Source organism: Bos javanicus, chromosome 19, assembly GCF_032452875.1.
Source record: "Bos javanicus breed banteng chromosome 19, ARS-OSU_banteng_1.0, whole genome shotgun sequence".
NCBI lineage: Eukaryota > Metazoa > Chordata > Mammalia > Artiodactyla > Bovidae > Bos > Bos javanicus.
In genome coordinates, this window is record NC_083886.1 from 27,199,751 (window position 1) to 27,770,293 (window position 570,543).

A 570,543-nucleotide genomic window follows, 5' to 3' on the forward strand; every position below is an offset into this window, starting at 1 on the left:
AATCAGGTCCAGCTCTTTGCAATCCTATGGACCACAGCCCACCAGGTTCCTCTGTCCATGGGATTCTCCAGGCAAGAATACTGGAGTCGGTTGCCACTTCCTTCTCCAGGGGATCTTCCCGACCCAGAGATCGAACCCACATCTCTTAAGTCTCCTGCACTGGCAGATGGGTCCTTTACCACTAGCGCCACCTGGGAAATAGTCATCCAAAAGATGCTTACAAAGTAGGCAGTAACATACCCCATTATTATTATAGCCAAGTTCAGCTCATCACAGCCCAGTCTGTTGCGGCCTCTCCTCTGGGTAACATTTTCCTATAAGCAGCAAAGAGCTTTAGTCCCAGAGACCAGGCTTGAAAACCCCTCCCACCATTTCAGAATAGAAAAGAAAACGTTTCTCAGCTGAAAATCACATTTGCTGGTTATGAAAATGATTCAGAACTTTTTTTTTACATTTCTGTATTGATTCCCAGGCTTCCTATTTTATTGTACAATAACAGGCCCCGGGACAGAGAATATATTGCTGCTGAAACATAAGAGAATCTCTTCCCAGGGAATTGCCTCCATTCCACGTGCTGTGCCCCATTTGGATCCCCAGTCTCAAACAATAGCTGGAAGTGTTCCACAGGGGATCCAGGTTGTCTTTCTCTGTGGCCAGAGCCCTGCAGCTCAGAAAACCCACTGGACCACAGCTGAAGTCTGGCTGTTCAGGTCTCACCCTAGTGGGGCTGACAGGGGATGAAGTCTGCGCACGCCCAGCCCGGGGAAGGACCAGGTGGGCCTCCAATCTGATTGGAGCCAGTGGGTTTGTCCTCAGCATCGCCACGTGCCCCACTCCAGTAGACGCCGGGAAGGGGTCCTAATTATATTCTTTGTGAAACTTCACATTCCTGCCTACCCCGAGCACAACCAAATGACTGAGTAATGGCTCCATAAACGGCCATCTGATTAGGCTGATCCCAAGGGGAAGGATACACAGACGGGCAGTGTGTGCGGGGCGCGAGCGCGGGGATCCCCATCCATCTCTGTCACCCAGGGTGCCCACGCTCGTTTGTCAGGTCTGACAGGCGCTGGGTGGAAAGGGAGTAACAGTGGGCCTCTTTGTTCCGCACGAGGACCCGGCTGCCTCCTCCCTCCTGCCAGCCACGGGAAAGGCGGTTCGCAGGGCTTCAGAAAGGGGAGGGGCCCGGAGACTTGGAGACCGAAGAAGGCTATGTTGAGGGAGGAGGCAGCGATGAGAAGTTCTCGAGACCCTTGCACAGTCTGACTTAAGCGGCAAAAAGAGTCTAATTGCCTTCCTACATCCACCCCGGGACAGGGAGTGAGCGGCCCTCGGCCCCTTCCCCAGCCACTGGAGCGAGGTGGAGGCAGGAGAGCTAGGAGGGAGGGGAGCGCATGCAGACCACCCCCACCCCCGGTTCACTCTTCAGAGGTGGGTACCGAAAACCCAGGGGTTGCCCGTGAACATCACTCCTCCCCGCCCCCACTAACACCCTGAGAGCCTGTGATGACGCTAGAACCACCGCGCAAGGAGGCTGCTTCCACCACCACGGGATATCGCAGCCCCTCTACAGGTTAAGAAAACCTGCCCGCACCTCGGCCCCCTCTCGCGCACACCGAAGAAATCTGCTTTGACCATTTTTTCCCCCAATTTGGAATACCCTTAAGGAAAGGACTCCCAGGCTGGTCCAGGCTGACTAGAGATGAGACTGTGTCTCATCACCCCGCCCCTGCATCAGGGGTCCTGCCTCGGACCACTCAGGTGAAAAAGAAAAAAACGTGTTCTAAATCCAGAGCAAAAGAGAGTAGAAACAATCTGAAATGAAGGAATACACAGATCCCTGATGCAGACAAGAACTGGGCCTCAGTTTTCCTTGCCCATAAAATAGGTATAGTTCTTACCCTCTCCTCCGGAGTGTCTGTCCTAAAGATCTGGAGAGCTCACCTAGGAAAGTGTGGGACACAGTGTGGGCCTTACAGAGGAGGAGAGGGGCCAGTCGGGTCTGGGAAGGACCCAGAAGCTGGGAAGGACTCCAGTTTCCTGTTGGAGATCAGCTTTGCTCTGGGAGGCAGCGGCCTACTACACCCGGGCCTGGGGTTAGGGGTGGGGCACTTGCCGCCAAGTCGCTGTGTGTTTGGTTTGCTCAGAGGTGAACCAGGAAACCAAAGCACACAGGAGGGTGGCCGATCACCAGCCGGCCTCTAGCGACACGCAGCAAATGGCAAATGTGCCCTGGAAACAAAGGAGACCTATCCAGATCCGACAGACCCCAGACCTGGTCACAGAGGGAGACTCAACCTTGGCCCCCTGTGCACTGAGCTCAGACTGTTCCCATCCTGACCTTGGACTGACATCTGACCTTGGGCACAATTTTGCCCCCATCCTGGCTGTGGACAGAATTCTGTTCTTCCCAGCCTTCTCCCTACTCTGGCCCCATGGGGCCTGGGTGAGACTGTAGACAATTCTGTGAAACCCGTTTCTTGTCTTGGGGCAGAGGGGGCACAGATGTAAACACTTCCCTACCACGAGCCAGAAGTGGGCAGTGTTGGCAGTGATGACTCGCCCCTCCCCCACCCCAGTCCCTTCCATCTCCTTTCACAAGAATACAGATTTCATTGCCTTTACTTATGTGCCCAACTAAAATGAAAAAACATCAGCCCATCTGAGCGAGGACGGGAGGCCCTGGCCGGCAGCCCTGTGATCAGAATCCACAGGCTTTGTGGATTTGGTCATTTTTGCCCCTTCCAGTGAGTACCTCCCCATGTCCCAGGGATTCCCCAGCCACAGAGGACCCTTCAGGCCACCTCGTGGAGATGCCATTCTGGATCTGCTTCTCCTCCAGATTCGGTCAGTTACAATCTGTGACTGCCCTCCAGTGCCTTCTGCTTTCACCCCCCCACCCCCGCCCCCAAGCCGTTCTGAACATCCCCCTTGACTTCCTGCCTTTCTCCCTACCAGAGAGAGTCAGACACCAGCTGTCTCTGAGTCCTGCTGGCCCAGTTCAGCGTCCTCGTTACTATCACCAGGGTCAGGCTGGCTGACCGCTAGGCCTTTGTGGACTGGACCCTCCAACCCAAACATCTGCCTGTGAGCTACTGGGTCTGTCTGGCTCAACTCCTCCCAGGCGTGGGGGTGGGAGAGGAAGCATGTTTCTCCTTGGTTCAACTGCAGTTGGATCAAGGGACAATCAAGCTCACAGCACAAGGTGCTACCAGAGGGGTAAGAACTCAGGGAGGAGAGGCCAGAACAAAGTAGGTCCCCAAGCCAACACTGGCAGCCGAAAAGAAATAGGATTAGAGGGAGAACAAGCCAAGGCCGAGGCTTCCCAGGTGGCACCAGTGGTAAAGAACCCGCCTGCCAATGAAGGTAGACATAAGAGACATAGGTTCAATTCCTGGGTCAGGAAGATCCCCTGGAGGAGGGGGATCTGGCAACCCACTCCAGTATTCTTGCCTGGAGAATCCATGGACAGAGGAGCCTTGTGGGCTACAGTCCATGGAGTCACAAAAAGACACAACTGAAGCGACTTAGCACAGCGCAAGCTGAGGACAGGAAGAGGGGTGTCCAGGACCTTGGCCGTGGTCACAGGGATGTGGGATTCTGCGGTAGGCCCGGCATCTGCTAATAACAAGCATCCCAGTAATGCCTGCATCGCAGCCAGGTTTGCTTGGGCAGATTCGAGTCCCAGCCACATGTGATGGGTTCCCTTACCTCACTGCTCTCTGCCCGGGCGCCCCTTCCCAATAAAGTCTCTTGCTTTGTCAACATATGAGTCTCCTCAGACAATTCATTTTTGAGTGTTAGACAAGAACCCACTCTTGGGCCGTGAAAGGTGAAGACTTTCCTGTAACATTTGGGAGTAACTTGGCACTCCAAACTCAAGTCAGACAGAGATGTTCTTCTGCCCCAAGCCCACTAGGTCCCTATTTTGCTCAGAGTGAAGGCCAAGGTCTTGGCAATGATCTGCAAGACTCTGCATCACCTGGCCCTCAGTCACAGGCTCACCTCGCCTACTACCACTGATTCCTCACTGACTCTGGCCTCCTTTCTGTCTCCCAAGACATGGCAAGCTTCTCCACAGTAGGATCTGTGTACTGGGTTCTCCTTCAGCCTGACTCACTGTCTCTCCAGGTAGCCACATGGCTGATTCCTTCGCCTTCTTTAACACTTTGTCCAAATGTTATGTTCTCAAAGAAGTGTCTCCTGACCACCATCTCTTCAACTGCAAGCCAAGACACTCCCTTTCATAACCTCCAGGCACTTCTGATCCCCTTTACTCAACTCAACTCATTCTTCCCAGAGCATCTGTCCTGCTAACAGACTGCATGATGGATTGACTCATTATGTTTATCAGTTGTCTATCTCCTCCAACAGAATGTATGCTCCTGGCAGCAGGACGCTTTCTCACTCACATAACCAAGCGCCTGGCACATGGCAGGGACTTCATAAGTTGTTGTCGAATAGATGAACCAACCTGGGCTCTGGAGTCAAACAAGCCTAGGTTGAAGTCTCCTCTGTGACTTGGTACTCCATGACTTTGCTTCAGTCACTCTTTGCCTCTAAACCTCAATCTCCACAGCTGTAAAATGAGGATTGTGTACCCACAGGCGGTGTAGGAAGGACCCAGTGGCCATGCACGGGATGAATGGCAGCTCTCATGGTTATGATGATTGTATGTTAATATTCACATATACACAGCCAGTTCCACAGCCAGTTCCACAGCCAGTTCCCCTCGGCTGGCCATCCTCCACCTGAGCCCAGAGATGCAGCTGTGGACCAGGCATCTTCGAGGCCTGTGAAATGCTGCCAGGAAGGAAGAGGAAAGCTTGGCCATCACAAGGCTGTGATTCCAGTGCATGGGGTTGGATTCTGAGGCCAGCGCTCAGAAACACAATTTCACATGAATGGACTCTCAACAGAGAGGAAAAGATTTTAATCAGCTGAAGGAACACGAAGGTCATCCATCTTCCATTGTCCAAGGGGAAGAATTAATCTTGGGAGTGGGGTGGCAAGGCGCTGAAGAGAGGAAAGCTGGGGCAGATTTAAATGATAAAGAGAGAATTCTCCATAAAAGAACTGAACAAGAGGGCTTCAGGCCCAGAAAGCGCTGATAGTCATAACTCTGTGTGTGCCCTTCTCGGCAGTGGGAACACACGATAATGATAAAAATCACTACAGTGCCCTTTACAGATTACAAAACTCTTCCGTATCCATTGTCTCATTTAATTCTCATAAAAACCATCTGAGGTCAGCAGTATTCACTCTGTGTATCACAGGGAAGCCACGAGTCACAGACATGCTGCTGAATGGCCTTCAACACAGCACGGAGTCTTCATTAGCTGTTTCAAATAAGCTTTACATTTCTGTACTTCTTTTTTAACCTTTTTATTGATGCATGGCATACGGACAGAAAAGCGCCTGGTGGTGTTCCGGACACGCTCGCCACCAAATGCAGCACCTTGACATATGGGATATTTTAAGCTGAAGGATTTTGAGAAAAATGACAGAAGCTGGAAGGTCACTCTGACCTTCTCCACCCCTCCTCCTCCTTCTCTGAAACAAATCGTAAAGCCTTCACGTGAGAGGTGCTCTCCCCATACCTGGAGGAAAGGAACATCTTTGTCCTTACAAAGAAATGCCAAGAAGAATCCTAACAGACCGACCTTGCTACGTTGCCCCTAGTTCCCTAACCTCATACGCCTTACCCTTTAGTAGCCTCCCCAGTTGCCCAGTCTTCATCAAACTCAGCCTAAAATACTCAGTTCTATTTTTTAAGTCTTCATTTCCTCCTGAAGCCTCTCATGTCGGGTAAAACTTACATTCAATAACTTTGCATGCTTTTCTTCTCTTAATCTGTCCCTGTCAGTTTAATTTTCAGATCAGCCAAGCACCCTAAGAGGCTCAAGGAAAACTTTTCCCTCCCCTTCATGCCCAAATATACCCTGAATTTTTGCTAAGGAAACACAGCCTCATCAGGAATAGAACATTGTCAGCAACCCTTCATGCTTCTGCCCCGTCACACCCTCCTTTTCCCCAAAGGTAACCCAACATCTGTCATCATAGATTAATTCTGCCTATGCTTTCACGTTCTATAAATGCAATCATTCAGAACCATTCTCTTTTTCAACATTACTTTTATTACATGTGGTTAGAGTTCATTCATTTCCACCACTATATACTCCATTGTCTGAGCCTCACAAAAAATGGTCCTTTCTACTATTGATGGACATTTGAGTGGTTCAGGTGGTTATATATCGAGGAGGGAAATTTCTCTGTCAAGGCATGTGGACTCCGTTTAAATTTAGTTTTCCAGAAGGCTTAGAAAGTAGCTTTGAAGAGTAGCTACATGAATGGACACTCTCACCACAGTGTAAGAGTTTTGATTGCTCTGTGTCTTTACCGACTCTTTGTGCTATCTCTTAAATTTCAGCCTTGCTGATGCGTGTGCAGTGGCATCTCACTGGGATTTTAATCTGCAGTTCCCTAACTAACAAGGCTAAACTACTTTTCCAAGGCCATTGGGACAGCTTCTTTCATCCCACGGCTGTTCAAGTATTCTGTCCATTTTGTTCGTTTTCATTTTTCTTATTGATTTGAACGAGTTATTTCTGTATTCTGAAAATGAACCCTTTGTTGGGAGTCTAAATCACAGATCGAAGGGTTGAGAAGGTTTTCTATTACCCCAGAGATTTGTCCCATGAAATTCTACCTTTCCCATAAACCAAAGTCCCTGGTGTCCTTGAGTCTATTTCTGATTTCTCTATTGTTTCATCCACCTGCCTACTCCTCCAGTATCAAGCTGCTTTAATCGCTGAGTTTCAGATGTTTTTGTATTTAATCAAGCTGGCCCCATGTCAGCAGTCTTTTTTCTCAGGATTTTCCCAGTTATTTTTTGCAGGGTTTTTTTCCCCTCAGATACACTTTGGTTTTATTTCACTGTATTTTTCTTTAATCCTACAAAATTTTATTTGGAATTTCATTGATCAGTTCATTTTGAGATCATGCTCCCTTGCGATGTTGAATATACCCAACAACAAGAACTTGCTTCTGATCTGAAGTGACTTTCTATATGTCTCTCAGTAGACATTAGTAGTCTTCTTTGCTGTTGTTGTTCAGTTGCTAAGTCGTGTCTGACTCTTGCGACCCCATGGACTGTAGCCCTCTAGGCTCCTCTGTCCATGGGGATTCTCCAGGCAAGAATACTGGAGTGGGTTGCCATGTCCTCCTCCAGGGGTTCTTCCCAAACCAGGGATCAAACCCAGGGATCAAACCCAGGTCTCCCACACTGCAAGCAGATTCTTTACTGTCTGAGCAAGGATACTGATCAGCTCAGAGTAACTATGTAGTCAAATGTTTTGTACTCTTTTAGATTTTTTTATAGTACTTTTCAGGGGATATTTTGAGTATAGAGCAAAATGGTGGGTCTGAATATTTATGTTGGAATCCACCACTTGACTGAATTCTCCTGTTGTTTCTAACAGTTTTTCAGTGGGCTGGCTTAGAATCTGCAGGTACAGAGTAGTATCATTTGTGAATAATGACATTTGGCTCCTGCTTTTCAGTACCCTTGTCTTTCGTCTAACCTCAATGGCGTGTGCTGTGAGAGCACGTTAGCCACACTGCAAGGTTGCCCACACAGCCAAGGGAGGAAGTGCAGACATAAACCAGCAAAACTGAGAGCGTAAAGGCAGGGTTTCTCAACCTTGGCCCTAGGAACAACTTTTCTTAAAACTTTTTATTTTGTATTGGGGTTATAGTCATTTAATGAAGGGACTCAGACACACATATACATGTATCCATTCTCACTAGAGGGCTTCCCACGTGGTGCTAGTGATAAAGAATCCACTTGCCGGTGCAGGAGACGTAAGAGACGAGAGTTCAGTCCCTGAGTCAGGAAGATCCCCTGGAGGAGGGCATGGCAACCCACTTCAGTATTCTTGCCTGGAGAATCCCATGGACAGAGGAGCCTGGCAGGCTCCTTGGGGTTGCACAGAGTTGGACACAACTGAAGTGACTTAGCACGCATGAATTCTTACTAGGGACATCTTCAGCTGGATAATTCCTTATTGGGAGTCGGGGTGGAGATTGGGGCTGGGGAGGGTCCCTGTATTTTTGTTAGATGTTTGGGAGCATCTCTGACCTCCACCCACTTGATGCCAATAACACCTCCCAGCTGAAGGTGACAACCAGGGATGTCTTCAAACACTGCCAAATGTCCTCTGGAAGGAAAGATCACCCTAAGATGAGAACCACAGGCCTCAGGGAAAGTAGCTAGAGCCCCCTGACCCGGGAGCTGATTTTGAGCAAGTCAGCAAAGAGCATCTGTCTTCTCTGGGCTCTTCATCTCAGAGTCCCCAGAGCTGTCAGGCCTTTTCAGCCTCATCTTTATCCATCCCTCTTTGACCTCATATGCCCAGAAATCCAGGATTTTCCCCAGGCCAGCTATTGCAGATGCTGTTTTCATTTATATACCCTGGGTTTAAGGAGCATGCTGCTAGTCTCTCACCATTAGATTGATTTGAGCTCAACTTTTTAAATTATAGTAAGAAAATATCAGTCTGAATCAGAGTATTTTTGGCTGCAAGTCATAGAAAACCCACTCGAGCTGCCTCAAACAATAAAGAGAACTTTTCAAAAAAAAAGAAAAATAGCCCAAAGGTAGATTAAGCTTCAGGTGCAATTTGATCAGGACTCCAACGTCACTGCAAGTCTCTGAGCTATGCTCTCCTCTGTATTCTGGCTTTGCTGTCTGGTTGGTTTTCCTCTTGAGGGGGAAAAAAAAATGATTACCCAGTTCAAGATCTGACACTTGCAAACCATAAAATCCAGAAGAAAAGACAACTTCTCTCCCTTCAACTTTGAAGAAATGAAAAGTCCTGAGGTTTACTCTGACTGCACTGTCCTAAGAATCTTTATTCATATTTGAAGCAGTCATTGTGGTCAGGAAATTACTTGCTGTGTTACTGTCCATCCTTAACTATTCCTTGCGGCAGTGGAATTATACTAACCAATTTAGGGCTAAGGAATCTCCCTTAGAGCAGGGTGAGGGTCAGTAAAACTCAAACTCTCAGCTGCCCCAATGGGCAGTGAAAGGCACTGGAGAGGTGTACCATCTACACTCATATGTGAGCTTCCCTGATGGCTCGGCGGTAAAGAACCTGCCTGCAATGCAGGAGACGCAGGTTCGATCCCTGGGTTGGGAAGATCTCCAGGAGGAGGGCATGGCAACCCACTCTAGTATTCTTGCCTGGAGAATCCCATGGACAGAGGAGGCTGGTGGGCTATAGTGCATAGAGTCACAAAGAGTCGGATACGACTGAAGTGACTTCGCACACACACGTGCACCCACTCCCATATATGAAGTTAGTTTATTGTTTGTTTTAAATTAGGAGTTAATGTTGGATTCAGTTAAAATTCCTTTTCAGTATCTAATTGAGTTGGTCTTCTGTTGTCTTTTCCCTTTGATACATTAATGTATGATTTTATAACTTGGAAAGACCTTTGAATTGTAGGAAGAACCCCACTTGAACATGGTATTTTGTTCTTTTAATAGGCTGTGGAAATGATATCTTTTCATGGTTGTGTTAAGTGAGATTGGTCTGAAGTTCTCTAGTTTTGTGCTAATTTTGTCAAATTTTGGTATCCATGTTATGATACCTTTATAAAAAGAATTTGGGAGCCATCCTTATTTCTCTCGGTTCTGGAAGAGTTTAAATAGTATCAAGTTCATCTGTTACTTGAACATTTGAAAGAACTTACCTTTGAGACCATCTGGATCTGCACTTTTGTGGAAAGGTTGCTTTTTAATAACATTCTCAATTTCTTCCATTGCCTTTAGTCTATTTAGGTTTCCGTCTCTTATGAAATCAATCTTGACCATTTATAGTTCCTGGAAAATATGTTTTTTCATCCATGTTTACAAATTTAGCTCCTCTGAATTTTTTGCCAAAAAAAATTTTTTTTAAGAATTAAATAATGCCTTTGCAACAGCATGGATGGACCTCATGCTTGCCATACCAAGTGAAGTAAGTCAGACAGAGAAAGAGAAATATCCCATGGTATCCCTTATATGCAGAATCTTCAAAGAAATGATACAAATGAACTCATTTACAAAACAGAAACAGACATGCAGACTTAGAGGATGAACGTACGGTTACCAGTGGGGAAGGATGTCGGGGGAAGAGATAGTTAGGGAGTTTGGGATTGACATGTACAACTGCTGTACTTAAAATGGATAACCAACAAGGACGTACTTACTGTAGACCACAGGGAACTTTGCTCAATGTTAGGTGGCAGCCTGGACGGGAAGGGAGTTTGGGGAGAGAATGGATCATGTATACGTATGGCTGAGTCCCTTTGCTGTCCACCTGAAACTATCACAACATTGTTCATCAGCTGCTGCTGCTGCTGCTATACTCCAAATTAAAATAAAAAGTTTCAAAACCTTTTTTTTAAATTTCTTTTAGATCAGCAGTATTTTCTCTCATTTGTTTCCAATGTAGTGTATTTGAGTTATTTCCCAATGATGTATCAATTTTATTGTGTGTTCTCCTATACATGAATTCTCAGTCGCTTCAGTCATGTTTAACTCTTTGCCACCCTATGGACTGTAGCCTGCCAGGCTCCTCTGACCCTGGGATTCTCCAGGCAAGAATACTGGAGTGGATTGTCATGCCCTCCTCCAGGGGATCTTCCTGATCCAGGGATTGAACCCTTGTTTCCTGCATTGCAGGCGAATTCTTTACCCCTGAGCCACCAGGAAAGCCCCCTCTTCCATACACAGTACTTCTTAAATTTATTTATCAGCTCTATTGATTTTGTTTTCTCATTCAGTAATACTTTGTTGAACCTTGAATTAATTTAGTTGATCTTTCCTGACTTTTTAAATTGCATGCTTAATTTGTTTGTTTTAATTCTTTAATTCATCGATTGTAATTCTTTCTGGTGTAACATGTTGCTAAATTGCAGAATTTGGCTGAGTGAACAATATATTCCCCCCAAATATACCAAAATTGAGATCAGAGATGCAACATGATGCAGAACTTTTAAACACAGTGCTCCAGAACTGGTTCAGATCAGATCAGATCTGTCACTCAGTCGTGTCCAACTCTTTGTGACCCCATGAATCGCAGCACGCCAGGCCTCCCTGTCCATCACCAACTCCCGGAGTTCACTCAGACTCACGTCCATCGAGTCAGTGATGCCATCCAGCCATCTCATCCTCTGTCGTCCCCAGAACTGGTTAGGGACCACAATATGGATACAGTAGGATTGAGCAAAGAGGTTTGGAACCCATTTGCGGAGAGTATTTATTTGGAGAAAGCTGTGTTTTAAGTCAGACCCCGGCTCCAAGGAGCAGCATGCACAACGCAACCTCCTGAGCCCGAGTAGGTGGGCAGGTTACAGCAGAGTTTGGAGGTTCTCTGCAGCTGGGGACACAGAGAACTGAGGTCTGACCCGCCCCTGAGAAAGCACGGATGATTGCACTTAGAAGGTCACAGCGAGGCATCAGATGAAGCTGAGGGAGGCCAGCGGGACCAGACGAAGAGAACCTGCACGATCAACAAGAGCTGTAGTCAAGGACGCGGCAGAGGAATCTCTTAAGAAACGAGGAAAGTGCTCATAAGGCAATTTGCTTTAGCCATACTCCAAGTACAAAGCATGTGAGCCATCTTAGGACAGTATTGGCAAGTACATGTTTTATATGCCCCGTTTCTTCTCCTCCTTTCCTTCAGCTCCAAACCAAAAGGGGCTGGGGGTTGGAGTGGGAATGACGGTGTCAGAAACACCTTGAATTACTCAAGACTTTGCTTGTGCTCTAAAGTGATTATATGCAATTTTAACTACCTGAGAGTTATCAGAAAAGGATTGAGTATACTCAAGTATCCTTTAGGTGTTAGGGGAAGAAGAACAACCCAACCAAACAGATGAAAGGGATGCTCAAAAATAAAGATGTTTTTCTCATTAAAAGAGAATTATAGGAGTCCTGCTTGTTCAACATACTGGTTACACTGTTTGGTTATATGAATGTTTTAAGAGTAAGATTTTCCTTCAAGAGGTATTTCTAAGCATCATTGCCTAGTGTTTTCATTCTCATATATTCTTATGTTTAGATATTCCTCATTGTCAGCATTAATTTATTTTTGACACAGAAGTTATCTTTGAGAGAGTTTTTCTTTAATTTCCAGGCATTTGATTTGCTGGGTTTTGTTTTTCCCCCATCCTCTGGAAACTTTTAATATCTTCTCTCTGTCCCCCTGTGATTTGAAATGTCACGATAGATTGTGTTAATGTGGGCCTATTGTGATTTATTATGCTGCTCCTTTAGACATTTGAGTCCCTGTTTCTGAGGAATTTTCTTATATTATTTCTTTCATAAACTTCTCCATTTTCTCTGTTCATTCCGGAGTTTATATTAGATCCTGGACCACTGGACTGATCTCCTAACACTGCTATTCACTCGTATTTCCCTCATTTTTTCTGTATGATCTCCTTTCTTAGACGTCTCTTCTAATTTAGCCTCCAATCCTACTAATTTGAAATTTTTTTAAAAATCAGCAATTGAAAACATCATGCTAAGTGAAAAAAGTCAGACCAAAAAAAAAAAAAAAAGTCACATTTTGCGTGATTCCATTTACATGAACTGTCCAAAATAGGCGAGTCCATAGAGACAGAAAGCAGATGGGTGATTGCCAGAGGCTGGGGAGGGGCTGGGGAACACCTGCCACGCCTTATGGATACAGAGTCTCCTTTGGGAGGATATATCTCCTTTGGGGATGAGGATAATGTTTAGAACTAGGCAGAGGGAATAGTTGCACAACACTGTGAATGTACTAAATTCCACAGAATTATATATTTTAAATGGTTTGTTTTGCATCATGTAAATTTCACCTCAATTTTTTTTTTAAAAAAGCAAATTTTTCCAAAAAAAAAGGACAAGTGATTCAAAAAAGAAATCAGCAACTTTTAATCCCCAAGATCTCTATCTGGTTCTTTTCATTTTGTTTCCGTAACATCCATTTTGTTATTTATTTAATGAATGTAATAGTCTCTCTGAGGATATCCATTACATTCTTTTATTATCTTTTGTAGTACCTCAGCTTTCTCTAAAATTATTTTTAGTTATGTATTGATTTTTACCTCTTCTTTTAGTTAGAGTCTGTGGTTGTTTTATTTATTTATTTATTTATTTGTCGTAAGTACAGAATTTCACCTCTACTTATAACATTTATTCTTTTGACCTCAGAGGTGGATACAGATGTCTTCAGTTTTTTATACCTACTTTGTCTTAAATGTTACATAATAACTATAATTAGGATTTTTATCGATAATTTTGAAACATTATCTGTTTCTTGTAGATGTTCTAAATTTGCATACAAAATTTCCTTTTACATTTTGAAGATTCATTTAAACAGGTAGTAGTAGAAAGTAATGCATATCTTTCTTAATATTGGGAATTATGTCTAGTCTGTGGTTGTTTTAAAATGTGTTCCCAAACACTTTGGTTCTCCTTCCTTCAAGAGGTGAAGCCTAATTCTCCTCCCCATGAATGTGGGTTCAGTGACTTGTTCTAATGATAGAAGAAAAGGGAAATGATGGTGTACAATCCAGGACTAAGTTGCAAAGGCCTTCCTCTTAGTGCTTGTTCTTTCTCTCTCTTTCTGATCCATCAGTCTGGGAGAGGCCAGCTGCTGTGTCATGCTCTTCAAGCCCTGAAGAGAGGTCCACGAGATGAGGAACTAAAACCTCCTGCCAACAGCCAGCAAGGAATTGAGGCCTTTTTCTCACAGCCATGTGAATGAGCCATCTTGGGAGGAACCTGGTCTCTTTCCCACTTACTCAGATTCTCACTTACAGGTGCTGCTTTCTGATGCTCAGGTAGGGAGGTAGCCAAAATAATGGAAGTCCCCAAAGGACAGAAAAAGCAGGTAGCCTTTTCTCTGGGGTCTTTCAGCTTATTTAAAAGAAGACCCTGATCTGTTTCCCAAAGAAGGTGGCAGATACCTGGCTGCTGGGGCTTCTGGAGGGAAAAGGAGCATGGGGTGTGACTGGGTGGGTAGATGTTCAGTTACTTCTTCCTTTCAGCCTGGTCTCTCACTGCATTTACTAGGGTTTCAGGATCCCAAGCCGCTCTGGGTTCTGGAGGGAGAGTCTTCTCAATCTCTGTCTCTGTCTACCTTCACTCTCCTCTGCACTTTCTCTACCCTGCATAGCCAGTTACGTCTTTGCTGTCTTAAAGGAATTTGTTGAAGTCTCCTATCCATGGCTGAACTTTTACTTGCTCACTTTGACATCACTAAGTATACTGATTTTTTTCTCTTGCTATCATTTTAGTAGGTCTCTGGGGGAAGATAATGTCTAGTCATTTTAACCACAACTCCCTTTCTTCAACTCTTAATTTTTGCACTGTTTTTATTTTTAATCCATCTCTTGAATACAACTTAACATTCAGCTTGTTTATTTTAATGAGTAGGCTTGTCTCATTTATTTTATTTAAATTATAGATATTTCTGGGTCTTATTTTATCCTCATTTTTGTTGCTTAAAATGCTTTCTTGGTGCCCATTATTTCCAGCATAAGTTGTTTTACATCTTTCAAGTAAAGTTTTCTTTCTTGTGAGTTGCAAAGTACACAAAATATGTCCTAACTCTCCAGCAGATGTTTTTATAATTTCATGTGACATTTAATCCCTCCATCTTGGAGGTCTTGCTCTAAGACAGTGGTCACCATTTTTTAAAATAAAGAGTCAGAGAGTAAATATTTTAGGCTTTGCAGGCCATATGGTCTCTGTCACAATTAGTCACTTCTGTGGTAGCATGAAAGGAGCTGCCAGCAATAGGCAAATGCATGAGCATGTCTGCACTCCAATAGAACTTTATTTACAAAACCAGGTGGTAAAAAAAGAGAGAGAAAGAGAGAAGAGGTGACAAGCAGAAACCGGCCCGTGGGCCTTCATGTGCTTACTTCTGCTGTAAAAGATGAGAAAATTATCACACACTTCATCTTTTCTTTTCTCTTTATCTTTCAGTAGTTGATACTCTAGTCTTATTTTCAGTTATTTTGATGACTCATTTTATAAAATCAAAAAATATAGTGAACTATGAAAGACAATGTCAAGAGAATGAGAAGACAAGCCACAGACTGGGAGAAAATATTTGCAAAAGACACATCTGAAAAAAGACTGTCATCTAAAATATACAAAGAACTCTCAAAACTCAACAATAGGGTAATAAGCAGCCCAATTAAAATATGAGCCAAAGACCTTAATAGACACCTCACCAGAGAAGATACACAGATGGCAAATAAGCATATGAAAAGATGGCTCCACAAACTATGTCATCAGGGAAATATAAATTAAACATCAGTGAGATATCACTACATATCTTTTAGAATGGCCAAACTCTAACACTGACGACACCAGATTCTGGCCTCCAGAATTGTGAGAGAATACACTTCTGTTGTGTAAAGTCATCAAGTTTGTGGATATTTGTTAGAGCAGAAACTCGTACACAGGCCATTGGTGACCATGCTAAGTGCAGGTATTATGGTAAGTATTGCTCCCATTTTACAGATGTGGAAATCAAGTCTCCATAAATTCCCAAAGATCACACAACAGGCCAATGACAGGACCAAGGCTCAGTCCAGTCCTGCCAGGTTCTGAAGCTCAAATTCTTCCCAATTATCTGACACTGTTTCCATCAGTAGACAGACACCCAGGGTCCAGCATGAAGGAGCCGGCCATCCACTGCTGCCCCGTGTTATCCAGTCCACTCAGCACTCTCTCCAGAGCTCAGTCCAGGTGCTGGTAACTCTCCTACAAAGCACTGGGGCCATATCTAGTAATGCATAAATATTCAAACCTTCAGACCCAATGATGCATCTCACTGACATTTTTCTTGAAGAAGCCTCAACCAAAAATGTCCTTCATGGCGTTCATTACAGATGCATAAAAACAGAAACAATCTAAATGTCCAACAGTATGAGTTTGGTTAAATAAATTATAATCCATTCATACAATAGATAAGTAGATGGAAGAGTCCACATACTTTCAAAGGGACACTTATAAAGATTAGAAGGGAAAATAGCATATACACACACACACAAATATATATATACACTACCATATGTAAAATAGACAGCTGATGAGAAGTTGCTATATAACACAGGGAGCCCAGCCTGGCACTCTGAGATGACCTAGTGGGGTGCGGTAAGGGGAGAGGAGGGAGGCCCAAGAGGGAGGTGATATATGTATAATTATGGCCGATTCGCGTTGTTGTAGGGCAGAAACCAACACAACATTGTAAAGCAATTTTCCTCCAATTAAAAAATAAATTTAAAGAAATAAAGACTAGGAGGAAGTAGGAAACAACTCTAATGTGCTGTGGAGAAAGGGATAAAAAATATTCAGATTTAGAAATTAGACAGAGAAAAAGCCAGAAAGGAATATACCAAAGTATGAATCATAATTAGTTTAAAAATGAGAACTTTGGTGACTTTTTTCTTATCTTCTAGTCAACAAATTTTCTATAGTGATATTACATTCCCTTTATGATCAGTTCTTATATATGTAAGAAGAGACATTTTTCAGCTGTATAACTTATTTATAAGAACCAAACCAGCATGATAAAGACTCTCACAACTTCAACACATAAATGATTCAGGATCTGGGAGTACTTAGTCTGGAGATGGACAGACTAATGGGTCTTGATCACCATCCTTCAATACATGAAAGCTGTCACTTGTGAGAAAAACGAGCTTTGCTCCATGTGAAGACAGACAGCTGGATGAAGGGTAATGGGAAACCATCTGTTCTGCATAAGATTCTCCAAGAATGAAATTTCCCAACAATAGAGGGGCTGCCGATAAGGTGGGGAGCACTCATCACTGGAGGTATTCAAGTCTAAGACAGAGCTGGGGTTGTCCGATATGAAGAGGTAGTTTGAAAGAAGGTGGGAAAAAATCAAGATGTGGGAGAAATACAATAAGAAGGTGACTAACAGGGGTGAGAAGCATCAGTGATCCTGGACACCTTTCCTGGGCCACTCCTGACTCCTAGTGAGTTTCAGCAAAGAAAACCACAGATGGAAAAAATCCCACAGGCTGTCATAAATGCCTTAGAACACCAGCACCAGAGGACCCTAGAGTCCATTTAGGCTCCTAGCTTCCTGATACCCAAGAGGAAATGGAGATTCAGAAAGGGCAAGTATGTTCTGGGGACATAGAGCAGGTCTGTTTAGAGCTGTTTAGATCCCAGGCACCGGGCAGCTGACTTCCAGACCACCCCCATCCACCACTGTACCACCTCCCAGACTCCACTCCCACCCCACACTTCCTGGCATTTCTGGTTCCCTCCAGACAGGAGAACAAACTCAGCAAGGGCTGTGACCTCTCCTAGAGAGAGAGAAAAACAGAAACATCAAGGGTCAGAATGAAAAGATGATGGCTCTTCTGGTCTACCTCTCTCCTCTTGTTCTTTGAGTCACCCACAGACATACACACACACACGATCACTTTTCTGGGAAGAAATTAATGACCCCTGAGCTGTTCGTTGTTCTTTTACTCTAGTGACAAAAAGCACTCGTGATTACTCTGGTTTCATATAAAACCAATATTTTATGGAAGTTGATATTTGTTTGGAAATAATGAAACGTCTATCAGAGCCCAGGCACCATACCAGCCCGAGGTGAGAGTGGAACGCGCCCCACTTCACATTCCAAGGAAAGGCCCTCCTATAATGAAAACAATCATGTCGATGTCTCCGGAGCCGAGACGAGGGAGCCGGAGCATTTCCCGAGGAAACCCAGGGAAGAGCTGATCAATAAAATCCATCAGACACGCAGCATTCTTGAAGCACTTTTTGTGGTCATTTATCCTGGACCGGGGAGTGATTATGTCAGGGTCTTTTTTCCCAAGGACTCTGGAAAAATAAAACAACTTTCCATCCCAAGTCCCTTTTGTGAAAGTGTTTCTTCAACCATGTGTTCACTGTTTATTTTGGACAGCACAGGGGCCATTAGAATGACTTTATCATTGGCAACAGGTGTCCTAATGATGCATCATTAATGACACACCATCCCCTGCTTCTGGCCATGAGGAGCAGGGGGACAATTATCAGAGGCCACCCTGACCTTTCTGAGAGCCCAACCAGGAGCTGATTTCCTGTCTCTGTGTGCCCACGTATTAGCAGCTTTGGGGAAGACCAGACATTCCTAGCGATGCTGCTAAGTCACTACAGTCGTGTCCGACTCTGTGCGACCACATAGACGGCAGCCCACCAGGCTCCCCCGTCGCTGGGATTCTCCAGGCAAGAACACTGGAGTAGGTTGCCATTTCCTTCTCCAATGCATGAAAGAGAAAAGTGAAAGGGAAGTCACTCAGTCGTGTCCGACTCTTAGCGACCCCATGGACTGCAGCCTACCAGGCTCTTCCATCCATGGGATTTTCCAGGCAAGAGTACTGGAGTGGGGTGCCATTGCCTTCTCCATTCCTAGCAATAGAAAAGGTGAAAATGTCCACTGCAAAGTCTTCTGCTCCTTAAAAAAACAGCTAAGATAATTGTAGAATCACATGCCCTTGTAAGAAATAACACAGAGGGGCTTCGCTGGTGTTCCGGTGGTTAAGAATCCACCTCCAATGAAGAGGGCATAGGTGCCATCTCTGATTGGAGATCTAAGATCCCACATGCAATTTAAGCCTGAAAGCCTCAACTAAGACTTACTGCAGCCAAAACTAAATAAACAAAAATTTTAAGGAAAAAGAATGTATCACATTCTAAAAGATGCAACACAGAGAAAGCCCTGTCCACTTTGCCCGGTTTGAAACTCTACTGTAACATCACCACCCGGAAACAGACATTGATATAATCCACTGATCTTGTTCCGATTCCCTCCGTTTTCCTTGTATTCATTGTGTGTGTATTCACCAACTCAATGGACATGAGTTTGAGCAAACTCGGGAGATACTGAAGGACAAGGAAACCTGGCCTGCTGCAGTCCATGGGGTCACACAGAGTCGGACACGACTTAGTGACTGAACAACAAAAATTAAGTTCTGTACAATCTTATCTTCTTGTGGTGACAGTGTTAGTATTGGTCACTGTATCACCTTGTATGCAACTCCACACTCAAGATACTGACCCTTCCGTATGTTTAAAATCACCCTCATCACCTTCCACCCACCATCCCTAATCACTGGCAACCGCTAATTTGTTCTCCATCTCTGTAACTTAGTACTTTCAAAAATGTTACAGAAATGAAATCATACAGTCTGTAACCTTTGGGGACTGGCTCTTTTCATTCGGCACAATTCTCTGGATATTCAACCAGCTGAATCAACAGTATATTCCTTTTCATGGCTGAGTATAGCCATGAAAATAGCCCGTGGTATGGATATATCTGTTTATTTAACCATTTAACCATCAAAAAACATCTGGGCTGACTCCAGTTTTCGACTTGCCAGTAAAGCAGCCTTGAAAATTTGTGTACAGACTTCTGCATGAACATAAGTTTTCGCTTCTCTGGGTAAACATCTAGGCTGTTGGTATGGTTACCTGGTTGTACCATAGTTGCTAGCTGGTAAGGAAGCTGCCAAACCGTTGTTCATAGTGGCTGCACCATTTTATATTCTCACCAGCAATGCCTAAATGATCCAGTTTCTCAGCATCCTCACCAGCATTTGGTGTTGTCATTATTTTTTTTTTTATTTTACCCATTCTGATAGGTGTGTGGTTATAGTTCATGGTGGTTTTAATCGGCATTTCCCTAACAGTTGCTGGTATTGAACACCCTAGATTCATTTTCCAGCTGTAAATCTCCTTCAGTGAAATGTCTATTCATGTATTTAGCCTATTTTCTAGTTGGAGTGTTGTTTGGTTTTTTTTTTCATGGCTTTTGTTTTTCCTGTCATTCCCTTGCCTCACGGGCAGCTCTGCTGAAGGGTTCCTACCCTCCAAAGAGGGAAAAGCCAGAAATCTCGGAGAACACCCACCCACCCTGCTCTTCTCTCTCTCTCTCTCCCATCTATACGTTAGAGTAGGGAAAAGAGCCTTAGGAGAAGGAGTTTTGACCCTAGCTCTGCCATGCCTTGTTGTGAAGTCTGGGAGCTCTTTCACCCGCCTCTCTGACTCTTTGCTTTCCCATCTGTAAAATCAGGAAGTTGGACCTGGTGATGTCTGACAGCCTCATCCGCTTTCTTTCCCATCTCTGTCTCTGGGTTTGGCACACCACTAACAGTTCTGCAAAGAGACATTGCTGTTTCGAGCATGTGCTGTTCGGAGCTTCCCAGCACGACCCTCCCTTCTCTTGGTTAACAACTCAGGATTTTCAGGCAGGCATCTACTCTCCCCCACACATCCTGGGTGCTTCAGAGGAAGCTGACTCCATCCCCCAGCTCCTACTTCCTCCACCCCTGGGGCCATGTGCCAGGCCTCACTAAGCTGTGAGCTCCATCCTCTTGGAGATTTCTCACCTAAATGGATCCAACCAGCTGAAGTCTGAAGATTTTGTTTGCTGGTTGGGAGGGCAAAAATACCCTTCTCCCCAGGGACCGTGAACCAGGGATCAAACAGCCCTCCAAAACTGGCAGGCATCTTGGTGGTCATGAGAGGAGGAAAAAGGATCTATGAAAAAGGAACCATCACGGAGGAGGGGACCGAAAAGGGAACCTGGGGCTTGGCCGCATCATCATCAAAACAACCCTGAACACTCACCCTATCACGAGCCAAGACATTAACCAGCTGGATTTTTCTGTTACTTGCATCCAAAAACTCCTAGTGTGCACAGATGGCCTCCCGAAACCCTAACTAGCTGGTGTAATTCAGAGATGTCTTCCTGTTTCCTGGCACAAGGAACTCCCCTTTGAAAGCACTGTTGCGTGTACTTACAACTGTGGGCAAAGCTGTCCTTTCTCCCTCGTAGTTTCATTCATTTTTTATTTTTGAAGCTTTATTGAGATATAGTGAAAGTATCAGTTGTTCAGTCATGTCCAACTCTTTTCGACCCCATGGACTATAGCCTGCCAGGCTCCTCTGTCCATGGATTTCTCCAGGCAAGAATACTGGAGTGGACTGCCATTCCCTTCTCCATGGTCTCCTACAATGCAGGCAGATTCTTTACCGTCTGAGCCACCAGGGAAGTACTATTGAGATATAACTGAAGCTGATGCAAAAAATTGCACATATCTTACATATATATTTTGATGAGTTTGAGTATATAAATGCACCTGTGATACCATCAACACGATCAAGGCATTAAACATATCCATCTTCTCCAAAAATGCTCTTGTGTTCTTTGTGTGATTTGTTGTTGCTGTTTTATGCTCTGGTTTGGGGGCTTAGGGACTTTTTTGGTGGTAAGCACACTTCATGTACAATCTATCTTCTTAACATACTTTAGCATGTACAATACAGTACCTACAGTCTCAGTATACTACCTGCCCCTCTAAAGACCATCTGTCCTGACGAGCAGACAAGGGAGACAGGGTCTCTGTTCTCCACCAGCAAGGTGCCATCCCAGCATCAGGGTCTTTCCCAATGAGTCAGCTCTTCATATCAGGTGGCCAAATTATTGGAGCTTCAACTTCAACATCAGTCCTTCCAATGAATATTCAGGGTTGATTTCCTTTAGGATAGACTGGTTTGATCTCCTTGCAGTCCAAGGGATTCTCAAGAGTCCTCTCCAGCACCGCAACTTGAACACATCAGTTCTTCAGTGCTCAGCCTCCTTTAAGGTCCAACTCTCACATTCATACAGGATTACTGGCAAAACCACCAACTCTATCACCTTATCGATCAGAGTCCCACCCTTATGACCTCATTTAACCCAATTCACCTCCTCTGAGGTCCCATCTCCAAATCCAGTCACACTGAAGGATAAGGCTCCAACATATGAATGTAGGAGGGAACACAAACATTTGGTGCCTAATATCTAGTTCGGGCTTGATGGTGAGATTAGCCAAGTAAAGAAGGCTGCTGCCCCACCCCCGCTCCTTCCCCTGTGATCATTCTGGAAAACAAGACATGTCTCCTTACAGCAGAGAGACGGGCAATATTGAAATTGCTCCCCTAATCTTTATGCGATTGCCTTCTCCCTGATAGAAATATTGCCTCTTGCTGAGTATTTATTGTCTGCTTCTCTGCAAAGTATTGACTTTATGTAACAGTTTGATATACATCAAATCCTTTACGGATTTAATAAACTCCTCTGGTCAGCCTTCTGTTGTGAACACAATGAGATTTATGGTCGTCTTGGTGTAAAACCCTTTTTCCTTGAAATTTTCTACTTTCAGATATCAAAAGATAAGAAGGCAGACATTTATCATCTTGGAAATCGTACCCCATGTCGGCCTGCTGGGTATTAGTCAGAAATGACTAGTAGTTAAAGGACTAAAATATGACAAATGCTTGACTGCTGAACAGCTGAGGCTGGGAGAAAAGTGGAACTAAAAAAAAAAAATTCACCCTCCTCCCCTCAAAAAGGATTTTTCTTCTCAATTAATCATGTGAGCCTCTGGGGCAGAGTGCAGACTAATTTGAGTTGGATGCATAACCTTGGGAGGACTCAACTGAAAGGCTGAGAAGTTGAGTCAATTCAGGACACATTTAGCAAGTGCCTGTTTTGTGCCAGGTAAGGGCAGAGGAACTGCAGACAGAGGCATGATGCTAGACGGGGTAGAGGCAGGAGGCACCTGTGTGGGGACTAACTCTTCCTCTAGGTACTCTTGCACCTTCTACATCCATCTCTGAGGCTCTTACCCCAGGTATAGAGTCCTCTCTACCTGGGGTAAGAGTTCTCAAGAGTCCTCTCCAGCACCGCAACTTGAATGCATCAGTTCTTCAGCACTCAACCTCCTTTATGGTCCAACTCTCACATCCGTACATGACTACATGTATGGATCTTTCTCTCACTTACATCTTTCTCTCTTCCTTAGATTGAATCAGACCTTTAGCACCTAGAGAACGCAAGCTCCAAGGATTGCTTGTCAAGGGAATAAACAAATGAATGAGTGATGAGTGAATGAATGAATGAGGGAATGACCAAATGAATGAATCTGGCCTAGATTGTTAGGAAGAGACCAAGACAGGAACAAGAGGACCAGATCCAAGGACCTGATCTCAAAAGAAAATTCCTGGGAAAAAATCACAACCTGCATGAGGAGTTTGAGAGGATCAAGAGGAGAGAAGAGCCTCTTCAGTGTTCTAGATGTTGTTTGGAAGAACCTATAGAACACAAGAGAAGAAATAGGAAAGAGATTTATTGAGTCTCAAAGCCTCCCGTTAAAATTCAATGCCATGAGAAAAGTGGGTTTCCACATTTAATTGTCTTTCTCACAGTAAGTGAGTGTCAGTCTTTTCTAAGAGCCTATTAATTCTGTAATTTAGTGCGGCGAGAACAGAGGGACCGACGGAGGCAGCCTGGGGATTTTTTCTCTCCTCATTGACTACCTGTCATCCCACATGAAGGCTAGAGTGGCTTCCTCCTTGAACACTGAAAATACCCCCCAATTTAAAAGTTTTTATAGCCAGTTTTATAATTAAGAAAAAGATACTTTGCATCAGTTAGCAAAAATGAGGTCCATGACACTGCTTGTTATGATTTTCATTACAGCTCAAAATAACTGGGCTCATGAGAGGGCCCTGTGGATGCCAAGTCCTGGACAGAGAGATGACCCAAGTGACTCTTCCGTGTGGATGGAGCTGCTGTCAAATAAAAGTGTGATTTATTCATGTGGCCCCCAAATGCACTGAACAAAGCCGCCTGCATACATTAGATAAATGGCCGGGTTTGCCTTGCCCAGGCTCTCCTCCCACCATCAAAGGCATCCTGCAGCCTCTGTCTTAGTCTTTGTTAAATTAAGACTCCAAGCAGGTCAGACTCTTTTAGAGAAGGGGTGCTCTGCAACCCAGGGCCCCCTAGCAGGCAGGGCTTCCACATAATATGGGAATCTGGCAGCCAGTGAGTCATCATGAACGGGCATGGCCATTTTCCACTCTCAGAAGCCACTCATGAGCCCTCACCACTTTCTCACCATAATAACTATGAAGAAGCAGAGATCAGATGTGGGGAAAATAACCTGCTAGCAGAGAGCCAGATGAAGCCTGCCTCCCCCACTGTCTCACAGGGGTCTTGGGTCTCTCTCTGGCTGAAACTCTAAGCCATCGATTCATTCCTTTATTCATTCATTCATAAAGCACATATGTACCGTGACTGCTGTCTACAAGTCCCTCTGCTGGGTCCTAAGCAGACGCTGAGCGACCAGGGCCAGCATCTGTGCTCCAGGGGAAGGGCGATCCATCAGGTGGCAGGGGAAGCCTGTGCATTGAGCCCAGTCAACAAAGAGCATGTCACCTCGAGGAAACTGTTGGGGGTTGCTTGAACTCAATACTTGAAGCGTGGAAGAGTGGGTGACCTGGAAAGTCACAGAAGGCTACAGATCCATATCCCTTTTGTATCTTATTCTAAAAATAATGAGATATGAGGTGATCACTGTCTGTCTCTTGTATAGTTTTGTAGCTGGAGTTTTTATTTTGTCTCTCTTTTTTTTTTTTTTTGCTTTTATTTTTGTGGGAGATGTACACTGAACGTTTATGTAGTATAACCATTTCAAACATTGATTTATTCCCCTTTAAAACCTTTCCTTAAAATTGTTGACTTTCTGATTCTGATAGCAATATATTTACCAAGAAAAATTTAGGAAGACTGAAAGTGTACCAAAAGTTTTTTTTTAAGACATATAATCCAAGAGTGTTTTGAAGTACAATCAACCAAAATTAAAAACCTCTCCCTCCAGCCCATGCACCACCTTCCCCTCTGTCCTTGACCACATCACAGTGACCTTCTATCCAGTTATGATTTCAGTGGGACTGCTAAGCCAGAACCCAGGTATGTATTTAAAAAAAATTTTATAGATATGGGCAAGTTACCCGAGAAATACTATATCAGTTTACCAAAGATTGTAAGCCTGTCTATTTCCTTACATCCTTGCCAAGCATTATACATCTTTTAAGTTTTTTTCTCAGGGGTATAAATCAAAAATGTTTTACTTGCAGATTGTTTAATTATTAGTGAGATAAATTGGTATTTTGTGTTTGTTGGCCATTGCAGGGTTTTTCCTTCAGTCATCTGTGGATTGATGGCCTGTTCATTTATTTTGTCCCATCGTATGTTTGTCTTGAACTTATTAATTTGTCAGAGGCCCTCTTATATTAGGCATATTAATTTTTGGAAATTAACTTATTATACAAATTTTAGTACTGATATACATTAAATAGACATTGTGATTTTTGCATAAGAAATTATCATTTGCATGTATTTATTTACATGGGAAAACATTTGCCCTGTACCAAGTTAAAAGTCATAGGGAAAATAAAACATACACAATATAATCCCAGAGATGGAAGCAATGCGACTAAGAAAAAATGCACAAGAAGGAAAAATCTGAAACACTATACACTAAATGGAGAAGGAAATGGCACCCCACTCCAGTATTCTTGCCTGGAGAATCCTGTGAACAGAGGAGCTTGGTGGGCTGCTGTCCATGGGGTCACACAGAGTCAGACACGACTGAAGCGACTTAGCATATACTAAAATGTGAATAGTGGTCCTAAGGGGCAAAATTATAAGTGACTTCTGTTTTTTATGGTGTAGTAAGTTTTTAATCCATTTGCTGTTGTTCAGTTGCTAAGTCGGGTCTGACTCTTTTGCAACCCCAAGGATAGCCCACCAGGGCTCCTCTTGCATTTAAAACATATATAAACAAGCACACATGTGGGTTTGAATCTATTATATGTGTTGTAAATATTCTTGATCATTCTGGTGTTTGTCTTTGGATCTTATTTTGCTGTGTCAAAGGTTTAAATGTTGATGCAATTAACTGTATAAATCTCTTCCTTCATAGCTTTGAGGTTTTGTGTATTGCTGAGAACGGCATTTCTACTGCCAAGATGATAAAATTATTCTCCTAAATTTTCTTTTAGTTCTATTATGATTTGGGTCTTCTTTCTAATTTAGATTAGTTTTAGTCCATTAGGAGTTCACTTTTATATAAGGTGTGAGATAAGAAACTAAAATATGTTTTGCTCCAAGCTGATAACAAATTGCCCAACACCGGTTTATTGAATAGATCATCCTTTTTGCCCTTGATTTAGAATACATCCTTTATTGTCTAATACATTCCCTTACAAACTTGAGTCTCTTACTAAATCCTCTGTTCTGTTCTATGGGTTTGTTGGTCCATTTATGTGCTAATGTGTTTTAATTATTTTTGTGACTTCATTGCACAGTTCTAAGGAAAGTTATGGCACTTCCTTGCAGGAAAAAAAAAATTGGTGAAAAATAATGGAGGGGGAAACAAGAGAAAGATAAATGGAAAATACCCAAGAGTGGTCACCTGGAAGTGGAGGAGACAAAGAGATGAGGTCAAGGAGGAACTCATAGTGACTTCAACAGCCCTGGTCACGTTCTAGTACTTAAGCAGGGGATCGGCTCACTGGTGTTGTCTTATTATTTATTATTATGCTTCACAGTAAATATTATATATGCTCTTTCTGTATATGTTAGTTATTTCATTTTAATGAAGAATAATCCCTTGGATAACAAGGAGATCAAACCAGTCAATCCTAAAGGAAATCAACCCTGAATATTCATTGGAAGGACTGATGCTGAAGCTGAAGCCCCAATATTTTGGCCACCTGAGGCAAAGAGCTATCTCATTGGAAAAGACCCTTGATTCTGGGAAAGACTGAAGGCAGAAGGAGAAGGGGGAAAAAGAGGATGAGAAGGTTGGATGGCATCATCAACTCAGTGGACATGAGTTTGAGCAAACTGAAGGAGATAGTGAAGGACAGGGAAGCCTGGCCTGCTGCAGTCTGAGGTGTCGTAAACAGTCGGACATGACTGAGCAAATGAACAACAACAATTCCCCATTCACCAAAAATCACATATATACTGACCTTTCCTTCCTGACTCTTTGGAGCAATTTCTCAGAGCTCTCTGAGGTGTTGTCTCCCAGAATTTCTGCTCTAAATTCCTAGAACTAAGGAAAAACACACAGGCATGCTCAAAAATAAGAGAAATTCCTGTAGATCTTAAAGCAAGACTCCTAAAAGTAACACTGGAATGCAGCATGCCTAGCCTAGCAGCAGTAAATGGGTCTAAAACCACACAGCCGACCTCAGGTTGCAAGCCAGATGAAGGCCTCCCAAAAGAAGCTAAGGATCAGAAACCTACTTCCTGCCCAACCATGATTGCCCTGAGACTTCCTGTACCCAGTTATCAAGACGACAGGACCTAGAGACCGGGTGGAAGCTGCAGAGAAATCCAGCAGGTAAATTCAAAAACAGTAGGCACAAATTAGTCAACGAAAGTCACCACCAATGAAGGACTAACCACAAACTCCACAAATGAAATCACTTATCTTTGAAGGAAAAGGGATCAAGTTGACCCTTCCAAGAATGACTCTGTAAGTAACAAGCATCATCATAGACTTACAGAGGTCAAGAAAGGATCCACCACTGTGACACGAGAAATAAACTGGTGAAATAAAAAGGAAGTCACTATGAAAAGGAACCAATTAGAAGTGAAAAAAAAAGTTCATGAAATTTTAAAACCCAATAGAGAAATTGACCAGGATGCTGGACAGGGCAGAAGAGCGAAAATTGAGAACGCAAAGATCAAACAGAACCGAGCCAGAGATAGGAGATTTAAAAATATGAAAGAAAAAGTTGAAAGACAGGAAACGCAACTCCAAAAGCTCTAAAATAGGTCTGATCAGAGCTCACAGAGAAGTCAGTACTTGAAGAGATAACAGCCGAGAATTTCACAGAACTTAAATAAGACATGATTCCCTGGATCTAAAAATTCTACCAAGTGTTAAGCAGGATAAATAAAAAAAAAGGGAAGAAAAAACCATACCTAGACTCATGATGGTTAAACTCAGAACATTGAGGATAAAGAGAAAATTCTTGAGGGTACTGAAGAGAGAGATTATCAGAAAGGAGTAAGAGCCAGCCTTCCTCTGGAGACCACATTGTGGGGTACCTGAGTGCCTGAGGCCAGTCTCAGCTCCATCCCTTCTACCTGTGTGGCCTTAAGCATATTATTCTGTCTCAGTTTCCACCTCTGTAAAAGTTGGCTGTTGCTAGTACCTTCCTCATCAGGTTGCTTGGAGGATTAAATGACTGAATCCATGTGACACCCTTAAAACAAACCTTGGCACATTGTAAGAGACTGAGACGATGTTAGTATTCATTAGCTGCATTTATTATTCTCATCATTGTCAAATTTCTCCTAAGCAACACAAAAAGTCAGAAGGCAAGAACTTAGGGCCACGCATGTCTGCTGATAAGGGAGATCTTCCCAATGGGCTGAAAGAGGAGAGAATGAGATCTGTACTCCAGATCATTTACTATGGATCAAGGAATTTTTGCACATCATCTTATTTAATCTTTGCAACACCTTTTTTTTTTTTTTTGGCTGCTTCAGGTCTTAATTGTGGCACCCCCAGGCATGTGGGATCCTAGTTCCCCAACCAGGGATCAAACCAGCATCCCCTGCATTGGAAGGCAGTTTCTTAACCACTGGACCACCGAGAAAGTCCCTCTTTGCAACACCTTTGAGATGAGTCATAATATCGTCATCACTCAGAAGAGAAATCTGAGGTTCTGAGAAGCTCAGGGAATTTGCCTAAGGTCCCTGAGCTGGGAAATAGTGGAGCCTATCAGACATCTGGCCCCAAAGCCCATGCTCTTAATGGTCCCATATGAAGACTGGGGGATGCGGGAATCCTGGCGTTGAGTCTAGTCCTGGAGCTTTTCCTCTAGAAGCACCTTCTCTGGCTCAAAAAAATGTATCACTACCTTCAAACAGGAAGAAAATAAACTATCCTGATTTCTTACAACAGCTTCAATAACCAACATGACATTGTGAAGGACGTGCCAGTATTTGTAATCTCCCCTGACAAGTTGTTAAGTATTTATAGAAACATCCTCTCCTGGCCCTGCTTAAGGAAAGTACTGTATCTAATTTCCTCTGGAGACATGTGCTGGGGGAAATCACAAAGATAATCTGTCATCATAAATAGCAATAAATAGTCACCCTGAAAGAGCTGCTTGTTTAGCAGAGTTGCTTGAATATTAGATTTCCTTTTTATCGTACCTTTGTGATGTGATAAGCCCTGAGGGGTCATAAATTAGGAAAGTACTGGGTTCCAGACTTTTGGGGGTGAGGTGGGGCAGGTGGAAGCTCATGGCTGGGGCAGTGCCCCTGAGCTCAAGACACAGATAAAGGATCAGTATGGGGAAACCATAGACAATGGGAAGAAGAGGTAATTTCCAAGGGACAAAGCTCTCCAAAGACCCCAGGAACCAAAGATACATAGAGATCTTCAGTGTTTGTCTTCTAGATGATATGCAATTTCATGGAAGCTGAGAAGCTCACAATCTGGGCTGGATGACGTTAGCCAGAACTGCTCTCCTCTCTGGGACTCAGTCTTCTCCAGGTGCCAAATGGAATAAAAAGTTGCAGCCCTGGTGGCTCAGTGGTAAAGAATCCACCTGCCAATGCAGGAGACAGTGGTTTGACCCCTGATTTGGGAAAATCCCACATGCCTCAGAGCAATTAAGCCCATGTACCACAGCTACTGAGCCCACGCTCTGGGAAGAGGAGGTTGATTTTGACCAGAAAGAGATGTTACCTGATTCGATTTTAACTGAATCCCTCTGGCAACTGCTTTCACAACAGACTCACCTGACTCTGAATGAACACCCTGCACACGAGTCCACAAAGTATTTCATTTATTGTGGAAGATACGCCTTTCAAAGTCCAAGTTAAAGAAAAAAAAAAAAACAACCACCAACTTGTGTATTGGTTTTGTTGTTCAGTTATTGTCATGTCCAACTCTTTTGTTACCCCATGGACTATAGCCGGCCAGGCTCCTCTGTCCATAGGATTTCCCAGCAAGAATATGGAGTTGGGTGCCATATCCTTCTCCAGGGGATCTTCCCAACCTGAGAACTGAACCCGTATTTCCTATGCCTCCTGCATTGGCAGGAGGATTCTTTACCACTGCTCAACCTGGAAAGCCCCACCTGGTACATAGTAGATATTTAATAAATGTCTGTAAAACTACATCCCAGAAATTCTCATGTGCTATTAAATGACATGTCTTTGGCTCGTGAGTAGGAAAAAGAAGGGGAGAAAAAAATCTCTTGCAGATTTAGTTAACATATTATTTGTTCCATCTCGTCTATTCAAAAGCAAAGGGTATGGACTTCCCTGCTGGTCCAGTGGTTGAGAATTTGCCTTCCAGTGCAGGGGATGCAGGTTCAAACCCTGGTCAGGGAACTAAGACCCCACATGCTACGGAGCAAATAAGCCTCTTGCCACAACTAAGAAGTCCCCTGGTGCCTCAACCGGAGAAAGCCTGAGTACTGCAATGAAGACCCAGCACAGCCACAAATAAATTAATTAAGTGTTTAATGGCCAGTTGAATATAATTTTTTTATTTAAAAAAAAAAAAAAGGTTAGGAATTGTGTAGAAAAGAGAGCGCATAGACCCCTGTCTTTAGAAAGGCCTGCTTACAAGTTGGCCCTTGGCTGGCATCTGGAAACCTGAATGGTAAACATGTCTTTATACTGAAATAAAGCTTTCCCTAAAAGAGAAGTGGGACTCCCTGTGCTTCGATCATTCGCACAAATTGTATGATTTATGATGAACACCTTCTCTCCTTCTAGGAGACTGGAGCTTCAGTACAAGCTTTTCCGGCTTCTAACATTTCGCACATGTTGTCACGACTTGCTGCTGGGAATTGAGTGCGCCTGTGTGATTCCACCGGGAGATGATTTTGGGAAACTGTTTCCTCCAGACTCTGCCTCATGCGCACTTTTATTTGTTGGCTTCTCCTTGTGTACTTTTGCTGGACCAAACCACAGCTGTGAGCACAGCTACATACTGAATCCTATTGGGCTGCCCTGGTAGCTCAGATGGAGAGATTCTGCCTGCAATTCAGGATCCCAGTCCCTAGGTTTGGAAGATGCCCTGGAGAAAGGAATGGCAACCCACTCCAGTATTCTTGCCTGAGAAATCCCATGGACAGAGGAGCCTGGTGGGCTACAGTCCATAGGGTCGCAAAGAATCGGACACGACTGAACAACTAACATTTTCACTTTCTTTCATGAGTCCTTCTAACAAATCAGACCTGGAGATGATCTTGAGGACTTCAGACAGAAGTGTTATATTTAACATTCATTACGCAAACACACTTAAATGACCAAACCCCAATTCAACAAACATATTTTTTTTCTTAATCAATATATAATGTCACTTTTACCACCATTCATACAGAAATTTATGTAATCCACATAAGTATCCAAAAGTTAATTTTTAAATTGGTAAATCTCAGAAGAGAAAATCACAGTGACAAATAGATTATATTCCTTTCCATATTTACCTATCTTAAGAGTCTAATAAGTGGCCACACTGTTTGTCCTGGCGGTCAAATGCATTATTCTCAACCTGTGGACCACAGACTGTTGGGAAGTCTTGAATTCATAGAGGTGCTACATATTCTCTGTACCTAGAAAAACTCTTACATGTGCCATAAATAATGTATATCTCATAACTCTTATATCTTATATAGAGGTACAACTATTTTTGAATATATATGGGTGTTTGAGGTTAATAAAACATGAATCTATTTAAAAGTACAATTGCATTTGGAGTGGTGATTGTGCAATATACAATTCTATAAAATGAAATAAAACAATTTTAAAAATCTATAAAAGCCCAAGAAAACAATAGAAAATGATGTTAGTATTTCACAGATGGTGAAGAAATTTAGAAGAATATAATAAATAAACAGAATGTGATATGAAAAAAAGTAAATCGGAGAACTGCCAAAGAGAAAATCCGTTTTGAAGGGAGAAGTTGTCCCATGGCACTCTAAACTCACAGGTGTCAGAGAGAAGAACAGCCAGTGGACACTGGTTATTCAGAGAAAGATTATTTGGGGAGCAGCCCTCAGGGCATCTAGATTGATCAGCCCCTTCCCTCTTCTAGGATTGTGAAGCCATGGACTCCCTTGCTGGTCCAGTGGTTAAGAATCTGCCTGCCAATGCAGGGGACATGGGTTTGATCCCTGCTCTGGGAAGATTCCACGTGCCTCAGGGCAACTAAACTTGTGTGCCACAACTACTGAGCTTGGTCTCTAGAGCCCACACTCTGCAATTACTGAAGCCCATGTTCCACAACAAGAGAAACCACTGCAATGAGAAGCCTGAGCACTGAAACTAGAGTAGCCCCACTCGACGCAGCTAGAGAAAGCCCATGCACAGCAACAAGACCCAGTGCATCCAAAAATAAATAAATTTTTAATAAAGAAATGCAGGCAGTAGTGTGAAGCTCTGTAACACATATTCAGTGAGGCCCCTAGACAATACTGACCTTCAGGAAGGATAGGAGTCTATACACCCAAAAAAACACACTACCAGTCAATCTCTCCTCAATGAGTACTTGCCACTCCTCCTTCAAAGCACTACAGGCAGGCCATGGGAAACACAGCAGCATGTATTTTTAGATATGGGACACATCAAAAGTTCACTAAGTATTTATAGAAAACCAACACTATGAAAGAAAGAAATCAAACTCAATAAACTCAGGCTTTCAAAGAGGAATAAAAGAATCTCTTTAATATCAAACCTATATGCAGGCCAGGAAGCAACAGTTAGAACTGGACATGGAACAACAGACTGGTTCCAGATAGGAAAAGGAGTATGTCAAGGCTGTATATTGTCACCCTGCTTGTTTAACTTCTATGCAGAGTACATCATGAGAAACGCTGGGCTGGAAGAAGCACAAGCTGGAATCAAGATTGCCGGCAAAAATATCAATAGCCTCAGATGTGCAGATGACACCACCCTTATGGCAGAAAGTGAAGAGGAACTAAAAAGCCTCTTGATGAAGGTGAAAGAGGAGAGTGAAAAAGTTGGCTTAGAGTTCAACATTCAGAAAACTAAGATCATGGCATCTGGGCCCATCACTTCATGGCAAATAGATGGGGAAACAGTGGAAACAGAAGCAGACTTTATTTTTGGGGGGCTCCAAAATCACTGCAGATAGTGATTGCAGCCATGAAATTAAAAGACACTTATTCCTTGGAAGGAAAGTTACGACCAACCTAGATAGCATATTCAAAAGCAGAGACATTACTTTGCCAACAAAGGTTCGTCTAGTCAAAGCTATGGTTTTTCCTGTGGTCATGTATGGATGTGAGAGTTGGACTGTGAAGAAGGCTGAGCACCGAAGAATTGATGCTTTTGAACTGTGGTGTTGGAGAAGACTCTTGAGAGTCCCTTGGACTGCAAGGAGATCCAACCAGTCCATTCTGAAGGAGATCAGCCCTGGGATTTCTTAGGAAGGAATGATGCTAAAGCTGAAACTCCAGTACTTTGACCACCTCATGTGAAGAGCTGACTCACTGGAAAAGACTCTGATGCTGGGAGGGATTGGGGACAGGAGGAGAAGGGGACAACAGGATGAGATGGCTGGATGGCATCACCAACTCAATGGACATGAGTCTGAGTGAACTCCGGGAGTTAGGGATGGACAGGGAGGCCTGGCATGCTGCAATTCATGGGGTCGCAAAGAGTCGGACATGACTGAGTGACTGAACTGAACTGAACTGAACTGAATATCAATCAAATAGCTTAACAATTAAAATTTTGAGCATTAAACTCAAAAATAGTAAACTAAATATTTTCTTTCTGGACACATCAGCAGGTAAAGAATCCGCCTGCAGTGTAGGAAACACAGGAGACTCAGGTTCAATCCCTGGGTCGGGAAGATCCTCTGGAGGAGGAAATGGCAATCCACTCCAATATTCTTGCCTGGAGAACCCCATGGACAGAGGAGCCTGGCGGGCTGGAATCCAAAGGTTTGCAAAGAGTTGGGCATGACTGAGAGACTAAGGACACACACATAGTAAATAAATAGCCATTATAGATGAAAGAAAAACCAAAACAGAAAAAAAAATATGACCTAATCAGTAAAATCAAAGCTGTCTTTTAAAATACCAAAGAAATACACAAATTTCCAGTGGCAATAAAGAAGTAAGAAAAGAAGCAATATAAATAACACTCAAAATGAGAAATTACACCTAATTACAGATATGGAGAAGACTTTTAAAATTATAAGAGAACATTAATCACTCTGCTCAACAAATTTTAAAATCTAGATAAAACAAATACTTTCCTGGAAAATTACCTAACCATATTCAAGTGGAGATGAAAATTCTGAATGAACTAATTGTGGAAGAAATTGAAATAATGGCCAACAATTATTCACAAATAGGTTCCACTCCATCAGGATTTAGGGACCAAATTCTAAACAGAAAATATTTAACTGTACAAAATATTCCTAAGTATACAGAAATCATCCTTGTTTACTCCATAAAATTTAGCATAACCATGATACCAAAACCATGTAAGTGTAACACAGAAAATATTCTGCAAGCCAATCTAAGTTCTTAAATATGAAAAAGTTTTAAAATTCATTAGCATATCAAATGCATCGCTCTATTAAAAGAGTAATACTTTATCACCAAGAATTTTTACTAGGCATGTAAGAACAATTCAATATTATGAAATCTGTAATTGTAAATCACCACATTAATAAAGTAAATGACTAGAAACAAGATTATCTTGATTAAGGCTAGAAAAGTATTTGATCAAATTCAGTTTTCTTTTTTTTGAGATACAATTGACATATATGACATGTTTAAGGCATACAATATAATGATTGGCTACATGTATATATTACAAAATTCATTTGTAATAAATCTAGCTGTCTATCACCACACATAGCTACAGAAATTTTTATTATGGTGAGAACTTTTAAGATCTACTCTCTTAGCAATTTTCAAATATACAATATAGCATTGTTAGCTAGAGTCACCCCAATGTACATCACAATCCCAGGACTTATTTACAACTTGGAATTTGTACCTTTGGCTATTTTTGCGCATTTAATTCAGTCAACACTCTTATAGCCCTCAGTATACTCAGAATGGAAGAAAACTTTCTTGATCTTACAAAGCCCATCTGCTGGTAACCTACAATTAACATCACAATTGATGATGGAAACATCTGAAATATTTCCTCAAAAAAGAGATTAAAAATACAAAAATGATTGCTATTATCATAATTATACAGCATTGTGCTAGCTGCTGCTGCTAAGTCACTTCAGTCGTGTCTGACTCTGTGCGACCCCATAGACAGCAGCCCACCAGGCTCCCCCATCCCTGGGATTCTCCAGGCAAGAACACAGAAGTGGGTTGCCATTTCCTTCTCCAATGCATGAAAGTGAAAAGTGAAAGTGAAGTTGCTCGGTCATGTCTGACTCCTAGCGACCCCATGGACTGCAGCCTACCAGGCTCCTCCGTCCATGGGATTTTCCAGGCAAGAGTACTGGAGTGGGGGGTAGTAAATGCAATAAGACAAGAAAATTAAATGTAAAATGTAATCACTGGGAAAAAAGAAGGGGATTTGTCAGTGTTTCCAGATCATATAACTGTCTTTCTGGAAAATCTAAAGAAAATCAAATAAAAAAGCACTAGAACTAATGTGAGAGTTTAAGTTTACTAACTGTAAGATTTTTTTTAAAAATTGTTTTTAACACTGTTGGTGGGAATGCAAACTAGTACAGCCACTATGGAGAACAGTGTGGAGATTCCTTAAAAAACTGGAAATAGAACTGCCATATGACCCAGCAATCCCACTGCGGGACATACACACCAAAGAAACCAGAATTGAAAGAGACACATGTACCCTAATGTTCTTTGCAGCACTGTTTACAATAGCCAAGACATGGAAGCAACCTAGATGTCCTTCAGCAGACAAATGGATAAGAAAGCTGTGGTACCTATACACAATGGAATATTACTCAGCTATTAAAAAGAATGCATTTGAATCAGTTCTAATGAGGTGGATGAAACTGGAGCCTATTATACAGAGTGAAGTAAGCCAGAAGGAAAAACATAAATACAGTATACTAACACATATATATGGAATTTAGAAAGATGGTAACAATAACCCGGTGTACGAGACAGCAAAAGAGACACTGATGTATAGAACAGTCTTATTGACTCTGTGGGAGAGGGAGAGGGTGGGAAGATTTGGGAGAATGACATTGAAACATGTAAAATATCATGTAAGAAACGAGTTGCCAGTCCAGGTTCGTTACACGATACTGGATGCTTGGGGCTAGTGCACTGGGACGACCCAGAGGGATGGTATGGGGAGGGAGGAAGGGAGAGGGAGGAGGGTTCAGGATGGGGAACACATGTATACCTGTGGCAGATTCATTTTGATATTTGGCAAAACTAATACAATTATGTAAAGTTTAAAAATAAAATAATAAAAATAAAGAATGCATTTGAATCAGTTTTAATGAGGTGGATGAAACTGGAGCCTATTATACAGAGTGAAGTAAGTCAGAAAGAAAAACACCAGTATAGTATATTAACACATATATACGGAATTTAGAAAGATGGTAACAATGACCCTATATGCAAGACAGCAAAAGAGACACAGATGTAAAGAACAGACTTTTGGACTCTGTGGGAGAAGGCAAGGGTGGGATGATTTGGGAGAATAGCATTGAAACATGTATATTATCATATGTGAAATAGATCGCCAGTCCAGGTTCGATGCATGAAACAGGGTGCTCAGGGCTGGTGCACTGGGATGACCATGAGGGATGGGATGGGGAAGGAGATGGGAGGGAGGGTCAGGATGGGGAACACATGTACACCCATGGCTGATTCATGTGAATGTATGGCAAAAACCACCACAATATTGTAAAGTAATTCAGTTCAGTTCAGTCTCTCAGTCATGTCAGACTCTTTGCGACCCTATGAACCGCAGCACGCCAGGCCTCCCTGTCCATCACCAACTCCTGGAGTCTACCCAATCCCATGTCCATTGAGTCAGTGATGCCATCCAGCCATCTCATCCTCTGTCATCCCCTTCTCCTCCTGCCCTCAATCTTTCCCAGCATCAGGGTCTTTTCAAATGAGTCAGCTCTTCACATCAGGTGACCAAAGTATTGGAGTTTCAGCTTCAGCATCAGTCCTTCCAATGAATATTCAGGACTGATTTCCTTTAGGATGGACCGGTTGGATCTCCTTGCAATCCAAGGGACTTTCGAGAGTCTTCTCCAACACCACAGTTCAAAAGCATCAATTCTTCTGTGCTCAGCTTTCTTTATAGTCCAACTCTCACATCCATACATGACTACTGGAAAAACCACAGCATTAGCCTCCAATTAAAATAAATTAAAAAAAAAAAAAACAAGATCAAAATTTTTAAATCAATAGCTTTAAAATACACAGAAATAAACAATTTTTTAAAATGTAATGGGCTAGAGCAGAAGTTAGCATATGCACCAAACCCACCCACAACCTGTTTTTGTAATGAATCTCTATTATAACCATATATATGCATATATATCTTATATATGTATATTTGTTGTTATTCAGTCACTAAGTCATATCTGATTCTTTATGACTCCCATGGACTGCATGCAGCACACCAAGTTTGCTCAAATTCATGCCCATTGAGTCAGTGATGCTATCTTACCATCTCATCCTCTGCTGCCCTGGTCTCCTTTTGCCATCAGTCTTTCCCAGCATCAGGGTCTTCTCAAATGAGTTGGCTCTTCTCGTCAGGTGGCCAGTATTGGCCTGGATTGGAGCTTCAGCTTCAGTATCAGTCATTCCAATGAATATTCAGGGTTGATTTCCTTTAGGATTGACTGGTTTGATATATATGTGTGTATATGTACATACATATGTATATATTTATGTATATACTGGTTTGATCTCCTTACATAAATAATATATATGTGTGTATATATATATATATATCTTGTGTCTATAAGTCAATTTTATCTATAATGAAAATAATAATATAAGAAGTAGGAGCTATTTGAAGTGCTCTACTATAATAAATTACTACATACATCTATAATTAGTGACCAAGTATTATTTGCAATAAGGACAGCATTTTGAATCCCTGGAACAAAAAGAACTATTCAATAAATAGTTTAAAGAAAACTAGATATCTGTTTGAAAAAAGTGTTAGATACATAATTCACACCATAAATATAAATTCCAGTCAGATTAAAAAGCTGAACATAAAAAAAAAACTATAAAAAGGTTGGGATAAAAATGTAAAGTAATTCCTTTAATCCTGGTGCTGGAAAGACTTTCCTAAAACAAGACATATAACCCTGAAGTCACATAATAAAAGATTAACATATTTAATCTCATAAAATTTAAAACACTTTCTTGAAAAATGATACTTTACATACAAAGTTAAATTACAAGCAGCAAATGAGACATTATGTGCAACACATTTAACACACAAAGAATTTATAGCTGTAATACATCAAGATCTTATATAAGTCAATTTTTTAAAAAGACACACAACACAATAAAAATTGGACAAGGTATATGAATAGGAAATTCACTGAAGAAAAATACAAATGTCAATAACCATATGAGAAAATAACACGGCTGCCACTAGGAACAAGGGAAATGGAAATTAAAACAATAATGAGAGATGATTTTGCACTCATTATATTGCCAAAAATTAAAAAGATTGATAGTAACAAATGTTAGCCAGAATATGGAGAAACAAGTGCTTTCAGATACTCACTGGAAGCACTGTGAACTGTAAAGTCGTCTGGAAGTCATCAGGCATCATGACCAGTGCTTAAATACGCATTCCCTTTACCCCAGCAATTTTACTTCCAGAAACCCAGCCTAGAGAAATACTGGCCTGTGTGCAAACAATATATATACAACAATAGTTGTTGTAGCCTGGTTGGTAATAGCAAAACCGCAGGGGGTTGGGGAATTCATAAATGTACATCAATAGGAGAGTGGCTAAATAAATTCTAGAACAGAATTCTCTGCAAACATTCAAATCATGTAGTAGACTTTCATGTACTGATACAGAAAGATGTTCAAGACATATCATCAAGTAAAACCAAGTTGAAAATCATTTGTACAGTATGATACCACTTGTGTTTACATACACACACACACCCCTACATAAAGAAAAACAGGGAAATTAGAATAGACATTAAGGTACTGACGGTGGTTATCTTTAGGGAAGGAGATAAGCCAAGAATGGATGACTTTCATGTATGGAAGAAATGTTTTGCCCAAAACTGAGATTGAAGCAGACTGTGTGTTTAATACCTTCGAGGGTGAGTTGGAGACCTTTTCTGAGAGGCTGAAGGGATGGTGGGGCTGTGGGTCTCTGACTGCTGACACCCCAGGGTGAATGGGCTCCTTGTCAGAGATGAAGCCCTGTTGTTTGGAATATCCAATTAATAGCCCCAGATTAATTCGTTATCCTTTACTTCTCAGCTATTTGACTTGATATTTGTGATTAGTGAATTATATCTGATGATGGTTTCAAATTATCCATGCCACCAATCTAACCCACCACTAACAGGGATATGGTTTCTCAGGATCAGGTGAAGTCAAACAGCAAGTGATGCCCAGGTAGCCAGCTTGAGGCGAGGAAGAAGTCTGTGCCTGACTCAGAAAGGTAAATCTCTCCCAGGATATTTGCACTGGTTTAAATGGCAACCCACTCCAGTACTCTTGCCTGGAAAATCCCATGGACCAAGGAACCTGGTAGGCTACAACCCATGGGGTCGCAAAGAGTCGGACACGACTGAACAACTTCACTTCATTACTTTTACTATACACACTACAGTTTCCATTAACACGCAATAAACCTGACTTATGTCTGGAAATTTTAATTTACCATGGTTTGCTCTGCACCGCTTAAACCTTATAAAAGTAAGAGCATATTAACATAATACCTATGAAATATGTAATTAGATAAATAAATGTCCCCAAAGCATAGCCCCTTATTAGATAGCCTCTTGAAAGCGTAAAGTCAAAGTGTTAGTTGCTCAATCATGTCTTTGTGACCTCTTTGTGACCCCACGGACTGTAGCCTGTCAGGCTCCTCTGTCCATGGAATTCTCCAGGCAAGAATACTGGAGTGGGTAGCCATTCCCTTCTTAATCAACAGCTATTAAACAACTCTCTCATCTGGAAGTTCAGAAAACATTTTGATGTCAAAATAAGCTTTTGCAATTCGGCAAGGTACATTGGGCTAGTTCACGTGTATGTTTTCCACTACTCTTCCAGTGGACGAAAGGGAGTGAAGCGGAAAGGACGTGGTGTGGACGTCAACAAATTTTCAGTTATGGAGCATAAATTCCCAAAAGGGAAGGATCACCTCCAAAGCCTAACTCACCCTGAGATACACATCCCTCCCCAGTGCCCTGAGCACACAGGCATGCGTTTCGGGGCATCAGCCACCACCCTGACCCCATGGGCCTGCAATCACAGGTCTTCCTTGCAGGGGGGTGCCCAGCACCCTTTCCTCCCACCTGGGGCTGTGCTCTCCTGGCAAAACCCCAGCCTGATTGAACCCAATTATTACACTTCTGTCTGCCAGCACCAGGGCTGCTAAATGCTGCCAGAGAAAATCACTTTAAATGAACTGATTAGTTACAATTTAGATTCACACTGCCGACAAAATTCAAACAAGAGCAGAGAGGTGGGAAGTGAATCCTGCAAAAAATGGTCCTCTGCATTTTCTTCCCTTTAACCTCCTCCCGTCCCCATTTCAAGTAGGGGGGCACCTCACTCTTCAAGGAGAACCAAAAGGAAACCATCAACAGAAACTCCTTCCTCTTCCTCTCTCCAAACCTGACCCCTGGATCCCCACACACAGATCCTCACTCCTGTCTCAGTGAAGAATGTCTCTGCTCTTTTCAGGGACCACTGTGCCCTGGACTCCACCCTCCCTCACCTTCTGCAGGAGTTTGCACCTCTCCTTAATTAATTCAGGTCATTTCACTCCTCTGCTTAAAAGCTCCTGTGTCTCCCCTTGCACTTTAGAAGAACATCCAAAGTCCTGGGTATAGGTGGCTGGGCAGTGGGTTCTTACCCCCACCTCCAGGTCACCTGCAGCCCCTCTGCAAGGCTCTCTGCTTCTCAGCATAAGGGCTCCTCTGCCCTGGGTGCACCAGACACCACCCAGGAGCTGGAGAAGTGAACACCCCTGGGAACCCAGCGAGAGAAGGAAGGTTGTAGTTCATTATCTATTTTATACATAGTAGTGTATATCTGGGGCTTCCCAGGTGGTGGTAAAGAACCTGCCTCCCAGTGCAGGAGACATAAGAGCCATGGGTCCAGTCCCTGAGTCAGGAAGATCCCCTGGAGGAAGGCATGGCAACCCACCCCAGTATTCTTGCCTGGAGAATCCCATGGACAGAGGAGCCTGGCGGGCTACAGTCCATGGGGTCACAAAGGGTGAAACATGATTGAGCGTGCACGCACTGTATGTATGTCAATCCCAATCTCCCAATGCATTCCACATCCCTTTTCCCCCTTTTATGTCCATATGGTTATTTTCTACATCTGTGTCTTTACGTCTGTGTCTCTATTTCTGCTCTGCAAAATAGGTTCATCTGTACTATTTTTCTAGATTCCAAAGATATGCATTAATACATGCTATTTGTTTTTCTCTTTCTGATTTACTTGTAGTGCTCTTTTTCTGAAATGCTCAGTTCAACATAGTCTGGTGTTCCTGAATGGCCTCTATGTCCTGGATGCTGGACTCTGGTTTTGCTCTGCTTGTCTTCTTCATGTAATCTGGTTTTACTGAACAAAACTCAATTCCAGTACCTCCCTTTCCTCTTCCAAAGAAGATTAGCCCTAGGTTATACACACAGTACCCAAACAGTGCCTGATACACAATATATGCTCTTTATATATTGAATTAAAAAAAAACACTCCTTTATAGTAAAACCCCATTTGATTGACTCATTGTTTTCAGCAGTTAAACTGATATGCCTAGGCATCATCTGCTTCTTATTTATTCTGATTTGGACTTGCTGAAATTCGTGGATCTATATATCTTTACACTAAATTTGGAAGATTTGGGCTATGATTTCTTTAAATAGCTTTTGTCCCATTTTCTCTCTTTTCCACTTCTAGGATGCCAATTATTTGTATGTTAGAGATTTTAATATTGCTCCCGTCCATCCCTGAATCTCTGTTCTTTTTTTTTTCCCCAATATTTTTTCTCTCCCTTCTTCAGATTGTGTCATTTCTATTTGTCTGTCTTCAAGATCACTCATTCTTCCGTCACTTCCACTCCACTGTGAAGCTCACCCAGTGAATTTTTTAGATATGTATTTCTTGTTTCTAGAATTTGCATTTGGTTCTTTTTTATAGCATCTATATATCTACTAAGATTTCCCTTTTTATTTACTATAAGCACATTTGCTATGATTATAATAGTTGCTTTAATGCTTTTATTTGGTAATTCCAGTATCTAGGGCACCTCAAGTTTGGCCTCTATTGACTGTCTTTTCCTTTGAGAATTTGTCCCATTATCCTGGCTTTTCATATGTCTAATAATTTTGCATTGCATCTGAATTCTTAAGGTTATGTTCTGACAACTCTGGATTCTTCATATCACTCTGCAAAGTATTAATGTCTGTTTAATAGGCATCTAACTTGGTTAGACTTATGTGCCTGATATGCAGTGGACAGAAGATCAAATTTCATTTCAGTTCCCTTGGCTGTGGCTGTAAGCAACTCTGATCAGCCAGAGACTTGGGGCAGAATTTATTTACACAATTGGGGCTCCCCTCTCTCTGCTTTTATCCTTTCCAGAATTCCTCCCTCACTTTCCAGCAGTTGCTCCTCTGGCTCTGTCCTCCCATTCATCAGGCTCCAAAAATGATTTATAATCAGAATTTTCACTGCCTTATGCTGTATCATGGCTACAGTTTACCTTAGGTTAAAAGTCATGAAAATGGGAAATTCACCTCATGCTGGTCCCTTCTTCCAAGTTTCAAATACCCTACAAAATTTGCCTGCTTTTTTGTTCACTCCTCAGAGCCTTCAGGATTTTTGTATTTTATCTATAGTTTATTATCTGAAGGAGGTTCAGTCTACTAGACACTTACTCTGCCACACTGGAAGAGAAATCCAAACATGATGTATACATCAACTTTAGAACAAGATATGACATATCAATTTGTTTATACACACACTTGTCATATAGACTCAAATGCCATAAAAACAAGATTTGGGGACTGGGAGAAGTGGACAGAAAACAAAGCCAGATGGGTAGAGGAAAGGTAAACTGCGAAGCTTCCAGCTGCAAAAAGCTTCAGCAATTAAAAGAAATTCTGGAATTTCCTTGCAGTCAAGGAAACAAGGAAAATGATATGGATTTCACGTGTTTCTGAGGCTGATCATGGGAAACCTACAAATTCACTGAGGAACTTGCCTGCCTGATCTTGAACTTAGTGGAGTGACATAGCCTCTCTTGCAGTGATATTCATGTATACAAAGTTACTCTTGGTGTTTAAAGATTAAATGATACAGGTAAAGCATCTCCCATAGAGATCCATGATGATCATATAATGATAATGATGATGATAATGGTCCTGGTGATGGTGATGATAGTCATGCTGGTGATGAGATAACCTCTACATTTATCTTGTGTTTGTAAAGAGGACTACTTTTACTTGCTGAAAGATTTTTAACCCAGTACATCAGTTAGTCCAGGGAATATTCACTGGAAGGACTGATGCTGAAGCTGAAGCTTCAATACTTGGGCCACTGGATTCGAAGAGCTGACTCGTTAGAAAAGACCCTGATGCTGGGAAAGATTGAGGGCAAGAGGAGAAGGGGACAACAAAAGATGAGATGGTTGGATGGCATCATCGACTCAAAGTACACGGGTTTGAGCAAACTCCCGGAGATAGTGAAGGACAAGAAAGCCTGGCATGCTGCAGTCTGTGGGATTGCAGAGTCAGACGTGACTGAGCGACTAAACAGCAACATCAGTCAGTCAGAATGTCAAATGTCACTCTTTTAAGCCGGCTCTAGGGTGAAAGAATCTCCCAAGGACCAGCAAACCCAGCATCCCGGGGCAGAACACTACCTTCTTTCTGGTCCAGTTATCGGCCATCTGTACCCTTAGACAGAACAAGCGCTCTGGAAAGGCCTGGGGAGCCAGCACTGGGAAGGGCCTCTGGGATCTTCCATTCAATCTGCACATAAGTGCCGGGTGCTTTGTTCTGAGGAATTAATCAGCGAAGCAATGATCTGGAGAAGGCGCTTGGGGAAGTGGGGGAAGCATGGTACATGTTAATCAGCCTTGCGTGTGAAACCAGGGCAGGTCCTGAAAAGCCCCACACAGCAGCCCTTAGGTGCCCAAACCTTCCACCTGCCCCTACCCAGGAGCCCCCTGTGAGGGCTGGGGGCTCTCATCTGAGCCTCCAGTGGTGGGGGAGGAGGACACCTGCACAACTCCATCATTTTCTCCTGCTCATCCCCCTCTGTGCGAGAGCAGCTGAGCCGCAGTTCTCTCTGGGACTGTGCCTTGAGAAGGGTCTCAAGCACAGGTTAATCTGGGAAGTCAGGGCTTAATCAGCGAATCAGTGATTGCTGTCAGGATTGAGGTTGAGGTCATGAGCTGAGGTCAGTTTGTGACAAGGATAAGGGATGAGCATATGGCCAAGACTATGGCTCATTCTGTGATCAGAGAAAAGACTCAGTTATGTTCCTGGTCAGAGATTAGCAGAGATCAGAGCCAGGGTATGGGGGACCCTAATTAGAAACATGGGACTTCTGAAGTCCCCTCAGCTAAGGAGGCTCTAGAGGAAACTCTCAGAACCCACACCTTATTAAAGTGTGCATTATAACAAGAACCATTCCAAATAACTCCCGCTCATGTTCTCCTTTACTGCTGAATCAAATTCTAAATGTACCCTGTCTTTGTAGCACAGAACCTGAGCTTTTTCTTCATCTAAGTTTCAGGAAGGTGTAGGAAAACTTCAGGCCTTGCACCCAATTTCTGAATGTGGAACAAGACACCTGGGCACCTCTTCCCATGCATCTCCCATGGCTGCCAGCCTCTCCAGCCTCAGGAACCCTGCTCTACTTAGCATTCCTCTCCAAGGCACCCCTCCTAGGCCATCCTCACTTTCCTCACGTGTAAGCCTGGAAAGGGTCTCCTTGTCGGACCTGGCATTTTACATCTACCACACAACTCTCCCAGAAATGGCTCCCTAAAGAAATACTGCCCAGGACTTCCCTGGGGCTCCAGTGGCTAGGATTCTCTGCTCCCAATACAGGGGTCCAGGTTTGATCCCTGTTTGGAGAACTGGATCCCACATGCTTCAACTAAAGATCTCGCATGCTGGATGCACCTCATTCATCCATGAACAGCTCAAATGAGATCAGTCCTTTATGCTGAGATGAAATCTACCCATCTTGGGAAGAGTTAATGAAACAAACCTAGGCCCTCCTTGTTGGAGCCTCCACCCACCCCCCAACTCTGCCTAGAAGCACTAATTCCATTATCAAATGGTCAACCCTGGGGAATGAACTTTTAAAGGCTTAAAGCAAGGTAGGTTAATTAAAATCTTTGATCGAAGCCCCATAAACAGCATAAAACTTCTTTCTCTTAATTACCCTGGATGATCTCACAAGCATTAAAGCCAAAGGGGAGACAATGAAGAGGCTGGGAGGTGGGTAGGACATGAAGAGTTGGGAGGAGGGGATCCGGAGAGCAATAGTCACCAGGATGGAGCTGCCATGTTGAGACTCTCATCAGCTCTCCATGCCCAGACACTAGAGGCAGAGAAACCTACCCTTCCTGGTCTAACAATTACTCACCCAGCACTTCCTATGTCAGCTGCTCCCCCAGGTGCTAGAGTTCATTCTCTCCGCGATGAAAACAGCAGGGCAAACAAAGAAAGAGGCTAAGCCCTTCCCAGATAAAAGATAAGAGACCATGTGGTTCTCAATCTCAAAGTCAGGAGGTCTCCCCAACTACACCTGTGCAGAAGATCTCCTTGGAGGTCAAAAGGGGAGTGATGCTAAGTGATGCTAACTACCCATAGGCCTCTTTGGTAGAATCCATCTTGGTTAAGAGAGGCATGTACACACAGGGGAGGATCCTGAGATATACTAAATATGGACTCTGAACCAGGCAAATCAAAATGAACAGCCCAAGAAAACCAGGAATAAAGGCCCCCATATGAGTGATTTAAACTACCACAAGGGCATGACTGTTCCTCTGAGCCTACCCATGTGTCTAACCACACATACTGTCCTCTTTTTCCTCCTAATAAACACTTTAGTTGTCTCACTACTTTCTGTCTTTGTGGTAATTCTTTCTCCACAAAGCCAAAGAGCCAGGGCCTTGTCACTGACCACTGGTTTAGTGGCTAGGATTTGGTGTTCTCACCGCCGCGGCCTGAACTCAATCTCTGGCCGGGAACCAAAGCCCTGCTTCAGACCGCTGCAGGACGAGGTCACCCGAGATCACTGGGAGCACAGGAGGAAGACCCAGTGTCTGCCGCTGAGGAGGAACCAGAGTCTCCTGGGTTAGAGTGGATACTTGCAGTATGAGCAGAGCAGACAGGATAGGAGCTGTGGAGTCACAGAGTGGGAGCTCCCAACCCAGCCTGGAAAGGTCAGGAAATGCTTTCCAAGATGGCAACCTTGAGTCAGGACAAGAAGGATGTGACAGTCAGGAGAAAGTCAAGGGCAAGTTCTGGGCTGAACAGAGATGCCTGGAGGTGAGCACAAGGACAGAGACACGATTACAGCATGGATTCCAACTGGACCACTGGTTATTGCCCTGAAGTGGGGTTCTGTGTTCAAGGGCCAGGGGCTCTTGTGAGCTCTTTTCTGAGCATGAGCAGTAGAGGGGTTGCTACAGCAGGAAATCAGAGGAGAGTAGGTGTCATCAGCTCCAGATAAGCAGGGGCCAAGGGCCAGGAACATCTCAAGGCAGGTCCATATCAGCATCCTACAGCCCAAGCTGGAGCTACGTGGCCACCTCTCTGGCAGATTAAGAGGAAACCAAAGTTTTCCTGAATCACCACCACCCTGACTCCAGGGTGGTGCTGCTTCTGTAGAATGCTTCTGATGCTGTGGAAGACTGCCGTGTCAAAAGATAAATTGAGACATATTTAAATTTTTAAGAGTTTATCTGAGTAAAAATCAATTCAGATTTGGCAGTTTCAAACAGCAAGTGGTTGGGAGTGTTCCAGTAACAGGAACTCGAGGCACGACTATTTTGAAAAAATACGGAAGCAAATCAATGAAATGATTTGGCTACAGTTTAAGTGGTGGCCTGATTGGGGAAAGTCTCCTTGGCTGTGATGGGTTGTCCTTAGTTTTGATTTCCTAACCATGAGGCACATACAGGCTTCAGCTTGGATTTGTTTATGTATGTACATTGTCAAGGTGTTAGGACCTCTCCAGACTGATGGACTTGTTTAATTAATGTACCAGCAGCCACTAAAGGAAGGTTCTGGTGAATGACACTCACTCTTCTTCCTCCCTGTCTGTGCTCGTGCTATTTCCTCCATCTCAGATAGAGTTGGAGGTCCTGCTCACGTTTCTAGGTCTGATCCAAATGCCCCCTCTTCCAGGCAGCCCTTCTGGCTGGTCCTCCATCTGAAATCTAGGGAATGCTCTTTCTCCAGGACTCAGCTCCCCAACTGTGCTGCAGTCTAGCCTTTTCCACCACTTGAGTCCTGAGAAGCATGTCTATATCCCTACTAAGCTTCTGGTACGCTGTGACCTTCTACAAGTCATTCAGTTCCCACTGAGCCTGTGTTTCCTCAGTAGGAATAACAATCTGCCCAGAAACCCCCTGGGCATCTTGTTGGAATGCAGATTCAGATTCAGCAGGTGTGGGCTGAGGCTAATATTCTGTTTTTCTCAGATAACGTGATTGCTACTGGTCCAGGACCAGCCTTCTGGTAGCAAGACAGGATATATTCAATTCCTGTTGAGGAATCCAGACTGTTCCAAAGGGCCAACCCACATCAGAAACTCAGTAAGTTGGGGCTTTTTAAAAATACTATTATTGTCTCCATCACCTGTGCCTGATATGCAGTAAATGTGGAAATAAAGGCATGGCAACCCACTCCAGTATTCTTGCCTGGAGAATCCCACGGACAGAGGAGCCTGGCGGGTCACACAGAGTCAGACAGGAGGGAAGAGACTGAGCACAGCACAGCACAGTACTCCCTGGCTACCTGGCCAGTGCCCTGAGGGCAGGGTATGTGTCCAATTGACATGTCTTATGCATAGAAAGCAAAAGTACACAGCTATTAAAAAAAAAAAAAAAGGAAGAAGAAAGTAGTTTCTATCATGCTTTGGTGGTGTTCGTTCTCTCCTGAATTCTTATCATATATGTATAAAATTATGACCAAGGTGGGATCTCCCACCACCACTCCCCCACACACTTCCCGACCCCAACTCCTGCCTGCAACCTCTTCCTGAAGATGGAGCACCAGCCTCCCCCAGCATCTTCCCTCCTCTGAGGACAATTTCCGATGGAAAAGAACTCCCTGCCTTGGCGCATCTGTCAGCAGAGGGAAACAGTTGGCTTCATAACCTTGGGGGAGAAAAGGCAAATAAAGGAGTCTTGAGAGATTTATTAGAGACCCCAGGAAGCTGTACAACATATGTTGTAACATATTGGTCCTTGACGGGCTCCAGCAACAAGGAAACCCTTTCCCTCTTGCACTGGCTGAGGCCAAGTTAATGAGAACCTGTTCCACCTGGTACCTGGGGGCAGAGTCATCCTCCCCCAGCCCCTGAGGGGATCCATCTGCAAAGCCCCAGTCTCAGGCCTGTCAAACCAGCTGATGAGGACTCTGCGCCCGGCTGAGGGTCTCCTCTGCCTCCAACCCCTCCCCTCAGATGCAGGTGTGAGCCCAGATGTTGACAGTCATTCACGTCCTCAGTGGCAGAGCCCAGCTCTGTCCCACAGGGGCCTGGGGCCCTTGTCCCTTCAAGGACAAGAAGGTCAAACCCAGTGCCCCTGGGATGGGGAGGGCAGTCACATTCTGGAACAGCAATCGTCTGTCCTGATACACTCAGGAGTCACCTGGGGGGCTTTAAAAGTATACAATGCTGGGATGCTCTTTCAGGATATTCTGAGTTCTGGGGTGCTGCCAGTGTGTGCTGGGGGTCATCAGCAGCAGGTACAGAGGCTGTCTCCCAGAGACCAAGATGCCTGAGAGTAGTAAAGAGACCAAGCACCCTTCCCACAAAAGGATGGGAGAGGAGACCAGAAGGCAAGATGCCTTCACCTAGAGGTGACTGCGGAGAAGGCAATGGCACCCCACTCCAGTACTCTTGCCTGAAAAATCCATGGACAGAGGAGCCTGGTAGGCTGAAGTCCATGGGGTCACTAAGAGTCGGGAACGACTGAGCGACTTCACTTTCACTTTTCACTTTCATGCATTGGAGAAGGAAATGGCAACCCACTCCAGTGTTCTTGCCTGGAGAATCCCAGGGACGGGGGAGCCTGGTGGGCTGCCGTCTCTGGGGTCGCACAGAGTTGGACACGACTGAAGCGACTTAGCAGCAGCAGCAGCAACAGAGGTGACTGAGCAGTGAGTTACTTTGAATCAAAAGTTGGTTTGTTTCTGCTGAGTGGAATTGGGGACACCCAGGAACAAGTGAAACTTAGTTATAAAAAAATGAAGAAAGTTACATTTCTGCACATCTGAGTGTAACTGTAAATCTTAAACCCACTGCCAGGTCCATCCAGAAAAGAAGAAATATAAACCACCAATGAATAGGAAGAGATACTGGGCCTCAGCAGGAATCCAAGAAACACAAATCAAAACACCATTTGGGCCCCTGGATAGGAGTGTCCTAATATCTTATACTCATGTTGGCAAAGGCAAAGAGACCAGCCTCTACTATCAGTTCAGTTCAGTCACTCAGTCGTGTCTGACTCTTTGCAACCCCCTGAATCACAGCACGGCAGGCCTCCCTGTCCATCACCAACTCCCAGAGTTCACTCAGACTCACGTCCATCGAGTCAGTGATGCCATCCAGCCATCTCATCCTCTGTCATCCCCTTCTCCTCTTGCCCCCAATCCCTCCCAGCATCAGAGTCTTTTCCAATGAGTCAAGTCTTCACATCAGGTGGCCAAAGTACTGGAGTTTCAGCTTTAGCATCATTCCTTCCAAAGAACACCCAGGACCGATCTCCTTTAGAATGGACTGGTTGGATGTCCTTGCAGTCCAAGGGACTCTCAAGAGTCTTCTCCAACACCACAGTTCAAAAGCATCAATTCTTCGGCGCTCAGCTTTCTTCACAGTCCAACTCTCACATCCATACATGACCACTGAAAAAGCCATAGCCTTGACTAGACGGACCTTTGTTGGCAAAGTAATATCTCTGCTTTTGAATATGCTATCTAGGTTGGTCATAACTTTCCTTCCAAGGAGTAAGCGTCTTTTAATTTCATGGCTGCAATCAGCATCTGCAGTGATTTTGGAGTCCCCCAAAAATAAAGTCTGACACTGTTTCCACTGTTTCCCCATCTATTTCCCATGAAGTGATGGGACCAGATGCCATGATCTTCGTTTTCTGAATGTTGAGCTTTAAGCCAACTATTTCACTCTCCTCTTTCACTTTCATCAAGAGGCTCTTTAGTTCTTCTTTGCTTTCTGCCATAAGGGTGGTGTCATCTGCATATCTGAGGTTATTGATATTTCTCCCAGCAATCTTGATTCCAGCTTGCACTTCTTCCAGCCCAGCGTTTCTCATGATGTACTCTGCATATAAGTTAAATAAGCAGGGTGACAATATACAGCCTTGACGTACTCCTTTTCCTATTTGGAACCAGTTTGTTGTTCCATGTCCAGTTCTAACTGTTGCTTCCTGACCTGCGTATAGGCCTCTACTACAGTGATGATGAAATGTATGCCAACTTTTGCAGGGATACCTGGGTAATGAGAATTAAAAAATTACAATGAATACAGCTTTGGTGGAGCAAGTCTAAGAATTTAACCTAAGGAAATCACTAAGGATTATAGAAAACTTTGAGAATGGACTTGTTCATTAGAATTTTTACTAATACAATCCTGAAAAAATTGTAAACAAAACCAAAATGTCTAATAATATAGAACTGGACCAAAGTATACTGCATTATGAAATATTTTGTGAAATATTATACACCATTAAAATAAACTTGGAAAGGTGTTCATGATATACTGGTAACTGAGGAAACAAGTTAAAAAAACATGTTTATTGCTTTCTAATGATTGTATATATGCATAATATATTTATATATAATTTGTTAGGTAGTTAGAATAGGAAAAAGGACTCAATTAGGTCCTCAGACCTTCCTTTGTTCTATTTTTGTGGCTCTTTTCCTTCTTTGCCTTTTAGCCACTGACATTATGGACTCCTTTTTCCTATTCTAACTACCTAACATTTCAAATACGTGAAAAAATGAAAGGATCTCCCTCTACACTATCCACAGCGGTTTTCCTGAGGTAAAGGCATTATTATTCTGATTGTATTCTTCTTTTTTTCTTAATGATACATTCTAGTTTTTCTCCAGTAAACATGTGTTTCTTGTGATTTGAGAAAAGAAATTTCCCATGAAAGATGGTGGGTTAAACATACACATTTAGTAATGTTCTATTTCAAACCCCACTAAAATATCAATAAAATGATTTTCTTTTAAGGGATAAACCCATAAGGTTTTTTGTTTTTGTTTTGCATTTTTAAGTGGAAGGATAAAATTGCAAAACTGCAAGACTCAAGTTGAAAGGGGCCACCAGATGTCTAGCAATGTGAATAAAATAAGCCCATGCGAAAGCACATGCCTGCAGTACACAGGAGACAAAAAGACCCCAAGCTTCCAGATTTCATTCAAAGGATCAAGAAGCAAATGGCTTAAAAACTTAATAGCAACCTCGTAGAACTACAGAACAAGGAAGTGATACCTTTAATATTCTGAAGGAAATGATTTCTAGCTTGTAAATCTTTATCCAGCCAAGCTATCAATTATGTGTACAGATTAAATAAAAGTACTTTCAGACATGCAAGATGTAAAAAAAAAATTCTGCCTGCCAGGCATCCTTCTCAAGAAGACAGGGAGATGTGTTTCAGCAAACAAGAGGAGTAAACAGAGAAAGAAAAATATGGAATAGAGGAGACAGGCGCTCCAGCAGGGGAGAGAAGCAGAGGGAATCTCCAGAGTGCTGAGACAGGAGGTCCCAGGTGACAACCAAGCAGCAGGCGGAGGGGACACAGAGCTCAGACCAGGACTGGACAAAGAAATGGCAAGCACAGGATTCCCGGTATGTCTGAACACCTCGAGAAGAGATTTAGACAACTGCTGGAGAGTTTGGTGTTGGGCTGTTAATAAGCCCATAGACAATCAGTGAATTAAAAAAGCCAAGACAGTTATGAATTGCATGGAAGCCAAAAAGCTTGGGCAAGAAAGGATAAGTAAGTTTAAGGTATTTCATGATCATGCTGTCAGGGGACTTAACAATGTTCATGTTGTGAATGGGGCTTACCTGATAGCTCAGTTGGTAAAGAATCTGCCTGCAATGCAGGAGACCCCGGTTCAAACATGATGTGAACATGTTCATTTCGGGGTGATCTCACCAAAACCATTACAGTCTCCTGGGAGAAGAGGAAGTGGGGTGGCAGGGGTGCTGGGGGAAGGTGACAGAGGAACATCATTGTCATCCACAGGAGGAAACCAGTAGATAGTGCCTAAAACTGAAAATTCAAGAAGGAGCTACAAGCTCCGTATTTAAAGATAAATACCAAAATAATAGACTGAAAAGTTGAAAGTGTGAAAGTGTTCACTGCTCAGTCACGTCCAACTCTTTGCAACCCTGTGAACTGTAGCCCACCAGGCTACTCTGTCCGTGGGATTCTCCAGGCATCAATACTGCAGTGGGTTGCCATTTCCTCCTCCAGGGGATCTTCCTGAGCCAAGGATCAAACCTGGGTCTCCTGTATCTCCTTCATTGGCAGGCGGGTTCTTTACCATCTGAGCCACGTGGGAAGCCCAAAAAGTTGAAAAGTGTTGCTTTTGGTGATGGAACAAAGGGAAAGGGACTGTTTCTAGTAACAAATTTCACAGATCTATTCAGTTCAGTTCAGTCGCTCAGTTGTGTCCGACTCTTTGTGATCCCATGAATTGCAGCACTCCAGGCCTCCCTGTCCATCACCAACCCCTGGAGTTCACTCAGACTCATGTCCGTCGAGTCAGTGATGCCATCCAGCCATCTCATCTTCTGTTGTCCCCTTTTCCTCCTGCCCCCAATCCCTCCCAGCATCAGAGTCTTTTCCAATGAGTCAACTCTTCACATCAGGTGGCCAAAGTACTGGAGTTTCAGCTTCAGCATCAGTCCTTCCAAAGAACACCTAGGACTGATCTCCTTCAGAATGGACTGGTTGGATCTCCTTGCAGTCCAAGGGACTCTCAAGAGTCTTCTCCAACACCACAGTTCAAAAGCATCAATTCTTCAGCGCTCAGCCTTCTTCACAGTCCAACTCTCACATCCATACATGACCACAGGAAAAACCATAGCCTTGACTAGATGGACCTTTGTTGGCAAAGTAACGTCTCTGCTTTTGAATATGCTATCTAGGTTGGTCATAACTTTCCTTCCAAGGATTAAACATCTTTTAATTTCATGGCTGCAGTCACCATCTGCAGTGATTTTGGAGCCCAGAAAAATAAAGTCTGACATTGTTTCCACTGTTTCCCCATCTATTTCCCATGAAGTGATGGGACCAGATGCCATGATCTTCGTTTTCTGAATGTTGAGCTTTAAACCAACTTTTTCACTCTCCTCTTTCACTTTCATCAAGAGGTTTTTGAGTTCCTCTTCACTTTCTGCCATAAGGGTGGTGTCATCTGCATATCTGAGGTTATTGATATTTCTCCCAGCAATCTTGATTCCAGCTTGTGCTTCTCAGCCCAGCATTTCTCATGATGTACTCTGCATATAAGTTAAATAAACAGGGTGACAATATACAGCCTTGACATACTCCTTTTCCTATTTGGAACCAGTCTGTTGTTCCATGTCCAGTTCTAACTGTTGCTTCCTGACCTGCATATAGGTTTCTCAAGAGGCAGGTCAGGTGCTCTGGTATTCCCATCTCTTTCAGAATTTTCCACAGTTTATTGTGATCAACACAGTCAAAGGCTTTGGCATAGTCAATAAAGCAGAAATAGATGTTTTCTGGAACTCTCTTGCTTTTTCCATGATCCAGTGGATGTTGGCAATTTGATCTCTGGTTCCTCTGCCTTTTCTAAAACCAGTTTGAACATCTGGAAGTTCACAGTTCACATATTGCTGAAGCCTGGCTTGGAGAATTTTGAGCATTACTTTACTAGCGTGTGCGATGAGTGCAATTGTGCGGTAGTTTGAGCATTCTTTGGGATTGGAATGAAAACTGACCTTTTCCAGTCCTATGGCCACTGCTGAGTTTCCAAATTTGCTGGCATATTGAGTGCAGCACTTTCACAGTATCATCTTTTAGGATTTGAAATAGCTCAACTGGAATTCCATCACCTCCACTAGCTTTGTTTGTAGTGACACTTTCTAAGGCCCACTTGACTTCACATTCCAGGATATCTGGCTCTAGGTCAGTGATCACACCATCGTGATTATCTTGGTGGTGAAGATCTTTTTTGTACAGTTCTTCTGTGTATTCCTGCCACCTCTTCTTAATATCTTCTGCTTCTGTTAGGTCCATACCATTTCTGTCCTTTATCAAGCCCATCTTTGCATGAAATGTTCCCTTGGTATCTCTAATTTTCTTGAAGAGATCTCTAGTCTTTCCCATTCTGTTGTTTTCCTCTATTTCTTTGCATTGATCGCTGAGGAAGGCTTTCTTATCTCTCGTTGCTATTCTTTGGAACTCTGCATTCAGATGCTTATATCTTTCCTTTTCTCCTTTGCTTTTCACTTCTCTTCTTTTCACAGCTATTTGTAAGCCCTCCTCAGACAGCCATTTTGCTTTTTTACATTTCTTTTCCGTGGGGATGGTCTTGATCCCTTTTAGACTCTTTAAATTAGATATAGCTTTGATCAAAGAAAAACAGAAGCAAACTGTACATTTTTTGTATTAGGTATTTGAATGGAAGGATTTATGAAGTCTCTTTCAGCCATAATCATCTATAACTAGAGGTTATCTTCTTTAGGAATCACAATAAGCAGCTTTCTTGAACTGGAGGGCTTCGGGGGTCAGTTGTCAATTGTGAAATGACCCCGTTACATCAGCAAATAGGTGAGATTCTCATTTCCTCTGTGTCCTTGGTTTGGGTTCATCTTGGCACAGCTGCCCTGAGACACGCGATCAGGTGGTAAAGCATAGGACTGATGAAGACCGAAAGGCAGATCAGCTTTCCACAGAGTCCCCCGCAACTCCTACCCCAGGTGGACCCCTGACCCTTGCCACTCAAGGGCAGCTCTACCCTCCCTCAGGACTCTCTTAGCGACCCCTCCTCCTCCCCAGCATCTTAGTCTGTATCTTCACAGAGTGCTGATATGTTCCCTAGAATAGCCCAGAAAAAGCTCAATCAGTCACCAGCCTCATCTCCACCACCTGTTCACCATCGGCAAGGCGTCTGTACCCACTCACATCCGCGATGCGCGCTGCAGGCCACGGCCTCGGGCCTGACTCCCTGCTGGGAAAACACACGGTTGCTTCCAGCCAGTGAGCAGGTGACACCAGGAGCCACCAGCTTGGCCACTAGGTGAGCACAGCAACCAGGCTTTTCTCCACCGTTGGGTTAGCGTTCATTATCCTTTTTTTTTTTTTTTTTAATTTTATTTTATTTTTAAACTTTACATAATTGTATTAGTTTTGCCAAATATCAAAATGAATCCACCACAGGTATACATGTAATTACACAGTGCTGTGCAACATTAATTCAGGACAAGGAGCTGCAAATTCTAGGCCCTTCTTAAGGCTTACTCTCACAATGAATTAATGGGCCTTAGTTTAACAGGATATCAACAAACCAGGCTGTTGGAGGAGTTCCAGGAACCTGTTTGCCCTGGTCCTGGCCTTCTGCAGCCACCACATGACCACTGACTGCCGCCTCACAGTGCAAAAAAGTAATAGCAAATATTCACCGAGTGCTTACTATGTGTCCAAGGGCTGTGCTGCACACTTTACATGTATATCTGCTCTTGATCTTCTCAAAGAGCCTTTGAAGTAGACACAATTACTGACTTGGCTTTACAGGAGAGAAAATGAGCTTACCAAAGCAAAATCGCTTAAGATCACATGGGTAGGAAGTGATAGCGCAAATCCTCTTTGGGAGGCTATGAGTGCCATGAATTCACCACTTTGTAACCAGGTACTTTTCTCTTGCTCGAACAGTGTCCTCCAAACTAGATGAAAAGTATTGGCCTTAAACATAGAAATGGGCAAATAAAAAAAAAGAATGAAGTTTTTCCATTTGCAGCAACATTGATGGATTTGGAAGGCATTGTGCTAAGTGAAATAAGTCAGATACAGAAAGACAAATATTGTATGATATCACTTATATGTGGAAGCTCAAAAATACAACAAGCTAGTGAATATAACTCCCCAAAAAAGCAGACTCACAGACAGGCCAGTGGTTCTGGGGGGGGCGGGGGTCAGGCAGAAGGGGATCTTGGGATAGGAGATTAAGACGTACATAGGAACTAAGTATAAAAGAAGCTACAAAAATATATTGTACAATACAGGGAATATAGCCAATATTTTATAGTAACTATAAATGGAGTATAACTTTTAAAAATAGTGAATCACTATATTCTACACCTATAACTTATATAGTAGTGTACATCAACCATACTTCAATACAAAAATAAAAATTAAAAATAAAAACCATAAGACAGGTTGATGCAACTTGATTCTAATGAAGCTGTTTGAAGTCAGGAGCAAGTGCTCTGTTTGCCGTGTAACAGAAACATAATAGAAAAGGATGCTGGACTACTTGTTCCTCAACAGCCACCGGGCACTTGGCTGTTTTCCAGAAGTGTTAGAATGAGACCTGGGATTGGCTTTCTGGGATAGCTTTGGTGGCACCATGAACTTGCCAAGACCCTCAGCTGGGTTTTCCCCCCTGGCTAGAGAGGTAGCCCCACTTGCTCAGAAACCCACAGGCTGCAGGTGTTCCCCCTGCCCTCCCCTTCTCAGATATCAGTGGGCCTGCCAGGGTGGGTGAGTCACTGAGAACCCGGGAACCATCAGCTGTTTTCACCCCACGGCAGAGCAGGAATTCCGTCATAGCTGGATCCGCTTTTTCTGGGCTCCCATGGGGTCCACCAGGAGAATGGGGCACAGATCTTCCCTGTTCCCAGATCCCACAGACCTCTTGGGTCACGCTGCCTCCCCAGGGTTCTTCCAGGAGGGACAGCAGCGCTCTATCTTGGACTCATATGCAACTGTACTCTCAGCCTTTCCGCTCATCATTTTTCTTCTTCCAGCATTTGGAATTTTTTCAGTTTCAGCAACCAGATGGCAACTACTTCTTTCAACCTCCTAGACTTAAACATTTTTGTCTAAATGTCCAAAAGAGCTTTCTGTTCTGCCTAATAGCGTTATTTTAGAACATAACATCCAGGAAGAAATTCACAGCTGCTTCCTTTCCACCATACCATGCCTCTTCTCTGAAGCAGGGAACACAGAATGATGGGACTGCTTAGAATTGGAGGGAAGGTTATACTGAAGGAGGATAAGTAAGGTCTAAAATGTTTTCCAGTGATGTTCCTGCCATGCTAATCTCTTCCTTTGTTAATTAATTGATTTACTTATGCAGTTGCATGCCAGAGCAGTTCGAACTGGCTCGGGGAGCTAATTGTTCCATTTTCAGGAAATCCACAAGCTGATTATTAATCCATTCATAACTCGAAATCGGCTGTGGTGAAAGTATTTACATCACGAAAAGCAGCCAGTGTTACAAATGGGGGCCACCCTTCTCTATGCACCTCCTTCTACCCAGAGTTTGAGGTGGATTTTCCAAAGTTGAGTGTGTCAAGGTTGTTAATCAGTGCCAGTCCCACTTACGCCTACTTCTAATGGAACTTTTTCTACCCACGGTTTCTGCTGAATAAGCTGTCCTGTTTTATAGCTCACGTCCCCATGACCCTGACCCACTCTTCCCCACACAGAGCCATGGCTAACTGCCCTGGGCTGGGTACTTGATACGATACCAATCTAGTCAACCAGCCAGAAAACTGTGTCCTGGAGGTGCTGGCTCAAAAAGATGAGCTTATAGAGGGTTCAGTGGATGTGCCACTGGAGATATGCAAATTTGCCTTGATTTTTTGCTGGAACAGCTGTCACCATGGCTTGAGGGCGTGTAGTTTCAGGAGTCCTTGTCTGCACCACTGGGCGGGTAAGGGACTCGCCCAAATCCCTCAGGGATGCATCGCAATGGCCCTACCTCATGCCTGCTCCACAGGCCCCTCGTCTCCTAACCTAGGACTTCCTCATTGCTGCTGAAACAAGAGACACCACCAGACCCAACTGGATTTCCCGTATAGACAACCCAGAAACCTCAGGAATTAACACCCTTGGGGTGGGCAATTTTTAACCAAAGGGATGTGGGAGCCAACAGACCAATTCCTGTCCCTTCCTCCCCTTAGCATCTAGCCTAGATCAATGCTTCTCAACCTTGGCACTATTAACACTTTGGACTCAGTGATTCTTCTTTTGGGGAGCAGGGGTTGTGTGCATTGTAGATGTTTAGCATCACCTCTGGTCTCTACCCGAGCTTCCATGATGGCTCAGCAATAAAGAATCTGCCTGCAATGCAGGAAACCCAGGAGATGCGGGTTCAATCCCTGGGTCAGAAAAATCTGCTGGAGGAGGGCATGGCAACCCGCTCCACTATTCTTGCTTGGAGAATCCCATGGACAGAGGAGCCTGGCAGGCTATAATCCATAGGATTGCAAAGGGTCAGATGCAACTGAAGGGACTGAGCGCACACACACTGGTCTCTACCCTCTGGCTAGAATAGCACTCTCCTTAGTCATGACAATCAAAAATGTCTGCAGATATTGTCAGATGTTCCCTGGGGGACAAAACCACCCCCGGACAGAACCACTGTCTAGACAATTTGGAAGTGCTCTCTGAAATGACCTGCAACACCAAAGAATCAGCATGTCTCATTCTCCTCCACAGGAGGGGATACAGAGCATGAGAATTTAAGTACTCTGTCCAAGGTCACTGGTTAGTAACTGGTGAAGCTTGAGTACTCTAACTGCTACAGTGCCCTGCCGCCACCTGAACTAGGACTCAAAGTCTCTTCCTAGTGGCCTTCCAGCATCTGTTACTCCTTTCTTAAGGGTTTCAGATATAGGCACGCCCTTTCCCCACACCTCACCATAAAGTCTTGTCAAAGTCACCAAAGGACAGGGGGTGCCTTTGGCCCCCCGCAGTAGCTGGGTTTTTCCCCTTCCCAGCTCCAATCCGATCTGACAGCCACGCCACTCCTCAGGGGTGATGGATGCTGTTCTCAGGTGCCAGGTACCAACACCAGCCATCCCAGCCAGCCCCCTCTCCAGAGCCCCAGCCTCTGAAACCCATCTCTGCCTCTCTACCACTTCACTCCAGTCTCCGACAAGGGCGGCTATTTTGGGTGAGAAATGGGGCAGGCAGAAAAAATTTCATTTAAGCAATTAAAGAATCACTGCATTTTTCATGATTAACTTCATGTTCGCAGATTGAATGCAAAAAGCTGTTAGCCAAGCATTTCCATTTCTGTACCTGACATGAGCAATGGGAATATTTGTTCTGCCCGGGAGGATTACACCTTCCATTAATCTCCGTTTTATTGAAAGTTTAAATAACAGACAGACACAATGTGATCAATTAGCAGTGTAATTCCAAGGAGATGTCATAGTAAAATTAAATCTCGAGCACATCCGCGGCAAAGATGCCTGCAAGTTCTCTCCAGCCTCCCTTCACCATTGCAGTGTGTATATTTTAATTGAAAGTTTATTCTGCTATGTGCCTCGTCTACTAAATTTTAATTTAACATTGTAATGAGAAGGGTGTTTCTGAGGAGCTCTTCACAGACAAGTTGAGGAGGTTTCACAAATTAAGAGTATGAGTGAATTTGCAGCACTTTCCAGGCAGCGGTGAGGGAAAGGAGCTGCCCCACCCCCCACCCCACCCACCTCCAGTTCTTCGGAGAGGATCCCAGGGTCTGGAGAACTAGCCCAGGGAAAGTTTAGCATCTGAGGCAGCTGGACCAAAAGATGACCACACCATAAAGGAAGAGATTTCAGGCAAAACCAGGACTGTATCTTCTTTCCGCTGCCTGCCAGAACCCCTTAGCGCCCCCTATAGGCAAAACCCAATAGGAAACTAATTGGCCAAGTGAGAATGTCGTCTCAGCTCCAGCTTTGCAAAGGAGTGTAGAGCACGGCTGGTCTGGAGAGGAGAGGCAGTCACTTTGTAATCAGTATCATACTTTGGGGAACCTGACTTTGCCTCTCTGACCTTTACATTCCTCTGTAAAATGGGGATAATAATACCAAATCTTCCGGGTCACGGTGAGACTCCAGCGAGTTGGACTGGGAGGGGGGTTGAAGCATACAACACAAAGAGAAGGACTGTTCTTTTCCACTGCGTCCCAGAAAAATCACAAGGGAGCTTCTCCTTCTTGAAGGGTGACCTCAACCGAAAAATCAAATTGTCATGTAGCTGAGGTTGCAGAAAGGCCTTGACTGGACTGGGAAGTGTTCTGAGGCTCAGACTGAGGGAAGAGGAAGAGAGAGCTCACATTGTTCTCAACAGAAGGACGAGAGCAGAGAGACCAGCCTATTCTGTTTCGTTAAGGTCGGAAGTCAGTCATCACAAGGGTCACTTCACTGGAGCCTTGAACTTCAACTCTACTAGACTATATCTAACTTGCTATCACAGCCCAGGAGCCTTGCTGTGCCTGGCCCAGGCATGCACTTGAGAAATGCTTGTGCTTAGAAGTGAGGGGAAGGAGGGAGCGGAAGGCATTGGGTGCGCTAGTGACAGCTGCTGGTGGAAGATGGCATTGCAGCCCAGCTCTATGAGGCCCCACACAGGATCAAAAGTGAGCCTATCTTCAGAAGCTGCTCGTGTGGAATCAAGAAGTTTCCAGGAGAAAAAGAAAAATGCTAACATTCAGGATTTAAAGGGTTGAACGCCAAAGAGGAGGGAAGAGATGTTATCTCTCTGACTTACTTCTTCCCACTCCCCTTCTTGTGCACCCCATTCCAACCATCCTGCCTTCCTGCCTTCCTTAAACACCACCAAGGAAGCACCCACTCAGGCCCTTTGTTCTTGCTGTTCCTTTGCCCAACATGTGCTCTCAGGTATTCCTATGGCTTGCTTCATGGTCCCTACTCAAACGTCACCTCCTCCTTTGAGACTTCTCTGACCACTGCATCTAAAATAGCAATCGCTCCTCTCGCTCTTGCTTCACTTTTCTCCATTGCACTGATTACCTGCCATTATTTTAAATATCTACTCATTTTGTTTGGTCTGTGTCTCCAAAATACAAATTCCCTGAGTGTAGATGTCTTTACTGTTCTCTACTATATCCCCAGCACCTTGGATAAGATGATACAAGTCACTCAAAAAATATGTAATAAGGACTTCCCTGGTGGCCCAGTGGTTAAGAAACTGCCTTCTAATGCGGGGGACATGAGTTTGATCCTTGGTTCAGGAAGATTCCACATGCCATGGAGCAACGAAGCCCGGGAACCATGACTACTGAGCCCAAGATCTAGAGCCTGTGCTCTGCAACTAGAGAAGCCACCACAATGGGAAGCCCATGCCCCTCCACTCGAGAAAGCCCATGCACAACAACAGAAGAGCACGGCCAAAAATAAATACATAAAGAATTTTAAATTACGTAATGAATTATTAGAGAAAAAAGTATGAGATTTAACTCAAAGACAGAACTTTGAAGGTACTTCCTGCAACTTCTAATGGATTCAGTGTAAGTTGTGCTGTGAAGATCCTTCTCACTCTTTGCCCTGCTTCTATGATCCTGTCCATCTGCCCCAGCTTGAGTTTGCAAGGCTACTGGCAAACTTGAGGATGCAGTCTTCCTATCCTCTCTTCTTCTCTTTGCAAATTCCTTTCTGCTCTCTTTTGACAAAGATTCCTCTCATTGCCTCGCATACATATTTACCTAAGTCCCTGGTCCAAGGCAGCTTTGTGGAGTCTAGAGGCATTTAGGTAATGTCAAGAGAGAAAACATGTGAGATCCACTCCAAAAATTCGAGATCTAGGAGCCCTGGATAGACACAGGGCTCCACAGTGTCCCCTCTGCATGGAGCCAGGGCCATAGAAGTTTTCTCCAAGGAGCTGGGTTCTAAGTTAGCACTGCTGCCAGCCCCCTTCCAGAGGGACTACTCTCCTCAGGCTTACACACAGCCCAAATGAGCCTCCTTCTCAAAACATCCAAAGAAAGGCAGTCTAGGATCAGAAGATGCTGTTATTGTTCCCTTGTGGTAACTGGGTTGGCAGCAAACCCAATGCAATGGCCATAGACACAGACATTCAGCAAACAAGCACAGAACTGAACTGGGAGTGTAGAAACCCCCAGGGCAGAGACCCCCATTCTGTCATGAACCCTGTTCCCAACTTGAACCCTAACTCCTCTCTCCTCCTCCACAACAGGGCACCCTCCTGGGTTGCTGGAGTCCCCTGGGTGCTCATGTAGAGAGGCTGCCTGTGGAAGATGAGATTCGCTGGCCATTCCACACATTCACAGCTTTGCCTGACAGCTAACAAGCTCTGTGGCTGGGAAGTGCAGCAGAGCGAAGGCCCAATTACAGCAGAGGAGAGCCTTGTACAAAGGGCTTAAATGCGCTAACAAGGCATTTCGGAAGGCCAGGGAGCCCCTAATGGCCTGCCTGCTGTCAGAGAGGGAGCAAACGGCTGGGAGGGAACAGGCCTCTCTGTGCTGCTGCCTGATGATGTTTGTCACGAATCTCTCTTGTTCAGAATGAGTCTGGTTGTCAAAAACAAACAAACAAAAAAAAAGCAGGGGAGTGGGCATCAGTGTCAGGAAAGGAGACAGGCCCAGCTATCAGGGAATTTCTATAAAGTGAAGCTCTGGATAGCATTCCTTCCCCTCCTCAAATACCTTCATGGTCCCCCATCACCTGCCAAATAAAATACCAACTTCCCCATCTAATGATCAGAGAAGTTTACTTCCCCATGGCTGAAATTTTTAGAGAACAGTGTGTGGGTCATGGGCACCAGAACGGCCCAGCCCCTTGTTTAAAAGGCAGATGTGTACACCCCCTCCAAGTTTCCTTGATTAGAATATTGGGGTGGAGTAGGGGCTGGATTCTGATGTTTAAGCAGCTTCCCTGGGTGATTCTCAACATAGTCATTCATTCATTTAATCACTAAGTATTCAGTGAGCTGTTACTCTGCCCCAGGCACCGTGCTGGGTGCTGGGGAGAAGAGGTGAGCAAAAAGCACTCACCCTCTGTTCCCCCAGGAGCTATCAGGGGGCAGACATGAAACGAATAATCATACATGCAGATGCCCACTCGTTACTGACTTTGGGTACAGCCAAGGGCACATTCGGTGCCTGCAATGGTGGCCTAAGCTGGGGGGTGCAAGCCCAACTCTGAAGTCAGTCCTGGGCTCCTCTCAGCTCTTCCTCTGCCTGTGTGAGTAAGTTATGGTCCTTCCCCAAGTCTTAGTTTTTTCCCCTGTAAAATGGGCCTATAACCATGCTTCCCTTCCTGTGAAGATTGGTGTTTCATAGGTACACAACTGATAATGGCCTTGTGGGGCAGGGAGGTGGCAGCAGGGGTCAGACAGGCATCTGTTAGGATGCGACATGGCCTTACCTAGTGCTCAGTCAAGGTCAGTGGAATTGACCTAAATGTTTACAACTTCTCCTAGTTATCCTTTCTGCCTTACAATGATTGAGAAGTTCACCTGGGTTTCAGAGTCACTTCTTTTCCTTTGGAGGGAACCACTTTAAACACAACAAGGATCCAGTTTACTCTACAGATGCTTGGTGGGTTGAGATTCTGTCTCATGACCTTGGCCAAGTCACTTGCCCTCTGATCAGGGGCTCCTCACCCAAAGAACAAGTAAACTGGACTCAGTGATGTCTAAGAGCCTCGGCATGGGCACCAGCCTCTTGTTTTGCCAGACAGGATTTTTTTTAACCTGCAGAAATTAGTATTTAATTGAAGAATAACATGTTAGCACTAAGAGAGTACGAAGGACATCGTTGCAGGAAAAAAAAAAAAGGTAATCTTCCACAAAAAGAAATATTGGCAACACTATACATAAATTACATGAGCATTTAGCTCTCACTTTGACTAAGTGGTGAAAGCATCCCTCCCAGACCAGCTACAGTCCTGAGACCCACATTAGGGACTAATGACCTAGTCCAATGATGATGGTGATGACAACAGCGATGAAGAAGAGACCTACCACAGACATTCCCATGGCACTCACCACGTGCCAGGCTTGCTTCTAAGCACTTTGTATATATTAACTCATTTAACTCTCACTACTACCCTATCAAGTAGATCTATCATTGGCCCCATTTTGCAGAAGAAATTAACTTCCCTCAGGTCTCACTGCTAAAAAGCAGTGAACTTCCTGAGGGAGCTGAAACATTTTTAATAGTCAGCTCATCATTTGGATGGCTCGATAGTTCTTTTCTGTCAGAATGTTCCATCTGGTGGTCCATGTTGCTTAACAAGCAGTCAAGGACCAGTGGATTCTGCTAGGCACGTCTGCTTTGTCACCAGGCAAGTGAAGCTGGGATGGGATGGGCTGACACTGCAGCATTCCTAGGCAGAGAAGTGAAAGAAAGGGAAACTGTGAGTCGCTCAGTCATGCCCAACCCATTGCGACCCCGTGGACTAAAGCCTGTCAGGCTCCTCCATCCATGGGATTCTCCAGGCAAGAATACTGGAGTGGGTAGCCATTCCCTTTTCCAGGGGTTCTTCCCAACCAGGGGTCAAACCCCAGTCTCCTACATTGCAGGCAGGTTCTTTACCATCTGAAGAGACCTACCACAGACATTTACATAGCACTACCCCACCAGGGAAGCCCTGATGAGAAGCCCAAGAGGAGAAGAGCAATGTTCAAATATCACCTCAAAGTCATGGTCAAACAGCCAGCCACCTGGCATCTTCACAGAAACCCTGCAACATGGCTGCGTTTCAGTCACACCCAGAAGCCCAGGTTGGGTCCCTTGGATGCTGAGGGGGAAAAATGTTCCCTTGCTTCTCCTCTCTTCTCTACCTCTTCAGCTGGCAACCAGTGAGCTTCCGCTGCATGTCAGGAGCCCCAAAGATGCCCCCAAGCCAGGCCAACAGCGGCCCACAGCTGAGAGGAGGAACAGAATAAATCCACAGGTGACTAAGAGCTGTGTGGACCATGTCACAGCACACGGGAGAGCAGACGCTGTGGCAGCCCAGAGGAAGACACACTCACGTCAGCATGAAGGCTTCAGCAAGGATTGGATCCCCCTAAGGCTTGAAGGATGAGTGGCTGATGTGGGCAAGGTAAGGCCATTAGCAGACTCCTGAGACTGCTGAGCCCTGGAACTTCCCATCCTCAGAAGCAGGGTGGGAAACCATCTGAGCCCTCCCCACTCCTCCATGGGACAGCCAGCCTCTCATCCTGTCACACATGAAAGATGCAACGTACCCAGCTGGGCCACACCGGGCCCCCACTCAGAGGGCACTTAATCGTGGGTAACAGTACAGAGGCACAGATGGTGGCTGGCAGGACCTGCTTCTTTAGCCCCAAGCATTCTTGTATCGTACTTAGATTCACAGAAGCACAAAACAGGCAATTTGGATTTGACCTCAGAGGTGACTCTTCGATGCTGGGAAGTATCAGTTGGACCCAGCAGAAATAACAATCTTTTAAATTTGCCTAACATCATGTAGTTACACTTCATTTCATTTGCCTGGTACCTGCAGATGTAACCAGTGTTCACACTCGCCCCTGTCATTGCCCAAATGAATTCTCTGTGTCACATGGCATAAAGCACACATCCAACCACCAGCTAGGCATTTTTGCCCTCATCTTAAGGTGCCCAAGTAGCTACAAACCTCTAGGTTTGAGGTTTGAGGGGAGCCAAGATGCTGGTCCTTCAGCATAATAAACTGTCCTCAGCCACTGAAGGGAATCAGAAATAATAGGCCATCCTAATGAACAGCTCACACAACACCCAGCTCAGTGGAGCAGAGTGGACCTGACAGGAAATGTCTCATCTCCAAACACAAATGCAGTGTCCGGCAGAAAGCTAGCAGCATGGGGGACACACTTCACTAAGAAAGAGAAAAATGCCTGTGACTGGAGGGAAAAGCCCAATTACCCTGAACTTGGCAATTGATCCTTCCTGCACAAACAAAACCCAGGCCAGGCCTGGGGACCCATGAGATGTCTCTGGAGAGGGATGGTGGGGAGGGGTGCTAGGGAAAGGGCCTCAAGACTACTAGCTACACGTCCCTGTAGAACTTTGGAGAACATAGTGGATTGGCATCTGACTCACATCTGAGAAATCTAAAGGGCAAAAGTTTGGCTGAATTGGCCTGAGGCATCAGGCAGTGGCACCCCACTCCAATATTCTTGCCTGGAAAATCCCATGGACAGAGGAGCCTGGTAGGCTGCAGTCCATGGGGCTGCTAAGAGTTGGACACAACTGAGTGACTTCACTTTCACTTTTCACTTTAATGCATTCGAGAAGGAAATGGCAACCCACTCCAGTGTTCTTGCCTGGAGAATCCCAGAGACCGGGGAGCCTGGTGGGCTGCCGTCTATGGGGTCGCACAGAGTCGGACACGACTGAAGCGACTTAGTAGCAACAGCAGCAGCAGCAGCAGCAGCAGCAGTCGCCCTGAGAGCTGTAGTAAGATGGATGGTTCAGGGGCCGGGGGGGCCTTAAAAGACATTTCAAGAGAGCCACCTGGAGGGGCAAGTGAAAGTGAAAATCACTTAGTCGTGTTCGACTCTTTGCAACTCCACGGACTATAGAGTCCATGGAATTCTCCAGGCTAGACTACTGGAGTGGGTAACCCTTCCCTTCTCCAGGGGATCTTCCCAATCCAGGGATTGAACCCAGGTCTCCCGCATTGCAGGCAGATCCTTTACCATCTGAGCCACCAGGGAAGCCCAAGAATATTGGAGTGGGTAGCCTATCCCTCTCCAACAGATCTTCCCAGCCCAGGAATCAAACTGGGGTCTCCTGCATTGCATGCGGATTCTTCACCAATTGAGTTATAAGGAGAAATGAGACCTCAGAAGATGATCTGTGGGTTTCCCTGGTGCCTCAGTAGTGAAGAATCCCCCTGCCAATGCAGAGGACACAGATTCTATCCCTGACCCAGGAAGATCTCATATGTTGTGGGGCAACTAAGCCCGTGTTCCACAATTATTGAGCCCATGCCTTAGAGCCGGTGCTCCACCACAAGAGAAGCCACCACAATGAGCAGCCTCGATGAACTGCACCTCAACGAAGAGTAGTGCCCCACATACAACTAGAGAAAGCACGCACAGCAACAAAGACCCAGCACAGCAAAAAATAAATTAAAAAAAATTTTTTAAATAGTCTGTGAGGAAGAAGATCAGCAAGAACTCAAGGCCAAGAGAACACCATAACTACCCAACCAACAGGTTGATGAGAGAGATGCTAGAACTGAGATGAGTAAGATAAACAATGATAGGTTCCAATGATTCACTTTTTAATAGTAGAGTGGCACAATCACTCTCTGGCTTGTGTCCTCATAGGAACACAGTCCTCTGCCATAGCGCTCGACTTGTGCTGGGCCAGTGACTTGCAGTGGCCAAGGTGTGCTCCTGGAGCAGGGCTGCAAAGTGCCTGCTCAGTTAGGCCTTCCCTCCTGCTCTCCAGTGACCCATCAAGGGAAAAACTTTTCCCAAGTGGCCCTGAACCTGGGCCCCAAAATGAATATGGAGGAACTAGAGCCATGAACCAGACCCACAGCATGGAGCTGACCCACCAGCTCAGCACAGTCTCAATAAAAGACTCACAATCAACCTGAAGACCCACAACCATGAGAATAAATGCTGATTTTTAAGCCCTTGAGGTTGGTGCCATTTGTTAAGCAGCAGCAGCCAGTGAAGGTTGATGTACCAGGGATACTCAAGCTCTCAAAACATCGAGGAGGGAAATGGTCAGCTGTAAAGAGCAGCCAACATTAAAGGAAATAATTGCCAGATGCCCCACCAGTTGTGAAGACCATTTCTGCCCTCTGACCTCTTCTCTTGCCCCACCTCCCTCAGTTACCTCATTACCTAGCAGGATGAGGAGAGGAAGAGTGTGACGGTCAGGGTTATGTATCAGCTTGGCTAGGCAGCAACCCTCAGTCATTCAATCAGATACTAAACTACGGGTTACTATAGAGATATTTAGTGTGTGTGTGTGTGTGTATGCATGCATGCTCTCAGTCACGTCCAGTTCTTTGCAATCCCATGGACTAGCGCCTGCAGGCTCTGTCCGTGGAATTCTCCAGGCAAGAACACTGGAGTGGGTTGCCACTGCCTTCTCCAGGGGATCTTCCTGACCCAGGTACTGAAGTGGAGAGGTACTTCATAGATGGGATTAAAGTCCATAATCAGTTGACTTTGAGGGCTTCTGTCCTAGAAAATCTGAATAGGCCTGATTCCATCAGCTGAAAGCTTCAAGAGCAATCCTGAGACTTCCCTAAAGGAAAGGAAATTCCACCTCCAGAAAGAAGAAAGCTCATGCCAGAGAGCTCACCTTGTTCTTCCTGATGGCTTGCTCTACAGATTTCATCTCTGCCCAACCAGACCCCTAATTATATGAGCCAATCCTGCCCAATAAACATCTTAATACAAGTTTCCCACTGGTTCTCCTTCTCTGGTTGAACTCTGAGTGATACAGATTTTGGTGCCTGAAAGTGAGGGACCACTGTAAGAAACATCCAAAAATGTTGAAGTGGCCTTGGGACTGGACAGTGGGCATAAGGTGGGAGAGAATTGAAGAGCATGATAGAAAAAGCCAAGATTGTCTGGAACAGATTGTTAGTAGAAATATGGGTGTTAAAGACTCTGCCAGTGAGGGTCTAGCAGGAAGTGAGGAGCATGGTAAGAAAACCTATATCTTCCTAGAGAACACTTAAATCATCGCGAACAGACTGTTGGCAGAAATATGAACGTTAAGGATGCTTCTAGCAAGGGCTCAGAAGGAAATGAGGCACATGTTATTGGAAACCACAGGAAAGGGGATCTTCGCTGTCTAGTGGCAGACAGCCTGGCTGAATTGTGTCCTGCAGTGCATGGAAGGCAGAACTGGTCAAGTTATGAGCTTGGAATCTGAGCTGAGATTTCCCAGCAAAGTGCTGAAGGAGCAGCCTACTTTCTTTTGGGTGCTTCTAGTGAAATGGAAGAGAAAAGAGAGAAATTGAGGGAAAGAATTATTCGGAGAATGATTGGGGAAAATCTCAGCCTATTCACTTTGCAAATGAAAAAATTAGGGGATTCGCTGTTGGGAAAGCATGCCCTGGAGACAAGGAGCTGTGGCAGAGGCAGAGATTGGAAAGGTGTGGGAGCCACAAGCCAAAGATGGGCAGCATCTAGAAAGTGAAAAAAGGCAAGGTAACGGATTCTCCCCTAGAGCCTCCACCAGGCATGCCTTCCTGCTGACCCATTTCAGACTTCTGAACCATAAGATCACAAATCCAGAACTTTCAGATAAGACCTCTGTGTTGTTCCAAGTCACTGAATTTGTGGTCACTTGTGACACAGCGGTAGGAAACCAGTACAGAGAGATGAAAAAAGCAAAATCTCTGGCAACTCCCTTTTCTAATTGCAACCTTGAAATGCAGTTTGGAGCTCTGGGTATTACTCCAGACTGGACATTTGAATGACCGAGCTGAAACTGTCTTGAAGGCTAAGGTGACCAGAGAATATTTCGTGATCCAAGTTTAAGAAGAAAAATATGGGGTTCCTGGTGATCTCTTCAGGAGCAGGGGGCAGTCTGGCCCACAGAGAGGGTTTCCAGGGGAAAAACTGAAGGTGCTTTATGAAGGGGTCCAAGAGTCCTGCTCATTCTGGAAAATATGGCTGCTTGGATATTCAGTGAAGAAGAGAGGTGTGGGGATTTGATCTCAGTGTGAGGAGGATGTGGGGGATGTGGAAGGGCTCCTGGGACCCATAGTGGGAACTCAGGGATGCCATCTCCATGGCTACAGCAGGATCCCATGGGAGAGGAAGATGCTCCTTCATTACATCAGCTCTCCTAGACTCTCCCCATGGGCCTGGTCACGTGGCTCTTCATTCTGTAAACTCGCTCCATCCATTCCTGGATGGTGTTTTCAGCCTCTGTATTACCCTTCCTGAGCCCTCAGAGCTGCCTCCTCATGGAGTAAGCCACACAAATTCCCTCAAGCCCAGGAGCATCAGAGAAATAATCAGCCAGGGTCCCACCCACTTAATTCAGGTCTATTTTGCTAAACTTGTGAAAGGGACACCTTGGGATGCCACAGAGGACAAACCCCACACAGTGAGGCAGAAGTCTGAGTGGTTTCAATAACCAGACAGTGCTGACTCCGTATCCAAACTCGGCCACTTTTCAGTGGTGTATCTAGAACGAGAGACTGAACTTCTCTGGACCTCAGTTTCCTTAATGTAAAGATCATAGCGCCCAGCTCATGGGGCCTTAGTGAAGATTAAAGGGGAGAACATGGAGTGAGGTGTAAATGCTCGGTGAACAGTAGCTGCAATAATAAGAATTAATGTTCTGATTAGTAGGGCTTCTCCCTCCTGCATCTTCAGTGCCTCGGCCATCACTTCTCTGACCTGCCCCAGCCCTAGACCCACCCCACCCCTACCTCAGCCAATGCCAGGACTCCCCTCCTGAAGGCCCCACGGCTGCAAACAGTTAATGTGATTATTGCATTTAGCCCAAATTTGCAATAGCTTCCTCTCTTTAATCACTTTGAAAGTGTTTCAAATTCCCTTCCTACGTGACTGAAATCAAAGTGGCACCTGTGAAGGCAGAAAGCCTGGCTGCCAGTGCGAGGTGGAGATGTAAAACAGTCAGGCTTTGATGGGGAGAAATTATGTCTTTCTTAATTCCTTTTACCCTATAATTACCAGGCACGACCACGTGGGTTAACAGCAAAAATAACTTGCACAGAAAGATGTAGTCTGTACAGTCCTGGTTCGAGTCCTCATGGGAGACCCCCAGGGGATGCTCCAGGGGAGCCCCCACCCAGGCACCTTCCTCCCCAGCTCTCCAAGGCCACTGATCCCCAGCCAATGAGGGTCAATCAAGAGGTGTCCTTTTTGCTGCCTCCTCCACCCCTCTCGTCAGTATCTGACTGTGATCCCCTTCTTCTCCCCTTTCCTGGCCCAACGCCCCTGTTGCCGTTCTCCTTGTCTCGCCTCCACCTGTAGTCTCCTTTGCAGTCTCCCTTCTTGTCCCTTTGACCACCACCCCCAGGCAGACTGGCCTCCCTGAGTCCTCACAGCATCCCTCTTCACCACCTCTGTGCCCTTTCCTCTTTCTTTGCTTGTCTCTCCTCCCTTCCCTTCACTCCCACCATTCCAGAGAGCACACCTACCCTGACGACCCTCAAACCAGCCTCCCCACCATGATCTCCAGACTCCAGGACCCCCAACACCCAGATACTGGCTCAGGGTCACCACACTGGGATGCCCTGCTGAGTCCAAACCGGCTCCCCCAGACTGCCCTCTCCCAGCCTGAAAATCCACTACCAAGATCGAAGCTTGTGAAGCTCCTCCATCTTCTCTTTCTCCTGAGTCCAGATCCAATCCCATCCAATATCACCCATGCAAAAGATATTGCAGTATGGATTAGAGGAAATTGCAGGAATTTTGGAGTCATATGAACCCAAGTTCTGGCGGTAAACTTGGGCCAAGTCATTTCAGTGTCCTTATTTATAAAATAGCAATGATACTGTCTACCACCAAGAAGCTTTTCTTTTTTTCTTGGTCATGCCACTTGGCTTATGGGATCTTAATTTCCTGACCAGGGATTGAACCCAGACCCTTGATGGTGAAAGTACGGAGTCCTAACCACTGGACAACCGGGAAATTCCTGAGTCATTTTTTAGAACTAAATTACATAGTATCTGAATATGGTTCATACATTCTCCCCCTCCCCTTCCTGCTTCCTCTACCCTAGTGCAGGCATCATTTTTTACCAAGTCAATGGCAACAATCTCAGAACTGGTCTCTCTGCCTTCAGACATTTCTCTTCCCACCCATCAGCCAACCCACTGCCAGAAACTTCTTCTTAAAACTCATTTCTGACCATGTCACCCTGCTCAGAACACTCAGCAGCTGCCTGTGGCAAGAAGGTTAAATTCCAAAGCATAAGCAATGTGAGTTGGACACTGAGTGTGAAGTCCTCCAAACTAATCCCAAATCCTCACTCCCCAACTAACGAACAGTTTAGACTTCTACAGTTTGATGAGACTTTTATTTCCTAACTCACAAGATTACTGTGGGGATTAAATGACAAAGCTCAGGAAAGCACCTGCCAGAGTTTCATAGAAGGTGTTTAGCAGATTCTGGTTCTCTTCCCCTCTGTCTAGTCACCTCTCCCAAACCCTTTGTAGGGGGCAGGGGGGTAGGTGGTGATGGACATGGTGCTTCAACCTTCATTATCAAAGTTCTTTCTTTTTTAATCTTTAAATAAAACCTCTGGATGACAAACAGCAAAATTTGGCTATCACTGGAGGAAACCTACAGCTATAAGCCACACTAATGAAAGCAAATAAATCTTAAATATTGACCACCTGACTCCCCATGAGAACCCAAGCCAGGCAATGGGGACAAGACCTGAGATTAAAGAACATCTCAGAGCGGGGCATCTCAGAGGTGGGCCCACCCTTGGGCGAGAATTCCTACAGGGGATAAAGTAGTAGTTGACTTAATTGCGTGATTCACTAAAAAAGATACTTAGATGTCTATTTTTCCCTTAAAAAAATGTTTATATACTGTTCACAGTCTCATGCTATAGATCCACAGTTGGGGAAGAAAATGTCTATGGTTCTTGCTTTTTCTTCTGAGAAAAGTCATTTTCATCTAAGCATTTTTTCAGGTTACACCTTAGGGTTCACTATTAGAGCTGTAATCTCGGTTTCTGTCTTGACTTGTCATCCTTAATTGCTCTGTAGACAGCTGCCCTCTTGGCATCCACAAAACTTTTCCCTCTTCTTCTCTACCAACAGCTCACCAGCCAGGCCTACATCCATCCATCCTTCCACTTTCCCCAGCCACCCTTTTTAATTGGATTTCTATAGGTATTTTTTTAACTGTGTTAAAAGACATATAACATAAACCCTCTAGCATTTCTCCTTAGAAGGAGCTATCTGCCAATTTAAAAAAAGAGAGTAGGCCATCTGGCATTTTTCCCGATAGAACTGTCTCTTTGCCCAAGAAAAGAGGGCCGACCTACCACACCATCTTCTCAGAGCTCTGTCTCTGTGTTGAAGGGGGAGAAAAAGAAGTTGGGTCAGGGGGAGACACACCCTGGAGAGAGTCCACCCCTCAGCGTTTGTCCTTAGAAAGAGCTATCTCCCAGTGTGAAAAAGAGAAATAGACATCCTGCATTTCTCTTCAAAGGGCATTCTCTCCGGTCTCAAAAAGTCCGGCCATTCAGCATTTGTCTTCATTGATTGAATACTGTCTCTTTAAAAAAAAAAAAAATGTGCTTTCCCTCCACAGTTTTCCCCCATAGAATGCTGGTCCTCTGTCTTAGCCCAAGGGCTTGACATCCAGCATTTCCTTCATACAGCTCTGTTCCTCTCTTTGAGAAAGCCAGCTGGCCATCTCAAATGTTTCCTCACAGGGTGCTGACTCTGACTGAAAAGGAGGTCCGAGGCTATGGCATTTCTCCTCCTAGATCTCTGTTTCTATCTCTTAACGATCAACATTTCTCTGCATACAGTGCTGTTTCTCTGTCTGAGGAGGACTAGTGACCCAGCGTCTCTCCTCACAGAGCTCTGTCTTTCTGTCAAAAAAGGAGGGCCAAATTCCTGTGATTTCTCTTCATAGAGTGATGCTTCTGTGTTGGAGGAGGAGGTCCAAGTCTCTGGCATTTTTCCTCAGAGAGGGTTGGTTCCTTGTCTTAAAGAGGGAGCTGGCCATTCAGCATTTCTCTTCACAGAGAGATGTCTCTGTCTTAAGAGGAGGGTGACACTCAGGCATGTCTCCTCACAGAACACTGTTTCTCTTTCTGAAATAAAAGGCCAGCATTTGGCATTTCTCCTCATTGTGCGCCATTCCTGTGTCAAAAAAAAAAAAAAAAAGGAGGATTAATCCCAGGGCATTTCTCCTCATAGAGCTCTGACACCATGTAAGCAAAGGAGACCTAGGCATCTGGCATAGTCTCCTCAAGAGCACTCTGTCTGTCTGTCTCTTTCTCTCTCCTTTTTCTCTCTCTCAGTTGGAGTACTGACCATCAGACATTTCTCCTCATAGACTCCTGTGTCTCTCTCTGAGGTGGAGACCTGATCACTCAGAGTTTCTCTTCAGAGGGCTGTCTGTCTGCCTGAAGTAGAGGGTCAGAAAACAGACAGATGTTTCTCCTTAAAGAATGCTGACTCTCTGTCTGAGGTGGAAAACTGGCATTGGGACATTTCTGCAAATAGAGGGCTGTCTTTCTGAGGTGAGGTCCACCCATTTGTAATCTCTCCTCATAGAGTACTGTGTTTCTGTGGAGGGTGCTGGGCTGGCCATTGGGCATTTCTCCTCATGGAAAGCTGTCTTTTTCTTTGATAAATGGTACCCAACCATCAAGCATTTTTCCTCTGTCAGCGCTATTTCTCTGTTGAAAGAGGAGGCCAAGCCTCCGGCATTTCACCTCATAGAAAAAGAAAAAGAGAGCTGGACGTGAGTCTTTCTTCTCAGAGTGCTTTCTCTCTGAAAAGAAGGCTGACCATTAGGGACTTGCCCTCATAAGGTGCTGTCTCCCTTTCTGAAATAGAGCGCTGGCAATCTGGTGTTTCTCCTCAGAGTGTGGTCTATCTGAGGTGGAGAACCGGGCAACAGGCACTTCTTGTCACAGAGCTCTGTCTCTCCGTTTGAAAAAGTGAGCTGGCCATCCTGAATTCCTCCTCATGGAGAGTTCACTGTCCTTGTCTGAAGAAGAGGGCTGGCTCTCCAGCATGTCTCCTCCCAAAGCACTTTCTCTGACTGAAGGGACAGTCCAACTCTCCTGCCTTTCTCCTCCTGGAGCTCTGTTTCTCTGTTTGACATGAAGGGCTGGTTATTAGGCATTTCTCCTCCTCCCAGAGGGCTGTCTCTCTGTGGAAGAAGGAGGGCCAACCCTCTGGCATTTAGAGGGATCTATCTGCCAGTTTAAAATAGAGAGCTGGCCATCTGGCATTTCTCCTCATAGAGCACTGCTTCTTTGCCCAGAAAAGAAGGGCCAACACACCACACTGCCTTATTTCTCTTAATCCAGCTCTTTCTCTGTCTCCATGTTGGGGTGGGGCTGGGAGCGGGCTGCAAGAGGAGAGTGTTAGGATTGGCTCAGCAGGTAAAATATATGTCTGCAATGCAGGAGACACAGGTTCCATCCATGGGTCCAGAAGACCCCCTGGAGGAGGAAATGGTAACCCACTCCAGTATTCTTTCCTGGAAAACCCCATGGACAGAGGGCTATAGTCCATGAGGTCACAAAGAGTAAGACAGCACTGAGAGAGACTAAGCAACAAACCAAGCAAGACTAAGCAACAAAACAACTGCATTTCTCCTCAGAGGGCATTCTCTGTCTGAAAAAGGCTGACCATTCCACACTTGTCTTCATAGACTGAGCACTGTCTCTGTCTGCAGTTCGACATGACTGAAGTGACTTGGCACACATGCACACTTGGAAAGCCGTGGAGGTCTGCTTTCCCTCCATGAGTATTGCCCATAGACTGCTGGTCTTCTGTCTGAGGCTGAGGGCCTGACATCCAGCATTTCTCCACACAAAGCTCTGTCCCTCTGAAAAAGTCAGCTGGCCATCCTCAATGTCCTCTCACAGGGTGCTGACTCTGACAGAAAAGGAGGTCCAAGACTGCAGCATTTCTCTAGTAGAGCGATGTTTCTCTCTCTGAGGTGAAGGGCCAGACAGTTGGCATTTCTTTGCATACAGTGCTGTCTCTCTGTCTGAGGAGGACAGCTGTTGACCCAGCCTCTCTTCTCACAGAAGTCTGTCGCTCTGTCAAAAAAGGAGGGCCAGATTCTTGCTGTTTCACTTCATAGAGTTCTATCTCTGTTTTGGAGGAAGAGGACCAAACCTTCAGCATTTCTCCTATTAGCCAGCTGTCTCTCTCATTTTCTCTCTCCCTCTCTTTGCAAGTGTGTTTCTCTTTGTCCGTCTGTGACTATGGCTCTGATGTATCTGTCCTTCTTTTTCCAAACCTTTTTTCTCTGTGTTTGTATCTCTGCCTCTCTCTTCCCGTATATCTCTCTCTTCCACCCTCTGTGTCTCTGTCTCTATCCCCCTCTCTGTCTCCCTCAAATCTCTCTGTGTGTTTCTGTGTCTGTCTCTCTGTCTCCCTCACTCACTCTTCTCCTCAAGACCAAGTGTGACCCTGCCAACTTTCCCAGTTCATTGCAGGGAAAACATTGAACAATTATTCTTTGCTCGTGCAAGGAGCTCGACAGCTGGAACAAACATTGAGAAATTCAGAATTAATTGGGTGCTGATTATTTGTCAGCAGAAAAAAAAAATCTTGAGATGTACACATGAAACAAAAGACAACCTAGCAACAGTGGAAACCTCAGCTCGTAGCAACAAGAACAATCCTAACGAAGCATGACCATGCCAGCTCAGTGCAGAGCTGGCTGCTGACCACTGCTATAGCAGGAAGGCAAACAGATGGTAGAGCTGCCAGGAGCCAAGTGAGGTCATTCTGGGACACTTTGGGCCCCCAAAAGCCCAGCCCCAGCCTCCAAGAATCTCCGCAATGGAGACACCAGAAATCTCCACTCCAGGTCCCACATGTGGAGCCCCATTCACTTATTCTCCAGAAAACATTCTCATAAGCACCTACCTGGACACTAAGGAAGTGAACTTGACCCAGATAGGATCCTGTATGCAAAGAACATCCAGTCTGGCCAGTAGGGGAGAGCAAACAGACAAAAAACTATAATATAATACAAACACCTGGCAACGTGAAGCCCAGAGTGTACATGTGTGCTAAGTCGCTTCAGTCATGTCTGACTCTGCGACCCTATGGACTGTAGCCCGCCAGGCTCCTCTGCCTATAGGATTCTCCAGGGAAGAATACTGGAGTGGGTTGCCATTCCCTTCTCCAGGGGATCTTCCCAACCTAGGGATCGAACCCTGATTTCCTGCATTGCAGAGAGATTCTTTACCATCTGAGCCACCAAGGAAGTCCCAAATGGACATAGTATTCATAACTCTACTCTTGAGAGCCAAGAGGAAACAACGCAAATGTCTATCAAGGGAAACACAGATAAACAAAGTGTGGTGCATACATACAATGGAATGTTACTCAACCAAGAAAAGAATGAAGTGCTGACATGGATGAATCTCAAAAACCTCCCTCTATGTGAAAGAAGCTAGACATAGTCATACATCGAGTGAGTACATTTGTATGAAATGTCCAAAACAGACAAATCCATAGAGGCAGAAAGTAGACTAGTGGTTGCCAGAGGCTGAGGAGGAAGGGAGGGGGAGTGATTACTAGTAGGTATGGGGTTCCCTTTGGGGTGATAAAGGTATCTTGGAACTGGATATTGGTGATGGTTGCACAACACTGTGAACATACTAGAGGTCACTGAATTGCACATGCTTAAATGGTTATGGTTACTCTTAAGTTATGTGATGTTTATGGAAATAAAATCAAATAAAAATAAAAGCGGAGAAACCATAGCTGAGGTTTAGCCTTCAGGTGGGAGTTAGGGCGGGACCAGATAGCCAAGGGCTTTCAATGCTGCTGCTTTTTGCCTTAGGGGTGATGAGGGGCTCTTAAGGACCTCAAGCCAGTCTCAGAACATTCAGCCAGAGGAGTGACATCATTTCAGGTACTTTTGGACATTTCCTGGGGTTGCAAACAGAAAGGGCCAGGAGGCGTGCAGGAGAGGCAGCAAAACCCATCAGGACGCTGATGCCAGATGGGAGTATTTTAAGGGAGAGCTAGGGAGGTGGGTGGGTAACAAACACAACTGAAGGACAAGCACCAAATGTTCTACAGGAATGTGGGCTTGAACCTCGAAAGCCCTTCAGAAGGCTTGGAAAGGCAAAGCCTGCCCCCATCCTGAGCTGCCTGCTTCAGGGAGGTCTTGGCAGACTGTCTACTGTGTCTCCCCAAAGCCCTGGCTCTGGGTTTCTGGGGGTGAGTGATCTGGCGGGGGAGCGGGAGGATCAGGACCCTAAGACCTGGGCCCATTGCTCCGTAGCCAGGCTGCTCTGGGAGGAGCCGAGGGAGTTGGAGTCCGGGTGTGTATCCTAGCACCATTACCCGCTCACCCCGGGAGGAGTGTCCATCTCGGAGATTTCCGTTCCCTCTGGGGCCAACTTCCAAGTTCTGTGCTTTAAAGATTTGTTTTAATTAGGCCCGCCTTAGTCAGAGGCATTGAACGTTATCTCCATCTCAGCTGGCTCCTTTCCTTTGCTTCTTTTCTATTGACTTTCAGAAATTCTGCCAGCCGCATTTGGGCTTTGATTATTTTTTCATAAAGAAAAAAGCAGAGCTAGTTGTCAGAGGCAAGGAGCCTGCCCCTCTGGAGAGGAGAATGGAGAATGGCGGGTGGGCCCTGGGCTGACCCTTCCAGAGTTTTAAGACATTGCTCCACACATCCCCCCACACTCCCCCAGGCTGGCCCTCATCTGTGCATTTCTCTGGCTTTGATCATGAGTGGCACTCCTGGAGGTTCCTGGCACATGGCAGGCCAAATCTGAGGATGTCAGGGACCAGAAACCAGCCAGACCTGCCAGCACACTCCAGGCAGCTGAATAGGGGTACCAGGCAAAAGTATAGACAGGTGGATAGGCAGGCTGGGACCAGAGGTGCCAGGACCAGGCATTGGAGTATGACAGTGAAGGGATCCAGAGCTCAAGCCAAGCCCATTGTTACCAAAATGAACCCCATCTAGGCCCCACCAATGTATTTACCATTCATCCACCATCCATCATCACATTGTACACCCACACAGCCATCCAGCCATTCTTCCACCATGCCATTTCCCACCCATCCATCCAATTACTATTTACCAAGTGCCCACTCTGGAGAAGGCAATGGCAACCCACTCCAGTACTCTTGCCTGGAAACCCCCATGGACAGAGGAGCCTGATAGGCTGCAGTCCATGGGGTCGCTAAGAGTCAGACATGACTGAGCAACTTCCCTTTCACTTTTCACTTTCATGCATTGGAGAAGGAAATGGCAACCCACTCCAGTGTTCTTGCCTTGAGAACCCTAGGGACGGGGGAGCCCGGTGGGCTGCTGTCTATGGGGTCGCACAAAGTCGGACACAACTGGAGTGACTTAGCAACAGCAGCAGCAGCAGCAAGTGCCCGCTCTGTCTCATAACTGTGCCTTAATTCAGCAGAAGATTGGCTGGAAGATCAAAACATGAATAGACTAGGTCCAGGGAACAAGGATCCCCCAAACTCCCAGAGGAGCTAAAATACACATGAAATTTGGGATCAGATGAAACATAAGAGGCCTGGAGTCATAGAGGAAATGGAGTCAGATTTCAGATGGGGCCACACCATCACAGCAGAAGACCCTGATGGGAAGTGGCCCACAAGCTCAGAACTAGAACTACATCCCAGAACTGGGGATGAAAGATTTAAGATCCCTTCCAGCTGGGCCCAGGATGGATCCTGGATCTTCAGAGAAGCTGAGCCCACAGGTGGGGTGAGGAGTGAGCCCCAGGTGAGAGATTGTGAGGCTTCAGGACAGAAAGAGGAGGGACATCACCCTAGCCACTGGACTGAGAGGAGAAAAGGTGAAGTGAGATGTCATGGTGGAAGATAGGAGAATGGACGCAGGTAAAATGCCAGCTCTGCCCCATAGAGGGTCCCAGTGGAACATCAGAGTCCAGAGAGAATGAAGCCTCTGCCATGAAGTCGTGCTGATGGAGCCCCGTGAGCTCTGCTGCACTGCGTACAACCATCCCAGCAGTGGACTGAGGCAGTCCTAGGCTCACTCAGAACGAAGGGGAAATGAGGCAGAGAAGAGTTCCTGGGCCACCCCTTGCGCCTCCTCTTTGTACAAAGATCAGACACACCACTAGCCTACTTCCCACCAGCCAGGAGGGCTGGCCGCTGCCAGCCGAAGGTCAAGGGGAAACAGCCCTCCCCTCCCCAAAGCGAAGAAGATGTTGCAACCCTGGGAAGTCTCAGCAAAGCTGTAGGAAAAGGTCACAGTGGAATAAATTATAGAGATTAAAAGAATGCCCAGATCTAAGGAGGCTGGGCCTACACAGCAACACCTCGGTTTTCCTCTTTCATCATCAGCCTCTAATTCTGGGACATAAAATTACAAGCTCATTGATAATGATCAGTGATTTACCCGAGGAAGCCCAGCCCTAATTAAGAGCAGGAGAAGCTGACACTGCCTTTCAACTTCCCACCAAGGTCCAGCAAGGAAATTACCTGGTTCTGCAGAGCAAATAACGTCAACAGGCACTCAGGGGCCCAGGCTCCCAAACGCACACGCTCTTGCTGAATTAATATGCAGAGAGAGTTGCCTCGAGTGTTTGAATTTGCTGGTAATTGGGGCATTGATGGAGGCTAGGGGTAAGCAGCAAGCCAGTATGTGAACACAAGAACTGCACTGTCTGCTCTTCCAGGGGACAGAATCTTTAAGACCCAGTCTGGTTGGACCCAGGAAACATCCTGAAGCCTTCAGAGGAGCTGAAGAGGTTGTGAGAGTTTGGGACATTCCTAGGAACATCAGCTCATCTCATCCCTGGGACCTGGGGCCATCCTGATCTTTGCACTGAGTTGTAGCTGTTCACAGACGGGAACAGAGAGCCGGGCCAAGCAAACTGTTTGGATTTGGGAAGGGGGCAGGACAGAAAGGCAAGAATAAGAATTTAGATCATCAAGGGTTTATAAAACTGCCAGGTAGGTTTGGAAAAATGAAAGTATCAATTGTTCAGTCGTGTCCAACTCTTTGTGACCCCTTGGACTGTATGTAGCCCACCAGGCTTCTCTGCCCATGGAATTCTCTAGGCAAGAATACTGGAGTGGGTTGCATTTCCTTCTCCAGGGGACTCTTCCCAATCCAGGGATTGAACCTGGGTCTCCTACATTGTGGGCAAATTCTTTACTGTCTGAGCCACCAGGGAAGGCTTAGAGCCAGGTCTTATATCTGCACCTAGGTGGTATCTAGGATTCTTTCCAGCTTGATCTGCATTCAAAAATATTAATCTTTGCAATACCAACTCAGCAATAATTCTGATCATGGGGATCTCTTGTCAGGGAACTGGTGTTCTTTCCCTAATAAAAATAGTAAACAATATTCATGGGGTCGCAAAGAGTCAGACACGATTGAGCGACTGAACTGAACTTAACTGAACTGAAAATATATCGAAAGCTTACTAGCTATTGTCTTAGCTCAGGCTTGCCATAATGAAATACCATAGGTTGGGTGATTTAAAGAACAGGAATTTATTTCTCATAGCTCTGGAAACTGGAAAGTCCAAGATCAAGGCGTCGGCCAATTTGGTTTTTTGTAAGAGCTCTCATGCAGAGTACATCATAAGAAATGCTGGACTGGAAGAAACACAAGCTGGAATCAAGATTGCCGGAAATATCAATATTGCAAGAAATATCAATAACCTCAGATATGCAGATGACACCACCCTTATGGCAGAAAGTGAAGAGGAATTCAAAAGCCTCTTAATGGAAGTGAAAGTGGAGAGTGAAAAAGTTGGCTTAAAGCTCAACATTCAGAAAACTAAGATCATGGCATCTGGTCCCATCACTTCATGGGGAATAGATGGAGAAACAGTGGAAACGGTGTCAGACTTTATTTTTGGGGCTCCAAAATCACTGCAGATGGTGACTGCAGCCATGAAATTAAAAGACGCTTACTCCTTGGAAGAAAAGTTATGACCAACCTAGATAGCATATTCAAAAGCAGAGACATTACTTTGCCAACAAAGGTTCGTCTAGTCAAGGCTATGGTTTTTCCAGTGGTCATGTATGGATGTGAGAGTTGGACTGTGAAGAAGGCTGAGCACTGAAGAATTGATGCTTTTGAACTGTGGTGTTGGAGAAGACTCTTGAGAGTCCCTTGGACTGCAAGGAGATCCAACCAGTCCATTCTGAAGGAGATCAGCCCTGGGATTTCTTTGGAAGGAATGATGCTGAAGCTGAAACTCCAGTACTTTGGGCACCTCATGCGAAGAGTTGACTCATTGGAAAAGACTCTGATGCTGGGAGGGATTTGGGGGCAGGAGGAGAAGGGGACGACAGAGGATGAGTTGGCTGGATGGCATCACCTACTTGATGGACGTGAGTCTGAGTGAACTCCGGGAGTTGGTGATGGACAGTGAGGCCTGGTGTGCTGCAATTCATGGGGTCGCAAAGAGTCAAACACGACTGAGCGACTGAACTGAACTGAACTGAAGAGCTCTCTTCCTGGTTTGCAGATGGTCACCTTCTCACTGTATGTACATGGAGAGACAGAGACCAAACAAAATCTCCAGGGTCTTTTCTTGTAAGAACATTAATCCCATCATGAAGCCCCCTCTTCTTTATGACTTCACCTAAACCTAACCATCTCCCAAACGCTCATCTTCAAATACCAACACATTGAGGGTTTGGATTGCAACCTAAGAATTTAGGGGAACACAATTCAGTCCCTAGCACCTGCCACACACACAGTAAGCACTTTGCATGCTGTATTACTTTAATCCTCACAAGCCAATGAGAAAAGTGTTATTATCACTCCCATTTTACAGAGAAGAAAGTAGAAGGCTTAGAAAGGTTAAGTAACTTTGCCAAAACCCCATAGAGATAACTGCAGAGCACAGAGGCTTAACCAGGAGGCAGGCAACAGGAGATGCCCAGTCTCAGCCCAAGTTAGAGTCAGCCTAAAACTAAGTCATATCTGGGCCAGTCTGAAGGTCTTGTGCATCTGTTTACGTAAGGATGCAGAAATTTCCTGTGGAAGAGCTCACTCCAGTAAGAGTCAGACCCACATGCAAAATTCAAATACCAAGAGCCCAGGTTTGGGGGAGGGATTCTGAGTATGGGTCATGCCACTCAGGGATGCTCAAGGATCCTAAGGTCCCCTTGTGACCTTAGGGGAGAGATGCTACTGAAGCATAAGAAAACACTGGAAGAACTTCTCTATAGCCATTTCTGGGGACATCAAGAGCTCATCCTGGCAGTAACTCCCACAGGGGAAGGAAGGGCCGCACCCTCAGCACCAACTTCAGCACCACACGTTGGCTGTCCTGACCCAGATGGCATGGGCTCTTGCATGGCCGCTTCCCCTCGGGGTGGACAGAGTCACAGCACATCACCACCAGGAGCAACACCAAAGGGAAAGAAACCCAGCTCCACAGGGTCCCTGCAAGGACTCACTACAGAGCACCCAGACTCCACCCACTGGGCACGCTTAGAATTCTCTAAGAGAAACTGAGCCCAGACTTGCTGCAGGCCATCCAAAGTGAGAACTGACTCTAACAGAGATCTTATTTTCACCTCTGCCAAACCAGACCCAGAAAACATGAGCTACATTTACATCATTTTCTTGCTTTAAAATACACACCCTGTACTAGTCAGCTCAGGCTGCCATGACAAAATACCATGGAGACCGGGTGGCTTAAACAACAGACATTTATTTCTCACAGCTTTGTGGAGGCTGAAAGCCCACGATCAAGGTGCCCAAAGATCCAGTTCCTGGGAGAAGCTGCTCTTCCTGACTTAAGAGAGTTGTCATCTTGCTGTGTTGTCACATGGTGGGGAGAGAACTCTGGTGTCTCTTCCTCTTCTTGCAGGACACCAACCCTATTGTATTAGCCCTTATGATCTCATTCAGCCTTCATCACGAGGCTTCCCAAGTGGCACTAGAGGTAAAGAACCGCCTGCCAATGCAGGAGACGTAAAGTGATGCAGGTTCGATCCCAGGGTTGGGAAGATCCCCTGGAGCAGAGCGTGGCAACCCACTCCAATATCCTTGTCTGGAGAATTCTATGGACAGAGGAGCCTGGTGGGCTACAGTCCATAGGGTGGCAGAGAATTGGACATGACTGAAGTGACTTTACACACACACACACACACACACACACACACAGCCTTCATTACATTCTTTCAGGTTCTCCCTCCAAATACAATCACATTGGGAGTTAAGGCTTCAACATATGAATTCAAGAAGGACACATTTGGTTCATCACATGGACACACACAACCCACTCCCATTGAGCCTTAAGAGTAAGATCAGGCAGGTGTTACTGTTCCCACTTTGAACACGAGTTAACTGAGGCTCAGAGAGTTCAGTGACTTACCCAAGACCATAATTAATTATGACTTAATCTTTTTAAAACATTTCTCTCATTGTCTCTAAATCATCGTGTAATAGACCTATCAGTGTCCTGCCCCATCCCCTCGGCACTGCCATCCTGGTGAGTGATGACACTGCCCTGCTGCAGGCGCCTGGGGGCTCGGTGCCCCTGGTGCTGCCCTCACCATGGTGGATGCCAACTAGAGGATCAGTACCGCAGCTTCCTGGCCCCTCTGATACATAACTTTAAAAGGGTGTCCTCCATGATCTCCAGAGCTGCCCAACAGGATCAAACCACCATTGCCCGTGGTGGTACCCTGCTTGGTAACCCATTCCATTGACCGCCCCCTCCCTTTCTGTCTTATCTCCCCCACCCCCCAAGCTGAAGTCCCCTCCCAGACAAATTACTTGCCCTCAAATCCTTGTCTCAGCATCTTCTTCTGGGGAAATGCAATCTAAGCCTGTGTTTTGGACAAAATTTAGAAATTATAAAGCCCCCAAAAGAGAGGATAAATGTATACATGTGGCTGATTTACTTTGCTGTACAGCAGAAACTGACACAGCAGTGTAAAGCAACTATACTCCAAGAGAAAAAGAAAAAGAAAAAACTGTACTCAATTCTGCTCAACAAATATTTTGAGTACCTGTGTATGCTAGTACTCCACTAGGCATCAGAAATCAATGCCAAGCCAGATAGACTATTTCTAAACCTCATAAAACTTATAGTCTAGAAAAATCAATATCTTCTCTATCTTACAAACTAGAAAGAGCCACTGTTATTTCCCCTAGATATCAATAATTCCAATCTTGTGATTCCATGTAATTATATATACATATCTAGTTACTAAATCTGTATTGTGCCATATAGTTTTGAATCCAGATTTTTTAACTTTTTCATACCTCTAATTAGTCTCTAAAACATGAGTTTTCATGGCTATGAAATATTTCCTTATCTTTACCAACATTTATTTAACCATTCCCCAATTGTTTCCAATGTTCCATAATTACAAATAACACCGTGGTAAAATTTAAACAGATTCTAGGTGTGCTGTGATATAATCGTATTAGCATTTTAGAAAAATCTCCCTGGCAGCTCTAGGGAGGCACATTCAAGGGAAATGGGAGCAGCAAGACCACAGGAACTGGTTGAAGTATTCCAGGCCAGAGATGATGAAGCCTAAATTCCACTGTTGGCACTGGGGGTGATGGAGATGGAGAATAGGGATTAGAAAAACCAGCCTCCTGAGTGGCTTCTCCACTTACAACCTCTTGTCATCAGTTTAGAGCTTACATGTTCCTTAATTGTCACCTCGTTAGTCTTGGCTTCCACACCTAATCGTCAGTCCCTTCAGGGAGAAGCCTGTCTTGTCCTCCAAAGTCCCCTAAGATGTAGCACAGGTCTAGACACACACTGCTGCAGTGAAATGTCCTTCTTCCTTGGATAGAAGTAATTCTGGAAATGTAGTTATGCTTCTCATATCAGCCTTTAGATATGGAAATGATAGGAAAAAAAAAGTTCACCAATGAGGGTACTTACATATATGTCATCCAGGGAACCTGGTAAGGCAGGCAGAACTGGTCGTTTGAGCCAGAAAGGACTTGATCATTGGACACAAGATTGGTCAATCATCTCTGCTCTGCCAACAAGCCATGATCTGGAGGATGTCGTGGGAGTCAGCAATACAAATTTGGAGAGAGATACTCTGGGTACCATGCAGACTGAGGGTGGTGAAAATGAGCCAGGGCCAAAGCAGCCTTCCTAGAGCCTCCCTTCAGGTGTCCTGGGAGGGAAAGGGAGGCAAGTGTGAGCTTAGGACAAGTATATAAAACCCAGATGAGAGGGAGAAAAGATTTCCTCCCCTAGGGAGGCCACGAGCTAAAGGGATTTGCCAGGAGAGTGGAGCAGCAGTAAAGTGAAAGTTCAGTGGGGTCCAGAGCAGTCCCCAGAATAGCAATTATTGCCCGAGCAGCATTTGTATGGCCAGACCCCGTGTGGGGTGCTGGAGACACAGTGGTGAACAATATATGTAGGATCTCTACCCTCGTGCAGTTTACAATCTACCAGGGGCAGGCTAACCTGTATCAAGGAGACTGGCTCCCAAGCTGCTGCTGCTGCTAAGTTGCTTCAGTCATGTCCGACTCTTAGCAACCCCATGGACGGCAGCCCACCAGGCTCCCTGCTTCCTGGGATTCTCCAGGCAAGAACAGTGGAGTGGGTTGCCATTTCCTTCTCCAATGCATGAAAGTGAAAAGTGAAAGTGAAGTCGTTCAGTCATGTCCGACTCTTAGTGACCCCATGGACTGCAGCCCACCAGGCTCTTCCGTTCATGGGATTTTCCAGGCAAGAGTACTGGAGTGGGTGCCATTGCCTTCTCCGGCTCCCAGGCACCTCCCCATAAATGATCTCATGTCATCCTCTCACAACCATTCTATGAAACAGGTACTATGATGCTTCCCATTTTACAGGTGTGCAAATCAAGGCTCAGAGAATTTGTTAACCAGCCAGACATCACAGTTGGTGAGTGATAGGATCAGAACTTGAAGATATGGCTAACTCTAGAGTTCTCCCCTGTTTTCAGCTAGAGCAGTGGTTCTCAAACAAAGGCAAGGTCTTTCCCTAAGAATATTTAGCAATGTTTTGGGTTGTCAAAACTGGGAGAGATGAGCTACAGGTGTCTAGTGGGGAGAGACCAGGGGTGCTGTCAAACATTCTTCAATGTACAAGACAGGTCCTCAAAACCAAGCATTGCCAGATCCATGGTATCAATAGTGCCAGTATGGATGAGTCCTGGGTTGGCATGCGGGTCATGAACACCAAGAGCACGGACTCAATCCCCCCTCCCAAAACTCTCAGGATTTATCTGAATGCACGGCCAATCTGACAGATGGAGCCAGCTCCAGGCCCCACGTGTGAGTGGCTGTGGTGGCCAGAAGACACAAGGAGGGTACGATGGGGAAAATGCCCTGGGTCCCAGATAAATGACGCCTGCAAGAGGAACAGGAGGTGAGGTGGGAGCTCCCAGAGCAGCTGTGCCTCCTCCCACTCCCCCCAGATATTTATCCTCAGCGGCATATTCATCAGCTCCTTGAAGGATACAAAAACACAAACAGTGCTTGGAGCATTTACTCTCCCTGGACAACACTGAGCTAATATTTGTTTTAGCAAATGGCTGAGCTGTTCATCTTCTCTTGCAAAGGGGATTTGTTTTCCTCTTGGGAGATCACTGAGATTCTAAGTCAGAGGCCTACATCTGGAGGAACTAGCGTCTCCTCTAAGGCCTGAGGAACAGGAAAGTGTGCTGTATGGTGAAAAGGAAGGAACAGAACCAAGAGGAGGCAATCCTGGCTGTGGTCCTACTGTGTGCCAGGTTTTATATGCATGGCCTCATTCACAAGAGCCCTGAGAAGAATGGGATTGATTGGGGGAAGGCAGGGTCCCATTTTACAAAGAAGAAAATTTCAACACTGAGAGGTTAGGTAACTTGTCAAAGGCTACACAGCCTGTGAGGGGCATGGATGGAATCTGAAGCCCATGTGCAGTTGATCCAAAGCCCCTACATATGCAGGTCAAAGCTACACCAGCCACAGAGCCTTGTCAGCAGAGCAGGACCTCATTTACCTCTCTGATAGGACAAAGCAGAGTCATGTAGGGAGCAGAAATTGAGGTGCCAGTCAGCAGAAATCTAATCCTGCCAGGAATTTTTGTTCCAAATTCAGAAGCCCAATTCAAACTGGTCTAAACAATATTAGAATTTATTCATTCAGGACTTGGAAGCTCTTGAGGAAAGACAGACTTCAGAGCTGGTTAGATTCAATGGCTAAATAATATCATCAGGAATCTGGTACTCTCTGTTTCTCCTGTCTGCCTTTTTTTGAGTCATCTTCCCTCATGGTGGCAAAGTGGCTGCAGAAGTTCCAGATATCCCTTCTGTATTCCATCACTTGGAGAGAGGAGGGTTAGCTTTCAATGGATCTCTCAGGCCAGTAAGGAACCTTCTTTCTCATAACCACCTGAGAAACTTCTTACATCCTTGTGGTGGTGGTCATGTCTGACTCTTGAGACCCCATGGACTGTAGCCCACCAGCTCCTTTGTCCATGGGATTTCCCAGGCAAGAATACTGGAGTGGGTAGCCATTCCCTTCTCCAGGGCATCTTCCCAACCTAGGGATCAAACCCAAGTCTATTGTATTACAGGTGGTCTCCTGCATTGCAGGCAGATTCTTTAGTGACTGTTGGCCCAATTTGGGTCACATACCCGTCCCTGAGCCAATCTCTTTGGCCAGGGGAAGGCCTTGCACTGACTGACTAAGCCTGGGTTAACTGAACAAGACACTGTAGCAAGGTGGGTGACATTAGGAACTCGACTGAGTAAAAGGAAATCAGAATAAACTCTTGGAACTAGAGTTGGGTTGATGCTCTAACAACAACACGGTCACTGCATGTAGCCATTTCACTCATACATGAAGGATGGAGGAAATTGGGGGAGGGAACCACCAGGTCTAGGGCACCAAGCAGACAAGGTTCTATTTGGAGTCAGACTGGGGATTGGGAGGTTAGAGAACATGGCTGTGATATGAAACCTGCTTGACAGGGCCAGTCAGTACAGCTGCGGGCAGCGAGAGGCAGAGTAAGGACAAAGAAATGCAGGTGCCTTCAGATACACAGCCAGCTCCAGAACCGTCACTCTCTCCATGGGAGAGGGGCAGAACCCCTCTAAGACCAGGCTATGGAGTGGTCCAGCCGAGAGAGAGACTGAGGGTCTGGATGCAGTGGTGAGTCTTTATGAAAAGGCAGAGGACCTTTTAGGAGTGAATGATTCCTACACCCAGAGTATCTATTTCTATAAACCCATCAGCTCCATGAGAGCAAGGACTGTGTTTTTCATCTCCGTCCCTAGAACCCAGTATGCTTGCATGCTCAGTCGCTTCAGTCATGTCTGACACTTTGTGACCCTATGGCCTGCCAGGCTCCTCTGTCCAGGGGATTCTCCAGGAAAGAATACTGGAGTGGATTACGATACCCTCCTCCAGGGAGAACCCACTGGATAGCTTGGCATATAGTAAGCACACTACAAAAGTGTTACATGAATTAGCATAACCAAGAAGGTAGACCTACGGAAAGGTCTGTGGAAGGAAATAGTAAGGCAGTCACGTTAGGCTCAAGAGAGAGAAAGCACGCACACGTGAAAAATGGTCTGTGTGTGTGTGTGTGTGTCCCTCTCCTTTCCCACCTCTCCCTATCTCTCCCACCCAGGTGTTCTTCCATCTCCCAAGACCATGACAAATTTCAGGAGACTGGAATACAAATAAATCTGAGCTGAGAATCACCCTCAGATCAGATCAGGAGCATTTCATTGCCTTTCTCCAGGTAACCCACTCAAAAAAGTGGCAGCCGGGAGATAATCCCCAAATCAACAAATGCCCACCTCAGAGCTGATGCCCCAGGGGTGAAGGAAGCCTGTCTTCTGCCAGCTTCTGAGCAGCTCAGACCCAGGGCTCGTGTGCAAGGGCTCCTCCGCAGGTGCAGGTTCCATCCTGGGGTGAGTAGAAGCAGGGAGGATGGGGGAGAATGAAGCAAGCCAAAGTCCCATCAGATGTCATGGAGACGCCCACTCCTCAGCATCTCCCAAATGACTAAGAAACAAGGACTGAAGACATGACCTCCTAAAGGCCTTCCAGTAAGAAAGTCCCTGAAAGAGAGGCAGGGACAAGACACAGAGACAGAAACAGAGAGACAGAGTGAGAGGAATAGCGAGAACAAGGGTGGCGTGGACAGAGACAGAGGAGGCGGCAGCAGGGCAAGGGGCAGATAAAGCATAAGAGCCTCTGAGATGTGGGGACAGAGACAGGGTCGTGATAGGAGCAGAGATATAGGGGAGGAAGGGAGGGCACGCATGGAGAGGGGAGAAGGGGTGAGACAAGACTCAGGATCAGAAACAGGGGGAATTCCACACAGATGTAGGTCAAAGACCATGAGAATAAAAGACAGTGACGGGAGGGGAGGGAAATATTCTGAAAGAAGGGTGAGTTTGGACCAGATTATCCACTTTTCTATCCAGGCTTTGAGTTCTTGTTTCTCTGACTTCAAAGGAGGGGAAAACAGACTGAATAAAAGGGTAGAGAGCTGAAGGGGAAGGTTGAGAAACTGAGGTGCTATAGGGAGAAATGAGGATGTGAGAAGAGAGGGGATGTCAGCCCATAAACACGGCGCAGGGAAAAGTCAAAGGGAGGAGGGAGAAAGTCAGCGTGTTTGTCTTGGGGTCCTTGGACCTCCCTGATCTGCAATAAACACATCTCAGCAGCGCCAAAGGACAGGCTCCTCCTTCAGGGAGTCCTGGGCTCAGGTCCTCACATTGCAGGAGTGGTGATGGGGTATGGGGGTCCCCCACAGGTGAATTTAGGGATCTGACACCTCCAGAGGGTGTCTGTGAGCACAGGGACCTCGCTTGCTCTCCCCAGGGAGGTGGTCCATAGTGGCTGGCTTCATTTCCTGACTTTCCTCTGCAACTGACTTTCTGATTCTGTCTAGCACTTATTATTTTTAAATGAAAGTGTATGAAAATTACTTTTATTTTGAGAATTATCTGAGAATTTCACAGCCCCTCTGGAGAACATCAGTGGTATCCCAGGGGAGCTGTGAACAGAACTGGGAACCCTTCTGAGGCAGACGTGTGCCATCTGCCAGCTCCAGTGCTGCCGCCAGCAGTCAGTGGTGTAGGCCCCTGGGCAGGGGTGGGCAGTGAGAAGGGGCCCTGAGTGAAAACAAGCTCTCACCCGGAGGCAACAGTCAGTATGTGGCTGGCCTGATGGAAGGGCCAGGTTTGGGCTCAGCCTGTGACGATAGCAGCTTTATATGTGGCCAAGGTCCTTTGTCAGGCAGAGTCCACTCTCTAAGGTCAAGTCATGAGGCCACAAAGATTCCTACAGGACTGCTGTCCTGGCTCAGCCTTCATCACCCGCCCGTTATCCAACACAGCTAAAGTCCCATCAAAGCTGGTAGCCAAGCCTGCATCCCATCAGGCTCAAATCATCAGCCTCAAACCTTCCAGAGAGCTGCTCCTCCAAGCCCCTGCCTCTTCTTTTGCCACGGACCTCCCAGAAATTCTCTAGTTTTATAAAAATCAAATCTGCCCAATGACAGGCACTGTCACTCACAGAAGTTCCAAGAAGGAGCACTCCTGTCTCTGGCAGCCCAGAGTGCCATGTCATGGCAGACATCCTCCTGGGGGGTCTGGCTAAAAACAATCAGGTTCAAGGACAGATCAGTTAGCATGTGAGACTGTTTCCTTTGATCCACCAGATCTGCTCCAAGACAGGACAGCAATAATGCATACGGAACAATCTCTGAGTCTGTACTGGACAGTGACACCTCAGTCCCTCCTCTGACAACCCTGGTGACAAATATTAGTCTATTGTCTCTCTTTTACAGATTAAGGTATAGAGGCTCAAGAAGATGCATAAATCATACATGTAACAAAATAAGTTGGACCACCATTAACCTGGAGGAGGGAGGGCTGTGAGTAGGGTCTGTCAGTCAAGCATCAAATGGGGTGTTTAACCAGATGGACTCTGAGGTTTCACTCAGCCCCAGCTTCTGTTAATCTAAGGTTCTAAGTATCCCATGTGTGTGTGCTTAGTCGTGTGAGACTCTTTGTGACCCCGTGGACTGTAGCCTGCCAGGCTCTTCTGTTCATGGAATTTTCCAGGCAAGAATACTGGAGTGGGTTGCCATTTCTTCCTCCAGGGGATGTTCCTGACCCAGGAATTGAACCCGCATCTCCAGTGTTTCCTGCATTGGCAAGCAGATTCTTTACCACCACACCACCAGGAGAGCCCCATGAAAGTATCACAGGCAAAGAGAAAGATGGGCAGAGAGTGGGTCAGGTGTTCTCACAAGGAGAAGCATCTTTGCACAGAAACACTCCTCCACGGGTGCTGGGTTTTTAAAACAAGACCGTCTGGGCATAGCCTGGAAGATCAGGACCTGGATAAAGACGCAGGTGACTGGCTCTGTGTGAACTCCAGGGGAAATGGGGCCGGGGGGATGGAGCCAGAGAGATAAGAAAGGAAGGCAACAGAGCCTGGAGCCCAACGGGATGAGGATACCAGAGCAGTCCCTTATTATTCAGGAACAGTCCAGGGCTTCTGTGCCCAGAGATTCCTAATATCCATGTTAGTACTTTACTGTGTGAGTCTGAGAAAGAAACTTCCCCAATGTCCCAGCACTTTCCTGGGTTATACTTCACACATGCCTTGATGCTGTGGCACTCTCGGGGAGTGAAGGAGTTGGGAAGTGCCCGGCAAGGTGATGGGATCCCTAGAGAGGCAATTCAGCTGAGAGAAGGGACAGAATATTCAGGATGATCAAAAACTCAGCAGAGGCTGGGGCTTAGCACCTGCACCCAGGAATCCTTGAGGTGTTCAGAGAGATGTCGGAATGCACCTCTGGTCTCAAGATGGTAGCCTAGGCTGCAGCCCACCCCACCCTCAAATCCACAGAAATCATGTAGATGGTATAGAAACACACACGCTGTGCGTATGGGGGTAGGGAGTCTATGGGGACTCTCAGTGCTTTCTGCCCAATTTTGTGAATCTAAAACTGCTCTAAAACATAAATTCCAATTGAGAAGTTTAAAAGAAGAATAAATACAACATAAAAATAAGCATGTGCATTCATAGCCTGTAATGCAGGAGCCTCAGGAGACAAAGATTCAATCCCTGGATCAGGAAGCTTCCCTGAAGGAGGGCATGGCAACTCACTCCAATATTCCTGCCTGGAGAATCCCCATGGACAGAGGAGCCTGGCAGGCTATGGTCCATAGGGTCGCAAAGAGTCAGACATGACTGAAGCAACTTGGCACACTTGCCCACACTATGCTGTGCATATCCACGCTTGAAAACTGGGGAGGGACTTGTTAGAGACCTGGAAACTGAAAGGACTTTATACGAGAAAGAAAGATGTAGAAGGGATCTTCATTTCCAAGTTGAAGAGGAAACTGCCAGCTTCTAGTATATAGGAAGGAACACGGAGGAGAAACTGTAACACAAGAGGGAGATGGTTGGCAGTAGCGGTGGCAGGACGGGGAACTTCCCTGTGGTCTAGTGGCTAAGACTCCACGCTCCCATTGCAGGGGGCCTGGGTTCTATCCCTAGTCAGGCAACTAGATCCCACATCCTACAACTAAAATATATGTGTGTGTGTGTGTACATATATATATATATATATATATATATATATATATTGCATGCTGCAACTAAGACCCAGCACAGTCAAATACATTTTCAAAAAACTTTTTAATTAATTTAAAAAGAGAGCAACAAGATGTGGACTGTCTCTAGTTGGTGCAGTGAATATGGGGACCTGGGGGCAGAGAGTAGTGCTCAGGGAAGCTGGCTATACCTTGGAAGGACGGGGATCACTCACCTTCAGAGCACTAGCCACTGAGGTACCCTGTCCAGGGGTATGACCCATCCCACCATCCTCAGTGCTCATGAGAAAGAGCCAACTTCCTACTCAAACTCCTGTGAGCTGCACAACAGTCTAAGAGGAAATCTCAACTCTGAAGACAGGTGCAGAGTTGAAGGGACTTGAACCAATTTTAATTCACTCTTGAACCGATTTTAATCCAGCCCAAGGATGAAAGAACCTTGGGCTAAGGATTCTCAGGAACTTCTGAGAAGCAGCTATGGCTTCTAGAACCACTCTTCACTGCCCTTGGCAGAAGCAGATCCTAGGCTGGAAGTCCTTAAGACTATTGAGATGGGTGTTCTGGGTGATGCAGGGAGGAATGGATGGGGAAGTGGGAAGAAGTAATGAAATCAGCACAGGACGAGGGGGGTCCAGACAGCCAGGCTTGGTTCTCCGGACACTTCATACCCACATGTCCCAGAATCTCTTCTCAGCTCTGGCAGAGCTCCCTAAATGAATCCTTGTTTTCAGAACATTCTTGACATAACGTTAGCATCTTCAGGTGCCTTCAAATGTGAAATGAAATCCTGGAGGTGAGCAGACCACAGCGGGGGAGATAATGGATTACTTTCTAGATATCAGTTTCTATTAGCTGCAAGCTGAGGTCTATATTGCAAATGGGGTTTGTGCTTGAGGAGAGAGCGACAATGTGGTTAAAGTTCAGCCACTGACTGAGGATTGCAAACAACTACCAGCCACTCTTGGAGCGAGGCATTAGCTTCACGGCCTGAGGTTGGCTTCACTGGCCAGCCAGCCCACTGGCACTATTATGCCTCAGCAGCTTCCAACTCCAGGACCATGGCATATTGCAAAGGACTATTGAATCTGTATATATTCCAGGCATTGTCTGCAACCTCGATAAATTGTATGCTTATGTGTCAATGCACAATCATGTCTCTAGCAGATACAGATAGTTCCAAGTTCCTGAATTCAAGGCAGCTTTTCTTAACATTGTTTGTTCAATCAAGAATTACTACAAGGACTTCTCTGGTGGTCTAGTGGTTAAGACACCACACTTCCACTGCAGGGTTCAATCCTGATTGGGAAATTAAGATCCCACATGCCACACAATGCAGCAAAAAAATAGAAAAAAAATTACTTGCAAATATATATTGCTGTTAACATGTGAGTCCATAACATTTTTTAACAAAAAAAAGGAGTCCCTGTATCCCAAAAGATGGCATCCAAGGCTCTCCCCAAGAGGTCCCCCTGTGCCCAAGAGCAATTTATTTTGGAGGAAACAAGAGGAATTAGATAGTCTTTGGGATTAGATATGCTTGGCTATGAACAGACATGAGAGGTAGGCTGGGTATAATGGGCAGGGAGAATAGTTGAGGCATAACTTAGACATTGCACAAGGGTATATGGTGGTTGGGCCTGGTGGACAGGTGGGCAGGAACAGCTCTGGGTCAGAGCGAACATGGGTGGGTGTGAATGGGTGTGGGTGAGTGTGAGTGTATACAAATGAATATGAATGGGCTTGAGTGGGCAGAGACAATGATGCTCCCCCAATCGTCCAGCCACCCCTCACACCTCCCAGCCACTTCTTGCAGTGAGGCAGGACCCACGGGACTACTCCATAGACTATGGGTGGAAGCGACTTGTGCCCCTTCTGGGCAAAAGCATGGAATAGCCAACTTGTGACCCTCTAGGTGTCTCTTCAGGTGCTGCAGTGACCACAGCATTCCAGATGGCGGGACTTCATCACTTTGTGTCCCTGAGGGACCATGTGTTTTCAGCCCTGCCCCCTGCTTACCAAAGCTGGATATGTCGCATCCATAAGAAGTAAACTGTAGTTGTCTTAAACGACTGAAATTTCAGAGTTAATTTTCCTGCAACATGACCTAACCTGTCCTGGCTAATGCAGTGGTTAGGGGAGGATGGGTGCCTGAGTGGGGAGTACATGCCGTGATAAAAGTACAGGGAAGACTTCATTCATTCAATCCATCTAGCCAACAGATTTTTATGAGGAAGTTACTAGGGATTCATTGGGCTTTCCTGGTAGCTCTGTGGTAAAGAATCTGCCTGCCAATCCACCTGCCAATACAGGAGACACGGGTTCGATACCTGAGTCAGGAAGATCCCTTGAAGAAGGAAATGGCAGCCCACTCTCGCATTCTTGTCTGGAGAATTCTATGGACAGAGGAGCCGGCCGGGCTATAGTCCACGGGGTCGCAAAAGAGTTGGACAGGACTGAGTGACTAAACAACAACTAGGGATTCATTAGTGAACAAAATCATCAAAATACTGGTCTTAGGAAGGAGTTTCCATTCTAGTGGGGGAAGAGACAAACAATAAACAAAATTAAATAAATCGTATATCGGAAGAGGATCCGTGGAATGGGGGGAAAAAAATAAGGTATCTGAACTGTAACCATGACTAACAACAGTCATATGGTTAGACTGCCCTTAACAGAAAATGGGCAGAAGGGGCCCCAGGAACCAAGTCTGGGCAAAGGTCATGACCTCTCTCCCAGCCTGGCCTAGAGATCCTTTTTTGCTGAATGAAACCCTGAGAGAAAGGGTGAGGGAGGCTTCAAGGCCTTCAGTGAATGCTACAGCTCTGGCTTTTGAGAACAGGTCCACTTCACGGACAAATGAGGGGGCCATCCAGGCCACATAAAGTATTAACTGAGTGGAAAGAGGGAGGTTTTCTGTCCAAATGTGTCTGATGTGAATTTGCCTCGTACCTGAGACAGCAAGGTGGGCGATAAAAGTGTGCTGACTTTGAGCTGTGCCTTATTTTATCTATTTACTTTCTTCCCGTTCCTGAGCTTGGGTCTCAAGGTCTCTGGATTTCAATACCTGGGAAGTGGAGAAAAGTGTGTTAGTCACTCAGTCATGTCAGACTCTTTGTGACCCCGTAGCCCACCAGGCTCCTCTGTTCATGGGGTTTTCCAGGCAAGAATACTGGAGTGGGTTGCCATTCTCTTCTCCAGGGGATCTTCCCAACCCAGGGATCAAAGCTCGGTCTCCCGAATTGTGGGCAGATCTTTTACCGCCTGAGCCACCAAGGAAGTGGGATGGGGAAGTGGTGTGAATCTTGTTGCTTCCATTTTCTGCAGCCTAAGAGCATAGACTGGCATTTCCAAACTTTACTTTACTCTCTCCAGGATAAAGATCTCCCAATTTGATAATTACTAGCAGCATTCCCTGGAGAAGGCAATGGCACTCCACTCCAGTACTCTTGCCTGGAAAATCCATGGACGGAGGACCCTGGTAGGCTGCAGTCCATGGGGTCTCGAAGAGTCAGACACAACTGAGCGACTTCGCTTTCATTTTTTACTTTTATGCATTGGAGAAGGAAATGGCAACCCACTCCAATGTTCTTGCCTTGGAGAATCCCAGGAATGGGGAAGCCTGGTGGGCTGCCATCTATGGGGTCGCACAGAGTCGGACACGACTGAAGCGACTTAGCAGCAGCAGCAGCAGCATCCCTCCCCTCCCCCCCCCCTCACCTCCTATAACTATATAAGATAAATAAGAAGAGTGTTGTTGAACCTGGCTTAGTAGGAGAGCAGGAAGGTGTTTGCAGAAGGATTTTTGAAACCACATGTTGCCAACAGCACCAGACAGACGGTCTCAGACCCCTGGGAGGAAGATGCAGCCCAGGCCATCACTTGAAATTAAGTACAGTTCATTAAAACACAATATTTAGGTATAATAATTCTGGAGGAGCAGCTTCGAATAATTGAAGATGCATTTAATTTACTGTATTGCTCTGTTGTGAATACTAAGAGCGAGACAATAGCAATTTTTAAAGTTGAGTAAATAATGATTAATAAATTTTCAACATGGAAGTTCCTTCCTACTAGGCTTAATTCTCCATACACAGGACTTAGCTCATGCACCCAGATGTTTGGTGACTACGTGTATTTTAAGTTCCTCCATGCTCCTCATGGTTTCATATGCCTCCTGTGCATCAGTTTCCAGCCACCACTCACAGACTCTGATCCCTACTGTCCTTTCAAGATAGATTCTGTAAGCTCATAGAATCCATATTTATTTCCAGTTAACTTTTCAAGTATCAACTGCATATAAAAATATTAATAATTTTGTCAATAGTATCAAACTATACAGATCCTTCTTTTCTGTTTCATTCTATTTTTACTCCCATGTGTTTCTGATCCACAACGTGGAGTGGGAACCACTCAACCAGGAGCTCAGGTGCAGCTCTGAGAAGGGGCAGAAATATGCAGCATCCTTGTCTTGTTCCTGACTTACTAGGAATCTCAGAAACATTTATTGTTTTACTTTGTAGGTCTCTTGTAAATATTCTTTTTCTAATAAAGCAAGTTTTCTACTATATCTAGTTTAAAGAGATTATTTTTAATAGGGAATGAAGTCATTTTTTACTTTTTTCTTTTTTTTTGGATTGGAGCGTGGGGCTTCCCTGATAGCTCAGTTGGTAAAGAATCTGCCTGCAATGCAGGAGACCTGGGTTTGATCCCTGGGTTGGGAAGATCCCCTGGAGAAGGGAAAGACTACTCACTCCAGTATTCTGGCCTGGAGAATTCCATGGACTGTATAGTCTATGGGGTCTCAAAGAGTCGGACATGACTGAGTGACTTTCAATTCAATTCAATTCAATTCAATAGCTGATTAACAATGTTGGGATAGTTTCAGGTGGACAACAAAGAGACTCAGCCATACACATACATGTATCCATTCTCCTCCAAACTTCCCTCCATTCTAGGCTGCCACCTAACATTGAGCAGAGTTTTCTGTGCTACACAGTAAGTAGGTCCTTGTTGGTTATCCATTTTAAATATAGCAGTGTGTACTTGTAGATCCCAAACTCAGGAATGGAGTCTTATTTTGTATTTGTGCTTCATCTAGCTTCTTGGACTAAAAGATTAATTTGACTTTAAGCTCTTTCATTTTTATAAAAGTCATATTTATGGTTACACATTTTCCTCAGAACACTATTTTTTTCTATAACTCACAAATTTTGTTACACAATATTATTTTTCTCAATATATAATGAAATTTTAATTTCCATTCTGATTTCCTCTTCAACCTGAGTAATTCAAAATGCACATGTGGTTTTCTAAAGCTTATTTATATATATGATTGCTTGATTATCTTTTTAATTCTACTGCATTTTGCATATGGAAATGGCCTGTTTGAATCAGCCTGTATGAAAAATGGCCTGCTTATGACTTTCAGAATTTATTGAAATTTACTTTGTAGCCCTACTTGGGTTGATTTTTAATCTAAAATATAATCACAAGTAATATAATTGAAAAGAAAACTATGGTGTTAGGCACAAAACTAACAAAATCAAAACTTTCACTTTCTACTCAAGTTTCCTGTATTCTTAATTTTTTAAATCCATTTGCTATGTCAATTTATCAGTAAAGTATGCGACTTTGTCCATTTTTTCCTAGCATTCACATTTTAGTTTTATATAAGATTGTAGCTTTGTACATTTCTCCTTGTGTTTCTATCTGGTTTTGCTTTAATATTTCAAATCTATGCTGTTGTCATGTAATAGTTCATACTTGTGATCATACTTTGATGGATTATTCCTGTTATCTAAAAATAATGCTTTAATTTGCCCCTTATAATGCTTGTTACCTTAAATTCCATTCTTCCTGATATTAATATCACTATTCCAGATTTATTTGTTAATATTTTTGTCTATTTTCAACAATCCTTCAACACTTTGTTAAGAATTTCTCATGCAAATAATATATATCTGGATTTTATTTCTTTTACTCATTCTGTGAGTCTCTGTCTCTTAATAAGACAATTTAACACATTGTTGTGGTTACTTAGACTTACTCATGTCAAACAATTTTGTGTTTTCCACACTTTATTCTTGTTCTTATTTTTTCCTTTCTTACTTTGGCTAAATTGACAAAATCTGCTCCGTTTCACTTTTCTTCCAGGTTTGGAATTTACATATTTTCTTATTCTCTCACTGGTATTCTCAGCTTTTCCTCACAAGTATTTAACTTACATTTTTAAAATGATAACAATAATAAAAGAAATGAGAGGAGACTTGGGGAGGTGATTGATATGTTTATGGCCTGAATACTAGTGATGATTTCATGGGTATATTCCTCGTCCACAGACTCATTGAGTTCTGTGCATTAAATGTGTACAAATATGACAGCTTTTACACATCAACCATACCTAAGTAAAGTGGATTTTTTTAAAACTTACATTTTTCTAATACTAGTCATTCAGTTCAGTTCAGTTCAGTCACTCAGTCGTGTCCGACTCTTTGCGACCCCATGAATCGCAACACGCCAGGTCTCCCTGTCCATCACCAACTCCCGGAGTTCACTCAGACTCACGTCCATCAAGTAGGTGATACCATCCAGCCAACTCATCCTCTGTCGTCTCCTTCTCCTCCTGCCCACAATCCCTCCCAGCATCAGAGTCTTTTCCAATGAGTCAACTCTTTGCATGAGGTGCCCAAAGTACTGGAGTTTCAGCTTTAGCATCATTCCTTCCAAAGAAATCCCAGGGCTGATCTCCTTTAGAATGGACTGGTTGGATCTCCTTGCAGTCCAACAGACTCTCAAGAGTCTTCTCCAACACCACAGTTCAAAAGCATCAATTCTTCGGCGCTCAGCTTTCTTCACAGTCCAACTCTCACATCCATACATGACCACGGGAAAAACCATAGCCTTGACTAGACAGACCTTTGTTGGCAAAGTAATGTCTCTGCTTTTCAATATGCTATCTAGGTTGGTCATTACTTTTCTTTCAAGGAGCAAGCGTCTTTTAATTTCATGGCTGCAGTCACCATCTGCAGTGATTTTGGAGCCCCCAAAAATAAAGTCTGCTACTGTTTCCACTGTTTCCCCATCTATTTCCCATGAAGTGATACTAGTCATTAGCATCATGTAAAAGAAGAAAACACAAGGAAAGCCATCCTTGACATTGGTCTTGGCAATGATTTCATGCATAAGATACCAAAAGCACAGGCAACAAAAACTAAAATAAACAAGCTAAAAGCTGAAATAAACGAACTCCAGTACTTCTGCACAGAAAAGGAAACAATCAATAAATTGAAAAGACAACCTACAGAATGGGAGAAACATTTGTAAATTATATATTCAATGGGCTTCTGTGGTGGCTCAGACAGTAAAGAATCTACCTGCATTGTGGGAGACCTGGCTTCCATCCCTGGGTCTGGAAGATCCCCTAGAGGAGGGCACGGGAACCTACTCCAGTATTCTAGCCTGGAGAATCCCCATGGACAGAGGAGCCTGGTGGGCTATAGTACATGGGATCGCAAAGAATTGGACATGACAGAGCAATAAGATAGCACATATATCCAATAAGAGGTTAATATCCAAAATAAACATAGAACTCATACACCTCAATAGCAAAAAAAGAAAAAAAATCCAGTTTTGTAATGAGCAGAGTACTGCAGTAGATATTTTTCCAAAGAAGACATGCAAATGGCCAATAAGTATATGAAAATGTGCTCAGCATCACTAATCATCAGGGAAATGCAAATCAATACCATGAGATGTCACCTCACACCTGTTAGAATGGCTATTAACAAAAAGAAAAGAGATAGAAGGTGTTGATGAGGATGTAGAGAAAAGGGAACCTTTGCACACAGTTGGTAGAAACATAAATTGGTGCGGCCACCGTGGGAAACAGGATGTCGGTTCCTCAAAATTTTTTAAATAGAACTACCATCTGATCTAGTAAACCTATTCCTGAGCAAATACCCTAAGGAAATGAAAACAGTGTCTTGATACAATATCCACACACCATGTTCAATGCAACATTATTCATAAATAGCCAAGATATGAAAATAATCTAAATGTTCTTTGACAGATGAATGGATAAAGAAAAGTGATCTCCTTGGACTGCAAGGAGATCAAATTAGTCAATCCTAAAAGAAATCAGTCCTGGATATTCTTTGGAAGGACTGATGCTGAAGCTGAAACTCTAATACTTTGGCCACCTGATGTGAAGAAGTGACTCCTTGGAAAACACTCTGACACTGGGAAAGATTGAAGGCAGCAGAAGAAGGGGACGACAGAGGATGAGATAGTTGCAAAGGCATCACTGACTCGATGAACATGAGTTTGAATAAGTTCCGGGAATTGGTGATGGACAGGGAAGCCCGGCGTGCTACAGTCCATGGGATCGCAAAGAGTCGGACACAACTGAGCAACTGAACTGAACTGAACTGATACACGCACACTCACACATGTATACACACACACACACACACACACACACACACAAATGGAATATTACTCAGCCATTAAAGAGAAAAGAAAATCTTGCTTTCTGCAACAACATAAATGGAACTTAAGGGCATTCTAAGTGAAATAAGCGAGACAGGGAAAGGCAAACACTGTATGGTTTTACTTATATGTAGAATTTTTTTAAGCCAATTTTATGGAAAGTGACAGTAGAGTAGTGGTTGCAGGGGCTGGAGGAGGGGGAAATGAGATGTTGATCAAAGGGCACAAACTTTCAGTTTTTAGAGTAAGTTCAGAGTAGCTAATGTACAGCATGGTGACTATAGTTAATAATATGGTATTCTATACTTGAAAATTGCTGAGAGTAAACTTTCAGCATTTTCAGGACTTTCCTGGTGACCCAATGGTTAGGAATCTGCCTTCCAATGCAGGGGACACAGGTTCAATTCCTGGTCAGGGAACTAAAACCCCACATGCCACAGGGAAGTTCCTGCATGCTGTAACTAAGACCCAGCACAGCCAAGTAAATTTTTTGTTTTCAAATCTTAGGCATTCTCAACACAAACACTAAAAGAGTTAACTATGTCAGAAGCTAGGTTGCAGGGTGGGGCTACCCCATATTCTCTGTCCACCATATTGAACTGGTTACCTAGTTGATTTTTCAAGTTTCTTTATTTTCAGATTGCCAGAACATGTCAACAAAGGCTGTTATTCTGGGGGAGGATCATGAAGCAGAGAACAGATAGTACTGAGGCATTCATACATTTCTCTGTTAAGCAAACAGGGACATTTTGGCGGCCAAATATTTTGACAAAAGCTTTGCAATTTCCTTCTTATAATCTCCCTAAGGAATAGTTTCTCTTAATACCAGAGAGTCTGTGAATAGTGGTTGGCCTAAATATATGAATATTTTGTGCGTGCTAAGTTGCTCTACCGAAGAAGACAATGGCACCCTACTCCAGTTCTCTCGCCTGGAAAATCCCATGGACGGAGGAGCCTGGTAGGCTGCAGTCCGTGAGGTCGCTAAGAGTTGGACCCGATGGAGCGACTTCACTTTCACTTTTCACTTTCATGCAACCCACTCCAGTGTTCTTGCCTAGAGAATCCCAGGGACAGAGGAGCCTGGTAGGAGGCCATCTATGGGGTCGCACAGAGTCGGACACGACTGAAGCAACTTAGCAGCAGCAGCAAGCTGCTTTACTGGGCCAAAAAGCAACTTAGCACGCACAAAATAGAAGCACAAGCTGGAATCAAGATTGCCGGAAGAAATATCAATAACCTCAAATATACAGATGACACGACCCTTATGGCAGAAAGTGAAGAGAAACTCAAAAGCCTCTTGATGAAAGTGGAAGAGGAGAGTGAAAAATTTGGCTTAAAGCTCAACATTCAGAAAACTAAGATCATGGCATCTGATCCCATCACTTCATGGGAAATAGATGGGGAAACAGTGGAAACAGTGTCAGACTTTATTTTGGGGGGCTCCAAAATCACAGCAGATGGTGACTGCAGCCATGAAATTAAAAGATGCTTACTCCTTGGAAGGAAAGTTATGACCAACCTAGATAGCATATTCAAAAGCAGAGACATTACTTTCCCAACAAAGGTCCCTCTAGTCAAGGCTATGGTTTTTCCAGTGGTCATGTATGGATGTGAGAGTTGGACTGTGAAGAAAGCTGAGCACCAAAGAATTGATGCCTTTGAACTGTGGTGTTGGAGAAGACTCTTGAGAGTCTGTTGGACTGCAAGGAGATCCAACCAGTCCATCCTAAAAGAGATCAGCCCTGGGATTTCTTTGGAAGGAATGATGCTAAAGCTGAAACTGCAGTACTTTGGGCACCTCATGAGAAGAGTTGACTCATTGGAAAAGACTCTGATTCTGGGAGGGATTGGGGGCAGGAGGAGAAGGGGACGACAGGATGAGTTGGCTGGATGGCATCACCGACTCAATGCACGTGAGTCTGAGTGAACTCCGGGAGTTGGTGATGGACAGGGAGGCCTGGTGTGCTGCGATTCATGGGGTCGCAAAGAGTTGGACACGACTGAGCGACTGAACTGAACTGAACTGAAGTTGCTTTAGTCATGTCAGACTCTGTGGGACCCTATGGACTGTAGCCTGCCAGCTCCTCTGTCCATGGGATTCTCCAGGCAAGAATACTGGAGTGGGTTGTAATTTCCTTCTCCAGGGGATCTTCCTGACTCAGGGATCAAACTCATGTCTCTTAAGTCTTCTGTATTGGCAGAAAGGTTCTTTACCTCTAGTGCCACCCAATATTATGTATCATATTTTCCTAATTCTTCACATGCCCTATAACTTTTCACTGGATACACGATTTTGTCAATCTTACCTGGTTGAGTGCTGGGTATTTGTATATTCCTTGAGCTGTGTTCTAGGAGGCAGCTGTGTTCTAAGTCACTTGCAAACAAACGTTTAATCCTTTCAGGTTTTGCTTCTCAGATTTGTCAGGCAGGACCAGAGCAGAGCTCACTCTTCCCTCCTGCTGGGGCTGGAGCTGTCCTTGGGCTCTACTCAACCCCTCGTGAATCTCAAGGTCTCTAACCTGGCTGGTAGGAAGAGGCCATCTTCTCAGCCCTGTGTGAGCACCAGGTGGTGTTACTCCCAACCCTTTGGATGGTGCTTTCCCGGGTGCCAGGTAGTCTCCTCACACACAGGCTCTGGTCAGTTCTCAACTGAGGACTTGAGTGGGACCCTGGAGACCTGCAGAGTTCTCTGTTTGTGCAGCTCTGTCCTCTCCACATCTCCAGGTCTCTCAGCACCAGTTTCCCAACTCAGGAAATCTGTTGGGATCTCGGCTACCCTCCCTGTGCTGAAGCCTGGAAACCCAATCAATATGTGTGTGCTGTTGTGTGCTTAGTCGCTCAGTTGTTCTGACTCTTTGTAATGGCCATGGACTGTAGCCTGCCAGGCTCCTCCATCCATGGGATTCTCCAGGCAAGAATACTGGAGTGGGTTGCCATTTCCTTCTCCAGGGAATCTTCCCAATCCAGGCATCCAATCTGGGTCTCCCACATTGCAGGCAGATTCTTCACTATCTGAGCTACCTGGAATTAAAAGTGAGGAAAGATGCGAGGGCCTTGGGCATCCCAGGTGGCATTAGTGGTAAAAGAACCTGCCTGCCAATGCAGGAGATATAAGAGATGCCGATTCGATCCCTGGGTCAGGAAGATGCCCTGGAGGAGGACATGGTAACCCACTCCAGTATTCTCACCTGGAAAATCCCATGGACAGAGGAGCCTGGTGGACTACAGCCCATGGGGTCACAAACAGTTGAACACAACTGAAGCAACTTAGCACACACACAGGGAGAGTTCCAGATACCAGGATGCAAGATAGATACTCAGAGTCCTGATATTAAAAAAAAAAAAAAAAGGCTTAATAATGAGCTTAAACTTCATTCTGGAGGAAATGAAAAACCATCAAAACAAACAAAAAGATGTGAGCAACAGTAGGCATCATCAAGTCTACCTACCAATAATAACATTAGCATTACCTACTAATAACGTTAGCTAATGTCATTGGGTGTTTATTATGAGTCAGAGCCTTTTCTACATCCTTCCCACTTACCATTCTGTAAATTCACATAACAACCTTACCAAGTAGTTCCTGTTATTTTTATTTCATTTACAAGGAAAATGAGACACAGAGTTTAAGAAGTGTGCCATAAGCGGTAGCCCATGACCAGTTCAGAACCCATGTCCCCCCACACACCATCACTCTGGCTGCAGTATATGGACTGCTTGGATCATGAACAGAAATAGGACCATCGGGGAGAAGGGATGATGCCTGAACCAAGGCAGTAGAATGGGACTGGAGGAAAGGAGATCTCTGAAGGAACGATAAGACGCAGTCCAACCAACAACTAACAATACAAGCTGATTTTTGTAGGATGAGTGAGAAAGGGAATTGGCAATGAAGATTCTCAGATGGTGCCATTCACTAATACAGGGAACATGAAGGATGAAAGGAGAAGGGGATTTCATTTGGGCATTCCAAGTTTGCGTTCCTGTGGCTGGGTTTACATTCTTATGTCATGTAGAAGGTGGTGTCTGGAAGATAAACAGATGTGGAGCTCAGAAGAAGAATCCAGGTGAGACAGAATATCATCTGTGTCTAGGCATTAGTAGCTGGCATGGGATAGGTCACCTTGCAGGAAGTGGTAGACAAGATGACTGGCTTGGTCTGAGATGCCTACTAGGGACAGGGCTGTGGAATTGGGATTAGAGTTTGAGCCAGGAACATCATCTCTTCTTCTTTATCCCTAACCAAATAAATGAACCATAAGAACAACTTCCATGGTGTACCTGGTGACAGCCCATAACACTCCAAGGCTGACTGTACACCACATCACATAAGAGGCAGCATGGTGAGATGAAGAGTCAGATTTCAGGGGGTTCCAAGGTGGCTCAGCAGTTAAGACTCTGCCTTCAGATGGGGGGAAGGGATAGTTAGAGATGAACAGGTACACCCTGCTATATTTAACAACAAGGACCTACTGTAGAGCACAGGGAACCCTGCTCAATGTTCTGTGACAGGCTGGATGGGAAGGGTGTTTGGGGGAGAAAGGATACCTATGTGTATGGCTGAGTCCCTTCACTGTTCATCTCAACATTGTTAGTCAGCTATACCCCAATATAAAAATAAAAAGCTTAAAACAAACAAACAAAAAGAATCTGCCTTCCAATGCAGGGGACACAGTTTCAATCCCTGTTCAGGGAACTAAGATCCCTCATGCCATAGTATAACTAAGCCCACACCCCACAACTACTGAGCTCACAGGCCACAACAAAAGAGCCTGGGTGCCGCAACAAAGACACAGCACAGACAGAAAAAGTAGTCAGATTTCAGAGTCAGACAGACCCAACCTTGAATCATGGCTCCAACATCTATTAATTGTGTGACCTTAGATAGCTCATTTTATATCTCTAAGGCTCCATTTCCTTTTTTTTAAAATGCACATAACAATGCCTAACTCATAGAGTGGTCCTTGCCTAATAGCTCAGTTGGTAAAGAATCCACCTGCAAAGCCAGAGACCCCGGTTCGATTTCTGGGTCAGGAAGATCCTCTAGAGAAGGGATAGGCTACCCACTCCAGATTCTTGGGCCTCCTTTGTGGCTCAGCTGGTAAAGAATCCGCCTGCAATGTGGGAGACCTGGGTTCAATCCCTGGGTTGGGAAGATCCCCTGGAGAAGGGAAAGGCTATCCACTCAAGATTGCCAGGAGAAATATCAATAACCTCAGATATGCAGATGACACCACCCTTATGGCAGAAAGTGAAGAGGAACTCAAAAGCTTCTTGATGAAAGTGAAAGTGGAGAGTGAAAAAGTTGGCTTAAAGCTCAACATTCAGAAAACGAAGATCATGGTATCCGGTCCCACCACTTCATGGGAAATAGGTGGGGAAACAGTGGAAACAGTGTTAGACTTTATTTTTGGGGGCTCCAAAATCACTGCAGATGGTGACTGCAGCCATGAAATTAAAAGACGTTTACTCCTTGGAAGGAAAGTTATGACCAACCTAGATAGCATATTCAAAAGCAGAGACATTACTTTGCCAACAAAGGTCCGTCTAGTCAAGGCTATGGTTTTTCCTGTGGTCATGTATGGATGTGAGAGTTCGACTGTGAAGAAGGCTGAGCACTGAAGAATTGATGCTTTTGAACTGTGGTGTTGGAGAAGACTCTTGAGAGTCCCTTGGACTGCAAGGAGATCCAACCAGTCCATTCTGAAGGAGATCAGCCCTGGGATTTCTTTGGAAGGAATGATGCTAAAGCTGAAACTCCAGTACTTTGGGCATCTCATGGGAAGAGTTGACTCATTGGAAAAGACTCTGATGCTGGGAGGGATTGTGGGCAGGAGGAGAAGGGGACGACAGAGGATGAGATGGCTGGATGGCATCACTGACTCAATGGACGTGAGTCTGAGTGAACTCCGGGAGTTGGTGATGGACAGGGAGGCCTGGCGTGCTGTGATACATGGGGTTGCAAAGAGTCGGACACGACTGAGCGACTGATCTGATCTGATCTGATCCACTCCTGTATAGTCCATGGGGTCGCAAAGAGTCAGACATGACTGATCGATTTTCACTTTCAACACTTCAACTCATAAAGTAGAAGTGAGGACTAAATGAACAAACGTATGGAAAGCACCAAGTAGAAATTGAGCAGACACTCAGAAAATTATAGATTAGCCATCTCTCCTCCAATCTCCGCAGCTTCCTTCTTCAGAGCACATTTGATGTCCTTTCAGGCTTAGAATATCTGGCAACTAGATCCTTCCCAGCTCCTTCATTTGTGCTGAAAGAAAACACGAAAGCTACCCACATGGCAAAGAAATCATCCTTAGAGAAGTAGTATGCTTAGTGGGAAACGTTTTAATCAGACAGTTCTGAGTTCCAGTATAGACTCTGACGTTTGCTAGCTACATGGTCCCAAGAAAATCATCTAACCAGTCTGAGCCTTAGTTTCCCCACCTGTAAATAGTGGTAATAACCTTACTTCACAGGATTGTTTGAAGGATTGAGTGAGATCCCAGATGCAAAATACCCACCACAGGCTCTTACATACAGCATGTGTTCAGTAACTGTTAGCTACTACCATATGAAACAGCAATTCCACCCCAGCTAAATACCCAAAAATAAACCAAACACAAATTCAAAAAGATACATGCACTCAAATGTTCATTGCAGTACTGTTCACAATTGCCAAGATATGGAAGCAATCCAAGTGTCCATCAACAGATGAATGGATAAAGATGTGGTGTGTACACACACACACACACACACACACACACACACACACACACTCAGTGGAATACTACTCAGACATAAAAAAGAATGAAGTTTGCAGTACCATGGATAGACTTGGAACATATTAAGCTAAGTGAAATGAGTCAGACAGAGAAAGATAAATACTGTATGATGTCACTTATATGTGGAATCCAAAAAATACAACAAACTAGTGAATGGAACAAAAAAGAAGCAGACTCGCAGATATAGAGAAAAAACTAGTAGTTACCAGTGGGGAGAGGGAGCGGGAAGGGGAAATAGAGGGATAGAGAATTAAGAAGTGCAAACTATTAGGTATAAAATAAGCTACAAGTGTATATTGTACAACACGGGGAATATAATCAATATTTTATAACTATAAATGGAGTGAAAATGTTAGTCACTCAGTCGTGTCTGGCTTCTTGCCATCCCATGGACTGTAACCCCCCAGGCTCCTCTGTCCATGGAATTCTCCAGGTAAGAATACTAGAGTGGGTAGCCATTCCCTTCTCTAGGGGATCTTCCCAACCCAGAGATCGAATCCAGGTCTCCCGCATTGCGGGCAGATTCTTCCATCTGAGCCACCAGGGAAGCCTCATAAATGGAGTATAACCTTTAAAAATTGTGAATCACTACACTGTAACTTATATAATGTTGTACATCAACTATACTTCAATTCTTAAAAAGGAGAAAAAAATATTCGTTCCCATCAACAGCTTTCTTTCTATTCTTTGTCCCCAGAAACAAAGTCAGAAGTTGCCCTTCCCCCATCTGGAAGTCCAAAGCACTCTCTCTTTTGAAAGGAATGCTAACATTCTGTTTCCTGTGACCTTTATTTCTGAGAAATTTGTGCCTTCCTTCCAGACAGAGAGCTGCCTGGGGGACAGAGACTGTGTCTGACCCACCTCTGTCTTCCCCCAGACTGCCTGGTTCACGTGAGGTACATAGTAAATGTGTGGAGAATAAAAGGATGAATGAGTAACTAAATGAATGACATTGCAGTTACATCAGAAACTGTGAGTGAGAGAAAATTAATTTGCAGATGGAATTATTACATTGTGTACCCAATCTTGCAAAACAATGAGGCACAGCTTGTAGGAGTTTCAAACACTTTTTCAGAAATTTAATTGCCAGTTAATTTTCCTGCAAAACACAATAACCTCTATAAGCTAAAGGAAACAAGACACAATTCTGAAAACCTCATTAGGCTCTGCCTGAAACTGCCGTGGCTTTTTCTGAGTTGGAAACTTGAAAATGCAAGCTGCCGTAACTGTCACTATCTTTGGCTGTGAGCAGGAGGTCTGGACCTTGATTCTTCCTCTCCTCTTACCCCACTGAGAGGGCAAGTATCCCACCCGTGACTATAGAAGTGAGGGTGGCCTGAGCTGAGCCATCCTCAATTCTCTCAGCATGTTCTCCTGTGATCAGAGCTCAGCCTGTGACCAGGATGAGAACTCAGTCTATGCCCATGATCAGGGTGGTCTGGGGCCAAGATCCAAGCTCAGCCTCCATCCATAGTCACAGCTCTGGTCACACATCTAGACAGTTGCAGCTGAAATTAGAGGTGAACCAATGGGACAGACCTGACACCAATACCTGAGTTGTTTGCCACAGGACTCAATACATAATTGTTGAATTGACTTAAATAAATGCTGAGTCCTCAGAATTATAAGAAGAGGTGACATACAGGGAGGAGACAGTGGGGAGGAGATGGGAAGGAGGATGTCATTGGCCCTCTTGAAAAGAAGGACCCAGAACTCAGATGTACCAAAAGAGTTAAATCTTGCCCTGACCCATTTAAGCAAGTTCTTGCCCAAGGAGCTGGATTTGTTACCTCGGGCTGCATGGTCACCCAAGTAGAGATCACAGAGCCCCAGACAGCCCACCCGGAGACATACGCCCCTAGGCCAGATTCTGTCAGCTCTAGGAGCTGTCACCTGCTTGACTATCACGGCTAAGTGGGTCAGCATTTCCTGGCCACTTTGCTGATTAATAGTGTGTAAAGTGGCCATCTCTCTGGCAGTGGCTGGGGCACCCTGACTTGAGCCTGGGAGAAACCGCTGCGCCAGCAATGAGCTCATTCCGTGAGCACCCAGGAGGCTCTGAGAGTGTTAAATTTCTCCATCACTCCTCTTTTTGGGTACTTGTGAATTCTCTGCATTGGTTTGCCCGCTGCTTGGTCTCCCCTCTCTGCCTCCTGGAGTGCCCCATCTGAAGGACGCCTTTGAAATGAGGGATGAGACGTAATGAAGCTAGATAAAAAATTAATCAAATATGACACAAGAATTGATGTGGAATGAAATCCCGCTGGCATGTTATTCACCTCCTGATGGAGTTTCTTTGTTTACTGTTTGTAGCGTCTGTGAAGGACTTGGGCAAGGAGCAATCCCAGAGATTACTTTTCAGAATGAGGACTGGAGAGGTAGAAATCAGTGACTAAGGAGGGTGGGTCCAACGTTTAAGTGCACTGGGACTGCTGTCGGTTGATTCTCCTTGTTCTGATCTAGTTGTAAAACATGTTCAAAGATAGCTTCAAAAAATTTTATTGCCATGTATTACAGCAGAAGTCATTCACTTCTTTGTTCATTCATTCCTCATTCATTCAATACTATTTACTGAGCATTGACTCTCCGCCTGACCCTGTGCAAGCCAACGGAAATAATAGTAGTTGTTGCATTAATAACAGTAGTGGTTGTTAGCTCACACTGAAGATTTATCATGCCCTAGACCTTGGTCTGAGCACTTTGTAAGCACCGTCTTATTTTATTTCACATATACTAGGAAATAGCTACTATTAGTGTCCTCACTTTACAAATGAGGAAACTGAGCCTGGAAGCAACTAAGTAACTTGCTCAGAGTTTAGCAAGTAGTCAGGGGTTAAGTCCATGGCACAAGCAAGGTCATTCAGATCTTCCTCCCTATCACTTAAATTCTAAACAGAGTGAGTAAAAGACTCAGGAGCTGGGATCCATTTATGCCTCAGGCAGAGCCTAAGCAAGACATTCCCATTCTTCTGCCTCTAGGGATGCAATGGTCCTTTTCTTATGCCAAGAATACCCATGACATCGTGCCAGGAGATCTTCTGTAACTTAAGTTATCCAGAATTGGCTTCTGTGGCTTAAAATCAAAGAACCCTAACCAGTCAGGGCAGTAAACTCCCCATCAGAGGTGTGGAGACCATGTAGACATGTGTTAGGCTACAGAGAAGGGATTCACATATAAAATGGTATGTATGCTGTATTTCCCAAAGTTGGCTCAAATGATGTCTGCTGCCCCACATCCTCTTCTAGAATCTTGCCTCTTCTCCGCTGAGTGATGGGATCAATATTCCCTCCTCTTGGTCCTGGTAGACATTTGGGACTGCCTCAGCTGATGGAGCATGATAGACGTAACATTATGTGACTCCAAGGTTAGAACACAGGGTACCATGCAGGCTACCAAGCCCAGGAACTGAAAAGCCAAGCCCACGTTCTCAGCAGACAACCCATTTGCTAAGAAATTTCAGGCCTTGACGGAAAGAAGCCCCTTCTAGGGAAGTATCCCATTTGGAAACTAGAAGAACAAGAGGGGAATCATAAATTCCTCTGAAGGGTGCATTCTATTTGTTATTCAGGAAAAGAGCATTTGTAACTAAGGAACATCAAACAAACCTTTATGGGCCAGGAAGAGACAGAGCAGGTGAAATAAACAGGGTATGCAAAAAAATGATAACATCGGGAAGTTATCTAGAGAGAAACAAAATGTCCTGAGCCAGCCAAGAATTTCATTAAAGTGAGTCTTTGTTAAAAGTAACACTCTGTTCTTGTCACCACTGCAATCAGGCCATCTCTTTCCCGAAAACAGAATGGTATTCACACTGGGGACAAGGTCAGTCGAAACTCTCTCTGTCTCTGTCATGCGTGCGTGCGTGACCTCATCTCCGGCCCTCTGTGGTTGTGTCTTTGTGTTGTGACTAAGAGTACAGACTCCTGAGTCAGGATGGCTGGCCTCGAATCCTGTGTGGCTTTGGGAAAGTTACTCAACCTCTCTAGGCCTCAGTTGTCTCATCTGAAAAGAAAAAAAAATCATAATAGCATCTATCTAGTGGATTTAATGAAATATTAGCACAGGGGCTTCCCTGGTGGCCTCCTGGTTGAGAATCAGCCTGCCAGTGCAGGGGACACTGATTAGATCCCTGGTCCAGGAAGATCCCATGTGCTGCAGGGCAACTAAGCCCACGTGCCACAGCTACTGAAGCCCATGCTCCAGAGGCTGTGCTCCGCTACAAGAGAATCCACAGCAGTGAGAAGCCCATGCACTGCAACAAAGAGTAGCCCCTGTTCGCTGCAGCTAGAGAAAGTCCACGTGTAGTAATGAAGACCCATTACAGCCAAAAAAAAAAAAAAAAAATTCAATAAATAAATAAAGAAACATTAGCACAGTCCTTGACACCAAGGTATTTCAGTTTATTATCTTTATCACTATTACTGCGTGATTTTCCAGGTCTGTAGGATGCTTGGTTGTTAGGGCCTCACATTGCTGTATCTCTCTGACTGCTTTTACTTCTTTCCGCACCTCACTAACACCTAACACTTCCTGTTCCATCTGTGTCTGAAATGTGACTCTTCCCTCTTTCCTGGATGAAGAGAGTTGGGAACTACTGAAGTGTCATAGAAGGGATAGGAGAACTATGAGCCAGCTGGTTTATGGTCCAGTGATTAACTTCAGCTTCTGTAACTAACAACTTCAAAATCTGGATGGCTTCATGAAAAGATGCTCAATATCACTAATTATTAGAGAAATGCAAATCAAAACTACAACAAGGTATCACCTCACACCAAGCAGAACGGACATCATCAAAAAGTCTACAAACAGCAAATGCAGGAGAGGGTGTGGAGAAAAGGGAACCCTCCTACACTGTTGATGGGAATGTAAATTGGTGAAGCCACAATGGAGAACAATATGGAGGTTCCATAAAACACTAAACACAGAGCTACCATATGATACATAAACCCATTCCTTAGCACATATCCACAGAAATCTGTAATTCAGAAACATACATGCACCCCAGTGTTCATAGCAACACTGTTTACAACAGCCAAGATCTGGAAACAACCCAAATGTCTGACAGATGAACACATAAAGAAGACATGGCACATGTATATGTATGTTTATGTATATATGTATGTGTATATAATGAAATAGTAGTCATAAAAAAGAATGAAATAATGCCCTTTACAATAATATGATGGACCTAGAAATAATCATACTAAGTGAAATAAGTCAAACAGAAAAAGAGAAATATACCATATCACTTATATGAGGAATCTAAAAAATGATACAAATGAACTTATTTATGAAACAGAAACAGACTCACAGACTTAGAAAACAAACTTACGGTTACCAAAGGGGAAGAGGTGGGGAGAGATAAATCAGGAGTTGGAGATTAGCAGATACACAGTATTATATATAAAATAGATAAACAACAAAGTCCTACTGTATAGCACAGGGAACTATATACAATATCTTATAAAAACCTACATGGAAAAGAATCTGAAAAAGAATATATATATATATATACACATACATTATGCATTATATATATCCACATAAGAACGCTTGTGTGTGTGTGTGTGTGTGTGTGTGTGTGTATCTGAATCACTTCTCTGTACACCAGAAACTAACACAACACTGTAAAACTATACTTGAATAAAATTTTTTAAAAATCTCAGCGACTTAACAAAATGCAGTTTGGTTTCTTGTTCGTGTCACTGCCAAAGCAAGCTAGGAAGTTGCCCTTGGGGCTCTCCTCCTAGTGGGGACTCAGGGATCCAGGCTCTTTCCATCTTACAAAATCACCTCTTTGGGCATACACTGTAGGGTTATGTGGGATACATTTAAACCAGGCCTGGAAATAGCTTACGTCAGTTCTGCTCACATTCCATTGGTTATAACTCATTGTGTGATAAACAATAACGGTGGTTTTGCCACGAAGAGTAAATTTTAATTTCACAGAGATACGTGATTGTTAAAAAAAAAAAGTATAGAGCCAATCAGGACTCAGACTCAGTATATTTCCCATGCTGTTATTCCTGGGTTTGGAGTGGTGCTGAAGACCTCTTCTCCATCCATTCCCTTCTCTCCGTCCCACTCAAGTCCAGGTCACCATCATCTCTTCCCAGTTTTGCAGTATCTGCCCTATTGTTCCTGCTTCTCTTTTCCAGCCTGCACAATGCAGCCACGTTGACTGTTCTAAGATGAATATCGGAACACATCACTCTCATATAGGACCCTGAAATAGATCCCCATTGCTCTTAGAGTCACACCCCTGAACATACAAGGCCCTCCTTGCCTCTCTCCCCAGCCTCACCTCTCTCCACTCTCCTCCTTGAATTCTGGGTTCCAATTTGACCTTCCAACAGTTTCCCAAATGCACCATACTTTCTTATCTCTGAGCATCATGGCCCATTGCCTCTGCCCAAAATACACCAATGCGTCCACCTCTGGCTCTTCAAGCTGCATAATTTATACCTACTATCCAAGTCCCTCCTGGAAATGTACTCTTCACCCCTACACTGGGTTAGGACTCTTCCACCTCACTCCCAAAGCATCTACCTTCAACCTCACCATTCTTACTTAACGTTATCTGGAATTCCCAACCAAACTCCAGGCTCTAAGAGGGCAGGGATCATACTTATGGCCCATTCACTGCTGTTTCCACAGCAGCAACCACAGTGCCCCGGACATGGTTAATGTGTGTTAGTCACTCAGGCATTTCTGACTCTTTGCAACCCCATGGACTGTAGCAGGTCAGGCTCCTCTGTCCATGGAATTCTCTGGGCAAGAATACTGGAGTGGGTAACAATTTGCTTCTCCAGGGGATCTTCCCAACCCAAGGACTTTTCCCAACCCAGGGGTTGAACCCAGGTCTCCTGCATTGCAGGCAGATTCTTTACTATCTGAGCCACCAGGGAAGCCCCACTTTGCTCATAAGTAAGTACTCAGTAAATAGTTGTTGAGTTAATCCATGACTCTACTGGAGCAGTCATATTCTATTGCGCCCACTTAACCTGCCTGACTTCCTCTCCTTGATAGAGACTCCTCAAAGTCTCCTGTGCATTTTCTGGTGTCTAAACCAGGACTTCACATGTAAAAGAGACAGAGAAATGAAGAAAGAACTCATATTGACAAAAAAAAAAATCATGACTAACTTATTTCTCATCTTCATTGGATGGCTTTGACAGCATATGAAACCAGGCAGTGTACGAGTCAGAAATTAAGCAGAGGTGATGTTGGGGGCCAGATTCAGTGTGAGTTGAGTAGTAGGATCCATTTCAGGCCTTGAAATTGTCCAAGGCAACCCTGTGGAGCTGTCATCTCATTAAACAGGCCCTGGGGAGAGTCAGGTATTTTCTTCTGAGATTCAGCCCTCTGTGGTAGTTAATTAGTCGTAGCTTTGGGTAATTGGCTTTTCTCCTCAGGACAATATTATCCAAGACCTGAACCAATGCAGGCTGCCCAGGAACTGACAGCAGATCCAAGACCCCAAAAGTACCCACCCGGGCCCAAACCCCAGGGAGAATCCAAGTGGGAAAGAAGCCAAAAGAGAGAGTTTCTTCAGATCACAGAGGGAAGAGAGGTTGTGATTTCACAGTCCATTTTCCCGAGCACAAAGGGAAAGTCAAACAAAGCAAACCATTTGGCAACAGATGGTGAACAAGATCAGTTGGGAAAATCTCTTTGGGGGCTGAAAGGAAAAACTGCAGAGATGCTTCTGTCGAGGGTGTCAGGGTTCCCACCTGCCTGGGACGTCTTTATTTTCTAACCTAAAAAGCTACATCCAAGAGAACATCAGATCCAAAGAGCTGTCTTTTGCTGTGCATCTGAGCCAGCAGGAGCGTTTCTCAGAAAGCATGGGCATCAAAGCTAAGTGGAGTCTCAGACCAGTCACCATTCAAGACCGAATGGGGGAAGCAGGGGGATGGGGAGGGGGGATGGGATGCAGATGCTGGTCTCTATAGGGACCACTACAGAGCTGGGCCATGAGTTAGACATGGGCCAAAGATGGTCAGCTTTCCGCAGGAGGCCAGGATGGGGGGAACTGTTATGGAGACACGAATCCACGTCACAAATGCCACCAGGGTACAGCCACTCTGCCTACAGAAGGATTTCCCAAACCTTAGTCACACATATCTCCCTAAGACATATTGACATCAGCTACCTCCTGGGCTTCCCTCATAGCTCAGACAGTAGAGAATCTGCCTGCAATGCAGGAGATCCAGGTTCACTTCCCTGGGTTGGGAAGATCCCCTGGAGAAGGGAATGAGAACCCACTCCAGTATTCTTGCCTGAAGAATCCCATGGACTGAAGAGCCTGACAGGCTACAGCCCATGGGGTCACAAAGAGTCGGACATGACTGAGCAACTAACACACACACACATACACACACACCCCTTCTGGTGTAATGCAATTTGAGGTTGGTATTAATAACAATAGACACAAACTATTACATTTAGAATGGATAAGCAACAAGATCCTATTGTATAGCAAAGGGAACTATGTCCAATCTCCTGGGATAAACCATAATGGAAAAGAATATTTTTAAAAGTATACATGGGTAAAACTGAGTCACTCTGCTGTACAGCAGAGATTGATACAACATTGTAAATCAAATATGTTGTTGTTGTTTAGTCACTAAGTTGTGTCCAATGCACACACCAGGCTCCTCTGTCCATGGGATTCTCCAGGCAAGAATATTAGAGTGGGTTGCTATTTCCTTCTCCAGGGGATCTTCCCAACCCAGGGATTGAAACCACGCCTCTTGCATTGGCAGGCGGATTCTTTACCACTGAGCCACCAAGGAAGCCCATAAGTCAACTACACTTCAATTAAAAGCAAAACTTCACAAACTCTGTAGACATACTAATACTTCTACTTAATATTTTTGAAAGATAAAACACTATCAAAAACAAACAGATAACTCCTGGTATAATGCAATGAGCAGTAGAATATATCACTTCCATGGTGTTCATGAGAAAACATTAGATGAACCCAGACTGAGAGTCAACAAAATAACTGGCCAGTTCTTGCAAAAGCATGAAGATTACAAAAGGTACAGAAAGCCTGAGGAACTATCCCAGATTGAATAAAACTAGACAGATAGGACTACAAAAAAAAGTGATATAGGATCCTGAATTAGATCCTGGACCCAGAAAAAGGATCTTAGTGGGAAGACTGGAAACATCTGAATGAGATTAGTCAATAGCATCCAATCAACGTTAATTCCTGGTTTTCAATCATTGTACTACGGTTGTGTGAGCTGTTAGCAGTAAATGTAGTTGGGAGAAATGTATACATGAAGGCTCCATACTATCCCTACCACTCTTCTGTAAGTCTAAAATCATTTTCACAGAAAGAGAAAGAATCTGACCACAAACTGTTATTTTTTACTGAATTTTTTTCTCTTGTTACTACCATCTCATGGTGGCTGGGAGACTTAAGTGAGGCACTCTTTGTAAAGTGCTCAGTATAGGGCTTGGTACAAAAAAAAAAAAAGAGTGATCAGTAATGTTTGCTTTGGTCATTTTTTAGAATTAGAAGCTGGTGCAATTGACAAAGGAGCCAGAGCTGTCACAGCACAAGTATCAGTGGTACCTGGGTGGTTCCTGTGTTGGAGGCTGGGGGAGGAGGGGGGAACGGTGGCCGTCCTTCTCATGGAAAAGTTCCTGTGTCCCAGGTAGCTTCAAGATACTGTTTTAGAATCACGGACTTTGTTTTACTGTTCTTAAACTGTGTAAGTTACATAAACTCTTGTATATATGATATATTTTATAACATCAAAATAGCTTTTTTGCTAATGAAACAAATTTTTCTTTTCAAGGGAAACATGCCATCATCACCCCAAGTGAAAAAAAAAAAAAAGACAGTCATTAGTCACAATAAAAGTAACTGGTAGGGCTTCCCTGATGGCTCAGTGGTAAAGACCCCACTTGTCAAAACAGAAGACACAGGTTTGATCCCTGATCCAGGAGGATCCCACATGCCATGGAGCAACTAAGCCTGTGTGCCACAACTATTGAGCCTGTGCTCTAGAGCCCAGGAGCTGCAGCTACTGAGCCCACGTGCCACAAGTACTGAAGCCTGCACACCCTAGAGCCTGTGTTCCACAACAAGATAAGCCAATATAACAAGAAGACTGCACACAGCAACTAGAGAGTGGCCCCAACTTACCGCAACTAGAAAAGGCCCTTGCACAGCAACAAAGACCCAGTCCAGCCCAATTAAATAAATAGATCTTTTTTTTTTTTAAGTAAGTGGTAAAAATGAATACAGTGAAAGCCAGGTATGACTGCCATTGAAAGCCTGGAGCGCAAGACCTCTTCCTTTTTTGATAAAAGGGAAATTAGCAACTACTGGCTAGTATTAAATTCATCAGCATCCAAGTGGGACTTTCTCCTTAATGTAATCAGAGGAGTGAAAGAGATTTGAAAAGGGAATAATTTTCTTTCTATGTGATTCAGTGTTAGTGAGTGTCTGGTCTGTGCACCTTTTAAAAATCATTCCCTGGTGCCACCTGAAATCATATACCACTTTGGGAAAACACTGCTTTTTAGAAACCTTGTGGTGAGCCTTGAAGACCATGGGCTGTAGATGGAAAGTCAGAAGGCTTATTGCTGGGGTAAAGAGCTATCATCCCAATATTATCCCTGGCATGGGGAAACAGCAGCTGTCATATACTGGCTGTGGGAGCAGAAATTGATTCAACTTCTTTGAACATACTCTTTCATCTAGTAATTGTCTCCTTCTAGGTATTTGTCCTACAAATAATTGTGAGTCATTACAGTATTTGTATAAGGAAAAGCCAGACACAACCAAAATGTCCATCAGTAAGTAACATGCTCCACCATGGGCAATGGAATGTTATATAGCCATTGCAAAGAATGGAACACATGAACATGTCTCAATATAGACAATTTCTAAAACATATTTATTCCAACATTTATTATTGAAGAAAGCAAGGTCCTTAATAACATGTGAATATATAAACATTGCTTCCATTTGTTTGTTTTTTTTTTTCAAGTGTACATAAACACTGGAGAAGATGCTTAAGAGTTCCTTGGACTGCAAGGAGATCAAACCAGTCAATCCTAAAGGAAATCAACCCTGAATATTCATTAGAAAGATTGATGCTAAAGCTGAAGCTCCAATATTCTGGCCATCTGATGGGAAGAGATGACTCATTGGAAAAGACCCTGCTGCTGGGAAAGATTGAAGACAAAAGAAAAAGAAGGTGGCAGAGGATGAGATGGACATGATTCAATGGACATGAATTTGAGCAAACTCTGGGAGATAGTGAAGGACAGGGAAGTCTGGCATGCTGCAGTCTATGGGGTCCCAAAGAGTCAGACATGACTTAGCAATGGAACAATAACAGACATTGTATCAATCAGCTATTGCAACATAACAAACAACCCCTCAAATCATTGACATACAACAATAAGCATTCATTATCAGGCTCAAAGATGTGTAGTCAGTTGCACTTCTTCAGACTGGGGGACTACAGAAAGCCTGGAACAGCTGTGATCCACATGTTTCTCCTTCTTCTAGGACCATCCAGCCATCTACTTGGGGCATGTTTCTCTCATGGTCAGAGTAGAGCACAAGGAGAGCTCCAGCAAGTAACCGTATTTCGAATCTTTACTCATGTTACACCTACTAATATCCCACTAGCCTGAGCAAGTCATGGCCAAGTCCAACATCAATAGAGCAAGGATGTATGTATGCTCGTGGGAGAAGGAGGAGAGGGACTATTTAGGAACAAATATTCCTTAAAATCCTAAACATCCTCTATTCATGAGATACATGTTTATAGACTGGACATGCAGAGAATCTCTAAGAAAGAGCACTCAAGAAATTAAGACTGAGTTGTTTCTAGGGAGCAGAAGTGCAAAACTAAGAATCAGGATGAGGGTGAAGGTTATTTTTCATCATCCTTTCACAGGGTTTAAATTTTATACAATTTGTATGTATTGTTTCCACAAAAGAATCAAACACACCTTTACATCTGTCTGGTCCACATGGCATTCTCACATCAATTTGAAGCTCACACTAGAGTGAGGCAGGCAAAAAGGGGATCATGACGCTAGCTCCCCCACCCAAACCCACTGTGCTTGAGAAGGAAGCTGAGAGCCAGCTAAGAGATGCCACTTACCCAGGGTCAGACAGCTAAAAAAGAGCTGAGCCTGAAATTGAAGCCAGATCTGTCTTACATCTCAGACCAAGGCATCCTACAATACCTTGCAGCTTGCCATGGTCCAGAGCCCACCAGTGCCATCCAGTGCCATCCAGTGCCATCCACCATGGACCCGCACAGGACGAAACCCCTCAGTCCCAACGCACACCACATGGAAGAGGCTGAATATGCACAGCCCCTTGGAGAGAACCTTGCTCAACCTAGCCATTTTACAGATGGGCAAAGAGAGGCCCAGAATCACAAAGCAGGTCCCTCCACTTCCCTGTGTCTCAGATGGGATCTTAATGCCCACCTAGCAAGTCATTTGAGGAATCAAAGAAAACTATGTCGATGAGCGGTTTTGCAGCCTAGAGAGGGTGAGGCATGATTTCAGGGAATTACATGCCCAGCATTCATTACTTGTAGGAGAGCCAGGACACCAGCCCAGAAGTGTGCAATTAACCCACGCTAGAGTAGATGAGTTCTCAAAAAGGGAAAGTGACTGCTTTCAAGCAAAGCCAAAGGACCTTGAGCCACTCAGGTGGGAAGCATGTTGCTCCGCTTAGTTTTGTGCAGCAGATATTACATCCGAGAGCCTTTCCGCAGCAAACTGTGTGTCTGAGCTGGACAGAACTCCTTCACAGCCCAACACAAAAATTGCTCCCTTACCAAAGCCCAGGCCCCCTCCCACCCTGATGGGTTCTCCCCAAGTGAGTCTCCTTCCCCACAGTGTCCCCAGAGGACAGCGTCCCCTCTCACCCCATCACCCTCCACTCCCCCTTATCATCACTCAGACTGCAACAAAGAAACGGGTGGGAGGGAACCGACGCAGGCGCCAGATGCTGGTGAGAGAGCAGAAGTGAGGGGGGCCCTGCAGAGTCCCACGAAAGCCATTTTCAACTTTACATCAAATGGAAATTTCTGTGAGCTGCGCTGAAAGCTCCTACAATGACTAATGCCACCACGCGAGCTCTAGGAACAAATGGATGCTAATTATTTTGTGGAAGGCGAGACAAGTGGAGAATTTAAACAGGCGGTCCGACTAAGCAGATGGTAGGAAATCTGAAGGCTTAGAAAGGCAGGGCCTGGCCCCCCTTGCTCAGCTCAGAGCCAGGCGGCTCACAGGCCCAAGATCTGCAAAGACAGATCTTTGCACGTGCCCAGCCGGCCTCCCAGGCTCCCCCTGACTTTGCAGCTGAATAAAACCGAATAAAGCCTGGCTTTTAGAGCCTCCTTCGAGCAACACCAAGTCTAGGTGGCTGGAATGGAGGAGGCAAACCCCAGCAGCCCTGCAAGGACCTCTATCATTGACATTCCAGGGCTTTGAGAATAAGATGCTTAATGCTTCTTCCATGCCCACCCACTGGAAGGGGATGCCAACAGTCATGCATTTGCTTTTCCAAGACAAGCTGGAAAAGGCTTGAAACCAGAGAAGCATGGGCTCAGCTTCCCACCTCCTCACCCCATTGCTGCGTTAGCTCCCTCCCCAGGAGCCATCCTCCCAGCCTGGGAGATGGTGGTCAGGATGCTTTACATCAGCCCAAGGACAGTTGAATGTTTCCAGCTTACTCCTCACAGTTCCATTGCTAGAATGCAGGTCCTCTCCTAAGGACCTGCAGGATCTGGTGCCAGCACCATCCCTGAGCTGGGATCACATACCCCCCACTCCCATCCCCCATGCCTGGCCGGCACTGCGTTTAGTGCCCTGAAGTATAAACTGACTTTGAATTCCCTGGCCTGATCCACTCCTGAGTGCCCACAGAAGAGAGGGCCTGACCCAGAGGCCTAAATGAGAAGGAAATCCAAAAAAATGAGGGGATAAATGGGAAGGAAATCCAAAAAAAGAGGCATGGCAACTCACTCCAGTGTTCTTGCCTAGAGAATTCCACTGACAGAGAAGCCTGGTGGGCTACAGTCCACAGGGTTTCGCAGAGACGGACATGACTGAAGTGACTTAGCATGCTGCAGGCACACACAGATATCCATATCTGTTACATATGGATACATCCATATGCATACAGCTGATTCACTGTGCTGTATAGCAGAAACTAACACAATGTTATGAAGCAACTATCCTCTAATAAAAACTAATTTTAAAAATGCTTTGCTGAAATTCTTCGGGGACTTTGGAGTAGGGGCAGGCAGGCCCCTCTCCCTGCATGGCCCTGCAATAAACCTATCTCTGCTCCAGACTCTCAAGTTCCAGTTCGTTTGGCCTCACTGTGTGTATAAACTTGGCACTGCTAACAAGACTAGCATAAAAAAAATTAAGGAAAGTGTTTAAAATCATCCCAAATCCCCCCCTTCCAGAGAAAAGCTGCTGCAGACACTGGACCTGCCTCCTTCTTGCCCATCTTTCTAAGATTATGTAGAAATTTTAAAAAGAGACTGAAAGAGGGAATTCCCTGGCAGTCCAGTGGGTGAGACTCCGTGCTTCCACTGCAGGGGACATGGATTTCATTCCTGGTTAGGCAACTAAGATCCTGCAAGCCACACTGCATGACCAAAAAAAAAAAAAAAGACTGAAAAGATAGATGATAGATAAATATACATATATTGAACTTCCCTGGTGGTCCAGTGGTTAAGAATCCTCCTTCTAAAGCAGAGAACACAGGTTTGATCCCTAATCCGGAAAGATGCCACATGCCTAGGGGCAACTGAGCTTGGACACTACATCTACTGAAGCCCACGCACCCTAGAGCCTATGCCTCGCAACAAGAGAAGCCACTGCGAGAAGCCTGCGCACCACAGTGAAGAGTCGCCCCCACTCGCCACAACTAGAGAAAGCCCAGCACAGCAATGAGCTTCCCTGATAGCTCAGTTGGTAAAGAATCCACCTGCAATTCAGGAGACTCCAGTTCAATTCCTGGGTCGGGAAAATCTGCTGGAGAAGTGATAGTCCACCCACTCCGGTATTCTTTGGCTTCCCTGGTGGCTCAGCTGGTGAAGAATCTGCCTGCAATGTGGAAGGCCTGGGTTCCATCCCTGGGTTGGGAACATCTCCTGGAGAAGGGAAAGGCTACCCACTCCAGTATTCTGGCCTGGAGAATTCCATGGACTGTATAGTCCATGGGGTCGCAAAGAATCGAACACGACTGAGCAACTTTCACTACTACTATGCGCAGCAATAAAGATCCAGTGCAGCCAAAAATAAATAAGCAAAATTTTTTAAAAATGAGTATATCTGTATGTATTGCCTGTTGTATGCGTATGTTGTGTGGTCTTATCCTGCCAATAAGCAATGCTGCAGCTGGATGGGCCCTTGTGGTTCTTATTATGATTGCAAGATGCTCCTCAGCAATAACCATCAGGAAGCTTTGAAAAAACCTAAAGGTTTATTACTTGTAAGACCTGGAAATCACACAGCCTGCCGGGGGCCACAGAACAAGATTGCAGCGGGAGACGGAGAGGGCACATGTCACGAGTCTGGGGTTCTGCCTTTATTGGGGTCTAGGTGGGGTCCTAGGGTTTCTACAGCTCAGTCTTTATTGGTGAATTTAAAACAGGAGAATGGGAATTTGAAGTGAGAAGAGAAAAATAGGGAGCATCCCAAAGGGTCAGTTATTGAAATCAACCACAACCTCTAAAACAGAGGCACTTCCATGAGGGAAGGTGGCCTGCTGTGGCTGGCAAGGTGTTTAGTCTCCATAGCCAGCTTTGAAGTAGTGCCATACATGCCAAATCTCTTCAGTCAAGTCTGACTCTTTGTGACCCTATGAACTGCAACCTGCCAGGCTCCTCTGTCCATGGGATTCTCCAGGCAAGAATACTGGGAGTGGGTTGCCATGCCCTCCTCCGGGGAATCTTCCCAACCCAGGGATAAAACCCACATCTCTCATGTCTCCTGCATTGACAGTTTCTTTACCACTAGTGCCACCTGGGAAGCTTTGAAGTAGACACCTCTTTAAATAGATGCCTTCGAAATCAAAGCTTAAGTCAGACACTTGTATTACAAAACAGAAAAAAAATCAGTCAGATCAGTCAGGGCTTAGACTACAATGCTCTACTTTCTTCATTAGACACTGTATCATAAGCATTTCTTATATCATTAGAATTCTTTACCTCATTTTTAAATGATTCATAATAATTTTCCAAATGGATATATCATAGTTTACCATTGTATTTTAATAGCCAAGTATTAAGATTGAAACTAATTTAGTGCTGCTATAAACATTTTCCTCTCTATCTATAATCATTTTCTTAGGATGTATTTCCAGAAATGGAATTCCTAAGACAAAGAGTATAAATATTTTAAGGCTTTCACAGACACTTGCCAAATGGCCTCTAAAAAATTATCCTTTCATCACCTATGTTTGAGAATTCTTGTCTCACCACAGCCTATATCCTATACCATTAAAAAAAATTATATGTATCTTATATATGCACACATGAACTTTCAAGGCTCAGAGTTGCAATTAACATAAATTTTAAAGCTCTGATTTTAAATGCAGTTGAAATTAGAAGGATGTTCTTGGCCTAGCCCTGACCGCTAGGACAGACAGACCTCACATCTGAGGCTCTAGTCCACCCCCCGATGGCAGTCTCTGCCAGTAATGAATTGGAGTGCCCCTAGCCTTCCCTCTCTCTTTACTCCCCACAGTGCTGGCCCATGGCTGACTGGGAGGTGGATAAATGGCTCTGTTGGCTGCCCTTGTTCCCAGAACCCACTTCCTAGCAATGCAAGGGGGACATTTATCATTCTGCCACAGAGCTTAGCCCTGCCAGATATCTCATTCCACTTCCCCTACCAAGGACATGGCTCGAGAGGGCCGACTCAAATCTTGGGCTACATGTATCAATGAACAGACCACCAAGCTTGGGGCCAGGGGACCCAGTGTCTCACTCACTGTGTGTGCCTGAGCCAATTCTGGGTCTCTCTGGGCCTGTGGGTCTTCATCTCTAAAGGAGGGAGTTGGACCCTACCATCTACAACATCCAGCACTCCCCCTTCTCTAGGTCCCAAATAAGGAAATGACCAGCTCGGTCCTGCTGACCAGTCACCACTGTGCCGTAAATGAACAGAGCTGAATCTCATTCCTGGTCAGGTAGAAGCATGGTCAGGCAGTGCAGCGTGGGTTGACGCAGAGGCTGGAGACACAGGGAACAATCAGAGAAGCTCCAGGACAAGCTCTCTGTGTCCTGCTAAAATCAAGCCAGCTCTGGGAGAAGTCGGCATGTGGAACAGTGCAACAAAAAGAGAATGTGCTGGAGGGCAGAGAAGGCTTCCACCACTTGGTGACCCCGACAGCGTTCCCTGCCGCCTTCACAAAGGCTCGTCTCCATCAGCTGGAGATGAGAACAAAGCCCAGCCTGCCGTCTTTTCCATGGAAACCTGTGTTTCCAGATGCTCCTTTCCTGCTGAAAATTTCCTGAGGAAAAGAAGTAGGAGAAAGGTTCAGAGGATGGGAGTGGGGGGTCTGCAGATTTAAGAAATAGGAACAGCTGGTCTCAGAGACTCCTGGAAGGAGAAAAGCGGCTTTTGTTCCCTCTGTGCTCCCAGGTTTAAATGAAAGCGGCTGATTGATTGATCAGCAGTGTCTCTTTAAAAGGACAGCAAACAAGGTACTTTTGAGCCCCTGCCTGGGTGTGTCTCTACTGGCCTGACATCGAATGAAAAATGCAATTCTATTTACTTCATTGCTTTTTGAATCTGACTAGGGATTTGGTTTTGTTCTAGTAAATTGCTACTTGCAAGAGCCTCGGGTGCCAATGCAGTTCCTGGAAATGAGGGATAAGATTTGCGCGCAGAGGACTCAAAAATAACTGGGCACCCCGATGAGGGATTTGTGTGTTGGTGAGAAAGAAAATGGTCCTAATCTGGAATGCAGCTCCAGGCCCCGGGCTGAGAAGTGAGATCCAAGACTTGGAACTCCACCTGGGGGCAGGACCTGGGCAACGGAGCCGACTGGGGTTCTAGTACACTTGCCATGGAAGGACCGCTGTGTTGGGGTGCTCCAGAGAATCCCACATTCCACTGTTAAAGAGCTAAGGGCCTTGATGTTCAAGTCACCATGCTTCCTATCACCCTGGTGACACTTCTCTAATTGGCCCTCCAGGAGATTGTGCAAATTGTTGCGTATCTTGCTAAAATCAAGAGACACTGATGCACACCACAGAAAGGGCCCTGAAGCAGAGATGGAAACACTAAGTTGCAGTCCACACCTTGTCCCTGGGCTGTGCAAGCCTGGGCCGATCCCATCTCCTCTCTTGGTGTCCTCATCTGTAAATTGAAGGTGTTAGACTCCCAGATTTACTTCCCAGGACTCTTATGAGAGGGGCAGGGGAGAAATCAAAGTAAAGGGAGGGGCCACCCAACTGGGAAGTGTTGTCCCACTGTGAGATCATTTTCCATATTTGCATACTAGAATGGGCTACTGAATCTCCCAGGGAAATTCTTCAGTGTGTTTCTTTCCCATGAAACCACCCTAGCTTCCAGGCATGACTCTTTTCCTTTTTTTCCTTATAATTCAGCTATTTAGTTACAGGTCATCATCCAGTTCCTGCCATCCATAACCTGCCATCTTTAATCTACATCCCCCTTAGATTCCCACTTAGGACTGTGGGATTTCAGGGCAGGAAGAGGCCCTACAGGTAGGGCCGTGGGGGCTCCTGATGGGTCCCTAGAAGCACCCCACACACAGAATCATTCCTGCCAGCCCCTAGTGACAGCTACCCTGGGTCTCACAGCCCTGCCTTTAGGAGTTAAGGGGATCCCAGGTACTGACTTAAACCAAGCTCAGAGAAGTCAGGCAACCCCACTAAGGTGATCCTCTGGACACACTGTGGTGGGTGTGTGGGTGAGGGTGTGGGCATGGGTGTGGACCATAAGGGAGCCATCAAGAGCCCCACTTGGACCAATTTCAGGAAGGTACAGGAGAGAGAGAGACCTTGTGTGTAAGGTGAGTGGCCAAGTCCAGCAGTGTCTGGATGTCTGGCAAGGACCTCACACAGGTGTTCTCCAGAAGCTGCAGAGGACCTTCCAAGGAAGACAACCTGACATTCAGGAAGGGATGCAGCATTCATGAGCTGGGGTATCGCCAGGTAGCCAGGTTCTGAAGCCCTTCTTCATCACGCCACATGTGTCACAGGCATCTTAGAGATGTACCCTCACCCCAGGCTTTGTTCAGACCACCTCGCCTCCTCTTTACCCAGCCAAGCTTTCTGAAAGCCTCAGGGGGAAGACTCTCTCCTCTGGATCCCCAGACCCAGGCTTCTCCCCAGGGCAGCCTTCCAGGGACTATGGGGCTTGGGGTGGGCCTGCTCCAGCTGATGGTGCTTGAACTGCCCTCCACCCAGCAGAAGACTCACCTATGACTTGATCAGTTCAGTTCAGTCACTCAATCGTGTCTGACTCTTTGTGACCCCATGGACTGCAGCAAGCCAGGCTTCCCTGTCCATCACCAACTCCCGGAGCTTGCTCAAACTCATGTACACCAAGTTGGTGATACCATCCAGCCATTTCATCCTCTATCATCCTCTTCTCCTCCTGCCTTCAATCTTTCCCAGCATCGGGGGCTTTTCAATGAGTCAGTTTTTGCATCAGGTGTCCAAAGTACCGCAGCTTCAAAGTATTGACTTGATCAAGGTGTCTTAAAGGGTGGAGACTCCTCTGTTATGGGAACAGCCCACAGCACACCAGCCCAGCAGACAGATGTCCTGGGAATAAGCAGACTGGTAATTTGCACAGCTCTGTCCTCTCATTCCAAACAGCATCCCGGAAGCTTCCCTGAACTATGGTAAGTGGGGAAATTCTCCTGCAGAGAATGTGGGTGGCATTTATGAGCCCTGCTGCTGGATCAGGCTGCCTGGATTCACATCCCAGTGCCACCAACTACTGGTTGCCAAAAACTGGGAAAGCTGGGGCTTCCCTGGTGGCTCAGTGGTGGAGAGTCCACCTGCCCATGCAGGAGGCTCAGTTTCGATCCCTGGTCCGGGTAGATTCACTTGCCACGGAACAGCTGGGCCCGTGCACCACAGCTATTGAGCCCGTGCTCTGGAGCCTGAGAGTCGCAACTACTGAAGCCCGTGTGCTCTAGAGCCCGTTCCCCACAACCAGAGACGCCACTGCCATGAAAGGACCGAACACCACAACCAGAGAGCAGCCCTCGCTTGTCCCAGCTGGAAAAAGCCTGTGAGCAGCAACAAAGAACCAGCTTAAGCACAAATAAACCAAAAAACTTTTTTAATATTGGGAAAACTAGTTTCTCTGTGCCTCCATTTCTTTTTCATAAATGGGAATCATAACAGGCCTGGGGTTATTGTGAAGATTAAACTGAGTCAATAACTGTAATGGGCTTAGAATAGTGCCTGGCCCAGGGAGGGCCTCTGTGTGCCTTGCAGTAATACAGCTGTCTGAGGGACACCTTGGGGTACAATTCGGTGCGCCTGTCTTTTACTAGGCCAGCCTTGACTCCATCCAGACTACGTGTTCTAAGTTATGTGCGTGCTGCAGGCGGCACTGTAACTCAGCCCAGCCATGCTTCCTGCTCCCAGAAAGCGCCCAGACCAAGACAAGCAAAACTGCCTGCTCTCCTATTCATCTGGAGAATCGGCCTGTGCATGCATCATTGTTTGTTTTGCAGTCAAGCAGAGTCAGAGAAGAGAATACACATATATTTATTCTGAAATAGGAACAGACTTCATTGAAGAGTCCACCAGAGCCAGTAAAAAAGAACGATGTGTTTGGTATTTGGAAGAAGAGAAGAAAGGAAGCCGGAGATTAAGTGTGGCGAGAGGCGTTTTAATGTTCCTGGTAACTGATTTATAAATTCCGTGGAAGGCTCTGCACATTTGATTCTTTGCCGTGCATACGGCCTCTCCATTTTTCCATTTTATAGTCTTGGCGGGAAATGGCCTTTTTCAGAGCCGACACTTAAAACACTTAGCTGGGCCCTGGGGCAGCTTGGGAGGAGACGGATGGGAAGAGTCTGGGGTCAGCCCCTCAGGGAGAGTCATGTGGGGGTCCCACGCTCTCTCCCCTTCACCTCCTCAGCTATGACACCCACATACACACATTTTAGAGTCTGAAAATTTCTCCCCCGGAACAACGTCCTTGGCTTCTGGGGGATGCCTGGATAATCAAACTATGGTCTCCCCTTTGGGGGATACAGTCTTTCAAGCTTTGTTTCAATTCCTGTGTAAATCAGGATAAACCCAAGCAAATGACAAATTTTGGAGAGCTTTTAAATGTATTTCTTTCTCTTGATGTTTTGGTCTTAGTGATGGCAAATGAGTCACTTTACATAATCCTTTCCTGTAAGCTGTGCTTCTCTAAGAATCTTTTTCACAGAGTGAAGTGTAGGCAATAAACTTTGAGGTCGAGCAGACCAGGTTATGATGCTTACGAACAGGTGTGAACTTCTCCGAGACTCAGCTTTCTCATCTGTAAAATGGGCATAAAATTAACACCTGCCTCAGAAAGTGATTATTCGATAACCTCTGAGAAGAAGGCAAGGTCAGCTCCCCACGGCTGTAGCTAATCATAGCTAAACTGGCTGAGGCCAGGCAAGGCCCCTCACCCCCAACTCTTGGTCAAGACCCAGACCTTAGATATGCACCTCTGCATTGTTCAGGGTCAGGACAGCAAGCTTCCCTGGAGCCACTTGTCACTCCTAGAAACTGAGTCCATGGCTGTCTCTAGTCTGATCATGAAGAGGCCTGCTTCTCCCACCTGACTGCTGGCTGGACACAGAGATATCTGTTTCCAAAAGACCCAAGCTCTTAATAAAAACAAAAACAGATAAAATAAAAATTAGAAGAATCAGTCTCAGCATTTCAGCTTAACTCACTTCTACATTTTTCTCCTCTCTCTCATCTTTTCCCACTCTTGTTCTCACTCTAAAAGGGTCAGTGTTGTGATAATCGAATCAGATAATGGCTGTACAGGGGCTTTGTGATCTGTAAAGGACTTTACAAATATTCTCACGTATGAAGGGGACCCTGGGGAGCTAGGCATGCAAGGGGAACCCTGGCTCCCTCCCAGCCAGCATGGCAAAGCCCTCATCCACTCTCTACATGGTAGTCTGTGGCCCCATCATGTTTGAAAAGAAGACTCAGGCTGGGGAGGTTGGAGCAAAATCCCAGTTACTACTGGGATTTGGCTGGTCAGCTGGGGACACCTTGTTATTTCAGACTTGAAGAAAATTGGCCCCAACACAGAATCCCTGAGTTCTCAGGGCTCAGGCTTTAGCCTTAAGTATAATAGCATCTTTTCGCATTGCAACAGGATACCCCATGACTGTCTACAAAACTCTCTGGATTTGAAGAGGGGGGATTAAATCAAGGGATGTGAGCATCCCAAGAAATAATGTGGGAAGACAATATTAGAACATCTGTACTTTTATATAAAAATAAGAAATTAAACTGTTAAAATATTATACTAATGTTCAAGTACAGTTGACCCTTGAACAACATGAGTTTGAACTGCCTGGGTCCACTTATATGTAGATTTGTTTTTCATTAGTAAGTACTATTGAACCAAAAATGCAGAACCACAGATGTAGAGGGCTGACTATAAGGTTATACTTAAATTTTTGACTTTGAGAAGGGTTGGTGCCCCTCAAGGATCAACTGTGACATTCATACTAATATTTAATCCGCAGACTGGTAGTAGTACAATTTATAAAGCAATAGGCCTATATTGAAAGTAGATGCTAAAATGTTCTTTCCTAAGAGGGGTATACAATCAAAATGCTTGATGACTGTAGGAACAGGTGACAGCATAGTTAAGTGGCCATCAGGTTGACAAACATAATCCCAGAGTAAACTGACCAACCTGTAACCCAGTCTCTAGTGATCTGCCACAGGGCTGTAAATGTCGCCCTGAATTGTTTGGGAGAGCTGATACTTTGAAGAATATAGAAGTTAAATAATAGGACAATATTATATATCTTCCTGTTACATGATAACATTATATTATCATCAACATATTCCAAGATGTTTGAGTTCTTTATTTTCTGCTGCATACAACTAGAACACTCACCTTCTTGAAAAGGGATAAAAGGAAATATTCCAAATATTAACAGTGCTTGTACTGAAATGGTGACTACGTGGATAACTTTTCCTCTTTTCTCCATTTTCCATATTTTCAGCATGTGGATATATTTTACAAAGAGCAAATGCAGGTGTTCCTTTTGTTCCTCAGTTTTTCCTACCCCTCAGCACATTACGTTTTCCTGTAGCCTGATGAGATTCATGTAGGGAGTTGAGGCCATAGGTCTCCCCGATGCCCTCTTGTTCTTGAGGAAATTGGCAGAAGTGGGCAGCAGGCCATGGGTTCCAGGAGGACTGATAGATTTCACTTCACGTCCTGAAGAAAATACTAGCAATGACTTTTCACATTTGCTCTGTATCTGCAAAGTACTTTGTCCCAAATTAATGCTCATCCCAGCCTGGCTCCCTGGCTGAGGTGTGGTGTGGTGATTAGGATGGCGGCTGCTGGAGCCACATCTCTGGGTTCAAACCCTGGGACCTAAGCAAATCACTTACCTCTGTGCCTCAGTTTTGCCTTCTGTAAATAGGGTACAATGATGATAGGCTTATCGCTCAGGGCACAGAGAGGATTAATGAAGAATCCAGGTAAAGCCCTTAGAACACTGCCTGACACTTAGTACAGGTACAGAAACATTGTCTGCAATGATGAGTTCCCCTGTATCCCATTTCTATTCCCCCACTTGTTGCTCAAATGTTACCTCCTCCAAGAAGCCTTCCATGACTCTCCAATACACCCCACTCCGCTGCACCCTGACGTGCCTTACCCCCTACTCTGCTGGATTTTCCTTCATAGCACTTAAATCTGTGTCCCCCACCGCCAAGGGGTCCTTTACTTTCCTTTCACTCTGGAGTAATCCTCAGCAGTTAGAACAGCACTAACCCATAGTGGTCACTCAATATTGGCTTGAATGAGTGAATGAATACATTTCATCTTTATATCCTCATGTGAAACCCCACTTTATATGGAAGTGGGGAAGGAAATAGGCTCAGAGACATTAAGTCCAGGGCACAAACAGCTAAAAAGCAATCCAGCACAGCCTTGAAGCTGGGTCCCCTGACGCCAGACCCCAGTCAGTGGGTACTCAGCAACCCTTTAATGAAGGAGCCACTAGGCACAGGAGTGAAGGGGCCTTTTTCTTTCTCGATTTGGAAGTCTCTCTCCTCCCCAAGACAAAGACTTCACATTGCTCATGGATATAAATCGACAGTTTCAAAGGCTTAATCCTTCCACACTTACTGCAAACCCATACACACACAGAAATAAATAAGTTTCACTTTAAGGGGGGAAAAGAAGGATTTTCATGGCATCATAAAAACAACGCTTTACTTTTCATCTCACAGAGCCTGTCTGGGCTTAGTTATGCTTGGGAGCCTGAGAAAGACTCCGAGCTAACGCTCACATGAAAAATTGCCGTCTCCGCAGCTGCCGGAGGTTCATGGAAGAAGCAGAAATTTCCTTCTGTGTCCGTTCTGTGTGTGTCCAGCAGTCATCAATCACCCCTGGAATGGGGCCTGTGTGGGTAGGATGGGTCCACTGCCTCAGTCAATGGCAAAGAGATTTGGTGCAACAAAGAACATGCAGGCATGGGGGGCTGTAAATGATGCAGGGGAACAGAACACCAGTACATTTTCACAATTTTTAAACCTATTCTTAGGACCCAAAGAGCCCCCAGTGCCCCAATGCTTGACTGGTTTCAAGTATATATCTATTCTTTCTCAGGTCCATCTACCGCTGTTGCTATTTAATTGCTGAGCCGTGTCCAACTCTTTGCAACCCCATGGACTGTAGCTCACTAGACTCCTTTGTCCATGGGATTTCCCAGGCAAGAATATTGGAGCAGGTAGCCATTTCCTCCTCCAGATGATCTTCCCGACCCAGGAATCAAATTCAGGTCTCCTGCTTTGCAGGCAGATTCTTTACCACTGAGCTCCCTGGGAAGCCCCCTCAGGTCCATCAACACCTGCCAGACTCAGATGGGGATTCTAATTGTATGCATTCATTCACTGATTCATTCCATGCTGTTCAGTAATCTTGTCTCCCTCTCTGTCTTCTGGGTTCGAGTAGGATGAACACCCTGGCCTTGAGCTTGGTTGGGGCTACGTGGCTAATTCTGGCCAATGAGTCTGAGCAAAACAGTGACTGTCACTTTGGAAAGTGAAAGTCACTCAGTCGTGTCCAATTCTTTGAGACCCCATGGACTATACAGTTCATGGAATTCTCCAGGCCAGAATACTGGAGTGGGTAGCCGTTCCCTTCTCCAGGGGATCTTCCCAACCCAGTGGTCAAACCCAGGTCTCCCACATTGCAGGCGGATTCTTCACCAGCTGAGCCTCCAGGGAAGTCCTTGTCACTTTGGAGTTAGAGCATTTAATTGCCAATGTGAGACCCTACAGAATTCCAGCAATGTTGGAAAGAGGGGCTTCAGTCAGCCTGGATTCAGGGTGAAGGGGCAGAAGCAGCATGGCTAGGCACCCACAATGAACATAAAGGATGAGCAAGAAGAGAACTTTGGTTGCCATAAGCCACTAAGATCTGGGTTTTGTTATTACTGCAGCTCAACCTGGCCTATCCAAACTGATGCATTGCAATCAACAGCGCCTAAGCCAGAGGCCTCCTGCTTCAGTCCTGGGTCCTACAACTTGCTGGTTAAGCAACTTAGGGCAAGTCTCTGAGCTTGAGTCTCCCCATCTGTAAGGTGGGTATAACAGCAAAGCCTGTTTCTCTGAACATCTTCAGAAAAATGAAAGAAGTTCAGGCACACCCCTGTGTTAACCCCTGGGAGAAGTCATTAACCTCCAAGCCCCAGTCCCATGTCTGTGACATGGACGCCATAATTACACCTACTCCACAGGGGTGGCAATGGCACCCCACTCCAGTACTTTTGCCTGGAAAGTCCCATGGACAGAGGAGCCTGGTGGGCTGCAGTCCATGCGGTCGCTAGAGTCAGACAGGACTGAGCCACTTCACTTTCACTTTCATGCATTGGAGAAGGAAATGGCAACCCACTCCAGTGTTCTTGCCTGGAGAATCCCAGGGACGGGGAAGCCTGGTGGGCTGCCATTTATGGGGTTGCACAGAGTCGGACACAACTGAAGTGACTTAGCAGCAGCAGCAGCACATGGTTGGTATGGGGATTAAGCGAGATAAGGTGAGTACTGAGCATAAGAATGCGATTTGAATCAGTTTGCTCCAGCTACCATAATAAAGTCCACGGCCTGAGTGGATGAAGCAACAGAAATACCACAACCAAGAGCTTGAGTACTGCAACTAAAGATCCCGCATGCTGCAACAAAGATCAAAGAGCCCATGTACCGCAACCAATACTCAGCACAGCCAAAAACACACCTGCAGTGGGAAGGCGGGGCCATCTGCAAGCCAGGAAGAGGATATCACCAGCATCCAGCCAGGCTAGCACACTGAGCTCAGATTTCCAGCCTCCAGACATAGAGAAATCAATGTCTGGTGTTTAAATCGCCCAGTCTGTGGTTCTTTGTTATGGCAGCCCGAGCTCAGGCATTGTGTACATTCCATGGAGCTCTACACTAATGGTTTTGTGTAACTTTCTGGAAGTTATGCTGCCATTAAAAGTTTTCAGGGAGGCGGCCGGAGCGAGGCACGGGCTGTGGGGCTTCCGCGCACCCGGCCCCGCTCGCCCGTGCCCGCCCGCCATGCCCGGCTTCGACTACAAGTTCCTGGAGAAGCCCAAGCGGCGGCTGCTTAAAAAAAAAAAAAAAAAGTTTTCAGGGAGTGGATGGTAGGGGAGTAATTCCTTCTAGGGGGAGAAAAGTCTTTCTCAACCAACCGAGGCAAAATCAGCAGCTCTCCCCTCTTCTGCCTTCTGACAGCCCTGCCCCAGCTTCCATTCAGCCTCACCCCACTCTTAGCGGCCCAGCCCAGATCTGGGATTGGCTACCCTCAGCCCCCACTATGGAGTAACCTCCACTGCCCCAGGTTTGCAAATACTCCTTTCCCAGCTCAGCCCTCTCACCTGTTCTGTGTAAGTACTCACCTGCTTGACCTGCACAGGTTCTGAACAGAAGCGCCTTCTCAGCCCCAAGCCAGGAGGCAGATGGTGTGTCTCAGCCCCTCCTGACCTCCTTTTTAATTTGCCAGCCTGACACCTGCTCCTTGACCTCACTCCTTGCGGAAAAAAATGTGCATTTTATGCTGACCCAGATTCTGTGCCTTTGATGGAGAATAAGAAGTTGGACTTTACCCCTCCAGAGATTGAAACTCTGCAAAAGGCTCACTTCGATCCTGGGAGAAAAAAAAAACAGGTCAGCTCAGGGTCTGGAACCTGTCTTTGTGGGAAGAGCATTGACTGGGGAGTCAGGAGGGAGGGGGTTTGCCCCAGGAAGCTCAGTCAGCGAGCTCTGGAAGGGCCCTTCGGCTCATCTCATCCAGAAGTTTCAAGGTATTTTTCTCTTTCAATTTTTTAAACTTTATGAAGATACAACTTCCATACCATAAAAATTTGCCTTTCTGAAGGTGCATTCTCTATTTACAAAGTTCTGCAGCCATCACGAAAACCTCATTTTAGACCATAGCCATCACTGCAAACATACACAATGTGTGAATTATCAGAAACTCTCATGTCCCCCACCCCCGCTTACACCCTCAGTTCAGTTCAGTTCAGTCGCTCAGTCATGTCCGACTCTTTGTGACCCCATGAACCATAGCATGCCAGGCCTCCCTGTTCATCACCAACTCCTGGAGTTTACCCAAACTCATTTCCATTGAGTCAGTGATGCCATCCAGCCATCTCATCCTCTGTCATCCCCTTCTCCTCCTGCCCTCAATCTTTCCCAGCATCTTTTAAAATGAGTGAGCTCTTCGCATCAGGTGGCCAAAATATTGGAGTTTCAGCTTCAACATCAGTCTTTCCAATGAACACCCAGGACTGATCTCCTTTAGGATGGACTGGTTGGATCTTCTTGCATTCCAAGGCACTCTCAAGAGTCTTCTCCAACACTACAGTTCAAAAGCATCAATTCTTCGGCTCTCAGCTTTCTTTATAGTCCAACTCTCACATCCATACATGACTACTGGAAGCCTTAGTCCATAGCCTTGACTAGACGGACCTTTGTTGACAAAGTAATGTCTCTGCTTTTTAATATGCTGTCTAGGTTGGTCATAACTTTCCTTCTAAGGAGTAAGCATCTTTTAATTTCATGGCTGCAATCACCATCTGCAGTGATTTTGGAGCCCAAAAAGTAAAGTCAGCCACTGTTTCCCCATCTAGACAACCATAATGTACTTATAACTCTATAGATGTGCCTGTTCTGAACATTTCATGTACACGGTATCATACAATGTGTAGGGTTTTCTATGTGGTTTCTTTCACTTAGCAAAATACGTTTGAGATTCATGCATGTTGTAGCATGTATCAGTGCTTTATTTCTTTTAAACATCATGGTGTGCTGTCATATGGATATACCACATTTTGCTTAGCCTTTGATGGACATTGAGGTTGTTTCCATACGTTTGGATGTTATAAATGATACTGCTGTGAACATGTGCAAACAAGTCTTTTTGTGAATGTCTGTTTTCATTTCTCTTGAGTAGATATGAATGAGTAATCATGGCAGCACTTGGATTTGAAGGATGGAAAGGTCAAGATGGCTGGAGAAGGGACACAGCACAAAGTGTAGAGGCCTTGCTTTGTGAGACAGCGTGGTGGGGGCGGGGCAGAGTTTGAACTCTGGAGTCAGACCCAAGTCCATATCCTTCCTCTGCCGCTTACCGGTTCTTTGATTTTGGCCAAGTTGCCAACTTTGCCAGCCTCAGTTTCCTCATCCACAGATATTGATAGTGATGCTTACCTCACTGGCTAATGGCAAGATCAAAAGAGACAGCTTTCTATCACACCCACATCCCCAAAGGTCCGTGAGCATCAGCTGGTGTTTCTTGAGCAGCGGTGGCATGGCGCATGGCCCACTGGGACAGGGCGTGGCATGTATGCCCCTCCTCGAGCCAAAGCCTTGCTGGGCAGACATCACAGGTTTCTCTGCTATCTCTCATGGTGTTGAACCAGAGCTTCTGTGTCTTCCCTCCCATTTTAGCCAATTTGGCAGCAGAGTCCATATGGATATAATTTGCCCAGCTGGTATCAGGCCCCCAGGTCCAATAGGAGGCTTGAAAGTCTCAAAGACCTGTTCCTCTTAGAATAAGGTGACCTCAAGGGGGAAATTCTATATACCCCATTATAGTAACCTCCAAGAATAGATCAGGTCTGTCTGTGGTTGAACGTGGTGGTTAGAAGCAGTGACCTTGAGCCAATGGCAGAACTCTTCAAGGCTTCATTTTCTCATCTGTAGGAGTGACAGAGGGCTGCTATGAGGATTAAATACATTGACTTATTTAAAAGCACTTAGCACAGAGGTTGGCCCATAGGAAGAGCTTAATAAGTGCTAAGTAAAGATTACATTTTCCCATCTGGACTGAAGCCTCCATGAAAGCAAGGTCTGTAGCAGCTTTGTGGACCCTGGTGTCCTAGGACCCAGCAGAGCCTGGCACATAGAGGCACTCAAATAAATACTTGGGAATGAAGGTGTTCTCACAGCTGTTGGCCTTTGCCCAAGAACGGATCACCCTAACTGAAATTGAGCTTGAGCCCTCAGCCCCAAGAAAGCCAAGACTGTGGGTGATGCTTCAAACACATCTGAGGGACACAGCTCAAGGCTGGAGTCAACCCCAACCATAGGGGTTGACTGAATGAACAGGCTTGGGGATCAGTTATGGGGGTTCTGGCAAGTGACCTTAAGCAAGTGACTTATTCTTCTTGCACCATGGTCCCTCATAAGGTTATTCTGTGGATTAAATGAGCCAGGAGACCTGAAGCCCTTAACCCAATTCCTGACTCAAAGTAATCGCTTAGCTGACGGCTAGTCGTTATTATTAGGATCATTAAGAATTACCAAGAACAGGAGTTCATGGTAAACTACATTTGATATTGTGTAACTGAGAAGGCAATGGCACACCACTCCAGTACTCTTGCCTGGAAAATCCCATGGAGGACGGAGGAGCCTGGTGGGCTGCAGTTCATGGGGTCACGAAGAGTCGGGCATGACTGAGAGACTTCACTTTCACTTTTCACTTTCATGCATTGGAGAAGGAAATGGCAACCCACTCCAGTGTTCTTGCCTGGAGAATCCCAGGGACGGGGGAGCCTGGTGGGCTGCCGTCTATGGGGTCGCACAGAGTTGAACACGACTGAAGCAACTTAGCAGCAGCAGCAGCAATACCATAATGAAAAAGAATATATATGTGTGGTGTATCTGAATCACTTTGCTGCACAGCAGGAATTAACACAATATTGTAAATCAGCTATACTTCAATAAAATTTTTTTAAAAAAGAAAAGAACGGTGCTCAGAACAGGTTGGCATCCCGTTAAGCTATGAGAAACATCAACCTCTGTCTCTATGCTTTTGGGAGCAGGAGACAGCCTCCCTGCCCTTTATGCAAAAAGACAAAAGCACGTTCGATCTAGACTGGAGCAAAGAGCTCTGTCTGAGACGACAGGGAAGGTGAAAGTGACTTCATTTTCATTCATCTTCCCTGGGTTCTTTCATCTGACACTAGCAACAGAGCTTTAAGCATTTGATATTGGCTTGTCCTGATTCATTACCCTGGCCTCTTCCCGAGCACCTACCTCTGCCAGCTGAGTGGCAAATCTTCGATCCAGGTGGACTGGATCAGAACTTAAGGGCTCGGAGGTGACCAGAATGCTCCTGGGTTGCCTCTCAGCCACTGCTGTGGCTGGCTGAGCTGTTTCTCTCCCTGATTTGCTTTTTTTCCCCCAACCCCCAAGAAACACTATCAGCCTTCCACCGTCCTAGGGAAATGTCCACTAGGTAATGGCTTTTAAAACACCAAATTGCATCAAGTACAAGGGCCACTGCAAGTCCCATCTTCGGCAAGAAATTTTCCCGTTTGGTTTGGACGTCCAGTGGAGCATTAGACAGCAGTTTAATCATTATTACCGGTGCTGCACTGCGACTCTCTGGAGAAGCACTAAACTGGAATGAAAAGGAACTGACATAATTAGTCTGACACAGTTCAATAGGGAACTATTACACCAAAGGTAATGAGCTCCAATGATATGTTAATGTTATCGTAAGAAATTATGCTGGTGCAACAAAGTGGTTTGGAGTCGGGGGGTGGGAAACAAGCTTGGAATTTTCCCAGGCAATAGGCTGATGGACAAAGGATGGAGAAGACTCATAAAGCCCTCTTTTCTTTGTCCCCATCTTGCCTATGGTCACTGGGGGCTGAGGATGTGTTATCAGCACTGCAGGACACTGCAGGGGCCACGTAGGCAGTGCTGCTGCTGTCGATATACACAAGTGGCTGGATATTTGTTCAACTAGGAAAATAAAAAGCTCAAGAAAATTACTCTGAGCACTAAAAATCGATGGTGGGATAATGTAATAACAGTCCCGTACTGTTGTTCAATGCAGCACGGTTTACAATGTATTTTCACGGCCCTTATGAGAAGCCGAGGGTACAATCAAAAGGTAAGGACTCTGCCACTTACTAAATCACTGCCTTTGTCAAGAGACAACATCTGTGGGCCTCAGTTTCCTCACCTCTGAAGTGGGAATGCGGTTGTGTACCTTCAAAGATGAAATCTTGTTCTTGAAGCTCCATGACACAGCTGGCACACCATAAAATGCAGTTAACTCTGTACCAGTGAGTTGTCTTGTGTATTTCAGCAAGGTTTACAAAGTCCAACTCTGAGGGGTATGAAACATTCATGAGAAATTATAAACATTCAGCCTCAAAGAGGAAATGTGGGTTGTGTTGTCCCAAACCAGCAAATGTCAACATTTCTAAAACCTGAAAGAATGAATTAGCCCCCATCTTTCATGTTGACTGGAGTCCTGGCTAAAGTTGGTGTGACACCTGCTAGACTGGCTTTTATCAAAAAGACAAAAAAATCAAGGGTTGGCCAGGATGGGGAGAATGTGTCCTGTTGGTGGGAATATAAATTAGTACAATCTTTATGGAAAACAGTACGACGGTTCCTCTAAAAGCTAAAACTAGAACTTCCATATGATCCAGCAATTCCACTTCTGGGTATATATCCAAAGTAAGTCAAACCACTATCTCAGAAAGATAGCTGAACTCCCGTGTTCGCTGCATAATAGTGTTAAGCATAATAGCCAAGACTCAGAAACAATCTAAGTGTCCATTGGCAAATGAATAAAGAAAATGTGGTGTACATATACAACAGAATATCTGTCCGGCCTTAAAAAAGAAGGAAGTCTTGTCATTTGTGACAACATGGCTAAATCTACCACGCTAAGTGAAAACGCCAGACACAGCAAGACAAACGCTGCCTGATCTCACTTATATATGAAATGTAAAAATGTTCAGCTCTTAGAAGTAGAGCGTAGAATGGTGGTTTCAAGAGCTAAGGGACCAGGAAAACAGGGAAGATGTAGGTTAAAGGGTACAAAGTTTCAGGTATGCAGGATGGGTGAGTTATGGAGATCTAGTGTACAGTAATTCACAGCACTGTACTGTATCCTTGACATTCGCTAGGAGAGTAAATCTTGATGGTTTTTATCCTCCCCCCAACACAGTAACTATGTGAGGTGATGGATATGTTAATTTGCTTGTTGTGAAAGTGCTGCACTCAATATGCCAGCAAATTTGGAAAACTCAGCAGTGGCCACAGGACTGGAAAAGGTCAGTTTTCATTCCAATCCCAAAGAAAGGCAATGCCAAAGAATGCTCAAGCTACCGCACAATTGCCCTCATCTCACATGCTAGTAAAGTAATGCTCAAAATTCTCCAAGCCAGGCTTCAGCAATATGTGAGCCATGAATTTCCTGATGTTCAAGCTGGTTTTAGAAAAGGCAGAGGAACCAGAGACCAAATTGCCAACATCCGCTGGATCATGGAAAAAGCAAGAGAGTTCCAGAAAAACATCTATTTCTGCTTTATTGACTATGCCAAAGCCTTTGACTGTGTGGATCACAATCAACTGTGGAAAATTCTTCAAGAGATGGGAATACCAGACCACCTGATCTGCCTCTTGAGAAATGTGTATGCAGGTCAGGAAGCAACCGTTAGAACTGGACATGGAACAACAGACTGGTTCCAAATAGGAAAAGGAGTACGTCAAGGCTGTATATTGTCACCCTGCTTATTTAACTTCTATGCAGAGTACATCATGAGAAACACTGGACTGGAAGAAACACAAGCTGGAATCAAGATTGCTGGGAGAAATATCAATAACCTCAGATATGCAAATGACACCACCCTTATGGCAGAAAGTGAAGAGGAACTCAAAAGCCTCTTGATGAAAGTGAAAGTAGAGAGTGAAAAAGTTGGCTTAAAGCTCAACATTCAGAAAATGAAGATCATGGCATCCGGTCCCATCACTTCATGGGAAATAGATGGGGAAACAGTGGAAACAGTGTCAGACTTTATTTTTCTGGGCTCCAAAATCACTGTAGATGGTGACTGCAGCCATGAAATTAAAAGACGCTTATTCCTTGGAAGGAAAGTTATGACCAACCTAGCATATTCAAAAGCAGAGACATTACTTTGCCAACAAAGGTTCGTCTAGTCAAGGCTATGGTTTTTCCTGTGGTCATGTATGGATGTGAGAGTTGGACTGCGAAGAAGGCTGAGCACTGAAGAATTGATGCTTTTGAACTGTGGTGCTGGAGAAGACTCTTGAGAGTCCCTTGGACTGCAAGGAGATCCAACCAGTCCATTCTGAAGGAGATCAGCCCTGGGATTTCTTTGGAAGGAATGATGCTAAAGCTGAAACTCCAGTACTTTGGCCACCTCATGCGAAGAGTTGACTCATTGGAAAAGACTCTGATGTTGGGAGTGACTGGGGGCAGGAGGAAAAGGGGACGACAGAGGATGAGATGGCTGGATGGCATCACTGACTGGATGGACATGAGTCTGAGTGAACTCCGGGAGTTGGTGATGGACAGGGAGGCCTGGCGTGCTGCGATTCATGGGGTCGCAAAGAGTTGGACATGACTGAGTGACTGAACTGAACTGAACTGAAACATTTCACACTACATGTGTATATCAAAACATCACGTTGTAGGAACTTCCCTGGTCATCCAGGGGTTAGGGCTCCACGCTTCCAACACAGGGGTGCAGCATCCATCCCTGGGAGGGGAACTAAGATCTCACATGCCATACAGCACAGCCAAAACATGAAAAAATGTTTAAAATCATGCTGTACACCATAAACATAGACAATTTTCATTTGTCGTGTATTCCAAAATAAAGTAATTCCAAATAAACAAGGTTGATGTAACGGCTGAAGTTTGGACTTTGCCTCATGAAATCCAACTTTTTTTTTAATCTGAGTTCTCTAAACACAAGGATGAAAATAAAAGAAACCTAAAACCTGATTTTCTTTCAAAGTTAAAATAATAATAATAACTAGTACGTATATGTACATAGCCTACTGTTTACCTGTGGATTTCACATCCCTTGCCTCCTCTTACCAAAACAATCCCAGTGGTAGTAGAGATGACATCTTCCTCAATCCCGTTTTACAGATGAGACCAGGACTTCATAGGTAAAGTATTCCACAAGGCCACACAGCAGAAGAAGGTGGGGCAGAACGTGACCTTGAGCTTTGATACCAAGCTCCGGATCAAGAAGGCTCTCAACTCCGGTACCTCTCCTCCAACTTCAGCACCTTGGTGCAAGCATGCTTGGGTAACCACCACATAGCAAAGCTCCTTCTCCCCATTCTAGAAGAGGTATCCCTTGTCATCTAGGTGACTGGGAGAACTGGCCACCTGGGCATGCCTGGTCCATTATCTGGGAGATACCACTCCACCCAACCACCCAACTCCTACTGATACTTTCCATCCATCATCTCAGACCAAACCCACACCAAACGCAGGTGGGCACAGCTGCGGCGAAAGACATAGCGTGAGCACGTACCAGGTGGGCAACAGCAGCAAGTGTTGACAGATTCAAGCTATGTCCTTCTGAGAAGCAGCAGGAATATCTTAGAAGCACTGGTTGTCGGGTCCCGTCCCAGACCTACTGAGTCAGAACCTCGGAGCATGGGCCCAGGCCTCCACAGCTTTATAAGCCCCCCTCAGTGATTCAGATGCCTGCTGATGTGTGAGGACGGCTGGTCTATGCACTTCTCCTTGTGTCACAAGGAGGGGAAGTGGGGCACACAGTAAGGCCACCCTTGCCCATATCTCCCCCCACACTGCATTCCCCTGGCCCCTGGATGCAGGAACTGGCACCTCGGACCCAAAGAGAGAAGCTCACTTTCTTCCCTCTTTCCAGGCTCAGCATGAGGATGAGTCTGGACAACAGCTCGGTGTCAGGGAGAGAGACTGACCCAGAAGTCAGGACACCTGGTCTTAAGTCTCTACTTTGCCCCTAACTTCATGTGGGTCCCTACAGTTGCCTTCTCCTCTCTGGGCCTCAGTCTCCACACCTGTAAGATGAGGGTGCTGAACTGTAATGCAGACCAAGATCCTTTCCAGCTCTGACCCTCGGGAGATACTAAGGATCTTGGACGACAGGGAGAAGGGACAGCAGATGCCCAGGGTGTGTGGCCTCTGTCTATCCCTCCTTCCCTTCACTTGGGCTCGGGGTGGGGAGGGGGAACCCCTCCGCCCCACTGCTCCAGAGTGACCAGGACCCACTTATCCCCTGCAGATTCCCCAGCCTGGTCCAGGTTGAGCACCTGATAGAATTTCAGATGCTTAGTCATACTTTTTTGAGTAAATATCTTGGTAAAAAGACATGACATTTCCGGGGCCAGTCTTCAGCATTAATAAAAGATTCCAAGAACAGGGTGACCTTTTCACAAAGGATTTGTAAATGCCAAAAACTACATAAAACCTCTCTTTCTAAAGCAGGCAGGATTGTCACAGCTCAGCATTTATTTCCTTATATGTGAGGCTGGCTCTCTTTTTCTCCCAGTTCCATGTGCTGGCTAGTGAGAAGCTCTAGGGACGGAAGATGAAGGAGGAGGCAAGGAAGAAGAGCTCGGGGCAGGGCAGGGCCCACGCTGGACCACAGTGTCAGGTTTTATGGGATCTCATGGCCAGTTAGGAGACCCGATGGGGACACAACATCTAAACTACCACCGTTTTTCTTTTTTTGGCTGCACTTCACAACATGTATGACCTTAGTTCCCCAACCAGGGATCGAACCCACACCCCGCTGCATTGGAAGGTGGAGTCTTAACCACTGAGCCACCAAGGAAGCCCTGATCTGCCATCTTTCACCCACCACTAGAGAACTGTCCTATGTCACATCTATTCAGACCAAGGAAAGAGTGGCTCCTGCCAGCAACCAGCTAGCACCATGAGAAATCAAAACTGTGTCTGAGTGACTGGCTAGTCCCACAGGAGTCCTAGGCTGGCTCCATCTGAGGTAGATAAAAGCCAAATCCCCCTGCATTGCTGGCCTTCCTTCATCCATATCTCACAAACCCACAGAAAGCAAGCAGTCACCACCACCTATGGAGCTTTGGGGTCAGACTCACCAGTTCCAGGCTAGACTCTTTCCAAGACGCATCTCTGAAAGGGGCTTCCCTCTTAAAGATTGACTGCATAGTGTCACGAGGCACAAAAAGATGGGACCACTAGAAGGAACCATTCCCATCATGGTGCCTCACCTGTTTTTCCATCTTTCTCATTTGCACAAGTTCCTGCAGCTATGGGGGCTTCCCAAGTGGCTCAGTGGTTAAAAAGCCCACTTGCCAATGCAGGAGACGTAAGAGATTTGGGTTCGATCCCTGGGTCAGGAAGATCCCCTTAAGGAGGGCATGGCTACACTTTTCAGTATTCTTTCCTGGGAAATCCCACAGATAGAGGAGCCTGGCAGGCTACTGTCCGTGGGGTCGCAAAGAGTCGGGCAAGACTGAAGTGACTTAGTATGCACGTACCGCAGCTGTGGGGCAAGCAGGGGACTCCAAGCACTTTCAGAAGTGGATTTCGCTCCTCAAGCCAGAGAACTGTATCAAATCCTTCCCACTCCACAAGTGGGACAGCTGCCAGGGACCAAGGGGGAGGGGAGACACCCCAGAGGGGACACCTCAGCTTGGAGTTGTCCTCCAGAGCATCTGTGATGACCTGGCCCTAGACAATTGCTCCCCTTGGGGGACTGCCTCCTTGAGGATGGATGCTTGATGCACAACCAACGGCTGCCCCTTTGCCAGGTTCATGCTGTAATGATGCTTGACAGATCCTAATTTTCCTTTAAAAAGACATGCATTATAGCAGAGGAAATAATAATACACATCAGTGACACGACGCAATTGTCCAGTTAGTGAGGATAGAATGGGTTTCACTGCCCTGCTCAAGCGCCTGACTCATGATGGATTTTAGAAAGTCTGGAATCTTGGAGGTCTTTTCCATTCAAAGATCCCACTTTCAGGGCTTCTGTGGACAAACTAGGTCAGTGCTGAGCAGCTAGCAACCCACCATGGAGAAGCTGGGCCCCTGTCCCTCACAGGCCTCAAAGGAATGAGAGAGGAATCCTTACAACAGCCCTGAAGATTAGGTACCATGAAACAAAAGCCCAGAGAGGGTAAGAAATTTGCCCCAAGTCAAATTTTTAACCATGGGGGTGGTGCTACTGAGCCATGAGATTGGAGGAGGGAACAGAGGCCAAATCATGCCCAGCAGCCCAGTTTTCTCCAGAAATTAGGGTGATCCACTAAAGAATTCTAAACAGAGTTACCATGGTCAGGTTCTCTTTATACCTGTAATTCTCTGGTTGCTGCTAGAGAACAGGTTGAAAGAGAAAACCTATAGGCAGAGAGCCCAGGTAGGGGCCCAGGTAATCATCCAGGTGAGAGAAGGTGATAGTTTGGACTGGAGGAGTGGTACCAGAATGAGAGAAATGAACAAACTCAAGAGATATCAGGAAGGTGGAATAGACAGACCTCGGTGATGGGAGAGGGTATGGCTGGGCTGGAGAGGGGTCCCGGCCAGTATCAGAGCCCACATAGCCAGGGCAAAGGGGTGACTTTTGTTCAGTCGCTCAGTCATGTCTGACTCTTTGTGACCCCATGGACTACAGCACACCAGGCTTCCCTGTCCTTCACTATCTCCCAGAGTTTGCTCAGACTAATGTCCATTTAATCAGTAATGCCATCCATCAGGGTCTTTTCCAGGAAGTCAGCTCTTCGCATCAGGTGGCCAAAGAAATGGAGCTTCAGCTTCAGCACCAGTCCTTCCAATGAATATTCAGGGATGTTTTCCTTTAGGGGTGGATTTTAGCCCCAGTCAAGATGCATAGATCCTGAGAGCAGACCTAAAATCATGTCCATTTGAGCGAGCCTGAGCAGAGTGAATCAGGAAGTAATCCAAACCAGATCACTCTGGGGGCCCAGAATGTGCTGACCCCTGGAAAAGTAAGGAAACCAAGGAAGTGAGTCTCACGGTGGCAGTGGGGGGTGGAGTCTGGACCGAGGTGAGGGCAGGTGGTAGACTCTCAGCCCACCACCTGGGGTCCTGTGCCCTTTGGTGTGGGGGTTAGGTCCAGGGCAGAGGCAACAGCACTGAAGGGCAGCTGACATTTCAGCCCTCGCTGACAGGGTCAAAGTGCAGAGCCTGCTGGAAGGTTTAACACCCAGACACAGAAGTCTCAGGCCCTCAGCCTGTCCTGCAGGCGACCCAAGGGCTTCCAACTGACTGTAAGGTCTGTGCAGCCATCAGCCGTGTGGCTGCCAAGAAAGCAATTGCCTCCTCTGACTACATTAATAGGAGTTTAGTGTCTGGATCGATGTGGCTAAGAGTCCCACTGCAGTCGGCACTTGTCAGACTGTATCTGGAGCCCAGGCGCTGCGAGGAGCTGACTCAGACACTCCTCAACCTGGGTCTGAAAAGCCTACGCTGCCCATTTGGGGCGATGGCTCTAGGCCCCACCTCCCCTGGGAATGTTCCACCTCCCCTGGGAATGTTCCACCTCCAGCCAGAATTGGCCCAGACACTCTGCAGTGACAAGAGTACAGGTCCAGTGTTGCTAGGTCATCTCAGATGTCCAGAGAACTCAGAACTTGAGCTTTGCAAGTGATGTATGTGCTGCTGTATATAAAATGGAAAGCCAACAAGGACCTACCGTAGAGCAAAGGGAACTCTGCTCAGTGTTATGTGGCAGCCGGGATAGGTGGGGGTATGGGGGGGAATGGGTACATGTATTTGCATGGCTGAGTCCCTTCACTGTTCACTTGAAGCTTTCACCACATTGTTAATCAGCTATACTCCAATATAAAATCAAAAGTTCTTTTTTAATCAGGTTTAAGCTTTTTAAGAGATTTACATGTGAAATCTAATGATTTTTAAATGTTGGTCCAAATGTTCTTATAAACTCAGTACAAGTCAAAAGTGTCTATGGTCTGGTTCAACCCTGCAGCCCCACTCTGTTATCTAACCAAGACCTCTGGATGGTTGATGTCACATGGTACCTTGACTGCCCACGGGCACCCAGATTAAATGTTATTTCTGAGTGTGTCTCACAGCCTCCTTCCTCTGTCTTCAAAGCACATCACTCAGCCACATGCTCCCTCTTTGCATCTTTCAGAGTCTCACCCTCCTGCCTTCCTCTTACAATGACTCATGTGATTATATAGGGCCCATCCAGATAATCCAGGGTAATCTCATTTCAAGATTCTTTGGAAGCTTAATTAGGTCCCATTTGTTTATTTTTGCAATTAAAAAAAAAATAGTCATCAAGATTCTTAACTTAATCACATTTTAAAAGTCTGTCTTACTGTGTACACAGGTTTCAGGGATTGGGTGTAGACATTTGTGGGAGGAGCCATTATTCTCTCTACCATATTCTTCTTCCTTTGGTCTGAACACCCACCCATTCCAGCATGCTCATTACTTGTCCACCATGATATGCGGGTCTGGGCTCCAGATCCTCTCCAGATCCAGTTCCAGCTGGAAAGGATGGACAGGCAGAAAGACATGCAGCAAAGAGTCAGAAGGGAAAGACAACGCAGCACCAACATATTAAATGTGTGGGTGCCTGTGCGTGTGTGTGTGTGTGTGTCACAGCAGGAGATGCAGGAGCCCCTGGCCCCACAGGTAGATTCTCTGCCCCTTCTCCTGCTTCCAGCCCTACAGGATTGTTGCTCAAGCCCCTTACTCTGAGTTCACTCTCTAAAGTGTCGGGTCAGCATCTTTCCCCACCCCCAAGTCACTTACCAAATTGGATTAGCTGTGGAGAGAGCCCATTAAACAAATGCACCTCCCAGCCTTGATTTACTGGAAGAAAACAGAAGATGTTTTCCTTTCTGGGAAGGTATCATTCTTCACGTGCTAACGTGCAGAGACTCTCCACCTGCATCTTTCCATGTAACCCACCTAGTTGAGCCAGGGGATTCTGCTGCTCAGAGTCTCAAAATCAGAGCCTCAGTGCTGAAAAGGGGCCAGGAGTGAAGGCAGCCCAGAGAGGACCAAGGATTCAAACAGGCAGCACCATCTCTCCAGAGACACATGGGCACCGAAAGCCTGGATCCTAACTCCAGGGAACCAAGAGTCAGAGGATGCTTGGAAGATGAGATCGTCAGGAGCAGGAGAGTTGACATCGACAGCTGACGGGCTCTTAGGTGCTGCCTCATCCCAACCCCCACGCCACCAGCGGGCCCCTTTTTGGCCAAGGAACTGCCACAGGGCTGCAGCAGCCAAGTAAGTGAACTGAGCTCAGTGAATAAGGCAGCACATGTCTGGTTCAGAGAACAAATGCTGATTTCAGACAAAATGAACCTCAAGGACTTCCCTGGTGGCTCAGTGGTAAGGAATCCACCTCCCAATGCAGGAGCCATAGGAGACTCAGGTTCTATCGTGGTCTGGAAAGATCCCACATCCCGAGGAGCAAACAAGCCCATGTACCACAACTATTGAGACTATGCTCCAGAGCCCGTGAATTGCAGCTACTGAGCCCACAAGCTACAACTGAGGCCCTTGTGCCTAGAGCCCATACTCAGCAACAGGAGAAGCCCATGCGCCGCCAAGTAGAGAGTAGCCCCCACTTACTGCAACTAGAGAAAGGCCCGAATAGCCACAAAGGCCCAGCACAGCCAAAAATAAGTAAATAAATAATTTAAGAAGAAAAAGAACCTTAACTCTTGGCTCCATGAACACTCATTAGGCAAGTCATATAGTCTCTCTGTTTCTCGGTTTACTCATCCTTAAGAAGAAACCCACCTCTTAGAGCTGTTAGGAAATTAATGGACATTGCACACACAGCAATTAGCACCATGCTTGGCCTCTAATGATTACTATTATTAATATTTGTAACATTTAGCACATGAGGGCAGAAGCACACAAGCAACCTGGAAGATTTGCCATGAATTCTTCAGGGTGACACCAGAATGGCCTCAACCCTTCCTGCCTGTGTCTGGGGGCTCGGAGGACCTGGCCTGGAATGAACCAAAAATAAGAGCAAAGCCTATCTAGTTCTGGCCCCCAAACAAACAAAATCTCAAGCCTTTCCCATAACAGGCTAAGCACATAACCAAAAACAAACAACAACAACAAAACTTTATCCCCGATTTTTGCAGCGCTGATATCTAAAAATGTATCATGAGCTTTGAGGTGCAAATGGCTGCTTCCACCATGAATGTGCGCTTTGTTGCTCAACTGTGTCTGACTCTTTATGACCCCATGGACTTTAGCCCACCAGGCACTTCTGTCCATGGGGATTCTCCAGGCAAGAATACTGGAGTGGGTAGCCATGCCCTCCTTCAGTCCACTAGGAAAGGACTCACTCTAACTCAGCAACCTTGGTAGCTTTGCCCTGGGTTTTTTATTTAAATTCCTGTTGTGTTTTTTTCCTTATGAATTCTGACTCTGCTGAACTTCTTTACAAGGCAGCTTTTTCTTTCCTAAATGTTTTGTCTCTGAGTCTTCTTTCATATTAAAACTTCACAGAATGACTAAGAGGGGTAGAAAAACAGATTCAAGGTTAAGCTTCCATAAAGAACATCTAAAACTTGGTCACAGAACTGGCCTGAAGTGGATCCCCGTGGCTGATGCTGCCACACACTCAACGTCACATCTCAAGGAGAAGGCTCTAAGGGGAGATGTCCAGGACAGGAAATGCACCACGAAGGGACCAGATCACCCCCTGGGAATAAGGGCAGTTTTATGAATCCACCAGAACCCATCACAGCCTTTGGAACCCCATGGATGTAGGTTGGGATCTTATCTCCACCATTCATGATACTTAGACTTTCTGACGGAGAAGGCAATGGCAACCCACTCCAGTACTCTTGCCTGGAAAATCCCATGGATGGCAAAGCCTGGTGGGCTGCTGTTTATGGGGTCACACAGAGTCGGACATGACCAAAGCGACTTAGCAGCAGCAGCAGACTTTCTGAGCCTCAGTTTCCTCCTCTGTAAAGTGGGAATAATTAGAACTCAATTTCATCCATCTGTTGTGAAGTTTAAAGGGCCAGGAGCTAAGCAGGCCCTCAGTGTATGTGACTTTGTTTCCTGCTCCTGAGCCCACAGGCACCAACATGGGACTGGAGTCCAAGGATGCGAGCAGCCAGCAAGGACAAGGATGGTTTCAGTCTGCAGAGGGAAACCATCTGGTTTCAACCCAGAGGACGCCCAGCCTCCTTAGGGCCTAAGGAGCTGGGAATGGCCCCAGGTGTTGGAAAGGGGAACAAGGACATCTGGGGTGGGAGGTGGAAAAAGGGGAAGGTCTAAATCTCTGGGTGGAGGCTGGGGTGTGTTTGCATAACTTGGCCCGAGCTTCAGGGTCTGATAAGCTGATAGCAAGATCAATGCTGAGCTCACAGCAGGAGTCTGGAACTACAGGACATCTCCAGCCTCAAGTAAGGCTTGATCCTGGCACCTGGCCTCTAGCCAGGCTTGCTGCAGGATCTGAGGGCCTGTATGAAGTAAGAGGAGGGCTTTGCAGGGAGGGGAAGGGGGTAAGCTCTTTGTCCCACATCCCTGTTCCCATTTCTGTCCATAGTAGATGGGGACCTGACCTTGCAAACGTGGCCACCTTCTTTACCACCTAGTCCTGCTCATTAAGTAGCTATTACCTGTGGCCCTTGACTAGATGAACAAAGGTCCGTCTAGTCAAGGCTATGGTTTTTCCTGTGGTCATGTGTGGATGCGAGAGATGGACTGTGAAGAAAGCTGAGCGCCGAAGAATTGATGCTTTTGAACTGTGGTGTTGGAGAAGACTCTTGAGAGTCCCCTGGACTGCAAGGAGATCCAACCAGTCCATTCTGAAGGAGATCAGCCCTGGGATTTCTTTGGAAGGAATGATGCTAAAGCTGAAACCCAGTACTTTGGCCACCTCATGCAAAGAGTTGACTCATTGGAAAAGACTCTGATGCTGGGAGGGATCAGGGGCAGGAGGAGAAGGGGACAACAGAGGATGAGATGGCTGGATGGCATCACTGACTCGATGGACGTGAGTTTGAGTGAACTCCAGGAGTTGGTGATGGACAGGGAGGCCTGGCATGCTGCGATTCATGGGGTCGCAAAGAGTCAGACACGACTGAGTGACTGAACTAAACTGACCTGTGGCCCTACTTGACTAAAAGCACATGAGCTTGGCCGCAGCCAAAGAAGTCAAGCTGTCTTTTAGTTCCAGCCCCAGTGTACATCACCACCCCCTCCTTTGGTGACCACACTCTGCTGGCTCCTCTGTGTCACAGCAACCAGTCTCTCCTGCTGATCAGCAGATGGCAGGTCTGATGGCTGAGATATCACCAAACACAAATCCCTAATTCCTGACTGGCCCCATGGACCTCCTTAAAGGAAGAAGCACCAATACAGCCATTGAATGGCTGCAAACCCTGAGGCTGTGCTCTCCAACCCCAAGAACCTGGCCTTGAAACAGCAGCCTTGTCTCTGGGTCTGGGACTCTGGGAACTTCAGAGTTTCATTGCTCCTGTATAGACACCTGGATAGCCCTATGGGCTTACAAAATGCATTCTGTTTTCTGATCCTCTTTTGTCCTCGTAACTACCCAGATAAGCAGGCAGAGCAATAATGGTCCTCTGCATTGCACAAACAGGGCAGCTGAAGCTCAGAGAGGCTTGGTGACTTGCACAAGGTCACACTGCCAGGAAGTGCCAGAAGTGAGATAGAAATCACATGCTCTCTTCTCTCTGCCTCAGCTGCACCTTTTGAGAACTGAGCTCACCATCAGCTGGATGGGCAAGTTGAAGTTGTGGAAGGGGCTTTTAGGGAGGCTGCATTTGTTCATTTGTGCATTCAAGCATTTGTGCTCAGTGGTATCCAACTCTTTGTGACCCGATGGACTGTGGTCCGGCTCTGTTTATGGGATGCTCCAGACAAGAATACTGGAGTGAGTTGCCATTTCCTACTCCAGGGGATGTTCCCGACCCAGGGTTCGAACCTGCGTCCCCTCTGTTTCCTGCACTGGTTGGCAGATTCTTTACAACTAAGCCACCTGGGAAGCCCAGGTTGCATCTGGGGACAGCCCAGAGTCCTGGGTCAAGTCATTTGCAGATTTGTCACGAGTTCTCGTGAGAAGAGATTCCCACTTGGTTCTATAGGTAACATCAGCCTCAGATGTGTAACATTAGCCTTTTCCTTCCCCGTCACAAGGAGGGAAATACCCAAATCGGACAAAGGCCACTTTCATTTCTCCCTTGACTTCAGCAGCAGAAAAAGCGGCATAGCAAGCCTTCAAGTGGAGTCCTGCTTCTGCCACTCAAGTCTTGTGGTTTTGGGTAAAGCAGCTCAGCTCCCTGATGCCCAGGACTCATCTGTAAAATGGGAATGATGTCACCGGCCCCGTCTCAGCATACCTCCAGCTCCCTGTTTCAGACCTGTGGGTTTAATTCCCACCTTTCTCTCAGTGTCTTCCGGAAAAAAGAAGGCCCCCTGGGGTTCCCCTCCCCAGCCTTCCTGGTCCCAGTCCCAGCTCAAACCCAGTTCACCAGGAACCCAAATAAGGAGCTTGTTTCAATAGGAAAACAGCACAAGCAACTGTCTGACCAAATTGACTTGTCAGTCACCCTGCTCAGACAGGGCCCAGGAGAATCACCTGATCTGCACGCAGGAAGGAATGATTTGTAAGCTTTGAGGCCAGGAGGGAAAACACCCAGTAAAGCTGAGCACGGAGAGAAAGGCTTTGTCCAGGTTTCCATAGCAATCCCGGGAGAAGCAGGAGGAGTGTTTGCGGGCAGAATTCAGAGATGGCAGACGGCAACCACCTCAATCCCCCATGGGCTGTCAGCCCCCAGCACTTGGGGAGCCAGCTCCCTCTCCAAAGCCACCAGTCCTCAGACCCTGGATCCAAGCAGACAGACATCCCACTCAAAATCCCTCACACGCTCTCTCCAGGGTCTGTGATGATTTGGGAGAAGAACTACCCTAAAATCTTTTTCAGACACTACATTTTACAGTTTGTTGTTGTTTAGTTGCTAAGCCATGTCCAACCCTTTTTGCAACCCAGGGGACTGCAGCCCATCAGGCTCCTCTGTCCATGGGATTTCCCAGGTAAGAATACTGGAGTGTGTAGCCATTTCCTTCTCCAGGGGATCTTCCCAACCCAGGGATAGAACCCAGGTCTCCTGCATTGGCAGGCAGATTCTTTACCACTGAGCCACCAGGGAAGCCCATATATATACATCTATTACTATATAATTTGCAACCTATCTGTGTGTGTTATGCTTAGTCACTCTTTCGTGTCCAACTCTTTGAGACACCATGGACTGCAGCCCACCAGGCTCCTCTCTCCATGGGGATTCTCCAGGCAAGAACACTGGAGTGGCTTGCCATGTCCTTCTCCAGGGAGTCTTCCCAACCCAGGGATCAAACCCAGGTCTCCAGCATTGCAAGTGGATTCTTTGCCAGGAAGCCCAAGATTTATAATGTATGTATATATATAATTTATAATGTATTTGTATATACATTACTATATAGTTTCCTTATCAAGTCACTATTCTTTTCTAAGCCTCTTGTGAAAATAAGAATAAAAAGAGTTCTTCTAGAGAACATTGTTGTGAAAGTTAAACAATATGATGTAATATTTAATAAAGGTGAACACAATTATTTTTCCTCAAATTTGCACAGATTTCAAAGTTTGCCAAGAGCTTCACCTCCATTATCTGAGGGAAATCTTGCACTGAACAGTCATCACCCCATTTGGCTGTAAGGGAACCGGGGCTTAGAGATGAGAGATTTCCCCAAGGTCCTGTCCTGTCATGAGTGGGACTTAATGACTTGGGACTCAGTCAAGTGATTTTTCCAAGCTATCGTTTAAAAGTTGGAGGAAATTTTATTTCTAAAAGAGGAAACATGAAAGATCTTATTAAAGAGAGTAGAAAAGAGAGAAAGAAAACCGGTGTGTTTGACAGAAGACTATCCATATGATCGAGGGCAGACACAACCCAATAAAATACTCCTTACACAGGTTTCATTGGGCCGAACCCTGAGTGAGCAGAAGCATGTGGGGAAAGGCAGACAATTAAACCATAAAAGTAATAGCTTCTTTGGAAACTTCCCTGGGTCCAGGGACTAAGACTCTGGGCTCCCAATGCAGAGAGCCCAGGTTCAATCCCTAGTTAGAGAACTAGATCCCACCTGCCACCACTAAGAGTTCATGTGCAGCAGCTAAAGAACCCACATGCTGTAATGAAGATCATGGCAACTAAGACCCGGCATAGCCAAGTAAATAAATTAATATTTTTTTAAATGTAATAGCTGCTTTTTATCAAGCTTTTCTCTATGTTGGACATTGCTCAGAGAGTTTGTATTGGAAAAATGTCATGTAATCTTCAAAACAATCTTATGAGAAGGGTGCTTCTATCAGTTAGAATGTTTTAGGTTGCAAGTAATAATATTTTGTTTGGAAAAAAAGAAGCTAAAAAGTGGTTCCGAGACTAAAAGAGTCTGCCGGTCAGGATGGCACTCGAAGTTCATACTGTGAGCTCTTCCTCTGATCCCAACACATGGCACTCATAGATAAACTATGAATAGTGAGAACTGAAAAGTCATAGCCACTTTCAAAAGCAAGATAGATATCCCTCTGGACTAGATACAGTAGACAAGAACAAAGAGAAAAGGCTGGAAAAGTTGCAGATCTGATGGGGTTGGGGCCAAGAGGTAGACAGAGGTGGCTGGGAACTCTATCTAGTTGGGTACAAGGGATTAAAAATGCAGGAGGTATGGATTCTGATCCAAGATCACTGGCCTGGCATGGGGTTTTCCTACCACAGAACAGAATTGGAAAACAAACTGCAATGTACTCTAGTTTATGTTAGGATTTGCATGAAGTCTGTGATTAGAAAGATGGGAGTAGGAAGGAGCAACCTTCCAGCCAGGACCCGGTCAAGCCATCCAGGCTCATGGATCTGCAAACCCTTCTATCTCCACAAAGAGTAGGAGCCTCAACCACCCAAATGAGAGCAGACCCTTGGATGGAGGCCTCAGTGAAGGGGTTGGACATGACTACAAAAGAGGGATATGGAACTGAGGCGGGTGGAGGGGAACCCCATTCAAGATATTTCTTAAAAGCTAAGTTCCAAAAGACGTGGAGAAGTCTAACACTAAGAAAGAAAGCCAGTAAAGCCAATATGCAGGAGGCTAATTCACCCCAGAGCAAAGTAGAATAATAGAGCCATAAGAAAATCATTATTCTGATTATTTGGACCTGTGACAGATAAAAGAAGAAATAACATGAATCACAACATTAAGAAATTGTGAAACAAAAACAAGCAGAAATGAAGCAATGTCAGAGGTATTTAAAAGAAGAACCTGTTAGAAATGCTGTACACAAAATAGGCATTTAACTTTTTTTCAGTAGAAGTGATCAATGTTAGGGGATAAAGTTAAAGAGAGAATGAATACATTGAATGATGGTGCTATTATAATAACTCAGACCACAACTCAGAGAATTAAAGAAATAAAAATATTAAGGAACTATTAAAAACTGGCTCAAACATGTGTCTAATGAGAGTTTCAAAATAAAAGAATAGAAGGCATTGTAAGGAAGCAATTTTCAAAGTGATAAGGGGTAAGGATTTTCCAGAATTGAAGACAAATGTGGGTCCTCAAATGGAACATGTATACTGAGGGCTAAATAGAATAAAGTTGTTTAGGCTACATTTAATTATATACCTAGTGAAACTAAAGAACATTGCGGATAAAGAAAAAGTTGTCCTAAAAAAATTATCAGATGTAAAAATAAAACAAAGACTTTAGGTTTCTCATCACCACACTAGAGGACAGAAGGAGATGGAGCTAAATTTTCAAAGGTCGGAGCAAAAATAAGAGGCAGTCTAGAATTATATCCCAAGCTAAACTATCATTCAAGACTGAAAGTGGGGGACTTCCCTGGTTGTCCAGTGGATAAGACTCAGCATTTTCAATGCAGTGGGCTTGGGTTCAATCCCTAGTCAGAGAACCAACATCCCACATGCCCATGGCCAAGGGAAAAGAGAAAGGAGAGTAGTGAATGAATAAATAAGTCAATACTGTAAAAAAAAATGGTTTTAATAAAAGAGTGAAAGTTAAATCAAGACATTTTCAAACATAAAAGACTAAATGTTTACCGCACAAGGAAACTAACTCAAAGAAGTGATAAAAACAGTACTTTAGCAAGAAGAAAACAGAAATCAAAGGGGAAAAGTGTCATGCAAGAAACAAAGGTGAAATTGGTACAATATGCTCAGACGTTTAATTAATTGCTAAATAATGCTATTCAAGTATAATATAATTACTATATATTAACATCTATGGGCTTCCCTGGTGGCTCAGATAGTAAAGAATCCTCTTGCAGTTCAGAAGACCCAGGTTCAATCTCTGGGTCAGGAAGATCCCCTGGATCATCAACAGATTTAGAGGTTCTGTGGGTAAAGCATGCTAAGGTCTTATCTGAAGAAAAGTAGAAATAATGAATAACTTTGACTATATCAGAAAAATTAATAGCAAGAAAAACTCTAGAAATATAAAGGTCATTGCTAAAAGAATAGTAATACAATTTACAGTTTCTAGGCTAGCAGGAGTAGGGAGAAATGGAAAAAGAAAACTATCAAGTTAAGTGAAGTCGCTCAGTGGTGTCCTACTCTTTGCAACCCCGTGGACTGTAGCCCACCAGGCTCCTCCGTCCATGGGATTCTCCAGACAAGAATACTAGAGTGGGCTGACATTTCCTTCTCCAGGGGATCTTCCCAACCCAGGGATCGAACCCAGGTCTCACGCATTGCAGGCAGATGCTTTAACCTCTGAGCAGTCTAATGACAGCTGAAAAGTAGAAAAATAGGAACTTCCCTGATGGTCCAGTGGCTAAGACTCTGTGCTCTCAATGCAGAGAACCTGGGTTTGATCCCTGGGCAGGGCACTAGATCCTACATACCACAACTAAAGATCCCACATGCCACAGCTAAGACCTGGCATGGCCAAATAAATAAACAAACAGACAAGTAAATAAATAAATGAGTGACCTGGCACAGTCAAAGGAATAAATAGAAAAGTAGAAACATAGAAGTAAAAAAAAATATATATGAAATAAGATGATATACATAGTATGCTAGTAATCACCATAAAATAAAGTTAGTAGATCCAACTCATCTGTTTAAAAAATGACTATCAGATTAAGAATTTTTTAATCCAATTACACATTTTTTACAAGTGACAGGGAAAATCTAAAATAAAGCAACAACAACAACAACAAAAATACCACGGAAAAAGTAAAAGAAAGCTAATACATCAATACTAAAATGAGACAAAATTTGAGGCAAAATAGAAAAATGAAGACAGACAATACATAATGCATAATGATTTTAAAAAGAACACATTCCATCAAAGAAATAGAATAATCATGAACTTCTATGCATCTAAGTATCTTGTCTCAAAATACATAAAGTAAAACCTGGAAGAGTTACTAGACAGTATTGATGACAAATATTCAATCACAGAAGAGTTGAGTGTACCTCCCCAGAAAAAAATAGGTCACACAGTAAGGATATTGATTATTTGAACCACATAATTAAAATATTGATCTGATAAATAAATCTAGAAACCTGCTCCCAGTAAGCATGGAATATTCATTCTTTTCAAGCACACCAAGCACATTATAAAAATTGACTATGCACTAGGTCACAAAGACAGTATTGACAAATTGGAAAGAACCCATGTCACACAGACTGTTCTTCAATCAGTGCAATTATATTTGAATTCAACAGTGAAAGCAGTTTTAAAATGCATTTAGAAGAGAAAAAACACACTCCTGAACAAAATGGATTAAAAAGAAATTGACAATAGAAATTTATGAAATATTTAAAAGCAAATGACAGTGACTATACTTCATGTTAAATTTGTGGGACATGATTAAAATCATATCTAGAGGAAAAATTTAGCTTTCAGTGTACTTATTAAATACCAAGAAAGATTAAAAGTAAATTAATTCCCTAGCAGCCCAGTGGTTAGGACTCTGCACTTCCACTGCAGGGGGCCTAGGTTCCACCCTTGGTCAGTGACCTAAGATCCCCCAAGCCACATGGAGTAGCCAAAAAAAAAAGTTTTTATTCAAATTTAAAAATTAAAATTTTACTAAGTAAATAAGTTCCTTGTCTAACTCAGGAAGCCAGGAAGTAAAATAAAGGAAGTAGTAAAGATGACGGGAAAAATTAGTGAAATAAAGTATTGTTGGTGTTGTTTAGTCAGTAAATCGTGTCCAGTTCTTTGTGTGACCCAATGGACTGTAGCCTGCCAGACTTCTCTACCCATGGGATTTCCCAGGCAAGAATACTGGAGTGGATTGTCATTTCCTTTCCAGGGGATCTTCCCAACTCAGGGATCAAACCCACATCTCCTGCTTGGCAGGCGGATTCTTTATCACTGAGCCACCTGGAAAGGCCCAGAGAAAGTATTAGAGATGATTAAATCAAAACTTAAAACTAAAATATTAACAAAATAGATTTCAAACAAGGGGGAAAAAGATACAATAAAGATTTGAAATCATAAAAAAAAAATGACCAACTTCATGACAATGATGACATGGACAATTTTCTATAAAAAGCAGAAATTAAGAAAATTGACAAGAAAAACTTTAAAAATTGAATAAAACAAAAATCTCTAAAATATTATATACATATATGTAATAGATTAGTCAAAAACTTCTCCATCTTCCCAAAGATACCAAGCCCAGTTACAGAGCAAGTTTTGGAAAACCTTCAAGATATAGGTAATTCCTATTTTACACAAAACATTTCAGAGAACTGGGAGATGGGGGACTATCTTCTCAGTTCATAAGGCTGGTGTGATCTTACTACCAAAGATAGACCCAAAAAAATCACACTTCAAACTTAGTTATTAATATGAATTTTTGGAAATCCTAAATAAAACAGAGACAAATCCATTCAGCAGAATATAAAATATAACTTCCTGCTATCCCAGAAAGAAAAAGAAACTCAATATTAGGAAATTTGTTGGTATTATTCAACATATTAGCAGATGTAGAAGAAAATATTGTACAATCATACCAAAAGAATCACAAAAGCATTCAATAACATTTAGCATCCATTTGTGATTTTAAAAACTCTTAGCAAAATTCAAATAGAATATAATTTCCACAACCTAATAAAAAACATATCAAAGCTTTCAGCAAACATAATTCATGATGAAACTTTACACTCCTTCCCAACGAAATCAGGAAAAAGATCAGAGTGATTCATGGTTCAGATGGTAAAGAATCTGCTTGCAGTGTGGGAGACCCAGGTTCCATCCCTGGGTTGGGAAGATCCCCTGTAGAAGGGAATGGCAATTCACTCCAATATTCTTACCTGGAGAATCCCATGGACAGAGGAGCCTGGTGGGCTGCAGTCCATGGGGTCGCAAAGAGTCAGACACAAGTGAGACTTTCACTTTCATTGGCAGCACTATTCAAAATTGTACTGGAAGTCTAGCTAATTCTAGAGAGGTGTAGAGAGAACTAGAAAGGAAGCTATAAACAAATTTATCATTATTTGCAAATGATATGCTTATCTGCATAGCAAAATACTACATAGATGCTCATGGGGTGAGTACAGGAATGAGTGAACACAACTCGGTTCCTCTGGATCAGAGAGAAACAGAGGACTTTTAGATCCCTGGAAACTCAGAGCCATGGGAAGCCAGCTCCCCTTTTCATTAGATCACACAACGAGTGTGCGTGCATGTGTGCTAAGTCACTTCAGTTGTGTTCGACTCTTTGAGACACAATGGACTGTAGCCCACCAGATTCCTCTGTCCATGGGATTCTCCAGGCACGAATCCTAAAGTGGGTTGCCATGCCTTCCTCCAGGAGATCTTCCCAACCGAGGGTCCGAACCCAGGTCTCCTGCTTTGCAGGCAGATTCTTTACTGCTGAGCCACCAGGGAAGCCCAGATCATACAACTCTGCCCCTCAAAAGTCAGGAAAAAGACTTTCAATCACAGATATTTTGCATTAATTTTGGTTTCCAAATATTGTATGGAAATATCATTATCTTGGTTTCTGAGGTGTTTTTTTTGTTGTTGTTGTTTGATGTCCTCTTAAATTCTGGGAGTGTCTCACTCTCCTCACCCTGGTCCCCGCAGAGGCTGACGGGTCCTTGTACATTGACGCTGCCCTCCCAGCCCCCAACCAGTGGCTATCAAGCCTCAGGGCTGAGAGGCGCCGGATCTATTAAGGGATCCCCTGCTTGAGCACCTCCCACACATGTGTCACTGCAGTCGTTCAGTCAGTCACACATGACAAGACAAGGCTGACAGCCTTCCTGTCTGAGTCTGAGGTGGGAGGTGGAGTTGTGCCCGTGAGCCAATTTCACACCAAATGCAAGGGGGGCTGGTTTCTTTCACTAGCTGGGGCAGGTGCTTTTGACTGCTCAGCTGAGCAGCCTTCTCAGAAGCACCAGCCCTCTCCAGGGGACACAGCCCACAGGGCTACCATTCCACCACCTTCCGAAAAACAGCTACACTCACACAGACCCCCAGAGTCCCCAACTCTCCTCCATCCTCTCCAACCTTAGCCCTGGAAACCGACATTCACGCACTTCTCACTGATGCTAAGGAGGCAGGCAGTAGATCTTAGGCGAAGAGCAACCTCCATTCAAATTCCAACTTTGCCACTGACCAGCTATGTGATCTTGGGACTGCTGAATTGTTTCTGAGCTTCTATTTCCTCCTCTGGGTAGAAGAGATTCGAACACCTGCATCCAGGGTTCATGAAAGGATTACGCGGAGATAACACCCATAAAGTGCTTGGCACAGCGCCATCCACATGCCGTTCTCTGTGAACAGTGGCTGTTGCCATCAACAAACATGTCATCAACAGTGCTGAATAAAGATACAAGCCATATGATGTGAGAGGGAAGGAAAAGGGGCCATCGTGTTGCTATGACAGGAGGGTTTTGTGGAGGAGGCAGTGCCGGACGTGGGTTCAGGGAAATGAGAGGACCTGGCAGGCAGGAGAGCAGAAAGAACATTCTGGCTGAAGGAACATGTGAGCCCCTAGGACCTAAGAGGCAGAGTGGAGTGGGGGGAGCGCAGGAAGGTGGAGGGGCACTGTGGGTGGTTAGATAAGAGGCTGAGGGTCAAGTGAGGGGCTTATGATGCCATGCCAAGGAATGGCATGAACAGTAGGCAGCCAATGCTGTTCTGGAGGAGTATAGTGCCATGAGATCCCTTGGTGGCCATTTGGAGGACTGTCTGGATGGGAGCCTCTCTTGCTTGCCAGCCACACCTCTCTTCCTCCTTAGATGGTAGGCTCCTGCAAGGCAGGGACTGGTCAGATCCTTCTCATGGTTCCCCACTGGCCAGCATGTGCCTCAATTCAGTGCCCAGTGAATGAATGGAGGCGGGCTTTCAGAAGGCCTGAAGTACTGCTCCGTGATCCCTCACTCACTGCAAGAATGATGTCAGAATAGTGTGTTAGGCACTCAGTCGTGTCCGACTCTTTATGAACCAATGGATGGTAGCCCGCCAGACTCCTCTGTCCATGGAATTCTCCAGGCAAGAATACTGGAGTGGGGTGCCATGCTCTTCTCCAGGAGATCTTCCCCACTCAGGGGTCGAACCCAGATCTCCCACATTGCAGGCAGATTCTTGACTGTCTGAGCTACCAGGGAAATCCCCTGCAGGGCTGGATCCAAATAAAATGCAAGAAGGAGGTAAGCTTACTCACTCAGAGGGAGGAGGCCTGGTCTGGTTCACTGGATTTCGGAACACTAATTGGCCTGACATTTCTTGAGGCAGGATTTTCAGCAGATGGAGAAGCTTCTCTTTCCTGTTGGCCAACGTGTTTCTGCTCTCTAAGGACTCTCTCCCACACAACAGTGTGATGGTAAATGTAATGGAGCAACTTGGCTGGACCAGGGGTGCCTAGATATTTGGTCAAACATTCTTCTGCATGTCTCCGTGGGGGTGTCTTGGGATGAGATGAACATTTTAGTCAGCAGACTGAGTCAAGCATGTTGTCCTCCCCATGGTGGGTGGGTCTCATCCAGTCAGTTGGGCCTGAATAAAGCAGAAGGCTGACCCTCCCCCGAAAAAGAGAGAATTCCTCCTGGCTGACTGACTGCAGACAGGATTTTTCCTGCCTTCAGACTCCAACTGAAACACTGGCTCTTTCCAGATCTCGAACTCTCAGATCCAGACTGAAACTAGGAGGCTCTCTGGAGTTCCCAGCTTGCTGACTCACTTTGCAGACTGTGGGACTTGTCAACCTCCACCCTCAATCACATGAGCCAATCCCTTACAAGAATATTGGAAGTGTGTGCAAGTGCGTGTGTATACTGTATACATGTACCACTGAGAGTGTGTGTGTGTGTAAAATATACATACTGAATATGGGTTTCCCTGGTGGCTCAGATGGTGAAGAATCTACCTGCAATGCAGGAGACTTGCGTTCGATCCCTGGGTGGGGAAGATCCCCTGGAGGAGGGCACGGCAACCCACTCCAGTATTCCTGCCTGGAGAATCCCATGGACAGAGGAGCCTAGCGGGCTATAGTCCATGGAGTCACAAAGAGTTGGACACACAACTTAGCATGCGTGTACATTGTATGTATGTGTGCATATATGCTACTGGTTCAGTGTCACTAGAGAACCCTAATGAATATAAACAGTCAGGCCAAAGGCCACTGCCCAGGACTAGAAGGGCACAGGATGACAGCCTGGGACACTTACGCCCTTGGACTTAGAGGACATCTCTTTCTCCTACTCTCCAGACCTACCCTCCCTGGTGTTGGGTTTTCCTTGCATTGTAGCAGTAAGATTTTAAAACATGGGTTTGAAAACTACGGGGTGAAACGAACAGTGTGACCCTCATAGATATGAGACTGTTCAGACCTCAGAAGATTAGAAGAAAGAAAACCACCCACAGGGTGCAACCAGTTTATTTGAAACCTACATCAAGGTTTGGGTATCAAAACCTCGACTACTTGGGGGTTTCCCTCATGGTCCAATGGTTAAGAATCTGCCTTGCCATCCAGGGGACAAGGGTTCGATCCCTGGTCAGGGAACTAAGATCCCACATGCCACAGAGCTACTAAGCCCAAGAGCTACAACTACTGAGGCTTATGCACCACAACGAAGACCCAACTCAGCCAAATGAATAAATGAAAGTGAAAGTGTTTAGTTGCTCAGCTATGTCCGACTCTTTGCAACTCCATGGACTGTAGCCCACCAGGCTCTTCTGTCCACAGAATTCTCCTGTCAAGAATACTGGAGTGGGTTGTCATTTCCTTCTCCAGGGATCTTCCTGACCCAGGGATCAAACCCGAGTCTTCTAAATAAATATTAAAAAGGGGGGACAGTTAGTTTGCCTGTGTGGCAGAGGTATTTCTTAAATAACACTGCAATATCTCTCACTCCCATGTTACTCATGCAAGGTGACTTCAATAGGCATCCTTCTGACAGGCAGGATCTATGCTTCCCACCCCCTGAAACTAATCGGGTTTAGGGACAGCTCCAACCACCAACCAGAGTTCAGTGCAAGTAATGCTGTGTGAGAGCCTGGGTCATGGGAAGGATAGCGCTTCCACCCCATTGGTGCTGTTTTGAGAAAGTTCGCTCTGGAGAAGTCAGCCATCATGCTGTCAGAAAGCTCAAACCAGCCCACAGGGAGAGACCATGTGGAGAGAAACTGAGGCCCCCAGCCAACGGTCAGCAGCCACCACCTGACATGTAAGTGAATGAGTCTTTGGAAGACCTTGGGAATCTTAGTCTTCACACAGGATCAAGTCCCTGGGTCCTCAGATCGTCGTATTACCATCTCGTGGCATTCCATCATGGGGAAGAGGAGAGGTGACAGGAGGAAGGAAAGAAGGAAGGGAGAGAAGGAGGGAGGGAGCAGGCAGTATCGCAGCCCAAAGCAGCGTGGATAAAAGAGACTGCTCTTTGCCTTCCTAAAGGGTATTCACCCCATTCTTGTGTAACAAATGAGTCTCTGCCTACCCTAATGACAAGGTCAGCCTGGTCAGACAGCAGTACTGGGATTGTCAGGAAGGTCTTTGTGTTCCAATGACCATCCTCCAGCGGCAAAGCCAAGCGGGCCTAAGAGTGCTGGCAGCCTGGTCCAGAGTGTTCAGCTGGAGTTCTGTGCACAGAGCAAGCATCACTCACTAAGCCCAGAGTCCATTAGAGAAAGAAGAGGATTGTTGGAGCCCCAGGACATGATCAGGACAAGAGGATTACAACAGGTTGGAAGCTGAACCAGCTAAAGACATGTGTCATGGCCAAGTGGCAGGCACAGGAACACTGGGTCCTAGAGGAGTGGGCTTGGCAAGCTGCAGGCAATGCCTCTGCCTGCCACCCCTCCAGCTGCCCCGCTTTGAGTGGCTCTTGTGGCCATGCCTGTGAAGAAGCACCTACCATGGGTAGGCGGCAAGGGCCCATGTTACCCACATCATCCCTAGGTGTGACAAAGGGTGGGGGGGTCTCAGGGATGGGATTCTAGTTTACACTCAATGAAGAAGAAAGTGACACAATCATGTTAGTTGGCTGAACCAACTCTTCCTGTCCCCTTTTCAGCCCTTTCCAGGGCCCCTCCCCCAGGAAGTATCTTACCCACCTGTGACTTGGCACCTGCCAGGGGACCAGCTGGCCAAGGTCATGCTTTACTGAAGCCTCCCAGCTCAGTCCCTGACTTAGACACTGGAGCCAACATTGGCCCATCTGACTACGCTCACAGCCAAGGAAATGAAAGCCTGGCCCTTGCAGCCCTGAATCGGACGCCTTCCTGTTGTCAAAGCAGGCGGGGTCAATCGAAGCCTTAGCAGGTGCTGACAGGCAGCCCAGAAGCCAGCCCATGGAGAGGATCCAGGTTGCCTGATCACAAGATCACTCGGTAGATGTACCTCCATGAGCCCCGCCTCTCCTCTGATGAGTGGGACTCAGCTGGCCCACGGGTGGTGGGGGGAACACTCGCTCATCCCAGAGCTCTCCACTGAAGGAAGTTCTTCATGGATTCTCCTTCCCAGCCCCTCAATGCTTTGTCATACCTACCACGGTCATTAACCCAGAGTGCCCCCTGAAAGACTTATTTAGACACCTCTTAATACGAGTCCTCCCATTTATTCCTTGGGGCTTCCGTGGTGACTCAGCTGGTAAAGAATCTTCCTGCAATGTGGGAGACCTGGTTTCGATCCTTGCATTGGGATGATCCCCTGAAGAAAGGAATGGCTACCCACTCCAGTATTCTGGTGCAGAGAATGTATTATTTTAGAATCCTGGCTCCCAGGATGTCCCAGCCCTGCCTTCTGAATTGATGATACAAGCAGAGCATTGGCACAGCAGCCCCACTCCACACACCCCTGATCCTGGTGCTGGATGTGTCAGGTACCCACCAGCATGCTGCCGACAGCCAGAGCTGGAACCCTTCAGGCCCTGGGACAGCTGTGTCACCCAGTGAGGTTTTCAACCCAGCCTCACATCACATCTTGGAGTCAGGAAATGTGTGGGGCCAAGTCAGCTTGGCTCAGCTGGAACCACGGTTCTCAGATTTCCCTTTCCTGCATGTTTCCAAGTTCAGTGCAGTGCAGTGCTAAGTCACTTCAGTCCTGTCCAACTCTTTGCAACCCTATGGACTATAGTCCACAAGATTCCTCTGTCCATGGGATTCTGCAGGCAAGAATACTGGAGGGGGTTGCTGTGCCCTCCTCCAGGGGATCTTCCCAACACAGGGATCTAACCTATGTCTTCTGAGGCTCCTACATTGTAGGCAGATTCTTTACCACTGAGCCACCAGGGGAAGCTGGCTTCCAAGTTGAGGGTGGCATGAGATGCATGAAATTTGGGAGGCAGAAGAACTCTAGGCAGTCCTGCCGTTCACACACAACCATCTCTCATTGGCTGATGTGGGGGAGCACCTGGCTTACCTCCTCTAGCTCCTCCTGGCTCTCTTCCTTCCATTTTTCTTTGTCTTGGGCCAGGTGTGTGTTCAGCTTGGCAATAAAGGCTGCCAGCTTCTCCCCCACATCACCTGTGTCATCGAGACCGGAGGCCACAAGAAACAGACACAATCAACAGTGTGCTGGTATGTGTCAGACAACCTGCTCTCCGGGTGCAGTTCCAGAGTGAATCTTGGTTGACATTGTTTACGATAACAAGCAAGACAAAAGTGAAACAACGAAGCTGCTCTTCTGTGTTGTAAGCTACGTCTTTGCTAGGTTGAAAGTAGTTTTGAATACCAAAGGAGTATTTCCTTTACCCACAGTGTAACTGCTACAGATATTAGACATTTTTAAGTTTAATTTGTTTTATTCATGTTCTGTCCATCAACTTGTTGTTTTTTTTTCAAGAGGGTATTAAATCTTTTATTGATTACACATGATAATGGATGATACACAAGCTTCATTCCCATCTAGAACTTTATCTGGTACCATAATTCAATTTAGATATATTGCATAGGATGTGCCAATAATCATTAATAACCAAAAAATAAATAAAAAAAACTCCATGACTTTGCATGGGTGACCCTTTTAATGGTGAACTCCAGGTCACAACACAGTAACTGTCAGTTCAACTACACCAAGGTTCTGAAGACAACAGCTTCAACAGTGTGAAGTTAGAGTTCCTTCAGGGTGATGCCAGGTTCCATTTGAAATTTATTTACAACCTGTTTGGTGGAGAAGCTGTTGTCCATCAACTTCTTAGGTCTAGGCAACTTATAAAATAATTCATCAAGGCCTGACTTGAGTATTTGCCAATTTCAATAATATAAATATCCCCACAGGGCTAATTGCAAGCTGCCACCATGACACCACTGAACATGAAGTTGGGAAGACGGATCCAGTAGCATACCTGTATACAGTATTTCCACCACACAGATAAAGTTGATATAAATTATTCCAGGGGCATAGGTAATAGGTCATAGCAGAATAATTAGGAAGCAATGAGCTTTATTTTTAATGCAATTTATTTAATTGTAAGTTCATCTAATTTAATTTTTATAATGACTGTGTTTAACAACTGCATCATAGAATTCCTAAAAATTTAATAATCAGCTCTCACAAGACAGTCTTACAAGCTCTGGCATGTCACTGGTTCCAGTTGTCTTCATGGTTTCCAACTTGTATTTGCTTTCCCCAAGTTCACCTCCAATTCTCCTTTCCATCAGTCTGCTATGCCGGCTGCAAGTGACTTCAGACCCAGTGCAGACACAGAAGCAACAACCTTACACGGAGGTCTTAATTGGTTCCCACAATTGCATAAAGACAACTTCCTATAATATATCTCTATTTCTAGAAAACTCAACATTTGTCAGCTTCTATGATTGAGTCCTGAGTGACATAGAAATAAGGGGAATTCGTGAAGCCACAGAAAATACTGGCCACCCCTGAAGGAAGCTCCAGAGATCTGTGACCATTTCTCAATATTTCGAGGGTACACCCATCTTTGAAGCTGCTCCTATGTCAGACATCTGCACACATCCCCAAGAAAGCACACACTCTCCCTACAGACCTGAGATGGAAAGATGCAGAATCAGGGCTTGGACCATTATTCCCGGCCTGGCAGAACAGCCAGGGCAATAGGGACAGGGTGATCTAAGACAAGCCCTGAGAGGCTGTCTCAGCAGCAAAACTGACTAGGCCTCAGGTGGTTGGGCCTCAGTGAGCCTCTGGGGTATCCCAAGATGCCAAGATGTATGGGAAACACAGCCAAGAGGCCTTATAGCAACTAATCAGGGTGGAATGGTTGTCCTTGGATAGCACTTATTCAGTCACTCATTCATTCATTCACACATATCCCTTTTGGTGCCAAGCAAGCCTTAGACTGGACTCTGAGGGCACAGTGACAAAAAATAGATGATTAAAAGAGACACAGATGTATTGAACAGCCTTTTGGACTCTGTGGGAGAGGGCGAGGGTGGGATGGTTTGGGAGAATGGCATTGAAACATGTAAAATATCATACATGAAATGAATCACCAGTCCAGGTTCGATGTATGATACAGGGTGCTCAGGGCTGGTACACTGGGATGACCCAGAGGGATGGTATAGGGAGGGAGGTGGGAAGGGGGGTTCAGGATGGGGAACACATGTACACTCATGGTGGATTCAAGTCAATGTATGGCAAAACCAATACAATATTGTAAAGTAAAATAAATTAATTAATTAATTTAAAAAATAAAATAAAAACAAAAAATAGATGCTTTTCTTTTTAAATTTTATTTTATTTTTAATTGGAGGATAATTACTTTAAAAGTATAGTGATGGTTTCTGCCATGCATCAACACGAATCTGCCATAGGTATATATATGTCCCCTTCCTCTTAAATCTCCCTCCCACCTCCCTCCCCAACACCCCCACCCACCCCTCTACCCCCACCCCGCCCCCACCCCCATAGGTTGTCACAGAGCTCTGGCTTTGAGTTCTCTGCATCAAACAGCAAATTCCCACTGGCTATCTATTCAATATATGCTTTTCTCAAATACATCATGGTACCCTGGAATGGACTCTGGAACAGAAAAATAGCATTAGTAGCAAAACTGGTAAAATCCATATAAAGTCCCTAGTTCAATTAATGGGGCTTCCCAGGTGGCTCAGTGGTATTGAATTAGTCTGCCAGCGCAGGACACGTGGATTTGATCTGTGGGTTGGGAAGATCCCCTGGAGGAGTGCACGGCAACCCATCCCAATATTCTTGCCTGGGAAAGTCCATGGACAGAGGAGCCTGGCAGATTACAGTCCATGGGGTTGCAAAGAGTCAGATATGACTGAGCGACTGAGTACAGTCACGAGTTCAGTTAATAGCACTGTATCAATGTCACTGTCTTCGTTTTGACAGACGTACTGAGTTACATAACATGCTGGCATCAGAGGAAGTGGGTGAAGTACAGGGACTGCCTGTACTATCTTTACAATTTTTGTGTAAACCCAGAATTACTCCAAAATAGGTTTTATTTTAAAATGTGGGGAAAAAGACACTCCCCCTTTATCCACCCACCAAGGCCAGGAACAATCAGATGGAAAACAGGCCAGAGCAAGACGAGGCTTCACTTCCAGGAAGGGGGCGGACGACTGAGTTATCCACTAGAGCTTGAAGAAGAGACCAAGCCCAAAACTTGAACAAAGACTCAGGCTCTGGGCTCAGGAACTAATCAGAGCAGGAAAATGGAGACTTGAAGGGTCAGGGCCTCTTCTTGGTTTCTTGTAAGTGCAACAGGATACCTGATCAGGCAGAATTGAAACATTTCTAGGGGGGTGAAATTTAAACACTGCAGTTACTTCTCCACATAGGTGAATTGTTCTGGGAAAACTCCCCTGGCCCCTGTATAAAATATAAAACCCATTGCCTTTCAAGGGAGGGCTGCAACTGGACAGATTTCTGGCTAACATGTTGACTGTTCCTGCCAACACTCCTTGGCAAGCAGAAGGTGTCTTGGAGATTGGCTCCTGGGGTAGCTTCTCAGCAAATATGCCAATGTTGCCCTCTTCCACTGTGAGATTCAAACCTATTGGAATCTTTAATGATCCTGACTAAGATCAATCAGAAAGAAATGACATTGCGAGGCTGAGAGCCACCCTGAGGGGATGGGGCAGCCTAGAGGGGTGACCCGAGCTAGTGCAAGAGAGTGTTGGTCTAGTCACTGTGTTTGGCTGAGGCTAACAGAACCCTCACTGCCAGCCCACCATGTGACAAGGATGTGGTTAAGAACACGAGGGTGAACCAGAGACCTGTTGGCTCAGGAGCCCCACTGTGGAGTGCCTTGAATCCAGAGTAGCACAAAGGAAAGAGGATCTTTCCTGAGAATGACTTGATCAGTGGAGGGATCTGAACCAGCAAGCGGAACAGTACGAGCAAGGACCAGAGAGCATTGCCTCGTGCCAGACCAGTTTCCAACGACTATTTTGTGTTGCAACAGCAACAATGGCAGCTGATACCAGCCTGTCTGTTGGTAGATTGGTTGTGGTTCCTAGTTCTATCAGCACAAGCATCCAGAAGCCAGACTGACCATTTTGGACAGAGTGTACTCTGAGTTTTCTTTTATAATCCCAAAACCCTGAGAGATTTGCTAAGATTTTTTTAAATATGGCAAGCAGTGGGCTAAAACCCATTTTTAGTTAAAAGTATGAAATGTGACCAAATTCACACCCACACTTAGGAAGCTGAGCATCTCAGTTGTAGAAACTCATCTCAACTCTCTTCAGAATCCTTCCTTGATCAATCTCCACTGCTTCATCTATCCCAGAAGGGCTGGCTTACAGTTTTGAACCCAAGACTTTGAAAGCATACTTGGTGTCTTCAAAATAGAAATAAGCACCATCAGTTGATGCCTGTGGCTTGGAGGTGGAAGATGAGGCTGCAGATCGAAGAAGGTAGAAGAAGGGCTCCAGCTGTTGGCAGAATCCTCAGGCTGGGTCCTTGTTGCCATGGAGAGATGCCTCCTGGACTTCCAGAAGCATCTTTTTCAGGCACAACCCTGCTCTCTCTGGATGAACAAGGCAGCTCCTTAACCATTCCTGCCCGGAAGTGTCGGCCAAAGTCACAGATTCTGAAGGTAATTGGTCTGAAAGAGTTTAGAGCAGATGGTGGGCTCCCTGAGGCAAGGAACTCCAAACCCTCTTCCTCCAAGTGCCCTCTGGTGTGTCCAAGGTCAGCCTCTCGGACATCCCAGGATGGATCTGCCAACTCAAGCCCTGCCATCTGCCTGGGTCTCAGTTAATCCATCAGGACCACAGGGCTCCCGGGACATCATCCACAGCTTATCCTCCAAGATGGGGTCAGGGAAAGGACACAAGGAAAGAGACAAAACTTTGGAGTCAAACAGACCTGAATCCCTTTCCTAACTCTCTCCTCTCTCTTTCACACTAGCTCAGTGTGACTTCAGGCAGGACACGTAACTCCTCAGTGGGCCCTAGTGTCCTTATCCTTTAGATGGGACAATACTAGTAACTACCTCATTAGCATCTTAACGATTGCATATGAAAATGCATGAGCTTGTAGAGTCTGGCCTTAGAAGGCACTCAAAAACTGTGAGCTATTGGAATGTGCTCAACACTTCATTTTCAAATTCTCTCACCCCGTTTTCTGCTTGATCCTCACAGCGATCCTATGAGGAAGATGAAGTATATATTTATTTTATTTTATTTCTTTTTGGCTGTGCTGGGTTAACATTACTGCATGGGCTTTCTCTAGTTGCGGCGGGCAGGGGCTGCTCTCCAGTAGTGGTGCATGGGCTTCTCGTTGCAGTGGCTTCTCTTGTTGCCCTAGAGCACTCGGGTTTCAGTAGTTGCAACACATGGGCTCAGTAGATGTGACTCCCAGGCTCCAGAACACAGGCTCAATAGTTGTGGCTCACGGGCTTCGTTGCTCTGCAGCATGTGGGATCTTCCTGGACCAGGGACCGAACCCTTGTCTCCTGCATTGGCAGGTGGATTCTTTACCACTGAGCCACCAGGGAAGCCCTCCTGAAGTATGCATTTTTGTTCCCAGTTTCAGATGGGGAAACTGATCAATCCTGTGCCTGAGATCACAAAGAGTTAGTGACAGGGCCAGGACTGAAATATACCCATGGCTGCTTTAAGTTATGTCATCACATTTTCACTTCCTCCTCCCCCCAAGCCCGGAGCCTTCCCTCCAACCATCACCTTCTAAAAGGGATCAAAAGAGACGAAATCCCAAGGCTCTCATCATTGAATTCACTTTAGGTGACATTAAAGAAAGCACCGTTGAGGGATAAAGTGGCACAGCTTTTTGCCACCATTTTCCTTGAGAAGTTTTCCATGGAGAAAGCTCCCATGTTTCTGGAAGGCCAGCCCCCAGGTCCCTCACTGGGGAGCGGCCATGCACCACTAGAGCAAGAGAAATAAATCTGCTTCCAGTCTGCTTTGCTCCAGTCCGGAGACCAGGAAGCACCTGCTGCTCCAACCCCCCCGTGGCGGCTGTATGAGCATGTATTAGGCAGGATTAAGTGTGTTTGTGGGAAGGAGGCAGAAAGGCAGCTGCTCTCATGATCAAATGGGGGTCTTGTGTGTGCTCTAGGGAAGCCAGTGCCACTAAGGGAAGTTCTTCTCCCTGCACCAGAAGCTGGAGAGTGCCTGCTGAGTGACTGCTCAAGGAAAAGTGGCTGTTATCCATCTCTGTTCCCCAAAGAGGAATGGAGGCCTGGACCTCCTGTTCTCATCAGTACTATGGAGAGCTGCCTACTCATGGGCCTATAGAAGGGTTAGATAACACCACCGATTCAAGGGATGTGAATCTGAGCAAACTCCTGGAGAGAGTGAAGGACAGGGGAACCTGGCATGCTGTAGTCCATGAGTCACAAAGAACAGAACACAACTTAGTGACTGAATAGCAACCATAGAGGGCAGCTGGGCTCTCAGTCTGGCAGAAGGAAGGAAAGAGACAGAGAGAAAGGGTTATAGAAAGAAAAAAACCAGAACAGAGCGAAAGACAAAGAAACAGAGAGAGGGCTAAAGAAGAAACAAAAGATAGTGAGGGGCAGAGAAGACAAACAAGCAGAGATAGAGTACAAGTCATAAGGATAGACTAAGAGATATGCACAGAGAAAGAGAGACCGAGGTAGAGACTGAGAGAGACAGAGATTAAGACTGGGAGAAAAAGAGACAGAGAAGAAGATGGAGATGGAGGTGGGGATGTGAGTGGGGTGGGGGTGCATGTGGGGATGGGAGTGGAGGGCTAGAGATGGGGATAGAGATGTGAGAAGGAGGTCACACTGAGTAAGGACTTGGAGAGAATTTTAAATCTTAGGTTTAAGTCCCAGTTCTTGATAAAACATCACAATTAAGAGCTAGCGTATATTGAGCACTTAACCTATGTGCCAGGTTAAGCGCACAAACTAAGGTCAGCACTTCCAGGCATGACAGGCTTTGATCTTCACAACAACACTACACAGTGAGTATTGAAATTGTCCTAACTTTTCAGATGAGGAAACAAACCACTCCAACTAGTGGATTCTGCATTCAAGGACGCCCTCATGTCAATACTCTAATAGAACTAGGATCTTTTCTCATGAAAGCCATGCATAGTTTTTGATTCTCAAAGTTCCAGCATCACTACTTCACTCTTTGAGTATCTGCACACAATCATTCTGTACCCACTCACCAGGATAATCTTATTTGTTTATTGTTTTCTGTCTTTCCCGTTGGAATATAACCACATCAGGAGAGGGACTCTATTCATACTTGAGTTTCTAGCTCCTAGAGGAAGGCACCCAATTAATACTGTTGTGTGTGGGGTTTTTTTGTTTTTTGTTTTTTTCTGGCCATGACAAGTGGCTTGTGGGATCTCAGTTTTCCACCCAGGGATTGAACCCGAGGCTCTGCAGTGAAAGCACCAAATAGTAACCACTAGGCCACCAGGGAACTCCCAGTATTGTTTTAACGAAAATTATAAATGAACTGTTCTTCCTGGAACCAAAGACTATGGATCAGATGGTGCCTAGGAGTTAAGAGCTTTAAGTGAGAAACTAAGCAAACAGTTCTCTTGATTTCGTCCAAGACACATGTTGGAGGCCACATGGGGGCTAAAAGGGATTGTCTATAGATCTGATAATATTTTTTTTAGGATATGAACCCCAGAAGGATACGAGAAGTAACATGATGGAGACATCACAACATCTCCATCAAGCGGCTGTTTCTAGTGCATGATGTGGTTAACTCACTACATCCTCATAGTGGACACCATGGTACACTCCCCAGATCCCCCCAGCAGGCCAAGGCAAACACTCATTTCCTCAGCTTCTGGGAATGTTGGTGGTTGATGACTCTCAGATGAATTATTCTGGAATTTCCCTCAGCAGAAGAGAGCAGTTTTATACAAGGTCACCCCTTCCTCCCCAGGGGATCGTTGTTGCTGTTGTCATTTAGTCAACAAGTCATGTCTGACTCTTTGTGACCCCACAGACTGTAGCCTGCCAGGCTCCTCTGTCCATGGGATTTCCCAGACAAAACTACTGGAGTGGGTTGCCATTTCCTTCTCCAGGACATCTTCCCAGTCCAGGGATCGAACCCGCATCTCCTGCATGGGGAGGCGGATTCTTTACCACTGAGCCACCAGGGAAGCCCCACCTCCCCTGCACCCAATGACTGGTCAGTGTCAAGTTCCCAAGGGCCAGTGCCTCTGCCTCAATCCAAGACAGTGCTAAGGATCACCCTTGCTCCAAGGCTCCCTACGGGGTCAGCCAAAAGGCTCATCAGAGCTTATCACAGCTCAACTCCTTTCTCTTCTGTTACCATTCCTTTGCCCCTCCCCCAAGACATAGATGACAAAGACACTCCCTTATAAATTTTCAACATTCGTAAATACATCTCAGAGTCGTGTCCCGGGGAATCCAACCCAAGGCACCATAACTGCTCACACATCCCAAGCGATCTCTGGGCAACAGCAAGGAGACTGATTCGTCCTCAGATTAATTATAATATAGTCCCCTTTGGTGTCTTCCCATCCCTAGGTACTAGTTCCTTCTCCCAGGGCCACTCAAAACAAGTCAAATCACTCTCTTCCCAACCCAGCCTCTCAGGTATTTGCAACTGGACATCATTACCACTTAGCTGGAACCAATGGAAGCAATCCTTTCACAATGTGCACATATATCAAATCATCACAGTGTACATTTTAAATATCTTATGATTTTATTTGTCAGCTGCATCTCAGTAAAACTGATAAAATGAAAGAAATTGGCCATCATTTTCTGAAACACTCCAGTTATCCTCTCCAGGCTCACTGACCCCTCTTCCTTCAACCGTTCTGACACTGAGCACCCACGTCTTCCTGCCTGCTCTTACAAATTCCCCATACCCTCATGGAAGCGTGTAAACTACAAAAAAGAGAAACTCTGCCCCATGTCTACGGAGCACCCTTTCCCGCCCACGACAACCACACAGCAGGGCCATCTTGATGCTAGAGGCCAAATCGCCCTTGAGCTTAGATACATATGGAGTTTTCCACCAGACACTTTTCTCTTTTGTTGTAAACTAAAAATGTTGGCCAAAAAGAACCTGGCTTTTATGCCACCCCACAGGGGTAGTAGCCAAGAATCTCACCAGTAGCAAAGACAATCTTCTTTTCTATCTCTGACTTTGGTCGAGTCACAAATCTAATGGATATTGCACTATTGGGGGGATAAGAACACATTGTAAAGCAGGCTATTGTCTTTAAGAGGGGGGAAAAATCTCATATTAACGGGCAAAACACATGTTACTATGGCTACAGTTTTTAAAAGATTCTGAGCAAGCCAAATGTCTTCTATTATTCATAAAGAAAAGATAATGTTTTGCCATCAACTCATGATGTGCCCTGCATCAAGACGCAGTGACTTTTATCTGGATGTGCGGAAGGGAACGGCAGCTCAATGTGTTTTGTCAGCATCATTAGCTGCTCTGGAGAGAATATTGAAACATTGGTGATTATGGAGCATCTATAATGCTGCAGACAAGTTCTTCTGACGTGCTAATTTTCTCCATGTTGTGCCGTCTAACTCGGGGATCCAGGCTGTACATCAGCACCGCGGTAATGCAGTGAACAGTTCTAAGTGTCCCGCTTCCGCTAAGACAACAGGCTTGGAGAGGCCCCCCTCTCTGAGTAGATTTGCATTGAAACCTGAAGGGCTTTTGACAATCTCAGGCTCCAAGATGCCAGACAGGAGTGGAGAGAGGGTATGGAGGGGAAGGGAGGGGAGCTTTCAGAGTGTAGAAATTTGCTTCAGAGGAGTGCAGCCTACAGAAGGAAATGAGAGCGGTGATATGATCAGAAAGGAGGCAGGGGCATTTCCCTGGTGGCCCAGTGGTTAAGAATCTGATTTCCAATGCAGGGCAATTGGGTTCGATCCCTGGTCAGGGAACTAAGATTCCACATGCTGCAATTCAGCCCAGGAACCACAAATAGAGAGTCTGTGTGCCTCAACAGAAGATCCCACATAATGCAAGGAGGATCCCATGTACGCAACTAAGACCTGACATGGCCAAATAGATACATAAATAAGTAAATCTTTTAAATAATATAATCTGCTACATTTGTCTTTTTGAAAAGATCACTACAACAGACTAGATTTACCTGGCTCATTTTTCTCACACCAAAAAAGTTGGATCTCTAAGTTTATGATTAGAGAAGAGGTCTGAGCTAGAAGTATAAAATTTGGAAGTCCTCAGCAAGACAATGATGTTTTAGGACATAAGAAAGGATGAGATCACCAAGGGCACAAGAATAGCTAGGAAAGGGAAGAGATAGCAAGATTGAGCCCTGGGGTACTCCCACATATCAAAGTCTGGGAGATGGAGAGGAGCCAGTTAAGGAAAGTTTAAAAGGGCAGCTGGTGAAATGAGGTGAAACCTAAGAAAGCATGCATCCTGAAACCCAGGCAGGAAAGGGCTTCAAATCAAAGTGTTAGTCACTCAGTCATGTCCAACTCTGCAATGCTATGGACTGTAGCCCGCAAGGCTCTTCTGTCCCTGGGATATCCCAGGCAAGAATACTGCAGTGCGTTGCCATTTCCTTCTCCAGGGAATCTTCCTGACCCAAGGATCAAATCTGGGCCCTCCACATTGCAGGCAGATTCTTTACTGTCGAGACACCAGGGAAGCCCTAAATGGCTTCAAGGAAGGAAAGAAATCAACCAGTAGTTCTTGCAGCCAATAGGGAGACATAGAGTATTTGCATCCAGCCAAGAGACATCAGGTCTGAGCTGTGTTTTGGAAGCAAACCCGGATATGATGTGTGGACCAATTTGGAGATAAGGAAAAGATGGACACAATTCAAACCATTCAGTTCTAAAGGAAATCAATCCTGAATATTGATTGGAAGGACTGATGCTGAAGCTAAAGCTGCAATACTTTGGCCACCTGATGCTAAGAGCTGACTCATTGGAAAAGACCCTGATACTGGGAAAGATTGAAGGCAGAAGGAGAAGGGGGTGGCAAAAGATGAGATGGTTCAATAGCGTCACCAACTCAATGGATATGAATTTGAGCAAACCCCAGGAGGTAGTGGGGAACACAGGAGCACGGCATGCTGCAGTCCATGAGGTTGCAAAGAAACAGACACGATGTACTGACTGAACAACAACAATGAAGGAGGATGCTGGAAGAACAAAGTTCAGTTTAATAAACAAAACCAGTTTTTTAAAAGGACCATTACAGCTTATTTACTGTCTCTCAGTTCAGTTCAGTTCAGTTCAGTCGCTCAGTCGTGTCCAACTCTTTGCGACCCCATGGACTGCAGCACGCCAGGCCTCCCTGTCCATCACCAACTCCCGGATCGAGTCGGTGATGCCATCCAGCCATCTCATCCTCTGTCATCCCCTTCTCCTCCTGCCTTCAATCCCTCCCAGCATCAGGGTCTTTTCCAATGAGTCAGTTCTTCACATCAGGTGGCCAAAGTATTGGAGCTTCAGCTTCAGTCTCAGTCCTTCCAATGAAGATTCAGGGCTGATTTCCTTTAGGATTGACTGGTTGGATCTCCTTGCAGTCCAAGGGACACTCAGGAGTCTTCTCCAACACCAAAATTCAAAAGCATCAATTCTCTGGTGCTCAACTATCTTACTGCCTCTATTTGGCCCCAATTTATTCTTTATAAGGAGTGTCGGCACTGCTCCCTACATTTGTCAAAAGTCTTTTAAAAAATAATGAATGCTGGGGACTGCCCTGGCAGTCCACTGTTTAATATTTCTCCTTCCAATCCAGGGGATGCTGGTCACTGGTCGGGAGCTAAGATCCCACATGCCTGGTGACCAAAAAACCAGAACACAAAACAGAAATAATATTGTAACAAATGCAATATAGACTTTAAAAAATAATAACAAATTATTTATTTGTTATAAAATAAAGCCTGTGGGCAGACTTCTGTGCTGGGTCCCCTGAAGGAAGGGTTAAATGTTCCCAAGCTTGTTAAGGATCTTTTCTTGGCTTCTCCAGCCCTGCTTTTACCTGGCACCCACTGCAAGGACCCTGCTCCGTCTTTGCTGCCTTCTTTCACTTCTTGTAACTGGTTTGGTCCTCACCATGTTTGCTCTGTGACCTGTAAGGAAAACATGGTCTCCTGGACAAACAGGCCAGGGATGCAGTTTTAAGGCATCATTAAAGTGCCAGCCAGCAGGACATCTGTGTTGAGGTGTATCACGCAGTCCGCTGGTTGTGTTGGCTGATCTCTGAGCCTTCATCTGGGAGCTTGCATTGCGGTGCACTGAAGGTTGTATCCCGTCAAGATTCATTTGTTGGACTCCCCTGAGTGGTTCAGTGGTAAAGAATCTGCCTGCCCATGCAGGAGACAGGGGTTCGATCCCTGATCCGGGAAGATCCCACATGCCACAGAGCAACTAAGCCCATGCGCCACAACTACTGAGCCCACATGACCTAGAGCCGGTGCTCTGCAACAAGAGAAGCAACAAGAAGCCCTCTCACGGCCAGCGCCCGGCCTCCACAGCTAGATCAACAAACACCCAGCACAGCCATAAATAAATAAGCAAATAAAATTTTAAAAAAATGATTCATTTGTTGATACCCTACCCCCCTCCAATGTTATAGTGTTAGGAAGTGGGCCCTTCAGGAAGTGATTGGGTGAAAGCTTTGCGACTGGAACTCATGCCCATATGAAAGGGGACTATCTCATTTAATTCTTACAACAGCCCTAAGATTAGGGAGCTTCCACTGTTATATTATCTTTTTGGAGGTTGAGAAACTGAAATGCAGAGAAGCTAAATAACTTGCCCCAAATCACATGGCTGTGTGTAGTGGTTCCAGAACCTAGAATGGAGGCAGTCCAATTTCCAGGCCTTGTCCCTAACCAGACTTTAAAAAATAATACCAAACTATTTTTTTATTTGTTATAAAATAAAGCCTGTGGGTAGACTTCTGCGCCGGGTCCCCTGAAGGAAGGGTTAACTGTTCCCAAGCTTGTTAGGTGTGTTTTCTTGGCTTCTCCAGCCCTACTTTTACACGGCGCCCACTGCAAGGACCCTGCTTCCTCTTTGCTGCCTTCTTTTACTGGGCTCAACCAGACCAAGAGGACATCCTCACACCAGTGCCATGTGGCACCATAACGGAGCCTGATGCAGAATCTACTCTCTTCCACAAAACTAGATTTTGAAAATGTTACTGATGCATTTGCTTCTGTTAAAGCCGGAAGAGTGGAACTATAATAAATTCTGGATTGAGTAAAAATAAAATGTTTAAACTTAAAACAATGTTGTCAGTGTTAATACACCTACTTCTCTATTTTTCAATATTTAAATGAACCCTTTACAAGAACACATAAAAACACACACATCAGAATGCACATTTTCCTGTTGCCTTGGCTCCGGGATGGCTCGGCACCACACTCTCAGAGCTTGTCTCCGTGGAAAATTCTGAAATTTTGTTCACCATGGATTTTTTTTGCCTTAATTTTGATTTTTTTAAATGTTCTTTCTTTTGGTTCCTGAGTTTGGAGGCACCCCTTCAGTTTTTCACCCATGGCAAGTGCCTCACTCACCTCTCCCTGGCACCAGCCCCAGGGGGCCTGGGCAAAGAGCTAGGTGAGTCCTCAGCATGGCTGGAGTTGTGGGTGGATGTGGGCAAGTCAGAAGAAGCGGCTTTGGGAAAATCCTGAAAGTGTTTCTATGCTGTAGCTAGGAGTTTATATTTATCCTGTGGGTGACAGGGAGCCATTGAAGTATTTTAATGAAGAAAGGAACAGGGACAAGTTTGTGTCTTAGAAAGGTCACCCTAGGGACGTCCCTGGTGGCCCAGTGGTTAAGAAGCCTCCTACCAATGCAGGGGACACAGGTTCAATGCCCGGTCTGGGAACTAAGAGCCTACATGCCAAGGGGCAACTAAGCCTGCATGCTACAACTGAGTCCTTGAACTCTAGCGCCCATGCTCCGTAACAAGAGAAGCCACCGCAGTGAGAAGCCCGAGCACCACAACTAGAGACTAGCCCCTGCTCGCTGCAAGTAGAGAAAGGCTGTGTGCAGCAATGAAGAGCCTGCAGTGGCAATAAAGGCTCAGCCCAGCCCAGAATTAAAAATTAATTAATTAATTAGAAAAGAAAAAGAAAGATCACCCTGGCTGCTGACCTGCAGGCAAGGAGAGCTTCAAGAAGGCTTATGCGTTGATCATGTAAGAAGGGCCAGGGGCTGTGTACTCGAGGGCTGGAGTCATGGGGTGGGTGCCACGACCAGGGTTCCCAGCACTAAGCAGCAGGAGGCTGAGCTGGAGCCAACCAGGGTACCCACTCAGAGTCTGGGAGGCTGCACCATGGCTGGCATCAATGGAAGCTGGGTGTCAACCAGGGCAGGGGGCATGAAGGCAGACAAGTTAACCTGCACTGAAAAAAATCAAATGCCTCGGACTTCTTTGGTGGCTCAGTGGTTAAGAATCCACCTTCCAGTGCAGGGGACATGGGTTCGATCACTGGGTCCAAGAACTAAGATCCTGTATGCCTCAGGGCAACTAAGTCCGTGTGTCTCAACTACTGAGCCCTCGCACTGCAACTAGAGAGTCCAAGAGCCACAAAGAAAGATCCCACATGCTTCAGTTAAGACCTAACACAGCCGAATTAATAAATGAATATTTAAAATAATAAATGCCCACACTAAGAAGTTGTGAAACCATCTTCCTTCTGCCCTGTCACCCAGAGTTGAGTTCAGTGGCCCTGACAGGTACTGAGACAGAGCAGGGCTCTATGGTCCTTGCCACCACAGGCAGACCTCAGCCTGCCTTTTGTCCGTGGAAAAACTTAACCCAAAAATCAGCTTAATCAGAGAAGTGAGAAAATGCAGAAGCAAAGGAAAACAGTTCAACAAGACTAAATAATAATAGTTGAGTCATTAAGCATAGTCAAGGACCTTTAGTTCCTCTCCAAGGGCTATAGATAATATTCTGAGTCGTGTCCTATGAACTGTCTTATAGACACACCAGGTGGAGTAGTTAACTACATGATGACCAGGCTGTAGCCATGACTTAAGCTGCCACAATGCCAAGAGCTGGCCTCAAAGAAATGGGAAAAAATAGACCCGGAAACTGAAAGTTAACTGTACTTAAAAACAATCAAGATGACACTGATCAGACCACTGTATGACCAATTTCAAGATGACTATCAGCATTGACTGTGCTGTTTCTGCAGGTAGCCCCTTCCCTCAGCCTATAAAAGCTCTTGCCCTGACCGCCAGTCAGGGGAATTGGCCTTTGGACAAGAGTTTGCCCTCCCGCCGAGGTGGCCAGACTACAAAATATAGCAAACCTTCCTTTCCACCAACTTTGCCCCTTTATTGGCTTTAGAGCCATGAGCGGCCAGAGCCCCACATTCAGTAACAATTCTAGCACCTGAAATCAAACACGTAGTCTTCTCAATTGTATGGGAACCCCAAGAGGGGCAGATGAGGAACCAGAGGGCATCAGAGGCAAGTAAACAGCAGACCCTTCACTTTTAATTTCCCATCACTGGCATCCAGGGGCACACATTTCATCCCAAGGGCCTGGAGTGACCTGAGGCTCCCCATGCCTAACTCCTGAAAATCCACAAAACCACACTGAAATCCTAGTAAATAAATAATGTCACCAAAGGCAGCACCCAAGGCATCAACTCAGTTTCTCCCAATGCTTTTCTTTGTTTTCCTCTTGGCATAATTTTATACTTGCCAGCCTCCTCACCTGTCCCCAAAAACAGAGACTCAGCTAAGATTTACCTTCAAATTCTGATCCAGGGAACTCCAGCCCAGGTCATAGGATGCTGGCAGTGACCCAGCCAGAAAAATCCCTGAAGATAGTCTTAAAGAGGAGAGATAGGTCACAGAAAGCCTTGAGAACAAATATGAAAGTAAAAGTCGCCCAGTCGTGTCTGACTCTATGTGACCCCACAGACTGTAGCCTGCCCGGCTCCCTGTCCATGGGACTCGACAGGGAAGAATACTGGAGTGGGTAACTGTTCCCTTCTCTAGGGGATCTTCCCAACCCAGGGATCAAACCCAGGTCTCCCACACTGCAGGCGGATCCTTTGCCATCTGAGCCACCAGGGAAGTGCTGAGAACAAATGTATATAGTATCTTACTCATTACAGGCAAAAACTGGAACCAACACAAATGTTCACCAACAAGTAAGCAGATAGAGGAAACTGGGTCATTTGTAGAGATGTAGATGGGTCTAGAGTCTGTCGTACAGAGTGGAATCAGAAAGAGAAAAACAAATATCATATTTTTAACGCATGTACGTGGAATCTAGAAAAATGGTGCAGATGAACCTATTTGCAGAGCAGGAGTAGAGACGCAGACATACAGAAGGGACATGTGGACACAGCAGGGGAAGGAGGGGGTGGGACAAATTGGGAGAGTAGCATTGACGTACGTACACTATGATGTGTGAAACCGATAGCTAGTGGGAAGCTTCTGCATAACTCAGGGAGCTCAGCTCTGAGCTCTGTGATGACCTAGAGGGGTGGGATGTGGGTGAGGGTCCAAGAGGAAGCGGATGGGTATATGGACACATATAGCTGATTCACTTCATTGTACAGCAGAAACTGATAACACTGTAAAGCAATTATATTCAAGTTTTTAAAAAAAGGAACTGTGATCTGTGCATATAATAGAACATGGCTCAGCAACAAAGTGGTGAAAACTACTAATACGTGAACAACAAGAGGGAATCTCAAAAATACTGTGCTGCTAAAGACCCCATATTGTAGGATCCCATTTATGAGTTCAAGGTCAGGCAATACTAATCTACTGCTATAGATTTCAGACCAGTGGTAACCTGGGAGAGAGGAAAGGGGATGAGACAGGATATTGACTGCAAAGGGGCATGAGGGAAATTTCTGGAGTAATGGAAACATTCCAAATATTGATTTAAGTGGTGGTCACAGTAGTATATACATATTAAAAATTCATTAAGCTGGATAGTTAAGATTTGTGCATTTTACCATGCATAAATTATACCTCAATTTAAAAATACATAAAAATGAATAATTTGGAAAACAAATGATTGATGTGTGTTTGCGTGAAGTATAAATCCATGTAACGATGTTACAATGCAAGTTTCAGCTGAAACTCAATGCTATTAATCAACACTGCCCAAAGGAATTTTCTTCAGGGGTAGGAATGATCTATATCTTCACTGTCCAATAGGGTAGTTACTTACCACATGTGGCTATTGGGTCCTGGAAATGTGGCAAGTGCAGCTGAGGAGCTGAATTTTTTCCGGTATCGTGGCATGTGGGATCTTAGTTTTATATATATATGTATATATAGTTAACTAGAGTGGCACAGACACCAATATTCAGAAAAAACTCTGAACCTTAAACCCATCCAGGTCAACAGGTGTTGAGAGACAGCCCTGCCCATGCTCACGAACAGCCTGGGTGAAGAGCAGTGGGCTCTGCTGGGCTACACAACCTGGCTGCTTGGCACCTTGTCAGTTGCTTTTACACTGAAGATCTGTACTGGAGGTTGTTGTTCAGTCACTAAGTTGTGTCTGACTCTTTGCAACCCTGTGGACTGCAGCACGCCAAACTCTCCTGTCCTCCACTATCTCCCAGAGTTTGCTCAAATTCATGTCCATTGAGTCAGTGATGCTATCTAAGCATCTCTTCCTCTGCTGCCCCCTTCTCCTTTTTGCCTTCAATCTTTCCCAGTCTCAGGATCTTTTCCAATGAGTTGGCTCTTCATATCAGCTGGCCAAACTGTTGTAATTACAGCTTCAGTATCAGTCCTTCCAATGAATATTCAAGGTTGATTTCCTGTAGGATTGACTGGTTTGATCTCCTTGCTGTTCAAGAGACTCTCAAGAGTCTTCTCCAGAACCACAGTTCGAAAGCATCAGTTCTTCAGTGCTCAGCCTTCTTTATGGTCCAGCTCTCACACGTGTTGGAGGAGTCTCTGGACAGTTCCCTTGAGTCCTCGGCACCCCAGCACCTGCCACTCTGTAACAGTGCTTCTTCCCTTTGGTTATCTGACTATCCCCAGTTTAGTGAGATGCCTACAAGCCTTAAATGAAGAGCTGACTGATGCAGCAACATCGTGATGCACCAGTCTAAATTTAGACCCCATGCTCTGCTGGAGATGAAACAGCGTGTTTGGGTTTTAGTAATAGAATTTTAAAAGATGGGTCGATTATGTGTGCATGGTCACCCAGCCCCTGAATACCCAGCTATTCTGGGTAAGAGCTATGACTGGACAGCCTCATACATCAGGAGTTGCATTCAGAAGCAAGTAACAGAAACTGGAAAGAAACATTTATTTTCCTCTCACATAAAAGAAGCCCTGAGATAGGCAGTATTGAAAGTTGTCCACAGTAGTTAAGACTCAAGATCTTCCATCTTTCTGCTGCACCATCCTCAGACCATGGCCTCCATTCTCAAGGTTACTCATGATTCAGGATGTCTGCTGGAGCTTTAGCCACACATCTGAGTTCCAGGCAGAAATCATGCAAGAGGAGAGGAAAGAAGAGGAAGCCTCCATCTTGGGTTCCTTTAACAGAGGAACCCTCTGTCAAAGCACTTTCTCAGAAGTTCTGCCCTCCCACGTCCGTTCCCAACCAACTGGCCACCACTAGCTGCAAGAAAGTTCGGTCCTTTAGTTAGGCCCATTGCACATGGAATAGAATTGGGGTTCTGCTGTGAAGGACAAAGAGGAGGATGGACATTGGGGAAGCAATAAGCTGTCCTTGGGACTTCCCTGGAGGTCTACTGGTTAGGACTCCATGCTTCCATGGCAAGGTTCCTGAGCAAGGAAACTTGCTGGCCTGCTGCTTCAAATCTTTATCCCACCTTCTCCCTTTTCCCCTTCCTTTTCACTCAGCTCTGAATTTCCTTACTGCTTCCTAAGGAGGATGGGAGAAAAGCCCCCTCTAGATTGACATGTCACCCCAGACTGATGGTTCTGCAAGCAAGGACTGCCTGGTGCCCCTCAACCACAGCCTGCCCGCCCACTGGATTCTGTCCACACATCACTGGCACTCAACACAATGTTTTGGACACATTAATGGGTGAACAAATAAACAGTTGAAAGGAGGCATCAAAACAGCTGAACTTGCTCTCTGAGAGATGCTCTCTATGCAAGGAAGCACCAATCTACAAAATGGACCTGTTTCAAGTCCACCCAGGACTACGTCCCAAAGAGGAAAGCAACCTGAAAATATGTTTGTGCAGTAAAACGAATGAGCTGGGTGTCAATTACGTAGAAACAAGCCTCTAATGTGAACAATCAGAAGTGAGGAAAAATCAATGCACTTCTTCTCATTGTGTAGAAATGGAAAACAAGCTTCATTTGACTCCAGCCCCAGGGAGAAACTAGCAAATGAATGGTTCCTGTCAAGGGCGCCTGTGCTGCCTCTCTGCCCAGGGCCTGGCTCAGGAAGGTGCCCGCTGGATGGGTTAGAGGGGTTCTGATTTTAGGCCTGAAACCCCCAAGTAAACATAGGGTGCACACATGTGCACACACATGCACATCACATGGAGATATACATGTGTGTCCTCATATGCCTTGTACACAGACATACATGAACACTGTGCCTACACATACTGCATGCTGCTGCTGCTGCTGCTAAGTCACTTCAGTCGTGTCCGACTCTGTGCGACCCCATAGATGGCAGCCCAACAGGCTCCCCCATCCCTGGGATTCTCCAGGCAAGAACACTGGAGTGGGTTGCCATTTCCTTCTCCAATGCATAAAAGTGAAAAGCGAAAGTGAAGTCGCTCAGTCATGTCCGACTCTTAGCGACCCCATGGACTTCAGCCCACCAGGCTCCTCCGTCCATGGGATTTTCCAGGCAAGAGTACTGGAGTGGGGTGCCGTTGCCTTCTCCAGCACATACTGCATACACATGCACAAACAGAAGTACGTCTGTCCACATGCATGCACACACAAAGATGCCACATGTGTGCGTCCACACGAGTATATATGTACATTCACATGTACATGTAAGTGCCTGAACACAGATGCCCGCACCCCTCCACTCGGATAGATCCTGACCTTTGGGTCCTGTGACACATCAGCCTTAAATTACAGTACAGTGTTGTGTTGGGTCTGGTCCACTAATACAGGGAGAGATGGAAAGTTTGCAGTCCTCCCAGGAATCTTCTAGTTTCTGCACCCTGTTTGGCCACCCAAGGGGCTTCCTTCACTCAAGAACATTTAGACTTTTTTGGTTAAAATTTTATTTATTTATGGCTGTGCTGGGTCTTCTTTGCTGTGTGGGCTTTCCTCTAGTTGCAGAGCACAGGCTGTAGGGTGTACCGGCTTCAGTAGTTTCGGCTCCCGGGCTCTAGAGCACAGGTTCAATAGATGTAGCGCACGGGCTTTGTTCCTCTGTGGTGTGTGGGTTCCTCCCAGACCAGGGATCGAATCCCTGTCTCCTGCATTGGCAGGCAGATTCTTTACCACTGAGACACCAGGGAAGTCTAAGGACATTTAGACTTTAATGAAGACATACAGGCTTAGAAAACCACATGCCCATATTCACAGAAATCACACATTCGGGGAATTCACTTACATCAGTTTCCTATTACTGATATGGACATGAATTTGAGACAACTCCAGGAGATCGTGGAGGACGGAGTAGCCTGGTGTGCTGCAGTCCGCGTGGTCGCAAAGAATCAGACCCAACTTAGTGACTGAACGACAACAACATTACTGTTGTAACAAATTAGCATAAACTTCATGGCTTGAAGCAACCCAAATTTACGATCTTCCAGTTCTGGGGGGTCAGAAGTTCAAAATGGGTCTCGTGGGTGAAAGTCAGGGTGCCAGCAAGTCTGCATTTTTCCTGGCAGCTCCAGGTGTGTTTGTCACCTCGCTGCCTAAATGAACTTTAAGGTGCCCCAGTTACCGCCAAGACACCATGATTTCTTGTACATCCTATGGACATAGGTGATGAGAGCAACCTTTGGGGTTCTCAGTCCATTCGATGAGAAACCAGGACTCGATTTTCAAGAAGGGTTCCTGTATTCTTAGAACCTGCTTTTACCAGGAAGAAGCTGAAAGAGGAAGAGTCAAAAGTCTCAGAGTGTTTTTGCACGGCTTGTGTGATTCATTTAGAGCAACGGTGATAAATGAGGGAAAGTGGTAGAAGCTGAAGAAAGACAGCAAATTCCCGCTTCGGGTTGGGGGAGTGGAGAGCAAGGCAGCATTGTTCGCAGTGGATTGCTGGGGGACATGCTCCTCGCTGGTGAGTCGTTTGTAATTAACTCAACCTGGGATGAAAAATGTTGTGTATATGAAAATGTTATACTACCCGTGTAATAGTAAATAGTTAGCAGATGCTGCCAGGACAAAGATTGTTATTAATGACTTTGGGGAGAAGAGGGGTTGTGGGAAATGTTTTATATACAGGGAAGTCACGGTTGCTTCTGGCTCAACTCCTGGCTGGCCGGCTGGCACAGCACTGGAGGTTTAGAATACAGCACAGGAACCTGATCTGGTTTATTCAACTCGTGGGAACGCTCCTCCCAGGAAGGGGCAGTCTGGAGCTCACCTGTGCCCCTCCCACAGAGGATCTGCATCCAGACTTCCTTTTCCTGGACTAAGTCCCCAGTCCTTGAAGACCTGAGACCTCTCTCCCGTTCTGAGCACTTGAAAGGCATCTATCTGGGTGTAACTGGGGCTCAGCCAGGAGGAGCCACAATATGATGGTTAACGCAACAGAGGAGGAGAGCCTGGTGGGTAAGCCCACAGCTTATTTATTTTTGGCTGCATCAGGTCTTAGTTGCAGCGTGTGGGATCTTTCACTGTGGTGCACATGCTCTTTGTCGTGGTGTGTGGGCTCAGTTGGCTGGTGGCACGTGTGATCTTAGTTCTCCTACCAGGGATTGAACCCCTTCCCCTTACATTGGCAGGCGAATTCTTAACCATTGGACCACCAGGGAAGTCTCCAGGACCCTGTTTGCCTGTGGCTTCAGCGTGTGTTAGTGGCGTGGTATGGTTTTAAACAAATAGATGACTTCTCTGGTCCTGTTTCCTGATCTCTAAAATGGGTGACACCAATGGGTATCATCTCCGGGTACTTTTGAAGATTAATTAAAATACATAAAATACATAATGCATACATAATACATATAACACTTAGACCAATTCTTGGCTGGTAGTAACAAGCCCCCACATGTTTACGACAGTGAAGCTTCAGACTCACCGTGACTATCTCCATGTTCAGACACTCCATCTCCCACTACTCTTATCTCTGGCACACCTGCTCCCTCCATAAGGCAATGTAGCCAAGAATTTGAGAATACGAACTTAGGGCCCCACAGCACTGCCTCCAAGCTCTGGTCCTCCTCTCACTCTGTGATTATGAAGCACGTTACTTAATCCTCTGGCTGCCATGGCCCCACGTATCAGTTCAGTTCAGTTCAGTTCAGTTGCTCAGTCATGTCCGACTCTTTGCAACCCCGTGAATCACAACACGCCAGGCCTCCCTTCATGGTATAGAATGAAGTAATAGCGGTACCTATCACGTTTGTACTGTTGTGGGGGTTGAGATGAAGGCTCATAAGCCTCCACACAGCGCCTAACAGACAGGGACTCTCTCTCCCTCAGTGCTAGGTGTTATTACCCTGCCAGATGCTTCCAGGTAGGGAAGCTGAGCAGAAAGTGGCCATGGTCCCCAGAAACTCACCATCCAGGACTCTGTGCTGGCAGCAAGCTTCTACATCCAGGCTCTCCCTGCCCAGCACAGAGGTGATGATGCTATAGATCTCTGTGGTCTAGCACCGCTTACTCCACTGCTCTGCTCTCTCACTGCCATCCTGCCTCCACCAAACTCTGGTCCCTTGTTCTTTGACCCATATCCTGTTTCAGACCACTGAGCCTTGCTGGAAATTAAATAAGCATCGTGTGCCAGCCTTTCCCAGGCATTTATTCTGCAAATATTTATTGAGTACAGATGATATGGAACACACAGGTTGACCAGAGATTAATCAAACGTAGTTCCTGCTTTCTAAGCTCTCAGTCTAACAAGAGATCCATACCATAAGCAAATAACATCAACACAGTATAAGAAGCCCTTTGTCTAAAACCAATGGAGAAGTACCCACTAGGAAAAATGCCCAGAATTGGTGACTTCTGAGTTCACTCTTGAAGAATGAATAAGAATTTTAAGATTAAGGATATTCTAAGTGTTAAGTGAGTGTTAGTCCCCCAGTCGTGCCCGACTCTTGGCGACTTCATGGACTGCAGCCCACCAGGCTCCTCTGTCCATGAGATTTTCCAGGCCAAGGATACTGGAGTGGGTTGCCATTTCCTTCTCCAAAGGATATTCTAAGCAGAAAGTAAATGCACAGTCACTAGTCACTCAAAATGCAACAAATATTTATTGAACATCTACTAAGTTTCACATGCCATTACAAGCATGGAGGAGATTCAACGAACGGTTCTGCATGTTTATGTCCCTTCCCAGACAAGCCTCTAATCTTCCCCTCAACATAGTATGAAAAACCATGGCACATATAGAGGGCTGTTTGACACCCTTAGTCATCTGTGGATATTTCTTCTTTTCTCCTTCACCCTAGCCATTGATTCACAGACCTTTATATTAGCCACTCTTCAAACACATCCATGATGTTAAGGGTCATCTTGTTAACTTCAGGCAATTCTGCCAATCTATCAAGATCTCTTCAAATGCCGAATAATCATTGGATGTGTTCACCATCACTTCGCAGGTTTGCATTCCCTGCCATCGGCAAAGCATCTGCCCCTGGCACTTTCATCCACACCCCTCCCAGAAGTATTAGGCACATTGTGCTGGAAATCATGAACATCATTGGCCAGACGCACTGGGCTGACCAAGCACAGCTGTTCCCCCATTGACATCAAACCATTCTCTCACTTAAGAGCCCCAAGCTCTGACTATGTGCTTGACATTGTTTCATGGCTAGATATGCAGACATAACTAACTCTGCCCTTCAAGAGTTCAACATCCAGCCAGACTTACAAAGAAGCAGCTACTAACCCTGACAGGGGATAGAGGGAAATATTTCTGAGAGAAGGGGCCATTTGGCATGGCTCTTAGCAGACACTAGGAGTTTGCAGGGTGGATAGGCAGAAAAGAACAGCCATACTGAACAGTACGTGCAAATATGATGCATTCAACATTGGCAGCAACGTGGACCTAGAGAGTGTCACATGCGTGAAGTCAGACAGAGAAGGAGAAATATCAAAAGACATCCCCTATGTGTGGAATCTAAAAAGAAATGATGTAAATGAACTTATTTACAAAGCAGAAAGAGACTCACAGACTTAGAAAATGAACATACGGTTGCCAGAGGGAAGGATAGTTAGGAAGTTTGTGATGGTCATGTACACACTGCTACATTCAAAATGGATAACATACAAGGACCTGTTGTATAGCACATGGAACTCTGCTCAATCCTATGTGCCAGCCTGGATGGAAGCGGGCTTGGGAGGAGAATGGATACACGTATACATATGGCTGAGTCATAGTTCACCTGGAACTACCGCAGATTTGTTAATCAGCTATACCTCAATATGAAATTAAAAGTTTAAGGTTTGAAAAAAATTATGATACATTCAGGAATGTGTGAGTAGTGGGGTGTGGCTGCAGCTTGGGGCATATGGAGGTTAGAAAGGTGGGTAGGGACCAGATGGTAAGGGGCCCCTGTATGGTTCTTTAACCCATGTCATCATTCATCAGGGCCCCCAAAACATTTCGAGAAGCAACCCAGTTTTGTCATAGGGCTGAGTATGCCTGAGGCTCCAAGTAGCATCCCTTCTTGATAAATAATTCAAAGCCTTGTCTTCATGGGTCCACACACATCTTCTCATTCAAGGAGCAGTGATTTATGGACATGGCTTTCAAACACAAAAGGCTCTGATTCCATTTTGTTTAAAAAAAAAAAAAAGCAGAAGCACTCAGGATTTACTACACTGACAGGCATGTACAGAAAATGAGAACCAGAAGGCTCTGTGGGCTATTTGATAGACATACACAGAGATGCTAATGTAGTCTACCTGCACAGGAACTATCTTACCAGCTGCCTCCCAGTTACTCCATCCTTTCTGTCAGCCCCAGTGCTTCCCTAAAGTAACCCTGCTTCTCTGCCTCACAGATGGGAAAATCATCTAAATTTACAGGAAGCACGGCAAAAACTGAACCATTCAGAGCTCTGCAGCCTAGCCCAGTGCCATTTGACCTTCTTGGAGGTCTTGTCGGTTTCTTCAAGTCCAAAATATTTGCTTCTGTAAACCTCTACAAGCCGGCAGGGTGGTCAAACAAACAGAGCAGATCTTGACTTCAGGGAGATCTGAGTTCAGCTTCCAAGTTCTGCCACACAACCAGCTGCCTGATCTTAGGCAAGTTATTACTCGATCCCTCAATGCCTCAGTTTCTCATCTCTAAAATGGGGGACTATTATAGAGAGTGAAGTAAGCCAGAAAGAAAAACACCAATACAGCATACTAACGCATATATATGGAACTTAGAAAGATGGTAACGATAACCCTGTATGCAAGACAGCAAAAGAGACACAGATGTATAGAACAGTCTTTTGGACTCTGTGGGAGAGGGCGAGGGTGGAATGATTTGGGAGAATGGCATTGAAACATGTATATTATCATATGTGAAACGAATTGCCAGTCCAGGTTCCATGCATGATACAGGATGCTCAGGGCTGGTGCACTGGGATGACCCAGAGGGATGGTATGGGGAGGGAGGTGGGAGGGAGGTTCAGGATGGGGAACATGTGTACACCTGTAGTAGATTCATGTTGATGTATGGCAAAAACCAATACAATATTGTAAAGTAAAAAAATAAAATGGGGGATACAGACTTCCCTGGGAGTCCAAAGACTAAGACTCCATGCTCCTGAGACAGGAGATAGTGGGCCTCTAGGCCGGACACCTGGTGCTCGTCAAGTGGAGTAAAATTCAAGCTTTGTTCTCACCCAGACACTCCAAGGACAAAGCTAGTGGTAAAACCTGAGCTCTGCTAAAGCAAAGAGATAACGGTGTCCACTCCTGAAGTCAAGGAAGACTTCCTTGCCTGCACATGCACAGGAAGGCTTCCTGGGGATGAAAAATGCAGGGGACCCCACCCCATAGTAAGTGTGGATATGCACCCATAGGCCTCTGCAGGGGGGGTTTCACCTTAGCAGAAAGCTGTGCACGCATCTTGGGGCGGGTCCTTGGACCAGGTGTGAACAAAGAAACAAGATAACTGGCCAAAGGTAAACAAAGACCCAGAAGGACCGTCCTGTGTAAGTGATGGACATCACCTCCCGGCTGCGCTCCTCCTCACTCAGGACGCCCGCGCTCCTCTCCCGTGTGTCTCTGCCTAGTTTCTGACCTCCTGTGCTCCTCCTCGTTAGAGAGGATGTCCATACCCTTTCTCTCTGAGTGTGTATCCCTGCTCTGCTTCTGAGTTTGCTAAACACACTGTTTTCCTGGGTGCCCTCCCATCCATTGTGCTGTGTCTCTAACAATAAACTTTGTACCTGTTTTAACAGTTTTTGCCTCCTTGAAACAGTCTTGCTTTCAAACAAGGGCAAGAGGAAGGGCTACTTTGTTTCTATCCTCTAGCTCCTGATGGTCTGCGGGCAAGGACTCCTAGTTCTCATTCGGGTTACCCAGGTTTAATTCCTGGGCAGGAAACTAAGATCTCTCTTCAGGACCTCAGTGCTCTCCCTCCCAATGCAGGGAGTTGGGGGGGTGGGGGCGGTGGCCAGATTCTATCCTTGTTCAGGAAACTGTATCCTACATGCCACAACTAAAGAGCCCACATGCCACAGCTAACACCTGGCAAAAAAAAAAAAAAATAAACCCTCTTAAATAAAATAAAATGAGGGGTAAAAATGAGTAGGTGTCATTAGGATTAGAGAATGTTTGAATAGCGCTCCCGAGAATACTCATCTTTAGTTCAAACTTGTGCTCAGAAAGCTTTATGTCCTTTTCCATCCTCTTCGGTGGGTTGTTGGTCTCTTTTCCATCATTTGAGCATTTCAGTGGTATAAGGTAAGGACCTAGCTTACTTTTGGATGAATGTCTTTATTACGGAGAAAATTAATTGGATATTTCTTTAATCCAGCAGTTATGAGGAAATTCAGTGTTGGTTAGGTTGAGCAAACAGGTTTTCTAATCACTCTGTCAGTGGAAATATATTAATAATTGGCAATATATTTTGGCAAAAATTTGTAAATAATCTATTTATATATATATATGCATACACATAAAAAATATATATATTTCCTAAAAACTCCTATGACTTCACCTCTAGAATGTGTATCTTACAAAAGCTCAAACTTGTAAACTTGTTTGTAAAAACAAAAGAAAAAGTGGAAATGATTTAAGCGTCTGTCCATATCTGAATGAATAAATTAGAGTACTTCCATACAAATAAAATTCTACACAACCATTTTTGAAAGTGCCATATGTACAGACTTGGCACAAAGTCCACAACATATTGTAAAGTGAAAAGGGAAGTTTCAGCACAATATGTGTGGTGTTAATACTCATTTTTTATTTTAAAAGTCATATATAATAAAAATAGCTAATGATTTATCAAACGCTTATTCTTTGCCAGGCACCTATCTAAATATTTAATCCTTAAACAAACTTATGAGTACTATTGCACAATTTTTCAGAAGAAATTGAGTCATCAGGAAGGTAAGCAACTTCAGTAAGTGAAGTTAACTTCAGCAGTGCTGCGAAGTTAGTAAGGGATGGAGTCCAGAGTCGACCACGACTCTACGTGTCATAAACATAAAAAGAGTCTTAAACCGGTGGGGGGGAGGAGGAGGAGGAGGGGCCTTTCTCCACCCGTTTTATCCACTTTTGTGTTGTTTGGATTTGTTACAATGACCATGTAATTGAAAAATAAAAATTTTATAAAAGTGCCTAACCATGTGGAACTCTTGCCTGGGACGGGAGCCAAGAGGGGATGGATGGAGGGAACCACAGACACTTTTCTCAGGCTGGGCTAAACTCAAACCTGATTTTACAGGACTTCCCTGGCAGTTCAGGGGTTAAGACTCCCCACTCCCACTGCAGGGGGCACAGATTCCATCCCAGGTCAAGGAACTAAGATTCTACATAGGGAGTTCTCTGGAGGTCCAGGGGTTAAGAATCTGCCTGCAAATGCAGGGGACATGGTTTCCTTCCCTGATGTGGGAAGATCCCACATGCTGCAAGCAACTAAGGCCGTGAGCCACAACCATTGAGCCCACGCACTGCAGCTACTGAAGCCCACGTGCTCTAGAGCCTGTGCTCCACAAGAGAAGCCACCGCAGTAAGAAGCCCGAGCACTGCAACTAGAGATAACCTCCACTCATCTCCGACTACAGAAAGCCTGCACAAAGCAATGCAGACCCAGTGCAGCCAAAAATAAATAAATAAAACTGAAGAAGCCAAGCTAACAGGAGTGAGTTTCCCATTTAAATAAAGATTCCGCATGCAATGCAGCCAAAAAAATTTTTTTTTACAACTGACTTTACATGAACTCTTCTTACATACCTTTCTCATCAGCAAGGACAGATACAGAGATGGAGGGACCAGCTTCAACATAAGACAACCTGAGTTTGAGTCAGCTGAGTGGACTTGGCCAAGCATTTTACCTCTCTGAGCCTCCTCTTCTCACCTGCAAAGTCCTAACTACTACATCGTTACAGGTTTGCTATGAGGGCCAGAGAGAGCATGAGAGGTGCTTGCAGTGGCAGCTTCATCCCAGGCTCCTGGAAACCTTACATCGCTTTGGGCTGACATCATCTGGGAAGGTTTTCTTGTACCATGTCGTCCACATCCAACTCTGGGTTCAAACTCAACTCAGAAAGAAAGAATTTCACAACAGTACAATGAATTTAAAACCCCAATGGCTGCCCAGTGAAAGTCTCTCAGTCGTGTCTGACTCTTTGCAACCCTCTGGACTGTAGCCCGCCAGGCTCTTCTGTCCACGGAATTCTCCAGACAAGAATACTGGAGTGGATAGCTGTTCCCTTCTCCAGGGTATCTTTCCAACCCAGGGATCGAACCCAGGTCTCCCACATTGCAGGTGGACTCTTTACTGTCTGAGCCACCAGGGAAGCCCAATGACTGCCCAAGTCTCCCCCTAGTTTCAAACCCAACCCATTCCAAAGAACAAATGAAATAGGAAGAGAGATTTCTATTCCCATCCTATCCGTTGATCTGGTCTCAGCCCTTTGTTTTCCAAGTCTGGTCTTACACTGGGAAGAAGTAACACCTCAAGGTTCCCTCCCAGTAGGTCTGGGAACCCAGAGCAATCTAAGGCAAAGCTGAGTCATGGAAAGAAACAAAAACCACAACGCTCAAGTGCTGCCTTTAGAAACCCAGATTAGAGATTGCATTAGTGAATAGGGGACAGAAGGGCTGGGAGGTGGTCTGGCCCCTTTGAGGTCTCTGCTTCAACTTGACTTTGATATGACTTTACTATTAGCCCTCTAAATATGATTCATTATTACCTGCTTGGGTTGGATAATCCAGCTAATTGCTCCAGTCTCCAGCACCCCTCCCCCACCCCTTAGCTGCATGCTGACTACACAGCCTCCATTCTGAAGGTCCCTCTGAAGTCTGCGTGATTCCCTGCAATCTCCCAAGCAGCTTCGTTTATCGCCATTGTGCATTCCTACAGATTCTTAGTTTAATGACACCCTTTCTGAAGCAGCAGCGATGGTGCCAAATGGCACTTGCATTTCCAGGAAAGCAGCCAAACTCATTACGTTAATAAAGGAATTTAGCTGTATAGAGATGCCTCCTTCACATCCATTCCCGAAAAACCCGCGATCTCACCACTCATCAGCTGCTATTAAACCTCCGTCTCCACCTGCAAAGCACTCTCCCTACGGAGTCACAGCAGGTCAGACCCATGTCGGCAGAGGAGGACAGAGCGCTCTGTGCACGGTCTTGGATGCACGTCTCAGAGGCCTGGCCAGCCCTCACATTTCTCCCACTTCTGGCCTCAAAGCCGCTTCCCTATCCCCAAGCCAGTATGAGCCCCATTAGAGTCCCACGGATGCTGCTCAGAGATGGGACCAGACCAAACCTTCCATTAGACTGGATTCTCAGGTAGACCATCACAACCAGCACCTGTCTGGTCTCCTGCTTCAGTCTGACCCTTTGCAGCCAGGGTCATCCCTCTAAACCACAAATCGGGGTCTGCCACCCTTCTGCCATATTCCTTTATCAGTTCCCCATTGCTCACAGGAGAGCAGTCCTCCAAACTCCTGGAGTAGCATTAGGCTTTTCTCTTTTATAATATTTATTTATTTGTTTGGCTGTACTAGGTCTTAGTTGCAGCACACAGAATCTTTGATTTTCATTGAGGGATCCAGGATCTTTAGTTGTGGCATGTGGGATCTAGTTCCCCGACCAGGGATGGAACCCAGGCCACCTGCACTGGAAGTGTGGAATCTTAGCCACTGGACCACCACGGAAGTCCTGCATCAGACTTTTCAAGACATACTCCACCATCACTTAGCTCTTCACTTCACAGGCTCCCCATCACCACTCACCCACCCACCTCCCTACTCCACACTCCAGCTCCCCAAACTGGCCCTGCCCTCTCACTCACTCCAGGCCTTTGAGTACCACCCTCCAGTTGCCGTCAACACCTTTCCCCACTCTCAATGCTTCCTCGCTTCCTGAATAACTGTAACTCATCCTTAAAGACTCCACCCAGAAGTCCCTTCCTCCTAGAAGCTTTCCCTGACCTCCCACGTTAGCCTGGGTAGATGCCTGGGGAGTTCTTCAAACTTCTGTAGCAACAGGCATGCCAATCATGAGAGTAATGCAATTATGACCATCTTTTCTATTATCCGTCTCCACAACTAGAGAGTGAGTGAGAAACTATGTCTCTCTCACCTCTTCATTCCCACATACCTGGCCTATGGCGGTCCCAAAAGATTCTGTGTTATAGCCTGGTCATCAGTGTTTAGTTCCAGTCTTTCCCGGCAAACTCTCTACACAATGACCCTGGCAGAAATTTCCTTATCTTTTCTGGCCTCCATATCACTCTTCTCCACCTTCTCTGTGCTCTATCTCTCTTCTGATCTCCTTACCCCATGAAGATCACGCTGACTTGTCAAACTGAAGCTTTCAGTATTTACACTTCTCCCCGCCTACCAATGCAGGAGACTGTAAGAGACGCAGGTTCTATCCCTGGGTTGGGAAGAGCCCCTGGAGGAGGGCATGGCAACCCACTTCAATATTCTTGCCTGGAGAATCCCATGGACAGAGGAGCCTGGCGGGCTACAGTCCATGGGGTTGCAAATTGTAGGGCACGACTGAAGTAACTTAGCACGCACTCCAAGAGAAGCTTGCATCTGGTCCCATCCACTTCTTTCAAGTGCCCCATCCTCCCCTCTCCAGTTCACTATTCTTATCTCGATCACATCTTTAACTCCACTAAAAGTTGAAAGATTCTCTTCCCCTCCCGCTATCCTGCAAAGGAGGGTGGGAACCGCCTACAACATCAGCCTTGGGTCCATTCAGCTCAGGTCCTGGCTCCAGTGGGGTTCCCTACAACACATTATCACTGTTCCACAGCAAGGATGCCACACGACAAGTTCATTCCCCTTGATAATTCTACATAGATCAATTGTTGAGTTCAGCCAGTCCTCTCAAGAAGGGTTTTCTGTTTTTGGTTTTTGTCTTGGGGGGTTTTTGACTGCGTGGAGTGTTCATTGCTGTCCGTGGGCTTTTTCTAGTTGCAATGAGTGGGGGCTGCTCTCTAGTTGCAAAGCACGGGCTTCTCACTGTGGTGGCTTCTCTTGTTGCAGAGCACAGTCTCTATAGTTGTGGTGCATGAGCTTAGCTGCTCTGTGGCATGTGGGATCTTCCCAGACCAGGGATCAAACCCATATCCCCTGCATTGGCAGATGGGCTCTTAACCACTGGACCATCAGCGAAGTCCCAGGAAGAGTTTTAGATATCAACACCAGCTCTTGGCATAATGAATTTCAGAAGTTTACTACCCTCTGATGGTATTTCAAAAAGTTTTCTTCTAAGTGTCAAGACACAGAAGGATATTAGCTTCCTAAAAGTAGGGGCTACTTTGGGGTTGTGATCTTGCACCACCACCCCTACCACATTCTTCCAGGGTCCAAGAGCTCCCTCATAGGAACTGAAAAGAGTGGAAAAATTGGTTCAACCAAAGATCAGCTCTCCAAAATCACCCAAAGGGATTCATCAGGCATATGACAGCCAGGCACTACTCTGGCTCTTATATGGGCACTAAAGGCTGCCTTGCAGGAACACTGTGGTCAAGACAAGGGACCCTTGTGAGTAGAAGCAAGGACAGAGGCTGCTTCAGGAACCCCAGAGCTGAAGCTTCACCTGGTCTAAGCAAGATTTCAATGGACAGGGTGCAGTCAAGAAAACTGAAACCACTCTAGTATTTCAAACACAGAGAATTTTATACAGAGAATGGGCCACAGTGGGGATGAAAAGGCTAAAAAGCCAAACAGGAATGAGGAAGCAACTCCCCAAATTAATAAGAACAGGAAGCCAGCATCCTTCCAGAGCTGCAGGACCCAGGGAGATGATGGTGTCACCAAAAGCCAGAAGCCAAGCCATCTGGCCTGAGCCAGGACCACAACAGAGTCTACCCAGCAGGAGGTGAGACCACAGAGGAAGAAATGTCTGTACCGGATGTGAACAGCCATGCAAATGCAGCCATGGCCGGAAATGCCCTCCTCAGCCCACAGCTGAGAGAAAGGGAAATGCTCTGACTTCTCGCTTCCCCCCCAGTCTCCAACCTTCTGCCAAAAATAGAAAGCAGTGCCAAGGGGCCTGAGAAACAGCTGCAGGAGAAAAGCAGGTGTGGATCTGACAGCAAGAGACAATGACCAGCCCAGGGACCAAGGGACAGACTTAGCCCAGTAGTTCATGTACCGCTCCCTTCTGTTCTCCTTAGAGTTTCACTGTTTTCACTTGTGTCCTTTCTCAGCTTCTGTCCTTTTAGACTGAAAAATCTGTCCCCACAGTGCAGTCTCTTCGTCCATCCTATGGGCTCAATTAATTCTCCAAATACTTATTATGCACCAAATATGTGCCAGGCACTCTTAAGGGCAGTGGAAGGAATGGAATACAAAAAGAAAGAAGATACAATTCTTGTTTTCAAGGAGCTCATGGTCTGACAGAGGGGATACAGAGAAGAGCACAGCTGTCTATAACAGGGAATGATTTATGTGAGACCTAAGAAGAAACTGTGCTTTCCTGGTAGCTCAACTGGTAAAGAATCCACCCTCAATGTGGGAGACCTAGGTTTGATCCCTAGGTCTGGAAGATCCCCTGGAGAAGGGAATTGCTACCCACTCCAGTATTCTAGGGCTTCCTTGGTGACCCAGATGGTAAAGAATTCACCTTCAATGTGGGAGAACTGTTTTCAGTCCTTGGGGTAGGAAGATCCCCTGGAGAAGGGAACAGCTACCCACTCCAGTATTCTTGCTGGAGAATTCCATGGACAGAGGAGCATGACAGGCTACAGTCTATGGGGTCGCAAAGAGCTGGACATGACTGAGCAACTTTCACTTTTAAGAAGAAACTGTACTTAGGAAAATAGAAGGTTTCTAGGAAGAGGTGACATCTGACCTGGACCTTAGATGAGAAGGTCACCAAGTAGGAGAAAGGCATCTCGGGTAGACGGCAGAGTCGGACCAAAGATACCAAGTGGATGACAGAACATGGTGGCTTGAAGGCCACCAAGAAGATGAGGTTGAAGTGGAGAGCTCATGTGGAGAGGACACGGGTAAGGCCGGAAGTGCAGACCGAGGTCAGAAGACCTGGAACACCACCCGGCAATGGGGAGCCATCAGAGGGGTTTATCCAGGGGTGTGACATGATCAGGTTTGTGTTCTATAAGAATCTCTCTGGGTGCCTACATGGACGATGAGTTGGGAGCAGAGAGATCAGAAGCACAGACAAGAGTTTGAGAGGTGAATATTACAGGAATCCAGATCAAAAGACCTTGATCTGCTGGCTCCAGGCCACACCTCCTTGAGAAAGTGGACCCCCCTCATCTGCTGCAGACCCACTGGGAAGCAGGGCCCTGTCCTGTGAGCTGACCAAAGTAGATCAGAGTAGGAGCCCAGGAGCTCCTTGGGAAATGGGTGAGATGTCCCATGAATGGCATCTGCTTCCTCCTCCAAGTTTTTTTATCACCCAGCATCTCCCTCTAGGACCTGAACTTGAATACCTACCAAATTGCTTGTCAACCAGCACACTCCACAGACTCACAGAAAGGTCCATGGGTTTACAGAAAGGTCTCCCTGTCTTGGTTCCAGAGCCTCCCAAACTGCTCTTGGTGCTTTCTCTCTCGTGGCTCAAAGACATCCTGTACAGTCTTATTTCTGTCAAACTATCACCACCTGTTGGCCAAGGAAAATTTTGTCAAGGAAAGAGAGCCTTGAGAAATGGAGTTTAATGACCAGTTGACATATCGGATTTGTAGTTTTCTAAGGAGGCTTAGCGTGGCTGTCACACGGGGCCTCATTAATTCTCCATGCTTAGCACCAGATGGCTGAGGATTTGACCTGTTCTTAAAGGCTCCTAGAAGGAAATTCCATGCTTCCCTCCCATAACTTGTTCCTGTACTTCGCACCTCCCACTGGGCAGAAGTCCTACCCCAGAGCTCATCCCAGGTCCTCCTCGCCCAGCTAAAGCCCCTTTGCTTTGATCGACATCAGTGAAGCTGCATCAGCTGCATTTCCAGTCAAAATTCCAGGGAGAGGGAGGAAGTGAGAGTCCACTTAATGTAATGAACACAGGTGTGTTCTGAGAGACTGAGGCTGCCCCAGTGAAGAAGACCAGAATTAGCTCAAGATGCACAGCCAGGGGACCTACTTGGTGGTCCAGTGATTAAGAACTCGTCTTCCAGTGCAGGGGATGAAGGTTTGATCCCTGGTCAGGGAACTAAGATCCTACATGTCTCAGGGTAACTAAACCTACATGCTGCAAGAAAGATCCAACATAGCCAAAATTTAAATAAATACATAGAAGTAATTTTTTTAAAAATTAAGATATACAGCCAAGCTGTATCCCAATTGGCTTTTAGAAGCAGCCTTGGGACCACTGAGCAGATAAGCTTGTTGGAGATGGCTATATTCACCCATCACCTCTCAGCACACCAGAGGCAGCAAAGGGCATGGAGATGAAGACGCAGGTTTTGAAGTCTCTCGGGCCTGGTCTCATTTGCAAAAAAAGAAGAGTGATCCTCAATGATCCAGTTTTCATCTTAGAAAACTGCTGGGACAATGAAGGGAGCTAGCTCCTCGAAGTGCCAGGCGTGAAACGGATCCCATTCAATAGGTCCTGTGTCCCCACTCCCAGGACAGTTGTTAAAAAAACATCTATTCAACCACTTTATGTGCTCACAGTGCCTCTTGTTCTGGAAGGACTCATTGTACAAACTTATATTCATATAAAGTAAAATAGAATTGTATGAAGTCGCTACATCTATCAAGTGAAGTTACAATGAGAGCAGGGAGGGGATAAAATGAAATGAAAAGTGAAGGTGGTACAAGAAGCACGGGCTTTCGATTATATTTTGGCTGTGGTTTTGAGGGATGGGTCAAATGCTTGACTCAGACACTTCCCAGAGGACAAACCAAAGAGGCCCTACACCTAGTTGCTAGACGAAGTGCTTGAAAGAGAAAACCAAGTGAGTTCCCAAGAAAAGCACATTTCTGAACCAAAATTTTTTAACATATATTCCCTTTGATTCAGAAATGGCCTTTCTAGCAATCTATCCCTTAGAGGTTCTCACGTGTACACAAAAACATACGTGTGTATAAAGCAAAATGCAAATGGAAACAAGCTAAAATTTCCATCAGATTGGACTGATTAAATCAATTGTCCCAAACTATGGGCTACCATACAACTACAAAACAGAAAAAGAATGATGCATTCATGTATGCTAACATGGATGGAACTGTCTTGCTCAAAGTCTTAGGTTCCAATCTCCATCTTAGCTGTGCCAAGGAGAATTGGGGAGGGCCTGTCCCACCTTTCAGGAGTGGCCAGGGAAAGAGCAGTGCCTCTAGAACTTACAGGTCGGAGAAGACTCTTGGGCCCAGCATCTCAGACTGTGAAAGCAACACAAGGTAGTAAGACAGGAGGGCAGGAAGGAAACTGAGGACCAGTTTCACAACCCCTGTGGGTCATCAGCTGGAACACTTTCAGACATAACTGGGAGGAGGAAGATTTTAAGGAGGCCAATTTTCAGAAGTTATCTGGCTTTGGGGTCAAGTCATAGTAATTTGAATATAAAAAAGAAAGGTCACTTAACCCTAGTGGAATGAGACATACGATCACCTTCGCACATTAAGTTTTAATAGCAACTAGTATTATTTGAATGAAGTGGTTTTTTAACGTGCTCCTAAAAGGCCCTGATCAGGAAGGGATCAGAGATCCAACGCACTGCAAACAGATAACTTTGAAAATTCAAACCTCAGAAGGAGTGCAGCTATGGGTTCTCTGTTAACCAAACAGGATGCTGTTTCAATGCACAGAAAGTATTTGAGTGCCATCTAACGGCCAGAGCGAGCAGCTGCTTAGGAAAATAAAGAGAGTTACGCATTCCATGTTTGTTATTGTTTAGTGACACAAGCTGGAATCAAGATTGCCGGGAGAAATATCAATATCATCAGATATGCAGATGACACCACCCTTATGGCAGAAAGTGAAGAGGAACTAAAAAGCCTCTTGATGAAGGTGAAAGAGGAGAGTGAAAAAGTTGGCTTAAAGCTCAACATTCAGAAAATGAAGATCATGGCATCCAGTCCCATCATTTCATGGGAAATAGATGGGGAAACAATGGAAACAGTGTCAGACTTTATTTTTCTGGGCTCCAAAATCACTGCAGATGGTGATTGCAGCCATGAAATTAAAAGACGTTTACTCCTTGGAAGGAAAGTTATGACCAACCTAGATAGCATATTCAAAAGCAGAGACATTACTTTGCTAACAAAGGTTCATCTAGTCAAGGCTATGGTTTTTCCTGTGGTCGTGTATGGATGTGAGAGTTGGACTGTGAAGAAGGCTGAGCGCCGAAGAATTGATGCTTTTGAACTGTGGTGTTGGAGAAGACTCTTGAGAGTCCCTTGGACTGCAAGGAGAGCCAACCAGTCCATTCTGAAGGAGATCAGCCCTGGGATTTCTCTGGAAGGAATGATGCTAAAGCTGAAATTCCAGTACTTTGGCCACCTCATGCGAAGAGTTGACTCATTGGAAAAGACTCTGATGCTGGGAGGGATTGGGGGCAAGAGGAGAAGGGGATGACAGAGGATGAGATGGCTGGATGGCATCACTGACTCGATGGACGTCAGTCTGAGTGAACTCTGGGAGTTGGTGATGGACAGAGAGGCCTGGTGTGCTGTGATTCATGTGGTCGCAAAGAGTCGGACATGACTGAGCGACTGATCTGATCTGATCTGATCTGAGTGGCTAAGTCACATCTGACTCTTTTGTAACCCCATGGACTATAGCTCTCCAGGCTTCTCTGTCCATGGGATTTCCCAGGCCAGAATACTAGGTTGCCATTTTCTTCTCCAAGAGATCTTCCCAACCCAGGGATCAAATCTGCTTTTTCTGCATAGCCAGGTGGATTCTTTACCCCTGAGCCACCAGAGAAGTCCACTATTTATCTGACGACCAATGCTACTCAACGCATTGAGCTGCTTTTCTAGATACAAAAAAGACAAGACTCAGTTACTTCCTTTCAAGGAACGAATGATCTTAAGGAGAAGAAGGGACAGGGTTCTCTATTCTCTGCTGTCCCAGTCCTGTGCTCAGCACGTTCACCTTTGTTCATTCAACCATCACAGTACATTGAGACTTAGCTGTCCTTTCCTTGCTTTACATACAGGATTCAGAGACAGGCATTGCCCAAGGTCACAGTCAGCTAGCCGCTGAGCCAGCCTCAGGACCCAGACCCAGAAGGCACCGGAAGAGGAAAAATCCTTGGGCTGGGTATCCGGAGACCTGGCCCCCACCCTCAGCTTACCCACTGACCTGCTGTGTGATTTGAAGACTTCCTCCCCTGGGCCCCCATACCCCCAGTCTGCTGGCCTTGTCAATCTGCTAGACTTTAAGGATGAGTCCAGGATTCTCATCTTCACATCTGACAGCTTGGGGGCGCTAAAGCTCACATGCTCACACCCCAGGACACGTGACCTGGCAGCCAAGGGGAAGTAGCTGGAGCACTGAGAAAGTACCTAACTCTGTTCTGCTCCATCATCAATCAGCCTCCCTCTGCCTGGCCTTGGCCTCCAAGACCTGGAGTCTCCCATGTTACCCAGAATTCTAGAAGCCCTCCCATGATATAATAATAAAGATAAAAGATAACTAACAGTACTTCCCTGATGGGCCAGTGGTTAAGAATCTGCCTGCCAATGCAGAGGACACGAGTTCAATCCTTGGTTTGGGAAGATTCCATATGCCTCGGATAAGTAAGCCCCTGCTGCACAACTAGGGAGCCTGCCCTCTAGAGCCTGTGCTCTGCAGTAAGAGAAGCCACCGCAATGGGAGGCCTGCGCACTGCAACTAGAGTAGCCCCACTTGCCACAACTAGAGAAAGTCTGCAGGCAGCAACAAAGAGCTGGCACAGTCAAAATAAACTCAAACAGATAAATATTTTAAAAGGTAACTAATAAGGACCTGCTGCTGCTGCTAAGTCGCTTCAGTCGTGTCCAACTGTGTGCGACCCCATAGACGGCAGCCCACCAGGCTCCCCCGTCCCTGGGATTCTCCAGGCAAGAACACTGGAGTGGGTTGCCATTTCCTTCTCCAATGCAGGAAAGTGAAAAGTGAAAGTGAAGTCGCTCAGTCGTGTCCGACTCTTCGCAACCCCGTGGACTGCAGCCTGCCAGGCTCTTCGTCCATGGAATTTTCCAGGAAAGAGTACTGGAGTGGGGTGCCATTGCCTTTTCCAAATAAGGACCTACTGTATAGCAAGCACATGGAACTCTACTCAGTATTCTGTAACGGCCTATATGGGAAAAGAATCTTAAAAAGAGCAGATATACGAATATGTATAACATTCACTGCTGTACAGCAGAAACTTAGGCAACATTGCCTGTCAACTATACTACAATAAAAAAAAAATTTTTTTAACTGAAAAATAAGTATTTGGTGTTTGTATCTAGTTCTCAGCACACAGATCCTAAAACCCTTGGAACCTCTGTGTGATATGTTTTTTATGCTAGCAAGGTGACCGGGGTGGGGGCCCTTTGATCACTTCAGAATGAGGGCTGGTCCCAGAATAGTCGAGGTCTCCAGGGATAAAGGCTGAAGACTGAATTAATCTCCAAGGCCAATGACTTAATCAGTCGCGCCTCTCTAAATGAAACCTCTCTAAAAACCTGTCAACCCAGATGAATGGATAAAGAAGCTGTGGTACATATTCCATTGTATTGATGGGATATTACTGAGCTGTGAAAAGGTATGCATTTGAGTCAGGTGAACTGAGTTGGATGAATCCAGAGGCTGTTATACAAAGTAAGTCAGAAAGAGATAAACAAATATTGTTGATTAATGTATATGGAGCCTATTATACAGAGTTAAGTAAGTCAGAAAGAGAAATATTGTTTATTAACAGATATATATGAAATCTAGAATAATGGTACTGACAAACCTATTTGCAGGACAGGAATAGAGACGCAGACACACAGAAGGGACTTGTGGACACTCAGGAGAAGGAGGGGGTAGGACGAATGGAGAGAGCAGCATTGAAACATTACTATGTGTAAAATAGATGGCAAGTGAGAAATTGCTGCGTAACACAGGGAGATCAACCCAGTGCTCTGTGACAACCTTGAGGGGTGGGGTGGCAAGGAGGTTCAAGAGGGAGGGAATACAAGTATACTTACATCTGATTCATGTTGTTGTATGGCGGAAACGAACACAACATAGTAAAGCAATTCCTCCAATTAAAAATAAATTTTTTTTAAAAATGTCAACTTTACAGTGTGTATCACTTCTATTTGGCTATTCCCCACTTGTATCCTTTACAAGAAACTGGTAACTAAATTGTTTTCCTGAGTTCCATGAGTTGTTCTAACAAATGATCAAACCTGAGAAGGTGTCCTGGGGAATCTCTTCAAACAGAAAGGTAGAGAACCCAGGAAACCCCATTTGCAACTGGTGTATGAAGCGGGGGGTGGTCTTGTGGGACTGAGCCCCATCAACCATGGGGTCTTCACTTACTCTGGGTAGTTAGTGTCACAAGTGAATTGAGGACTTCCCTGGTGGCACAGTGTATAAAAATCCGCCTGCTAATGCACGTGACAGGAGTTCAATCCCTGGTCCAGGAGGATCTCAGATGCCTCAGGGCAACTGAGCCCAGGTGTGCCACAACTACTGAGCCTGTGCTCTGGAGCCTGGGAGCCACAGCTACTGAAGCTCACGCGCCTAGAGACCAGGCTCTGCAGCAGGAGAAGCCACAGCAATGAGAAACCCAGGCACAGAAATGAAGACCCAGGGCTGCCAAAATAAATGCTTTAAATCTTGAAAAAAAAAAAAGGAGGGAAGAAGTGAATTGAGAAGGAACCCTAGCTGGTATCCAGAAAGTTAGTGTTGGGTGGGGGAAAAAAAAAAACACTTCTCTCTGGCTATACCTCGTGCCATAAAGTCCTCCACTGTGCTTATTAACCACTAAAAAAAAAACAAAAACAAAAAACTAACACTTAAATATAACATTTTTAAAGGTTACTAAGAGCTTTTGGGCTTCCCTTGTGGCTCAACTGGTAAAGAATCCACCTGCATTGAGGGAGACCTGGGTTCAATCCCTGGGTTGGGAAGATCCCCTGGAGAAGGGAAAGGCTACCCACTCTGGTATTTAATTGGAGCCTGTTTGCAAATCTATGATGTCCTATTTGATAGATGAGCAAAGTGAGGTTCAGAGAAAGGTATCAGTCACATGAGGAGTCAGTGAAGCTCCTTGGGCCTGGTCCCCTCCAGCCCAGGGCCAATTAAGGCCAGAAACCATTACACAACAGGAACTGAGTTAGGTAACATCGTGCCTCTGCCGGGAGTCTCCAACCCTGAGGATTCTACAAAAGAGGAAGAAAGTCCATGCCTACTCCCCAGAGGCCCAGATTTGCTGAGATGCGGCAGAGTTGTTCCGCTTTCAAGCAGGAATGTTGACTAGCCGCGTGCCGAGCTGCTCACAAAGCAGGCAGCCCCCTGGGCCTGGGACACACACCCTGGTGCACCTCCTAGCATGGCAGGAAGTGCAGTGGGGTTCAGGAAGCCCTGAAAACTGAGAGGCTGCAGAAGATGCCTGTCCTGACCCCCCTCTCTCAGGCTGCACTCTCAAGTGGGTCCTTTTGGTGACTCCCATGCCTGCTCTGACAGAGTGAGGACTATTCTTCCAGGTCAGTGACCCAGGGCCAGGAGAGATCTGAGGAGACTTGAGAGCAGACAGCTCTGAACTCAACCCTTGGCTCTGAAAGCCCCTACCTCCTGTCCACATCAAGGCTTGGTCCCACGTGTCCAAGTCCCAGGAGAAGGAAGACCCCAAGGGACACACAACAGTAAGTACCCAGAGCATCTCTCCCACCATCCCAGCCCTGCCGCTTCACCCTCCTGACCGACCTCACCCTCCACCCTGGCACCCAGGAAGCTGACCTCTTCTAGTGTCTCCCAGGCCCCCTCTGGACCCCCCTCTTCCTATGGCTTTTCCTCCCACTCCTTTTCCCCTCCCTTGTCCCAACAAAGTCTATCAGCAGATGCCCTGGGATTTTATAAAACTGATTCTAAATGCTGAATAGGAGTTTGCCAGGTGAAGAGCAGTGATCCCCATGGGAGTCCTGCATTGGTAGAGGTCAAGGAAGTTGCTATTCTCTGCCTTCCTGACTTTCCTCGCCAACCCAACATCCACCCCCTCCCCATAAACATCCTTGCTGACTTGAAAAAAAAAAAAAATGACCTGAGAGCTGCAAGGCAACTGAAGGCAAAATGAGGACTGCAGCCCAGAAGACAGCATTTCAGATAGCGCTGAGAAACTGCTCCAAAGAGGGAGACAGAGGAAGGTCAGTATATATGTGATTTTGATAAAGGGGGAGTTCATGCAACCTGTATTTGCAGGTTTCTGCTCGTCACAAGGAGCATACCTCCCCATGAAGGATTTTAGTGCTTTTCTAGATGTGAGGAGATGCAAGAATTGGGCTCATAAGAATCAGCTCCTGAAAAGACCTAACGCCCTGAAGACCTGTTCTGCCAGGTATTCCTCGAGCGCAGAGGCCCCTATCCCTGATCTCCATCCTGAACTCCCTTCAGGGGATGTTAAAGGTCAGCAGCTGCAGCAGCACATGATTTAATCCTTGTAGAGGTAGACAGCCAGTGCCCATGGCAAGTGCCAATCTGTAGTTGACACCCCCAAGGTCTCCCAGCCCAGCAGCGATGGCCGGTGAAGCCCGAAGCCTGGAGGACTTGGAGGAAAAGAAGAAACAGAAGCTGAAGGAGCTCCGGCTTTGGCTGCCTGATGAGGAACCTCGCTTGCAGTCTCCTGAGGTGGTCCACGCTCAACCAGAGAAGCCAAGGAGCCGGAAGACCATGACGATCCTCTCAGTGATGAAGGAGGTACAGCACGAGTGTATGGCCATCCACACCAAGGGACCACACGTGAACGAGCAAGGGGCATGCACCAAGACCCTCGAAGAGACAGACTTGAATTCAGGTGCTTACAAAGCCTTCTCTGCCCACTGTCGATCTCCTCACCCCCCACCAGAGAACCCACACACACACACCTTCCTCTGGGTGGTGATTTAGGACTGCCCGATCAGGGGGCATCCAGACCTAGGCCAGCCTGCAGCTAAGAGGCTTGCTGGGGTGGGGAGGGGAGGTTGCTGGATTCCTTTTCTAGCCAAGTGGATTCCTAGGATCCCATGTGGTCCTCACAGGGCCTGGAAGGGGTGCTCAGAAGGCCAGAGAGGGAGAAGGCTGGAATTCAGAAGGGCAACTGGAAGCGAGGGTTAGGGGTTTCATGCCCGACTCCTAAGCAGGCATTTGCCTGGCCTTGCGTTATAAGCATGGACTTGGGAACCAGGCACTGCCACACCGGGTGAGTCACTTCACTGCTTTGTGCCTCTGTTTCTACATCTGTAAAATGGGAGAGTAAGAGCCTACCTCCTCAGACTATGTAAGGGTTAGAGAGATAGTTCATATTAAATATTTAGCACAGAGTCTAAGAGTCTAGTGGTGGTTTATTCCGACTCTTTGCGACCCCATGGACTGTACCCCGCCAGGCTCCTCTGACCATAGGATTTCCCAAACAGGAATACTGGAGTGGGTTGCCATTTCCTTCTCCAGGGGATCTTCCTGACCCAGGAATCGAACTCGGGTCTCCTGCATTGCAAGCAGATTCTTTATTGACTTTGCTATGAGGGAAGCCCCTAAGATGTAGTAAGTACTCAAAAAAAAAAAAAAAAAAAGGAGCTCTGTTGCTACTGTTGCTGTCACTGCAGTTATTATTACTAATCAGCAGCCCTGGGAGGTGGGACTCCTCACCCCACCGAGGAGAGGCACACAGAGGGGGCTTGACTTTCATGAGGAGGTAGAAAGAGAGCCAGGACACAGATACAAATCTTCTGGATCCCAAATCAGGATGAATTGTCCAGCAGCATCAGGAAATCATCCTCCTACAAGAGGCAGGCTGTAATGGTCTCCCTCTTGACCTCTATTGGTAGAGACAGAAGACCTCTCTTGTTCTTCTTGCCTGAAGAACCCAGGCCTCAACCCTGGCTTCTGCCCCATCCCCTGGCAACCTGTTTGTCTGCTCCCCACAGCCCTGTATTCCTCATTCTCCCACTCGCCAAGTGCACCCAACCTGGAGTCTCCCAGCTGGCCCACCTCCACCAAAGTGTTGACATTCTGCAAGCCTAAGCAACCAGTGCTCAACCCACTGAAATGGAGTTCGAGCCCCCTAATTTTCGCATCTGGATATAGGAAAGGTGAGGCTTGCTGAGGGGCCCTGAGGTATGGGGTGGGGGGGCGGCTTTGAGGCAGCCAGTGGGCTTGTACCTCCATGCGGACCCAGTCAGAAGGAACTACAGAAGGCTGGAGGAGCCAGGAGCCAGGGTGGTGGGCGCAGTGGGCCTAAAAATGATCTTTCAGGAGCATCCCTCTGCTGAGACTGCACTCCTTCCAATTTGATAGATGGGGATGCTGAGACTCACGTCGGTCAGACAGTGAATCTCCCCCAACCTGGTGCAATGTGGTCCTTGCCCAGGCAGAGCTCGGCTCACAACCTCAGTGGACTATGAAGATCCTGGGGTTCAGGGTGGTTTAAAAAGTTCCAAGGAGGACTCGGTTCTCCAAATAAACCCCGAGAGAAGGGTAGGCTCACCCCTCAGCCTAAGCCGGTTCCCTCTCCTGACTTCTCTTATTTTGGCCTCCATCATCCTGAGTCACCCAAGCTTCAAACCCCAGCCACAACCAGGCTTCTTCCTCTTCTCGTCCCAGTATCAAAGTGCAAGTTCACACAGCATCTGGAGACAGAGCCAGGGCTGGAGCCTAGAACCACCCATTCCTGGTGCAGTCATTTATCCCTCCGTCTGCTGCTGCTGTTTGAAGGTCCCCATCCCCAGCTTGGGCTTCCCAGGAGGCGCTAGTGGTAAAGAATCCACCTGCCAATGCAGGAGATGCCAGAGACATAGGTTTGATCCCTGAGTTGGGAAGATCCCCTGGAGGAGGAAGTGGCAAGCCACTCCAGTATTCTTGGCTGCTCTGGGTGTTCGTTGCTGCACACTGGATTTCTCTCACTGTGGCAAGCGGGGGCTACTTTGCATTGCAGTGCTCTTGCTTCTCATTGTAGTGGCTTCTTTTGTTGCGGACTACATGCTCTAGGCTCACCAGCTCAGTAGTCGTCGCTCTAATGCTTACTTGCTCTGCGGCATGTGGAATCATTCCAGACCAGGGACCAAATCCGTGTCCCCTGCATTGGCAGGCAAATTCTTAACCACTGCACCACCAAAGAAGTCCCTTCCCCTTCCCGCTATGCCTACTCTTCACCACTGCACTCCCAAGCCTCAACAGTGATGCTCACAAGCTCCATTGCCCTCACTTTCCACCCTGACTTCACCCACTTGCTCTATGACACAGAACAAATCACTTTATCCTCCTATGTCTCAATTTCCTCATCTGATCTACTCAGTTTTCTACTCTGCACACCAACCCATGCCACAGTACAGAATTTACATATCTTGAACTCCACACTAAAATAACCCATGTGCACAGAAGTTCAGATATATGATGTAGACTCTACAAGATGTTGTAGAAGAAAAGTGTTAGATTTTTCACACCTCTCTACCCACAAAGGTCCCCTCTTGTGCCCCTACCAGCTTTCTTCTCTCTTGTCCTTCCCCGCACACACTACCCAGTCTCACTGACTCTTCCTTAATTGAAGACACAGAGCAGTTCCCCTCTGCTCCCAACTTGCATACCCTGAGTTTCATTGTCTGGCAAAACAGTGTCTGAATAAAATGATAAAGCATTTAGCGACTTCGCTGTTGATCCAGCAGCTAAGACTCCACTCCCACTGCAGGAGACCCAGGTTCTTTCCCTGGTCAGAGAACTACATCCCACATGCTATAACTAAGAGTTTGTATGTTACAACTAAAAAAACCCACAAGTCATGATTGTAATTATCTTTTATTTTTTGTCTGGGTATTGATTGTGAAAACTGATAAAGAACCTTTATTACTAAAAAAAAAAAAAAAGAAGAAGAACCCACAAGCAGCAACTAAAAACCTGGTTCAGCCAAATAAATAAATAAAAATTTTTTAAATAAATAAAACGGTGCCTGGCAATGAAGAGGACCCACCACTTTAGAATGCCACTTAGTAACTATTTGTTGTTGCTTGAAATGGGCACCTTAACTCCCTTCCCCAAGAGGTTTATCAAAATCTTTCTACCTGATAGAGGAAGTTTCAGAGCGTTAAGAGAATTAAATTGTACCTCTCTCTTTGTGACTTTAAAAATTGGATTACCAACACCATCTCACAGGATTTTTGTGAGAATTTAAAATGTATGATCCTGAAATCGATGCTCAATAAATGGTCCTTTCTTTCCTTTCTCCCCCGAAGACCTTTCCCCAAGCATTTACCAAGGTTTTCCAAGTTCCCCATATCATGAGTCACCAAGCCAAGAGTTACCCAATGACCCCACATCCACCGCAGTCCTGAGAGCCTGTGAAATCCCACGTCATTCCTGTCCAGAGTCCAGAGAGAAGGAGGGTCCTGGGACTGTATGGCCACTGGTTGAAACATCTGGAAACAGCTGCACAGGTAAGGCCCTGCTGAGCCTCTGGAAAGCGGTGGTGAGGCAATGACATGGATGGAGGCCAGGTTGCTACACTGAGCAGAAAGGGTCTGGCAAACATCTGAGACCTCTCTCCAGAAATCCTATTGCTGGGACTTCCCTAGTGGCCCAGTGGTTAAGAATCTGCCTGCCAATGAAGGGGACCTGGGTTTGATCCCCATTCCAGGGAGATCCCACATACTGCAGAACAGCAGGCCAGTGCCCCACAGCAACTGAAGCCCACACGCCCTAGAGCCCATGCCGCACAACAAGAGAAGCCACTGCACTGAGAAGCCAGAGCCCCGCAAGACCAAGAGGAGCCCCTGCTTGCCACAACCCGAGAAAAGCCCGCAAAGCCATGAAAACCCAGTGCAGCCAAAAATAAATAAGTAAAACCAATTTTTAAAAAATAAAAAAGAAATCCTACTGCCAGAATCTCTCCACCTGCCTAAGGCACTGTTTCCAGGAAGCCCCTGGAAATTAAAATGCAGGAGTATTATCCAGTACAGAAGACACATCACCTGGTTAGTGGACAGGCACTGGCCTAGAGTCGGAAGAGAAAGATTCCATTTCTGCTGAGCTCCTCAGCCCCCAAGTGGCCTAGAGCGAGTCAGGTGGACACCGTCTCTGTGTCAGGCTCTGTGCCATGTGCTTTGCTTGCACAGTATAAAATTTCACGACCACTCCATGAGATGGATGTTATTATTATTCCACCTTGGAAATAAGAAGACTGAGGCTGGAAAATATAAACTCTCAGAATGGCAGAGATGGAATTCAGCCTCCACTCTCTCTAATGCCACTGCTGTTGTTCAGTCGCTCAGCCGTGTCCAACTCTTTGCGACCCCATGGACTGGAGCACGCCAGGCCTCCCTGTCCATCACCAACTCCCAGAGCTTGCTCAAACTCATATCCATCGAGTCGGTGATGCCATCCAACCATCTCATCCTCTGTCTCCCCCTTCTCCTCTTGCCTTCTATCTTTGCCAGCATGAGAGTCTTTTCCTATGAGTCACCTCTTCGAATCCAGTGGCCAAAGTATTGGAGCTTCAGCTTCAGCCTCAGTCCTTCCAATGAATATTCAGGGTTGATTTTCTTTAGGATTGACTGGTTTGATCTCCTTGCTGTCCAAGGGACTCTCAACACCACAGTTCAAAAGCATGAATTCTTCAGTGCTCAGCTTTCTTTGTGGCCTAACTCTCACACATACATGACTACTCGAAAAACCACAGCTTTGACTAGATGGACATTTGTCAGCAATGTCTCTGCTTTTTAATATGTTGTCTAGGATTGTCATAGTTTTTCTTCCAAGGAGCAAGCATCTTTTAATTTCATGGCTGCAGTCACCATATGCAGTGATTTTGGAGCCCAAGAAAATAAAGTCTGTCACTGTTTCCACTGTTTCCCCATCTATTTGCCATGAGGTGATGGGACCAGATGCCATGATCTTAGTTTTGAATGTTGAGTTTTAAGCTAGCTTTTTCACTCTCCTCTTTCATCTTCATCAAGAGGCTTTTTAGTTCCTCTTCACTTTCTGCCATATGGGTGGTGTCACCTGCATATCTGAGGTTATTAATATTTCTCCAGGCAATCTTGATTCCAGCTTGTGATTCATCCACCCCAGCATTTTGCATGATGTGCTCTGGGTATAAGTTAAATAAACAGGGTGACAATATACAGCCTTGACATGCTCCTTTCGCAAACTTGAACCAGTCTGTTGTTCCATGTTTGGTTCTAAATGCCACCATCCACACATTTAATGTTCTGCTTCCCTTGTCATCTAAGGGCTTCCAGGTGGTGCTAGTGGTAAAGAATTCCGCTTGCCAATACAGGAGATGTAAGAAAAGTGGGTTTGACATCTGGGTCATGAAGATCCCCTGGAGGAGAGCATGGCAACCCACTCCAGTATTCATGCCTGGAGAATCCCATGAACAGAGGAGCCTGGTGGGTTACACAGTATTTAGGGTCACAAAGAGTCAGACATGACTGAAGTGGCTTAGGACATGCACGAGGCATCTTCTTAACATTGATCTCAATGATGAGAGAAGTCCCTTTTGAAATCTGAGAGATGTTTTGTTAAAATGATCCCTTCCACACCCAGGTAGGAGTATACTTGTAGAATTCATGGTCCTAAAATATGACCCAGGTTGGAGATTGAATTAACTGACTTAATTAATCATACTTTTTCCCATTCAGGGAAGGAAAGAAGGAAGGAAGGAAGGAAAAGACAGAGGGAGGGAGGAAGAAAAAGAAGAAAAGAAGGAAGAATTTTGTAATATGTAAGAGGCATCTTACCAAAACATACAAAAGCAATAACCTTAAACATGAAGAAGTAAATATGAAAGCCAAGAGGTTAATTAGTTGTTACAAAAAACATTCATTGATTCTGAGCATCTAGCAACTAGGGCAAAAATGGCAAGACAATGGGTTGGTTACCTAATATCTATTACTCAATAGAATGCATGTGCACTCAGTCACTCGGTCATGTCCAATTCTTTGCAACTCCATGGCAAGCACAGTCCATGGGATTCTCCTGGCAAAAATACTGGAATAGGTTGTCATTTCCTATCCCAGGGGATATTCCCGACCCAGGAAGCAAACCCGAATCTTCTCCATTGGCAGGTGGATTCTTTACCACAGTACCACCTGGGAAGCCCTGCTCAATGAATAGAAAAGACCAATTCAAAAGAAATACATCTTTTCCTAATGCTGAATTCATTTTCGTTGGTTTTTCCAGCCAAGCTTGAGGCATGATTGATAAATAAAACTGTACTATGTTAAAAGTGTACAGATTTGATATACATTGTGAAACAATTATTGCAATCAAGTTAATTGACACATCCATCACCCTGAATACCTCTGTGTGTGTGTGTGTGTGTGTGTGTGTGTGTGTGTGTGTTGGGAATGCTTATGATTTGCTATCTTAGCAAATTTCAAACATACAGTATGGTATTATTAGCTATCATCATCATGCTGTACATCAAAGCCTCAAAACTAATTCATTTTAAAATTGAAACTTTGTATTCTTTGATCAACATCTCCCAATTTCCCTCACCCCCTCATCCCTGGGAACCATTATTCCTCTCTCTGTTTCTATAAGGTTAAATTTTTTTGTTTTTAGATTCCACATATAAGTGATACCATACATATTTATCTTTCTCTGTCTGGCTTATGTCACTTAGGATAATGCCCTCCAGGTTCATCCGTGTTATCACAAACATCAGGATTTCCTTCTTTTTATGGGTGAATAATATTCCATTAGAGAGAGATAGGTAGATACTTAGATCAATAGACTATATCACCTTTATCCATCCATTCATCCATGGAAACATCTTAGGTTGTTTTGTATCATGCATCCATATCATGAATAGTGCTGTAATGAATGTGGGAGTGCAGATATCTCACCAGCCTCTCTCCTGTTTTTCTAGTCTCTATTTCCTTTATTTCTGAATCAGCAGCCAGCACAGCATGTGGCTTGAGCAGGTGCAAAACACAGTTGTTGAGTATTGGAAGGAGGGACAAATGAACAAACCTATCCTATACCTTTATGTTTTATCTCTCCCTCCCTTACTTAGGAAGCAGACAGAGATACCAGGATCAAAGGAGAGAGACACCTTGCTCCACCTGGTCATGGAAAAATGAAGATTTGCACCCAAAATTCATGCAGTTGCTACTTCTACACACTCCTTACCACAAAGACTACGAGTCCTTGAACCGGGAAAGCTGGGATCACAGGGTGGTTGAGGGGCAAGGGCATTTGATTGAGGTCAGAGACTTATTTGGCTCAGACCTGGGTTCCCAGGAAGGGCCTCACACAGTCATATTGCATGGAGTTGCTGGAATTGGGAAGTCCACACTGGCCAGGCACATAAGAAGAGCCTGGGAGGAGGGCCAGCTATACAGGAACCACTTCCAGCATGTCTTCTACTTCAACTGCAGAGAGCTGGCCACGTCCAAGCTGACAAGTCTGGAGGAACTCATCACAAAAGACCAGTCCACCACTGTGGCTCCCGCTGGACAGGTCCAGTCTCAGCCGGAGCAGCTGCTCTTCATCCTCGATGGTTTAGATGAACTGGAATGGGTCTCAGAGGAGAAGAGGGCAGAGCTCTGTCTGCACCAGAGCCAGCAGCAGCCTGTGCAGACACTGCTGGGCAGTTTGGTGGAGAAAACCATATTTCCAGAGGCATCCTTGCTGATCACAGCTCGGACTGCAGCTCTGCAGAAGTTCATTCCTTCTTTGAAGCAGCCATGTTGGGTGGAGGTCCTGGGGTTCTCCAAGTCTTCCAGGAAGGACTATTTCTATGAATATTTCACAGAGGAAAGCCAAGCAACTAGAGCCTTTAGCGTGGTTGAATCAAACCAAGCACTCTTGACCATGTGCCTCACGCCCTTGGTGTCCTGGCTGGCCTGCACTTGCCTGAAGCAGCAGATGGAGGTAGGGGAAGAACTCTCACTGAAGTCGCAGACCATGACAGCCCTCTATCTACGCTACCTTGCCCAAGCTATCCAAGCTCAGCCCCTGGGCACTCAGCTGAGGGGCTTCTGTACTCTTGCTGCTGAGGGTATCTGTCAAGGAAAGACTCTGTTCAGTCCAGGGGACCTCAAGAAGCATGGATTAGATGGGGTCATCAACGCCACTCCCTTAAAGATGGATGTTCTTCAAAAACACCCCACATCTCTGAACTACAGCTTCATTCACCTGTGTTTCCAGGAGTTCTTTGCAGCAGTGTCCTTTGCCTTAGGGGACATGGGGGACAAAAGTGACCATCCTAACAGCACTGGAAGCATGGAAAAGTTGGTAGAAGTATATGGGATCAATAACCTGTTTGGGGCACCAACCGTGCATTTCCTATCCGGCCTTTTGAGTGAGCAAGGATCGAGAGAGATGGAGAACATTTTCCAATGCAAGCTGTCTTGGGAGAGAAAGCGGGAGTCACTGCTGCGGTGGGCTGAATTGGAACTCCGGCGTGAGCATTACTCTCTGCAATTGTTTCACTGTTTGTACGAGATTCAGGACGAGGAGTTCCTGACGCAAGCGATGGCCCATTTCCAAGGAACGAGAGTGTGCATCCGAACCAGCATGGAGCTGCTCGTGTTCACTTTCTGCATTAGATTCTGCAGCCACGTGTGGCGGCTTCAACTGAATGAGGGCAGACAACATCCAGGAGCATGCAGGCCCACCGACACAGTGCTGTGAGTACCCCACCCACTCTTCTCTCCCGCTCCTCTGTTGGCTCCTCCGTCCTAGGCACTGGAGTCACTTTCACTAAACTTAACCCCAGGGGTTCAAGGATCAAGATCTGCAGTGACCACCATCCCCCATCTGCCTAAGATCCCCTGCAGCAGGGTCCATCCATGTGACGTGCCCTGCCTGCCTCTGGGCGGGCCCACTGCGTCCTGCCACTCCTCATCCTGTCTCTTCGATGACCACCATATTCTCCACCTCCTGTGCTAACCTGATTTCCCCTCCATGCAGCCCACCTGCCTCTCTTTCTCCCTCATGTTTGTCTCTAAGCAAACCCCTCCCTCAGCTGCTTCAAACACTCCCCTTAACGGCTGTTGACCATGTCATTGGTCCAGAGATCTCCTCCATCACAGAATGTGTGTGTCTGAAAGGTAGTCTCCATTTTTCCCTGCACATCTGACTTCTCTGTTTGTGTCAATAATGCACTCTTGTACCCCGCGCACTTAGCCTAAAATCCGCCCACGCCAACCTGAGTGTGACAGCAGAGTTTTCTCTAAACATCCTCCAACCCCATTAACTTCCCCACCCAGGTTCCCCCATCTCAGTTGCATTATTGATCATTTAGTCCTTTTATGATTTGTCCTGTGAATATTTATCTGGCACTGCTTTTAGGCCAGATCCTCCAGATCACAGATGAACAAACACAACTCCTGCGTCAAAGAACTCAAAACCTGGGGTAGAAGACACACAACCACCCAGTAATTACAATTGAGTATGATGCTATGGTAACAGACGGCAAGGCGTGATGTTGGCTGCAGAAAGAGAGTGTGTGCATGTGTGTGCATGTGTGTGTGTGTGCACACAAACACATATTCAGTCATATCCCACTCTTTGTGGTTCCATGGACTGTAGCCTGCTGGGCAAGAATACTTGAGCTGGTTGCCATTTCCTACTCCAGGGAATCTTCCTGACCCAGGGATCAAACCCAGAAGTTCTCTTGTGTCTCCTGCATTGGAGGGCAGATTCTTTACCACTAGCACCGCCTGGGAAGCCTGCAGGAAGGGAGTAATCACACACAAAAAAAGTGAAAAAAAAAGTGAAAGTGTTAGTCGCAGCCAACTCTCTATGACACCATGGACCGTAGCCCACCAGACTCCTTTGTCCATGGGATTCTCCAGGCTAGAATACTGGAGTGGGTTGCCATTCCCTTCTCCAGGGGATCTTTCCAACCCAGGGATTGAACCTGGGTCTCCTGCATTGCAGGCAGATTCTTTACTGTCTGAGCCACCAGGGAAGCCCAATCACACACAAGTAAACCAGAAAAGAGTCAGAGGAAAAAACGCTGGATTTGGGTTTTTGCTTTTTCTGACTTTCAAGGGTTTTTTCTCACAGCAAAACCCATGTCCATTATAGGAAAATAAGAATATGTAGAGAAGCAAAAAGACAGAAATTAATATCAACCAGAAATTAATATCAACAGAAATTAATATCAACTCAGAAATGACCATCATTAAGAATTGAAGTATATGGTGCTGTTGTATGAAAATTGTACACATCTTAATTATGTTGAATTAAGTAGTGCTTCTCAGATCTACTGTATCCTACTTTTCTGTCTACTCATTCTAGTAATTTTTGAGAGTTTGACATTGAAACTCCAACTAAAAATCTTAATTTATCTACTTGAAAAATAATTATCATAAACTGGAACTATATGTAACTAGATGTATTTTTTCTGTATTTTCCAAGTCTCCTGTAAATGTGTTATCATGTTTTCATAATTTAAAAATATAAAAAATTTAAATATTTTTTAAAAAAATAAAAACTTTTTAAAAAGCATTGAGGTGTATGGAATTTCCCTGGTGGTTCAGTGAGTAACACTCCATGCTGCCAATGCAGGGGATACAGGTTCGACCCCTGGTAGGGGAGCTAATATCCCACATGCTGTGCAGAGCAGCCAAAGATTGTTTTTAAAAAAAAGAATTGAGATATATCATCTAGTCTTTTTTATGCTGATTTTCATGGCAAAACTGAGCCACACTGGACATTTTCTTTTAAAGTTGGCTGCCCCTCTGTGGCCACCACCCTGGGCTGGGGGCCCCTCTTCTCTGTGGCTCATCACTCTACAGCCCTTGCCATACTACTCTGAAGTGTTCATCATGTATGTCTGCTTCCGCCTCCATCTGGAAGTTTCTTGAGGGCAGAGGGAGCCATTTTCCATCTCTTTTATCTGCGGTGTTCGGGGCAGTCAGGGAGGCTGGTCAGCCCTGGGGATGGCACTGCCCGCCATGCACTTCCACCCCTGCACACACAGACCGCACCTCTCCTTTGCCTCTCTTCCCCACAGGTTGAGCTGGGTCCCGGCCACAGAAGCCTGCTGGCAGGTTCTCTGCTCTGTTCTCCAGGTCACTGGAAACCTGAAGGAACTGGACCTGAGTGGAAACATCTTGAGCCGCTCTGCAGTACAGAGTCTTGATGAGGCCCTGAGATGCCCTGGGTGCCAGCTAGAGACCCTGCGGTGAGTCTGGCCTGGGCGCTGCTCTGAACAGGGATGGACAGGAGATCTAAGACGGACGCTGACTCTAGGAGGGGAACTGTCCTTGCATTCAGCAAATACTCACTGAGCCCCTCTCTGGCCCACCACTGCGCCAGGTGCCAGGGTCTCTATGGCAAACACACACAGGCAGGTGTCTATTCTCAGAGAGCTTGCAAAAGACCGACATTAATCAGGGAACCATGCTAATAAAGGTGTAACTACAGGGCCAGATAAGGGTCTCCAGTGGGAAATGTCCTTAAGGAAGGGACACTTGGGGACTTTGCTGGTGGTCCAGTGGTTAGGACTCAGTGCTTCCATTGTTGTGGGTTTCACTGGGGAACTAAGGTCTCATAAGCCTCACGGCACTGCCAAAAAAGTAAAACTACAATAAGATATCAATTTGTGCCTGTTAAAATGGCTATTATCAAAAAGGTAGAAATCACAAGTATTGGAGAGGATGTGGAGAAAATGTGTACTTTCTCATACACTGTTGGTGAGAATGGAAGTGGATGCAGCCACCGTGGAAAATGGTATAGATATTTCTCAAAAAAAAAAAAATAAATAAATAACAGCACTATCATGTGAGCCAGCTATTCCACTTCTGGGCATTTATCTGAAGAAGATTTTTCTTGGGCTGGGCATCTTGATGAACCACTCATCATTCAAGGCATTCATCATACATTTCCACCTCCTTCCCTTGTCAAAATTAATCATTTTTTCTGCCTTCAGCTGCACTTGACTTGTCCCTTGGGGCACCATCTACTTTTTAAGTGCCCACTATGTGCCAGACACTACTGTGGGCACTTGGGTCCAGCTAGTAATGAAAATGGGCAAAACTCCTTCTTCATGGAGCCTACATTCCAGAGGGGATGGGGAGAAAAAGTCAAAAGAACAAGTAAAGTATATTGCATGTGGTAAGGACTAGAGAGAAAAGTAAAGCAGAAAGGAGTAGAGAGTTGGGGCTGGGTGTGCCGTTTTAAATACGGAGGGTGGTGAGGCAAGGTTCCTGCAAGGGGACTTTTGAGCAAAGACCTGGGAGCAGGTGAGGGAACAAGCCATGAGCTATCAGGTAAGATAGCTTGTTCCAGCCAAAAGAAACAGCCAGTGCAGAGAACCTGAGGTGGGACCATGCCTGGAGTGTTTAAGGAACAGTGTGGAGGCCAGTGGAGATGCAGCTAAAAGGAATATGAGATGAGGACAGAGAGGACAAGGAGTCAGACCACCAGTGTCTCACAGACAAGGTCAAGGACCATGAATTTCTCTCTGATGATCTGGGAAAACGTGGGAGGATTTTGATCCAAAGAGATCCAAAACCTGACTTACTATTATTTGTTTCTATGTCTATCCCCCAGTGCCTGTGTATTTCTGGGGGCCTGGGGGCTAGAGGGTCTTACTGACCTCCACCTGGCCCACAGGTGTAGATGCTCAACAGGTTGTTCATGGGTGATTGTGGAAATCAACAGATAAGTAAAGGCAAGGCAATGGTCACGTGTCTCCCACAGGTTGGCCAGCTGCGGCCTCACAGCTGAGAGCTGCAAGGACATTGCCTCTGGGCTGAGTGCCAGCCAAACCCTGATGCAATTGGAATTGAGCTTCAACACACTCCTGGACGCAGGAGCTGAGCACCTTTGCCAGGGCCTGAGACAGCCAACCTGCAAGCTGCAGCGACTGTTGTAATTGCTCTTCATTGGCACTACTTTGTGGGGTGGGCACGGGGAGGCAGAAGGAGCTTCCCTAGCACCATGGGACAGAGAGAAAGCAAGGGCTCATGGAGGCCATGTTAGATTCCCACTGAAGCCCTCATATTCCTCCTTAACTTTTATTCTTATATTAGAAGCTCACTCTTTTCTCATCCTGCATTGTAGATGCCCTTAATGTTGAAACCCACAAAATGCTGAAACCTATGTCAGGTAACTCTGGGCATTTGGGAGGGCCAAGGTAGTTAACAATGAGATCCAGGCATCCCAGTGGAACATTGGTGTAAATTAATCATACAACATCGATACAGTGAGTGAGCAGGATTCATAGGAATCACACGGAAGTGAAAAGGGGATGTGGTCTCTATCCTGAGTAGCTCCTTGGCTGCAAGAGGAATATTTACATCTCCCAGGTTCCTGCAAGCCAGACATGTCTTTATCTTCCTTTAATGTCACCCTAGAACCCTCATAGGGCCATAGGTACTAGAAAGGAAAACCAGATGCCAGTTAGGACATTGACTGGAGGCCGGCATGTGTCTTCCCTGCAGGCTGGCAGGCTGCGGCCTCACGTCTGGCTGCTGCCAGGACCTGGCCTCCGTGCTCAGGGTCAGCCCCAGCCTGATGGAGCTAAACCTACTGCAGAATGACCTGGACGACCTCGGCGTGAGACTGCTCTGTGAAGGACTCAGGCACCCTTCCTGCCAGCTCATATGCCTATGGTGAGGCTCTGCAGGCCCCTTCTGGGCAGAGGGCAGGGAATGGGGGGAGGGGATGCAAGTGCTGTGGAACTGGACAGAGGAAAGAAAAGGGACAGACAAATGCACAGTCAGCCAGGGTTCCTCACCAGCGACGCCACTTTCTTAGGCCGTGTGACTCAGGCAGCTCTTCACCTGAGACTTGGTTTCTTTATCTGTCTAATGGGACCATCATATCAGTAAAATGCATGTGAACACTAGGACAGAGTTCAGACAGAAATGGGCTTGGAGCACCGGAGTCCGGAGTGGCTGAGGAGCAGTGAGCTCCCAGCCCTCCTTGCAGCCCTGCAGGCCCTGAGGGCCACGTTCTCTGAGCAGCAGCCCCTCCCATGTGTCTCAGCCACTTCCTCTTTCCTCCACTTCCTGAGAAGGAGTCCACTGGCTGTTTCTGGCTGAGCCCTTGCTTATAGCTCCTGGTAGGGCTCCAGACCCTCCAGACCCCATCCGCCCAGGTCCTCCGTTGAGCTCCAGCAGCCCTTAGAAACATAGTGGGAATCACAATGTTAGTGGCTCAGTCGTGTCTGACTTTGTGACCCCAAGGATGTTAGCCCATCGGGTTCCTCTGTCCATGGGATTTCCCAGGCACAAATACCGGAGTGGGTTTCCAGTCCCTTCTCAGGGGATCTTCCCGATCCAGGGATTGAACCCGGGTCTTCAAGGGGTCTGCAAAGTCTGGGCCCTGGCCACTCTTAGCCAGGACTCCCTCCTTTAGACTCTCAGGCCTAAAGATGAAGTTGGGGGCAAGATAACAAGATAAACATTCTGCAGGTGGGTTCCCCCAAGGCTAACCCTGACCGTTTCCAACCAGGGGAACTCCAGCTCCCTCCCCACCAAGCATTTCCGGCTACATAGTGCAAGGCCTCTCCAGAGCTTAGCCGCAGCCGGGACATCTGAATTTGTGGCCAGCTCACTGGTTACTGGTCAGACCTGGGTTGCCTCAGAGCATCCTGTGCTCTGTGGTCCTGTGAAGGTTTCCGCTTCCTTCCTCCCGGAGTTCTGGGACTGGACTGGGAGGGACAGCCATCTACGGGGAGGGGTGGGGGGGGGGGGTGTCCATCCTCTCCCTAGGGCACACTAGCTCTGATCGCAGCAATGAGTTCGGTGTGCACTGCCCTCTACAGTGTGTCCTGTCCACAGCTCACGACAGGTGGAGCACGTCTGTCTATGTTAGAAAGGGGACACGAGGGCCCAGAAAGAGCAACAGCTATCTGAAATCTGAAGCAGCCCAGAACACAAGGCCAGGAGAACGGAAACAGGGCACTCTCCTTTCCAGCAAACCATCTAGCCTCTGAGCAGGAAATCCCAGGACCTACCCTTGGGTGGTCATCTTGAGGCTGTGGGGAATGGGTGTTCTGTGGTGGACGCAGTGAGCCGCTGCCCAGATGCTCTCCAGGAATGAGGATGTAATCCTAAGCCACTGGGAATGCTTAGGATTCACAGCCAGCTACTGGGATGACATTTGCCTACAAGGGCCCCCTCTCCCAAGATCTCATCCCCTTCCTGGAGTCACCTGCATCCAGGCCTGACCAATGTCAGGGTATAACGACCCAGTCCCTCTCCCCAATTTGGGACAGCTCTGAGGGATCATCCCGACTTCAGAGCCTCCAGTAGCCTTGGCTGAGGTCTCCACTGAGACGACATCACAGCCCAACTTCTTCCTCTCTGCCCAGACCTGTTTCCTTCTCCCCGCCACCCTGGTGTTGATCCAAGAACACTGCCTAGTAAACCTCACTCCACTTGCCATCTCAGAGCCCAATCCCGAGCAAACCCAACCTGCAATAGTTTCCTCTAGGAGGTGGCAGATTTCACCATCCTGAGCCCCCAGGGACCTCAGGATCACACAGGGGTCCTGGGAGAGCCAGGCTTCCTTTGTGCTTGCAGGCTGGACCAGACTCAGCTGAGCGAGGAGGTGACCAAGATGCTGAGGGCCCTGGAGAGGCAGAAGCCTCAGCTGCTAGTCTCCGGGATATGGTAAGGTGGGGAGACTCAGAACCCCCTCCTGCTGTTCCAGGCCCGGCTGAGTCCTTGGGGCAGGTCCAGAACCAAGAGATGGGGAAAGACATGTGGGGTGGAGGTAGACACGGCAGAGCCGGGAAGAAACCAGGAAAGCACGGCAGCCAGAGAGAGGTTTGGGCGTTAATTTGTTTAGTGCGAACGGAATTATGCCACTCCTCTGCTTAAACCTTTCCCTTAGATGAATGTGCGTGTGCCAAGTCGTTTCAGTCGTGTCCGACTCTGTGTGACCCTATGGACTGTAGCCTGCCAGGCTCCTGTGTCCACGGGATTTCCCAGGAAAGAATACTGGAGTGGGTTGCCATTGCCTCCTCCAACAAGAAGATTTAAAAAAAACAAAAAAAAGTGAGTGGTTGCCTTGATGAGATTTGGAACTTGGAAAGCAATGACCACCAGGGGGAGGCAAAGACAAAGAGAGAGAGTCTAGGAAGAGCCAGACCACCTCCACCCCGACCCTCACCCACCAATACATATAGACACACAGCCAGAGAGGCTGGAGGGCTGAACCCCAGAGATGGGAGACTCCCTCTTCCTCCCCAGGGAATCTGCTGCAGCGCCCACGTTCTTCCAGTTTGGTGCATTTCGACCTGTGACCACAAAGGGCAACTGTTCCCTGAATCTCCTCAGCTGTGCCTCACCTGAAAAGGAAAGGAAAGGGCTCCTAGCTTTAGGAGGATCTACTTGTCACAGAACAACATGCCCTGCATCCCTCACACGACGTGTGAGGCACACAGCAGTGAACAAGGGCCCAAATTCCAGGAGCTCAGCCCAGCAGGTGCAAATTATTCCCTCCCCACCCCCACCCCCACCTCCACCCCCGCCTCCCACCTCCGCCCAAAGAACTACATCTGGCATTCTCTAAGGACACTGATGGGCCCACTGGATTCTATGCAGAGCAGCTGAGCTGAGCTCTGAAGGATGGGAGGGGCATGCTGGGCCCGGAAGGGGTTGATTCCAGGCAGAGGTGGTGTAGCTTGCTGAATAAGAGCCAAATGCCTGAAGTGCATAGAAGCCAAGACTAGGGCACTGGTTTTGAGAAAACAAAGAGCTTTATTGCAAGGTCCACTAGCAGGAGCACAGGAGGTGAGGCTCTCAAATCGATCCAGGATTCAGGGCGACATTTAAGGGGTTTAGAGAAATGTCAATCTTGGAAGCTGATTGGCTAGTTTCGAATAAGCCAAACAAGCTACTTGCACTGCTGGAAGCCAGATCTTCCTTTTTTGAAGGACTTCTAGCCCCCTAAAAGGGCTCCTGGGGCAACATTTCTATTCTCTAAGTTCTGTAGACTGAAGGTTCTAGGTTCTGTATACTGGAGACATAGATTCTGTCTTGCGTGGGGGTGCTATCTAAATAACTCAAGGCTGAATTAATCAACTTATTTAAAGGCGGCAAAACCAGTTTAAGCTGGTTCATGTTTTACTTGCTGTTTCAGTAGAGGCACTGAGCTTAGCTTCTTTGAGGAATAGGAGATCAGGGACCTGGAGCAGAGCTACTCAAAGTGTGGTCCTCAGAATCAGCAGCAGAATCAACATCCCCTGGGAGCTGGCAGTTTCCCGGGCGGATCAATAGTAAATAACCCACCTACCGAAACAGGAGACTCTGGTTTGATCCCTGGGTCAGGAAGATCCCCTAGAGAAGGAAAGGACAACTCACCCACGTGTTCTTGCCTGGAAAGTCCCATGGACGGAGAGGCCTGGTGGACTAAAGTCCGTAGGGTGGCAAAAGAGACATGATTTAGCAACAGTAAGGAGCTCAGTAGCAACAGTAAGGAGCTCAGTAGCAACAGTAAGGAGCTCAGTAGAAAGGCCCCACTCCAGACCTGCTGAGTCAGAATCTTGGGGTGGGCCCAGGAATCCATGTTCTAACCCAGGCCTTCAGGTGATTTTTAACACTGATTTAGAGCCATGGGGGCAGGGAGACTGGCACAGGTGGGGCTGGGGATAGGAGGCAGTACCTAACATCTTCTGGGCCACATTAAGAATTTCGATCTTACTCCCCAAATCAATAGACATTTCAGGGCTTCAGCATCAAAGTTCTGTGCCAGGTTCCCATTTTCAGATCAGCTGCTGAGTGGACAGTGGACTGAGGGTCAAGAGCAAAAACAGGGAACGCTTTAAGATGAGGCAGTGGTTCCAGCCACAGATACCAGGGCCTGGGAACAGGGTGGAGGCCATGGAGGTGGAGAGAAGAGAAAAGAGCTGTTTTGGAGGCTGCGTCAAGGTGATCAGTCAGCTCTCAGAATGGCCAAGGGAGAAGTCAGGATGATGCCTCAGTTCTGGTATAAACAGCTGGGTGGATGGGGGCCATTCATGGAAGCAGGGACTACAGGAGAAGCCCAATGGGGATCAGGAGTTGAAATTCCGATGAGTTGAACTCAAATGGGGATGTTGTGGAGACAGCCCCCAGAATCCTCCACGATCTCAGGGAGAATGAACTCTGTCCAGGAAGCCAAGTCTGAGGATCCTTCACAAGGGCCCAGGTGGAGCAGAGATGAGTGATACATCCTCCCTCAAGCGGCAGAGACAAGCATCAGGTAGTTTGAAGGGGCCAGACTGGGAGCATCATGATGTGGGCTTGCAGGGGTGGAGGGGGTGATGGCAGCTATGAAAGGTCATTCCCTCCACCCTCCTGCCTCTGGAGTGGGACAGAGACACCTAGGGGAGACTCCATGAGAGATCTTCCACTACCCGAACCTTGCAGAATTTCTGCTTCCCTCTCTTCCAGCCTCAGGGGGCTGGACTGTTCCTCTCCTAAATATCCACAGCATGACTCATACTCTGAACCAGAGCCCAGTCTCTTAAGGCCCACTCTGGGCTTCTAAAGCCTGGAATCCCCTCTCCATCCCTGCCTGTCCATCTTTGGAGCCCTGTTCCCCTCAGAAGCTAACCACCCGGGGCGTGCTGGGAAGAGCGACAATTCTGGGAAGTGAGAAAGGGGAGGGAGGAGGGTTTGGGCAAGGGGAGGCACCAGGATTGAGCCCCCTTGGATAGCAGGCAGACTGGACTTGGGAAGGGCCCCTCTGTGGTCTAGCCTAGGGGGCAGCCAGGCAGAAGAACCTAAAGCTGGCCACTGCCCTGTCTGCTCCAGAGGGCAGCTCTCCTCAAGCAGCACAGGTGAGGCTCTTCTGTCCGTCTTCTCCTGCCCCTCCGGAGGACGAGCACATGGAGTCTCTGGGGACCGAGGATGACCTCTGGGGCCCCACAGGGCCTGTGGCTACCGAGGCGGTTGACGAAGAGAGGAGCCTGTACCGGTAAGTGAGGGGGCCTGGCCTGTCCCACCCCCTCCATCCCCATGCTGGGTCCCCACAGACAGTCTGCACCCCATTCATGGTCCATTGTATTCCCTCACCACGCCATCATGCAAAGAAAGACAGAGCTGAGATGTTGGTTGGTGTTTTATTATGAAAAAAGAAGGGGTTTGGGCTTCCTGGTGGCTCAGACGGTAAAGCGTCTGTCTGCAATGTGAGAGACCTGGGTTCGATCCCTGGGTTGGGAAGATTCCCTGGAGAAGGAAATGGCAACCCACTCCAGTACTCTTGCCTTGAAAATCCCATGGACAGAGGAGCTTGGTGCAGGCTAGTAATCCATGGGGTCGCAAAGAGTCATGCACGACTGAGCAACTTCACTTCACTTTGGATGGGGGAGGAAGAACGTTGGTTGGGATTTTTTAAATATTTATTTGTATTTATTTATTTTTGGCTGTGCCAGGCCTTAGTTGCAGCACGTGGGATCTAGTTCCCTGACCAAGGATCGAACCCAGGCCCCCTGCATTGGGAGCTCAGGGTCTTAGCCAATGGACTACCAAGGAAGTCCCTAGAAAAAGAGAGTTTGTTATGAAAATTTTTAAATAGACACACAAGTGGAGTCCAGGGAACTTCCATGTACCCACTATTCAGCTTCAACCTTCATTTTACCAACTTTGTTTCAACTATCCACTTTCCGCCCCTTTTTTCACAATATTTTTAAGTCCAAAGAAATGGGTGCTTTTTGCTTTAAATTTTTTGTGATACCTTTCAAAAAGGTCAAATAAAGACCTTTTCTTCCATAACCACAATGTCATTTTTCACATGTCAAGAAGTTTACAATTAAGCCTTTCATATCCGTCCAATGTCCAATCCTTATTCAAATCTGGTCAATTGTATAAAGTGTGTCTTTGCAGATGATTTGTTCTAATCATGATCCAAAGACAGCCCACTTGTTGTATTTGACTTGTGCTGCTTTAATCTCACAGCTTGCGTCTCCTGCATTGGCAGGCTGGTTCCTTACCACTAGCACCACCCAGGAAGCCCAGGGGAGCCAGTTCAGTTCAGTTCAGTCGCTCAGTCACTCAGTTGGGTCCGACTCTTTGCAACCCTATGAATCGCAACACGCCAGGCCTCCCTGTCCATCACCATCTCCCAGAGTTCGCTCAAACTCACGTCCATCGAGTCGGTGATGCCATCCAGCCATCTCATCCTCTGTTGTCCCCTTCTCCTCCTGCCCCCAATCCCTCCCAGCATCAGAGTCTTTTCCAATGAGTCAACTCTTCACATGAGGTGGCCAAAGTACTGGAGTTTCAGCTTTAGCATCATTCCTTCCAAAGAAATCCCAGGGCTGATCTCCTTTAGAATGGACTGGTTGGATCTCTTTGCAGTCCAAGGGACTCTCAAGAGTCTTCTCCAACACCACAGTTCAAAAGCATCAATTCTTCAGTGCTCAGCTTTCTTCACAGTCCAACTCTCACATCCATACATGACCACAGGAAAAACCAAAGCCTTGACTAGACAGACCTTTGTTGGCAAAGTAATGTCTCTGCTTTTCAACATGCTATCCAGTATTCAAATTCAAATCCATCTGACTTCAATGTCTGGGCTTACAGCCACTCTGTAGGATCCATAGTGCCCAGCACAGGGCCTAGCACCCAGTAGGTGCTCAGTGAGTCTGGGTACAGTAATCCAGTGTCCACTTCTCCCCATTTTTCGCAGCGTTCACTTGCCCATGGCCGGCTTCTACCACTGGCCCAACACAGGTCTCCGCTTTGAGGTGAGAGGGCCAGTGACCATTGAAATTGAATTCTGTGCCTGGGACCAGTTCCTGAACAGGAATTTCCCACAGCGCAGCTGGCTGGCTGCAGGGCCTCTATTTGACATCAAGGCTGAACCAGGCGCTGTGGCAGCCGTGTTCCTCCCTCACTTTGTGGCCTTCCGAGGTAAGCAGGGGGGAGAGGCGGGAGCAAGGTGATGGTGGTAAGAATGCGCCTGAAAGGGGCTTTGGAGGTGATGTCCTGAGGGGGACTCATGGCTTCCTTAGAGAGACTGAGAAAGGATTAACAGAAATGGAGACAGCTTTTCTCTCATTCCATGGTGCTCTGGGCATATCTTTTTTGAAGCACTTTTGTCCCCAGATTCATAATTATTTTTGCCTGAATTACTTAAAGGCTTCCCTAAATAGAAAGTACAATACAAGCTAACATTGAACTTCCCTGGTGGTACAGGTAAGAATCTGCCTGTCGATGTAGGAGACATGGGTTCAATCCCTCGTCCGGGAAGATCCCACTTTCCGTGGAGCAACTAAGCCCGTGTGCCACAACTATTGAGCCTGTGCTCTAGAGCCCATGCTCTGCGGGCAGAGAAGTCCCACTTGCTGCAATTAGCCTGTGTGCAGTGACGAAGACCCAGGGAAAGCCATAAATAAATACAACAGGGAGCGGATATCAATTATTCTGAAAATAAAACATTATTAAAAATAATCTCACAGTCAAAAACTACAAACAGTAAATAAGGCATCACAAACGAGGACCAGAAGAAACACAGGTACCAGAACTGGTCCTGTTAAATGAATACATTAATTAAAATAACTTAAAAATAAGAAAATAATAAGAATCGATCCCATAAAGAGTTCGCACTTTTTGTGTTATCAGAAACAAAACACAAAATAAATGTGTTTCATATACTTATGGGGCTTCCCTCATAGCTCAGTTGGTAAAGAATCTGCCTGCAATGCAGAAGACCTGGGTTCAATTCCTAGGTTGGGAAGATCCCCTGGAAAAGGAAATGACAATCCACTCCAGTATTCTGGTTGGGTTACAGTCCATGGGGTCCCAAGAGTTTGACATGACTTAGCGACTAAACCACCATCAGTTCAGTTCAGTTCAGTCACTCAGTCGTGTCCGACTCTTTGCAACCCCATATACTTATAGAAATCACCCTGGGGAAAAATAAGCAAAAAGCAATAAATCATTAAAAATGATAAATCAGATTTGGAAAAAAGCTAATTAAAGAAAATAAGAAAACATTAAAAAAAAAAAAAAGATTAAGTGACATGGAGGATAGGATACTATGAGGAGGCCTAGAATACACCTAATCAGAATTCCAGAGGATATGGCAGAGAGAACGGAGAAGATGAAATATTCAAAGAGAGAATTGCCAGGAAATTTCTATGATCACTGAAAGATGTGACTTCTCTGTGCTGTGCTGTGCTTAGTCGCTCAGTTGTGTCTGACTCTTTGCGACCCCATGGACCACCAGCCTTTTCTGTCCATGGGGATTCTCCAGGCAAGAATACTAGAGTGGGTTGCCATGCCCTCCTTCAGGGGATCTTCCCAACCCAGGTCTCCCACATTGCAGGTGGATTCTTTATCATCTAAGCCACCAAGGAAGCCCAAAAGGTAGTACTCTAGTCTCCCCATTGGGGAATTGAACCCCAGTCTCCCACATGACAGGCAGGGATACTCACCATGATTCTAAGAGGAAGACACACAATGATGAGAAATCGAAAAAATCCATGGGCTATGACAGAAACATGAAAAGGTGTTGCTTCAAAGAAAGACTAGTGGAAAAGAGGAAGATGGTAATTATAGTTGTATTTAGTCAATTCTTCAGCATTTTGTCAGACGGTGATATTATTTTCACACACAAAAAAAGCAATGAATGTGCTCTCTGGGTGCCTCTTCTGGGATTAAAATCAGTCAGCAATGTTCTGACTGGTGCCCATCAGCCTAAGGGCCTTGCCTGGCTTGCTCAGTGTCCTTCTGCTACCTGGAAACCACTGCATTGCTGAAGTTGCCAAGCAACACAGAGATGCAACCGGGACTCCTGATTTCTAAGCCTGTGTCTCTCCCACTACCAGCCTTCATCTCTCAAGCTGTCTCTTCATCTCAAACTCATCAGTGTCCATGCCTTGTCAGACTTCTTGACTGCAAACTAACTCTGGCTGATTTAGGCAGGAAAGGAATATATAGAAAGATTCCTGAGTAACTTGTAGACTTAGCAAAAGATTAGGCAACATTTAAAAAAAAAAAAAAAAAAGCAGGCAGTGTGCAAGGATGCTGAGAACCAAGAAAACTAGGAAGAAACCTGTGCTGCAGGCACAGCCATCGCAGGACCCTCCTGCCATGGTGGCCGCCGGACTCTTGACCCCACTGCTACTGCCGAAAGAATCTCTCTTCATTCTCTCTAGATCCAGGTCCTGGTAAGGAGCATTCACTTACTCAAGTTTTGGTCACATGCCTGCATCATAGCCACCAGGGAATAACAGCTTCCAGGGTGGGAGGCCCAGCTTGTCTCCTGCTGAGACCCCCCACACTGGTGGGGAAGGGGTTCTTCCCTAAAAGAAGACTATGAATGGTGGGTGGCCCTTGGATGCTCCATTTCCTCACTGTCCCTTCCTCCTCCTTGTCCTCCCTCTGCCTGGAGTCAAACCTGCCAACATCACTCAGTGGCCCTCATGGTTAGAGAATCCACATCAGCCAGTAACCCTAGGGTCCATAGCTTTCCCAACTCCCGGGCCAGGGGCTGGTCCTCTGTATGGGTTTGGCTAAAGGGAGTTTCTGTGGTGCTCCCACCCCAGAGACAGTATTGCCTGAGGCCCCCAAAGGTGGCAGGCCTGTGTACAATGGCTTCCCTAGGAAGGTCACTGAGCCTACACTCAAGTACGTCACTCCCCCAGCCAAGTCTGACTCAGTGAGGCACTAAGTCCTTGCCTCTCATATCCATCCCTTGACAGGGAACGATGTGGACATCTCCCAGTTTCAAGTGGCCCACTTCAAAGAGGAGGGGATGCTCCTGGAGAAGCCAGCCAGGGTGACGCCATGTTACGCCGTCCTGGAAAACCCCAGCTTCTCGCCCATGGGAGTTCTACTGAGGATGGTCCAAACTGCCCTGCGCTTCATTCCCATCACCTCCACTGTGTTGCTCTACCATTACCTCCAGCCTGAAGAAGTTACCTTCCACCTCTACCTGATCCCCAGCGATTGCTCCATTCAGAAGGTGGCAATAAGAGCCAGAAAGGTTGGGCCAGGGTGGGCTTGACAGCAAACAAGAAACACAAACCAAAGAGTCCCCTAGATGGGTCAACTGGGAACTGGGATGGGCTACTTATAAACAGGAACCTTGACATGGGTAAATTATCCTGCTCCCGTCTCCTCTGGCTGACTCTGCCACACCATCACTCATCTCAGGACAAGCCTCTTCCCAGGAGTCAAAAGAATGGGTGGTTTCCATGCTTATTGTTATTGTTGTTGTTTGGTCACTAAGTCGTGTCCAACTCTTTGTGATGCCCCGGACTACAGCATGGACTCCAGGCTTTCCTGTCCTTCACCGTCTCTCAGAGTTTGCTCAAACTCATGTCCACTGTGTTGATGATGCCATCCAACCATTTCATCCTCTGTCATCCCCTTCTCCTCCTGCTCTTAATCTTTTCCAGCATCAGGGTCTTTTCCAATAAGTTGGCTCTTCACATCAGGTAGTCAAAGTATTGGAGCTTAGAACTGTCTCTTTTCCTCTGTTACCATGTCTTCTCCAACATTGCCCCAGCTCTCACCCTGAGCACAGCAGAGGCCAAGCATGGGTGGGGGGTGGGAAGCCAGCAGGGGTGGTACAACCCGCATCACCCACACAAACACACAGAAACATCATCTCACTTTGTTCAGACCAGGTTCTGTAGGCAGAATCTGAGTCCGGGTCCAGACATATCTGCTTTGATCCTTGTTCTGTACTCCTCAGGCCATAGACAATGAAGAAAAGATGTTCCAGTTTGTGCGAATTCACAAGCCACCCCCACTGACCCCACTCTACATGGGCTCCCGCTACATTGTGTCTGGTTCAGAGAAGCTGGAAATACTGCCCGAGGTGAGCAGCCCAGGTGGTCAGCCATCCCTGGGGTCAGAGCTCTTGCTTGGAAATGGTCTCAGAGCTTTCCCAGGGACCGGGTGAACTGGGGTTGGGCAAACAGCAAGTGGGGCTTCCCTGGTAGCTCAGCTGGTAAAGAATTTGCCTGCAATGCAGGAGACCCCAGTTTGATTCCTGGAGAATCCCCATGGACAGAGGAACTGGTGTGCTATAGTTCACAGAACTGGACACCACTGAGTGACTAAGCACAACACAGACAGCAAGTGAGATTTAGGGTGAGCAGGAATGCTTCAAAGGGTAGGAGACAGGAAGTTGGGGAGGGTCACATTCAGGATGGGGACAACATTGGGAAGAGTTGGGCTATAGAGTGACAATGACCTCCAATTAAAGCCACCAAGGACTTCCCTGGCAGTCTAGTGGTTAAGACTCCATACTCCCCCACTCTCCCCCACCCCACCAAAAAAAGACCCCACACCCCCAGTGCTGGGGGCCAAGGTTCAATCCCTAGTCAGGGAACTAGCCCCCACTCTCCACAACTAGAGAAAGCCTTTGGGCAACAACAAAGACCCAGTGCAGCCAAAAATAAATAAGGATTTTAAAAAGAAAGAAAAAAGCAGGGTCTAAAGGTTGACTTCAGTCCAGAAAATGGTCAGGGCTAAGTGAGGTTAAGCAGGGCCAAGTGAGGTGTCAGGTGAAAGATCTTACTAGCAGACTGAAAGGTGGCTTCTCACTCAGTGATTCTCTCTCTCTCTGCAGGAATTGGAGCTCTGCTATCGGAGCCCCAGAGAATCTCAGCTGTTCTCTGAGTTCTACGTTCGCCATTTGAGGTCAGGGATCAGGTTGCAAATAAGAAGCAAGAAAGATGGGACTGTGGTGTGGGAAGCCTTGGTGAAGCCAGGTAAAGTCAAGTCCAGGGAGCACAGAGGTGGGACAAGAGAAAGTCAAAGAGTGTGTGTGTGTGTGTGAAAGAGAGAGTTTGTATTATCACAACTTGCTGATGAAAAGAAATAGTCCAGGGGAGTTCTGTGCCTTTTCCTAGTGACAACAACTGATAGGAGCAGAATTGGAACTCAGGTTCAGTTCAGTTCAGTTCAGTCGCTCAGTCGTGCCCAACTCTTTGCAATCCCATGGACTGCAGCATGCCAGGCTTCCCTGTCCATCACCAACTCCTGGAGTTTACCCAAACTCATCTCCATTGAGTCCGTGATGCCATCCAACCATCTTATCCTCTATTGTCCCCTCCTCCTGCCTTCAATCTTTCCCAGCATCAGGGTCTTTTCCAATGAGTCAGTACTTCACATCAGGTGGCCAAAGTATTGGAGCTTCTGCTTCAGCATCAGTCCTTCCAATGAATATTCAGGACTGATTTCCTTTAGGATGGACTGTTTGATCTCCTTGCAGTCCAAGGGAGTCTCAAGAGTCTTCTCCAACACCACAGTCCAAAAGTATCAGTTCTTCGGAACTCAGGTTAACCTGACTGTAAGCCCTGTGCTCTCTCTCTCTCTCTCTTGCACCATATGTGTCCACTCTGCCCTTGAATAGACTTTGATACCCACAAGGTTTTTGGCAGTTTCTCATGAGAGCTTGGAAGGTAGATGAAAGAGAAAGAACTAGGGGACTCCCTAGTGGTCCAGTGATTAAGACTCCAAACTTCCACTGCAGGGGGCACAAGTTCAATCCCTGGTTTGGGAACTAAGATCCCACATGCCATGTGGCCAAAAAAAAAAGAGTAACAAGTAGATGCTACATGGTTGTATGGTTGTGTGGATTGGGCCAGTTCTGGTAATATCAGATACTCTAACCAGGATCATTCAGTTATTGTCAAGGCAGGCAAAAGGGAATCCAAATATTGAACTCTTGGGAACGGAAGAAACTTTACAGTCTCTTAATCCAACACCAACACCCCCAAGAAACAAAATCTCCTGGACAGTCCTTCCTAGGACACACAGTCCTTCCTAAGACAAATAGCCTTTGTCAGTTGTTGGTCACATTCCATCCTGAGCTGCACAGGCATCACAGTGGTAGAAAGAGAATGGACTTTACTTGGTCCCAGCTTGAGTGCAGACACAGGTGGAGAACTCACCAGCCATAGCTAGGGCCCTTACTTGCTGGGTCATCTTAAGAAAATTACCTAGTTCACTTGAACTTGGGTTCCTCATCTGTAAAGTGAGGATCACAATGCCTAACCTATGGAATTGTTGGAAAGATTAAATAAAATGAGGTATGTTCATGTATCATGCTGTGGTCCCTAGTAAAAAGCGAAAGTGTTGGTCAGTCAGTCGCGTCCAACTCTTTGCGACTCCATGGACTGTAGTCCACCAGACTCCTCTGTTCATGGAATTCTCCAGGCAAGAATACTGGAGCAGGTAGCCATTCCCTTCTCCAGGGAATCTTCCCAACCCAGGGGTCGAACCTGGGTCTCCTGCATTTGTAGGTGGATTCTCAGATTCCATCTGAGCTGGAAATAGTAAAGGAAAGCCCAGTGGTCCCTAGTAAAGAGGAGCAATATTATTCTTCTTCCTCGTATTAAGCCAACATCCTTGCCTATCTTGATTCTGTGCCTTGGAACTGACAGATCTATTTCTATTTCTTATCTGTTTCTCCTGGGAGAGCCCAGGAGAAAGTATCAAGAAAAGATACATGAAGACTGGGATCAAGGCCTCCCCTAAGTCTCCTCTTATGCAAGTCAAGTCTCTCTACTTCCTCCCATCATTCCTCCTGTATTTTGGTTTTTTAATTCTTTGCCATCCGGACACCCTCCTGGTAGATGTTCCCATTTACAGATGAGCCAGGATGGGCTCCCTGAGTGTCCAGTCTTCAGGGAGGACATGGAATACCCTCCTCCACCCTCCAGATGAACCTGATGCTCCTGGAGCCGCAGCTGGAGCTCCCCTGTCTTGTGCCCACCTCCACAGACCATCTGGTCACAGTGAATCTGAGTCTGCTCAGACTTTCAGGCCTTGTCCACATGAGCTGCTGTGAACAGCCCCTTCCTCGCCTTATGCAAGTAACTGTCTAAGCCCCTTGACTTATTTCTGTTGTTTTGCTATTGAAATTATCCCATTACTCCCAAGTGCTAAGGTTTTCTTCTTCTTTTTTTAAGTTATTTACGTATTTGGCTGGGCCAGTCTCAGTTGCAGCATTGCAAATTTTTAGTTGTGGCACATGAACTCTTAGTTGCAGCAGGTGGGATCTAGTTCCCCAAGCAGGGATTGAACCCAGGCCCTCTGTGTTGGGAGCACACAGTCCTAGCCACTGGACCACCAGGGAAGTCCCTTGATCTTCTGACATCAAAATTCAGAACAGATTTGATCTGTGTGAATCTAGAAGGCCAACATGGGCAAGGAGATAGATGTCTGTTCAGAAGTTTAAGACGTCCTTAAACTATTTAAGGATATCTTAGATAGTTTAAGCTATCTAAACCCTGGTTAGTTCTCTACCAGGGTTCCCTTCAGGACAACACTGGATAAACCGTGTCTGGGATGCTGAGAGAAACTGCTGCTGTTCACTTGGATGCCTCCTATCTCTCTCCCACCCTCTGTCTAATCATGGCCTCTGGGCCTCAGTTTCCCCATATGCATAAGGAAGGGATGCACCTGGATAATCTCTAAAGGCCCTTCCAGCCCTTACTCCAGATTCTATCAGAATTTATCCGTAGCTTGTTCTCAGAATGAGAGAAATCTCAGAAGTAGGTAGGAGTTTAGAGGAGTATCATATGTGTAAATAACCAGCACTGTTACAGATCCTTCTTCATCTCTGTTTCCCTCCAGGAGATCTCAGACGGGCAGTTACTCCAGTCTCTCCAGGCCTCAGAGGTCAGTAACAGCTGTTAGAGAGCACATGAGCCAGTGGCAGTTCTGGGGTGTTCTTTAAGGTCCTGGAGAGTTGGGGAGAGAGGAAGGAAAGACTCTCTTGCAAACCTCACAAGCAGTCAAGCCTTGGAGAGTGCTGTGTACCCCATGCCCCTCACTCCTGCCCATGGGGGCCCTGGTACCTCCCACCAAACCACCTCAAATGCCTCCACCGAGAACCCCACCCCAAGCTCAAGCAGAATGGCCAGGTGCTGATGTGAGGGAGGGCAAAAGTGGCTTTCTCGTGGTCAAATGCCTTTACAGGGCAGAAGGAAGCCAGGGATGCAGATGAGCTGAGTGAAGAGAAGTGGAGATGGAGGGTCAGAGGAAGGAGCAGTGGTACTAGCCTTTCTTTGTTTGTTTCCAGCCTCACCTGACTCCCCAGCTGCCCTGAGATTGAGGCACTTTGTGGACCGACATCGGGAGCAGCTGGTGGCTCGAGTGACATCCGTGGACCCTATCCTGGACAAGTTGCATGGACAGGTGCTGAGCGAAGAACAGTATGAGGGGGTGCGGGCAGAGACCACTGCACCAGGCCAGATGCGGAGGCTGTTTGGTTTCAGCCGATCCTGGGACTGGGCCTGCAAAGATCGCCTCTACCAAGCCCTGAAGGAGACCCATCCTCACCTAATCATGGAACTCTGGGAGAAGTGGGGCAGTGAAGAGACCAGGCCGGGCTCCTGACAAGCTGGGCTGTGAGTCCTGGCTCTGCCTGAGAGCACCTGGGTCTGTTGTTCATCAGGAAACAAGTTACCATCTGAGTTGCCTTCTAGGCCTAAAGAAAACTTTGATGATGATGATGCCTTTGCTGGGCATTACCTTGCCCTGCCCAGGAAAGCCACACAGGAACCCAGACGGCCTCCCTTGGCTTTCATGGACCAGCTGTCCAGGTGAAACGACAGCATCTCAGAGAATGTCCATCTGGAGCTGGCAGGACTTCTGCAGACCTTGTAGAAGCCTAGCCTAAGAGCCTGGTCTGCTGGCCACAGCCGCCAAACCCAGAGTCCTCCCTGTGCTCTCCAGAGGCAGAGAGGAGCAGAGAGAACGTGGGCCTGGGGGCATCTGGCTGGAGACGGACAATGGAAATGGACACCTTAGGGGTTTTGAATGGCTTGTGAACAGAAACAAAAACAGATTGGTTTTTCACTTGTCCATCCAGGGCTGGGGCACCCACGCTCCCCTCAGGGCCCTCCTCAGGTTCATTCCCAGGAGAACTCAAGCCCACCCACCAACCTGTAGACAGGCCAAGAACAGAAAGGGACACAGAGGCTCCTACATGCAGAAGGCGTGACCAAGGGTGTCTCTACTTTCCAGGCTCCCCCAAACCCACAGCCCCAGGCCCACCCATCAAAGGGGCCATGAAGAGGGAGGTTTACCCCCAAGGCTCCAAGGCAACCCCTCCTCAAAGACAGTGGCTGGAGGGCTGTGGTCCCACTCCCGGGACATCCTGTTCCACACAGACCAGCAAACTTATGGGATAATGCAGAGATGTCTCCCCAAATCACAAAATATTTGAGTGCAGAAAGTGACTTGGCAACAACTCCCAAATAAAGTCAGGGGAAATGTTGCGGTGCAAATCAAAACTTCTGGTTGATGTCAGCTGTCAGTCACGGGTTGTTCGTTTCTACAGGGAGAACAGATAACAAAGGTCAAACAGGCGGGCATGCACACGTATCTACACACACCGTTCCCCCAAACCACGAGATGACAGAGTATCGAACACTCCAAAACACAAACCCTCTATTTTCACTCACACCCACCCGCCCTTTCTTTCCGCTCCCAACTGGCCCCAAGGCCTCAGAGAGCTGAAGTGTGCATGAGTTCCAGAATGAGAGAGAGGAAGTGGAGAACACAGCTGGGAATAGGGTGGCCCCAGGATACGCAAAGGTGCCCAGGCCTCCCGGTATTCCCACAAGCTCTCGGAGAAGCTCAGGCCTCTAACGAGAGGCCTCCTGGGGGCGCATCCAGATGAATGTTCTCCCTAGCTAGGAGGGTGGTGACCCCGAGACCTCTGCAGACTAAGTGTGGGGAAAGCCCAGGTGCGGCGCCACCACGGGGTATGCTCCGGCCCAATACCTGGGCTCACGGGACCACAGAGAGAGGAGGTGGAGGTCAGGGGTGAGGGTGTGTGAGGAAGGGTCTGCCTGCTCTGCCCTCTCCCGCGGGGCTCCCCTACTCACTTCCCTCCCTTCCAGTCCATTGTGTCTCTTGTTCCTAGAGGCCCAGTAATCTATCCCCAGATCGGGACCCATCTTCATGGCAGCCAACTGAAAAGTGGGGCAGGTCTTGGGGGAGGAGAATGGCCAGAAACAAAGGCAGGTCCGGAACTGGGGGAAAGATGCTTGACTACTTTGGATCTGCATCCTAATCACCAACAATTGGGGTACTGAGGGAAAGCAGTGAGCTGGGAACCAAATCCTGGCTTCACCCACTAGATGTGGCCCTGGAAAAGTCTAAACCACTGTGAACTTCAGTTGTTGGGTCTGTTAAAGGGAGATAATGATACTTACTGAAACGGTTGAGGATGGCAAGGACTGATGTGTAAGATGAGTCCACAGCTACTGATTCAGTGGACAACTGTCAGTCAGTCAACAAACCTTACTTTCATTGTGCCTGAGGATGTTCCAGGTGAGCAGTTTATATTCCAGTGGTAAGGTAATATTAATAGAAATCATAAATCCATTTTGGACGTCCCTGGTGATAGAGTGGATAAGAGTCCGCCTGCTAATACAGGGGATCCGGGTTCAGTCATTGTTTGCGGAAGATTCCACGTGACTCCGAGCAACTAAGCCTGCAAGCCACAGCTACTGAAGCCCCTATGCTAGGACCTGTGCTCCGCAACCAGAGAAGCCACCTCAGTGAGAAGCCAGTGCACTGCAGCTAGAGAGTAGCCCCTGCTTGCTGTAACTAGAGAAAGCCTGAGAATACCAAGGAAGACCCAGCACAGCCAAAAATGAGATAAATTCATTAAGAAGATAATTTCACATACTCTTAGGTACTTTTGAGAAAACAAACATTGGAGAGGGTGATAGTTGGGGGTGAGGGAACAGCATACAACTATAGAATACTCAGGGAGAAAGGACTTTTCTGAGGAAGCGACGTTCATGAAGGACTTTCCTGACAAGGTGACATTCGAGTCAGACCTCTGCCCACAGACATCCTTGCTGTTGGTAGTACTGCTACCGCTGTGTGCCCTAGAAATGGAGAATTCTGATAACAGCCTTAGGTATCTCCTTTCGCACCTTTTTCCTATCTCTGCTGTTTGTCGTTTAGTCGAGGAGTTGTGTCCGACACTTTTGCGACCCCATGGGCTGTAGCCCACCCAGCTCCTCTGTCCACGGGATTTCCCAGGCAAGAATACTGGAGTGGGTTGTCATTTCCTACTCCAGGGAATCTTCCCAACCCAGGGAATGAACCCACACATCCTGCGTCTCCTGCATTGGCAGGCGGGTTCTTTACCACTGAGCCACCTGGGAAGCCCTATCTCTGTAATCATATATATGTTTATGTACCCACTGACAAAATCTTTCCTGGACCGAACTTTACTTAGGCTCTTCTGAATCCTCTTCCCAACTGGGCCTTGACTCTTGGACTTCTGTGTCGTTTTTTTGCATTGTTCAGTTTTAGTTAGAACCCTACTAATTTAGTTTATCCAGAATCGCCCACCCTTGATACCTGATTAAATTCCTCATCCTCCACATGATATCTGATCACTCTGGCCTGCCTTCAGCAACAATCCTGTTGGCACCAACTCTCCCAGTAGGTTTCCACTGAAAACACACCACCAGCACCACTACCACTGCCCCATCTCTCAGCCAGCCCACTCTGTCCTTGGCTATGAACCCCCAACTTTTCCTTGTATTCAGAGTTGAGCCCAGTCTCTCCCCTCTGCTGCCAAACGCTATCACAGAAGTTCCTATACCTATCACAATGTTGTTGTTTAGTCACTAAGTCGACTTCAACACTTTTGCAACCTCATGGACTATAGCCAGCCAGGCTTCTCTGTCCATGGGATTTTCCAGACAAGAATATTGGAGTGGATTGCCATTTCCTTCTCCAGGGGATCTCCCCAAGCCAGGGATCAAACCCGCATCTCCTGCTTGGCAGGCAGATTCTTTACCACTGAGCCACCTGGGAAGTCCATCTATCACAGTAGTTCTCAGTAAATTCTGCCTTACTATTTGAACAATTGTCATGAATAATCTTTTTCTTTAAGAACGCATGCACACTGACACACACACACAGGGCTTGTGACTGTCTTATGAAACCCCTTATCAAATCCTCCCAGGTTAGGACACATAGTATTTCGAGGCGATGCTGATGTGTCCTCATTTGCCTGGCAAAGCAATAAAGCTATCCTTTTCTACATCACCCAAAACTCAGTCTCTGAGATTTGATTTGGCATTGGTGTACAGAGAGGCCAAGCTTTCAGTAACAAGGGGAAGAGGCTTGCAGCGCGATGGACACTGGGTATTAGTCAGGAGTCCTGTCTCTGTCCCTGGTTTCCTAGCAACCACTGTTGAGCATGTGGTTGCTAGGCAATGTGGGGCCATCCAGACACTTGGGTACTGTCCTTAGTCTGCGTGGGCACCAATCAGAACATTGCAAGATATTGTTAATCCGACAAGTGGCCATTGGGCCCATTTTTACATTTTCTCATCTATTAATTGCTTTTGTTGCACAAAAAAATAGTATAACAATGGTAAACAAAGTCTGGAAAAATTAGAAATTGCCCCATGATCTCACCATCCAAACAATTCAAAAATGACCATCTTTACTCTTCCTGTTCTAACCTTGCTCTGCAGGAATACATTTTCATCTTGTCATCCTAGCACATGGTTTTAAATCTTGCTTTTCTGACTTTGATTTAGAGCATGACAAGCACCCCTCAAGCTACTTGAGAGTTTTTTGTTTGTTTTTTTGTTGTTTTTTTTTTTTTACTTGAGAGTTTTGAGAATAATCTCTCTGATGCCTCTGTGTGATACCATGCAGTGGACTGCTGTTGTTCAGTTATTAATTCATGTCCAACTCTTTGCAACCCCATGGACTGCAGCACGCCAGGCTCCCCTGTCCTTCACTGTCTCCCGGAGTTTGCTCAAACTCATGTCCATTGTGTCAATGGTACCATCCAACCATCTCATCCTCTATCATCTCCTTCTCTTGCTGCCCTCAATCTTTCCCAGCATCAGGGTCTTTTCTAATGAGTAGACTCTTCGCATCAGGTGGCCAAAGTACTGGAGCTTAATCCTCAGTCCTTCCAGTGAATATTCAGGGTTGATTTCCTTTAGGATTGACTGGTTTGATCTCCTTGCTGTCCAAGGGACTCTCAAGAGTCTTCTCTAGCATCACAATTCAAAAGCATCAATTTTTCCGCACTCAGCCTTCTTTATGGTCCAACTCTCACATCCATACATGGCTACTGGAAAAACCATAGCTTTGACTATACAGACCTTTGTCAGCAAAATGATGTCTCTGCTTTTTAATACACTGTCTAGGTTTGTCATAGCTTTTCTTCCAAGGAGCAAGTGTCTTTTAATTTTATGGCGGCAGTATACACACCATCATTTAATTAAGTATTCTTCTCTTGTTCCAACATTGAGTTTGCTCCAGTGTCTTTGCCATTATAAACAGTATGAATCTTTCTGCCGAAAGCTTTTCTTTACCCTTTAGACTGTTGACTTGAAATCAATATTAAGGGGTAAGATGATTGCATCAAAGCACATGACTATCCTCATGACTTTCTGTCTTGCTAAACCGCTACTAGAGTTCCCTTTTTTCTACATCCTGGCCAACATTTGTTATGTATGGAGGTTTTGATGATAGCCATTCTGACAGGTGTGAGGTGATATCTCATTTTTGTTTTCTGGACATTTCATTTAAATGTATCATACAATCTGCATCTATGTTCATCTGTTTGTTTTTTCACTTATTATGTTTTTGAGGTTCATCCACATTGTAGCATGTTTCAGTAGTTCACTCCTTTTTACTGCTGAATATTATCTGATTGCATACATAGTCAACATTTTGTTTATCTATTCACCATTTGATTGACATTTGGATTGTTCCCAGTTTGGGGCTATTACCAATAACACTGCTATGGACATTCATGTAGTCTCTATTCAGACATATGTTTTCATTTCTGTTGGATAGAAACCTTGGGGTGGAATTAATTCCCGGGTTGTATGGTAAGTGAATGGTTTAACTTTTCATGCAGTTTACCAGACTGTTTTCCAAAGTTGCTGCACCATTTTACATTCCCAACAACGGTTCCATATATTCCACCTCTAGCCAACTAGGTGCTCTTTCAGCTAGGCTTGCTAAACTGTGAGACTGTGATCCTGCTGCTGCCAACAACCATTCATTCACTACGATTCATTCATTCAACAAATTTTATCTGAGTACCTACCACTGTGCACTATGTGGTAGACTCTGGCCGCACAAGAAGTCCCTGAAAACTCTGTGAGATGGAGAGAGACAGAACCCTGATGACATTGTTTCAGCATGCTAGTTCCGGTTCCCCTGGGCCTTTCAGTTCCAAGAGGGAATGAGTTCCTGAATGGCAGAGTTGGGTCTGCAGCAACTGGCAGGGCCTGCCATGTACCCCTCCCAACCACTGGGACCCAAGTAACTCCTAGTGGCTGCTTCCCCCCAATTCCACAAGGGAACACCAACCAGCCTTGGAACGTGGGTGCAACAGACATGCCAGAAGATGGTACCCAGCCATCTGTGGTAGACCAATGGAACCTGTGGAAGAGTCTTGCAGATGCCAAGAGGACCCTGGGTAGGGGTGGCAGTGGGGGAGCCGGCTGCTCAGTTCAGGCGATCTTTGAAAGTATTTGTTCCTCATCTTCTAATCATATGTGATACACCCAAAAGGTTGGGATACTGCCTTCGTGGGTGAGGAGCGGGAAGAAAAGCACCACCACTGCTGACTGTACTACCTCTGGGCTCGAGACTGTGGGAGACTTTGGTTTGTTACTCTTTTTCCAATAGGGTTTTCGACCTTTTGCGTTTTCTACAAAGATTATGTATTAGTTTCTCTATGTATTAAATGTTTTAATTTAAAAAGATCACATAATATATCTTTTGAAAGGAGAAATAAACCCCCAGGGAGCTCCGCGTGGAACTGGGATCCTGCCCGTCTGTATTTCAGCCTCTTCGGCCCCAAGTCCCCTTTTCGCCCTCCCGGATCCCAGTTAGCAGCTCGCACCCTGCATCACCCCCCACCCCCCGCCCCCGGGTCAGTTTGCCATGGAAACAAGCCAGGTTACACAGAGATTCCCGAGGCGCCAGCCCTGGAGCATCCTGGAGGTTGAACCCGGACAGCCAACCTCTGCAACAGGCTGGGAGCTGAAGCGCGAGCCAGAAACAAGAGGTTCCACGACTGAGACAGACGTGGCGCAGACCCTGCAGAGGCCCCCGGCTCCGCCCCCACCCGGGTGGTTGAAATACAGCCGCAGCCCCGCCGTCGCCGCCCACTGCGCCTAGACCTTGCCAGGACCGGACCACTGAGAACCCACATACCCGTCTCCCCGTATTCCTCGCCAATGGCTGACCAACTCTTTCAGCGCAAACCCTGGGACCCCGAGCAGCTTCGCCCGGACCCCGACTCTGACTCCGAAGGCCTGTTTGACAAGGCTCCTCCGGAAGAGCCCCCCGCTGTCCGTGGGCCCAAGTCGGCTTGGGCCGCGGGCAGGAAGGCCGGTCGGCGCACTGGCGGGAAGGCGCAGGGGGCCCGCCCCTGGCAGCCGCCTAAGGGCGCGACGCGCCCCCAGCCCCAGGAAGAGGCCCCTCCATTGGATGAAGGCTGCTATCTCGACCATTTTCCGCACCTCTCCATCTTTATCTACGCGGCCATCGCCTTCTCCATCACCTCCTGCATCTTTACCTATATCCATTTACAGCTTGCCTGATAGGCGCGGGCGGGACGGGATGCGCGCAGGGCTGAGGCGGGAGGGAAAGGAAAGGAAGTGCTCAGCATTTTGTGCCTGGAGACGCCCCGCACCCCCTTCGTCTAGCTTTTGACGCTTGTGTCTTTTCTTCTCTGCTTGTCACCACCTTTGTCTAACTGTCCATCAGTAGAAACAGCCAAAGCAGCTGTCGCTAATGAAATAAGCACCTGGGGACGAGGGGACGGGAACACAGAGTTTAGAGTCTTCGCGGTGTGATGGATCCCCATTTATAATGAGGATAATGTCTCTGGACCCTACCGCTGTGTGAGGTGGAGGCACGCAGAGGGAGTCTGTCGTTTTGTGTCTGGGGCGTGTACAGCGAGTCCAACCTTCTGTTTTTTAAGGGATGAGCCGACCCGGGCCCACGGCCTTCCAGAGAGGGCCCCGCGGGGAGGGTCGGCGCCCTGGCCTGGGCTGGGCCGGATTCCTGTGATGCATCGCCCGACCCCCCCCTCCCAGGAGCCAGCTGTGCCCCCCCCACCCCACCCCGAGCTGACGCAGACAGAGCCCGGTGCGTGGGACCTGGCGGACCTGAGCGCGCAGCGGACGTCACAAGGGCGCAGCATACAGTGAGTGGCGTTTGTCGTGGTAGCGCACCATCTCCCCAGAGACTTGAGCTAACCGGGACTGCATTTTCCCTGCCTTGGGCTTTGATGACGCTATCGATGTCGGGACCGAGCGGAAACAAGGCCGAAGGAGCTGTTCTGCCAGGAAGTCACGGCCTCGTCGTGTCCTGGACGCTTGGGACCAACGACTGCAGACCTCCAGGGACGCGCGGGCCCATAGCTTGCGCGCTGCGCCGCGCGGAATGAGGCTTGGGGCCCTGGCTGGGGGTCCAAAGGGTTGCCGTTGCGTCTTTAGGAATTGCGGGGGTGGGGGTTGCTTATCCTGGCCCGGAGCCCTTCCAGAGCCTCGCAAAAGAGAGTGAGATTTCTGATTGCTGAGAATTCGCGCTAGGAAATCACACAACCCCTAGGGGTTTGTCATCTCATACCCAAAAGGCGTAATACCAAAACCCACCTTGACAGGTTATTTACTCACATGCCGTCTGTTTTCTCATGAATGTTTAATGTCAAAACATAGCTCTCTACTACAGCGTATACTTTACTTGGAAATGTCTGCAATTGTGGTACCTCTGATGGAATAAATTCTTTTTCAGTCTCCTCTATTTCTGTCCTTTATTCATTTCCAACTATGCAGTGAGCCCACCAAACTTCCTATTCCGCTTCAAATTTCACCCCATAATCTTCACGTTCCTACCGTCCCTCCAAAACCAATTTCATCCTATTACCCAGCATTCCAAGATACAGCGTCTCTCTCCACTGCTGCTGCTAAGTTGCTTCAGATGTGTCCGACTCTGTGCGACCCCATAGACGGCAGCCCACCAGGCTCCACCGTCCCTGAGATTCTCCAGGCAAGAACACTGGAGTGGGTTGCCGTTTCCTTCTCTGCTAAATAGCTATAAAAAGAAAATTGCTCAGTCTTGTCCAACTCTTTGCAACTCCATGGACTGAATTCCCCAGGCCAGAATAATGGAGTGGGTAGCCTTTCCCTTCTCCAGGGGATCTTCCCAACCCAGGGATCGAACCCAGGTTTCCCTCACTGCAGGAGGATTCTTTACCAGCTAAGCCATAAGGGAAGCCCCCCAACAGTCCCCCCCACTGAGCTCTAGAATTTGCTCCATTCACCAGCTTGTACCTTTATAAACTCAGTGTTTGCTGACAGCAGGATCTTGTCATTTCCCAGTTCTATTTTCCCAGAATCCCGTATCACTACCTGCCTTGATATCTGGACCCTGTATTTCAGTACCAAAAGTGTAACACCTACCATTTCCCAACATCAGCCTGCACTGTGCAGCCAGTTTACTACAATAATTTACCCCCAATAAAAGGGACTGTTCTCCAAAATTAAGTCTCCAAGGTACAATATGTACCGTTCTTTTTTTCCAGTTTACAGTCTTGGATACTGGATCTTTACTGTCCTCTGATCCTGACTAAGCACTGAATCCCAATACATGGCCTAGTGTTCTAAACATGTGGTCCCACTGTTTCCCATTCACACAACCCCATCCCTTATTTTTTTTTGGCCACACCATGGGGCATGTGGGATCTTAGTTCCCTGACCAGGGACTGAAACTGCACCCCCTGCCGTGGATGCTTGAGTCTTACCCAGTGGACCAGGGAAGTCCCAGGAGATTTTAAATAAGCTCCAAATGTAAAAAATAATAATAATGATGATGACTTTAAAGGATCATTCAGCTAAAAAGTCATACTGAGACACACACCATGACATTAAATACAGTAGAATAAATCAAAGCTTTTAAAATATACATATTTAATGTACAGGATTGTATTCCAGGTAAACACAGGCTTCTTATACTGATGAATATTTAATTGCAAATATGAATACCCTAGTTACACTTCTATATAAAGGAGAAACTTCAAATTCTGTGCTTTAGGAAGACATGGATAGCAAGTAATACCTTAGGAGCAGCTATTGCCATTTCTCCCCTTTCCATGGGTGATCTAACATTTTACATGGATTAGTTACAAAAGGAAATATTGTTTCATCGAATTTAAGCACAAAATACAGCTGAAATTTACCACTGAGAGTTTCTATGAGTGTGAATAAATAAGTTAATTAAATATTAAGGTTCAAGGCAGATTCCAAAACTAACTGGAGTATGACAAAAAAAAATGGTATATATACCTAATAGTTAATATAATCTTTGCAATTCAGTATGTTCCAGGCTTCCTTTTCTATGCCAGTAAGATGCTTCCTTTTTTGTCCAATGTCTTCCATTGCTGGGCTCCAAGACATTAAACCCTTTAACATCATCAAGGATTTATCTTAGAAACAAACTTATTTTCTTCTTTCTAAAGGTCATGGTTGTTTTTTCTGCTACTTGCTTCTTTCAGCCAGTTATTAACTTCCTCGTGTGAGAAAAGTTACTGGGCAAGAACAAGCAATCTGTGTTGGCTGCCCCACAATGTGGTGGCTGGTTAATAAAGACGACACCCATTTAACCTTTGTGTCATTTCGTTTCATCCAAAGAGTAAGTCAAAAAGGTCAAGGTTACAAAGGACTCACGACCATGGTACAACTTTTACAAATATCTTTGAATGGCCAGGGAAAGCTTTACTTCTTCAGTCACGCCCCCAAATGAGTTCTTAATGAACCAAGAATCCCTTCCCACCCATTACAGACCTCTAAGCACAGATGCTTCAAAGATTAGTTGGACATAAAACACAGATGCTTCAAGAGAGCAGACTAAAACAGAGGAGAATGCGGAATATAAGAAAGTGTGAAAAAAGAAACCCTCCCCAAAATATACAGTGCACTAGGATTAAGAATATCATCGATATAAATCCCATACCGTCCACCTACAGAGAAACTCCTTTTTCTATTGAGAAATCAAGATATTTTCAATCGTTTGCCTTCCTTTTCCACATTCTCTCTGATATTCTGGAGTTTTCTGGAGTTCTGGATCAGGAACACCAAGCCCTCCCTAAAATCACTAGCCCCATGGTCTCTGCCAACGTTTTCAAGTTCATCAAACAAAGACAATGTCTGTTTGAGTTTGGCCTGAACAATTTTTTGCTCTTCTAATTCTGCAAGAAGGGCCTGCTTAGTGCACAATTCAGTCTTATACTTCTCCTGTAACTGTTCAATTTCTTTTTGGAGAAAGTGGAATTCTTCCTCACTGTAAGACTGTGTCTCCTGAGATTTATCTTCTGGAAGCAAGACATTTGGGGGAATCCGCAAAATCAACTGTAAGAAGAGCTGCTCCATTTTGCCAAAAAGGTTATCAAAACGTCCTTTCATGAAGCAAAGAAACTTTTCTGTGCACTTGCGAATCTCGACTGGGCTAATCGCACAGTCTGGGATGCCATCCAGCTTCTTTAGAATAACCTGTTCAACAGCCTGCATCACTTCAAACAGGTAGTCTTGAAAGGCAATGTAGATCCTAAGCATGCAAGTCTGTGGTGTGAAGCCAAAGAACTGGGCCTCATAGGTCATTGGATCAACAGACATCTTCGTGGTTTTTTTTGTTTTTTGGTTTTTTTTGCTTTGTTGATTGTGAACAACCTGCAAATGTAATAAGAAAAATTTTTGTTTAAAAAAAATAACAAATTACATTATAGACAGCAAAACAAACAAAACAGAGCAGGAAACAAAAACCATGAAGCTTATGTTCCTTGATACTTGATGCTACTTCCAGCCTCACACATCCACAACAGGATACAAATCCTGCCTCTCCGAGACTCTCATCAGCCTCCCTTCTTCCTCCTCTTTGTCCATTTCCCTCACCTCTCAATTACTGAGGCTTCTGGCCCGTGGCTCAGCCTTCTGAATTCTGTTATTACCCCATGTAAACGTTCAGATTTACAACCAATGCCCTAGAAACTCAGTTCTTCATGTCCACTTTTTCAGACCTTCATCTCCACTCTTTCAGCAACCTAGGTATTGACATCTGTAACTTCTCTCCCCAACTCTCCTACTTTTTGACCACAACCTCATATGCTAGTCTTCCAACACTCATTCCTATATTCATATTATATCTTAATCTTCAAGACTTTCAGCCCTCTGAGCCTCTCTTTTTAGTCTCTCCCACTTCACTTCCCCACTCCACTTTAGGATCCATGATCCATCACGTCAACCATTCCTTTGCCAATGTCCTCAACTCCCTGTCCTTCCAATCTTGCCATCTGAAAAAATACCACTAGAAGGTGAGCAAACCTCCAGTAAGCTTTACAACCCTGGCATTTTCTTAAGGGTCTGGGAGTCATTCCTTTCAAATGTAAACATCTAAGAAAATAGCATTCCTATCTCCCTGTCACTGTGGGTGTTTAACCTCGGGACCTTTTTTGGGCTGTAACCAGATACTTGTCTTAGAAATAAAAGAAGTTTCATTATTCCTGCAGACAAATTAGCTAAAACAAATGGCTACATCAATTACCAGGCAAATTTAGGATGAACCTTATCAAAGAATCTGAAGCAAATAGTGCTGTCAAATCTTTTTATAAGACTGTGCTGTTAATCTTGAGAATTTATGTAATGGCTAAAAATAGAATGGTTGTAATAGCTTAGCAGTATAAATAGGGTAGAATTTCTGTCTCTGTAATCTCATTTACAGATTATCTCTAATGCATTATAATCTGGATATGCTTATTCATAGAACTGCTGTCTTTGTCTTGTGGAGAGAATTCTGTGGATTAACAGGATTTTAACTTCCTCAACACTTTCCTATGCCTTCAGGATCATTTTTAAACGTTTTCACATGCCTTACAAGGACCTTCATCATCTGACCTTTACTAACCACTGTCCTCCTTTTTAAGTACCTTCAGTTCAGTTCAGTCGCTCAGTCGTATCCGACTCTTTGCAACCCCATGAATCGCAGCATGCCAGGCCTCCCTGTCCATCACCAACACCTGGAGTTCACCCAGACTCATGTGCATCTAGTCGGTGATGCCATCCAGCCATCTCATCCTCTGTCGTTCCCTTCTCCTGCTGCCCCCAATCCCTCCCAGCATCAGGGTCTTTTCCAATGAGTCAACTCTTTGCATGAGGTGGCCAAAGTATTGGAGTTTCAGCTTCAGCATCAGTCCTTCCAATGAACACCCAAGACTGTCTCCTTCAGGATGGACTGGTTGGATCTCCGTGCAGTCCAAGGGACTCTCAAGAGTCTTCTCCAACACCACAGTTCAAAAGCATCAATTCTTCAGTGCTCAGCTTTCTTCACAGTCCAACTCTCACATCCATACATGACCACTGGAAAAACCATAGCCTTGACTAGAGGGACCTTTGTTGGCAAAGTAATGTTTCTGCTTTTGAATATGCTATCTAGGTTGGTCATAACTTTCCTTCCAAGGAGTAGGCGTCATTTAATTTCATCGCTGCAATCACCATCTGCATTGATTTTGGAGCCCCCCAAAATAAAGTCTGACACTGTTTCCACTGTTTCTCCATCTATTTCCCATGAAGTGATGGGACCAGATGCCTTACATAAGCATAACTGAAGTGATTAATACTTCTAATTGTTGCCAATCTGGTAAAATGGTTTTACAGGGTTGTTTTTTGAAAACCAAAAACATCTAACCCCCCACCCATACACACACACAGGTTGAACACTGAGGACTGAAACTACCAGAGTCTCCTTGCCTCACCCCCCAACAACTTACTGTTTACATTAGCATGACTCTACTATTCTAGACCAGAATAATATTTTCATTGTCCAAATGGTTGTTCATTATGAAATCCCCAGCCAAAGACTGATGAACTCTTTAATGGGATGCGTGGCGTGTGTGTTCTCCCCGTGTCTGACTCTTTAGATCCCACAGACTGCAGGCCGCCAGGCGCCTCTGCCCATGGAATTTTCCAGGCAAGAATACTGTAGTGTGTTGCCATTTCCTACTCTAGAGAATCTCGCCAACAATTTGTTACAGCAAGATTCTCTGCAACTCTTGCTTCAGCAGTTTCTACCAATACTGGACTGATTTTCATGAGCTCTACCCAGTCCTAATCAAGCCTCCAAACTAAAAAATCCACCTTAAACCAACAGGGCCTCTTCGGGAACTGATCAAGTCCTGCTTTCAGTTCAGTTCAAGTCGCTCAGTCGTGACTACTCTTTGCGACCCCAAGTCCTGCTTTAGGTTACTATTATCACAAGCCTATCTTCTCTGCAAGCCTTAGATTTCCTGAGGGCAGGATGAATAAGGCTTCAACAGATATTTGCAGGTGATACGCGGGAAGTACACAGGTCACCTCAACGAGTTGAGGAGCAGACGCTCCAGAAACCTCCGGGCAGGAACTACTTCCGGCTTGAGAACTGGCTCCCGACAGGCCCCGCGCCCCCGCTGCATGCCGGGACCTTCAGGGTGGAGGTTCGCGGCCCGCTGGCGACGCTGCTCCATCAGGCAGCTCTAGCGGCCGCGATGGCGCCCCACCGAGTGCCACCTGTTCCCGCTTTTCTTCAAAGAAAATGCAGCCCCGTGGCACTTACCCAAGCGACTATGAGAGTGATAAATTCGACCAAACACCAGCTTCCCGCCACCTCCTTTAAACCACCGCAGGCTGCCAGAGATAGGCGGCGCGGTTGACTCCCCCAGATTCTGACCGCTATCCGCTTCAGCGAACGATAGCAAGGGCACGATGCCACCGCGCTCCTAATTGGCCGACTGTCCGGGGAGGGGCCACCTAGATTGGTGACGGAAAGGGGCCGGGCGGGAAAGCTAGCTGTGGCCAGCGGGGATTGGCAGAATGAATCGGTATTCACTCCCTTCCCCGAGACGTTGGTGGGTGGAGAAGCTAGGCTGGGCCGCCGCGGAAACGCAACTCGTGATTGGCGGATGTGTTTTTCTTCGGGCTCTAGCGGTTGGTGGCTGGACAGTTGATCAGCGCTGATTGGATAGCAGCATAACGGGGAGGGCCCCGCTCTGGTTCCGCCCTGATCCCGCCCCGCCGCTGGGATGGACTGGCGGAAGGGGAAGTGGGGGGGTGGGGGGCCGGCGGCGGTGGGGAAGATGGCGTACCAGAGCCTCCGGTTGGAGTACCTGCAGATCCCACCGGTCAGCCGCGCCTACACCACCGCCTGCGTCCTCACCACCGCCGCTGTGGTGAGCAGCTGCAGCGCCAGCTTCTCATGAGTTGTACTGGATATGCCCGGGTCCTCGAGAAACTGGGGTTTGGGCCTCGGGGAAGCTCAGAGGGGTTGGTCTCAAGAGTGGGTGGAGGCGTACAGGGCTCACTCTGGGGTTCAGAATCGCCCCGTAAGTACTATCCAGTGATCCAGAAAAAGAGGTGCCGTTCCATAAGGGGTGGAGGATCAGGACTGCGGGTCAGTTTCTGAGACAAAGGCAGGACCTGTACCAAGTCAGGGCTGCGGGAGCCGCCCACCCAGGAAACGTGTTTGAGAACTCCGAGGGTGTTCTCAGATCCACAAAATGATCCTTGTGACTACTGGGAGGAAGGTCCGCTTAGTGGAGAAACGTAGACGTTGAAGATAGAAAGATGGAAGTTGTTGAGCGGGAAAAGTCTTGAAATAAAGTCTGTTATAGAGGTTGCCTGGAAGTACCGGGCCCTCACAGTGGCAGGTTCTTGGTTCGAGTGAATTGTGTTGCTTCACACAGCTGTTTTAGGTGGTGCCCATGTATTGGGCGTAATCCTAACAGCTGCTCTTACTTGCCCTGAATCTAAGACACTACCATCTGCCTGCCATACCTTCATCAGCCTCAGCTATTGAAACAACAGACTTTTATTTTGTGTTAGGTATTGGGGAACGCAAAGAATTGTGCCAGTTCTAGAGAACTCTTTACCAACCTTCCTCCAGCTTAAGAAGTAAACCTTAAATAATTCAGTCTAAGTGACTGAGAGTGGGAAATTGTCAGAACTACTAGTCTTTTGTAGTAAATGATGATACTTTGTTTCTTGATTGACTTGCTTGAAGAAGCTGTTTTTCTATTTCAGCAGTTGGAACTGATCACACCTTTTCAGTTGTACTTCAATCCTGAATTAATCTTTAAACACTTTCAAGTAAGTGGTCCATCACAACTGCCATTTAATGTTGCAGTTTTTAAGCTTGTTTTTCCTTTTAGTAGCTAATCCTGCCATATACTATCTCAAACAACTCAGTGGGAATATTTGATTATAAGTGTTGGGTGGGGTGTGGGGGGAGTACAAAGCAATGATTCTGCAGCCTGGAAGTTTTAAAGAATTCTCAAGATCCTCAGCATTTACCAAATCAGAATCACCAAGGCTATGTTATAAAGTTCCCTGTATGGTTTTGATTTGATGCGTCCAGTTCCTATATTTAGGAATCACTGGTTTAGATTTAGTATTATAGATTGAGAGGAGACTGGATCCGCTAGTTGTCCAGGGAGAGTCAGAGAGGATGTCCATATTTAGTCCATTCAGCACCATGTGGCACAGTCACCACGTTGGTGTTATCCCTGTGATCCAGTTCAGAAACTCAGTGAGTGCTCTAATCCATCTCCCAGGGATCACATCATCCTCACGAAGACTGACATCTAAGAAAACGCCAGTTTATTAGATTACAGTGAGAGACGGTCCTTTCCGGTAATTAGAATGCTAAAGAGGGATGCGTTTTTTTGTTCTAGGATCATCATATTGGCCATAGTCGAAGTAAGAGAGACCCAAAAGCCAGTAATTCTGTTTCTACACCTGCTTTCCCTCTGTCTCAGAGGTGTTTCATTCACTTTGTACCTGTTGAGCTCCAGCTTGTCTTAGAGTATGCAGTTTTTGTGTAGCCTTCTCAGATTCATCCTCCTTTGTGTCCCTAGAGTATCTGTAAATACTTTTTTTATATCTCTCATCTCATACTTGCACTTGTTTATATGCCTGTCTCCTCACAGGGTTGAGGACTCTACAATCCTGGATGCAATTAGTATGCAGTAAACAATTCTGAGTTGTTTCAACTTTTAACAGTTAGCAATTCTTAAGAATTTAATGATCATAAAGGAGTCCCATGAACCCTTATCATTGCCTTCTTCCTTCTCCACTCACAAGCCCTTCACTGGGAGCTTTAGCTCCATCCAAACAAACAAGGCTTGATTTTGCCTAAGGTTAAACTCTTCACACCATGTGTGAAATTAGGAGTTCTAGGTTTGAGTTCAGAGTCTCCCTATACAAGCTGTGTGATGTTAGGCAGGCCATTTAAAAATCATCCAAGTCTCTTAGTTACATCATGTGTGAAATGGGGATGGTATTGCCAGCCTCCTCATCTCACAGGATAATTAAAATCACATGAGATAATATTTTAAAACACTTTAAATGTTAAATGTTCTATCATTGTGAGTAGTTGTTCTTATTGCAGGCGTGGATGGTTTGGGTGGGGAAGAGTATATCAGGGTTTGAAAATAAGTGCATATCTACCAGTTAAATTAATTATTACAGTATTAGATCTTTACTTGTAGTGAGTTGGCTATCTGTTCAGGCTAGTACTCGAGTATTTGCTTTAGAATTACTCTTTACTCTGGATGTTTCTGATGGCTAATATAATTGCTGTTAGATCCTGTAATTTTCCTTTGGTATCTTGAGATTGTTCATTAGATTGTGATACTACATATATGAAACCTCTGTTTCCTAGTCTACAGATCAACCTAGTCTTGCCATCACACTTTTCCCGTCATTTGCCTGACCATATGGTATGGATTTTTGTGTTGTTGTTTTTTTTTTTTTTATACAATCACAATTGCAAGTTTTCTGTCCTGTCAGGCTTAGAACTTTCCAGGGGTGAGTGAGATCTTTCAGACTTTCACTGAGGCGGCAAAAAAATTCAGTGTCGGATTGTGTGTCTTACTTTTGAGTTTAGAAAATAGAATCACCTATTTGTGGCCTTTCAACCATTGTAGTCATAGGCTATCTCTTGTCTTAATATGAAAATGTTTCCTGGTGTGTTTTACTTAATCTGTCTTTCTCTTGATTTTTTTTGTCTTTTAACAGATATGGAGGCTTATCACCAATTTCTTATTTTTTGGGCCAGTTGGATTCAATTTTTTATTTAACATGATTTTTCTGTATCCTTTACGAAGTGGGGTTAGCATAGAAACTTTAGTTTTACTTTGGAAATACAGTATTAATTTTGAAACTATTAACTCTATTTTTGTTACCATCTCAGCTGTAACTTCTGGCTACTGGCTCAGTGATACACAGAATACTTGGTCAGTTAGTAATATTTTAAGGGTGTTTGTAGATCACTGTTTATTCAAATGGGAGGTATTTCATTATAAACTGTTTACATTTCTGCCCATGCGCCACTTACAGATCTGATTAAGGGAGACCAGAGTGATTTAATTGAGGTGTTCTTACAAAATAACTCCAAGGGGTCCCGAGTGATAAAGCCCAACCTGGAAGCGGGTTCATGGGGGATGGAGAACTTGAGATCTACTTGGATCTCAGTTGCTGGTTCTGCCAGCTGGAAAGACAGTGTTTTGTCTGCCAGGCTCACCATGTTCCAGTTTGTTGAAAAAGAGGAAGGGTTTTGCTGTAGTCAGATGGTAATTGGGGCCACCGGGCAGGGCATTTCTTCCTGGATGAAGTGAGGAATTTGCAGTTCAGCTCATTTGCAGTAGCCAAAGAGCCTTGTAGGGGTAACAGGCTTCCTGCCCTGGGATGGATTCCTGTGTCTTCTCTATGATACATCATTCTGGTAAGTTTCTAATAATTATTTTTTCATTGAAATGCCTCCTTGTTGACTGAAGTATAGAAATGCTTAACTACCTGGCCTTAAAAAAAGCAGATTATCACATGAAGCTTCTTGATGGGGATTTCCACCAAGTTAGGTTGTGAAAAAGCAAGGATGGTGTAGATTGTGGTGTGGCTGAACGTGGGAAGACAGTACAGATTTGAAGCATCTTTATATGGCATCTGGTTTCATTCCCCAATCAGGAACGGTTTTTGTAAAACACAGAGCCATTGCCTAGAATGCCTGGAAAAAGAGAAGTAACAATAATACCACTCATGAATACTCTTACAGAAACAAAGTCTTGACTTGTCACAAATAACGGGAGTCCAAGTGTACTTAGGTGATACATTCAATTTCACTTTCTTCATTTTTGTGTACTTAACATTTTCTTAACTTGGAACTTAAGATATCGTTACTGTCGAATGCTAGAAGAAGGCTCTTTCCGAGGTCGGACAGCAGACTTTGTATTTATGTTCCTTTTTGGTGGATTCTTAATGACCGTATCCTTCGACGAATAGAACAAATACAGGAAAATACTAAAGAACTCCTGCTCTCTTCCTAAAGCTTTTCATCTGTCTCCCAAAGTGCACTAGAGGCTAGAGACTCAGAATGAACATATAAAAGTATCAACTCTCTGCGCCAGCCCCTTCCCCCTCCATTTCAGCTTCAGGCTCCTGTTTATTTTACAGCCCACTTTATGTAACAGCTTGTCTAAGCCTAGAGGTTGCACAGGGTGTCCACTGTGAGCAAGTCTGAGAAACGTTAACCCAGTCAGGTTACTATTAGAAATCTTAGATGTATTCTGGTGGGTGGTATACTTCACTTATCTTTTTTTCCGGCTGTGCCATGGGGCTTGTGGAATCCCAGGTCCCTGACCAGGGAATGAACCCAGGCCCTCGTCAGTGAAAGCATGGAGTCAAAACCACTGGACTGCCAGGGACTCCCCAGGTATACTTCACTTTTAAACTAAGTTGGTAGGACATTTATATTTGGTCACCATCAAAACTGACAGTTGTTTTTTTTGTTTGTTTGTTTGTTTTTAAATGTCAATAATAATAATTGTCACCAAACTTAAAGGGAGCCCTGTCTGACAAGATGGTTTTGCCCCAGCTGGCTTTATTCACTTCTAAGAGTCCTCATGGTGAATGAGCTTTCATGTAATGACTGACCAAAGAATTAACATATATTCCAAAGAAGCAAGAACTTTGTGAAAGCAGAATATTAATTTGAAGTAGCAACAATCCAGGTGCCTAAGCAGGTTTTTGCCTGATCACTCTGGATAATTATTTTCAGGCTATCCCCCCTACCCCCCCCACCCCCACCTCACCCCAAACATGTAACGACTGCTTGCCTTTCCTAATTCAAACTTGTGTTAGAATACAATCCGTAGTTCTCTTGCCCAATCTTCCCTGTTAACACTTAATGTTGCTGTTTTCCTTAATGTCAACCACTAGCTTTTTGGTTTGTTTGTGAGCTTAGTTTTCTTGGGCCAGGCCTTCACAATAATGCTTGTCTACGTGTGGAGCCGAAGGAACCCGTATGTCCGCATGAACTTCTTCGGCCTTCTGAATTTCCAGGCTCCCTTTCTACCCTGGGTGCTCATGGGGTTTTCCTTGTTGTTGGGGAACTCAATCATTGTGGACCTCTTGGGTAAGATTCTTGGCAGTACTTTTTCTATTATTTTACTTACAAACTTATTTTGTCATACTTGTCATATTAATTCTGTCTGGCCTTCGTATATAGTTACTGTAGGATTGTTTGATAGTTATATGCTCAAGGACTATAATGTTCATTTTCAACTTTTTCATAAATCTATTACCAGCTGAGCTGCCAGGGAATCCCAATATATTGACATTTCTTCCTAAGTAGAAAGATTTTCCATTGGTGCAGACACCTGCAATCAAAATTCTAATCCTCTCCCCCATCCTTTATTTCTGGTTGACTCTAGGTATTGCAGTTGGACACATATATTTTTTCTTGGAAGATGTATTCCCCAATCAACCTGGCGGAATAAGAATTTTGAAAACACCATCTATTTTGTGAGTATTTAACACCAGGTGACGTATTTCTTGCAGATAAACCAGGGCAAGGTCCAGGATCTTGTTTTCTTGGGGCTCCCAAAGCTCCCAGCACACACAGTTCAGGCCAGTAAATATTTACAGATTGAGCAATCCGGCTGCCGTTGGGGAGCATTCAGATCGGGTGGGAAGCGCCAGAGTTGTGGCCAGAGGCTCGGGGTGTCCTGAGGGTAACGTGGTGATGTTGTCCCACATGACCACCGGCACCTCCTGGCCCCGGGAGGAGCCTGCTGGTTCCGTGTAGCCGCTGTCTTAGTTTAGAGATGTGAAGTAGCAAGATGGCAAAAAGCTGACTGAAGAAGGGTTTCTAAAGGTGGAATGTCTGGTCTTCCAAACAGGTGGTAGAGGGAAGCAGTGAAGTAGAGTAGAAACAGCTCTTGGCTAGAAACCAGACATAGGCTGTTTGTTCTGCCAGCCAGCTGTGTGATTTTAAGCAACCCCTTCTCCTTTTTCCATACCTCGGTGTCCTGAAGGTAGAGCTTTGATTCATAGCACCTCCATATATGCCAGAATTGTGTGTCCTTGGGGTGTACTGCGTTATGAAGAGTTCACTTAAGGAATAAAATGTGAGTTCTTATAAAATGTTGGTTGTAGAGTAACTGAAAGTAAAATCCTCCATAACCCCACCACGTGGATAAAACAGTGGTGGGATTTGTTGTATTTTTTGATATGTATTCATCGGTCTTTTACTGTCTGTAAACTTTTTTTAAAATGCTATCTCATAGCTTTCAAATGTAATACAATCATTTTTTCATCATAAATTTCTGACAAAAATTATAACAGCTGCATGATACCCCCAGTATGAATGGAACAGGATTTACGAATCCCTCATCAATGCACATTGACATCCTTCTTGTTCTTCCCTCCATAATTGGAGTGGTGAACATCCTTGAGCTACACATCCATGTAGCCCATGTAGCGGCACATCCTTTGCGCACTTCCATGATTGTTTTCAAAGGATAAATTCCTGCAAGTAGGATAGCTGTTTGGTTTATCACCAGACTGCCATCTGGAATGGATACTCAGGTTTACATTTCCACCAGCACCGTGTGTCCATTTCCCCACATTTTTATTACCTTTTGCTAGTTTGATAGCTGTAAAGTGGTGTCTCGTTGTTTTCTATTTTTTTCCCCTAAAATCTCAGAACAGTTTCAGACTTGCAGAAACTTGCAAGACAGTACAAAGGACTTTTTTCCCTTAAGTGTTTGAAAGTGAATTGTTCACCTACTGCCCCCATGATCCCCTTTAATGTGTATTTCCTTCTACATAGTCAAAATCTGGAAAGAAACGTTAATCCTCAGACCCAATTCCACTTAGGGAAATTGTCCGGATTTTTTTTTATAGCAGAAGAATGCAGTTCAGATTCAGGTGTTGCGCTTCATTGTCATATCTGTTTGGTCTCCTTCAGTTTGGAGCAGCTTCTCAGTTTTGCTTTGACCCTCATGACATTCACATTTTTTTAAATTGTAAGCCCATTTTTGTAGAACATCTCTCAATTTGGATTTGTCTGATGTTCCCTCACATTGAGGTTCAGGATTTTCCTCCTTTGCAGGAACATCAGAGAAGTGATACTGCATTCTAATTGCAGCCTGCTGGCACAGGGTTTCAGTTTGTTGAATTTGCCAGAGTGGTGCTAATTTTGATTACTTGATTAAGGTATCTGCAGGGCTTCTCCAGGGCAAAGTTACTTTTTTTTCTCCTTTGTCATTAAATCTTTTGTGAAGAGGTACTTTGAGACTATGGAAAACATCCTTTTTCTTATAAAATTTGAGTTCATTTATATCTGCAAGAATCCATGGTTTCTTATTTTATTCATGGCTTATACTCCCTTAACATTGTTGTTTACTTTGGTGCTTATATTGTCCCACTGGCTCTGAAGTACTTCTCAACATGTGCAATCTAACTTTTGTAAAATTTCATATGTAAACATTGTGGAAGAATATTGAAAACACCAACATAATTATCTCTGGGGATTGAGGATGTCTTGCTCATATATGTTTCCTGTTTTCTCTAGGATTCCATATATTGCTTTTGTAGTAAAAATTAGTAAAGGAGGTAAAAGTTAATGTAAAAGTGCAATAATTATGAATACCTTCAAAATAGGAGAACTGTTTCATTGGTAGGCAGACGAAGTGCTTATCCATTGGTCGACACGCTATGGGATCTTTTTGATATCGGAGTAGAATTTAGAACCTAAGATGACCCTGGGACTAAATTATATCTGTTGCCTGTCTTTTAGGAAGGCTATTTTTGATACACCAGATGAAGATCCAAATTATAATCCACTACCTGAAGAGCGGCCAGGAGGCTTTGCCTGGGGTGAGGGCCAGCGCCTGGGCGGCTAAAGCGGCAATGCCAAGAACATGACCCAGCTGGGAAGGACTCGTGACACACCCATTGGGATTCTTTTATCCTCTGTGTTGCAAAAGTGTGGACACTTTTGACAGCTCAACAAGAATTTTAACTCCAGAAGCACTTTATGAAATGGCACACTGATTCACCCAGAAGACATTTCCAGCAGTTCGCCAGTGGTTCCTCACTACACTGGTACTGAATGTGTGATCTCTCGGAGCCAAAAAACTGGAGCAACAAATACCCCGCCGCCTCTTAGGAACGAGTACCTGATGCTTGAGTTCTGTGGTGACGGGCAGAGTGTTTTCCTCCTTTTCCTCTTCCTCTTTGATAGACGAGGCCGTGGTGTAAATGGAAGAGAGGACGAAATAAAACTGAATTCCATCTCTCTCACTGAATTAAAGCTTTTGTGTGTGATCTTTTAAATTATCACCGTGTCTCCTAGCTCTCCTGCACAGGTCTGCGCTCAGAGCAGTCTCCATGCCTTTTCTCCCTGTGTCTTCATGGCCTTCGACTGGATTTCATTTCAAGATTGAAAATACATGGCTGAGACGCCATGGCTGTGCACACCTCTTACTAACCCAGAATGCCAACTCCAGTGGGAAGAAGATTTGTTTCTGTTGCCCAGATAGTTTGTTCTCCATTTGGGTTTTATGATACTTCAAGGTATCAGACAATGTGGGGCAAGGGGTGGAGGCGGAAGGATAGGATGGATCTAGGTGATCTAGATCTTGGAATTCTGCTGTGGGGGAGTCAGGTAGGCTTGATGTGTCTCATTTATTTACTCTATTACTCCATTTGGAAATATCCAGGGAAAGGCAAGTCACAGCCACCATTTTGGAAAACAACATTTAAAGTTGGAAACGAGTTAGAATATTGATTCTGGAGCCAGATAAGTGAATACAAGGATACATAGCTCCTGGGTCTTTGGCTTGTGAATATTTATCACTTGCTTCATGAAAAGCCAAGAAGCCTTCAGAGCCATGTACCTGGTTTACCTTCCTAACCAGGTAGAAACAGGACAGGTTCACAGAAGTCAGCAGTGGTTCAGTAAGTACTTACCCCAGATGTTCACTTCCTGGGGGCTCAACAAGTTTGTTATCAGACTGTGTAAGTAATTCAGAGAACTCAGAGGGATAGAATGAATACCCCAGAAAAGAGATTAATTCAAATTGTTTTAATAAACAGCATGTAGGTCTGGAAACATTTCCCCCATAGTTCCAGCTTGGTTAAGTGGTTGTTTTCTAGAGTGTGAGAGTTCTCTTAGAAAGATGGACATGAGGTTTAGGTTAAACATAAAATAAATGGGAATTTTCAGATCATTTGTGAAGTGAAAAGTATTTTTCTTACCTTTGAATGGAATACACATGAGTAGTGGAACCTAATATTTAAGTACATGCTGCTAGTCAGTAACTGAATATGGTTGTTGCAATTTTATGGAATGTGGGTTAATGGGACTGCTTTTTTTTCCCCCTAAGTGACTTAAAAAAAAATCTTTAAATGCCAGTCTTAGAGTGTATAGTCCTTATGGGAGTCTTAAGTTTTGTCTGTTCAAGAAAGCTTGAATTTAATTAGAAGGTTGGGTTTTTGTTTGAGGGCTAGAAATAGATTTCTCTAGTTAAATTTGTTCTCCTTTAGTTAACTTTGGAGTTAGGTTCTTCTAGAACACAGGTCTTTTTCTTAAGTCAACCAAAAAGTGAGATTAGATACATGGAATTGCGTGACTAATTTACCTGACATACATAGAATTTAAAGGATTCCTGGATTCCACCAGTAATACTGAAAGGTTCACCTGACTAAGGCATAGCTTTTTTGTTGTAGAAATACAGTATACGTTCATTAAAAAAAAAAAAAGCATGGACATGCAAATTGCATCTCCATAGGAGATACACTTCACACATTTTGCTGTGTCTTTTCCACTGTGGATTTCTCTTCGTTTCTCCCTTCCACTTGTTCTTTTCCCTGTGTGTCCCTTGTGTGTCCAGTATCTTTCATGCCTCTTGTTTAGTCTCTAAGCAGAGAGCACCCGAGTCCTAGGTCTTGGTAACGAAACCCTCACTCTGTCTCTAGGGCCTTTGAAAGTGAGGAAATGTTGGTGTTACTGTTGGGTAAAGGACCTCCTAGAATTGTCATCTATCCTCAGTAGCCTGCATTTTATGTTGTGACTGTTTTCCTTTAACAGGTAAGTGCCATCCACGTTGCTAGTCATGACATTGCCATTGTTGTCAGTGTTCTGTAGTCTGTCTACTCCTAACTACTTACTGTTTCACAAGTTTGCATAAAATTTGTTGCACTCTGTATAATCAAGTTGCTTCTCTGCTCAGAAATCCACAGTAACTTCTTGGTAAGCCCCCATAGCAAATGCATACTTTTTGTCTTCCTCTGAACCTCAACTCCAACTAACAGGGACCTCAGTTTAATTTTCTTCAGTCCTTCAAGGCCTGGCCCAATTCCTGGCTCCTCTGCAAACCTTGACTGCAGGGCCCATTTCATTGTCTTACCTTCTCTGAATTCTTACGACCCTTAAAGGCTGTACAACATACTCTTAGACCAAACTGTCTTATATTGTTCTTAGCTAGTACATGTATATTAGTCTTGTCTCCTTCCTGAGAATGTAAGCTCCTTAAGAGCAGGGACCAAGTCTTACATTTTTGTATCTACCACAGTGCCTAGCACAATGCTTGGCACATGGGTGCTGAATAAATACTTTATTGATCAGTAAACTATTATCTGGTATTTTTAATTATAGAGGGATTAATGTATGTGTATGCAAGCTTGTACCTATTTGCTGTGGCTTCTGACTATGTCAAAGTGGGATGGAGCACAACTGAACATGATCAAGGGCAGAGTTTGGTGGTCTGACAAGCCAGCCAACAATGACTACCAGCTGGTGTGGCCATGGACATGCTCTGCTGGTATGGACCATTGCAGAGCAGTTAAGAATGACGTGTCTGACAATTCACCTTTTGGAAGAAGAGCCCAGATACTCCTTGAAGGCTATTAGCTTATAACCATCTGTATGTGAAAGCCACCTACTTTCAGAGAGCCTATTTCAGACTACTAATCTGAGGGACTGGCGGAGGGGGTGATGCATGTAACACCACGTAACACCAATAGAGGATTTTATTTTCCAACTCTGTTGCACTTAGCTCTGAGGCTGTAGAACAGCTGGGTCATTAGGCTAAAGATTATGAATGAATTACCTTAGACCGTTTCACCTGCATCATGTTTTCTTTTCTTTCAATTTGAGCCAATATTAAATTCACAGATTTCACATGGAAACCTTCATTTGGGGCTTTTCTTGAAAAAACTGGAAGATCTGGAAAAACCAGGCCTGCATGGCAGCTACAGCCTAGAGATGACTAGTGGCTGTTTCTATAGACAGGATCTGTGCTCTATTAAGAGGTTATTTCACTTGTTGATATCACCTGCCAGGTACTCTTGTAACCATGTGCAGCCTGTCTCCTCCCTTAGGTTACTTTGGAAAGCACAGCAGAGAAAAAGGACTGAGGTCTTTTTTATACTCTAAGTCCACAATTTGAGACTTAACATTTAGATATCACTCAGCCCAATGGCACCCCACTCCAGTACTTTTGCCTAGACAATCCCATGGACAGAGGAGCCTGGTAGGCTGCAATCCATGAGGTCGCTAGAGTCGGACACGACTGAGCGACTTCACTTTCACTTTTCACTTTCATGCATTGGAGAAGGCAATGGCAACCCACTCCAGTGTTCATGCCTGGAGAATCCCAGGGACCGGGAAGCCTGGTGGGCTGCCGTCCATGGGGTCGCACAGAGTCGGACATGACTGAAGCGACTTAGCAGTAGCAGTTCAGTTCAGTCACTCAGTCAAGTCCAACTCTTTGCAACCCCATGGACTGCAGCATGCCAGGCCTCCCTGTCCATCACCAACCCCCAGAGTTTACGCAAACTCATGTCCATTGAGTTGGTGATGCCATCCAACCATCTCATCCTTTGTCATCCCCTTCTCCTCCTGCCCTCAATCTTTCCCAGCATCAGGGTCTTTTCAAATGAGTCAGCTCTTCGCATCAGGTGGCCAAAGTATTGGAGTTTCAGCTTCAGCATCAGTCCTTCCAATGAACATTCAGGACTGATTTCCTTTAGGATTGACTGGTTGGATCTCCTTGCAGTCTAAGGGACTCTCAAGAGTCTTCTCCAACACCACAGTTCAAAAGCATCAATTCTTCAGTGTTCAGCTTTCTTTACACTCCAACTCCACATCCATACATGATCCTGGAAAAACCATAGCCTTGACTAGAAGGACCTTTGTCGGCAAAATAATGTCTGTGCTTTTTAATATGCTGTCTAGGTTCATCATAACTATCCTTCCAAGGAGTAAGTGTCTATTTATTTCATGGCTGCAATCACCATCTGCAGTGATTTTGGAGCCCAAAAAAATAAAGTCTGACACTGTTTCCACTGTTTCTCCATCTATTTTCCATGAAGTGATGGGACTGGATGCCATAATCTTTGTTTTCTGAATGTTGAGCTTTAAGCCAACTTTTCCACTCTCCTCTTTCACTTTCATCAAGAGGCTCTTTAGTTCTTCCTCACTTTCTGCCATAAGGGTGGTGTCATCTGCATATCTGAGGTTATTGATATTTCTCCCGGCAATCTTGATTCCAGCTTGTGCTTCATCCAGCCCAGTGTTTTGCATGATGTACTCTGCATAGAAGTTAAAAAGCAGGGTGACAATATACAGCCTTGACGTACTCCTATTCCTATTTGGAACCAGTCTGTTGTTCCACGTCCAGTTCTAACTGTTGCTTCCTGACTAGCATACAGATTTCTCAAGAGGCAGGTCAGGTGCTCTGGTATTCCCATCTCTTTCAGAATTTTCCACAGTTGATTGTGATCCACACAGTCAAAGGCTTTGGCATAGTCAATAAAGCAGAAATAGATGTTTTTCTGGAATTCCCTTGCTTTTTTGATGATCCAGTAGATGTGGGCAATTTGATCTCTGGTTCCTCTGCCTTTTCTAAAACCAGTGGGAACATCTGAAAGTTCATGGTTCATGTATTATTGAAGCCTGGCTTGGAGAATTTTGAGCATTACTTTGCTAGCGTGTGAGATGAGTGCAATTGTGTGGTAGTTTGAGCATTCTTTGGCATTGCCTTTCTTAGGGATTGGTATGAAAACTGACCTTTTCCAGTCCTGTGGCCACTGCTGAGTTTTCCAAATTTGCTGGCATATTGAGTGCAGCACTTTCACAGCATCATCTTTCAGGATATGAAATAACTGGAATTCCAATACCTCCACTATCTTTGTTCATAGTGATGCTTCCTAAGGCCCAATTGACTTTGCATTCCAGGATGTCTGGCTCTAGGTCAGTGATCACACCATCATGATTATCTGGGTCATGAAGATCTTTTTGTACAGTTCTTCTGTGTATTCTTGGCACCTCTTCTTAATATCTTCTGCTTCTGTTAGGTCCATACCATTCCTGTCCTTTATTGAGCCCATCTTTGCATTCAGTTGTTCCCTTGGTATCTCTAATTTTCTTGAAGAGATCCCTAGTCTTTCCCATTCTGTTGTTTTCCTCTATTTCTTTTCATTGATCACTGAGGAAGGCTTTCTTATCTCTCCTTGCTATTCTTTGGAACTCTGCACTCAAATGGGTATATCTTTCCTTTCCTCCTTTGCTTTTTGCTTCTCTTCTTTTCACAGCTATTTGTAAGGCCTCCTCAGACAGCCATTTTGCTTTTTTGCATTTCTTTTCCATGGGGATGGTCTTGCTCCCTGTCTCCTGTACAATGTCACGAACCTCCATCCATAGTTCATCAGGCACTCTGTCTATCAGATCTAGTCCCTTAAATCTATTTCTCACTTCCACTGTATAATCGTTAGGGATTTGATTTAGGTCATACCTGAATGGTTTAGTGGTTTTCCCTACTTTCTTCAATTTAAGTCTGAATTTGGCAACAAGGAGTTCATAATCTGAGCCACAGTCAGCTCCCGGTCTTGTTTCTGCTGACTGAATAGAGCTTCTCCATCTTTGGCTGCAAAGAATATAATCAATCTGATTTCAGTGTTGACCATCTGGTGATGTCCAAGTATAGTTTTCTCTTGTGTTTTTAGAAGAGCGTGTTTGCTATGACCAGTGCATTCTCTTGGCAGAACTCTATTAGACTTCGCCCTGCTTTATTCCATACTCCAAGGCCAAATTTGCCAGTTACTCCAGATGTTTCTTGACTTCCTACTTTTGCATTCCAGTTCCCTGTAATGAAAAGGACATCTTTTTGGGTGTTAATTCTAGAAGGTCTTGTAGGTCTTCATAGAACCGTTCAACTTCAGCTTCTTCAGCATTACTGGTCAGGGCATAGACTTGGATTACCTTGATATTGAATGCTTTGCCTTGGAACTGAACAGAGATCATTCTGTCGTTTTTGAGACTGCATCCAAGTACTGCATTTCGGACTCTGTTGTTGACTATGATGGCTAACCAATCTAATCACATGGACCACAGCCTTGTCTAACTCAATGAAACTATGAGCCATGCCGTGTAGAGCCACCCAAGATGGACAGGTCATGGTGGAGAGTTCTGACAAAATGTGGTCCACTGGAGAAGGGAACGGCAAACCACTTCAAAATTCTTGCCTTGAGAACCCCATGAACATATGAAAAGGCAAAAAGATAGGACACTGAAAGATTAACTCCCCAGGTTGGTAGGTGCCCAATTGCTGGGGTCCAGCCCCCGTGGATCCAGAGAATTCGAAGCGGGGACAGCGTCGGCCAGAATCAGGAAACAATTGCTTAATTAAACGTTAATTAAGGATATAAAGAGTGGTTAAATAAGGATAGCTCAATGAGGAAAATTTAGTGGAGAAAAGAGGCGGAATAACTTGGTTTACGTGGAAAGCTAATAACATTCCAAAATAAGGAATTTGCGTCACCTACATAGGCCGCAGGTGTCCTCCCGTTCTCCCGAAGGAGAGGAGACACTAAGGCCTCCCAGGTCAGATCTCAGAAGCCCAGGCAAAATTAGTAGGCTTGACGAGCCTCCCCGCCCCAGATGGAAATTCAGCCAGAAGGTGAGAGAAAGAACGACATGGGGAGACCAAGTTTCGGTGAACAAAGCCCGCACTTTATTTTCCAAAGTAGTTTTTATACCTTAAGTTGTGCATGGGGGATAATGGGGGAAGGGGTAGAGTCAGCAGTAAGCCAGGCTTTCCTCTTGCAAACTTATCATATGCAAAAGTTTAGGTGATTTACATCATCTTCTGGCCCAGAGGCCTGTTAACATTTTAAGACCCTTTCTTCGGAAAACTTATTTTTCTCTAAAGGTGATTAGTCAGGCGCCACCCTCCAAAAGCCTTAGATAAAGTTGCATTCCTATAGGGCAAAGGTGTGGTGGGCTATAACAAGAAAAAGAATTAACTCAAGGGTCCAAGGTTACAAACATTAAAGCTACTACTTACATCAATTATATTAATCAAAACACTGCCAGGGACACAGCAGGTAAGGGATATGGAAACTTAGCAGCAAACATTGGCCCAAAAAGTGAAAAACCCTTCACCAATACAATTTCTAATCAATCTTTTAACTGTTCAAAGGAATCTGTATTTAGACAGTTTAGAACATCTCATGCCTCTCATGGTTGGGAGGCTTTGAACAATCACATGTGGCCAGAAGAACCTATTCAGGAGACAGATGGTGGTGGGGGACAGCCCCCTGTAAAGTCAGAGGTGTAGGTGAGAGCACAAAGCAGTAAAGTAGGCAGACTCTGGTTTTGGGGGTAGATGCTTGAGAATTTCCAGGGGGACTCCTGAGGCTTGATCCCACCTTTGCGTATGCCGAGCCTCCTTCCTCATGACCTTTGCCTCGGGCGGAGTTCCTCACGCTGGCTCCCGGCACCCAGTATGCTACTGGAGATCAATGGAGAAATAACTCCAGAAAGAAGGAAGAGATGGAGCCAAAGCAAAAACAACACCCAGTTGTGGATGTGACTGGTGATGGAAGCAAGGTCCAATGCTGTAAAGAGCAATATTGCATAGGAACCTAGAATGTTAGGTCCATGAATCAAGGTGTCATGCGAGTGTATGTTCCTCGGTTCTTTGTCTCGTCACAACAAAGATTTGGAGCAACGGACATTAAAGCCCTCGGCGCGTCACAGCTCTCAGGTCTTGGACAAACCGTGCTACAGCTCTTAGGCAAATCAGTGTTACAGCTCTATTTTATTTATAAGATAGCAGGAGAATCCAAGACTCGAAGAGAAGAGAGTGGAAGAGTGCGTGGGGAGGGAGAAAAAGAGAGAGAAAGAGAGAGAGCGCGCACGCATGCACGCGGGAGAGAGAGTCTGAGAGAAAGCGCTTTGGCTCCTCCTTTTATATGTTTTTTTCCTCTACCTGGGCCTGCCCTATGCAAATTGGGCTTAGCCAGGAGTGCTGTTTGTTCTGTTTGTTCTGCCTGAAGTCTTCACTCTGGTCCTCGGACCTTCCTTGTCTTTTAGCCACCGCCATTTTGGATTCCTTTTCCCTATTCTACCTACCTAACAAAGGCAAATTGAAAGTGATTAAACAGGGGATGGCAAGAGTGAAAGTCAACATTTTAGGAATTAACGAACTAAAATGGACTCAAATGGGTGAATTTAACTCAGATCACCATTTAGATATCACTATGGTCTGAATATTTATGTCCCTGCAAAAGTCATGCTGCAATCCTCATGATTGATGTGATGGTATTAGGAAGTGGGACCTTTGGGAGGTGCTTCAGTCACAAAGTGGAAGCCTCATGAGTGAGATTAATTCCTAATAAAATAGCTCTGAGAGATTCCAAGCCCCTTCCATCAAGTAAGGACACAGCAGAAGGGTGTCAGCAGGACTTCCCTGGTGGTCCAGTGGTTAAGACTCTGAGGGTTGGATTCCCAGTGGAGGAACTAATTGCCTACATGCCACAGAGCAACTTAGCCCATGTGCCACAACTATTGAGCACACGCCACAACTAGAGAGTCCACGCACAGCAGCAAAAGATCCCACATGCCGAAACTAAGACCTGAGGCAGCCATATATTATACATAAAGTAGCAGCAATGAACCAGGAAGATGGCCCTGACCAGAAGGCAACCAGGCTGGCACCTGCAGAGCTGTGAGCAATAAATTTCTGTTATTTGTAAGCCACCCAGTCTGTGGTATTCTATAATAGCAACCTGGAAAGACTAAGACAGTTATTCCCCTTTTAGTTTTGGGTTGACTTTCTAAATTAACATTTAGGGGAAAGGAATTAAAAGTCAATTTATCCTTAAATACGGGTTTCCTAGGTGGTGCTAGTAATAAAGAATCTGCCTGCCAATGCAGGAGACACAAGAGATGCTGTTCAATCCCTGGGTCGGGAAGAGCCCCTGGAGAAGGAAATGGCAACCCACTCTAGTATTCCTCCCTGGAGAATCCCATGGATAGAGGAGCCTGGCAGGCTATAGTCCATGGGGTTGCAAAGGGTCAGATATGACTGAGCAACTAAACACACACATTCTTAAATACATATGTGCTATTAGGGTTCAACACACACATTTTCAGTAGCCCCTGGTCACTATACCATCAACAACTAGAGGAAAATTACTTCTGATCTGGAGGAAAGGGGAAGGAGAATTTTTAACAGGTTCACAAACAGGGAAAGTCCCAAGAAAATGAACTTTAGAAGGTGCCTGATATCTTTAAAGTGAGTTGAAGTTTACCATGAATTCTCTGGAAATTGCTTTTCCTGTACGCAAACAACTACTTGCTAGTCTTTCTGTGGCGAATTAGCAAATCCTCTAGAGTTTTGCATTTAGGAGGGGAAGGAAGAACTAATTATATCCTATTTCCCACTGGAATTCTAAGTCTTTTCATTGATTGTCATGTGTATGATGAGACTGGGAGTCCTGTAAAGAACTTGAGAGGAATAGTCAGGGAAATAGTCAGAGAATAGTCTATTCCTGGCAGGAATAGTCAGGGAAAGGAAGGGTAAAAGACAATTTTAGTTCCATCAGACTTCCTCTTCCTCTGTTTGTATTACAGGAGCAGATCACCTCCATTGGGATAGCTACTTTCTGAGGAGAATGTCTGATTGTCCTAGAATGTATCATGCATTTTCTTCTTTTTCTGTAACACAAGATGATCACAAGTATCCTTTTCAACCTTCAGTTACTGCAACATCTGAGTCATCTCAGAGTCTCAGTTTCTTCATCTGTAAAATGGGGATGACATTAGTATCTAGTATATAACATCAGTTGTTTGGAGGACTAAATAATGTAAATGCTTGTGTGTTCCTCACAGGGCTTCCCTGATAGCTCAGTTGGAAAAGAAGCCTCCTGCAATGCAGGAGACCCCGGTTGGATTTCTCGGTTGGGACAATCTGCTGGAGAAGGGATAGACTACCCACTCCAGTATTCTTGGGCTTCCCTTGTGGCTCAGCTGATAAAAGAATCCGCCTGCGATGAGGGAGACTTGGGTTCGATCCCTGGATTGGGAAGATTCCCTGGAGAAGGGAAAGGCTACCCACTCCAGCATTCTGGCCTAGAGAATTCTATGAAAAGCAGTATAGTCCATGGGATTGCAAAGAGTCAGACACAACTGAACGACTTTCACTTGTGTATTCCTCATTAATTTTACAAACTTAAACACTTCTTGAAGAGCGAGTGTTATTGTGGCAGAGAAAAAGGAAACGTGTGTTTACTGGAAAGAAATAGTGTTAGCAGGAAACAAAACAGACAAGAACCCCGTGGTTGCTATGCAGTTAGGTTTCCGCGGAACCGTACACACCGTCTTTCACTGTTGTCGCTACGAATCTTTTTCCCGTTGTACCTCAGACGCTGCTCTCTCCGCCCTCGGGAAGCGAAAGCCTCGCCACGCTCTCAAGTGCATGCTGGGAGTTGGAGTCCCCTTAAAGGCCTCGGGTGGCCGTGAGGTGAGCCGCGTAGCTGGGAGCCACTAGCACGTGGCGGGAAGGGGCGGTGCGCACTAGCTGTGTGTTCCCTAGAGCCGCGGGAGCTTCCCGCCCTCGCGCCTCGCGTCGCGGCGCCTCCCGTCGCGGTGCCCTCCCGACATGCCCGAGGAGGCGGGCTTCCCGCCGGCCAAGAAATTCCGGCCGAGCGCCGGGCCTCCGAGCCGCGCCAGGTCCTGCCCTCCCGGGCGGCGTGCGGTGATGCTGCTGGCAGCGGGCGCCGGCGGAGGAGGTGGAGGCCGGAGGCAGCAGCCGCCCCTGGCCCAGCCCTCGGCCAGCCCGTACCCCGAGGCGGTGGAGCAGCAGCGCCGGAATCTGCCCATCTTCCAGGCGCGAGGCCAGCTGTTGGCCCAGCTCCGAAACCTGGACAGCGCCGTCCTTATCGGTGAGTGACCGTGCCGGCGGGTCCTTCTTCGCTCCCCGTTCGTTCTCTTGAGAGAACAGCTTTTCTTAGGTGCTTCTCACCGTCTTTCATCCGTTTCTGCAACAAACCTGACCGCCTATTTCTGTTCGGGGCCAGAAGAGGGGCCTCGGAAGGGAGTCGGGCAGTCCCCCTTTCTGGAGGTGCTCACAGTCCGGGCGAGTGACCACGCGTTAGGCAAAAACTCGCCTTCTGGGCCGGAAGGATAGAGGGATGCACCGGAGACTTGGGGGAATTTAGAAAAGTGGATCTGAGCCGGTACTGAGGGGACGGCGAGGGGGTGGACCTAGAAAGGCGTTGGACACAGAGGAGAGAGCCTGCGGTATAAGAGACAACGTGGAGACGAGACAGTCCGGTCTGAGGGAAGAAGTAGTTTCTGGTGCACTAACTGAGGCAGAGTTGAGGGCCGGGAACCGATTGCAAGGGGCTTTGATCCCCAACGTTTTGAGTAAGAGGAGCCCCTGAAGGACGGAGAGGATGAGCCTTCAAAGAGGAAAGGAGATCCAGGAGAGCTGATAGTCTAAGAAGCAGAGTTGTAAGAAGAAGAGAGTGAACAAATGCAAAAATGAAGTCCAGTGAGTAGGGACCCAAAAAATGCCCACTGGATTGGGTGGGAGTTATTGATTGGGAATGGAGGTGAGCTCTGTTTTGGCAGAGCTGTGGGATGGGAGCTGATTTGTCATTGGGCTGGAAGTGAGGATCTCATGAAGGCAGTGGGAACAGACTTCTGTTTCGAGAAGAAGCAGGGGGACCTAGCGGACCTTGCAGGTCTTCATAGGTTAAGGGGAAGAACTCAGTAGAGAGGGAGGCTGAAGATGGAAAGTGGGCACTAACAGCAGAGACGGAGGGCATGGGGAAAGGGGGCCCTTGGCAACAAGGGTTAGATCTAGCGGTGGCCTGGAATAGAAGGAAGGCCATGCAAGAGGTTAGAGGGCTGGAGGAAGGTGGTAAGAATGGAGTGACTGCAGAAGAGCTTGTAGGAGATGGAGGGAGACTGTCTTTGAGGATTTCATTTTTTCTATGAAGTAGGTGCGGGAGCTCTGCTGAGAATGGGACTTACGGGGTCCTTGGGGAGGATGGGGACAGGGGAAAGGGGCTGCAAAAACAAGGATCAGCCGTGGTGCTGGCACCCAGGTGCATTTGGCCCCATGGCAAACTAAGGTCATTGTCTGCCCAGTTGGGTTATTTTACTGTAGTGATGCTCAGTTTCTTTATTATTATTTTAACTTTAGCTGCATGAGGTTTTTGGTTGGGGTGCTCTGGCTTCTCTCGTTGCAGAGCACGGACTCTAGAGCTCCAGCTTAGTAGTTGTGGCGCTTGGGCTTAGTTACTTCTAAGCATGTAGGATCCTACTTCCGCGAGGGATCGAACTTGCATTCCCTGCCTTGGAAGGCAGATTCTTAACCACCAGACCACCAGGGAAGTCCCCAGTGCTCAGTTTCTTGGCGTAGGAGCAGAAGAGATGGGCAGGGAAACCTTGATCGAAGTTTGGGTTTTGCCTGATGAACTCAGTAGGAGAAGTGCAAGATAATCAAGTTCTTCGTCCATGATTCGTGTCCAGGTCAGGAAGGATGAACCATAGGGGAAGGACAATGGGCCTGTAGGACTCAGTAAGTCGGTAGGGCGGTGGGGGGGGGGGGGGCGGGGGGGGGGCGGGCGGGGGCAGAGTGGGCAGTGGTAGTTGTGGAAGGAGGGATGCCCAGGCTTACAGTTCTGTGTTCTGGTCAGGTGCTGGGAAGGAAACACAGGAGGGTACTAATAAGGTTGGGTGCTTACTGTATGTAGTGCTCAGGTACATGAAAGAGACAGGCTTCTGTCCTCCCAGGACTTCTGATGCTGGAGGCAAACAGAAACGTCTCAACGCTCTCACACAGTGTAGAGTGATCAGTGATGGAGGAGAGATGAACGAGGCACTAAGGAACACAGAGGAGGCAGGTGCAGCCCTTGGGGAGAAAGTTTGAGGTCTAATTGATCTTGTGGAGTTTGTCACGCAGGCAGTGTGGGAGCAGATACTTCAAAATTGAGTGGGCAAAGGCAGAGGGTTTGAAAGGAGGCGGCAGGCTGGGTGAGGAGTCTGCTATGGCTGCAGTGTCGGAACAGATGTCTCTTCATGTCAATACATTTACATCTCATTTATCCCTTCGAAAAGTAGGACTTTTTATATAACAGCTGTATTTCACTGTATGTCTTTACTGTACTGGTTACTATTGCTAACCATTTACATTGTTTCCAAACTTAACTGTCATGAGCAAAGGTGAATAAAACACTTTTGAAGCTGATTCTTTGTGCACATCATTATTTCCTTAGAGTCAGTTCTTACAAGTGGAATTGTGGTTCAAGGGTATAAACATTTTAAAGATTTTCCTACTATAGTTTGACCTTCTGAGAAGCAATTCCAGTTAACACTCCACTAGCAGAATTCATGGGTACACATTTTCCCATGACTTTATCAACTTATTTTCTTTCTTTCTTTTCTTTAATATGTATTTATTTTATTTTGCTGCACCGGGTCTTAGTTGCAGCATAGGGATCTGTAGTGGTGGCATGCAGGATCTAGTTCCCTGACCAGGGATTGAACCCAAGCCCCCTGCACTGGGAGTGCTAGGGAAGTCCCTCGAGTATTTTTCTTATGTCTTTTCCTTCTGACTTTGATCTGTTGGGTTTTTTGTTTTGTTTTGTTTTGTTTTTTGGTGAAGTTTGTTTCTGTTAAGGTTTAAATGAGACTTGTTTTCTTTCCTAGGAGAAACAGGTTCAGGGAAGACAACACAGATCCCTCAGTACCTGTACGAAGGGGGGATTGGCCGCCAGGCCATCATTGCTGTGACCCAGCCTCGCCGAGTGGCTGCCATCTCTCTGGCTACCAGAGTCTCTGATGAGAAGAGAACAGAACTTGGGAAGCTGGTACCTAACTTCTTTTTCACTGACAGTTCTTGGTCCCCCACACCTCACTCCCGCTCTCCCCCGCCACCTCCCTGACTTTTTTATTTTTCTAAACAAGAGTACTTATACATCTCAAGCTTCTTTCTTTCTTTTCTTTTTTGCCACGTTTCTTTCTTGCCACAGTTGTTTCAGACTCAGTTCTTTATTAGTTCCTTAGAGATCAGAGGGTCTGTCAGTCCCATTTGCTTTGCTTTCAAAGTCTGTTGGCAAATAGAATAAATTAGTTGTTTTCCTTGAGCACTTTTAAGGCTTCAGGAACACTTGCTAGGTCTCTTGTCTGTATGTCTTTCTACAAACTTGTAAGCATTTTCCTAGCATATAGGTGGTTATTGAGAATGAGTTCCAGAAGTGTATATAAGTCAGATTTATTTGTGTTCACACATTCGACTTAAAAACATCTTGGGCATCTTCTCACTTGCTTCGTTTGAAGTAGCTGAGGGGAGGGAACTAGTGTTACATTCTTTGCAGAGTTTCTCATCGTTGCAGTTGAGGGCGTGTGTCCATTTTCCTGGGAGCAGGGCAGGGTTGGAGTGGGTCATGTTCACTGCACTAGCACCAGCGCCTGGCGCCGTGCTGGGCACACTGGGTGCAGCAGACATGTTTGCTGAATGAATGAGTGGTATCTCCGCGCAGGTTGGCTACACGGTGCGCTTCGACGATGTCACCTCAGATGACACCAAGATCAAGTTCCTGACCGATGGCATGCTCTTGCGCGAGGCCATTTCGGACTGCCTGCTCCGAAAGTACAGCTGCATCATTTTGGATGAAGCCCATGAGCGGACTCTCCACACGGATGTGCTCTTCGGGGTGGTGAAAGCTGCACAGAAGAGGCGAAAGGAGCTGGGGAAGCTGCCTCTCAAAGTGGGTGCAGCCGTTCTGCTGCGGGACTCGGGGCAAAGGTGCTGGGGGTCGGGGGGAGGGCAGTGCGGCTTCCCAAGCAGCCCTCAGGGCTTGGCAGGGCACAGAAAGGCTGGCCCGAGCCTTTCTCCCGTCCTCCGCGCCCTTCTCGCCAGCAGGTGATTGTGATGTCAGCCACGATGGACGTGGACCTGTTCTCCCAGTATTTCAACGGAGCCCCCGTTCTCTACCTGGAGGGCCGGCAGCACCCGATCCAGACTTTCTACACCAAGCAGCCCCAGCACGATTACCTGCATGCCGCCCTGGTTTCCGTGTTCCAGATCCACCAGGTAGGCCGCAGGGAGTGGATTCCTGGAAAGGCCAGTTTGACCTTGAACAATCAGCTTTGAGAAGAAAAGCTGCCAGACCAAACTGCTTTGTAAGCTGTGTTCTTTAGGTGAATAAGGAATTTGTTTGCCATGTCTCCGTTTTTATACTTTTTTATAGTATCTCTCTTTTCCTCTGAAAAAAAAATTAAACCCTGGCCAGCATGTTTCTTCAACTGAGCTGGAAAACCTCCATGTATTAGAGCAGTGGCCCATGTGCACAATGTGATCAGAACCCCCAGTAAGAAGCACATTTTGTGTTGCAACCAAGATACCACGTGTAGAACTGAGTAGAAAGGAGTCTTAGGAAACACTGCCTCCTTTTACTCCATGTGATATTCTGTCTCATTGAACAATAAAAAGTTGGTGTATTAGCCAATAAGGGGGTGCAATTTAGAGTTCTCTTTTTAAAAAAATGTGTTAGAGAAACATTTCAACAGTTTTTTCATTTTAGTAAACATTTATTTAAAAATTTGAGTGTATCACCTCATTTTTTGGTTTAACTTGTATGTAATTGACTGTTTTTACCTTCCCATTAACTTTCTGAAAATATCTAGAAGTCAGCTTTTTTAAAAAATATATTTATGTATTGGCTGCTTCAGGTCTTCGTTGTGGCACACATCGTCTGTGGTCGCAGTGCACAGACTTTCTAGTTGTGGCACACAGGCTGGTAGTTGCACTCCCAGGCTTAGTTGCCCCATAGCACGTGGAATCTTAGTTCCCCGACCAGGAATCAGACTCATGTCCCCTACATTGAAAGGGATAGTCTTAACTATGGGACCATCAGGGAAGTCCCAGTCAGCCTTGTTTAGCTGCCAGAAGCAAACTTGAGATAAGGGTATTTTATGAATGATACCTGTGGTGCCCTCAAGTTATGTAATAGCTTTGATGAGTCCTCCTAGTGATGAGCTTTTGTTGTTTTAGATTTTATCCTGTCTATGTGTGTGTACCTCTGAACATTTGTCCTCTTAACACTGAGCTAAAAAAGTATGTGCACACACACAAAAACATAGATACATGTATGCAAACATAGCCATATTATATATACAGAAAGAAAAAAAATGGTGTTAGTCACTCAGTCATGTCTGATTCTTTGTGACCCCGTGGACTGTAGCCTGTCAGGCTCCTCTGTCCATGGAATTCTCCAGGCAAGAATACTGGAGTGGGTTGCCATTTCCTTCTCCAAGGGATCTTCCTGAACCAGAAATCAAACCCCAGGTCTCCCACATTGCAGGCAGATTCTTTATTGTCTAAGCCATATCTGCCTTTATTACATGTACACATACATACAAATATAGGTAGTCGGACATGACTGAGCAACTTGCACACCTTCACAAATACAGATAATTATTGAACATTTTTCAGTTATTTTGCCAAACAGGCACTCTACAAATTAATGTATCTAAATAGACTTCAAAGAAGATTGGGTCATGGGTATATGTACTTAACACTTAGATGTTCTTCCCTTTTCAAGGCGAAGGACCCAGTTAACCCTGAGATACCAAGCCCTTGCCCAAGTTCTGGGTGCTTTGGGGGTTTATGAAAGTGCGTTTGATGGCCTCATTCAGTAAGGGCTCCTTTTCCAGCCTCTGGCAATTTTCATGGATCAGGGTTTCTCTAAGTTGTCTCCTTTGTCACTTTCATCTTTCAAGATGATTATGAAAGGAAGGCAGCTCCAGGCAGATTTTATTTGCCTGTGTGGTTGTGCTTTTTCATGGCATGGTTCTTGTTGCAAAAAGCAATCTGGTAATTTCCCTTCAAAATTCCCTTAGTTTTTTATTATGTCTCTTTCTTCCCCCTTAATTCATTCTTAAACATAGCTGGCTAACCTGAATAAGATGCAGCTGTGCATTTGGTGAAGTTCCTCCCTCCCCTCCAAGGGCAACACCGAAGTCTAGGCTCAGTTACAGGTCCAAAGTTAAGAATAACTGGAAAACTTCATTAACGATCATTGTTCTATTCTGTGCCACCTGCGCATCTGTCAAGGCCCAGTAACCCCAGTAACCCTACTCTGCCTTCTCTGTAGGAAGCCCCCTCCTCGCATGACATCCTGGTGTTCCTCACCGGGCAGGAGGAGATCGAAGCCATGAGTAAGACCTGCCGGGACATCGCCAAGCACCTTCCAGACGGCTGCCCCTCCATGCTGGTCCTTCCACTCTACGCCTCCCTGCCCTATGCCCAGCAGCTGCGCGTCTTCCAGAGGGCCCCAAAGGTGAGTGCACCCTGTCTCCCGCCCAGCCCCATCCCTGGGTACCCAGACGGATGCACCAGTGGGACCTGCGCCCCTGTCAGCAGGCTCCAGATAAGATGTGTGGACAGGATGCCCAGGTATCTCTCTCACGAGCTGGAAAGATGCAAGCATGTAATGCAGGGCTGTAGACATGGCTCTTCCATGGTAGGAACAGGGAGACATGGGGATGAAGGAGAGACGCAAGCAGAAGCCGGAAGCTCCCTGAGTGACTCTCCCAGTGTCCACAGTAAGCAAGCACGTGTCCACCGTAAGTTTCCTGGGACCCCTGCTGTGCCAGGTGCTGCGCCAACACCAGACACACACTGTCCTTCATCCTCTCAAGAACCACAAGGCAGGTCACCATTCCAGTTCAGAAACCCTGAGGGCCCCAAGGGGTGAAGTGATAGATGTCCATGGGGCACAGTAGGTACCAGGCGGGCCAGGATCCCAGGCCACGTCTACTTCCTCCTGACTCTAATGCCCATCCCACCACCCCTCATCACCTCAAAATAAGCCTTTAAGACTGAAACACACCCAGCCCCCCAACCCAGTACTGACCCGGCCATCAGTATTAATAACTGTCCAGATAGTGGAGTCATCTCTTCTTGATCATGAGTGAACTGTGACAGTTAGCAATGAGGAATATGTTTTCAAACTTCTGCATCATATGTGTGTCATGTGGCTTTTTGGTTTTCTTCCTCCTTTTAGGGTTATCGCAAAGTGATCATTTCAACCAACATCGCTGAAACCTCCATAACCATTACAGGAATAAAATATGTAGTTGACACGGGCATGGTTAAAGCAAAGAAGTATAACCCCGGTGAGAACTTGTGGCCCCTGGCGTCTCTTCTCTGTGTAGTGAGCGGCCCGTGGTCCCGCAGTTTCCCCACCTGAGCATTTCACGTCTGTGAATAACCAGGCACCCCGTCTAGCAGGCAGGGCCACAAAGACATGTGAGGCAGGGAAGAAGAGCCCATCTGTGGCAAACCTGGGGACAGAGGGTCAAGGACCTGGGCAGAGGGACTGAAACTCCATCAGAAGGTGGGCGAGAATGGTGGCTGTCAGGCCAGGGACAGCCTGATACCACATCAGAGGCTTCCTGGGGAATGATATCTGAGCAGAGCTGGTTCAATCCCCAGTCTCCCAGAAAGCAGGACCCCAGCCCCAGCTGGGCCAAGGCACTAGCTGTTACCCGACTGTGTGCAGTGCGCAGCTTGCTTGAAGTCATTTTTATTCGGGTCTGTTTTCTACCTTGCTTTATTCCACGGAGGATTTGAGGCACTGACATGATAGCTCCCGGATTTTCACTTCAAATGAACTGCTAAGCATTCAAGGATGCTGACTTTCACGTGTGTTTCTTGGGGACCATGTTTGTGAAAGGGCTTGGTTCTCCGCACTGTCTGGCACGGCATACACCTTTATCAAGAAAATCAGTCTCGTTTACTCCTAGGTGTAGTGACATTACGCCGTCTCTTTTACAGTAGAGCAGGAGCGAGGACGTGGTACACAAGGGACTGGAGGCGTTTCGTTTTGGGGTCATGATCAGTGGGCGACCAACCATCCTGCTTTGCTGGAAACTGGGTTTTGGCACTGAAAATGCCACCTCTTGGAGGACCCCTGCGTGCTAGGCCGCCCCGGGGGTTGTTTTCAACTGTGACCTAAGCCAAGGCCTCTGAAATCTACTCCCCTTGGCCACTGCCCCAAGCTCAAGGTCCTTCTGATGCTGTAGTCACAGATTTCGCACAGTGTTCATGGCGAGGCCTCTTTTCACCACAAACCAGTCTGGTTACGTGCTTTCTGACGTATTGGTGTTTAGTCACTAAGTGGTGGCCAGCTCTTTGTAATACCATGGACTGTAGCCTGCCAGGCTCCTCTGCCCGTGGAATTCTCCAGGCAAGAATACTGGAGTGGGTTGCCATTTCCTCCCCCAGAAGATCTTCCTGACCCAAGGATTGAACCCACATCTCCTACATCAGCAGGTGGATTCTTTACCACTGAGCCATGAGGGAAGCCCACTTTCCAATGTAGCCTTGAGTTTTTCTGGACTCATGTGTTGCAGAAAGAATCCTGGGTATCCCAAGGAATGCTTCTCATTGCCTCACGTTCTAGAAGGAGTTTGTTCACATGATCAGCAGAGCTCTGACTTGGCCATTCTCCCACCAGACAGTGGGCTGGAGGTGTTGGCTGTGCAGCGGGTATCAAAGACCCAGGCCTGGCAGCGCACGGGCCGGGCCGGCAGAGAGGACAGCGGCATCTGTTACCGGCTCTACACGGAGGATGAGTTTGAGAAGTTTGAGAAGATGACGGTGCCAGAGATCCAGAGGTAGCCAGTGGGGCTCCCCACCTGCCATCTGTCCCGAGGTCCCGTCCCTGCAGCCTGTATCTCCTCCAACTGACGCTCCTTAGTGGGTGGCTCTGCCTTGCTGGCCGGGGGGTCAGGCACCCTCGTGAACCACCTGTCTCTCTGTCTTGCAGGTGTAACCTGGCGAGCGTGATGCTGCAGCTCCTCGCCATGAAAATCCCAAACGTGCTCACCTTTGACTTCATGTCCAAGCCGTCTCCAGGTAAGTGGAGTCTTCAGGGAGGTGGGCACACAGGAAGGGGCCGCCAGTGGGCTCCACACAGCAGGCCTACTGGCACTCTCCTTTTTGTATTATTATATATTTATGTGTTTTTGGCTGTGCTGGATGTTTGTTGCTGCGCAGGCTTTTCTATAGTTGCGGCGAGGAGGGGCTACCCTCTAGTTGCGGTGACTGGTTTTCTCATTGCGGTGGCTTCTCTTGTTGCAGAGCACAGTCTGTAGGGCACGAGGGCTCAGTAGTTGCAGCTCCTAGGTCATCGAGCACAGGCTCAGTAGTTGTGGCGCATGGACTTAGCTGCTGCGTGGCATGTGGGATCTTCCCGGAGCAGGGATCAAACCCATGTCTCCTGCATTGGCAGGTGGGTTCTTAACCACTGAGCCACCAGGGAAGCCCTTGGTATCCTGTTGTTTAGTATAACTGGGGGGAATAACAACCTTAACTCCCAGAGAAGAGTCTCACAATTATGGAAGAGACCCGGTGCTGTTCACACCACGTTGGTGCAGAGTCAGGGGCTTCGTGTCGGCACCATCTTGGGTGGGTTCCGTGGTCACAGGAACCAGGGAAGGTAGTCGAGGGGGGTCCGCGGGTTACTGCAGCCCCAACAAACTTGGACTTTTGCAAAGGGACTGAACAGATTGTGTTTCTTTGCTTTCAACTGGAATTTGATGGGTCTCTGCCCTTCACTGGGAATTTCTCCATGGAGGAAGAAAAAATAGTTGGGATTCTTTGTCATAGTAGCTTAGCCCTCGGCATCCCTTCAACACATACATTTCCTTTTTTTTAAAGTGAGAAGTGCAATTGGTTAAAAAAAAGTGAACAGTGGGTAGGTAGACATGGACCTCCACAGTCTTCAAGCTCTTAGTTTCCCTCCCCCACGCCACCACTGTGGCCGCTTCCTGGCGTCTCCTAGAGGAAATGTATGCGGGTAAGTAAGTACAGTCTCCTTTTCAAAACATAAATAGCAACATTCTTTCAGTCCATTCTATACTTTTTTTTCTATCAGTTACTAAATTCCTACATATAAAGGAGGAACGGGGACTTCCCTGGTGGTCCAGTGGTTAAGACTCTGAGCTCCCAATGCCGGGGTCACAGGTTTAATCCCTGGTCAGGGAACTAAGATCCTGCATGCTGCGCAACACCCCACCACCACCACCAAATAAAAGGAGGAACATACGTGTCAGGTAGAAGTAGCGAAGCCACACCTGTGTGCCCGTTACTGGGGCCACAGGCCCTGGGGCCACCTGTTCTCACCCCCAACCCCTCACCTCCTTCCCATTCCTCCTTCAAGGTCAGCCACCACCCAGGTTTGATCTGTGAGTCCCTTGCTTTTCTTGAATATCTATTGCATGCACAAGCATGGTTTTGGTTCGCGTGTTTATGTCTTGATTTTCTGGTGACCTTCCCTTTCATATGTCATGTTTTGTAAGGTTTACTTTTGATGTATTTTCATCACTTAAATACTATTCCATTCTATGAATAAGCCAAGATGCATTTATCCTTCTCCTGGTAGACATTGGCACGTTGCTTTTTTCACTTAATACATTTTATAGATCATTTTTCTCTGTACATGTATATTTATTGCATCCTTAGACATGCATCTTTATGTTTAGTGGTAATACATTTACGTAGTTCAAATTAAAAAGGAATTAAAGAGTAAATAGTGTCCTTCCCTCTAGGGGCTCCCGAGGCCCCTGGTGTTTCCATTGTTGTGTGTGTCCATCTGGAGACACAGGTCCCTGTACGAGGTTCAGGTAAATGAGTGTGCAATTCACAAGTGTAAGTTTGCTGGGCTTCAGATTTGCATACATATCGCCAAATTGCAGACCACTATTTAAAAAGAGAATTGAGGGTTTCCCTGGTGGCTCAGTGGTAAAGAAATTGCCTGCCAATGCAGGAGACACAGGTTGGATCCCTGGTCCAGGAAGATCCCACATGCCACAGAGCAGTTAAGCCCGTGCACCACAGCTATTGAGCCTGTGCTCCATTGTTCTCCGCAATGAGAAGCCCACACAGTAGAGAAAAGCCTGCTCACTGCAACGAGAGAAAAGCCCCATGCAGCAACGAAGACCCAACACAGCCAAAAATAAGCAAAATTATTTTTGGAAAATTAAAAAAATGAAAAGAGATGAGCTGAAGACAGTGATGTCATGAATAGTTTTGAAAAGTACCTCATGGGGACAGTGTGGTTGTGGTCATTACTGTGGTTTGACTTAGGCTCGTCAGAAATGCACTGATGTGATGAAGCAGCTGCAGCTCCATCCTGTTTTGAGTGTTCAACTCCTTTTCATGTCTATCTAGATCACATCCAGGCGGCCATCGCCCAGCTGGAGCTGCTCGGTGCCCTTGAACACAGGGATGGCCAGCTCACCCTAACTCCAATGGGAAGAAAGATGGCGGCTTTCCCACTAGAACCCAAATTTGCCAAAGTAAGTGCCACCGTCTTCTCAGTCCCCTCCCTGTACCTTACAGGTCGGCCATCCCACAGGGGACGCCTCAGCCCAGTGCTTCCATCTTCACCTTTTCTCTTAAACAGTTATCAGCGCCTGCTTTGTGTCGAACCTCGACTTAGGTTCTGTGTGATTCAGGCTCATGTTAAGTCATGTGTGTGTGTGTGCTCAGTCATGAGATTCTCTGCCACCCCCTGGACTGAAGCCTACAGGCTTCTCTGTCCATGGACTTTTCCAGGCAAGAATACTGGAGTGGGTTGCCATTTCCTCCACCAATGAAGTCATGAGCCCTACCTATATGGGATCAGACAAGAAAGGCAGCTGTCCCTTCTACAGAAAGTAAAATAATATACAAATGAATATATAAAAGAGCATAAGTTATATTGTCGTGGTTTTAGAAACACCTGCCCCTTCACGCCTTACAAGGGAAGCTGCAGAAGCAATGAATGGAAATTCAGAAGCCAGGAAAAAACTGGACTCACACAGTGTTTCGTTGTGGTTTGCAGACCATCCTCCTGTCCCCCAAATTCCACTGCACAGAGGAGATACTGACCATTGTCGCCCTGCTGTCTGTGGACAGCATTCTCTACAACCCTCCATCCCGGCGGGATGAAGTGCAGAGCGTGCGGAAGAAGTTTGTGTCCAGCGAGGGCGATCACCTCACCCTGCTCAATGTCTACCGGTCCTTCAAGAACACCGGCGGGAACAAGGTAGGCCCTGTCCTCTTCCTCTTCTCACACAGGGCCTCCCTTTGGTCCTGTGTTTCAGGACACCTTCCCTTTTTGGCTGTGCCTTCTGAAGAGCCTCACAGAACGCTGGACGTCATTCCAGAGACGTGTGCACCAGAGATGCTACTAGGGAAGACACGACTTCAGCCTTTCTCTCTGCTTGTGTTTCCCTCCTACTTAACGTGGGCAGGTGAAGTGGTAATACCTGGTGACCCAGTTTCTTGGCTACCAGATGGTTTGTTTCCCCACCTGCCCCTAACTTTCTTCATAGCAGCTTTTGCTTGTGTGACATTTCCATTCCCGGGACCAAGATGGAAAACGGCAATACCTTCCTTCGTTTATCAGTACAATTTTAAAAGTAAATAAATAAAATATTTGGAGGAGTTCCCTTTTTGCCTAGTGGTTAGGATTCCAGGCCTTCACTTGCGTGGCCTGGGTTCAATCCTTAGTCAGGGAACTAAGATCCCGCCTGTCGAGTGGCTGCGCTTCCCAAAAGAATCAATAATCGTGCCATAGCACGCATGCTTTAACTTTGTGTTTTAATGCAGTCAGTTCTTAAAAAAAAAGCCACCACCCAGGTTTAGTAGTTGTAAACATTTTGCACTGTTTGCCTCAATTTATTTGTTTACTTTCTCTTCGCCACTCTGTGTGACATGTGGAACTTCCCTGACCAGGGATGGAACCCATGCCTCCTGCAGTGGAAGGGCAGAGACTTGGCCACGGGACCACGAGGGAAGGCCACGTCAGTTTATTTTTAAGGAAATAAAGGCTGTGGACACAGCAAGAGCCCCAAGCTGCTCCTCGTGTAGTCCTCCCTGCCTCCTGTAACCACTGTCCTGAAGTGGGTCTGGACCTCTCTGGGCAACATCGTGCTTTCACTTCCTGTCCACGGGCATCGTATGCTACACATGCTTCCTCACACTACCCTTTTGCCGCTTATTTCTGCCTGTGGCCCCGTCGTGCACATCCCGTCCAGGTCTCCTGTGCACAAAGGGGAGGGTTTCTTGGGAGCCAACACCCAGGAGTGGACCTGCTGGTCTAGGAGCAGCTGCATCCAGCTTCCCCAGAGTGTCAACACCTCTTGACCCTCCCCAGAGTTGTGCAGAAGAGTTCCCATTTCCACCCACCTCTCCAACTTTGCTGAAATGACTTTCATGTTTTCCAGGTTGATGGATATGAAGTAGTTGTTGTTGTTCAGTTGCTGAGTCATGTCCGACTCTGTGACCCCATGGACTGCAGCATTGCAGGCTTCCCTGTCCTTCACCATCTCCCAGAGTTTGCTCAAACTCATGTCCATCGAGTTGGTGATGCCATCCAACCATCTCATCCTCTATTGCCCCCTTCTCCTCCTGCCTTCAGTCTTCCCCTCCTGCCTTCAGTCTTCCCCAGCATCAGGGTCTTTTCCAGTGAGTCAGCTCTTCGCATCAGGTGGCCTAAGTATTGGAGGTTCAGCTCCAGCATCAGTGCTTCCAGTGAACATTCAGGGTTGATTTCCTGTAGATTGACTGGTTTGGTCTTCTTGCAGTCCAAGGGACTGTCGCGAGTCTTCTCCAGCACTGCAGTTTGAAAACATCAAATAGTATCTCCGTTATTTGAAACTGTACTGACTCGATTCCTCAAGAGACCAAGAACCTTTGCTTAAGTTCATTGTCATTTGTAGTTAATCTCCTGTGAGTTGTCTGTCCGTATCCTTTGTGGCTCTACTGGATTCTTGGTCATTTTCTGACTGATCTGTAGGTGGTGGTGTTTTTTTTTTTTAAATATATTCTGAAGGTCATCATTCTTTTTCCATTATGGTTTTCAATATGGTTCATGCTTTTTGATATAAAGATATTTTCTTGTATTTACTTTTGGCAACTGCAGTTTTCCCTTTGAATTCAAACTATGTTCTAGAAATTATGCTGGGACTTCCCTGGTGGTCCAGCAGTTAATTCGTGGTAGAGAACTAAGACCCCGAATGCTGCATGTTATGACTAAATTTTTTTTTAATTAAAAAAAATTATAATAAAAGTTGTGCTTTATTTTTATCTCTGTAGAAGCGAGAGGACTGTGACATCTCTTTTTTTCTCCCCGTTCAGGAATGGTGCAAAGAGAACTTTGTTAACAGCAAGAATATGATGCTAGTAGCTGAAGTCAGAGCACAGCTGAGGGACATCTGCATAAAGGTATTTTTCTTCCTGCTGGTCTTTGGGGGGCTAGGCTGTCACCTTTTTCTAGGTGAAAATTCTCAAATTGCTTATCACTAGTGATTGCAGAAAAACCTCTCATTGTAGGAAAATTTTTAAATAAGAAAGTAAAAATTACCCACAACTCCACCTCTCACCAGTTTGGTCTATTTCCTGGTGGCTCTGCTTTTAAATATATTTTTACATGGATAGTTATTAATACATTGTATATATGATTTATATCTAGCTTTTATAAACTTTAATAGTGTTTTCCAGTGTTACTAGAATTCTTCCTAAGTTTTTTTTTTTAGTGGAAATACCTGTCATTTTTTTTCAGTTTATAAAAGCAGTGCATACTTGTTACAAGTTGATAGAGTGCAGAAAATAGTGATATATATACAGCAGAAACCTACACAACATTGTAAAGAAATTATACTCCAATAATAAAATTAAAATAAGAAAATAGTGATATATTGTGTAGAAAGTATAAAAGTTTCTCTAATCTTGCGCCTCCAAAGAGAAGCAATAGTCCAGTGTAGATCCTTCTAGAATTTTTTTCTATGTATGTATGTTTTTGTTTATTCGTCTGTGTATTACGCATATATGTGGATATATAAATTTTCTTTTTTAAACAAGTTTGATGTATGTATTGTTTTGAAACTTGTTTTTTTCCACTTAGAGTGCACCTTGAATTTCACTTTGTATCTGGGCTGTCTCTCAGTGCCTGTATCTGTCTATCGTTCTTTGTATTGACTTGGTAGCATTTCGCTCCGGTCTTCACTACAGTTATTTAACCAAGTCCCTAGTGGTGGTCATATGGATTGTGCTAGAGTGATCATCCTCCTGCATAAACGTCTGTGCTCTGGTGCACAGAGAATGAACTTCTGGATGGGGAATTTAGGTTTTGATAGACATTGCCAAGCCATCCACCAAAAAGTCTCCTCTCAGCTTATATTCCCTCTTAGAGGACATGTTTCTATATTCAATGACTATGAGGCACGTTCTACCGCAGAGGTGGGGTGGTTTGTGTCGCAGTCTCCTGCGTTGAGCACTGAGTGTCCTCGTTTTGCTGCCATGAACAACTCTGTGGTGACCAGGCGTCTCTGTGTGTAAGGCGTCTTCTGAGACAGCCCCCAGTGCGGGCCATCCACATGCCCCTAGGAGACAGTTGTCACCCTTACCCAGGCCCGTGTCCAATGCCAGCAGCCTATTGTTAGCACTGAAGTAACTTCTTTCCAGGCTTCCCAGGTGGCTCAGTGCTCAAGAATCTACCTGCCGAAACAGGAGACGCGGATTCAATCCCTGGTTAGGGAAGATGCCCTGGGGAAGGAAATGGCAACCCACTCTAGTGTTCTTGCCTGGAGAATCCCGTGGACAGAGGAGCCTGGTGGGCTACAGTCTATAGGGTCACAAGGAGTCGAGCATGACCGAGCGACTGAGCACACAAGTCTTTTCACAGTGGCCTGTTGTGTTCTGTGTTGCATACATTTTTCCACCCTTGTACTTGAATGGCTTTCCTGCTAGACCATCCCTGGGCTTTGTGAGTTTTCTCGTCTTTTACTGAAGGTGGAAGTGGTGCTCCTCTGCCCGCGCTCACCTCGGGCCTCTGAGGCAGCTTCCCAGAGGTCCGCGTCCACCCCGGATGCGAGCCTCCTCTGGGGCCTCGCACCAGGCTGCGCGGTAGGCAGTGTGGCTCCCTGCACCATGGGTGGCTGCGCAGTGCTCATGTCTGGGTCTTTTCCATGTCTCGCTTCCTCCCAAACCAGATGTCCATGCCAATCGTGTCCTCCCGGGGGGACACGGAGAGCATCCGCCAATGCCTGGCACACAGCCTCTTCACGAGCACCGCTGAGCTGCAGCCGGACGGGTCCTACGCCACCACGGACACCCACCAGCCGGTGGCCATCCATCCCTCGTCCGTGCTCTTCCACTGCAAGCCGGCCTGCGTCGTGTACACGGAGCTGCTCTTCACCAGCAAGTGCTACATGCGTGACCTGTGCGTCGTGGACGCCGAGTGGCTGTACGAGGCCGCCCCCGACTTCTTCAGGAAGAAGCTGAGGACTGCCAGGAACTGAGCCGCCCTGGTGCCAGGAGCCGGGCTGCAGCCGGCCTCGCTGCGACCTCTAAACGTTGGCACCTACAGAGGCCACGGTGGTTATGGGTGGGTCATGCCTGGCCTCCAGGAGCTTGAGAGCCTCTTTGTCTAAACTCCTCAGACTGAACCGCACAGACATGTAGAGGCCTGGGAGACTTCAAAATGATGCTTTGGGTTCTTGGTGGGCAACTTTGGGTGACTTCCTTTACTTCTGAGCCTCAGTTTCCTGATCTGCCAAGTGGGAGTGATGATACTTAAAGGGTCGGAATCATGAGGCTCAGAGCAAGTGAAAAGAAAGTACCCAGAGCTGTGCGTGCCCATGATAAGCCGCGGTAGACTGAGTGCCGAGGTGCTTGGTTGGTGTTACTGCTTATGTACGTGCCGTGGATCGGGCACAGCAAAACCCCCAAGTCCTGGAGACTGCGGGGGATGGTCTGGAAAGGGGAGGTCACAGGTCACAAGAGGTCACAGAGCTCCTGACCTTGGATCTGTTTGAACATCTATCTGCATGAAGTTTTGTAACAGAAAAGATTAACTTCTGTTTCAACAGGGAGGTGCTGAGCACCTAACCTCACTCCCCAGGGCAGGGAGCTTTCACAGCAGAGAGGCTAAGCACCTGTCCCCACCCTGCTTTCAGGGAAGTTCCTGAGTGAAGTATTTGTATCTTCTGAAGTGGGAAGGCTGATCTTATGTGTTGTTGTCCTTCAGTCATGTCCAATTCTTTGTGACCCCGTGGACTGCAGCACGGCAGGCTTCCCTGTCCTTCACCATCTCCTGGAGCTTGCTCAAACTCACATCCATCGAGTAGGTGATGCCATCCAACCGTCTCACCCTTTGTCATCCCTGTCTCCTCCCGCCTTCAGTCTTTCCCAGCATCAGGGTCTTTTCTAGTGAGTCAGCTCTTCACATCAGCTGGCCAAAGTCTTGGAGCTTCAGCTTCAGCCTCAGTCCTTCCAGTTAACATTCAGGGTTCATTTCAGATTGTAGTGTGATGGCCTCCAGCATGGCCTTCTCTCTCTGTCTCTGGGCCATAAACCCATGAGCTAAGGAGTGACTGAGCTGAATTTAAGGCATTTCCCTTTTGGCCAGGCCTCTGGGGGTAAGTGGAAGTGAAGCCAGGCAGCCTTGACTCATCTCATCCCCTCATCTAGTGTTTATGTTCTTTTATCTTATTTCCTATGATGTTTTTCCTTCTTAGGGACCAGGGGACATCCTGGCTTTGCTGCTGGCACCTCTCTCACACTCATTTTCCACATTTGTCTGAGGGGATAAAGGGTCTCCACAGACTTCCTGTTCTCATATTTTGAGAAGGGAAAAGACACCAAAAGTCATTCTTAACTATTTAATTTGAAAATCGTCGTTGTTTAATAGCTAAGTCGTGTCTGACTCTTTGCAACTCCATGGGCTGTGGCCCTCCAGGCTCCTCTGTCCATAGGATTTCCCAGGCGAAAATATTGGAGTGGGTTGCCATTTCCTCCTCCAGGGGATCTTCCCAACCCAGGAATCAAACCTGAGACTTTCCTTAGAGAATGTTTTGGCCTGGAAAATGCCAAAATTAGCACTTCTATTGTGCTTAATTGGTCTAAACACTATATACAGTATTCTGGTCATTACATACAGTGAATCATACAGCTTTTAAGCAGAGGCCTAAATGGCCTGAGAGATCCTTCAGTGATAATGGATGGTGTCTTCGTTTCGGTTCAGTGAGACCCTGGCGGACAGGAACACCCCTCCCAGGCCTCATGAGTCCACGGTGGTTGTGTGTCAAGTTTGCCTCAGCACCAGCTGTGCGTCTGAGCAGTCAGACTTTTAGCCAGTGTTCCCAGCTATCTGGGCATGTGTGAATTCTTCCTGTTAAAAACAGTTATGTTAAGGCCAAAGAAGATTCGACAGATCCTAAATACCCTGTTTTGCTAAATTCTTAGATTTTTCTTGTTCTTAGCAGGGCTGACTTTATGAAAAGTTATTCAGAAAAAAACTTAACTGTATTTTTCTCACTTATTTAAGAGTCCTAGGAGGTGTAGCCTGACTTGGTAAAAGAAATTACTGTATTTTTAATGAAACATTCATCACACTGGTAAAAAATATTGGGAGTGGGGTGATATGTTTCTCATAATGTTGCAAATTATGGTGGCTCAGACAGTAAAGAATCTTCCTGCCATGTGGGAGACCTGGGTTCAACCTAGGTTGAGAAGATCCCCTGGAGGAGGGCATGGCAACCCACTCCAGTATTCTGGCCTAGAGAATCCCCATGAACAGAGGAGCCTGGCAGGCTACAATGCATGGACTCATAAAGAATCGGACACAACTAATCAACTAAGCACAACTTTCTCTAGGGCAAGTAAAATTTAGCTTTTAATCATTTTTGTGCACCTCAGAGTTCTGAACTGTTTCAGGAAATGTTGTGTTTTTTCTGACCAGGAGTATTGGGTAAATAGCTTCTAAATAAATGTAAATAGCTTCTGTGTTTCTCTACAAAGATATATTTATCATTGTAACATTCTGGTAGAGTTTTGATACAGTAGTTTTTTTATCAGGCTTTTTAAAAAGTTAACTTTTCAAGTAGCTGCTCAGGGACTAAATCAGATTGGAAAAGCCTATCCCTGCTCCATATTACTACAAAGAGATACATGGTTGTTTATACCTAGCTGCAGGGCACAGATAAGTACACTTTAAACTTTCTAAGAAAGTTAAATATTTCAGTGATGTTACAATCTCATCTTGAGCTACTCTTTTCAATCCCTAAAATCTCTGATGGTGTGCTGCCTTTTTTTTTTTCCAACCTGTGAAATCCATATCTGGGTGAATCACTAGTTCCCTTGAGCACCTTTGTGTATTAATAAATAGATGCACTCCAAGCAGATTGCATGCCTCAGATGTTTGTCTTCTGCTTCTAATAATCATGGAGGGCAGCACAGATCCCATTTACAAAGGGAAGAACTGCCCAACACCCAGTTCTTGGTAGAAACCCTTCCTTAATGTTGCATCTCTGCTAAGAATAAAGAGATGCCAGAAAGGAGGCAAGTTTGTGCTCTGTGGAAAGAACTGATTATATACTGTGATGCATAAATCCATTTAATTCAGCTCTCAAGAAAACCTGTGGCCAGGTGGCCAGGCATTTAGATACCATTCCTTGTGACTATAAAGAGACACTGCACCTGTGGGGAAGCAAGAGTTTTATTATATTTTATTTGATCAGAATATTATAACTTGCAGGAAAGAGCTCAGTTCAGATTTCTGTTGTGTTCTGAGACTCGTTTCTTATTCAAACAGGCATAGGTCTGTAGAAGCATCAGCATTTGCACGACTCAAACCCATTAAAAGTGAATCTAGTACATATTGTGTTTGGCTTCTTTCTTGGGTCTCCTTTCCCTTATTCACAGAATGCTGTTTAGAATATATTAATATTAGTCATATCTTTGCCACTGATTTGGAAAGATTTATTTTCTTGGTACCTTATAGTATCTTATGGTTCCTGGTAAAGTAGGAACATTGGTTCTTAACCAAAATCTAATGTAAGCTGTGGCTTCTTGCCCCCGAAAAATAATGTTCCATCAGAACCTGGGTGTAAGGTTGGAGGGCTGCAAAAATTAACCAGGCATCTTGCCTTCAGGAGCTCCAGGTCTGATGGGGATAAGGGGCAGCTGCCAGGTAAACGAGCAATGCCAGGAGGTTTCTGCTGAGAAAAGAATGAAGTACAGAGACCTGGTCACAGAGGCATGAGTTCTGGTTTTTCAGGGAAGAGAGGAGGAAGAGCCAGGAAGGCCTTTCATGGGACATGACCTCAGAGGCTGGCTTTGGGAGTCGAAGGCAGCAAGAGTGCATTCCACGAAGTCACAGAAAGCCTGGTCATGCTTGAGAAAAGTAGATGGAAATTTGGAGAGTAAGCAGGCACTGGAGAGAAGCCAATTAAACAGCAGTCCTGGGACACCGGACTCAGAGTCACTCAGCTAAAGAAGTTTCAGTTCAGTTGCTCAGTCATGTCTGACTCTGCGACCCCATGGACTGCAGCACTGCAGGCTTCCCTGTCCATCACCAACTCCTGGAGCTTACTCAAACTCATGTCCATCAAGTCAGTGATGCCATCCAACCATCTTATCCTCTGTCGTCCCCTTCTCCTCCTGCCTTCAATCTTTCCCAGCGTCAGGGTCTTTTCCAATGAAAAGAACTCTTTGCATCAGGTGGCCAGAGTATTGGAGTTTCAGCTTTAGCATCAGTCCTTCCAATGAATATTCAGGATTGATTTCCTTTAGGATGGACTGATTTGATCTCCTTGCAGTCCAAAGGACTCTCAAGAGTCTTCTCCAACACCACAGTTTAAAAGCATCAATTCTTTTAAATTTCTTTATAGTTCAACTTTCACATCCATACATGACTACTGGAAGAACCATAGCTTTGACTAGATGGACCTTTGTAGGCAAAGTTATGTCTCTGTTTTTTAATATTCTATCTAGATTGGTCATAGTTTTTCTTCCAAGGAGCAAACATCTTTTAATTTCATGGCTGTAGTCACCATCTGCAGTGATTTTGGAGCCCAAAAAGATAAAGTCTCACTGTTTCCATTGTTTCCCCATCTATTTGCCATGAAGTGATGGGACCAGATGCCATCCATGATCTTAGTTTTCTGAATGTTGAGCTTTAAGCCAACTTTTTCACTCTCCTCTTTCACTGTCATCAAGAGGCTTTTTAGTTCCTCTTCACTTTCTGCCATAAGGGTGGTGTCATCTGCATATCTGAGGTTATTGATATTTCTCCTGGCACTCTTGATTCCAGCTTGTACTTCATCCAACCTGCATTTCACATGATGTACTCTGCATATAAGTTAAATAAGCAGGGTGACAATATACAGCCTTGACTTACTCCTTTCCTGATTTGAACCAGTCTGTTGTTCCATGTCCAATTCTAACTGTTGCTTCCTGACCTGCATACAGATTTCTCAGGAGACAGGTAAGGTGGTCTGGTATTCCCATCTCTTTCAGAATTTTCCATAGTTTATTGTGATCCACACAGTCAAAGGCTTTGGTGTAGTCCATAAAGCAGAAGTCAATGTTTTTCTGGAACTCTCTTGCTTTTTCAATGATCCAGCGGATGTTGGCAATTTGATCTCTGGTTCCTCTGCCTTTTCTAAATCCAGCTTGGACATCTGGAAGTTCATAGTTCACGTACTGTTGAAGCCTGGCTTGGAGAATTTTGAGCATTACTTTGCTAGTGTGTGAGATGAGTGCAGTTGTGCAGTAGTTTGAACATTTTTGGGGATTGGAATGAAAACTGAGCTTTTCCAGTCCTGTGGCCACTGCTGAGTTTTCCAAATTTGCTGGCATATTGAGTGTAGCACTTTCATAGCATCATCTTTGAGGATTTAAAATAGCTCAACTGGAATTCCATCCCCTCCACTAGCTTTGTTCGTAGTGATGCTTCCTAAGGCCCACTTGACTTCGCATTTCAGGATTCCTAAACTTTAGTTCCTGAAGATTCAAGGAACTGAAGAAGTTTAGGAATCAGATTCCAAGCCTCCCTGGGAGGCTACACCGGAGGCCACCAGCAGAGGGCAGGGTCCTGCCCACTGTGCCTTCTGGTCTGCAAAGCGGCGGCGCGGAAGCACTTCCCGGCCGCGGGGCGGGACTTCCGGCGGCGGTCCCAGATCTAGGGGGCGCAGCGACAAGGAGTTGTCCTTCTGAGCGAGAGTTGTATTTCGAATCTGCACGTGTTCGCCACCGCCTCCGCTGCGAAAATGTTCCAGCTGCTGCGCTGCGTGCCCCGCGTCCTGGGTACTGCCGTCGCTGGTCTCCGCGCCGCCGCGCCCTCCCTGCCGCGGCTGCAGCCCGCGTCCCGGCCATGCGCCCGGCCCTTCGGGCTGCTCAGCGTGCGTGCGAGGTCGGTGCAGCTGCCCGGCCTCCTGAAGCCTCGGGGGCCCTGCGCTTGCGGCTGCGGCTGTAGCGGACTGCACACCGAAGGTGAGACTCATGCACGTGGGCCGGGGGCTTGAGGGGCTGGGAGGTGTAGACCACCTGAATGGACAGTCCGGAGCCGCTCCTGAGGTCCGGAACATTCTCCCAGTGATGGTCGACCTGCTAGTTAAACCCACGCTTAATAACATTTCCTGTCCTCCCCCACCCCTGTTTGACTTTGCGAGGAGAGATACTGTAAAGTCCTGGAGGCCGGCTTTACCTCAGTCTCTCGAAAATGGAACTTTGCGAAAGCCCAAGGTCGCGGTTAGAAGTAGCGTGGTGAGGTTTCTTGGCAAGTGAAAGGGTAGTGGCAATTTTTTTTTTTTTTTTTTGCTTTATTTTGAAACGTGGTGAGAAGTTCATTATTGGGGATCACTTTCCTAGAATCCATGCTCAGCTTCCCACTGATAGCTTACATTTTTACAGATGAAGGAATTGAGGCTTAACGGATATGAGTTGGGCTAAGTCCACAGAGCCACTATTAATAATAGAAGTATTAGGAAAAAACAGACTAAGTCCTGGTCTCTGCTTGTAGTAACGGGGTCATTTTCCGTTTTAGACTAATTGGCTCTTTCTGTAACTTATTTCCATTGTAGGAGACAAAGCTTTCGTTGACTTCCTCAGCGATGAGATCAAGGAGGAAAAGAAGATACAGAAATATAAGTCTCTCCCCAAAATGTCAGGAGGTTGGGAACTGGAAGTGAATGGGACGGAAGCCAAATTAGTGCGGAAAGTTGCTGGAGAAAAGTAAGTACCAGGGGCCTATGGAACCCAGGGGACCACATCCATAAACCTGCAGGACCTGCTGTGAGGTATCCACAGCAACCTTTAGTTAAGACAGGTGCTTGACCGACTCCTGGTTTCCCAGAGATGGTAGGATTCATTTGGATAACTTCTTAGGCTCCTTTTCGCTCACTCACTGCACAGTAATGTGTTGTGGCGGTTAACAAGGAGACAGCAAGCTAGTAGCGGGGTTCCCCAGGGGCTTGGCGGTTCAGAACCCACCTGCCATGTAGGAGGCGTGAGTCTGATCCCTGGGTCATGAAGATCCCTTGGAGAACGAAATAACAACCCACTCCAGTATTCTTGACTGGAAAATCCAATGGACAGAGGAACCTGGCAGGGTACAGTCCATGGGGTTGCAAAGAGTCAGACACGACTGAGTGAATGAACATCACCCCAGTAGCCTTGAAGCCAAGCCCCTGGGAGTCTTCTGGACCAGTAGAGGCAGCAGCACTGAGCCCTTACTGGTGAGTGAGGCTGTGCCTTGCCCACAACTTAGGCATGCAAATTCAGAGATGCCAACAGAATCGGATTTACTCTGCTGGCTCTACACTCAGGCTCTAAAAGGCCACCCCCCTCCCTGTTCTGTTTACAGTTGAGAAAGCAAGATAATTAACAGGGTGGGGTTGCAGTATAGTTTTTCATTAGAAAAGAGGGAAGCCTTTGACCTGCTTAAGCTGTTTTAAATCCATGATCCGCTTTGAAGTTTCGCATGTGCTGTGAAGTAGCAGGCTGGTGGTTTTGCCTAGTAGCGTAGCGTTTCCCCCTCATAGGTCGATTGCGTAGTCTGTAACATGACCCAAACCACTCTCCTAAGCTAAGTCATAGGCGGTTTGGGACCATTATAATGGGCTGCTGAACATAACTGCATTTCTCTGTCCAGGGGTCAGTTTGGTCCACAGTTTTGTGCCTGTACATCAAATCTCTATCTGGCAAGGCACCAGTTATCGTGGCTTCAGAGGGCAGCGTTGTCTGCAACCTAGCAGTGCTCGTTCCAAGTGTCACTCAATTTTCAATTCAAATTTTGGAATATGATATGTCAGGTGAAGTTAAAATTGTCATTAGGTGGTGTTTGTGCCCGCTTTGTCATTTATTAAACTTCCCACATCTGCTCTGAAGAATAAAACTGTCCAGCAGCATATTCTTTTTTTTTTTTTGGCCACACTGCTTGTGGGAATCTTCGTTCCCCGACCAGGGATCAAACCCAGGCCAAGGCAGTGAACACACCGAGTCCTAAGCAGTGGCCCACCAGAGAACTCCCCTATGTGGTGTCCTTAGTGAGGCCTCCCCTTCCTGGGGCCAGGGCTACTCTCCATCCTCAGCTGATGCCACAGCCCTCCAGTGCTCCTTCTCTTCCTCTCAGGCAGATTTTCTTCTAATGGAGGAGGATTTTTAAAGGAGGCTCCTGGGACTTCATGGTGGTCCAGTGGTTAAAACTCTCCTCTCCCAGTGCAGGGGACCTGGGTTCAATCCCTGATCAGGGAACTAAAATATCACACATAGCAACAAAAGTCACGTGCACCTTGCAACCAAGACCCAGCCTAGCCAAGTACGTTTTATTTTTTTAAAGGAGACTTTTGGAACTTTGTGGTGGTCAAAGTGTCTGCTCCCAGCGCAGGGGACCTGGGTTCAATCCCAGGGAACTAAGATCTCGCATGCAGCAACTGAGCGATCCCACACATAGCAATGGTCATGCGCACCTTGCAACCAAGACCCTGTGCAGCCAAGTACATTTATTTTTTTAGAGGAGGCTTCTAGCCCACGCCCACAGCTTCTCATCTGCTCACCACCACTGGAAGGTGCCCTGGAAAGACAAGGGTGGCGGTGTCAGCTGACTGTGGCCATAAGGTTGACAGAGAGCCCCAGATAGTGGCCTGATGGCAGAAGCAGCCCACACACAACTGTATTTGGCTGAGGAAACAGTGCCTAATTGACTTCCAGCAGCCAACATATAGTAGGCCCACTTCAGACCTGCTGAATCCAACTGTGGGTGGGATGCAGGCAATCAGATGTAAAGCCGGCTGAGATACATTGTTTCAACAGCATTTTTAACTGTAGCAAGCCTTAGTACTTACTCAGCTACTCAGTTAAAAAGAGTCTTCATTGTGCTTTCTTTGGTTGCCTTTCTAGGATCACTGTCACTTTCAACATTAACAATAGCATCCCACCTGCTTTCGGTGGTGAGGAGGAAGAACCCTCCCAAGGGCAGAAGGCTGAGGAGCAGGAGGTAAGTTTCTAACACTAACCAGTCTGTACCCACCTATTTCTGACAGGCTTAGGGAAGGAGCATTGGTTTTTGTTTTGTTTAAACTCTAACGCCAGGAGAGAAGGCAAAGGCAGCCAGCCATCCTTGGGCCTTTACTTGCAGAACACAAGAACTGTGTGGCCACTTTTCTTTCCCAGGGGCCAAGTGTTAATGAACTGTTTTCTGTGGGCTTAAGCGTTAGGCCTGTGTTCACCTAACAGGAAGGAATTTAAACTGTCTTAACCCTTCTCATGATCAGGAGATAAATCATTTGGAGTGTTCCACATGAGGAATACATGTCCCGGGCTGGTAATAAACACCAGCCAGGGGCATCAGAGACTTTGGCAAGGCCTCTCCTTAAGTTGCTGCCCTTCTTGGTTGGACCTGGATGGTGCTTAGTCCTCGAACATTTTAGGAAGCTTTGTGCCTGGCCTAGAAACCAGCCAGTATGAGGGCCACAGGTCCCCAGACTTTCTGGCTGGTTGGGCATGGTATTGTCTCATGACCCAGCTCAGCTCCCTGGAGTGTTGGCCCAGCCCCCCTGACAAAGAGCACCCCCACCCCGACCCTCCTCCTCCCTGAGGTTGGCTGGCTCACCCTCAAAGGGAGGGCCTCTGGGATTTAGTCAGAGGCATCAGTCTTTGGTCCTGGGCTGTAATGAAGATCCCGAAACATCTGGAAAGGGGTTTTGGAGCTTTGAGCCAGCTTTGTAGTGTATAAATATAGAAACTGACCCAGGAAAATTAACTGGCACCCTAGGTGGGGCTAGAGCTGAGTTCCTAATTCTGAACCTTGTATGTTCTGTAAACAAGCAGGGTGCTAATAGAAGTGAAAGGCTGTACTAAATTATGATACTCTGCCTCCAAAACACAGTCCACAACTCTAGAAAGGAATGACAGGATGCGTTCGGCCCAGTCTCTGAACAAGTGGGTTATATGGCTGTAATACTGTGTTAAAGATCCTAGGCTTCTTATTTGGGAACCTCTTGGCATACTGTAAGACTTGCAAGTGGCTAAGTAATATCGTAATAGCAGTGGCCATCAGACTCCTGAATTGAGACCTTTAGTCCAGACCCCTGCCAAAAAACACATTTACTGACTTGTTCTTATTTCCCCAGCCTGAATTGACATCCACTCCCAATTTCGTGGTTGAAGTTACAAAGGACGGCAGCAGCAAGGCCCTTGTGCTGGACTGCCACTATCCGGAAGATGAGGTGTGTAGGGTGGAGAGCTGGCAGCCCTGGGTGGGGGATGCCTCCAGGGGGCTTTTCTGGCTCCATCCAGCTGATATTAACATTTTCTGGCTTAGAGCAGCAAAGCTGGGAAGATTAGTCGGAAGTGAGGGAACAAGGTTCAAATCTGGGTTTCAAGCTGTAAATAATCCCTTTTCTTCGCCTGAGTCTGGCTTGTCCTGGAAAACCTTTCTGTTTCCCCAAATACTGTCTCTCTTCAGATTGGACAAGAGGATGACCAGAGTGACATTTTCTCCATCAAGGAAGTGAGTTTTCAGGCCACCGGCGAGTCTGACTGGAAGGACACAAATTACACACTCAACACAGACTCCCTGGATTGGGTGAGTGCTAGATCAGGTGGGGAGGGGCCTACCTAATCCAAGGAGGGACAAAGAAGCATCAGAGTAAGTGTCTCAGGGGTCTTTTTAACCAGTAAATGATCCTCCTTCTAGGGCTTATACGATCACCTAATGGATTTCCTTGCGGACCGAGGGGTGGACAACACTTTTGCCGATGAATTGGTGGAGCTCAGCACAGCCCTGGAGCACCAGGAGTACATTTCTTTCCTTGAAGACCTCAAAGGTTTTGTCAAAAGCAAGTAGAGCAGGCAGCAAGGTGCTGAACACCTTAATTTTATGGCAGGCTTTGGCCAGTGAACAAAACCTAACTGAAGCCAGACTCACATGCTTTGAAATGGTTTTTTTTTTAATCCCAATATCATGGAAAATGATTCGCTTTTAACTTATTTCTGTTGTCTCTTATTTACCATTCATTTACCCTCTACAAACCCTTTATTTCTGGATTTTTGTATAACATAATGATGGACAATAAAATCTCCAAGGTGATTTGTCTTTTCTAATTCTCTACCCTCCCTTTCAACCTGCATTACAAAACATGAAACAGAGGAAAGTCTGAAATGTTTTAATATTAAATAAGTTATAAATAAAAGGTTTGTATTTACAAGGCCACTTCTCAAGATGGGACTTTCTTCCAACACAGTAGATCATGCATCAAGACTGGGACCGACTCTAGAGGATCACAGCCCAAGTATCACAAGCCTGGATTTAAGTAGAAAAAAGAGTTATTCCAGTCATGAAGATAGTCTCAGCATATGGTTAAAAGTCATCGATACCAGTGACACTTAAGCTGCTCCTTCCACGACCTGGGTGGCCACTGTCCTTCCCCCCTTCAGGAGATGGTTGGCCTTTTAACTGAAATGGCATCACTTTTCTATGCAACTAAGTTCCTCTCTTCTACCAGGGTGGGAATAAAACCAACTGCTGACCCACTCTCAACTACTGGCTCCCATGGGAGGCTTACCAGACAGCTCATGAGAAGACATGACTTCTCCTCTGTCCCCTCAGTGACTGAAAATTCTGGCGTGTGGGGACAATGTGCACTGTGCTCGTTCACACTGTCTTCTAAACAGGCGCGAAGCTTTTGCTCTGTCACCTCCGGAGACTGAAAAACAGACAAGTTAAACTATAAGCTAATCTTACTAGCCTCATAGTCAACAGGTTGAAAAACTGCAGCTCTCACACCAGTCCACAACTGGCTCCCCGTGATGCCTTGATTCCTTGGACCCTTAAAACGCTATAACTGTACTAAGAGGATCTCTTTAAATGTCCATCTGGCCGCCTCTCCAAATGAACCAGTGCTCTTCTGCTCCTGCCGTAAAACACTAACTGCTGCTCATCGCGCCAGGAACACTCAGCTGGGACTCCGGAACCTCCCTGTGTTTCTGCCTCTACCAGCCAAGTGTATGCTTACCCAGAACCAGCAAGCTCCCAGATCTGCTACTGAACTTGCTACTATAACTGAGCGATTTAATTACATACTATATAAACCAATGAAATAAGAAGAAAACAAAGTTTTGTTTGTGTGATAGTAAGTGGAATGTTTAGGAAACAAACAGATGCTTTTTTTAAAAAAAGTTATTGAATTAGGTAAAAGAGTAAAAGATGGGGAGGAAAAATCCTAAAGTGTACACAGCTTCTCGATGCTTTATAGAAACAACTGGAAACATAAGACTTTAAGATAATTTTATAAAAAACAACCTCAGCTCTCCAGTCAACAGAGTCTCGCTCAAGGACTGGCAAGTAAACATGTATGTTTGAAACAGTGTCATTTGTATAATTCACTTTAATCAACTGGCAAACTTTTGGTCAACATCATATCAGATAAGAGGACTCCTATATTTGAAGATTACTGACACTTAAATTCTGAATGCAGCTTTGTCTTCAGATATGGACAGTTTTTATGGCATATCAGATACAAGAGTTTCCAGTTCTAAACCAGGCTCTCTTCCTAGAGGTAAGTGCCTCACAAATGGCTTGGGGAGAGGGGCCGGGAAGACCCTGATTTACGGAGCTTGCCAATTCCATGGTGTCTCGTGTTGCCACTGTGACCAATTTCAAGCTACCAGTGTGTGAACTGGACGTGAGGCTGGGACAAGCTGTGCACACTGCTGGAGTTGTTTAAGAAAGTAGGTACGTGTGGAAAGAGGTAACACAAGACCTGTGTGAGGAACACTCACATGAGACTGGATGTACAGGCCACAATGACACACGACCAGTCCGCCTGCTATCCTCAGGTTGTACCTGGAAGCAGAATTGAGATCCCAGAGCATCACAGCTAGCAGAGCCGTATCCCCCCACCTTCCCAGACCACAGATTTGGGGGAAGTTCCACTCACCTTGGAGTGGGGGGTGGGAACGAACAGTGCTGAAAAGGTTGTGAAAACTCTTACTTTGTACACACGGGACAGATGAGGGGGTTTGCTTCCCACTCAGCAAGCATGACACTGAGACACTGTTCGTCAAACTGCAAGCTCTTCTCGTACTCACTGATGATGGACTGTTCTGCAAGGCAGAGTAGAGCTGGAGTGTCACTGCATCACCTGGCGCCCTGTCCCGAGTGCTAGAAGATGCATTTTCAAAGGCTTCATCCACACAAGAGAAATAGGGTAAAACCACACTACAATCGCTAGATATTCACTGCTGTGTCAGGCCTCATCTTACTGGATCCTTCCCCTCCTGTCTGTCTGCTTCCTTTTGAAGTGATGAGGCTAAGTCATGAGGCCACAGGAGTGGAGCTGAACAAGTGTCAGGCAGCTGAAGAAAGCTGACAGACACGTGTTTCTGACGCCAGGCCCACCTGGATAAGTCTAAGGCGATCTGTTCGCCAGTGTCCCCAGACTCAGTCCGTATTGTTCAGAATGTGTGTGTTCATCCACTCAGCAGATATGTAAAAAGGCCTAGTACTTGGGAGGCCTAGGTAAATACAAAGATGAAAAAGGCTGGTCCCTGCTTCTGGTGAGCTCACCATCTAGACTTCAGAGTAGGGCTCAGCAGACCACAGGCCATATCCTGCCCACCTTCCATTTTTAAAGTTATAATGTAACAGCCATTCTCCTTTGGTTGATGAATGGGCTATCACGGTTCTCCCACTACAACAGCAGAACTGAGTAGTAGCAACAGGCTAAACATTACAATCTGGCTCCTAAGGGACAGTTTGCCAACCCCAATTCCAGAGGGTTCCTTATGACTGAGTAAGGCAGAACACAGCAAATTCTTATCACTTCGGACTTTTAAATTAAATACACCCCGAGAGAAATACTTAGTGAGTCCTTCCTTTCACCAAGATAGGTTTTGCAGGTGAGGGTAAAGAGAAAATAAAAAATTAAAATCAAGGAATCTACAGTTTAACTGGGGTCAACACAGCAATCATAACAGCTAACACTCGCATAGCACTTATTATGTGTCAAATGCTATGTTAAGTCCTTACATATATATTAATCTTCACTATAAGTCTTATTTTAAAGATGAAGAAACTGAGGCACAAGGAGAGCCCAGCGCCACACAAGTTAAAGTGGTAAAGCTGAGAAGTGAATTTTAGCCGTCTGGGCCAAGAGTTCATGCTCTTGCATCCTCAAGATAATAGCGATTATTTATCGCAAGCCTTCTTATATACCAGGCACCGCTCTAAGTCTTCAACACATGTTATTTAAGCCTACAAATAAACTAGAGGCAGTCTGTTATCTCTTTAACAGATGACAAAAACTGAGCCTCGTCAAGACAGGCCTGTGTGAAATAAATGACTTAGTTATATGAGGTACTAAATTAAGCATTCTGTGGCTCTCTGATGCTACAGGAAGGGAATGGTCACAAGACCCTGGGGAGTCGGTACAGAACAGATGGGAGAGAAGGTACTGAAGATAGGCAGCACAAGAGGCCTGATCATGCACTCTCCTGTAAGGGGACAAGGTTACTATTTATCTACTAACAGAAAAGTACTGTTGGGTTGAATAGACACAGGAACCAGATTCACAAAATCAGTTTTACTTTCCAACTCCACCACCGGCTATGCAGCCTGTAAGACACCACTGTCTCCTCATACTACCTCATAGGGGCATCATAAGGACAGATTGGGGGCAGGAGGAGAAGGGGACGACAGGATGAGATGGCTGGATGGCATCACTGACTTGATGGATGTGAGTCTGAGTGAACTCTGGGAGCTGGTGATGGACAGGGAGGCCTGGCATGCTGCGATTCATGGGGTGGCAAAGAGTCAGACACGACTGAGCGACTGAACTGAAGGACAGAACAGTAGAAGGAGAGCTCTGAGCACAAGGCCTGACAACTGAAGACTCTCTTGTTACTGGGACAGCCAAGTACAGCCAAGACTTTAGAGTAAGAACAAGAGACCCCTGAACACTTGACTAAAGATGGAAATAAAGGAGTTAAAAACATTCTGTTTAGAAATGAGATCAGCATTAGAGCAGTTAGAGATATAGGCAGGAAGAACTATTCCTAGACGTCACCTTGATCAATCAGCTCCTGTTGGATTTCCTCCAGCACAGCCAGGTCCATCGGCTCCTCCAACTGCAAGAGAAAGGGGTCATCAGAGGTTTGAAGTTACAATTAACTGACAAGACCCACATGATTCACACTTGGAGACTGGCTTGAAAAACCCAGATTCAACTGAAGAAATCAACCCAGTCCTTCTGTAGAATGTGCTGACAGCGCAGTAACGTGGCCATGCTGAGAAAGCAACCACAAATGATTCACCCAGCCAGGGACAAAACAATAGCACCAAAGTTGCGGGAGGTAGTGTAGGGCAGCAGCTAAGTATATGGTTCTGCCAAAAAGCTGTGTGACCACTGCTGCTGCTGCTGCTGCTAAGTCGCTTCAGTCGTGTCCGACTCTGTGCGACCCCATAGACGGCAGCCCACCAGGCTCCCCCGTCCCTGGGATTCTCCAGGCAAGAACACTGGAGTGGGTTGCCATTTCCTTCTCCAATTCATGAAAGTGAAAAGTGAAAGGGAAGTTGCTCAGTCGTGTCTGACTCTTAGCGACCCCATGGACTGCAGCCCACCAGGCTCCTCCATCCATGGATTTTCCAGGCAAGAGTACTGGAGTGCGTTGTCATTGCCTTAAGTTTCTAATCACTGTCAGCTTCATTTTGGGCATCTGTAACGTGGACATAAAACCCACCTGAGAGGGTTACTGTAAACACTAATTGTGGTTATGTAACTCGAACACATAGCAGGCACCAAATCATGCCTGTTTATTACAGAGAGCCTTGATGTTTTCAGAGCAGTTTCCCACATGTTTCTTATACTGTCCTCACAGTACTGACAACATTATCAATTTTACAAATGTGAAAACTAAAGCTCAAAGAGGCAGAATTAAGAGGCAATAGCAAAACCAGGATCAGAATTCCAGAACTACTGAGACTTCCCTGGTGGTCCAGTGGCTAAGACTCTGTGCTCCCAACACAGGGGGCCCATCCCTCATCAGGGAACTAGATCCCACATGCTGCACCTATGCATGCTGCAAGAAAGACTGAAGATCCCGTGTGCTGCAGCTTAGACCCAGCACAGCCAAATAAATATTAAAAAAAAAAAAAAAAGAATTCCAGAACTACCGAGCTCCAATCCAATGCTTTTCCTGATGCATGGTAAATGGTTTCCCATCCACACCCAGTTCCCAACCCTGGCTGAGATTAGAATCAGAAAGTTCCTGGAGACCTTTTTTAAAAGAGAGATCACTAGCTCAGGCCTACTGAATCAAATGTTCCAGGGGTGGAGCCATGGAGTGAAATTTCTCTCTGTTGAGTTTTGTAAGTGATTATGATGCGAAGAACTGACTCATTGGAAAAGACCCTAGTGCTGGGAAAGATTGAAGGCAGGAGGAGAAGGGGGCGACAGAGGATGAGATGGTTGGATGGCATCACCGACTCAATGGACATGGGTTTGAGCAAGTTCCAGGAGTTGGTGATGGCCAGGGAAGCCTGGCGTGCTGCAGTCCATGGGGTCACAAAGAGTCGGACACAACTGAACAATTGAACTGAACTGATGATGCAATGATGCAGCAGGTTAAGAGTCTAGAATTTATGGACCATCAATTGATCTAGAAGAGTCTAATGTTAAAGGGAGAAGAACTTGGGTCAGAGGCCATTAGAGTCCTGATTGGGGGCTGGAGGGTGACTGGGTTTAGAGAAGATGGGGAGACAGGAAGAGAGGACACTGCCATTCTTGGTGCTAAAGGAACATATCCAACCTGACCTGAGCCCAGGCCTGTGGCCAGCTCTCCACCGACTGCAAAGCATTCCACTCTTCTTCCATCACCTCCTGCACTAGAAGGGTGTTCTGAGCGCCTCCTGACATACTGCCTCCAGCCTGGCGGTATTTGCTCAGGAGCCTGTCCCGGCTGTTTCTCATTCTCTCCAGGCATCCCTTGGAAAGAGGAGAAAGATGAGAGAGGGGGAAAAAAAAAAAAAAACCCTCAGATTAGTTATTAAAACACTAAAGGAAATTTATAGACATGCAATTTAAACTCTAGCCCTAACTATTGTTATTTTGGCACTTTCCTCTCCAATCCTTACCCATATGTCAAAGGGTGCAATTACAATCCTTGGGTCATGTATTTCCAGATCAACCTACTTCGCAGTCTATCTTCAATGCCAGCCTTCTGAATGGTTGGTGATATTAGCGCAACATCCACTGTGCTATCAAGACAGGTTGCTTCCAAATTTTTGCTACTCTAGATATGGCCCTGGTAGTCACCTTCCTAAACAGTTACTCAGCTTCAGGCAATCTTTTCCCCTAGCGGCCACATGGCAATGCCTGGAGACATTTTTGGTTGTCACAGCTTTAGTTGTAGAGGCCAGGGAAGCTGTTAAACACAGTACAATCCCAGAACTGCCCCCCACTCCACAATGAAGAACTATCTTCTTCAAACTGTGGACAGCCAAGGTTGAAAAATCCTGCTGTCAACAGTCATTTCTAGCATCAGATTATTTTCCTGGGATATATCCACTACATTAAATTCCAGGAAAGACAGGCGACAGCATTTACAGGAACCAGACTGAGTTCAGGATAGGTCAGTGCTGACTGTAAGCTACAATTCTGCTAGACTTAGTAACACAGGCACAGAAGAAACCGTTTGGAATGGAATGAGAAATCACTTTCGAAATAAAAAATACTATCTAATTATTCTATTCCTCTTTGGGATAGACATAACGCCTCTCTAGATTGCGGTGAGTATACAAGGTGCCTCTCTGGTGCCCACCGACCCGACAACAGCGGGTGTAGAGGTGCAGTCACGGCCACATTTCACACTGAAAACACACGAGTCCAAAACGAAGGCTTCCTGGGACCGGGCCGGTCCATGCTAGTCCCACACCCAAGGGTCCAGAAGCTCCAGGAAGTGTCCGGGCGGTGGCCGGGGTCGGACCTACAGGCAGGAGATCCACCTGTACCGACTCTTGCTTCACCCGGCCGGGCGAAGGGAAGTTACGGAGGAGAGCGGTTCCTGGGATTAGGGGAGTGACGACAACCTGGCCAAGGCCTCCCAAATCTCACACTCACCTGCCTGAAAGCCTCTTTCCAAGGCGGCGAGCCCATCAGTTTATACAGCGAGTGGTGCCGAGACCCCGGCCTCTCTGCCATCTCGTTTTCGCGGGAGTAGTCCCCAGAAAGCCCCACCCCCAACGGGGCACAGAATCCTGGGAGTTGTAGTTCCTGGGTTCCGACCGCGCCAGGTCCCGGGGAATTCTGGGAAACGTTTTCCTATTGGCGGGTCTCACACGGAGACGGATTTGGGCAACCCCAGGGTGGGGGACTGAGGGAGAAGGCAATGGCACCCCACTCCAGTACTGTTGCCCGGAAAATCCCATGGATGGAGGAGCCTGGTGGGCTGCAGTCCATGGGGTCGCTAAGAGTCAGACACGACTGAGTGACTTCACTTTCACTTTCCACTTTCATGCATTGGAGAAGGAAATGGCAACCCACTCCAGTGTTCTTGCTTGGAGAATCCCATGGACGGAGAAGCCTGGTAGGCTGCAGTCCATGGAGTCGCACAGAGTCGGACACGACTGAAGCGACTTGGCAGCAGGCAGCAGGGTGGGGGACTGAAGTAGTGACATTTGTGAAGTCTATCCAACCTAGATTGAAGGAGGTAAGTCTTGAAGGAAGATCTTATTTTTTGAGGGAAGTTTTTAGATGTCTAGCTTTATCCAGGTGAAGATGTCCAATAAGCAATTAGATACGCAGATCTCAGTTTTCACCCACCCTCTTCCCGCCCCGTAGTAGACTTTCCGTAACGCAAAAGCTTCAACTCACGTTCTGGCCTGTTGACTTTCTCCTCCCGCCCTTTGGCTTCAGAATAGGCTTGACTGGTGATTGGCTTTCCTTTGGCGATGACGCTATCTGATGGGCTGCCCTCACCTTTGCCCCGCCCCTAATCCTGTCTCGAGCTTCCGGCCTACCTGCTCGATGATTGGCCGAAGCAGTGGACGGCTGGAAGCAGATTGGCTGCGCTCAGCGGCGAGACCACAGAGAGCTGTGGGTTCAAGATGGCGGGCGCCGAAGGCGGCCCGGGCGACGGTGAGCTGTGGCAGACCTGGCTGCCCAACCACGCCGTGTTTTTGCGGCTCCGAGAAGGACTGAAAAACCAGAGCTCAACCGAAACTGAGAAGCCGGCTTCATCATTGCCTTCGTCGCCGCCGCTGCCTCCTCAGTTGTTGACGAGAAACCTGGTCTTGGGCCTCGGCGGAGAACTCTTTCTGTGGGACCCAGAAGAGAGCTCCTTCTTAGTCGTGCGCCTTCGGGGCCCCAGCGGCGCTGGTGAGGAGCCCTCCCTCTCCCAGTACCAGGTACGGCTAGGCCGAATTGGGAAACGACCCTTAGCTAGCGTTTTCGTCCCCTTCGCATCCTGGCTATTTTTGGTCTGCTGGTGGGAGGAGTGGTATGCGAGCGTAAGCAGACGTCTTTTCGGGGGTGCCCAGCAGCGAGTGGAGAAGTCTCCTTTTCATTCGCTCTACCACGGCCGCCGAACCTTTGGAAGCCTCTCTTCCCGTATTTCATTCCTTCCACAAATGTTTATTGACTTTGACATCGCGCCGGACACTCTTACAGGAACTTATGCGCTCAAGGTGCTTGAGTTGTCCGCGTCTGAGAGGAAGGGAAGGAGAGTGGAGTCACAGTCAAGTATCAGTGGTGCAGGTGCTCGAATAACAGCGGGGATACGGGGCTTGAGAGCGTGGGTGCATTCGCTGTTTTTAGGAGGCGGATGCTGAGAAACCGGTGTCACGTCACTGCATAAAATAAGAGGGACAATCCTAACTTTCTCTTGGGATGGTTGTGAGCCTGAAGTCAGGTCGTCTGTTCCAAAGCACCAGATTTCCTCCCTGACATGCAGGCGGAAGCCTGTGGAAATTAGGCCATCCCCAAAGTTGAAAGGGATGTTGGCTTGTCTTGGAGAAACCAGCAGCATGTGAAAGTCAGTGTAATCAGAGAGTGTTAGGCTTCTTGTGATTAAACATTGCTTTATGGAAGCGTTTACTTGTAACAAGCCGATTCTTGTCATTTAAAGATTACAAAATAAGAAAACTTGGCACCCATTCTAACCTATGGCAGCTGTTGTGTGCTGGTTGAACCTTGTCGATGAGAAATGATTTGAATAAGGTGCTAGCAACGTTTCTGCAGTTTTGAAAACAGGTCACAAGCCTACTGTCTACTAACTTTAAAATTTCAGTTTTTTTAAATATAGTTCTTTTTTTAATTTATTTTTATTTTTGGTTGTGCTGAGTTTGCATTGCTGTCTGTGCTTTCTCTAGTTGCAGAGAGTGGGGGCTGCTGCTTATTTCCGTGGCTTCACTTGTGGAGCAGGGGCTCTAGGGCATGTAGGCTTCAGCAGTTCTGGTGCACACGCTTAGTTGCTCCAAGGCATATGGAATCTTCCCGGGCCAAGGAAGGAATCCGTGTCCCCTGCCTTGGCAGGCGGATTCTTAACCACTGTACCCCCTAGGGAAGTCCTAAAATTTAAGAGTAATTACTAGATGTTCGGCACACAGTACAATAGTGCCCTATATCTCTCTGCAGAATTTAGCACAGTCATGATTAAATTATTTATATTTGTTCATTCATTGCCTGAATTCTTTTCTGGATTACAAGCACCAGGGCAGGGTTGTCTGCCTTACTTAGTTTTGTATTCCCAGTACTTCTGTGTGCCTGGAACATATGAACTCTCAGTACAATATTGATGACTGTCTGAATGACCTTTAATCCTCAGAAATCCAAAAACTCAGAGGAGGAAGCAGCTTAGCATGAGTTGCAACTTTAAAGGAAATAAAAACATGAATAGTAACTTTAAAAATCAAATTAAAAAAATACCCCCCTCCAAAAATCCAGAGCAAAGGCATGAATAGTGACTTTAAAAACCAAACCAAATCAAACCAAAAAACCCCCCCAAACAAAAAACACCTGAATACTGTGATTACCACAGGTGACCTAAAGTGATGAGATTGTTCTGCCAAAGAAAGGTGGCCTTTGATTTGAGATAGATTGTTAGAATCATGTAGAAGATTGAGAAGATGGGAGAAGGAAGGAACGAACCATTGACGGGAGAAAAAGCAATTTGATTAGAATCAGCAAAGGGCAGCTGAAAGCAAAAGCAATCCCTCCCCCACCCCCCCACCAAAAGACTCAAAAAACAAAGCCCAGACTTACATCAGTAACAATTAATTGGAATCACATTATATTCAACAGTCTTGTCTAATACGATTTTGGCAGACGGTGATTCTCTGTACATCAGGATAAGCAATAGATTGGTAATCTCTTGGTTTATTACTGAAAGTGGATAGAAAAGAAAGAGGGAATTTGAGATACTCATGAGAGAAGAAATAGAAATGCAATTTTTTTTTTGGAAGGCATATAATGCCAAGACATACAACTTAACAGAACCCTCCTGAAAATGTCTCTGTTCCATAACTAAATCTGCTTAGATAAAGCAGCATTTTACTTGCTGCAGAAGTTCTTAAACCCACTATTTTATTTTACTATTTATAACATAGTAATTATTTACCAATACTTCTGAGTTCTTAACTGGCTAGTCAACTAAAACATATACTGAGAGTTAGCAACACGCCACATACGCCAAGGATAACAGGAAAGACAAAGAGCTCAGGTAATTCACAGTTGTGTGGGATGAGCAAGTAAAAGGATAATTGGAATGCAGGGTGATAAAGGACTACAGTAGAATTATTTAGGGTGTGCTCTAGGAGGACTGGAGAAGGCAGTGGCACCCCACTCCAGTACTCTTGCCTGGTGACTTCACTTTCACTTTTCACTTTCATGCATTGGAGAAGGAAATGGCAGCCCACTCCAGTGTTCTTGCCTGGAGAATCCCAGGGATGGGGGAGCCTGGTGGGCTGCCGTCTATGGGGTCGCACAGAGTCAGACACAACTGAAGCGACTTAGCAGCAGCAGCAGCTAGGAGGACAGAAAAGATGCACTGGTTCCTGGCCAGAAAATCAGAGAGATTTTTTGGGAGGAAAGCACATACAAACTGAGTCTCCAAGAATGTGTCAGCCCCTAAAAAGAGAAACTGAGGGCATTGCAGGAAGGATCATTGTACAGAAATACATGGTGATTTCCCAGAAATACACGTTAATCTGGAGTATAAAGTACAAGTGGGGAATGGTGGAGAATTGAGGCTAAAGTGGTAGTCTGGAGTTTGATCATAAAAAGGGAAATTATATGTAGTATTTACCAAAGTAGGGAAATCTGATGCATTTTATATAATATTCCAATGTAAGCAGTTAAAAAAATATTTCATCAGTTAATGGCTGAAGTGTTAGTACTTATCCAGAATGCTTCTTTATCCTACATTAATAGAAAACTAAAGCGGTACTATGCTTTTGAGTAACTGCCATATATATTTACATTAAAGTGAACTATTTTGACCAATTTGCTTTAATTTTCAGAGATTGCTTTGCATAAATCCACCCCTGTTTGAAATCTATCAAGTCTTGTTAAGCCCGACACAACATCATGTAGCACTTATAGGAATAAAAGGACTTATGATATTAGAATTACCTAAAAGATGGGGAAAGAATTCTGAATTTGAAGGTGGAAAATCAACAGTGAATTGTAGGTAAGTTGTGTTTCCATTTAGTGTTTATCTGTATAATTTGTAATACATGCAGAAAATTCCTTAAAATCAGTGGTTCTTACGGTGTGTTTGCTACTATTGAAACGTCAGTGTACAGTAGTCTGCACATTAGCTTCTTGTGATAATGACTTATAGTATATATGATATATATATGTATTTTGCCTAGATTACCACATTGCTGTCTCATTGGAAGTCAGTCTGTTTTATCAAGTAGGTTGAAATAAGATGCTTTAAAAGCAATTATCTGTGAGCCAAACAGTTTTCTCATAAATATAACTTAGTTTTGTATTTTTTTCTTTGTCAACAAATCTTGACAAATGAGAGTGTGAAAAATCTGAAAAGAATATAAGGTAGAAACATACCTTTAGCTCCACAGTCCTTAGGTTGGGCCTCCTTGAAAATGTTTCTTTTCTAAGTCTTTCATATCTACAGTAGGAGTGACAATAACTGCCTTTGTATTTTCTTTACAAAGTTACTAAAAGGATAAGTTATTCTGTCTAAAATCAATGGTACTCTATAAAATAGATTAGAAAATATTTGATTCTTTGATACTGGTTGGTAGATGCTTTGAATGCTGTCTCAGCAAGATGTTTGAAAAAGGAATTTAAAGAAAAGAAGAGCAAAAAGTGTTGAGATAGGTTTTCCTTTAGAAAGTTTTGGAAAATTGCTGTCTTTATTTTAGTACCACTCCCGTTGCTGAGAGATTTTTCACCAGTTCCACCTCTCTGACTCTGAAGCATGCTGCCTGGTATCCGAGCGAGATGCTAGAGCCCCACATAGTGCTGTTAACGTCAGACAATGTCATAAGGTAAGTCTGTATCTTACAGTTTTGTGAGTGGGAAGAGTCTCTTAATTGCCAGTTAACAGCTTGGAAAAACTATCTGATGGCTGCTGTAACCTGTTCTCCATCATGGGGGCAGTGTTCAGCTGCCCTAACTTACATGTCTTAATTACTGCTGTTCCCTCTCAGCTAGTCTTTCTGCCTCCAGTCTCTCCATTCCCAATCTAACTATTAAAATAATCTCCCTGAAACTGCTTTTACCATGTCACTCTTTTGGAGGTGATGTAGCATAGAGAAAAAGAGAATTTAATTGGGAAGTGAGAGATTTGAATTCTTGTCCCATTGTCACTTCTGTCTTTGGGATGTTAAAAACCAACAACTTGGGCATCTGTTTCTTATTTGTCAAATGAACAAGTTTGATCATTTCTAAAGCTGTTTTCCAGGTTTGCATTGTTATGGTTAAATGCCCTCGTCCTATAGACATTGATATTACCAGTTAACTTTCTGGATCTGCCTTATGTAAAAAGTTTGTGAGATGACTAGACAAGGTGTATACGGCTAAGAACTGAAGTACAGTGGTTGGGGAAGGCTGATATAAGGAATTTTGGTAAGGGCAGAGAATATTTCTTTATGTACCAAGGAAGCCTTCTTTTTGGGTTGCTTCAGAACAAATGAAGTAGGCTACTTTTGCCAATAACAGCCAGATCTTTGGCAAATGGTTGTAATGACTGGTAGGAAAATTCTCAAAAACTGACTGGGTGGAAAGGAAGGAGCAACTTTAGGAAATAAAAGAGAATTTTAAGTGCTGGCTTTCTTCTCTTTTGATGGCTAGAATTTACTCTTTGCGTGAGCCCCAGACACCGACCAAGGTCATTGTACTTTCAGAAGCAGAAGAGGAAAGTCTAATACTCAACAAAGGGTAAGTTTTTATTTCTGTCATTAAATTTTTAAAAATTGGTTTATTGGGATTGTAAGTGAAATTTTAAGATTATAAGATTTTCCAAAGGTGACTTTAGCATGGTTTTTGGTAATATGAAAAATAAGAAAAAATAGGCGATATGAGTAGGTAATAAGTTACAAATCTTAAAGTTACTCTGCTAGCTTGATCTTTTTTCAAGAAAGTTCAAAACTGAATAGCCAAAACTGAGTCCCTGTTGTATCATGAATAAGAGAATAAATTATAATATTTCAAAGTCACAGAAAAAGTGGAAGGTGAGAGTGTTGGGCTGGAGGCCTGCCAGCTGTTCACTCAGTATGGACGAGCAGATTGCTGGACCCCCCCAGACCAGCACCTGGTATCCCAGAAGCTGGAGTGGACCATAGACTGCCTCCTGCTTCTCATGTGACCCTGGCTTATGTTAGTTTTCTTGTCCACTGCAGACCAAGTTCCTGGCTAGTTTGACCAGTAACAGAATCACCCTTTGAACTTCCAAACTCCCTTCCTCTGGCCTCCTGCTCAGTCTTTCTGGTGATTACCACGTCCTGTCACCCACAGGGTGTGTATGTGGAGTGAAGCCCGTAGTAGCAATATTTCTGGAAGTTCCAGCTAGTTCTTTTCATGTCTTCATAATGATCATATCTAATAGTCTGTTTTTGTTTTTCTGTTATTCCTTTGAATATTTTACATACAGCTATTACGTATGTGACAGTTTCAATATCTGAAGTCTTGGCGAGGCGGGGATCTAAATCTGTGTCTGTTCTTCCTCCTGTCCTGTAATCAGAGTCACTTCCTCCTGTGGTTGCTGATCTCTCATTGTGAACTTGTGTTTACTTGATCTTAATGTTTGGAAATGTCAAGAGCCCAAGCTGGGAGTATGTTCTTCCAGAGAGGAATTTCTTCTGCTTCTGTTATGAGTCAGAAGTTGCCGCTAGCCTGGGACCACATTAATTCTCATTAATTAATGAATTAATTCATTAGTCCCAGAACTGAAAGTTTTCAGTCAGATGACTTTAATGTCTTATACAGCATTAGCTTCTTAAAGTCCCATCCATCCATCTCCACGATGGGGAAACACCTGCAAATTGATAGGTCCTGTTCTGGTGTCGGCAGAGCGTTTCCATAGTTTCTCAGCCTTTGCCAGACTCACTGTCTAGATGAGAGGCTGCAGAGCATATGCGTTGGCGTTAAGAGCGTTGGCTCTGGTGTCAGCACCTGTATTCCAGTCTTAGCTCTGCCACTTGTGAGTTGTGGCATCTGGCAAGTTACTCAGTTTCACTTGGTCTCATTTCCATGACTATTCCATGAATGTAAAAAGTAGTGACCACTGGGGACTTCCCTGGTGGCCCAGTGGTTAGGAATCCAACGCACAGTGTGGAGGCCACAGGTTCAGGCCTTAGTCGGGGAACTAAGATCCCATATGCCATGGAGCGTCCAAGCCCGTGCAGCCCACCAGTGAGCCCCTGTGCCACAGCTAGAGAGGCTGTGCATTGCAACAGAGGATTCCACGAGCTACAACTAAGACCTGACACAGCAAATAAATAACACTTAAAAAAGAGTAGTCACCATTTACTTGGATTATTGTACAGAATAAATGAGATCATGCATAGAAAGTGCCTAACATGGCACAGAATAAGTAGTCATTAATTGATACCTTCTATCATTATTATTAGAAATATTACTATATTAAGTTCCAGTTAGATTTGGATGGCTTTAAGTCTTTTTGAAATCACTGATGTGTCTATTTGTTTCCAGTCATTGTCCTAATTGTTTAGTTTAACTCTCAGGCAGTTCTTTTATTCTGGATTTGGGGATTCCTCATTTTGTGCCTCCTAATACCATATACCTTTCCACGTGATAAAGAAACTAAGATGTGGTACTTATCACGCCTTGGAATGATGTTGACTATCTCAAAAGCTGTATGAAATTGTGGTTTTATTTTAACCATATTCATTACCTTTGTATTAAACTGAATCTTTTTGAAAAACCAATTATACAAAATTTTTAAAATAATAAAATAGCATGTTTTATCATTTATTTTTCCTGATTATAAAACTAATGTATATTTTTGTAGAAAATTAGGAAAACTATAGAAAAGTATTAAGATAATGAAATATTAAAAAATTTCCTATAGTGTGATCATAAGATTGCACCAGAGTGCTACTTTTTGATATAAATTAGATCATTCTACTTCCCTGCTCTCCATACTTCATTTCCCAGAGAGGCCATGGCCTGAAGGCCTACGGGTCTGCCCGCTTACTGCATGCTTCCACCTCAGTCCTCCCACTGCCTTGGCTCTGAGCTCCAGCCACTCAGCCTTTTTGCAGTTCCTCACAGCCTCTGCCTCAGCTACTCCTCCTTAACTACTACTACACATAACCACAGACTCACTGCCTTACTTCCTTCAAATCTTTGCTCAAATATCACCTTATCAGAGCCTTTCCCAGGTCACCTAATCACCTAAATCATCTTTTTCTGATTTTGTGTTATCTGATTGTGTCTTCTCTGTTGACATCTTTTTCATTAGAGGGCAGGGCCTTTGTTCAATTCACTGACCTTTCGCAGAACCTACAGTGCCTGGTACAAAGGAGATACTTAGTAAATATTTGTGGACTGAATGCATCCTACTGCTTAGAAATAACTATGGACGTCTTTGTTTTCTTCCTGTTTCTTTTCTATATTTATGCATGTCTGTATGCGTGTATTTTTACTATTTGTGTGACTGTATATTTAAGCAGTTTATATAGTTCTATGGTCTGCTGCTTTCATTTAATTTTATGAGCCTTTTCCAGCATTGTTTAACATTCTTCATAATCGTAACTTTTCGTCTTCTCACTCCATTGAATACAAATTCCACCCCACCTGCTGTTATTGGAAGTTTTGTTTTCATTTTGGTTTTTAACTCTCTTTTCAGAAGGGCCTACACTGCATCTCTGGGAGAGACAGCAGTTGCATTTGACTTTGGGCCATTGTCAGCAGTCCCGAAGCACATATTTGGACAAAAAGGCAAAGAAGAAGTAGCAGCTTACCCTCTGTACATCTTATATGAGAATGGGGAGACTTTCCTTACATACATTAGTCTGTTGCACAGGTAAGCTGAGGGGGAACCCACCTGAAATGAAAGTCGAGCTTGTGCTGCAGTATAGATGGTCATGGTTGGACCTGGGGTCCATGTTTATGAGTTTGTGGAAATATTGCAGCCTTTCAATGCTGGCTTGCCCATTTTGGAGAGAAAGTTTGTACAGATCATTTGACCTCTTTTTCTTCATATTATTTGGGTAAGTTCTATAGAATAATCTCTTAAGGCTGGATTTGTGTTCACAAAGTCTAGTCAATCAAAAAGTATTTACAGATGGTCCCCAACTTAGTCAGACTTACGATTTTATGATGGCACAAAACCAGTTACATTTAGGAGAAACTATTTAAGTTTTTCATTGATTTTTTTCCCCGGGATAGTGATAGTCAGTTGATAGCTTCTTGTGATGCTGGGCAGTGAGCACAGCTCCCAGTCAGCCACACGATCAGAAAGGTAAAGAGCTGACACACTTAGCTATTCTGTGTATCACTCTCAGTGTAGTACTCAATAAATATTTAGAGATATTTAACACTATTTAACACTTCATTATAAAATAGGCTTCATGTTAGACGAGTTTGCCCAATTGTAGACTAATGTGAATGTTCCGAGCACATTTCAGGTAGGCTCGACTAAGCTATGATGTTTGGTAGGTAAGGTGTATTAAATCCTTTTTCAACTTAAAATATTTTCAACTTAACAATGAATTTATTGGAATGTAACTCCACCTTAAGTCGAGGAAGATCTGTATCGTGGATCTTATGTGAACAAGGTACCATGGGGATGGTGAGACATGGTAATCTGGTCTTTTAATGCCCCAGTTATGGGGAAGAGACATACATAACCATGGAAGGGTAAAGATTTAGACTATGTTCATGGTACATAAAAGCTCAGAGGAAGGAGAGATGATTCTGACTGAAAAAGGTAAGGAGGTTTTCATAGAGAAGGACTGTGTCATATGGAACTTAAGGCTTTACTGCAGGATTAAATGAAGCATCAATGACTGTTTTAGTCAGAAGTGCAGCTTGAAGTCAAGTATGAAAATAGGCAAGTGCAAGTGTTGTTCAAGGTCCCAGTGATTAAACACTTGGGACTAGAGCTGAAGATTCAGGTAGGGAGCATTTAGGGATAAACCTGGAGGTATCTGTGCAGGGAAAACTTGGTGGAGTCAAGTACCTGGTTAAGGGATGTGGAGTCTTTTCTGTAGGAATAGGGTAATAGGAAGACAGCGATGGTTTCTAAACGAGGATAATACAGTTGGCTGGAGAGGGACTGGGAACAGAGGGACTTCTAAAGAAACTGTTCCAAAATTTAGCTTACAGTCTTCAAGAGTTTAAACTCTGGTGGTAATGTGAGGGAGAAATGAACATAGTAAATACTACAAAGGAAGGGTCAATAAGACTTAGTTGCTCTTTGGATAAGGGAGTGAGGCATTGACACAAATAGTGAGGTCAGGAAAGACAACTAATTTGAAATAAATAATTCCAATAATTTGGAAGTATTCCATGGACAGTTGGAAATACAGGACTAGAGAGAAAACTGTTCTGGTGAAAGAGTCAGTAGAGTGTAAGAATTCTGGGAAAGTTCGTAATTAGGCATAGGGCCCAAGGCTGAACATCATGATTTATTTATAAATCAGCTCAATAGATATTTATTCAGGGCTCAATATGTGGCAGAATATGGGAATACAAGATCAAAGGCAGAGTCCCTGCTGTGTGGTTCCTTGTTCATCAGAAAGTCACACTACAAACCAAAACTGTTGTACAACTTGAGTAGAGTGGTGAAGGCATAAACCACAGTGAACTGAGGGCTGGCCCCTCTCAGCCTCTGCACTGCTGACAGGGGCTGCCCTGTGGGGCGATGCTCAGCAGCATCTCTGGCCTCGAGACACCAGTAACCTGTCCCCGTCCTCCCAGCTGTGGCAGCCACAAATGTCTCCAGATGTCACCAGCATCCCCTTGGGGACAAAATTATCTCCAGTAGAAAAGCACCAAAGAGATGGAAATTGAGTGGGAAAGTGAAAAAGTGGAGACATTGGGAATAGACTATATTTTTAATCAGTGTCTGATAGCTGGAGACAGAGTCCAAAAGGGTTTTAAGTGATAGGTATGGTCTTCTGTCAACATTTGCCGAGGATGTTTCACTCTTTTTTTAGCCCTGGGAGTGTGGGCAAGCTGTTGGGCCCGTTGCCCATGCATCCTGCTGCTGAAGATAACTATGGCTACGATGCTTGTGCTGTGCTCTGCTTACCGTGTGTCCCTAACATCCTGGTGATTGCTACTGAATCAGGAATGCTGTATCACTGTGTTGTGCTGGAGGGGGAAGAAGAAGATGACCAAACAGTAAGTCGGGCGATCATGGGCCTATTCATATCTCCAACGCTGGGGACAGTTCTTAGAATGGTATGAAGGCTTCGTATAGGAGGAATTTTATACTTGACGTGTGTGCACGTGCTCAGTTGTGTCCGACTCTTTGCCACTCTGTGGACTGTAGCCTGCCAGGCTCCTCTGTCCATGGGATTCTCCAGGCAAGAATACTAGAGTGGGTTGCCATAGCCTCCTCTGGGGGATCTTCCTAACCCAGAGATCGAACTCATATCTCCTGTGTCTCCTGCATTGCAGGCAGATGCTTTACCTGCTGAGCTGTGTATCTGGCACTTATTTTGGAATTTTATATCTGGCACTATTTTGGAAACTTAACACTCAAAATTAATTGAAGCCCACTCTAAATACTTAAATTGAAAAAAGTTAGGATGTACCCAGCTTATTTGGTCCAGCAGCCTACATGTTTTTTTAACTCTAAACTGCTACGTTTGGTGACAGGTGTAAAGAACCTTTGAATAACTGAATTGGCTCTTCTCTAAATTTGTGTGTTTACATCTTCCCAAGAGCAGAGAAGCCTTTTATTCTCTTTTAAGAAGCACGGTGTTGGAATAGAGGGTGGAATTAAGAAAAGCTTGGAAGCACTATTTGATGCAGCTTTTTGCTTCTGTTTTTAGGTGTGCACATTTTCAAAAGAACATGAAACACTAAAGTTACAGTGCAGGTTTTTTGTTTGTTTTTTTACAGTCAGAAAAGTCCTGGGATTCCAGGGCTGACCTCATTCCATCTCTGTATGTGTTTGAGTGTGTTGAGTTGGAGCTTGCCCTGAAACTGGCATCTGGAGAGGATGAGCCCTTTGATTCTGACTTTTCTTGTCCAATCAAACTTCACAGAGGTAAAGTGTTCACTAAATTTAGTTCTTATATTTCATTATATTTATACAAGATTATCACAGACCATTTCTGTGTAATTTGCTTTTTGTGTGGTTCCAGCCTTTAAAAATTTGACTGTTAGGTTCTTTTGGCCTTTTAGCCACAACATTACACTGTAGATTCAAGAAAAGCAGAATCCCAAGTTTTCATTCAGACCGTGGTCTTCAGGCGGGATCAACTCAGATTTATAATAGTCATTTCTTCCCCTGGTCTAATCAAAAGTAGGTTCATTATTCAAATTGTTAAATGTATGCAAACTTTAATAAACTGTAAAAATAATTTTTAAAATAAAGTGATAATATACTTATATTATCTCTTTAAAATAACTTTCTTCATTTGAGAACATTCTATCTTGTTATACCCAGACCCATTTGAATGTTACCTTTTTATCTTTTCTTTTGCTTTAACTTATCTGGGTTGGCTCCAGAGCTTTCTGGCAGCTCATCTCTTCAATTGAATGTTACCTTTTTATCTTTTTTTTCTTTCGCTTTAACTTATCTGGCTTGGCTCCAGAGCTTTCTGGCAGCTTCTCTCTTCATCTAGGAGCTCTTGGCTAAACTGCTGAGACAGTCAGAGTGTGTCACGTGTGTCACTGAGACTCAGAGTGGTTGAGTGGAAGGAGCGGGTAACTAAGAGTCTGGAGGGTCCTGGGTCTTAGTTACAGCTCTAACGTTAATCGGCTCTGTAGCATTGGACATTTATTCAGCATTATCATTTATTCTCTGATCATTAATTTTCTCACCTAAAAATCATAGGGATAACATCAGATGATCTCTAAAGTCCCTTCTGACATAAAAATCCTATAATCCTATTTGCTCCTCAACTTTTTCTTAGTCTCCTCTAGGATCTAGGTGTCTTCCCTGAGAAGAATGAGGAACAAAAGCCTCCTCAGTCAGGAATAATGGGGTGAACCTTCATAGTTTTCCTCTCTTCAGTCCAGAGAAAGGGAGTTCAGTCCTAAAGCAGCCTGACCTAATCTGCTTACAGTCTTATTAGTCAGTTTTCCCAGGTTTGGTAATACTGGCTTCAAGTCTGTACTAAAGTATAGTCTAACATTTAAGAGCATAGTAGCCTTTATATAATAAACCAGCAAAAAGAACTCATTGGGCATGTCTGGTCTCTTAACTGGAAAGAGATAGTCTAAATATTAAGTCTCAGAACTTTGCTTTGTAAACGAGCAAATTGAGTCCTAGTGAGGTAAAGCAACGTAAACTAATTGGTTTCCTTATAGAGACATATGTCTTGGGGAAATCTTAATTGTAGGCTTTTTTCTTGATTCTTTCAATAAGAGAACATTTTCATATATGAAACTAATAAATTTTTCACTCATTCATGTTTGTACTTAAAGCATATTACAATCACTGAAACATTCCCAGATTTTTAATGACATAAATGAATGGCTTATGTTACCACATATCTAGTCAGGGGTGTCTAGCAAATTTACCACTGCAGTTACTAGTATTTCCTTTTTTCATAATAGATTCTGTCACATCCAAATATTAGGGTTTTTCTGTTGACTTCAGCATCACAGACACATTTCAAAAAGCCATTTTAAACAATAGGAAACCTAATGAGATGATTTGAGCTTTGGAAGTCCCAAACTAAGTCTAAGGTGCAGGCAAATGAAAAGAAACTTTTCAGTACTTTATTGTTCAGAGATGATTACCATAGAGATTGCCAGAAGCCTTTTTTTTTTTTTAACTGTTCATAACATAGTGCTATTTTCAGAGGTGTTGTGCAGAACCCCAACATATAAAACAGATAATATAATATTTACAACATTTACTTACTATAAACTCAGCAGTAAGAAAGTGAGGATGTTAGATAAAAGAAAAATTTGGTTTAGGAGCTTATGGTTGACAGTTGCCATCTTAAATCAGCTTTAGTATATACATTTTTTTAAATATCTTGTTTTCATTGTTTAATGTTTTAAAAATCCTGAGTCACGGGGATAAATATAAAAAAAGTTCATCTTTTAGTTTAACAATAGTGTTACTGATAACTAGGGCTTCAAAGAAATAGAGGAAAAACTAGAGAAATTTTCATTAAAATTATGTAATAACTGCTCATATTTCTTGGTGTAAATATAAATACAAAAATTATATCTAAAATTTCAACAAACAATTCTCTGTAAGTCAACGTTATCAGGACAAGTAAAACTGTACGTTTCACACCTGACTTACCGTCTGTGACAGGACTGTTCACTAAGCTGCTGTGCTGAAGTCTTTTCAGCACCTGTGCTGGAGGAGTGCAGTAGCTTCAACAGTTTCATGTAAGTAGATGTGTGCGAGCACAGGTTTTTTACAGAGCTAGAGCCTTTCTTACCATTTTATTTTGAAAACTGTAAATAAATCCACAGAGATGGAGAGAAAGGCATAAGTCCGTTCCTTGATAGCAAGTGTTTATGTTCGGTGAACTCTGTGTTAACACTTGGGAAAATAACATATTTGAAATGAGTTTCTTAATTATACTTTTAAAATGTGTTTGAAAACTGAAGTCATGTTTTTAAATTCCCAAACCCCTGACATAGTGCCACAGTATGAAGGTCCTATTGACCTTGCAGCACTTCCGTCACCAGATGCATTTGTGGCCTACTCAGGTGAATTCTCTTAGTTTTCTAATGGCTTCCTTTATGTTGTTGATTCCATTTTCAGATCCCAAGTGTCCTTCAAGATACCACTGCACTCATGAAGCTGGTGTACACAGTGTGGGGCTAACTTGGATTCATAAACTTCACAAGTTTCTTGGGTCAGGTGAGTTTTTGTGCTTTTCAGTATGTTTCATAGAGTCTATCAAAAATTAGTTTGGAACAGAAAAACAATAGAGGTTATGACACCAAAAGACAGTTCTTTGAAAAGATTAGCAAAATTGACAGACCTACAGGTAAACTGACCAAGAAATAAAGACTCAGGTTACTATAGTGAGAAATGAAAGGGGCTATTCCTGCTGACCATACAGAAATATGAGATTATAAGGATATACCAAGAACAAAAGATGATAAGGGTATACCAAGAACAACTGTATGCCAATTAGATAAGCTAAATGAGATGGACAGATTTCTGGAAAGATACAAATCAACAAAACTGACTAAAAAAAGAAAATTTGAATAGACCTATTATATAACAATATATAACATGAGAATGAATCAGTAATCAAAACTGATTTTGATCACTGTGCTTTGCTCAGTCATGCTTGATTCTTTGCAATCCCCTCCCTGGGGGTAGCCCGCCAGGCTCCTCTATCCGTGGAATTTTCCCAGCACGAATACTGGAGTGGGTTACCATTTCCTACTCCAGGGGATCTTCCTGACCCAGGGATTGAACCCACATCTCTTATGTCTACTGCATTAGCAGGAGGATTCTTTACTACTATACCACCTAGGAAGCCCTTTGAAGAAATACGAGTCTTCATAAACTCTTACAAAAAATAGAGGAGAAAACACTTCCCTGATCACTCTATGAGGATAATATTGTGATAAAAGCCAGACAACAGCATCCAAGAAAAGAAGACTAGAGACTAATATCTCTTATGAGTATAGATGTAAAAAACAATCTTGAAAAACAGGAACAAAAGTTGGAGGACCCACTTTGCAATTTCAAAACTAATTAGAAAGGTACAGTAATCAAAACAATATGATAATTGGTGTAAGCATACAGATATAGGTCAATGAATAGAATTGAGAGTCCAGAAATATACTCTTACTCTTACATTTATAATAAGTTGGTTTCAGCAGGGGTCCTAGAACAGTTACATGGGGGAAAGGATAGTCTTTTCAACAGATGGTGCTGGGACAAGTGTACATCTACATGCAAGAATGAAATTGGACCATTACCTCACGCCAGACACAAAAATGAACTCAAAATTGATCAAAGACTAAAATATGAAAACAAAAATGATATACCACATAGAAGAAGACACTAAAAACCACCTACAGAATGGGGTAAATACTTGCTATCCATATATCTGATAATGGATTTGTGTTCTATAATGTGTTCTTTTGTAGATGAAGAAGATAAGGACAGTTTACAGGAACTGGCTACAGAACAGAAATGCTTTGTAGAACACATTCTTTGTACAAAGCCACTGCCGTGCAGGTAAGGACCTTCTCACCCTTGTAAACACAGATAGTAGTTTCAGTAATTCAGGTCCATGGGTATATGTGCATATTACACTCACACATAGACAGGATTCTTCACCCCAAAAGAATTTGTTCTTCAAAAGCTCTCCTCTGCCCACGGCCACTCCACATTGTATCCTCTGTCTCACAGGTATTCCCCTGTCATAACCCCCAGGCTTCACTTGACTGACTCTGATTCTTCTATCTGATCTTAATATCATTTTATAGAGGGTTCCCTTGATTTCCCACAACCCCTTCAAATTCTTTTATTCTTTATCTTTGAAGCACATATTTATATTCATGTTTGTGTTTATTTACTGTCTGTCACCACTACTAGAATATATATGTTTCATGAAGGCAGAGACCATGTCTGTTTCATACTTTTATATATACATATAATTTATTTTTGGCTTTGCTGAGTCTTCCCTGCGCCACAGTCTTCTCTAGTTGCACCAAGCGGGGAGTATTCATTGCGGTGTGTGGGCTTCTCATTGTGGTGGCTTCTCTCGTTGCAGAGCACAGGCTCAGTAGTTGTGGCACATGGGCTTAGTTGCTCCAAGGCATGTGGGATCTTCCCAGACCAGGGATTGAACTCATGTCTCCTGCAATGGCAGGTGGATTCTCTACCACTGAACCACCAGGGAAGCCCTGTTTCATACTTTATTTATACCATCACCTCATGTCTGTACACTGAAGTGTCTTGACAGGGTGCCTGGGATATACTCAGAAAATATTTGATGACTAGAATAAACCAAAATAGGTTCCGCTGGAAAGGGCCTAGAGTGAGTAGAGGAGACCTGAGCAGAGAGTCAGCACTTTCTTCCAAGCAGCGAGTGGAGGATGAGGAACCCAGCCCAGGAGGGAAATTGGAGTAAAAGACTGCCAGAGAAACTAAAAGAGAACCCAGGGAAAGATGCTTGGGAGGAGGATGTTTCAAAGAGGAGGCAGTGGGCAGCAGCCTCAAATAAGCACGGCAGAGCATTGCAGAGAGGTGAAGTGCCCACATGGGGGCTCATCAGGAACCACAGAGAAAGGCTTACAGAGAAAGGCTTTTGGGGGCCGGAGAGGACAGCACAGGTGAAAAATGAATGGGGAAAACAGGTAATAAAAATCTCATGTATAAACATTTCATAAACAGGTAAAATTAAACAGTATTGAATACGAATGGATACGTACATAGGTAGGAAAGCTATAAAAACAAAACAAGAACCTGAGTATCATAGAAATCAAGTGGAAGGCTGTGGTCAGGGAGAGTCACATGGGAGGGCTAAGGCCCCTGCAGTGTTCTAAGTCTTGGCCTGCAGAGTGGTTGCAGAGTGCACATATGTACTCCTTCGTGTGTATATTTCACACACTAAAAACACAAAAATTTTAACTTCCCAGACTCCCCCCAACTCACCATCATTCCCCTCCCTCTGCAAAATAAGACAACTGAAAGATGTGGCTGGAGAACTAGTGCTGCAGGCTCCCGTAGAGAGACTGCTGGCTCTAAAGGGAGAGGGAGTAGGTTGAGGAGAGTGCTTCAGATGGGACAGGTGTGAGCTGTGTATGAGCTGAGGGTGAGTAGACAGTGGGGAGGTTTGTGATCACAGAGTCGATAGAGTGGTTCTCAGAAGAGGGGAGAGGGGATGGTGTCCACTGCGCGGGGGCAGAAACAAGCTGTGGGAGTAGGAGGAGCATACCGGCAGGAGAGGAGCGCACTGGCAGGAAAGACCACTTCCGTCTGAGGTCCACAGTTTTCAGTTTCTTCAGTGAAGTAAGAACCATCACTTGAGAGGAAGCTCCCTCCTGCTGTGCACGGTACAGTGAATCCTGTGACACAGATGCTGGCCTGCGTTGAATTTTTAACGTCAGAAAGACACTACTCAAGAGATTCTGAGCTCTTAACTGGGTTGGGTGCTCTGCTAGGTATGCAGAGGTCCCTGGGGCTTCTGGGCGGGTTGAGGAGAAAGACGCATAGAGAACCATCTTCATGGTATCGTGGTAACTGCTGAGATGACAGCAAGTACCAGGGGGCTGTGGGCCCCCAAGTGACCTGCAAGTCAGTGGCCTGCCTCAGGCTGCTGTGTGACAGCTTGATTCAGCCCCACTGGAGCTGTAAGTGGTACGGGTTTTCCAGTCACCACCTCTGAGGTTACCGCCCTGATAGCATGTCCCAGGCAACTAGCCCAGGCTGGAGAAGGCCACGAGCCTCAGCCATGTTGTTGCTTTGGATCCACTGCCTTGGCTGCTCTGCAGTGTTAACTATGGCTGTGTGTTCTTTTCAGACAGCCAGCTCCGATTCGAGGATTCTGGATTGTCCCTGACATCCTGGGGCCAACGATGATCTGCATCACCAGTACCTACGAATGCCTCATCAGGCCTTTACTGTAAGTCCCACTCTTGTGTTCCCACACAGCTCTCGTTAATTCTGCAGAATCTAAGCTGGCATGCTGCCCTCAGTAACCAGACTGAAAATATATGGTTTATGCTCTGGCTTCTGACTGGAGGGTAGGAAGTGGGGTACTTCTGTTGCTCCTGCCATCTCTGGAAGAGTTTATTTTAGGCATAATTTCTGGCATCTCCTTTGGCTAGCAGAGTCGAGAGCTTTACTTCCAAGTGTGGAAAGAATACTAAAATACTGAACTCTATCATTAATATGAGTTAGATAGATTTAGTGATTTTAAACTCTGTGTCAGGCTCAGAAGTACTAGCCATTTACCTGCACTGCATCCTATCATCAGACCAGCGAGCTACAGTCCATGGGGTCACAAAGAGTTGGACACGACTGAGCAACTAAACCACCACACTACAAGGACGTATCCTCATTCCATAGATGAGGGAACAGGAATAGAGAGGTTAAGTAGATGCTGAAATCATAGCGAACAACGAGAATGAGGCTGCAGATATGGGGCTTTCTGACTTAAAAGTCCACACTCACTCTTAACTTCTACCATCTCTGCCAGCCTCACAGGCTCATCATAGAATGTGTAAAACTCCAGAAGAAAGGTGGTATGCAGCTGAACTCATAATTCTTGTTCCCCTTAAGGAACCCATAGTGAGCTACTGATTATCTAGATACCTTTAAATCATTTTTCTGCCAACTCCCTGAAATATAAGTTGTCTATGTAAAGTAACGTTATTAATAAACTCCCAGGTTTGAATTATTGCAGTCATTCACTTGCCAAGCTGTTAAAGTCTTCAGACTTTGAAGCTTTCTTTAGTTATTGAGAGTTTTTGTTACATATTATAGTTTTTTAACCCTCAGAATTCTGGATAAATGCAACATGTTTCCTATACTTAAAGCAAGTATCTCCATGGTCAGTTTTATTTATTTTGCAGAAGCACAGTCCATCCAGCGTCTCCTCCCCTGCTTTGCACCCGAGAGGATGTTGAAGTAGCAGAGTCTCCCCTTCGTATTCTGGCTGAAACCCCGGATTCCTTTGAAAAGCATATTAGAAGCATTTTGCAACGTAGTGTTGCAAATCCAGCATTTTTGAAGTATGGGATTTAGGGCATATCTGTTTTTTGTTTTAATTTAGGGCTGTGTTGGGTCTTCATTGATACATGTGAGCTTTCTCTAGTTTCAGTCAGCGGGGACTTCTCATTGCAGTGGCTTCTCTTGTTCCTGAGTACGGGCTCTGCTGCACGGGCTTTAGGAGTTGGTGGTGCATGGGCTTAGTTGCACTGCAGCATGAGGGAATCTTAGATTCCGGACCAGAGATCGAACCCATGTCCCCTGTACTGGCAGGCAGATTCTTACCCACTGGACCACCAGGGAAGTCCCAGGGCGTATCAGTTTTAAAAGGTGCCTCCCTTCTCTGTTTTGTAACTATTCTTCATCCTCTTTGTCCTCAGGTGTTTCTTTTCATATACTTTTTATTATGGTGGAAGAAACACAGGGCACCTTTAATCAGCTAGTGAGAACAGAGGGAGAGAACAGATATCAGAAGGCATTTGAGAATAATAAACAGGAACTGTAAAAAGTAGTTATGTCATGAGTTTGTTTTCAGCTGTTTTATTCAACTAAGGATAGAATTTTTTTTAAGATCATCTGAAAAAGATATGGCTCCTCCTCCTGAAGAATGTCTTCAGCTCATCAGCAGAGCCACCCAGGTGTTCAGAGAACAGTACATTCTAAAACAGGACCTGGCAAAGGAGGAGATTCAGCGGAGGTAGGACGGCCTCTGTTCACAGACCAATCAGTCCCTGGCTGGTACCTGGCTTCTGATTAAACTTTTTTTGTTCTTGAAGGGTCAAATTGTTATGTGACCAAAAAAAGAAACAATTAGAAGATCTCAATTATTGTCGAGAGGAGAGGTAAGTGCCAAGACCAGAGAGGAAGCAAACAGTTCAGCTAGACTGGAGCTGGAGCTCTCCCTAATGAGCAACATTAGCAGCTTCACCATCATGGTGGACTCCTAGAGACTCTTGCTTTTTATGCCATTAGGAAAAGTCTACGGGAAATGGCTGAGCGCTTAGCTGACAAATACGAGGAAGCCAAGGAAAAACAGGAAGACATCATGAACAGGTCAGTGGGCTGTACAAACTGCATAACGTTCAGCTCCCCATTCAGGTACTACTAGTGTTACAAGTTCTCAGGTGCTGTATATCCTACAGAACACAGTGCAGTGATGCTTTCCCCAAACCCACCCTGGAGGGCCCTCCTTCACAAGCACCAGATTCATACATTAGAAGCTTTAGTTGGGATTGTGTTCCTCCTGAGGAGCTGAGATCTTAAGCTGCGACCTTTGCTTATTACTTACTTCTTGCACAGGATGAAAAAAGTACTTCACAGTTTTCACTCTCAGCTCCCAGTCCTCTCTGACAGTGAGAGAGACATGAAGAAAGAATTACAGCTGATACCTGATCAACTTAGACATTTGGGCAATGCCATCAAACAGGTAGGAATGGATACAAGGTGGCTACATTTGGTTGGTACTTTTTAAAGTGTTCCTTCTACAGAAAATAATTTTGTCAAGTGTAAAAAGAATAGGCTAAAATAAATATTATGAAAATGTGTAGCAAACCACAGCTAAAGTGTCTGTGTTATTCTTGATACTTAAGGTTACTATGAAAAAAGACTATCAACAACGAAAGATGGAAAAGGTACTGAGTCCTCAAAAGCCCACCATTACTCTCAGCGCCTACCAGCGAAAATGCATTCAGTCCATCCTGAAGGAGGAGTAAGTAGTAGTACTAATCAGCTGTTACTGCAAGGTAGTTTTTACTTCACAGAACGCCAAAATCAACCTTTCTTTGCCCAGATAAGAGCATTTGACATTTTGCAAGTCAAGTAATTACCAAGACAGGAGGTCTATGATAGTGATAAATAAGGATTTAAGAGAGGAGTATGGAGGGAGTGTCAAAATGGATGTCTTTCTTTGTAATTCTGTTGGGTGGCCCAGGTGTTCCCCAGTGAATATGTTCAAAAATATTTCCAGCAGCAGCACTACTATATTTGCTGCTGCTACCCTTAAATGAGTTACTATTACCATCCGTCTGAAACCTTAAGCCATTAATTGTAGCAAAACACTTCTAAGATAGTTCAACATCACTAAATTCTTAAGAATCAATATTAATTATTAATGGCTTATTAACTCATTGTATTCCCCCAAAGTGAGTAACTGTTTGATTTTACAGGGGCGAGCACATAAGAGAAATGGTGAAGCAAATTAACGACATCCGAAATCATGTAAACTTCTGAACCACCAAGAACAGACTCACATCTGAAGTTAACACATGTGAAGGCTTAATCTCATTATAAAATGAACAGGTAGCACTAATTTATAAAGAAGCAGGTGCCTTGTTAGCGTTATCAGTCTCATAATTTATAAAGAGGTATTCTGGATGAACTTTGGTGTGATTGTACATCCCTTTTTATACTGTTTTATAATTAATTGAATAAATGCTTGTATTTTAAAAAAAAAGCCTGAGATTTTGATCTACACACTGCTAGACCTCCATAAACCCTACAGACCTCCATAAACCCTACTGAGTTTTCTCCATGTTTGAGCAAGAATAAAAGCTGCATATTAAAATATAGCAACACCAGAAATGTGACTCTGAAGAGAGAAGCCTCAGATTCAAAGGAAAAGGCCACACAGTATACTAGGCAGCAGCTTTTTTAATTTGAACACTTCTTAAGGACACACCTCCAGTACAGTTAACAAATGGTTATACCTGAAATCTGAAATACAGATTTCAGAGCGGAACTCAGGCTCCACGGTTGCAAGGCCACCGCTGGCTCACTTCCATGACAGGCATGTATTACCTTTCAGAGCTGAGTTGGACTGTGCTGTGTCCCCGTACATGTCACTGATGGGTGTGAGGTGCACATGTAGGATCTCAAATGGAGAAACAGAGCTTGGTATACAGTATATGGTTTTGTCCTTTAGCTTTAATATTTTTATACCTGCCAAATATGAGTTCCGAAAGGTAATACTATACCTGCCTAGAAATGGCTAAGTGACTGCCGATGAGAAGCCACGTGGTAAGGTAGGTTACAGGTAAGGGGTAAAATCAGGTTAGACATGCGTGGGAACATGTGTACATGGACTGAATACAAGCACAGGAACACTTGTGAAACCCGACCTTTTCGTTTGTCTTGGAGGGCTAAACACTGCCTTCCAAATCAGTTTCCCATTTATACAGAAAACCCAGTTTAAAGAGGTGTTTCATACCAGAAAGAGATTGTTAACAAAACCTAGTCTGTTTTTCTAGCAGATTTTTCTCCAAAAAGTGGGTTCCAACAATTTGCATCTGCAACTGTAAAGACGCTCACACTTTCCTAATCATGATTTTATTGGCCCAAAACCATCTTATGGAGAAAAACATGAGCAAGGTGCCCAGTCTCAGCCTAGCAGTTCCCTGGGAGCTGTAGTTCAGTTCATTCAGGAAGATTATGAATTATCCACCTTGATTTACTACAGTGCCAGTTTTAATAACCTAAAACAAATGAGCTTGGAGTTTATCCAAGGAACTGATCTTATACTTACATAATTTAAAGTGATTGCATTTTTGGAATTAATAAAAATTCCCTGTAGTTCAATGAGAAAACATGTTTCCTTTAAAGGAAATCAAGTACCCCATTCTACAAAAGGACTTTAAACCAATTAAAATGTTTCAGGCATGCAGGCCTATAGCACTATTTCCATAGTTAGTATTTACTTTCAAATTCATAATCATGAATGTAAGACTACAGCAGTAGCCCAAGGAATGAGGTATGTAGGCCATATCTTGTCTTATGGAAGACAGAAATAAAGATCTTTAGGGCTAGTTCATTATGACTTCATTTATAACAAAGACAATTCAAGTTGTAGGTTTACTTGAGCCAGAAAATCTACCTAATCCACTTAATTCCCACATAGTTCCTTCACACCACCAAATCACAAAAAGTACTTGAAAATAAGAGTTTTACTCTTGAACCACCTGTATGATGAATTATTGATAAAACAGCATAGCCTTCCACTGGCTAACAGTACTTGCAGGTAAACAGTGAACACACATCCATTCTTGTGCTTTCTGCAACACTTCATAAGGCTACGGCAAAGACAACCTGTCCACTGACGCTTTCTCCACACAGGAACGGAATTTAACCTCATAGAAATGACAAAGCAGATTTCCAAACTGATGAACTAGGTGGGTTTCCCCAACTTCACCATAAGCATCATCACACTCCAGGTCTAAAATACAAAAGAAAAATACAAAACAGGTATCTGCCAAACCTAGTTATCACCATTTTTGTATCTGACACTTTTGAAACAAATAGTACTCAAATCCACTGATTCAAGTGGAAAATAAAATAAGCAGCAGACTTATACATTTATACTAGGTGTTGTCAGACATAGCTTGTTTTATTAATGTTTCTTCCACTGATCCAATAACTAAAACAGTTTTCAAGAGTAGATGGTGTGGGTTCAGCTTGACCCTGGTACCTGTGGGTCCACGAAATTTACCAGGTAGCAGAAAAAGTGCTTCCAAACAGTTTCTTGTGCTTTTCCTTTAACCTCAACTTCCAATACATATAGCCCCAGCCAAGTTTTCAAATTCTCTTAATTCAGTTCCAACTGAATTGATTTTGTTTGCCACCGTCTTATGGTTCTCAGGCAAGTTTCAGTAGCATTTAAGGTCCACCAACACAAGATAAAATGGTTTAAAAAAAAATACACTGAGCTAGGAAATACAGTCACTAGCCAATGGCCTGCTCTCAAACTTCATATTTTAATATAAAATATTCATACCGCATACTACACCTGTCTGCTAGCTGAATACTGTTTACTGATGAACTCTAGACAACAGGAAAAAAAATTCTCTTTTCCAACATCTATGAACAGGAAATGTCATTTCAAACACTATTAGAAGGGTGCTTTAGGGCAGAGAAATGTCGGATAAGGCAGGCAAGGAAACAGCACTTTCTCCGTCACCAAGTCTGATCCCACACTCGCTGGAATCCAGTCTGGAGTCTGGTTAGTGTTCCCGTCTGAAAGGTCTTTTTGCTGCAAATTACCCTGGCTGTTTGCTGTTCCTGTGCTGCACAGTCTCCTCCCACTAGAATTAAACATTGCTCCAGTCTTCCTTTTTGTGTGTGTGACTTCTTCAGTTAAGAGTTAAATAATAATTAATGTTGCTCTAAAGATGAGTTAAAAACCCGAAGTGCAGGCTAGAGTCCTGCCATGAGGGTGTCATGTCTCGGGGAGCTGGTTAATGTCTGTCAGTTTGGTGTCATTCAGAATTGCCCGGATTCTCTCCAAGGAGTCCGCCTGTCGGATCCGCTCTAATTGCACCTAGAGAAATAACGCAGTGACATAAGTGCGGGTGGCTCTTGCTTGACTTTCTGGTTTACTGTGACTGGTTGAGCTGAAATGGAGACTAACTCAACCAGAGACAAGTCACTTCAAAGGCGGCAGCAAGAACAAGTAAATTCAAGACAATTCCTGGGAGGGAGGTTCAAGAGGGAGGGGACATATGTATACCTATGGCTGATTCATGTTGATGTTGGAGGAAACCAATACAATACTGTAAAGCAACTATCCTTCAATTAAAAATAAGTTTTAAAAAGATTAAAAACAAACTAAGAAATAATTCCCCACAGCTGCTGTGTAACAGACCCAGTGTAAGGCGCTGGGACCATGGAGATGAGTGGGACCTGATCCCTGAGAAGCCATAGTTCAGTTGAGGGAACAAACAAGCTTTACAGAATTTCAGCACAATATACTAAACATGCCTGGGGACTCAAAGAGGGTTCCACGGGGAGGAAAAAGCTAATAAGCAGGGCCTTGGAAGAAGGAACAAGGGGGCAATGAGACAAGGGTGCTTCCAGAGGGAACACCATGTTGGGTGCAAGGAACCACAAGTAGTTTTTAAAAATTATAACAGTATAAAATGTAAGGTGTAGAGAGAGAGGCCTGGTTGAGAAAAGTCTTACATGCCATGTAAGGGCTTTACACACCACCCTTAAGGGCAACAAGGAGGAAAAAAAGGGGTATGTGTGAGGGACAATGGAGGGACAGGTTTCCAGCTGAAATGACCAGGCAGGAATATGGGGCAGGGGCAGCCATAGTCTCTAGTCGAAGTTTTGTCAGAGGTTGAGTCAGGGATTAGAAAATTCTCCTGGACGCCAAGAACCCCGAAAGTGCCTCCTCGGTGTTCCATCTAGGGGTTTCCCAAATGCCTCACCTGAAGGGTCTGAGAAAGCTTTACGAAATCTCTCTGCACTTGTTCACTGACGTCTAGTTCAGTCTGCAACCTCTGAGCTTTGTTCTTCTCTTCAAACATTAGTTGTTCGACAGTAACCTAAAAAATACAAGTTTTGAATGAGGATTAATGCTGGAAAGCCACAGATGAGTCACTCAGGGAACCCGGGCAGCTCGTTTCCTACTGCAAGAGAGAAAAAATGGTGCCTGTAACCCTTTAAGATGGTGTTGCTGCTGCTGCTGCTAAGTCGCTTCAGTCGTGTCCTTCTCTGTGCGACCCCATAGACGGCAGCCCACCAGGCTCCCCCATCCCTGGGATTCTCCAGGCAAGAACACTGGAGTGGGTTGCCATTTCCTTCTCCAATGCATGAAAGGGAAAAGTCAAAGTGAAGTCGCTCAGTCGTGTCCGACTCTTAGCAACCCCATGGACTGCAGCCTACCAGGCTCCTCCATCCATGGGATTTTCCAGGCAAGGGTACTGGAGTGGGGTGCCATTGCCTTCTCTGTAAGATGGTGTTAGTCTCCCTTTATTTCTGTCTTCACAAGGCAAGGGTGCAAGCTGCTTAAACTACCTGCTCTAGATCCTAAAGTGAATCAAGTATTAGAGCCAAATTAAAATGAAAGTGCAGGCCCCACCTCTCACCCCCAGCAGCCCACTGATAATGATTAATCATCAAAAATTAGCTGCTGTTAAGATCAACAGCTATCATAGCAACAGGGAGAGAAACTTTAGGGCTTTTCTCTGATAATCACGACAGTTAAGCATCTGCCAGGAAAATCCTCTGAGTCAGCCTTAGGCAGCCCTGCTATCTCCAGTCTTCCTGACAGAAACTCCATCAGGACCCGTGCGTGTGAGCCTTTCTAAAATCAAAGGACTATCAAAAAATAATATTTTTACATTTAAAGGTCAGACCACAGCCCCCCTGAAAGCAAACTTCCCCCACAATTAGCCACATGCACTTTTATTCTAACAGGACTAATCAGAATGTGGGCAGCAAATACGATTCAGTGCACCATTGGATAAAATCAATCAAATGGAATGGCACTTCCAGAGCAGTGTCTCTGGCTTCAATGGTGCCAAGTCTGGTTCATGGCCTTCAGCCAGCGGGGTCTGTGACAGAGACCCGCAAAGCTGGCAGTGTGCAGAGACCTAACCCAGCTCTGAAGAGAGAAATCCATTTTCTCCCTGAAGCGGAGAATCACCAGCTCTCAGAAGGGGACTCTATCAAAGGAGCAGGGCTTTTTTTTAAACAGGGAAGATGTGCTCCTACATCCTTTACATTGCTGTGGGTTTTTAAAACATTATTTATTTATTAGGCTGGGCCAGGTCTTAGCTGTGGCATGCAAACTCCTAGCTGTGGCAGGTCGGATCTAGATCCCTGACCAGACATCGAACCTGGACCCCCTGCATTGGGAGCACAGTCTTAGCCACTGAACCACCAGGAAGTCCCTGTTTGTTTTTTTTTAAGGAAACTACCAACAACAATGTTTCACCTTAGCAGCAGTTTCTTTCTTCAGCTGTTCTTCCAATGTCATTTTCATCTCCTGAAGACTCTCAAGCTGTTGAGACTTCTCTCTCAATGTGGACTCCAACTGTAAAATTAAGAAGGAAAAAGCTGAAACACAGAAGCTCCCTGCAGGTGACAGCACGCCTGCCAGAGGAGCCCGCAGCCTGAAGAACTGCACCCAGTGCTCGTCTTCCTAGGCCTTGGATACTGGCTGTGCTTGGAATCTTCTCCTTACCCTCTGATATCTGTGGATTTTCAATCTATTCTTCAAGACCTATTGTTTCTTTTATTAAACGTTTATTAGGTACCTCCTATGTGCTGCAGGACAGACAGACGTGTAACTTAACTGTGGCATATGACCATGGATGAAGAAGCACTTAACTCTGCCAGAAAAGTTGGCAAGGGCTTCCCTGAAGAGATGACATCTGACCCTTAAAGGGGTTGTAAAGGGGAGAAGGTGGAGAGAGACTCCAAAAGGAGGGAGTTGACACATAAAAATAATGAGTTAAGGAACTGAGCTGAGTTCTTGCTACCTCACAGCACAGGGTGCTGGCCCTGGAGGCTGAGGCCCAAGAGGCAGTGGTGAGGCTGGGGAGCCCAACTGGGCTAAGGGAACTACTGAAGGGTTTTAAACCAGACTGGCTCACAGTCAAGTTTATAATCTTTAAAGATCACCTTGGTTTCAATACAAAAATGAATTGGAAATGGATACATTTTGGAGTCAGGGAAAGAAGTTAGGCTGTTACGATGAGTCAGGTGAGCACTGACGTCAATCCAAACAGTGGGAGTGGGACAGACAGACACACTGGGACACTGGTGACTCCTGCCAGCACAACCTTGACAGCACAGGGGGGCCGAAGCCAGATGGCAGGGGGTGGAGGAATGACTGGGAGGTCAGGTAGTGGAGATGACTCTTTCAAGAACTCTGGGCATAAAAGGAAGAAGAAAGATTGGTAGCTGGAGAAAGAAGTGCAATTCAAAGAGAAACTTCTCCCCTCTTTACTAGGAGGCATCTGAGCGTGGTTATGCAAAATGGAAAAAACCAATTAACACATAGAAGTTCAAGGCCCACAGTAAAAGGAAGATAGCGAAGATGCCAGGAAAAGACGTGAGTGGTTCAGTCAAAGCACATGTGCAGTGACAGAAGACTGGTCAGAATCAGGTCATCACCCTTTATGATGCAAGAAAAGAGAAGACTGGGAGGAAAAAGGCAAACATGTTACTGCGGAGGCAAGAGCTGAAGATGGTCCTGCTTATGATAGGGGTACAAGGCCATCATGAGGTGAGGTGAGTGGTGACTGAACAGCCACTGCAGGGAACAGAAGGGAACAACTAAGAACAGACGAAAAGCTACTGAGCAACACATGGCACCAGGAGCAGGCATGTTACTCCTTCCAGTGGTCCAAGAGCCAGAGAAGGTGGACACCAGGATTAGCCCGGGGTTGGGCATAGCGAGTAAGGTCAGCAGAAGGACAAGGTACGAGGGGGCTTGCAGGCCCTGGGGGAGACTAGCTAAAGAGACAAGCCCTGTCAGATGCCACTTAGAAGCAAAGAAAGCAAAGTCATGAGGAAGCTGCTAAAACCAGAAGAAAAGGAAAAGTTCAAGGAACTGAATGTCTGAATGAGGTTCTCAGACAAACCTATAGGATAAAGGGCTAGAAAGATGGTAGACTGGGGTCAGGAGATATGAGCCTGAAGTGAGACTTCAGAAGTGGGGCAAGGTGCAGGCAGGAGTGTGGGAAGGAAGGGCTGGGTGGAGGTAAAGGTCACTGACTCAAGGAATTATGAGGCCAATGAGCTGAATGGGGTCATTTACCAAAAGGTGTTCATGATGTCTAAGAGACGGAGACTAAGCCAGGTGGAAAACATCACCTCCTGTTTGTAACAGACTTCATACATATTTCCATGGTAGCTTTAAGTATGTATCATGTCAAGACCATGCCTTGGGTGGTCCAGTAGCTAAGACTCCATGCTCCCAATACAGGGGGCCAAGGATCAATCCCTGTTCAGGGAATTAGATCTCACATGCCACAACTAAGACCCAGCGCAGTCACTTAAACCAGCCAAATAAATATCCTTTAAAGAAAAGACCATGCCTTGCCTGTCTTCCCACCGCAGTGGAAGCTCCAGACTAAGTCACATCTCAGTCTTCCCTGTATCTCTTCCTGCCAACACAGAGCAGGCTCTCACCAAATGGTCTCTACTGTCATCAGCCACTATATTCCATCATATTCTACTATACTTTTCCTGGGTGTTCCTTGAAGGCAGGGACTATGTTCTAACTATACTTTATACCTTAAGTCTAACACAGTAGGACTCAATAAATACCTACTAGCTGCTGACAGAATCAATTTGAAACTTGTGAAACTCACCTGTCCTTTTTCTACTTTTATTCTTTCTAATTCAGCTTTTAGGCTAGAGATGGAAGCTAGGAGGAAAAAAGGAGACATGTTAGCATTTACTGATTATTTTGCATTTAAATCTTAAAATGCCCTTTTGTACCACAGCTCAATCTCACAACAAAACGAGTCAAATGTACTGAACACAGTCAGTAGGGTGGTGGTGGGGGACCAACATCCTCTTCTCACAGTTATCCCCAACCAATCAGCGTAACATTCAAGCTCATGTCAAAGTCAGAGCGCACACAAATGAACACCATGGCATAAACTATCTCTGCCTCAAATACCGACACTTCACGATGTGGTGGGGTGGGGTGGGGTAACCCTGGCAGAAGTCTGTTAACACTTCTAAGTTCTGAAGGAACTGCCACCTATCGTCTCACAAGCTCCAGTGTCTGGGTTCAAGTCCTGAGTTCCCTGTCTATTTAGTAACTGCCAGAGAGGCCACCAGAGCTCCTAAAAAGATGAGTTTGGGTTTGTTTTTTTTTAAACTCCTTATCAGGGGCTATATCAGAACATGTGGGAAAAGGGATTGAGTCCTTACTTAGTTCCTTCCTATACTTTTTGTTTTCTACATTCCAAGACTATGTACTACTTCTTATAACCAGAGAAAAGTTTTATTTAGTGCCTCCAATTCTAAACTACATCACTTTTATCTTCACCTATTTCTTCTTTGCAGTTTTCTATTTCTAGCTGCAGAGTTTCTTCAAGGTTTTCTTTTAAACACTGTTCTGCTTGAATCTGCTCTTTCAGGAAAAGTATTTCAGCCTTCAGCTTCTCTTCCATGTGATCCGCTGCTGTCCGCACATTAACGATATTCTCACGGTATTTTAATACCAACTCCCGGAGTGCCTGGATCCAAGAAACAAATAGTTATTGGGTTTTTAAGGGTGAAAGAAAATAAACAAAAAAAGCTAAAGATTTTCTGCAACCAGAACTTCAGATATTATTTTAATTCAAAACTTAGGACTTTGAACCCAACCCATTATGGGCTTCAAGAGGCAGGTGTCATGCCATGTTAATATTCAGTATGTTATAGAAATAAGATAACATTGCCAAGCAAAAAATGTATATTGTGAACTACATATTTTTCCCTCAAAACTGTTTCATAAATGTAAAAATTAAAATGTTGGATGATTTACAATGTGGGGTTCACTATGAATAGCTTAGACACTTCCACTATTATCTGCTTAAATTTGAGAGGAGTTAGTGAATGAGGACCAAAAAGACTGAAACTCAGTAACAAGTGTAAACTCCAAAATGACAAAATATACTTATTTATTTGTTCATTCAAATAAACACTTGTTGAACATCTACCACAAAGGCAAAGTACTGTTAGGTCTGAGGCAAGTATGCAATGAGAGGCTTTCTAAGGTGTAATAAATTTTCTGTAATAAATTCAGTTTAAGTCTTATTTTACTTTTTCCCTAAATTGTAGTTGTCTTCTTCTAAAAACCCTCCCAATTATATCCTAAAGCAACCCTACAGTAAAAACTGGGCTTCTTAGATAACTACCAAATGTATAAAAATAATAAATATAAAATAATTAAATATATAAATAATAAAAGAACAGCAGGAAAAAAAGTAATTGAAAATCTGTATCAAGAAAAATTTCATTAAGATTTATTAAAGAATCAAGCTTTACAGGCTAGAATGGCTATAACCTTCAAGGATTCTTGGCATTTCTTAAAAATCTAGGTATTAAAAGTCTCTATAGAACATGGAAGAGAGGAATCTTTCCTGCCAAGAGAAAAGTTTGACAAGGAAGGTGGAATACTGACAGCAAAAGTAGACAGGTCCTCAAAACTTTCTCCCTGATGATATCAGTCACCAGTTCAGAAAGGATAGAGAGCTCTTCAGAGTGTCAGTAACCTGAGCTGAGACCACAGGTTGGGGGAGGGCAGGGAAAGGAGAGGGAGACAGCAAGGAGCTAAAAGGAAGGGCAGGCAATGGAGCCTGTGTAAATAAGTAAATAAGAACAAAATATAAGTCATGTTAACATCTATACAGGAAAACAGAATGAGGTCCAAACAGTAGGGGATGAATCTATAGGGCAGGATTAGGAAACATTGTTACTTACAAAGCTATAAATCTCTGTAATGTCTGACTTTTTAAAATTTAACAATTATAAATTTCTTAAAAAAAAAAGACCAAAAGATATTACAAGAAATATTTTTCTATTTTGAGAGTTGCTTTATGAAATCTCATCTTTGCCTATTTGATTTATGTTTACTTGGGTTTAGCCCAAGATGATATTTTTCATATATTGAAAGATTTTTAAACATGAATATAAAGGCTGGAAAAAGTTGAGATAGTTATGAATGTCTCAAGAAACTTCAGGCCTCGCAGCCCTGATTCACACAACCACAAAAGAATGGAAGTGATCAAGTGTTATAAAAGTTACCAGAAGAAAGAAGGAGTGTGCTGTATCCTAAGTGCTATATAGAAAACCTAACATCACAAGGAGCCAGCATGGAGACCCCCTTCAAGTATTTCATTTCTGGTGCATTCTCAATTATCCTGCAAGAATAATAGAGACCTTCAATTTGGCAAAGGATTCTTAGATACAGCATTGAAAGCATAAGCCAACAGAAGAAAAGGAGAGATAAACTGGACTTTATCAAAATTAAAAACTTTTATGTTTCAAAGGACACCATCAAGAAAATGAAAAAGACAATCCATAAAATGGGAGAAAACACTTGTAACTCATTTTATTTACCTGATAAGGTACTTATATCTAGAATTTATAAAGAATTCTTATAACTCAAAAAAATAAAAGGCAAACAACCCAATTTTAGAGTAAGCAAAGGATCTTAAAACAGGTATTTCTCCAAGGAAGATATAAAAATGCCCAATAAACATATGAAAAGATGCTCAATAACCATTAGGGAAATGCAAATTAGGGAAATGGAAATCAAAACTACAATGAGACACCATTTCACACCCTCCAGGATGGTGATAATCACAAAGCGAGATAACAATGATTATTAGTGAGAATGTGGAGAAATGACCCAGAAGATCCACTCCTAGGTTTAAACCCAAGAGAAATGAAAACATATGTCCACACCAAAACCTATACATGAATGTTTATGGCAACATATTCATAGTCCAAAGTGGAAACAACCCAAATGTCCATTAGTAGACAAAGGGATAAACAAAACAGCCATATAGTAGAGTATTATTTGGTCATAAAAATGAATGAAATACTGGTAACATGTTATATGACATTAATGAACCTTGAAAACAAAAAGATATATGAAAGAAGCCAGACACAAAAGACCACAAATTATATGATTCCATTCATATGAAAGAAAGGACAATCTATAGACGAAAGTAGATCAGTTGTTGCTTAAGGCTTGGGGAGGAAGGGTTGAATAAAAGGTAAGGGGATTCTCTTTGAGGTTATGAATATGTACTAAAAATGACTGTGGTGATGGCTACACATCTGAGAATATATTTTAAAACATTGAATTGTACACTTTTAACAGGTAAATTATTTGGTAAGTGAATTATATCTCAGTAAAATCTGGTGGTTTTTTTTTTTTTTTTGCCACATTTCCAGTTGCATCCATGTGGCTGCAAATGGCATTATTTTGTTCTTTTTTATGGCTATTTTCCATTGTATATTATGTACCACATCGTCTTTATCCATTCATCGGTAGGTGGACATTTGGGTAGTTCCCACGTCTTGGCTATTGTGAATAGCATTGTTTTGAACATAGGGGTGCATGTATCTTTTTAAATCACAGTTTTGTCCAAATATATGCCCAAGAGTGAAATTGCTGGATCATGTGAAAACTCAATTTTTAGTTTTCTGAGGAACCTGCATACTGTTCTCCACAGTGGCTGAACCAACTTACATTCCCACCAATAGTGCAGAAGGGTTTCCTTTTCTCCACACCCTCTCTAGCATTTATTTGTAAACTTTTTTAAAAAGAAGAATTTTAGACATTTCAGAAAATGTAGGTGTTTACATTTTTGATCATATAGAAAACAAGTTACCTCCATAGTGTCTGGGAGAATGAAGTCTTCTGCTTGTTGTAATGACACATGCAAGCTATGCTTTCCCTGAAGACTGTCATTATCTTTCTGTAACCTCACCAGTTCTTCTGAAACCTGTTCCCGTGACTGCATCAGCACTGCCTAAAATAGAAACAGACACTAATCACAGCCAGAAAGGTAAATCTTGTCTGCTGATAACTGCACCAGTGAAAAACAAAGGTCAAACGAAATAAGGGCTGAGGATGGAGGGTACATGACAAAGCTCTGTAAGACTCACAGAAAGTAGATCAGAGATTTACTGACTTACAGCCATTACATATATTCAAGGGGATAGGAAATGAAGCAAGTACCTGAGTTCATTCTCCACTGTTTCTACCAAAGGCTTGAAGGTAATGAATTTCTTCCCCCACATCCCTAGGACCAGCATCTCTAGCTCAATGGAAGAGGTTTACATAATTGAGACTTGTATCAAACACAGTGCATATTCCAAGACAACTCCTATCCTCACAGCATGGCATCCCACAGGAAGTAGGGAGAAACAGAAAGCAGTGACTTCATCTTTCATTACACACATACGTGTTCAAGCTCAGGACCACAGTGAGTGGCCCAAGGACCCCAAATATTAGGAAATACAGGGCATTTGAGGAGCTCATTCTTAAAATGGAACGTGTTCTTACTTTTTCTGCTGGCTGACGTATAAAACAATTTTAGGTATTTCCTGTGAATTTATATCAATATAAAAGTCAGTCAGCTAATTTGAGTATAACATACAATTGCAGATACAACTGCAGATACAATTCTGTAAAAGTATTTCTGATAATTTTTAATACTAACCATTGAACTTAAAACATACACTTAACAAGATTACTCTACCTTCAACATTTGTTTAGCAGCTACTATTCTAACCAAGCGTTTTACTGCCTATGGGAAACAGGGATAACCAACAGACTGCCCTAGAGAAGCTCATGGTGCAGTGGAGGGAAAGACAAGTAAACCCAGAATCACCCAACCATACTTCAGGTGCTGTAACAGACAAGGGTACCGCAGTGATAAAGGGACAAAGGGCATCTAATTAGCAGAGAGGATTCAAGAAGATTTCCCACAGAAGGTGACCACTGCATCCTGAAGGACAACCAGGCTGCTGGTAGGAAGGCAAGGTCATGTAAAAGTTTTGGTTAATTCTACCAGCTCTTATTTATTTCAGACCAGAATGCTGCCTTATGCTTAATTTCAACCCAACAAAACATTAGCACTCTACTACCTTTTGGATATGAAAGAAGGGAAAAAGAGAATATGTTTATATTTGTTTATTACTATAATGAGGAAAACAAAGATAAACCAAGAATACTTGTAAAATATCATGGATAGGAGTGGGTGGGAACTGAGTGAAAGGATGAGGGAATGGCAGTGAAATTTCTAAGTGGTTACATATGCTTATGGTTCTGATTTATGAACCATGTTGCTTGTTCAGAAAACAAAAGAGTAAATCAAAAAAGAAGAAAATCAAAAATGTAATACACAGCTCCATTTGCTTGTGTTTATATTCAATAGACTGGTTCCAAATAGGTAAAGGAGTACATCAAGGCTGTGTATTGTCACTCTGCTTGTTTAACTTCTATGCAGAGTACATCATGAGAAACGCTGAGCTGGAAGAAGCACAAGCTGGAATCAAGATTGCTGGGAGAAATATCAATAACCTCAGATATGCAGATGACACCACCCTATGGCAGAAAGTGAAGAGGAACTAAAAAGCCTCTTGATGAAAGTGAAAGTGGAGAGTGAAAAAATTGGCTTAAAGCTCAACATTCAGAAAACGAAGATCATGGCATCCGGTCCCATCACTTCATGGGAAATAGATGGGGAAACAGTGGAAACAGTGGCTGACTTTATTTTCCTGGGCTCCAGAATCACTGCAGATGGTGACTGCAGCCATGAAATTAAAAGACGCTTACTCCTTGGAAGGACAGTTATGACGAACCTAGACAGCATATTAAAAAGCAGAGACATTAGTTTGTCAACAAAGGTCTGTCTAGCCAAGGCTATGGTTTTTCCAGTGGTCATGTAGGGATGTGAGAGTTGGACTATAAACAAAGCTGAGCACCAAAGAAGTGATGCTTTTGAACTGTGGTGTTGGAGAAGACTCTTGAGAGTCCCTTGGCCTGCAAGGAGATCCAACCAGTCCATCCTAAAGGAAATCAGTCCTGGGTGTTCATTGGAAGGACTGATGTTGAAGCTGAAACTCCAATACTTTGGCCACCTGATGCGAAGAGCTGACTCATTTGAAAAGACGCTGGGAAAGATTGAGAGCAGGAGGAGAAGGGGACGACAGAGGATGAGATGGCTGGATGGCATCACCGACACAATGGACATGGGTTTGGGTGGACTCCGGGAATTGGTAATGGACAGGGAGGCCTGGCGTGCTGCAGTTCATGGGATTGCAAAGAGTTGGACACGACTGAGCAACTAAACTGAACTGTATTCAAACTGATAACACAACCATAGAAAGAAAAACCAATTCAAGTAATTTTTAAACACAACACCCAGACTGTAAATCCTCACCTGGGATACATTCTCAGAGTAAAAAGAACTACAGTTGTTCTTTGGTATCCACAGAGTATTGATTCCAAGACATGCTCCCATACCAAATGTGAGATACTCAACTCACTTACAGCCAGCCCTCTGCATCCACGTATGCGGACCCAATGGATATGGAGGGCCAACAAAGAAATGCTGAACTTCACTTAATAGGTTTGCTGTTGGTAGCAATATTAATGTAATCACTCTAAAACTACTGTGTCCCCATCTTAACCAAGTGATGGAACTTAATGTCACCAACAACGGAACCACCCATCATTACATGCCTCTTGTTATGAACTTTCCACTGAATCATTTCATCCATGTAGTATTCTTTCCAAACTGTCTGACCATGTGGAAATAATCAAATACACTCTACAAGGCAAATGGTCTGGACTCTTATTAACAATGTTAATGTTGTAAATGCCAAAGGAAAAAAAAGAAGTGGGTGACTATTCTAGATTAAAAGAATAAAGTGACATGACAACAAAGTAACAATATGTGATCTTTGGTTCCTTGATCAAAAAGTAAAAGGAGCACTAAAACAATCAAGGGCTTTGGGGAACAATAGTTACATTTTAAGCACATAATAACAGTATTGTGATTACGTAGAACAACTTCTTTGTTCTTTGGAGACACATACTGAGACATTTAGGAGTGTCATGATGTCTACAACTTACTTTCAAATGGCTCAGAAAAAAAAAAAAAACAAATACACATGTACATTATATAACATACATATATATGAAAGAGACTGAGTAACAACTGGAAGCACACAAAATGTGGCAAAATATTAACTGGTAAGCCTAAGTGAAGATCTTATGAGTGTTCATTCCATAAACATAAACATCTCTTAGTTTGAAAATTTTCAAAACAGTGGGAGATATCAAGATTCCAACCATTACCGTAGCTACTCTTCTCTGAAGAGGAGAAACTGAGTAATGAAACTTTGCCAGCATTTAACTGTTTTTGAGGTCAGATTATTATTTCATAGTCTCTAATTAATGAAAAGACATGAAACTCTCCAGTCAATGTTGAGAATGAGATGTTCCTCAAAAGACCAGGGCTGGTATTCAGGGGTCAGCTCAAGGCCATTCATATACTGACCCAATGCCCCTCAAAAACAAACAATTACCATACAATCTAGGGTCTGTGTGTTTTCCTGTCATCCCTGGAGGAGACGGACAAGAGGCAACTCTGCAGGATCACTCCAGCAGGACCAGCACTGGTGTAATTTACAAAGGGCCGTCAGATGCAGGGCTCCAACTCTGAGAAAATGGAAGAAAAGGCAAATGGAGCCTGCCTGGGGATGAGGAGGCCCAAAGCTGGAGAACAATTCTGCAGAGGTTCCAGGCAGTTCTTGTTTGGGAAGCTATCTGCTCCTATTCCTCTCAAAACTGACAGCCTTCTAGAAGTTCTCCATTACTGTAGCAATTATGATGCACTTTTATCATATCATAATGCCTATGAAATTACTGAGGCTTTTTTCTTTTTTTTAATAAGTCAGCTGTCCAGGAAAAGTGCAGTAGCTGCTCAAAAGCTGTACCTCTCCTAGGGCTTTTAGAGGTTAACATTTAACTTGTATTCATAACTGAAAATTAAATGCTGGCCCATAGTTTATTTTGTTTAGATTTCTCAAATCAAAGAAAAGTAAGTTAAATGTGATCATTTTTTTTAATCAAGAGGTAAGTTTAAAAAAAGAATAATCTCTTTACATAATCTTGTTCATTACTAATGTTCTGTAGGCTCTGAAAAACATAACAGGAACCACTTTGGCCAGGAAGATAAAGTCATATCAAAGATTATTTCAAGATAGAATGCACTTAATATGTTGTTGTTAAGTCACCTAAGTCATGTCCTACTCTTTGAGACCCCATGGACTGCAGCATGCCAGGCTCCTCTGTCCTCCATGATCTCTCAGAGTTTACTCAAAATATTTACCATAGTTAATGTTTATTTAACTGTTAACTTACCATCTGTTCCTGAACATCCCTCTTTGCCTGGGAAAACCCCTGCTGTAACTCTTCAAGTAAGATTTCCGATGCTTGGGCTCTTAGGACAAGTGCAGAGATCTTGAAAGAAAAAAAAAAAATCATACACAGAAAACATGGCTATTAGGAATCTGGCTATTCTGAAACTAACTCTACCATCTCCTGCTTAATGTCCAGAATTGATTTTTTTAGTAGTTCATAAAACACCACTCATCTACCCACTGTGTACAAACATCTCAGCCTTTCAGATGACACACGGCAGTACCAAAACTCCCCGGGGGTCACCCACTGCCATACATGGACAACGCATTATATGGTCTCCAGACACAGATATTAATCCATGTGACCCAGTTATAAATATTATTCTTAAAAGAGTTAATTAAAAATCAAAAAAAATTTGAAACTGTCCACACACACACAAAAACCCACACAGTTTAAAGGATAAACAAATCTTCTCTGAACTAGCTGCAGTCTTCCAAGATGATGTACTTAAGAGAAGAGATACATGAGAAACTCCCCTGAATTAGTTTAATGTTCCCGATGAGGGGTTTATGTACAAGTTGATGACTTGTATATAAGACTGGTAAAATAAAAATAAATTTGGTTAGACATTTTAAAAATGATTAGTTTCAGAATTCTGTCTCCAGTAGTAGCAAAATATGTAGTGTGAACCAACCTTCCTGTTGAGAATTAAGAAAACCAGACAAAAATAAGGCAAAAAATAATCACAGAGCCGAGGACCAGAATGAGGACACTTGGAGAACTGGATGCAGCCTCTGCAACAGCTCTTCTCCAGTAGCACGTGCCAATTCCAAAAATAACAGATGCGACACTGAGAAACAGAGCAGAGTGTCTCAGAGCCTCAGGAAGAGGGGCAAAAGTTAAAAGAGTCCAAGACCCACTACACAGGAATCCCTGGTAACACCCTGCACTTTGGATTGGGTCCCCAAAGGGACATACCCAAGAGTATAAGGAAAGAATTTAAAACAATCAACCTTCACAACTTCATATAATCTCAATTCCTGTAAACAAATTAAGGTGATCCATGACTGGATTATTGGTGACCCACAACTAGTTGTCTGCCTCTAAGAAAAATTATTTCATTTCAACAATTTTCATATATAATGTCTAGCACTCAAGTAAGAATGCACAAGACTATGATAAAAAAAACAAAAGGAAATGATAGAAAACAAAACAGAAACACATCTACAATGAATCCACATGTTATTAAAAGCAGACTTTAAAATAGCTGTATTTGATCTGTTTAGAAATTTAGCCCCACCAGAGATTTAATGGAAACAATAAAAACAACCAAATGGAAATAATAAACTAAAGAAAGCAATTATCCAAATTATTAAAAATTCAATGAATAAATTTAGATTAGACCTACTGGAAGAGAAAATCAGTGATCTGACGATAATAAAGACAAAAATGATGGGAAATAAAGAAGATTAAAGAAGCCATGTAGATGCAATGCTAACGTCTAACATACAAAAAATATTTGAAGATCGTAACAGTCAATGGAAATAAATGGTAGAGTTAAAATTAACCTATGCAAAAACTCCATAATTTCACACCTACACATACTCAAGAGAAATAAGTCCACATGTCCACTAAAAGACATGTACAAGAATGTTAGAAAGTATGTTCACTCACAATAGTCAAAAACCAGAAACAATCCAAATATCTCTCAGCTGTAGAATGGATAAATGAACTATGCTATAATCATGTTATAGAATATACACAGCATTAAAAAACCTAACCACTGATATACAGAACAGTATGGATAAGTCTCACAGACACAATGACCAAACAGACTGGATCCTAAAGGCTACACACCATATGATTCCATTCACATGAAGTCCAAGAACAAGCAATACTAAAAACATAGTGTTAAAAGCTAGAATACTGGCCACCTCTAAATACAGCAGGTAGGGTATTTACTTATTAGTAAAGAACATAAAGGTATTAAAAGTGGTCTATATCTTGATGCAGACGATAATTTATTACCTGGTAAAACTGTCCACAAAATAAAGCTCACCAAATTGTACACTTGAGAGTTATGCACTTTACTGTATCAATAAAAAACAAATTTTTAAAGAGACATATGGTTGAGAAAATTCCAATTATGATGTGAGAACACTGGTTCAGAGACCCAAGATACCCTGTGAACTCCAAACAGCAGAAATATGAAGAAAAATACACTGAGGTATATAGTAGAGTACAATTGTTAACAAAAGACAAAAGAACATTTTTAAAAAGAGCTAGGGAAAAAATGACATTTTTCCTTCAAAGGAGCAATAATAAGACTGATAGCTGACTTCTCATCAGAAACATGGAAGCCAGAAGCAATGGAATAATAACTTCAAAGTGCTGAAAGAAAACAACGTAAGTACTCAGAATTCTACACCTGGCCAGAGTATCCTTCCTGAATGAAGGTGGAAGAAAAAGATACGTCTAATAAACAAAAATATAAGAGAATGGACTTCTGGCACTGTCCAAGAGGGACTAAGCCCACCAAGGCCATTCTCTCCCCTGATTACACCCAAAAATTTCTGGGTAAAATACAAAAAGCAACTACCTGAGGACTCTAAAAACTAAACAAAAGCAGATGAGAACAATTTATACAGCAGTTTACTGCTTATTTGGGGTTTTTTCCTATTTTCTTGCCAGCATGAATCTGAGAGCGGCTCCAACTGTAAAGCAACAAGAGATGCAGCAGCACAGGATAAACAACTGTCTTTCTGACCACAGGGCCAGGACAGGGTCCCTGTGAGCTGAAGAGTAGAGTGGTATTGAGAGAGAAAGCTAGAAGAGGATGCCCTAATTCTGTGCGTGAACCAGCACAAGTCTCACACTCACCCCTGAGCTATATACACACAGGGACACAGTCAGAGAAGCACGGCAAAGGCTTTCAACAATGAACTGACATTAGAACTACCTACTACACTAGGCAAGACAGAACTTATGAACTGAACCTAATCTGGATAACAGAACTCAGTCTCACAAAAAAACATTCATAGTCTCCAAGATCAATCTAAAAGTACTTGATATAGAAAGAATCAGGAAAACGTGGCCAATTCTCAACAGGAAAGAAAATCAACATATGCCAACCCCATGACAACCTAGATTGGAATTATCAAAGATTTTGAAGTAGCGATTGTAACTATGCTGCCTAGAGTAAAGGTGAATATTCTTGAAATGAATGAAAACATGGTTCTTAGTAGAGAAATAAAAACTAAAAAAAAGTGAAAAACTGACTATCACAGAATCTGGCACAAAAACAGGTGAACAGATTAATTAATTAAAATAGAGTCCTGAAACTGACCCACACATGTATGTTCACTTGATAGCTTACAAAGATGATCTTGCAGAGCAATGATAAAAAGGTAATCTTTCACTAAATGGTACAGGAATGGACTATCCAAATGAAAAAAAAGAATGTATAAAAATTTACCCTTATATATAGCTTATACATAAAACTCACTTCTAGATGGATTTTGGATATAAATGCAGGTAGCTATAAACGATGAAGCTTCTACAAAATATATGAAAATATGTTCATAACCCCAGGATCATGATAAAAATCACTAAATCATAAAGAGAAGGATCAATAAATTTAACTATATTAAAGTTAATAAACTTCTTCAAAAGACATCATTAAAATAACAAAAACATAAGGTACTAGGTAGAAGACATTCAGGACACATCAGCAAAGGTTCTAACAAGATCATGTAAAGAATTCCTAAGAGAAGAACAAGCAAAAAAAAAAGAGAGAGAGAAAAAAAAAAAGAGAGAGAGAGAAACAACCCAATAAAAAAAATAAAGACTTGAGAAGTAATTTCATACATACACACACACACACACAACAATATCCCAATGGCAAATAGACACAAAAAATGCTAAATAACCTCAATGGTCATAACAGAAATGCAAACTAAGCCACAATGAAATACTATTACACACCCACCAAAACAGCTATAGTTAAAATAAAACAAAGTCTGCCAAGACTGTGGACCCACAGGAATTTGCTGGGGAGAGTATAAACTCATACAACCACTTTCTGGCACTATTATCTCCAAAAGTTGACATACATTTTGAACATTTTGACCCAGACATTCCACTCCTAGGCATATACCCAGCAGCAGCAACATGGGCAAAAAGTCCTATACAAAAATTTCAAAGTAGAATTATTCATAATATCCCAGAAATGTATACAACCCAAAGGCTAATCAACATTAAGATGGATAAATTATAATATAACCATATAATGAACTGTACAACTATACAACAATGAAAATAACAACTGCCACACATTTGTAACCAGGAACGCCACAATGTTGAATGGAGAAAGACAGACACAAAAGAATACAAACTATGTAATTCACTTGTTAAAATAAAAAAGCAGACAAAACTGATCTAACGGTGTTAAGTTAGGGCTATACTTACTTCCGGGGAGAAAACAGTAAGCAGAGGGGGGAAGTGAGGGTTTCTGACGTACTAGCTAGGTTTCTTGCAGAAGGAAATGGCAAGCCACTCCAGTGTTCTTGCCTGGAGAATCCCAGGGACAGCGGAGCCTGGTGGGCTGCTGTCTATGGGGTCACATGGAGTCGGACACGACTGAAGCAACTTAGCAGCAGCAGCAGCAGCTAGGTTTCTATCAGTCAATCTTGGTGGTTATACAGATATTAGTTCAGGTATGTTTGGTGTATCTGTATATAAGGTTGGGGGGTTTTCTAGGCATGCTACACTTTTTCAAAAAGTCAAGAAGATAACTAATATCTTTGTCAGCAGGTTTCTTATGCAGCAGAAAAACCTAATAAAAATCAAAGGGGAAAAGGGAGCCAGAGCCTCCTGATTATTCACTAATCAGTTATTTCAAAAGTTATTTTCCTTAAATCTGTAAAACAGACACCAGAGAAAGATCAGTTTGAGATATTTTTATCTGATGGAAAATAACAGAACTGTCAGATCTTCGGGGCAAGAAAAAAATATTACTTTGTTTTTAGAACTCTCTCATTTAAACAACTCAGTCATCTCCCACGGGTCACATTCTAAAACCCTCATTTACCTGGTGACTGGAATCTTCAGTGCTCTGCTTTATGAAGTCTTCCAGTTCCTGTTTATCTTTCATCGTCTTCTCTAACTGATCATTTGCTTGCCTTAGCATCACCTGTAGTTTTTTCACCTATGCAATTTTAAATGTCAATTAGAAGGAAGTACCAGAATTTTCATAGAATTTTTTTAAATCCCTAGCTCCAGGAAATTTTAAATATAATCTTTTTTCCTGAGAATCGTATTTTTCAATTTAGGAAAAAACTGAGATGAGTTAACTATATTGTGCTTTACAGTTAACAATACATTTTTCATATCCATTTGAAAATATATGCTTTTCCTCTCCTATGTCTTCTAGGCTAGGGCCCTGGCCTCCTTGACTCTAATCTGTCTTCAGCCTCCAGTCTACAATCCACACTAACACAATAAATATTTCTAAAATGAAAGTCAAATCATATTAAGTCCCTACTTAAAATCCTTAAATGCCTCCCAAAGTCTTCAAGATAAAATTTAAACCCCTTCAGTCATCACAACACTGCTCCCCTCAGTGATCTCATCATGGCCTTCCCTTTGGAGCTTCTTTTCCCACCATTTTCCCCAACTCTCTCTCTATCTCCCGACCCTCACACGTCCTCTGCCTAGCCACATGAACTAGTCACAGTCCCTGGAACACACAATTTTCCTTCATGACTGTTCACATCTTTCCTCTCTTTCAACACCCTTTCCCTACTAGCTCTAAAACAAACTTAGCTGAACCCTAACCCTAACTCTTGAGAGATCCAACCAGTCCATTCTAAAGGAGATCAGTCCTGGGTGTTCTTTGGAAGGAATGATGCTAAAGCTGAAACTCCAGTACTTTGGTCACCTGATGCGAAGAGTTGACTCACTGGAAAACACTCTGATGCTGGGAGGAATTGGGGGCAGAAGGAGAAGGGGACAACAGAGGATGTGATGGCTGGACGGCATCACTGACTCGATGGACATGAGTTTGAGTGAACTCCAGGAGCTGGTGATGGACAGAGAGGCCTGGCGTGCTGCAATTCATGGGGTCGCAAAGAGTCGGACACGACTGAGCAACTGAACTGAACTGAACCCTAATCTTCCCTAGTTAACATCCCATAGTTAAGTTAGATGTCTCTACTCCTCATCTAGTTCTATTTGTACAAGAACAACCCACACTGAAAGGATGGCTTGGGTTGAAACACTAAAAACTCCCCATGGGCAGTACTGTGTTCTCTCTGTATCTAAACACTCAGAACCCAGCAAAGTGCCTACACGTTGAAGCAAGAGCAAAATGTCTGACATGACTATGGAACCCAAGATGACCCATTCCTGTACCAAACTACCAGAGGCCATCTATTGCTATATTAGCTTCACAAACAGCTTTAGAAATTTACCTTTAAGGCATCTAAACACACACACACACACACACACACACACACGGAGGAAATTCATGCCAAAGGCATTTGAAAATATTAAGCCATCATTCTAATCAGCTTAAGCTTAAAGACTAGGGTAGCACTTCCATAATAACCAAAGAACAATTTGAAAATATTAGAAAAAAAATTATTTTTTTCCTTGTATATACTTTCACAAGTCTACTCTCATGAAATTCTATATTATGTTCTAAATGTTATCAAGGAACCCACTATTAGGCACTGTATTTGGCAAGTTCAGCATTTGCTCAGTTGTGTCTGACTCTTTGTGACCCCATGGACTGCTGCACACCAGGCTTCCCTGTCTATCATCAACTCCCAGAGCCTACTCAAACTAATGTCCATCAAGTCAGTGATGCCATCCAGCCATCTCATCCTCTGTTGTCCCCTTCTCCTCCTGCCCCAAATCCCTCCCAGCATCAGAGTCTTTTCCAAAGAGTCAACTCTTCACATAAGGTGGCCAAAGTACTGGAGTTTCAGCTTCAGCATCAGTTCTTCCAATGAATATTCAGGACTGATTTCCTTTAGGATGGACTGGTTGGATCTCCTCGCAGTCCAAGGGGCTCTTAAGAGTCTTCTCCAACACCACAGTTCAAAAGCATCAATTCTTCTGCACTCAGCTTTCTTTATAGTCCAACTCTCACATCCATACATGACTACGGAAAAACCAGAGCTTTGACTAGATAGTAAAGTAATGTTGGTAAAGTAATGTCTCTGCTTTTTAATACGCTGTCTAGGTTAGTCATAACTTTTCTTCCAAGGAGCAAGCATCTTTTAATTTCATGGCTGCAGTCACCATCTGCAGTGATTTTGGAGCCCCCAAAAATTAAGTTTGTCACTGTTTCCATTGTTTCCCCCTCTATTTGTCATGAATTGACGGGACCGGAAGCCATGATCTTAATTTTCTGAATGCTGAGTTTTAAGCCAACTTTTTCACTCCCCTCTTTCACTTTCATCAAGAAGCCCTTTACTTCTTCGCTTTCTGCCATGAGGGTGGTGTCATCTGCATATCTGAGGTTATTGATATTTCTCCCAGCAACCGTGATTCCAGCTTGTGTTTCACCCAGCCCAGCATTTTAAGCATGACGTACTCTGCATATAAGTTAAACAAGCAGGGTGACAATATACAGTCTTGACTTACTCCTTTCCCGATTTGGAACCAGTTTGTAGTTCTATGGCCAGTTCTAACTGTTGCTTCTTGACCTGCATACAGATTTCTCAGGAGGCAGGTCAGGTGGTCTGGTATTCCCATCTCTTGAAGAATTTTCCACAGTTTATTGTGATCCACACAGTCAAAGGCTTTAGCATAGTCAATAAAGCAGAAGTAGGTGTTTTTCTGGAACTCTCTTGCTTTTTCCATGATCCAGCGGATGTTGGCAATTTGATCTCTGGTTCCTCTGCCTTTTCTAAATCCAGCTTCAACATCTGGAATTTCATGGTTCACGTACTGTTGAAGCCTGGCTTGGAGAATTTTGAGCATTACTTTGCTGGCGTGTAAGATGAGTGCAATTGTGCGTTAGTTTGAACATTCTTTGGCATTGTCCTTCTTTGGACTGGAATGAAAACTGACCTTTTCCAGTCCTGTGACCACTGCTGAGTTTTCCAGATTTGCTGGCATATTGAGTGCAGCACTTTCACAGCATCATCTTTTAGGATTTGAAATAGATCAACTGGAATTCCATCACCTCCACTAGCTTTGTTCATAGTGATGCTTCCTAAGGCCCACTTGACTTCACATTCCAGGATGTCTGGCTCTAGGTCAGTGATCACGCCATCGTGGTTATCTAGGTCATGAAGATATTTTTTGTATAGTTCTTCTGTGTATTCTTGCCACCTCTTCTGCTTCTCTTAGGTCCATACCATTTCTGTCCTTTATTGTGCCCATCTTTGCAGCAGCAGCAGTTGCATGAAATGTTCCCTTGGTATCTCTAATTTTCTTGAAGAGATCTCTAGTCTTTCCCATTCTATTGTTTGCCTCTATTTCTTTGCATTGATAGCTGAGGAAAGCTTTCTTATTTCTCCTTGCTATTCTTTGGAACTCTGCATTCAAATGGGTATATCTTTCCCTTTCTCCTTTGCCTTTCGTTTCTCTTCTTTTCTCAGCTATTTGTAAGGCCTCCTCAGACAACCATTTTGCCTTTTTGCATTTCTTTTTCTTGGGGATGGTCTTGATCACTGCCTCCTGTACAATGTCACGTACCTCCATCTATAGTTCTCCAGGCAGTCTGTCTATCAGATCTAATCCTTTGAATCTATTTGTCCACTGTATAATCGTAAGGGATTTGATTTAGGTCATACCTGAATGGTCTAGTGGTTTTCCCTACTTTCTCCAATTAAGTCTGAATTTGGCAATAAGGAGTTCATTATCTGAGCCACAGCCAGCTCCCAGTCTTGTTTTTGTATTGTATTTGGAAAGGTCTTGTCAATCTCAGCATATCTGATCTACCAAATCTTAATTTCTGTGACCCCATAAACTACCCTTATTTCAACAAATTTATGACAAGACATGGGCAATAAGCAACAAAGAGTCCAAACAATGGTTAATGTAATATTCAATTAAGCTTTTATCCAATAAGCAATAGTAAACCCCTTATCTCCCTAACCCTCCATAATCATAAAGCACTTTCCATGTGTATGCATTCATGACAATAACCTGTCTAGGCCTTGAGCAGAAAGAACAGGTTGGAGAGGAGATATGCCAGCTGAGCTGACCAGTGTGGTACTGGGCAAGCTAGCCATGCAAAGACACACAAAAGCAAAAATTCTGTCATGTCCTGCCACTGGATATGTAACTGACATCACAAGCACCAGATTATTTCAGACTTCACAAGATGGATAAACTTCATAAAGCAAATTGGGAGGGGTGAAAAGCAATTAATTCAGCAGCTCCAATGAAAACAACAGCTTACCAGTTTTGCACACCCCAAAAGAAACTCACCTGGTCTCTTGTTTCAGCCTCCTGAATCTGAATTCCTTGTAATTGTTTTTCATAATTGGAACACATATCACAGCGTCTACCAAGTTTATTTCCAGCATTGTGTATCTGAAGGACACCAAAATTATCTCTTATTAGAGTGAACAAAATAAGTCCACAAAACATACATGAGGAATACTTGTAGTCTTACCTATGCTACTCCAAGTAGAAAACGGAGTAAACAATTTATTCAGGGACTTATGGCAAGAAGTTATAATATAGAGTTGAATTCTAAAAAATCCTAAGTCCCATACAAGTATGATAGGAAAACAAGGGACACAACTTTATCACCAAGAGGCTCGGGACCCCAAACTACCACATTTGAGGAAAACACAAGGAAAGTAAAAGGTACTATACCGTGGCACACACAATTTAAATCAATACTAGCCAACAAGAGGAGACAGGAGCTCGGAGTGCCAATTAACCATTTCACCAGCTCCAAGCACAAAGCAAGTATGAAACAATTAAGTAGCACCTTTTCACATGTTCTGCATTAGCCCAAGGAGAATAGTTTCTTTCAGCCTTAACAAGCTGTTCCACCTGCTAACCAAGTTTCTTTAAAGAAAAGTGGACCTGAGTAAAAGAAACCACTGGAAGTCATAAAATGTGAATCCCAATCCAGGTTTTGCCTCTAAGTCAAAGGGGAAATTTGAGCAACTCACCTGACCTTTCTGAGCCAGTTTCCTTATCTCTAAAGTTGGAGAAAATCATACCCTGATTGTCTCATTATTATCAAGAAGGTCAAAGAGAAGAGCTATGTGAAAGGGCTTGTAATCTGTAAAGCACTATGCAACTATATATTTAAGCTTTTATCTCCTAATCTTACTTCTTAGTTTGCAAATACTATTAGCAGGAAAATTAACCTCATTAAAGGCTGCCTTCTCTTCTCTCCCATATTTTCCAACTCCACCTTAAACTCACTCTCAGCATCAACTACTGAAAAGCATCTAAACTTCAGACTTCAAAGAAAGATGAAAGTATGACTCCTAGAATACACTGAGATTACACAAAACTGCAAAGCAAAACAAATTCAGGCTACACAAACTTAGCTATGCTATTCAGGCAGATCACTCCAACTGAAGATGTGTGACGTCAGGTGATGATTACACTCAACACAATCAGCTAGTAAGTTCCCTTCTGTCATAACCACCTGGAACAGCCAAAGCAGAAAATGTAAGGGTCAGACAACATGGATTAACACCCATTTTCTGGCAACAAGTGTGAGCACTGGCTCCAGGGGCTATCTCTTGAATGAACAATAAATTCAGAGCTACCCAGATCCCTCAGAGCAAGTAAGAGGCAAAGCCAGGAGAGCTCACCTCTTTCTGCAAGAGATTCCATTCTGTCTCACTGACTAGGCGGTAGCCACTGGGGGACACATAAGCACTTTCCATGCCCTGTGTGACACTCGACAGGAGGGATGCCGTCTCCTCTTGCTCCGGTGTCATAGCCTTGATTGCTCTCTCCTGATCTTTGGTTAACATAAACCCACTTGGCATTTGCAGTGACCCAAGGGAGGCGGTATCAAAGTTCTCAGTCACCGAATCTGCTCCTACCAACGGTCCGAAATCTGATTCGTCCAGGTTCCCAGCAGATTTTGCTTTGTAGTTATAGCCTAAAGCTTTGGATTGCAGCGAGCCTGAAGTTCCCAGGCTATCTGTAGACTGTGCTCTCCTGAGTCCATCTTTAAACACATCATTGTCTGGTTTACTGAAAGGATCCCCGGATGGCAACAGTAAGTCTGCATCCAGAGAATGGACTGAACCATGGGTGCTATCTAAATGTTCCTGAAATGGGAAAATATATTGCCAAGTTAGACAATTCCTGTTATTTTCAAAGAGAAAAATGATCACATTTTATAAAGTATTTTGCCACATGTTACACATGACAGTTTTTAGTATGCTGCCTCTGTATATTCACGGAACAAACATTTATTGACTGTATTCTATATGCTGGGCCCTAAACCAAGCACTCAGGATACAACTGTGAGCAATCTCTGACCCCAAGATGCTTACAGTTTCATGAAAAAAATAAACAAGTGAACCAAGTAAACAGGCTATTAGAATATCATAGTTGATAAAATGATGACAGGTTTCAGCTATGTACTGAATGCTCTGGAAGCTCAAAGAGAGGAATTCAGCCCAGACACAGGAAATCAAGGTCTCCTGAAATTCAGTGTTGGGTATATTGAACATGGGGCCCTGCTATATATCCAAGTGGAGATGTCCACCCAGCAGAGGGACAAAGAAATCTTTAAATAGAGATTTGGGAGTTACCACCATATAGTAATAATTATGACAGCAAATCAGAACACCTTGGATGAGTCTGCAGGATGAGAAGAAAACCAAAGGCAAGGCCCTGAAAAACATCACTTTTGTCCATTTGGGGGATGGACAGAGGAAGAAGTAGCCAGAATAGAAAGGAAATGAGGAGAATGTTGTATGCTGGAAACCAAGTTTCAAGCAAGATGTAATCAGCACAGTAAATAAGGCGTCCATCAAGTGAAAGAAGCCAGGCACAAACGGTCACACACTGTATGATTCCATCCTTGTAAAATATCCAGAACAGGCAAATCCAGAGACCAAAAGCAAATTAGTGGCTGTCAGAAAATAAAGTAGGGAGTGACTCCTTAATGATATATGAGGGTCTCTTCTGGGGGCAATGAAAATGTTCTGAAACGAGACAGGTGATGGCTGCACTACACTGTGAATATCCTAAAGGTCACAGAATTGCACATTTTAAATGGTTTATTTTTATGTGAATTATATTTCCATTTTTTTAATGTGGTGCAGCACACTCCCAAAGTCAAAAAGCACAGCAGTACCATTCTAGCACAGTTAGTAGGAAAATTAGAAAACAAGGAATATTTAGCAAGTTTTTCTAAAAATTAAATTTATTCAATTTAAATAACTGGCTTTTAAGTTATATCCTTTCTACTTTTTGCTGTTAATGCCTTTACTTTTATGAACTATAAAAGACTAAAATGTAGATTTCTTTTAATGTTTTAAAAATATCCTTACTTGGCATAATACAAAGTTGACAACTTTTATGCTAATTCCTCCAGTTCTTTCTAAATTTTTTTTTAAGGTTTTTTAATCTGTGAAATTCAGATGGCCAAGGAACACAAATCTAGCATATACTGAGCAAGCTATGGCAAAGGTCCCAGATAAGCAGCCTCATAGAAACTGGGATGAGAATGCCTTCTGCCAGTTTGTAAAAGACCTGACACCTAACACTATCATACACAACGCTTCTGTCACACTGAAGAGGGAAAGGGATGGGGCAAAAAGCTGTGAGGGCCTTTTAAGAAGCACAGACCAGGGTGCTCAGAGCAGTACTTACTTATAAGGAATATGGACTTTAGGGGACTGTAAACTGTTACAGTGTTTCTGAAAGATGATTCAACAATATGTTTGTTTATGCTCTTAAACTCAGCAGTTCTTTTCCCAAGAACTTACATTAAGGAAGTAATCAGATAAACCCATGATTTTTATACAACAAAGAATTATATATAATAGCATTATGGCATTACTCATAATAATGAAATATTTTTTACTAGCGAAAAATGAAACAACTTGTGTTTATTTTCTATATTTTATGATGTTTTTGACCTTTTGAAGGCCTTGCTGGCTGAGGAGTGACTGCCTCTTCCAATTTAGCTAACTCCCAGAAATAATAAACAACTTGCTTATCACTATGTCTTTCACATCCAAATCAACCAATCCCAGGTCAACACCCACAACCAACTCCTTTATCTAACTCTTATCCACCAAGCCAGTATTTCCCCTGCCCTAAATCAACCCAAGGCCAGGTACCAGAAAACTGAAGACAGATTCTCTGCCCCAAAGCCCACTGGAGTTATAACAACTAGCTAGTCCTATGTGATCTACCCTGCCCTGCTTTTCCCTCGAAAATCCCAGCAATAGCTGTGGTCCACACTTTCCCTCTGCTACTGCTCTTGCTTCATGACCAGCTCTGATGGGGCTTCCACCATGTGGCTCTGCATGGTGTGCCATGACGCTCATGTCTAGGCAGCTGTAAGGTTAAAATTTTTGTTCAGTGGCATTTATCTCTCTATGTCGTCACTCAGTTACCTTTATAAATTAAAACCTGGGCACAAACCAATCTGTAGGAGATTAAGGAATTACAGTATATATACTTACATGCTGAAATACTGTTACTAATTAAATAACATTTTCAAGGAGAACATTTACTGATGTACCAAAACCTTTATAAATAGATTTAAGAGGGAAATGTAGGTAAAACATTATGTAGTTACAATCTCTATTATGTTTAAAAAGGACAAATAGAAACACATATATGTTACCTTTGGAAATGGAAAAAGAGAGAAAGGAGAGGTACATACCAAAATGTTAGCAGTGGTATCTCTGAGTAGTAGAATTATCAGTTATTTTTATTTGGTGTGACTTTCTCTACTTTCCAAATTGTCCATAATGAATATATATTACTTTTGTAGTGATAAAAGCACATTCTAAGCATTAGATCAAAGAAGATATGGGTCCTACGCATTCTAAGTGTCTTTAGCAATACATTATTATCTAATTAAGTCTCCAGAGCAGTCAACTTTAAATCAACAGGCTAAGGTAAACCGTCACTGACTCTCAATACAAAACAAGTATACATTCAACATTCAAACTGCAAAACATAAGATCTGAAAGTCTATAAGAGATTTCAGTGTCAGAAAATGTTATAAACAACATTTAGTATAAATCTGTTAAGACGGAATTAAAAAATTTTAAGTGCTTCACTCACTGTAAATCAAAACAAATTTCCCTTTCCTGTTTTCCTGCTAAAATATTTTTTAAAAGTATGAAACTTTCCCAAACATTCCTGGACACAGGACTGCATGATGCAGAAACCACATAATATTTGGCAGCACCCAAAAACTGAGACATTCTCTTGGAAGTCTAACTATTTAAAAAAGCGCAAAGCAAAATCAGGCCAAGGTTCCCAGTGTATGAGCCAACACAGAGAATGTACAAAAACAATTACATCATACTTTACAGTGTTCACCAGGATTTTTTAAAGCATTTTTTCAATGTCAAATAATCCATAAACATGGAAATACAAGCCACCAGGAAGTAGACTATACATGGTTCAGCATAAATCTGCAAACTAAACACAAACATGATACCTTTGAAAGTGAGACAAGATCCGTATCCCATTTAACTGAAACTGGTTCACCAGGCAGGGAAAGGAGGTGGGGGAATGAGTATGAAACTCTAGACAGTACAGACAATGCACATGAGCATGGACAGCGAGCAGAAAGGTCTGCTGTGATGAAGCGGAGAGCATGGTAAGTAAGGCTCTTATATGACAAGCTGGGGACCTTAGTTTTTTACCCTAAAGTCAATTAACAGAAGCATTTCCTTTCCCGAAAGGAGGTATTAAAAAAAAAAAAAAAGGAGGTATTTAGCTGGAGTCCTGAAGGATGAATAGGATTCCCGAACTCAGAAAGGCAGAGGGAGGTAAACATTCCAGGTGAAGGAACCAACATGTAAGGTGGAGAGTACAGCACAAGATAACCAATGCGGTTAAAACAGAGTGCATATTATGAAGAGTCTTGACTACCTGAGTAAGGACCTTGTACTTACTTGTGTAAGTAATGTGACTGAGTGGTGGTTCTGAGTAGAGGAGTAGCCTGACTATAGCTGCACTTAAGCAAAATCAATCTGATAGTAATACTGAGGGTACAATGGAGTGGGACAGGCTAAAAACAGGAAATGTAATGAGCAGGCACTTGCCACATGTGGGTAGAGGTGATGAGGCCATAGGAACACTGCCTTACACTTTCCACCTCCAGGTCTCTCTACTGGACCCATTCCCAACACTGGAAATGTCCTACCCTACCCATGACAGTCTTCCAAACCCAGCCACTGTTCTCAGGGCTTAATACCTAATACTTGTTAACACTCAAATACATGCCACAAAGAATTAAGTGTTTCAATACTTTAGATAATTTCTTTTCCTTTAAACAAAAGCTCAAAGTATAAAAATATTTATTCATATCAGAAAAGATTTTGCAGGTATTATTTAATTTTTCTCCTAGTATTTTAATTTTGGAACCACTAGAAAAAAGAACATCTGTTTCACAGACCATGAGAGAACCTGCACATTTCAAACAGAACTACCTATAATACTAACACACACACACACACACAATACTATAAAAACAATTGAATATAAAAGTCATTTTATCTCATTTTCACCTAGTAGTATACACACTTCCCAAATGAACAATGTAACTGACTGATGTATGAGAAGCTAAAAATGGAAATACTGTGTATACAATGATTTTAATTATAGGGTCACTGTACCTCCTCATTTGATAACTGAGCTGAAGATTCTTCATGAGTTAAAGCACACACTACTGGTATTTTTACTTCCTCCTCAACATCTGTTTTTTTGTGATCTTTTCTCTTACTAAGTCTTTGCTGTTCATCTTCCTCCTGAAAGTTAGAAAGAAAAAATATATATTACTCAGGTAATGTATACTGCATGGTTCTTTAACCACTCAAAACAAATACAGAAGTACACTATGTGAAAAGCCAAACAAAAGAAAGCAAATCACCTCCTCTTCTTCAAGTGATCCAAGATAGAAAATTAACACAGAATGTTCCCTCAGGTTATTATGGAACCAAACAGGAAAAAGCTTTGGCATTACACATCCATTTGGAACATGTACAAATTAATATGAAATACAAACGAATTATTAAAGTTGGTAACAATAGTTCACTAAACAAAGATGAAAAATACCCTCAGTGCCCCCCACCCAAACACTCCAGTGGTGAGGGACAAACACACAATTAGACTACTATTCAAGTATGTACAAGGTTCTACAGAAAAACAAAATAAAGATTTCATCTAAGGCAGCCAGAAAGGGGGCCCAAAGAGAGTAACACTTCAGCTTGATCTTGAAGAATTGCTAAGATAAATCTGCCAATTTTGAGACAAGCAAGGGTTCCAGGGAAAAAAGTACATAAAAGAGGCAGAGGCATGGAAGAGCAGGCATATGAGTAGCAAGGTATATGGAGAAAGGGATGATGATTATGTGCTTAGACTCTAGAACCAGAGACTGGTCAACCCTCAGATATGCCATTAGTCCCTGTCTCATGTGGAAAGTTTTCTTGTGTGTATCTGTTTTGAAAACCACATGAGATAAAAGTTTACATATAAAGCCTTGGCACAATGCTGGCACACAGGCCTTAAATGACCAACCAGTTCTGGAGTTTAGACTGTTCTAAAGGGAAGCAGAAAGAGCATGATTAGATCTGTACTTTAGAATCTAAATCCTCAAGTTGACTGTGTCTACATACAAGGTGAATGAGTCAGACAAGAGATAGGAAAGAAATTTAAAAAGAAACTTCTTAAAAACAAAATCTAACCTAAACTATACAAGGTAACTTAAAATATTTGTTACAATACCTAGAAAACTCCTAAATAGCTATCCTAAGAAAGTATTTTCCTAAGGAAGCTATCCTAAGGAAGCATTTGTATACACAATATATATACAACATAGTATATAAGCTGTAAACTATTTGAAATGACCAAAAGAAAGAAACCATCTAGATGCCCACTACAAAGAGAAGGATTAAATCAATTACAGTACATCCATGCTACCAGTTAACAAGAATAAGACAGACCTCTGAAAAATATATCCAAGATGACACGATAAAAATAAGCTACAGAATAAATACTTATACCATGATTCTTGCTGTACAGGGAAAACACAAACAAACCTAAACATATACTTATAAACACAAAGAAATGGTCTTGAATACTACCTTCCAAATGGATTATTCCTGATTTAAAAAGTGGCTATTTCTGGGAAGGGAGGTGTGTGAGATATCAAGGGAGAGTTTAATATTATCACTTCATTTTTTCACTTTGTATTTAAAACAAAGTATTTTAACATGAGAATGTATTTATGTATTACTCATGTAATTTAAATAATTTTTTAAGATGAGGAAACAGGATGCTGGGTATGTAGAACTCTAGACACCTGTCTTTTCACACCACTCAGCCTCTCCATCCTCACCCATTACCTTCTAATAAGACTTTTAGAGCAATGTCATGAAAGACATGGCCTGCTGCTGCTGCTAAGTCGCGTCAGTTGTGTTCAACTCTGTGCGACCCCACAGACGGCAGCCCATCAGGCTCCCCTGTCCCTGGGATTCCCCAGGCAAGAACACTGAAGGGGGTTGCCATTTCCTTCTCCAATGCATGAAAGTGAAAAGTGAAAGTGAAGTCGCTCAGTCGTGTCCGACCCTCAGCGACCCCATGGACTGTAGCCTACCAGGCGCCTCTGTCCATGGGATTTTCCAGGCAAGAGTACTGGAGTGGAGGACATGGCCTGGATTAACACAATTAGATCTGTACTTTAGAACCTAAATCCTCAACTTGAGGATTTAAACTTCTCAGACTTTCTGTCTGAGAAGCAGACAGAACTGTAGAGAAAGATTTTCTTAGAAATATGCACTATTGCACGTGCAGACTGAAGAGGGTCATTTCTAAATCATTCCTTCCCATCCACCCAGACGAGGCCATTTCTAAAGCTGAAAAACAAAATCTCTCAAATACAGATATAATGTTTTCTGAAATGGAATACATCAACATTGTTTCAGGCTTAAGTCAATATGTAATATACATAAAGTAATATACGATCACATGTTGGGGTGGGCTGGTTTATTTACAAAGCAAACAAGTCCTACAAAACCACTATTCACCTGATCTTTCTTCTTCAGTTCTTCAACTTGTCGGAGCTGTTCAGAAGTTAGCACAATTTCCATTCGCTGCATGTCCCTCATCAGCAAACGTTGAGACTCCAGGAACTGGTCATTGGCCTTCTGCCATGTGTGTTTCAACTGGTTGTGTTGTTGTCGCTCTTGCTCCAAGAGATGGCAAACTGTTTAGGAATCCCCCAATTAAAAACACTGAATTTCAATGGTAGGCAATTTCTTTAACATTGGCCTAACCAAGCCAGGTCTGGCCAAATGTCTTCCAGCCTGGGATTCTGTCTCTTGACAAGAACCCAGAGTAAACTGCCATAAATCAAGGCAGCTGTCCCCACACCACTCCTCTAAGTAGAGTCTCTCAGAGTGTGTTCCTAGGAAGAGGAACATGTGAAAAAAGATTTCTGTGCTCAGTAAGTTTCAGAAACTTTGGGTTAAAAACTTTTTTTTTTTAATGAAAATTTCTTTATTGCAGGACTTTGAACTCAAGGTCTTAAGTATATCTATGTTCCCTTATAAGGTGATACATAATACAATACCTCCCAAATTTATTTTACCAAAAAGTCCTTTCCACAATGCCACTCACATAACAAATGTTCTAGGAAATACATTTTGGGAAATATTGCTCTTACAGCCAAATGCACAGTCACCACTCCTAATACATTCTGAATAAACTTGTTATCCAGGAATCCTTCTTGAGCCCATTTAGTTTGACCTCTAAGGCTGAGTCAAAGAATCTTTGTAAATGCTTCTGTTATCAACATTCATCAGCTCAGCCACCTTCAGAAAAAGGAGTAGACGGTATCACCTATCAGCCTATCCACCCAGTCATCCAAGCCAGAAACCTGAAAGACCACTCATGCTTCTGACTTCTCCTCACATTCAACTGTAACATTCAACTGTGACAGAGGCCTATAATAAGGCTACCTCCTGTTCAATATGACAGACATCTTCTGCCTTCTGCCTTGGATTTAGGACACAGACAACTACAACAGGGGTCCCTCCATTACTCTTCCTGCCACTTGTCTGGACCTCTCTATCTTACCCTCCACACTGCTGTAAAACTTAACTCTCTAGAAGGTAAAATTTACAACCCTTCAGAAAAGCCAGATAGAGAAGACACAAAATTGCTGCTTAATTTTTACCTATCTTCTTTTAATGTAAATACTGTTTTTTGGTATGGCTGTTTCAGTAGAAATCACTCTATCCCTTTACTCCTTTTAGTGAAACTTCTCAGACACTTTCCCAGGCATATTAGGAAGGTTTGGTAGTCTTGCACTATTGCTGGAAGGGGTTGGGACATATAGGTTAAACAGAAATTCCTATTTCTTTTGGACACTGTTTCAGAGTTTGAGTGTCTTTTTGACAGCAGCAGCACTTTTGAAAAGCATTTTCTGAAAGCCAAAGACTCAAATTTTAGATTAATTTAATAACATTTTATAAAATAATTCTGTAAGTTTATACAATTTCAGTATCCCCACTATTTTGCGATAAAAAACCCAATTTCCATGAATTTTTTATGAAAGAATTGTATTTTCCATGACCACAGTCCTAAATTTTCACATTAAAACATGTTACTAGTATAAGATGCAACAAGTATAAGATTTTAAGAACTCCATTTACATTTAGATAAAAATTTAGATTTTTATTTTCACTAACCTCTAACTGAAATTTAGCATTTCCTTCGATTATAAAATATAGGCAACAAACCACAGTAAGTGTAACAATACCCATGAATTGGTCACCAACAAAAGTCATAGATACTTCTGTATCTTAGTACAGTTGTTGCAGATATCTCATTATTTATGCTCATCACACTTCAAAGTTACAGTAGTTATTGGACCTGGTACTGACCTTGTTATTTAATGTACTGATAAAACAGTACATTTATTACTATACCATAAGTTTGCAGTTATTTATATTTTCCTGTTTTAAAATATAATTAATTTCTTTTATAATTCTATATATTTTATGTATTAAAAACATTATTCTGAGAGGGCTTCACAAGACTGCCAAAGGAGTCTGTAACACAAAAAGTTTAAGAATCTCAGGTATATAAGATTCATTAGAAGAATTAAAGACAAATGTATATTTTAATGGGAAAGGATAAGCCTATTTCTCCTATCCTGAAAAAAGAGTCAATTTCTGCATCACTCTGCTACTAGGTTAGCAAAATAAAAATTATCTCTTATAAACAGGGGTGTTAGTTAAGAACACCAGAATATACCACCTGCCCTCTCTGTCCCATTTTCACTTTTGCTAATTCGTCTCCATCAAAATAGGTCTGGGGCAAAGCAGTTTAAGCAGAAATTTCCTATTCGCTGTCTGCCCAGAGCTTATGACCTGTGAGTTCTTACTGGGGTCCTGGAGAAACAAGAAGCCACCAAAAATCCAAATACCTTTTCAAACCAACTGTAAAGCTTAAACTGAATCACTAACATGTTGGACTGGCATTTTGGAATTTGTTATTGTTATAAATCAATACCAATTTTACTTACACAGTTCTCTTAGAGACTGAGATTAAAAATATATAAAGTGTATATATATATATTTACCTTCATGCAATTCTTTCCGAAGTTTCTCAGCATCTTCCTGTAAAACGGATTTCTGAGTATTCAAAACAGCTACGTACATCTCTAGATCAGTCCTACAAGATTTCTCAGCTTCCAGATAATGATTCAGCTCTTTCACCTGAAAAAGATGCAATTCTATTAAACTAAAACTTCCAACAGTTTCTACCTTAAGCATAATGTTCTGGAGGTGTCTTAAAAGAAAATTACATTTATATTTACATATATTTAAATTTACCACCAAGTTTACAAAACAAACACATACTTACTATAGAAAACTACGAAAATAATATTTTCCCAGCTCAGTCGTGTCTGACTGTTTGCGACCCCATGGACTATACAGTCCATGGAGTTCTCCAGGCCAGAACACTGGAGTAGGTAGCTGTTCCCTTCTCCAGGGGATCTTCCCAACCCAGGGATCGAACCCAGGTGTCCCACATTGCAGGAGGATTCTTTACCAGTTGAGCCACCAGGGAAGCCCAAGAATATTGGAGTGGGTAGCCTATCCTTTCTCCAGCAGATCTTCCTGACCCAGGAATTGAACCAGGGTCTCCTGCATTGCAGGAGTATTCTTCACCAACTGAGCTACCAGGGAAGCCCAGGAAAATAACATAATTGACAACAATTAATAGTAGGCATTATCCATAATCATCACCAAAGTCAATATGCAATTGAGATTACACATAACATCTTTGTACCTAGCTTTTAAAAAGGTGGTTCCAATCTCTGCTTCCTGAGCAATACACACATGTGCTCATTTTATCACATACTCAATGAACCCAGGTTACTGTGGTTTTATTTTTTACTTTTGTTGTTTTTAATCAGTATATTTCCTAAATATAAAAATGGTGTCATACTCTTGTAAATTTGCTTTTCTTTAATTTCTGGCGAGGTAATTCTAGATGCCTTAAATTTACAAAAAGGAGACATTTTCATAGGCATAAATTCATGAAAAGAAAAAAGGGGAAGTCATGATGGAAAAAATAAACTCATACCATAATAAACAGACACTTGAAGGCAAGTACAGAGTACTTTTAAAAATCACATCTTAAGTGTCTTATTTCTATTAAATAATTAACTATAATATTCAAGTATTAACAATATAGCCTAATATCTTAAACAATATCAATAACCAAAATAAATTGTAATCTTGCCCCAGATAAGAATCACTTGCTCTTCCCTTCCTTACAAATTGTCCATCCTAAATTTTGGCTATGTAACTTTTACCTTTTTCAAATGGTTATGTCTCATTTCACTTTCAAGGTCATATTTATGCCTTTTATTTTCCCATTTCTCCAACTTGAAATAGCTGGCTGACCTGTTTTCAGTAATCTTCACTTCACGGACTAAATGATTATTTAAGCTGCCATCTGACGCTTTGCTGAAGGCTGTCAGCCAATCAGAAACGCACTAACCACGCATGACAAAGGGCTGATCTGTCATCAGGTACTTTGCCTATCACCTGGAGAGGTGGTAATTCAGTTGAGGGTAAAGGAAATGCAGTATGTCCAATATGTTACTGCTTTCCCATTTAAAAAAAATCAGTTTCACCGCTTTCTTTCCACTTGCTATGCTTCATTTCTTTACCGTGTCTTCCTGTATCATCTAGGACCACATAAGCAGTCTGAACAAAATCACTGAGCACGAGTTTCCTCATATTGCTCCTATCATTAACAGTAAGGTTGCTAAACATTCACCATGATGTTTGAGGTTTGCTGAAGGTTTAATAAACAGCCCTTTATTTATTGTTACAGGGTGTTTAAATTTATCAAATGCCTTTCTCAATCTAAGATGAATATATTACATTTCTCCTATCATCTCTTTATGTGGTACACAAAAATAATAGATTTCTGGTGATATATCATCCTAAATTACTGGAAAGATCTCCCCTGCTTTTTTTTCTGGCCACACACTGCACCAGGTGGCATGTGGAATCTTAGTTCCCTGACTAGGGATCAAACCTGTGTCCCCAGCATCAGGAACACAATTTTATCCACCAGACTACCAGGGAAGCCCCAGGACAATCCCTTTTTGATCATGATGTCCTTTTTGCTTTTTTTTTTTTTTAGTTACTCTGCTGAAATTTTGTTTCTGTATTCCTAAATGAGATAGATCTACAACTTTTTGTTAATACTTTTTAGTGAGTTTGTTTACAATAAAGTTATATAAATCTCATAAAATGAATTGAGAGCTTTCCCTCTTTTTCTATTCTCTAACACAGTTGGTAAAATATAAGGATTCTTTTTCTGAGAGGTTTGAAAAAACTGGTCTGCAAAACTAATTGAGTCTTATGTCTTTTGGAGGAAAGGAAACAGGAGAAAAGGAGATTCCAACTATAAATTCACTTTCTTTAATAGGTATTAACTACATCAGCTCAGTTCAGTTCAGTCGCTCAGTCGTGTCCGACTCTTTGCGACCCCATGAATCGCAGCACGCCAGGCCTCCCTGTCCATCACCAACTCCCGGAGTTCACTCAGACTCACGTCCATCGAGTCAGTGATGCCATCCAGCCATCGCATCCTCTGTCGTCCCCTTCTCCTCCTGCCCCCAATCCCTCCCAGCATCAGAGTCTTTTCCAATGAGTCAACTCTTCACATGAGGTGGCCAAAGTACTGGACTTTCAGCTTTAGCATCAGTCCTTCCAAAGAACACCCAGGACTGATCTCCTTCAGAATGGACTGGTTGGATCTCCATGCAGTCCAAGGGACTCTCAAGAGTCTTCTCCAACACCACAGTTCGGCGCTCAGCTTTCTTCACAGTCCAACTCTCACATCCACACATGACCACAGGAAAAACCATAGCCTTAACTAGACGGACCTTTGTTGGCAAAGTAATGTCTCTGCTTTTGAATATGCTATCTAGGTTGGTCATAACTTTCCTTCCAAGGAGTAAGCGTCTTTTAATTTCATGGCTGCAGTCACCATCGGCAGTGATTTTGGAACCCAAAAAAATACAGTCTGACACTGTTTCCACTGTTTCCCCATCTATTTGCCATGAAGTGATGAGACCAGATGCCATGATCTTCGTTTTCTGAATGTTGAGCTTTAAGCCAACTTTTTCACTCTCCACTTTCACTTTCATCAAGAGGCTCTTTAGTTCCTCTTCACTTTCTGCCATAAGGGTGGTGTCATCTGCATATCTGAGGTTATTGATATTTCTCCCGGCAATCTTGATTCCAGCTTGTGTTTCTTCCAGCCCAGCGTTTCTCATGATGTACTCTGCATAGAAGTTAAATAAACAGGGTGACAATATACAGCCTTGACGTACTCCTTTTCCTATTTGGAACCAGTCTGTTGTTCCATGTCCAGTTTTAACTGTTGCTTCCTGACCTGTATATAGGTTCTCAAGAGGCAGGTCAGGTGGTCTGGTATTCCCATCTCTTTCAGAATTTTCCACAGTTTATTGTGATCCACAAAGTCAAAGGCTTTGGCATAGTCAATAAAGCAGAAATAGATGTTTTTCTGGAACTCTCTTGCTTTCTCGATGATCCAGCAGATGTTGGCAATTTGATCTCTGGTTCCTCTGCCTTTTCTAAAACCAGCTTGAACATCTGGAAGTTCATGGTTTACATATTGCTAAAGCCTGGTTTGGAGAATTTTGAGCATTACTTTGCTAGCATGTGGGATGAGTGCAATTGTGCGGTAGTTTGAGCATTCTTTGGCATTGCCTTTCTTTGGGATTGGAATGAAAACTGACCTTTTCCACTCTATTATACCTTGAGACAATACTGGCTAATTCTTATAAGAAAATTTTTATCAATCTTATTTCATTTCAAATTTATTGCTGTGACATTGCTCATAGTATTTATTTTTTTTAAGTCTCGACTGATTTGTAGTTATTTCCCTGCTTCATTTCTAATGGTTTAAGTCTTTTTGTCTTTTTTTCCTGATTAGTCTTATCAGGTTGACAAGTTTTTCCATTTTCCTATTTGTTTTTCCATTTTCTTTCCATTATATTTACATTCTCAATTTTCCCTTTGCTTTTCTATTTCACTAGTTTCTGCTCTTATCTGCATTACTTCCTTCCATTCATACTGTTTGTACTATTGTTCTTTTTTTTAGATTCTTAAGTAAAAAATCAAATCACTCTAAATATTTTACAATTCGTTTTCCCATATGAGTTATTTTCATTTCCAGACATTTTACCTTAACTATATTTTATTGTAAATAATTAATAACCCATGGTCAGAGATTTGGATTTGCATAACACATCTTCAAAATAAAATGACTCTTTCTTTGTGACAATGAAAAGTATAATGTACCTAAAAATAACAATACTTTATTCCATGCACTATCTTCTTAAACTACTATGCTCTACTACTGTATGAAATAGTCTCTCTAAGGACAGGATTCTGTGTCTCTCACATCTAAATTACTAACCAAGCTGCTTAAAACTCCCATATCCCTACTATTTTTTTCTGCTTACACTATCATTTGCTTAAGGACAATTTAAATCGTTTACTATGATTGTGAATAATTCTTTTAATTGTCACTTTTTAGTCACATATTTCAAAGCTATGTAAATGCATTCAAGCGTATGATTGTTATATCTTATTGATGGATTATAAATTAGAAAGGGTCCCTCTTTATCTCTATTAATTATTTTTTCCTTTCATCCTGCTTCATAAATACTGTATCAACTTTCTTTTGATTAGAATTTACGAGGCATAGCTTTAAATATCTCTTTTTTTCAATACTACCTTGTAGTTTTATTTTAGGTATGTCTCTTACAAACAATATAAATTTATATTACATTATAAATTTAAAATCCAGTCTCTTTTAGTAGGTAATTATCAGCTTACATTTACTAGAATTACTGATACTGAAATACACCCATTTCTACACTCCTACATTTTTTTCTATACTCCTATATAGTGCTTTTGATTACTACCTCTAAATTTTTTCTTTCCTACTTTTTAAATTAATTATTAAAATGTTTGACAATTCCTTCTCCCATGAGTTAATTTTTCTCATTTTCAGACATTTTACCTTCACTACATTTTATTGTAAATAATTAATAACCTGTGGACAGAGATTTGGATCTGCATATCAACAAATCTTATTTTTTTTTCTATTTGGCCTTTATAGCCAACAAATCCAGCTGCACTACAGCTACATAATTTCTAAAAGACTGATTCTGGGGCTGATGTCAGGAAACAAAGTCACCTTTGAACAACTTATTTTCCTTCAAAGCGAATGATACTCATTTTGATAGGAAGATAAACAGTGACTACATAATGAAGCAGCACAAGCAACACTACTGTCATTATTTTAAATATCCATAAAGGCAAAATCATCTCCAAGCATTTTCTTGAATTTTAAAGAAAGCAAAATTCTGACAATGCATAGTCTAAATTACAGTTTTTACTCCCTCGGTATTCTAATTTTGCTCAAAGCATAAGGGTAGAACTTTGGTTCCAAGCAAATGGATTACAACTTTTCACAACCTTTGAGGCCTCCAGCTCTTTAATCTTGTCTTCAGCCTCTGTCAGTTTATCTTTCAAAGCTGCAATTTCCTTCTCCATAGGCATCACAACAGACCGAAGTTTTTCAGCATCCTCTTGGGCCTGTTGAAGAGAATTAAATGTCACAATTTACCAATTTATCACTTTTCTAAGAAATAATAGGTCTAGCAGACACTGTATGAGCACTCACAAAACTGAACTCTGTCTTACTCTTACATGCTGCATTACTTTGAATGTCAAGTCATAATCACAGCTTTATCAAGTATTTCATTTAGAATTCAGGAATAAGCAGGAAAATGGATTCACTATGACAAACTTGAATTTTTTGTTTGTTTATTTTGGAAAGTAAAAGCAGGTTTATTTAAATAGATTATACATTCCACAGACAAAATGTGGTCATCTCAGAAAATGAGAGCAACCACAAATGTGACTTTTTAACTAGCTGAGTAACTGAGATGAAAATATATATATAAAAACGCATATAATAAATACTTTAATTTTTGTAATTCTGGTTATGAAATTTAAAAAATCATAACCTCTTACAAATACAGAAAGGACTAATTTTATAACATAAAAATAGAGCATTTATTTCCTAAAATATTAGAAAATTATGTTTCTATAAAAGGGCTTCAACCTAAATTTTTAAACAGAATATTTATCATTTTACTTTTGACATCTAAATGAAACAAACTCAAAGAATAACCCCTAAAGCTATGGTGTTTACCATTCTTCATTCTCAAAAACACAGATTAAAAGCAAACATCCATAAACTAATAAATTGGTAAGAAATTTAATTTTCACTTTATACACACACGTATATTTATACAGAAACAAAGACCGACTCAAAAAGTTCACTTTTTCCCTTCTAGTGAAAATGAAAATTAATCTTATTCACTGAATTTAAACCAACCCAGGCTTCCTAAAATGCTTGAGATAGGGAAAATATTATCTATGCAGAAATGTGAGTGAAGATTAAAAAAAACAACTGATATCTCTCAAAAAAGAGTGACATACTTTGTTTCCCAGTGCTTGCAAAGTCATTTCATCATTTATTTTATTTTGAACTAAGTCCTGTTAGGAAAAGACATGTGAGCTTAAAATATCTTCAGTCAAGGCTAATTTGGGATGTTTATAGAGGTCTGCTGATAAAAATCACCAGGGGAAAAAAAGGAGAAAAGCAACAAAGAATTTAATACAGATTGAGTCTTTTATTAATGCAAAGATGACCTCACAATTCCAAGCGACACATATCAAAAAAAGAAACTTTTAAAGATGACTTTTTTAAATGACAGAAAGGTTATTAGAAACAAATCTAAGACACTATCACAGTCAACAAAAAACTAAGAGTCATGACTGAATGTAATATGGTATCCTGGATGTGATTTTGAAACAGAAAAAAGGACTTGGGTAAAAACTAATGAAATCTGAATACAAAGAAAAGGACTTTAGTTAAAAATAATCAATATAGATTTATTAACTGTGACAAATGTACCATACTAATATTAAGATGTTAACAAGGGAAACTGGGAGTGAAGGATATGGGAACTCTAGTATTTTCAATTTTTTTATAAATCAAAAACTGTTCTAAAAAATAAAGTTTATCTTAAAAAATAAAAAAAATTTTAAAAAGGATAAAAAGTGGACTGTGGAAATCCTGATTATGAATATACTGTTGTTGTTACTGTTTAGTTGCTAAGTCATGTTCGACTCTTTCATGACCCCGTGGACTGTAGCCCACTAGGCTCCTCTGTCCATGGGATTTCCCAGGCAAGAATACTGGAGTGGGTTGCCATTTCCTTCTCCAGGGGATTTTTTTGACCCAGGGATCAAATCCACATCTCTTGCATTGGCAGGCGGATTGTTTACCACGGAGCCACCAGGGATGTCTCTTATTAATACAATAGAAGAATGAAGAAGAAAACTGTCCTCATGTGAATGGTACTGTGGCTCAGAATAAAATATCTAATCATAGCATTAACTATGAATTCATCTCAAAAGACTTGAGAGAACTAAAGACTGTCTACTGTGGCTAACTATGGTAGATGACTAACTGACTAGTGATCGTGAGACATTGTTAGAGCCTCATGAAGAAGCTGAACTACAATCTTCTCCTGAAATAAGACAATGCAAATAACTATTCCTCAAGGTTCAGGCTTTTGTTCTGGGTGTTGGGTTCTCATATGATTTTTACATTATAAAAAAAATTAAATAAACTTCTAAATACATAAAAGCAGTCCTTGTATGAATGAAGATTATGGCTAATTCAACTGAAAATAAAAAATCAAATTCTAATTACTATCTTATATGTGATTTCAAATATACATATGTATATAAATTAAGAAAGCAAAAGTTTCTATAATGGTCTACATGGGAAAAGAATCTTAAATTTAAAAAGTGGATATCTGAATGTGCAGAACTGATTCACTCTACTCTACACCTGAAACTAATACAACATTGTAAATCAACGATATACCAATAAAAAATTTTTTTAATTGAAAAATAAAAGTTTACATAATCAAACTGGCCAAAAAGCTTTTTAAGTTTTCTCAATGATAAAATATTCCAACTTCTATTTTAGTTGCTCTATTTTCAGGCATCTACAGTAAAAATGTTCAAGCATAATATGCAGTACATACATCACACTGGAACCACAGTATATTGAGAAAGAAGGAAAACTTAACACCTGTTCTCAAGCTTCAGTTGAGACGAAGCAACAACACTCATTCAAGTAATATTTACTGAGCACCTATGAGCGAGACACTACCCTAAGCATTTAGGATACACAATAAACAAAGACGCCTACCCTCATGAAGCTCACGTTCTAGTGAGGAAGAAAACGCAGCAGACAGTAAACATACCAAATAGGAGAACTCTGTGTACATTATAAGGAAATAAGTGCAATAGACGGAGAAGGCAATGGCACCCCACTCCAGTACTCTTGCCTGGAAAATCCCACAGACGGAGGAGCCTGGTAGGCTGCAGTCCATGGGGTCGCTAAGAGTCGGACACGACTGAGCGACTTCACTTTCACTTTTCCCTTTCATGCATTGGAGAAGGAAATGGCAACCCACTCCAGTGTTCTTGCCTGGAGAATCCCAGAGGATGGGGGAGCCTCGTGGGCTGCCATCTATGGGGTTGCACAGAGTCGGACATGACTGAAGCGACTTAGCAGCAGCAGCAGGTGCAATAGAAAAAGAAAAATCAGAATAAGATCCGAGCAAGTTGTGGTAGGTGGGGGGAGGGAGATGGGCAGGTTGCAATGTCAAATGGGGTGGTAAGCACAGGCCTCATGAGATGGAAGCAAGGTGAGAGAGTTACCCATACATAAATGTGGGGGAAGGTCATCAAATTATTTAGTACTCCTTTTAGGTCTGTGCCCAAATAATTTCTCTAACAGAACAAAACAGTAAAACTTCTATTACTGTAACAATATTAGTTAAAGCATTACCACAAACATATTTGGATTCAAATATTTCTACAGATGAATACATTCCTCCATACCTTTTTCATTTCATTTTCTAAATTTTCCTCCTCTTGACCTTCAGACAGCCTTCTCCTTAAATCAGCTATTTCCCTCTCTGCAGATTCTCGATACTGTGCCCACTGTGTTCGCTCCTGCTCCAGCCTAAGGTGGAACTGGTGCTCATAGTCACGAACTGTTTCTACAAAACATCACCAAATATTTCATGTCTAAGCATTCTGGAAAAAATGAGCTGGCACACTAAAATTTTAAAAGTAGTTATATAAAGAAGGTAAGCAAGCCTAGTTTCTGGAAATCTTTTAATTCACTAAAAACACTAAACTAACATTTCCAGTTCTTACTACACATAGAAGTTTTCCTAAGGACTTTAAATCATCTCTAATCTTCAGAATAAACCTGTGCCACATATTATTTTATAGATGAGAAAAAGCTTAGGAAAGGTTAAATACTCTGGCCAATGTCTCATAACTAGAAAGAAACAGAGCTAGAATTCAAACCTAAGACCAAGTCTAAAATCTATGTTCTTAGATAAAACTCTCTGACTCCCAGGACAAACATAACATGTTGCTCCAATACAACTACATATATGAAACTGTGAGAAAAGGGACATAATGTTTTACTATAACCCAAGATTCTAAAGTGAGACACAAATTCTATAGTCTTTATAAAATGACTATCTTCAATACAATCCTAAAACGTGATAAACACTGCTGGTTGTCCATTAATTTCCACTCTTTTTTCTTTCTTACTAATAAAACCCCAAATTTGATCCAGAAATCAATGGCCCAATTTAAAATCTAGAATTTCTAGATGTCTTGGTAGTTATGTATAAGCAGAAACCTCTATAAACTGAGTGGGGGCAGGGGGGACAAGGGGGAAATATGCTGAAGATTTCTCGAAAATTTTTGCTTTACTGAGGTGGACTGGAGGAGCAATTATTTTTTCAGCCTCAAAGTAAAATGAAGTTGAAAACGACATGCTAAGGATGAAGAAAGAGAAGAACTGAAGGAGCCTAGGACACTGATGACATCAGGAACCATTGTACCCAGCCCTCGATTACCTACCTATGAACTTCTCCTGTGAGAAAATGAACTCTTATTTGGGCAAGCTGCTATGGTTGGTTGTAACATGAGGTTCAGAGTAATCCCTAGATGACAGCCAAACACTCAGAAGCAGTGCTAGTCTTACTTGCCTTTTTATAAAGAGTACTAAGGCAACAATGACACATAACTGCAAAGACAGGGAAAAAAGTAACCACTATTTCACATTTATATTATTAACTAAACTAATTCCAGGAACCCAAAGATTCAGGAGGCAGCTTATTTTATTATCATTTTTTCAGAAATGCAAGAAGTAATTAAGTATGGGACGTCCCAGGTGGCGCTAACAGCTGATAGAGATTAAACCACTACTTTTCCTTTAGATCTACAGTCACCAGCAAGAAGCTCATAAAACCTATTCTAACTCATGGGCCACTCTACCTCACAGACTAAGTGAAAATTTCACATAAAAATCCAAATTTTTCTTTAAAATGTAAAAATATGGCAACACTGGATGTGATGGAACTATAAATAGTAACTTCACTCTTTGCATGGGAGGTCTCTCCAGTTCAGCACGTTTCCTGTGCCCACACAGCTTCTTTCATTGATATTACTGGCCTGTCTCCTATAAGAAAATCTGTTTTGAAGCCCTGCTTTAAATCTTATAATGAACTACAGTTTTCATTTATAACATGCTCATCATAATTCTCCATCATTAAATTTGTTAAAGATACAGATGATATATTCGTTTATGATTTCATTGGCTTCCCTTTTATTTTGAATACGACAGTACATCTTAGAAACAGTAATACATAAAGCCACAAATGAAACTCAGGATATATTTTAAGACCTTCTACAAATGTTCTCAGTCATCAGAATCAGTTATCTTAGAAAATCATAAAATAAAATTGTCTTTATCTTTACCTTTCATAACAGCCTGAAGTGAAGCAACTTCTTCTCTCCACTGTCTCTTCACCTCATCTATAGCTTCTTGCTTGGTATTCTCAGACACCGTGGCAATGGCCTTGATGTTTTCCATCTCTGCTTGGGCTTCCCACAACTGTGTCCGAAGATGTCCCAAATCATCTTGTGCAGCTTGTAAAACTGCATTTTGCCTCTTCAGATCCTCTGGGGCAAAAAAGTAAAAGACTTTCCATTAATGAAAAGTTCACCTTTATCAGGCTGACATTCCAACAAAGAAATAAGGCATTAAGTTTATAATGTTAACATTCCAATGAAGAAATTAAGCATTACATTTTTAAATGTTGACTCAGGAAATGAAATCATTTTAATAATTGAGGTAAGATATAAAGTATGCTGGGTTTCACAAATCAATTAATTATTAACTATGTAACCAAAGAGCAATTAAAGCCATACTTTTAGAGCTAAACTGAGGCTCTTCCACTTACTGGCTCAATAAACTTATTTAAACTCTAGCCTCAATTTCCACATCTACAAAACTGGAATAAAAATAACCACCTCAGAAAGTTGTTGTAATGGTAAAACAATTTACTGAAACACAATTCAAGAAATGGTTGAGGACTTTCCTGGTGGAAAAGAGAAATGAAAGCCAGGGTACATGGCAGTTACTAAGTTAAGGCTTTTTTAAAGTTGGGATAAATTTTCAGCACCCCTTTACTACAATTCCCTTGTGGCTCAGCTGGTAAAGAAACCACCTGCAATGCGGAAGACCTGGGTTCGACCCTTGGATTGGGAAGATTCCCTGGTGAATGGAATGGCTACCCACTCCAGTATTCTGGCCTGGATAATTCCACGGACTGCATATAGTTCATGGAGTCATAAACAGACATGATTGAGCGACTTTCATTTACTACATCTTAAATATAAAGTTGATCTGATGTGCCTACTACACGATTTAAGCCTAAATAGCACAAATGTTTGGAGAAGGCAATGGCAACCCACTCCAGTACTCTTCCCTGGAAAATCCCATGGGTGGAGGAGCCTGGTAGGCTGCAGTCCATGGGGTCGCTAAGAGTTGGACACGACTGAACAACTTCCCTTTCACTTTTCACTTTCATGCATTGGAGAAGGAAATGGCAACCCACTCCAGTGTTCTTGCCTGGAGAATTCCGGGGATGGAGGAGGCTGGTGGGCTGCCGTCTATGGGGTCACACAGAGTCGGACATGACTGAAGTGACTTAGCAGCAGCAGCAGCAGCACAATTGTTTGCCCAAACTGACTTCAAAAAAAGATGAACAACAGTATACATGGGTGTTCTGTTTTCTTACACCAAACTACTTTTTCATCTTTTTAAAGTCCTTGTCTGTATCATGGATAGAAAATGGTGAGTCTTCATCTATAGTTCCCTATTAACAGAGATGTTGAACATCTTTTCATATATTTATTAGTGATGTATTTCCTCTTTGGTGATATCTTTTACCTGTGATTCTGATGAATTTTTCTTCTAATTTGGGATAATATTTTACATACACTGGATATTACTCCTATTTTATCTTACAAAACTTTTCCCAGTCTGCTGTTGTTTGTCTCAACTTTTTTTTTTTTTATGTCTTTTGCCATCTAAATGTTATAAAAAATATTTATGCAGAAGACCTTTTCATCTTTGCAAAATCATCAATTGCCTTTACAGAGCACAATAACTACCTCAACCAGTGGAAAAATAATTTAAGATCTAAGACTACCACTAACCTGCTGTGTAACTTTAAGGGAAGCACACGGCCCTCAAGCCAGAATAACAGGAACACTTGTCTGCATAAACGTCTAAGTACTTGAAGAAATCAAATAGATATATCAATTATAGAACTTTTAAATGTTGTAAAGATATTCAACATTATCAAACAACCATAAGAATTGACTAACAATTTGGTAGTTCATGTAACAGGAAAAAAACTAGTCATACTAATTTTAAGTGAAGTCATTTAAGAAATCTGTACTCTCTCAACATCAGTTTTACATTATTTTGTCACCACTATTAAAATATTTTGAAACATTAGCCAGAGGCAGATATAAGAACATTAGCTGCAGAAAGTAACTATCTAAAGTATCTTGAAGGCAAGCTGGATATCTAAGAAACAGTGGTAGGTGTGTGACTGGGAATGACCCAGAAACTTGAGTAAAGACATAAACACGTGAAACCACTGAAGGTGTGTGTATGTGGGTGTGTATATCAATGCTCTCTTCTAAGTGCTATTTCATAAAATGTGAAATAAAAAGCATTACTTCTGGAATAGCTTATTAATTTCTGAGAAATTAATACAATTCTGTCAAGGCTCCAGTTGATATACCTAACACCTCTTCATGCTAATTATCCCCGCTACTTCTGACTTACCGAAAATTACACAGGGCTATTCACTACCAAGTTATCACTCTGAATAGAAAAACTTCAAATAAATACTAAACCTAAATACAAATTTTGACATGTTTCCTCATAGTTAAAAGCAGTGTAGAAATCCTGGAGGAAGAGTGGATCAAATTTCATTCCTGACTTACTTTGTAAATATTTACATAAGACACAGGTTATTTATTATATATGATATATAATATATACAGTAAGTAGATATGTATGTGTATAATTAAACCAGGAAACAAAGAGAACTTAAAAAAATTTTTGTAACAAAGCATTTCAAATACGGTAGCCAACAGCACAAGTTATTAATGAAGAACAATTTCTTTTGCATATATAATTATGAAGATTTTCAAACAAACTCAAAAGAGTATTGTATTACACCAATCTTCTACATACCTATCACCAATTATCAAGATTTGCCATTTATTTCAACTATCTTTTTTTTAAAGTAAGTCCCAGAAACTGTATTACATCATCTAACACACTACACATGCATCTCTAAAAACATGGGTACTTTCTTATAACAGTGTCACTGTCACACCTAACAACTACTTGATATAATCTTATACTCAATCTTAGTGAAATTTCTCCAAATGCCACAAAAATGTCTTTTTGAAAATTTGTTTGGATTAGGACCTAAACAAGACACTTCATTTGATGATACTAATACTTCATAAAAATATTTCATGGAAACAAGCATAAAGAATTCTCTAATGGATACCTATTACTTAGCTTAATAATTTTTTATATTATTGCTCCATCTGCTTCAATTTCTTTTTAACCTTAAGAAATAAAACATACAAATACACTATTCAGAGGTAACAATGATCAGGAATTTGGAGCTATTATTACCATGCATATTTTACACCTTTATGTTGCAGGTTTTTAAACCTTAATGCTCTTGTAACACAGTATTCTACTACAATTACCTCACATCTCTCAGTTTTTGAGACTGCTAATACATGCAACTACCTCATTCACTAATTGCAATACCACAATATGAATAGATCAGCTATCACAGTTCATGGGCATTCAGGTGTGAGCCAGGAATCTACTTTTTCTATACAGATCTTCCCCTTGTTCTAAACCCTTGCCCCAGTCTCCCCAATTTTATAATGCTATGTCATATATCAAATTTCCACATATATGAGGGTCTGATTATGAAGCCTCTATTCTATAAATATGGCCTATTTGTCTATTCTCACACCAATAATAAACTGTTTAATACAGCACTATTCATAACATTTAGCCTACTCTTACATATGCCTAACACTTCCCACAGTAAATAATTTTAAAAGCCTATCACAGTTTTGAATAAAGTGGAGGGACGGACCTGCCTTCCCAGGTATTAAAATGATCATTAAAGCCTTATGTATCAATCATTCAGACCCAGTCACCATACAGCCACAGGCAATCTTGTCCCAACCACCAGTTTGCATTCTACAACTTACTATTCTGAGGTAAGTACCAGATATTTTTTTTAACTAATAAACTTTATTTTTAACAGCAATGTTGGGTTCATAGCAAAACTGAGCAGAAAAGTACTGAGTTCCCATAAATGCCTTGCACCCTCAGGTACAACTTCCTGTACTGTTAACATCCCCCACAACAGCAGTACATTTATCACAATCTCTGGACTTACAATGGCACATCCTTGCCAGCTGAAGTCCACAGTTTACATTAGGATACTGTATGATAATATGTAGCCACCACTCTTTATCATACAGAAAAGTTTCACTGGCCTAAAAATCCTCTCTGTATTGCTTAGTCATTTCTCCTATCCTCCTAACCTCTGGCAACCACTTAGCTTTTTTTTTTTTTTAACTGTCTCCATAGTTTTGCCTTTTCCAGAAACTCACACACATTGTCATTTCAATTCCTCTATGAATTTTCATAACTTGAGTGCTCATTTCCTTTTCACACTGAATAATATTCCACTGTATCACAGTGTATCGGCTCATCTACTGAAGGACATTTGGGGGCTTCCACGTTTGGGCAATTATGAATAAAGTTGCTATAAACATCTCTGTGCTGGTTTTTCATGGATGTACATTTTCAATTCATTTAGGTAAATACCAAGGAGCAAAACAGCTGAATCATATGCTAAGAGTATGTTTAGTTTTATAAGAAACTGCCAAACTGTCTTCCAAAGTGGCTGCACCATTCTGCATTCCCATCAGTAATGAATCAAAGTTCCTGTGGCTCTACCTCAGTAGCTTTGGGTGTTGTGTTTTATATTTGAGCCATTTTAACAGGTGTGCAGTGATAGCTCATTGCTTTAATATATGCATAGACTTCTGCAACCATAACCACAATCAGCTTTGGAACATTTTAATCACCCCATAAAGAAATCCAGTACTCTTTATCACTTCCCCAATCCTCCAACTCTGCAGTTCCAGGCAACCACTAATCTACATTCTATCCCTCAGTTCAGTTGCTCAGTCATGTCTGACTCTTTGCAACCCCATGGACTGCAGCATGCCAGGCTTCCCTGCCTATCACCAACTCCCGGAGCTTGCTCAAACTCATGTCCATCAAGTCAGTGATGCCATCCAACCATCTCATCCTCTGTTGTCCCCTTCTCCTCCTGCCTTCAATCATGCCCCGCATCAGGGTCTTTCCCAGTGATTCTTCGCATGAGGTGGCCAAAGTATTGGAGTTTCAGCTTCAGTCCTTCCAAAAATATTCAGGACTGATCTCCTTTAGGATGGACTGGTTGGATCTCCTTGCAGTCCAAGGGACTCTCAAGAGTCTTCTCCAACACCACAGTTCAAAAGCATCAATTCTTCGGCGCTCAGCTTTCTTTATAGTCCAACTCTCACATCCATACATGACTACTGGAAAAACCAGAGCTTTGACTAGATGGACCTTTGCTGGTAACGTCATGTCTCTGTTTTTTAATATGCTGTCTAGGTTGGTCATAGCTTTTCTTCCAAGGAGCAAGCGTCTTTTAATTTCATGGCTGTAGTCACCATGTGATTTTGGAGTGATTTTAGAGCCCAAGAAAATAAAGTTTGTCAGTGTTTCCATTGTTTCCCCACCTATTTGCCATGAATTGATGGAACCGGATGCCATGATCTTCGTTTTTTGAATGCTGTTTTAAGCCAGCTTTTTCACTCTCCTCTTTCACTTTCATCCAGAGGCTCTTTAGTTTCTTTTCACTTTCTTTCTATCCCTATCACCTATTCTGAACATTTCATATAAGTGGAACCATACATACCTGTGATTAGCTTCTGTCACTTAGCATAATTTTTTTAAAGTTCATCTACGTTGTAATCTAAGTACTTCATTTTTTTTTTTATGGAGGAAAACAAAAACTATTTGTTAATTCACATATTAATTGGTGGATATCTGGGTTGTTTCTGACTTTTTGACTACTATGAATAATGCTGCTATGGAAATTCACATAGAAGTTTATGTATGGCTATGTTTTCCCTTCTCTTGTATAAACCTAGGAGTGGAATTGTTGGTTCAAATGGTAACTCTTATGTTTAACCATTTGAGAAACTGAAAGACTATTTTACAGTTACTAGACCATTTAACATTCCTGTGGCTCAGATGGTAAAGAAATCACCTGCAATGCAGGAGACTTGGGTTCGATCCCTGGGTTGGGAAGATCCCCTGGAGAAGGAAATGGCAACCCACTCCAGCATTCTTGCCTGGGAAATCCCATGGACAGAGGGGCCTGGCAGGCTATTGTCCATGGGCTCACAAAACAGGTGGACATGACTTAGTGACTAAACAACAACAAAGATAACTATCTACGGGGTTTTGTGATGCCCTTTATCACGTGGAAGTTTCCTTCTACTACTAGTCTGGAATTTTTATTCAACACCATAAAAGGGTGTTGAACTATGTCAAATGCTTTAGAGAAGATCATATTTTGTTTTTTATCCTAATAAAGTGGTACATTACATTAACTGATTCTCAGGTGCTGAACCAACTTTATACTGTTAAGATAAATACTGTTTAGTCATGCATGGAATTTTTTAAAATTTACTTATTTTTTAATTGAAGGATAATTGCTTTACAGAATTTTTATGTTTTCTGTCAAATCTCAACAAGAATCAGCCGTAAGTATACATATATCCCCTTCCTCTTGAACCTCCCTTCCTTCTCCTGCCCCATCCCACCCCTCTAGGTTGATACAGAGTCTCTGTTTTTAATTTCCTGAGACATACAGCAAATTCCCATTGGCTGTCTATTTTACATATGGTAATATAAGTTTCCATGCATTTCCATACATCTCACCCTCTCCTCCCCTCTCCCCATGTCCATTAGTCTGTTCTCTATGTCTGTTTCTCTATTGCTGCCCTGTGTAATTCTTTTTATGTGCAGCTGAATTTGGCTTGCTAGTATTTTGCTGAGGATTTACGCAGCTATATTGGGATACTGGTCTGTAGTTTCTTGGTTTTGCTTTCTTCTTGTGATGTCCATATTGTTTTGATATCAGGATAATACTAGCCTCTCAAAATGAGTATGCAAGTGCTTCTGTCTACTATGCATGCTCAGTTGCTTCCGTTGTGTCTGACTCTGTGACCACATAAAACTGTAGCCCTCCAGGCTCTTCTGTCCACAGGATTCTCCAGCAAGAAAACTGGAGTGGGTTGCCATTTCCTTCTCCAGGGGATCTTCCCGACCCAGGGATCAAACCCGTATGTCTTATGTCTCCTGCATTGGCAGGCGAGTTCTTTACCTCTAGTGCCACCTGGGAAGCCCCTCTTCTACTATAGTATCACTTCATGGCAAATAGATGGGGAAACAATGACAGACTTTATTTTTGGGGGGCTCCAAAGTCACTGCAGATGGTGGCTACAGCCACGAAATTAAAAGACGCTTGCTCCTGCTCCTTGAAAGGAAAGCTATGACAAACCTAGACAGCATATTAAAAAGCAGAAACATTACTTTGCCTTGTACTTTTTAAAATTTCTGTAAGGTCAGTAGTAATGGACCTGGTATTCATTTACTGGTCAATCTAGCTAAAGATTTATCAAGTTGTTGGTCTTTCCAAAGAAAGCATTAACAGTTTCACCGATTTTCTATTCTCTATTTCACTGATTTTTACTCTAATCCTCATTAATTCCTTCTTTCTACTTGCTTTAGGCTTCATTAACACGTCTTCCAGTGTTACAAAGTGAAAGATTACAGATTTGAAATATTTAATCTTTAATACAAGCATATATAGTTACATAACACAAACTGGAATCAAGGTTTCCAGGAGAAATATCAATAACCTCAGATATGCAGATGATACCACCCTTATGGCAGAAAGTGAAGAGGAACTCAAAAGCCTCTTGATGAAAGTGAAAGTGGAGAGTGAAAAAGTTGGCTTAAAGCTCAACATTCAGAAAACGAAGATCATAGCATCCAGTCCCACCACTTCATGGGAAATAGATAGGGAAACAGTGGAAACAGTGTCAGACTATTTTTCTGGGCTCCAAAATCACTACAGATGGTGACTGCAGCCATGAAATTAAAAGACGCTTACTCCTTGGAAGGAAAGTTATGACCAACCTAGATAGCATATTCAAAAGCAGAGACATTACTTTGCCAACAAAGGTCCGTCTAGTTAAGGCTATGGTTTTTCCTGTGGTCATGTATGGATGTGAGAGTTGGACTATGAAGAAGGCTGAGCATCAAAGAATTGATGCTTCTGAACTGTGGTGTTGGAGAAGACTCTTGAGAGTCCCTTGGACTGCAAGGAGATCCAACCAGTCCATTCTGAAGGAGATCAGCCCTGGGATTTCTTTGGAAGGAATGATGCTGAAGCTGACACTCCAATACTTTGGCCACCTCATGCGAAGAGTTGACTCATTGGAAAAGACTCTGATGCTGGGAGGGATTGGGGGAAAGAGGAGAAGGGGTCGACAGAGGATGAGATGGCTGGATGGCATCGCTGACTCGATGGACGTGAGTCTCAGTGAACTCCGGGAGTTGGTGATGGACAGGGAGGCCTGGCGTGCTGTGATTCATGGGGTCGCAAAGAGTTGGACACGACTGAGTGACTGATCTGATCTGATCTGATGTCTAAGGACTGATGCAGCTGCATTTCATAAGGATTGGCATGGCATGTCTAGAATTCCATTTATCTTGAAGTATTTTCTAATTTTCTTTGTGTTTTCTTCTTTCAGTTATTGCTAACTCAGGAGTATATCACCAAATTTCCACATATTTGTGAGTTTCCCAAATTTCATTCCATTGTGATCAGAGAGCAAACACTGTATTATCAATCCTTTTATACTTAATCCTCTATTTCCTTGTTGATCTCGTTATTATTCTACTCATTAATGAAAGTGGAGTACTAAAAAAATATAATCTTACTGTAAAACTGTATTTTTCTCCTTTCATTTCTGTCAGCTTGTTTCCTGTATTGTGGGATTCTGTAGGTAGATGTGTATATAACTATTTTGTCTTCCTGATGGATTGGCCCTTATATGTGGAATCTAAAATATGAAACAAATGAACTTATTTACACAACAGACTCACACATACAAAACAAATGTATAGTTACTAAAGGGGACAGGTGCTGGGGTAGGGATAAATTAGGAGTTTCGGATTAGCAGATACAAACCACTATACATAAAATAAACAACAAGGTCCTACTGTATAACACTGGGAATTATATTCAATATCCTATAATAAACCAAAATGGAAAGTATCATGAAAAAGAATATACATGTATAACTGAATCACTTTGTTGTATACCAAAAACACAACCCTGTAAATCAACTATACTTGAGTTAATTTTTTTTAATTTTTAAAAATATAGTGCTACTATGAACACTCTTCTCCTGGAAATCTTGATTCCAGCTTGTGCTTCTTCCAGTTCAGCATTTCTCATGATGTACTCTGCATATAAGTTAAATAAGCAGGGTGACAATATAGAGCCGTGACGTACTCCTTTTCCTATTTGGAACCAGTCTGTTGTTCCATGTCCAGTTCTAACTGTTGCTTCCTGACCTGCATACAAATTTCTCAAGAGGCAGGTCAGGTGGTCTGGTATTCCCATCTCTTTCAGAATTTTCCACAGTTTACTGTAATCCATACAGTCAAAGGCGTTGGCATAGTCAATAAAGCAGAAATAGATGTTTTTCTGGAATTCTCTTGCTTTTTCGATGATCCAGCAGATGTTGGCAATTTGGTCTCTGGTTCCTCTGCCTTTTCTAAAACCAGCTTGAACATCTCCAAGCCTGGCTTGGAGAATTTTGAGCATTACTTTACTAGCGTATGAGATGAGTGCAATTGTGCGGTAGTTTAAGCATTCTTTGGCATTGCCTTTCTTTGGGATTGGAATAAAAACTGACCTTTTCCAGTCCTGTGGCCACTACTGAGTTTTCCAAATGTGCTGGCATATTGAGTGCAGCACTTTCACAGCATCATCTTTCAGCATTTGGAATAGCTCAACTGGAATCCCATCACCTCCACTAGCTTTGTTCATAGTGATGCTTTCTAAGGCCCACTTGACTTCACATTCCAGGATGTCTGGCTCTAGGTCAGTGATCACACCATTGTGATTATCTGGGTCATGAAGATCTTTTTTGTACAGTTCTGTGTATTCTTGCCACCTCTTCTTAACCTCTTCTGCTTCTGTTAGGTCCATACCATTTCTGTCCTTTATCGAGCCCATCTTTGCATGAAATGTTCCTTTGGTATCTCTGATTTTCTTGAAGAGATCTCTAGTCTTTCCCATTCTGTTGTTTTCTTCTATTTATTTGCATTGATCGCTGAAGAAGGCTTTCTTATCTTTTCTTGCTATTCTTTGGAACTCTGCATTCAGATGCTTATATCTTTCCTTTTCTCCTTTGCTTTTCACTTCTCTTCTTTTCACAGCTATTTGTAAGGCCTCCCCAGACAGCCATTTTGCTTTTTTTTGCATTTCTTTTCCATGGGGATGGTCTTGATCCCTGTCTCCTGTACAATGTCACGAACCTCATCAGGCACTCTATCAGATCTAGGCCCTTAAATCTATTTCTCACTTCCACTGTATAATCATAAGGGATTTGATTTAGGTCATACCTGAATGGTCTAGTGGTTTTCCCTACTTTCTTCAATTTCAGTCTGAATTTGGCAATAAGGAGTTCATGGTCTGAGCCACAGTCAGCTCCTGGTCTTGTTTTTGTTGACTGTATAGAGCTTCTCCATCTTTGGCTGCAAAGAATATAATCAATCTGATTTCGGTGTTGACCATCTGGCGATGTCCATGTGTAGAATCTTCTCTTGTATTGTTGGAAGAGGGTGTTTGCTATGACCAGTGCATTTTCTTTTAAAACTGTTAGTCTTTGCCCTGCTTCATTCCGTATTCCAAGGCCAAATTTGCTTGTTACTCCAGGTGTTTCTTGACTTCCTACTTTTGCATTCCAGTCCCCTATGATGAAAAGGACATCTTTTTTGGGTATTAGTTCTAAAAGGTCTTGTAGGTCTTCATAGAATCGTTCAACTTCAGCTTCTTCAGCATTACTGGTTGGGGCATAGACTTGGATTACTGTGATATTGAATGGTTTGCCTTGGAACTGAACAGAGATCATTCTGTCGTTTTTGAGATTGCATCCAAGTACTGCATTTCGAACTCTTTTCTTGACCATGATGGCTACTCCATTTCTTCTGAGGGATTCCTGCCTGCAGTAGTAGATATAATGGTCATATGAGTTAAATTCACCATTCCAGTCCATTTCAGTTCGCTGGTTCCTAGAATGTCAACATTCACTCTTGCCATCTTTTGTTTGACCACTTCCAATTTGCCTTGATTCATGGACCTGACATTCCAGGTTCCTATGCAATATTGCTCTTTACAGCATCGGACCTTGCTTCTATCACCAGTCACATCCACAATTGGATATTGTTTTTGCTTTGGCTCCATTCCTTCATTCTTTCTGGAGTTATTTCTCCACTGATCTCCAGTAGTATATTGGGCACCTACTGACCTGGGGAGTTCCTCTTTCAGTATCCTATCATTTTGCCTTTTCATACTGTTCATGGGGTTCTGAAGGCAAGAATACTAAGGTAGTTTGCCCTTCCCTTCTCCAGTGGACCACAATCTGTCAGACCTCTCCACCATGACCCACCAGTTAGACTGGTTCCAAATAGGAAGAGGAGTACGTCAAGGCTGTATATTGTCAACCTGCTTATTTAACTTATATGCAGAGTACATCATGAAATGCTGGACTGGAAGAAACACAAGCTGGAATCAAGATTGCCGGGAGAAATATCAATAACCTCAGATATGCAGATGACACCACCCTTATGGCAGAAAGTGAAGAGAAATTAAAAAGCCTCTTGATGAAGGTGAAAGAGGAGAGTGAAAAAGTTGGCTTAAAACTCAACATTCAGAAAACGAAGATCATGGCATCCAGTCCCATCACTTCATGGGAAATAAATGGGGAAACAGTGGAAACAGTGTCAGACTGTGTTTTTTTGGGCTCCAAAATCACTACAGATGGTGACTGCAGCCATGAAATTAAAAGACACTTACTCCTTGGAAGGAAAGTTATGACCAACCTAGACAGCACATTCAAAAGCAGAGACATTACTTTGCCAACAAAGGTTCGTCTAGTCAAGGCTATGGTTTTTCCTGTGGTCATGTATGGATGTGAGAGTTGGACTGTGAAGAAGGCTGAGCGCTGAAGAATTGATGCTTTTGAACTGTGGTGTTGGAGAAGACTCTTGAGAGTCCCTTGGACTGCAAGGAGATCCAACCAGTCCATTCTGAAGGAGATCAGCCCTGGGATTTCTTTGGAAGGAATGATGCTAAAGCTGAAACTCCAGTACTTTGGCCACCTCATGCGAAGAGTTGACTCACTGGAAGAGACTCTGATGCTGGGAGGGATTGGGGGCAGGAGGAAAAGGGGACGACAGAGGATGAGATGGCTGGATGGCATCGCTGACTAGATGGACGTGAGTCTGAGTGAACTCCGGGAGTTGGTGATGGACAGGGAGGCCTGGTGTGCTGCGATTCATGGGGTCGCAAAGAGTCAGACACAACTGAGCGACTGAATTGAACTGATGAACAGTCTTCGGAGAAGGCAATGGCACCCCATTCCAGTACTCTTGCCTGGAAAATCCCATGGACGGAGGAGCCTGGTAGGCTGCAGTCCATGGGGTTGCGAAGAGTCGGACACAACTGAGCGACTTCACTTTCACTTTTCACTTTCATGCACTGGAGAAGGAAATGGCAACCCACTCCAGTGTTCTTGCCTGGAGAATCCCAGGGACGGGGGAGCCTGGTGGGCTGCCACCTATGGTGTCACACAGAGTCGGACACGACTGAAGCGACTTAGCAGCAGCAGCAGCAGCATGAACACTCTTATCTTTTCAAAGTACATCCAAAACATGTGCTTTTGACTTTATTGAGCTTAACTCAACTTCACTTTCCATTTCTGTTGCTTTATTTCTTGTATTTTCTTTGAGTTCACTCTTTTTCTAGCTTTTGAAGTTGAACATTTAGATCACTTAGTTTCACTTTCTTACATCTTCACATCTTTTAATAAACTAATTTTAATAAATGTTTTTAAAGTTATAAGCTTACTTGCAAAGTACTGTTTTAGCTGCATCCCACAAGTATCTTCACTGTATTATAAGTAGTTTACAGTCTTCATTATGATTTCCTCTTTAACTTATGAACAATAAGAATGCATTCTTAGTTTCCAAACTTTTAAAAAAAATTTACATTGTTTAAAATTTTTCTAACTGCATTAGGTAAGAAAACATGATAAGTAGCTTGACATTTAAAATATGTAAAGTATTCCTTTGGGATATACATAATTTTTTAAGTGCTCCTTATGACCCACACGTATGGCAGAAAGCCAAGAACTAAAGAGCCTCTTGATAAAAGTGAATGAGAGTGAAAAAGTTGGCTTAAAACTCAACATTCAGAAAACTAAGATCATGACATCTGGTTCCATCACTTCATGGCAAATATATGGGGAAACAGTGGAAACAGGGACAGACTTTAGTTTTGGGGGCTCCAAAATCCCTGCAGATGGTGATTGCAGCCATGAAATTAAAAGAGCTTGCTCCTTGGGAGAAAAGTTATGACCAACCTAGACAGCATATTAAAAAGCAGAGACATTACTTTGCCAGCAAAGGTCCGTCTAGTCAAAGCTCTGGTTTTTCCAGCAGTCATGTATGGATGTGAGAGTTGGACTATAAGGAAAGCTGAGCTCCGAAGAATTGATGCTTTTGAACTGTGGTGTTGGAGAAGACACTTAAGAGCCCCTCGGACTGCAAGGAGACCCAACTGGTCCATCCTAAAGAAAATCAGTCCTGAATATTCATTGGAAGGACTGATGCTGAAGCTGAAGCTCCAATACTTTGGCCACCTGATGCAAAGAACTGACTCATTGGAAAACACCCTGATGCTGGGAAAGATTGAAGGTGGGAGGAGAAGGGGACGACAGAGGATGAGATGGTTGGATGGCATCACCGACTCGATGGACATGAGTTTCAGTAAACTCTGGGAACTGGTGATGGACAGGGAGGCCTGGCGTGCTGCAGTCCATGGAGTCGCAAAGAGTCGGACACGACTGAGCAACTGAACCGATGAATATAAAAGACTGTATTTTTTGGTTTCCTGGGTACATCATTGCTAGCTTTTTAAAATTTCATTGCTCAAAATTGTTATATCTTTAAAGTATAAATTTACTGTTATTTACCCTACTTGGTACTCCATACTTATGTTGAAGACACACTTCTGTTTCTTAATGCTTGAAAAATTCCAGTCATTATCTCCTCAAATATTCTTTACTATTCCCTCTATTCTCTTCTCCTGGAATTCTTTTTATGTATCTTCCTAAACCAAGCTTTTAACTATTGCTCTGGTTAGTTGGCATCAGAGCTTTATATAAGTAATGACCATGTACAAAATCAATTTTGAACACCACTAGAAAACTTCACTGTCTTCTGGTGATTAACATGAGCTCCATTTCTACTATTCTCCTTCAAATTGAGAACTCTATGGCCTTTTGTTTGATTCCTTGTGTAACAGGCTCTTACTCATTGCTCAAAACTGAGGATTTCCAACACACAAACACTGTTGCAGTGCCAAGCTTTGTACTGAAACTGGTTAAAGGAGAAACCTAAATCAGAAACTGTCTTTAGAAAGTTCAATCCCTTTTTCAATCTCAGCAGAAAAGTAACAGAATTTTTAAGTATTTATAACATTCCCAGTTGATGTCATCTGGGAAAAGAATGGGTGTTAAGGCAGGAAAAGGCAGTAAGGGGAGCCAAGAAGTAATACCCTCTGTTAGTTCTTCTCAGTACTATTTGCACTTCTATTTCAGCCACTCTCCAAATAAATGAAAGCACAGCTATTACAACACCAAAGCAAAAGCTATTCTAATTGGGAAAAATACCAATATTTGGACTTCTGGGGTTATTGTGACCTGATCTGCTGAAAGATACAACATACAAAGACTACTGAACACAACCAAACCATGACTTATACTGTTACCCCCGGTGAAAATCATAGAAGACTAGATTTATACTTCATGCAACAAGATGAGCTGCTGCTTTACAGGACATCTTTGAATTTGTTTAGGCAAATAGCCAAGCCATCCATAAACTAAACAACCTTTACCTTTTACACACTGTGCAATTTCTTTAGAAATGACACTAAAAACTGTCAAAAAGGATCTTTAAAACTCTCAAAAAGAAATTCATAAAAAGGATCATAAAAACTCTCAAAGAGAAATTCATAAAAAGTTAACTCATCTATTCTCTATGGCCAGTTTAAGTTCACGGAGAACTTCAGATAGTAAAGATACAAATGTATACATACAGATTATTTACTGGGTCTAGATGTATTCAAAGCAATTTTAACATACCAGGTATGTTTTTGAACCAACCCACATTCAGAGCTGCTTCGATATAAAACTGCAATTGATCATGTATTTCAGAAATGAGTTTCTTAGTCATTTTCATTTCTTCAGAATTTTATAGAAAAGACAATTTTATAATTTCAGAAAAGATAAGGAAAACTATACTTTCTTGAAGATAAAAACCATATCTCATTCATCCCAACCTCGACAGTGTCTTGCAGACTACCACCATGCCTAGACAGGAACACTAGCTTTCCCATCTCCTTGTCAGCCTATGAAGAAAAAAAATTAACAGGGAACAGCCAGCCCTCCTGCAACCCATGAGAAAACCATCCAATCCCACACTGCACTGAGTAAACCTTTCCAAGGCAAGGGCTGAATTCTGTGAGCCCTAGCAACCTTCCATCCTATAGAACAGTGACTTTCAAACTGTTTTAACCATAATTCACAGCAAAAAATGTATTTTATCACACAACTCTATACATACATGTGTATATGTAACTAAAACAGAAAATTTTGTTCAATTATACTTACTTAACCTTACCAGGTAAATAATGTACTCTGTTATTTTCCATTGTATTTCTTTTCAAAAAACTGCTGGTAACAACCCATTCAATTCTGCTTTCCATCAAAGAGCTACAACCTAGTCTGAATAACACCACTCCAGGACAGTGGTTTTCAAAGTGAGTTACATGTGCCTGAGTGGGTACGCAAAGATCCTCCAAGGGATTCAGAGCCACATGGTGTTTTAACGGAATCAAATTCTAGATCCTCAACTTCCATAAAAATCTTTCCTAAAATAGAGACGTGTTTATGTGTAGATTCTCTCTGCACCTCTCTTTTCTTAATACCCTTCTCCCTACATAACAAATGAAAGGCTTTCACCTATCCTGAGTTTTACTATGGTTCACTGCCTTGTTGTGTAAAAACTCCACCGTGATATAAAACCAGAGGAATAATTTAAAAATATCAATGTCAGTAACAAAGTGAATGACTAGTAACTGGGTAACAAATCTTTTGGCAGGTCACACAGATGGCGCTAGTGGTAAAAGACCCCACTTGCCAATGCAGGAGACATGAGACATGGGTTCAGTCCTTGGGATAGGAAGATCCTGGGGAGGAGGGCATGGCAACCCACTCCAGTATTCATGCCTGGAGCATCCCATGGACAGAGGAGCCTGGTGGGCTACAGTCCGTGGGGTCACAGAGTTAGACATGACTGAAGCAACTTAGCACGCATGCATGCATGGACTGCAAAGTCTATTTCAACAAAACTGAAAGAAGACCTATCTGAGTTGTCAATCTATAAAATAAAATTGAAGCTAGAGCACTGGGTGATTGAACACATAATTCAGAAAGAGTTAAGAGAATAAAATAACAATCACTATTTAAAAAAAGAAAAACTTCTATTTCCATCTACTTATTTATGAGACCAGGGGCTTAACTTACATCTATTTTTGTTTTGTTTTAAGGCCGTGCTGCTCAGCTTGTGGGATCTCAGTTCCCTGTCCAGGGATTGCACATGGGCCACAGCAGTTAAACCCCGAATCCTAACCACTAAGCCACCAGGGAATTTCCAACTTATATCTAGTTAAAAAAAAGAAAGAAAAGAAAAAAACTGAAATGTATCTTTTTCTAGACATTAATAATATTCACTAGAGCTTAATGACTTAATTGGGCAGGAGAACCAATGTATCTCTTAAGACCTGCATTTCCAGTAATTCTTACACCTTATCATACTATTTTTTAAGTGTATACAATATTTATGATATAATCACTTGCATACTTTAAATTACAGCAATACTGCAATACAAAACAAATTTATGTGCTTATTGCAGAGCAATGAGACCAATTTTTCTAATGGCTTTCAAGCACAAAATATTACTGTAGGCTAGTGGTTCTCAAAAGTGTGGTCCCTGAACCAACAACATCAGCATTACCTTGTTAACTTTCTAGAAATCCAAAGTCTAGGATCCCACAGATCTAGTGAATCAGAAACTCTAGGGGTGGGGCCCAGCAATCGTCCTTTAAATAAACACTAGAGGTAAAATTCTGATGCACACTCAAATTTGTGTTCTAAAAAATCACTTTTTAGAATAAAATTCCAAGGAAGATGTTAAAACTAACACAAGGAGGGGGGAAAATGTAAAATTCCTGCTGAAGAATTTATTCACATTTTTTTTAATTCAATGGATCGGTGATGGATATTATCATAAATCACTATGATTGACTATACTGAATATGTCTAAAGCATGATTTTTTTATTTAAATTGTCAGAATTAACAGTACAATAGAATTGACATACTTTAAATCTTTTTAAATTTAAAATTAAAATTTTTTTAAGGAACAAGGGGTGTATGTAAACATTTTACAGAGTAGATAAACTTAAATGTTGAAGGATCACCAGTCTAGAGTAATGGTTCTCAAACTGTAGCCCTTGGACTGGCAGTAATGCAATCCCCTACAAGTTTATTAGAAACACAAATTCTCAGGCTCCAGCCCAACATACTGTGTTCCAACAAGTTTTCCGGGTGATTTTTATCCACTTTAGAGTCTAAAAGCTGCTGGTCTATACTAGAGCATCTATTCCCAAAATTTGATATGCATCTGAATTAACTGGAGAACGCCTTAAAACATCAATTGCTATAGACTCTAATTCCAAAGTGTCAGATTCAGAAGTCTGGGGTAGCTTCCAAAATTTTTCATTTCTAACAAGTTCCCCAGGAGATTATTAATGTGATGCTGCTATTTCACAATCATATTCTGAGAATCACTCACTGGTCTAGAGGGCTCTAGAAACCATATCTATACCTTCTTATGTCAATATCCAAAATGTAAACCATTCCCATCATCCTTCAGAGTAGGGTTCCCTCATGATATGCTCTCATACATTTGCCTTATACACTTTGTTCATTTGCCTTATACACTTTGCTTTTTGGGGGACTCAGCAGAGTCCGGCAGGGACATGGAATCAAAGCCACTGCAAGGTGTCATCTCTTAGAGCGTTGTGGGTCAGGAAGATCCCCTGGAGAAGGGAGAAGCTACCTACTCCAGTATTCTTGGGCTTCTCTGGTGGCTCAGACAGGAAGGAATCCGCCTACAATGCAAGAGACCTGGGTTCAGTCCCTGGGTTGGGAAGATCCACTGGAAGAGGGCATGGCAACCCACTCCAATATTCTTGCCCAGAGAATCCCACAAACAGAGGAGCCTTGCGGGCTACAGACCATGGGGTCACAAAGAGTCGGACTCAACTGAGCGACTAAGTGCACTATTAATCTTTTTTCTTCAGTAGAATTAAACTTCTCTGAGTACAAGAGCCACACGAACCTTGCCCCTTCTGTATACCCAGCACCAAGGCACAATGCCTACCTAATAGTAGGTATTAAACATATTAATAGATAATTAACATTTGTTAAATAAATTACATGAAATGTCAGTTTTAATATAACACAGCTAAGGCTATTATTAGAATGCCAACTGTCCTGATTTACCTGGGGCTATCTCCCAAGTGCTAAGAGGACTGAAAGTCCTGTGTCCCAGGACTATCTAGCCTACCATATTAAATATCATTAATGTCAAAAGACAAAGAAATATCTAAATAATGCATTATTCAACTTGTTTTACAATTTCATTCTTAACCCTAACCTCTAAATAGACTTCTATTATACAATGCAACTAGAAATAAAATCAAGATTTATTCAGTGATTAAAATTAATGTTGTATATACTACCAAGAAACTGGACAAAAAATTTTAAGACCGTTTTAGTACAGGGGTTGGGGGAGACTTATAAACTTACCCTCTTTAGCCAAATATAACTCTTTAAATTTTGCTCTCTTTTGATTAAATTCTTGCTCAAGCTGTTGCTTTGCACGTAAAAATTCTGCATTAATTTTTTCCAATTCTGCCACCCGCTGCTGAAGAGAAACTGAAAAGAAAAATACTAGTTAACAAGTAATAATTTTTATTTATAATTTAAGTTACAAGAATTGATTAGTATTGCAGCTGCATATTTCTATAAAGAAACAAGTGGTAAAGCTTCTCCCAAAGAGCCAATATATTCCCGGAAATTCTAATTTTTCAAAAAAGACACTTCTACTCAACTTAATTCACACGTTGTGAATGAATCCTGTAAGCTGAAACAGTACATACATGGAGAATCACATAAAGCATATTTCCCAAAAGAAAGCTTCAAAGTTCCTTTGTATAACTAAGTACGTCCATCCACTTATGGATCTGTTAAATATTGGATTATTTGGGCTGTTTATCCCACAAACAAATCCACTGCCAATCTTGCTAGTTCCTGTCTCTCTCATGTGTTATAAGCAAAATCTAAAGGGCACTCTGATTAGGACAGCTATTCTAGACTGAACCACTCTCCCACTTTCAAAATGGCTCATTATACTGAAATCATAATGAAAAAACCTTTCATATAGAAAGGATACAGAACTGTAAATTCTGTATGAACTCTCCATTACTGGGAGATTATCCGGTTTTTAGATTGATTATGGTATGGCAGGGACTGGGACCCATTTTTACTTGAGGAGCTCTATAATTTGGCCACAGCTGATTATATAAACACCTATCCTGACCAAACCCTGAGAGTATTTTGGTTCAACCAAGGAGAGGGAAATCTAAACTCTTGGCGGAATCCTTCACCGCAACAGCAACCCAGCCACAAAGCTATGACCCTAATTGCTCCATGGGATGCTTATCGACAGTAACTGCTGCTACTACTGCTAAGTCACTTCAGTCATGTCCAACTCTGTGCGACCCCACAGATGGCAGCGCACCAGGCTCCTCTGTCCCTGGGATTCTCCAGGCAAGAATACTGGAGCAGGTTGCCATTTCCTTCTCCAATGCATGTATGCATGTTAAGTCGCTTCAGTTGTGTCCGACTCCGTGCAACCCCATGGACAGCAGCCGACCAGGCTCCTCTGTCCAAGGGATTCTCCAAGCAAGAATACTGGAGTGGGTTGCCATTTCCTTCTCCAATGTATGAATGCATGTTAAGTCACTTCAGTCGTGTCCGATTCTGTGCGACCCCATGGACAGCAGCTCACCAGGCTCCTCTGTCCACGGGATTCTCCAAGCAAGAATACTGGAGTGGGTTGCCATTTCCTTCTCCCAGAAAGGGAGATAATACTACGTGTTATCAGTAGTAACACGTCTACCTAATTACCTAGGTCAGCAGAGGTCTCGGATCCCTACAACCAGATAATAATTTACTAAAATTTTAACCATGATCTGATATTATCTCTGAAGGCCCTCAGTTCAGGTCATTTGCTCAGTCATGTCAGACTCTTTGCGACCCCATGAATCGCAGCACACCAGGCCTCCCTGTCCATCACCAACTCCCGGAGTTCACTCAGACTCATGTCCATCCAGTCAGTGATGCCATCCAGCCATCTCATCCTCTGTCGTCCCCTTTTCCTCCTGCCCCCAATCCCTCCCAGCATCAGAGTCTTTTCCAGTGAGTCAACTCTTCGCATGAGGTGGCCAAAGTACTGGAGTTTCAGCTTTAGCATCATTCCTTCCAAAGAAATCCCAGGGCTGATCTCCTTCAGAATGGACTGGTTGGATCTCCTTGCAGTCCAAGGGACTCTCAAGAGTCTTCTCCAACACCACAGTTCAAAAGCATCAATTCTTCAGCGCTCAGCCTTCTTCACAGTCCAACTCTCACATCCATACACGACCAGTGGAAAAACCATAGCCTTGACTAGATGGATCTTTGTTGGCAAAGTAATGTCTCTGCTTTTGAATATGCTATCTAGGTTGGTCATAACTTTCCTTCCAAGGAGTAAGCGTCTTTGAATTTCATGGCTGCAGTCACCATCTGCAGTGATTTTGGAGCCCAGAAAAATAAAGTCTGACACTGTTTCCACTGTTTCCCCATCTATTTCCCATGAAGTGATGGGACCAGATAATACTCCTCTAAACCTATTACTCAATTAAATTGAGCTTATAATTTTATAGCACCCAGAAAAAAAAGACTGGAAAAAATGCAATGATCTGTCTACAAGATATAGGATTACAGCTAATCAATTTCTTCCATGTGCTTCTCAAAGTTCTCTACAACTCCTTCAATACTAAATAATTAAAACCAGTATTTATTTGCTCCCACGACATCTTCAGTCAAGCCTCACTACAGATCTAACAGCATCAAAGCAATCCATGGCAAAAAGAGAAAATGATAGCTGCTTTGAGTTCCCTGTCATTAAAGGTAAGGAGTTATTTTGAGGAGCAAGCATCTAGGATCTTTTTATCAAAGCAAAGAATGACATCTGATCATCTGAACACGTGTTAACCCTCAGAGAAAAAGAGGAATGGAGAATCCACTGGAAGGGGGAAATGTGTAGTTATTTCATATTTACTTTTGAAATCATGAAGAAAGTAAGTTCTCTGTACTATTTACTTGTCTTGGTATTTTTAATTGTCCAGATTCCAATTGTTAAATAAATTAAGCAAATTTTCCACTTCACGTTTTAGTTACAGGTAGCTACTCATTAAAACATGAGTTAGGGAAAAGCAATGAGAAATAAAGAAAGATGATCCTTCTGTTCTTACTTGCCACTAAAAACTACACTCCCACCCACTACTACCTTCCACTAAAGTGCACAGACACACACAAAATGTCCATACTTTCAACATTATATTTAGAAACTGAAGCTAATAAATCAATAAAAACTAAAATACAGCCTTTAAAATTACAGCCAAGAAAGATTAAGTGTGTTTCCAATACTCCCCACCCTGTCCTGGCTCTGACCTACAGTTGAGGCACAGTCCACACCCACAGATCTGGCTGCCTCTCCCCACAACTGAGGACAAATTTCAATTCCAGCAGTCGTGATCCCCTTGAGGATATACCAAGTAACTAACTCTCTTATTCTTTTTCATAAAAAAATTTTTAATCCTCCCCCAAATTTTTTTAAATCCACCTCAACTATTTCCAACATACTACTGTTCTACAACACATAAAAAAGCCCAAACAACTGCTTTTTATAAGAATGCCTCTACAGCTTCATCTGGAAAAATCAATTCACCTTGCATAAAATGGCAAGAAAGTTTAAAAACAGGCATCTCTTAAATCATAATGCATGAGCAACCAACCACAAATCAAACTGAAAATAGATCTCATCACACAAAATATTTTTTTTAACATGGCGACTAGCAGTTCACAATAACAATAGTTCATGTAAAAACCACTTAGCCCGGCATATTAGAAAAAATGGGTAAATGTTAGCTATAAACTAGTAAGATTTAATGATATTAAGTGAATAAGGAAAAACAGCAGAGTGATCAACTGGCTTTGACAAAAGACCAGAAGTCACTTCTAGCCTCATGATTCTGACTCAGTTCCACGCTTAGACTTCCAGCTCATATCATTCCCTACTACCATGTATCATCCTAGCAACATGCCACCATTAATGCCAACTTCAACAACACTAAGCCTGCTGTAACTCACAGCTGAGAGCTACTGGCATATCAGACTCTGTTAAACATTCCAAACATTCTGTACACTGCTACCTTCTTTTGAGTAATAAAATAAAGGGGGCACACTATGTTATGCAATGACTTCTTTTAATGCTTGATATGCAAAGAGAAAAATTATTACATCATTTATTCAAAGTGTCTGCACTGGTGGTATAGTGATGAGCATAGCTGCCTGCCAAAAGTGTCTGAATTAAGCAACAATACAAAAAGAAAAGAATAATATGGTAAATAAATGAAGGAAAGGTGCAATAATTGTTAGATATATCTCCTTCCCTAATTTTGACATGAATGTGAAAATATGTAATAATTTAGAAATATTTTAAAGCCTCAAGCTGGGTCCTACTATTACACTCTAACGTATACTAAACTTGATGAGACATTATCAATGGGGGGGGGGGGGGGAACAATCTAGGTTAAACGTTACTACAATCAGAATTTTTTTTGTTTAAAAACATTTAAGATCCAGGAAAACACCTATTTCAAGCAAAAAAAAAATTTATAACTCCAGTGGAACAAAAGAATCTTAACAGTTCCTGAAACTCAGAAGTCTTAATTTGTATATCATTGACTTTGCTAAGTCACTTCAGTCGTGTCCGACTCTGTGCAACCCCATAGATGGCAGCCCACCAGGCTCCCCCGTCCCTGGGATTCTCCAGGCAAGAACACTGGAGTGGGTTGCCATTTCCTTCTCCAATGCATAAAAGTGAAAAGTGAAAGTGAGGTCACTCAGTCATGTTCGACCCTCAGCGACTCCATGGACTGCAGCCTACCAAGCTCCTCCATCCATGGGATTTTCCAGGCAAGAGTACTGGAGTGGGGTGCCATTGCCTTCTCCGATCACTGACTTTAAAGTGAAACTATTAAGTATTGTAGGTATGTACATCCATCCAATGGAATAATATTAAGTCAGAAAAATTATATTAAAAGACACAAAATTATATTGATATATAACATAATACAATCTATGGATATATATATGTGTGTATGTGTGTGCATGTGTGTGTGTGTGGGTGTTGCTGCCACTAAGTCGCTTCAGTTGTGTCCGACTCTGTGCGACCCCATAGACGGCAGCCCACAAGGCTTCCCTGTCCCTGGGATTCTCCAGGCAAGAACACTGGAGTGGGTTGCCATTTCCTTCTCCAATGCATGAAAGTGAAAAGTCAAAGTGAAGTTGCTCAGTCGTGTCCTACTCTTAGCAACCCCATGGACTGCACCCCGCCAGGCTCCCCTGACTCTGGGATTCTCCAGGCAAGAACACTGGAGTGGGTTGCCATTTCCCTCTCCAGTGCATGAAAGTGAAAAGTGAAAGTGAAGTCGCTCAGTCGTGTCCTACTCCTAGCAACCCCATGGACTGCAGCCCACCAGGCCCCTCCGTCCACGGGATTTTCCAAGCAAGAGTACTGGAGTGGGTTGCCATTGCCTTCTCCGATATATATATATATGCCAAATTATATTCAGAGTGGTTCTCTCTCTGAATCAAAGTTAATCAAAAGGATAAATTACACTTGATTGGATTTAAATTAAAAAGTAGTAAGGTGCTTCATTTTTAAGTTTCAGTGATTATAATTTTGTCCTATTGCTCCATCTCAATTTCTCTGCTCCTAAAATGTACACATAACTTATTTCAATGGTCTTAAAATATTTTAACACACTAAAGAGTCATTTTAAAACTACACATATATTTTCCCAGGACAAATAATTTGCTAAAATTAAAAAAAATTTGCTAAAAACAAAAATCTTTTGTTTCAGAAGTGGCCTTTCAGCTGGCAAATGACCTGTACTCTGAAAACTCTTCCCTGTACTCTGAAAACTCTGTCCAGCCTTTTGAGGGATTACTAAAAATTATTATTATTTGCAGTAAATACACTCACTGAATGATGCCTTGTTTAGGAAATATTCAGTAAATCCACAATTACTTGCCTCAGTAAGGAAGGGGAAGGAGAAGGTAAAGTAGAGCAGTCTACAATAACATTACCAGTCATCCGACAGTATTAGAGCAAACAGATACAGCACTTGGGAATAATTTTTCCCATAATACTAAAGATAAACATAAATTCTTTAGTATAATAGAAAGCCTGTCATCTCATTTTATATAATCCTCCAAAATCTGACTCTAACAACTTTAAGATACTGCAGCCTTTCTCCCTGTCCATTTACTCAGATGAAACATTTCTAAAACAAAAGAACATCTGGTGATGAAGTTTACACAGAACATCTTTTTAGCCTTCCTTATGTGAAGCAAAATGAAAACCCTTATTTTCTTTTACTCTTTTATTCTTTTTTTAAAACTCTCTTAAATAACTAGGTGCTATAGTATTTCAGATAAAAGATAACATTTTTTAAATGATGGGTTTCAAGTAAGAAAGTCAATTATTTCTCATGTAAAAATTAGGTGTTTATGCAAATGACTTGAAAATGTTGTCATAAATCCAGGAAAAATATTAAATGAAAAGAACTGGCAACAAATTTTAATTCAGGTAGATAATGAGATAATGAAAAATTAAGAAGAGAGTCTTCAAAAGGGCAAAAGTAGAATTAAGGATGGAAAAAACTGATGTGGGGAATGGGTCGCAGGGATGACAAGAACTGCGGTGAGAAGAATCAAAAAACAGAACATTTTCTAATTTTCAACCGCCCTAGAGATGTTAATGATCAAAATTAATTAACCTCTAGGCATTTGCAGTGTGGAATTTTATGGGTCCAATTTTTAGTTTACATTATTGAGTGGGAATAACAACTGGATAATAGTGTTATAAGGATTGTATAGATTACTATAGTCCAATGTATTTCAAACTAAATGTCAATCCATTAGTAAGCCGTTACATCAATGTAGTGATTAGCAATCTGCCATTTAAAGTTAATAATAAAATATAATAGGAAATACCAGCAACACATTTAATATGGGTATATGTTATTTCATGATTGGGTTGTGGTGGAGAAAGTGCTTCTTACAGTGGAGAGAGGTCAAAATAGTTCGAAACACCAATTCCTAATTCATGCAGGAATCCATTCCTATAACAGACATGTGATCACATGGCTTACACATAAACATAAACCTAACAACTCAGTTCACTGCCTTATGGGGCAGCCAATTCCACCATTAAGAGATATTAGATTATCCTCCCCGCTTTACTTGAACAACTGGTCACCTGTTAGAAATACCTATTTTTACTAAAAGAACCTTAAATCATCTTCCTTAGAAATCTTAGTTTTGCCCTACAGAATCACTGAGGAAAATTTCTATTATCTGACATCTCACACTTGCCCTCTCCTTTCTTCTCCAGATGAAACATCTCTTCCCCCTTTAATAATGTCTAAATTCTTCATGATCTCAGTTGCTCTCTCTGCACACTACAGGTAGTCAAAATTCTACATAAAACAGGACACTCTAATCCTTACACAATACCAGCTTAGTGGAAACATTATATCTGGGGGCTATACTCTTAATAACATACTATAAATTTACCCTAGCTTTTGTGATCTCACATTGTCATTGCTGGCCCAATAAAGATAACTTCAAAAATAAGCTGACTATACACAATATCTTATATAAAATGCATAACCAACAAAGACCTACTGTATAGCCCAGGGAACTACACTTAATATTTTGTAATAACCTATAAGGGAAAAGAATCTGCAAAAGCATACATACACACAAGCAAATATATACAACTGAATCACTGTGCTGTACACCTGAAACTAACACAACATTGTAAATCAACAATACTTCAATTTTTTAAAAAAGCTAACTATATGGCTGAAATAAACTATGGACATTTTTGAATACTGGTCAAGACATACAATATAAGTTCAACCACCATTACATGCATTTTACCAGATAATTTTTTTAATCACCTTAATTTCTGATTACACATAGCCCAATTACCATAACTGTCAAAAGCTCATGTTCAACAAGTGATATAATTATGTGTGGATAAAAATGGATAGCTATCTTATTCAATTTGTACAAATTGGTATTATTCTACTTCGAGTATTTCAAATACCAAATGCCAAGCCAGATGAAAAAGCAAGACTCTCACTGGACTTTTTGAAAAGAAGATATATTTTCTAACTATTTGGATATTTAAATATTTTAGAGTCCCACTTATAAGACAAATAAAGCAATTCAAAACTTATATATCTTAAGCTTAAAACTCAAAGAAGGCTTACTTAAGAAAAGGCCAAAAGAATTCAGCTTTCTGCCTATAACTCTACTGGCATTCATAAGTAGAACCACATCATGCCACTTTAGGACCTGGCTTGGAACTCTGAGAATTCACTATCAGTGAAGTTGAATTTAACCTTTATTTTGTGCTTGAATTAACCATGTGTCAGTAAGGTTGCTGGTGAGAATGCAAATTAGTACAACCACTTTGGAAAACAGTTCCTTACAGATGCACACCTACCATATGATACAGCAATCCTACAAACGAAAACATATTTCCACACAAAGATTTGCACACAAGTGCTCACCAAAGCTTTGATAATACTTACAAAACTACTTTGGCTTATGATAACCAAAAACTGGAAATAAACCAAAATGCCCACTATAAATGGACAAATAATAGTGTATCCATACAATGAAATATTAGACAGCAACAAAAAGGAATGCATTACTAATTCACACAATCTGGATAAATCTCAAGAGCATCGTTTAAGTGAAAGAAATCAGACACAAAAAGTATGATCCCACTTATATAAAATTCTAGAAAAGGCAAAACGATGACGACAGAAAGTAGAGCAGCACTTGCCCAGAGGAGTTTAGCCACAAAGTGTCATGAAAGAACTTTTTGGGGTAAAACATTCTATTAACACAATTATGGTGATGGTTACAAACTGTCTATGTTTGAAAACTCAAGAATCTATATACTTAAACCTAGTAAATTTTAGCATAAACTGTTTTTTGATCAGCTTTACTGTGGTATGAATTTAAAAATACAAGAATAAATTAGTGCTTGGTAGCATTAAGTGCTATCCTATTAGTGCTTCATAGCATAAGTGCTATCCTCTTCAGGCCAGTTTTATTATCTTCATAGCACTTATTACTTGGAGAAGGCAATGGCACCCCACTCCAGTACTCTTGCCTGGAAAATCCCATGGACGGAGTAGCCTGGCAGGCTGTAGTCCATGGGGTCGCTAAGAGTCAGACACGACTGAGCGACTTTACTTTAACTTTTCACTTTCATGCATTGGAGCAGGAAGTGGCAACCCACTCCAGTGTTCTTGCCTGGAGAATCCTAGGGATAGGGGAGACTGATGAGCTGCCATCTATGGCGTTGCACAGAGTCGGACACGACTAAATCGACTTAGCAGCAGCAGCACTTATTACTATCTGAAACTATTTCCCTAAATATCTGAATGTTTAAATATTGTTCCATACTAGAGGAGGCCCTCAGTGAAAACTGAGACTGTATGTATCCTGCTCATTGTTACATATTACATTTTTAACACCTTGAACTGTGGCTAACACATGGAAGGCATTCAATAAACATTTACTAAATAACTAAGTAAACAAAAAAGATAAGCAGGAATAACTAAAACCCATTGATGAAGAGGGGCATAAGTCAGGGTTTTAAAAGACAGCAAGGATTTGAAGAAACAAAGGAGAGAAGAGTCTTCAACTGCAATGGAAATGAGACATTAATGTATATCTGTCTAGGAGCCAGCAAACATCTCTGACGCGGACAAAACTGCAACTTTCCCAACTTTGCATACAAGTCCCAATGAGTTACTTCTTGGCTTTCCAACATGGTAGCCATGGGGCTTCCCTGGTAGCTCAGTTGGTAAGGTATCTGCCTGCAATGCAAGAAACCCTGGTTTGATTCCTGGGTCAGAAGAACCACTGGAGAAGGGATAGGCTACCCACTCCAGTATTCTTGGGCTTCCCTTGTGACTCAGCTGGTAAAGAATCTGCCTGCAATGCGGAGACCTGGGTTCGATCCCTGGGTTGGGAAGATCCCCTGGAGAGGGGAAAGACTACCCACTCCAGTATTCTGGCCTGGAGAAGTCCATGGACTATACAGTCCATGGGATCACAAAGAATCTTGACATGACCGAGCAACTTTCATTTTCCAGCCACTGAACACATGAAATGTGGCCATCTGAATTGTGTGTTAAATATGAAACATATATGGAATTTTGAAGACTTCAGTACAAAAATATTTTACTATCTCATTAATACTTTCTATCACATGTAGAAATTATAACATCTGGAATATACTGGATAAATAAAATTGAGTGTTAAAATTGATTTCACAGAAAGTTATACACACATGTTCAGAGAAGCATTATTCATAATATCTAAAGAAAGGAAACTCAAATGTTCAACTGATGACTGGATAAGCAAAATTTGGTGTATTTATACAACAGAATACCATATATCCAAAAAGGAATGAAGTACTAACAAGTTACAAGACGGATGAGCCTTGAAAACATTAAGTAAAAAAAGCCAGACACCATAGGCTACCTATTGTATGATTCCATTTATATGTAATATCCAGAGAAGAAAAATTCATAGAGACTAAACTATTAGTGGTTGCCAGCAGTTGGGGACGGAGAAGGTGATGGCACCCCACTCCAGTACTCTTGCCTGGAAAATCCCATTGAAGGAGGAGCCCGGTAGGCTGCAATCCATGGGGTCGCCAAGAGTCAGACACAACTGAGCGACTTCACTTTCATTTTTCATTTTCAAGCATTGGAGGAGGAAATGGCAAACCACTCCAGTGTTCTTGCCTGGAGAATCCCAGGGATGGGGGAGCCTGGTGGGCTGCCATCTATGGGGTCACACAGTCGGACACAACTGAAGTGACTTAGCAGCACCAGTTTGGGAAGAAGGAATGGAATGGGGAATGACTGTTAACGGTCAGGGTATTCTTTGGAGGATGAGGAACATATTTTGAAATTAGTGGTGATGGATGCACAGCTCTGCAGATATTCTAAAAACCACTGAATTGTATGTTTTAAAGGGGTGAAGTTGATGATGTATGAACTGAATCTCAATAAAGCTGTTAATAAAATTAATCTCCCCTTTCTATTTAGAAGTGTTTGTTTCAGTTTGATTTTTTTAATCTTTCAATGTGGCTGCCAGACACAACTGAAGTGACCTAGCACAGCACAGCACAATGTGGCTACCAGAAAAAATTTACACTCTTTGGCTCACATTATATCTCTATTGGACAGCATTGTTCTAGAGAGCTTATGGGGGGAGGGGGATACCCTGGATATTCTGAGTTCTCATTTTTACTTCTATTTGTCTTACACTATTTTTCCCAATTTGCCAGCCTGCTTCAAGTATCACCGTACTTTACAGCCAACTGAGACACTAAGATCAGTCATTTTAAAACCCAAGATTCCCTTCTCCCCTGTGCTTTTACAGTAGCACGGTGTTACTCTACTACAGCGTGCAGACTATTAGTGGTCTAATGAGATAAGGAGTTTGTACAAGAATGTAAAATCAACTAGGACACTGAGTACATTTCCAGGGTTCCTTGAGAAAAAATGACTGATTCTAGGTCTGGGGCAGAAGTATAAATGATAAACCTGGAACACCTTGGCACCTACTGCAATTTTATCAAAGGATTTCCCTTTGTAACAAAGGAGTCAGCTTAGAGGATTCAAAGGCCAACAATGAGATAATCTGAACATCAGTGTGGCAGGCTGAACCAACCCTTCCCCTCAAATACTAATTTCCTGATCACCAATCCAGTAAATATTACCTTATAAATGATGTAATTAAGGATCCTGAGAAAAGAAGTTTATCCCAGACTATAATGTACCCATAAAATCATTCCTCCACCATTCCAGATAAAGGGGCATTATACATACTCACACATACAATTCACAGCAGATAACTATTAATAAAAAATTTAATTACTTTTGGTTAACAACCCCTTTAATATAAAATGCAAATTTACCCATAGTCTGAAGATTTTTTTTTCATTTTAACTGGAGGCTAATTACAATATTGTGGTGGTTTTTGCCATACATTCACATGAATCAACACAGGTGTATATATGTCCCCCATCCCACCTCCCTCCCCACCTCATCCCTCTGGATTGTCCCACAGCACTGGCTTTCAGTGCCCTGCTTCATGCATCAACTTGCACTGGTTATCTATTTTACATATGGTAATCTACATGTTTCAATGCTATTCTCTCAAATCATCCCACCCCCACCTTCTCCCAAAGTCCAAAAGTCTGTTCTTTACATCTCTCTTTTGCTGTCTTGCATACATGGTCGTCATTACCATCTTTCTAAATTCCATATATATGCATTTATATACTGCATTGGTGTTTCTCTGACTTACTTCACTCTGTATAACAGGCTCCAGTTTCATCCACCTCATTAGAACTGACTCAAATGAGTTCTTTTTTATAGCTGAATAATATTCCATTGCATTTATGTACCACAACTTCTTTATCCATTCGTCTGCCAATGAACATCTAGGTTGCTTCTGGGTCCTAGCTATTGTAAACAGTGCTGCAATGAACCCTGGAGTACAAATGTCTCTTTTTTCAATTCTGGTTTCCTCAGTGTGTATGCCCAGCAGTGGGACTGCTGGGTCATATGGCAGTTCTATTTCTAGTTCTTTAAGGACTCTCCACACTGTTCTCCATAGTGGCTATACTAGTTTGCATTCCCACCAACAGTGTAAGAGGGGTCCCTTTTCTCCACACCCTCTCCAGCATTTGTTTGTAGACTTTTTGATGGCAACATTTCTGACCAGCAAGAGACTGTACCTCATCGTGGTTTTGACTTGCATTTCTCTGATAATAAGTGGTGTTGAGCTTTTCATGTGTTTGTTAGCCATCTGCATGTCTTCTTTGGAGAAATGTATGTTTAGTTCTTTGGCACATTTTTTGATTGTGTTGTTTATTTTTCTGGTATTGAGCTGCATGAGATGGCTTATATATTTTGGAGATTAATTCTTCATCAGTTGTTTCATTTGCTATTATTTCCCCCCATTCTGAAGTCTGCCTTTTCTCTGTGCTTATAGTTTCCTTCCTTGTATAAAAGCTTTTAAGTTTAATTAGGTCCCATTTGTTAATTATTGTTTTTATTTCCATTACTCTGTGAGGTGGGTCATACAGGATCTGGCTCTACATATGTTTTCCTCTCAGAGTTTTATAATTTCTGGTCTTACATTTAGATCTTTAATCCATTTTGAGTTTATTTTTGTATATGGTGTTAGAAAGTGTTCTAGTTTCATTCTTTTATAGGTGGTTGACCAGTTTTTCCAGCACCATTTGTTAATAAGATTGTCTTTTCTACATTGTATATTTTTGCCTCCTTTGTCAAAGATAAGGTGTCCATAGGTGCGTGGATTTATCTCTGGGCTTTCTATTTTGTTTCATTGATCTATATTTCTGTCTTTGTGCCAGTACCATATTGTCTTGATGAAGAATTTTTTCTTTTAATCATTTACGGGGGGGGGAAATCAAGCCTAACACAACATATGATACCTCTTAGAACCATTTTGATTATACTATAAAACAAATCAAATCCCCTATGTACACACTGTCCTTCATTATAACACAGAAAACCTAAAATATAGATGTAATTTCTTAAAGGGTAGATATAATTTCTTATCTCTCTATACGTGTTAATAGAAGGACTACAATATAACTACACAGCTGACATTAGGAGTTACTTATCACAAGAAAAGCTCTTCATAAATAAATAATAAAAACACAAGTATTATATTTTATTTATAAGGAAAGTTAAATGCATTATTTATGAGCTTTTCAGAAATATCAAGGTCATACATTGAAAGGGATCAGAATTTTGATAAATAGTTATCCTAAGTGTGGAGAAAGAAGATTAATTATACATCCCTGAGGAGACATGAGAAATCAACAGGCAAAAGTATTTCCAGGAGAGAGTGCTGATGTTATTGGGGTTGTTGAAGGGTCTCAAAGTTAGAAAAAATTAAATAATGGAAGCTAACAATTAAGTATCCGCTACCTATCAGGTATCATATAGAAAGCAGTAAAGCATAATAATTGAAAGCACAGGCTCTGGAATTAATTTTTAAATCCCAGCTCTGCCACTTATAAACTGGTTCCTTCTCTTTACCTGTAAAAATGAAGACTAGATTACTACTACATTCCAGGGTTGTAGGAAGGATTAAATAATCTATATACAGCTTAAAGAGTATTAGGCAAGTTATTTTATACACTGGCTCATTAAATTTTCAAAACAAACCATAAAGTAGGCATACGATCCCCAGTTATAAGTGAGGAAACATTCTGAGAAATTAAGTAAAATGCCTATTGTTGCAGTTAATAAAAGGCAGAGCTGGGTTCAAACACCAATCTGTCAAGGCCTAGAAAGATTACCCTGTGATTTTAAGTATTTCATAGAGATTAATATAGGAGATCCATGCATCACGTGAGTTATAAACAAGTATAATACCACCTTCTAGGGTGGCTCTTTTATTTAGTCACACTGTTAATTTACATGTTGAAATATATATACTCAATAATAAGTCATTTTCCTTCACAGTAAGGGCATTATACTGTTAGGGTTTTGGTTTTTTTAAGTTATTTGTGTAACTTTATATCAGAATGGTAAAGGCACAATCTAAAGCATTTTATTATTAACCAGTGGTTCTCAACTGAAGGTGCTCTTGCTCCCCAGAGGACATGTGGCAATGTCTGGAGACATTCCTGGTTGTCACAACCAAGGGCTAAGGGTACTGGTATTCAGTGGTTAGAGGTCAAAGAGGCTGCTTAACATCCTACAATGTAAAGGACAGTCATACACAACAAAGAATAATCCAGCCTAAAATGTCAATAGTGGTAAAGGTTATAAACTGATAGGGAGGGTTGAGAATTTCAGATACAAGTGACAGACCAGAAGACTGGTAGTAAGTCTCTCTCCAAAGGAAACCATAAACAAAACAAAAAGACAACCTACAGAATGGGAGAAAATATTTGCAAAGGATACGACCGACAAGAGCTTAATTTCCAAAATATACAAACAGCCCATACAAGTCAACAACAAAACACCCAATCAAAAAAATGGTCTGAAGAACTAAAAAGATATTTCTCCAGAGACGACAGACAGCTGGCCAAAAGGCACATGAAAAGAACCTCAACATCACTAATTATTAGACAGATGCAAATCAAAACTACAATGAGGTACCACCTCACACTGGTCAGATGGTCGTCATTAAAAAGTCGACAAATAACAAAAGCTGGAAAGGGTGCGGAGAAAATGGAACCCTCCTACACTCCTGATGGGAATGTAAGTTGGTGCAGCCACTATGGAAAAACAGTACGGAGATTCCTCAAGAAACTAGAATTGCCATATGATCCAGCAATCCCTCTCTTGGGCATATATCCAAACAAGACTACAAATCAAAAAGATACATGCACCCCGATGTTCAAAGCAGCACTATTTACAATAGCCAAGGCATAGAAATAACCTAAATGTCCACTGACAGATGAACTGATAAAGATGATGTGGTATATATATCCAATGGAATTCCACTCAGTCATAAAAAAGTATGAAATAATGCCTTTTACAGCAACATCGATGGCCTAGAGATTATCATGCTAAGTGATGTAAGTCAAAGACATATTATGATACCACTTACACGTGGAATCTAAAATATGACACAAATGAACTTACCCAGAAGACAGAAACAGACTCACAGACAGAGAACAGACTTGTGGTTGCCAAGGGGGATGGGGGATGGATGGATTGGGAGTTTCGGGTTAGCAGATGCAAACTATTTATTATATACAGAATTGATAAACAACGTCCTACTGTATAGGATAAGGAACTATACTCAATATCCTGTTATAAACCAGAATGGGCAAGAATATGAATATATATATATATATATATCTGAATCACTTTGCTATACGGCAGAAATTAACACCATATTATATATCAACTATACTTCATTTTTTTAAGTCCATTCTAATCCTAAAATGCTGTCTCCTTACCATACCTGACTAAAGCAAATCCAGGATATATTTCAGGACAGAGGACTAGGTAGTAATCAACAGTAAGTCTTAAAATTTTGTATACTTTTCAACCAAGCAATTTCACTACCAAGTATATATCCTAAGAAGTAATGATGAATATACAGATTTCATTACAAGAATGTTACTTCTTTAAAGCATTTATTTCAAAACATTAGAATTTCAAAAGATAGAAATAAGCAAATGCCTAACAAAAGAAAAGTGACGCCCAAACAAGTTTCAAGATGAAACTTGAAAAGAGACCATAACAAATTCTAACAAATCTACAGGGAATAAAAAACATGTCCTTTGTTATTTAAACTGTCTTCAGCATAGTAAAAGATGGAATGCTTCCCTATTTTACTAGGCTAGTATAACCAAGGTACCAAAACCCAAGGTAGTACCAAAACGGAAAACCATAGGCCAATCTCACTTATGAATTTTTTCAAATTAAAAAAAAGACATTAACATATTATTAAACCCAATCTAGATGGCAACCCACTCCAGTATTCTTGCCTAGAGAATCCCACGGATGGGGGAGCCTGGTGGGCTGCCGTCTATGGGGTCGCACAGAGTCGGACACGACTGAAGCGACTTAGCAGCAGCAGATACGCAACAACCCAGCAAAACCAAGTTGAGTTTATCTCAACAAAATCTGTCCCAACATTAGAAAACCAATTAATCAATTTTGTTACAGATCAAAAAGACCTGAAATAATCTAAATGAATTAGGAAGGAAAAAAGTAAAGCAATGAAAGAGGAAAACAGCTCTGAGAAACAGATAATGTCCAATAAAAGGATGATCCACATACCTAAAACAGAGAACCCAACAAATGGAACTAAGAAAATATTAAAAGAAAAAAGAAAGAAAATACTCAAAGATTTAAAAGAACAAGTATTTCCAAAAGGAAATCAGAACTTAATAAGTAACAAAAAATAATAAAAATGTGAGCAAACAGGCTGACACAGGAAGAAAATAGAAGGAAGTTGGATCTTGAACATCCTTGAACAATTGAACCAGCCTTGGAATGCTTTACTTCTAAACTTGTCATACACAAAAAAATCAACCCTTGAGTCACTTGGGACTGGATTTCCAATTGCTGTGGGGGACAAGTATTCCTGACACAGAAGAATACATCAAAATGCATGTATATCAAAAGTATCAAAATTTACATGCACATAACCTTTGAACAACTAATAAGGATTAAGGTAAGTATTTGCATAAATATTTAGAGACATATGTAGCAGGATGTTTACAATAGTGTTAACTGTAGTAGAAAAAAATTAACTATTAATAAATATATACTGACAGACCTAATTAATATTATGGAGTCCATGCAATGGAATACCATGCAGTCATTAAAAATAAAATTTGTTTTTTGAATGGGAACAACATCCTATATAAGTATTAGAATTTTCAATTTTTAAGAGTTTTTTCATAGATTATACATATTAAACTCTGCAAAGATAATAAACCAAGTGAATGGATATTATCTTTGGCTAATCTTTTTTTCTTTATGCTTTTCTACATTTTCTGAATTGCTTGCAGTAGGCAATATTAATTTTATCTAAAATTCCTAACTTGACAAACAGTTTCATATAGAAACAAGTCAGAAAATTCAAATGATACGGAAAAAAATGGCCAACAATTTAGGAAAGAAACAAAAATGAAAAAAGTATAAGTGGATATCTGACACTGAGATAAAGCAAGTCTTTGAAAGTATCAAAGCATTATCAAGTTTGTTCAAAAGACTCCTTAGGCTTCTCTATACCATACATTAGCAATAAGAGAAAGAATAAAACTCTAAAAGCATCTGTAACAAATAAATGACAAAGGCCAATGGCCATAAAAGAGATATTTATAAATTAATAAGAAAATGACAAAGGACATGAAGAGGCAATGCACAAAGAAAACAAATGGTCAATACATTTTTAAAGCCTAATCACACCCATCAAAACATATCTTATTGCTGTTTTAAGTTGCATTTAGTAACTTAAAACAGCAATAGCATTTGTCTATGCTATTGGTAATAAAAATTTTAATCTATACTTAATGTTAACAGGAATGAGGTTACACTAAAAGCCATCAGTACTAATGGGAGAAATGTAAACTAGAATAAGACATAGTTATTTACTGTGTCTCCTATAGTTATTTACTAACAGCAAGATCTTACAAATAATCAAAGAGGCAGAAACAGGAAAATAAATTATGATATACTTACAGACTTTTTTTATATAAATTTATTTAATTGGAGGCTAATTACTTTACAATATTGTATTGGTTTTGCCATACCAACATGAATCCGCCACGGGAATAAATTTTATATCATTATCAAAAATAGAGGGACTTCCCTGGTGGTCTGAGTTCCCAATGCAGGGGGCCCAGGGTTCCATCCCTGGCCGGGAAACTAGATTCCACATGCCACAACTAAGAGTTCGAATATGGCAACTAAAGATTCCTCGTGCAGCTGAAGATCGAAGATTCTACATGCTGCAACTCAGACCCAGCACAGCCAAATAAATAAAAATAATTAAAAAAAAAAATACAAAACTACATGTGCAATACGTTCTACTCCTTAAAAATTGTATTTGTTGATATAAAACATGGCCTGAAATACACTAAAATGACAAAATATCCCAAAGCATACGATTACCAGTAATAAGTCCAGTTTTCTTTGAACTTTCTTTGTACTTTATGGCAGGGAAAAAAAAAAAAAACCCTTGGTGTTTTAATTTTGCCCTCTTTTTAATGATGAGAGTTTACTTAACTAAACCTGACCTAAGAGATAGTGGGTGGAATGAAAATAGTCATGAAGCCTGAGCAATTTACTAAACTTTCCTCAACTGTGAAATAGGGAGAATACCAACCTTAAAGCATTAAGAAATTTGAATAATTAATGCATTTAAAGTGCCTTAAGGGAGCATGGTAGTAGACCTAATGTGATCATTCCAACTTTTATCTGAATGAATAGATACCTAGGAAGAGTTCAGGAAAATTCTAGAAGGTTCTTGGCTCTTTAAAACATTAAAACACTAGAAAGTAGGGGGAAAGTCATTGTAACTATGTGATATAACACCAGAAAAGATAAATCAAAAAACAAAACACTATTCAGGAATGGACTCAAGTATTTCTGGATATTTCAGTTCAGTTCAGTCGCTCAGTCATGTCTGACTCTTTGCGACCCCATGAATCGCAGCACACCAGGCCTCCCTGTCCATCACCAACTCCCGGAGTTCACTCAGACTCACGTCCATCGAGTCAGTGATGCCATCCAGCCATCTCATCCTCTGTCGTCCCCTTCTCCTCCTGCCCCCAATCCCTCCCAGCATCATCTTTTCCAATGAGTCAACTCTTCACATGAGGTGGCCAAAGTACTACTTAGCATGTAATAAATAGTGTGACATGTCTAAATCAATGGAGAAAAATCACTATATGTGCTATCCGGCTAGCCATTTGAAATAAATTCTAATAAAAACTGGATTTCTAAATCAGTGCCTACATCAAAATAAATTCCAAAGTGATGTAACATTTAAAAGTAAATACTAGAGACTTCTCTAGTGGTCCAGTGATTAAGAATCCGCCTTGCAAAGAAGGGGACTCAGAGTCTGATCCCTGGGAGGGGAATTAAGGTCCCACATGCTACAGCCAACTATAAGCCCAGGCGCTGCAACTACTGAGCCCACAAGCCACAACCAAAGATCTCACATGACACAACGAAGACCTGACGCAGCAAATAAAAATATTTCTTTTAAAAAAGTAAATACTAGAAGATAACATAGACAAAGGAAATCCAGAGGCCACTAAGGAAAACACATGATGGACAGGGAAGCCTGGCGTGCTGCGGTCCATGGTGTTGAAGAGTCAGACACGACTGAGTGACTGAACTGAAGGAAAACACTGAGAAGTCACACGAAGTTAAAATATTTCCATATGCCAAAACATCTCAAAATAAATATACAAAATGGGGGAAATTTTTGCTACACACATGATAATGAGGTCAACTTCCCCACATGCAAAGAATTCAATTTGTTAAATTAAGGAGCTATAAACGCTCATATGGCTTCCCAGGTGGCTCAAAGTAAAGAATCTGCCTGAGATGCAGGAGATTTGGGTCCAATCCTTGGGTCTGGAAGATCCCCTGGCAAAGGAGATGGCAACCCACTCCAGTATTCTTGTCTGGGAAATTCCATGGACAGAGGAGTCTGGCAGGCTACAGTCCACGGGGTCACAGAGTCGGACAGAACTTAGTGACTAAACAACAACAAGCTCTCTTATACCCTGACCGTGAGCCTGTCAACTGTCGAACCTTTCTGAAAGAGAATTTGACATTAACCATTAACTTTTTAAACATTCATCCTTTGACTCAGTAATTTTGGTTCAAGCAATTTGTGACACAAAAATCCTCATGTGAGGGTGTGAAGACAGGTACAAGGATATTCGCTGAAGTTTTATTGTAATGGCATGAATATTTATCAATGAGGACTTACTTTAAAAAATTACAGTGCATCTATATTGTTGTTCAGTTGCCCAGTCCTGTCTGACTTTTTGAACCCCATGGACTGCAGCAGCTATATTATGCAGCCACAAAAGTGATCTATTTCAAAAATAGTAACATTATCTATATCAAAAACAAAGTAAAGAAAAAGAGAGTTGAGAAAAGCATATACACCGTGACTCCACTTTTAAATCATCAGAATATACATTTCTTTTTAAAAAAACAGAAAAATATATAGCAGATCTTTAACAGTGTTTATCTTTGAGAGGCAAGTTTATGAGCTTATATGGACTTTTCCATTCATAATATACATTTATAAATTTTTACAAGCATTTTTATTTCTGATGCAAAAAAATATTTTTAAGAAATTTAAAATCACATACACACAAAGATAGGCACAATAAAGGACAGAAACGGTATGGACCTAACAGACGCATAAGATATTAAGAAGAGGTGGCAAGAATACAGAGAAGAACTACACAAAAAAAGATCTTAATGACCCAGATAACCATGATGGTGTGATCACTCACATAGAGCCAGACATCCTGGAGTGTGAAGTCAAGTAGGCCTTAGGAAAAATCACTATGACTAAAGCTAGTGGAGGTGATGTAATTCCAGCTAAGCTATTTCAAATCCTAAAAGATGATGCTGTTAAAGTGCTGCCCTCAATATGCCTGCAAATTTGGAAAACTCAGCAGTGGCCACAGGACTGGAAAAGTTCAGTTTTTATTCCAATCCCAAAGAAGGGTAATGCCAAAAAGAATGTTCAAACTACTGCACAACTGCACTGATTTCACATGCTAGCAAAGTAACGCTCAAATCCTTCAAGTTAGGCTTCAACAGCATGTGAACTGAGGACTTCCAGATGTACAAAAGGATTTACAAAAGGCAGAGGAATCAGAGATCGAATTATGAATATCTGCTGGATCACAGAAAAAGCTACAGAACTCCAGAAAAATATACACATCTGCTTCATTGACTAGGCTAAAGCCTTTGAATGTGCAGACCACAACAAACTGGAAAATTCTTAAAGAGATGGGAATACCAGACCACCTTAGCTGCCTTTTGCAAAACCTTTATGCAGGTCAAGAGGCAATGGTTAGAACCCAACATTGAACAGACTGGTTCAAAATTAGGAAAGGAGTATGTCAAGGCTGTATACTGTCACCCTGCTTATTTAACTTATATGCATAGTACATCATACAAAATACTGGGCTGGATGAAGCACAAGCTGGAATCAAGACTATACGGAGAAATATCAATAACCTCAGATATGTAGATGACACCACCCTTACGGTAGAAAGTGAAGAGGAATTAAAGGGCCTCTTGATAAAGGTGAAAGAGGAGAGTGAAAACCGTAGCTTAAAACAACATTCAAAAAATGAAGGTCGTGGCATCTGGTCCCATCACTTCATGAAAAACATGGGTAAACAATGGAAACAGTGACAGACTATAAGTTCCAAAATCACTGTGGACAGTGACCGTAGCCATGAAATTAAAAGACACTTGCTCCTTGGAAGAAAAGCTGTAACAAACCTAGACAGTGTATTAAAAAACAGAGACATTACTTTGCCTACAAAGGTCTGTATAGTCAAAGCTATGGTTTTTCCAGTAGTCATGTTCAGATGTGAGAGCTGGACAATAAAAAAGGCTGAACACCAAAAAATTGATGCTTTCGAACTACGGTGAGGGAAAAGACCTTTGAAAGTACCTTGGACAGCAAGAAGATCCAACCAGTCAATCCTAAAGGATATCAACCCTGAATATTCATTGGAAGGACTGCTGCTGAAGCTCAAGTTCCAATACTCTGGCCACCTGATGCGAAGAACTGACTCCATTGAAAAAACCCTGATGCTGGGAAAGATAGAAAGCAGGAGAAGAAGGGGACAACAGAGGATGAGATAGATGGTTGGATGGCATCACCGACTCAATGGATATGAGTTTGAGCAAACTCTGTGAGATGATGAAGGTCAGGGAAGCCTGGCATGCTACAGTCCATGGGGTCTCAAAGAGTTGGACACAACTGAGTGACTGAACAACATGAAAGAACAAGCAAATACATAAATGGAACAGAAACAGTGAGCCTAGAAGTAGATAGATTCTCACAAATATAGATGACTGATCTGTGACAAAGAAAAGGCAATTCAATGAAGAAACAACAGCCTTTTCAACAAATGATGGTGCTGGAACAACTGAATATCCACATGCAAAAATAAAGAAAAAAGGATTTAGATATAGACCTTACAGCCTTCACAAAAAATAAGTCAAAGTGAGTCACAGACCTAAATGTAAAATGCAAAACTATAAAACTCCTGGAGCAAAACATAGGGGAAAATCTAGACGACAATGACTTTTTAGATATAGCACCAAATGTACGATCCATGAAAGAAATAATTATAAGTTGGGTTTCATTAAATTTAAAACTTCTGCTTGTGAAAGACGTTGCCAAGGGAATAAGACAAGCCACAGATCTGGAGAAAATACTTGCAAAAGACATATCTGATAAAGTCCTGTGATCCAAAATATACAAAGCCCTCTTAAAGCTAAACAATAAGAAAATTAACAATCTCATTAAAAGTTATGCAAAAATTCTGAACAGACACCTCACGAAAGAAGATATACAAACAGTAGTAAGTTCAACATCATGTGTTTTTCAGTAACTGCAAATTAAAACAATTAAAGATACCACCACACATCTACTAGAATGGCTAAAATCCAAAACACAGACACTTGCTGAACAAATGCTGGAAAAAGTGGAACAAGAATTCTCATTTATGGCTGGTGGGAATGCAAAATGGTACACCCACTTCAACATACTCTTCCCATATGATCCTGCAATCACACTCCTTAATATTTAGCCAAATGAGTGGAAAACTTACATCCGCACAAAAACCTGCTTTACAGAAGTTTTATTGGTAACTGTCAAAACTTGGAAGCAATCATGACGTCCTTCAATAACTGGTACATCCAGAAAATGGAATATTAATCAGTCCTTAAAAAAAAAAGGAAGAAGAAATGGGCTACCAAACCACAAAAAGACATGAGGAAACCTTAAATGTGTATTACTAAATGAAAGAAGCAATCTGAAAAGGCCACATAACTGTATGATTCCAACTATATAACATTCTAGAAAAGGCAGAAACCATGGAAACAGTAAAAAGATCAGTGTTTGCCAAGGATCTAGGGGAAAAGACAGATGAGTAGGTAGAACTCAGGGGATTTCCTAGGCAGGGAAACAAACCCACAGAATGTACAACACTAAGAGTGAATAATGTAAATGGACTTGGGCTGATAATGAGGTGCAGGTTCATCGATTACTTACAAACTTCCTACACTGGTGGAATGCTGTGGAATGCTGATGGTGGGGAAATGGGGAGGGGGTACAAGGAAACTTCTGGCTCCTTGTACTTTCTGTTCAATTTGTACTTTCCATTCAGTTTTGCTGTGAAACTAAAACTACTCTAAAAAATAGTGTCTACTGATTTATTAAAACCTGTAACAATATCTGTATCCCCAGTGTCTAGCATGGTATCTGGTCTATAGTGAATATTGAAAAAGTAGTCATTTAAAAAACACACAGCACAGAGCAAGGCATGTAACAGTTCAATAAACCACAGCTTTTATTTTATTATGAACTAATACGATACAGAGAAACAAAACAAATTTGAGGGAATGTTACCACACATTAAACAGAGTTGAGAGTTTTAATCAAAAGAGTATCTTAGATGTTCAATGCATAAGTCACATGGACTCCATGTCTGGAATATTCTGAAATTTTAGGGACACCATTTTAGGAAGAGCACTAACTAGCTACATGGTACTGGAACATCTGGCTAGCCAAGCAGAGGAAATGACGAAGAATGGAGAGGGTACAGAACCCTCATATGAGGAACTGCCAAGATGGAAGCAAGCTCTTTAAATATCTAGACCTTTTTTGTGTGGAAAAGAAAATAAGATTGATTTTGACTCGTCCATTAGTCTCTAATGAGAAAAACTGAACAAAGTCACCTTCCAACACAGCCTTCCCTGTTCTTTTACTTGTAGTTGTTTCCCTTGTGTTCCAGAGAAGAACAATGTACTAACACTAGGCACCTCCTCATTTCACATTACTGTTCCTAAGGTTCATTCCTCCACTATATCATAAAATTCCTGAAATCGGAACTATGCAGAATACTACACAAAAGAGAACAATTGTTTACAAAATACTCCTATGAAGACTAAACCCAATTTAATGACTATACAAGAACAACACATCAAATTTCACTAAATAAAAACCAAAATCAGAGTCCTTAAGATTCAAAGGCAATTCCATCCACTGCATAATCAGGTAAGACATACAATTAAAGGATTATTATACAACCCCAGGCTACTGCATGTAGGCACTCTGAAGTAGTTAAGACTGTGAGAGGTTAACCTCAGGGATTTTGTGTTTCAGATCAAGTTTAGTGGTTGGCAGCTTTATCAAGTAATAATAAACCAAATATATGTATTATTGAATAAAATGGTGTTAAAACAACTAGATTTAACACCTTCAGTTCAGTCGCTCAGTCCTATCCGACTTTGCGACCCTATGGACTGCAATGCACCAGGCCTCACTGTCCATCACCAACACCTTGGAAGAAAAATTAAGTTAGAGCCCTATGTCACATCAAATATGAATTCCAGATTCAGGCAGGTTCCCCCAGCAGGCCAGAAAGCAGCTTTCCAGGGAGCTCTGCCCTTCAGAGGACCACAGGTGCACCTACTCCAACCAAGTCTGGATCTCTGGGAGCAGCCTCTTGAAGATGTGTTTCTTCCTTGGGTGCTCTCCCTTAGCCCTAGAGACCACAGCTGATCGCTATCTCTACTATTCCTGTATTCTTCAGGCTGTTCTTTTTCCCTTAAGTAATCTCTTATGTGGGCTTAAATGGTAAAGAATCCGCCTGCAATGCAGGAGACCCCAGTTCGATTCTTGGGCTAGGAAGATTTCCTGGAGAAGGAATATCTATTTAGTTAATAATTCTTTATATTAAACTTTATCTGTTAAGTTTAAAAATAAATAAATTTCAGATGATCTATAGTACTAATCACACCTCCCTTGCCTGCCTTAACTCTGTTGCCAATCTAGCAACCAGAGTGATTGGGTTTGGGGTTGTTTTTTTTCTTAAATGTAAGTCAGATCATACCATTCCTCAGCTCAAAACACTGTCAATGATTCCCCACAGTGAAAGTCAATCTTTACAAAATGCTCTAGGGCCCTATAATACCTGTGACCTTTCACCTCTTATTTTACTGCTCACTTCTCCCTTCCTCTCCCACATCCTACCACCCACCCAATAATTTCATTCTAGCCACACTGACCTTCATGCCATCCCTCAAACGTAACAGACACATTCCTTCACTAAGGCATTCGCAAAAATTGACCCCTCTGTCTGGAATACTCTTCCTTCAGATATCCACATATTAGCTCTTCTATCACCTTCAAGTCTTTGGTCAAATGTCACATTCTCAACAAGCTTACTCTGACCACTCTATTTAAAACCAGCCTACCCCGCCTCCTTTTACTCTGTTTCATTTTTTTTCTTTTTCCATAGCACTTATCACCTAACAATCCATATGATTTGCTGATGTTTGTTGTTTAATATCTGTTTCTCCCATGCCAGGGCAGGGCTTTTTATTATCTGTGTGGTCCACTGATATATTCCAAATATCTAGAATTGCGCCTGGCAAGTAGTACACACTCACATTTGTTAACAGTTTTACACTTGTCTGTGGGATTAACTAACAGCCTTCTGCTTCACTACTTAGGAACAAGGACTGGGTTTTTTTCATCATTTTATTTCCTAGAGCTCTGCCTAGACTAGGCACACAAACATTAACTGTAGATTTTTTTGGGGGGGTCTATCAGAAGATACAATTTTAAAACAACTGACATTATCCAGGGTTTATAAGAGTGTAGGGGAAATCTACCTTCTCATATATTATTGGCAGGTATGTAAATTGATACTTTTTGAGAGTAAGCTAGCAATAGCTATTAAAATTTAAATCACTCAGAGCTCATGCCCTTTAATTCAGTAGTCTTACAGAAGTACCTGAAAAGTATGTCCAAAAATATCTAGACCAGAACTACTTATAAAATGGAAAAATTGAAAGCAATCTACTTATCTACCAATAAAGATAGAGGCAAATAAATCATGTTTATTTGGTACATGTTATATGACAACATTCTTTAAAAAGAATGAGGCACATCTGTAGCAATCAACTGGAAAGTAGCCCACGATCTAGTAAACAGATCAGGGGGCTCTGGCATCAGATAACCTGGATTTGAATCCTGGCTCCCCTCACTTCCTAGCTAGGCAATTCTAGGCACTTTTTAACTTCTCTGTGCTTCAGTTTCCTCATCAATAAAACAGGAACAATATTATAATAGTATCCACTTCACTAACCTCAAGATTCCCTGAGATAATGCATGCAGTGTCTATAGCGCATTTATAGGCACATAACCATTTACAAGTATATAATAAGTATAGTTATCATTTACAAGTGAAATAGACAAGTTGCACACCTATGTATGTAAATCATGTCCATTTCAGGGGGAAAAGTCTATGAAATTTATAGAAAAAAGTCAAGTACAGAAGTTTATAGAAACCAGTCAAATTTACAGAAACCAGTCAAGTACTGGTTTCCTCTCAGAGATGAGAGAAGGCATACTTAATAGCCATCCTTTTTTAATGGAAGGAATTTAGAATATAGTGCTTTTAAATAAGAAATGAAGTAAAATCAGAGCAAATGCTTCTAAGAGTTTAACTTAGATTTTAAAATATTACAGTTTGAAATAGTTTACATTATATATACTCTTTGAATTCTCAAGATAAAATAATCAGCTGAAATTTGACTATTAAAGTTACCTTCGCTCTAAATGAGTAAACTAAGGTGCACAATCCAAAAAACAGTTTTTAAAAAACTTACAAAATAAGGACTTGGACGGCAAGGAAATCAAATCAGTCAAACCTAAAGGAAATCAACCATGAATATTCACTGGCAGGACTGATGCTGAAACTCCAATACTTTGGCCACAGCATTCAAAGAGCCGACTCACTGGAAAAGACTCTGATGTCGGGAAAGATTGAGGGTAGAAGGAGAAGGGGACAACAGAGGATGAGATAGTTAGATAGCCTCACTGACTCAATGGACATGAACTTAAGCAAATTCTGGGAGATACTGGAGGACAGAGGAGCCTGGCATGATGCAGTCCAAGCGGTTACAAGAGTTGGACATGACTTAGCGACCAAACAAGAAAATTATTACACTTTAACCTATAGATTTTACACACAAATCAGTTCTTTTTTTAACCTACAACATCTCCATGAAAAATAAAAGATATGTCAAAGAAAGAAAAGAAAACAACATCAACGTAAATTAAAACTGCTTCTAAAATGGGATACCTGAGAATTCCCTGGCAGTCCAGTGGTTAGGACTCTGTGCTCTCACTGCCGAGGGCCTGGGTTCAATCCCTGGCCAGGGAACTAAGATCCTATGAGCCGTGCAGCGCGGTCAAAGAAAAAAATAAAAAGGAATAAAAGCTAGATTAAAGTCAAAAAGCAAAAGTTACCTTTTACTGTCAGTTTAACGCAAAAGAATTCTTCAATGTTTTAATAACAGCAGGGCTAGGAAATTCAAGTGTGCTTAAAACTAAAGTGTTAAGTAGTGGTCTATATTAAGTTCAGCAAAAGAGAAAAATTAAATCCCCCAAGATGAATTTCTAAGAAGACACAGACACAAATCACTCAAATACACCGAATTCTCTCTCCTTTTGTTAACAGTAGCCGTGGCTGCTCATTTACTATACTAATTGAAAAGACTGCAATCCATGCAAACTAAATCTCATCCCATAGTCACAGGATTTGAAAAACAGGGAATAAACAGGGAAAAAACAGGGAATAAATCATGATTTCTTGAAGCTAATTTTTCCTAGCCTCTTTCAAGTGCTTAGTCACTTCTCCCTATTTACAAGGAAGACCATTTCACATCTAGAAAGAGGGAGGGAATTTTGATTCCGGACTGTCATGTCACCTGAGCCGCCCTAGACGTTTGTTTCCATGCAACTCAAGAGAAGGCAGCCGCCAGCTAAGCATACCTACCACTCCAGATCAGAACCAGAAGCCAGTGGGGCTCCCTCGACTCTGCCTCTGTCTGCAATAACAAAGAGGTGTTTGTAGAAGCGCAACGTTTTCTTCTCTGACACCACATGCAAAAGGTGAGGATTAAAAGGTAGCCTGAAAACTCGTTTCCTCCAACAGTCCACCAGAGAATGCCTCCCATCTACTGAAACAGAAACAGCGTCCAGAGTTTCAGGCAACTCCAGGTGTGTGGGTGCTAGACATCTCTCCTCAGGCAGCTAAAACCTAAACCTAGAGGCAAACAGGCTTTAGAGTACACTCCAAGAAAGAAGTTAGCATTAAAATCTGGTAACACTGTTTCACGTTCCTCAAAGGCGATCAAAGAATCAGGTTTCCGTGAAATATTATCTTAAGAGACAACCCTAGGCAAAGGCAAGTTTTTAAGCACCAACTATGTGCCAGTTGCCAAATCCCAACATTCCACTCACACTTAAAGGTGCTAAGCACACACGCTGAGAATAGAAATACACCTGAAAGAACTCTCACTCCCAGATACAACAGTACGTTGCCAAGGACCAGGCACAAAACAGTAACACCTGGAACCATGTGGTCACTCTCTGAAGCAGGGCTTAGCCAACTTCCCAGAGGTCGGGAAGGCCTGACAACCACCTGGGACTATTTAGGATAGGGCTCTTTCTCCTTCCATGGATGGAAGTGCTATAAAAGACACGTTTCTGCCTCGACTTCAGCATTCCCAAATACCGCCTTAATACTAATCACTTTATGTAAAGTCACGTTACCTCCCTTATAGACAAAAAATAAAGGCACGAATGAATCTCTTCTCATGAGAACACTCAAGTTCAAAGAGGCTAAGAAAACTGCATAGTGCTTGTTGGTGAAGGCTCCAGGTGCTTTAGACGCCCAGGCCCCAGCACTTAACCATTAAGCCAAGACGCCTCTCAAGGAACCCTACTAAAACCAGTTTCTGATCCGAGCCAGTTAGTTTCATGCCACAAAACTGAGCTCAAAGCGTTCAGTGACATGGACGGAGGCGGGGCGTGGGGAGGGCACATCACCACTACCTAAGCAATTTCTTTTTCTTTTAACGAATATAGCACATGTTCCTGATTTCCATCCTCCTCACGGGCAGAACCCACGTGCCGGTCCCACCGCTACCCAGAGCAGCTCCTTCTCAACACTCCCCAGCTCACCCGCACCCCCCTCACTCCGCCCCCACCCCAGCCACGGCCACAACGCCTGCACCTCCCGCCCCCTTGCCAGAGACGGCCGTCCGGGCCCTCGCACCGCCCTCGCGTGCAGCCAGCGCCGGACCCCGCGCGCTCCCGCCTCCGCCCGGCGGGGTCACCTCCGGGGCCTATGCGCGCCCTTCCCGCCACCCGCAGGTCCCCTCGCGACGCCGGCGCCGGGCAGGCCGCGCCCGCCGCGCCTGCCATGGTGGGCGCCTCACCGTCAGGCTGAGGAGCCGGGCCCGGCTGCGCCATGGCCGGGCGGCCGGCCTCGGAGAGCAGGGATGGGCGGGGAAGCGGCGTCCCGGGCTCCCACGGGCTCAGCTGGCGGAGGAGGCGTCGACCGAGCCGCCGCCGCCGCCGCCCAGGGAGGAACCGCTAAGGCTGAAGCCGCCGGCGCCGCCACAGCCGCGGGCAGAGACGGACCCGAGCGCCGACCTCCGCCTCCTCATCCTGACAGCGGGAAATAAGCAGTGCGCAGGCGCGGGGGGATGGGGCGGCACGTGACGTCGCCCTGAGGGGAGGGGAGGGGCTTCGCGAAGGGAGGGGCACGCAGCGCGAGGCGGAGGCTGGAGGAAGGGCGGGGGGCGTGGTGGGGGAGGAGGCGGCTGAATAGATGAGGAGGGGGAGGGGGAACAGGAGGAGAGCTGCGGCGGGAAAGGCCAGGCCTTGTTCAGGGGAAGCTCCCAGCCATCCGCCCCAGAATAGAGGCGAGGAAAAAATAAATACAAAAAGAAGGGCAAGAGAGGAGGCTAGATCGTGAAATTAGTGGAAATCCAGCCTCTACCTCTTCTAGCTGTGTGACCTTGGGCGAGTCACTTAACCTCTTTAAACCTCACAGCCTTTGCCTATATAATGGCTACTAAAAGTTTAAATGAAGTGTGCGGAACTGTTTCTTAGGTGCTTTCCATCACGCACCTATGTGCGCTATGACTTTTCAGTGCCACGCATCATGAGAGGTGATGGGGATACAGCCAGACACAGTTCTTGCACCCACGAGGGGAGAGGGAGAAGATGGTAGGCAGACAATATCGCCCTTACACCTGGGCATAGGTACACACATTAGAGGTGCACCTCTGCCCTAGCTCTGAGCGCATTCCTTACATAATGTCCAGGGACCATGCCCACCTGGCGTCTGTGCTTCTTTTTCAGGACCAAGTTCTTGGAACTTGTGACCCCTGAATTCCCTCCCCAAATGACTGGGGCTCTTCTCCAGGCCATGTTCTCTAAGGTAGAGTCTGGGGACCCCTAGAAGTGGCTAAGGGGCAGCTGTGCTTGGGGGAGGGGCATGTCACTCAGACATTTGAGCTTCTGTGTACACAGATGCCTGGAGAAGGCAATACCTGGAAAATCCCATGGACATGGATGGAGGTGCCTGGTGGGCTACAGTCCATGGGGTTGCTAAGAGTCGGACACGACTGAGCGACTTCACTTTCACTTTTCAGTTTCATGCATTGGAAAAGAAAATGGCAACCCACTCCAGTGTTCTTGCCTGGAGAATCCCAGGGACAGAGGAGCCTGGTGGGCTGCCATCTATGGGGTCGCACAGAGTCGGACATGACTGACGCAAGACTTAGCAGCAGCAGCAGTACACAGATGCCTAGTGCAGGACAGAGATGGAAAAAGAGGGCAGGTGGGCCGTGGCAAGTGCTCCCACCACCACCTCAGTTAAGCACATAAATCTGAGGAGTCCGGGGATCCTAAATTTGAACCTGGTCTTCCATGGCATTAAAGATGTATATTTGTCGAAATAGAATAGAGCGTGTGAACAGTTGGAGTGATTTATAATTTTAAATAATTTAGGTAGACATGTTGCATCAGTTTGTACTTTTGCCCCAAATTCTGCTAACATTAGAGAAGGGCCTATATACAGACTTGAGTCTTTTGAGCAGTTAGTATCTTCGAATGACTGGTATGCCTTTGAGAGAGCAAGCAGAGTGGCTTCCCCAATCCCCCGTTAAATGACTCTCCTGCAGATCCATGCTGGACATGAAGACCTTTGTCCAGGATAAGACAGCCCAGTGCAGCTTCTCTCTGGTGATGACTAATTCAAGGCAGGGACCATAAAGATAGCAGATGCTGATACCCTCTACAGAAGGAACTCTTCTAGTGAGTAAGAGGTATGTTTATTGCCATTGATAATCTGGGCCTTGAAGCCAGGCCCCCAAGGTCAAGGTCGCTGAAAAAGGATTAGACTGCTGATCTAAACACATAGAGCACCCCACACAAAGGAGGTGGTTGAAAAAGCAATTTGGAAATCACATTAGGAGCATGCATGGGTTATGTACATTTTCATATTTTTAGGTAAATCCTAACACCCAGCAATTCCACCCCCAGGCATACATTTTAAAGAAAACTAGTGTATGCTCAAAGCCTTTGTTAACTTGTAAAGACATGATTCTTATATTTTGAAAGAAATTGGGAGATAAGATTTAAACACATGTAATAATTACTTATCAATTACATAGCACATGTGCCAGAGTAGATACAGAATATCTAAGGTGACATAGCTTATAATAAAATAAATAAAAGCCCAAGAATTCATCAACAGAATAGCTATTTTAAAATATTCATAAGATGGAATACTCTACAGCAATAATAATGAACAAACAACAGCTACATAGTCAATATAGATGAATTGCACAAACATAATTCTGAAAGAAGTTGTAGAATAATACATACAGAGTGAGTCCATTTATATAAAATTTCAAAACAGGCAAAACTAAACCTCATCCATACAAAGTTGGTAAACTGTAAAGATGGGAAGAGAAGGACTTTCACAGAAGTCATGACAGTGTTTCCTGAACCAGGAAGGGAAGGACACGGGATAAAGGATGGTGTCTAAAAGCCCACCTTCTACGGTGCTGGCAATGTGATATTCCTTAAACTGGGTTCACCTAAACTAATTATAAATCTGGGAAGGTGATGTTCAGATGAGAAAGACTTAGGAGTATTTGCCAAATACAAGCTTAAAATGAGCCAACTTGATGCAACTGCTAGAAAGTATTGATTCTGTGCTTCATGAACAGAGTCACAGAGACTCTTGGTAGAATTCACAATTGGGAAAAAAAAAAAAAATAGAGTCACAGTGTGTAAATCACAGGAGGTGATGCCTGTTCTGCACTTTGCCCTGATTAGGTCACATCAGCAGTGCTGACTATGTTTGTTCTGCACACCATTGTTTGCAAGGGGACACTAACCAGCTGGAGTGGGCGGAGTCCCAGGGAGTGAAGAATCTGAAAATTATTTCCTGATGGAAATAGCAGGCAAAAGTACTCTAGTGGGGGAGAGGTGGGGAGTGACTTGAGCTGTGAAGGCTGTCTTCAAATTGTGGAAGTCAGTGTGTACAAGCATGCTGCATGCCCAGAAACTGCAGCAAGACAGGCTTCAACCCAACCTGAAGAAGAACTTTTTCTCAGAGCTAACTAGAGAGAGAAGGGGCTACTTTTCAGGGAAGGAGTCCCTGTCATTGTAAGTGTGCAAGTAGAGCTGTCTAGCAGCTGGTCAGAGATGCTTACAGGAGGATTCCTACTACATTGGTGGGATTAGACTAGACCATCTTTACAGTCCTTTTCAGCCTCAAGGTTCTGCAATACTAAAGGCAATAAGTTTGCTGCATTTAAAAGTTTTCTAGGTTTCCCTGGTTGCTCAGTGGTAAAGAATTCACCTCCCAATGCAGGAGATGCAGGTTTGAGCCCTGGATCAGAAGATCCTCTGGAGAAGGAAATGGCAACCCATTCCAGCATTCTTGCCTGAAAAATCCCCCTGAAGGGGGGACAGTCCATGGGGTCACAAAGAGTCGGATGCAGCTGAGCATACATGCAGTTTCTCATGTATTACTTTACTTCTCACAGCATTCCAGAAGGTATACAGTAGACACAAAGCAGATAAACCAAACTTTGCTGGATAAATCCCATGTCAAAATTCTCCGAATTTTCCATGTCAGAGTCCTCCGGTTTCTGCAAGTACGGTTTCTGCAAGTACAGGTACGGCTCTGAGACGAGGTGTCCCAACTTGGCAACCAGCTGACAGTACTCAGAAGTGTTGGGGTTCTCTCTCTCTAGGATCCAGATTCTCTAGGGCAGGAAGGAACCAAAGAGTAGGCTTATGACACCATACTTCTCTCATCTTCAATAAAGGCAACTTCTGTGCAGGATGGAAGTGTTTCACATGTATGCTTTCCCCTTGTAAGTTTTCTGTAAACCATCCACATCAATGCTATTTGATCACCTTTCACCTGCTTCTCACTTCTCATTGGATTACAAACCATAATTCTAACCATTATTAATAATAACACCACTTAGCTGAGCACCTGCTACTATATGCTAGAGATATTACCTGGTAACAGCTCTTAGGAGTAGATTCTATTATCCCAGAACTCAGAGAGGTTAAATGACTTGTCCATGTCACACAGTAAACGGAAGAACTAGAATTCAAATCCAAATCTGTCTCACCCCAGAGTATATGCTTTTTGCTGTCAGTGCTGACTAACCATGTCTATCAGGTATCAGCAAATACCCCAACACTTCAGTGCCATTATCAACTGAATTCGTGTTTAGAAGTTTAAATGGTATCTCCGAAAGTTACCCTTCTTTTTAAAATAATTTTATTTATTTACTTATTTTTGACTGTGCTGGGTCTTCCTTGCTGTGCAGGCTTCTCTAGTTGCAGTGAACGGGAGCTAGTCTCTAGCTGCGGTGCACGAGCTCTAGGTGTGCGGGCTTCAGTAACTGAAACCCATGAGTCCAGTAGTTGCAGCTCCTGGGCTCTAGAAATAGTTGTGATGGATGGCCTTATTTGCTCCGAGGCACATGGTATCTTCCTGAATCAGGGATCAAACCCATGTCTCTTGCATTGACAGGTGGATTCTTTACCACTGAGCCACCAGGGAAGCCCAAGTTACACTTCTTTTAATTACTTGTTTATATTTTCAGATTATTTGGCTAAAATTCTAGTTTTAATTTTTTAAATATATAGAGAAAGCAAAAATACTTCCTCAACCTCTCCTCCCCCCAATACACACACAATCCCATACCTCTCTCCAGGGCAAACTACTGTTGTTACCAGCTTTGTATGAATCCTTTCAGACACTTTTTTATGCATCTATGAACATGCTGAAACACGTGCCTCTGTTTTATCTTCCTCACATAGATAAGATCATATTGTACATTTACTCTGAACTTGTGTTTTTCCTCAACGGTATGGTCAATGCCTATGGCTTTACTTCATTCTTTTTAACTCTCTTGTAGTTTTCCATCTTGGTAAATGGTTAGGTTACTGACACTTTTTCATTACTTACAAGCAACGCTGCAAGGAACATGCATACCTATCTAGGCACTTATATGAGTGATTTTTCAGAAGATTTATCTACCCCCTTAGAATTACTAGATCAAAAATCATGAACACTTTTTCATTTAATGAATGTTAACAAAAAGTATCACATCAATAATATAACAACAGTGGGGTCGCTGAGGGTCGGACGCGACTGAGTGACTTCGCTTTCACTTTTCACTTTCATGCATTGGAGAAGGAAATGGCAACCCACTCCAGTGTTCTTGCCTGGAGAATCCCAAGGACGGCAAAGCCTGGTGGGCTGCCGTCTATGGGGTCGCACAGAGTCGGACACGACTGAAGCGACTTAGCAGCAGCAGCAGCATGCACATATTTGTTTCTGTACCTCCTTACCAATATTGGCTTTTGTCAGTCTTCTTTATGTCTGCTAATCTGATGGACAAAAAAATCTGGTGGACAATAAGCATTTCCCTGAATATCAGTGAGAGTAGAAACCTTTTCATGTTTATTTTTATCTGCTGTTTGCATACAACAGATAAAAATAAAGTTATATAAAGTTCATACAATGAACTTTATATAAATGAAGCTATTTGTCTTTTATTATTGATTTGTAGGTGTTCCTAGGTATTCTGGATAGTAACTGTTGGTATCTTATATATAGTGTATTTTCTTCTAGTTTGTTATTTGTCTTTTCATTTTAATAACACTAATAGTGTTATTTACTTACAGAAGTTTTACATTTTTTATTTTTAAAAATATTTATTTATTTGGCTGTGCGAGTTCTTAGCTGTGACACTCTGGATCTTCGATCTTTATCACAACATGTAGGATCCTTTTTTTTTTAAGTTGCAGCATGTATGATCTAGTTCCCTGACCAGGGGTCAAACCTGGGCCCCCCCTGAATTAGGAGCGCAGAGTCTCAGTCACTGGATCACCAGAGAAATCACAGAAGTTTTACATTTTAATTGTCAGCTTTTATATCTTTTCATAGCTCCTGGATTTTTCATCTTGTCCAAGAAGGCTTTTCTCACTTCCAAATTCATACATGTATTCTCAATAGTTTTCCCAGTATTTCCCCAATATTATAATTTTAGTTTTTCATGTTTGGATTTTTAATCTACTTGGAATTATTTTTCATATGGAATGAGGCAGGGGTGGAAAAGTACATGGCAACCCACTCCAGTATTCTTGCCTGGAGAATCCCATGGACAGAGGAGCCTGGCAGGCTATGGTCCATAGGATCACAGAGAGTCTGACACAACTGAGTGACTTAGCATGCACACACATGTAAAGTAGGGGATCTAACTTAATTTTTTCAGATAAATAGGCAACTGTCCTCAAATCATTCTTTCCCTACTTTAATTGTTGATAAGTTTCTATAAATATATTAATATTTATAATTAATATATTATATTAATATAAATATATTAATATTAAATATACTAGACATTTTTTGTTGCAAGAGGGGGAAAAAGAAACCTCAAATAGGTTTTTAAAAAGATGGAATTTGGTTGCTTATGTAACTGAAATATCCATAGCACCAACTGGTTTGGGAAGAAGCTTCGAATAGAACTAACTAGAGGAATAGAGCGTGAGGCTATTTTGGTGGAGACCTGAATGGAAAGATGGAGGCAGCCATAGGAAGACGTGAAAGGGAAGAATATTCATGCAAAAAAAGGAGAAATGTATAAAAGTTTTACAAATAAAACTAACTTGAAATGTTCAAGAGATAAAAGAAAGCCACAATGAGTGGAGCAGGGCGAATGAAGGCCAGAGGGGTGGGAGACTCCTAGAGAGGTAAGAAGGTCAAATCCTGTCAGAAACTGAAGCCACAAGAATGATTAAATTTTATTCTATTTTATTCCTTCTACTGGGGCTTCCCACATGACACAGTGGTAAAGAATCTGCCTGCCAATGCAGGAGATGCAAGAGACTTGGGGTTAATTCCTGGGTCAGGAAGATCTCCTGGAGTAGGAAATGCAAACCACTCCAATATTCTTGCCTGGAAAATTCCATGGGCAGAGGATCCTGATGGGCTACAGGCCACGGGGCCACAAAGAGTCGGACATGACTGAGTGACTGAGCACACACACATTCCTTCCATTATGGGAGCCACTGGAAAGTTTTAAAGAGAAAAGCTACAGGATTTGACTTACACTTTTTTTTTTAATTATTTATTTATTTATGGCTGTGCTGGATCTTCATTTCTGCGAGGGCTTTTCTCTAGTGGCATGAGTTAGGGTTACTCTTTGTTGCAGTGTGCGGGCTTCTCATTTCAGTGGCTTCTCTTGTTGCTGAGCACAGGCTCTGTGGTGTGGGGCTTCAGAAGCTGCAACGTGTCAGCTCAGCACTTGTGGCTCCCAGGCTCTAGAGCACAGGCTCGGTAGCTATGGCACACGGGCTTAATTGCTCCGAGTCATGTGGGATCTTCCTGGATCAGGGATCAAACCTGTGTCTCCTACATTGGCAGGCAGATTCTTTACCACTGAGCCACTAGGGAAGCTCTAATTTACACTTTCAAAAGAGATCATCCTGGCCACTACTTGGGAATGTGGATTATGAGGGAGGAGAGAGATAAAGATGGAAGTAGGGAGGACAGTTAGGAAGTGCTACCATGTTCAGAAAGACAAATGATGGGGGCTTGGTCCAGAATTATATCAGAGGAGATACAGAAAAATGGGTATTGGGGGTTGAGTTATTTATTTATTGAGGAGAGGATTTGCTGAGGGGGGTAATATAAGGTTCTGTTTTTGCCATAGTACATGTAAGATGTTTCTTGGGTTTCTGAGTGCAAGTGTCAAGTAGATAGTTGAGGGGGAAAAAAAGTAGATGGTTAGATATACAAATTTGGAGCGCAGGCATGGACATATGGTTTAAGAATCACCAGTTTACATGATATTTATAGTCAGTAGCTAAGATATATAAAGAACTCTGTAAAAATCTAGAAAAACAAGACCAAAAGCCTGATAGAAAAAATGGGCAAAAGGACATGGTGGTTCATTAAAAAAGACTAAGTTCTTTACACATATCAACTTCACTCAAAGTAGAATTCAGAATGCAACCACAGAGATACTGTTTATCATTGACTGACAAAAATTCAAGCGATTGACAACCTACCCTTTTAGTGAAGCTGTGTGAGGCAAATGCATTGTCTTACATTGCTGTTTAAAGAACAAAATGGAACAAATTCTATGGAGGGAAAATTTGATAATATTTAACAAAACTTTATGTTCACAGGCATTTACCTCTTGATTCAGTAATCTCTTTTAAAAGAAGTTACCCTGGGGATACATCTGCAAAAAATAAAACAACAAATGCACAAAGTTATTAATTGTGACATTATTTTAATATCAAAACATTAAAAACAAACCAAATGCTACATAGGAAACTTGCTGAATTAAAGATAGTGCAGCTATACAACTGAGTACTACATAGCCATAAAAGAGAATGAAATAGGACTTCCCTGGTGGTTCAGTGGGTAAGACTGCAATACCATTGTAGGGGGTCTGGGTTTGATCTCTGGTCAGAAAACCAGAGCCCATATGTCACAACTAAGACCCAGCACATCCAAATAAAATAAGTAAATAAAAGTATATATTAAAAATAGTCTTTAAAAAGAGAATGAATATTTCTAAGTACTAGTATGAAAAGAATGCCTATATTGTTAAATGGATCAAAAGTATATATTGTATGTTATGTGGTGGGAAGGAGGCTCAAGAGAGAGGGGGATATATTTATACTTATGGCTGACTCACATTGTTGTATGGCAGAAACGAGCACAACATTGTAAATCAATCATCCTCCAATTCAAAAAAAAATTTTTTAAGTATATATAGTATGCTACATTTTGTTAAGAAAAAAGTAGGGAAATAAGCCTATACTGTCTATATTTCTTAATTTTTAGTACAGCTCTATTGAGATAGAATTCATATAATGTAAAATTCACCCTTCTAAGGTACACATTTCATGATTTTTAGTATGTTCATGAAGATATGCAGTCATGACCACAATCAATTTTAGAACATTTTTATTAACACCAAAAGAAACCCTTTACTCATTGTAGTCACTCCCTATCCCCCTTTTCCTGCAGTTCAGTTCAGTTCAGTTCAGTCGCTCAGTCGTGTCCGACTCTTTGTGACCCCATGAACCGCAGCACGCCAGGCCTCCCTGTCCATCACCAACTCCCGGAGTCCACCCAAACCCATGTCCATTGAGTCGGTGATGCCATCCAACCATCTCATCCTCTGTCGTCCCCCTCTCCTCCTGCCCTCAATCTTTCCCAGCATCAGGGTCTTTTCAAATGAGTCAGCTCTTCACATCAGGCGGCCAAAGTATTGGAGTTTCAGCTTCAAAATCAGTCCTACCAATGAACACCCAGGACTGATCTCCTTTAGGAAGGACTGGTTGGATCTCCTTGCAGTCCAAGGGACTCTCAAGAGTCTTCTCCAACCCCACACTTCAAAAGCATCAATTCTTTGGCGTTCGGCTTTCTTTATAGTCCAACTCTGACATCCATGCATGACCACTGGAAAAAACCATAGGCTTGACTAGACGGACCTTTGTTGACAAAGTAATGTTTCTGCTTTTTAATATGCTGTCTAGGTTGGTCATAACTTTCCTTCCAAGGAGTAAGTGTCTTTTAATTTCATGGCTTGCAGTCACCATCTGCAGTGATTTTGGAGTCCAGCCACTGTTTCCCCATCTATTTGCCATGAAGTGATGAGACCAGATGCCGTGATCTTAGTTTTCTGAATGTTGAGCTTTAAGCCAACTTTTTCACTCTCCTCTTTCACTTTCATTAATAGGCTCTTTAGTTCCTCTTCACTTTCTGCCATAAGGGTGGTGTCATCTGCATATCTGAGGTTATTGATATTTCTCCTGGCAATCTTGATTCCAGCTTGTGCTTCTTCCAGTTCAGCGTTTCTCATGATGTACTCTGCATGTAAGTTAAATAAGCAGGGTGACAATATACAGCCTTGACATACTCCTTTTCCTATTTGGAACCAGTCTGTTGTTCCATGTCCAGTTCTAACTGTTGCTTCCTGACCTGCATACAGGTTTCTCAAGAGGCAGGTCAGGTGGTCTGGTATTCCCATCTCTTTCAGAATTTTCCACAGTTTATTGTGATCCACACAGTCAAAGGCATTGGCATAGTCAATAAAGCAGAAATAGATGTTTTTCTGGAACTCTCTTGCTTTTTCTATGATCCAGAGGATGTTGGCAATTTGATCTCTGGTTCCTCTGCCTTTTCTAAAACCAGCTTGAACATCTGGAAGTTCCTGGTTTACGTACTGTTGAAGCCTGGCTTGGAGAATTTTGAGCATTTCTTTACTAGCGTGTGAGATGAGTGCAATTGTGTGGTAGTTTGAGCATTCTTTGGCATTGCCTTTCTTTGGGATTGGAATAAAAACTGACCTTTTCCTGAAGTTATGGATAGCCATTCATCTATTTTCCATGAATATGGACTTATGGACATTTGATATAAAAGTAATCATACAGCATGCTATCTTTTGTTTCTAGCTTTGTTCACTAAGCATAACATTTTCAAGATTCATCCATATTATAGCATGTATCAATATTTGGTTTCTTTTTGTGGCCAAATAATACTGCACTGTATGTATATACTACATTTTGTTTACCCATTCATCAGCTGAGGGATATTTCCATACAACACTTCTGTAATATACATATATAAGTTGTGTGGCCCATGTTTTCATTTCATTTGTCTATCCAACTGTGAGCTGATGGCTCATATGGTCACTCTATCTCTAGAATTTTGAGGAACTACCAAACTGTTTTCCAAAATGGCCACACCGTTTAATAGTTCTATCAGCAATGAAGGCTCCAAATTCCCTACATCATTGCCAACACTTGCTGGTGTTTTGTGTTTTTTTTTTTAATTTTAGCTATCCTAGCAAGTATGAAATGATATATCATTCAGGTTTGGAGTACATTTCCCTGAAAGCTAATAATGTTGAACATCTTTTCATATGTTTATTGCTATTCTTTATTTCTCTGTGTGACTTTGAGTCTTTCAGCCTGAAGACTCCCTTTAGTATTGTTTGTAGAACAAGTCTGCCAGCAATGAACTCTGTTGGTCTTTGTTTATATGGGAATGTCTTAATTTCTCCTTCATTTCTGAAGGATAATTTTGCTGGATATGGAAATGCTTGTTGACAACCTTTTTCCTTCAGCACTTTAAATATGTCATCCCTCTGCCTTTAGGTCTCTATGGTTTCTGATGAGAAGCCAACTGTTAATGTTATTATTTTATGTTATGTGATGAGTCACTTTTCACTTGCTGTTTTCAAGATTTGCTGTTTGATTTTTGTCTTCAACAGTTTGACACTGATGGAGCTAAGTATGTATCACTTGAGCTTTTCATACGGAATTAGCTGAGCTTCCTGAATGTGCAAATTAATGTTTTTCATCAAATTAAGGAAGCTTTCTGCTATTATTTCTTTAAATATTCTTTTTCTCTCTCATCTCCTTCTCCTTCTGGGACTCCCATTATTCATATGTTAGTATGCTTAACAAGGTGTGTCCCACAGGTCTCTTGGGCTTCCCTGGTGGCTCAGCTGATAAAGAATCCACCTGCAATGGGAGACCCAGGTTCGATACCTGGGCTGGGAAGATCCCCTGGAGAAGGGAGACTCTGTTCATTTTTCTTCATTCAAAAGAAATTCTTTTTGTTTCTCAGACTGTATGATCTCAAATGACCTATTTTCAAGTGTGCTGTTTCTTCCTTCCAGTTCAAATCTTCTGTTTAGCCCCTCTAGTGAATTTTTCATTTCAGATATTATACTTTCGACTCCTAAATTTTTACTTAGTCCCTTTTTATAATTTCCATTTCTTTATTGATAGTCTCTGTTTGGTACAGCATTGTTCTCATCCTTTAGTGTTTTAGGTATGGTTTCCCTTTTTTTTTTTGGCTGAACCATGCAGTATATGGGATCTTAGTTCCCTAACCAGGGATCAAACCAATGTCCCCTGCATTGGGAGCATGGAGTCTTAACCACCTGACCACCTGACCACCAGGGAAGTCCCAGATATAGTTTCCTATAGTTATTTGGAAAGTCTTTATCTAATAAGTCTAATGTCTGGACTTCCATAGGGACGGCTCCTGTTGACTGATCCTTTTTCCCCCTATATACAGGCCATTCTTTTATGTCCAGACATGAATGATGCCTCATTATGAATCATAATTTTTTTCCTGAAAATATAATGTGGTGGCTCTGGAAATCATACTCCCAGTTTCCCAGGATTTGTTGTTGTTCCAGTTTGTTGTTGACACTGTTTTGGTTAGTGTGTTTAATGATTCTCCTGGGCTAATTCTATGAAGTCTGCATTTTGGGTCTACACAGTCACTGAAGTCTCTACTCAATTATTTTAACAATCAGCTAATAATTAGACAAAGATTCCCAGCCATTGCCGAGGGGCTCTTTGTGTGTATTCGGTCATGACTTCAATGCTCCAGTAGGCAGTTTATAACTCTGCCTTATCCTTAACTTCCTGCTTGTGCAAAGCCTCAGGGCTGGCCAGAAGTGAGAGATTGAGACCTCTCAGATCTTTCTTAGACATATGCACAGCCCTACACAAGCATATGTCCTTCTAAGGTTCTAAGAATAAGTCAGATGTGATCAAAATCCTTTATGGGCATCTCATTCCCCAGATTTCCTTTTCAAGTTTTTGGTCAGCCTCTTGTTAGTCCCAACTGGTATTACCACTTCTGGCAGCAGTGACATTAAACAATTACAACTGACTTTCCCCTGGGGATAGGGCTGTTTGCAATGAGTGAGCTCTGAGTCAGTTCTAATGAAAACAAGCCCTAAGAGTGGAGATTCTTAGAGAGCTACCAGACAGACCAAATAGTGGCAGTTCTCTGAGCTGGGGATTTTGCAGGGAGATTCAAACCTACTCCATCCCCTCCAGGGCCTTCTAGGCTGCTTGTTTTCATAGCTGCTAGCTTCATGTCTACCACAAAGCTAAGGAGAAGGGAAGGAGAATAGAGTAAATTAAAATGTCAGAAAGTTTTTTGTCCTTACTGAGTTTTAGCAGTTTTTCTTGAATAAATCCTTCTTGACTTTTAGCAAGCCTGTGGTTAATTTCCAGAGTTCTGAAAAAGTTGGCTTTGACCTTTTTTGCCTGCATTTTTGTTGCTTTTATGGAAAACTAGATTTTCAGAGACCTTTATTTTGCTATTCTGAAAGTGTTTCTGTATGTATTCATTTTTTCACAAAAGGAAATGATAAACCACAGACTAACAAAAATCACTATTAAGAGAAGTCCTCAAACTATTTGGATATGTTACAGGACAGAGCAAATGCACAAATATATTGATTTTATTGAGAACCAGGGTTCTGACCATGTGAGAAATAATATACAAATATAGAAGGACAAAAATCTAGTAGTATTTGTTGAATTTGAATTAATATTAGAATTTTTAAATGTATATGTTTTTTAAAGAGTTCATGATTTTTTCTCAGTCAACTGAAAGATCTTAGAAGCAATGATACTCTCATAGCAATGAACATATCTAACATCCAGTTCTTGGTTTCTAAACACTATCCCCCTCGGGAATTCCCTGGCAGTCCAGTGGACAAGACTCCATCTTTCCACTGCAGGGAACATGGGTTCAATCACTGGAACTAAGCGGCAGGAACAGGGGGGTGGCGGGGGGTGGGGTGGGGGGGAGGAACATTTGGAGAAATTGGAGAAATGAATGATTCCAGGGCAGGGAAAGTAGAATATGAGCCTGGGATGTATTTTGAGCCAGAAAGCAAAGAAGACCAAAAAGGCTGAAGAAAGGGTGAGGGAAGGAAAGAAATAGATGAGAAAGATTAAGAGGTACAAACTTCCAGTTGCAAAGTAAATGGGTGACGGGTATGAAATGTACAGTGGGCGGAAATGTAGTCAATAACCATGAAAAATAAAAATAATAAAACATCTTTTTAAAAAAGATTAAAGAAAGCTCAAAGACTAAGTGAGTGAGTGAAGTCGTTCAGTCGTGTCCGACTCTTTGCGACCCCATGGACTGTAGCCTGCCAGGCTCCTCCATCCATGGGAATGTCAAAAGGACACAGGAGACAGCTTGACTTGACTCCCATTGGCCAAATTAGTGGCAATTTGAGCATCAAAATGTGTAACAATGATAATGGTTTATAATATGTTAAATTAACATTTCTGTTAATCTACAGTAAAGTGAAAAAGAAAAGTAGAAACAAAGAGCTCTTCTTTACAGAAGAAACCCAGCTAGTAATGACAGAAGGAAAAACAGACTAGAAGAAAACAACCATTCTGCAACCCCTGGTGTACTAATTGGTTCTAGCAACGATTATCAATAGATGGTAGATTATTGGATAAAATATTTGGAGGCAATAGAATATTCACAAGACCTCCAAGCATCACCTCAGAGATTACTCACTAACTACAAAGCAGGAAGTGTAGTTTTTCAGTGGAGAGACCCAACAGTCTCCACTCTAACCAAGTGATCAGACTTAGGGAACACCAAGAGGGATGCTGTGACAGGAGGAGCCTCCTGATGAGATTTACTATAAAGCCCCAAGAGCAACTGTTTAGGTTTCTCACCAAAAAAAATGTCAAATCTGAATCTAATCATAAGTAAGCAATCAGATAACTCTAGCGTAGAGTTTCTCAACCTTAACACCACTGATAATTTGGCTGGTTAATTCTTTATTGTGGGTACTGCTGTGTGCACTGAAGAATGTTTAGACACATCCCTGGTCTCTACCCACTACATTCCAGTAGCACCTTGCTATAGATTGAATGTTTGTGTCCCTCCAAAGTTCATATGTTAATATCTTAATCCCCAAGGTGATAGTATTAGCAGGTGGGACCACTGGAAGGTGATTAGATCATGAGAGCAGAGGCTCATGAATGGGAATAATATCCTTATTAAAGCTATGGTTTTTCCATTAGCCATGTACGGATGTGAGAGTTGGACCATAAAGAAAGCTGAGCATCAAAGAATTGATGCTTTCAAATTGTGGCAATGAAAAGACTCTTGAGAGTCCTTGGAATGCAAGGAGATTAAACCAATCAATCCTACAGGAAATCAACCTTGAATATTCTTTGGAAGGACTGCTGCTGAAGCTGAAGCTCCAATCCTTTGGCCACTTGATGTGAAGAGCCAACTCATTGGAAAAGATCCTAATGCTTGGAAAGAGGCCTTCCCCTGGTGGCTCAGTGGTAAAGAATTCACCTGCCAATCCAGGAGAACAGGAGATGTGGGTTTGATCCCTGTGTCATGAAGATCCTTGGAGGAGGGCATGGCAACCCACTCCAGTATTCTTGCCTGAAGAATTCCATGGTCAGAGGAGCCCATAGGGTTGCAAAGAGTCAGACATGACTGACGCGACTTTGTAGACACGCACACACTCTAGGAAAGAGTGAAGGCAAAAGGAAAAGGGGGCTGTAGAGGATGAAATGGTTAGATAGCATCACCGACTCAATGGATATAGTTTTGAGCAAACTCTAGGAGATAATGAAGGACAGGGCAGCCTGGCACGTTGCAATCCATGGGGTTGCAAAGAGTCGAACACAGCTTAGCAACTGAACACCAAAAACAACAAAAGAGGCCCAAGAAAGCTCCCTCCCTCCTTTCACCATTTGAGATCATAGCAAAAAAGTCCATGAACCAGGAAGTGGGCCTTCACCAGACACTGAATCTTCTGGCGTCTCGATCATGAAATTCCCAGCCTCTAGAACTGTGAAAAATAAAGTTCTATTGTTTACAAATGACCCAGGCTATGTTATTTTGTTATAGCAGTCCAAAGGGATTAAGACACACCTTTCAAGTTGTGACAACCAAAAATGGCTTCAAACATCGCCAAATTTACCCTGGAGGTAAAAAAAAAAAAATCACCCTAGTTGAGAAATATCGATCTAGAATGCATTCTATAAGAGACAGCTCTTCCAAAAATCATCATTGGTGGGAAGAAGGGGGATGGCAGGGGAAGGGGTCATCTGTTCTATACTAAAAGAGACTAGAGATATTAATGACCACATGTAACAGATACATTTTGATTGGATCTTGGATTTAAAGAAAAAAATGTCTATAGAAGTCATATATTAGAAATTTGGAGAAATTTAAATATGCACAGCATATTAGGTGACATTAATTTATTCTTTGTTTTAGATGTCATAATAGTACTATAGCTACTTAGGAAGATCTTTATTCCAATCTTGGGGTATATACATGCAAAAATATTTAAGGGAGAAGTATTACTTTGATTGAAACTTGCTTGTAAATGGTTCAGCAAAAAATTAAGTGAGTGGGACAGAAGGAGAAAGGAAGGTGAGAGGAAGACAGAGTTCACACACAGATGTTAGTGAAATGTTAGCAACTGATAGACTTCATGGAAGAGTTCAGAGTTACTATTCTTCCAACTTTTAATTAAGCTTGAAATTTTTCAAAATAACAATTTAAGTGGAAAATGATAAAATTCATGGAGGAATAAAAAAATAGGTTCAGGCAAAAACTGAAAGGCTTCATCTCATTAGTGTCATTTCATGCTGCAGTTTTCATCCATTTATGTCCAGTTGGGTCTTTTTAAACATCTTTGGTCTTTATTTAAAATGTGCAACATTTACTCCAGCTTCTTAAACTTAGGGAATATAGCTGCTGCTGCTGCTTCTGCTGCTAAGTTGCTTCAGTCGTGTCCGACTCTGTGCGACCCCATGGACTGAAGCCCACCAGGCTCCTCTGTCCATGGGATTTTCCAGGCAAGAGTACTAGAGTGGGGTGCCATTGCCTTCTCCAAGCTACATAATACTAATTTTTTCTCTACTTTTTATAGATCATAATATCTTGCCTATTTGCATGTTGATAATTTTTTTATTGGACATTATTAAGTTTATCTTGTTGGATGCTATATATGTTTGAATTCCTATAAATATTCTTGAGCTTTAAAAAAAAAGGTAAAGAGGCTGGAAAAATCACTGAGGGAAAGAATTAGATGGAGGATAGGCGACTCCTAAGGAGAGGAATTCTGGGCAAACAAAGTCAGTTGAGAAAGAGGGGAAAAAACCAGTGTGAAGTCCTGGAAGCTCAAGAAGAAAGCATTTCAAAAAAGACAGTGTTCAACACTATCACATGCGCTTTGAAGTTCAATAAGAGGACAACAGAAAAATCCACAAACAAACATGGGCTTTGACCCAAGAAGTAGGTCATTGGTGACCTTGATATTAATAAAATAGTGAGGACAAGAGCCTGACTGAAGTTGTTTGTGGAAAAATTGGATTTGAGGAAGAATGAGAGCAAAGATAGACAATTCTGATGCTGAGGTTTGTTGGGGACGTGGGCTTGGAGCAGGTTTTGGTTTTGTTTAGAAAGCATGATTTTGAAGATAGGGGATGTGAACACATGTTTCCATGCCAGTAGGGATGATCTTCTAAACTGAAAAGGGGTGCAGGAGGGAAGGAGCTGAGTAGGTGAGAGAGGGTAGGATCCAGAGGACAAGGAGGATGGGTTGGGTTGGTGGGAAGAGATAGTGAAAGTGAAAGTGAAAGGTGCTGAGTTGTGTCCGACTCTTTGCGATCCCATGGACTGTACAGTTCATGGAATTCTCCAGGCCAGAATACTGGAGGCCTTTTCCTTCTCCAGGGGATCTTCCCAACCCAGGGATCGAACCCAGGTCTCCCACATTGCAGGCAGATTCTTTACCAGCTGAGCCACCAGGGAAGCCCAAGAATACTGGACTGGGTAGCCTATCCCTTCTCCAGTGGATCTTCTGACCCAGGAATCAAACCAGGGTTTCCTGCATTGCAGGCAGATTCTTTACCAACTGAGCTATCAAGGAAGCCGGATAGAGCTCCTCTAATGTGTCTGTCTTCCCAAGGGATCACTAAAAAGAGACACAATTAGGCTGAGGAGGAGATGCTACAGATTTGAGAGAAACATGAGATAGTGTATCGAAAGCAGAAAAATGAAGGTGCTAGGAAATTGAAGCAGAATAGTGTGGCAGTATTGCAAACTCGCCCATGGTCACACATCAAAAGTGAGTTCAATCAGTATAAGAAGATGATGTTCTCACGACGTGCAAAGAGTAGAGCTGAAGTTATCCAGTTATGATGAGTTTATATTTTTAAATGACTGCTCAGGGACTTCCTTGGTGGCCCAATGGTAAAAAATCTGCCTGCCAGTTCAGGGGACATGGGTTCAGTCCCTGATCCAGGAAGATTCCACATGCCACGGGGCAACTAAGCCTGTGCTCTGCAACAAAAGAAGCCATTGCAACAAGAAGCCCATGCACCAAAACTAGAGAGTAGCCTCCACTTGCCGCAACTAGAGAAAGCCTGTGGGCAGCAACAAAGACCCAGCTCAGTCACAAATAAATAAATAATTTTATTGTTAAAAACAGATAAATAAATGGCTTCTCAGAATCTGAGCCCCTTTCCTATATCAGAACTCCATTCCTACATTTGGAAGCCCTCTCCCCACCTTAACAGTCTTGGTGAATGATACAGCCCTCCTCCCAGCATAGAAGCTGAAACTTTCCAGATACTTACTTTCTTAGTCTCCTTTGAGGATGGGCCTGAGCACGTGATCTAGGTACAGCCAATCCAGTGCACTGTCCAGAATATCAAATCAGGAGCTAAAGAATAAATAGAGATGGTGGAGCATCATCACTGACAGTGGTAGAGGGGGGTGACAGCCACACCCAGCTTCTGGCATCGGCGGTGGCAACCATACCAGTGGTAGCCTCCAGTTCCCAGTGCCATCAACAATGTCACCGCACAGTTAACGCTCAGACAGCAGCAGAGGTGTCCTCTCCAGACTGGTTGTATGCCATAATTTTGGTTGTGGATCTCAGCACATAACCTCCAACCTGGTTCTCCAGACCTCCCAGCAGCTCTTTGAGCCAATCCACATGTATGCAACCCAAATTACTTCATTTATAAAATGGCACATTAATTATCATAAAACCATTGAGTTAACTTTCTGATTAAGTAAGCAAATTTAATGTCCTATATCAGGTGTATTTTGTGGCCCAAATGAACAAATACAATCTGTCATGATAAATACAGTTTACAAGTTTTCTGCTTATCTCAAGCCTTGTGGTTAAAGGTTAGATTCCTGTAAGATTAAACAAAACAAAAAGCCTCTTGTCCTCTAATAGATGACTATCTTATGGAACGTACTTAGTTCCTTCTTTGTCAGTCCCAGTAAATACATTGAAAAGAACTGTTATGATGATGACAAGGAAGCAGGCATGTATAGTTTAATCATAAATTAGATCTTTGTTGACACTTGGCTAGTCCCCAATAGTGTTAACTTTTTCTCTTCCTTCTCTTTCTAAGACGGCGATAACCAGCAAAACACCTGCATTCTCAAATAATTTTGGCAAAAATAATGTTTCCTTTTCAGGCTCCCCTCAAACACTCTTGTAACCAATCATTTCTTTTGATTTTATTGGGTTGGCCAAAAAGTTCTTTCTGGTTTTTCCATAACATCTTATGGAAAAATCCAAAAAAACATTTTGACCAACTCAACAACTACTAGCAACTGTACCTTTTGTGTCTTTTTTTTTTTTTTTTTGGTCTCATTGCATTGGTTAAAACTCTCACATCATTTTTAAGTAGCAGAGGTGAGATGACTGTGGCTGTTTTTTCAGTCATGCAGGGGACCAATGTAAATCAATTTTCCAGCATAGCTGTAACTCTAGACTTTGGGAGGGGGTAACATGGGAATCTGATGGATGCCTCAGTCCAGAAACCACCCCCCAAGCCCACACAGCAGGAGGTAAGCACCCAGCAAAACTGAAACCACCCCCAACTCTACCCCATGGAAAAACTGTCTTCCACAAAACCAGTCCCTGATGCCAAAATGGTTGGGGACTGCTGCATTAATCCATTCACTCATCCATCCATCCAATATGGGAAGAGTGACTGCAAGTGAAAGTGTTAGTTGCTCAGTTGTATCCGACCCTTTGTGACCCCATGCGACCCCATGGACTGTATAGCCCAACAGGCTCCTCTGTCCATGGGATTCTCCAGACAAAAATACTGGAGTGGGTTGCCATTTCCTTCTCCAGATGATCATCCCGAACCAGGGATCAAACCCAGGTCTCTTGCACTGCAGGCAGATTCTTTACCATTTGAGCTACCAAGGAAGCCCCAGAGAGTGACTGCTACCCACCAAACTCTGTTTTAGGTACTGAGGATACCCCAGTGAAAGAGACACCGTTCCTGCTCTCACAAAGCTTACTGTCTAGCAGAGCAGACATAATAGATAACAAACAAATAAACTAAAAGGCAATTCCACCAGTGACAAGTGCTTCTTTTAAAAAACAGCTTGAGGGGCTCGCCTGGTGGCCAGTGATAAAGAATCCATCTCCCAGTGCAGGAGGCACAGGTTCATCCCTGGTCCCAGAAGATCCCACTGGCCATGGAGCAACTAAGCCCCTGCACCAGCCACTGAGCCAGTGCTCTACAGCTTGGGAACCACAACTACTGAGCCCAAGTGCCACAATTACTGGAACCTGTGGGCCCTAGAGCCCGTGCTCCACAATAAGAGAAGCCACTGAGATGAGAAGCCCGCTTGTGGCAACTAGAATAGCCTCTGCTCGCCATGCTAGAGACCCAGCAGAGCCAAAAATAGATAAACAGATAAAATAAATAAAATTATATATTAAAAAAACAAACAGCATGAGGACACAGTGGCTTCTCTTTCCAGAGATCTGCAAGCTAATCTGAGTGTGACTTTGTATCAAGACTAAAAAGCTTGAAATATATTACACAGGGTGAAGCAACAGTTAGAACTGGACGTGGAACAACAGACTGGTTCCAAATAGGAAAAGGAGTACGTCAAGGCTGTATATTGTCACCCTGTTTATTTAACTTATATGCAGAGTACATCATGAGAAACGCTGGACTGGAAGAAACACAAGCTGGAATCAAGATTGCCAGGAGAAATATCAATAACCTCAGATATGCAGATGACACCACCCTTATGGCAGAAAGTGAAGAGGAACTCAAAAGCCTCTTGATCAAAGTGAAAGTGGAGAGTGAAAAAGTTGGCTTAAAGCTCAACATTCAGAAAACGAAGATCATGGCATCCGGTCCCATCACTTCATGGGAAATAGATGGGGAAACAGTGGAAACAGTGTCAGACTTTATTTTTCTGGGCTCCAAAATCACTACAGATGGTGACTGCAGCCATGAAATTAAAAGACACTTACTCCTTGGAAGGAAAGTTATGACCAACCTAGATAGCATATTCAAAAGCAGAGACATTACTTTGCCAACAAAGGTCCGTCTAGTCAAGGCTATGGTTTTTCCTGTGGTCATGTATGGATGTGAGAGTTGGACTGTGAAGAAGGCTGAGCGCTGAAGAATTGATGCTTTTGAACTGTGGTGTTGGAGAAGACTCTTGAGAGTCCCTTGGACTGCAAGGAGATCCAACCAGTCCATTCTGAAGGAGATCAGCCCTGGGATTTCTTTGGAAGGAATGATGCTGAAGCTGAAACTCCAGTACTTTGGCCACCTCATGCGAAGAGTTGACTCATTGGAAAAGACTCTGATGCTGGGAGGGATTGGGGGCAGGAGGAGAAGGGGACGACAGAGGATGAGATGGCTGGATGGCATCACTGACTCTATGGACATGAGTCTCAGTGAACTCTGGGAGTTGGAGATGGACAGGGAGACCTGGTGTGCTGTGATTCATGGGGTCGCAAAGAGTCAGACACGACTGAGCGACTGATCTGATCTGAATACATTGTGCAGCTGGGCCCTGGCCTCCTGGTGAGTAGATCAGGTCTCCCAAAGTCCCTCTATCAGGAGGCACCAGGTGTCCTGATAGAAGAGGGGGAGGCCCACCCACAGCTGCTAGGGAGCAGGATGACAGGGGCACGGTGGCACCTGCAGTCTTTGCTTTCAGCCTGTTGTGATGTGCTGCAGTTTAAGTGGGCCCAGTGAAACAGGTTTTCTGATGACATTATCCAGTTTGCACTAAACCAACCCTCCAAGACTGGGCACACGCCTTGCAAAGATGATTGAAGATAAACCAATAAAACCAGTACACGCCCCAAACAAGGAAACAGCAGACCTGACGCCTCTGTTACTCCCGGTAGAAGTCCTTCTACAGCCATGTATGATATGAAAACAATCGTGAACTAGTCAGAGCTGATAAAAATCTGGCAAATGAGCAACAGAACAGGAGACAGAGATTATCCAAAAGAATGTTTGAACTCCACGTTTACATCCACACTAATTAATGCTTTTGACCCTGAGCTTATAGTCAGTTTTGAGAAAATAATAGCAGCAGTGTGAGTAATTATAAATACAGTAAGTAACTAGAATAATCAGTAGCATGTGCTCAAAAATATGTTGTTTAGCTTCCCCCCAGGGAAGCTCTGTTGTCAATAGTAGAATCACCTAAATCTGAAAATCATTTGGTGAGAGCAAATTTCTCAATGGATCCGGGACTACTGTTAATCCGTCAGCGCAATATCGGACCCAAAGTAGGTGCCCCGCACTCCAAAATGTGTTCAAACATATTTGATAGTGGGCAATCAGTATCCTGCCTATAAAATGGGGGTGATCACACCTGCTCTTCCTTGGGCCCCAGTTCTGGTAGCCAGATCAAATTCCACCTCCTTCCTGTCTCAGACTCTCTCCTCTTGCTCTCACCACAAGTACCCAGCTCAGGCCTCACTGCTGACCGCCTGGGACACCTCCATCATCTCCTTGCGGATTCCCCCACCTCCCATCTTGCTTACCTCCATTTCACTCTGACTCTGAATGACCCTTCCAACATGCCTAAAAGCTTGGGTGGCTCTCTGCTGCTGGTTGGACACAACCCACATTTCTCAGCCAGGGACACAGGGCCTTCAAGAACAGGATCCCAGCTTTGCCTCACCTCCTCTAGACACCCCACCCCATCTCACCAAGCACCCTATAGTTCTTTGCAGATATCTCCAAGGTCATCAGTCCCACTTGATACATCTCTCTGTTTATTTCTTCTAACTCTTTGGGTTGAATCTGAATAGAATCTCTTCCACCAAACCTTCCTTCACTCATCCCCTCCCAGATCTGGGAAGAAGACCAGCCCTCTTAGTGCCCTTATCACAGTGGCTGTTATTTCTGGTTTTGTTCTTTGATCTCCACTCCTCAAAGGGCTTCCCAGGTAGCTCAGTGGGTAAAGAATCCACCTGCCAATACAGGAGATGCAAGAGACTAGGGTTCAATCCCTGGGTCGAGAAGATCCCCTGTAGGAGGGCATGTATTCATGCCCTCAATAACACTCAAGTATTCTTGCCTGGAGAATCCCATGGACAGAGGAGTCTGGTGGTCTACAGTTCATGAGGTTGCAAAAAGTCGGCCACGACTGAAATGACTAAGCACGCACTCCTTGAAAGCAGGATCTACAGCCAGAGTTTCAGTGAAGAGGCTTCAATGAATATCTGCTGCAAGGATAACTAGATAGAAGAATGAAACACTCAGTGTGGGGAGGGTGTTCAGACACTCATTTAAGATCTCAATCAAAAGCTTCTGCAGATTCCCCACAAGGAAGGACGAACCTTGTAGAAATCCATCCTTCAGGGATGTCAATCACTCTTCAAGGCTCCAAACCTTGCCTCCAGCCTTGGGTTTGGCCCCCATCTATCCCTGGACTGTGCTGTCTTCTACACATACACCTGCTCTTTCTCTCTTTGTCATCAGATTGCAAACCTGTGCCCTGAGTGCTCTCTCAGCAGCAAGCGTCTGGATCTGCAGGCCTGGGGAAGGCACACATCTTGGTCTTTTGCCCTGAACACATACAGGAAGTGAGCCAGCCAGGCAGTCAGCCACAGCTATATTTAGATTTCTGTCACCTGATGGGGTCACCCATTAATCAGGGGACTGTGGCAGCTGTGGCATTTCGGGAGTAAACTGAGGTGGGTCCTTGGGCAGTGAGGAGGGGGCTAGATGTCTGGGCAGCGACCTCAGCTTCATTCAAGCAAGACACAGGGCAGAGATGAAAATGCATGGCTTACATGAAAGCTGGAAAGATGGAGGTCAGACGCAAGGGGGACCGGGACTTGAGGGAGAAATCAGTGCCTGGCTTGGGCACGGGAGGAGCCTGGAAGATCAGTAGGAAGAGTGCCTCAGCTGGTCGGACCCCTTCCTGCCGGGTGAGCTGTGGCTGAGTGAGTGGCTCTCTGACAGGCAGTAAGCCCAGCTGTGGTCAGCAGAGAGAGCTGCGGTCACCAGACCCCATCCACAAGGGAGAAACAAGAAAGAAGCAGACAGGCAGGATTTTTTTTTTCCCAAGCCCTAAAGGCACTCCTTGCCCCAGATTTGGTTTATTAAATGACTGTCCTGGGAGCCAGGGAATAGGTCTTAAGTCATCATTGATCCAGTTGCTTTTCCTTCCTTTATCTCTAGAATACAACCCCATCCCTCTGGTGGAGCCATTATAAGAATCTCCTGGGACTTCCCTGGCGGTCCAGTGGTAAAGACTCTGTGCTCACAAAGCAGACGGCCCCGGCTTTGATCCCTGGTCAGGGAACAAGAACCCACATGCCGCAACTAAGACCTGGCACAGCCAAATTAATTAGGGAAAAAAAAAGAATCTCTTGCCCTGATTTTGCCCCTCTGGGCTATTTCTGGCCCTACCCACAAGGGTTGACTCCTCAAGACCAAATTCTATCTGAAACAGCCCAGTGCTGCCCATCACTCCAGGGTCACCCACGTCCCTCATTCTGGCTTTCAAAGTCCTCCATGTTCTGACACTCAGCCTTCTCCCCAGACCTTTTTTTTTCAACAGCGTTTCAAGGTATTGTTGACATAAAAGAAACAGCACATGTTTAAAGTGTACACTTTTGGGAATTCCCTGATGATTCAGTGGTTAGGACTCAGCTCTTTCATTGCCAGAGCCCAGGTCCAATCCCCAGATGGGGAACTAATATCCCACAAGCCAGCGGCATGGCAAAAAAATAAAAAGGTACAGTTTGGTAAGTTTTTATGTGTACAAAAATACATATCCCATACACCAACAACACAGTCAATGTAATGAATATATTTATCACCTCCCCCCAATTTTTGCATGTTCTTTTGTCATCCCTTCTTCCCACTTCTCCCCCCACCCCCCCCCACAACAACTCCTGATACACTTTCTGTCACTATAGATTAGCTTGCAGTTTGGGGTGGGGGAATGGTTATGCATAGATGGACTCACACAGTACACATCCCTTTTTGTCCAGAGTCTTTCACTCAGCACAATTATTCTGAGATTCATCCTTGTTGTAGCGTGGATCAACAAGGCACTTCTGTTTATTGCTCAGTTTAATATTTTCTGATGTATGAATGTACTGCAAGTTGTTTATCCATTTGCCTGTGGATGAACATTTCAATTGCTCCCAGTTTTTGATTCCCAAATAAAGCATCTCTGAGTGCTTGTGTACAAATCTTCGCCTGGCCATGTGCTTTCATTTCTCTCAGGTAAATAAATAGGGGATCCGTGGCGGAAGTGGGTCTCATAACTTTTTCAAAAACTATCAAACTATTTTCCATGAAGTGGTTGCTTCATTTAAGTTCCTACCAGAGTGTAAAAGATCACTCACATGCTCACAGAGACTTGAATGGTGAGTCTTTTTATTGCTGTCATTCTAACAAGTGTGTAGACTGATATTTCAATTTGCATTCTCCTAACCACTAAATGGACTTCCCTAGTGGCTCAGCAGTAAAGAATCTGCCTGCAAAGCAGGAGATGCAGGTTTGATCCTTGGGTCAGGAAGATCTCCTGAAGTAGGAAATGGCAACCCACTCCAGTATTCTTGCCTGGAAAATTCCATGGACAGAGGACCCTGGCGGGCTACAGTCCATGGAGTCGCAAAAGAGTTGGACATGACTTAGTGACTAAATGACAAAAACAACGTTATGTTGGAGATGCTTTCAATGACTCAGTTGCAATTTGCAAGTTGCTTATATCTTCTTTGGTGAAGTGTCCAAATATTTTCCCCATTTTTTAACTGGATTATTTGTTTTCTTAGTAAGTTTTCAGAGTTCAGGTCTTTATGAGATATATGATTTTCACATATTTTCCAGTCTCTGGCTAATCTTTTTACTCTCTTATAATGGTGTCCTGTCTTCAATGAAGAGAAGTTTCTAATCTTGGCGAAGTCGAATTTATTGACTTTTTTTCTTTTAAGATAGTGCTTTTAATGTAGTATCTAAGAAATCTTGGGTAAATCTAAGGTCAGAGATTTTCTCCTGTGTTTTTGTCTAGGAGTTGTATAATATTGAGTTTTCTGTTTAGTTCCAGGGTTCATTTTGAGTGTTCTGGTTTCGCTTTGTCTGTTTTGGTTTTTGGTTGTTTTGTTTTGTTCGCCTGTGGATGTCCCATGATTTCAGCACTATTTTTTTTTTTAAAGACTATTCTTTCTTTCTGCACTGAATTGCCTTTGTACCTTTGTTGAAAATCAATTGACCATATATGTGTACATCTATTTCTGAACACTCTATTCTGTTCCATTGACCTATTTAAGGAATTGAAAAACAAGCCTTTCTTCAGGGAATCGCCTTTGCATCTTTGTTAAAAACCATATAAATACAAGTCTATTTCTTGACTCCATATTCTGTTCCAAAGATCTAATTGTATATTTGATATATTTGTACTGATAATACATTTCTTTTAAGTATTTGTTTATTTGGCTGCACTGGGTCTTTCTTGCAGCCACGTGGGACCTTTTCAGTTGCTGCATGTGGGATCTAGTTCCCTGACCAGGGATCAAACCCATGTCCCCTGCACTAGGAGCTCAGAGTCTTGGCCACTGGACCATCAGGGAAGCCCAACACATTGCTTTTATTATTTGAGCTTTATAATAAGTCTTGAATCGGGTATTATTAAGCCTCCAACTTTGTTCTTCTTCCACGTTATGTTGGCCATTATCCATCTTTGCATTTCCATCTCAATTTTAGAATCAGCTTGTTCCACCAAAAAAGCCCACTGAGATTTTGATTGGAATCATGTTGATTTTGTAGATCAACTTGGAGAGAATGGACATTTACTAGTACTGAGTCTTTTGACCCATGAATGTAATACAGGTCTCTATTTGGGATTTCTTTTCATTTCTCTGTAGTCTTCAATGTGCAAGTCCTACATGTCCTTGTCAGATGTCTCCCCAAGTAGATAATATTTTATGGTATTTTGAAATATCTGATTCATCAGGTATTTTCAATATCTGATTAATCATTGCTGTTACATAATTTAGTTTTCTATTGTATCCTGCAACATTATTAAACTCACTAATTTTAGTATTTGTTTTGTCATTCTATAGAATTCTAGATTGATGGGTGGTTTGTTTGTTTGTTTTACTTTTAGTACTTTTAAAATGTTTCTTCCCTATCTTCTAGGTCACCCTGATTCCAATAAGGAGATTAATGAAATATGTATTTCTCTAGCTGTAATGTGCCCTTTCTTTCTATGGCTGCTTTTAGATTTTCTCTTTACTGCAAGTTTAAATTTTGATGTACTTTGGTGTCATTTTCTTCACATTTCTTGTGTTTTTGGTTCTTTGAGTTTCTTGGATATGTGGGTTTATATTTTTTATCAAATTGGAAAAAAAAAGTCTCTACTTAACATGCTTTTGTCCACTAATTGCATCATCTCTATCATTTCTGGGTCTGTTTGATTCACTGATGTTTCTCCGCATTATGAAGAATAGCTTCCTGATTCATCAAATGCTTGGAAATTTTTCATCAAGAGATGTTATTTTATTTTCCATTATGGTTCATTATAGGATATTGAATATAGTCCCTTGCGCTATATATAGCAAGACTTTGCTTTTTATTTGTTGATTTACAGTGTTGTGTTAGTTTCTGATGTACAGCAAAGTGATTCAGTTACACAGTTACACAATAATATTGAATTATTATTCTCCAAAATCCTTGCTACCACCTGCTGTATTGTATATTTATTTGTGTTATGTTTCCTGTCGTGACTGTTCCCTATCTAGAAAATAAACTGTAGGAGAGCAGAGATATATGTTTTGTGCACTTCTGTATCCCCCAAGCATAGAGAACAGAGCTCATGACAAGTGCTTATTAAACATATTTTGGAGGAGAAAAGGGTTGATCTTGGTTTTTTTAATTAATTAATTTCTTTGGCTGCATCGGTCTTAGTTGCAGCATGAGCAAACTAGTTCCTTGATCAGGGATCAAATCTGGGTGCCCAGCATTGGGAGCAGAGTCTTTAACCACTGGACCATCAGGGAAGCCCTAACCAATGAGTGTGAAGTGAAAAAATAGCAGTACGTGGTCAGGAGGGTTGGGGAAGATGGGAATCTTCTTTCCCTGTCTGGGTTCTCAGCTCTTCAGACAGTATCTATTTTCCACTGCTCCTCCTCCAGCCCAGACAGTAGAAATTCCCATGGTTTTCACGCTAGGAGAGCAAGCTGGGTTGGGCTCTGCCAGGCTCCTCTGTAAGTGTGTTGTTCAGACGCTCAGTCCTGTCCGACTCTTTGTGACCCCGTGGACTGCAGCACGCCAGGCTTCCCTGTCCTTCACCATCACCTGGAGCTTGCTCAGACTCAAGTGCATTGAGTCGGTGATGCCATCCAACCATCTCGTACTCTGTCGTCCCCTTCTTCTGTCTTCAATCTTTCCCAGCATCAGGGTCTTTTCTAATGAGTCTGTTGCTTGCTAAGTCACTTCAGTCGTGTCCGACCCTGTGCAACCCCATAGACCGCAGCCCACCAGGCTCCCCCGTCCCTGGGATTCTCCAGGCAAGAACACTGGAGTGGGTTGCCATTTCCTTCTCCAATGCATGAAAGTGAAAAGTGAAAGTAAAGTCGCTCAGTCGTGTCCGACTCTAGCAACCCCATGGACTGCAGCCTTCCAGGCTCCTCTGTCCATGGAATTTTCCAGGCAAGAGTACTGGAGTGGGGTGCCATTGCCTTCTCCAAGCGAGTCTTATCTGGTTTGACAATTAGTCAGTGTGGTGGAGAGGGGCGCCATCTGGTGGTAGCGGGGAGAATATCTGCAGACTTTCAGAGGAGACTTTCCACTGAGGATCCCAGGAAAAGGGTGAATGGAGGAAGAAGCGGGGTTTAGCCCCACCCACCAGGCTTTAGCTTTCTGAGAATCTCTTCAGTTCAGTGGGAGCTGAAGTGGTTCCTTCCCTCATTCACCTTTGGAGAATGCCAGGGCAGCAATCACAGGCAGTGCTCTCCATGCAGTGGTCATAGGGACTCCAGACTGTTCCATGTCCACAGGCAGGAATTCCCTCCATCTCAGAATTCTTCCTTCAGGGGTAATCTTGTCCTTCTCATTTCTGGAATGTGCACATCTCTCCATTCAGGCCTGGGCCTCAAGGCCTCTCTGACGTGGAGAACACCCTGGCGGCACCTGGTCTGAGAGGTTCAGCCTTGGTCAGACTGCCTGGGTGGCCCAAGTACCACTCCCCTGCAGCTTTGCCTTCATCCCAACACTGTGGATCTCCTGAGCATGATGGTGCTCGGTCCCGCCTTGCTTTGTGGTTTCCCCTTCCTGCTGCCCTTGAAGCAAACCCTTAGCTCTTTCACAGCAGAGTTGCATTGCAAAATTCAGTAGTGTCCCAAGTAACAAATTAATAGTTGAAGCTCCAGTAGCTTTCAGAAATACGTGGACTTTTTTCCCCCCTACTCCTGAGGTCCTTCCTCCCTCAGAAGTTCCACTGATTTGCTCTTCTTCATCTTCTTTCTTAATTTATTATTTACTTGGCTGCACTGGGTCTTAGTTGTCTCACGTAGAATCTTCCATCATGGTTTTGGCATGTGGGATCTTTAGTTGTGGTATGTGGGCTCTAGTTCCCTGACCAGGGATTGAACCCAGGCCCTCTGCATTGAGAGCAGAGTCTTAGCCACTGGACTACCAGGGAAGTCCCCCGGTCTGCTCTTCTTTTTAATTCCTTCTCCTCAGCCCTGCTACTTCTCATAGAGGAAAAAAAAAAAGTTTCAGTGGGAAACTATACGTTATGTAAATTCTAGAGGTCATCCCTGGAGAAGGCAATGGCACCCCACTCCAGTACTCTTGCCTGAAAAATCCCATGGATGGAGGAGCCTGGTGCACTGCAGTCCAGGGGGTCACTAAGAGTCAGACACGACTGAGCGACTTCAATTTCACTTTTCCCTTTCATGCATTGGAGAAGGAAATGGCAACCCACTCCAGTGTTCTTGCTTGGAGAATCCCAGAGACGGGAGAACCTGGTGGGCTGCTGTCTATGGGGTCCCACAGAGTCGGACACGACTGAAGCGACTTAGCAGCAGCAGCAGCAGCAGAGGTCATCCCTCTGAGTTTTCTGATCCTAGTTCTCTGTAAAGGGTAGAGATAATTGATAGCAGACAGAAATGATTCTTACCTACAGCTATGGAAATTCAGTCCTATCCTGTAGAGGCTGGCTTTCTTCCCGCCCACCCTCTTGGTGGAAAAACCAGTCTGGCTCACATTTGCACATTTATTTCAATACTCTTGACCTACAAATTTGTCTGTTCTTTGGATTTTCTTTTAAACCTACTCTAACATCTACCTGGTTGCCTCATTGATTAATTAGTAGGGTAAAAAACTTTAACAGGTGCTCATTTTTATATCTGCATGAGATTCATGATTTTTATCTTTCTTTTTTTTGTAATTTTATTTATTTTTGGCTGTGCTGAGTCTTCATTGCTGGGTGGGCTTTTCTCTAGTTGCTGTGAGTGGGGGCGACTCTGTAGTTGCAGTGTGAAGGCTTCTCATCGCAGTGGCTACTCTTGTTGCACAGCACAGGCCCTAGGGTGCTTGGGCTTCAGTAGTTTTGGCTTCCAGGGCTCTAGAACACAAGCTGAGTAGTTGTGGTGCACAGGCTTAGTTGCTCCAAGGCATGTAGGATCTTCCCAGACCAGGGATCAAACCTGTGTCCCCTGTATTGGCAGGCAGATTCTTTACCACTGAGCCACCAGGGAAGCCCATGATTTTATCTTTCAGTGAAAATTATCTTTGGGGACATTCCTGGTGTGGTCCAGTGGTTAAGAATCTATTTTCCAATGGAGGGGATGCTGGTTTGATCCCTGGTCATGGAACTGAGATCCCAAGTGCCGCTAAGCAACTAAGTCCAGGTGCCAAAGTTTCTGAAGCTCATGGGCTCTGGAGCTCACATGCCACAACTAGAGAGCCCTATGCTGCATGATGCAACTAAGATCCCACTGGGACTGACACCCAAGGCAGCCTAATTAATTTTGTAAAGAGACTACCAAGACCAGATTAAAGGAGTGCAGGCCTCGCACACACCCTGATCCATATCAGCAAACCCACCCTAGAACCACCTAAAACTCTTCACCAAGTCTTCCCTGGTTGGGACACATAGATTTTCAGGCCACCAGCTCTCTGTGTCCCCCTTTGCCTGGCAAAGCAATAAAGCCATTCTTTTCTACTTCATGCAGGAATCTGTCCAAGATTCAGCTCAGCACTGGTGCACAGAGGCTGAGTTCTGGGCATCAAATTCACGTTTAACTGGGACAGAGTTCCACTTCGGGATGACGAGAAAGGTCTGGAGAGGGATGCTGGTGATGGTTACACAACAGTGTAAATGTACTTAATGTCACTGAACTCTACACTTAAAAATGGTAAAAATGGTAAATTTTATGTTACGTATATTTTATCGAAAAAAAAAAGAAAAAAGAGTGGCTCATTTGAATACTTTCTTGGGTGAGTTCCTGTGAGTAAAGTTGAAATTGGACAAGATTTCACAGTTTCTCAGAGACTGATCTTCTGTGTATGTGTGATTTTTAAAAATAAACCTTCCTCCTTCCACCAAATCCCCTCAGTTCTCAACCAAACAGCAAACAACTATGACCCACCGTTTAGAAGTTTTCATGGAACAGAATGGAGATTTAAAAAAAAAAAAAGAAGAAGGAGCTGGCAGTGTGTAGAGGGGAAACTGGCCTGATGGTGTGATACTAGTTCTGAAAGGATTGTCTGGGTAAGCAAATGACCTTGACACCATCTCTGAACTGGCTTAGACACGTACAGGAAGGTTTGGTAGGATTCAGGAGATGCTAGGGGAGTATTAGTTTCCTGTTGGTGGCTGTGCCAAATTGCCACAAATGCAGGGGCTTAAGATAGCCTAGTTCTGGACATCAGGCGTCCCAAATAGGCTGGCAGGCTTGGCTCCTTCTGCAGGCTTTCAGGGACAACCTGTTTCCCTGCCTTTTCTCACTCCAGGCGCTGCCGACTTTCCTCGGCTCATGACCCCTCTTCCATCACTCCAGCCTCTTGCTTCCATGGTCATGGCTCCTACCCTGACTCTGACCTTCCTGCCTCCCTCTTGGAAGAGTCTTTCCATCCAAGACCTGCCACCCTGTTTCAGGACGTCGGCGTCCTAGTTCAGTGGAGTCACTTGAGCTGCACTGGGAAGTGTGAAGTGAAAGTTGCTCAGTCATGTCCGACTCTTTGTGACCCCTTGGACTATACAGTCCGTGGAATTCTCCAGGCCAGAATACTGGAGGGGGTAGCCTTTCCCTTTTCCAGGGGATTTTCCCAACCCAGGGATTGAACCCAGGCCTCCCGTATTGCAGGTGGATTCTTTTCCAACTGAGCCACAAGGGACAAGGGAAGCCACAGGGAAGCGTTGGGAAGGACCTCACTCAAATCTGAGTTTGCCAAGTTGAGTGCTTTTACCACCGTACCCGGTTGCCCAACTGTGCCCTATGTTCAAGATGGTGAACTCCATTAAGCTTCGAGCCCTCCCTTCAGTGGCCACTCCTTCCAAGGTGCTAGCTGCCACCACAAGGGTTGCTTCCACACTGAGAGCTTCCACCCATTGGTTTTGATTCTGTTTTAATGCCACACAATATTAGTGGAAACTTCTTTCCTGTGTCAGCAGTTGTGCAATCAGAAGTCAGAAACCACAGCCTCTGGGTATGTTATTTCTGTCCACATGACTCCATACACCCCTGTCTTCAGCTGTTGTTCACAGAAGGAATTAGTGAACACTGGTGAAGGGGCACAAAGAGTAAGACCTTCATGTTATAGGTGGCTGGGCCACCTTAGGGAGAAGAAACAACACAGCAGAAGCTGTGTGTTACCTGGCAGGATGTTAACCAGGACACTGAATTCGTGGTGGGTAAGGAATGGATTAGACTCCCTTCTGAGTCTCCTCTAGTGGGATGGTCACCAGTTTTGTGGCTTTAAGCGGTGAATGTCTTATTTGCCCAGCCTTACCTTCAAGGTATTGTGCATTCTGACCAAAATAAGAACTGTTGCTTTTCCCCCCACCCCTTTCTTTCAGTTTAAGGTAGTTTGATACTTTTAACCATAGGGCGATAAAGTCGTCCAGCCTGACCTCTGCTCAGAATCCTGAGGAGGAGAGGAAAGTTCCACAGATGACCACCAGAGGGCGCCTTGATCCCTGCAGGGACCTCTTCTGCAAGAAGCACTTCAGATGTGCTAGAAGAAGGCCAAACAGACCACCCCAACTTCCTGTCCTCCTCCTGTGGTGGGGCCAGGGAAAGTGTGGGTGGCAAGGAAGTTGGCAGGTCCAAACGACCTGGTGGGGGCTCTCAACTTTGCTCTGACTCCCTCTGCCAACACAGTCACTACCCACCAGACACACAACCATCAGCTGCTGCCCAAACACTCTGGGTTGGTCTCTCCACATTCTCTCCCCTTGGTGAGCTCCTACACATCCTTCAAGGCCCAATTCAAATGCCCTCTCAACCCTCTCATTTTGTGCTCCCATGGCACTAGTATTCTTGGTTTCAATGGTAATTACTTATGTGTCCTTCTGCCCTGAAGAACATGGGTTCCCCAAGGGAGACTTGCTCAGCTCAGAGCAGAGACCTGGCACAAAGCAAAGTGTATTGAACCTCACCAGAATTATATTGTTTCCAGCTTCCTTCTGTACCTTGAGAGGCTTTCCTGAAGGCAGGCACTGTGTTTAACTCTTCTCTTGGGCCCTCAAACCACCAGCATGTGACCTGGCAAAGTAGGCCCTCAAGGTTGCTGGAATGAAGTTGCCTCCTTTGGGTATGTAACTCACTTGTTTTCCCTGTAGATGACCTGGCTTCTTTTTGCAGTTGACACGTATCCATTAGGCATTTTCAGTTGTGCCCAGGTCTGTGCTGAGGTCCAGGGTTGAGGAGGGTAGTTGAGGAGGTATCCTGTCCCAGCTGCAGAGAGCAGACAATAATGGAAGAGAGATTCATGGCACAATCTCTGAAGCACCTTCTTGTTTATCAAACTCTTCTATTTTATGAACAAGGAAACTGAGGCCCAGGGAGGCTAAGGGTTCATGGAGGAAGTTGTTGGCAGATGGAGTCCGGCATTTGGACCTCCTGACGCCCCTGCTTGGATGTGCTGTGCCAAGTGCATTGTGGGAAGCAGTGGGTTGATCAAGTTCACTGCATCTCAGCTGAACATGGCCATCCCAGAGGCTTAGCAAAATCATTTATGGCATGAGTTAATGAGACACAAACCAAGGAGTCACCAAGGAGTAGCAGAAGATAAGTTCTACCCACTGAAGCATTTATTCACTTCTCGAAAGTAAATAAATTCACTCTTACATTTGCTCTTAGAGAAGTTTTTGAGCAGCTAAGTTTTGGATCAACCTTAATAAGAAAGAACCTAGACTTTTGCAAATGGACAGACCTGGGTTGAAGGTCTTTCCTGGGCTGTGCAGAGCTGATTCCTGATGTAACCACCCAGAACCTCGATATTCTTACGTGCAAAATGGAGACAATAATCTTCCAAATAAGTGAAGATAAGGTGAGATAAGAGTACCGATTTTGGATCCTGATTCCCAGAAGGGGAATACTCCCTCAGTTCAGTTCAGTCACTCATTCGTGTCCAACTCTTTGCGACCCCATGGACTGCACCACGCTAGGCCTCCCTGTCCATCACCAACTCCTGGAGTTGACTCAAACTCATGTCCATTGAGTCAGTGATATCATTCAGCTATCTCATCCTCTGTCATCCCTTTCTCCTCCCGCCTTCGATCTTTCCCAGCATCAGGGTCTTTTCCAATGAGTCAGTTCTTTGCATGAGGTGGCCAAAGTATTGGCCACCTACTCTGGGATACTCCACAGTGGGATTTATCAGTTCTGTGGTGAGCTGACAATTGTGTGACCCCTGGGTGGGGCTGGAGAAAAACTGGCCCCTCCCAGTGCCAAGTCCAGTGACTCCTGTCAGTTACTTCAAATTGGCCGTGGTGAAGATATTTATGTCATGGAAATAAGCAAACACTACAAATTTCAGGAATCTTTTTGTCTCCCGAGAGCCTGTTGTTAAATGTTTACCAGATATCCCAGGGTATTGTCATTATGGTTGAAAGTAATCAGAACATTTTCACCCCAGGCAGACACAATGCATACCAGTTTGGCTATTTTTACTGACGTGACCACTCAGTCAGAACAGTCAGTTCCACAGAATAGTTGGTTGACTTCCCCACCCACAGCCCCCATTTCGGAGGCAGTGGTGTTGTGGGAAAGACGATTCAGTCCAGTGGTCAGTTGGACCCACTTCTTGATGCAGTGTGTCACACACCTTCAGAAACAGGAGCAAAAGCTGGGTCAGAGTGCCAGGGTCCGCCGTGGGCTTATGAGAGCTGTCTTCCTTGGGGGACAGCCCTTATATTAATACATGTGAACTGGTTTCTTACCCAGTCTGTTTCTGGGTCTGGGGGGTTGTCAGGTTCCCTTAGCTTTTCTGGAGTTCCAGGGTGCTCAGGGTAGGCTCGTCTGTGGGAAAGCCCCCCAACCCTGGGGCCCGACCTCTCCACCACAGGATAGTCCACTGGTGGGCCTTGCAGGAGCACAGGAGCAGAAAGAAGAATCTGGCTCCTAGAAGAGGAATTGGCTGCCTGGTGATGGTGTCTGGGGCCTCTCCCTGGTGGGCTGAGCATAAAGGGGAAGTGTGGTCAGGCTGGCACCCACAGCTCGGGCTGGGTGGAAGGCCTGTGGGCAAGAGACTGCCTCTCCCCAGCTGTGCTGAGCCACGGCCTTCAGAGCACTGATGGCCCCTCAGCCGCTCACATCTGGACCTCCTGCAACTCAGGTAAGCACCTGGGCCCAGTCAAGGCAGGGGACCGCCAGGGCTGGGTCGGGGGATTGTAGCCTGGGGCCTGGGGACCACTGGGTGGGGCTGGAGAAAAACTGGCCTGGGAACCACCCTGCTGGTGGCTGGCTGGATGACCTCAAGGTCATCTCCAGCTCCTGGGGCCTCCTCGTGTGTAAGGTGGGGTCATGAAGAGGCCTGCTCCTCAGGCTGGAATGATGTTGTGCCTGGGAGTGAGACGTGTGTACTGTGAGCAGGTTGTAATCATTCTCTGGATTCTGATGGTGAGTTTGGGTACCTGACTCACGCGAGGACCCTCAGTGGGTCCGTGCTGGAGAGAGGGTGGGGATCGAGGCACTAACTCTGTGAACTTGGGGCTCCCCCTGAAGCCCTGGGATGAGCACCAACAGCCCGGGTGTCTTTGTCACTGTGTCTCTAGCATTCAGGGACCTCTCTTGCAGAGGCCTCGGGGTCAAGACCTCCATTGAGCCATCTACTCTCGCCGTCTGGAAAAAATTACTGCGGTGGGGGCCTGGGTTCGGCTTTGTCCTTTTAACTTCCACCTTCTCATGCATCAGTTGTCCTTCATGTCACTCCCTCTCCTGGTCCCTCTGCATGTGTGGACCTCTAAGGAGGCATCAGAAGTGGGGATTGTTGAGCCTGCAGAAGACAAGGGCTGGGAGCTTCTTTTGAATATTTTTTTTTAGCATCTCTTTCTCTTTCTGAAAATTAGAAAACTGCAAAGCAATAGCGGAAACAATGACCCTTGATCCCACCACCTCACAACAATCACGGTAAAGAGGGTGCTGCTGTCTTGCCTTCCAGTCATTTTTTCTTAGGCGTAGCTGTTTTGGAAAGTTACCTATGTTTTATTTTGATATAAGTACATTCTAGACATAGAAATACAGATGTCACTGCTGTCTTCAGGGCACCAGCATCCCTGATTCTCTTCCATCTACTCAACATGAGGCTGGCATTCTTGCCAGAGAGCCCCTGGGTAACAGGTTCAAGTTTCCCTCACATTCTCAGAGCCAAACAAACAGGGGAAAGTAAGCAACAGCAAGGGGCTTCCCTGGTGGCTAAGACGATAAAGAATCTGCCTGCAATGCATGCAACCTGTGTTTGATCCCTGGGTCAGAAAGATCCCCTGGAGAAGGGAATGGCAATCCACTCCAGTATTCTTACCTGGAGAATTCCATGGACAGAGGAGCTTGGCGGGCTACAATCCATGGGGTCCCGAAGAGTAAGACGTGACTGAGTGACTAACACTTACATGCAAAGGCAAGTAGAAACTTGGTTGGACCCAAGGAAGGACTGCTGGGTTGTAGAAATCCTGGAATAAACTCACTAAGAATCCTGAATGACCTGCAGCTCTGGAGGGCTCTGCTAACCCATCATCCCAAACATCTCGAAGATACTAGAAAATTGACCTGTTTGAGAGCAGGGAGCAGAAGCTCTTGTAAAACATGATGCCTAAATTTTTGAAAACGTGTTTGCTTTATGCCTCACAGCAAGGCTGGGTGGGAGGGAAAGAAAGAAGGACCCTACTCTCACGCACCGAACAATCTAAATCCACCTTTCTGTGCTTTCTCCCAGCCATTCTCCTGGCACATCTTCAAGTAATGTTATAAGATGTGGCGATAGTCTAGATATAAGTCAGCATTCTGTTCCTTTCATGTGGTTTCTCAATAGTTGATGATGCTTTCTTCCTAATGACTCCTAGATTACTGCATCCTATCCTATCAAGTCTCCAGTCTTCTTGCCTGGAAAATGCCATGGACAGAGAAGCCTAGCAGGCCCCAGTCCATGGGGTCACAAAGGGCTGGACACGACTGACTAACACACACGTCCTATCAAGTGGCCCTTCTGTAATTTTCTTCCCCAAGAGACCCCCATTTGGCTGCTGGGCAGCTCCCTGTTCATCTCTACGAAGGTTCACCTCTACACGATTGTCCTCTTAGGGTTTTACTTTGTTCAGATTATTTCTCAGGCTATATTTCTAGAAATGATATTATAGAATTAAATGGTGCGATCGTTTTTTAAATGTACTATTTTCTCTCCAAAATTGTATTTAAAATTAATGTGTCCTATCACTGGCCCTGTGGGAGGGTCCGTTTCACCACAACTTTGCCATGATAGGATTTTATGGTTATCTTTCATTTTTGCTAGCAAGTAGATGTAGTTCCTAACTGTGGCAACAGGGGCGATAAACTATGATGGGTGAGTGTATATGAACAGAGTCAAGCCCTCTAATGAAATAAATCAGACAAGATTAATCTGAGAGCTGGTGTGATAAGCTGTAACACTGAGGGGAGCACGTGGGAAAAAGGATATGTTTGGCTTGATTTCTTCTCTTTAGCTCTCTAGGACTTATATTTAACCTTTCACAGAAGTGGAAGGACAGAGAGAGGGAGAAGAGAAACAACTCCTTTTAATACTCTGCTCCCACCCTACCCCAGGCATGCTTGAGTTTTACTTTTTTAATTTATTTTGGCCGCACCATTACATCATATGGGATCTTAGTTCCCTGACCAGGGGTCGAACCCATGCCCCCTGCTTTGGAAGCATGGAGTCTTAACCTCTGGACCTCTATCCAGGGAAATCCCACACTTGGACTTTAGGTGGCCATCAACTATCCAGACAGCCATTTCTGGGGCTGACAACAGCAGGGCAGGGTCGAGTGGGAACTTGGCCTCACTAAGCCTGAGCAGGGACCGTCTGGGAACTAGAGATGAATTCGGGCAAGCACAGCCCATGCTGACTGGCAGGTGTTGCCTCAGTATTATCTGGAGTCTCCCAGACACTTGAGATCCAGGCGGAGAGCAGCTTGGACCCTCATTCCATGCCCTGCAAAGTACAGAGCTGTCCCTCAGATTTCTGTGGGTTCCGCAGGAGGCCAGTCCTGCTCTGAGCCCCTGTGGGTGAGCCTCTGTTCCATACTGCACCAACCCAAGGCTGAAACAGTGTTACAATTTGGGTGGGAGTAAATTAAAAAGGGGTGGGAAGCTGTAATTAATTTTATTAATACGTTTTACTTAGCCCACTCTATCCAAAATACTATCATTTCAACATGTAACTGAGATAAACATTTGTTAATGAGATCTATCATGTTCTTTCTGTACCAAGTCTTTGAAATCCAGCGTGTATTTCGAACTTGCAGCACATACTCAACTAGCCATCTAGCCAGTGCTCAGTGGAAGGGCCTCACGGGGCCAGTGGCTGCTGTCTTGGACAGAGCAGGCCTCTGGTAGAGGGATTTGTGTCCGTAAAGGCAGAGAGTAAGGAACTGGACTCATATTCACATCTCCCCAACTTCCTGCTAAGCTATTTGCAAGTCCACCTCTTCCGACAAAGCCTTTTTCTGACTAACTTTCTGAAACTCTAATTCACCACCAACACACGCATTCCACCCACACCTCTTGGGACTCATGGCTATTTCAGGTCGCTTATTTTTCATGAGAAAAACTCAAGTCTTTCAATACACAGGGCATTACCATTAATACACTTTGAAATAAACTGAGAGGCTGACACTCAGGACTTCTTCTCATGAAATAGGCTAGAATAGATGAGAAACTGCCAATTGGAGTGCACCTGAAGACACTTTGTGAAACATTTTATTTATGTGAATATATGTGTAGCTGTCACATTGTAAATTGCACATCTTACTCTGAGGAATTTGGTTAAAAAAAAAAAAAAAAGCAAATTCTTGAACAAAGCCACAGTCTCCAGAATTCCTGGTGATGGAGAGTGAATGTGTTTTCTGCCACTGACTCCCCGGAAATGCCTTTTGGGGAAGTGAGAGTCAGAGCTGGGTTGGTAGTTGCTTTTAGTGGCTCTCCCACCCTGAGCCTACTCAGAACTGAGTGCCTTAGGCTACGGAGGACAGAGCAATCAAGAGAGAGAAGCTGCCACTCCACCCTTCACACCTCTCTGCCTGGCTTCTGCTTCCCAGCCAGCCGCTTGAAGCCCACGACCAAAGGCAGGGGGAGATCAGGGAGCCTGCCCAAGCTCTCGTGTCCAGGTGAGGTGCTTTAGAACTAGAATGCCAGCACTTGAATTTCAGACCCTGGATCCAAACTGCCTACTGCATCATTAGCGGAGAAGCCTGCCCACAACAAGGGAAGAGGGAAGGAGGTGGGGCCGTCAGTCATGCAGTCATTTATTCACAGATGCGTATGGCACTCCCACTGCATTCCAGGTGACGGTCTAGGAACTAGAAAGAGTGGTAGAGGGAGCAGCAAGATTCTTGCTCTCCAAGAGCTTACAGCCAGTGTGGGAGATGATGAACAGCAAACAAACCATCAGACAGCTGTCACAGTAAGTGTATGCAGGCTCAGTTGGAGGGAAAAAAAAAATGCATTTTGAATATTGATCATAGCCTGTTGCGGAGTGGGAAGCAGGGCTGTCTGCCTCTCACCCTGCCGCCCCCAGAACCTCGCCTGTCGACTCTTCCTAACTCAGAACAGGAGCTTTCTGGCCAGCTTCCTGCCCTCTCATCCCAGTCTGGTTCTGCTGAACAGCACAGCCCTCCTTCCATCCTTGTTCCCTTTTAAAAGCTGATTCTTCCATCTGAGCCCCTGAAGGTAGCTTTTGCTCTCTTTTCTCTGCCTGCATTTCATTTTGTCCTTTTTCCTGACACTTCACAGTTTATAAACACACTGACTCCCTGTATTTTAAACAATCTTTCCTCATCTCACTTTTCCCCCTTCTTGAAATTCAGGCTTCCCTTGCCTTCTGGGCTTTCATCAAGCTGACTAGCGCCCTCTTTAAGCTGTTATCAGAGGAGTGACTGAGATGCAAAGTCTGTCTGAGGACAGGGTGATTGAGAAGAAGTGGCTCGATAGAGTGCAGGACACTGAGCTCTGGGGCGAGGAGCGTCTGTGAAGCTGGGAGGGGAGGACAAGCAGGGAGGACGATGGGCAGACAGCAGGTCTTCCCAGGTCACCTTAGCCCTGCAGGAACTTCACTCCGAGGCCATGTTTGGTTATGACTATCCTCTAAGGACTTTGGATAAGATTCTAGGATACTCCTGCTCCTGCCAACGCCCTGGGGAAGGAATCCTGAGGCTCCGTGAAGCCATTCACACCCTAGTAAAAATCAGTTCCTCTTCCTCAGTGTCAGGCAAATGGGTATAAAAGTAGGGGAAGCAGGGAGAGAGTGACTTGTTGATGATGGAGTTCCATCAGCCATGTGACAAGCAAACAGGAGAAGTCTTTGGGTTTAAGGGGTTTGTTTTAGTGCCTTCAGTCTACTTTGCTGCTTCTACTGCCTGTGAATGTTGCGAGGAACAAGCCTTCAGCCTCCTCACCTCTGCAGCTCGGGGCTCTACAAGCTGGCTGGATGTAGTGTTCTCCCCAAGGCCTGAGAACCCACTGGAGCGTGTGTTAACAATGCTGAGTCCCACACCAGAGTTACAAATCAGAATTGGGAGTAGAGTTGGGACACAGACTGTGGTATCTATCTGCATTTTAGTACATTTCCCAAAGCTCTGGCTTAGTGGTCACAAGTAAGAGTCCTGGGCTTAGCTTCTGATTTTTTCCACTTATGACCTTGGGCAAGTTCATTGAGCTCATCTAAACTTCTATTCTCTTTTCTCTAAAATGGGGCTATAATTATGACCTGCCGTACAGTGTGGTTGAACTCATGCTAAGGTAGCATATATGTATGTTCCTTTTCTAAGATGCATTTTCATATTGAGGTTCTTATTATTTGGAACAAGTCACAACTCAAGGTAGAGGTCTTGCCAATATTGGAATTTCTTGACCGATGGTTCTGCTTTCAGTTTTGTTATGAAAAGAAGTTATTTATCAACTTGGTGTAAATCTGACAGAGTAAAAACAGCATGAACTTTGGCATCAGACCAGGCTGTGCTGCAATCTTAGACTAGTGAGCTACTAGCCATGCTTCCTTTAACAAATTGCCTAAACCCTATGAGTTCTCTCTTTTTATCTTTTTTTTATACAATGGGGGTAATAATAACTCCTCCCAACACCAGTATAAGGATTAAGTGATAACATGTATGTCACTGGTTCTCAACACTGGCCTCCACCTAGAATCATCTGGAGAACTTTACTAAAACAAAGTCCCAATGGCCAGGCCTCAGGTTGGGAATTTCCACTCTTCCTCAAGTTCTTGCCCTGGGGTCTGACACACCAAGGTCCTCAATAGCTAATGGCTAAAGGCAGCTCCCTTGTTCTTCTGACTCTTCTTTCTTCCATTCGTGGTGTCCACCAAATGCTCCCCCAGTTGACGGGAACTGAGGTCAGGCCCTGCCCTCCTCCCGGCAGCCAGGACCCCTAACCTGTATCTGTAGACTCAGCACCTCACCCTTCCCAGGCCCAGGACCTGCTGACCTATGGCTCAGCTTTGGATCAGCTTTGGGGCCACATTGAATCCTTCCCTCCTCTGGTCCATACTGCACTATGAGCCCCTACTCTGGCTCACGGGGCTCTCTCTTATTTCTGAGTCCAAGTCCAGCCTTGAGAAACTTCCAATGAGCTCAGACTCTTGAAAACAAAAATGTCCCCTCCCATGTGGCAGTCCCCTCCCAGACACAGAGACCCACGTCTGTCCCAAGCCTCGGGGTGGGTCTTCGCTGCTTCTTCCCTGAGCCAGCAACATCGAGCACTCTGTGGTGGACTTCTGGTCAGAGATGGCAGGATCATTGCTGACTTTTTCCCTTTTCATTCCGGAGACATCAATAGAAGGAAAAAAAAAAAAAAACAATAAAAATAAATTTTATAATGTATAAATCCATGAGACCACTTTCACTAGAGTCTCATCTTCCTGCAGTATCAGCATGAGGTGGTTTGTGTGGTGGTCTCACCCACCCCGAGATGTCCACATCCCAACCCCTGGAACCTGTGGTTATGTCAGACTACAAGGCAAGGAGGAACTGTGGTCACAAGCGGAACTGAGGTTGCAAATCAGCTGACCTGGAGATGCAGTGATGAACCTGGATTATCCGGGTGAGCCCAGTGTAACCACAGCATGCGTGTGTGCATGCGTGCTCAATCATATCCACCTCTTTGTGACCCCTCAGGCTGTAACCCAGCAGGCTCCTCTGTCCATGGGATTTTCCAGGCAAGAATCCTGGAGTGAGTTGCCATTTCCTCCTCCAGGGGATCTTCCTGACCCTGGGATCAAACCCACGTCTCCCGGATTGGCAGGCAGGTTCTTTCCAGCTGTGCCACCAAGGAAGCCCATTGTTATCACAAGAGTCCTTATAAGTGGGAGAGGGAGGCACAAGAGGAGGTGAGATGTGACTGGGGAAGGACTGTCAGAGAGATGCAAGGAGATGGAGGAGGGGGCTGTGAGCCAAGGAACACAAGCAACCTCCAGAAGCTGAAAGGAGCAAGGAAGTGGCTTCTCCAGTGGGGACTTCGGAAGGGGCCAACCCTGCCCAATGGCAACGTGCTGGCTGTTGTGTTACCCAGCAATTTGGCTGGATAAAACTTCTGTGCTGTTTTTAGACATGACATCCGTGGTGATTTGTTGGAGCGGCCACAGCGAACAGATGCAGTTTTTTTCTAACTACCCTACTGCCTGGGTTCCTGCCTTGTTCCAGCAAGGAGAGGCCTCCCCCAGTGACATTTCGGTCCAACCCCAAAACTTTTATTACTTTTGATTACTAAGCAGATTCATTTCAGTTTTAAAAATTTAGTCACACTCATTTAAAAACTTCCGTCTCACCTTTGACCCAAAGCTCCCCGCTTTGCCCAGTGAGGGGAGTACAGAGCAAGGTGAGGGGTGAAGTCTGCCTCAGCTCCCTAAGCACCCTTCCCTGCCCTTACCCCCGCCTTCCCCCCAGTATCGGATTGAGGAGGAAAGACAGGGACAGTTTTCCACAGGAAGTCTCCTCTCGCTGGGTCACTGCTGCTGATCGAGTCTGTGGTGTTGGGTGGAGACTCACCCTTGGCCCTTGAGTCCCTTGGGGTCCCTTGAGAGACTCAGCTGCACCTTTGGGCTGGCTGCCAGCCTCCTCTCATGTAAACACCTCTTTGCGTGATATTTCAGTAGCTCTCAGGAAGCCTGCGCCCCACGACCTTATCTACTCCAGGCCTGACAACACAAGTGGGATTCAGTTTCCATACTTTCCAGAGCCTGAACTGGACTATACAGCCGTGACACACTGCCCACCAGTTGTACTCCCTGCCATCTCTCCCCAGGGCTCCTGTCCCCTCTCTTGGGGTGGGGGGACCACTGGGATGTGGTTATTAATAGCCCCCTTCCTCAGCTGCATGCTCCCAAAAAGACCCGCTCGTCTTGGTTCTGTTGTAAAGGCACCTGTTGGCAGTTCATGGGGGAAGAGCTATTTCTCTGATCTTAGGTTATGGGGAACTTGGGACTTTCATTCTCAAGCCCCGATCATTCATTCTGGGGGATGCCTTGGGCCCCCACAACACCATATGACTACCACAGCGATGTTCCTTTTGAAGTAAAGTGAGATATCCTGACCTCCATCTGACCTCTCCTTGATGATTCAGAGGCATCCTGACACTGGAAGGCTCTGAGACACAGAGAGGAAGCGTTCCACCCTCCCTCCTTCCTGGGTGACCTGGGGGAAGTCACTACACCTCTGTCTCAGGCCCTGTTTAGAAAAGGGTGTGGTGGTGAGGGTGAAATAAGGTGAGTGATGAGAAAGCTCTTGGTGCACTAAACACGCTCAAAACATCTGATGGGAAATCAAAGCCATTCAATTTGTGTGAACAGGACTGCAGAATATTTACCACTTTGCATTGTTCTGAAAAGTGACCCATAGTTTCACTTTCTGGCATCATCCTATTTCCTCTTTCTTTCCCAAGAATCTGATGAGAATAAAATTTCTCTGAACTTGAAATCTGAACAAAGGGAAGCTACACTAAATGGTTGATTGACTCTTATCAGTGTTATAAAAGTAAACACATAAGTTAAAAAAGATAAAAAAGCAAAGAATTCGGAGGGTTTACAGAGAACAGCAAGTTGCCAGGCCTCTTGCTTCCCTCCCCACACCCAGTCATGCTCTTCAGACACAACAGCTTTTAACTCTGCCTGGTGTGTGTTTCTATAGCTGTAAAGAGTATGTTTATGTGTCTCCTCGGAGAAATCCGTCAGGAGTAAAGAAAAAGTCAAAGAGATAGAATATATGAGGGTAAAATTAGACTAAGAACTAGGAGACATTTAACTAAGAGAAGAGAGACTGAGTGGCCATCAACAGATGGATGAAGAAAATGTGGAGTATACATATATATTCACACACACACATACAATGGAATATTACTCGACCATAAAGAAGGAAATATTACCACTTACAGCAACACAGATGGACTTAGAGACACACTGACATAAGTCAGACACAGAAAGACAAATACTGTATGACATCACTTAGATGTGGGATTTTTAAAAATAATACAAATGAACTTGTTTACGAAACAGACACAAACTCACAGAACTAGAAAACAAACTTATAACTACCAAAGGGGAAGGAGGAGAGGGATAAACTAGGAGCATCGGATTAACAGATACACTCTACTATATATAAAGTATTTACTGTACATATATATATATATAAAGGATTTACTGTATAGCACAGAGAACTATATTCAATATCTTGTAATAACCTATAATGGAAATGAACCTTTTCTCATGCAGACTAATTCAGTTTGCTTTGCATCTTTCTCCCTCTGATCATGCCTCACTCAAGAGATCCATCAAGGTATTTTTCTAACCTCCACCTCAAAAAACAAGTGAAAATGTTAGTCGCTTAGTTGTATCCAACTCTTTGCAACCCCATGGTCTATAGCCTGCCAGGCTCCTCTATCTATGGAGTTCTCCAGGCAAGAATACTGCCAGTCCCTTCTCCAGAGGACCGTCCCAACCCAGGAATTGAACCCAGGTCTACGTTATAGGCAGATTCTTTATATCTAAGCCACCAGGCAAGCACTCCCCCACACCCCAGAAAAAGCCCTCAAAATTCTATCTGCCCTGTTATGAATTTAGTCTAGTTGTCCCTTTGATATAAAAACAACTGCTGTCAGTTATTGCTTTAAATGGCATTTCCCCTTCCTGCTGCATGTTTGACAGTGTAAAGAAAAGCAGTGATTATGTGTACAGTTTCTAGAGTAACTGGTAAGTACATGTCTTACCTCTAATATTCGTAAATTCCCTGTAAGGTAGTAGACAGCATCACTGGCATATTGCAGGTGAGGACACTGAGGCTTGGAGAAAGTTAATCACTTGCCTGAGGTCTCCCAGCTGCAAATCAGCAGTGTTTGATTGTGAGCAAACGCCTGCCTGGTCCCTAAGCAGATGCTGCCGCACAACATGGTAGATAACTGCCTCCACCTCCCAAGAAGCCCTTCACTCATGTCTCATCCTCTCCCTCCATTCTTCTCAGGATCTCAATGCCATGGATTGGTGGAAGGACCATTTCTGGATCATCTTGGCTGTGGCCATCATCTTTACCTCTGTGAGCCTGGGCACCATCCTGTTCTGTGTCTGTAGGTGTCTGTTTAGACCAGGTAATGACCCTCCCCCTTGGGCAGGTGGAGGGAGGGGAGGGAAGTGGTGGTTGTTGGGGCACTGGGGCTTCTTTAGGGCAAAAAGATTAGTTCTGGGCTTCCATGGGCTGAACTCTGGATTTAGCATCATGCACTCTGGGTCGATTCCTAGCTCTGCTACTAATATGTGTCTCTGGGCCTCAATTTCCCCCTCTGCACAGTGAAGGGAGGGAGGTTACTTAATCTCCAAGAACTCTTCCGGCCCTCACGGTTTGGGTAAAAGCAGAATCAGTTTCAAGGCATGCTGTTCTCCAGTGCTGTCTCTCTCCAATGTCACAGCACCTTACCGCTGGAACTTGAGAGTACAAGTGCATAGAATGTCAAAAACTGTCTTGATTCCAAATGCATTGACTTGTGCACATGAAATATGTACAGCGTTTTGTACGGCAATCATTCTCCACAAAGTAGTTTTTAAAAATGTCTTAAGACACCTCTGGCTGTCTACTGGTTAAGATTCCATGCTTCCAAAGCAGGGAGCATGGGTTTGATACCTGGTCAGGGAACTAAGATCCCACATGACACGCAAGATGCAAAAAAAAAAAAAAATTTAAAAACTGACTGTTTTTGAGCTATCTGAAAAAAAACCCTAATTTGAGTTTTCCATCTCTCACCTTACCCCATAGCGTACCTTCACATTTTGAAGTGTGGTATTACAAAAAAAGTCTTCAGGCATGAAAAATGGACTCATTTCATGGTTGACCACCGTGACTGCCTATTCTAAGATCATACTCTGAATTTGGGGGTATTATATGTGCCTTGGACAGAGGTTCTTAGCACACTTGGACATAAATAAGCAGGTTCCTGGAGGATTACTGTAAATTTAGACTATCTACAAGTGAGTTTCTACTTTAATATTCATCTCCAAAAACATGAAATTCTGGTTCAATAGTGAGTTTTCTTAAGATCCTACCCCTTAGCTAATGACCTAGGCCTGGAGCACACTTGGGGATGGTAAATGCTCTGAGAGGTATGGCCGTCTTGCCCTGGGGCACCTAGGGGGCATCCCTCCAGAATCAGGGCCCTGTCCTCCTGATGCATCTGGATATGGCCTCAGGGTCCTGCTGAACCAGTGCTGGAAGGTCAGGGCTGCTCAGGAATGAAAGCTTCTGTCATTCTTTTCAATCTCTCTGTAGAGATAAGAAAAGCAAGGTTCAGAGAGAGGCAAATCCTTGGTTCAGGTCTCCTGGGACTTGGTGGCAGAGTTGGAGCCAGAACTTGGGTACACTGGGCTCCCCATTCAAAGCCCTTTCCCCTCCACCCTCGGATGGTAATTAGTTTTTTAAATACAGAAAGTGTATTCTAGCTACTGTAGTCCTCTATCCACTTGTCTTTTTAAAATATTTCATTTTTTAAATTTGGATTTGTTTTAGTTTGGTTGCACAGGCTCTTGGGTGCGGTGCACAAGCTTTTGCTAGCTGTGGTGTGCCAGTTTAGTTGCCTCGAAGCATGTGAGATCTTAGTTCCCTGACCAGGGATCGAACCACGTCCCCTGTATTGGAAGGCAGATTCTTAACCACTGGACCACCAGGGAAGTCCCAAAACATTTTGCTTTTAGATATGGACAAAATATGACCTTGAACAAAAACTTTACTTATTCTCTTTTATCTTGACCCACTCCTATTAACAAGTAGGTTATAATTAATAATAACTTACATGTCCAGCATATCACAGTTTACAAACTGCTATTCCCATTTTTCATCTCATTTCCTCCCATTAATCCTTTTGGCTATTCACTCAACTAGTATTTCTAAGTGACAGCTATATGCTAGGTAGACACAGTACCAGGCAATGAGGAAGCAGCCACAGCCCACACTGGATTAGTCCCAGACTCTGAGGTCAGACTATCTGGATGACATTCTGACTCTATCACTTATGAGCTCTGTGCCCCTAAGTCTGTTTTCTCTGGATGGTTCTTCTTCTGACTATCCTGAACCTGCCCATTCTCTGGTCTCTTCTAAACTCTAAAGATCACAATTTTGGACAATTCTTCCTAAATGAATATGCTTATTTTTTTCCTTAGGCAAGAAATGGGAAATTTCCAAGTCCTTGAAACAAAAGCAGAGAGATGAAGAAACGATGTATGAGTAAGTGCGGGGAATCCTGCTTTTTAATTTTGAGAACCGCCTGTCCACTTTCATTCTTGTGCCTGCACTACTGAGCTGGTGTGTGCATGGTCAGTCACTTAGTCGTGTCTGACTCTTTGCGACCCTGTGGACTGTAGCCCACCAGGCTCCGCTGCCCATGGGATTTTTCCAGGCAAGAATACTGGAGTGGGTTGCCATTCCCTTCTCCAGGGGATCTTCCTGACCCAGGGATCCAACCCACATCTCCTGCTTGGCTGGCAGATTCTTTACCACTGAGTCACCTGGGAAGCCCCTGAAACTTCTTACCAAAGTATAATATAAATACAGAAAAATGCATATGGTAAGAGTACAACTCAATGAATTTCCACAAACTAAAAAGACCCGGTAGCTTGCACCCAGATTAAGAAACAAAATTACCAGCACCTCAATCCCATATATACCCTTTCAGCCTTTAAATCCTAAGGATAATCACTATCTGAAATAGTATAGGCTCATTTTTCCTTGTCTTTATACTTCCTATACATGGTATTATACAGTATGTGTTATTCAGTGTTTAACCTCTTCTGCTCAGCATTTTTTTGTGAGATTCATTGTGTGTAATTGTAGACTGTTCATTCTCATTACGATAGAGTGTTCCACTGTGGAACTGAACCATGATGAATTTATCCATTCTGCTACTTATAGGCATTTGAGTAGCATCCAGTTTGCCATTGTTATGAATAGTGCTGTCATAAACATTTTAGTAGCATATCTTTTGATCAGCAGGATATATACCCAATGTTGCTGTCACATGGTGGGTGTATGTTTAGCATCAGGAGTACACCTGTTTTTTGTTTGTTTGTTTGGCTATGCTGGGTTTTCATTGCTTCAAGGGCTTTTCTCTAGTTGTGGTGAGCGGGGGCTACTCTTCATTGAGGTGTGAGGGCTTCTCGTTGCTGTGGCTTCTCTTGTTGCAGAGCACAGGCTCTAGAGCTTTAATAGCTGCAGCATATGGGTTCCACAGTGGTGGCTCCCCAGGCTCCAGAGCACAGGCTCAATAGTTGTGGCACACGGGCTTAGTTGCTCTACAGTATGTTGAGTTCCTGGATCAGGGGTCAAACCCATGTCTCCTGCATTGGCAGGCAGATTCTTTTTATCACTGAGCCACCTGGGAAGCCCAGGTTTTGCACATCCATTTTGCACATCAAAATACACCGGGTGCTTACCTACCCCTGCTGATCCAGCTCAGGTAAACACAGAAAGATGAGATCCGGGGTCTAAGTTAGAGTGCTTCTGCTCCACACCCTCAAATCCAAATGGTCCCTGGGCTAAAGAAGTGGTTTTTTTAGTGTGTCAGTTACAGATGGGATGCAAGACCTAGGAAAGAAAGGAGATGCTTTCAGTCTTTAGGGACCAAGATTTGAATGTTCAACTCTGTCCATTTCCCTTGACATTTTCTCTTAAATCAGCAGGCATGATCAAAACCAAACACTGACTCTTATTCTTTCTCTCTTCCAGGAATGTTACAGAACAATTCTCAGTTCAATTACCCCCTCTGCCACCCAGGGATATGCTTTCCCCAGGAGTTGCCTGTGAGTATAATTTGCTGATAACAGTCTCATTCAGAGTAAAATAATAAATTTGTCTTGGCATCTTAGTCAGTTTGTGCTCAGTTGCTCAGTCGTGTCCAACTCTTTGCAACCCCACAGACTATAGCCTATTAGGCTCCTCTGTCCATGGGATTCTCCAGGCAAGAATACTGGAGTGGATTGCCATTTCCTCCTCCAGGGGATCTTCCTGACCCAGGAATCGAACCCACTTCTCCTGTGCCTCCTGCATTAGCAGGCAGATTCTTTACCACTGAGCCACTTGGGAAGCAGTCAGCTTGGGTTGCCCATAAAACAGTAACACAGACAATGTGGCTTAAATGACAGTAAATTTCTCATAGTTCTGGAGCCTAAAAATCTAAGATCAAGGTGCAAGGCCAATCTGGTTTCTGGTGAGAATACTTCTAGTTTGCAGATGACTGTGTGCAAACACGGAGGGGAAACAGCTCTCTGGTGTCTCTTAGAAGGGCACTAATCCTATTGGATCAGGGCCCTGCCCTTCTGACCTTGTTTAACTTTAATTACTTATTTGGATACCCCATCTCTGAATATACCTGCACTGGTGGTTAGCACACATGGTTCAGCATATGGATTTTGCGGGGACACAAACTTTCAGTCTATTATACTGGAATTTGCAGATGGCAGCAACCTGTTTCAAGAAGATGAATTAAGTTTAAGATGGGGGGGGGAGTACAAAATAAGTACCAATGCTTCCAATATTCAATGTGTAAATTCATATTCAAATTCCAGCTTGCAGCATGGATATAAAGGAACACTGGGCTTTTCACACTTTGTATCAGAAAATCTCTGCCTGGTTCCCTTGACTGGGATAGTCTTCCTTAAGCTCTACATACAGCTGACTTTACCTCACCCTTCTGGTATCAGCTCAAATGTTACCACCTCAGAGAGTTCACTCCTGACCATCCTACATAAAGAAATCCTTCCAATTCTCCTTTTGAAGCTTATGACAATTATCCTAAGTAAGCTAATTATCCTTCATCTGTCCATTATCTGTCTCCTCCATTATAATACAAACCCTAGAAAATAAGCGCCCTTCTTGTCTTGTTCACCCTTCTTTACCCACCATTAAGAACAGTGCCTAAAGGGATTTCCCTGGAGATCCATGGGTAAGACTCCACACTCCCAGGGCAAGGGGCCTGGGTTTGATCCCTGGTTGGGGAACTAGATCCCCCACGTGCCATACAACTAAAGAGTTTGCATGCCAACGAAGACCCTGGACAACCAAATAAATATATACAAATATTAAAAAAAAAACACAATAGTGTCTGGAGCTTAGTAGATAATGGATGAAATATTTTAATTGAATAGATAAATAGTAATATTAGCTAGCATTTGTTGAGCAGGCGCTGTGTGTCAGGTCCCATGCTTGGCACTTTATAGGTACTGTCTCATTTAATCCTCTCAGCAACTATATGCAGCAGGTACATTATTATGTCCCTCTGACAGAGGGAGACACTGAAGCACAGAGAAGTTAAGTGACTTACTCATGGTCACACAGCTAGTGACTGCTGAATCCTGAAGATGAGTTTGGATCTGACTGCAGAACTGAAATGGTGGTTGTTATTCAAGTTCTCTTAGGAAAAGATGTGATTGTGGGGAGGCAGTTCCAGGCCCCATCGAGGGGGAGCTGAGATTTTCCTCCCCTTTAGTCCATGTGCTATGTGCCCATCTTCTGCTAATTCTACCTTTTGAAGACACCACTGCCCCCTTCCTTCTTAGCAGAGGGGTGATGCATGTGAGCAATTATAGATAGTTCTGGAATGCCGTATTCAGTCATTGTGAGGGACATGCCTGAAAGGAAATGTTTGTATCGCTTCCTTATGAGAATTAGAACCTGTAGGTACAGCACTACTCATTTCACTACCAGCTCTGGTCAGTTTCTTGTCTGAACTTCTGTCTTGTGGCTCCCACTGCAGTGCAGTCAGGCAAAGCGACAAGGGAGTCAAGATGTCTGACTGATGTTTGCCACTTACTCACTAGGGTGAGTCTGAGACTGTGTCATGGCTGGACCTCAGTTTCCTCTGCAAAATGGGGATCTGGTCCACCAAGACGTGGGAGGATACTGAAACCCATGAAAATCATGCAGAACCACTTGGTCAAAAATACATAAACATACACTAGCTTTGCATCTGATACCTTTTTGTGTATTCTAGCCCCACAGGAAACCCCAAGTCGGCCCACACCAGCTGCATACTCTTCGGTACATAAAATTAGAAATAAGAAGACAATCACCGTCCCAAGCTATATTGAGCCTGAGGAAGACTATGATGATGTTGATGTCCCTGCCAATACAGAAAATCATCATTTTGAAACAAACGTTTCTTCCTTTTGGCAAGCAGAAGACGGTTCACAGAGCTTATTTTAAAAACAATCAAGAATGGCTGAAGTTCAATAAGTGCCCAAGTCCGAAAGCCAGTGGTAATATTATGGAACTCTATAAGATAAACACTTTCTGAATCAGATGGAGAAGCATCAGTGATCAGATAACTGCAGCCAGAGGAAAGCTGCCTGTGCTCAGCTCTAAGAATGGAGAGGAGTCAGGCCTTGGGCTTCTGCTGAGCGAGGTTCCATGTGGAGGCCCAGTGGACCCTGCAAAGCTCTCCCCACTTCCCTCCGCCCCGAGAAACCACTCAGTTCCCGGCATTCTTCCCCTGTTTGTGTGGTTCTAAGTGACCTTAAATCTTGGTGTTTGATTGTACGAGCCTCCCAGGCTCCCATCCCCTGCACAAGCCCCTACCTGCTCCACCCACCTCACACATTGAGGGGCTGTGGGTGGTAGTCACAGCTAAGCGCTCTTGCACACAAGTCACACATCACACCTTGTGGATTCTTCAAGGGTGGGGGTGTGCTTCTTGTTCTTGTGAACCCTCCCCACCTACACAACCCCAAGCCCCAGGGCCTCTCTATGACATCGGCCAAACTAACCTCAGAGATCCAAGTTTCCAGCCAGAGTTTTTTCACTGCTTCCTGGCTGCACCGTAACAATCAACAAAGAACAGAAGTCACCTTCTAGACCACAGAACGGACGTTACCCATAGGGGTGTTGATTTTGCAACATGTGTACTGGAGGAAAAAAGGTTTCCCCAGGAAAAATCATAGGGAACAGGAAAGAAAGGGACGAGTCAGTGGCAGATTCAAGATGAAAGTTCAGGGGTCTTTAATACACTCCTCCGATATTTTCATTACTGCTTTCCCCCTTGTGTAGCATTCAAGACAAACAGTATCATATCCTCCCTGCCAGATTCCTATCCCTGAGTGACTGGGAGGCAGAAACTCCAGGTCATTATGCTACACCCAATGATACATCCGGGGAGCGGGCTGCGGTCCAGTTATACGAGTGTCCTAATGGGGTCGCCAAGGCCTGAGTCACCCTGAACCTCATCGATTCCTTCAAGTTGATCTGCTGACGCCTGAAGACTTGACACTGTCTAGCCAGACTCACAGGATGCTGACTTCTAAGCAATCCCTGAGAAATCCAGCTAACAGGCTTGCAGGGCGAGCAGCATGAACTGGTGGAAAGGCCCAGGAGTGACACCCGGACTGAGCTCCTCCTTGAGAGATGGAAAACGTGTACCTGTCATCCCCCTCAACCACTTAAGCACTGCTGGACCAGTGAGGACACGTGCTTCCTCCCAGGTTCTCTCTTTCTAGACTCCATAGAGACTTCCAACTCCTTGTAATACCTCCTTGTTTTAGACCGGTGGTTCTCTAACTATGGCCTTAGGGAATTCTGGTATTCCATGAGCCAGAGAGGACTCATTTCTTAAATCCTAGAAAAAATCCACATGCCCTAGAGCCCGCACAGGACAACTACGGAAGCCCGCATGCCTAGAGCTTGTGTTCCACAACAAGAGAAGCCACCTCAATGAGAAACCCAAGCGCCGCAACAGAGAGCAGCCCCTGATTGCCACAACTAGAGGAAGCCTGCACAAAGCAACAAAGGCCCAGAGCAGCCATAAAGTAATTAATTATATTTTTTAATTATAGGAGAAAAAATGGCTAAAGGATAGAAGTGTTTTCCAAGCATGCTTTCCCTTTTAAAATTTCTGCAAACCATCCACATCTACACCAAAAGTTAAAAAGTAAATACCAGACATGTGTAAACTCCTCCTTGGTTTCTGGGCCACCACCATCTCCTGGTTCTCCTCCTGCCTGACTGGCCTGTCTCCATCTTTGCAAGAACACCTCCTTCTGAAACATCTCTTCAATGCCAATCTTTCTCAGGGTCCTGTCCCTGCATCTCCCTCCAAACACTCATGAGTGACCTCATGGGATCTCACTGCTCCCTGCAATTGGCCCTAATGAAACACTTCTCACTCTGCATTATAATTGCCTAGTTAATTCTTTATCTCCTTCCTAACTTGGGACTCTTTGGGGTGGAAGCTGTCTATATTCCAGTATATTCCCAATGTCCAGCTGAAACCCTGGCATATATTAGGCACTTAATAAATATTTATTGAATATTGATCATTAATGGAAAATCTACCAGTGTGACAAAAACAAATCCTTTTTCTCTGGGCCTGTGTAACTTGGCTGAGATGCTATACAGGGCACCTGTAATAAAACCATGTTTTCTACCAACAAAGTTGTTTCCAGTTTGGATGATATAATTAGGTACATCAAGATTTCACAGGGCATTTTTGTGTATTCTAGCCCCACAGGAAACCCCAAGTCAGCCACCAGTGTCATATCTGACTCATAGATAAAGTCACAAATAAGAAGACAGTTTCCATTCTGAGCAACAGTGATGATGTTAAAATCCCTACAAACATGGAAAACTATCATTTGGAAACAATTCCTGTTCTACCACCTTAGCTGATTTGAGAACTGATGGCTTACCTGTGCCCCAAATCAGTGAATTTAGTTTTCTTTACAATAGTTAACAGTCTGATCTTTGTGATACAGACAAGATTGTTCCCTGGAAATGCTCAGGTTTACTAGCAACAAATTTTACAAATCACGTGTATCAGTTAGTATGCTTTAGGCTGCAAGGAACAGACTATCCAATGAAAGATAACTTAAACAATAAGAAATGTATGACTTCACAAACCAAGGCATCTTGATAAGCACTCACTCCAGAATGCATCAGATTTAAGACTCAGAGGTATGAGCTGACTTTTCTTACATTCTCTTAGCTTTCCCCTCATGGCAGCTATTTTGCCACCATGCGGGGAAAGCTAAGAGAATTTTCCTATGAAAGGAAAGCTAACAATCACATCCTATGACAATAAACCTAGGAAGGAAAGGGGGCATTTTCTCCCATAGAACTTTCCATTAATTAGGAAAAACTTTCCCAGAAGCTCCCAGCAACTTTTCCTAATGTCTCGTTGGTCAGGATTGGTTCACATGCCCAGCTATAGGAAAGGCCTATCTTCTGCCTTTCTGGCTTGAAGTGGGCTTTGCCATCAAGGAAAATGAAGGGGATAGCTGCTAAATAGGCAATCTACCATCACTTCATTTTTGTATATAACACTGTTCATTATTTGTTGGTTTTCAGTTAAAACCTCAGAGTTGGTAGGTTCAGGGTAAGGTGTCATGTCCAGATTCTACCATTCACCCTTCTTTTCTTACAGGGTTTTGATCAATTAAAAATTGACAAAGAATTGCCATCAGGTGAGGATAATAACAATAACAACAATGGCATCACTAACACGGGCCCAGAGTGACTGAGCACTACTTTATGTTATGTTCTAAGGCATCACTGTGCAGTGTAGCGACAACCTTGAACAGGCAGGCCTAGGGGGACAGTTATAGTTATCAGGGAAGGGCTTCATCCTCCTCCTTCCACCTCCTTGGCCTTGCTGTTCCTTGAAAACCACTCTGATGGTCTCATTCTTCCCTGCCCTCAGATAAAATCTGAAGTTGATGGATTTTTCTGTTCACTCTACGGTAATAAAAAGTCTGCCAGGTGTGGTTTACACAGGTGTGTGCATTTCTTAAAACTCAGTGACTACACACTTCAGATTTTTGCATTTCAACCTAAGTAAATTTTACCTCAAAAGAATCTGGCTGCCAATGCAGGGGACATGGGTTTGATCCCTAGTTGGGGAAGATTCCACATATTGCAGGGAAACCAAACCCATGTGCCACAACTAATAAAGCCTGAGCGCCCTAGAACCTGCGCTCTGCAATGAGAAGCCACCACAGTGAGAAGCCCGTGCACTCCAACTAGAGAGCAGCCCCTGCTCGACACAGCTAGAGAAAGCCTGCACGCAGCAATTAAGACCCAGTGCAACCAAAAATAAATAAATAAAATTAAAAAAAGAGAAAAACTGTAAACAAATATTGAACTCTATAATGATATGCACACTGAAGTAGTTAGGGGAGGCACACTAGTGTTCGCAATTTATGTTGAAATAATTCCAAAGACAAGAAAGTTGTAGAGCCTGCACTTTAGGCCAGAGAGAGGGTTGGAGCCATTTCTCCTTTTTTTTTGCCACGACATGTGGCATGTGCGATCTTAGTTCTCTGACTAGGAATAGAACCCATGCCCCCTGCAATGGAAGCCTGGAGAACCACTGGACTGCCAGGGAATTCCCTCTCATCTCTCCCTTTTGAGATAAAACAACTTCATCCCTATTCTCAGCAAATCTCTTAGAGTCAATTCAGTCAAGCTAGTCCCTCTCTTTTCCTCCTTCTCCATGGAAATTAAGAGAAAGAGGATGACTCCCTCCTGACTAAGGATGACCTTTTCCCGAACTTGCTGTGTGGCCAATGGACTGAGGTCAGAGCAATTTCCTGGGGGTCAATCCAGCTCTGCCTCCCTGGTAGGTGTTCTTCACCTCCCTGATATGTACTCCACTCTTTCCAGAAAAAGCTCCTGATTTTCCCATTGGATCCACTTATTTTTCTTCTCTCTGTTAATGAAGTTTATGTACAGTCTCATCCCTAACATAAGCTAGAGCATGTGACCCAGTCTGGGCAATCAGAGGCTCTCATTCCCTTGGCCCCAGTGACTGATTGGTTGATGCATTGAGTACCAAGGCAGGTGTCCCCTTTCACTGGATCTGAAGCTGAGGGAATACAAGTTCTCAAGAGAGAGCCCATCATGAAGGATGCTGAGCTAAGAGAATCCACATGCAATTGGCATTGTTTGAGCTCCTGTAAGCAGCCATGCTTGAAAGCTGGCATACCCTCTGGAGTTTTTAGTTACTTGAGCCAATATTCTTTAAGTCTTTGACTCTGCACATTAAGGCTTATCCTCATCACTGCTGCCTAATCTAGGTCTTGCCATCATTCATCTGGCTTAATGCAAAAGCCTCCTGACTATTCTCTCCTCCCCCAATGTATCTCCCACTTGCTGTCAGAGTAAACTTTCTAAAACACAAATATGATTATATCATGGCTCTGCTTAAAACCTCTCCATGGTGCCCTTATTGCCTACAATTAAAATCCACACTCTTTTGTACACCATGTAATGCCTTGATAACTGGTCCCTACCAGCCTCAAAGTGGAGAGTGAAAAAGTTGGCTTAAAGCTCAATGTTCAGAAAACTAAGATCATGGCATCTGGTCCCATCACTTCATGGGAAATAGATGGGGAAACAGTGGAAACAGTATAAGACTTTATTTTTTTGGGCTCCAAAATCACTGAGATGGTGACTGCAGCCACGAAATTAAAAGACGCTTACTCCTTGGAAGAAAAGTTATGACCAACCTAGATAGCATATTGAAAAGCAGAGACATTATTTTGCCAAAAAAGGTCCGTCTAGTCAAGGCTATGGTTTTTCCAGTGGTCATGTATGGATGTGAGAGTTGGACTGTGAAGAAGGCTGAGCGCCGAAGAATTGATGCTTTTGAACTGTGGTGTTGGAGAAGACTCTTGAGAGTCCCTTGGACTGCAAGGAGATCCAACCAGTCCATTCTGAAGGAGATCAGCCCTGGGATTTCTTTGGAAGGAATGATGCTGAAGCTGAAACTCCAGTACTTTGGCCACTTCATGCGAAGAGTTGACTCATTGGAAAAGACTCTGATGCTGGGAGGGATTGGGGGCAAGAGGAGAAGGGGATGACAGAGGATGAGATGGCTGGATAGCATCACTGACTCAATGGATGTGAGTCTGGGTGATGACGGACAGGGAGGCCTGGTGTGCTGCGATTCATGGGGTCACAAAGAGTCGAACATGATTGAGCGACTGAACTAACTGACTGACCAGCCTCATTTCAGCACTTCCTGTCCTCCCGCCATGCACCCTGACCACAGGAAACTGCTTGCAGCACTCCCAAAGGAATGAAATGGTGCTCAGGCTTTCCATAGTCTCTTCCTGCTGCTGGGAACACCCCTTCTCCCCTTCTCCACTGGATAAACTGTGACTCACTCCTCAGAATCCAGCTGGGGTGTTGCTTTTTCCATGAGGTCTTTACTCACCCTTTTCCAGTATTTCTCTTATACTTATCATAGTGCATAACTATCTCCATCTCATGGTTACACATCTCTTTCCCATCAGATATTGGGCTCCTTGAGGGTTTGGATTATTTTAGGGTGACTCTAAATTCATTTTTGCCCAGGAGAGTTTTGGCTTTAATGCCTTGGCATAATTATTAACAGCACTCTGTTTAACTCTCAAAAGTGTCCTGGTTTGGATGATAAACCATACATTCAGCCTACTTATTCATGATGTCTGCCCTCAACAGAGTGTTAGAAAAAATCTCTTTCAAATGAATACATGAATGTGTGACCCTCCCTAGGTCTCATTTTCTTCTATCAGAAAAATGGCTGAGCTAGACAATTTCTAAGTTCTTTACTTCTTGAGGTGATTCAAATAAAGTCAGTAATCCTAACAGCCAAAACCATCAGATTTATCTTCCCCTCAAAAGGACCTGCCTTACAGAATTACACCTTCAAATATATTCACGCCTGGATCAACAACCCTACAGATCATTACCTTCTGGGAGGCTGGCAACTGACACAATATGGACTGAAGACGGAAGTCTTCTCACCTGAAGACACAGTTCCCTCAGGTAGCCCCACTAGTTGCTGGATAATTTCCTTTGTTGTTGTTCAGTCGCTCAGTTGTATCCAACTCTTTGCAACCCCATGGACTTCAGAATGCCAGGCTTCCCTGTCCTTCACCATCTCCTAGAGCTTGCTCAAACTTATGTCCATCAAGTCAGTGATGGACTGACTTCATCTAGTTCAGCCATTTTTCTGATAGAAGAAAATGAGCCCTAGGGAGGGTCACACATTCATGCATTAATTTGAAAGAGATTTTTTTAACACTCTGTTGAGGGCAGACATCAAGCCATCCAACCACCTCATCCTCTAAAATCCCCTTCTCCTGCCTTCAATCTTTTCCAGCATCAGGGTCTTTTCTAATGAGCCAGCTCTTCACATCAGGTCTTTCCAATGAATATTCAGGACAAATTTCCTTTAGGATTTACTGGTTTGATCTCCTTGCTGTCCAAGGGACTCTTAAGAGTCTTCTTCAACACCACAGTTCAAAAGCATCAATTCTTTGATGCTCAGCCTTCTTTATGGTCCAACTCTCACATCCATACATGACTACTGGGAAAACCATAGCTTTGACTAGACGGACCTTTATCAGCAATGTCCCTGCTTTTTAACAAGCTGTCTAGGTTGGTCATAGCTTTTCTTCCAAGGAGCAGGTGTTTGTTAATTTCATGGCTGCAGTCACCATCTGCAGTGATTTTGAAGCCCAAGAAAGGATAATCTCCTAACAACAGAGAAAAAAACAATTTCCACTGGTTCTTGTGATGTGCTTTGCATCAACAGTGTTATGATTGCTCAGACATGTCTCCTAAATTGTAGGCATTGGTTTCTAACCTAGCCCAACCACTTCTCTGCATGCTTTGTCACAGCCGCACAGCAGAATGAAATCCTACCTTGATTAACTCTTGGTTGCTGAAAACCCTCCACCATAAATAGACAGGTAACAGCTGACTGTGGTCACATTGCATTTTACTACTACAGTAGAGTGTGCAAAGTGCTCCCTCATAGCTAAGTTGGTAAAGAATCTGCCTGCAATGCAGGAGACCTGGGTTTGATCCCTGGGGTGGGAAGATCCCCTGGAGAAGGAAATGGCAACCTACTCCAGTATTCTTGCCTGGAGAATCCCATGGACAGAGGAGCCTGGCGGGCTACAGTCCACGGGGTCGCACAGAGTCAGACACGACTGAGCGACTAAACCACCATGAGAGTGTGCAAATCTCTATCTGCAAAACCATTGTAAGAACAGCCAATTAATATTGCTGCATCTTGGTCCTTCACCTGTAGAAGTTTATATATTTACTGACATCTCATTGCCAAAATTTAATGCAAAGTATTAAATCAACTAGACTTGCACAATTTAAATATTCTACAATCAAACAAGCTTAAAATTGAAGGTGAATTACTTAAAATAAACTTTCACAAAGTGAGCTATGAACTAACAGGTTTTGAATTATTACTTTTTCAATATTAGATGCCTCAGCATTTTTTTTTAAACAAATTGAGGGTCAGTGGAACATGGCTTAGGTTTTAACCAAAATAGCAAAAGGTAGAATTTAAGAAAAATGAAATTCCCCTGATGATAGAAAAAAAAAGGTTGATTTGCATAACTTGTACACATCTACCTCCCCTGAGGCACCAAACAAAAATAAATCTAATACATTTAATGTTTACACTCTACAATGCTATTCTTAGTGGCCAGGAAAAACTTCTTCCTCTAAAGTACTCTAAAAATAAAAGTACCATAAATTTCTCACAGTTGTTTAGAAAAGATATTCAATATTTCATATATCAAATCTCTATTGTATCATTAGCCTACTTTAATAACAATTCTATAATTATTTACAGTTTCAAATTTACCTGAAAACAAAAACAACTCTATACAGATTTTTTTTAAAGGCCAGCTTTAGCCACTGTGGAGAACAGTTTGGCAACATCTAGATAGTGGTAAAGAATCTGCTTGCCAACGCAGGAGACACAGGAGATGTGGGTTTGATCCCTGGTTGGGAAGATCCCCTGCAATAGGAAATGGCAACTCGCTCCAGTACTTTTGCCTGGAAAATTCCACGGACAGAGGAGCCTGGTGGGCTACAGTCCTTAGGGTCACAAAGAGATGAACACTATTGAGCAACTGAACACACACACAAAGCAAAACTGAATACGACCCAGCAACACTACTGCAGAATACATACACTACAACAGTAACTTTTGACATTTTTGGCACCAGATCTCCATCACACTCTTCAAAATGACTGAGGACACCAAAGAAATTTTGTTTATGCAGAAGATACCTATTGATATTTACCTTATTGGAAAGTAAAAGTGAGAAAGACTTAAGATAATGATTTATTCATTTAAAACAATGACCCATTCATATTAATGTAAATAAAATTTAGTTAAAATAATCACATTTTCCCAAGCCAAAAAATAAAAATTAGTGAGAAGTCTTTGGCATTGTTACATTTTTATGAATCTCTTTGTCTAGCTTATTAAAAAATATCCAGACCCTTATATCTTATTTGTGTTGCAAATCAACATCATGTAGCTTCTGGAAGGCTCCATTGTACATTTATGAGCGAGAAAGGGCAAATAACATCTTTATACTATTTATAAAGATAGTTTTGTTCTCATGGCTCAGACCACACTTTGAGAACCACTGTCCAAAAGAAGCTCAAGAACATGCATAAAAATGTTCTTTCTAGATTTTTTTGTTATAATAAGAAAATGGAACTTACATATCTGTCCCTCTGCAGGGGCCTACAAGGGTTATGTGTGTGTGTGTGTGTGTGTGCACGTTCAGTTGTGTTTGACTCTTTGTGACCTATGGACTGTAGCCCGAGAGGCTCCTCTGGCCATGAAATTTTCCAGCCAAGAATACCAGAATGGACTGCCACTTCCTCTTCCAGGAGATCTTCCCAACCCAGATACCCAACCCATGTCTCCTGCATCTCCTGTATTGGCAGGGGCATTCTTGGCTGCACTATTGCTGCTTTGCTCACCCCTCGTATTTTCAATGATCAACATGGTGGGTGCTCAGTAAGTATTTGTGGGAGGACAGAAGGAAGAGACAGAGATATTGAGGAAGAAAGTCCACATATTGTCTGCACCCTCTATAGTGAAAGCGCCTGAGTCCTAATCATTGGAACAACAGGGAATTCTATGCAACTTGCTTTAAAATTTAACTGTACTGTATTTCAGGGACATATTTTCACAGATGGAGACTTTTAGTTCACAGGGTAGGAATGACCAAAAGCCATGTGATTCTTGTATAATTTGAAGGCTTATTTTTCTACTAACTAAAAATAAAGATGTATTAAGATGTCGGTGGCAAACCACTTCACTATTCTTGCCTTGAGAGCCCCATGAACAGTATGAAAAGGCAAAAAGATAAGACACTGAAAGATGAACTCCCCAGGCCGATAGGTGCCCAACATGCTACTGGAGAAGAGTGGAGAAATAACTCCAGGAAGAATGAGGAGACAGTGGTGAAGTGAAAACAATACCCACTTGTTGATGTGATTGGTGATGGAAGTAAAGTCTGATACTGTAAAGAGCAATATTGCATAGGAACCTGGAATGTTAGGTCCATGAATCAAGGTAAATTAGAAGTGGTCAAACAGGAGATGGCAAGAGTGAACATCAACATTTTAGGAATCAGTGAAATAAAATGGACTGGAATGGGTGAATTTAACTCAGATGACCCTTATATCTACTACTGTGGGCAAGAATCCCTTAGAAGAAATGGAGTAACCCTTATAGTCAACAAGAGTCCAAAATACAGTACTTGGATGCAATCTCAAAAATGACAGGATGATCTCTGCTTGTTTCCAAGGCAAATCATTCAATATCACAGTAATCCAAGTCTATGCCCCAACCAGTAATGCTGAAGAAGCTGAAGTTGAATAGTTCTATGAAGACCTATAAGACTTTCTAGAACAAACACCCAAAAAAGATATCCTTTGCACCATAGGGGACTGGAATGCAAAAGTAGGAAGTCAAGAGATACCTGGAGTAACAGGCAAATTTGGCCTTGGAGTACGGAATGAAGCAGGACAAAGGCTAATAGACTTTTGCCAAGAGAACCCATGGTCATAGCAAACACCCTCTTCCAACAACACAAGAGAAGACTCTACACATGGACATCAACAGATGGTCAATACCGAAATCAGATTGATCATATTCGTTGCAGCCAAAGATGGAGAAGTTCTATACAGTCATCAAAAACAGGGCTGGGAGCTGACTGTGGGTCAGATCATGAACTCATTATTGGAAAATTCAGGCTTAAATTGAAGAAAATAGGGAAAACCACTAGACCATTCAGGTATGACCTAAATCATATTCCTCACAATTATACAGTGGAAGTGAAAAATAGATTCAAGGGATTAGATCTGACAGACAGACTAGCTGAAGAACTATGGATGGAGGTTCATGACATTGTACAGAAGGCAGTGATCAAGACCATCCCCAAGAAAAAGAAATGCAAAAAGGCAAAATGGTTGTCTGACAAGGCCTTACAAATAGCTGAGAAAAGAAGAAAAGTGAAAGGAGAAAAGGAAAAATATACCCATTTGAATGCAGAGTTTCAAAGAATAGCAAGGAGAGATAAGAAAGCCATCCTCAGTAATCAATGCAAAGAAAGAGGCAAACAATAGAATGAAAAAGACTAGAGATCTCTTCAAGAAAATTACAGATACCAAGGAAACATTTCATGCAAAAATGGGCATAATAAAGGACAGAAATGGTATGGATCTAACAGAAGCAGAAGATATTAAGAAGAGGTGGCAAGAATACACAGAACTATAGAAAAAATATCTTCATGACCCAGATAACCATGATGGTGTGATCACTGACCTAGAGCCAGACATCCTGGAATGAGAAGTCAAGTGGGCCTTAAGAAGCATCACTATGAACAAAGCTAGTGGAGATGATGGAATTCCAGTTGAGCTATTTCAAATCCTAAAAGATGATGCTATGAAAGTGCTACACTCAATATGCCAGCAAATTTGGAAAACTCAGCAGTGGCCACAGGACTGGAAAAGGTCAGTTTTCATTCCAATCCAAAGAAGGGCAATGCCAAAGAATGTTCAAACTACCACACAATTGCACTCATCTCACATGCTAGCAAAGTAATGTGCAAAATTCTCCAAGCCAGGCTTCAACAGTTCGTGAACCATGAACTTCCAGATGTTCAAGCTGGTTTTAGAAAAGGCAGAGGAACCAGAGATCAAATTGCCAACATCCACTGGATTATAGAAAAAGGAAGAGAATTCCAGAAAAACATCTACTTCCGCTTTATTGATTACACCAAAGCCTTTGACTGTGTAGATCACAAAAAACTGTGGAAAATTTTTCAAGAGATGGGAATACCAGACTACCTTACCTGCCTCCTAAGAAATCTGTATGCAGATCAAGAAGCAACAGTTAGAACTGGACATGGAACAACAGACTGGTTCCAAATTGGGAACGAGTAGGTCAAGGCTGTATATTGTCACCCTGCTTTTTTAACTTATATACAGAGCACATCATGCAAAATGCTGGGCTGGATGAAGCACAGGTTGGAATCAAGATTGCTGGGAGAAATATCAATAACCTCAGATATGCAGATGACACCACCCTTATGGCAGAAAGCAAAGAGGAACTAAAGAGCCTCTCGATGAAAGTGAAAGAGGAAAGTGAAAAAGCTGGCTTAAAACTCAACATTCAAAAAATGAAGATCATGGCATCTGGTCCCATCACTTCTTGGCAAATAGATGGGAAAACAATGGAAACAGGGACAGACTTTATTTTGGGGGGTCTAAAATCACTGCAGATGGTGACGCAGCCATGAAATTAAAAGATGCTTGCTCCTTGGAAGAAAAGGTATGACAAATCTAGACAGCATATTGAAAACCAGAGACATTACTTTGCCTACAAAGGTCCATCTAGTCAAAGCTATGGTTTTTTCAGTAATCATGTATGGATGTGAGAGTTGGACCATGAAGAAAGTTGAGCCAAAGAATTGATGCTTTTGAACTGTGGTGTTGGAGAAGACTCTTGAGAGTCCCTTGGACTGCAAGGAGATCCAACCAGACCATCCTAAAGGAAATCAGTCCTGAATATTCATTGGAAGGACTGATGCTGCAGCTGAAACTCCAATACTTTGGCCACCTGATGCAAAGAATCGACTCATTGGAAAAGACCCTGATGCTGGGCAAGATTGAAAGCAGGAAGAGAAAGGGATGACAGAGGATGAGATGGTTGGATGGCATCACCGACTCGATGGACATGAGTTTGAGCAAGCTCCGGGAGTTGGTAATAGACAGGGAAGCCTGGCATGCTGCAACGCATGGAGACTCAAAGAGTCGGACACAACTGAGCGACTGAACTGAACTGAAGGTGTCAGAGTTGTTAACAATCATGGGCTGAAGACTACTGCCATCTACTGGTGTATTAAGAAGTCCACATGTTATGGGTAAAATGGCCGTTGCCCTTAAGAAAAAAAATATTTTGCCCACATTTTGTTTGGAAGTATTCGATAATTCGAACATAAAACTGAAATATTTACTTAAAGACCTTTTTATAAACTAGATAATTAATGTAGAACTCTTTGTTACATACAAATTTTTGCATGTACATCAGAGGTTTTTCTTATTATAACTTAGGTAAATTTGCTAACATTTTTCTGAGACCAAACAGCAAAATCAATGGTTAAAACAAGTTAACAGTATTGTCTTAATTTAAAGATATTTTCCTTTCTCTCCTCTTATCTTGCTTTTACTTGGTCTCTGACTGTGTGGTTCACAATAAACTGTGGAAAATTCTGAGAGATAGGAATACCAGACCACCTGACCTGCCTCTTGAGAAACCTATATGCAGGTCAGGAAGCAACAGTTAGAACTGGACACAGAACAACAGACTGGTTCCAAATATGAAAAGGAGTACATCAAGGCTGGAAACGCTGGGCTGGAGGAAGCACAAGCTGGAATCAAGATTGCCAGGAGAAATATCAATAACCTCATACATGCAGATGATACTACCCTTATGGTGGAAAGTGAAGAAGAACTAAAGAGCCTCTTGATGAAAGTGAAAGAGGAGAGTGAAAAAGTTGGCTTAAAGCTCAACATTCAGAAAACTAAGATCATGGCATACAGTCCCATCACTTCATGGCAAATAGATGGGAAAACAATGGAAACAGGGACAGACTTTATTTTAGAGGGTCTCCAAAATCACTGCAGATGGTGACTGCAGCCATGAAATTAAAAAACGCTTACTCCTTAGGAGGAAAGTTATGACCAACCTAGAGAGCATATTAAAAAGCAGAGACAGTACTTGGTCAACAAAGATCCGTCTAGTCAAGGCTATGGTTTTTCCAGTAGTCATGTATGGATGTGAGAGTTGGACTCTAAAGAAAGCTGAGTGCTGAAGAATTGATGCTTTTGAACTGTGGTGTTGGAGAAGACTCTTGAGAGTCCCTTGGACTGCAAGGAAATCAGTCCTGGGTGTTCATTGGAAGGACTGATGTTGAAGCTGAAACTCCAATATTTTGGCCACCTGATGTGAAGAGCTGACTCATTTGAAAAGACCCTGATATTGGGAAAGATTGAATGCAGGAGGAGAAGGGGACAACAGAGGATGAGATAGTTGGATGGCATCACCAACTCAATGGACGTGAGTTTGTGTTAACTCCGGGGGTTGATGATGGACAGGGAGGCCTGGCGTGCTGCGGTTTATGGGGTTGCAAAGAGTCAGACATGACTGAGCAACTGAACTGAACTGATTTACATGGTGAGAAATTCCTTAAACCTCATGCAGAAGAAAAAAAATAGTAGTCTATAGTAACTGCCACCAAAATATTTGCTCCTTGTAAATAAAACACAAACATCCATGGTCCTTTTTCAACACCTGTTTTTGTTCACTTTTATATCCTCAATGGTCAGCACTTAAGTTCTGTTCAGTCGCTCAGTCGTGTGTGACTCTTTGCGACTCCAGGGACTGCAGCACGCCAGGCCTCCCTGTCCATCACCAACTCCCAGAGCTTGTTCAAACTCATGTCCATTGAGTTGGTGATGCCATCCAACAATCTCATCTTCTGTCATCCCCTTCTCCTCCTGCCTTCAATCTTGCCCAGCATTAGGGTCTTTTCCAATGAGTCGGTTCTTTGCATTAGGTAGCCAAAGTATTGGAGTTTCAGCTGCAGCATCAGTCCTTCCAATGAATATTCAGGACTGATTTCCTTTAGGATGGTCTGGTTGGATCTCCTTGCAGTCCAAGGGACTCTCAAGAGTCTTCTCCAACACCACAGTTCAAAAGCATCAATTCTTTGGCTCAACTTTCTTCATGGTCCAACTCTCACATCCATACATGATTACTGAAAAAACCATAGCTTTGACTAGATGGACCTTTGTAGGCAAAGTAATGTCTCTGGTTTTCAATATGCTGTCTAGATTTGTCATACCTTTTCTTCCAAGGAGCAAGCATCTTTTAATTTCATGGCTGCGTCACCATCTGCAGTGATTTTAGACCCCCCAAAATAAAGTCTGTCCCTGTTTCCATTGTTTTCCCATCTATTTGCCAAGAAGTGATGGGACCAGATGCCATGATCTTCATTTTTTGAATGTTGAGTTTTAAGCCAGCTTTTTCACTTTCCTCTTTCACTTTCATCGAGAGGCTCTTTAGTTCCTCTTTGCTTTCTGCCATAAGGGCAAAAGCTAATACAGTTTTGCCAAGAGAACGCACTGGTCATAGCAAACACCCTCTTCCAACAACATAAGAGAAGACTCTACACATGGACATCACCAGATGGTCAACACCAAAATCAGATTGATTATAGTCTTTGCAGTCAAAGATGGAGAAGCTCTATACAGTCAACAAAAACAAGACCAGGAGCTGACTGTGGCTCAGACCATGAACTCCTTATTACCAAATTCAGACTTAAATTGAAGAAAGTAGGGAAAACCATTAGACCATTCAGGTATGACCTAAATCGAATCCCTTATGATTATACAGTGGAAGTGAGAAATAGATTTAAGGGACTAGATCTGATAGACAGAGTACCTGATGAACTATGGACAGAGGTTCGTGACATTGTACAGGAGACAGGAATCAAGACCATCCCCATGGAGAAGAAATGCAAAAAAGCAAAATGGCTGTCTGAGGAGGCCTTACAAATAGCTGTGAAAAGAAGAGAAGTGAAAAGCAAAAGAGTAGAGGAAAGATATTCCCATTTGAATGCAGAGTTCCAAAGAATAGCAAGGAGAGATAAGAAAGCCTTCCTCAGCGATCAGTGGAAAGAAATAGAGGAAAACAACAGAATGGTAGGGTCTAGAGATCTCTTCAAGAAAATTAGAGATACCAAGAGAACATTTCAGGCAAAGATGGGCTCGATAAAGGACAGAAATGGTATGAACCTAACAGAAGCAGAAGATATTAAGAAGAGGTGGCAAGAATACACAGAACTGTACAAAAAAGATCTTCATGACCAAGATAATCACGATGGTATGATCACTCACCTAGAGCCAGACATCCTGGAATGTAAAGTCAAGTGGGCCTTAGGAAGCATCACTACGAACAAAGCTAGTGGAGGTGATGGAATTCCAGTTGAGCTATTTCAAATCCTGAAAGATGATGCTGTGAAAGTGCTGCACTCAATATGCCAGCAAATTTGAAAAACTCAGCAGTGGCCACAGGACTGGAAAAGGTCAGCTTTCATTCCAATCCCAAAGAAAGTCAATGCCAAAGAATGCTCAAACTACCACACAATTGCACTCATCTCACACACTAGTAAAGTAATGCTCAAAATTCTCCAAGCCAGGCTTCAGCAATACATGAACTGTGAACTTCCAGATGTTCAAGCTGGTTTTAGAAAAGGCAGAGGAACCAGAGATCAAATTGCCAACATCTGCTGGATCATAGAAAAAGCAAGAGAGTTCCAGAAAAACATTTATTTCTGCTTTATTGACTATGCCAAAGCCTTTGACTGTGTGGATCACAATAAACTGTGGAAAATTCTGAAAGAGATGGGAATACCAGACCACCTGCTGCCTCTTCAGAAACCTATATGCAGGTCAGGAAGCAACAGTTAGAACTGGACATGGAACAACAGACTGGTTCCAAATAGGAAAAGGAGTATGTCAAGGCTGTATATTGTCACCCTGCTTATTTAACTTCTATGCAGAGTACATTATGAGAAACACCAGGCTGGAAGAAGCACAAGCTGGAATCAAGATTGCCAGGAGAAATATCAATAACCTCAGATATGCAGATGACACCACCCTTATGGCAGAAAGTGAAGAAGAACTAAAAAGTCTCTTGATGAAAGTGAAAGAGGAGAGTGAAAAAGTTGGCTTAAAGCTCAACATTCAGAAAACTAAGATCATGGCATCTGGTCCCATCACTTCATGGGAAATACATGGGGCAACAGTGGAAACAGTGTCAGACTTTATTTTTTCGGTCTCCAAAATCACTGCAGATGGTGATTGCAGTCATGAAGTTAAAAGACGCTTACTCCTTGGAAGGAAAGTTATGACCAACCTAGATAGCATATTAAAAAGCAGAGATATTACTTTGCCAACAAAGGTCCATCTAGTCAAGGCTATGGTTTTTCCAGTGGTCATGTATGGATGTGAGAGTTGGACTGTGAAGAAAGCTGAGCATTGAAGCATTGATGCTTTTGAACTGTGGTGCTGGAGAAGACTCTTGAGAGTCCCTTGGACTGCAAGGAGATCCAACCAGGCCATCCTAAAGGAGACCAGTCCTGGGTGTTCATTAGAAGGACTGATGCTGAGGCTGAAACTCCAATATTCTGGCCACCTCATGCAAAGAGTTGACTCATTGGAAAAAACCTGATGCTGGGAGGGATTGAGGGCAGGAGGAGAAGGGGATGACAGAGGATGAGATGGCTGGATGGCATCACTGACTCAATGAACGTGAGTTTGGGTGAACTCCGGGAGTTGGTGATGGACAGGGAGGACTGACATGCTGTGATTCATGGGGTCGCAAAGAGTCAGACACGACTGAGCAACTGAACTGAACTGATAAGGGTGGTGTCATCTGCATATCTGAGGTTATTGATATTTCTCCCGGCAACCTTGATTCCAGCTTGTGCTTCATCCAGCCCGGCATTTCACGTGATGTACTATGCATATAAGTTAAATAAGCAGGGTGACAATATATAGCCTTGACCTACTCCTTTCCCAATTTCGAATCAGTCCGTTGTTCCATGTCAGGTTATAACTGGACGTAATGGATCTCATAAAGGATTGCAATAAATATTGTGGGAGGAAGGTGGGGAGGGAAGGAGAAAAGATGTAAGGGAGGAAGGAACGTTGATTGTGCTCACAAAAAGAGAAAGAAATGCTCACAAAAAGAAGAGATCTTCAGAGTTCCTTCCATCTCTATGATTCTAGAATATTAGTAACTATGACAAGGAAGCCCGTGGTGAATTACAAAGATTTCAAAGGCAACCAAAAGTCACTGCAAAAAACGGATTCAGGCATCCTTGCCCTCCATCATCAATGAAACAGCCCTGCCTTTAAAGATGATTACCAAGAAGTCCCCATTTTTTCAAATACTCACTAAATCTCCACTATTATGAATCCGGGTAGGGAAAATCCATCAAAACATGAAAATATTCACCCACCAACTTCCAGTTAGTCCCCTTGCAAAAAAAACCCTCCCAACTTAATATCCATGACTGTTTCCACCTTTCTAGTTAACACCTTGTCCCTTGGGTGATGTAAAGATTTTGCATAATAAAATTAAAATACTGTACAATGAAAATTTGTTAGAAAGTAAAATTCAGATCTTCCAACAAAAGAAGGATTTGGACTTTCCTGTTACATACGTTCCAGTAGAGATGGGTGTATGTGGCTTTCTTGTCCTTCATCGGCCTAACTCTTCAGGGAGAGCTTGATTGCAAAAAACCTTCACAGACCTCCCTGTGTAGTCAAATCTTTTATAAACACTTAGGGCACCATGTACTCTTCAGAACAGCACTCACTACTGTTAACATTTTATATTTATTCATGGAATTGTTTAACTATCTCCTCTTGATGAGTTTAAGTTCCGTGAGGGGACCTTGGGTTTGCTCAACATTCATTGCATCACCAGTGTTTGGCAGAGAGCAGGCATGACATACATACTTTTACAGCAAATGAATTACATAATAAATTCACAGGAGCAGCACGTTAAACCCAGATGAGATCAGAATGCTCTTTGTTCTTAAAAAAAAAAAAAAAGTACTAAAAAGCCAAAACAAACTGCTCTCAATATGACTCTATATTTCTCAAAAAAAAAAAAAAAAAAAAATGTAGCTAGCATTCTTCCCTCAACCACCCTTTTTCATTCTTCTGGCTTAAGCAGATTTTGGTTCTTTAAAAAAAAAACACAAAAACCGCTATTTGTGCTTTTAAAAGTAATATAAGAAATACAAGAAAACATTCATGTTTACAACTTTTCTGAAAAAAAGAGTAGAAGACCGCTACTGCTAAGTCGCTTCAGTCGTGTCTGACTCTGTGCGACCCCATAGACAGTAGCCCACCAGGCTCCCCCATCCCTGGGATTCTCCAGGCAAGAACGCTGGAGTGGGTTACCATTTCCTTCTCCAATGCATGAAAGTGAAAAGGGAAAGTGAAGTCGCTCAGTCGTGTCCGACTCTTAGCGACCCCATGGACTGCAGCCCACCAGGCTCCTCCATCCATGGAATTTTCCAGGCAAGAGTACTGGAGTGGGGTGCCATTGCCTTCTCCGAGTAGAAGACTGGCCCACCAGATTTTAAAACATAGTTAAAAGCTCACTGTAACAATTTATTATCAAAGCAGATAGAAACAGGTAACAAACAGAAAGTACTTAAAATACATAACCAAGTACATACGTGAATTTAATGAAATCGCAACCCACTCCAAGTACTCTTGCCTGGAAGATCCCATGGACGGAGGAGCCTGGTAGGTTACAGTCCATGGTGTTGCAAAGAGTCGGACACGACTGAGCGACTTCAGTTATTTCAGTTAACGACAGTATTTAAAATCAGTGAGGAAAAGGAGGGTAATCCATTAAATTGGACTCAGAGAGGTTAGGTAATTTGCCCAAAGTCAAACACCCATAAGTGGTGGGTCAACGATTCTCTCTGATTTTCTAATTATCTTTTTCACTCAGAACTCGACCTGTTAAACATTTCGCTATCCTTTTTAAAATCTCCGTACTGTCAAGGCTTTTTTCTTTTTTTCTGCCAAGCCTTTGACAGGGCAATGCAAATAGAAGGCATCAATGAATCAGACCACAAAGGCACGCAGGGAGAAAAAGATTAAAAATTAAATGTGGTTATCTGATGAGAACGCCCACCCAGACCGACAGGCCGAAGGCAGGCCCGTGGGCGAGTCTAGGACCCCCGGAGGACTTGCGTCTCGGAGGTGGCCTCGCTCGTGTAACGTGGCGCCGGCAGGTGCACCAACCTGCTTGGCGCAGGACCCTCAGGACTCTGCTCGCGCGAGACCGAGCCGATGACACCGAGCCTGCGCAGGGTAGACCCCAGAGCCGGTGGGAGGTGGCCTGGGGGCGGGCTCGCGAATTGGCCGGCACAGCCGGCTGCGGGAAGGTGAACGGCCCCCTGCGGGAGTACGCCGGAAGTGACCAGCCACCGCTGGAGCGGAGTCAGGGGTGGTGGCCCCGCGCCCAAGGGAGGAACAGGGGCAGAGCGCTGGTGGCCGTGGAGGGGGCCCCCTAGGGGTGGCCTGGCGGTGAGACCATGCCGCGATCGCAGAACTGGGGGGCCCCAGGAAGAGAGTTGGGGAGCAGATCTTCGGAGTTGGGCGCTGAACTCTCATTTCTCTGTCAGGCGAGTGTATACTCCTCGGTTTTGTCTCATCACAACAAAGATTTGGAGTGTCCGACATTAAAGCCCTCGGAGTGTCATAGCTCTCTGGTCTTGGACAGACCCTGTTATAGCTCTTAGACAAATCAGTGTTACAGCTCCATGTTACAGTGTTACAGCTCTATTTTATTTAGATAATAACAAAATCCATCCTCGAGATGTGACGGCATGTCAACTCAAAGACACGAAGACAAGAGCGGTCCAGCGCACCAGAGCTTAGGGTCCTTTTTTTATATGCCCGCACCGCCCCCCTCCCCCCCGCCCCCGACACACACACACACCAGTCTGCCCTGTGTAAATTGGGTTAGCCAGGAGTGTTGTTTGTTCTACCTGAGGTCCTCACTCCGGTCCTCGGACCTTCCTTTGTTCTATTTTCGCGGGCTTCTCTCTTTCTTGTCTTTTAGCCACCGCCATTCTGGACTCCTTCTCCCTATTCTAACTACCTAACATCACCAAAAAGGGAGAGAGTCTGCAGCTTTCAGGACCTAGGCGCCTTGGCCCTCATTTTGGTCTTGGCACGCCCCGCCCATCCCCAACTCCCCTCCTCCGCTGTGTCCCCTTTTTACTTTCTGTTCCAGTTCCCTCCTGTGAGTTCTGCAAACCACATCTCTCCCAGGCCCAGAATCAACCCCCAGGTGTGAACTGACCTTGCTCCTTGTCCAGTGCTGTGCCAAGCGCATTTGTAGATGTAACTTCAAGTACAAGATCGGGTTTCTACTCTCCAGGAATAACGGACAGCCCCGTTGGGAAGACTAGACTGAACCACAGGAATGAACTGTATGGTTCAGACACGTCCTAATACCTGATCTAAAATGTTCGTACTGTTGGAGCTCAGAAAGGGAGGGACTTGGGCTGGTCTCTTCTTTGTGAAGATCTGTATACTTTTTTTGGTATAGCTTCAAAAGTCATTTTCTTAGGGAAGCCTCCCAGGATTGCCATCTCCCACTTTAAACTGTTCATCTTTTTTAGCTTGTTTAGTTAAACAAGGGTCTGGTTCACAAGCACTTACTACCTGGTGTCGTGTCTTAAGTCTTCCAGGCCCCTAGGCAGGGACTCTTGTCTTAGGTAGTAGTGAAGTTGCTCAGTCGTGTCCGACTCTTAGTGATCCCGTGTACTGTAGCCTACCAGGCTCCTCCATCCATGGAATTTTCCAGGCAAGAGTACTGGAGTAGGTTGCCATTTTCTTCTCCAGGGGATCTTCCCAACCCAGGGATCAAACCCAGGTCTCCCGCATTGCAGGCAGATGCTTTACCGTCTGAGCTACCAGGGAAGCCCCTCTTGTCTTGTGTAGCATCATCTAATGCATGAATAAGAATTTAAAGGATTGAAATAATAATAATAAGGATTGAAATAGTAGAAGGTACTAACTAAGATGAGCCTGAAACAGTGGAAGGTATTTGTGAAAGTCAGAGATAGTAAAAGTTTGGCCAGATTACTTTGTAGACACATTTTACACCACCCACCCACCCCCCCCGCCCCCAGCCGCCCCAGCCTCACCCTGCAGCTTGTGGGGATCTTGGTTTCTGATCAGGGATTGAACTCCAGCCATAGCAGTGGAAGTGCCAAGTCCTAACCACTGGACCATCAGGGAGTTCCCTCTAGACAAATTTTCTTGACTCATGCTGTTTGTTTTTACTTGAACTAGTGGCCAATATTTTAAAGTCAGAAAATTTCTTTCACATCTACTCACTCAAAAGTCTGGGGTTTTAGCATCTCTTGGAAAATCAGAAGATGTGGCCAAACAGGACCCATGTGTCTGCATGGTACAATTAGCAGGAATTGAGTAGCAGTTCCCTCCTTTAGACTCAGTGTAAGATTCTCAGATATCCAGTCCCCACTAATCATTGTCTCCCAGACATTGAAGCAAAGTACCAGCTGTCATTTACCACCTAGTTTTTGTTACTCGTTCTGATGAACTGCCTGGCCTTTTGCCGCATTTGATCTTGATGTAGATGAAGGAGAGTAGGAAGGAGCACAAGTAGGAGAGTCATGGGCAAAGGGACAGAATGGGAAGAAGCCTAGTATATGGGAATGTTAGGGAGGATTCGAGAGCATAGTTTCGCTCTTAGAGAATCATAGAGCGGGGCTATTGCTAGGAGTTAAATTGTACCCCCCAAAAGGATATGTTGAGGTCTTAGCCCCTCATGCCTCAGAAGGTGACCTTATTTGAAAACAGGGTCATTGCAGATTGTAGCTGGGTAAGACAAGGATGGGCCCCTACTTCAATATGACCAGTGTCCTTATAAGAAGATGGCCAAATGAAGAGACACAATGCCATGTGAAAATGGAGGCATATGCTGGAGTACTGCATCTGCAAAGCAAGGAACAGAAGGATTTCCTGCTGTCGCCAGAAGCTAGGAGAGAGACCTGGACCAGTTACTCTTAGGAGCCTTCAGGAGGAAGCCACCCAGGCAACACCTTCCTTTCAGACTTCTAACTTCCAGAACTGTGAGAGAATAAATGCCTATTGTTTTAAGTTACCTGGTTCATGAGACTTTGTCATGGCAGCCCTAGGATATAATCCAGCTCTGTGAGTCAATGATAAGCTTTTATTTCCTTTAATGGGTGATAGAAGAAATCATGATAGATTTTTGCTCATTGGTGTAAGCCATGCCTTAGAAAATTATTTCATTTGACAGTGTTCTTAGCACTGATTGGAGCCAGAAAACATGTTTAGAGATTTTACAAGAATCCAAGCATGGAGTGAGAACATTTTGAGTTAGATGGAGTTGGAGCAGTTTTCAGTCTTAGGTAAAATATACAGACAGAAGGGATAGAGAAGGAGAAGTCCACAATGACTACACCAGTGCTTCTCAGATTGTAGCAAAGCTAAGGAATCACCTGCAGCGTAAGCTGGATGAGCACAGATTGCTGGGCCCCTCCCCAACAGACTGATCCTGTGGGTCTTGGCGATGCTTCAGAATTTGCATTTTACTAAGCTCCTGGGTGAGGCTGATGTTGCTGCTGTATGGATCACATTTTTGGTAAACTACTGTGTTTCTGGCTTAGAAAAGTACAAGCCCCACTAGGGGCTTCTTCACCAGAGTATCCCAGGACCTAGAACAGTGACTGGACACTGTAGGCTCACTGTAGGCACGTTAAATATTTATTCAATAAAAAGTAGTCATTTGGGCAGAAACAGCTGTAAGAAGGGGGAATACATTTAGAAGCAAAATGATGAGTTCATTTTTATACATTTGATTCTTCTTGACTGCCAGTAAGACATTGGACTGGAGATGAATTGTGAATATAGGCTACAGTGTAAGTGAGGAGTTGGAGTTTTAGATTTATGATTCATTTTGGACAAAGGTGATCACTGAAGCCAGAGTTGATATGGTCATTGAGACACAGAATATAAAAGGAGAGGACTAGGAGCTGAGCCTTAGTAACACTAACATTTAATGGCTGGAAAAGCTGAAAGGGTAAAGACAATGAAAAAGTAAAGTGGGTGGAGTATCGTGCATTATGGAAGCTGATAGAGACAAGAATTTCAGGAATTATTTAGTCAAGGGGAAGGAGGAAGAAAGATAACCTGCTGCTGCTGCTGCTAAGTCGCTTCAGTCGTGTCCGACTCTGTGCGACCCCATAGACGGCAGCCCACCAGGCTCCACCGTCCCTGGGATTCTCCAGGCAAGAACACTGGAGTGGGTTGCCATTTCCTTCTCCAATGCATGAAAGTGGAAAGTGAAAGTGAAGTCGCTCAGTTGTGTCCAACTCTTCGCGACCCCATGGACTGCAGCCTACCAGGCTCCTCCGTCCATGGGATTTTCCAGGCAAGAGTACTGGAGTGGGGTGCCATTGCCTTCTCCAGAGAGATAACCTACTATTCACTTATTCAATGATTTTTTAATTGAGCACCCACTATGGTCCAGGTAGTGGTCCAACACTGCACAAAATAAAGCCCCCCACCCCCATGGAGCTTACACTCTTGGGAGGCTTACACTGTAGTGATGTGTGGCTTTCTGTACATTGGGGTGGGTTTTCTGGTTTTTACTGTGCCGTGCAGCTTACAGGATCTTAGTTCCTCAACCAGGCCACAGCTGTGAAAGTGCCAAGTCCTAACCACTGGACCATCAAGGAATTCCCAGGGTGGTTCTGTTTGTTTGTTTGTTTTTAATGTGTACAATAACACTTTGGAGTAAGTGATATTTCTGTTTTACATTTGCAGAAATGATGGTTGGGGAAGATGAAGAAGCTGGGACTCTAACTTGACTCTGCTGGCTTCTAAGCCCTGTTCTTTTCAGAACCCTAAGCTGCCTCTAAGCTGTAATCATTAGGGTCACTTTTCTGCTTTAGATACTACTTATATACTGATGATTCCAAAATCTGTGTGTCCATTTTAGATTTTCCTCCTGGGTTCCTGACCTGCTGATCCATCAGCTTCTCAGAAGTTTCCTCCTGGATGCCTCACAGTTAAGTCAAATATGACATGTCTGAAGTGGAATTCACCAGCTCCTCCCCCTCACCTCCACTTTTTCACTCCCACTACCCAGTCTTTTTTTTTATGTAACTTTAAACTTTTTATTTTATATTGGGGTATAGCCGATTAACAATGCTCTGGTAGTTTCATGTGAACAGCAAAGGGAGTGAGCCATATATATATGTCTATCCATTCTCCCCCAAACCCCTCTTCAATCCAGCCTGGCACATAACACTGAGCAGAGTTCCATGTGCTATACAATAGGTCTTTGTTGATTATCCATTTTAAATATAGCAGTATTAGTGTACCAGTTCTTAATTTATCATATCTCGACTCCAAATCTACCCTTCTTTGCTTTGCTTATGTTACTAGATCTGAACCATCTCCTTTGCCAGCTGGTACAAGACTTATATTTTGTCAACAGAGGTTGCTGGAGGGAAATGCAAGGCCATAGGAAAAAGAAGGAACTTCTTTTGCTGGTGCTGGTGTGCTGTGTATTTATTGGTGTGGTTGCCAACAGATCAGCTAGGGTGAGTGCCACTCACCCTAGTGATTGCTTCTTGTGAACCCGTTCTGGCCTGGACACAGGGCCCAGCAGGTTCCTACCCCATCAAACAGGCCACTTCCAGCTCCAGACTGCCCACCTCCTCCAGTGAATTCCTCCACCACCCTGAAGGCCACTCCTACGCACCAGCTCCAGCCTGCACCCCAGTAGGTTTCTTCTCCATCAATAGAGTGTGTGTTCCTGTGATAGCCACAATCCCTCTGAAAAATGTCTAAATCTCAGTGCCAGCGGGGAAGAGTCTTATTCTAAGTTCCTTGTTCTTCCCTCTACCTCCCTCTAAGACCTTCTGGTGTAGGAAAGAGGTGAAATTTGTATTTTAGGAATTATAGAATGGTCTGCTTATCATTTCAGATTCTGAGACCAGGAGTAAGATAAAAGATTGGAAGTCAAAGATGGAAATTTCAGAAGAAAAAGATTCAGCAAGGGCTGTATCAGAAAGACTCCCAAGACAGATATCCCAGGAATGTGGGTTATTTGAAACTGATGATCCTGAGGACAGGTTATTGAGGTATTGGATAAGCTCCTTAGATGATTCAGTGAGACATCCCTCTTCCCAAGAGAGAGGTATCAGGGAAGTGAATGTGATCCCCAAAAAAATGATTGCAGGAGAGAGAGGCCATGGATGTAAGGAAAGAGAAAAAACCCTTTCTGCAGGAGAAAGATCCCACAGATATGAAGTCTGTGGTCAGAGCTTCAAACAGAAGTCAGAAATAACTGAACATCAGAAAATTGATAATGTAAAGAAAACCTATGAATGTAAGGAATGTGGAAAAACTTTCAATCGAAGCTCAAACCTGATTATACATCAGAGAATTCATACAGGAGAAAAACCATATGTATGTAGTGAATGTGGAAAACACTTTAATCAAAGTTCAAATCTTATTATACATCAGAGAATTCATACAGAAAAGAAACCTCATATATGTCATGAATATGGAAAAGACTTCAATCAGAGCTCCAACCTGGTTTGACATAAGAGAATTCATAATGGTGAGAATCCCTATGAATGTAAAGAGTGTGGGAAGGCCTTCAAGGGGAGCTCGAACCTTGTCCTGCATCAGAGAATTCACACTGGAGAGAAGCCATATGTATGCAATGAATGTGGGAAGGCCTTCAATCAAAGCTCAGGTCTTATTATTCATCACAGAACTCACACTGGAGAGAAACCCTATAAATGTTATGAATGTGGACAGACTTTCAGTCAAAGCTCACACCTGGTCACACATCAGAGAATTCATACTGGAGAGAAAGGCTTCAAGGGCAGCAACTGTGAAAAGACCTTTAGGCAGTGCTCCCACCTCACTGAACACCAGAGACCACAGTGGGGAGAGACCCCATGAATGTTGCAAATGTGGGAAATCCTTCAGTGGACACACGGCATTTCTGAAACATCAGAGGCTACACACTGGCAAGGAACTTGAATGTGAAAAAGCCTGTACTTCTGACTTGGATCTTATCCAACAACAGAGAATGCACGGGAAGAAAAATCTTATGATGTACTAAGTGTGGAAAATATTTCCAGGGAAGTTCAGATCTAATTCGGCATTGGATAACTCACACTGGAGAGAAACCCTATGAATGCAGTGAATGTGGGAAAGCTTTTGGCCAGAGGTTGCACCTTATGACACATCAGAAAAGTCACACTGGAGAGAAACCCTGTCAGCGCAATGAATGTGCAAAAGCCTTCCGGCAACGTTCGCTCCTCATCCAGCATCACAGAATCCACAGTGGCGAGAAACCTTGTGAATGCAAGGAATGCACAAAAGCCTTCATCTGGCGCACAGCTTTTCTCAAGCATCAGAGACTTCATACTGGAGAGAAACTTAAGGAAGTTGGGAAAACATTCAGCAAGGAAAAATTGCTTAGAGAAGAGCAAAGAATTCACCAAGAAGAGAAAGCTTATCAGTGCAGTCAGTGTGGTAGAACTTTTCGGGGCAGCTCAGACCTCACCCGACATCAGATAACTCACTCAGGAGAGAAACCCCATGAATATAAGGAATGTGGGAAAACTCAGAGCTCAGACCTTATGCAACATCACAGAATACATAGTGGAGAAAAACCTAACGTGTGCAATAAATGTGGGAAATCTTTTAGGGACAGCTCAGATCTCATTAAACACCACTGTGTTCACACTGGCGAGAAACCCTATGAATGCTCTGAGTGTAAGAAGGCCTTCTGCCAGAACTCACACCTTGTTAGTCACCAGAGAATTCACACTGGAGAGAAAGCCTTTGAATGTAGCCACTGTGGGAAGGCCTTCAGCAGGCACACAGCTTTTCTTAAACATCAGAAACTTCACACTGGAAAGGAGCTTGGGGAACACAAGAGAGTCCTTAAATATGACTTACTCTAATAGGAAACAGAAACCTAATGAATGTAGAAAAAGCTTGATGGAGACCATGTCTTATTGCACAGTAAAGGGTTTTTATTGCTGAAAACCATTTGAAAGTAGGAAAACATTTGAAGAGCCCTAATGGATGGAAAACATGTAAGTGTAATGTGGGCAAGCTCTTGGACATAATCACCTTTTCTCTGCTTCATATCTGAAACTGGCATATGATCCAGAGGATACAATTACTTGAGAATGTTTCAGAGGACTTCCATTGTTGTTAACATCATTAGAAATCACTTTGCCAACAACCCCTGAACTAAATTCTTCATGGAAGGAGCCATTTCAATCTTGACTACCTAGTCTAGTGACAAGTATAAATCTGCTTTAAGTACTTTAGGGTGATTAAATCTCTCTGGAATGAGTTCTTCCTGTTAGATATATATTTTATACATATTCCCCTTTTATCTCCTCATAAAATACGCTTATGTATATGTGATAATACTAATTAGAATGAACCATTAATTGAGAGGAAACAAAAACTAATAGAAATGACTCGACAACAGGAGAGCTGAAGGCCAGGATACAAGAGCCAAGTGAAGTGTTCCCCAGAGAAAGAATGATAATGACTAGTATCAGGAAATAAAAGAGCAAAGGAAAGGACAGTGGATGTTGGAAATAGGACTAGACTGAGTGCCAGGGCAGAGCATTTAGGTGACCTGAATTGGTAGGAATTAAAGCAACAACTTTGAAAGGTGAAGAGATTAGAGGAAAGTGGTTTTGTCTTGAACCAGAGCTTTGTAATTATTTGAGAATTGGAGACTTTAAGCAGAACTCTGAAAGAGATTAGTCATCTTTAATCTGATAACTGATATTGGTAATTAGGCCCTGTTTATCTGTGCAGTCAAACACAATTGTCAAATATTTCTTGTACCATGAACTACTGGTAGATTGTATATGAAATTACATGTATCAGCAGACAAGAAAGTTACCAAATGGGACACTGTAAGGTGAGAATTTCAACCTATATCTTTCCTCAGTGGGAATAGCTTGTGAGATGCACAGAGGGGATCAGTGGTTCTCAACCAGGGTGATTTTTGCTTCCCAGAGGGCATTTGGCAATGTCCCAGAGACATTGTGGTTGTCACAACTGGGAAGAAAATATTGGCATCTAAAAAGCAGTAATGTTGCTAAATATCTTACAATACATAGCTCACTCTACCCCCAAAAAAGAATTATCTGACCCTAAGTGTCAACAGCACCCTGGATGAGAAGCCCTGCCCTTGGATATTTATAACACCAGTCACCAGGGGCCATTTAAGGAAGCATTTCAGTGTGATATGGGTAGTGGCAGTGCATCCCAATAGGAACCCAGAGTCTGATAGAAAACTAGTTTGATGAACTATTTCAGGAGAAGCAGTGTGGTGTAATGGAGGGGACGCAGATGTGGGTTTGAATCCCAGTAGGACATGTTGGCCTCAGGACCTGGGACAAATTATGTAACCCTTCTGATCCTTATTTTCCTTACTAATAAAATGGTGATAAAATAATCTACCTCCTGGTGTAATTGTGAGCTTTAAATGAGAAAACTGAAATCTACTGTTGACACACAGAAGGGCATCTTGAGCTTTAACCATTTTAAAACAAAAGATGAAGTATTTACAAGCAAAATAAAAGATGTGTAAGAATACAGTGCTGTGTTGTGGCTGGTGTAAAAAAGAAGGACCCCTTAAAGTTCAAAGCACTGGGGGCTAGGGCTCCTCCACAAGCGCGTCCTGAACAGCAGTGGGATATCTTCAAGTGGAGAAGCCCATCCACACCATCCCTGAAAGCTGGCTACTGGGGAATCCCCTGGAAGTCCAGTGGTTAAGACTCGGTTCTTTCACTGCCTTGGGCTTGGGTTCAGTCCCTGATCCTCACAAGCCACATGGTGCAGCCAAAAAATCTCTTCTTCATGCCATTGAGGACCCTCTCCCAACACACTATCAAATCTACCAAACACACTAGTGACATTGGTCACTAAATCTACTCCTTATTTGGCTTCTTTTCTTCAACTCATTTCCTCACTGAAGCAGGATGGGTTTGAATGTAGCAGTTGATATTTAAAATTGAGCAGGTAATATGTTGATGTCCCTTGGCTGCAGCTACAGTACAAGTCATTTCTCATTTCAGTTGCTGAATCTCTGATGATATAAAGATTTGGAAGAACTTTCTTCCTATGTCTGAAGTTGAGAAGATTAGAAGACCTAAAATTCTGGTCAGCCATGTACATGAGTTAAGCCTATTGTGAAGAAGACCTTAAGCAACTGGGGACAAATTTGGAAGGACTGGCTTGTCTGTCTCTGGAGTTTTGTTAGAATCTTGGGTATAATGATTTCTCCTGATTACCTCTGAAGGGTATCCATGCATTTTTTGGATGTGTGATCAAGGAGACTGTACCCGCCCACAATGTGCTTTCTTTCCTTTTAGCATAAAGAATCTCTGGATCAAATCTGGCAGCACCTTGCGATCCTGAGGGTGAAAGTGAACAAGTCTTCTCTGAGCCTTGGTCTTCCACTACTGTTCTAGTTGTCTTGGAACTGTTCACCTTTTTAATCCATCATGTACACCACTGCTTGATTTTCTTCAAATACTGCTTTTATCATCTCACACACAAACAAACGCAAACTCACATTCAAAAAGGATCCAGTGGCTGCCCATTTTACTAAAGTTTAAAGTTCTTGGCTTGGCATTTAATATGCTCTCTCATACTGACTTGTCTCTCACTTCATGAAAACTTCCAGTTTGAGACCTGGTCTAATTACTGTCCCTAAACCGCTAACAGCTAATGCATTGTCCTAACTCTTATCTCAGGTTGCCTTGATCCCCTGCAGCTTTCAGAGTCCCTATCACTTAAAATAACCTTTTTCTTTAAACATGAACATGTCTGACAGGTTCTGATGAACACACACTCAATTCTTTAAAGAAAAATGCCTTGGCACTTTTTCCCCCACATTGTTTATTGTAAGCAAAATTCAAGCACTGAAGCATGGCTTGTTTGAATGAACAAACCAAAGTCCTTTGTTTCTCTGGCCTCAGAGCTTACAAGAAGCCATTATTACACAAATATTGTGTAATACACAAATATAATATACACAAAATATTACATTATTTTATGTATATTCTCTTGTTTTCTTTACACATTTAGCTTTTTGAAAGCAGGGAGCTATGTTTTTGTATCCCCTCACCTGTAGCCCAGACCTAGATTTACATAATTTTTTTCAATAAATGTTTGAATGAACATGCATGTTTATAATTTTCTAGTTTTGTGTTGGTTGTTGAAAACTATAGTCATCACAAGAGCATAGTATGTGTAATTTCCTTTCTTTTCTTTCCACTCTAGATACAGCCATAAACTAGTCAGTATAGAAAAAATTCAGGTTAAATTATATTTTGCTTGGTCAAAGTATCTGTTTTGAATTGGTGACTGGTTTCTAGGTAAGTGTTTTGGGGGGAGGGGAAGGTGGCAGGTTTGGCCACACCTCACTGGGCTTGTGGAATCTTAGTACCCCCACCAGGGATGGCACTCGGTCCAGGCACTGAAAGCACCAGAGTCCTAACCATTGGACCACCAGGGAATTCCCTCTAGTTAAGTATTTTAGTGATTCCCATTTGAAATGTTGTTTGCCAGAAAATGGTACTTCATGTTATATCTAAAAGTAATTGCTCTCTAGCATTTTCCTGAGATCTTGTTCCCCCAGAATCGGGTTGTTTTATACACATCTGGCTGGTGCACACAATTTTGGTAATTTATATTTTGCTAAAAGATATTTTTATTGGGACTTCCCTGGTGGTTCAGTGGTTAAGGATCTGCCTGCCAAGGCAGGAGACACAGGTTCGATCCCTGATCCAGGAAAATCCCATATGCATTGGAGCAACTAAGCCTGTGTACCACAACTACTGAGCCTGTGCTCTAAAGTTCGGGCACCAAACTTTAAAGTTCACTACTGAGCCTACGTGCCACAACTAAAGAAAAGCCTGTGTGGCAACAAAGACCAAGCACAGTCAAAAATAAATAAATAAATAAATAATTTAAAAGAAAAAAAAAGATATTTTTATCTAGATTTTTCAATATCCTACCCTAAAGCTGAGTGAAATGGTCTCTAATTATTTTCATCTCTTCTGATTCTGTTGTTATGTTTTATTTCTCATTCCAATTCTTAATTTTTCTTGTTCTTAATCAGGCTTTAAACAAGTTTATCTATTTTGCTGCTTTTTTCAAGGAAATTAACGTTTGAATTTATTCCTTCTACTATTTTTAAATTTTTTTTTTATCTTTACTGATTCACTCTTCTTTGCTTCTTTAGGTTTATTTCACTATGCTTTTAAAGTTTCTTAAGGTTAGTTTTAAATTGTTTTATATCTTTTTTCATTAACAGGGGATGCAGTTGTTGTTATTCTTCAGTTGTGTCCAACTCTTTGCAACCCTATGGACTGCAGCAAGCCAGGCTTCCCTGTCCTTCATTATCTCCCAGAGCTTGCTCAAACTCATGTCCATTGAGTCGATTATGCCATCCAACCATCTCGTCCTCTGTCATCCCCTTCTGCTTCCAGCTTTCAATCTTTCCCAGTGTCAGAGTCTTTTCTAGTGAGTCGGCTCTTCACATCAGGTGGCCAAAGTATTGGAGCTTCAGCATCAGTTCTTCAGTGAATATTCAGGACTGATTGCCTTTAGGATTGACTGGTTTGATCTCCTTGCTGTCCAAGGGACTGTCAAGAGTCTTCTCCAACACACAGTTCAAAAGCATCAGTTCTTCGGTGCTCAGCCTTCTTTATGGTCCAACTCTCACATCCATACGTGACCACTGGATAAACCATAGTTTTGACTAGATGGACCTTTGTTGGCAAAGTGATGTCTCTGCTTTTTAATACTCTGTCTAGGTTGGTCATAGCTTTTCTTCCAAGGAACAAGTGTCTTTTAATTTCATGGCTGCAGTCACCATCTACAGTGATTTTATGGTGTACATTTTCAAGTATGGCTGTTGCTAAGTCCCATATATTTTACCATGAAGTGTTCTCTTTATTGCCTTATAAGTGCTTTGTAATTTTTCTTTTGATTTCCTTTTTTGATCCAGTTGGATTCTTTTCTTTCTAGGATTCATACTATTTTGCTCATCCTGTTTTTTGCCATGTTAATTTGGATGCTCTACTGTTCTTTTCCATTCTCATCATGGTTACCTTTCCTTCCCGAGAACTCATAATCAGGCACATGTTTGTTATTATTGGGAAAGCAGATAGCAGTAATTTCCTCTATCAACAAGTCCTTTTCCTCTACCCCAATTAACTACATCCTTAGATTTCATTTTTCTTCTCACCAGAAATTGTTTTTATTTACTGATGGACATGCATAGGCCTTTTCAAACTGTTCATGGGGTGACAAACCTAGACAGCATATTAAGTAGCGGAAACATCACTTTGCTGACAAAGGTCTGTATAGTCAAAGCTATGGTTTTTCCAGTGGTCATGTATGGATGTGAGAGTTGGACCACAAAGAAGGCTGAGCGCTGAAGAACTGATGCTTTTGAACTGTGGTATTGGAGAAGGCTCTTGAGAGTCCCTTGGACAGCAAGGAGATCAAACCAGATTGATCCTAAAGGAAATCAACCCTGAATATTCACTGAAGGACTGATGCTGAAGCTGAAGCTCCAATACTTTGGCCACCTCATGCGAAGAGCCAACTCACTGGAAAAGACCCTTATGCTGGGAAAGATGGAAGGCAAAAGGAGAAGAGGGTGACAGAGGATGAGATAGGTGGATGGCATCATCGACTCATCAGTGGACATGAGTTTGAGCAAACTCTGGGAGATAGTGAAGGACAGGGAAGCCCGGCATGCTGCAGTCCATGGGATCGCAAAAAGTCGGACAGGACTGAGCAACTGAATAACAACACTTTCTCCTTAAGGGTAACTTCTTTCTCCGGCTGTGGCCCTCTAATCAGGTCTGGGAAGATGTAAGTGGAAAACAGAAGGTAGAGGAGGAAAGGCTGCAAAGAGGCCACGCATAGGGTAGAACTTCCCGGCCATTTCTATCAGCTTGGGCAGGACCCTGGATCCACAACTGAACAGAGAAGCAAGGCACGCCAATCTTTAGGTAAAAAGTTCGGCCCACACCTGCCCCACCCACTCCAGGACTGCAATTCCCAGAGCCCTCCGCGACAGGGGAGGCCTTGGGTGCGCAGGCTCACACCTGCCCTCCCTGGTTAGCTGGAAGCGCGAGCTGCTCAAAAGTGGCTAGGTGTAAGCTCTGAGTCCTCTAAGGGGAAGCTTAGCGGCGGCCCTCAGGGTGTCGCCCGCTGGCCCGCTCTGCTGTAGCCGGTCCAGGAAGGCAGCGGCGGTTGCCGCAGTGAACACACCCCGCGGGCAGCCCTTTGAGGAGCCGAGGACAGATGGCGCGCCTTTGCACGGAAAGGAGTCCAGAGCCCCACGGTTCATGGAGGGCGGGGGCTGGCCCGGGGCTCCTCTTCTCTGGAGATTCCAGGGCTTAAAGTGAAGGATGGGGAATTATAGCAGGCCAGGCGATCCGGCGGACCCCGTACCTAGTGCCGTGCGCAGGAATTCAACTGGGAACTGGTCACCGGGACATCACCCTGAGACACAGGCTTCCGCGCTCGTCTTCTGCGCCTCCCTCGGCCGTAGCCAGTGGCCCCCGTTTGTGTGCCTTTAATGGCCTCTGGGTACGTTCCACTGCTTTCCCTCTAGATTTTCCTGACGCTGGACACTTTACCGAGACCACGTCTTGCCCAATAGCTGCCCCTTAACAGGACCCTGCTACAGATCCTGGGCGTTGGAATAAAATTGCCCTAGAGGAAATTTAAACTGTTCTTTTGTTGTGGCCACTACTGAAATTTTAGGAAGAGGGAAGGAGCCATCTGGCAGGAGGCTTCACTCCAACACCTCTGAGAGTCAATAATTGAAAACAGGCCAGTCACCTTGCTCTGAAAGTTGCTCAGCTCCGAGCTCTGGAAATTTGGCTTTTGCTTCAAACTTGTTTCTTCCCGTCAGATTCCAGAACACTCCCCTCTCCCCAACCCCTCGTGCTGTTTTCTCCTACTATAGCCTTTATCAAGTTGTAATATGTAGTGTAAAAAACACTTTATGTATCTGTCTACCAGACTTTCTCAAAGGTAGTGACACTGGAATAGGAATCTGAGGAGGGATAGAGAAGGAAAGATTAAAGGATATAGTATAGGGTTTGGCTCTTGGTAGATGCTGAGTGTGTATTTAATGAATGAAAAAAAAAAAAAAAAGTTCTGCTTATATGACAGCGTGCCCCTGAAAGACTCTGGTTGGTATGGGTCTTCTCCAGAGCCAATCCAAGCTAGGATGGCTGTATCACTAACAGCAGCTAAAACTCTGGCCCTTCTAGGTACACAGGATCAAGAAAAGGTTATGATGATGGAGCCAAAGGAAGAGGAACAGACTTGGGAATGTGAAAACAGACTACATGGGATCCACTCTTTCAGTCAAGAGATCTTCCGCCAGCGCTTCAGGCAGCTCTGTTACCAAGAGACTCCTGGTCCCCTCGAGGCCCTGAGCTGACTAAGGGTCCTCTGCTGTGAGAGGCTGAGGTCCGAGAGTCACAGCAAGGAGCAGATCCTAGAGTTACTGGTACTGGAACAATTCCTGACCATCCTGCCCAAGGAGCTCCAATCCTGGGTGTGGGGACATCACCCTAAGAGTGGAGAGAAGGCTGTGGCTGTGCTGGAGGACTTAGAGAAAGGACTCAATGAACCAGGGCCCTAGGTGGAAAGGGGAACATACAATCTGTTGTGGGAACCAGATCAATGACCTTCCAGTCTGAAAGAGGGGCAGTAGTAGGGGGAGTTGCCAAGTTCAAAACTGTTTGGGGCCAAGTAGAACACTGAGTGTATGTTTCTGTCTTTTCTGCCTTCAAGCCCTGAATGAGATTCTAGCTCCTCTTCCTGCCCCTGTGCTGTGAGGAGGCTCTCTAAAGTCTCCTTGAAAGCTTTGGTCCCACAGAAACCAAGTGGTACCTGATCACCCCCAGGTCCCAGGTCTTGTGTGTGGACCTGCATGGGAAGAGCAATGGGAGAAGGCAGCTCTGGGAGCAGCCCAGGAGAAACCAAGCTTCCAGCTGCAGCCTATGGAGCCCTGGCCCTTCCCAGAGAGTGTTGAGTAGCAGGATTCTGTGGGAAGGGAGGGAAGGAGGAGGGAGTATAAAGGGCACAGAGCAGGTGCTCAGAAGCTGTCATCATCCTGGCCTTACTGTTCTTATCACTTAGGTGAGAGACGCATCACCCACAAAATTAGGAATAATGATAACCTACTTTATGTAGTAGCTCTAAGGATTAAATTTCTAGCGTATCTGGCTATAAAACCTCACCAGCATCTCTTGGTTTAGAGAGCCCTCAGTGTGTGCATGCTCGGTCGTGTCTGACTCTTTGTGACCCTATGGACTCCAGCCCACCAGGCTCCTCTATCCATGGGATTTTCCAAGCAAGAATACTGGAGTGGGTTTCCATCCTTTTCTAGAGGTCTTCCCAACCCAAGGATCAAACCTGCATCTCCCGTGTCTCCAGCACTGCAGGTGGATTCTTTACCGCTGAGCCACTGGGGAAGCCCCGAGAGCCCTGAAGGAGGACCAGAAAATACTTCATTCACTTTTAGCCTCATAAGTTTCACTGCCCTGAGCTACAGGCCAGCTTGAAAATCTTTTCTCTTTGAAATTTTTCATGGCTTCCAAAACACACTTTGTAATCTATAAGGCATTCCATGTGAGATACAGCCTGTCGTTACCTTTCTCTACCACCTACTCCCCATCTAAAAGCCCCATGTGAAACTCTCTTTTATCTATACTTCTGCCCTTCAGATTTACCACAACAACTTCCTCCCCAGCTTTCATCCATCCCCATAAAGATCCTCTCCTCTCTGTCTATGGCTGACCCTAGACTGAGAGCCTCAGGACCGTGCACTGTCCTTGCAGAGCACTGTATGACCTCATAAACCATTGGAATGTGACATGAATATGTTGCTTATCAAGAAGATTCTATTTAACACTTGGTTTTACACCATAACTCCACCACCACAAGACAGAAGCATCTGAAAATTCAAATTCTTATTAGCAACAAAACAAGAAAAACAAAAAACAGAGATTAATCTTAGTGTCTATTCCAAAAGTATGTTTTTACTTCCCAGCATTTCCTTCCCTTTCTTGCAGAGTTTTCCTTGTCTCCTTCACCTCTGTTTCATAAGTTTCTCTTCAAAGCTAACTATTGTTTGATTTTTTTTTTCCTAGTAAGCATGTTTCATATTTCCTTGACCACAAGCATTTAACCTGGAAAAAAGTATGTATTTTTAAAGTTTGGCATTACCTTATAGCCATTGCTGTTTGTCCTTTTTAGATTATAGAAAGCATTACAGACAATTAACCACAAAGTGTTACAGACCTTTTAAAGATGAAAAGGCAAAGCATTTGTCTTTTCTTTTTTTAAAGAGCAGGTCAAAGGGAAAGGCCGAGAGCACCAAGCAGGCAGTCATCCCTTCAGTAAAGAGCCAGCTGGTTGGGGACCTATTTCTGTGACTACAGATTGGAGGAGCAAGGGTTGACTGGGAAGAGGTGAAGATCACAAAGTCAGAGGGGCAGGGTCTTTGCGCCTTTAGGAACATCCTTTTCCATCACCCTGTGATTCTCATTTTTCCTTTTCTACACAACATCAGTTAACCACTCCCCAGTTTCTTGAAAATATTAACTTTTTCTCATATTTTTAAAGAGTAAATAAATCCTAAAAAGAAGATCCTGCCTTGAAATTTATTTTATTTTTCAAATAACATTTTTCAGTGTTCCATAAATTAAAAAATTATTAAAAAAAAAAAAAAGCAGATGAGGAGGGATGAGAAAAAAAGGAGAAGCTTCCCGTACACAGTCCCATTACCAAGAGATGACCTCATATGTAAGTGACTGTCCTTCTGAATTCTGTCGCGTGTATACTGAATATTTTTCAAGCTTTTATTTTCATGCCAGAAATCCTAATCTGAGTGTCATTTCTCTGTACACTCAAAACAGGTATATCTGCAGTTTCCATCAAACATTGCAGAAGATGATGCAGAGACCAAGGACAAAGGGTAGTTGCCACAACCACCCATTACTGAAGTGGAATCACAGGTGCTCAGAGAAAAACTCACCACCAGCACTGCTACCTTTGAAGCTGCCTCTGAAGGTGAGGGTCCTTTAGAGCAGCAGTAGAGAAATCTTAAAAGGGAGAGACTGGGGGAGTCCCCCACTCAGGGGAAAAGCTTCAGACAGATGATTGTAACCCATAAGACAACTCCCACAGGGAAGAAAGACCATAAATGCAGTGAATGTAGTAAAGCCTTCATTTATAACTCACACCTTATATTCACCAGAGAATTCATTCTGGAGAGAAAATCTGTAAGTACAGTGACTGTGGGAAAATATTCAACCAGAGTTCAAACCTCATTCAGCATCAGAGAATTCATACAGGAGAGAAACCCTACAAGTGCTATGCCTGTGGGAAGTCCTTCAGGTGGAGTGCTCATCTTGTTCAGCATCAGAGGATTCATTCAGGGGAGAATCCCTACAAGTGTAATGAATGTGGGAAAGCCTTCAGTCAAAGCTCCTATCTAAGTCAGTGTCTGAGAATCCACAGTGGAGAGAAACCTTTCATCTGTAAAGAATGTGGGAAAGCCTACAGATGAAGTTCCAAGCTTATCAGACACCAAAGAGTTCATGCCAGAGAAGAGCCTTCCCCATGGACTGAGGGTGAGAAAGTCTGCAGGCAGAGTTGTACTTTTGTCTAATCAGTTTTAGGACTAGATTCCATAAAAGTTATAAGCTCTTTAAGATTTTTCCTGTGTCTTTCTTGATTTAGGAAAAACTGTATCTAGTCCTACTACCTGCAGGTCATCATTTCACAACCTCTGTTTGAGATGGCTGTATCAACTAGCATACCTTTGGCTTTGAGTAACAGCCAACATGCCAACTTCATTAGAGTTATGGGTCTGGCACAGAGCTGCTGTGCAGGTAATGGCCATCCTATATTAGTATTCTTATGAATGGGTCTTTGGTCCTGGCCCTTCCTCAGCCCCGCAGTAATCTGCCTGTTTGGACAGGGTCCCATCTACAACTGTCCAAGCATGAGACAGAAACCACACTTGTTATTTGAGCATGGAAAGTTTAATATAAAGAAGTATTAACAGTCAAGGGGAATGATCTATTAAAGGAGATAAAGAGATCTTAAGAATATAGGACCAGCAGCATGGGGAACAGCTATTACCTCTAGGGAGAGCCACACACAAATAGCCCAGGACTCTGGAATGGTGTGGCTGCTCTAGTGGTGTGTGAGAGCTGGTCTGTAGAGGCATGCAACAGCCAGTTTGCACCTTTTCACCAGCCTGCATTAACGTTGGTGATGGTGGGAGTTCACTGTGGAAGTCAGAGCTTTAAAAAAAAAAAAAGTTGTTAAATATTGGCCAACATGACACTGGCTTGTAAAGTTCATCAAGGTGATACAAGCCAGGGCAGGAAGCCACTGGTTGAGGTACCTGCAAACTCACCAGAGGATGGGTGCCACATGGTAAGGACAAGAAGGGAAAACTACCAGGACCAGAAGCCCCTTCCTCTTTGCTTTGTCCCTTGAGTACCCATTAGTGGCAAAGGCCTTCCTGATTCTCTGATACAAGTTTTTATTTCTTTCTCACATAAATGTCCAGACATGAGCTGGTGGTCAGCAAACAGCCAAATCCAGCTCGTGACCAGTTTTTTTTTTATAGCCCACAGGCTAAGAATCACTTTTATATTTTTAAATGTAAAAAGCAGGGGGGAAAAAAAGAAGTGTGGCTCACAAAGCCTGAAATGTTTACTTCTGGTGCCTTTACAGGAAAAGTTTGCCAAGCCCTGGTCTAAGGGACAACTGAGTTTAGTTTCACTAGATACTTTAAGGACCCAACTTGCTCCTCCATCCCCTAGACTAGGATGTGTTTGCCTGCATGGTTGATGCTGGATCATTACTGTATCCACATTCCAGCTCCTAGGAAGAGTGAAGTAACAGTCTCAAGGACAGGCAGTTTCCTTTTCACCAGGTGTTACAGCAGGTGCCCCAACTGAATCATGGTGAAGATTCAGTTACACTGCCACATCCACCTACTGCTGGAAAACACCTCCAGCTAGGTGACAGTCTGACCAATTAAAACCCAAGGGGAAGGAGATAACTAATTTAGAAAGACAATGAGCAGTGCTCTACCCCATGGAATATCTCCCTACTTCTGCAACCTGGTGCTGCAGGTTGACTGGGGAAGGAGTGTCCTGGTCCCAGAAATGGCAGAGTAGGATCAGGGAAGCAGAGGATGACTCCCACTTGGGAGTCAAGGGAGTGGAGTGTGGATTACAGTCCTCCTGCGACCAAAGTTTCAGCTCGTTCCCACCACAGCCCAGCTCAGAGAATGCCGATGTACCCAGCAGATGAGGGTTAAAGAAGAGTTTGTCTCCTTTCTTGATGACTTTTTGGGTAATCTTCGGAAGCTGACCCAGACCTTTGCTCACTCCAATGTATAACCACACTTCTTAGCAAAAGGCGTCAAATGATCAACTCTGCAGGCCCCCTGCCCTCATCCCCTCCACATCTGTCTTCTTAGTCCCTCCAGCAGCCTCAGAGGACAGTGCTTTCTTCTTTCTGAAGGCAAATTTGCCTTTTGTACCTTGAGTGTGTCCTTCCCCACTGCCACTAAGTTAAATTTTAGTAGTTAGTTATTAGATAATTATCTTAATAGGCCTGGTTTTAAGTCGGAAGGCACCTAGGAGACGGCAGGTGAACGTCTGGGAACAGCGTAAGAAATCCCACCTTGAAATGTGAAATATCCTCACGAACGACCTGAGAACGATACGGGCCCAGGTCCCGGGTGGTGGGCGCCCCTGGACTTGAACTGGGGGGTCAGCGTAGTACAGCGGCCGACGCTCACTCCGGGCCCTCAGACCTCTTGCCCTAACTGGTCACCAGCAAAAAGGCAGCTCGGGCCTCGGCCAATCAGCGCGGCGTGCCGCCCGCCCTGCCCGCCAGGTGGCGCACAGAGGAGGATTGCCCGGCTTCCGAGCGCGGCCCCAGCTGCAGGGCTCGCACCCTGACTCGACGCAGCTCCTTCCTCTTCGTTCCGGAGGCAGTGGCGGCCGAGTGCCTTCGGCGACTTCTTAAAGGTTTGGCGGTGCCGGCAAAGTTGAGTCCACCGATAAAATCACTGCCTGCAAAGCGTGGTACAAATAAGTAGAACATCAGCGTTCTCATCGGCGGCACAGCAGGAGAGATGAGAGTCGCGGCCGAGTCCCCATGAGAAGCCTGGAGCTGGAGACAGGGACATGGCAGGGTCGGCCAGGGGCTGGGAAAGGGTGAGCTCGCGTCCTGGCTGGCCTCGTCGGCCGCCGCTCCCCAGCTCTCAGGGAGGAGGCGGGCTTCCTGCTCCATGGGAAAACCGAAGCATTCTCTCCTACTTCCACTCCACGGCGCTGACCGCTGCTGCAGAGTTCAAGTCTCCACCAGCCTCGTGGCACGCAGCCCCCGCGCAACACACAGGTCCAGTCGCGTCGTAGGTGCTCAGCCTGAGGTTGATGAATGTCCAAGGACCCATGTTATTGAAGCTCCGCCCTCAGGTTATCACCAGAATCGCACCCCACTTCCCACTGGATTTTACTGAGGCTCCAATTCGCGTCCATTTTCAGGGGTTCACCCAAGGGCACAGTCTTGGCATAGCTTCATCTCCAAAGCGGAGGGAATGTGATGAGGTTATTGCGGATTACTTGGTAATTTGTGTTATAAGTAAACGTTTGATTTCAAAACGTGTAAGGGACTGCAGGGGTTCAAAGATGGGTTTCAGATGGTCCATGAATTCCCTGAATTTGCATGCACATTTTTCTAGACAGAATTTTCTGGAGTTTCAAAGATCCCAGACCCAACAACCCGAGGAAGGTGCCTTAGACCAGGAGTCACTTAAAAGAACATGTTAAAACAAAACAATAATAAACACCAGCCCAGAAATCTCAGTAACATTTAAAAATAAAAAGAACCATTCAGATGATGGGGGAGGGGTTGTTTTTATTTTTTTGCCCGCTCAGTTTGTGGGATCTTAGTTCCCCCACCAGGTATTGAACCGTGCCCTCAGGCAGTGAAAGCATGGAGTCCTAACCACTGGACTACCATGGAATTCCAATCCAGAATATCTTACAATAAGTTGTTAATCGTGAAAAACTATATCTATCTATCTAAAGAAAGTAGATAACATTTGCCCTGTTATGAAAGATAGAGGATCTCACCAAGCAAAGCAGATCAAGGACAGTGAACAGCATTGCAAAAACTGGAAGGTACCTCAGCACATGCTGGTGAAATTTACAGGTTGTATAGTACTAAGGTGAACTTGATAGGATGGCAAAAAACTGGCAAAACTTTTTTTTTTTTTTCCTGCCCTACTAGTCAGGTGGGATCTTAGTTCCTCAACCAGGGATGGAAACTGTGCCCCCTGCAGTACAAGCAAGGAGTCTTAACCACTGGATCACCAGGAAAGCCCCAAAGTCATATTAAGACCATAATGAAACAATGTATGTTGGAATACACATTAGAAAGGCATCAAATCAATAGAATTGTAAAGAAATATTTTATTTACACAAAGCATTAGAATATCAATAAAACTGTTTAATTAGGGAAGGGTGAAAATATACATGGACATAGCTGCAAAAATCATGAAGGGTATTTCTGGGTATTTTAGTAGGTCTTTGAGATTGTGAGGCCTGGTATTTTTAATGGGTCTAACATTAAGAAAACTTAAGTCTTTTTTTTCCTTGACAGAATTCTACTTGCACTAGATTATGACTACCAGTCGTAATTACATTATGGTCAGATTTTGGCTCCCAAGTAAATTGAGGGGGAGGGGGCAAACAAGGAAAAGAGAGGAGTCTGAGCTAGCTGGATGAGAGGTGGTAAAGGCAGGAAGTGAGGTTACAGGAAGTGTGTATATAAGAAGGTGGAAATAATTTCATTCACCAGAATTTCTCCTGGAAAACACTAATATATGTTGGCAGATTCTTCTTAGAATGAGATAGAACTTCCTCCCTTAACATTAGGATCGAGCACAACAAAAATTGGCCACAAAATTGCATCTAATGTTCCAATAGTATATTTAACTGAAGGGCTTTTTTTTTTTCTATTTGCTAAGCAGTGGGTTTAAGAAGGTAATGGAGCTGGAGGTGGGGGGTTGCTCAATATCTGGCAAGAAAAAAGAAGCTTAAGTGATAAACCTGAGAGGGAAGGACAAAGAGAAACATTTTCAGTGGCAGTTTGTCCAAGGGCACTCTGAGAACAAAATGTCTAACAGAATGTGAACCTCCTTCTCCACTTTTTACACACCAAAATCTTCAGTAAAGCCAGTATTACTCATGGGTATGTTTGTGTGAAGGGATCCTTTGTGGGGAGCGTTAAAGAGGTGCTGAGTTCTATATTAAGGGCTGGCAAGGGGTGTATGTGCCAATAAAATGTTCAAACACAGGAATCAGAAGTTAAGGGAATGGGTGACATCCAGGTTTCAAGTAAGAAAGATATGTTTGGGAATAATTCAATTTAAGCTTGAGCAATGAAAAAAGAAATGAAAGCACACTGCACTTGTAATCACCCATGGAAAGAGGTAAGCTAAAGAATTGCTAAAGTCTATTAGTTCTCTAATAGAGGTATCTGGAAGGATGTGGAAACTGTGTAATCAATCATCTTATTTTTACAGCCCTTTTCTCAAGCCAAGGACACGAACCTGGGGGGACACATATTGGGACACAAGAATAAACCCATTTGATGGGTTTGGGCTATGACCAGTTATGTTTCCAAGGACATGATTTAAATCAGCTATATTCAAATTCATGTAGTAATTAATAGAAAATGTACAAAGGATTTTGAATAAGGCAGTAATGCATCCACCTACCCAGAGTACAGCACAGTGCTTCGGAGCACAGCTCAGGGCTGGAGTCTTGGCTCTAGCACTTACTAGCTGTGTGATCATGAGCTTGATCATGTGATCAAGTTACCTGACATTTCCCCTGCCCCTCACCTTTCAAATTGGGCTAGAGTACCCAGATCACTAACGGTTATACAACTCTATAAACTAAAGCGCATTCAATTGAACACTTAGAACAGGAGAATTTTATGGTATGTAAATTATACCACAATAAAGCTGTTTTGTTTGTCTGTTTTTAAAAAGAGAGGACACATCATAGGGAGGCTGTAAAAATAAAAATGTAAACTGTCTGGCATTGTTCTGACACATAGTAAAAATTCAATAAATAGTAGTGATTAGTATTAGTGTAATAAAGAGATTAAAGAATAAAACACTGAAGATACATAAAGTTAAGTTTTTAAAAAAGAGTTGAGGAATTATTGGGTTGGTTGAAACTTGAGATCATTTAGTTCAACTCCCCTTATTTTACAGATGAGGAAACTAGGGATCAGCAGGTGAAGTGCTTTATTCAAGGTCTAGTTCTTACACCAAACCCCAAGCCTGCTGGATTCTCATTAGTGCAATTCCCACTACCTCAGAAAGACTGCCTCAGAAACACTGACACATGAAAAACTGAGGATGTGTTTCCTTGGAGGAAAAAGAAACAGAGGGGAACACAGAAAACACATGTAGAGATGTTGAAGAAAGAGAATTCCAAGGTCAAGGGCAAACTGAGAAGAGGCTATCACATTCTGGTCCATGAACCAAGGCCCCCAACAGTGGTCATGAGAGCTTAAGTGCTTTGGCAAGGCAGGGGCCCTGGTCAGTCAGGTGAACCTGCTTATCACTGTGGCCTGGTGCCTGCTGACAATGAAGCTGCACAGTCCTCTTTGAGCTACTTCCTGACACAGGATTTGTCAGCAGCAGCAGCAGCAGCAGCAGGAACTGGGGCCAAAAGTGAACGCAGCAGAGTTCTTGGGAGCAGTCAGTCTGAGCGGCTGTGAAAGAGCTGCTTCTACTCATGTTGAGTGGCCTGGCCTCACCTGTTTTTCCCCTGGCCTTGCTAATCAGCCCCTCTGGATTCTGAGGGCCTTCACTTATGATCCTGTAAATTGCCTGTCAGTTTCCTCCATCAGGGCACCTCTTCAAATCACTGAGGAAGTCCTAGATGGGAGATGACCCAAGTTTCCTGCTTCTTCATTAATACTGCCATCTTCTAAGGAAACTTGATAGAGAGTTTGGAACATTTTGAAGCTAATAAAGCTTACTAAATCCCAATGCTAAACAGTGGAAAAGACAGAGAGGTATGTCTCCTAGGCCAAGACTTTAACATTTCAGGGGTTAATATTCAAGGGGTCGACTGTGCCATTCCTAGGAGGTGATGGAATCACATTCTTCCATTTTTCCTGAATAGTAACAATCTGGGCTAGATGGCTGGTGCAGACCCCTAATGTTATGTGATCCACAAGGGGGGAAGGAGGAAGGTGAGGAAAAAGGAAAGAGGAGAATTAAGGCCTGAAACAGCTTTTATGATTTAACTCAGTACAATGAAACTTCTCAATGAACAGTTCATAAAAGTGCCTCATCCTTTTTTGTCCAGCTGCTTAAATAAAAATCAGTACAAGGGCGGGGGAAGTTCTGCCCATTCATCTGATCTGAGAACTCGAGGTGCAGATTAAGAACATGAAGTCTGACTTCAGCTTTTCCCTCAGAAGGCTTTCCCGTTTCGCAGATCATTCCATACAGTGGACACTTTGATGTCGGAGGAGGTGAGAGCTCCGACTGAAGGTCTTCTGGCATTCTTGGCACTCGTAAGGCTTCTCTCCAGTGTGAATTCTCTGATGTATGATAAGCTGGGAATGCTGGCTGAATGTCTTCTCACATTCATTACATTCATAAGGTTTCTCTCCGATGTGGATTTTCTGGTGGAGAAGCAGCTCAGAGTTGTCCCAAAAGGTTCTGGCGCATTCATTACACTGATGAGGTTTCTCTCCAGTATGAATTCTCTGGTGGACAATAAGGTGAGAGGTCCGTCTAAAAGCCTTCCCACACTCAAAGCACTCATAGGGTTTCTCTCCAGTGTGAATTCTCTCGTGTCTAAGAAGTTCTGAGTTCCCCCTAAAGGCCTTCCCACATTCCTTACAAACGTAGGGCTTCTCACCAGTATGAATTCTAATATGTCTGATTATCTCTGAGTTCTGGCCAAAAGTTTTCCCACATTCATTACATTCATACGGTTTGTCTCCTGTGTGAATTCTTTGATGCCGGATGAGCTCGGAACTCTGCCCAAAGCCTTTCCCACACTCGTTACATAGATACGGTTTTTCTCCAGTATGAATTTTCTGGTGTCTAATAAGGCCTGAGCTATGCTTGAAGGCTTTGCCACACTCATTGCATTCATGGTATCTTTCTTCAGTATGAATTCTCTGATGCTGAATAAGCTGTGAGCTAACCCTAAAGGTCTTCCCACATTCATTACATTCATATGGTTTCTCCCCAGTGTGGATTCTCTGATGTAGGATAAGGGCTGAATTCTGACTGAAGGCTTTACCACATTCTTCACATTTATAAGGTCTCTCTCCAGTGTGAATTCTATGATGGTGGATGAGATGTGAACTCTGAATGAAGGCCTTTCCACATTCGTTACAGGCAAAGGGCTTCTCTCCAGCATGAATTCTCAGGTGCCTTCGAAGGCTTGAGTTAGTTCCAAATGTTTTTCCACATTCTTTGCATTCGAAGGGTTTCTCTCCACTATGAACTCTCATATGCTGAATAAGATGTGAGTTCTGGTTAAAGGCTTTCCCGCATTCTTTGCATGTATGAGGCTTTTCTCCCACAGAACTTCTGTGTGTTTTGTTAGGTCCTAAATTCTCTATGAAGTTCTGGCCAGAAGTAGCAAATGTGCTAACTGCCTCTAATGTGGTGTCTCCCTGACGTGTGAGCAGGTTTGAGCTGAGTCTGCAGATTCGCTCACTCTCATCCTTCTCCTGATCTTTCTCACTGGAGGGTGATTTCTTAAAGATAATCAACTCTGATGCAAAGTCTCTCTCCTCAGATGACTCCTGCCCCAGAATCTTTTCTGTGGACTCTCGGGAATGCCCCTCCAATATGTCTTCTTCACACACTGCTCCAAACTCATGACCCTGGCACACCACCTTTGGAAGTTTTTCTTCCATTTTTTCTAAAAATGCCCCATGTGGCTGAGATTCTTCGGAAATTTCTTCCTTGGGAATTACCTCCTTGTTCTCAGTCCCCATCTCACAATCTGAAATGAGAGAAGTAAGTCTGTGAAGTGGCTGTATCACAGCTAAATGAAGCCCATGCTAGGAAGTATGGAACTCAACAGGGTTCTGACAGCACTCTCTGTATCTGGTGAGATTATAGGATGCTATGGAAAGGAAGAGAAAAATTCAGGATTATGGTGGACATGCTACACAAATAGCAGATGCTGACTGAAGAGAGTGAGAGGAATGATCAAAGGAAGAGATTAAAGGCTGGAGACAGGAAATGGATGGTAAGAAGATGCTGATAAAAGTTCCATAATATTAACAGTGAGTTGGGACAGAACCTGAGGTTGGTAAGGAAAACATTTAAGAAAAATTGTGGCCATATTAACAGATAATATATGGAGAAGGTTAGGAGAAGGGACAAAAATGACTAATATGACTTTGGAGTTTATAGAGGCAGTAACCAGAAAGAGTAGCAAGAAGAGCTATCTTTAGCCCAGTGCTGTGGTACTCACCAGCTCTACAGAATAGGGGATTGCATATGTTGTAGGGGTCACCCATTCAGAAGGTTAACATGACTTAGCTACAATGGGCACAGAAGGAACCACGCTTGACTCCCTTATATTTGGATGAAGTAAGGTTCTAGCTTAATTTTCTCCAGATGGTTACTAAACTGTATCAATACCTAATTTTCCCTACTAATTTGAAATGCCTCCTATACCACAGTCTAAATTTCCATATATATATCTGGGTCCATTTCCAGACTCCTTTCAGTTCTCCTGATCAGTCTATTCCTTCTCTAATACCAAACTGTTCAACCTACTGTAGCTTAAAAAGTTTTAATATGTTACAGAAAGTTCTCTCTTATTGTCTTCTTTTACAAAAACTTCCTGTCTATTCTATGTTTCCAAATTTTGTAAAATTTCCAAACTTACCCTGATGCTTTTGTATCTATCACATCTCTGTATGTCTTCTCTTTTAGTGAGTTTTTCTTATATTTTCTAACTGGTTGTTATTATATATATGTTTGCAATGTTGTTTTACTTATGAGTATTATAACTGATCCCTTTATGTAATTTTCTTAGCACTTTTATAAATCTAAAAGCCTGTATTTAAAAAAAAAAAAAAAAACTTCTAAAATGCTATGGCAAGGATTTTTAGTTGTCTATCCCAATCTTCCCTCTTCCTCACCTCATCAACAGAATAATGAATTTACTTTTGTAGCAACAAGGCTACCTAAGGAAATATATTCTCTAGCCTTCTTTGCAGCTAGATTTTGTGACATCACCAACTTCTGGCCAATGAGACAGTAAAATGCAAATGAAAGCACAAGGGACTTCTGGGATATCTACTTAAAGGTAAGGGGATACATTTCTTCACCCTCCTTGGGGCTGTGCCTGGGGCATTAGGTGACAGCTGGAGTGCCACCTCAGATCATGCATTTACCAGCATGCCCTGGACCAGAGGAGGAAGGACCTTGGGTCCCTGGTGACCCTGTGAAGCTGCCAGACCAGCCCTGGAATGCCTGCCTCTGGATTTCTTTTATCTAAGAGAGAAATGAGGTTTTTCCTTGCTTAATTCATTATGGTTTTTTTTTATTTATGAAGTCAAACTTGCTACTAACAGGTACAATGGCCCCAGAGATTTAGCAAGGGTAATAGTAGTAGTGTGAATGAAGAGGAAACAGACTAGAGAAATGTTTGAGAGAACAAATACCCTAAGACTTGGAGTATGATTGAATACACGCATGAGGTAGGTATAATTAGATGGATAGTGGTACCACCAAGGTTGGGAATATTGAGGAATAGCTAGTTTAGGAAGGCAGATGACAAGTGAGCTCTGATTTGGACAAGATGAGTTTCAACACATCCATACAGTAGTATCAAAGAATCAGCCAAAATATATTGGTCTAAAGTTTACAGCAGTCAAGAAGAGAGATACAGACTTGACAGTACTCAGCATAGGCAGTAACGAATGCAACGTGAGAACTGTCAGATACTGAAGACAGAAACCTAGAAAGCCAAAGCCAACATTCAAGAGTACTCCAGTTAAATTCCATGTGCACTTCAGATCCTTCAACTTTTCTCCACCCTGCTCTCTGTCCCAGAAGGCTAACCTACACAGCACTCACCAACAGGCCCTCTGGCTTCCAGTTGTGTTTTACCAATGGGGAGCCCCAACAGGAGGCTGAAAGGAGGGAGGAGAGTGAGGTCGGAGTATTTATCCTCCTGGTTCCTTCCTATGAGGTCTCCTTGAGCTCCTGGTGCCCTTCAACTGAAGTTCATTACTCATCTCAAGGAGTCTGTTCTACCCAGCTATCTCATATGGGTTCCAGAACCTCTCCTACGTCTTATCTCTTCTGGTCTAGGGCTGGTGTCTACTAAGCTATTGCCAGTCCCAGGTTCCTCAACACCCTTCCCACACCCACACCTTTTACAATTAACTTCTTTGCAAATAAACCCTACTCAAATTATCCTAATTTGAGCAAAGTACCTGTTTCCTGTTAGGACCCTAATGATAAAGGGGTAGTGAGAGGAATATAAGCCCTCCAGGAAGAGAAAGAAGGGTTAATGAAGTAGAAGTATCAGAATACAAAGGCATAGAGGTCACCAAGGCCATAGCAGAGGGAACAACAAAGCATCACATGCAGCTGATAGATCCAGTAGGATAAGAACTGGAAAACATCTGCCCCGTAGTTACAGATAACATGTGAGAACAGAGTCAGTGGAATGACAGCAGCAGAAACCAGGTGGCAGTGGACTGATTAGTAAATTCGCTGCTTCTTTCAGAAAATTTAGATGAAAGGAGAGGACCAAGATGGGCACTGGTGCAAAAGGCCAAAGAAAATCAAAGGATTTTCTCCAATGGGAGAGAGTTGAATATGCTCATGTTAGAAAGGATGGTGCCAATAGACAGAAAGCTTAAGAGGGAAGAAAAGATGAGATTAGTGAAAAAATGAAGATTCTCAGAAGCAGGAGAGACTGGGGAAGGGGAAAGGGGGGATTTGGAGGGTGCCCTTTGTACTGTCCTTTTTCTCTGCCCAGCCTCCAGTCATCCACAGGATCATACCCTGAGGCCTCCTGAGTCACTCAAGGGTGCAGTCCTGGTCAAGGAACCTGATCTCCTACTGGAATCCTAAAGTCTTGGAAGCTTTTTCCGCTACCCCTAAAAATGAACTGGAATCTTCTTCAACTTCCCCCACTCAGTGCCTTCTCTAATTTTCCCATGGAAAAAAGGCAGACACTCAAAACCTGGCTTTCCCTTTTCCTTGAAGTTTTTGAAAATTATAAATAATGTGTACCTATATAACTGTAAGAATTCAGCATAGAGAACTTAGCTCTCTTCTTCAACCATGGTACTATTTGAGTTAGGAAGCGCTGTCTTAAATAAATTTCTCTCTAATGCTCATCCAAGAACAAGTTCCACAAGCTGGTATTTCAGTCCCTGTCTACTTCTGACCCCTCTTCTGGCCTTTCCTTTTCACCACCATCTCTCCTATAGTTACTTTTTTTCTATCATCTAGCTCCTTACAAAATCAGCATTCATAAAACTCATATCTGTCTCACACCATATGGAAAATCATGTGTTCACAGAAAAACAAGATACAAGACATAGAAGTTAGGCATGCATATCTATCCCCAACTTCAAAACTGGTTCAAAATTCTAATCCAGAAAGTCTTCCCCAATTAAATTTTGCCCCCTCTGATTATTTTTACTTTGCATTCCACCAGTGCCACAATATTAATGCCATTTGTTAAATACTGTTTTTAGACACCTTCTTTATAGACACCTTTTATGTATAAATAAAACCATCCTTCTTTTTTTTTTTTTTTTTTCTTTTGGCCACACTTGGAGGCATGGAGGATCTTAGTTTCCAACGAGAACTGGAACCCATGGACCCTGTAGTGGAAGTGCTGAGTCTTAACCACTGAACCGCCGGGGAAGTCCCAAAGCCATCCTTCTTTCGACTGATTTTCCCAGAGGTACAGATACACATTAGATCTTGTCCTCATGTGGAAACACTCCACTACTCATAGCACAAATTCAAATTTCCAAACATAATTTCCTATGTTTCTCAATTCTTCACTTTTCTAAATTTAAAATGAGTTTTTCCTGGAGAGAGAGAAGATGGACATGCCATCTCAGGAGTAGGCTCAGCACTCTTAGTCCTCAGTTTGGGGGATGACAAGCGTCTGCTGGGTCTCCAAAGTTCAGAACAGAGTTTTCAACTCTGCAGATCTGTATTTCTTTTAATGCACTCAGAAATCCTCATTCACAAAATAATGATGCATAAACCAAATATCTACCAACTTACTAACCATGAGAACTGAAACTTTTAAAGGACCATACTACCTATATGAGGAGCCACATAAAACTCAAAAAATTCTTCAGTGGGCTTACAATCATAGCAGGAAGGTTTTTGTGTGTTTGTTTAATGAATGATACTTAAATAATGATTCTTGGCTTGGGATTAGGTTAGATGCAGAAAAGTCAACTAGAAAAACCTCTGAAAATACTTCCAGGTCCCACCTTAGATCTCTTAGAGTCAGAATCTCCAGGGATAGGCTAAGTCATCTGTTTCCTTCTTTAGACCATAAGCAAGGATGTTCTATTCATCTTGACATTCCCAGTGCCTAACATATTTCAGGTACCTGGTAAATACACAAGGAATTTGTGTACATGTCTTGTCTACACAAGGAATCTGTGGTACCCAGGAGGAAGAACTGGGTATTTCACTCATTTCTGTATCTCAAGAGCCTAGATCGGAAGTCTGACACATTGCTGATGTCCGTAACTAGCTGTAAAAAGAAGCTCCTTTAAAGCACTGTTATCTTTTCCTCTGTTGTCTCCCTGTTCCCACAATCAGCAAGGCTCTATTAACCCTGCGCTCAAACCTACCTCCTTTCCATAACTAACCCTCCTATGCTAATATCCCGTCTGCCGGCCATGGAGACAAGCTGCCAGAAGGCCTGGAGTTTCTGACACTGCCCGCCATTTCGTCCCCGCACTTTACTTGGGGATGGAATATCTGAGGAAGCCACAGCTCCCATCGGCCCCCAAGTCAGGACCGAGGGAGGGGGTGTCCCTGCTGCTCCTGTCTGGCGACTGACAGGCAGGGAGCCAGGGCGAGGACGGGCCCTGGCCGCATCCAGGGTTTGTGCAGGTGGGGACCCGGTGGGGGCTTGGGGGACCATAACGTCCAAGGTCATACATCGAACCTGGGTCTGGTAGGGGCCTAAACGTCGAGTTTCCGCGGGGCTCGCGGGCCAGGGGTTCAGGAGCCCAGTGCCCTCCGCTCCCCGCCGGGACGGGATGAGGTCTCACCTCAGGCAGCTACCGCCCCACACTCGCTCCGGTCGGGCTCCCCAAGCTTCTCCGCCAGCTCGCTCAGAACCCGCAGCTGTTGTCTTGGTTTCACGGGCGACGGGCATCGGCCACTTCCGGTACCCAGGCAGCACTCCAGCCAATCAGCACGCGCCGCACTCCCGGGAGAAACAGGTGGTCGGCTGGCGGGCGACTCCTCACCGTTTCCAGGCTTGCTTTGCCCCAGTTCTCGCCCTCACACGAGCCCCACCTCGCCGCTGCCTCCCACACCAGCTCCCTGAAGTGGCCTTTTGCGTCTGGCAATGCCCACTTCTGCCCGAGGATCACCGACAAGCTGGGTCCTCCGAGTTTCCTAGAACGGCTCCAAGGATGCATTTCCGCCCTGGAACCGGCCGCTCTGCACGCTGATGTCGCTCCCCAAGCATTGATCTGGACTCAAGAAATTGAAAGTTGGCTTCACTTTCTCCCCGGGCAGAGACTGTGTCCTTAACTTCCTCATCTGCATCCCTTATCCCATCACTCCCTTCGCTGACTCCACGAATCTGGTAAACACAGACCCCTACATCCTAGGAACAGGCCGATCATCTGCTGGGGGCAAAGGGAGACCCACTCTTGAGGTCAAGGAGGGCTTACTGGAGGGAGTGATGTTTAGGCTGAAATCTGAAGGTTGACCGGGAATTACCGGGGTTAGGAGTGAAGGGGACAGTGGTTCAGGCAGTGGGAACAGCATTCTACCATAACCTCATTTCTTGAATAGCTTGATAGTTCTCAACTCAGCACCTGTGTACTTGTTACTTTCTCCGCCACAACTATCGAAGCCCGCACGCCTTAGAGCCTCTGCTCTGCAACAAGGGAAGCTACCACAATGAGAAGCTGGAGTACAGCAACTGGAGAGTAGCCCCATCGCCACAACTAGAGAAAAGCCCATGCAGCAATGGAAGACCCAGCACAGCCAAAAAAAAAATCTTTCAAAAGTGTGGTGTCTGAATCTGCAGCAGCTGGAATGATGGTTAGAAATGCAAACTCTCAGACCCCACCCACAGATCTCCTGAATCAGAAACTGAGGTTAGAGCTCAGCAATCTGTGATTTAACAAGCCCTTCAGGAGTTCTGATGCAGTCTAAAATTTGGGTGTCACTGGTCCAGACGTTCAGTTCAGTCACTCAGTCTTGCCTGACTCTTTGCGACATGGTCTGCAGCACGCCAGGCTTCCCTGTCCATCAGCAACTCCCAGAGCTTACTCGAGCTCGTGTCCATTGAGTTGGTGATGCCATCCAACCATCTCATCCTCTGTCATCCCCTTCTGCTTCCAGCCTTCAATCATTCCCAGCATCAGGGCCTTTTCAAATGAGTCAGCTCTTCGCATCAGGTGGCCCAAGTATTTGGAGTTTCAGCTTCAGCATCAGTCATTCCAATGAATATTCAGGAATGATTTCGTTTAGAATGATCTGAGTGGATCTCCTTGCAGTCTAAGGAACTCTCAAGAGTCTTCTCCCAACACCACAGTTCAAAAGCATCAGTTCTTCAGCGCTCAGCTGTCTTTATAGTCCAACTCTCACATCCATACATGACTACTGGAAAAAGCATAGCTTTGGAACTTTGAAGGCAAAGTAATGTCTCTCTCTGCTTTCTAATATGTTGTCTAGGTTGGTCGTAGCTTTTCTTCCAAGGAGCAAGCGTCTTTTAATTTCATGGCTGCAGTCACCATCTGCAGTGATTTTGGAGTCCAAGAAAATAAAGTCTTTCACTGTTTCCATTGTTTCTCCATCTAGTTGCCATGAAGTGATGGGACCAGATGCCATGATTTTAGTTTTCTGAACGTTGAGTTTCAAGCCAACTTTTTCACTTTACTCTTTCACTTTCATCAAGAGGCTCTTTAGTTCTTCTTTGCTTTCTGCCATGAGGGTGATGCCATCTGTGTATCTAAAGTTATTGATATTTCTCCCAGCAATCTTGATTCCAGCTTGTGCTTCATCCAGCTGGGCATTTAGCATCATACACTCTGCATATAAGTTAAATAAGCAGGGTGACAATATACAGCCTTGACGTACTCCTTTCCCAATTTTGAACCAGTCTGTTGTTCCATGACCAGTTCTAACTGTGCTTCTTGACCTGCATACAGATTTCTCAGGAGGCCTGTCAGGTGGTTTGATATTCCCATATCTTCAAGAATTTTCCACAGTTTGTTGTGATCTACACAGTCAATCTTCCCTGGGTCAGGAAGATCCTCTGGAGAAGGAAATGGCAACCCACTCTAGTATTCTTGCCTGGAAAATCCCATGGACAGAGGAGCCTGGTTGGCTACTGTCCATGGGGTCACAAAGAGTCAGACACGACTGAGCAACTTCACTTCACTTCACACACAGACTTTGACATGGTCAATAAAGTACAAGTAGATGTTTTTCTGGAACTCTCTTGCTTTTTTAATGATCCAATGGATGTTGGTAATTTGATCTCTGGTTCCCTGCCTTTTCTAAATCCAGCTTGAATATCTGGAATGTCACGGTTCACATACTGTTGAAGCCTGGCTTGGAGAATTTTGAGCATTACTTTGCTAGCCAGACATTAACAGTGTTTCATTTGATCAGCCCCAGTATGTGGGTTAAACAGGAAAAGGATAAGTTGTATCCTCCTAGCCACTTCCCTGCCTACCTGCTTCACTACACTAGCCAATTTAGAAGCCATATGGAGCAACAGGGACCTACTAAGGGAAGAAGCCAAGGCATATGGTTCACAAATAGCCATTCTCAACACTGGGTGTATGAGGATGTGTATGACTGGGTAGGGGCTGGTGTTTCACAGTCTCCTAACAGGTTCAGGACTTCCATGGAATTGCTTCTTACATGTAAGAATGAGCAGTGTTGCTCCTCTTGAAAAAAAATGGCAGCCAGGAATGTCAGCCACCTCTTGAATTCACACAGAGACAGGAATATGGAAAATAAAAGGCATATGGCTCTTGCTCACCCTTGTCCCTTCTCTTCTCTCTATGGGAGATGTGGGGAGGAGGGCTACCAGCACTGGCTACTCTCCTCTCTTAGACTTCAAAACCGTGCCACTTCTCAGAGTAGCTTACAACTCTGATTTGGACCTAATACCGATCATAATTATATTTTCTATCCTCTATGGAGAACATTCCAAGCTACTACCAAACTGTTCATAACAGCACTCAGTGTCCCCTGAGATTTAAATAACATTGTAAATGTAAGTCTTTGTGAGGATTCTTGAAGAAATGACCAAAAGCACCCACCTTGAAAACCTTCATGTCTTTCAAAACCCTTTTCTCCCAGTGAATAATCCCGGGCCAGGGCCTGACCTAACACAGGGACACTGGATTGGTAGCTTTCTCTTCCTGTAAACAGCTCTTCTCTTTCAACTCTCCACATTCATTCTTTTTATCACCATCACCTCTCTCCTTGATCCTGCCTTCCTTTCAACTGCACCAACCTCACAGTACATTCAACACACCAGAGTCTCACTCAGCACGACATAAATGCATCCTGCCTTATGTGACTTAACCATTTCCTATGAATACACCTTTTCCCACACACAGAGTGCTCCTTAAGAGTCAGCATTCGGTTACACATCCAGAAGAGCTGCCAGCCATGCTGGGCCCATGTTCAGTATAAAGCGACTGACCTGAAATATTCATATCTCATCTCCACACTACAGCAACCGGCTGAAGGTGAGTCAAGGCTCAATTAAGTTTTCAGTGTTCCCCTCACACCTTCAGCTATGAAGATGCAAGGAAGTAAAAGACAAAGGCAATCTCCTTTTCTAGGGTTAACAATTATCCCGGGGAGCCCAGAGCAACCAGTTCTGAGCCTGGTTCAGCAAGGTCATGTTAAAGGAAGAAAGAAAGTGAAGTCACTCAGTTGTGTCCAACTCTTTGCAATCCCATAGACTGTAGCCCACCAGGCTCCTCTATCCATGGAATTTCCTAGGCAAGAGCACTGCAATGGGTTGCCATTTCCTTCGCCAGGGGATCTTCCTGACCCAGGGATCAAACCCGGGTCTCCCATGTTGCGGCAGACACTTTACCGTCCGAGCCATGTTAACATCTTAACATCTGAGGTCATGTTAACACTGTGCCAAAATAGGAGATCTTTCCTGGACAAGTTCTAAATCGAAGAGGTGCCTCAAGGTCCTGTAAGGTCCACATCTCTTTCCCCCTCAGGTGAAACCGTGGTCCCTTTCACGTGGGGTGTGTGTGTGTGTGTGTGTGTGTGTGTGCGCGCGCTCAGTCATGTCTGACTCTTTGCAGCACCATGGACTGTAGCCCACCAGGCTCCTCTGTCCATGGGATTTCCTAGGCAAGAATACTGGAGTGGGTTGCCTTTTCCTTCTCTAGGGGATCTTCCCCACGCAGGGATCGAACCCTCACCTCCTATGTCTCCTGCATTGGCAGGCAGATTCTTTACCACTAGTGCCACCTAGGAAGCCCTTCAACATGGGATAAAATGCAGCAACACCTGGAAATCTCACTCTCCAGTGACTGGGCCATGGTTCAGTTCCAGGTAGAGAGGCAGAGAAGAGAAGGCTGCTCTGGCAGAGGGGTCAGTGCTGCGCTTTGAGGAAGGAGAGCTGGAGGTGGTGGCAGGAAATGCACTGGAAATAGACAAAAGCAGAATGTACAAGGGAGCAAGTGATCAGGGAAAGAGCGGAAAAAAACTGTAGCCCAGGGCATGAGGCTCTTCTCCAGGGCTCTGGAGTCTTCACAAGGTCAGCAAAATAATGAGCCCACCTGAAGAGTGTGAGCCCTTGTGCTCAAGAGCCTCTGCTCCATAACCAGAGAAAGCCTGTGGACCACAACAAAGACCCAGAACAGCCAAAAAACAGAGCCCACATGTCACCAGGGCTAAGACAGCACCTCTAGTGTCTCTGTTCACTGAGCCCCTCATCACAACACTTCGAGAAACTGCTGCTAAGTATAGTCTGAATTCCCATGTGAGTGGAAATCGTTTGCCATGCAGACCAAGGCAGTCCTACATGAATATTTCTGAGGCTCTATTTTGAGAAAACAACATGGGAGGAGTGTTGTGTCCAAGTCAAGTGTCTCCCACCATCACAGGGACATGTTAGTTCCCAATGTGACTAGAGAACCTGCAGGAGGCCAGAGTGACTCCTCACTCTATCTTCATGATGCTGTTTTTCCAGCTCAAGATACAGCCCCTAAAAATCATGGATATTTGGGAAAGATGAAAACTTGAATTCGAAAAGATACATGCACCCCCAACATTCATAACAACGTGACTTACAATAGCCAAAACATGGAAGCAACCTAAATGTCCATCAAGAGATGAATGAACAAACAAGATGTGGTATATATGGAGACAATGGGATATGACTAAGTCATAAAAAAGAATGAAATACTGCCATTTGCAACAACATGGATGGACCTAGAGATTATCATACTAAGTAAATAAGTCAAATAAGTAAATACTAAGTAAATAAGACAAATACATGATGTCAGTTATATGTGGAATCTAAAAAAATGATATAAATGAACTTATTTACAAAACAGAAATAGACTCACATACATAGAAAATAAATTTATGGTTACCAAAGGGGGAAGGTGGGGGGAAGGGATAATGGAATTTAGGATTAACAGATACACACTACTATATATAAAATAGATAAACAGGGTTTCACTGGTGGCTCAGTGATAAAGAATCCACCTGCCAATGCAGGAGATATGGGTTTGATCCCTGGTCCGGGATGATCCCACATGGGGCGGAATAGCTAAACCCTTGCACCACAAATACTGAGCCTCTGCTCTAGAGCCCAGGAGCTGTCACTACTGAAGCCCACACTCTCTAGAGCCTGCGCTCCACAACAAGAGAAACCACTGCAGCGAGAAGCCTTGCACCACAAGTAGAGTAGTGCCTGCTCTCCAAAACGAGAGAAAAACTGTCACGGCAACAAAGACCCAGAAGAGCCAAAACCAACAAATAATTAATTTAGAAAAATAAGGACCTTCCATAAAGCATGGTGAACTATATTTAGTATCTTGCAATAACCAATGATGGAAAAGAATTTTGAAAAAGGATGCATCCAATCTGTCTATCTATATAACTTATCACTTTGCTGTATACCTGAAACTAGCACAACATGGTAAACCAACTATATTTCGATTTTTTTAAAAACCCTGGATGCACTTCAGCGCTTCAACAAGATCCTTTCTCTGTGATGCAACCTCTCAGGTTGATGCAATCCCTTTGCCATCGCCCACACTGTTTATTGTTCTTTGTACTTCGTTTTCTCTTATGCCACACCCTACCCACAATCCTGTCCTTGGGTCCAATGCCACTGAAATCCATAGTTGTGATGACCCTTTGGGGTCCCTCTAAAGCAAAAGTGTCCCTTTGTCTCTTGATGCTTAATTCTGCTGCCAACACCCACACGTTCTCTCTCTAGATTTATCTTGGGCTTGTCGTCTTCCTCCTTGTTCAAACTCTCTCTACCCCTGCAGCAGTGAGTTATTCACATGATCCTCAACTTCACTACATTCATGCCATATACGAAATCAAGATAAAGAGATGTTATTCAGGTAGGCAAAATACAGGCTTTCAGGCACAGTTTAAAAGAACAATAACAACAAATCCAAACCTTACAAATACTGAACAAAGCTTCCAAAGCCCTCTCGTATATACTAGCCATGATCAGAGTCTCTGGAAGCTTTGGCTGTCTACAGCAGCTGCAGAAAAGTCCTTCACAGGCAAAGGTGGCTCAAAGGATTCAGTGGCTGGTCCAGGTTCACTCAGGTCAGAAGAGGGGAAACCAGATTAGCACCCACATCTTCAGATTCCTCCCCAGGCTCTCCTCATTTCAACCTGGCTTCCTTCCTAGAGTCTCACTGAATACACACCTACCTCTATCTGGCTCAGTTGGTAAAGAATCTACCTGCAATGCAAGAGACCCAGGTTTGATCCCTGGGTCAAGAAGATACCCTGAATAAAAAAATGGCACTCCACTCCAGTGCTCTGGCCTGGAAAATCTCATGGAAAGAGGAGCCTGGCAGGCTATAGTCCATGGAGTCAGAACAGTCGAACATGATTTGGTGACTAAACCACCCATCCATCCTTTAGTGGGGCTCTGTTTTGTCTAGGCCAGTTTTGCCACTATTTTGACCAACAATCAGTTCCAGAGAGAAAGTTTCAAATCTAACATCCAGAAAATCCACATTTGGTTCACATGTACATAAAGTGTCTCCCATCTACTGGAATAAAATCCTGCATGATAAGTATACTTGGGTTGCCACCTGGCTTCCATACTTCAAGACCTGGTTCCAAAAAATCACATCCACAAAGCCTTTCATGCTTGCTCTCTTCTCATTTCAATCACTCCTTCACTGTCCTCCAGTGACCTTTGGCATTTGGGCTAATTTCACTTTTGGTATCTTGTATTATGTTGTAAGAATATTTTTCATTTCCCCACCTAGTGATAAGAACCAAACCTGCCCTCAGGGACTGTGCCCAGAGCACTGCACTAATTACAGATGGTCTGTACATGTTGACTAAGAAATGCTTACCTGGAAAAATCTTCCGTAATTAAGCTGAATTCTAACAGTGGCCTTAAGGAACAGTACCTTAACCCAGAAGAATAATGGCAGGGATTTGGGACACAGGGTAAAGCTGGTTAAAACAGCAAATGTAGCCAGTTAGCTCCGCAAAGCTCCTCCTATGGCATTGTTGTTGTTTAGTCACTAAGTCGTGTCTGGCTCTTTTGCTACCTCTTGGACTGCAGACCTCCAGCCTCCTCTGTCCATGGGATTCTCCAAGCAAGAATACTGGAGTGGGTTGCCAAGTCCCTCTCCAGGGTATCTTCATGACCCAGGGATCGAACCCATGTCTCCTGCTTGGCAGGGTGACTCTTTACTACCAAGTCATCTGGGAAGGCCTTCTATCCCATTAGATCAACAGTTATCATGGGGTTGGTAACTTTTTCACAGGGTGGATAAGGAACCTTAGCTGACCCTAGAGTCCACAAGTTCCATATAACATTGGAGTGTCAGTGAACCAAAATACAGCAACCAGAGGGATCAGCCATCAAGCTTGGTTAATTTGTTCTTTATTTTTGAATAAGGCCACCCCTGGATAAGCAGCAATCAATCTTATAAAATTATACGTTCTAGAAGATCAAATTAGACCTTTCCTTAATAAGACTGAGTATGTAACTTGACCTACTGTGCTAGACCCAAGGGAGGACACGATGATCCAGGGAATATCTTTGGTGCCAAGATGTTGGAAGAATCTGGGACTGTTTCCAGCACTAGTGGGCAAGGTTTAAAGTCTCTAGAGCCCAAAGATACAAGCAGCATCCCTGGAGGAGATAGACAAACACCTTTAATTGGGAAAATAGGCCACACCTCCCATCATCCTATGCTGCTTAATATGAGATGTCTATATAGTCAAAGCTACAGTTTTTCCAGTAGTCATTATGGATGTGAGAGTTAGACCATAAAGAAGGCTGAGCACCAAAGAATTGATGCTTTCAAATTGTGGTGCTGGAGAAGACTCTTGAGTGTCCCTTGGACTGCATGGAGATCAAACCAGTCAATCCTAAAGGAAATCAACCCTGATTATTCACTGGAAGGACTGATGCTGAAGCTGAAGCTCCAATACTTTGGCCACCTGATGAGAAGAGTTGACTCACTGGAAAAGACTCTGATGCTGGGAAAGAATGAAGGCAAAAGGAGACGGGGGTGGCAGAGGATGAGATGGTTAGAGAGCATCACAGACTCAATGGACATGAATTTGAGCAAACTCTGGGAGACAGTGGAGGACAGAGGAGCTTAGCATGCTGCAGTCCATGGGGTTGCAAAGAGTTGGACACAACTTAGCAACTGCACAGCAACAAAACAACTATTTAAGATGTAGGTTTGTTAGGGTGAGAGGAAAAAGGGGCTGAACCTGGAGGAGACTGGGATTCATGGAGAGGGACATAAATAATTACATTAGACCTTGTCAGAATCAGGGGACTCCTTTCCTTTGACAAGGCCCAAGTGTTAAACTATGCAAGACAGTGGACATTGCAGCCTCCTCAGAGACCAGTCAAAAGACTGTTTTGCACTCTGGAACAACACACTCAACAACAGCACACAATGCTCAGGTATGACTAGGTTTGTTTCAGCCCTCAGCTCGTGGGACTAGCCTTCTACTCTAAAAACATATGAGAAATGAATTCTGCTTTATATCCTGAGATGTAGAACATCTGTCTTGTGGGGAGGAGACCCAAAGAGCTTTGCCTAAAGCCAGGCATCCGCTTCTAAGGGGTAGGTGTTCTAACTTCTGGGGTAGATGATCAACAGAAATGACATCCACAAAAAACTCCATGACCTCCTCGGAAGCAGGTTTAACAGGCAGATCTGTTCTTTGGTAGCAACGTTAAACAATAACATGCCATAATTTTAGGGCCAAAAAAAAAAAAAATCCCAGGATGCTTTGTAGACCAAATATTTCCAAATTTCTGGAGGTAAGAAACATCAGCGAAGCTCCCCAGGGGATTCCAGTGTGCTCTCATGTTAAGAATCCCTGGTTAGGGACCTCCCTGGTGGTCCAGTGGTTAAGACTGTGCTTCCACTGCAGGGGACATGGGTTCAATCCCTGGCTGGTGAGTGAAGATCCTGTATGCCATGTGGTGTGGCCAAAAAATAATTTTAAAAAATCTTTTTTTAAAGAATCCCTGGTTAGACAATTGGGGAGCCACCTAGATCTAAGGCCCAGCTGACTTCTCTGGAATTCAGGTGCTCCAGGCAGGTGTAGATTCGTGAGTGAAAGTGGCCTTCTGACAGGAAAGAGGAAGAGGGGCCATCGTACCTTGTTAAGGATTAGGACCCAGCCCCTGTTGTTGCAGAGAGGTGAAAAGAATATTAGCTTAAACACCATGAGACCCAGCTTCTAGTCCTGGCTCTACCATTTATTATTTCTGAGACTTTAATAAGTGGCTTAACCTCTTGGCTCTATGAAAATGGGCACAACTGCACTCATCACACCTGATAAGAAAACCAAGACCATTACAAAGCTGACAGGTTTTGGCAAGAAATGAGTTTCTGGAGACATTACACAATTTAAGGTAATTTCCCCCAAAGGAATAAAGATAAGGTGAGCTGGTATCATCACATGACTCATAATCCTACAGTCAATGAATATGTTTTGCTCAAAGGCTATGTTTGTTGTCTATGTGATTTCACAAGGTACTCTTTCCTAAAGATACAGGATCAAGTGGTATAGTGATTGTTAAAACTTGTCTATGGAGTTTTATTACATCTTGCTTTCATTTTTCAATGCTAACATGAGCGTGCATGCTTGTGTGCTTAGTTGCTGCAATTGTGTCCGACTCTTTGCGGCCCTATGGACTGTAGCCTGCCAGGCTCCTCTGTCCATGGGATTCTCTGGGCAAGAAAACTGGAGTGGGTTGCCATGCCCTCCTCCAGGGAGTCTTCCCAACCCCAGGATGGAACCCATGCCTCTTATGTCTCCTGCATGGCAGGCAGATTCTTTACCACTGAGCCACAGGGGAAGCCCAACATTAACACCATTACACAGAAATGCAAATATGAGGTTATAGAACATAAAAACACTTAAATGATAACAGTACGTTTTTGCCATGTTTGTAATTCTTTGTTTTACTTATTTTAAATAAGCTTTTAACTTTAGAACAGTTTTAGATTTATAGAAAAATTGCAGAGGTAGTACACAGAGTCTATCCCACACTGTTTCCCATATATTAACATCTTACCTGAGAATGGTACATTTGTTACAATTAAGGAACCAACTGATACAGTTATTAACTATTGTCCAGTATCTTATTCAGATTTCCCTAGTGTTTATCTAGTGCCTTTTCCCATGCCAAGATCCTATCCAGAACACATTACTTTTAGTTGTCATGCCTCTTTAGGTTCCACTAGGCTGTGCAGTACATTTAAAAATAACAGTCCACAACATAACCACAGAAGGCACGAAGCAACAAAACAACGGCCAAGTTCTCATGATACTCACAAAGGACTCGGTCATTTGTTTACCGGTTCATTAGGGTGAACAGTGTCCAACTTCCTTCATGAGCTTTCAAATTGAGATTCCTGAAATTTTGTTTTAATTGGAGGGGATTCGCTTTTTTCACTTATTGCATAGTAAATGAATTTTTATCACATGATTTCAAATTATTCAACACCTCATAAAATGCATCCAGTAATACCACACTATTATAAGGCACTTTCCTTAGTGAGCAGAAGGCAGATTTCAGATTCCCAGGCCCAGCTCGGGAGACGGTGCTTTTGAAAGGTCCAGGATGGGGGCAGAGCTATCTGTATTTTAACTCCCAGGTGATTCTGATGTCTCAAGGCATCACTAAATATAAAAGTCACCTTAGGACGTCCCTGGTGGTCCAGTGGTTAAGAATCTGCCTGCCGATGCAGGGGACATGGGTTTGATTCCTGATCCGGGAAGACCCCACATGCCTTGGAACAACTATGCCTGTGAGCCCAAGTGCTGCAATTACTGCAGCCCATGTGCCTACAGCCTGTTCTCTGCAACAAGGAAAGCCACCACAATGAGAAGCCCACACACGGCAAAGAAGAGTAGCCTCCATTCACTGCAGCTAGAGAAAACCCATGCACAGCAACAAAGATCAAGAGCAGCCAAATATATAAATTTTTAAAAATAAATAATATATAAAAGTCACCTTAACCCTGAGGAACAAGGCTTTCAATTTAAATTCAGTATCCAAGTAACACAATCAGCCTGGATGCTAAAATTCACACTCGAGAGAATGAATGATTCAGTGAACATATGCCAAGACATACAAGTATATAGGCATCCTTAACCTACATGCAGGAAGTGCTCCTAAATTTTATTTTTGGATTAGCTATTGAAACCAGAAATATATTTATGTACCCCTGGAACACTGTTATGACCATTGGGTAAGTTTTCTTGTGCCGTGCTGTGCTTAGTCACTCAGTCATGTCCCACTCTGCTACCCCCATGGGCTGTAGCTTGCCAGGCTCCTCTGTCCATGGGAACTCTCCAGGCAAAAATGCTGGAGTGGGTTTCCATGCCCTCCTCCAGGGGACCTTCCCAACCCAGGGATCTTAACTCGGGTCTCCTGCACTGCAGGCAGATTCTTTACCAGCTGAGCTACCAGGGAAGCCTAAGTTTTCCTAATAACCACCAAAATGTATTTTTCCCATAACACAATGATACATTTAAAAGTATTTTCCAAAAAAGTTTAAAAAAATTAAAAAATACAGGTGCTTTCCAGCGTTGAGAACCACTGGTAAAGCACAGGCTTAGAGACAGCCCTACACTCTTCCACTTAGTAGCTCTGCATACCTGGGAAAATGACTGCAGCTTTGTAGCTCAGTGTTCTCACCTGTAAAATGGGATAATATTAGTTGTGATGTGCAGGCTCAATAGTTGTGATGCATGGGCTTAGTTGCTTTGCGGCATATGGGATCTTAGTTCCCTGACCAGGGATTAAATCCACATCTCTTGCATTGCAAGGAGGATTCTTGACCACTGGACCTTCAGGGATGTTCCAAATGGGATAAATTATTAAATACATAAGATTCTTGTGAGAACTGTGAGATAATGCACAAAAAGCTCTTAGCATATACCAGGCTCTAGAATGTGTACAATGGCAGTTAACTCTGCAGCAAGTGCTGGTGCAAACAAGGAGAGGAGAGATGGTGCAGTGATAAAGAATCTGCCTGCCAACACAGGAGATGTAAGAGACGTGGGTTTAATTCCTGGGTTGGGAAATCCCCTGGAGTAGGGAATGACAACCCACTCCAATATTCCTGCCTGCAAAATTCCATGGACAGAGGAGCCTGGTGGGTTACACAGTCCATGGGGTCACAAAGAGTCAGACATGACTGAATACACACATACACAGCCAAGAGTTGAAAGAAAGGGGTAGAAGGAAAGAGTGCTCGTGTGAGGATTTTCAAAGTGTAATCACAGCAGATGGGGAAATCTCAAAAGGCACCTCAGCAAGAGATATGTTTACGTGTTAAGGCGTCCTCTCCCAGCTTGGGGATGAAGAGGCAGTGTCCTCAATGGGCGTCAGGTGGCGCCACAAGCCTACAGAGTCCAGCTTTGTGTGGGAAAGCAGATGAGAAGGAATGAAAAAGTGAAATCTCAGAGCCCTCATCAATCTGACACAGCTGCCACTTTGAACAGTGGCAGTGTCTTTTAAGTCAGGGGTTTACATTTCAATAAACCCATAAAATTCAATATACACACCATTCCCCTCATCTAGATTCTTAATTATTTCTATACCAAGAGACATGTTGAAACATGCATACTGTTTGTGTATTACTTAATATAAAAATAATATCATAACCAGCATTCCAAAGTAAGACAAGCTATTTCTATAGGCAAGTACGGCAGTGAAACAACAGCCCTGGTGGAGAAAAGAGGAAAATGTGACGAACATTCATGACAACTGTGGTGGAGATGAGTGACCCAGTATCACCCAGCCCTCTTAAGAGTCCCAGACGTTGGAATTTCTCTGGTGGTCCACTGGTTAAGAATCTGCTTTCCAATACAGAGGGCACAGGTTTGATCCCTGGTAAGGGAACTAAGATCCCATATGCCGCGTGGTACGGACAAAAAAAAAAGAAGAGCACAATTCCCAGTTCTCTTTGAGCTGGTGTGGACGCATAGCTAAGCCCTGACCTGTGCAACATGAATGGAAAGGGAAGTTTGCAGGAAATTCCCTTGAGAGACAGATGGCAGGCATCTTCCTCCCTTCTCTGCCTACAACATGGTTTTGATGCCAGCCGCTCCACCTTATACGTGAAGGCAGGAGCTTCACCCTAGAGATAATCCCAGAAGACTGTGAGGGCTCTTTAGGAACCCTGAATTGCCTTTTATGTGAGGGAAAAAACTTAAATCATGAGTAAGCTGTTGTTATTTTGGGTCATAGCCAAACATCATCCAACTGACATTTCATGTAAGAGCCCTGGCCTTGTGTTTTAATTTTTTGGCCACACCACACAGCATGTGGGATCTCAGTTCCCTGACCAAACCTGTGCCTCTTGCCTCTAACATTGGAAGCACAGAGTCTTAACCACTGGACCACCAGGGAGGTCCCTCTTGCTTTGTTTTTAAAGGATAACTTTTGTACTTTAAAAATATTTGGATAAAGAAAATGGAAGATAAGGGACTTCGCTGGTGCTCCAGTGGCTAAGACTCTGTGCTCCCAATGCAGAGGTCCTCGGGTTCGATCCCTGGTCAAGAAACTAGATTCCACATGTGGAAACTAAAGATCCTGCGTGCTGCAACTAAGACCTGATCCAACCAAAAAAAAAAAAAGAGAGAAGTAGAGAAGATGGTGACAGAGATGTAAAGACAACTTTCAAACTTATAAGACTGAGGAGCATCATAGGGAGAAGGGGGAAATGTCAACAATAAAACAGTAAAAATGTTGCTAATTGGAGTCTTCTTTCAGTGCAGTCTGAGAAGAGGGAAAGTCCAGAGTGGGAGGATTAAAGATCTACAAAGCTCCTGCTGTTGAAACAAGCTGGGCTCTCCCACTAACTCTGAATTACTCACCAAACTAGTAACCAGTGGGGTTTCATCAAGGTCATTGGTTTCTGAGATGAGAAAGTTAACAAGTAGAGGTGAAGTTTAAGGTATTAATCATTCAATATTGAGTCACCATGGACAGACACTTTTCCAACAGGTAGTTCACTTTTATATTTACTGAACTTTCTGGGATGATAGTAAGGACTATTATAGTAAGGACATTATAACTATGTATTTCACGAGTGTGTGTGCTCAGTCATGTCTGACTCTCTGCGACCCCATGGACTGTAGCTCGCCAGGCTCCTCTGTCCATGGGATTCTCCAGGGAAGAATACTGGAGTGGGTTGCCATTTCCTCCTCCAGAGGATCTTCCCGACCCAGGGATTGCACCCAGTTCTGCATTGGCAGGCAGATTCTTTACCACTGCAACACCTGGGAAGCTCACTTAGTAGTAGTCTTTTCCTCTGGGAAAAGGAATGCTTTGATAGTAAAGACCAGAGGCCCATTAAATGGGAAAATCACAGATGGGTTCCTTCCAGAACAACAAATGAGGCCCAACAGTAAACGAGGCCCTTAACCGTGCCTCTAGTCTAGAGATACCCTTTGCTTGACATTTGTTGTTAGCAATATATAGACAACTATAGCTGTTTGTGCTCTTTTTCATTTGCTTTTGAACTTCTATCTTTGGGTACTTATAATTGGTTTAAAAATGAAGTTCTGTGGCTGAGATGTTTTTTAATTTCTTAAATAGAAGTCCTTCGAACTGCCTTGGATCCAAAACAATCTGCAGCCTGTCTGTTCTGCTTTTCCTGGGTACTCCAGCAAGAATATCTATATTGAAGTCCTCAAGACCACTCTCAGATTTGATGATTTGCTAGCAGGACTCACCAAACTCAGGAAGCAGGTTTATTACAGTGAAAGGATGCAGATTAAAATTAGCAAGGAGACGGGCTTCCCTGGTGGTCCAGAGGTTAAGACTCCATGATTTTAACTTCAAGGAGCAAAAAGTTCTATCCCTAGTCAGGAAGTTCCACATGCCATGAGAGAAAGAAAGAAAAGAAAAATCAAATTCGAAAAAAAAAAAAAAAATCAGCAAAGAGAAAAGGTACATAGGGTGGAATTCAGGAGACCAGACACAAACTTCTGGTTCTCCCTTTTCTGGGGAATCACACAATCAGTGCATAACTCTCCCAGCAACAATATATGACAACACATACGTGGTGTTGCCAAACAAGGAAGCTCAAGCCTTGCAGTTCAGGATTTCTGCGGGGGGTCAGTCATGGAAGCATGGAATGCCAGTGTGACTGACCTTAGCTATTCAGTCTTTGGCCCAGATGCAGTGTGGCCCAAGCCCGTAGGCATACAAAACAGGTGTTCAGGATGCATCACATTGTTAACATAAACTATCTGGTAAGGCCCAAGGCCTCAGATATACAAATTCTCTTAGCAGGCAAGATTTCCCAAGGGCTCAAAGGTTATCCCCTAGAGGCTGGTTAAGGGCCAGCCCTGGAAATCTTGGGAATGGGCAGAGTTTGTGCAGCCCAGACCACCGAGTTCTCCCTCTTTTTTTTATAACAAGGCCATAAAAAGTAATAATAATAACCCCAATACCTTTATGATAAAGAACCATTACGTGAGCTAGCCTCTGAAGACCTTGAGAAGAGTCCAAGCAAACCTTTTTTTTTTTTTTAAGATGTTTTCATGTGGACTATTTATAAAGTCTTTATTGAATTTGTTACAATGTTGCTTCTTTTTATGTTTCGGTTTTCAGGCCGAGAGGCATTGTAGGATCTTAACTTCCAGAGTAGGGATTGAACCCACACCCTCTGCACTGGAAGGCAAAGTCTTAACCACCAGACTGCCAAGGGAAGTCTCAAAGCATGCTTCTAACAGCGATGTGTCAAGCATGGCGGCACTTGGTAAATGAGTCAGTGGACACAGGGAGGGCCATTACTGGTGCCTCGGAAGATGGCAGAGCTGTGTCTTAGAGTCACTCGGTTTTTCTAACTGGCTCTGTGACTAAGCCCATTCCTACAGCTCTTTCCCTCAGCTAGCTTCCTCCCAAATGTTTCCTTTATTTTTCCTTTCATCCCTTCCTCTCTGCTCCAGCTGTTCCAAGACCCCCTAAAATCCAAATTTCCATTCAGTCCCCTCCAAGCAAGCCATCCAAGCTCTAGGGCTTCCCTGCAGGGCCAGGACTAGACTGAGCCAAGAGAGGCACAAGGTCATGCAAGAAATCAAATGCCTCCAGGAATTCCGTACCTCAGACATTCACTCTGGTCCTGGCCTCACATTCTGTCTTGAAAGGGTATCTGCTCGGGAACCTGTACCCCTAGTCTTGCATGTGTTGAGAGGAAATGGGCAAGTTTGAGAAGAAACACAGAAGCCGGGTTCTGGGAAACAAATGAGCATTAATTCTCACAAGCATGAATGCATCTTCACATCCTCCTCTTTAATATACACCACCCTAGTGGCTAATTCAATCAACATTAAGTTTCAGAAAATAACTTTATCAGTCATCATCCACTTCTCTTCATTTTTACCAGGGACAATCCACCCTTCAACCCTTGCAAAGGTATGAGGGCTCTGATACCACAGCACCCTGGAATCTTTCTTCCCAGTATAAACTACTTCTTAATGGTGGAAAGCGTGCCGGGACCTTTCAGTTCAAAGTCTTCTTGCATTTCCCTAATTCCAGGCAGAAAATTACTACAAGAGCTATCAGGAGCTCTGAACCTGATTGACAAGGACATTTGAGCTACTTACATGGCACGACAAGTCAGAAAGCTTCCATTAATTTCCAAGGATTACGTCCAATGCTTTTCCAACTGGTGTGGTACTTCTGATGATTTAGAAAGAGGAAATGTAAACAAGCTTTCTTCCACGTTTACCATTTGATCAAGGACTCATGTAAGAAATGTATGAACCAAGGCAGTGCATACGGGGATCTGCCAGCAGCTTCGCATCACAAAATAAATACACAGAGACATTCCAATTGCTCGAGTTTTTATTCTCTCTTTTTTCAGAAGCAGATTCTCGGGCACAGGTCTAGTGAGGGTATCACCACATTCATTACATTCATAGGATTCTTCCCTGAAATGAAGTCTTTGATGTTGTCGTAAAGCTTGACCTAGGTCAGCGAGCATGTCCACAGTTTTTTTTTTTTTTTTCATGTCCACATTTATTACAGCCAGTTTCTCTCCTGTATGAATTCTCTGGGTTTCAACCATCAGTATAACTGAAGACCTTCCAACACTTATGATGTTATTCACAGGGTTTCTCTCCAGAATAAATTATTTGATGTTTAAGAGCTGATTAAAGGTTTTACAGCATTCAATAAATTATAGGGTTTCTCTCATGAGTAGACTCAGTGATATAGAATGAGATGTGGGCTCTGAGGAAAGGTTTTCCTGTAGTCATTATATTTAAACAGTTTCTCTTCTAACGTGAAGTCTCTGAACTGTTAAGGCTGAATTATATCTAAATGTTTCCCCACACTCCTTACATTCATAAGATTTTTTCCAGTATGAATTCACCGATGTTCAATGAGACCTAAGCTGTAGCTGAGGGCTCTTCCACACTCAATGTACTCACAGGGATTTGTCTCAAATGAATTTTCTGATGTTGAACAATGTATGAACTCTTCTAGAAACTTTTCCCACACTCATTACATTCCTATGGCATTTTTCCACTGTGAATTCTCTGATGTTCAGCAAGTCAAGATTGCCACCTAAAAAAGTTTCCCCACATTCCTTTCATTCATTGGGTTTTTTCCACTATGATTCAACAACACCTAACAAATTCCAACTTCCCTTTGAAAATTCTCATAAAATTCATTGTTTATGATTTTTCTCCAGTATGAATTATCCTATGTGGAGTATGATATACATTTTTTGGCCCCACACGTCACATTTTCACCTAGCTCACTGGTAAAAAAATTTTTTTTAATTGATAAAACTTTGCTGTTGGGGGGTGGGGGGACATGAGCCTTTGTTCATTACTTGAGGAATGCAAATTGGCACAAATTCCAGGAACAAATTTTCCCAATCCAAAAACATGTCTACTTTTGACAGAGAAATTCTACTTCTAGGAACATGTTCTACAGATAGACTTTATTGTGTATAAAATCACAATCGTACAAGGTTATTTAGTGCAACATTGTTCATAATAGCAAATGGTTTGAAGTAGTCTAAATGGATCCAAAGGGAAGTGGTTAGCTAAATTATACAAGCATAAAATGAGACACCTTGTAGCCATGACTAATGAGGAAGCTCTGTATAAACCAATATGGAACTACCTTAAAAATGAAAATAAGGTTCAGAATAGTCTTTACTGAGCATTACCAATTGTGAACTGAACATAACCAAAAACACACAACAAAAACAGAGTGGGGTGGGTGGGAGGGAGGTTCAAGAGCGAGGGGACATATGTATATTTATGGCTGATTCACACTGTTGTAGGGCAGAAACCAACACAACACTGTAAAGCAATTATCCTCCAATTAAAAATAAATTTTAGAAAAACAGAGGGAGGAAAATCCCACAGATATGACTGTATATGCATAGCCTATGTCTAACAGGATTGAGATCCTTATTCTAGGGAGAAAAGCTGGGTGCTGGTACCATTTAGTTTTGTTTTCTGCACCTTGCTAAAGTACTGCTCATCTTAAAAATTAAATTGAAAAACCTGTGAAATCTAGAAAAGAGACAAATGGAGAGATGTGAATTCAGGCAGGTGAGGTTATGACACAGCAAGGAAGTTAAGGGAGAGCATTATTTAAAACTGTAATCTGTTGCCCTTTCTGGTCCCACAGGTACAGGGCTTGGAAACTGACATTCCATTTTAACAACAAGTAAAAAACTAAACAAGCTGAAAAATCAAAAACTCTTCTGAGATCCATAAAAGAAGTGAGGTCACAGGGCAAACGACTACCCCCCTAAAACCGGAGAAACAGGTAACTGCAGAGAATCACAACACACTGGAGAGAAACCTCCACTGGAACTAGTGTTGGGCTAGGGAAACTGGAACTAGGAGAATTACTGGGAACAATTCAGAGAGTGTGGACAAGTCTAAGAGTTAAATCTTCAAAAGGACATGGTTACAAGGGTGGGAGGGGCATGCTTTTGTGAATTTTATCTTCAAGAACTCAATCAACTTCTTGCAGTAAATACTGGAGAAAAATCTCCTTGTGCTTGTAGCTACGGAAGAAAAGGAACTATTCTGAAATACTGCAGAGCACTCTGTTCTTAACAAGGACTACCCTCAGGAGAAACTAGCTAATCAGAACTTAACCTGCCAGGGTTTCATCAAGCCTAACAGACCTACAGAAAGGGAAATATCCAACTTCAGCCTCCTATAAGCATCCTGTCCCACCCAAGTGGGTCAGAAAAAGGGTAGAGAGAAAAAAAAAACCCTGAGAAACACATATGAAATTCACAATTCAGAGGCACAGGCTCACTAAAAGACTGAGACCTAATCACTGGCCTATAAAACACTCCCTGTCAGGAATCCCCTGGAGGTCCAGTGGTTAGACTTCCTACTTTCACTAATGAGGGCCCCAGTTTGATCCCAGGTCAAGGAACTAAGATTCCTACATGCCTTGCAGTCAAAAAACCAAAACATTTTTAAAATGGGAGCAACCTTGTAACAAACTCAATGAAGATTTTTCTTTAATGGTCCACATCAAAACAAAAATCTAAAAAAAAGTTATAAAGCATACTAAGAGCATACGCAGCTTCAAGAGACAGAAAGCATCAGGACCAGACATGGAGGAATGTTGGAATTATCAGACAGGGCATTTAAAACAACTATGATTAATATGCTAAGGACTCTAATAATGGGTAAAACAGATAGTGTGCAAGAAGAGATGGGCAATGTAAGCAACAGAGATGTATATTCTGAGAAATAACCAAAAAGGAATACTAACGATTAAACACTCTAACAGAAATGAAGAATGCTTTTGATGGGCTTGTGAGCTGACAGGGCAGAGTTGAGGAAGAATCTCTGAGCTTGAAGTATGTCTCAAGAGAAAACTCCAAATTAAAAATCAAAGAAAACAAAGACTAAACAACAGAACAAAATATCCAAGAACTATGGGACAACTACAAAAAGTGTGACAAGTGTAATGGGAATTTTCTCAAACTGATTAACATCAGACACAAAATGGCAGATCCAGAAAGCCAAGAGGGAGCAAGCAGGATAAATGCCCCCTCCTCAAAAAAAAAAAAAACAACTATACCTAGGCATATCATTTTCAAACTACATAAAATCAAACATAATGAAAAATTCTGAAAGAAGCCAGAGAGAAAACACACTTCACTTACAGAGGAGCAAAGATAAGAATTACGTACAACTGCTCAGAAACCAATCAAGCAAAAGAGTAAAGTGAAATATTTAAAGTGTTGAGGAGGGCCTTCCCTGGTGGTCCAGAGGCTAAGGCTTTGCCTTCCAACCCAGGGGGTGCTGGTTTGATCTCTGGTCAGGGAGCTAGGATCCCACATGCCTCACAGCCAAAAAAACAAAGTATAAAAACAGAAGCAATATTGTAACAAATTTAATAAAGATTTTTTTAAAAAAGGCTTCAGAGTAGCACCAATCACATAAAAAGAGGGGGGACTAAAGAGCTAGCTTAGCAGACACCTCACCAAAGAAGATACACAAATGACAAACACATGAAAAGATGCTCCACGTCATATGTCATCAGAGAAATGCAAATGAAAGCAACACTGCTGCTGCTGCTGCTGCTGCTAAGTCGCTTCAGTCGTGTCCGACTCTGTACAACCCCATAGACGGCAGCCCACCAGGCTCCCCCGTCCCTGGGATTCTCCAGGCAACAACACTGGAGTGGGTTGCCATTTCCTTCTCCAATGCATGAAAGGGAAAAGGGAAAGTGAAGTAGCTCAGTCGTGTCCGACTCTTCACTACCCCATGGATTGCAGCCTACAATGAGACACCATTAAAACATCTATCAGAGGAACCTTCCCTGGTGGTCCAGAGGCTGACTCCATGTTCCCAATGCAGGGGGCCTGAGTTCAATCCCTGGTCAGGGAACTAGATCCCACAAGCTGCAACTAAGACCTGGAGCAGCCAAATAAATATTAAATTAAAAAAAAAAAAAAAAACACCTATTAAGAATACCCAAAATCCAGAACAATGACAACACCAAATGCTGGCAGGAATGTGGAGCAAAAGCAACTCTCATTCATTGCTGATAGTAATGTAAAATGGTACAGCCACTTTGAAAGACAGCTGGCAGTTTCTTACAAAACCCTACTCTTACCATACAATCTATCAATCACGTTCTCAGTATTTACCCAAAGGAGTTGAAAACTTACATCGATGCAAAAACCTGCAGGTAGATGCTGAAAATAATTTTATCCAATTACTAAAACTTGGAAGCAACCAAGGTGTGCTTGAGTGGATGAATGGATTAACCGTGGCTCATCTGGAAAATGGTTTATTATTTATTGCCAGAAAGAAATGAGCTATCAAGCCATGAAAAGACATTAAGAAAACTGAAATATATATTATTTAGTGAAAGAAGTCAACTTGAAAAATCACATACAGTATGATTCCAACTCTATGACACACTGGAAAAGGCAAAACTATGGAGGCAGTAAAAAGATCAGCCAGGGGTTGGGAGGAAGGTGGGAAGAACAGGAAGAGCACAGAGGAATTTTTTGGGCAGAGAATGTGGCTGAACCACACTGACGCCATACTGTCAGTTCCATCTTAGGCCTGCAGTTCTCGCCTCTTGTTACTGAACTTAAGCCTGTTCACAAAGAATGTACCCAAGCCAGGGAAGTTCTGTCAACTTTTACCCTTACCTTCATCTGATATGAAAACTGAAAGAATGCCTTTTGCTGATGCAGATTATGATACCCCCTGAGGGTAGGAAAAAAACAAGGTTCCAGTCTGTGCAGCCCTGCTTCTCACATGGTAGTCAGATTCTATTTTTTTTTTTTTTTCAGATTCTATTTTTAGCTTTGGCCCCTTCACATCCCCCTGTACCTTCTGGATTGTCCAGCTGCTTATATGTAAATTCCCCACAAGAAACTTTGTAACTGTAGTTTAGGAAGTTGCCCCCTCATTTTTCTATCTCAAAGTTCCTTCTTAGTTCAGAGGATATTATTCAATACCTTCCTTTTCTTGGATCAGCTTTATATGACACTATGGTGGATACATGTCATCATACACTTGTCCAAACACACAGAATATACAACACCAAGAGTGAACCCTAGTGTAAACTATGGACTTTGGATGCTGAAGATGTGTCAGCGTAGGTTCACCAATTCTAACAAATGTACCAAGCTGACTGGGGGCGGGGGCGGGGGGAGTGCTGATAATGTGCGAGGCTGAGCACACCACCAAAAGCGAACCCTAATGTAAACTATGGACTTTGGATGATGTTGATGATGTGTTAACATAGGTTCATCAATTGTTAACAAACAAACCAAGCTGACCGGGGTCGGGGGATGTTGATAATGTGGGAAGCTGTATGTGTGTGGAGACAGGAAGTCTATGGGAAATTTCTGCAACATCTTCTCAATTTTGCTGTGAACCTACAACTGCTCTAAAAAGCAGGGGTGGGAGGAAGGCTCAAGAAGGAGGGGCTACATATAAATATATACATATATAGCTATGATGATTCACAATGTTGTACAGCAGAAACCAACACAACATTGTAAAGCAATTATCTTCCAATTAAAAGTTTTAAAATACAAAAAAATGCTCTAAATTTTTTAAAAATTATGATCTTTCCCATAATTCCCTCTTATTCTCTTTATTTTTCTCCATAGAATTTGTCCACATCTGACATACTACGTATTGCACTTATTTGCTTTGTTTATTGTTTTTTCATGAGACTGTTCACTGAGGGGAAGGATTTTTTTTTTTCTTACTGCTAAGTATTAGTATTTAGAACCTAGGAAAGTGCCTGGCACAGAACAAGTGTTCCATAAATAACTGTAGACTAAAAGTACAGTTAGGACATACCTAATATGCTTCCTCTTCATCTTCTGTCGGAGATCTTATCTCTACCTCGCAACACAGACCCACAAATCCAGGCAAAATGCTCCCCAGGTAATTGTGGGGGTCCCCAAAGGAGGTCTTATGTGTACCAATGAGAAAGACTGGTGAGTCACAGACTGACACCAGACAGTTCATGCACCTCTCCTGCTCAGGACTCCTTCTACTGTGTATCAGCTTGTCCTGGCTCCTAGGGAAAAAACAGTGCCAGCTATTCCTCTGTTAAATGCCCCAAACCTTTGAAAGCTGTATAAAAACTGCTACAGAGTTATAAAATATTAATGCTACAAGAGATCTTTAAAATCAACTACTCCTGGGACTTTTCTGATGGTTCAGTGGATAAGAATCCGCCTACCAATGCAGGAGACATGAGTCCAATCTCTGGTGCAGGAAGAGTCCACATGTCACGGAGCAACTAGACCCATGCACCACAGCTACTGAGCCAGCACTCTACAGCTCTAGAGCTGCTACTGAAACTTGTGCACGTAGAGCTTGTGCTCCACAACCAGAAGCCACCCAGAGAGCAGCCTGTGCACCACAGCAAAGAGCAGCCCCCGCTTGCCGCAACTAGCAAAAGCCTGTGTGCAGCAACAAAGACCCTGTGTAGCCAAAAATAAAACCACTTTTAATAAAATAAAATAAAATCAACTAGTCCAAGCCTTTCTCCTCATACTTGCACACAATGAGACATAAAAAGCAGGAGTTTTGCTCATAGCTGTTTGGTGTGCAAGCCAAGCCTATAACCAAGAGCCAGGACTAGACTCCTGAGGGTCCCAAGACTCAACAGTTTGCTTAGATATATCCATAGTAGTACGGTTGTACTTTTTGGCTTGGTTCATAGGTTGTTAGTTTCTCTTCAGTTTTCATTTTTGGCTGGGTACTGTGTCATGTGGGATCTTCATTCCCTGACCAGGGATGGCCCCCTGCATTGGAAGCACCGAGTCTTGACCACTGGACCCCCAGGGAAGACCTTATCTTTAATTTTCAAAGCTTGGTTTTCTCCTGTATTAATGGGAGGATAAATCAGCATCACTATTTGGGAAAGAAACAAGAGCCTTAAATGTGTCCATACACTTTCATACAATCATTGTATTTCTGGGAATTTATTCAGAAAAAAAAAAAAAAGGGCCAAAATTTGAAAACTGCTGCAATGGGTCCTTACTGTTTTTACCCACCCAGTGTTTCTTTTCCTTCTGCTGGTAACCGGATCCTTCTTTCATCTGCCAGTTTGTGCCAGCAGATCTTGAGACTTTCCCCGAATACTTAACAACTAACAACACTTAAAATATGCTTACTTTTCATAAGTGACAAACAGTAAACCTCTGATGTTTTCACTTGTCTTTGATATCTAGTCAGGGAGAGTACTTTTTCCCATGTGCTTATTGGCCACTTGTATTTCCCATTTATTTATTGAATAATCCTTCCATCTGCCCCTTCCCATCACTTTGTAATATGACTTTTGTCATTCTCACACTACTAGGGGTGTCTCTAGGTATGTCTCTTTTCTTATTAACCTCGGTGTGCTTGCAGGCGTGGTACCCTGAGCTGAGCCTGGGTGAAGACAAGTATTTCCACAAGCAGGACTGGGGCGAGGACGGCTCATCCAGTCTGCAGGAATGGGGTGGATGGGCTGTGTTGACAAAGGGGCACACTGCATGACAACACAGTGCTTCTCAAACCTTTTAATTCTTAATTTTACTACTCAGGAAATCTAAATTGTGGAGCCCAGCATATATTTTAAAACATTTTTCCAGTACAAATACTTGCTTTTAAATTTTGTCAATAAAGACATTTGGCAAGGGGAACACTGTCAATATCACTGTGTTTTTAAAAAGGAGGAGGAGGAGGAGGGAAGAAAATAATTTCAGAATGAAGGAAAGGCCTCCCTGACAAAGGTAACCTTCTCACATGTGTGCACACATACCGTCCAGGGAATCCAGGGGTTGGGGCAAACCCCAGCATGCAGGATGTGTTTAGAAACTCCTGCAGTAAGAGAGGAGAAACAGAGGAGTTATAGAGGAGAAATGGGGTGGATCAAGCCTTTTCCCCAAGGGTTCCAAATGTGCCTGAGCAGAGAAAACAACGAGGCTAAGCTCCAAATTTCCTCAGGCCTGTTTGTCTTCTTCAATCAATACTCAGCTTTCCAACCCCTGAATGCTGCTTTTGGTGGCTCCCTGTCTCCATGGTTACTGCCCTGCACTCCCTCTCAGCCGCAGGAGAGCATTCAGTGTGTGATGGTGGTAAACTGCAGTGTTCTTTTGTTGTTGTTCTTGTTAAAGAATTTTTATTTATGTTTTCATTTATCTAGGCCTAACTGCGTGGAATGTGGGATCTTAGTTCCCCAATCGGGGATTGAACCCGTGCTCCCTGCAGTGGAAAGCATGGAGTCTTAACCACTCCATCACCAGGGAAGTCCATGCAGTGTACTTTTAATAGAAATATAAAACCTTCTCAGGAAGCACTTAAGTTTTCCAAGTGTCTCTTCCCTATTCTCTTTCCCTTCCCCCTTGGCAACGCTGTAGAGAAGCAGGAACAGGCCCCCCCAGCCTTGAAGTTCCTCCGATTGTCCAGTTCTCCATGGAAAATCTTCTTATTTGTTTGTCAGAACAAAGACAAAATCAATGTCCTTAAAAGGAGACAGGCAACTGCAGAGGACGACGATGCTCACCCAGGCAGCCTCCTCCTTTCCCCACTCCAGCCAGTATGGAGCAGAGGACGGGCAGACATGCTCAGGCTGTGCCTGGGAAGACCTCAAAGAAAGAAGTCTGTAGTCTCATCCCCTCCTTGGAAGAAAGCGGGGCTTGGAAAGACCTCTTTCCCCCAGGCCTTACCCCCAGGTGCCAGACGCAGGGACTGTGAAAAGAAGCACCACCTTATCACCAACCCAGGCCTTACAAAAGGAAAAGATTCTGAAACAAGTCATTTGTGGTTGAGGGCAGCAAAACAGGCCAAGTGCCAGCAGTATACAGCTTCACTGTGCTTGACAGCAAGCAGAGAAACACGATCAGAGCAACATGTTGCTTCTCCCTTTCACTCCACTAGTTACCTCATCTGACCCCTTCTCTCTGCAGCATCTCAACTTCTTTCATCTGATAATCCAACCTCACCAGTGGAATTAAAAAAACATATATACCGGATACCTCTGGCTTAGATAGAAGTGCTTGAGAAAGGCAAGTCCTGGGTAGTCAATAACCTTGGTTTTTCAGAAAGATAAGAAAATAGGTGAGGAGGGACTTCCCTGGTGGTTCAGTGGCTAAGACTCTGTACTCAAAATACACGGGGCCTGGGTTCAACCCCTGGTCAGGGAACTATTATGGATCCCACATGCCATAACTACGAGTTTGCATGAAGCTACTAAAGTTTCTAGATGCCACAAAGAAGATCAAAGATCCTGCATGCTGCAACTAAGACCTGGTGCAGCCAAGTACATAAAATAAATATTTTTGAAATAGAAATAGGTGAGGAAATGTCTACATATTAGAGGCCACAAAATATAAGTTAAATCTCTATTTATTCTGTATCCTGTCCTGCTAAAACTGGGATTCAAAATCTTTTCTTTTTTTATCTTCTCATTTTATTCATTTTTTTCAATTGAAGTATAGCTGATGTGTTAACACAATATAATTGTGTTAATTATATTAATTTCAGGTGTACAGCAAAGTGATTCAGTTACACACATAGTTATATATGAAAGCTAAATATACATATTCTTTTTCAGATTCTTTTCCCTTGTAGGTTATTACAAAAGACTAAGGATAGTTCCCTGTGCTATACAGTAGGTCCTTCTTTTAGTTTATCTAAAGGGTCAAAGAGCTTTTTCCATCAATATTAGAAGGGCTGTTTTCATAATTCTAAGTATCGTTTGCTGTAACCCAGAGCCTGTGACTGTTACAGTTCAGTTCAGTTCAGTTCAGTCGCTCAGTCGTGTCTGACTGTGACCCCATGAATCGCAGCATACCAGGCCTCCCTGTCCATCACCAACTCCCGGAGTTCACTCAGACTCACGTCCATCGAGTCTGTGATGCCATCCAGCCATCTCATCCTCTGTCGTCCCCTTCTCCTCCTGCCCCCAATCCCTCCCAGCATTAAAGTCTTTTCCAATGAGTCAACTCTTTGCATGAGGTGGCCAAAGTACTGGAGTTTCAGCTTTAGCATCATTCCTTCCAAAGAAATTCCAGGGCTGATCTCCTTCAGAATGGACTGGTTGGATCTCCTTGCAGTCCAAGGGACTGTCAAGAGTCTTCTCCAACACCACAGTTCAAAAGCATCAATTCTTTGGCGCTCAGCCTTCTTCACAATCCAACTCTCACATCCATACTGACCACAGGAAAAACCATAGCCTTGACTAGACGAACCTTTGTTGGCAAAGTAATGTCTGTGCTTTTGAATATGCTATCTAGGTTGGTCATAACTTTCCTTCCAAGGAGTAAGGATCTTTTAATTTCATGGCTGCAGTCACCATCTGTGACTGTTACAGGAATCTACATTTGTTTGACTGTTTGGTATAGAAAATTGTCTTCATTTCACTTAAGTTGAAAAGTGTGTTAATCATCACAGGACGTTGACTTTACTCAGGGACCTCGTCATTATAAACCTTCTGTAACATGACTGCTCTATTTCTACTTAACTTCACTAATAGAATAACCTCTGGGGGTCCTCAGAAACCCAGCTAAAGGCATTCCTTCTTGTAAAAACAAAACAAGTGCAAATTAACAAATAAATCTCTGAGATTAACTGGAAAACACAATGCAGAATCTTACTTTTCCAAGATAAACCTAAACCAAGGAATCTGTGCAAATATCTAAGACAATATAAAGCTCTCTGGACTTCCCTGGTGGCACAGTGGTTAAGGATCCACCTGCCAATGCAAGAAACATGGGTTCGATTCCCGGTCTGGGAAGATTCCACATGCTTTGGGGCAACTAAGCCCCCGTGCCACAACTACTGAGCCCACATGCTCTAGAGCCTGTACCCTGCAAAAAGAGAAGCCACCACAAGGGGTAGCCCTTGCTTGCCACAACTGGAGACAGCCCTCAAGCAGCAACGAAGACCCAGCACAGCCAAAAAATAATTAATTAATTTTAAAAATAAATAAAGCTCTCCAGGAGGGTTTTACATCTCACTAGTGGTTCGGCCATGTCAGATTTGGGTATGAGGGAAGAAGCCACTGAATCAGGGAGGGGAAAATTCCAATTACCCATTGGTGTTTCAATACTAATGACAGTATGTCCTGCTCTGATATTTTGAAGGAAGACTGAACTAGCACTGGGCTTCCCTGGTGGCTCAGATAGTAAAGAATCTGCCTGCAATGCGGGAGACCCATGTTTGATCACAAGGTCGGGAATATCCCCTGGAGAAGGAAATGGCAACCCACTCCAGTATTCTTGCCTGAAGAATTCCATGGACAGAGGAGTCCGGCAGGCTATAGTCCACCAAGTCGCAAAGAGTTGAACACGACTGAGAGAGTAACACATTCTGGACTAGCACTAGCCAGGCTAAGTGCTCACTGACTCCTCAATACAGCCTTGTGCAATAGGTACTATTATTCCCATTTACTGCTGGGGAAGCTGATGCACAAACAGATTAAGTAACTTGCCCAGAGTCACACAGCTAATGAGTGACTCAGAGTCCATACCATGGGCCATGACTCTTTATTGAATAAAAGGGAATCTTTCAGTCAACAAATATTTGAGTTATCTGCCACAAATTAGGTAATAAAGGAACTCCACAAATATGATCTTTGCTCTCAAGGATGGAAAAATTAATGGGGGTAATTTAGTAGGAGAAACAAGAGAAACTCATAAGAAAATGGTGAAGCAAAACAAAATGAAGTTTCCTAAGAGCAGGCACGCATGCTAAGTCGCTTCAGTAATGTCCCACTCTTTGTGACCCTACGGTCTGTAGCCTGCCAGACTCCTCTGTCCATGGGATTTCCCAGGCAAGAATACTGGAATGAGTTGCCATGCCCTTCTTCAGGGGATCTTCCCGATCCAGGGAATGAACTCAGGTCTCCCACATCAGATTCTTTACCATCTGAGCAACTGGGGAAGCCCCTTCCTAAGAGAGGTATATACATTTCTCCACAGGGGTTCAGAGCAAAGAGGTGACACTCTCACTTCACATCTGGATTGGAAGATGAAGTCTTCACTCAGGAGATGGGATCTGAGCTGGATCTAAAAGGATAACAGTATTCTTTATATATATATATATATATATATATATATATAGTTTTATTTATTTTTGGCTGTGCTGGCTCACTGTTACTATGTGGGCTTTTCTCTAGTTGCAGTGAGTGGCGGCTATATTCTAGTTGCAGTGCACGGGCTTCTCACTGCAGTGGCTTCTCTTGCTGCAGAGCAGAGACTCTAAGGTGTGCAGGCTTCAGTAGTTGTGGCTCCTGGGCCCTAGAGCACAGGCCCAACAGTTGTAGTGCAGGGGGCTCAGTTGCTCTGAGGCACGTGGGATCTTCGCTCACCAGGGATCGAACCCATGTTTCCTGCACTGACAGGTACATGCTTTATCACTGAGCCACCGGGGAAGCCTAAGGACAGCAGTATTCTGGCCAGAAGATATCTGGGGAAGGACAGAAGTAGTTTAGGCCAAAAAAAAAAAAAGCAATGACAACATTAGGGAGTCCCATCCGGCCAGTGGGTATCCTGGTGGACCAGAGTGAATCAGATAGAACAAAGCATGAACCAGGACCAGATCCCCTGATCACCCACCTTGGGATCCTTCCACTACTCTTCACTGCCTTGTTAGTCGGAACACTCACCTGGTGATGATTTCATGCTTCTGTGCTTGACAAAACCTCCCTGGGACTCAAGGGCTTTAGTTTGGAAGGAAGTGACTCCTTCCTACTTCCTTATCTGGAGGTGAATTTCTAGCTCTGGCCTGCTGCCAAGAAGCTGAGAGTGATTTGATGCTAGTCTTTTACTGCTCTTAAGATCTCTGCCACACCCACCTTGATATACCTCTTTTATAAGCCTCATGATGGCTTCTCTCTCCTGCTAGTCTTTATTAGAGGAGAATCTGGGTCTGACTCAAAGATAAATAGGTTTAGTCCATAATCACAGAGAGGCCAGAGTCAAGGGAAGATGACAAACACAAATTTATAATTGCATCATCACATGGTACTATGAGTAGTGATGGAGATGTGCCCAGAGTAAGCTGAAAAAGAAAAGGGTCCCCAACCCAGACTGAGAGAATTGAGGTTTCCTGAGATGAGAGCAGTTAAGCTGAGATGCACAGTGACAGGAGGCAGCCAATCAAAGGGGGCTGTGAGGTGTGGAGCACCTTCCAGGAAAAACACAGAGGCAGAAAACAGTGTGGTGTCTATAAAGAACCATAAACAATTTAATGGGAGGCAGAGAGTGCCAGTAAAAAGGGAGGAGAGGAAGAAAGAGATATTTAATATGCCTTTGTGCCATCCAAAATACATAGGAAAATGTATCCTAAGCAGTAGATCCTCTGTAAATTCAAATAAATAAATACAATAAGATAATGGATTAGGATCTCCCTGGTAGCACAGTGGATAGGAACTGCCCGCCAATGCAGGGGACATAGATTCAATCCCTGGTCGAGGAAGATCCCTCATACTGCAGGGCAACTAAGGCTGTGTGGCAGGACTACTGAGCCCACCAGGTGTAACTACTGGAGCCCTTGTGCCTGGGGTCTGGGTACCACAAGAGAAGCCCGTGCACTGCATCAAAGAGCAGCCCCTGCTCGTCGCATCTAGAGAAAGTCCATGCACAGCAATGCAGACTCAGCACAACCAAAAATAAATAAATAAAATTATTTTTATAAAAGAGAGAATTAGGATTTAAGGGGGAAAGGAGAGAAATTTTTAAAAAAAGATGATGGATTAAATGTTCTCCAAAGTTCATTACAGTTCCCAAGTCAGTGCTGCTATAAGCGGCAGGGCAAGGCCTCTCTGAGATTTGAGTTCCAAAGGTTATGAGTTTCTGATGGAAGATATTGTCATTTATTCACTGCCTTGTTCGACTCTTTTGCGACCCTATGGACTATAGCCCACCAGGCTCCTCTGTCCATGGGATTTCCCAGGCAAGAATACTGGAGTGGGTTGCCGTTTCCTAATCCAGGAGATCTTCCCCACTCAAGTATCGAACCTGTGTTTCCTGCTTTGCAGGCAGATTGTTCACCGTCTAAACCACCAGGGCTGCCACAGCAGAAGGCAAAGAGCAGGAAGGTGGCAGCACTCCCCTGTGATCACCATCTTAGGTGACACAGAGGGGGGATAAGTCATCAAAATCATTACAAAGGGCTTACCCCATGGGAAAATGGTTCACAAATTAAGGGCCTTCACGTTGCCTACCCCAAGGCCAGTCCTCACAAGGCTATGAGGCTTTTGGGTCCACCTTCCCTGTGTGTGTTCAGTTGCTCAGAGGATCTTCCCAACCAAAGGATCACACCCACGTCTCCTGCATTGGCAGGCAGATTCTTTATCAACTGTGCCACCTGAGCAACTGCTGCCTACAGACCCACGATATCAGAATGCTATATGCTGCTGTGAAATCTTCAACACAGGAACCCTAGCAAGTGTCTAGGATTTCAGGTATCGGATACTCCGTGGCTACTAAGGAAATTAGGGGAAAGGGAAAACCAGGAGATGGGAGAATCTTTACCACTTGCCCCTCCCACCTACTTGGACTGGATATTATGGAACCATCATCTTTGGTGGCTGCAGAATGAGAACAGTGTTAGGCCCCCTGAACTCACTCACTCCCTATCCAGGAAGTGCAGTTTCAAAATAAAAATAAAAATCTGTCAAATTAGAGAAAAAAAAAGAAGTGCTATTCCCCAGGATGCCCTGTTTCCTGGGGAACTCAGTGGGTACTACAGAGTTAGCAGGGCTGTTTATGCACCATAAAGCCATCCACCAAGAACCACAGGGAGGACTCCCCTGGCAGCTCAGTGGATAAAAATCCACCTGCCAGTCCATGAGACACCGGGTTCGATCCCTAGTCCGGGAAGACCCCACATACTGAGAGACAACTAAGCCCGGGCTCCAAAACTACTGAAGTCGGAGCTCTAGAGCCCCTGCTCTGCAACTAATGTAGCCCTCACTGGCAACAACTAGAGAAAGCCAAACACAGCAACAAAGACCCAGTGCAGTCAGAAAAAAATTTAAATTAAAAAAAACCAGCACATGGATTCTTCAGGTGAGGTGGGAATGTTGGATCCCACTGCCCCCAGCTGCTTATTCCCCCACCATTATCCCCTCCGCAGGGGTACCACATGCCTTGTCTCCCAATTTTGCTCTTTTGTGAAAATTCATGGTGAATCCCTAGGTTTGGGGCACTCCTCACTGAGACGTCCGCTGACCTTGTTTCCATTTATGCCCAGCCTCTGTAGATGTGAACAAGTGACACCGGGGATGCTCGTCAGTCAAATCTGTCAAATTCTAACTTGCTTAATATTAATCAATAAAATACGGTAACCTACCTTCACTGATCAGGCTTGCCTGAAATTGTTTTTACAATAAGGTGCACGTCCTCTGAGGTTCACGTAGCCTAAACAAGAATAACTTTGAGTGAGATGTTGTTCAGTCAGCAGCGTCCAGTTTGAGCTCCAGCCAGTTAAAACTGGTTGAGACCGCGGGCCTTCCAACTGGGCATGCGCAAGTGTCCCTTGGTGCCGTTTTGACATCAGAGAGCCTCAGACGTCAAACTCCGCCCTCAGAACGTGCTAATGGCGCCATTTTCTCAACATGAGGCCCCTGAGAGAAGCATTTGGCTTAGTTGCACCTGCTCAGAAAGTAAATAACCTTATATATATATATATATATATATATATATATATATATATATTTTTTAAATTTACTTCTTTGGCTGTGTCTGGGTCTTAGTGGTGGCATGAAGGATCTTTTGTTTTCCCAGTGGGGCTTAGTTACCTGGCCGCAGGTGGGATCCCATTTTCCCGACCAAGGATGGAAACCACATCTCCTCCATGGGAAGGCGGATTCTTATCCGCTGTACCACCAGGGAAGTCTGGTTTTTCTCATTTTTCCAACCATTTAAAAATGTAAAAACCATTCTTAGCTCTCAGGCTATACAGAAACAGGTGGCAGGCCAGAGCAACTCCATGTGTGCATGCGTGCAAAGTTGCTTCAGTCGTGTCTGACTCTGCAACCCATGGACTGTAACCCACCAGGCTCCTCTGTCCACTGGATTCTCCAGGAAGGAATACTGGAGTGGGTCGCTGTGCCCTTCTCCAGGAGACCTTCTCAATCCAGGGATCTAACCCATGCTTCTTACGTCTCCTGCATTGACAGGTGGGTTCTTTACCACTAGTGTCACCTGGGAAGCCCCAGGAAGACCCCTGAGATGAACAAAAACAAGTGAAGAAGTACGAAGTAGCCGTTCAAAGAGAGAGGGGGACTCCCTGGAAAATAAAAGTGAAATACACCAGAAAGTGTGAATGTCTCTGGATAACATGATGGTAACCTCAAAGAAGGTTCTCTGAAGAGACACTGTTTCAATTGAGGCATAAGTGATACACAAAGATAGGAAAGGAAAGTGCTTAGACACTCAGAGGTAAAGTGAACAACGTGGGTGAGCCATGGTAAGGAGACTGGCTCTCAACCCAGGTGTCCTGGGAATCACAAATTTGCACAGTGAGGAAGGCTGTAAGGTTGAGCCCCAGAAGCTCTATTTCTAAGAAACTTCACATGTGACTCTGATTTGCAACCAAATTAAGAACTCCATGGCACCCTAATCATTCCCCCTCGAATCTTCTTAAAAGGGTATTTCCAAAGACCTTTCCCCAACCATGTAGTCTGCAGTAAGGACTTTTAGCTGGGTCCCGGTCTCACCATCCCACATTCTGCCTGTTTCATGACTGAAGCATGATGAAGATGTCCTGAACCATACAGAAAGCAAACTGGGTGGTTCCTCCATCATAGGCGTGACAGAGAGTCTGCCTGGTTCTGGGCAGACTTTCTCTGGAGCTAATTCAAGTGTGGACGCCCTGGAATTTAACAAAGATAAGAATCCATCTGACATTTTATCATATTTATTAAACATATTTAGTTACTTTGCAATATAAATCCTGTTATCTACTAAAAGTTATGATACAGGACTTTCCTGGTGGTCCAGGGATTAAGAAGTCACCTTCCAGTGCAGGGGACGCTGGTCTGATCCCTGGTCAGGAAACTAAGATCCCACAGGCCTCAGGGGCAACTAAGCCCACGTGCCACACTAGAGAGGCTACTGGTGCTGCAATGAAGATCCCTCCAGCCACAACCAAAACCCAATGCAGCCAAATAAGTAAATATTTTTCAAAATTATGATATAGCCAAAGGCTATTATGTTTACAAATGATCTCCTTAATAAGAATTAGTTAACATCAATTATGATCTGAGAACTCAAACTTTGATTAAATTTGTAGACTTTTCCCCCCAGGATGAATTCTCTAAAACTCAACAATGTGAGCATTTAATTTAAAGCCTGAACCACATTTGGCTATTATGAACAATAGAAACAGTACCAGCCTGGAGTCTGAGATCTGAGGTCTGGTTCCAGTCTTCTTCTGCAGTTTTCTTTTCCCTCTGCAGTCCCACATAACCTAACCTGCTAAGCAGACAGATGGGTGGGTGTTCAACAAATACTTGTTGAACAAACATTCTAGGAGACAATGAGAGATCTTTTGTGGTGAGGAAATGTGGATGATTTCTGTTTTCTTCCTTCTATTTTTCTGTATTTGCTAAATTTCGAACAAAGCAAATCTCAATCCAAAAGGTCCTCTAGTATGTGGGCATCGCTGCCCCTACCTCTACCCTTTCTTTGGAATTCCTGATCATCCATGATGGGGAAGAAAATATTAACTCTGAAGGAAGTCGGGTCATCTCTTCTGGAAAACGGAGATTAAAGCTAGTCTCGGAGGAAGAAATGCCCGCAAGTCCCCCAGCCCTACACGCCAGCCCCAAACCGCCCCGCTGGTGCCCCCGAACCGCGTAGGATCAACCCGGTGCAACTCCGGGGACGCGGGAAACGGAAGCCATGCCCAGAGCCGCGTCATGCTCAGCCTTCTGCGCCTGCGCGCCCTGTCCCTGGAGACTCAAGAACGCGCAAGGCCGCGCTCTTTCAAGGCTCTGTGAACGCGCAAGCAAATGCGGCCCGCGAGGGAACGTGCACCCTTTCTCCCCCTGGCGGACAACAGTGGAACAACGGGGCTTGGGGGAGAGGTTTTGGTGGATAGAGGGTGCCAGGAGTCGCGGAGGTACGTTCTGGGGGATCCTCCTTCTTTTCCGGCACCTCCCTACCCTCCTTCCCCAGTCTTCATTGCCAGTTCAGAACAAGGGAAAAGGGAAGGCACCAACCCTGAGCCCTTAATATGTGCCAGGCCCTTTGCATCTATTATCTTATTAAATCTTTCCACTGCAGTATTAGTCCTATTTACAAAGAACGAAACTGAGACCCAGAGCGGGTGACTTACTTAGAGACACACAGCTAACTAGTGATGAGTTTGGGACCCAGGTCTGTGTGTTAAAGGTTGACTGCAGCCCTGACCTTTGGGGGGTGGGGCCCTGGGCTTGGAGAAACCAGAGCCTGCTTCTCCTCTCCAGCTGAGAAGTCTCTGCAAGAACACCCAGAACCATTTCCACGGTCATTTGAAAGAAGCTTAGCTCGTTAGGCAGGAGAACTTTTCAGGCTGGTCCATGTGCCTAGGGCATCAGGTAGGACTCCAGCTACATCCTAAGAACTACAGGAGCTCAGGGCAAGACTTTCCCAGGTATCCCAACACAGTCCTTTTCCGGGGCCAATGACAGAGGGAACACAGGAAAGGACTTGGAGGAGTCAAGGTGGAAATCCTCATTGATGAGGCTGTCAGGGAATGGCAGGTTAACGTCGGTGCCTACAACTGTGGGATTGTCTAGGGATGATGAGAAAGACAGTTTCTACAACACCCATCTGGTGACCAGACCTTTAGGAGAGATATACTATCCAGATGATGCCACCATCTCCTCTTGCCTTTCAAGAGAGACAGAAGTGGGTGGGAGGAGTGAGAATTTGTATAATGAGGCAGAGGCTGCTGGCCTGAATTTCCAAGGCAACCAAGGATAAAATTGTAGGAAAGTCCAAACTGAGGGAGCTACAGATAATTTGGGGCTTCCCAGGTGGCTCAGATGGTAAAGAATCTGCCTGCAGTGCAGATCTGGGTTTGATCCCTGGGTTGGGAAGATTCTGTGGAGATGGGAATGGTTAACCCACTCCAGTTTTCTTGCCTGGAGAAGCCATGGACAGAGAAGCCTGGCAGGCTACAATCCATGGGGTCGCAAAGAGTCAGACATGACTGAGCGATGAACACGTACACACACATACAGAAAGCTGGCTGGCAGGTGGTCTGGATGACTTTGGCTTGTGATCCTGGAGGAGGCACACAAGGAGGCTCTCATTTCTTCTCAGGGCAGCTTTGGAAGAGGCCAGAAACAAGAGGCAGACTCAAGTGAGGAGAAGGCAATATGGTTCTCTAGAAGGAAAGATGATACCTGACATCCTAAAGGCATGAAACAGTCTAGGCTTCAGTCAAGTTGACCTGAGTTGGAATCCTAACTGTGCCAAACCCATCTTCTTATCTGAGAAATGGACACAAAAAGAATCCCACTTTACAGTGCTTTAAGAATGATATGCATAAAAGATGTTAGCATGTATAGCACAGATGAGATTAGTGGGCAATTCTCTGAATAAAATCTAAAATTCATCACATTTTAAAAGACCGATCTAGAAGAGAGAAGTTGATAAAAAGTGGTATAAAACATATTTATACAAGGTAATCTTGAGGGGAAAATAATCCAACTGTATTTTAGTAAGCTGTCTTTCCCATCTCAACTTCCACAAACTGCCTGTACCACTCAGCTTGTTCTGACCTGGAGAGAACTTTGTATTCTATCATTTTCTTGCTCACATTTAGTCTCCTTGACTAGATTATAAACCACTCAAATAAACAGTTGACAAACCGTCCATTACATTCCAGGTACTGGGTCACTGTCAACAGATCCCTGAAGACCTGGCAGTCAAGGTTGCCAAAATAAAGGTACCCAGCATCATGGTGTGGTAACTAAGAGTAAACATAATCATGGTCTTGCCCAGAGCTGTGGTTTGGCTGCAACTGGGATAATGTCTATGGGTTTTGGCTGCTTGCACCTCAAGACGGACATCAAGAAGCTGTGGGCAAGCAGCTCAAATTTTCAAACGGGTGGAAGTGTTTTCCTAAGTACGGGTTGAAAACACGGGGACCCCACAGTCTGGCCTGGTGCAGGCAGAACACAGATATAATTTCCTGCAAAATGTAAACTGTCATGGATGTGCTCCTCTGAGCCAGAACATTAAAACAAGCAGGTAGCATGCTTCTTAAAACAATCTTAAGACAAAAATATTACTTGGAATACTGACCGTGCCCTGCCAAAGAGGATGAAAACAGGTAGGTGCAGTAAGCTTGACCAACACATTCTTTGTTAAACA

The 570,543-nt window shown here is 43.9% G+C and overlaps 13 protein-coding genes, 2 long non-coding RNA genes and 1 other non-coding gene across 31 annotated transcripts; 10 read left to right on the plus strand and 6 right to left on the minus strand.

The window, feature by feature from the left end:
* The first annotated feature begins 208,397 nt into the window (after positions 1-208,397).
* On the plus strand, positions 208,398-239,938 carry NLRP1 (NLR family pyrin domain containing 1). 4 transcript variants are annotated; one of them, XM_061390806.1, is made up of 17 exons: positions 208,404-208,904; positions 209,754-210,049; positions 211,158-211,322; positions 213,456-213,656; positions 217,241-218,858; positions 221,195-221,365; positions 222,886-223,056; positions 223,629-223,799; positions 225,717-225,806; positions 228,293-228,381; positions 228,936-229,098; positions 230,812-231,035; positions 233,831-234,093; positions 234,829-234,954; positions 235,711-235,852; positions 238,725-238,769; positions 239,173-239,938. In XM_061390806.1, exons 2-17 carry the CDS (start codon positions 209,773-209,775, stop codon positions 239,487-239,489), a joined length of 4,233 nt encoding a protein of 1,410 aa, XP_061246790.1. In that variant the 5' UTR covers positions 208,404-208,904; positions 209,754-209,772; the 3' UTR covers positions 239,490-239,938. The 4 variants fall into 4 exon arrangements, with proteins under 4 accessions (XP_061246791.1, XP_061246793.1, XP_061246792.1 ...); XM_061390807.1 differs by lacking the exon at positions 211,158-211,322 and having other exon boundaries at positions 208,398-208,904; XM_061390809.1 differs by lacking the exons at positions 238,725-238,769; positions 239,173-239,938 and adding an exon at positions 237,738-238,629 and having other exon boundaries at positions 208,398-208,904.
* LOC133231989 (uncharacterized) lies at positions 238,637-243,690 on the minus strand. Its single transcript, XR_009731278.1, has 4 exons — positions 241,316-243,690; positions 239,433-240,429; positions 239,179-239,267; positions 238,637-238,831 (listed from the first exon to the last, which is right to left on the minus strand). It is a non-coding gene; the product is annotated as an uncharacterized LOC133231989 (long non-coding RNA).
* Positions 243,691-246,093: 2,403 nt separating this feature from the next.
* On the plus strand, positions 246,094-247,925 carry LOC133231988 (uncharacterized). The gene has a single exon (XM_061390818.1). The coding sequence runs from the start codon at positions 246,353-246,355 to the stop codon at positions 246,716-246,718; it is 366 nt and encodes a 121-aa protein (XP_061246802.1). The 5' UTR covers positions 246,094-246,352; the 3' UTR covers positions 246,719-247,925.
* A 1,144-nt stretch (positions 247,926-249,069) lies between these two features.
* Positions 249,070-254,162, minus strand: MIS12 (MIS12 kinetochore complex component). Of its 3 annotated transcripts, none has more exons than XM_061390815.1 (2): positions 253,761-254,162; positions 249,070-250,846 (listed from the first exon to the last, which is right to left on the minus strand). In XM_061390815.1, the coding sequence occupies exon 2, from the start codon at positions 250,790-250,792 to the stop codon at positions 250,172-250,174; it is 621 nt and encodes a 206-aa protein (XP_061246799.1). In that variant the 5' UTR covers positions 250,793-250,846; positions 253,761-254,162; the 3' UTR covers positions 249,070-250,171. The 3 variants fall into 3 exon arrangements, with proteins under 3 accessions (XP_061246799.1, XP_061246801.1, XP_061246800.1); XM_061390817.1 differs by lacking the exon at positions 253,761-254,162 and adding an exon at positions 253,523-253,747; XM_061390816.1 differs by lacking the exon at positions 253,761-254,162 and adding an exon at positions 252,100-253,516.
* A 57-nt stretch (positions 254,163-254,219) lies between these two features.
* Positions 254,220-262,793, plus strand: DERL2 (derlin 2). 4 transcript variants are annotated; one of them, XM_061390810.1, is made up of 7 exons: positions 254,220-254,373; positions 255,224-255,289; positions 257,219-257,292; positions 258,367-258,460; positions 259,415-259,610; positions 259,909-259,999; positions 262,278-262,793. In XM_061390810.1, exons 1-7 carry the CDS (start codon positions 254,227-254,229, stop codon positions 262,381-262,383), a joined length of 774 nt encoding a protein of 257 aa, XP_061246794.1. In that variant the 5' UTR covers positions 254,220-254,226; the 3' UTR covers positions 262,384-262,793. The 4 variants fall into 4 exon arrangements, with proteins under 4 accessions (XP_061246794.1, XP_061246797.1, XP_061246796.1 ...); XM_061390812.1 differs by having other exon boundaries at positions 254,237-254,526; XM_061390811.1 differs by having other exon boundaries at positions 254,238-254,373; positions 255,227-255,289.
* Positions 262,794-273,204: 10,411 nt separating this feature from the next.
* DHX33 (DEAH-box helicase 33) lies at positions 273,205-293,493 on the plus strand. Its single transcript, XM_061390835.1, has 12 exons — positions 273,205-273,712; positions 276,489-276,649; positions 277,322-277,549; positions 277,705-277,875; positions 279,938-280,123; positions 280,850-280,961; positions 282,305-282,464; positions 282,617-282,705; positions 285,022-285,149; positions 285,677-285,880; positions 287,977-288,063; positions 289,830-293,493. The coding sequence occupies exons 1-12, from the start codon at positions 273,430-273,432 to the stop codon at positions 290,136-290,138; spliced, it is 2,118 nt and encodes a 705-aa protein (XP_061246819.1). The 5' UTR covers positions 273,205-273,429; the 3' UTR covers positions 290,139-293,493.
* Positions 293,494-295,771: 2,278 nt separating this feature from the next.
* Positions 295,772-301,210, plus strand: C1QBP (complement C1q binding protein). Its single transcript, XM_061390845.1, has 6 exons — positions 295,772-296,112; positions 296,703-296,853; positions 299,020-299,116; positions 300,252-300,347; positions 300,587-300,706; positions 300,818-301,210. Exons 1-6 carry the CDS (start codon positions 295,890-295,892, stop codon positions 300,965-300,967), a joined length of 837 nt encoding a protein of 278 aa, XP_061246829.1. The 5' UTR covers positions 295,772-295,889; the 3' UTR covers positions 300,968-301,210.
* A 60-nt stretch (positions 301,211-301,270) lies between these two features.
* On the minus strand, positions 301,271-309,089 carry RPAIN (RPA interacting protein). 3 transcript variants are annotated; one of them, XM_061390852.1, is made up of 7 exons: positions 308,991-309,089; positions 306,933-307,103; positions 305,187-305,247; positions 303,114-303,225; positions 302,902-302,965; positions 301,686-301,826; positions 301,271-301,423 (listed from the first exon to the last, which is right to left on the minus strand). In XM_061390852.1, the coding sequence occupies exons 2-7, from the start codon at positions 307,086-307,088 to the stop codon at positions 301,394-301,396; spliced, it is 564 nt and encodes a 187-aa protein (XP_061246836.1). In that variant the 5' UTR covers positions 307,089-307,103; positions 308,991-309,089; the 3' UTR covers positions 301,271-301,393. The 3 variants fall into 3 exon arrangements, 2 of the variants coding, with proteins under 2 accessions (XP_061246836.1, XP_061246835.1); XM_061390851.1 differs by lacking the exon at positions 308,991-309,089 and adding an exon at positions 308,238-308,955; XR_009731279.1 differs by lacking the exons at positions 301,271-301,423; positions 308,991-309,089 and adding an exon at positions 308,238-308,956 and having other exon boundaries at positions 301,804-301,826; positions 303,060-303,225.
* A 93-nt stretch (positions 309,090-309,182) lies between these two features.
* On the plus strand, positions 309,183-331,799 carry NUP88 (nucleoporin 88). Of its 2 annotated transcripts, none has more exons than XM_061390834.1 (17): positions 309,183-309,523; positions 312,635-312,804; positions 313,505-313,630; positions 314,436-314,522; positions 317,455-317,631; positions 319,769-319,955; positions 320,682-320,829; positions 323,521-323,619; positions 324,870-324,960; positions 327,251-327,352; positions 328,305-328,463; positions 328,976-329,137; positions 329,217-329,282; positions 329,413-329,493; positions 329,740-329,866; positions 330,030-330,148; positions 330,606-331,799. In XM_061390834.1, the coding sequence occupies exons 1-17, from the start codon at positions 309,224-309,226 to the stop codon at positions 330,667-330,669; spliced, it is 2,265 nt and encodes a 754-aa protein (XP_061246818.1). In that variant the 5' UTR covers positions 309,183-309,223; the 3' UTR covers positions 330,670-331,799. The 2 variants fall into 2 exon arrangements, with proteins under 2 accessions (XP_061246818.1, XP_061246817.1); XM_061390833.1 differs by having other exon boundaries at positions 329,012-329,137.
* On the minus strand, positions 331,072-427,825 carry RABEP1 (rabaptin, RAB GTPase binding effector protein 1). 4 transcript variants are annotated; one of them, XM_061390828.1, is made up of 18 exons: positions 427,571-427,825; positions 397,842-397,970; positions 378,829-379,032; positions 376,885-377,045; positions 373,366-373,485; positions 367,905-368,040; positions 365,344-365,522; positions 362,935-363,066; positions 357,916-358,383; positions 356,561-356,665; positions 352,203-352,319; positions 347,114-347,212; positions 342,567-342,707; positions 339,227-339,416; positions 338,538-338,593; positions 336,152-336,250; positions 334,641-334,757; positions 331,072-333,748 (listed from the first exon to the last, which is right to left on the minus strand). In XM_061390828.1, exons 1-18 carry the CDS (start codon positions 427,602-427,604, stop codon positions 333,647-333,649), a joined length of 2,589 nt encoding a protein of 862 aa, XP_061246812.1. In that variant the 5' UTR covers positions 427,605-427,825; the 3' UTR covers positions 331,072-333,646. The 4 variants fall into 4 exon arrangements, with proteins under 4 accessions (XP_061246812.1, XP_061246813.1, XP_061246814.1 ...); XM_061390829.1 differs by having other exon boundaries at positions 331,072-332,647; positions 427,571-427,811; XM_061390830.1 differs by lacking the exon at positions 397,842-397,970 and having other exon boundaries at positions 427,571-427,809.
* TRNAE-CUC (transfer RNA glutamic acid (anticodon CUC)) lies at positions 425,436-425,508 on the plus strand. Its single transcript has one exon. It is a non-coding gene; the product is annotated as a tRNA-Glu (tRNA).
* A 1,634-nt stretch (positions 427,826-429,459) lies between the features above and the next one.
* On the minus strand, positions 429,460-461,631 carry LOC133232008 (uncharacterized). The gene is made up of 4 exons (XR_009731281.1): positions 461,503-461,631; positions 446,172-446,257; positions 435,887-435,934; positions 429,460-431,425 (listed from the first exon to the last, which is right to left on the minus strand). It is a non-coding gene; the product is annotated as an uncharacterized LOC133232008 (long non-coding RNA).
* A 1,539-nt stretch (positions 461,632-463,170) lies between these two features.
* SCIMP (SLP adaptor and CSK interacting membrane protein) lies at positions 463,171-480,338 on the plus strand. Of its 2 annotated transcripts, none has more exons than XM_061390853.1 (5): positions 463,171-463,649; positions 474,025-474,148; positions 476,208-476,271; positions 477,769-477,842; positions 480,032-480,338. In XM_061390853.1, the coding sequence occupies exons 1-5, from the start codon at positions 463,608-463,610 to the stop codon at positions 480,241-480,243; spliced, it is 516 nt and encodes a 171-aa protein (XP_061246837.1). In that variant the 5' UTR covers positions 463,171-463,607; the 3' UTR covers positions 480,244-480,338. The 2 variants fall into 2 exon arrangements, with proteins under 2 accessions (XP_061246837.1, XP_061246838.1); XM_061390854.1 differs by lacking the exon at positions 463,171-463,649 and adding an exon at positions 467,262-467,670.
* A 23,243-nt stretch (positions 480,339-503,581) lies between these two features.
* Positions 503,582-509,872, plus strand: ZNF594 (zinc finger protein 594). The gene is given in 4 exon segments (XM_061389865.1): positions 503,582-503,615; positions 506,006-506,969; positions 506,971-507,129; positions 507,131-509,872. Coding segments are annotated over 4 exon segments (2,034 nt in total). The 3' UTR covers positions 508,008-509,872.
* Positions 509,873-513,363: 3,491 nt separating this feature from the next.
* Positions 513,364-518,843, plus strand: ZNF232 (zinc finger protein 232). The gene is given in 5 exon segments (XM_061390856.1): positions 513,364-515,764; positions 516,030-516,153; positions 518,041-518,373; positions 518,376-518,764; positions 518,766-518,843. Coding segments are annotated over 5 exon segments (1,428 nt in total). The 5' UTR covers positions 513,364-515,227; the 3' UTR covers positions 518,811-518,843.
* Positions 518,844-522,618: 3,775 nt separating this feature from the next.
* On the minus strand, positions 522,619-532,822 carry ZFP3 (ZFP3 zinc finger protein). Its single transcript, XM_061390837.1, has 2 exons — positions 532,513-532,822; positions 522,619-527,225 (listed from the first exon to the last, which is right to left on the minus strand). Exon 2 carries the CDS (start codon positions 527,215-527,217, stop codon positions 525,694-525,696), a length of 1,524 nt encoding a protein of 507 aa, XP_061246821.1. The 5' UTR covers positions 527,218-527,225; positions 532,513-532,822; the 3' UTR covers positions 522,619-525,693.
* Positions 532,823-570,543: the final 37,721 nt, after the last annotated feature.

Coding starts and splice junctions, on each gene's coding strand:
- NLRP1 (XM_061390806.1), top strand. CDS start 209,773: ATGGCCGGTGAAGCCCGAAGCCTGGAGGACTTGGAGGAAAAGAAGAAA. Junction 211,323..213,455: donor CGCATCTGGATATAGGAAAG/GTGAGGCTTGCT, acceptor TCTCCCCCGAAG/ACCTTTCCCCAAGCATTTAC. Junction 234,094..234,828: donor GCGATTGCTCCATTCAGAAG/GTGGCAATAAGA, acceptor TGTACTCCTCAG/GCCATAGACAATGAAGAAAA.
- LOC133231988 (XM_061390818.1), top strand. CDS start 246,353: ATGGCTGACCAACTCTTTCAGCGCAAACCCTGGGACCCCGAGCAGCTT.
- MIS12 (XM_061390815.1), bottom strand. CDS start 250,792: ATGTCTGTTGATCCAATGACCTATGAGGCCCAGTTCTTTGGCTTCACA.
- DERL2 (XM_061390810.1), top strand. CDS start 254,227: ATGGACTGGCGGAAGGGGAAGTGGGGGGGTGGGGGGCCGGCGGCGGTG. Junction 258,461..259,414: donor TTGGTGGATTCTTAATGACC/GTATCCTTCGAC, acceptor GTCAACCACTAG/CTTTTTGGTTTGTTTGTGAG. Junction 259,611..259,908: donor AATCATTGTGGACCTCTTGG/GTAAGATTCTTG, acceptor GGTTGACTCTAG/GTATTGCAGTTGGACACATA.
- DHX33 (XM_061390835.1), top strand. CDS start 273,430: ATGCCCGAGGAGGCGGGCTTCCCGCCGGCCAAGAAATTCCGGCCGAGC. Junction 282,706..285,021: donor CATGTCCAAGCCGTCTCCAG/GTAAGTGGAGTC, acceptor ATGTCTATCTAG/ATCACATCCAGGCGGCCATC. Junction 285,881..287,976: donor AGAACACCGGCGGGAACAAG/GTAGGCCCTGTC, acceptor CTCCCCGTTCAG/GAATGGTGCAAAGAGAACTT.
- C1QBP (XM_061390845.1), top strand. CDS start 295,890: ATGTTCCAGCTGCTGCGCTGCGTGCCCCGCGTCCTGGGTACTGCCGTC. Junction 296,113..296,702: donor TAGCGGACTGCACACCGAAG/GTGAGACTCATG, acceptor TTTCCATTGTAG/GAGACAAAGCTTTCGTTGAC. Junction 300,348..300,586: donor GCCACTATCCGGAAGATGAG/GTGTGTAGGGTG, acceptor GTCTCTCTTCAG/ATTGGACAAGAGGATGACCA.
- RPAIN (XM_061390851.1), bottom strand. CDS start 308,318: ATGGCAGAGAGGCCGGGGTCTCGGCACCACTCGCTGTATAAACTGATG. Junction 303,226..305,186: donor ACAGGAGCTGATTGATCAAG/GTGACGTCTAGG, acceptor TCTGCCTTGCAG/AACAGTCCATCATCAGTGAG. Junction 301,424..301,685: donor GTCTTCTCATGAGCTGTCTG/GTAAGCCTCCCA, acceptor ACTTAAATCCAG/GCTTGTGATACTTGGGCTGT.
- NUP88 (XM_061390834.1), top strand. CDS start 309,224: ATGGCGGGCGCCGAAGGCGGCCCGGGCGACGGTGAGCTGTGGCAGACC. Junction 323,620..324,869: donor TCACAAGTTTCTTGGGTCAG/GTGAGTTTTTGT, acceptor GTTCTTTTGTAG/ATGAAGAAGATAAGGACAGT. Junction 328,464..328,975: donor GCAAATCCAGCATTTTTGAA/GTATGGGATTTA, acceptor GTTTGTTTTCAG/CTGTTTTATTCAACTAAGGA.
- RABEP1 (XM_061390828.1), bottom strand. CDS start 427,604: ATGGCGCAGCCGGGCCCGGCTCCTCAGCCTGACG. Junction 373,486..376,884: donor TAGAAAATGAAATGAAAAAG/GTATGGAGGAAT, acceptor TCTCTTCAACAG/GCCCAAGAGGATGCTGAAAA. Junction 334,758..336,151: donor AGAAAGAAACTGCTGCTAAG/GTGAAACATTGT, acceptor TGTATTTTTTAG/GTTACTGTCGAACAACTAAT.
- SCIMP (XM_061390853.1), top strand. CDS start 463,608: ATGGCCCCTCAGCCGCTCACATCTGGACCTCCTGCAACTCAG. Junction 474,149..476,207: donor TAGGTGTCTGTTTAGACCAG/GTAATGACCCTC, acceptor TTTTTTCCTTAG/GCAAGAAATGGGAAATTTCC. Junction 477,843..480,031: donor GCTTTCCCCAGGAGTTGCCT/GTGAGTATAATT, acceptor TGTGTATTCTAG/CCCCACAGGAAACCCCAAGT.
- ZFP3 (XM_061390837.1), bottom strand. CDS start 527,217: ATGGGGACTGAGAACAAGGAGGTAATTCCCAAGGAAGAAATTTCCGAA.